The sequence below is a fragment of the Macaca mulatta genome, chromosome 1, assembly GCF_049350105.2.
Source record: "Macaca mulatta isolate MMU2019108-1 chromosome 1, T2T-MMU8v2.0, whole genome shotgun sequence".
Lineage (NCBI taxonomy): Eukaryota > Metazoa > Chordata > Mammalia > Primates > Cercopithecidae > Macaca > Macaca mulatta.
In genome coordinates, this window is record NC_133406.1 from 217,012,196 (window position 1) to 217,518,491 (window position 506,296).

Below are 506,296 nucleotides of genomic sequence, written 5' to 3' on the forward strand. Positions count from 1 at the left end.
CACTTACTGAGTGTATGTACTGTGTATGTGGTACTGGGCTCAGTAATAAATAGAATGGTTATATCAATACTCAAATGAGGGCTGACACACTTCACCTCTCCTTTTGCTTAAGATCTCTCTGCATTTTTTTTTTTTTTTTTGAAGCCAAGTAAGCAAGAAGAAAAATGAGAGATAATGCTTCAGTGAGAGAGGAAAGGTGCTACATAGAGTATGAGCTGTTAAGTTACATCCCAGGGGAAAGACCTGGGAACTATTGTATTATTCTCTTGAAAATTTGGCCCAGTAAGCTGCTACATCCAGTTCAACTAACAAAATCCTGTATACCACAGAGAAGAATAAAGAAAACCAAACTGACAAACATCCTTCTTTTATTTAAGACCAAACTGCAGCTGGAATACCCAGTACAGTTCTGCTTACTACACTTCAAGAAAGATCTGAAAGCGGAAAAAGAACCAAAGAAGGGCAGTTCAAGCGACCAAAGGGTGGGTGGAAGGTGCTGCAGTATGAATACTGTACGAATATTTTGACTCTGGTCTGAAAAGATAAAAGAATGTTATCGAAAACTACATGGAATAATTGAAGTCCCTTCAAGTTTGAAAGTAAGCATTTTAGGACAAATAAAAGGAAATTCAACTTTGTACTTGTGGAAACTAATCCCTAAATATGAATAGGTTTATATTGATTCATGGGTAACAGGTCCATAATAAATTATTGGAAACTAGGATGTCTGAATATCAAGGAAGACAGCCATAGTCTCTTACAGTGCCTCTGTTGGTCTGTCTCAAACTGAATTGGGTGGGAAAAGGTATGGTCCAGTATAAAAGTTCCATTTTTGCCATTATTGGCAAATCTTGCCTTTGTTTATTTTGGTGCCAGTGTTTTCTGCTTAATGATTTGCTTTGTTGGCATCTGTGTTTATTTACTTGTATACACCACATGCAGTTTACATCTTTCTTTTAAGTACTCTCCTTCCCAGGTAAATTCCAATTATATTTGACATCCAGCTAAGAGGGCCCATCTCTTCTCACCTCTTTCCTAGTCAGTATGTTCAGCAAATATTTATTGAGCCCTTACTATGGGCAAATCATTGTCCTAGATAATTGAGGAGAAAAATAGATTTTTCCCTTTTTCAGTAAATGTCTACTGAGCACAATCTAGTGAATCATTACAGTATGGCCTCATTGCTTTGTTTGAGGTATATTATTCATAACAATATTTTATACCATTCGTATCAATGTAATTATAGAACACAATATACTATCAAAGATAAGTAATTGTGTGGTTATCTGCCATTTAAAAGTATCCAGTATTTGATCACATTATTACAAATAATGAAAAAATGATTTGTTTTAATCTGTAATAAACTGGTTTATTGTGCAGTGACTGTAATATACTAGGGTTATATTAAATTGTTTACTCTGCCTCACCAAACACATACTAGGATATAACCCCCAAGATAAGTATTTAACTTTGCATTAGATATAAAGGAGACTGGGTGCTATAATTAGATTATTTTGAGGCAGACAGCTGTTACCCCAACTGATTTAGTATGTTCTGTAATTGAGAAAATGTTCACCAAATTATACTTTTTAGTGATTTACATGTACATTTTATAGGGGACATGTTCTGTGTATAGCGAATAAATAACTTTTATAGTATCACAAAATGTTTTGGATTCCTTAGTTTCTTATTAGGATATGATGTTTCTTTACCTATACATTGATTCCATCACATTTTGTTTTTGTCATTTTTGCCACATACTTAAAACTTTCCGTATAAAATTGTTAACTAAAAATCTGGAAGTGGAGTCTTAAGCTTTTAATTTATAGCAATTTTGAAAATATAGCAGAGGTATATTTTCAAGGGAGGTATGAAATAGAGGTATTTTTGTTCATATTTTATTTTAGAAATTTTTTTTGAACTTTTCCAAGATCACACAGCAAGCGTCAGATCCTAGGTTACAGCCCATAATTTTTCACTTGTTTCATCTTTTGTTACCATGTTTTTTGTTGTTTAATCAAATGGGGGATTGTTTTTATAGCTTTATTTTCCTGGAGATAGTAAAATTGATATAATGGGATCTAGAATTTACTTAGAGCCAAAATGACTAGATTTAATCACAAAAAGTATTTTGTATACTGTTACACACTCATTAACATAGTGGGTTCTTAGGACAGAGATTCTGTGTGTTTTTAAAAGAAAATGTAGAGGTCATAGACTTTTTTGCCCTCTACCTCCCTTCTCCATTTCCTTTTGAAGTTAAGACATTTAAGGGGGAGAGAATTAAGTTGCATATTGAGTTGGGATTTTGTTTTTAAAAAATTTAGGTAAATACTTATGTAACTACAATAACAATAGTTGGTAGTTCTCTAAAGTATTTAATTATGGTAAATCAGAAAAGGCCCTCTTTAATTTTTACATCTGTTGAATGAATTGCTTTAGGATCTCTTCTGTGGTTCTCTTTGTACTGAATGCTGTCAATATTATTGAGCACTTACTGTGCTGAACCATGTGCTTTTCAAATATTCCTATTTAATCCTAAAAACACTCCTGGGAAATGGGTATTATTCCCATTTTACAGATGAGAAAATTGTGCTTTGTAGAATACCCATCATGTGATAGCTTCCTGCATATGCTATTCATTCCTCACAACCTTACAAGGTAAATGGATAATGTTCCTGGATGAGAGATTAAATGTAATCCAAGATCTCATGGTTGTGTGGCTCAGAGATTCTAAGCATGGCTTTCCAAATCTCATTCTCTTGTAGAGATTTTCCATTGTATTGCATTTTGACCATGTTCCTGTTTACAAAACCTGAGATTATATTCTGAAGTAGCTGTGACTTGAGCAATAGCTCAGGAATAATCTGATGGCATTCTACTAGGAAGGAGGACTAGCAAAGCCTATAGTTAGCCTATCCTAGGCATGAACTATTCTCATTTTAGATTGGATGACTTGATAGGAAGAAGTGAGCAACCTGTTTGCCTTCAGTTATTGGTATCTACAAGACATTCTGCTAGTCACTGTGGAAAAGTTTCCTTCTCTTGGGTTTTTTCCTCTGCCCCTTCCTCTAACAGTATTGGTTATCTTTATTATGTTTCTGTGTATTTGTAACAGCTGTTTCACCCTTGTATTGCACAATGGGAATTTTTCTTGGAATAAAAAGTGAGGCATGTAAATTCATTGAGAACTAACCATAGTTTGTAAAGAAGTAAAAGGCCTTTGTATCTAGTTTTTTGCAGATCACATTTCTTTGAATGCTGGAAAGTGAAATAAACTGGTCTAGGAGCCAAAAATAAATCTTGGGTTTTTTTAAGACTTTGCTCTACCTTAGATTTGTAACCACCTGGGTACACTTTTTCCTAATTTGTATAAGAGGTTTTAGAGATGCACTCTGTCCCTCTTGCTTTACAAATTGCCTACGAGAATGCAACCAAAATACTAGAAACTAAAACTTACACAAAACCTTTCAGATTTTTTCCTGTGTTGTAGTTGTTCTAGGGAAGAGGATAGTTTATCAGTATATATTTTAAGCTTAAGGATAGGTTTTGGACCTGATTCCATCATAGTGTAACTGCCATCAAAAAGAAGACAAATTGAAATTAGAGCATTAGGCCGGGCGCGGTGGCTCAAGCCTGTAATCCCAGCACTTTGGGAGGCCGAGACGGGCGGATCACGAGGTCAGGAGATCGAGACCATCCTGGCTAACACGGTGAAACCCCGTCTCTACTAAAAATACAAAAAAACTAGCCGGGCGAGGTGGCGGGCGCCTGTAGTCCCAGCTACTCGGGAGGCTGAGGCAGGAGAATGGCATAAACCTGGGAGACGGAGCTTGCAGTGAGCTGAGATCCGGCCACTGTACTCCAGCCTGGGTGACAGAGCGAGACTCCCGTCTCAAAAAAAAAAAAAAATTAGAGCATTTACTTAAGGTTCACAATATGGCTGACTTCAGCAGCCTTACATGGTAAGTTCTCTGTACCAGGTATTTTTGGTTCTCACGATTGCATCAATTTGGGAAATTCCTATCACCATTCTGTAGGCTAACCAAACCTTTCCTAAAGTATGAAGTGTCATACAACCGGTTACTGACCTTTTATTCAGGTTACCCTTAAGCTGCTAAAATTTTTATAGGTAATCTTCCACTCCCACTTCCATTTACCCATTTTGCTTGAGTCAAACCAAAAATCTGGTGTATTACTAGATTAATCCACAAAAATCTAGTGTATTCAATATATAGCTTAAAACCTTAACAGACACCTAGGCTGTGATTTGTTCAATACATGAAGTTCAATTCTTTAATCCTTGGCATTGTCTACAGAAATTACCCTGGAAACAAAATGCTGGTTCTGCCTTAACTCCAAATCATTTCCTAGTTTGCGTGAAAAAATACAGCTTTGCCATGGGACTAGTTGTAGAATTTTAAGGATTCTCAAACTAGTTTTAAGATGCTCTATCATTTGGAATCTGTATCAGAAAGGTGTGGTCGTGATGCTTTTCTTCTGAGGGTCCCCTTACGTGTACTTTGATTCGTCAACATACTTTGAAACACAAGGGTTCTTGTCAACTTGATAAATTCATAATTTTTTTTCTATGAACCTAGATCATGGAATTAACTTTGAAAAGCTTTGCGACGTTTTCCATGTGTGGCCTTTTTTTTTTCCTTTTAATTGTTAGCACTACTGGGAGAGAGAAATCTCAAGTAGTTGTTTAATTGCATAGCTGTCAAATCCTAGTATCTTCTGTATCAGTCAGCAAACTAGTTGCCCCTTCTCAAGCCAACAGTCCTGTCACATTTTAGTTGTGACTGTTCTTTTATAATCAGAAATTTAAGAGAAGTCCAAGAGTCTTGAGTATTCTGAGTATGTTACGAGCTTCAAGTCAGTGACATTTTTAAAAAGAATATTAAGCAATCAAAACCATTTTTAAAATAAAACCAAGCCAATGGGGAAAAACAATTTTATTTAATTTTATGCTTCAAATTCATATCATGTACATTAAGTACCATATAAACTTATCTTTAGGCTATCAATATTTAACTTGGGCAGTACTTCATCTTGATTTATTTGGAGAAATACAGCTTAGGCATCTGCTAACCTGCTTAGGCATCAAAAGAGGTGCCAAATTACAAAATAGGGCATTAACAATCAAAATTTTTAAACTGACCCACATACCTTCTACTGGTTTCACTTATGTTTAAGCATTTACTCTTAAGGTTGGCAAAACATGTTATCAATGTATTATGCAAGAGTTTACATCTTTTGCATAAATGGTCCGTTGGGTTGCACCTACCCTTGACCAAACAAAAACCAAACATCATTGGCACCATACTCAAAACTACCTGTTTATAAGATTGTGAAACCCAAAAATCTGTAAGGTTGGAGGGACTCCAGTTAATCTTTGGGCTTAGAGGAGGAAAAAAAAAATAGTCCCATACTGCATTTCACATCTCTTAAAAATAGTTTTAGCAGCTTAAACCTTTTTAGTTATAAAACTTACTACACTCGGATTTACTTTGAAATGTAGTTTACAATCAAGTATAACATACGTACACTGGCACTTTAGCACAAGGGCAAACTTTAAAAACAAATTATTTTGGACCTTTAAAATTAGGCCATACTATAAAAAACAGTCCACGGTCTTACATTCAGCAAATTCATACTAAAATATTCCATTTTTGTAAGATAAAGGCCAATAAAACTTTACATATGCTACAAGTTTATTACAGATATGTACATGGCTCTTTCTCCCCTAGGTACTTAAAATTTTCACATTATCCAACTCCCCAAAGCAAGCTTTGCAGGAATGATGAGGCCAGATCACTATTAGAATAGCTTGTGCAGTGCTGTAATACAAAAATGTATTTTGAAAGCTATTGAGTGACCATTAAATACTGTTTCTATAAAAAATGGTTTTGGTGTATTTGTTGACACTTAATCCACTATATTTAATAAACAGGGCCATTGGGATGTACTATGTCTCATTCTAATGAGCTCCAAATGCCCTTTCCACCCACTGTACAATTCACTAAAATGCAATTATTACAAAAAATTCACATTTTCTTTCAGCAGTGCATCAGGTTGTTAGCATATTACTGGTTTGGGTGTTTCTAATATACTAAACTTTCAGATGTTTACCTAATTCTGAATCCTTGTGTTAGCTTGAAGCTTATAATCTGATTCACCAACTTTCAACAATCTACTCCATGAATGATAAATTACTATCTTCCCCTAACAATAGAAAAAGCTGATTCCTTTACCACTCCCCAAATCTAAACTTGGTTTCCACTTAAAAGTTACTCAGTTGAGAACACTTAATATCAAATACCATTAGTTTAAGTTGCACTGATACTACCATTGTATCACAGTGCACACAAGATCGTCTATTTTTTTTACATTAATTAGCAGTTCTACACAAATAGATTAATTCCTTAGCGAATGTTTCAGACCAATTGACAACTACCCGCGAACATAATTTTAACATTTGTCTTACTTTATACCTGTACTTTAAGTAAGGTTTTAAGTTGAAATGTCATTATTTCCTTATCTGAAGGATTAAAGGAAACAGGGACCCAGTGGCTTGGTGGTTTGGGAAGAACACTTGGTGATGGTGGCTCACTAAATTTGGCACCAGCATAGTTCTGATTAGCTTGAGATTTAAAAAGTAAGCTGGGACCTGATAAGCTAGAATTCCAACTCTGATTATTTGGAAAATTTTTGTTCTTCCCCCCACTTTGCATAGCCTGCCAAGCAGCTGCTGATGAGTTATAACCATGTCCTCTTTCTTTTTTCTTATGAACAATCTTCATCTGGGAATTCTGATCCTTGGTCTTCTGTCTGTTAAGCTGTTGTTGGTTCTTACTAACATTTCTAGATTGAGGGGCTGGAATGTTATACCGCTCTCCACCACCCATCTTCAGCTTCTTTGTCACCTACAAGTGAATGGAAACAAATATTGAGTAAAATTCCATTAAGTTCAAATCTGTAAAAAGCTTCTATGGCTCCAACTTATAACTCCAGATATTTTGAACAAGACTCAGTAATAGGCTATTCAGCTGCTTTAAATTAAAAAAGCAAGCTGTTTAGACTCCAATATATGCACAACCTTTATTATTATACCGTCTCTAAGAAAAATGAGCTTACCCACAAATCAGCATAATCTATTTTAAAATAAAAACAATTGGTTTAGGATGGCTCCATCATAAAATGTTTGCCCATTATGATGATTACCTTTCAGTCTGCTTTTCAGATTGCAGGATCTCCACTACCTGTCCTCTTCCTTGCTGCCAAGCCCAAGATAACAAGTGTTGCTTTCTGACAGATCCTTTCCTTTGTCTCAATACAGAAGTTTTCATGGGCCGATCTGCTGAGTTCAGCCTAGGAGCTGAGGCCAACATCTGAGTCTCCTCAGCACACAAGTTTGAGAGAAGTCCTAGCTAGAAAAGTAAAGATTACTTCATTATTTCAAAAACACGTTGAGAAAGTGATCATTTAGATTTACTACAAAAATCGTTGACTGTAAAGAAGGCTACTTCCTGAACTAAAAGGTAGAAAATTTAAGATGGCTTTGACCTCATAACCACGATCATTTAAAAACTCTTCACCCTTGAGACCCAGTCACTCCTGGGGAATTTTTGGAAATGTCTCGAAGTCCCGCAGTAAGTTTTGTTTTTATCTTTTTCCTGGGAAAGATCTTCAGATTCTCTCACGTATAAAATCAAATAACGAGTGTTAAAATGTTAAGAGTCATCAAAAAATTGGCTTCAGGCGGATTTTCAAAAGAGACCGTGTTTTTAAACTCCCACCAGAATTTTCCAATCTTTCCACACACGTCACATCCATTTTCAGTCTCTTGGAACATGTAGACATCACGCAGTGTTTCCTTTGGTTGTGAACACCCTCGCCTCCTCCCCGTCTTAAAATAAGTTCTCACAAGCCCTAACACTCTAAGCCCATCTTAAATCTATAAAAATGTCTCCCTAGAGGGAACAGCTCAACATTCAAGGTTTGGTTTTAATTTGATGTTCCAAGAAAATAAGTTACCAAATAGTTAAGCCCCCTCCTTTCAAAGGGGTAAGAGAGCCTTCCAAACAGATAAACCACCCTAAATAAATTGCCATTTCCGGACTGTGAGTCATTCACAACTCGAACTCGGAAAACTCGCCGCCTCCGACGCCACACAGGCTTGGCTTCCCAGTGGCCCCATCTCTCCGGAGCCGCAGGGGTCGGGGCGCTGCGACCGCCCGCGCCCGCCCGGATCTCGCCTCCGCTCGCCTCCTTCCCCCAACAATGGGGAGCGCAGCCACCAACATGGCCGCGCCCGCTGCACAGCCGCTACTTACCGACTTCAAGCTCGGAACTACGGCGGCAGTGGCTCCCTCTCGACGTCGAAGCCTCCCTCCCTTTCCAGGGAGAGACGAGGCACGGACCGACAAAGCCCACGAACACCGATGAGCGAGCTGCCGGTCACCCTAGCTTCTACAACCCAACCTCCTCCTTCTGCCTCTACCGACAAAATGGAGTCGGCGGCGACCGCAGAAGCAGGGCCGGGCGGCTCCGCGGCCAATCAAAACACGACAGCGCAGGCCTGGCCAATGAGAAGCGGGCCGCCGCCTGTTGCTGGGGCAGGCCGGGGGCGAAGGCGGGGAGGTGGGGCTGCCGAGGGTTTGAAATCCGCCCGGGGAGGAGGAGCATGCCGGGAGTAACTGCCCGGTCCGCCGGTGTTCACGGCCTTACCACCGCGGCCTCCCCGCGCCCCTGGCCCCCCAAGGCCCCGGCCGCTAGCTCTCGGCTCTTCCTCCCGCTCGGCTCGTGCGCGCGGGCTCGCTGCCCTTGGGACTGCCCTGAGGGAAAAGACTGACCGGCGGGGGACGTTTGGCTCTCGAATTAGGGCCACTGAGTCGCGTAGCCTGTATTGACAGATGGAGGATACTCCAGAAAGCCGCTTGCCAGGGCCCAGCCCCCGCCCGCCTCGGGCCTCGACTTCTGGGTCGCCTCTCTCCCACATTCACAACTCCGCATCCGAAGTCGGCGCGTCCCTGCGGTTCCCTCCGGTGCCCCCCACCCTCCAGCCCCGCAGTTACTCAAAAGTTGCCTCCGTGTGAAGGCGGTTCAGACACACGCGGGCAAGTCAGTCACTTCCTGCTTGGTGGCCCCATTGGCCCTTAAGTTCAGTTAGAGCCCTTAACGCGCCGTGTTACAGTTTCCTGTGGCAGCAGCTCTCCCCACCCACACACCCTCGAGGGCCACAACCGGTTAGGTTTTGTTTCTCTGACCGCAGCGCCTTCGCGCGTGGTAAGTGCACAGTAAGTTTGCTGAGAGAATGAGGGCTGCTCCCTTCCCCTTTTTGCCCCACTTGTAAGTGAAAAAAAGGAAAGAAAGAGAATATTGTTTAGTTGATTATGCCAGCCAGATGCAGGTAAGGGGAAAATGGCAATTTCTTTGGAGTACGTGTGTGAGCAACCCAGTGTGAATCTTTTAAAAGAGAACACTAATTTCAATGAGCGTGAATAATTCTGGGATAAACGGTACAAAATCAAGTCTCATTACATTCCCAGTTTGTTCGTGTATACACATGGATACATACATACGTAAGTTTACATTAAATAATTTGTATTTACCAACTTCTTATAAATCTCATGTAATTTGTCGTTTATTTTTGAAACGGAGTCTCGCACTGTCGCCCAGGCTGGAGTGCAGTGGCACAATCTCGGCTCACTGCAACCTGCGCCTCCTGGGCTCAAGCGATTCTCCTGCCTCAGCCTCCTGAGTAGCAGGGATTACAGGCGCCCGCCAACACACCCTGCTAATTTTTGTATTTTTAGTAGAGACAGGAGTTCACCATGTTGGCCAGGCTGGTCTCGAACTCCTTACCTCACGTGATCCGCCCGCCTCAGCCACTCAAAGTGCTGGGATTACAGGCGTGAGCCACCACACCCGGCCTGTATTTCGTTTTTTAATCTTCAATTTTTTGCCACCGTCATCCCCCACTTCCCAATCCAACCCAAATTCCTATATTCTAGCCATTGGATCTTAAGGAAAGTTACTGCATCTTAAGAGATGCAGTTTGTTAATCTAGTTTGATAAAAGAGGTATTTTTGAGCATAGGGACTTTCTGATGCTAATCATAGTCAAATAAGAAGAATGTGGTAAACCAACAGGTGTCTCAGTGAAAGGGTAATCTGTTTTCCAAACATTCAAGAAGTTTGCTTAGACATCTAGCCAGATAATAGTCAGCTGTATTTAATGAATTTTTAATGGTGTCACTTTAAAAAACAAAAAATTCCGTGGCTCCAGATTGTAATACAGAATAAAATCTAAACTCTAAACGTTTAGAAAATCATTCAAAGTAATTGCAGTCTAGAATTAGTCTTTTCATGGCAGGGCATGGCTCACACCTGTAATCTCAGCAATTTGGGAGGCCAAGGCAGGAGGATCACTTGAGCTTGGGAATTTGAGACCAGCCTGGGCAACATGGCGAAACCCCATCTCTACAAATATACAATTAGCTGGGCATGGTGGCACATGCCTGTAGTCCCAGCTACCTGAGAGACTAAGGTGGGAGAATCACCTGAGCCCAGGAAGTACAGGCTGCAGTGAGCTGCGATCATACCACTACACTCCCGGGTGAGGGTAAGACACTGTCTCAAAAAAAAAAAAAAAACCAATAAAAAAGAATTCATCTCTTCAGCCACTCTGAATTTTATCTGCATAAACGTACACATAACATTGGAAATGTATAAACACACACAGTGTATTCTTACTCTGCCCCCAACCCTGTGCTAAATTTTTTTTCTTATTTCATTTAATCCTCACAATAATGTTGTGGGGTAGGAGTTGTTTTCATCCCCACTGTACAGATGAAAAATCTGAGGCTCAGACAGTTTTGCGTTGAAAGCCAGGCACTGGAATTCAAGAGCCCAGGCTGCAGTTTTCCCGTAGCATCTGTGCTCCCCAGCACCTAAAAGGTGTTTTGCCCAGAGCAAACACTGACTGACTGTTGACTGGGCTGCCGGGGCTGTTCAGGCAGCAAAAAGTCTCCATCCTACCATCTGGCAGAACCAGTTTCTTTGCCAGAAGGTCAGAGTCGAGATGCCCTCGGGGAAAGCATTGTTAAAGCTTTTACCGCATCTCAGACTCCCAGCAGAGTCTCAGGCTAGCTCCAGCCTCATTATTCGTTAGTATTTACCAAGTGCCCTCAACAGCTCAGAACTAGAGAGGAGAAGTTAAAATAATACCCTTTTTGGGACATCTGACACAGCTTCTGCCAGACCCATGTGGTCTTTAAACTCAGCTCCACCAGCACAATCCTATTAGAGTTCTCAGTTCAAATAGGAAAATGTTGATGCCAACAAACAGCTCTCAGGATATAGCTCACCTAGACTGGAAGCCAAATGCATAATAAATACATGGATGTTTAATAGAAAGTATTTAGCAAAGATTTATCTGGTGCCTACTTTGTGCCAGGCACTATGCCAGGCCCTGGGGATACAACAGTGAAGGAGGCTCCATCCTGGCCCTAAAGGAACCCAAAAGCTGTTTCCTTTACAGTTTATCAGAGAGGAAAACTGGTGTCTGGGAGATTTATTCCTTTCCTTCTTCCCCTGAGAGTCAAGGACAGGCAATGCCAAAATCAGCCTGCTAACCTCACTCAGGAGGTGCAGGTAACAAACATTGTGACTAGACCCTGCGAATAAAGTAGAAAATGAGGGAGACTCTCACAACTTACTGAAATTTTTTCACTGGAGGATCTGTTTTGAGCAACATATCAGTGGCAACCAAAATCAACGAAATCATTAGGAAAACATTATCTACCTAATCTGTAAGTACAGGTGGAGCAAGAAGCAAGTGTTTCTGGGCCAGGCGCAGTGGCTCACGCCTGTAATCCCAACACTTTGGGAGGCTGAGGCGGGCAGATCACCTGAGGTCAGGGGTTGGAAACCAGCCTGGCTAACATGGTGAAACCCCGTTTCTACTAAAAATACAAAAAATTAGCTGGGCATGGTGGCGCGTGCCTATAATCCCAGCTACTCGGGAGGCTGAGGCAGGAGAATTGCTTGACCCCGGGAGGCAGAGGTTGCAGTGAGCCGAGATTGCGCCATTGCGCTCCAGCTTGGGCAACAAGCACAGAACTCCGTCTCAAAAAGAAAAAAAGAAAAAAAAGTGTTTCTGAAAGCCCAGCTTTGGGGGAGAGACAAGTTGTAGGCTGAGGCATACAATTGCACCAGTGCCAGAGTGGTTAGAGAAATCACCCAGGTTTGCCATGGCTTTGGAATAAGTCATAGTAGAATCGACTGGCCTTCAGGCTGATTCTCAGTTTCTTCATCTGTAGAATGGCAATCCTCCCTGTCTTATAGAGCTCATGGTAGGAGCCAATGAAATAATGAATGTAAAAGCACTTTTATGATGTAGATTTAGAATACTCCTGTAATCCCAGCACTTTGGGAGGCAGAGGCGGGAGGATCACTTGAGCCCAGGAGTTCAGGATCAGCCTGGGCAACATAGTAAAACCCCATCTCTACAAAAAATACAGAAATTAGCTGGGAGTGGGAGGTGGTGTGCCCCTGTGGTCCCAGCTACTTGGGAGGCTAAAGTGGGAGCATTCTTTGAGCCCAGGATGTTGAGACTGCAGTGAGCCATGATCACACCACTATACTCCAGCCTGGGCAACAGAGCAAGACCCTGTCTCAAAAATAAATACACAGAACATGCTAAAAATGTTAGGTACTTTAATATTATCCCCCCAACTCCACCCCCGCCCTAGCAAGTCCATTTCAAAACAAAAGCTGGTTTGGTTCTCTCTCTCCTTCATGCTCATATATGAAATCAGATGGTCAACTTGGAATGTTTGCAGGTCTGTCAGCTCAGGGCTTAATTCGGTTTGAAGAAGCAAGCAAATTCTTAGAACCTGCCAGAAGAGTGAAATGGAACACCTGCCCACTGTTTCGATGTGCCTCAGAGTTCTCATCTGGTTGCCAAACTGATTGCAAAACACACACCCCTCCCCATACCATGAATTCACTTCCTGGGGAAGCATCTGCTGCCTCCCTGCTTGCTCAGACGTTCCTGAGAAGTGTCAAATCTGTTCTTAACCATTGCAGCCATTTCAGTCTAATTACTAAACAGGGCACAGGAAGTCAATGCTGAACTCCCACTCCTCCTGTCAACGCTGATCCAGGGGTCCAGCCTTCAAGACCCTTAAAGGATTCTGATGCCCAGACCCCATCCCAGAATCAGAATCTTTGAGCACGGGGGTGCGGCTATTCCAATCCAGCTGATTCCAATGTCTCACTCTAGTTGAGAATCGCTGCTTTCAGTTTTGCTAAGGGCAATCCCCTGGTGTGGAGACATATTTATGAAGGAGACCCCCTTGTCCTATGTAATTCTCAAAGTTGGTGATAACACCAAATAACCCCAAGAAATCAGAAACTAGCTCCTGAATACCCAGAGTTGTTTAGATTAGCTTTTAAAAGTGATTTTCACACAGGTGGACTCCCAGGCTCGGCCATGGGGTTCCTTGCTAGTTTGTTGATCCCAGTTGTCTAATTCTTGGCCCATTCAAGGGTCTTGGCCTCAGTCCCCAGGCCAGAAGCTGGCTGAATGGAGAGAGGGGCAGCAATCTTGAGGGGAACGAATGAAACAAGCTGAGACTGCTACCTGCGTTGATAGGAAGAGGAAATCTGAAACACCCCGTGCTCACTCCCCCCAAAATAATGGTATATCAGAGCCATCTACTTATATGTAAGACCATAACAATGCCTGTCCCCCAACTATTCACACTCGTGGCATGAGGAAGAGACAGATACGCCATCCCCAGCTCAGAAATAATGGGAGGCTCTAAAGAGAATCAAAGGAAACATGAAACCACTGAAGCTCCCACACAGTGTTTGCTTGACAACATTCTCTGGATTCACTTGCTATGTTTTTTTGTGTGTTTGTTTGTCTTTTTTTTTTGAGATGGAGTCTTGCTCTGTCACCCAAGCTGGAGTGCAGTGGCGTGATCCCGGCTCACTGCAACCTCTGCCTCCTGGGTTTAAGCAATTCTCCTGCCTCAGCCTCCCGAGTAGCTGGGATTACAGATGCCTGCCATTACCCTGCTAATTTTTTTTTTTTTTTTTTTGAGAAGGAGTCTTGCGCTGTTGCCGAGGCTGGAGTGCAGTGGCGCAATCTCGGCTCATCCACCTCTCAGACTTAAGCGATTCTCCTGCCTCAGCCTCCCAAGTAGCTGGGATTACAGGCACATGCCACCACGCCTGGCTAACTTTTTAGATTTTTGGTAGAGACAGGGTTTCACCATGTTGGCCAGACTGGTCTTGAACTCCTGACCTCAAGTGATCCGCCTGCCTCAGGCTCCCAAAGTGCTGGGATTACAGGTGTGAGCCACCCTGCCAGGCCTAATTTTTATATTTTTAATAGAGATGGAGTTTCACCATTATGACCAGACTGGTTTTGAACTCCTGACTTCAAGTGATCTGCCTGACTTGGCCTCCCAAAGTGCTGGGATTACAGGCGTGAGCCACTGCACCCAGGCCTCTGTCGGCATTTTCACAGGTGAAAAACCGAGGTTCAGCACCACCACGCCCGGCCTCTGCTTTGTATTGTAATAGCCGCTACCATTTTTAACATCTTCTACACATCTTTTTTTTTTTTTTTTTTTTTTTTTTTTTGAGACGGAGTCTCACGCTGTTGCCCAGGCTGGAGTGCAGTGGCGCGATCTCGGCTCACTGCAAGCTCCGCCTCCTGGGTTCACGCCATTCTCCTGCCTCAGCCTCCTGAGTAGCTGGGACTACAGGCGCCCGCCACCGCGCCCGGCTAATTTTTTGTATTTTTAGTAGAGACGGGGTTTCACTGTGGTCTCGATCTCCTGACCTTGTGATCCGCCCGCCTCGGCCTCCCAAAGTGCTGGGATTACAGGCTTGAGCCACCGCGCCCGGCCCTACACATCTTTTTAACATATTCTAAACCTACATCATCCAAGTGCTCTCACTTTATTTCATTCAGTCCTACCATGAGCTTTAAAGGTAGGCACAGTTGCTGTTCTAAACTGAGGCTGAGAGAGACTCATTCACCTCTGCAACAAATGTCTTGTATTTTAAACATTTTCTTTGGAGTTTTGTCTCGTTACATAACACATTAACTATAGAAAAGGTAGATAAACAATAAGTAGAAATCACTCAACATCTCACTTCCCAGAAGTAAGCATTGTGAATGCTTGGAAGGTATGTCCTTCCAGTCTTTTTTCTATACCAGGAGAGAGTGTGAGTCGTGGCGGGAGCATAGACACCAAAACCTGCTCAGCGACTCACCTTAGCTCTGTGGCTTTCTAGCATATGACTGACTTTGGCAGGTTGTTTAACTTCTCTGCCTCGGGGTTCAAGCGATTCTCCTGCCTCAGTGGTATAAATTCTATTGTTACCTTTTTTCACTTTTTTTTTCTTTTTCTTTTTTGAGACAGAGTCTATCTCTGTTGCCCAGGCTGGAGTACAGTGGCATGATCTCAGCTCACTGCAACCTCCACTTCACAGTTTCAAGTGATGGTCCTGCCTCAGCCTCCTGAGTATCTGGGATTACAGGCATGTGCCACCACACCCAGCTAATTTTTGTGTTTTTAGTAGAGATGGGATTTCTCCATATTGGCCAGGCTGGTCTTGAACGCCTGGGCCTCATGTGATCCACCCACCTCGGCCTCCCAAAGTGTTGAGATTACAGTTGTGAGCTACCATGCCTGCCCCTTTTTCCACTTTTTAAACTCAGGATGTTGTGAGCATGTTTCTATGTATATATACATTTATTGCTAACCATATTTTATGTTATGACCATCTTTGATTAATTTTACTATTCTCCACTGTTATTTCCAATTTTTTGCTATTATGTGCTGAGTTGGATATCCCTATAAATAAATCTTCATTTCTGTAAATAAGTTTCCTTTAAATAAATTACTAGGGGTGAAAGTACTAGGTCACAAGGTAAATATATAGGTAAGACTTTTGATATATATTACCAAATACCTTCCAGAAACTATGTATCCATGTATGCCCCCACCATCAGGCTAAAGGTCAGCCCCAGGCTTCTGGCTTTGAGGATACTGTTCTCCGTCCTTGTTGTTTATAGCTGCTTTCCTGACATTGGATCTGTAAGAGGAGTTGGTGAATTTACATTGGTGAATTTATTTGTTTTTTGAGACGGAGTTTTGCTCTTGTTGCCCAGGCTGAAATGCAGTGGCACAATCTCGGCTCACTGCAACCTCTGCCTCTGGGTTCAAGCGATTCTCCTGCCTCAGCCTCCCAAGTAGCTGGGATTATAGGCATGTGCCACCACGCCCAGCATATTTTTTGTATTTAGTAGAGACAGGATTTCACCATGTTGGTTGGGCTGATCTTGATCTTCTGTCCTCAGGTGATCCACCCGCCTCGGCCTCCGAAAGTGTTGGGATTACAAGGGTGAGCCACCTCACCCGGCAGTGAATTTCTTTTGACGGGAAATAGTCAAAGTAATTTTAAAAGGTTTTTTTTAAGATCACGTGTTATGTATGGCCTTTGTACAAAGCATGCCTGTGGGACAGCTTTTTCTGGGGAACATGGAGCTAATAAGATCCATTTATTCGTCACAGCCTCCATAGCTGTCAATTTGGCAGTTAATGAGCTACAAACATCTGGAATTTCCACTGACTCAGGCAAGCCGGTGTTTGTTCTCTGGCTGATGGCTTGGGTTTGGAAAGAGACTATGAGTCAAGCTTCCATGGCCCAAAAGCCTAGATTTTGCCACAGCAGGAAAAAAAAAAACAACCAAAAACAGATTGACACAGTCTTAACACATGATTAAACTGTTAGGTGACACCATGGCATGACTTCCAATCTTGGGAAGAGCAGGCAACAAAGGAGTCGCCATTCGCCCGCAGTTTCCAAGGCAAGAGGAGGTGAAGTAACTTGCTCAAGTTCAGTCTGATCTCTTGATTCCAGTTCACCGTGGTTTAATATTTACACCATCTCCTTGCCTTTGACTGGTATATCTTTATTTTGTTTTGTTATAACTGTTACTGATGCAATTCAAAGATACGATCTTTTGCATATTACAAATGTGTTGCATATTAAATAATAACACTAAGTATCTAGCACTTTACTGTGAGCAAGGTACACTGTCCTAAGCAATTAAAAAAAATTTTTTTTTTGAAACAGGATCTCTGTCACTCAGGTTGGAATGCAGTGGTGAGATCTGCAGGATTCCTGGGCTCAAGCAATCCTCCTGCCTCAGCCTCCCGAGTAGCTGGGACAACAGGTGTAGGCCACCGTGCCTGGCTTATTTTAGTATTTTTTGTTGAGACAGGGTTTCTTCATGTTGTCCGGGCTGGTCTTGAACTCCTAGGCTCTAGTGATCCACCTGCCTCAGCCCCCCAGTTTTTTTCATCACTCTGTCGCTCAGGCTGGAGTGCAGTGGTGCAATTTTAGCTCACTGAAACCTTTGCCTGCCGGGTTCAAGTGATTTTTTTTTCCTGCCTCAGCCTCCGGAGTGGCTGGAATTACAGGCGCACACCACCACGCCCGGCTAATTTTTGTATTTTTAGTAGAGACGGGGTTTCACCATGTTGGCCAGGCTGGTCTCAAACTCCTGACCTCAGGTCATCTGCCTTCCTTGGCCTCCCAGATTGCTGGGATTACAGGTGTGAGCCACCGTGCCTGGCCTTAACTGTAGTTAAGGGCTGCAATCAGGGAGGAAGAAGGGCAGAAGACGTTAAGAAAGTTCTTACTTGACTAGAACTCTTGTGACATTTTCCTGGCCTGATAGATAGCTAAAGCTGCCTCTTTCTCTCATGGCACTTGTTCTTCAGCAAATTCTCTTCATGAGCTCTCTCAGCTGCAATTCCTTCACAGTGGGCAATGCTTCTCCTTAGGCTGACTGCTCCCTCAGCTTCTGCCTCTTAGTACAATATCTTGCTGTAAGACTGTCATTGCAGGGGCCACCCTCGTGGGCTTTGAAAATAACTCCAGTCAGGCAAGTGGCTCACACCTGAAATCCCAGCACTTTAGGAGGCTGAGGCAGGCAGATCACTTGAGCCCAGGAGGCAGAGGTTGCAGTGAGCTGAGATCCCACCATTGCACTCCAGCCTGGGCAATAGGAGTGAAACCCTGTCTCGCAAACAAACAAACACATCGGGGTCTATAAATACTCTAGGTTTTTTTTTTCTAATTTTTTTTCTAATCGGCAATGAGAATATATGTGCAATTTTACTGGCCAATGATAGCATGGAACTAGAAGGGTGGCTACCTCCCATTTAGAGCATACTGTATTCTGAGCGCTTCCTAGCAGTATGGACCCTGAACACTAGGTTGGTGTAGCAGAGTGGCTAAGAGCAGGTTTTGGCATCAGGGTGACCCAGGTTCAAGTTCGACGTGTGTGACTTTGGGCAAATCACTTAGCCTACCTCTTTGAACCTCAGTTTTCTCATCCATTTAATGAGGCAATACTACTAGTGACCTCAGTAGGTTGTGATGAGAATTAAATAAGATAATGCATATCAATTGTTTAAGACAGGCTAGTGCAATGGCTCACACCTGTAATCCCAGCACTTTGGGAGGCTGAGGCAGAAGAATTGCTTGAACCCAGGAGGTGGAGGTTGTAGTAAGCCGAGATTGCACCACTGCACTCCATCCTGGGTGACAGCGAGACTGTCTAAAAAAAATTAAATACATTAAAAACAAAAATTTTTCTGAATTGTGTTCACAGCCGCTGCCACGCCACTGTCACTCTCCAAGGCCAGCGCCACCTCTCACTCGCTGAGCTCCGGAAGGCAAAGAGAAGGGGGGTAAGCAAGAGAAGGGGTAAGCAAGAGAAAGGGGGTAAGCAGGGAGGTCTCTGTACCAACGGCTCCTACAAAGCCGACTGCCGGCAAATCCACCGGTGGTGAAGCATCCGGAAGCAACTGGCTACGAAGGCCGCTCGCAAGAGTGCGCCCTCTACTGGAGGGGTGAAGAAACCTCATGGTTACAGGCCTGGTACTGTGGCACTCGGTGAAATTAGACATTATCGGAAGTCCACTAAACTTATGATTTGCAAACGTCCCTTCTAGCGTCTGGTGCGACATATTGCTCAGGACTTTAAAACAGATCTGCAGGGGCCGGGCGCGGTGGCTCACGCCTGTAATCCCAGCACTTTGGGAGGCTGAGGCGGGCGGATCACAAGGTCAGGAGATCAAGATCATTTTGGTTAACATGGTGAAACCCCGTCTCTACTGAAAACACAAAAAATTAACCAGGCGTGGTGGCGGGTGCCTGTCGTCCCAGCTGCTGGGGAGGCTGAGGCAGGAGAATGGCGTGAACCCGAGAGGCGGAGCTTGCAGTGAGCCAGGATCGTGCCACTGCACACCAGCCTGGGCGACAGTGCGAGACTCCGTCTCAAAAAAAGTAAATAAATAAAAATCAAATAATAAAACAGATCTGCGCTTCCAGAGCTCAGCTATCGGTGCTTTGCAGGAGGCAAGTGAGGCCTCTCTGGTTGGCCTTTTTGAAGACAACAGCCTGTGTACTGTCCATGCCAAACGTGTAACAATTATGCCAAAAAACATGCAACTGGCACGCCGCATACATGGAGAACGTGCTTAAGAATCCATTGTGATAGGAAACATTTCATTCTCAAAAAAGAAAATAAATTCTCTTCTTCCTGTTGTTGGTAGTTCTGAACGTCAGATATTTTTTTCCCATGGAGTCAAAACGTTATAATTGCGAGTGGAAAGATAGGGGACAGAAATCAGGTATTGGCAGTTTTTCCATTTTTGTTTGTGTGTGAATTTTTAATATAAATGCGGAGAGACGTAAAGCATTAATGCAAGTTAAAATGTTTCAATGAACAAGTTTCAGCGGTTCAACTTTACAATAATTGTAAATAAACCTGTTAAATTTTTCTGGACAATGCCAGCATTTGGATTTTTGTTTTGTTTTGTTTTGTTTTGAGACAGAGTCTCACTCTGTCGCCCAGGCTGAAGTGCAGTGGCCGGAGCTGGCCGGAGCTCAGCCAGGAGGCAAGCTCCGCCTCCTGGGTTTACGCCATTCTCCTGCCTCAGCCTCCCGAGTAGCTGGTTCTACAGGCGCCCGCCACCTCGCCCGGCTAGTTTTTTTTTTGTATTTTTTAGTAGAGACGGGGTTTCACCGTGTTAGCCAGGGTGGTCTCGATCTCCTGACCTCGTGATCCACCCGTCTCGACCTCCCAGAGTGCTGGGATTACAGGCGTGAGCCACCGCGCCCGGCCTGGATTTTTTTAAAACAAGTAAATTTCTTATTGACGGCAACTAAATGGTGTTTGTAGCATTTTTGTCATCTAGTAGATTCCATCCATTCATTATACTTTTCTAACTGAGTTGTCCTACGTGCAATTACGTATATTTAATGTTGTCTGTCTTCCGTGCTTTTCCTGTAAGTTTGCTATTAAAATACATGAAAAATTGTTAAGTACTTAGAGACAAATGAAAATGAAAGCACAACATATCAAAACTTATAGGATGCAATGAAAATAGTGCTCGTAGGAAATTTATAGCTGTAAGCACTTACATTAAAAAACAAGATCTCAGATCAACAACTTAATTTTACAACTTAAGGAACTAGGAAAAGAAAATCTAAACCCAAAACTAGCAGATGGAAAGAAATAATAAAGATTAAAGCAGATATCAATGAAATAGAGAATTGAAAAATCACAGAGGCCAGGCACATTGGCTCACACTGATAATCCCAGCACTTCCTAAGGCCGAGGTGAGAGGATGACTTGAGGTCAGGAGTTCAAGACCAGCCTGGGCAACATAGCAAGACCTTGTTTCTACTAAATAATAATAATAATAATAATAATAAATAAAAATTTTAAGGAAAAAGTAAAAAAAAAAAATAGAGAAAAATTTTAAACCCAAAATTGGTTCTTCAAAAAGATTAACAAAATAGGCAAATTTAGCTAGATTGGCTAAGAAAAAAAAAAGAGAAGACTCAAATTACTAAAATCAGAAGTGAAAGTGGAAACAAATGAAAAGGATTATAAGAGAATACTATGAATAATTATACACCAACAAATTGGATAATCTGGATGAAACGGATGAATAACTAGAAACACAAAGCCTACTAATACTGAATCATGAAGAAATAGAAAATATGAATAGACTTATAACTAATAATGATATGTAATCAGTAATACAAAATCTCCTGACCAAAAAAAAATCTCCTGACAAAGAAAAGCCCTGGACCTGAGGGCTTCACTTATGAATTCTATCAAATGTTTAAAGAATTAACACTAATCCTTCTCAACTTTTCAAAAAAATGGAAGAAGGAAACACTTCCTAACAAATGCTACGAGGCCAGCATTACTCTGATACTGAAGACAGATAAAGATACCACAAGAAAAGAAAACTGTGAACCAATATCTCCTACGAACATCAATACAATAGTCCTTAACAAAATACAATACTATCAAGCTGAATTCAACAGCATATTAAAAGGATTATTTATACACATGACTAAGTAGGATTTATTCCTGGAATGCAAAGATAGTTTAACATATGAAAATCAATTAAAGTAATATACCACATTAATAGGATGAAGGGGCCAGGCACGGTGGCTCATGCCTATAATCCCAGCACTTTGGGAGGCTAAGGTGGGCAAATCATGAGGTCAGGAGATCGAGACCATCCTGGCTAACACAGTGAAACCTCATCTCTACTAAAAATACAAAAAATTAGCCAGGCGTGGTGGCGGGTGCCTGTAGTCCAGCTGCTTGGGAGGCTGAGGCAGGAGAATGGCGTGAACCCGGGAGGTGGAGCTTGCAGTGAGCCAAGATCGTGCCACTGCACTCCAGCCTGGGCAACAGAGCAAGACTCTGTCTCAAAAAAAAAAAAAAAAAAAAAAATAGGATGAAGGGGAAAATCACCCCACATGATTAGCTCAATTGATGCAGAAAAAGCATTTGACAAAATTCAACATTTTTTCATGATAAAAACACTCAACGAACTAGGAACAGAAGAAAATACCTCAACATAATAAAAGCTATATATAAAATACAGCCAATGTCATACTCATCAGTGACTGAAAACTTTTCCTCTAAGACCAAAAATAAGGCAAGAATGCCTGCTTTCACCACTTCTGTTCAACGCATTACTGAAAGTCCTAGCCAAAGCAATTAGTCAAGAAAAAGAAAAAAAAGTATTGAAATTGAAAAAGAAGAAGTAAAATTCTCTCCATTTGCAGATGGTATAATTTTACATGTGGAAATGCATACAGATCACACACACACACACAACTGTTCAAACTATCTGAAAATTTTGGCAAAGAAGCAGGGTACAAAGTCAATATACAAAGGTCAGTTGCATTTCTAGACACTAATGATTAATAATCTGAAAAAGACATTAAGAAAACAATTCCATTTATAATAGCATCAAAAAGAATAAAATACTTAGGAGTTAACCAAGGTGAGAGACTTATACAATGAGAAATAAAAAACATTGCTGAAAGAAATCAAAGACATAGGTAAGTGGAAAGACATCATAGATTAGAGAAGACTTAATATTGTTAAGATGTCAGTACTATTCAAAACATTCTATAGATTCAATGCAATCCCTATCAAAACCCCAACATTTTTTACAGAAATAGATAAACCCACCCTAAAATTCATGAGGAATTTCAAGAGACCTTGAATAGCCAATCAACCTTTAAAAAGAAGACCAAAATTGGACATCCCACATTTCCTGATTTCAAAACTTACTACAAAGCTACAGTAATTAAAATAGTTTGGTACTGGCATAAAGACAGACATATAGACCAATAACATAGAATAAAGAGCCCAGAAATAAGCCCTCAGATACATGGTATAATAATTTTTGTCAAAGACGCCAAAACCATTCAATGAAGAAAGGACAATCTTTTCAACAAATGGGGCTGGGAAAACTGGATGTAAAATACCAAAGAATGAAATTAGACCCTTACCTAACATCATATATGAAAATTAACTCAAAATGGATCAAAGACCTAAATGTAAAACATAAAACTATAAAACGTAAAAGAAAACATAGGGCAAACGCTTCATGATATTGGATTTGGCAATACTTTCTTGGATTATAGCACCAAAGGCACAGGTAACAAAAGAAAAAATAGACAAATGGGACTACATGAAAATCAAAAACTTTTGTACATCAAAGAACACTATCGGCCAGATGAAGTGGCTCACACCTATAATTCCAGCACTTCGGGAGAACAAGGCAGGTGGATCATGAGGTCAGGAGTTGGAGACCAGCCTTGCCAACATAATGAAACCCCGTCTCTACCAAAAATACAAAAATTAGCTGGGCATGGTGGCGCACACCTGTAGTCCCAGCTACTTGGGAGGCTGAGGCAGGAAAATCGCTTGAATCCGGGAGGCAGAGGTTGTAGTGAGCCGAGATCATGCCACTGCACTCCAACAACAGAACAAGACTTTGTCTCAAAAAACAAACAAACAAACAAAAAACACTGTCAACCAGAAGGAAGAGGAAAATTATGGAATGAGAGAAAACATTTGCAAGTCATATATCCGATAAGGGAGTAATATCCAGAATTTATAAATAATTCCTAAAACTCAACAAAAGAAATAAACTGATTCAAAAATGGGCAAAGAACTGGGTGCAGTGGCTTATGCCTGTAATCCCAGCACTCTGGGAGGCTGAGATGGAAGGATCACTTGAGCCTAGGAATTCAATACCAGCCCTGGCAACGCAGTGAGAACCCTATCTCTACAAAAAAATTAAAAGTTAGCCAGGTGTGGTATGCATGTCTGTATTCCCAACTACTCGGGAGGCTGACGTGGGAGATCGCTTGAGCCCAGGAGTTCAAGCTCGCAGGGAGCTATTATTATGACACTGCACTCCAGCCAGGGTGAAAGAGCAAGACCCTGTCTCTAAAAAAAAAAAAAAAAAAAAAAAAAAAAAAAAAAAAAAAAAAAAGTGCAAAGGGCTTGAATGGACGTTTATCCAAAGAAGATACACAAATGCCAATAAGCACATGAAAAGATGCTCAATAAAACTCATCATGAGGGAAATGTAAATCAAAACCACAATGAGGTACCACCCAACACCCATTAGGATGCTACTGTCAAAAACAAAAAACAGAAAATAACAAGTATTGGCAAGGATGTGGAAAAATTGCAATTTCTGTGCGGTATTGGTGGGTATGTAAATTGGTAAGATTGCTGTGGAAAACAGTATGGCAGTTCCTCAAAAACTTAAAAATAGAATTACCACATGAGCTGGCGATTCCACTTCTGGGTATGGAATTGGAAAGCAGGGTCTCAGATAATTGCATACCCATGTTCAAAGCATTATTCACAATAGCTAAAGCATGGAAGCAACCCGAGTGTCCATCCATAGACGAATGGATAAGCAAAATGTATAATATACTTACAATGGATTATTATCCAGTCTTAAAAAGTTAGGAAATCTTGACACATGATACAACATAAACGAACCTTAAGGACATTATGCTAAGTGAAATAAGCCAATTACAAATGACAAATACTGTATGATTCCACTTACATGAGGTTTCTTGAGTAGTTAAATTTAAAGAGACAGAAAGTAGAATGGTGGTTGCAGGGGCTGAGAGGAGGGGAAATGAGGAGTTATTATTTAATGGGTATAGAGCTTCAGTTTTGCAGTATAAAAAGAGTTCTGGAGATGGATGGTGAAGATGGTTGCACAAGAATACAAATGTACTTAATATCATTAAACTGTACACTTATAAATGGTTAAGTTGGTAAATTTTATGTTATGTGTATTTACAAATGAGGAAGAAGAAGAAGTAGGCAGAGAGTGGTGGCTCACACTTGTAATCCCAGAACATTGGGAGCCTGAGGCAAGAGGATCGCTTGAGTCCAGGAGTTCAAGACCAGCCTGGGCAACATAGTCAAACCCTGTCTTTACAAAAAATAAAAAATTAGCCAGGTGGCCGGGCGTGGTGGCTCACGCCTGCAATCCCAACACTTTGGGAGACCGAGGCAGGCAGATCACCTAAAGTTGGGAGTTCGAGACCAGCCTGACCAACATGGAGAAACCCTCTCTCTACTAGAAATACAAAATTAGCCAGGCATGGTGGCTTGTGCCTATAATCCCAGCTACTCAGGAGGCTGAGGCAGGAGAATCACTTGAACCCAGGAGGCAGAGGTTGCCATGAGCCGAGACCACACCATTGCACTCCAGCCTGGGCCACGAGAGCAAAACTCCATCTGAAAAAAAAAAAAAAAAATTTAGCCAGGCATGGTAGTGCACACCTGTAGTCCTAGATACTCAGAAGGCTGAGACAGGAAATTTACTTGAGCCTGAAAGGTTGAGGCTGCTGTAAGCTCTGATCGCGCCACTGCACTTTAGTCTAAATGACAGAGCAAGACCCTGTCTCAAAAAAAAAAAAAAGAAGTAAAATAAAGGTATTTCTTTATACCATGGATTTTGTTTCAACATAGTCATTTGTCTAAATATTTAAATAAGAAAGCTAACACTTAAAATAATAAAAGATGTTCTATCTTTCTACCTTGACAAATTTACATTCACAACAACAAAATTAACCCCAACCTTTTATGTCATTTGCATGCAGTTTCCTTTTGTTTCGAGGTCATGGGGCAAAAGACATGCAGAAGCATTTCCCTGAGGCCTGAACAGTGTTAGTCCTAAGAATGGCTGTCAAGAGTTACAGGTTGTGTTGTGCCAGCACTGAGTGGCAGACGTGCCCATATGTTCATGTCATGTACAGTAACACATGTAGCCACACAGTCGTTTGACCCCTATGAACCCATGGCTGGAAGATTTCAGTTTATTTAGACTTGCAACTTTCTTTCCTTTTTGTTTTTTTTCAGACAGAGTCTCGCTCTGTCACCCAGGCTGAAGTGCAGTTACATGATCTTGGCTCACTGGAACCTCCGCCTTCAGGGTTCAAGCGATTCTCCTGTCTCAGCCTCTGGAGTAGCTGGAATTACAGGCGTAAGCCACCACGCCCAGCTAATTTTTTTTTTTTTTTTTTTAGTAGAGATGGGCTTTCACCATGTTGACCAGGCTGGTCTTGAACTCCTGACCTCAGGTGATCCCCCCGCCTCAGCCTCCCAAAGTGCTGGGATTTACAGGCATGAGCCACCGCACCCAGCTAGACTAGCAACTTTCATTCTTGTGTTCATTTATTTCAAGATAGAATGATAATTGTGGCATTAACAGTTATTGTTTGTAATTTGATTCTAATATTTCCTTTTTTTTTTCTTTTTTTTTGAGACGGAGTTTCATTCTTGTAGCCCAGGCTGGAGTGCAATGGCTCAATCTCGGCTCACCACAACCTCCCCCTCCCAGATTCAAACGATTCTCCTGCCTTAGCCTCTCAAGTAGCTGGGATTACAGGCATGCACCACCACATCCGGCTAGTTTTGTATTTTTAATAGAGATGGGGTTTCTCCATGTTGGTCAGGCTGGTCTCGAACTCCCAACCTCAGGTGATCCGCCCACCTCGGCCTCCCAAAGTGCTGGGATTACAGGCATGAGCCACCGTGCCCGGCCTAATATTTCACTTTTATCTTATTTAATAAATTAATTTTATGTATGCTTGTGACATGGGGTTCTCTAACCCCAGAGCAAGGGCCTCTCTTGCCTAATCTCAGGAGTAATATATTTGCTTGTATGTCCTTAAAATCTAATATAATGAAATATAGATCAACTATGGTGTCTAATAGTTCTGTGACAGCTATCTCCACTAGAAGGATCTTGGAGCAGGCATTAACCACATACAGGGACCACAACTGCCACCAAATGCTGTAGCTCAGGGTTTTCCTTTTGGTAGCCCTTATCTGGTAAGACCCCAGCAAAGCTGACACTTCAAGCCCTCCCTTCTTCCTTCCTTTTCAAGGATCTGGACACGTAGAGTTACAAGCTCTATACACAGGGACTTTGCTTCCTGGAAACCTGGTAGGAAATCCCATATGTCTGCCTGTTTGCCAAACTATTCCCTTGATTGACAGGATGCGGCCTATTCAAACTTCTCTATGTGTCTGTTGAATAAATGCATGTATAAAAAAGGCATGGCCTCACATAATTAATCAGTTATCTGATCTTTCCCTTACCCATTGCAGGATTCACGGCTGAGAGCCCATAAGAAAGAACAGATAGGCCAGGCGCGGTGGCTCACATTACAGTGCCTGTAATCCCAGCACTTTGGGAGACCAAGGTGGGTGGATCACAAGGTCAAGAGTTCAAGATCAGCCTGACCAAGATGGTGAAACCCCATCTCTACTGAAAATACAAAAATTAGCTGGGCACAGTGGCAGGCGCCTGTAATCCCACCTACTCAGGAAGCTGAGAGAGGAGAATCGCTTGAACCTGGGTGGCAGAGGTTGCAGTGAGCCGAAATCACACCACTGCACTCCAGCTTGGGCAACAGAGTGAGACTCTGTCTCAAAAAAAAAAAAAAAAGAAAAAGAAAAGAAAAGAAAAGAGAGAATATAGAACAGCAGAGAAGCATAACAAATCTATTTAATACAAATTTTATGTGACACAGGTGACTAAGAAATTAAGACTCTGCCGGGCACAGTGGCTCACGCCTGTAATCCTAGCACTTTGGGAAGCCAAGGTGGGTGGATCACCTGAGGTCGGGAGTTCGAGACCAGCCTGGGCAACAAGGTGAAACTCTATCTCTACTAAAAATACAAAAATTAGCCAGGTGTAAAAATTAGCTGGGTGTGGTGGCCCACACCTGTAATCCCAGCTACTCAAGAGGCTGAGGCAGGAGAATTACTTGAACTCGGGAGATGGAGGTTGCAGTGAGCTGAGACTGCGCTACAGTACTCCAGCCTGGGCAACAGAGCAAGACTCTGTCTCAAAAAAAAAAAGAAAGAAAAAAGAAATAAGGCAAATGAAGAAAACATTGTTGGGGTGGAACTAAGAAGAAAATGAGAGACTGGGTGTGGTGGCTCACACATGTAATCCTAGCACTTTGGGAGACTGAGGTGCGTGGATCACAAGATCAGGAGTTTGAGACCAGCTTGGTCAACATGGTGAAACCCCGTCTCTACTACAAATACAAAAATTAGCCGGGTGTGGTAGCGTGTGCCTGTAATCCCAGCTACTTGGGAGACTGAAGTAAGAGAATCCCTTGAACCTGGGAGATGGAGGTTGAAGTGAGCCAAGATCATGCCACTGCACTCCAGCCTGCAGGACAGAGCAAGACTCCATCTCACAAAAAAAAAAAAGAAAGGAGAGAGTCGGCCAGGCGTGGTGGCTCACACCTATAATCCCAGCACTTTGGGAGGCCGAGGCAGGTGGATTACCTGAGGTCATGAGTTTGAGACCATCCTGGCCAACATGGTGAAACTCTGTCTCTAAGAAAAATACAAAAATTAGCTGGGCATGGTGGTGCATGCCTGTAATTCCAGCTACTCAGGAGGCTGAGGCACTAGAATTGCTTAAACCCAGGAGGCAGAGGTTGCAGTGAGCTGAGATGGCACCACTGAACTCCAGCCTGTGTGACAGAGCAAAATTCCATCAGAAAGAAAGAGAGAGAGAGAGAGAGAGAGAGAGAGAGAGAGAGAAAGAGAGAGAGAGAAAAAGAGAGAGAGAGAGAGAGAAAGAAAGAAAGAAAGTAAGTAAGTCATGGAAATCATCCCAGCAGAGTGGAAATCTTCAGGTGATTATAAAGAAATGGAATGAATGAAATGGATATTGGTAGGGTTAAAACAGAGGTCTTAATACAATACTATCAAAAGTTGGGTAGACCAAAGGAAGCCTTGTCTGGTCCCCCAACATTAAAAGGCCCGAAACAAGTTTTCTGTCTTTCTCCCAGTGTGGAGAAATTTTAAAGCTAGAAGGCAGAGATTACAATGAAATCTGATCAGAAATTTTCAGGGGCAATCATTGGATAAACTAATCAAAATAAGGATTGACAAAAGGGACAGAGTCCTTTGGCTCAACCCTTAGCTGGGGATCCAAAGTCTTTTGCATAAGAGAAGGTAAAATGGTCTGTTGTGGGAAGTCAGGGACCCTGAATGGAGGGACAGGCTGGAGCCACGGCACAGGAACATAAATTGTGAAGATTTCACCTTCATATGGACATTTATCAGTTCCCAAATAATACTTTTATAATTTCTTATGCCTGTCTTTAATCTCTTAATCCTGTTATCTTCATAAGCTGAGGATGTACATCATCTCAGGACCACTGTGATAATTGTGTTAACTGTACAAGTTGATTGTAAAACATGTATGTTTGAACAATATGAAATCAGTGCACCTGGAAAAAGAACAGAATAACAGCGATTTTTACGGAACAAGGGAAGACAACCATAAGGTCTAACTGTCTGTGGGGTCGGGCAAAAAGAGCCATATTTTTCTTCTTGCAGAGAGCCTATAAACAGATATGCAAGTAGGAAAGATATTGCTAAATTCTTTTCCTAGCAAGGAATATTAATACTAATACCCTGGGAAAGGAATGAGTTCCTGGGGGAAGGTCTATAAACGGCTGCTCTAGGAATGTCTGTCTTGTGCAGTTGAGATAAGGACTGAGATACGCCCTGGTCTCCTGTAGAACCCTCAGGCTTACTAGGGTGGGGAAAAACTCAGCCCTGGTAAATTTGTGGTCAGATCAGTTCTCTGCTCTTGAACCCTGTTTTCTGTTGTTTAAGATGTTTATCAAGACAATACATGCACCGCTGAATATAGACCCTTATCAGTGGTTCTGCTTTTGTCCTTCATCCTGTTCCCTCAGAAGCATATGATCTTTGTTAGACCCTTATTAGTGGTTCTGCTTTTGGCCCTTTGAAGCATGTGATCTTTGTACCTATTCCCTGTTCTTACACCCCCTCCCCTTTTGAAACTCTTAATAAAACCTTGCTGGTCTGAGACTCAGGCAGGCATCACGGTCTTACCGATATGTGATGTCACGCTCAGCGGCCCAGCTGTAAAATTCCTCTCTTTGTACTGTCTCTCTTTATTTCTCAGCCAGCTGACACTTATGGAAAATAGAACTTATGTTGAAATATTGGGGGTGGGTTCCCCCATTATGGTCTGGGGGTAGAGAAGAGAATTTTCTGAAACTAGAACATAAAAATGTAAGGGTTGGTAGTGTAACCACCCAGTGGATTCTTCCTGCCTGCTGCATAAACAAAGACCACAGCATTGCAGTAATGAAAGAGTTTAGTAGACATGAGGCCAGTCACACAATGTGACAGACAGAATTAGGACTCAAATAAATCTCATCCAAAGTTGGTAGGTTAGGGGTTTTCCAAAAGCACTTTTGAGGAAGGGGTGCTAGGGGTGGCTAGGCTTGCTGCTGATTGGTTGGGACAGAGATGAAATCATAGGGGGTGGAAGCTGTCCTGAGTGCTGAACTCCTTCTGAGTGGGGCCACAGGAGCAGTGTTGGTGGATACAGGCAGAGCCATCAGGTATGGGTGGAGCCATGGGTTTCAGACTTCCGAAAACTGAAAAATACTCAAAAGGCCAGTCTACAATAGTGGTGTTATCTGCAGGAGTGGCTGTCAATTAAACAATGTCTTCACCTTAGCAGAATTCAGATTCCTCTCCTTCCACAGCCTGATGACCTTTCATTGGCTTCACAAAGACAGTTGAGTTTTGGGGAAGGCCTGTTATCATTTAAAGTATAAACTAAATGTCTCTCAAAGTTAGCTCAGCCCCAAAGCCCAGGAATAATTAAGGGAAAGGCAAGATGGGTGTGGATTAGATCAGATCTCTTTTACCGCCATGAGTTTTTTACTGTTATAATTCTTGCAAAGGTAGTTTCAATGGGATTATGAAAATTGGTATATTTTGCAAATCAAAAATAAGGCCGGGCGCGGTGGCTCAAGCCTGTAATCCCAGCACTTTGGGAGGCCGAGATGGGCGGATCACGAGGTCAGGAGATCGAGACCATCCTGGCTAACACTGTGAAACCCCGTCTCTACTTAAAAAAAAAAAATACAAAAAACTAGCTGGGCGCGGTGGCGGGCGCCTGTAGTCCCAGCTACTCGGGAGGCTGAGGCAGGAGAATGGCGTAAACCTGGGAGGCAGAGCTTGCAGTGAGCTGAGATCCGGCCACTACGCTCCAGCCTGGGGGACAGAGCGAGACTCCATCTCAAAAAAAATAAATAAATAAAATAAAAAATAAAAAAAAATCAAAAATAAAATCATAAGTCACCCAACCATCTGAACAGATCCTCCTCTTGACCAAGAGCATTCCAAAGTTAACCTGAAAAACTAATTCAGGCTATGATGGGAAGGGGGAGTTGGACATGCCTTGTTATTCCTTTTGGAATTCAGACACAGCTGACCAGCATTAACATTAAAACAGATCTTAAAACTGATAGAACAGGTCAGGTGCAGTGGCTCATGCCTGTAATCCCAGCATTTTGGGAGGCCAAAGTAGGTGGATCACCTGAGTTCAGGAGTTCGAGACCAGACTGGCCAACATAGCAAAACACTGTCTCTACTAAAAATATAAAAATTAGCTGGGTGCAGTGATGGGTGCCTGCAATCCCAGCTACTCAGGAGGCTGAGGCAGGAGAATCACTTGAACCTAAGAGGTAGAGGTTGCAGTGAGTCAAGATCGCACCACCACTCTCCAGCCTGGGTGACCGAGTGAGACTCCATCTCAAAAAAAAATAAAATAAATAAATACATTTTTAAAGGCTTCCTTGTCCATTCCCATTATATCTTTTCCATTGCGATCACCAACAATTGTTTATGAAGGCTAGAAAATAGTGTTGGGTGCCTTAGGCCTCAGGGGCAGGCCTCTGACCTTCCCCTGCCTCCTTTCATCTGCTCCAAGGCAGGACTTGGAGTCTTAAGACTCTCCAATGAGAGGGTCCCACTCTATACCCTGTGGGACAGAATGCTAATATCATGAAGCTTCCATAAAAACCCAAGAGGACTAGGTTAGGAGAGCTTCCAGATAGCTGAACATGTGGAAGTCAGCAGGAAGGGGAAGAAAAACTGGTCCAGGTGCTGGGAGGGTGGCGCACCGCAACTCCACAGGGCAGGAAGTTCCTGTGCTTGGGCCCCTTCTAGACCTTACCCTATGTATACCCTCATCTGGCTGGTTATCTGTGTCCTTTAACATAGCTTTCTTAGTAAACCAGTGAATGTAAGTGTTTCTCTGAGTTCTGTGAGCCACTCTAGCAAATTAATCAAATCCAAAGAGGAGTCTGGGGGATCCCCAGCTTGAAGCCAGTCGGTCAGAAGTTCTGGAGGCCCAGACTTGTGACTGGGGGAGTGGAGAAGGAGGGAGCAGTCTTGGGGACTGAATCCTCAACGTGTGGGATCTGGCACTGTCTCCGGGTAGATAGCGTCAGAACTGAATTGGAGGTAACCTGGCTGGTATCTGCTGGTTGGTGGTGGGGACAGGCCCCCACACGTTTGGTTATGTAGCAGGACAAGTCGCAGACAAAACCCCTCAGACACCGAGTTAAAGAAGGAAGAGCTTTATTCGGCCGGGAGCTTTGGCAAGACTCACATCTCCAACAACCAAGCTCCCTGAGTGAGCAATTCCTGGCCCTCTTAAGGGGCTTACAACTCTAAGGGGGTCCAAGTGAGAGGGTTGTGATCAATTGAGCAAGCAGGGGGTATGCGACTGGGGGCTGCATGCACTGGTAATCAGAACGGAACAGAACAGGACAGGGATTTTCACAGTGCTTTTCCATACAATGTCTGTAATCTATAGATAACATAACCAGTTTAGGTCAGGGGTCGATCTTTAACCAGGCCCAGGGCTCAGCGCCGGGCTGTCTGCCTGTGGATTTCATTTCTGCCTTTTAGTTTTTACTTCTTTCTTTGGAGGCAGAAATTGGACATAAGACAAGATGAGGGGTGGTCTCCTCCCTTAGTCACGGAAGTTTCCTTCTGTGTAGTTGATTGTTGCGGTGTGAGAGTAGAGGAAAAACCGTGTTAGGAGACTTTCTCCCTAGACGACCTTGTATCAGTTATATGATTTGCAGATATATCCTCCCATTCACTAGGTTGCCTTTTGAGAACCTGTGGATACTATCCTTTGATTTAGAAAAGTTTTTAAATTTGATGAAGTCTTGTCTGTTTTGTTCTTTTGTTGCCTATGTTTTTGGTTGTCATAGCCAAAAAATGATTGTCAAATCCAATGTCATGAAGCATTTGTCCTATGTTTTCTTGTATGTTATAGTTGTATCACTTACACTTAGATATTTGATCAATTTTAAGAGTTAATTTTTTGTTTTTATTTTTTTAGAGGCAGAGTCTCACTCTGCCGCCTGGGTTGGAGTGCAGCGATACAATCATAGCTCACTGTAACCTCGAACTCCTGGGCTCAAGGGATCCCATTTTTAAGTTAATCTTTGTATATGATGTTAGGTAAGGGCCTCACTTCATTCTCTGGCATGTGGACATGCAGTTTTCCTAGCCCCATTTGTTGAAAAGATTCTCTTTTTCCATTCAATGGTCTTGGCAGCTGTGTTCCATTGATCTGTATGTCTGTCTTTATGCTAGTACCCACTGTTTTTGATACTGCAGTTTGTAGTAAGTTTTCAAAGCAGGAAGTGTTAGACTTCCAACTTTGGTCTTTTTCAAGATTGTTTTGGCTGTTCGAGATCCCTAATATGCCATCACTTTTGCTATATGCTATTTGTTAGAAGCTAATCACTAATCCCCACACTCAAGGAGGGGAGATTACCCAAAGGATTTGAATACAGGGAGGCAGAAATTACTGCAAGACATTTTAGGGGCTGCCTACTACAATAGCTAACTTTTTTTTTTTTTTTTTTTTGGGACGGAGTCTTGCTCTGTCGCCCAGGCTGGAGTGCAGTGGCGCGATCTCGGCTCACTGCAAGCTCCGCCTCCAGGGTTTATGCCATTCTCCTGCCTCAGCCTCCTGAGTAGCTGGGATTACAGGCATCCGCCACCATGCCTGGCTAATTTTTTTTTTTTTTTTTTAGTAGAGACAGGGTTTCACCGTGTTAACCAGGGTGGTCTCAATCTCCTGACCTCGTGATCCACCCACCTCGGCCTCCTAAAGTGCTGAGATTATAGGCATGAGCCACTGCACCTGGCCTACAATAGCTAACATTTACTGAGTACTTAATATAGTAAGTCATGTGTATATACTTGCATAACCTTCACAACAGCCTTGGGAACCAGAAATATTACTATGCCTGATTTGTAACAAAGGAAATTGAGGTTTAAAGAGATTAAACAATTTACCCACGGCCCTCCAGCTGGGATTCAAACCCAGCCTGTCCAACTCCAAAGCTGTGCTTTTAACCCTTACACTGCCTATGACATATCTCAGATGAATGGGAAATGTTCCTGGTTATCATTTAGAGCTTAGCTTTATGATTTGCAAAAGTCTCAGATGACTGCTCATGAGTAGAAGAATAAGCTCTCTCAACTGAATTTAGTATTAGTCAAATGAATCTGAGAAATCCTATTTTAGTTCAATGTCAACTTGTTATAGAGGTTTGCTACCCACTGTGGAAAAGAAAGGACAAACCCACAAACATACAGAAGAATTTTTCTTCTTGCCACAATGGAAACTATTTATGTTCTCCAGGCTTCTGTAAGAAGAAGCTTGGCTCGAAGGAAGCTTCTGGATCTAATTTCATAAGCAGCTGCCTCATAACGTAAAAATCTCTCTCAAACATCTCCTGGAGCTTCTGGCTCACGTCACACATGACAGAACTTGGTGAAAACAAGTTTCCACAGAGCCTCTTCTCCTGAGAAAATTCTGCTTTCAAATAACTCCATCCGCACCTGCTCCCCAGCCAGATTCTAACACTGGTGAAGAGGAAGCCTCCTTCTCACCCTGAGGAACGTGTCAGGGAGTGTCTGAATGAGTTATAGAGATTCTCTTCTCCTCTTTTCCCCCTCCTTTTGTGACCACATCTGCAAACTCTCAAGAAAGAACATGTTAGTTTGGGTTTAAAACCCAGAATAGAAAGCTGGCATTAGAAATGTTTCAGGAATGCTGAGAATTTTTAGAGGTGTTCTTTTTTTTCTGTTTTTTGAGACAAGAGTTTCGCTCTTGTTGCCTAGGCTGGAGTGCAGTGGTGCGACCTCAGCTCACTGCAACCTCTGCCTTCCGGGTTCAAGCGATTCCCCTGCCTCAGCCTCCTGAGTAGCTGGGATTATAGGCATCCGCCACCAGGCCCAGCTAATATTTTGTATTTTTAGTAGAGACGGGGTTTCACCATGTTGGCCAGGCTGGTCTCGAACTCCTGACCTCAGGTGATCCACGTGCCTCGGCCTCCCAAAGTGCTGGGATTATGGGCATGAGCCACTGTGCCTGGCCTAGAATGTGTTCTTAAAGGTTCTTGTTCTCATTATGTTTTTATGAGCAGGTATAATTGTCTTAGTGCTTCAGCTTAATAGAGGAATCCACTCCATTCAAATATATATATATATATTTTTTCTGAATCCCAACTCAGTCCTCGGCACTGGATGGGATGCTGTGAGCGTGCAGAGAGGAATAAGACGTGGGGCTCGCCCTTAAGGAGCTTTAACAGGAAGACCCAGAAATAGGAGCAACCATGTCTGCTATAAGGCAGAACAGGCCAGATGCTATCAGGGAGTTGCAAGTAACCATAAACATGTGCCAAACACAGTCTCTACAGGAAAAAAAAAAAAAAATAGCAGGGCATGGTTGCTCACACCTGTAGTCCCAGCTACTTGGGAGGATGAGGTGGGAGCATCACTTGAGCCTGGGAGGTCTAGGCTGCAGTGAGCTGTGGTTGCACCACTGCACTCCAGCCTGGGCAACAACCAGAGTGAGAACCTGTCTCAAAAAAAAAAGAAAAAGTTTTTGGCCGGGCGCGGTGACTCATGCCTGAGGCAGGCTGATCACCTGAGGTCAGGAGTTCGAGACCAGCCTGACCAACATGAAGAAACCTCGTCTCTACTAAAAATACAAAATTAGCCAGGTGTGGTAGCACATGCCTGTAATCCCAGCCACTTGGGAGGCTGAGGCAGGAGAATCACTTGAACCCGGGAGGCGGAGGTTGCGGTGAGCCGAGATTGCACCATTGCACTCCAGCCTGGGCAACAAGAGTGAAACTCCATCTCAAAAAAAAGTAGTAATAGGCCGGGTGCAGTGGCTCACGCCTGTAATACCAGCACTTCGGGAGGCCAAGGAGGGCAGATCACGGGGTCAGGAGATCTAGGCCATCCTAGCTAACGTGGTGAAACCCCGTCTCTACTAAAAATACAAAAAATTAGCTGGGCATGGTGGTGGGTGCCTGTAGTCCCAGCTACTCGGGAGGCTGAGGCAGGAGAATGGCGTGAACCCGGGAGGTGGTTGCAGTGAGCCGAGATGGCGCCACTGCACTCCAGCCTGGGAGACAGAGCAAGACTCCGTCTCAAAAATAATAATAATAATAATAACAATAAAGTTTCCTCCCCTTTGCACATGGCACTCCTACCGTTTCCAGAAGCCCTTTTCTACACTCTCACAAGCTGTCCTGAGAGTTTCACCCACCCCCTTGGGGACAGCACAGTGTCAAGAGCACAAGCTCTGGAGCGAGGCAGCCCGGTGTTGAATCCCAGCTCTGCCGTGCAGACGATGCATAACTCTGGGCAAGTTACTTAACATCTCTGGAACAGTTTCCCCATTGGGAAAATGATAATATTTCCTGTTGGCCCAGCACAGTGGCGCATGCCTATAATCCCAGCACTTTGGGAGGCTAAGTCGGGAGGATCACTTGAGCCCAGGAGTTCAAGACCAGCCTGGGCAACATGGCGAAACCTCATCTCTACAAAAAATACAAAAATTAGCTGGGCACGGTGGCACATGTCTGTAGTCCCAGCTACTTGGAGGCTGAGATGGGAGGATCACTTGAGCCCAGGAGGTCTAGGCTGCAGTGAGCCATGATTGTGCCACTGTACTCCAGGCTGGGTGACAAAGCAAGACCCTGCCTCAAATAATAATAATAATAGTAATGATATTCCTTATCTCGTTTGGTGGTTTTGCAGATTAAGTGAAGTGGTCAATTTAAAGGGTTTAATGGTCAGGTCATACAAAGCATTCAATGAATTAGCATTTATGACATCTCCATTTCCTAAATGGGGGTGTGACTAGGTGTGACTAGTCCAACATATTTGAGGTATGACTAGTTCAACATATTTGCCCAGAATTATTCAGCTAGTAAGCAGTGAGGCAGGGCTTGAGCCCAAGACTTCCGGCGCCAAGTCCAGTGCTCGCTCTGTTGTTTAGCAGCCTGAAAGCTATGGGAGTCCAGGACCTGACCCAGGGGCTGGGGAGGAAGAGTAGGAAGTGGGAGGAGTGGGGATCCAGAGAGGTTTCCTAAAATAACATGGAATGGAGACTGTCTTTTTTTTTTTTTTTTTTTTTTTTTTTTTTTTTTTGAGATGGAGTCTCGCTCTGCCGCCCAGGCTGGAGTGCAATGGCCGGATCTCAGCTCACTGCAAGCTCGGCCTCCCGGGTTCACGCCATTCTCCTGCCTCAGCCTCCCAAGTAGCTGGGACTACAGGCACCCGCCACCATACCCGGCTAGTTTTTTGTATTTTTTAGTAGAGACAGGGTTTCACCGTGTTAGCCAGGATGGTCTCGATCTCCTGACCTCGTGATCCGCCCGTCTCGGCCTCCCAAAGTGCTGGGATTACAGGCTTGAGCCACCGCGCCCGGCCAGGAGACTGTCTTTGAGCTGCTGTATGTGAAAGCCTTCATCTAAGGATTATTTTCAACAGCAACTCAATTTATTGGGTATCCTACTCAATGTATTAGTGTAATTTCTTTCTTCACATTGAATGTTCAACACCTTTTTTTTTTTCTTCTTTTTTTGAGATGGTGTCTCACTGTGTCACCTAGGTTGGTGTGCAATGGCGTGATCTCGGCTCACTGCAACCTCTGTCTCCCAGGTTGAAGTGATTCTCCAGCCTTAGCTTCCTAAGTAGCTGGGATTATAGGTGCATGCCACCCCACACCCAGCTAATTTTTGTATTTTTACTAGAGACATGGTTTTGCCATGTTGGCCAGGCTGGTCTCAAACTCCTGACCTCAGGTGATCCTCCTGCCTGGTCTCCCTGTTGGGATTACAGGTGTGAGCCACCGCACCTGGCTGAACGTTCAATTACTTTTGATTGCTCCCTCTTCTGTGTTCCCAAACACACTGTACAAATTCTGTTACTGAAGAGTAATTGCTCCAAAATTTAGTGGCTTAAAGCAACAACAATCATTTCATCATCTTTCAAGGTTTCAGAGGGTCAGGAATTCAGAAAGGGATTGCCTGTGTGGTGTGACTTGGGGTCTCTCTTGTGGTTGCTGGTGGTGGATGGTGGATGGAGCTGGATGGGCATAGCTCTGCCTTCATTTACTCTCAGAGCTCTCCCTGTGGTCTCTCCATGTGAATGAGTTTGAGCTTCCTCACAGCATGGCAGCCTCAGGGCGGTCAGGCTGCTTACACAGTAACTGCGGGCTCCAAGAGCAAGCATTCCTAGCCTAGAAAGTCACATAGGCCAGTCGTGGTGGCATGCCCCTGTAGTTCCAGCTGCTAGGGAGGCTGAGGCAGAAGAATCGCTTGAGTCCAAGAATTTGAGGCTACAGTGCACTATGATTATGCCTGTGCATAACCACTGCACTCCAGCCTGGGAAACACAGCAAGACTCTGTCTTTAAAAAAAAATTATCACTCTGACATACTCTGTGGTTGAAATGATCTCAAAAGTCTTCTCAGGTTATCTTTGGAAAATACAACCCGCCAGGTGTGCTTTTGTGTCTACCTTTCCTGCCAGAACACTAATTAATGCAGTTCCTCAGGTGCTCATTTGTTCACTCGTGCAACATTTGTTGAGTGCCTATTGCTCTCCAAACACTAAGGCAGGTCCCTTATATAGATGATTTCACCTAATCTTCAGGTCAACCCTTTGAAGTAAATGCATCATCCCCATATTTAACACGTGAGGAAGCTAAGGTTCAGAATGGTGCAGTGACTTGCCCAAATTCATGTGAATGAGTGGAGAACCCATGATTCGAACCCATAACTACCCATTCCAGAGCCTATGCCCATTCCTTAACCAGCTTGCCCTCCCAGGATCACCATAACCAGGCTGCATTCAAGGCTTTTGAGTCTGTACCTTGGCTAAGCTCCGTGCTCTTTGTGCCCCCAGGACAGGTCAGAGGGGCTGGGGAAAGGAACAAGGCAAACATTGTCTGGGGCCAGTGGGAAGGAACCCCAAGTCCTGTTCCAGCTATGGAACTTCCACTTGTGGTCCCAGAGGTTCTGACTGCACAGTGCAGGGTTGGGATTCATGCCCTTTTTGAAGAGACAACACCTATTCACACATGACCAACAGGGGTTATTTTGGTGCCAACTCCAGTCAGCTGAGTGTCAGCCTGGAGTGCTGAGTTGAGAAAGATCATGAGCAGAATCTGGGCTGGGCAGGAATAAGGTTCTTGATCCGTTAGTTATGTCTGCCATTGATACATAAGGTATCAGGTATGTCGGCACATGGGCCTTGCATCCCAATCTTACAAAACTACATCTCTTTTCATATGGGACAATGCTAAGAAGCAAGCACAACAAGGGCAAGGATTTTGTCTGTTTTCATCCCTGCTATACCCCCAGTGCCTAGAATAGAGTCCTTCAGGGATTAGTCTCTACTAAAAATGCAAAAAATTAGCTGGACATGGCGGCTGGTGCCTATAGTCCCGGTTACTCCAGAGGCTGAGGCAGGAGAAAGGCGTGAACCTGGGAGGCAGAGCTTGCAGTGAACTGAGATCGCACCACTGCACTCCAGCCTGGGGGACAAGTGAGACTCTGTCTCAAAAAAAAAAAAAGAAAAAAAAAAGGAAGAAAAAGAAACATACAGTAGGTGTCATGTGATGATAAATGCTTTGGAGAAATATTAAATGAGTAGGGGGCCAGGCACAGTGGCTCACACTGTAATCCCAGCACTTTGGGAGGCCAAGACCAGTGGATCACCTGAGATCAGGAGTTCAAGACCAGCTTGGCCAACACGGTAAAACCCCGTCTCTACTAAAAATACAAAAATTAGTTGGGTGTGGTGTAATGCCAGCCTATAATCCCAGCTACTCAGGAGGCTGAGGCAGGAAAATCATTTGAACCCAGGAGACGGAGGCTGCAGTGAGCCACAATAGTGCCACTGCACTCCAGCCTGGGTGACAGAGTGAGACTACGTCTGAAATAAATAAATAAATAAATAAATAAATAAATAAATAAATAAATAAAAATTTTAAAAATAAAATGAGTCCGAGAACAGGAATTCTGCAGTGAGGTGGGAGAAGATTTACCTCCTGGCCTGTAGGACCATATGAAGATTAGAGTCCGGGGTACAAAGGATGGTGAACTTGGTCTTACCCAAAACACCTAGAGCTCCTCTTACTTCCTGGTGAATATTATGTTATATTTGAACGTGTAACACAATATAGATATATAATCCTTACTGCTAAGTGTTGTGAGGGTTAAATGAGAAAATATTTGTGAAAAGTTTAACTTTGTGTCTGGTATACAGTCAGGGTTCAGTGAGGAGGTGTATTAGCATATTCCTTTCATTTATTCAGTAAACATTACACTCAGTATTGACTATACACCAGAACCAGCCACTTGGGGCTAAGTGTTATGACCCAGTTCAGCCAATGCTTCACCTTCCCAACTGGACTATAAACAGGTTGAGGGCAGGAGTTATGTCTAATTCATTCCCACACGAAAGTCAGAGCAGGATGATCTCTCCCATCCTCTGCTTTTGTAGGAGAAGAATCTGAGGCTCACACTTGTTCAAGGCCACATGGCAGAATGAGGCAGTGCCAGAACTAGAACTTGGTCTCTGATCCGGTCTTTCCTCCACCATTGCTTCCTCATCCATCCAAGGATCTCCCGAACCCCCGGTTGTTGACTCTTGGCTATACCCTTTTATGGGTCCTGCAAGCTATTGTTAAAGACAAAATTATTAGTGACACTCATTCAAGATGGTAAGGAAGCGTTTATTCAAGGGGGGCATCATGACAGGTATAAAGACCACTTCAATGGGGTTTTGCAGTGGGGGAGACAGATTGGACCCAACTCCACATACAGAATCAGCAAGTGGAAATTTAAAGCCAAGGAGCAGCATGGGGATCACTGGATGAAAAATTACTAAGAGGATACATCAGAAGTAAGGGGAGGGGGGCTCCTGGCTAGGCCAACCTAACATCCTGGCTGAAGGCAAGTCAGGACGATCAGATGTCACCTGGGAGGTGCTGGAGGATGAAGGAGCCTATCAGATATTGAGGGTGATCAGACATGGAGGACAGGAGATTCTAGCTAAATCAACTTCACAGGATTCTTAGTAACATTGACCAATGCAGAGATGAACACAGAAGTCAAGGTCTTGTTGAAAAGTTCAAGGCTAGGCCCGGCGTGGCGGCTCTTGCCTGTAATCCCAGCACTTTGGGAGGCCGAAGCGGGAGGATCTCCTGAGGTCAGGAGTTCGAGACCAGCCTGACCAACATGGAGAAACCCCATCTCTATGAAAAATACAAAATTTGGCCGGGCGCGGTGGCTCAAGCCTGTAATCCCAGCACTTTGGGAGGCCGAGACGGGCGGATCATGAGGTCAGGAGATCGAGACCATCCTGGCTAACCCGGTGAAACTCCGTCTCTACTAAAAAATACAAAAAACTAGCCGGGCGAGGTGGCGGGCGCCTGTAGTCCCAGCTACTCGGGAGGCTGAGGCAGGAGAATGGCGTGAACCCGGGAGGCGGAGCTTGCAGTGAGCTGAGATCCGGCCACTGCACTCCAGCCTGGGCGACAGAGCGAGACTCCGTCTCACAAAAAAAAAAAAAAAAAAAAAAAAAAAAAAAAAAGAAAAATACAAAATTAGCCAGGTGTGGTGGCACATGCCTGTAATCCCAGCTACTCGGGAGGCTCAGGAAAGTGAATCACTTGAACCCGGGAGGTGGAGGTTGTGTGAGCCAAGATCGTGCCATTGCACTCCAGCCTGGGAAACAAGAGCGAAACTCCGTCTCAAAAAAAAAAAAAAGAAAGAAAGAAAGAAAGAAAAGAAAAAGAAAAAGAAAAAGAGAAAGAAAAAAGAAAAGTTCAAGGCCTGAGTAGAGTTTGATCAAGGAATCGTTGTCACTGTTCAGCCTGTGATGTAAAACCATGAAGTCATTCAGTCAACTTTTCCTGGAAGTTCAAACCTATCCACAGCTTCTCCAGCCAGCTGGAGTTGGGAGTGCCCAGCCAGTTGGATGCTTTGGCATCTGCTCAGAGTGGAAACTGCAGCTGCAGACTTTGCTGCAGTTGCTGTCTCCGGTGACCCAGCTGGTCCAGCGGCATGAAGCGCCTCCTTCTGACCCATTTGTTTTAACCCGTGTGTTGGGGCCCTGGACTCTGACTTCTCTTTGTCCACAAAACAGCTCCTCCTGCCGCCCCCAGCCCCTTCGCGCTCTGTTTTGTCCTTAGCGCTAACTGTCTTTGCCCTCCCTCCACGTCTCTGAACCCTTGCAAGGATGGGAGTGGGAAGTGGAAGACAGGTTCTTCCGTGTCCCTCTTCCTCCAGGAGGTTGCACCCCCTAATGGGCTACCTTCTCATATCCCCTGTCCTCTGTGTCCTGCTGGTCACTCCAACTCAGCACCTGGGCCCTGGAACGCATCTTAGGACTTTTTGACTCCTCCTCCAAGCACAGTTCTAGACACATAAACAGACAAATAAATACCTGCTGGCTAATTGACAGATACAGCAATTTAAGGAAACAAAACAAAAACTGACTGAGAAATGGGACTTGTGACAAACTGGGAAGATATCCTGGAGGAAAAAGGACTTACATTGGGCCTGGAAGAAGGAGTCAAGACCAAACTGATAAGCAGGAGGCAGAGGGCACTGCAGGCTAAGAGGATCAAAGGTGCAGAGGTGGAAATATGTGGGCAGATTAGAATTCCAGACCTACAGAAGAGGCCCTCTAATAAGTATTTTCAGCTTGTGATCCATTGGTGAGTAATAAAAATGATTTCTTTGGCTACAAATGACATACTTAAATAAAACAGAATTAATTAGAACTGAATAAAATAAAAAGGAAAATATCAGAGTGTATCCCATATAGTAAGAATTACTGGTTTCATGAAACTGAAGTTGCAATTTTACATATAGTGTGTAAATATTATATGTGTTTTTTGTTTTGTTTTGTTTTGTTTTTTGAGATGGAGTCTCACTCTGTCATCCAGCCTGGAGTGCACTGGCGTGATCTCAGCTCATAGCAACCTCTGCCTCCCAGTTTCAAGCAATTCTCCTGCCTCAGCCTCCCGAGTAGCTGGCACTACAGGTATGCACCACCACACCTGGCTAATTTTTGTATTTTTAGTAGAGACAGGGTTTCTCCATGTTGGCCAGGCTGGTCTCGAACTCCTGACCTCAGGTGATCCTCCCACCTTAGCCTCCCCAAGTGCTGGGATTATAGGTGTCAGCCACTGCTCCCAGCCTTATATGTGTATTGAGTCATAATATAAAATGAATCTTTCATGGATTGCAGGTAAGAAAAAAACAGTTTTAACTTCTTACCAAACCCAGCCTGTTCATTTCACAGATAAGGGGACTGAGGCTTATAGAGAGTTAGGATGGGGCTGGGATTGGACATGGGGTTTCTGACTCCCAGTGTCCTGTCTCCCCACACCATCCCACCTTCCAGAGCTAAAGGAACAGATCAGACCCACCTCCCAGAAACTATGGCTCCCATTATTTTTGCCATCCCAGGGACACTCAGCAGTTACTCACTCAACAAATACTCTCTGAGCATTTGTCCAATCATGGATTGGACATTTGTGCCAGGTACTGGGAGAGTATGGAATTTACAATGGGAGTGTGGGATTTTACTGCCTGACATGGATTTTCTCCTGGGTTAACTTTGATATTTTTTGTTCAGATTGGAGATGTGAAAGGAAAATTATCCTGAAACTTGTTAAAATGGTGAAGAAAACTTTAAGACTATTGCAGTAGGGGTGTTGCAACGGATGGGGGGAATCAGACACAACTCCAAATACGACACGGATAAGTGGGAATTTATAGCCGGGGAGCACAGTGAGGGGGTCTGTGGGTGGAATTTACTATCAAAAGACAAAATTACAACACATTGGCCAGGTGTGGTGGTGGCTCATGCCTGGTGTGTAATCCCAGCACTTTGGGAGGCCAAGGCAAGCAGATCACCTGAGGTCAGGAGTTTGAGACCAGGCTGGCCAACACAGTAAAACCTTTCCCTACTGAAAATACAAAATTACCCGGGAGTGGTGCCACATGCCTGTAAACCCAGCCACTCAGGGGGCTGCAGCAGGAGAATCGCTTGAGCCCAGGAGGCGGAGGTTGTAGTGAGCCGAGATTGTGCCACTGCACTCCAGCCTGGGCGAATGAAACACTCCGTCTCAAAATAAATAAATAAATAAATAAAATTACAACAAATTTAAAGATCTTAATTGGCATTTATTTGCGATTCTAGAATAGAGCAACACCTTATTCTGTAAAATGGAGTAAGTGTTCCCGTGAACCAAGCAGAAGATGTTAGTTTTATAGACAGAAAAGGGGCGGGGAAAGCAGAAACAGAGAACAAAAGGGGATTCCTTTCCTAGTAAAGGTTAAAGCAGAGGGAACATGGGCCAGGTGTGGTGGCTCATATCTCTCATCCTAGTGCCTTGGGAGACCAGGATGGGAGGATCGCTCGAGGCCAGGAGTTCGAGACCAGCCTGGCCAACATGGTGAGACCTTGTCTCTATAAAAAATAAAAATTTAAAGGTATTTATTTATTTATTTATTTATTTATTTATTTATTTTTGACAGAGTCTTGCTCTATCACCAGGCTAGAGTGACACGATCTCAGCTCACTACAACCTCCACCTCCCAGGTTCAAGTGATTCTCCCGCCTCAGCCTCCCAAGTAGCTGGGATTACAGGCACGCACCACCACGCCCAGCTAATTTTTGTACTTTTAGTAGAGATCGGGTTTCACCATGTTGGCCAGGATGGTCTCAATCTCCTGACCCCGTGATCTGCCCTCCTCGGCCTCCCAAAGTACTGGAATTACAAGCGTGAGCCACCACGCCCGGCCTTAAAGTTTCTAAAAAGCAGGCCGGGCACAGTGACTCATGCCTGTAATCCCAGTACTTTGGGAGGCTGAGGCAGGCTGATTGCTTGAGGTCAGGAGTTCAAGACCAGCCTGGCCAACACGATGAAAGTCCGTCTCTACTAAAAATGCAAAAAAAAAAAAAAAAAATTAGCTGGACGTGGTGGTGCATGCCTATAGTCCCAGCTACTTGGGAGGCTGAGGCAGGAGAATCACTTGCAAAAGGTGGAGGTTGCAATGAACTGAGATCATGCCACCGCACTCCAGCTGAGTGACAGAGTAAGACTCCGTTTCAAAAAAAAAAAACAAAAACAGTTTTTAAAAAGCTGAGAGAACTTTATTATCATGCCCGCTAAAATTGGCTTGTTTGGAGGTTTGGTGTTTATCTGGCTCTCTCCTGGTTTCTCAGAAGGTCAGATAAACAACTTAGTTTTGGCTTGGTAGCGTGGGCTTCAGCACAAGGAACTCCATTTCAGTCTGTTCTCTTGGGCCTCATGCAGGAAGCTCAGTTCAAATCAATAGCCTCCTATAAATTTTAACATCACTAAGAGGAGATGTCAAGAATAGGGAGAGTCTTGTTAAATAGACCTAACAAGGTTCTTGCTAAAGGCAGGCCCAGGACATACACATCAAAGGTGGGGAATGAAGAACTTGATCAGATATCCAGGGTAGGGCAATGACTTAGCAGGATTTTTTGCTAGGACTGAGCTGGGCAGACCAAAGACAGGACAGAGCCAAGTTCAAGTTCTAATTGAAAAGACAGAGGAACCTAACTAAAGTTTGCTAAAAGAGAGTGTTTATCAGTGACAGCATCTATATTTATCTTTTTTACCTTGTTTACACCAACCCCTGATGTTTATATGGTGTTTTCCATTTTTTCTTTTTTTTTTGTATGTAATTGCTAGGTGGTATTACTAGATGGAAAAACTGAAATTCAAGAAAATTAAGTCACACAGCTATTCCGTGGCAAACTGGGAACAGAGGCCCAGGTCCCTCTGGTTCAGAGCCCAGACTCTCAATCCTCGTGCTATGTTGCTTCTCATGGAAGCTGGCAAATCCAAATCTAATCTTCTGCTACCAAAGCTGCCTGCCACAGTCCTCTTTTGGAGAGGGGAACGTTATCGGCCTGTGCTTGTACCACTGGCTGAGCCCTGTGGTGAGAGTCGAGGCAATCACTAAATGCTCTCAGGTCCCGGGGCCTGGTAGGCTCAAATCTGCCTTGGCCTCTGCCCACATGGTTATTTATAGAATTGACTGTTTACTGCTGGGGCTGGGCAGGGGCTGGGCTGGGGCTGGGCAGGGGCTGGGCTGGGGCTGGGCACGAAGGCAAAGGGCAGTTCTTTTTTTTTTTTTTTTTTTTTTTTTGAGACGGAGTCTCGCTCTGCCACCCAGGCTGGAGTGCAGTGGCCGGATCTCAGCTCACTGCAAGCTCCGCCTCCCAAGTTCACGCCATTCTCCTGCCTCAGCCTCCCAAGTAGCTGGGACTACAGGCGCCCGCCACCTCGCCCGGCTAGTTTTTTGTATTTTTTAGTAGAGACGGGGTTTCACCGTGTCAGCCAGGATGGTCTCGATCTCCTGACCTCGTGATCCGTCCGTCTCGGCCTCCCAAAGTGCTGGGATTACAGGCTTGAGCCACCGCGCCCGGCCGGCAAAGGGCAGTTCTAAAGAAATAGTCACGTGCTCGGCCCTGGCAGTTTTCAGACGCTGGAAGCCCCAAGTTTGGCTCCAAGCTCTGGTTCTATTAATCAACCCTCTAATTCATCTCTCCACTGTGTTCTCTCCTCTGCCCCCACGGCCCAGCCTGGGTTCCTCAATACCTGTGGCCTGAAATTGTGTCAGCCCAGAAAGAAACACATCTAAAAGTTAGCAGCAGCTACCTCCCTGTGGTGAGATCAGGAAGCATTTTTGTTTTCTTCCTTCAAAGTTTTCCATAGCGTTGATGGGCATTTAGGTTAGGGGAGGAAAAAAAGTAGAAAGAAGTTCTCCAAAATGTCTGAAATAAAAATGTTGAGTTTTTCAGGGGGATCTTTGGTGGGTTTATTGCCTTTAAGCCCCCTGCTGTCTATGACGCACCATCATGGATTCTGTCCAAGGCCCCTCCTGTGGAATTGGCTCATCAATTGATTGAATTTTTTTTTTTTTTTTTTTGACAGTCTTGCTCTCTCGCCAGGCCGGAGTGCAGTGGCGCGATCTCAGCTCACTGCAGCCTCTGCCTCCTGGGTTCAAGCAATTCTCCTGCCTCCACCTCCTAAGTAGCTGGGACTACAGGTGCATGCAACCACACCTGGCTAATTTTTGTTTTAGTAGAGACAAGGTTTCACCATGTTGGCCAGGATGGTCTCGATCTCTTGACCTCGTGATCCGCCCAACTCAGCCTCCCAAAGTGCTGGGATTACAGGCGTGAGCCACAATACCCGGCTGGACTGAATTTCTTTAATCCCGTTTCCTCCCATTTCCCGCAGCACCAAAAGTAACTCTCCTCTGGGGTACCTCTGGGTGGATAAGTATCCTTAACTTTATTTTTTATTTATTTATTTATTTTTTTGAGACGGAGTCTCGCTCTGTCGCCCAGGCTGGAGTGCAGTGGGGATCTCAGCTCACTGCAAGCTCCGCCTCCCAAGTTCACGCCATTCTCCTGCCTCAGCCTCCCGAGTAGCTAGGACTACAGGCGCCCGCCACCTCGCCCGGCTAGTTTTTTTGTGTTTTTTAGTAGAGACGGGGTTTCACCGTGTTAGCCAGGATGGTCTTGATCTCCTGACCTCGTGATCCACCCGTCTCGGCCTCCCAAAGTGCTGGGATTACAGGTTGAGCCACTGCGCCCGGCCAGGTATCCTTAACTTTAAATGTGTCCTTGTGAAATATGTTATACTCTTGTATATGCAGATGCTTTCTAATCTACAAAATGGTCACGTTATAAGCCTCACTTTGCTTCCTTTTTGACGTGGCACATGTTGGTTACTTCTGTTTACTTTCTTTCTTTTCTTTTTTTTCTTTTTTTTTTTTTTCTGAAACGGAGTTTCGCTCTGTCGCCCAGGCTGGAGTGAAATGGCACAATCTCGGCTCACTGCAACTTCTGCCCCACGGGTTCAAGCGATTCTCCTGCCTCAGCCTCTTGAGTACCTGGAATTATAGGTGCCCACCACCATGCCCGGCTAATTTTTGTATTTTTATTAGAGATGGGGTTTCACCATGTTGGCCAGGCTGGTCTCGAACTCCTGACCTCAAGTGATCTGCCTGCCTCGGCCTCCCAGAGTGCTGGGATTACAGGCGTGAGCCACCGCACCCGGCCTGCTTCTGTTTACTTTCATAATTGGGGGAAAAAAGGCCTGACAAATGGGCAAAATTTGGGTCTGATGGATTTGTTTTTTGTTTTTTGTTTTTTTTTGAGACAGAGTCTTGCTCTGTTGCCCAGTCTGGAGTGCAGTGGTGCAATCTCGGCTCACTGCCACCTCTGCTTCCCAGGTTCAAGCGATTCTCCTGCCTCAGCCTCCTGAGTAGCTGGGATTATAGGCACCCACCACCACACCCGACTAATTTTTCTAGTTTTTAGTAGAAATGGGGTTTCATTATGTTTGCCAGGCTGGTCTCGAACTCCTGACCTCAAGCAATCTGCCTGCCTTGGCCTCCCAAAGTGTTGGGATTACAGGCATGAGTCACCCCACCTGGCCCAATGGATTATATTCTTGAAAACGATAGAGAGTAGATTTTAAGTGTTCTCACCACAAAAATAAGTATATGAGGTAATGCATATGCTTATTGGTTCAATTTAGCCATTCTACAATGTATATGTATATTACAGAACATCACATTGTACATGTTAAATGGATACAATTTTTGACAATTCTAAAAAATTAATATTTTAAAAGGAATACTGTATAGCAGGGTTTAAAAGGCAAAACATAACAACAGTTTTGGTGAAAATATGTTATCCCATATGATTGCAGATACGTTTTATTTTATTTTCCCAAGTTAATTCAGGCACCAACATGTACACTGGAAACTGAATAATCTTTTTTTTTTTTTTTTTTGCTCCATCACCCAAGCTGGAGTGCAGTGGTGCAGATCATGGCTCATTGCAGCCTTGACCTCCTGGGCTCACATGATCCTCCTGCCTCAGCCTCCAGAGTAGCTGTAAGTACAGGCATACATCGCCATGCGCAGCTAATTTTTTATTTTTTGTAGAGACAGGGTCTTGCTATGTTGCCTGGGCTGGTCTCGAACTCCTGGGCTCAAGCAACCCTTCCTCCTCGGTCTCCCACAGTCCTGGGATTACAAATGGGAGCCACCATGCCCGGCTTTGAATCATCTTAGGGTAAGTTGGTTCAGACAGTGCAAAGACTGCTTCCCTGTGGCCTGACAGGAAAAGTATACCTCTCAGGAATGTTCCTCCTCAGATCAGACCCTCAATATGACAGCACTTGGCCCCAGCATGGGGTAGATCCATCCTGTAGATGGCGGCATCTCACAGTACAAGGGCTGCTGAGGCCAGCTCTACCCAAGGAGCCAAGAAAACCATCTGCTAAACCCTCACCTACAAATGCTCCTGGCCCTCCCAGGGAGAAAAGAAAACAGACTTCCTCTGTGGGCCCATCAGCCCCGCCCAGGGGACTTAGAGATCCTGAAGCTTCCTTCTTGTCCAGTGCTGCCCACAGGGAGTCCAAGGACCCACAGCATCTGCCTCCCCTGGGAATTCGTTAGACATGCAGATTCTTGGGCCCCACCCCAAAATACTGAAACAGAATCTCTTTTTTTTTTTTTTTTTTTGAGACGGAGTCTTGCTGTGTCACCCAGGCTGGAGTGCAATGGCCAGATCTCGGCTCACTGCAAGCTCCGCCTCCCGGGTTCACGCCATTCTCCTGCCTCAGCCTCCCGAGTAGCTGGGACTACAGGCACCCGCCACCTCGCCCGGCTAGTTTTTTTTTTTTTTTTTTTGTATTTTTTAGTAGAGACGGGGTTTCACCGTGTTAGCCAGGATGGTCTCAATCTCCTGACCTCGTGATCCGCCCGTCTCGGCCTCCCAAAGTGCTGGGATTACAGGCTTGAGCCACCGCGCCCGGCCTGAAACAGAATCTCTAGGAGTGGGGCCCAGCAATCTGTGTTTTGGGGTTTTGTTTTTAAGAGTCAAGGTTCTCTCTCTGTCACCCAGCCTGGAGTGCAGTAGCATGATCAGAGCTCACTGTAAGCTCAAACTCCTGAGCTCCGGCAAGACCTCCTCCCGTCTCAGCCTCCCAAAATGCTGGAATTACTGGCATGAGTCACCTCGCCTGGCTCCAGTCTGTGTTTTAACAGGCCCTATGGGTGACTTCAATGCACTCAGGCGTTTCAGGGGCACCTGTTATCTCCAACTTCCTCATTTCAGGAATGGAGAAATTGAGAACAGATACAGGAAGTAACTTGTTGCTGAGCCAGGCAATGGCAGAGACTACACAATAACTCAGCTTCCTAATGTTCTTTCCACTTGAACTTTCAGTAACTTCTTTTCTTTCTTCCTTCATTCATTCATTCCTTCACTCATTCATGCCTTCGACCTCCAATTACATGCTTCAGGCTGCAATGGAGGACCAGGCGTTTAGGGACAGCCTCACTCTTCTTCCCCATGTGGGTCTTTCTCAAGGCCAGAGGTCTAGGATTCAGGATTGTGGAAGTATCTGCTAGATCTCTTCCAGCTCACCCCTGGGTCTCCAATTCCAGCCCAGATAGGAGTCTGATGTAGGCTGCAGGCGGCCCCCACTCCCCAGCTCCTTCTGGTCTTCTTTTCCTCTTTCTTGGCACCTGGGGCTCTTTGTCCCATTCCTCACCACCAATGTCTTGCTCTTGGGAGAAATGCAAGGCCTGGAGGCTGTTACTGTTCCATTTCCCAAAAGGACTAATGATCAAATTAAAGGCCCTTCCCAGCAATGGCTTTGCACTGAAGGAGTCAGGACTAGGTCTAGACCAGGGTTCGCATGTTAGCATTTTGAGCTGGATATTTCCTTGCTGTAGGGCTGTCCTGTGCATTGCAGAATGGCTAGCAGCATTCCTGGCCTCTACCTAGCAGGTGTCAGTAGAATTCCTCCTCCAGGTTGTGACAACCAAAAATGTCTCCAGATATTGCCAAGTATCCCCTCTGGGTGGTGTTGCCAGATAAGACAGAGAATGCCTGGTTACATTCTTTTTTTTTTTTTTTTTTTTCAGACAGAGTCTCACTCTGGAGCCCAAGATGGAGTACAGTAAGGCGATCTCGCTCACTGTAACCTCCGCCTCTGTGGCTGAAGCAATTCTCGTGCCTCAGCCTCCCGAGTAGCTGGGACTACAACTGCGCACCACCACGCCCAGCTAATTTTTTGTATTTTAGTAGAGACGAGGTTTCACCATGTTGCCCAAGGTGGTCTTGAACTCCTGAGCTCAGGCAGTCCATCTGCCTCTGCTTCCCAAAGTGCTGATATAACAGACATGAGCCACCACGCCCAGATAAGTATTCTAATCACAGATAAGCAACAAGTAATTTTTAGTGCCTGAATGTCTCAACTATTGTTGTGTTTATTTTTTACTTAAAGAATCTTGCAACTCTACCTCAGGGGCAAAATCTTTCTTCATTGGCGCAGATCAGGGTCTGGGGTGTGGGGAGCAGTTAGTGAGAGAATCTGATGAGATAATCATAGGCCATGAGTTTACAAGGGCAAAAACTTTGCCATAATCAGAATATAATGGCATCTCATTAAATATTTTATCTGATAGTGGATATGAGGACAGTGGAACTGTATCAGATTCCATACCTGAGTATTTATGTCTAGCCCAGGACTGGACATTAGGGACACACTCCCTAATAAATATAAACTGAAGATAATGTTTTGTTTGACTCACATATCATTTTTTAACGGTGTGACTTTGGGCTTGACATTCTAAAATTGGCAACTGGCTGAGCACGGTGGCTCATGCCTGTAATCCCAACACTTTTGGAGACTGAGGCGGGAGGATTGCTTGAGCCCAGGAGTTCAAAACCAGCCTAGGCAACATAGTGAGACCCTCATTGAAAGGAATGAGGCACATCCCCCATATATCTCCCAACTTCCTGAGCCCAGCACAAACACATTCCTCCATATTTCTTTCAAACTTCAGAAAAACATCACCTGGGAGATCTCCGATAAGGAATGCTAAGTGTAGAATGTTAACCAATTGTAATGCTGTAACCGAGAGAATTACCTTGTTCCCTATAACTTTACATATCCTGTTTACATCGGGCTATAAAAAGCAAGCACTCGCATTGTTCGAGGCCCTCCTGTATGCTGTGGAATGGAGGGACCAAGTTCGAACTTGTAGTAAAGATCCTTGCCGCTTGGCTTTGACTCTGGACTCTGGTGGTCTTCTTTGGGGAACAAACGGTCTGGGCATAACATCATCTATACAAAAAATTTTAAACAAATAGCTGGGTATGGTGGCACATGCCTGTACTGCCAGCTACTTGGAAGGCTGAGGTGGGAGGATCACTGGAACCCAGGAAGTTGAGGCTGCAGTGAACTATGATCATGCCGCTGTACTGCAGCCTGGGCAACAGAGAGAAACCCTGCCTCAAAAAAATAAAATAAAATAATCAGGAAGCTGCTGGCCGTGGTGACTCACACCTGTAATCCTAGCACTTTGAGAGGCCAAGGTGGGTGGATCACTTGAGGTCAGGAGTTCAAGACTAGCCTGGCCAACATAGCAAAACCCCATCTCTACTAAAACTACAAAAATTAGCTGGAGGTGGTTGCGCACACCTGTAGTCCCAGCTACTTGGGAGGCTGAGGCAGGAGAATTGCTTGAACCCAGGAGGCGGAGGTTGCAGTGAGCTGAGATTGTGCCATTGTACTCCAGCCTGGGCAACAGAGCAAGACTTGTCTCAGGCCGGGCGCAGTGGCTCACGCCTGTAATCCCAGCACTTTGGGAGGCCGAGGCGGGCGAATCACGAGGTCAGGTGATCGAGACCATCCTGGCTAACACGGTGAAACCCCGTCTCTACTAAAACTAAAAAAAACTAGCCGGGCGAGGTGGCGGGCGCCTGTAGTCCTAGCTACTTGGGAGGCTGAGGCAGGAGAATGGCATGAACCCGGGAGGCGGAGGTTGCAGTGAGCTGAGATCCGGCCACTGCACTCCAGCCTGGGCGACAGAGCGAGACTCCGTCTCAAAAAAAAAAAAAAAAAGGCCGGGCGCGGTGGCTCAAGCCTGTAATCCCAGCACTTTGGGAGGCCGAGACGGGCGGATCACGAGGTCAGGAGATCGAGACCATCCTGGCTAACACAATGAAACCCCGTCTCCACTAAAAATACAGAAAAATTAGCCGGGCGTGGTGGCGGCGCCTGTAGTCCCAGCTACTCGGGAGGCTGAGGCAGGAGAATGGCGGGAACCCGGGAGGCGGATCTTGCAGTGAGCCGAGATCGCGCCACTGCACTCCAGCCTGGGCGACAGAGCGAGACTCCGCCTCAAAAAAAAAAAAAAAAAACTCAAAACAAAAACAAACAAACAAACAAAACACACACACACACAGAGGAAGTTATCACATAAGTCAAAATTTCCGGTATCTCTTGGAAAATACAGCACAACTTCCAAATGCTTGGAACATCTGACAGTTTGCCTGTACTCCCAAGGAGAAAAGGTTGGCTGGAACTAAGAGGTACCTGCCCCTCTCCACTGGCCCAGATCAGGGTCTGGGGTGTGGGGCAGATACTTTTCAGCTGGACCAGGGGAGAGGGTCAGGTATCTCTCAGTTCCAGCCAGGCTTTTCCACTTGGATCCTGTGTTCCCACAGTCCCCACCACTCCCTATTGCCCCACACCAGGACCCATCACCCATTATGTTAATCTACCTGTATGCATTTGCATGTCAAAGCTCTGGCCTAGTGGTGAAGAGGTATTGGAATGGCATGTCCTTTTAGGTGATCTATTGTAATGCTGGTGCATTATCCTCATTTTACAGATAAAGAAACTTGCCTTTAGGGAGGTTAAGTGAATCAACATCTTAATGAGGCTGGATTAGAACCCAAGTCCTTTGACTCCAGGGTCTAGGCCCATGCCTCACCCTGGCCAGAGTTCGTTGTGAGAGAGGACTCAACCGCAGGGCCAAGAGCATTGTGGCACCAGGGACCTGGAGGGGAAGTGGTAACAGGCACGGAAGGCCAGACCTCCTCACACTCACTCATCTGTGAGAAAGTACAAAAGCAAGAGAAAGCTGGCTTGGGGGTGGCACTCAACAGGTGCTCTGAGTGGCACCCAGGGCCAGGTCCTGGGAGAGGACAGAAAACAATTGGGACTCCTCAGCCCCCGGCAGCTCCTGGTGCCCAGTCACCCACAACACAACCGTAAGTAGCTTTTTTTGTTGTTTATTTTAGGCTTCTTCCTCATTCCACAAAACCTGTATGCTTTTTTGTTTTTTGTTTGTTTGTTTGTTTGTTTTTGAGACAGAGTTTTGCTCTGTTGACCAGGCTAAAGTATAGTGGCGCGATCTCGGCTCACTGCAACCTCTGCCTCCCAGGTTCAAGCGATTCTCCTGCCTCAGCCTCCCGTGGAGCTGGGATTACAGGTGTGCACTATCACGCCCGGCTAATTTTTGTATTTTTAGTAGAGACAGGGTTTTACCATATTGGCCAGGCTGGTCTGGAACTCCCGACTTCAGGTGATCCGCCCACCTTGGCCTCCCAAAATGCTGGGATTACAGGTGTGAGCCACTGCGCCTGGCCAAAACCTGTATTCTTACCTTATCCCTTCCCTCCAGGGACACAAGAAGCCAGGTGGGCCTGTCTGGGGCAGGGGATAGATGTCATTTCAGGACACCTGGGGTTGTGGAGGACCATTCGCAGGAATGCTCAGGGCTGGCATCCTCCCCCTAGGACCAAGAATCAGGACTTTGGCTTTCATTTCATTAGAGAGACAAGAATTACACATACACACAGATGGCCTTACTGTGTGCCAGGCGCTGCCCTGAGAGCCTTTAGTGGTTTGATTTATTTAATCCTCACAACAGCTGTATGCAGTAGGCGCTATCACTATGGCCCACTTGATAGGTGGAGGCTAGGTGACTCACCTGAAATCACGCGGGCATTGAATGAGAGTATTGGCTTGAGCCTAGGCAGTCTGGCTTCGAGGCCCACCCTTCAGCCACCAGGCTATCCTGCCTTACAAGGTGTGGACTGTAGCAGTAGATGGGGGCCAGGAAAGGACAAGGGCTGGCAAAGGCCTTTGAGATGACCAGGTGAGTCCCGTGTGCTCATTTTATAGATGGGGAGACCACGAGGTAGTGTTAGGGGCACACTGGACTCAGCAGGCCAGGGGTCTGTTCTGGAGTAAGTTCTACTCAGCAGAGGGAAGAGCAATATTTTCCAGTGTGCCCTGGGGTCAGCGTCCGGGTCTGAATCCCAGCTCTGCCACTGGAAGCTCAATGGCCTCAGGCAAATCACTCATTTCTCTACCACTCAGCATCCTCTTCTGAGAAATACGGGCCTGAGACAGTCACTCACAGGCTTGTTGCCAGGGTGAACTGTCTGATGCGAGCACAGGGAGGGCAGCAGCACAGGGCTCAGGAATGGCTGTGGTGGAGAGTTTGATCTTCACCCCCTCTGCTCTTGCTGTGGATTTGAGATGAGGATAAAATGAGGCCTGGCTGCTTTTCCCTCGAATGAGTGACAAGTAGACACGTTGGCAGCATGAAAGCCAGGACGGTGGCTGGGGAGAAGTTCAGGGAGACCTCAGGAGGTGGAGTCCCAATAATCCTGGCCCCAGCTCTTTTACCACCTTGTGGCTTACCAGAAAGACCCCCTCACCTGCCCTGGACAGGTGAAGCGTATTCTTTACCCTTTGGCCGGCTAAGGCCAGGCTAAGGCAGTGAAGACGGGAAAATGGCAGCCTGGCTCAGTCAAGCAGAGCCCTCCAGTGCCAGCCCCATCGCTTCCCTCCTCATTTTACAGTACCAGTCACTCTTACTGCATGCCCTCAGGTGTGCGTAAAATGGTCTTCCCTTTATTCAGATTATATAACATTCAATAGGACTCTGAGCCTCATCCTATCGGGCTAGGAGGAAATGAAATGTCCAAGTGCACTGAGTTTCCCTCACTCCCACTCCCAGCCACGCACATTGACCCAGAGGACACACAGAACATAAGCGTGACGGAGGCTCCTGGGTCCTCCTACGATGGATGCCCATTGCCCAAATGGGCTTGACTGTCTGAAGTCCAGCCTTGCCCACTTCCCTGGCATGCTGGAGTCCAGATTCTTTGTAAGACCTGAAACCACTGTGTCTCATTTTGATATCCAGGATCACCCAGTGACTTTCCCAAGAGGTCCCACCATCTCTCCAGAAAGCAGAGTCCAGGTGCCCATGACCTCTGGCCCCCTCCCAGCCAAGGACAATCTCTCCTCTCCCCTTGGCTGTGGATGGCAGATGGACACTCTTCTCTCCCCACCTGCCACCCACGTGGCCTAACCTTCTCACTGCACTCAGGTTCTCAGGAAAAGACAGGAAGACGGGTTGTCTTCAAATAGCTTCTGCTTCCTATTCTCACCCCTGAAAAAAGTCCCCAAGCCGTGAGACACAAAGGGCACTCTGAAAAGAGACAGGCAGCCCTATCTTACAGATAAGAAAAAGCAAGACTCAGCAGCAGTGTTGACTTGCTCAGTGTCACATAGCCAAGGAATAGCGGAGCCAGTGTGAGCGGAGCCAGTGTGAGCAGAGTCCTGCGCTGTGGGTTCAGAGCGTGTGCTATCAGTCACGTGGAATCACATGGAAACCCAAGTCTCCCTCATCAATTACTCAGGCGACCTGGCGCAAGTCACATCACCTTTCTGAACCTCAGTTTCTTCAACTCTAAAAATGACACTATCATAGCATTCCCAACCTGCCTCAAAGGGGGTCTTGTTTTATTTGTTTGTTTCTTTATTTTCTTTTTCTTCTTTCTTTCTTTTTTTTTTTTTTTGAGACAGTGTTTTGCTCTTGTTGCCCAGGCTGGAGTGTAATGGCACAATCTTGGCTCACCACAACCTCTGCCTCCTGGGTTCAAGCAATTCTCCTGCCTCAGCCTCCCAAGTAGCTGGGATTACAGGCACGTACAATAATGCCCAGCTAATTTTGTATTTTTAGTAGAGATGGGGTTTTTGCATGTTGGCCAGGCTGGTCCCGAACTCCCGACCTCAGGTGATCCACTCTTGTTTTTCTCTTAAGCGAACATTGATGAAGAATTTATTACACATTTGAGCTCTGTGACCGTTCCTCATTCAGTCCTCACCACAGTCTAGGAGGGGGCTGCTATCACTAACCACATTTGCAAGGTGAGAAACTGAAGCTCACACAAGCTTAAGACTTGTCCAAGGCCGGGCGCGGTGGCTCAAGCCTGTAATCCCAGCACTTTGGGAGGCCGAGACGGGCGGATCACGAGGTCAGGAGATCGAGACCATCCTGGCTAACACGGTGAAACCCCGTCTCTACTAAAAAATACAAAAAACTAGCCGGGCGAGGTGGCGGGCGCCTGTAGTCCCAGCTACTCGGGAGGCTGAGGCAGGAGAATGGTCTAAACCCGGGAGGCGGAGCTTGCAGTGAGCTGAGATCCGGCCACTGCACCCCAGCCTGGGCGACAGAGCAAGACTCTGTCTCAAAAAAAAAAAAAAAAAACTTGTCCAAGGGGCCGGGCATGGTGGCTCACACCTGTAATCTTGGCACTTTGGGAGGCCCAGGCAGGAGGATAGCTTGAGCTCAGCAGTTCAAGACCAGTCTAGGAAACACAGTGAGACCCTCTCTTTACAAAAAAAAAAAAAAAAATTAAAAAATTAGCCAGGCGTGGTGGCACATGCCTGTGGTCCCAGCTACTCAGGAGGCTGAGGTGGAAGGATTGTTTAAGCCTGGGAGATTGAGGCTGCAGTGAGCTATTATTGCCTGGGCAATTGAGCAAGTTCCTGTCTCAAAAAAAAAAAAAAAAAAAAGAAAGAGACTTGTCCATGGTCCCACAACTGGTGGTAATGGCAAAGCTGAGACTCAAGTCCAGGTCAATCTGGATCCAGAACCGAGTCATATTGTGGTGGGAATCAAATAGGAGAACGGGAGTGGAAATGCTTCTAGGTACAGAGATGCATTGCCGGCTCGGGGAATCATCACCAGGGTTGTCTTTACTGTGTCGCTTGCCGGGCTGTGTTTCAGATGCCATCAGGTGGACAACCTGAGAACCTGTGCTGGGGAGGAAACTGGGGGGATATCATATGAATATGGCTGGCTTCTCTCCCCCCACCCCAAACTGAGCAGTCCAATCCAGTCCTGCGAGGTGTCCACGCTGTGCCAAGACCCTGAGGCTCTAGCCCTTGGCCCAGGTGACTTCCTGTTTTCAGGATGATTTCTGACAGAGCTTCCCTGCCTGTGCTTAGGCATTATCTTATGTAATCCTCACCTCGGTCCTCTAAAGACACTTCTCTTTCTCTCCCCAAGCGATAAACGAGGACGCTAAAGTCTTGGGAGAGGGCATAGTGGGAACCCACGCATGGCCAAGGCTGTCAGCCTCCAGCTACGCTGCAGGGACCACCAGAAGAGTAAGATCAGGTCTCAGCCTTCTTCCAGCAGAACGCAGAACAGTGTAAAACTGTTCTCTTTTCCCTCCATCTCCTGGGGAGAGAAAGGATGTACTCAGTCCTCACTCCATGCAGCAAAGACCTCAAATGCCAAGGAGAGACAATGACAGACAAGGGCAGATTAATGGGGGAGGAACTGCATAGTGGAGACAGGGCCGAGCAGGGAGGAAAGGATTCCCCAGCAGGCGAGGGAGTGAAGGCTGCTGGGGCCCCATCCAGTCGGGGAGGATGTGGGTGAGCCCGTGAGCAGAGGTGACTTCGTGGTTCGGTGTCCCGTGAGCTTCACGGCTTTTCCTCCCCTCCCCCACATGCTCCCACTGCCCAGAGAGGAGGTCTCTGATCTTCTGCTCATACAGTGAGTCAAAGACAGCTTTTCCCACTCCCCTACCCCCACCACCCCACCCATCTCTCAGCAGCTCCCTTGCCTCCCTAGAGGTTGAGGCCACCCCTAAGTTCCTCTTTGAGAGCCACAGCTGCGTTCACGGTGTTGCCTCCATCCAAATTCATTGAGTTTGTCCTCTGTGTCTCCCCCTGGGTCTGTTTGGGTCCCGGAGACTCTGATGGAGCTGGGAGCTGGGGAATAGAGCCCACTGAGAGCAAGGGAGGAGCCAGAGGCTGCTTCACCGACCTTCTGTAGCCCTCCCTCCCTTCCAATGGGCCCATTTGACAGATGAGGCCACCAAGGCTTAGACACAACAGGCAGAGACAGGAGTCAAACCCAAGTCTGTCTTCCCACTACTTTCTACCAGTTTTTCCCACCAGGCAAGGAGATGTTCCAGAAGGTTCACATCATTAGAAGGTCTTAATTCCTGTTTCCATTTTTTAAAAAATTAGTGAATAATTATTGTAATGTTTAAAAGATATTTTTCTCAATGTGAGATCTTCCTAGGATAAGTGGAAGAATCAAATCCGGCAGTTATAGCCAGGCATCGCTTGAGCCCAGGAATTCAAGGCTGCAGTGAGCTGAGATTGGGCTACTGCACTCTAGCCTGGGTGACACAGCAAGATCCCTATCTCCAAATAAATATTTAAAAAGGGATAATTGGCCAGGCATGGTGGTTCATGCCTGTAATCCCAGCACTTTGGGAGGCCCAGGCGGGCAAATCATGAGGTCAGGATATCAAGACCATGCTGGCCAACGTGGTGAAACCCCATCTCTACTAAAAATACAAAAATTAGCTGGGCGTGGTGGCACATGACTGTCATCCCGGATACTCAGGAGGCTGAGGCAGGAGAATTGCTTGAATCAGGGAGCCAGAGGTTGCAGTGAGCTGAGATAGTGCTACTGCAGCCTGGTAACAGAGGAAGACTCCATCTCAAAAAAAAAAAAAAAAAAGCAGCGATAGTTAGCGGTGATAGAACAAACTATCTCATGACTCACAACCAGGCAATCAGTCATTCAGCCACAGCTTTGGCTGATACATGGCTTTACATCGTTTTTGCTCTTAATCTGATATCATTTAATTTATACACTTACTGAGCCAATGATTAAAGACAGCATAAGAAACTGATGTCAAAAATACAAGGAAGCTGGGTATGGTAACTCACGCCTGTAATCTCAGCACTTTGGGAGACTGAGGTAGGCGGATCACTTGAGGCCAGGAGTTTGAGAGCAGCCTGGCCAACATGGTGAAACCCCATCTCTACTAAAAAAATACAAAAATTAGCCAGGTGTAGTGGCAATGCCTGTAATCCCAGCTACTTGGGAGGCTGAGGCCGGAGAATTGCTTGAACCTGGGCAGCAGAGGTTGCAGTGAGCTGAGATCACACCCTGCACTTCAGCCTGGGCAACAGAGCAAGACTCCATTTCAAAAAAAAAAAAAAAAGAAAAGAAGAGAAGACAAAATATGAGGAAATGACGGTGTTAACTCCTCTGCAGATTTGCTTCAAGATTCTTTTTTCTCTCTTTTTTTTTTTTTTTTTTTTGAGACGGAGTCTCACGCTGTTGCCCAGGCTGGAGTGCAGTGGCGCGATCTCGGCTCACTGCAAGCTCCGCCTCCTGGGTTCACGCCATTCTCCTGCCTCAGCCTCCTGAGTAGCTAGGACTACAGGCGCCCGCCACCGCGCCCGGCTAATTTTTTGTATTTTTAGTAGAGACGGGGTTTCACTGTGGTCTCGATCTCCTGACCTTGTGATCCGCCCGCCTCGGCCTCCCAAAGTGCTGGGATTACAGGCGTGAGCCACCGCGCCCGGCCTTTCTCTTTTTTTTTTTGAGACAAGGTCTCCCTCTATCACCAGGCTGGAGTGTAGTGGCGCGATCTCAGCTCACTGCAACCTCCACTTCCCAACCTCTGCCTCCTAGGTTCAAGAGATTCTCCTGCCTCAGACCCCCATGTAGCTGGGATTACAGGTGCATGCCACACACCTGGCTAATTTTTTCGTATTTTTAGTAGAGATAGGGTTTCACCATGTTGGCCAGGCTGGTCCTGAACTCCTGACCTCAGGTGATCTGCCCACCTCGTCCTCCTAAAGTGCTGGGATTACAGGAGTGAGTCGCCATGCTCGGCTTGCTTCAAGATTCATAAATTACATTTATCTGATCAACTTTCTTATATGGCATATTAGAGAAATCCTAGTACTTCACAACATTTCAAAGGTTGGTAAGAAGAGAGAATAAGATGTATTCTATCTTTTCCTGTACTGGGCATAAAAGAGATCTACACCTGCAAGGCATATACAGAGAGGCATGCAAATAGGGCCCTGAGACATGACTTTTCTTCTCTTTTTTTTTTGTTTTTGAGACAGAGTTTCACTCTTTTTGCCCAGGCTGGAGTGCGATGGCGCAATCTCGGCTCACCGCAACCTCCGCCTCCCGGGTTCAAGCGATTCTCCTGCCTCAGCCTCCCGAGTAGCTGGGATTATAGGCATGTGCCACCACCCCGGCTAATTTTGTATTTTTAGTAGAGACGGGGTTTCTCCATGTTGGTCAGGCTGGTCTTGAACTCCCGACCTCAGATGATCCACCTGCCTCGGCCTCCCAAAGTGCTGGGATTACAAGCGTGAGCCACCGTGCCCGGCCTATATTTTTTCTTTTCTTTTTTTTTTTTTTTTTTTTTTTTTGACACAGAGTCTCACTTTGTCACCCAGGCTGGAGTGCAGTGGTGCAATCATGGCTCCCTGAAGCCTTGACCTCCTAGACTCAAGCCATCCTCTCATCTCAATCTCCTAAGTAGCTGGGGCTATAGGCACATGCCACCCCTCCCAGCTGGATGAGACCTATTTTATCTCATCATATAGCAAACAGAAAATTACTTTTAGAAAGTATAAACTGGCTGGGTGCGGTGGCTCACGCCTATAATCCCAGCACTTTGGGAAGTGCTGAAGCTCAAGCTGGATCACTTGAGCTCAGAAGTTCAAGACCAACGTGGGCAACATGGCAAAACTGCAGGCAGGCAGGCAGGCAGGCAAGGCAGGCAAGGCAGGGAGGCAAGGCAGGGAGGGAGATTAAAAAAAGAGAAAAATTTAAACAATACAGTTATTGTAAATAGTACATTTGATTTAAAATCACTTCCTTTTTCTTTTTTTTTTTTCTTTTTTTTTTTTTTTGAGACGGAGTCTCGCTCTGTCGCCCAGCCCAGGCTGGAGTGCAGTGGCGCGATCTCGGCTCACTGCAAGCTCCGCCTCCCGGGTTCACGCCATTCTCCTGCCTCAGCCTCCCGAGTAGCTGGGACTACAGGCGCCCACAACCGCGCCCGGCTAATTTTTTGTAATTTTTAGTAGAGACGGGGTTTCACCGTGGTCTCGATCTCCTGACCTTGTGATCCGCCCGCCTCGGCCTCCCAAAGTGCTGGGATTACAGGCGTGAGCCACCGCGCCCGGCCATCACTTCCTTTTTCATGGGCCAGAGAAAATTATGAAATAGCTCCAGTAATTTCCTCTGGGGTTTATAAAATTAAGTTTTCTATGGCCCACACATCCCATTTAATCCTCACAACAGTGCTGGGTGGAGATATTTTCATTATTCCCATTTTACAGACAAGGACAATGAGGCTCAAGGAGACGACGTAATTTGCACGAGAGACCACAGCTTTAATAAGGGGCAGGAGGTGGGTACAGTGGCGTGGGCCTGGAGTCCCACTACTGGAGAGTCTGAGGGAGGAAGACAGCTTAAGCCTAGTTCTCCAAAAAACATCAGAGTGGGAGCAGAATCAGAACTCACAACTATGATTCAGGCTGCCTCTGTCTACCTATTTCCTCCTTATTCTCAGTTGGTTCCGAAAGTAAGTTCAGGACCAACTGAGAATCTGTGTTCAGAACCAATTGAGAATCTCTTTTACACAGAGCAGGAACGGGAACTAGAAATCCAGGCCGCCTTGCAAGTTTGGCTCCCAAGGCCTGAGACTGGCTTGATAGAGTGTTGGCTTGACAGAGTGTCCTGTGATCCCACTAGATCCCAAATCCCAGGCCAGAGATTGTAACATGTCTTCTTTGTTATAGTCCCAGTGACCAAAAGCCAACAGATGCACAAATGCACCTTAATTCTATTATAGAGAGGTAGAAGGAACTTACAGGTCAGCTCCCCAGATGTCTGGCCTATCCCTGCCATTCCTCTTCTCTCCATGGCCTGAGTCCCCATGCCAGGCTTAATTCATCCATCAGCCTCTGCCCAGCTTGTCCCTTTGTCCCCTCCAGCCCTTTTGCCACCACTCACAGATCTTACCAGCCCCATGAGTCAAGCCTCTCTGCTGATGCTGGTTTCCCCAGCTACAGAACAGGAGTGATACTAGTCCCCCATCATGGACTTGTGTGTAGAATATATAATATGGAAATATATACAATATATAAAGTGCAAAGATGGCTGGGCGTGGTGGCTCACACCTGTAATCCCAGAACTTTGGGAGGCCGAAGCAGGTGGATCACCTGAGGTCAGGAGTTCAAGACAAGCCTGGCCAACATGGTGAAACCCCGTCTCTACTAAAAATACAAAAACTAGCTGGCATGCTGACAGGTACCTGTAATCCCAGCTACTTGGGAAGCTGAGGCAAGAGAATTGCTTGAACCTGGGAGGCAGAGGTTGCAGTGAGCCGAGATCCACTACACTCCAGCCTGGGTGACAGGGCCAGAGTCATCTCAAAAAAAAAAAGAAAGAAAAGAAAAGTGCAGAGAATAGTGCCTGACACACAGTATACAGTAGGTACGATTTCAGTATTAGTTGCTACTATTGTCATAATCACCAGAGTGTTTCAAGAGCTGAGCCTCCGTGGCTCTCCACATCGCTTCACAAACTCCCCTCTTCTGTTCTGGGAACCAGCCTGAATTGCAACCGCAACCCCCAACCGATGCAACCCTATAAGCAAACCAGAATCATGGCTAGGGCAGGGGCTCTACCCTTTGGGATCTGACCAAGCCAGGAAGAGATAGAGTGGCCCGAAGGCAAATCGCAGGTGATTCAGAATGTTCATTATGTGGTTAACCCTATCCTACTCCTGCTTTAGAAAGAAGCCACCATGAAAAGTCCTCATCATCAGGGGCAGGCCTCTCTGTCCCCTGGTTATAATGCCTACTTTGTATGAAAGTTGCCTTTCCTACAGAGAGCACTTCATGGACAGAACGGGGGACTGGCCACTTCCAGGAGTGATTTTAACAATGCTCCTCCCACCCCCAGTCAAATGCATACTTCCCAATGGCTGACTGAGATTTCACAGTAACAGGCTACCCTCAGGTGAAGGAGATCCACACATGCTAATCAGTCATTTACACTTTAACATCACAGAGCATCGGCCGGGCGCGGTGGCTCACGCCTGTAATCCCAGCACTTTGGGAGGCCGAGGCGGGCGGATCACAAGGTCAGGAGATCGAGACCACGGTGAAACCCCGTCTCTACTAAAAATACAAAAAATTAGCCGGGCGCGGTTGTGGGCGCCTGTAGTCCCAGCTACTCGGGAGGCTGAGGCAGGAGAATGGCGTGAACCCGGGAGGCGGAGCTTGCAGTGAGCCGAGATCGCGCCACTGCACTCCAGCCTGGGCGACAGAGCGAGACTCCGTCTCAAAAAAAAAAAAAAAAAAAAAAAAAAAACCATCACAGAGCATCACATAATTTTCTGTAGTAGACTTTCTTTGAAAGAGGGAGATAGGCCTTTTAGTTCTTGTTATAAAAATGAAGATTGGCCAGGCACAGTGGCTCACACTTGTAATTCCAGCACTTGGAAGCAGCACCAGGTGGATCACCTGAGGTCAGGAGTTTGAGACCAGCCTGGCCAACATGGTGAAGCCTTGTCTCTAATAAAAATACAACAACAACAAAAAAATAGCTGGGCGTGGTGGCAGGCTCCTGTAATCCCAAGCTACTCGGGAGGCTGAGCCAGGAGAATCACTTGAACCTGGGAGACAGAGGCTGCAGTGAGCCGAGATCACACCACCGCACTCCAGCCTGGGTGACAGAGCGAGACTCCAAAACAAAAAACAAACAAACAAGCAAACAAAAACCCCAGAGGATCCGAGTGACATCCCCTGGATCACAAGGGAGCTCCCTCATGGGGCAAAGCTAAGATGCCTGTCTTCAGGCAGTGTGAACTCTAGAATCTGGTAAAGCAGAAAATAGGGAGCCCAAATGCAATTTTTCAACATTTCAAAGGGCCCCCCAGAAAGATTAGAGAGAAGTCACCAGGAGAAAGCCACAGGAGCCAGCTGAGCAACTTGGAGGCAGGCCCCTGTGACAGTTGCAGGCCTGGGCACAGGGTTGGGTTACATCCGGCTCTGCTCTTTTGTGCAACCTCAGACAAGTCACTGCATCTTTGCGCCTCGGTCTCCTTGTCTGCAAAACAGAGATGATGATAATAGGATTGTTGGAACCGAACTGTCGATTCCTTCCTGGGCAGGGGTCGCCGCGAAGGATCACCGACACGAGATTCACAGCAGAGAGTTATTTATTACTAGCGCGCTAGGGTCCCAAGTTCTAAGTTGGCCCTGGGACCCCGACTGCTTGTTACAGGCTGTTTATATAGGCAAATACAAGTTCAAACACAGCTTAGGGCGCGAAATTCAAACAAAGCTTTAGGCGCGTGGTAATTGGGTCTGTCTATGGCCTGAGCAAGTTGTCTTATGCTAATTGGTTAGAGCAGGACCTTATGAGGTTTTTTCTTGGAGTTGCTGATTCCGGGAACTTCGAGGCAGGGTGGGACCCCCGGAATTGGCAGGGTGGGACCCCATGAGGTTGTTTCCCGGAATTGGCAGGGTGGGACCCTATCAGGGTGGGACCTTATTGAGGCAGGGTGGGACCCTATCCAGAGCCACTTGGTGTTAATTTTTTCTATATGAGGCCTATTTTCTAAATTTTATGAGGCCTAGTTTCATTCCCTCCTCTTTTTGTGTCAGAGGCTCAATCTTGAGCCTCTTTTTTTAGTCCTGAGGGTCTGGTATAGTTGGGTCAGAACCATAGCATGTAATCTATTTTTAATAAGGGTGAGTAAGTGGTTGAGTATGCATGGCCTGAAAGTCAGGATGAGCGTGAGCAGGATGAGGGGTCTTAAGATGGTGGAGATTAGGGTGCTAAGCCAAGGGGATTGGTTGTACTAATTTTTAAACTAACTTTGTTGAGATTTTTTCTCTTTTAGTTTTGCCATAGAATCTTTAACTATTTTTGAATGATCTGCATAAAAACAACATTGCTCTTTTAGGGCTGCACAGAGCCCACCCTTTTTTAGAAAGACAATTTCTAGTCCTTGTCGGTTTTGTAATATAATTTCAGACAGAGAAGTCAAGGACTTTTCAAGTTTTGTGATAGATTGTTCTATGGCTTTAAGGTTTTTATCTATGGCTATTTTAAGTTGTTGCAGATGATGGTTACTATGCACTAGGGCTGCTGTCCTGGTCTTAACTCTAGCCGCTACCTTAATTTTTAACATGTCGGCGAGGGTGAGGGAGATTAAGGGCGGGGAAGTGCTTTGAGGAGTTTTTAGTTGGGGCTTCTCCGATATGGAAACCGGGGGCTTCTTAGCTTCTAATAAAACCTGGTCTGGCCTTATTGCAACAGGGGCAGTGTCTGGATTGACTAATAGTCTGATTTGGAGGGGAATTTTAGGCGGGTTGTGCTGGTATAAATAGAGACTTTATATTAATTTTGTTGTTATCTATCTGTTATTTTTTAGGTTGAAATAGAGGTCTGGAAACCAAGTCTTTATAGGAGCATTTTCGGAGGTCTTATTTAAGACCTCTTGATTATTAAAATTAATTCTCTGTCAGGTCAGGCTAAATGGCCGGTGGGGGTTAGCGTCAAAAACTACACTAGAGACGGCGCAGGGAAGAAGGGTAAACAATAAGTAAGGAGTTAGATACGAGAGAGTCTTATCTTGAGCGGGTCCGCGGAGCGTTGGAGTTTTCACGTCTTAAGTGGTGTTGATCCGGACGTCTCTGGAGCAGCCTTGGCGTGGGATGCGTGGATCTAAGTGGAGATTCTGTCAACCTTTATGGCTGGAAGGGGTGACTGGTCTGTGGATGTCTGGGTTGGTACAGTTCTGCCAAGGGGGCCCAGATTTGGGCCTGTACTGCTTGGAGTCCTTTTAGCCGGGCCTGTAGGTCAGTCTTAGGATCGGAGGGGGAGAAGGAATTAAGCAAGGTTGACAAAGGGGGAGGTCCTCCGTAGAGGATTTCATATGGAGTGAGCCCAAAACGGTTAGGTGTATTCCGGGCCCTTAACAGAGCTAAGGATAGGAGGCGTCTCCAATCTTTTAAACCAGTCTCTAAGGTCAATTTAATAAGGGTCTCTTTTATTGTTTTATTTATTTTTTTTACTTGTCCTGAGCTCTGGGGTCTATAGGCACAATGTAATTTCCAATTAATCCCCAATATCCTGGCGAGCCCCTGACTTACCTGAGAAACGAAGGCCGGCCCATTATCTGACCCAATTACCTTGGGAAGTCCGAATCTAGGAAAGATTTCTTTCAAAATTTTCTTGGCTACTATGTGTGCCGTTTCTTGCCAGGTGGGGTAGGCTTCTACCCATCCTGAAAAGGTATCTACAAATACCAGTAAGTACTTATATCCAGCATAGTGAGGTTTTACTTCAGTGAAGTCTATTTCCCAATAGACTCCTGGGCGGTTATCACGAGTTCGTTTCCTTTCTGGCACTCGGGTAGCCCCAGCGTTTACCTGCTGACAGACCTTACAGGCAGATGTCACTTGTTCTACGAGGGTACTTGTCTTTGGGATTAGAAAGTCAGTTTTTTTAATCAGTAATTTTAGCTTTCAATTATTTAAGTGTGTCCAGGCATGCATCTGCTGGATCATTGCCAGGGCCTCCTTGGTCAGCATTGGGGGTTCGTCAGTGCTGCCAGCAGTTATGCCCCCGGGATTTTTTTTCTTGGCCTAGCCGTGGGGGCTGAGCCTCTTTAGGGACCCCTTCTGGGGGTCCGGCAGGTGACACAGGGCGGCTGGGCTGGGGGCTGCCCTCAGGACTGGGCTCTGTGCCTTTTTGCAGGGAACTTTCCGAATGGAAACTCTGGTTGCTGTTCTCATCATTGAGATCCAGCAGGATGAGAGGGCCACCCCCTCGGGGACTGGCGCCCCTGCCCCGACGTTCCCGGCCACGGGATCTCTTTGCCCCGCCACCTGCCCGCCTTCGTTCCTCCTCCTGGGGGTCCACCACTGGCACTTACTTGAAGATACGAAGGGAAGTGTCGCCTACAGTCACTCATTGCTTCTTCCATTTTTGGACCTTCTTGATGGTCGCCATTACCTTCTTGATGTTATCTTCGGCCCGGCTCCGGGTTTCGGCCCGTACGGTCCGGCCGGCCATGCTGGCGTGGTTGGGGCCGGAGCCGAGCCCGCGGCGGGGCCGCCTCCCGTCTGGCGGGCTCAGGCTTGGCGCCAGGCCCGGGCGCCGCGCTCTCGGCCTGCCGTTCCTCCGGGAGTTGGCCGCGCCCTCTTTTGTCCTTAACGCCTCCGCGAGTCCCCTGTTCTTTGCAGTAGGCACACTGGTCTTTTTCTACTTTTGGCCGTCTCCGCTTCTTTCCCTCTCTCCCTGGTCCTTTCTTTCTCACAACTGCTGCCAGGATTTTTGTTAAATGCTTATCCTTTACTCGGTTTTTACGATCCTCTCGCTCTATCTGTTCCTTCGCTAACCTGGCTTCCCTTTCCTTAGGGGTTTCTTTCTTATCTTGGCCAAATTTGTGGGGCGTTTTCCTGCCCCTTTGAGACCCGCCAACAGAGCCTGGCGATAGATTTGGAGACTCTCCCTACCTGGTGCCGTTTCATAGTCCTAGTCCGGGCGGGTGAGGGGAAATCCCTCATCTATTTTATTGGGAAGTTGGGTTGGGAGGCCTCCTGGTCCTGGCACATTTTTCCGGGCCTCCAAGAGGACTTGCTGCCTTTTTCAGTGGTTAAGAGGACCTGCAGGAGTTGCTGGCAATTATCCTAGGTGGGCTGGTGGGTGAGGAGAATGGATTCTATTAACGAGGTTAGGGCCTGAGAGTCTTGGGAAAAGGAAGGGTTATGGGTCTTCCAGTTATAGAGGTCAGAGGCAGAGAAGGGCCAGTACTGGACTGTGTGACTGACAGTACGGAGGGGAAAAAGGGAGGATTGCTAAGTGGAAGGGCCTTCTGGGTCCTCAGTCCGCCGCAAGCGGAGACGAGGAGGTGTCGGCGGCGGCGTCCGAGGGGTGAGTTTGGGCGGGGCTGGAGGAGGAGACGGGGTGGAGGGAGGGGCTGAGGGAGAAGTTGGAGAAAGGGTAGGGGTCGAGGCGGTAGAGGAAAGAGCTGGGGACAAGACAGGGGGCAAGGGTGAAGCGTAAGGTGGAGGTCCCCGAAGGGGGTTTTGAGGTGGAGGAGGCAGGGGTTCGAGAAGGAGGAGGTCCCTCTGGGGTTTATCTGGGAGGACTGGCTTATGCGGGTCCGGATTCCGATTCTTTGGGGCTTCTAAGGCAAGGAGGGTAGATTGGGATGGGGAAGGGGAATGGAGGAAGGGTTTCACCCAAGAGGGAGGGTTTCGGACCAGATCCTCCCAAGTAATTATGTAGGCCACCTGGTCTGGGTGTCCGTGTGGCCCAGGATCCATCACTGTTGCTTTAACCTGTAAGATAATTGGGAGGTTAAATGTTTCGTCCCGGGGCCACCCAACATGGAGGGTAGGCCACTTGGACGAGCAGAATTTTCGCCATCGTCCCTTACGGAATTCTATGGAGAGGTTGTGGGCTCGAGCCCGAACGTCAGGGAAGTGAGTCAGGGTCAGAGACAAAGGAGTCGTCAACGTCTGTCTTATTTCGTCCACGTATAACAAACAAGGACAAAACAAAAGTAACAAAAACAAAGACCAGACAAGTAAGGAGAAGCCGCGCGGCCAGAGAGTAGCGCCACAAGATTACAAAATATTCAGACGGCAGGGGCGGCCTGCCTACAGATTTGAGGAGGCTGACCGAGTCATTAGCCTTCTCCCAGACTACCGCCAGGGCGTCCCCCAGGGCGAAAAGTGGGAAGGTGCGGGACACGTCTGTCCCCCTTCCCCACTTAATTCAGAAGGAGTACTCTCCAGAGTTCAGAGTTAGCCGGCAAGACAGACAGAACAAAACGAAGGTACCTGGTAGGTCCGTTCAGTCAGCAGTCCGTGGCCCGGGCCAGATAGGTCTCCGCCGGATGGGTCGGGGGTCCTCGGACGACCCCACTTCCCGGCCAATGCACCAAATGTTGGAACCGAACTGTCGATTCCTTCCTGGGCAGGGGTCGCCGCGAAGGATCACCGACACGAGATTCACAGCAGAGAGTTATTTATTACTAGCGCGCTAGGGTCCCAAGTTCTAAGTTGGCCCTGGGACCCCGACTGCTTGTTACAGGCTGTTTATATAGGCAAATACAAGTTCAAACACAGCTTAGGGCGCGAAATTCAAACAAAGCTTTAGGCGCGTGGTAATTGGGTCTGTCTATGGCCTGAGCAAGTTGTCTTATGCTAATTGGTTAGAGCAGGACCTTATGAGGTTTTTTCTTGGAGTTGCTGATTCCGGGAACTTCGAGGCAGGGTGGGACCCCCGGAATTGGCAGGGTGGGACCCCATGAGGTTGTTTCCCGGAATTGGCAGGGTGGGACCCTATCAGGGTGGGACCTTATTGAGGCAGGGTGGGACCCTATCCAGAGCCACTTGGTGTTAATTTTTTCTATATGAGGCCTATTTTCTAAATTTTATGAGGCCTAGTTTCAGGATCACCCTTCCTGACTTACTGTGAGGATTAATTGCGTTTTACACAACTAAGCTCCCCACAATCCCATTTTCACCCTTGCATTTATGGCCTGGCAGGTTAGGTTCTGCAAGGCTGTTTCACAGATCCTTTGAGGAGCACTTTTGATATGTTAACCCAGGCATGCCCTTCTTACTGATGCACGTTAAAAAAAAAATGCTTTTTTTGTTTGTTTGTTTTAGACAAAGCCTGGGGTCTCTGTCACCCAGGCTGGAGTGAAGTGGCACGTTCACGGCTAGCTGTAGCTTCAACCACCTGGGCTCAAGTGGTCCTCCCACCTCAGCCTCCCAAGTATCTGGGACCACAGTCATGCACCACCACCCCTGGCTAATTTTTTTTATTTGTAGCGGCAGGGTCTTCCTATGTTGCCCAGGCTTGTCTTGAACTCCTGGGCCCAAGGGCTTCTTCCACCTCAGCCTCCCAAATTCCTGGGATTACAGGTATGAGTCACTGCACCCGGCCTCACTTTGAAAATCAGAAAGCAGGTTACCCTCCTTGAGGATGTTTGCAAGTGTCAAAGAGAATACCTCCAACCAATCCACTAAAAAACAGTTATTGTTGCGGCCGGGCCTGGCCGGACTGCGCTAGGTTAGGCTCTGGCAGGGTCGCAAGGGCGGGGGTGGCAGGGGCACGGGTGGCAGCCCCGCGGGTCGCAGCGCCGCCGCCGCCGCCCATGCATGCTGCTGCCCCTGGCCTGCCTTCACCGCCGCGTCGCTCAGCGCCCGACCTCCCTGCTTTTGCTTGCAGAACAGCTCCCGAGGCCCCCGTGCGGCGCGAGGGCGCCGGCGGGGATCCACAGGCGCCGAGGCTGCCCCCAAGGCCCCATTCACGGCGGCGGACCTAGCCAACAGCAATGCCGGCGCCGCTGTGGGCAGGAAGTCCGGGCAGCGCAGCCTGCACAGCGCCCCCGCGCCCGCGCCTCCCACACTCTGCAACAACCACCTGGAGAGCCCGGAATGGCGGTGCTGCAGCCCCACGCTGCGCGAGAGGAACGCGCTCATCAACAACGAGCTCGGCCGGGTGCGGTGGCTCACGCCTGTAATCCCAGCACTTTGGGAGGCCGAGACGGGCAGATCATGAGGTCAGGAGATCGAGACCATCCTGGCTGACACGGTGAAACCCCGTCTGTACTAAAAATACAAAAAATTAGCCCGGCGCGGTGGCGGGCGCCTGTAGTCCGAGCTACACGGGAGGCTGAGGCAGGAGAATGGCGTGAACCCGGGAGGCGGAGCTTGCAGTGAGTGGAGATCGCGCCGCTGCACTCCAGCCTGGGCGACAGAGCGAGACTCCGTCTCAAAAAAAAAAAAAAAAAAAACAACGAGCTCATGGCCGATGTGCACTTTGTCTTGGGGCCCCCGGGGGCGACCAGGACGGTGCCCGCCCACAAGTACGTCCTGGCTGTCGCAGCTCCGTCTTCTATACCATGTTCTACGGGGACCTGGCGGAAGTCAAATCTGAAATTCACATTCCAGACGTGCAGCCCGTAGCCTTTCTGATCCTCTTAAAGTACATGTACAGTGATGAGATCGATCTGGAAGCTGACATGGTGCTGGCCACTCTGTACGCTGCTAAGAAGTACATCGTCCCAGCCTTGGCAAAAGCCTGCATCAACTTTCTGGAGACAAGTCTGAAAGCCAAGAACGCCTGCGTCCTGCTGTCCCAGAGCCGGCTGTTTGAGGAGCCCGAGCTGACGCAGCGCTGCTGGGAGTTCATCGACGCACAGGCCGAGATGGTCTTGCGGTCCGAAGGCTTTTGTGAGATAGACCGGCAGACATTGGAGATCATTATCACTCGGGAGGCCTTCAACACCAAGGAGGAGGTGGTCTTCGAGGCCCTCCTGAACTGGGCCGAGGCAGAGTGCAAGAGGCAGGGGCTGCCAGTCACCCCAGGAAACAAGAGGCACGTTTTGGGGCGAGCCCTCTAGCTGGTCCGAATTCCAACCATGACCCTAGAGGAATTTGCCAAGGGCGCTGCGCAAGCAGACATCCTGACTCTGGAGGAGACCCACGCCATCTTCCTGTGGTACACGGCCACCAACAAGCCCCGCCTGGACTTCCCCCTGACCAAGAGGAAGGGCCTCTCCCCGCAGAGGTGCCACCGATTCCAGTCTTCTGTTTACCGCAGCAACCAATGGCAGTACCGCGGGCACTGTGACAGCATCCAGTTTGCAGTGGACAGAAGGGTATTTATTGCGGGGCTGAGCCTGTATGGGTCCAGCTCTGGGAAGGCTGAGTACAGCGTGAAGATTGAGCTCAAGCGGCTCGGGATGGTTCTGGCTCAGAACCTGACCAAGTTCATGTCGGACGGATCCGGTAACACCTTCCCGGTCTGGTTTGAACACCCGGTCCAGGTTGAACAAGACATCTGCTACACCGCCAGTGCTGTCCTGGATGGCAGCAACCTCAGCTACTTTGGGCAGGAGGGGATGACGGAAGTGCAGTGCGGAAAGGTGGCCTTCCAGTTCCAGTGCTCCTGGGACAGCACCAACGGGACTGGGGTCCAGGGTGGGCAGATCCCTGAGCTCATCTTCTGTGCCTGAGGTGCCCAGGGAGGCTGCAGCAGGTCGGCCAGTGAGTGGAGGGGAAGTCAGGACACTAACTGCTTCTTGACACCATGAAAGGCCACATTTAACCTTGTCTGTCTTTGGCATGTAGTCAACTGAAGCTTGATTCTGTGAAGTAGGCACCTTTTCCACACAGCCAGAGCTGGAGGATTGGAGTCTTAGGCATCTCTGGTACACTGGGGTACATGTCTCAGGTGGAGGAAGATTTAGGGCACAACACAGGCCCCAGATCCCCTCCCAGTGGCACCCATGCCACCTGCTTTGAGGGGTTGGATGTTCCTGCCACGCTCTTGGATACTAAGTGGTTCCAAGCTTCACTTTAGACCTTCCTTACACATTTAAAATTGGCAAAAAGTCACTTAAAATAATGGACTTCTGTAATAAAGCTTGCCAAAAATTAAAAAATATTAAATAAATAAATAAACAAACAAACAAACAAAGTTACTGAGCAGTGACCATGGGTGAGGCAGCTGCACTTAAGATACAGGGGTGAACAAAACAGAGAGTAAGCCCTCACCTCACTCCCGTGGAGCGACCATTCTAGTGTCCTATTACTCAAATCAGTCTCCCCCAGCATTTGAGGATCAGAGTTTTTAAGGACAATTTGGTTGCTGGAAGCATGGCTCAATAAAATGGTCCAAGGTGGGAAGGATAAAAATAAGATCAGGGAGGCCGGGCGCGGTGGCTCATGCCTGTAATCCCAGCACTTTGGGAGGCCAAGGCGGGCGGATCACCTGAGGTCAGGAGTTCAAGACCAGCCTGATCAACATGGAGAAACCCCATTTCTACTAAAAATGCAAACTTGGCCGGGCGTGGTGGCATATGCCTGTAATCCCAGCTACTTGGGAGGCTGAGGCAAGAGAATTGCTTGAACCTGGGAGGCGGAGGTTTCAGTGAGCTGAGATCATACCACTACATCCCAGCCTGGGTAACAAGAGTGAAACTCTGTCTCAAAAAAAAAAAAAAATGGGATCAGGGAAGAGATGGTTGCCCGGAGGTATAAGACAGACCCCGTGCCCTTCTGTCTGTAAGCCCCTAGGGGTTCACCTTGCCTGCCACCTAGACAGAGCCAATTCATTGAGACAGGAGAATTGCAATAGAGAAAGAGTAATTTACGCAGAGCTGGCTGTGGACAGCCAGCTCTGCGGGAGACCGGAATTTTATTATTATTTTATTATTATTTAATAAATAATTATTATATATAATAATTATATATTATATATTATATATTATATAATTATTATATATTATATATAATTTTATTATTACTCAAATCAGTCTCCCCCAGCATTTGAGGATCAGAGTTTTTAAGGACAATTTGGTTGTTTGCGGGGAGCCAGTGAGCCAGGAATGCTGATTGGCCAGGGATGAAATCACAGGGAGTCGAAGCTGTCCTCTTGCTCTGAGTCAGTTCCTGGGTGGGGGCTGCAAGATCAGATGAGCTGGATTATGGATTTGGGTGGGGCCAGTTGATCCATCAAGTGCAGGGTCTGCAAAATATCTCAAGCTCTGATCCTAGGAGCAGTTTAGGGAGGGTCAGAATCTTGTAGCCTCCAGCTGCATGACTCCTAAACCATAGTTTGTTTTCTTTCTTTTTTTCTTTCTTTCTTTTCTTTTTTTTTTTTTTTCTTTATCTCTCTCTCTCTCTTTCTTTCTTTCTTTCTTTCTCTTTCCTTCTCTCTCTTTTTTTTTTTTTTAGACTGAGACCCCTCTGTGCACAGGCTGGAGTGCAGCGACACAATCTCCGCTCACTGCACCCTCCACCTCCCAGGTTCAAGCGTGCACCACCACACCTGGCTAACTTTTGTATTTTTAGTAGAGACAGAGTTTCACCATGTTGGCCAGGCTGGTCTTAACTCCTGACCTCAAGTGATCCACCAGCCTCAGTGCTGGGATTACAGGCGATGCCACCACACCAGACCCTAAACCATAATTTCTAATCTTGTGGCTAATGTTAGTCCTACAAAGGCAATCTAGTCCCCAGGCAAGAACGAGGTGTACTTTGGGAAAGGGCTGTTATCCTCTTAGTTTTAAACAAAGTTTCTCCCAAAGTTAGTTCAGCCTACGCCCAGGAATGAACAAGGACAGCTTGGAGATTAGAAGCAAGATAGAATTGGTTAGGTTAGATCTCTTTCACTGTCTCAGTCATAATTTTGCGAAGGTGGTTTCACATCTAGGCTGCCCAACTTCTGTGGTCAGGGTCTGGCACCAGGTATATGAGTTTGAATTCTGACTCTGCCATTTACAAACTTTGTGACCTTGGCAAATCCATCTAGCTAAGCCTCTGGTTCCTCATAGATAAGATAGTGAAAATGAGACAGTCTATCTCCAAGGGCAGTTTGGAAGATAAAGGAGACAGTGCATTTCTTTGTGGTAACAACATTTAAAATCTACTCTTTTAGCAATTTTGATACATGTATCATAACATCACATTGTATTCCATAAATGTCATGCTCGTCCCTGTGAAGAGACCACCGAACAGGCTTTGTGTGAGCAACATGGCTGTTTCACCTGGGTGCAGGCGGGCTGACTGAAAAGAGAGTCAGCAAAGGGAGATAAGGGTGGGGCCGTTTTATAGGATTTGGGTAGGTAAAGGAAAATTACAGTCAAAGGGGGGTTGTTCTCTGGCGGGCAGGAGTGGGGGTCACAAGGTGCTCAGTGGGGGAGCTTTTTGAGCCAGGATGAGCCAGGAAAAGGAATTTCACAAGATAATATCATCGCTTAAGGCAAGGACCGGCCATTTTCACTTCTTTTGTGGTGGAATGTCATCGGTTAAGGCGAGGCAGGGCATTTGCACTTCTTTTGTGATTCTTCAGTTACTTCAGGCCATCTGGGTGTATACGTGCAAGTCACAGGGGATGCGATGGCTTGGCTTGGGCTCAGAGGCCTGACAATAAATATATACAATTATTATTTGTCCATCGAAAATAGAATGAAAACATTTAAAAATAATATATAGTACAGGCCAGGTGCGGTGGCTCATGCCTGTTATCCCAGCATTTTGGTAGGTGGAGGCGATTGGATCACCTGAGGTCAGGAGTTGGAGACCAGCCTGGCCAACATGGCGAAACCCTGTCTCTACTATAAATACAAAATTAGCTGGGCATGGTGGTGCACATCTGTAATCCCAGCTACTCGGGAGGCTGAGGCAGGAAAATCACTTGAACCCGGGAGGTGGAGGCTGCAGTGAGCTGAGATTACGCCACTGTACTCCAGCCTGGGCAGCAGAGCAAGACTCTGTCTAAAAAAAAGAAAAGAAAAAAAAAAAAGGCTGGGCACAGTGGCTCACGCCTGTAATCCCAGCACGTTGGAGGCTGAGGTGGGCGGACCACAAGGTCAGGAAATCAAGACCCTCCTGGCTAACACAGTGAAACCCCGTCTCTACTAAAAATACAAAAAAATAAAAAATAAAAATTAGCCAGGCGTGGTGGTGGGTGCCTGTAGTCCCAGCTACTTGGGAAGCTGAGGCAGGAGAATGGCGTGAACCCGGGAGGCAGAGCTTGCAGTGAGCCAAGATTTTGCCACTGCACTCCAGGCTGGGTGACAGAGTGAGACTCCATCTCAAAAACAAACAAACAAAAAAATAAAAAAATAAAAATGGTATAGATTTGAACAATAACAGAAAAGGACACAGTGCTTGTAAAAGGCCTTTCACAGTGCCTACCACAAAGGAAGAACTCAGGAGAGAGTGGCAAATTTATTTTCTTCACATAGTTTAACCACAAGAACATATTGCAACAGTTTGCATGAAGTGGAGATAAGAATCCAGCTGCCTTCTCATAAACCAGACAATTAAAGAGATTTGCCAGAAAAAGTTATTTTCATTTAAAAATATGTTATTTCAGGGCAGGTGAGGTGGCTCATGCCTATAATCCCAGCACTTTGGGAGGCTAAGGCAGGTGGATCACAAGGTCAGGAGTTCAAGACCAGCCTAGCCAACATGGTGAAACCCTGTCTGTACTAAAAATACAAAAATTAGCAGCGCATGGTGGCACGCACCTGTAGTCCCAGCTACTCGGAAGGCTGAGGTGGAAGAATGGCTTGAAACTGGGAGGCAGAGTTTGCAGTGAGCCGAGATCGCACCACTGCACTCCAGCCTGGGTGAGAGTGGGACTACTCCAGCCAGAGTGAGACTCCGTCTCAAAAAAAAAAAAAAAATTTTCTATTGACATGCAATAGGATTATTAATTTTTTTTAAGTTCTCAGTTTTAGTCTCTAATACAGCAAGTACTAATAGGTGTAACCTACATCAACAAAAGCTCTTTATTGCCAGGGTAACTTTTAAGACAGTAAAGGGTCACTGAGACCACGAAGTTTGAGAACTGCTGCTCCAGGCTTTCATGATCTGCCTTTCTCACGCCATCTCTTTCGCAATCTGACAACACCCCCATTTTCTGCCCCGTGTGATTAATTGCATAACTTACATGTTGGAAGGACCTTTTGAGATCTCATCAAAAAACCACTCCAGGCAGGGTGCAGTGGCTCACACCTGTAATTCCAGCACTATGGGAGGCCAAGGCAGGTGGATCACCTGAGGTCAGGAGTTCAAAACCAGCCTGGCCAAAATAGTGAAACCCCATCTCTACTAAAAATAGAAAAATGGTGGCAGGCACCTGTCATTCCAGCTACTTGGGAGGCTGAGGCAGGAAAATTGCTTGAAGCTGGGAGGAGGCGGCTGCAGTGAGCCGAGATCTTGCCACTGTATTCCAGCCTCCAGCCTGGGTGACAGAGCAAGACTCTGAAAAAAATAAAAATAATAAAAATAATAAAAAAAAAAAAACCAAGCAAACAAACAAAAAACCCACTGCTGGTGCAGATGGACCTACTGAGAAGGAGGTTCTTGTGCCTGAGGTTACACAGCCATCAAGTTCCACCTGGGACTAGAACCAGCATCCTTCGTATCTCCTTGATCCAGGGCTCTCATCATGACGGCAAGCTGGCAGGTGCTCCCTGGCACAATCTCAGTTCCCTGTTCTTACATCTCTAAAAGTTCTGAGCGGAGACAGGGTCTTCCCCCTCTGCTTTCCTGTCCCACCCTTCCCTCCTGCCTCTCACCTCCCTCTTTGACACTCCCCCGACCAGCCCAAGGGCACAACAAAGATGACAACTCTCATTGGTTACCAACTAGCAAAGAACTTGAGAAAGTGAGGAAAAAGCTCTAATGTGTACACATATATAGCATCTATATAAGCTATATAAGCCATTCATGGAGGGCTTAGTGTGTGGCAGACACTGTATCAGGCCTGAGCTAACTCAATTAGTCTTCATGCCTCCCCACCACTGTTGAGACAAGTACTACTTGTTACTCCTGTTTTACGGATGAGGAAACTGAGTGAAAGAGATGAATGAAGTGAGTGGCTTTACTTGAGAGCAAAAAGCTAATAATACTTGGCAGAGGCAAGATTGGAACTCAGTGCTATCTGACTCCAAAGCCCAAAAGCCTGATGGGCAAATCCTTGTGGGTGAGAAGGTCCGGACTCCACCAGGAAGGTGGGGAAAGGACTAAAGTCTAGGGCCTGGCAGGGCATGGTGGCTCATGCCCGTAATCTGAACATGAACTTTGGGAGGATCACTTAAGGCCAGGAGTTTGAGACCAGCCTGGGCAAAATAGTGAGACCCCATCTCTACAAAAAGGAAATAGTAATAACAATAACTCAGGGACAGCTAATGGTAGCAATGAAGGCATTACTGAGAAGAAATGGTCAGAAAAAGACAAAGTCAAAAAGAGAGAAAAGAGATGGGATTTGTCCCTGGAAATAAAGACAAAAGATTGTGCGTGGTGTCAGGGCCCCTCGCCCTGTGCAGAGTCATGCATTCAATCCTGCCTCTTTACCAATCTGACCTCATGACACGAGGAGTCAAGTGTTGGCCGGGCGTGGTGGCTCACGCTGTAATCCTAGCACTTTAGGAGGCTGAGAAGGGGGGGATCACGAGGTCGAGGAATCGAGACCATCCTGGCCAACATTAAAAACCCCGTCTCTACTAAAAATACAAAAAATTAGTTGAGTGCGGTGGTGTGCACCTGTAGTCCCAGCTATTCGGGAGGCTGAGGCAGGAGAATCTCTTGAATCCAGGATGCGGAGGTTGCAGTGAGCCGAGATCGCGCCACTGCACTCCAGCCTGGTTACAGAGCAAGACTCTGTCTCCAGAAAAAAAAAGAAAAAAGAACTCAAGTCCTGGCTTTGTCTGCCACTTGCTATGGGTTTTTGGGCAAATGACTTGCCACCTCTGAATCTATTTGCTCATGGAATAGTTGAGCAAAACCTGCCTCACATAATAGCTGTGAGCCTTCCCAGGCTGTGTAAGTTGTCAAGTATGTTATGAATGTGAGCATTATTAGTCCATTCTCTAAAAGAGAAGTTGCTGAAGTATAAGATAATTGAAAGAAGAAGAAGATGTTTTTGTTTTTTGTTTTTTGTTTTTTTGTGACAGAGTCTCGCTCTGTCGCCCAGGCTGGAGTGCAGTGGCCGGATCTCAGCTCACTGCAAGCTCCGCCTCCCAGGTTCACGCCATTCTCCTGCCTCAGCCTCCCGAGTAGCTGGGACTACAGGCGCCCACCACCTCTCCCGGCTAGTTTTTTGTATTTTTTAGTAGAGATGGGGTTTCACCGTGTTAGCCAGGATGGTCTTGATCTCCTGACCTTGTGATCCGCCTGTCTCGGCCTCCCAAAGTGCTGGGATTACAGGCGTGAGCCACCGCACCCGGCCGAAAGAGGAAGAAGATATTTGAAAAAGACTCAACAAAACTGTCCTGTTGGCAGATTTCTTTTTTTTCTTTTCTTTTTTTTTTTTTTTTTTGAGATGGAGTTTTGCTCTGTCACCCAGGCTGGAGTGCAGTGGCGTGACCGTGGGTCACTGCAACCTCCACCTCCCAGGTTCAAGCAATTCTCCTGCCTCAGCCTCCCAAGTAGCTGGGATTATAGGCACATGCCACCATGCCTGGCTAATTTTTTGTATTTTTAGTAGAGACGGGGTTTTGCCATGTTGGACAGGCTGGTCTCAAACTCCTGACCTCAGGTGATCCGCCTGCCTCAGCCTCCCAAAGTGCTGGGATTACACTCATGAGCCACTGTGCCCGGCAGTGTTGCAGATTTCTAATTAGTCAGTTAATTTACCAAGTATTTGTTTGGAGATGGGAGGAGAGAAAGCAAAGCAACTGGATGGGATCCTAGGCTTTCAAAGAAATGGACAAGAGCATGGATTCCCGATGTCCCCAGCAAGTTTCTTTCTTTCTTTCTTCCTTTTTTTTGAGACAGAGTTTCACTCTGTTGCCCAGGCTGGAGTGCAGTGTCAGGATCTTGGCTCACTGCAGCCTCTGCTTCCCAGGTTCAAGTGATTCTGCTGCCTGGCTGATTTTTTTAAATTTAGAATAGAGATGGGGTTTCACCGTGTTGGCCAGGCTGGTCTCGAACTCTTGACCTCAAGTGATCCACCCTCCTTGGCCTTCCAAAGTGCTGGGATTACAGGTGTTAGCCACTGCACCTGGCCAAGTTTCTTTTCCTTCCTTCCTTCCTTCCTTCCCTCCTTCCTTCCTTCTTTCTTTCTTCTTTCATTTTTTTCTTTTCTTTTTTTTTTTTGAGACAGAGTTTCACTTTTGTTGCCCAGGCTGCAGTGCATGATCTCAGCTCACTGCAACCTCCACCTCCCAAGTTCAAGTGATTCTCCTGCCTCAGCCTCCCGAGTAGCTGGGATTACAGGCGAGCCACCATGCCCAGCTACTTTTGTATTTTTTACTGTAGAGATGAAGTTTCCCCATGTTGGTCAGGCTGGTCTTGAACTCCTGACCTCAGGTGATCCGCCTGCCTCGGCCTCCCAAAGTACTGGGATTACAGGCGTGAGCCACTGTGCCCAGTCTCTTTCTTCTTCTTTTTTTAAATTTGAGACAGGGTCTTGCTCTGTCACCTAGGCTGGAGTGCAGTGGTGCAATCATGGCTCACTGCAGCTTCAATCTCCTGGGCTCCAGCGATCCCCCACCTCAGCTTCCTGAGTGACTGGGACTACAGGCACACAACACCACGCCCAGCTAATTTTTGTATTTTTTGTAGACATGGAGTTTCACATTACCCAGGCTGGTCTCTAAGTCCTGGGCTCAGGTGATCTGCCCACCTCAGCCTCCCAAAGTGCTGGGACTACAGGTATGAGCCACGGTACCCAGCCCCCAGAAAGTTTCTTAACATTCCTGAGCCCCAATTTCTTCATCTATAAAATATGGAAAATAATAACAATAAGATTCTTGAAGGCTTGTTTTGAGATTTAAATGAGATAATGTGTAGAAAGTACTAGCACAGTGCCAAGCACTCATGGTTATCCCCAAGTCTTCTTTTCAGATGGCAATACTGGAACAAGAGAGAGTAGGTGGCTTCCAGATAGAGCCAGCTGGTGCCAGAGCCGGGGTTCAAACCCTGAGCACCTGAGATTCCGAACTCCGGACCCTTTTCTTTCCACCACATCCACCACTCCTGATAGTTCAATCAGGCAGCCAAGCTCCTGCTTAAATTATTTTTAAATAATTATTTAATCTGCACATACGGAACATAGGGATTAGTTTCCCCATTTACAGAGGAAGAAACTGAAGCTCAGAGAGTTTGAGTAACTTTCCCCAAGGTCACACAGCCTACCAGTGGCTGACCTGAGATTTGAACTCAGTGATGTTTCCTTCTAAAGCTGTGGCACTTAACCTTGACTAAAGTGGAAAGAGGCCTCAGACATCGTTTAGCTCAACTCTGCCCAGGAGAGAGGCTAGAGATGACGATGCAGAAGGAAGGTCCAGGAAAGGTCCAGGGAGACTGAGTGAATCTAGACAGCCTGGGTGGGGGTGATGATTGGTGAGTGGACAGCAGGCTGGGGATAGGATCCTTCAGCCCCACAGGGAAGACTGAGTTTCTCTGATAACCCATAGACATTTGAGAAAGGAACTATAGATAGAAGACCTTAATAACAATCCTTTGCTCTTAACCTATACATTACACATTATTTCCCTGTGTGTGTGTGTGCGTGTGACAGTCTCCCTCTGTCGCCCAGGCTGGGGTGCAATGGCGCGACCCGATCTCTGCTCGCTGCAACCTCCATCTCCCGGGGTCAAGTGATTCTCCTGCCTCAGCCTCTCGAGTAGCTGGGATTACAGGCACCCACCACCACTCCTGGCTGATTTTTGTAGTTTTAGTAGAGACAGGGTTTCACCATGTTGGCCAGGCTGGTCTCTAACTCCTGACCTCAAATGATCCGCCTGCCTTGGCCTCCCAAAGTTCTGCGATTACAGCATGAGCCATGGCGCCCGGCCTACATATTCTTCCTAAAAAGACTAGAGGTGGCTACATTTTAAATTGGGGCAGTTAAAATAAAAGCAAAGCATTAGAAACCACGAAAAGGAGTAATAAATAAATCAGGAACCGACCTTGAATGGCCCCGTGACTGCACTTCCACATTGCATTTAGCTCTGGGCTTGCTGGCAGCCGACGGAAAAAGCAGCACAGAAGTGGGTCTGAAGAAGCCTGCTTTTCTCCTAATAGACGTTCATTGATTCTGCAAATCCATTTTAAATATGTAAGTGCTTACTTTGTGCCAGGCTTCATGCCAGTTCAAGTGCTGGAAACCCCAGGAGGAATTTATTAAAGGAATTGACTCGGGAACAACTCCTTTGCCAGCCCTTTTCATCTCTCCTCTAGGAAAGCTTCCATATTTTGCCTTATATCAATAAACCTCTCCTGGGACCTATATCACTAGAGAGATTTTAAGTTCCTTCCCTGCCCAGTGCTGTCCCACCTCCCCTGCCAAACCCATTTTAGAAGTGACTCTCCTGGTGGTCTGTTCACAAGGTCAAGAGCCCGGGCAGGCACCATCCTTCTAGTTCACACTCTGCTTCAGGGCTGCTGCTTGTGGTTCCAACCTCTTTCTGCAAGTCTGCTTCTCCGGGCCAGGAGCACTAGGGTGAGAAGTACTGTGAGGCTCAGGGGACAGGAGGACTTGGAGTGGTGAGAAGTGTCTGCCATGGGCTTGGGATTGAGGAGTGGAAGCTTGAGGCCATCAAATTGCCTTGCCTGGCTAGGCTGAGTTCCGGCTCCCCAAGACCGCTCTGCTCAGCTCTGGCTCCTCATCAAAAGACCTCCACTGAGAGTCCACTGTGGGGCTACCACTTTGCTAGGAGACACTTTTTTGGGCAAGTGGGATACAAAGATGACTGTACTCCCAGACCCAGATACTGCTCTCAAGACTAGGAGCTCACAGTCCAGGAAGCAAGATGTGGAACGGACACAAATAATACAAGGTAGACACTGGTCTGTGCAGTAAGAACAAGGGGACACCAGAGAACGCTTCTTGGAGGAGGTGGGTTTTGACATCAAAGTAGTTATAAAAAGAGTAAAAAAGAGGTAAGATTTGGGCTTTCTTTTTTTTCTTTTTGAGACAGAGTTTTGCTCCTGTTGCCCAGACTGGAGTGCAGTGGTGCGATCTCAGCTCACTGCAACCTCTGCCTCCCGGATTCAAGCAATTCTCCTGCCTCAGCCTCCCAAGTAGCTGGGATTACAGGCACCCACCACCACACTTGGCCAACTTTTGTATTTTTAGTAGGGGTGGATTTTCACCATGTTGGCCAGGCTGGTCTCGAACTCTTGACCTCAGGTGATCTGCCTGCCTCAGCCTCCCAAAGTGGTGGGATTACGGTGTGAGCCACCATGCCTGGCTGATTTGGGCTTTCAATATAATTCATAGGTTCACACACACACACACACACACACACACACACACACACACACAAAAGATTTGGTCAAAAAAACCCACAGTCTACAGTCCCAAACTCCAGAAAACTTTATTGCAACTGCAATCAAGGGCTACAAAGAACAGAGGGAGGCCAGGCGCTGTGGCTCACACCTGTAATCTCAGCACTCTGGGAGGTGGGCAGATCACATGAAGTCAGGAGTTCCAGACCAGGCTGGCCAACATGGTGAAACCCTGTCTCTACTAAAAATACAAAAATTATCCAGGTGTGGTGGCCCACGCCTGTAATCCCAGCTACTTGGGTGGCTGAGGCATGAGAATCACTTGAACCTGGGAAGTTGAGGTTGCAGTGAGCTGAGATCACACCACTGCACTCTAGCCTGGGCAACAGAACAACAATCTGTATCAAAAAAAAAAAAAAAAGAAGAAGAAGAAGAAGAAGAAGAACAGAGGGGGGACTAGGAGAAGAAATGTGGAAGGAAAGCCCCATGGCTGAACACAGCAGCAGGGGCACAGCCAGCTCGGGAGCAGGTCAAGAGGGTCACTTTGGTCTATTTCTTTTTTTTCTTTTTTTTTGAGACAGAGTCTCACTCTTGTTGCCCAGGCTGGAGTGCAGTGGTGTGATCTCGGCTGACTGCAACCTCCGCCTCCTGGATTCAAGCAATTCTCCTGCCTCTGCCGCCCGAGTAGCTGGGATTACAGGAGTGCACCACCACACCCTGCTTATTTTGTATTTTTAATAGAGATGGGGTTTCACCATGTTGGCCAGTCTGGTCTCAAACTCCTGACCTCAGGTGATCTGCCCGCCTCGGCCTCCCAAAGTGCTGGGATTATAGGCATGAACCACCTCGCCCAGCGGGTCTGTTTCTGATGGATCATTCTTGCAGGTTGAACAAGTTTTCCAAAATGTGGTGGTTTGTCTTCAGTGGTGGCAAAGTGTCAGCCGAGAATAAGTAGGGATGGTTCTATCTGCCTCAGCTCTCAGGCAAAGGTCAGGCATGACTGGAGGACAGAATCCTTTTTTTTCTTCTTCTTCTTCTTTTTTTTTTTTTTTTTGAGACAGGGTCTCACTCTGTAGCCGAGGCTAGAGCACAGTGGCACAATCACTGCTCACTGCAGCCTTGACTTCCTGGGCTCAAGTGATTCTCCTGCCTTAGTCCCCCCAGTAGCTGGGACTACAGACACGCACCACTGTGCCCAGCTAATTTTTGTATTTTTTGTAGAGACAGGGTTTTACCATGTTGGCCAGACTGGTCTCGAACTCCTGGGCTCAAGTGATCCACCTGTCTGCCTTCCAAAGTGCTGGGATTACAGGCATGAGCCTCCATGCCTGGCACAGAATCCTGTAAGAATCCTATAAACTAACTCTATTAAGCATCTCCTGCCTTTGATTAGATACCTACTGTAAACCAGGTACAGTGCCATGAATTTGGTAAACTTCTATCATTAATCTGTATAATAATGTGATATGGATAGTATTTCTCCCAGTTTACAAATGAATGAAACAGAAGCTCAGAGAGGTGCAGTAACTTGCCCAAGGTCACACAGCCTGAAAGTTGAAGAGCTGGATTTTAATCCAGGAAGGTCTGGTTCCCAAACCTGTGACATTGTGATCCAACATGCTAAGTTTCCTGGAGGAGACCTTGGGAATCACCCCCATCAATCCAACTGCTTTGAAGACGAGAAAAGAAAGGCCCAGATGGTCAGGCAAGGTGGCTCATGTCTATAATCCCAACATTTTGGGAGGCTGAGGTGCAAGGACTGCTTGAGGCCAGGAGTCTGAGACCAGCCTGAGCAACATAGCAAGACCCTATTTATATTTTTAAAATAAAAATTAAAGAAAGAAAAGAAAGGCCTTAGCTAGGAAAAAGGGACCTGCCCAAAGTCACTCAGTAGCAGGACAAGGCAAAGAACCTAGGCCTCCCTACTCCCATTTGGGGATAAAAATGATGAGGCTTGTGGCATCAAATCTCAGCTTCCCACTGTAGGTGTGTAGCCACAGGCAGGACATCATTCTCCTCCTTGCCTCCAGCTCTGAGAGATTTAAATATAGCAGCAACGTGGGGCCAGCTGCTACTGTGGCTTCTTTCACTTCAAGCTTTCACTTCAGGTCAGAAAAACCCCCAGGCACACCTTTTCTGAGCAGTTTCTCAGGTCCCAAGGTTCCCTTCCCAGATGCTCAGTATGAGCCAGGCTCTAGGCTACAGCCCATAACACCAACCCCACCATGGATGCTCCCTGTGGGAAGTGCCATGTGGTTTCTGAACAGTGGTATTTTTGTTAGGTGAAGAAAGCACTTGGTCATGGTGGTTCACTTTTGTTTTCTTCTTCTTTTTTTTTTTTTTGAGACTGAATCTGGCTCTGTTGCCCAGGCTGGAGTGCAGTGGCGCAATCTCAACTCACTGCAACCTCTGCCTCCTGGGTTCAAGTGATTCTCATGCTTCCTGAGTAGCTGGGATTACAGGCACCTGCCACCACTCCCGGCTACTTTTCGTATTTTTAGTAGAGATGGGGTTTCACCATGTTGGGCAGGCTGGTCTTTTCTAACTTCTGACCTCAAGTGATCTGCCCGCCTCAGCCTCCCGAAGTGCTGGGATTACAGGCGTGAGTCACCGCCCTTGGCCTTTTTTCTTTTTTAATCAGACAACCCAGAATAGGTTCAGAAAGATTCCTGCTTCTCTTTTCCTCTTACATCTGTACAGCATCAGATCACAAAATGTTTTTGCATGCATCAGTGATTCTTAATATTCAGAACTCTGCTGGCACACTGATAAAAAGTGTGAATCCTTCTCCCCCCAACCAAAACAGGCACAGACATAAAGTCTTAAATATGCCTCGAAAGGACCGATACCCTCATCAAAGCCTACCCGTGGACCCAGGGTAAGAAGCTATGATGGAGGTCATCAGCCCATTTGGCATCTCAAGGAGAATGGCACAGGTATTGTTACTGTCATTTTACAGATGAGAAAAGGGGCTCAGAATGTTGAAGGGACTTGCCCAAAGTCACCTGATGAGCCATGGCAGAGGCAGAACTAGAACACTGTTCACTGTGGCAAACACTAAGTCTGTCTCTGTTGCAGGAAATTAAGGAACCAGAGAGGCCGAACAAGGGCAGGAAAGTGTTTATTTAAGGTGTACACTGGCTCAGCAGACATGTGTCCTGAAAGTCTGAGCCCAGGACAAAGAAAATCAGTCCCCTTTAAGCATTTTGAGGCGGGCATTATGTGAAGCAGGAAGCAAGCTTACAGAAGCAAGAATAAAGGCTGTTGTGACACTTTTGCAACATGTCTTACATCTCTGGGAAAACTTGGTTTGCAGTTTATCCTTATTTGTCTTGTGACCTTGCAGCTGTGCAGGGGAGAAAGAAACAGGAGTTTATGGAGCCTACAAAATATGTGGAGGGTAGATGTGGTTAGTGTTTCTTGGGACAGACAGTTAATTTTATTTTAACTTTGGGGGGGCTGCTTACATTTTTTTTTTTAGCCTTGGTTAATATAGCAATTCATTTTATGGGCTTTTTTTTTTTTTTTACTATTACTATAATTTTTACTATTATTACTTATACCATTATTCTGTTATTTTCTTAATTTCCTGCTTCATCTCTGTGCTGGATGTTCAGACAGTCTTCGCCCTGGAAAAAGGCTCTGTCTAGAAGCCAGAGGTTCTGACTCCAAAAGGGATTTATATCTGTCCAAAGGGAAGACAGGGAGCTGGGTTTCCTGTTGCTCTGTGCATCCCATTGTCAGATGTTGGCTTGTTAAGACCTGCATCCAAATGCCTGCATTTCTTGCCCTTACCTACTTTGGATAATAACCACACATATTGGTGGCCATGCCAGGCCTAGATAAGACCTGAAGTCAGCCTCCATCAGCCCCAGCATCCCTCTTCTAGGCTGGATTCTACATGGGGTAAGCCATTTCCTGACTGGAAGAGGCTATTTTCCAAGGGAAACAAGGGAAGAGAGTCCCTGGGTGGCAGGGGATGGGGCAGGGGGTTCCTAGCAGGGTTGCAGGGGGCCTCTTAGCCCCCTGAGCTGGAAACTTTCAGAAGTAGCCAGGTGAGGATATGGGAGCTGAGGAAGGCTTGCACTGTCTGCCACTCCCTAGCGACCAGGATGGAGAGGTGAGCTGGCACCTTTTTCTGTCTGAGCTCAGGTGTGACTTTGACACCACTCAACAAAAATTACCAGCCTGGCTAACATGGCAAAACCCTGTCTCAACTAAAAATTTAAAAATTAACCAGGTGTGGTGGCATGCACCTGTAATCCCAGCTACTTGGGAGGCTGAGGCAGGAGAATCGCTTGAACCCGGGAGGCACAAGTTGCAGTGAGCCGAGATCGTGCCACTGAATGCCAGCCTGGGCGACAGAGCAAGACTCTGCCTCAAAAACAAAAACAAAACAAAACAAAAAAAAACAAGAAAACCCACAAAGGGTGTCTATCTCCAACTTCTCTGCATAGGGCCATCTCTATGCCTACTGCACAGGAGTTTTGCCTTGTGCCTCGGGATATGTGGATAATTGCAGCTCTGCTGCTCATATGTTGGGTGACCTTAGGCAAATTACATCCCCATTCTTGGACAGTTTTCTGGATGGCAAAATGATGGCGTTGGATTAGAAGAGAGGTTTTTCAATCTGTTCCTAGAGGAACCTGGGCTGCCTTGAAGAAAGGACATAGGTGATATGAAGCCCCCTGCAGTCAAGATAGGGCTTACTCCATGTAGAATCCAGCCTAGAAGAGGGATATTGCAGGGGGGTGGTGGCTGGCTTTGGGCCTCACCTAGGCCCGGCATGGCCACCAACACGTATGGTTATTATCCAAAGTAGGTAAGGGCAGGAAATAGGGGCATTTGGATGCAGGTCTTAACAAGGCAACATCAGAACGCACAGAGCAATAGGAAACCCAGCTCCCTGTCTTCACTTTGGACAGATAGAAATCCCTTTTGGAGTCAGAACCCCTGGCTTCCAGACAGGGCCATATCTACCTGTTATAAACAGGGGTCATGCAGATTGTAAAAAGCACCTTCCTCTTAAAAATTTTAAAGTCGTTGGGTTATAAAAAGGACTGACATTTATTGAGCTCTTATAGTGCTCCAGTCATATTATTCTTTTTTTTTTTTTTTGAAATGTAGTCTGGCTCTGTTGCCAAGGCTGGAGTGCAGTGGCACAATCTTGGCTCACTGCAACCTCCACCTCCTGGGTTCAACCAATTCTCCTGCCTCAGATTCCTGAGTAGCTGGGATTACAGGCGCGCGCCACCATGCCCTCAGCTAATTTTTGTATTTTTAGTAGAGACGGGCTTTCACAATGTTGGCCAGGCTGGTCTCAAACTTGTGACCTTGTGATCTGCCCACCTCAGCCTCCCAGAGTGCTGGGGTTACAAGTGTGAGCCACCATGCCCGGATCCCTTTTTTTTTTTCTGGGACAGGTTCTCACTTTGTCACCCAGGCTGGAGTGCAGTGGCACAATCTCAGCTCATGGCAACCTCCACCTCCCAGGTTCAAGCGATTCTCCTGCCTCAGCTTCCTGAGTAGCTGGGATTACAGGCGCATGCCACCACGCCTGGCTAATTTTTGTATTTTTAGTGGAGATGGTGTTTCACCATGTTGGCCAAACTGGCCTCAAACTCCTGGTCTCATGATCCACCCGCCTCGGCTTCCCAAAGTGCTGGGATTACAGGTGTGAGCCACCGCACCCGGCCCAGGCATATTATTCTTAGCAACCTCACAGAGTAGGTGACCTAGCCCCATTTGAAGATGTGCCTAAGAATAATAATAATGGCAACAATGAGCACTTCCATGTATTATAGTAATTTATTTAAATACTCAGAAAACCCCATTTTACAGATGAGAAATGAGAAGACCGAGGCACTGGGTATTTTGAATGAGGTCACCGGCTAGGATTTAAACCTACATCTCCCTCACACTCATACTTGGGGTCTGTGCTATTCAAGACAACCCCTTTCCATCCAAGTAGATTTCATTAATTAATTGTTTGTTTGTTTGTTTTTTTGTTAAGATGGAGGTCTTTCTCTGTCAACCAGGCTGTAGTGCAGTGGCATGACCATAGCTCACTGCAGCCTCCTACTCCCGGGCTCAAGGGATCCTCCCATCTCAGTCTCCCAAAGCTCTGGGATTATTGGTGTGAGCCACTGCACCCAGCCTCAGTTAATAGTTTTTTTTTTTTTTTTTTTTTTTTTGAGACGGAGTCTCGCTCTGTTGCCCAGGCTGGAGTGCAGTGGCGCGATCTCGGCTCACTGCAAGCTCCGCCTCCCGGGTTCACGTCATTCTCCTGCCTCAGCCTCCCGAGTAGCTGGGACTACAGGCGCCCACAACCGCGCCCGGCTAATTTTTTGTATTTTTAGTAGAGACGGGGTTTCACTGTGGTCTCGATCTCCTGACCTTGTGATCCGCCCGCCTCGGCCTCCCAAAGTGCTGGGATTACAGGCATGAGCCACCGCGCCCGGCCCAGTTAATAGTTTTTGAAGCCGGGCATGGTGGTTCATGCCTGTAATCCCAGCACTTTGGGAGGCCGAGGCAGGTGGATGACGAGGTCAGGAGTTCAAAACCAGCCTGGCCAAGATGGTGAAACCCCATCTCTACTAAAAACACAAAAAATTAGCCAGGCGCGGTGGCAGATGCCTGTGATCCCAGCTACTCGGGAGGCTGCGGCAGGAGAATCGCTTGAACTCAGAGGGCAGAGGTTGCAGTGAGCTGAGATCTCACCACTGCACTCCAGCTCGGGCAACAAAGTGAGACTCTGTCTCCAAAAAAAAAAAAAAAAAAAAAAAAGTTTTTGAGCACCTACTATGCAGCAGGCATTGTGCTGAGCCACTAAAGGTCCAGAAATAATAAAGCCTTAGTTCTGACCTCAACCAGCCGTGTGGCCTCAGCCCAGTGCTTTAACATTGCCGAGCTTTTATTATCTGTGAAATAGCAATAAGCATAAGTCTAATATGATAGAGTTGTGGGGATTAAGCTTGATGGTCGGCCGGGTGCGGTGGCTCACGCTTATAATCCCAGCACTTTGGGAGGCTGAATCGGGTGGATCATTTGAGGTCAGGAGTTTGAGACCAGCCTGGCCAACATGGTGAAACCCTGTCTCTATTAAAAATACAAAAGTTAGCTGGGCATGGTGGTGTGTGCCTGTAATCCCAGCTACTTGGGAGGCAGAGGCACAAGAATCGGTTGAACCCGGGAGGCGGAGGTTGCAGTGAGCTGAGATTGCACCACTACACTCCAGCCTGGATGACAGGGGGAGACCCTGTCTCAAAACAACAACAACAACGACAACAAAACAAAAACAAAACAAAACAAAAAACTAGATGGTGGCTGTGAAAAATATTTTGTGGAATTGAAATTCCATTCAAATGTTGGTCAGCGTGGTTAGTGGTCTAGTTGAGGTGAAAGACCAGTGCAGCACCAGTTATCATACATGCAGAGCGGGCCAGGCGCTTCAGGTGTGACTGCGGGATCTGGGAAGGCTTTACTAGGCAGGACATGAGCCCAGAGGGGAGGTCAGGAGGGAAGTAGGCCAGGGAAAGACCCCTGGTGCAAAGGCATGGAGGCAAGAAAACAGAACTGTTTGGGACCTGTGAGGCATCCAGCTGAGCCAGGCTGGGGAATGAGTTCTGATTGGCAGGCAGCTCTCCTGGGGTCTAGAGCTGTCCCACAAAGCTATGAGACGCGTGGATAATTAAAAAATTTTCCAGCCGGACGTGATGGCTCATGCCTGTAATCCCAGCACTTTGGGAGGCTGAGGCAGGCAGATCACAAGGTCAGGAGATCGAGACCATCCTGGCTAACACGGTGAAACCCCCTGTCTACTAAACACACACACACACACACACACACAAATTAGCCGGGCGAGGTGGCGGGCCATGTGTAGTCCCAGCTACTTGGGAGGCTGAGGCAGGAGAATGGTGTGAACCCGGGAGGCAGAGCTTGTAGTGAGCCAAGATCAGGCCACTGCACTCCAGCCTGGGTGACAGAGCAAGACTCCGTCTCAAATTAAATAAATAAAATAAAATAAAATAAAAATTTCCATAGACATATTTAAAATTTTAAAAATAGGCCGGGCATGGTGGCCCACCCCTGTAATCCCACTTTGGGAGGTTGAGGTGGGCAGATCACCTGAGGTCAGGAGTTCGAGACCAGCCTGACCAACATGGTGAAACCCCGTCTCTACTAAAAATACAAAAATTAGCTGGGCATGGTGGTACATGCCTGTAATCCCAGCTACTCAGGAGGCTGAGGCAGGAGAATCACTTGAATTGGGAGGCGGAGGTTGCAGTGAGCCGAGATTGCACCACTGTACTCCAGCCTGGGCCACAAGAGCGAGACTCCATCTCAAAAAAGTAAAATAAAAATAAACTGGTGAAACAAATTTTTATTTAACCCAATATATTCCAACATATTGTCATCTCAACCTCATCGATATTAAAAAATTATTGAAGTATTTTATATTCTTCTGTTCAAAATTCAGTGTGTATTTTCTACCTATAGCCCATCTCAATTCAGAGAAGCCACATTTACAGCACAGCTCAGTTCTCATACTTAAAAAACTAGATCAGACCAGGTGCAAATGGCTCATACCTGTAATCCCAGAGCTTTGGGAGGGCAAGGAAGGAGGATCACTTGAGGCCAGGAGTTCGAGGTTGCAGTGAGCTATGATTGCACCACTGCACTCCAGCCTAGGCAACAGCCACACCCTGTCTCCAAAAGAAAAAATCTATTTGTATATATGTTCTTAATATTTATTTTTAAAGAAGTTTTAAAAATACATATATCTTTAAACTTTATAAAATAATATTGTGGGCCAGGCATGGTGATTCATGCAGTTTCAGAGACTGAGGAGGGAGGACTGCTTGAGGCCAGGAGTTCAAGACCAGTCTGGGCAACAAGCAAGCAAGACCCGGTCTCCATTTTAAATATCAGTTTTTTGTTTTTGTTTTTGTTTTTTTGTTTTTTGGGTTTTTTTTTTTTTGAGACAGAGTTTTTGTCGCCCAGGGTGGAGTGCAGTGGCGCGATCTTGGCTCACTGCAACCTCCCCCTTCTGCATTCCAGTGATTCTCGAGCCTGACTCTGGAGTAGCTGGGAATACAGGTGTGATCTACCATTCTCAGCTAATTGATTTTTTCTTTTTTTGTACTTTTAGTGGAGACTGGGTTTCACCATGTTGGCCAGGCTGATCTCAAACTCCTGACCTCAAGTGATCTGCCAGCCTTGGCCTCCCAAAGTGCTGGGATTATAGGTGTAAGCCACCATGCCTAGCCTCTATTTGAAATAATAATAGTAAAGTAATATTTTAAGTTTTAATACACTTAACTTTCAATTTTTCAATTGTAACTACTTTAGTGTTTAAGTATTTAATGTTTTGAGGAAAAATAATCACTAAAGTATACATAGCTGAGTGTGGTGGCTTGCACACCTCTAATCCCAGCACTTTGGGAGGCCAAGGCACGCAGATCACTTGAGGTCAGGAGTTCAAGACCAGCCTGGCCAACAACCCCATCTCTACTAAAAATACAAAAATTAGCCGGGCATGGTGGCAGATGCCTGTAATCCCAGCTACTCAGGAGGCTGAGGCACAAGAATCACTTGAACCCGGGAGGCAGAGGTTGCAGTGAGCCAAGATTGTGCCACTGCACTCCAGCCTGGGCGACAGAGTGAGACTCCGCCTCAAAAAAAAAAAAAAGAAAGAAAGAAAAATACATAGTCTATAGAGAGGCACAGATGTTTCCTTTTGCCTCAGGCAAGGCTCGGTTTTCAAGTCCAGTCTGGGGAAATCCCTCCCGATTCTCTAAAATGCTATATTGCTGCCTGCAAGTTCTCTTCACTTTTATCTACTCGTAAATCCTCTAAACTCTCCTTAAGGAGTATGCTTTACAAGGGATTGGCCCAACACTGTGGGGTTTGTTTTTGTTTTTGTTTTTTTGTTGTTTGTTTTTTGGAGATGGAGTCTTGCTCTGTCACCCAGGCTGGAGTGCAGTGGTGCAATCTCAGCTCACTACAACCTCTGCCTCCTGATTTCAAGCAATTCTCCTGCCTCAGCTTCTCGAGTAGCTGGGACTACAGGCGCACACCGCCATGCCCGGCTAATTTTTTGTATTTTAGTAGAGACAGGTTTTCACAGTGTTGCCCAGGCTGGTCTCGAACTCCTGAGCTCAGGCAATCTGCCTGCTTCAGCCTCCAAAGTACTAGGATTACAAACAGGATTACAGTCGTGAGCCACTGCACCAGGCCTAACACTGTGTTTTTAAGATTCATCATTGTTGGCACATTTTCACCACTTCATGGTATTGCTTTGTATGGCTATATTACAAGTTACTTATCCATTTTCCAGTTGATGGACATTTAGAAGTTTTTTTTTCTATTTCAAAAATGCTAAAGAGAACATTTTTGTACATGCCTCCCTGGACACATATGCGGAAGTTCCTCCGGAACATACTCCTGGAACTGCAGTTGATGTATTGTCAACTTAACTGGATTTTGCCAAGCTGCTCTTCAAAGTGTCTATGCCAACTTACAACCCCATCGCAATGAAAGTTCTTTTGGCTCCACGCCTTCTCCAGCACTCAGTATTTCAGCCTTACTTTTTTACCAATCTGGTGGGAGTGAAACACATTTCTCTGTCTACTATTGAGGTTATGCATCTTTTCAAAGGATTATTGACCATTTCTCTTTCATGCCCTATATTTTTCTTCATTGTGGTTGCTCTCCTTTTTCCTTTACTAATCTTGCCTGTGGTCCTCTATTTTATAATTTTTTCAAACAGCCAGCTTTGACTTTGTCAGTTCTTTCTCTTCCTGTAGTTTTGCCATGTCATTAATTTCTGCTCTTATTATTTCTATCTTCTGCTTTCTTTGAATGTATGCCATGGCCCTTCTTCTAATTTCATGAGTTGCATGATGAGCTCTGGAGACTTTTTAATCTTGTAGTATGAGCATTTATTAATTTATTTATTGAGAACAAAGTCTTGCTCTGTTGCCCAGGCTGGAGTGCAGTGGTGCGATCTTGACTCACTGAAACCTCCGGCTCCTGGGTTCAAGCAATTCTCCTGCCTCAGCCTCCCAAGTAGCTGGGATTACAGGCACCAATCACCATGCTGGCTAACTTTTTTTTTTTTTTTTTTGTATTTTTAGTAGAGACAGGGTTTCACCGTGTTGGCTAGGCTGGTCTGAAACTCCTGACCTCAGGTGCTCCACCTGCCTTGGCCTCCCAAAGTGCTGGGATTACAGGCATGAGCCACCGCGTCTGACGGTATGAGCATTTAGAGCTGTAAATTTCCCTTTGCATACTACTCATATGAATCTCACACATTTTAATGTCTCACAATTTCATAGTCATTCAATGCCAAGTATCTTCTTTTTTTTTTTTTTTTTTTTTGAGACGGAGTCTCGCTGTGTCGCCCAGGCTGGAGTGCAGTGGCCGGATCTCAGCTCACTGCAAGCTCTGCCTCCCGGGTTTTTATGCCATTCTCCTGCCTCAGCCTCCCGAGTAGCCGGGACTACAGGCGCCCGCCACCTCGGCCGGCTAGTTTTTTGTATTTTTTAGTAGAGACGGGGTTTCACTGTGTTAGCCAGGATGGTCTTGAACTCCTGACCTCGTGATCCGCCCGTCTCGGCCTCCCAAAGTGCTGGGATTACAGGCTTGAGCCACCGCGCCCGGCCGCCAAGTATCTTCTAATCTCCTTTATGACTTTTTGACCCATGAATTATTCAGAAGTGTGTCTTTTTTCCTTTTTTCGCACGTCGGCTGGTAACATGACAATGTCATCATAGGTTTGAGGAAGGAACATCTCACATATGAGCGTGAAAACCAGTCATCACGCTTATGAATTACAAAGGGATCCTGAGGTGTGTTTTTAAAGATCCATACCTGAGGCTGGGCATGGTGGCTCATGCCTATAATCCCAGCACTTTGGAAGGTCAAAGTGGGCGGATAACCTGAGGTGGAGAGTTTGAGACCAGCCTGGCCAATATGGTGAAACCCCATCTCTACCAAAAACACAAAAAATTAGCCAGTCGTGGTGGCTGGCGCCTGTAATCCCAGCTACTTGGGAGGCTGAGGCAGGAAAATCACTTGAACCTGGGAGGTGGAGGTTGCAGTGAGCCAAGACTGCTCCACTGCACTCCAGCCTGGGCGCAACAGAGTGAGACTCTGTCTCAAAAAAAGAAAAACAAAACAAAACAAAAACGCATATCTATGAACTTTGTTAGTGATTTTTTTTTTTTTTTTTTTAAGACAGAGTTTTGCTCTTGTTGCCCAGGCTGGAGTGCAATGGCACGATCTCGGCTCACCACAACCTCCGCCTCCCAAATTCAAGCCATTCTCCTGCCTCAGCGTCCCGAGTAGCTGGAATCACAGGCATGCACCACCATGCCTGGCTAATTTTTTGTAATTTTGTATGGACGAGGTTTCTCCATGTTGGTCAGGCTGATCTCGAACTCCCGACTTCAGGTGATCTCGAACTCCCGACTTCAGGTGATCTGCCCGCCTCGGCCTCCAAAGGGCTGGGATTACGGGCATGAGCCACCGTGCCCAGCCTAGTAATATTTTTTTTCTTTTTTTGAGACAGGGTTTCACTCTGTTGCCCAGGCTGGAGTGCAGTGATGCTCACTGCAGCCTCCGCCTCCTAGGTTCAAGTGATTCTCCTGCCTCAGCCACCTTAGTAGCTGGGATTACAGATGTGTACCACTAGGCCCGGTTCATTTTTGTAGTTTTAGTAGAGATGGGGTTTACTAGAGACAGGCTGGTCTCAAACTCCTGGCCTCATGTGATCTGCCCACCTTGGCCTCTCAAAGTGTTGGGATTACAGGCATGAGCCACCATGCCCAACCAGTAATTTTTAAAAATTATTATTATTTTTATTATTTTTTGAGACGGAGTCTTGCTCTGTCACCCAGGCTGGAGGGCAATGGCACAATCTCGGCTAACTGTAACCTCTGCCTCCCGGGTTCAAGTGGTTCTCCTGCCTCAGCCTCCTGAGTAGCTGGGATTACAGGTGCCTGCCACCGTGCCCAGCTGATTTTTGTATTTTTAGTGAAGATGGAGTTTCACCATGTTGGCCAGGCTGGTCTCTAATTCTTGACCTCAGGTGATCCACCTGCCTTGGCCTCCCAAAGTGCTGGGATTACAGGCGTGAGCCACCGTGCCCGGCCTTAATTCTTAATTTCTTTTTCTTTTTTTTTTTTTAATGAGATGGAGTCTCGGCTCCATGGCCCAGGCTGGAGTGCAGTGGTGTGATCTCGGCTCACTGCAAGCTCCGCCTCCCGTGTTCACACCATCCTCCTGCCTCAGCCTCCTGAGCAGCTGGGACTACAGGCGCCCACCACCACGCCCAGCTAAATTTCTTTTTGTATTTTTAGTGGAGATGAGGTTTCACTGTGTTAGCCAGGATGGTCTCCATCTCCTGACCTTGTGATCCACCCGCCTCATGATCCACCCGCCTCGGCCTCCCAAAGTGCTGGGATTACAGGCGTGAGCCACTGCACCAGGACTTTTAATTCTTAATTTCTAAATAAATTTTATATAGTCAGAATATAATTTTATGTAACAGATCACTTTATATTAATTTATATTTATAATTATATTTAAATTATATATAACATGTTAATTTATATTTAAATTACATATATAAATTATAGGCCGGGTGTGGTGGCTCACACCTGTGATCCTAGCACTTTAGGAGGCAGAGGTGGGTGGATCACCTGAGGTCAGGAGTTTGAGACCAGCCTGGCCAACATGGTGAAACCCCATCTCTACTAAAAATACAAAAAAAAAAAAAAAAAAAAGCCAGGCCTGGTGGTGGGTGCCTGCAATCCCAGCTACTCAGGAGGCTGAAGCAGGAGAATCACTTGAACTCTGGAGGGAGAGGTTGCAGTGAGCCAAGATTGCGCCATTGCACTCCAGCCTGGGTGACAAGAGTAAAACTCCATCTCAAAAAAAATAAAAACTAAAAATAATGAATTTTATATATTAGAAGGTGATAGTGGTATGGAAAAAATAAAGAATAGGTCAGTGTAAAGAGCTGGAGGTTGGGCTGGGTGTGGTGGCTCATACCTGTAATCCCAGCACTTTGGGAAGCCAAGGTGGGCAGATCACGAGGTCAGGAGATCGAGACCAGCCTGGCTAACACAGTGAAACCCCGTCTCTACTAAAAATACAAAAAATTAGCCAGGCATGGCAGTATGCGCCTGTAGTCCCAGCTACTGGGGAGGCTGAGGCAGGAGAAAGGCTTCAACCCAGGAGGCAGAGGTTGCAGTGAGTCGAGATTATGCCACTGCACTCCAGCCTAGGTGACAGAGTAAAACTCCATCTCAAAAAAAAAAGAGTTGGAGGTTGGGATGAGTTAGGGTATTACATGGGGTAGTCAGGGTAGGTGTCATTGACGAAGTAAGATCTGAGCAAAGACTTAAAGAAGGTGAGAGCAAGCCAAGTCAATGTTGAGGGAAAGGTAATTGAGGAAGAGGGAACGGACCTGCGGCTGAAGAGAAGACTGATTAAGAAGCCAATGTGGCTAAAGCTGAGTCACCAAGGGAATCATAGTAGAAGGGACCATAACACTAAGGACTTTGGCTTTTACATAGTGGACTAGGGAGCTATGCAGGTTTGGGACAGAGGAATGACAAGATCCTGTATTTTTAAAGGATCACCCTGACTGCTGTGTTGAAACTAGATTAGAAATGGGCCTGGTTAAAAGCAGGGGACCCAGTTAGGAAGCTATTGCAGTAAACCAGATAAGAGATGATGCCTGTTTTTTTTTTTTTAAGCCTAAAATTAATCAATGTCTTTACCCACTTCCCAGACAAAGCTTTAACTTTGTTCATCCCTTTCTTGTCTTGCATTTTTGTCATTCACAATTTTATTTCTACTTTGTTTCTGTTTTTGTTTGAAACAAAGTCTCATTCTGTCACCCACGCTGGAGTGTGGTGGCACAATCGTAGATCACTGCACCCTCAACCACCTGGGCTCAAGCAATCCTTTGTCCTCAGCCTCCCAGGTAACTGGGAATACAGGCATATGTCACCATGCCTGACTAAATTTTTTTTTTTTTTTTTTTTTTTTGAGACAGAGTCTCGCTCTGTTGCCCAGGCTGGAGTGCAGTGGCCAGATCTCAGCTCACAGCAAGCTCTGCCTCCCTTACGCCATTCTCCTGCCTCAGCCTCCCGAGTAGCTGGGAGTACAGGAGCCCGCCACCTCGCCTGGCTAGTTTTTTGTATTTTTTAGTAGAGACAGGGTTTCACCGTGTTAGCCAGGATGGTCTCAATCTCCTGACCTCGTGATCCGCCCGTCTCAGCCTCCCAAAGTGCTGGGATTACAGGCTTGAGCCACCGCGCCCGGCCCCTGACTAAATTTTTATTTCTTGTAGAGATGGGTTTTACCATGCTGCTTAGGCTGGTCTTGAACTCCTGGGCTCAAGCAACCCTCCTGCCTTGGACTCCCCACAGTGCCAGGATTTCAGGCATGAGCCATGTGCCCAATCTCCACTTTTGTTTGTTTTGTTTTGTTTTTTGAGACAGAGTCTCATTCTGTCACCCAGGCTAGAGTGCAGTGGCATGATCTCAGCTCACTGCAACCCCTGCCTCCTAGGTTCAAGCGATTCTCCTGCCTTAGTCTTCTGAGTAGCTGGGACTACAGGTGCATGCCACCACAACTGGCTAATTTTTGTGTTTTTAGTAGAGATGAGTTTCACCATGTTGGCCAGGCTGGCCTCAAACTCCTGACCTCAAGTGATCAGTGATCCGCCCGCCTCAGCCTCCCAAAGTGCTGGAATTACAGGTGTAAATTACTCACTATTATCATTATTGTTTTATAAAGGCATTTGCTTTTCTTTTCTTTTTTTTTTTTTTTTTTTGAGACGGAGTCTTGCTGTGTCACCCAGGCTGGAGTGCAATGGCCAGATCTCGGCTCACTGCAAGCTCCGCCTCCCGGGTTCACGCCATTCTCCTGCCTCAGCCTCCCGAGTAGCTGGGACTACAGGCACCCGCCACCTCGCCCGGCTAGTTTTTTTTTTTTTTGTATTTTTTATTAGAGACGGGGTTTCACCGTGTTAGCCAGGATGGTCTCGATCTCCTGACCTCGTGATCCGCCCGTCTCGGCCTCCCAAAGTGCTGGGATTACAGGCTTGAGCCACCGCGCCTGGCCTGCTTTTCTTTACTCATATATTTGTCAACCTACTTACTCACTATTCTTTCTTGCCTTTCTTTTCTTCCCTTTGGATTGAATATCCTTATAAAATGCACATTCTTTAGATGTTCCTTCAGTGAAGGTCTGTTAGTGAACAATTTTCTTTGAATTTTTTGGACTTCATTCTTGAATGATAGTTTAGCCAGGTATAAAATTCTAGACTGACAGTTTTTTCTTTACTTTTTGGCTTCTATTGTTGCTACTCAGAAATCTGGTCTTAAAATTAATTATAGTTCTCTTACAGGTAATTTGTCTTTTCATTTCTTATTGCCCTATATTTTTCTTTGTCTTTGGTATTCTGATATGTATGCTACATGATATACATGAATATGGAATGTGTTTTTAAAAATTCTACTTGGGGCTGGGCGTGGTGGCTCATGCCTATAATCCCAGCACTTTGGGAGGCCAAGGTGGGCATATCACTTGAGGCCAGGAGTTCAAGCCCAGCCTGGCCAACATGGCAAAACCCCTTTTCTACTAAAAATACAAAAATTAGCTGGGCATGGTGGTGCACACCTGTAGTCCCAGCTATGTGAGTAGGCTGAGGCTGGAGAATCACTTGAACCTGGGAACTCTGTCTCAAAAAAAAAAAAAAAAAAAAATTCTGCTTGGGGTTCTCTGTGATTTCCAGATCTGAATAGTCTTATTTTTCATGGATCCTGAATAATTCTTTTTTTGTTGTTGAGGCAGGGGCTCATCCTGTTGCCCAGGCTATAGTGCAATGGCACAATCATGGCTCACTGAAGCCTCGACCTCCCTGGGCTCAAGTGATCCTCCCACCTCAGCCTCCCAAGTAGCTGAGACGATAGGCATGCCCCATCACGCCCAGCTAATTTTTGTATTTTTTTTTGTAGAGATGGGGTTTTTTCATGTTGCCCCGTCTGGATGGATAATTCTTTTCTACTACCTCTTTGACTATTGCCCACCACCAATTTTCTCTGTTTATCCACTCTAACACTCCACTGAGATATAAACTTTTTTTTTTTTTTTTTTTTGAGACGGAGTCTTGCTCTGTGGCCCAGGCTGGAGTGCAGTGGCCGGATCTCAGCTCCCTGCAAGCCCCGCCTCCCGGGTTCACGCCATTCTCCTGCCTCAGCCTCCCGAGTAGCTGGGAGTACAGGCGCCCGCCACCTCGCCCGGCTAATTTTTTTTGTATTTTAGTAGAGACGGTGTTTCACCGTGTTAGCCAGGATGGTCTCGATCTCCTGACCTCGTGATCTGCCCGTCTCGGCCTCCCAAAGTGCTGGGATTACAGGCTTGAGCCACCGCGCCCGGCCGATATAAACATTTTTACTCAATCCTTCATGTCTCTTAACTTCTCTTTCTTATTTTCCATCACTTCACTCCTTGTTCTGCATTGTGAGAAATTTCTTCAGATCTACATTCTTTTTTTTTGAGACGGAGTTTCACTCTTATCACCCAGGCTGCCATGTAGTGGTGTGATCTCAGCTCACTGCAACCTTTACCTCCTGGGTTCAAGCGATTCTCCTGCTTCAGCCTCCTGAGCAGCTGGCATGGTGTCCACCACCATCCTTAGCTGATTTTTGTATTTTTAGTAGAGACAGGGTTTCACCATGTTAGCCAGCCTCGAACTCCTGACCTCAGGTAGTCCGCCCACCTCAGCTTCCCAAAGTGCTGGAATTACAGGCATAAGCCATTGTGCCCAGCCCCAGATCTACTTTCTAAGTCAATGCTTTTCAGTTGTTCTGTTTTGCTCTTTAATTCATCCCTTAAGGATTTCTTTTTGCAATGATTTTATTTTTCACTTCCAGAAATTCTACTTGAATCTTTTTCAGATCTACCCAGAAACAATCTCTCATTCTGTACTCATGTTTTTAATTCTTTATTGTTTTATATCAGACATTTTTATAAGGTATACCCAATAATTATACAAAGTTCTTGAAAGTGTAATTCTACTGTCTGACATTTCTGCTGACTCTTGCTCATGTTTCCTTGCGCATTTTGCACTGTGAACTCAAATTTCATGGGCCTTTATATGTGGTACTCCTATACAACCTGTTTATAAAGCGAATCCCTCCAAATAAATGTGTTTTTTTTTTGGTTTTTTTTTTTTGTTTTTTTTTTGAGACGGAGTCTCACGCTGTTACCCAGGCTGGAGTGCAGTGGCGCGATCTCGGCTCACTGCAAGCTCCGCCTCCTGGGTTCACGCCATTCTCCTGCCTCAGCCTCCTGAGTAGCTGGGACTACAGGCGCCCGCCACCACGCCCGGCTAATTTTTTGTATTTTTAGTAGAGACGGGGTTTCACTGTGGTCTCGATCTCCTGACCTTGTGATCCACCCGCCTCGGCCTCCCAAAGTGCTGGGATTACAGGCTTGAGCCACCGCGCCCGGCCTCAAATAAATGTTTAGTTTGCTTTCTAATAATGTCTAATAATAAACCATACAATATTTAGATTCCTGAGGATTTTTTCTTCAATATTTGGGACATATACTAAAAAGTCACTTCTTATTGACATTCAAATTTTTTTATTTTTATTATTTTATTATTTATTTATTTATTTATTTATTTGAGAAAAAGTCTCGCTCTGTCACCCAGGCTGGAGTGCAGTGGCACAATCTCGACTCACTGCAAGCTCCGCCTCCTGGGTTCAAGCAATTCTTCTGCCTTAGCCTCCCAAGTAGCTGAAACTACAGGCACCTGCCATCACGCCCGGCTAATTTTTTGTATTTTTAGTAAAGATGAGTTTTCACCATGTTAACCAGGATGTTCTCAATCTCCTGACCTCATAATCCGCCTACCTCGGCCTCCCCAAGTGTTGGGATTACAGGCGTGAGTCACCATGCCCAGCCAACATTCAAATTTAACTGGACTCCTATATTTTATCTAGTATAAAATGTTTTGGCCAGGCGCAGTGGCTCACACCTGTAATTCCAGCACTTTAGGAGGCTGAGGTGGGTGGATCACCTCAGATCAAGAGTTTGAGACCAGCCTGGCCAACATGGCGAAACCCAGTCTCTGCTAAAAGTACAAAAATTAGCCGGGTGTGATGGGCACTTGTAGTTCTAACTACTTGGGAGGCTGAGGCAGAAGAATCACTTGTACCTGGAAGGCAGAGGTTGTAGTGAGCAGAGATCACACCACTGCACTCCAGTCTGGGTGACAGAGCAAGACTTCGTCTCAAAAACAAATAAATAAATAAATAAAAAGTTTTTAAAAAATTGTTTAATCTTCTGTAGTTTCTCTTCCCATCACTTGATGTGAAGCCAAATTCATATCTCCCATCCCCAAATGGTTGTTAAAACTTCAGTACTTTACTTGTCAAAATTGGCAAATTAACAAAACAAAACAAAATGTAAAACAAACAAAAAAAACCTCAACCTTATCACTCTAGATTCCACTTCTTCTTGGTTTTGATTTCCTCTTGCTTTTGACCTTTTGGGATTTCTCTTGCTTCAAAAGGAAGTCTTAGGATTAGTCTTTTGGAAAATGGAAGGCCAAAAATCTTACAGGTCACTTCTGCTTGTTGCATTCCCACATACCTCCCCTGAGGCCGCCAGGACAGATTTGGCTGCCCATTTGGTTGGAGAAAGGGCAACATACAGGGAAACAAAATAGAAACTGATTTTCCAACATAGAATCCATCCATACAGGTAGCAGTCTTGGCTACAGTCAGTTATCAGGTGAGGTCATTCTTGTGCTTACTGAAAAAGATTTTCTTCTTCTCATTGTACTGCAGCAAAGCCTTCTAGACAAGCTCAGTGGAATCTGAAGGGCCCATCCCATGGAGGAATGCTGGGTGACAGAGATAGCCAATGGCTCCAAGAATGGCTTGGATTTCAACCCTATGAAGGATTACATGATCCTGAGTGGTCCCCAGAAGATAGCTATTGCCGTGTTGTGCACTCTTCTGGGCCTGCTAAGTGCCCTGGAGAACGTGGCTGTACTCTATCTGATCCTGTCCTCCCACCGGCTTCGCCAGAAGCCCTCATACCTGTTCATTGGCAGCTTGGCTGGAGCTGACTTCCTGGCCAGTGTGGTCTTTGCATGCAGCTTTGTGAATTTTCATGTTTTCCATGGTATGGATTCCAAGGCTGTCTTCCTGCTGAAGATTGGCAGCGTGACCATGACCTTCACAGCCTCTGTGGGTAGCCTGCTGCTGACCGCCATTGACCGATACCTCTGCCTGCGCTACCCACCCTCCTACAAAGCTCTGCTCACCCGTGGGAGGGCACTGGTGACCCTGGGCATCATGTGGGTCCTCTCAGCACTGGTCTCCTACCTGCCGCTCATGGGATGGACTTGCTGTCCCAGGCCCTGCTCTGAGCTTTTTCCACTGATTCCCAACGACTACCTGCTGGGCTGGCTCCTGTTCATCGCCTTCCTCTTTTCCGGAATCATCTACACCTATGGGCATGTTCTCTGGAAAGCCCATCAGCATGTAGCCAGTTTGTCTGGGCACCAGGACAGGCAGGTGCCAGGAATGGCCCGAATGAGGCTGGACGTGAGGTTGGCCAAGACCCTGGGGCTGGTGCTGGCTGTGCTCCTCATCTGTTGGTTCCCAGTGCTGGCCCTCATGGTCCACAGCCTGGCCACTACGCTCAGCGACCAGGTCAAGAAGGCCTTTGCCTTCTGCTCCATGCTGTGCCTCGTCAACTCCATGGTCAACCCTGTCATCTACGCTCTGAGGAGTGGGGAGATCCGCTCCTCTGCCCATCACTGCCTGGCTCACTGGAGGAAGTGTGTGAGGGGCCTTGGGTCGGAGGCAAAAGAAGAAGCCCCGAGGTCCTCAGTCACCGAGACAGAGGCTGATGGGAAAATCACTCCGTGGCCAGATTCCAGAGATCTAGACCACTCCAGTTGCTGATGAGGCCTCTTCCCAATTTAAACAACTCAAGTCAGAAATCAATTCACTCCCTGGACGAGAGAGAGGGGTCTTGGCACTCTCTTCTTACTTGAACCAGCCCCAGGCACCTAGACACGGACCCCTTTTTGCTGATGAGTGTTGGAACTGACTCCTGGAAGGCAGCCTGGCCTTGCCCACCTGCACACAGTCTGTTGGATAGGTAGGGCCCACGAGGAGTAGCCAGGTGGGCGAGATGCAAAGGGCCTGGGACAGGCTCAGTACAAGTCAGGTCAGGCTTTGTGCCTGCATCCTCCAGAGACCACAGGAGCCAGAGGGAGCCTCCAGGCCCAGCAAAGAGGGACTTGGGAGAAATCCGAGAAGAATGGGTTGTTCTCTTGGGAAGTCAGGGTATCAGATGGGATGGACATCCAGGTCTTCTCCCTGCCTAATTGTCAAGGCCTCCTTGGCTCTGGAGCTATGAAAGGCCCCAACTTTCAGGTCACCCTTGCCACTGAGGACCGAGAACTATGCTATGATAAGGATTAAGAGTGTTGACTTGCCTCTTTCAGAGATAAATGACAAGCCTTCAGTTTGGGGCATCCTGCTGTTTGGGCGAGGACCCTCTCTGATATTCTAATAATCCCCACCTGTAACCTCAGGTCCCTGGAAATACAGAGGAGGCTGGGATCGCTTGAGACACAAAAATCTTCAGAGAATTTTCTTGACCCTCTGAAGTCCTTCCAGCAGCAGTCCTGGTGGTGCTGCTGGAAACAGGCAATGTCCTGGTCTAACCTAACTCTAAATAAAAGGAAGATATTCACAAAGATTGTATAAATCCCCAAACTGTACCCCCGTCTGCCCCCAATTCAGCTCCCTTGCCTCCTCCACACCCCTATAACATATAATAAGCAGAGCAAGTGAGAGGAGGGGAAATGCCCTTCCTATATGCCAGTATGGGGCTGACATTTCAGTCCATTGACCCCAGCTAGAATATAACTCCATGCTTTTATAGATCCCAGGGGCCGGGCGCGGTAGCTCACACCTGTAATCCCAGCGCTTCGGGAGGCCAAGGTGGGTGGATCACCTGAGGTCAGGAGTTTGAGACCAGCCTGACCAATATGGTGAAACCCTGTCTCTACTAAAAATACAAAAATTAGCCGGGCATGGTGGCAGGTGCCTGTAGTCCCAGCCACTCGGGAGGCTGAGACAGGAGAATTGCTTGAACCTGGGAGGCAGAGGTTGCAGTGAGCCAAGATCACACCACTGCACTCCAGCCTGGGCAACAGAGTGAGACTCTGTCTCAAAAAAATAAAATAAAATAGATCCCAGGATACCCACTTTTCATATTAGGGAGGCTGGGTTCCTCCCCAAAGAGCCTAAAACAGCCAACAAGAGAAATTGTTGGTGGCAGGAGGATTGCAGAGGAATTCTAATGCAATTATTTGGGACCACAGATGGAATACACTGAACGATATAGGGTAAACATGTCTTCGTTTAATACTTTCAAGATGAAATATCCACTAGCCATTCACTTATTTATTCATCTCATAAACATGAGCCAGGCTCTGTGCAGGGTCCTGAGTACCCAGCCATAAATAAGACTGTGCCCCTATCTCATGGGACTTACAGTCTATATCCTACTTGCAAGACAGCCAATAAGTCAATAAAGAAGATAATTGCAGGTAGTACAACAAAGGAAATATGCAGGGTCATGTAATAGGGATTAATTGAGTTAACTCAATTAATGGTAGGGTAGACCTACCATGTGCTCTGGTCATACAAGCCAGCTCACTTTATTGAGCCTTTACTATGTGCCAGGCAGGGGGCTAAGTGATTTTAAATGCCTTATTTCACTTTGTCTTTCCCAGTAACCTAATAAGAAGGTCTTAGTTATCTTCATTTTATAGATGTGGCAACCTCAAAGATGCAAAGTCACTTGCCTAAAGTCACCCTGCTAAGTGCCAGAGCTGAGGTCTCCAACCCAGTTCTGTTTGACTTCAAAACCTGACCTCTTAACCACTAACCTTTTGGCCTCGTTCAGTCAAATTCTGCTTGATTATTGCTCATTAGGGATAATATTAGCTATCTGTAGCATCAGATTGCTGCAAAGTTAACTCATCGTAGATTCTCAATATACTCCATTTATTAAATAGTCCTGTATTAATCTCCTGTAACAAATTTCTACAAATCCGGTGACTTAACAACAGAAACTTACTCTCATAATTCTGGAGGCCAGAAGTCAAAATCAAGGTGTAGTAGGGCCCTGCTCCCTCCAAAAGTTTAAGGGGAGGATTATTCCTTGACTCTTTCAACTTCTGGTAGTCCCTGTCATTCCTTGGCTTGCGGAAACATCACTCCTACCACTGCCTCTGTCTTCATATGGCCTTTCCTCTGTGTCTCTTGGTGTCTTTTTTTTTTTTCCTTTGAGACTGAGTCTCATTCTGTTGCCTAGGCAGGAGTGCAGTGGCACGATCTTGGCTCACTGCAACCTCCGCCTCTCAGGTTCAAGTGATTCTCCTGCCTCAGCCTCCCAAGTAGCTGGGACTACAGGCACCTGCTACCACGCTCAGCTAATTTTTGTATTTTTAGTAGAGATGGGGTTTCACTGTCTTGCCCAGGCTGCTCTTGAACTCCTGACCTCAAGTGATCCGCCCACCTCGGCCTCCCAAAGTGCTGGGATTACAGACGTGAGCCACTGTACCCGGCCTGGTGTCTTTTTTAAAGAACACCAATCACTGGATTTTGGCCCAACCTAATCTAGTATGACTTCATCTTAATTTAACTAATTATATTTACAGAGACCCTGTTTCCAAACAAGGTCACATTCACGGATTCCAGGTGGACAAGAAGTTTAGGGGGACACTATGCAACTCAGTACAGACCCAGGAACAAAGTCCACCCTCTGGGCTGTGTTGAGTGGCAGTCACTAGTTTATCCTGCCCCCACGAGATGAGCTCCAGGTTTACCTCTGCATCCCCAGTGCTCAGTCAGGACCCAGCAGTGCATCTGAAGGGATCTGGTCAATATCTGTGAAACTGAACTGTTTCTGAAAAGCTCTGATGTATGTTTGGAAAATCAAATCTTATTTTAACCCCGACACCAATCTTTTTGAAAGGCAAAGAAGTGGCATAAATGTTTAAAGGGGAATTTGCACGTTTATATATTGTCATTCCTTAAAGTTGAAGCATGCCTTTCTTTATTCATCAGTGGAATCCTTTCTCATTTTGGCAAAGAAAATGCCCAAGTGCCTGGCACAAACAAGCACTGAGTAAATACTTCTTGAATGGATAAAACTAGATTCTAAAAATCATTTAATTAAATGCACCTCCACACTTTCCACTTCTCTCCTTTCACAGCGACACTGTATTTCTGCTTTTCTGGGGGGGATGGGGGACAAAGTCTCACTCTGTCACCCAGGCTGGAGTACAGTGGCATGCAATCTTGGCTCACTGCAACCTCCGCCTCCCGGGTTCAAGCAATTCTCTTGCCTCAGCCTCCCAAATAGCTGGGATTACAGGCACCTGCCACCATGCCCAGCTAATTTTTGTATTTTTAGTAGAGACAGAATTTCACCATATTGGCCAGGCTGGTCTTGAACTTCTGACTTCAAGTGATCCACCCACCTTGGCCTCTCAAAGTGCTAGGATTACAGGTGTAAGCCACCACTCCCAGCCTCTATGTCTGCTTTAAGTAGAGAAGCAGAGCTTATGAGGGAGGAGAACAAGGGTGCAAAAGGGACCTAGATGTCACTAAGAACTGCCCTTGTTGTTTAGTTGAGGAAATGGGGCCAGACAGTGGACAAGACTTGCTCAAGGAGACAAATGAGATGGTGTCCAGTGCAACAAACCCAGGTTTTCTAACTTCTAGTTCTGTTCACTCTACATCGATGCATCTCACCTGTCCCTGCAGGTGCACGTTTTGGTTATGTGGATAAGGAGAAATAAATGAAGATCACAATGTCCCATTTTATCTTCCCCAAGACAAGCTGTGTAACATCAAAGACCACTATGCAAACCGATTACTAGAAAATGTATGTGGATGGGTTTGGTTTTTTCCTAAGGTGTTCATGCTTACTGTTTTGGGCAATATTTCAAAATAATCTGGCAGAAGAAGAAACAGAAGATAAAGAAAATAGCTGTGGGCCGGGTACAGTGGCTCACGCCTGTAATCCCAGTACTTTGGGAGGCCGAGGCTGGAGGATCGCTTGAGGTCAGGAGTTCGAGACCAGTCTGGTCAACATGGTGAAACCCCATCTCTATTAAAAATACAATAATTAGCCAGGCATAGTGGCACACCTGTAATCCCAGCTACTTGGGAGGTTGAGGCAGGAGAATGGCTTGAACCCAGGAGGTGGAGGTTGCAGTGAGCCAAGATTGCAGCACTGCACTCCAGCCTGGGTGACAGAGCAAGACTCCATCTCAAAAAAAAAAAAAGAAAAGAAAAAGAAAAAAAAAAAGAAAAGAAAAGAAAATAGCTGTGATTCAGCAATAATCATTGTCTCTCCTTGTCACTGCCAGAATGAGGAAGTGCTGGGTTCTGTCAACATAGGCTCTGACTTCTCATGAGGTGCAAGAAAGAAGCAGCATGAACAAAAGCATAGATTTTGCACCCAGAGACATGGATTCTAGTCCCACCTCTGACCCAAACTAGCTGCATGATCTTGGGCAGCCCCCCAGCCCTCTCTGGGCTTCAGTTCCCTCCTCTGTACAATGGGAAGGGTAGGGAAGAGGATGGTGCCTAGGATCTTCAAAGTCCCTTCCAACTCTGAAGTGCTGCCATTCTCTCACTGGCATGTGGGAACTGAGAGTGCTACGTGGGGTCATGAGACTTCTTCTTCTTTTATTTTATTTATTTATTTATTTTTTTGAGACGGAGTCTCGCTCTATCGCCCAGGCTGGAGTGCAGTGGTGCGATCTTGGCTCACTGTCACCTCCACCTCCGGAGTTCAAGCTATTCTCCTGCCTCAGCCTCCTGAGTAGCTGGGATTACAGGCGCACCCCACGCCCGGCTAATTTTGTATTTTTAGTACAGATGGGGTTTCACCACGTTGGCCAGGCTGGTCTCAAACTCCCGACCTCAGGTGATCTGCCCACCTCGGCCTCCCAAAGTGCTGGGATTACAGGCGTGAGCCACCTTGTCCGGTCAGAGACTTCTGACTTCTGTATTTCCCTCGCTAATAGCCTCACCTCCCGTTTGAGTATGTGCAGCACGTACAAATTGCAGAGGAACTGGGGAACTTCCCTGCCAGGCAATCCTTTGGCCTGGGTCCCCTTGGCTCTCCACTTTCTTTTTCTTTTCTTTCTTTCTTCTTTTCTTTTCTTTTTCTTTTTTTTTTTTTTTTTGAGACGGAGTCTCGCTCTGTCGCCCACGGGCTGGAGTGCAGTGGCGTGATGTCGGTAGAAGCTAAGCTATTTGAAATGCCTCAGAATTCCCAAAGAAAGCTCAGTAAATACTAGACAGATGAAACGGTCCTGCCCACTCCCCCTCTTTCAGTACCTACTTTTCTCCCTCCTCTCCCCTCATAATGTTTCCTCCCATCATCCGTCTACCTCCTTATTTCTGTCAGGGCTGTTAGATACCCTTCCAGTCTGGTATCTCCTCCTCCAGCCCCCTATGGCTCCCAAGTGATCACTAAAAAAAACTTGTGATCTGACTTCAGCCTACCCCTGCAGGATTGCTGCAGCAAAATGGATTACTCCCAGAGGCGTGATCACGGTTCGGTTCACTGCAGCCCAAACTTCCCGGGCTCAAGCGATCCCGAACCTCCCACCTCAGCCTCTTGAGTAGCTGGGACTCCAGAGGTGCACCACCACGCCAGGCTCAATTTGTTTATTTTTTGTAGCGACAGGCTAGTCTCCAACTTGTGGGCTCAGAGTGTTAGGATTACAGGCGTGAGCCACTGCGCCTGGCTCAATGGACTTCTTAAATGTGAGTTCTCCGAACACACTGGGCGTTGCTCACCTCCACGATTTAACCTCGCAGTTAAGTCCCTTTTCAAGGTTTTTATTCGTCCTTCAGCGAAGCGCTGTCAACGCCTCCCTACGTCTTTCCGGATTAGAGTACCAGAGGGCTCTCCGCCAACCCGAAGAGGAAGCGACTGGGGCCAACCTATCCGGGTTGTCCCACCCCTTTTTCCTTCCGGGCCAATCGTTAGTCAGAGTGGGCGGAGCCGTGCGCCAGCACCTGCGCATTAAGAGTGGGCCGCGTCGCCTCCGGGCAGCAATGCGGGCTCCGGGGGAGAGGTGGCGGCCGGCGGGTGCCGCGCTGTGGCTGCTGCTGCTCCTCCTCCTCGGAGCGACCGAGTCGGTGCGTCGGGCCCAGCCTCTGCGCCGCTACACCCCGGACTGGCCGAGCCTGGATTCTAGGCCGCTGCCGTCCTGGTTCGACGAAGCCAAGTTCGGGGTGTTCATCCACTGGGGCGTGTTCTCGGTGCCCGCCTGGGGCAGCGAGTGGTTCTGGTGGAACTGGCAGGGCGAGGGGCGGCCGCAGTACCAGCGCTTCATGCGCGACAACTACCCGCCCGGCTTCAGCTACGCCGACTTCGGGCCGCAGTTTACCGCGCGCTTCTTCCACCCGGAGGAGTGGGCCGACCTCTTCCAGGCCGCGGGCGCCAAGTGAGTGTGGTCCCTGGGGGCGGCGCCCCTTCCCCGCTCGGGTGGCAGACAGGAGGTGGGGTGGGCGGCCAGCCGGGGCGCGCAGCTGCCGGTAGCCCCCATGACCCCGGGACCCGCGTGTGGCCTCCTGCGGCCGCAAGAGTGAGCGTGACACACCTGATGAGGAGGAGGAGGTGCGTCTGGCTGGGGACTGATAAATGAAGTTTCGGGAGATGGCGGACTGAGAAGCCCTGGGTATCTACACCTGTGCACCGAGAGGGCTGAGTTAGGCCACTGATGTCCCTTTCAGATTGACAGCCCTATCAGGACTCCAGGGTTTCAAATCAGTGGTGTGGAGCCTGGTTCTAATTCAACTGTGAACCTGGACAAGTCACTTCAGCCTCCCTGCAGCCTCTTCTATGGTTATAGAAAGGGGTTGTATCCTTTCCTTTCAGTCCTAACGTCTCTAAGAGGGAAAGAGAGGGGAGTTCTGGTGTGCAGTGTATTTGGGCAACAGTACAGATAGTCATTCATTTGCTCCTCTCAATCGCTTGTACCTAGGAAGTGCCCAAGAAAGGTTTGACTCTGAGAACTGTTGGAACTTGGGGGTGGCTGGTTCAGACAACAGAGTAGAGAGCGCTGGGGTGGGGATAAGGGGAGACCAGGACCCATGAAGTTGTCAAGGCAGGGGCTTATCCTGAAGGAGTGAGCCCTGAGAGCCCTGTATTTCCAGGTGTTAAGTCAGGGAGTGGTTACTCTCAGCTTCTAGAAAGATTCATTCGGCTGCTGGGAGAGAAGTGGGTTGGAGAAGAGTAAGAATGGAGGCGGGGAGGTTTCCCCAGCCCCTGGCTTAGAGCAGTCTTCCATTCTTATCTTGGTTCCTAAGCTATCTTCCGGGTTTTCCTTTCTCTTGAACTTTGGATTCTCTTGTACAAAACAGAAATTATAACTGGCATTTAGTGTTTGCCATTAAATGTATGGGAGTATAAGACTTGATTAAGCAGAGGACGTGTTTGTCTCCTAGGACCTTAGAGATCCATAACTTATCATTGAGAAAAATTAAAATCTGGGAGATAGCCTCTTTCTCTGCCTTTTATTTCATGGATGAGGTGACTGGCCCAAAGAGAGGAAGAAATACAATGTCCTAGACTGCAAGTCTCATGACATCAAGGTTGTTTACACTGCACCAGGGTCTGCAAACTGGTCAGCGGGATTGGTCCTCTGCCATTTTTGTTTGTTTGTTTGTTTGTTTTGTTTTTTGGTTTTCTGTTTGTTTTTTGAGATGGAGTCTCGCTCTGTCGCCCAGGCTGGAGTGCAGTGGTGCGATCTCTGCTCAGTGCAAGCTCCACCCCCCGGATTCATGCCATTCTCCTGCCTCAGCCTCCCGAGTAGCTATGACTACAGGCGCCCACCACCACGCCCGGCTAATTTTTTTGTATTTTTAGTAGAGACAGTGTTCACCAGGATGGTCTCGATCTCCTGACCTCGTGATCCGCTTGCCTCAGCCTCCCAAAGTGCTGGGATTACAGGCGTGAGCCACCGCGCCCGGCCTGTTTTGTTTTTTTGGAGACAGTTTCACTCTTGTTGCCCAGGCTGGAGTGCAATGGCGTGATCTTGGCTCACTGCAGCCTCCGCCTCCTGGGTCCCGGTTCAAGCAGTTCTCCTGCCTCAGCCTCCTGAGTAGCTGAGATCACAGGCACGCACCACTACACCCAGCTAATTTTTGTATTTTTAGTGGAGACGGGTTTCACCATGTTGGCCAGGCTGGTCTCGAACTCCTGACCTTGTGATCTGCCTGCCTCGGCCTCCCAAAGTGCTGGGATTGCAGGCGTGAGCCACCGCGCCCAGACTCTGCCAGTTTTTTAAGGCCCATGAAGTGAGAATGGTTTTTACAATTTTAAAGGATTGTAAAAATTTTTAAAGAAGAATACACTACAGAGAGGAATGTGCCCCCAGAGCCTAAAAGGACTTGGTCCTTCAAGTCCTGGAGTTCCCTCTCTGGCCAGTGATTGAATCATAAAGTGCAGGTATTAGCTGTTTTTCTGCCATAAAAGCAAATTAAATATTGAGTGATTTGGTTGTTATTTCAACACTTGCCTTTTCTCCCAGTTATTGGGTCTTTTGTTACCTCTATAATAAATGAGAGGCAATTTATATAGGCTTGGTAAACCAAACAGCTTAGTTTTCTGTTTTCTTATTTGTTGTTGTTGTTTTGAAACAGTTTTGCTCTGTAGCCCAGGCTGGAGTACAATTGCACGATCTCTGCTCACTGCAACCTCCGTCTCCCAGGCTCAAGTAATTCTTGTGCTCCAGCCTCTCAAGTACCTGGGACTACAGGCACACACCACCATACCCAGCTAATTTTTGTATTTTTAGTAGAGATGGGTTTTCGCCATGTTGGCCAGATTGAACCCCTGACCTCAGGTAAACCGCCCACCTTGGCCTCCCAAAGTGCTGGGATTATAAGTGTGAGCCACCATGCCTGGCCAGCAAATGGCTTAGTTTTCTGTCATCTGCCATTTCCAGTAGAGATCTTTCTCCTTCAGGGCAAAGAGTGAAAGAAAGTTAATCATTCCTACCAGAAGTGTTGAAGAATCACAGAGCTAAGGTGCACTTCTTTTCCCTTACCTACTTCTTCCTTCCGTCTGGGCCTCCTCCTTCGCTGGGGACTGAGGGTTGGGACTTCCTCAAATCTGCTTCCATTCCTGGAGCAATGCCCAAGGGGAATTGTGACTGCAGCAGCTTCCTGGATATCACTAATATAGTCACTGGTACAAGTACATTTGTTGTGGTCAAGTTCTTTCAGCCATTTAAAAAGCCTCAGGCGTGCCTGGCAAGTTCATGCAAGTTCACTGCCCACTTCCTTTGCTCATGTGGTTTTGCTGTCCACAGGTATGTAGTTTTGACGACAAAGCATCATGAAGGCTTCACAAACTGGCCGAGTCCTGTGTCTTGGAACTGGAACTCCAAGGATGTGGGGCCTCATCGGGATTTGGTTGGTGAATTGGGAACAGCTCTCCGGAAGAGGTGGGTGTCTAGGGATGGTTACCCTGTCATCTCTGGATCTGGCTGTCAAGAGTTCTGTATCTTCTCTACTCTCGTGTGTTTTCTAGGTTTGCATTTAGCAAGTAGCCGGAAGGGCTTCTGGCCTTTGAATTAGCAGTGTTTGATGCTTCACAGTTTTCACGTGACCAAAGGGGACACCATTAGAGAAGTTCATGGCCATATTTGGTTAGATGAAGGATAACCAAAACACAATGCTACTTGATGTTCTGTTTGAGGAGTAGGCTGAGTGTATAAATCGTAAAGTTTGATTGGAACACAGCCATGCCTATTCATTTGTGCACTGTCTATGATGGCTTTCAAGTTACAATTGGAGAGCTGAGATAAGAGACCAAATGACTTGCAAAACCTAAAATACTACCTGAACCTTTAAGAGTTTGCTGACTGTGCACGGTGGCTCAAGCCTGTAATCCTAGCACTTTGGGAGGCTGAGACAGGCAGATCATGAGGTCAGGAGATCGAGACCATCCTGGCTAACCCAGTGAAACCCCGTCTCTACTAAAAAAAATACGAAAAACTAGCCGGGCGTGGTGGCGGACGCCTGTAGTCCCAGCTACTCCGGAGGCTGAGGCAGGAGAATGGCGTAAACCCGGGAGGCGGAGCTTGCAGTGAGCTGAGATCCGGCCACTGCACTCCAGTCTAGGTGACAGAGCGAGACTCAGTCTCAAAAAAAAAAAAGAGTTTGCTGGTCGGGTGTGGTGACTCACACCTGTAATCCCAGCACTTTGGGAGGCAGAGGCAAGCGAATCACAAGGTCAGGAGTTCAAGACCAACCTGACCAATATGGCGAAACCCTGTCTCTACTAAAAATACAAAAATTAGCCGGACGTGGTGGCGTTTGCCTGTAATCCCAGCTACTCAGGAGGCTAGGTAGGAGAATCGCTTGAACCCGGGAGGTGGAGGTTGCAGTGAGCTGAGATCACACCACCGCGCTCCAACCTGGGTGACAGAGTGAGACTCCGTCTCGAAGAAAAAAAGAGTTTGCTGACTCCTGTCACCTGCTCAGTTTGTTTCTCAGCACTGTGCTTTGCTTATAGTCCTGCTGTAAAACTCTGAGATGTTGATTAGACATGGACTTTAGGAGTCACGATTTTTACCACCTTTATTTAGTCCGTGGGTCATATGATGAAATACTTCAGTTGTTTTTTATCTGTGCCATTGTTTCTTGCATCGTAAGGTTTTTGTAACACTCACCATTCTTAACCCAAAGCAAGCTTTATTGAGTATGAAATTAGGTCATCAACCACATTTCATTTCGTGTATGTTAAGAACTATTAGTAAATCTTAGATAAATAAAACAATAAACCTATATTCATTTCAACTGTGTGGAAAATGTTACTAATGATTGTTTCTGAGTACGAGTACTTTGGATATTTTATTTTCTATTTTCCAGTTTCTTTAAATATGAAATTTTATGATTGACAGGGAAGACATTTTTTAAAAATAGGACTATATGCTTTTTTGTTTTGTTTTGTTTTTGTTTTGAGACAGAGCCTCACTCTGTTGCCTTTGCTAGACTCCAGTGGCACAATCTCAGCTCACCGCAATCTCTACCTCCTGGGCTCAAACCACCCTCCCACTTTAGCCTCCCAAGTAGCTGGGACTACAGGCTCGCACCACCACACTCGGCTAATTTTTTAATTTTTTTGTGGAGACAAGGTCTCACTATGTTGCCCAGGCTAGTCTCAAACTCATGGACTCAAGGGATCCTCCCACCTCAGCCTCCCAAAGTGCTGGGATTACAGGCATGAGCCACCATGCCTGGCAGGACTATACACTATTGGGATAATTGACTTAAACGATAAAAGATGGTTTAAATAACATTTTGTTGTTAAGATATTTATGTATAAAAGGTAGTTATGTGTATAATCAAAAACACAGTAAACCTTATTTTGCTTAAGTGAATGGTGAATAATTTAAGAAAATGGTTTTGAATCCCATCCCTCTCTACATGCTCTTATGAGTGAGTCTCAATGAGATGAAAAAATGCTAGAACTGATTTTCCTTAAAACAAATTATTTGTTCTATGCTTAATGACAGTTGTCGTTCTGTTTTTCTGTTTAAGGAACATCCGCTATGGACTATACCACTCACTCTTAGAGTGGTTCCATCCACTCTATCTACTTGATAAGAAAAATGGCTTCAAAACGCAGTATTTTGTCGGTGCAAAAACAATGCCAGAGCTGTACGACCTTGTTATCAGGTAAGACACAGAAATATTTTGGCCCTACGACTTTTATCAGTGAAATCAGAGCTTCCAATAGGGTGCTGTTAAAGTGGAGGAGGGATAGGTATGAAAAAAATCTAAAAGACATCAAAATAATAAAAAGTGGTGGTTGTGGCCGGGCATGGTGACTCATGCCTGTAATCCTAGCACTTTGGGAGGCTGAGGTGGACGGATCACAAGGTCACGAGATCGAGACCATCCTGGCTAACACTGTGAAACCCCATCTTTAAAAAAATAAAAACCAGCTGGGCGTGGTTGTGGGCACCTTTAGTCCCAGCTACTTGGGAACCTGAGGCAGGAGAATGGCGTGAACCTGGGAGGTGGAGCTTTCAGTGAGCCGAGATCTTGCCACTGCACTCCAGCCTGGCAACAGAGTGAGACTCTGTCTCAAAAAAAAAAAAAAAAGTGGTGGTTGTATTAAGACAAAATATGTTCTTTCCTCCTGCTTTTCAGAACTTCTGTCATGTGGTCATATTGCCTTATACATTGAAACAGTCACACAAAACCCAGGATGGTAGAAAGTCAAAATTTTAATTCCCTTCTTTTTTTTTTTTTTTTATTCTTTTTTTTTTTTTTTTAATTCCCTTCTTACATGCCATTTTCCCTGTGTCAGGACCCTGGAGAAGGGGGTGGTTTGGCATCAGGCAGATTTGTGTTTGAATTCTGGCTTCTGTTACACACCTTAAATAGAACACTCTCCTGAGCTTGATTCTCACTCTGAAAAGTGGGGATAATAATGCCTTCTTTGTAGGGCTCAGAATAGTATGTGAAATGTATCTGTCACGGTGCCTGGTACAAAGGGTGTTGTTATTATTACCATTATTCTTTAAATGATCACTTTCACTTAGGGATTTGCCACTAGACTTCACTATGTTTTACCCCCGTTTGCCTTTCTCGAGCCTGGGGACTCATAGAGGACAGTAGACCCTTAAAGCTTCAGAGGCAGCTGCCTGGACCCTCACTTTAGAGCAAAGGAAAATCACCTTTAGCCAGGCGCGGTGGCTGACACCTGTAATCCCAACATTTTGGGAAGCCGAGGCAGGTGGATCACTTGAAGTCAGGAGTTCGAGACCAGCCTGGCCAGCCAGGTGAAACCTCACCTCTACTAAAAATACAAAATTTGGCCAGGTGTGCTGGTGCAGTCCTGTAGTCCCAGCTACTCAGGAGGCTGAGGCAGGAGAATCTCTGGAACCTGGGAGGCAGTTGCAGTGAGCTGAGATAGTGCTACTGTACTTCAGCCTGGGCTACAGAGGAAAACTTTGTCTCAAAAAAAAAGGAAAGAAAAGAAAAATTACCTTATATTCAGATTCTATACAGATGACTTCTCTTAAGGAAATAGTAACAGTTGTAAGAGACCATCAGAGGCATGGATTTAGACATCACTGAATCTGAAATCCCCATTCTTTTTTTTTTTTTTTTTTTTTTTGAGACGGAGTCTCGCTGTGTCACCCAGGCTGGAGTGCAGTGGCGCGATCTCGGCTCACTGCAAGCTCCGCCTCCCGGGTTCACGCCATTCTCCCGCCTCAGCCTCCGAGTAGCTGGGACTACAGGCGCCCGCCACCACGCCCGGCTAGTTTTTTGTATTTTTAGTAGAGACGGGGTTTCACCATGTTAGCCAGGATGGTCTCGATCTCCTGACCTCGTGATCCACCCGCCTCGGCCTCCCAAAGTGCTGAGATTACAGGCTTGAGCCACCGTGCCCGGCCTCCCATTCTTTTTTCATACTTGGCTGTGTTGCCTTGAACAAACTACTTATCTTTCAAGATCTTGGTTTCTCTATCTGTGAAATGGGGATAATAATATATCATAGAATCATGAGAACTAATGAGGTAATGAGTTTAAATTGCCTAGTACAATTTCTTGTACAGAGTAAATCACAGACCATCTGTGTTATATCTTGCCACTTAGTGATCTTCCTAGAGTTTACCTGCTAATTATGGAGTACAGTGGACAGTTTGGTATCAGGCAGATTTGTATTTGAGTTCCAGCTCCTGTTACTTACAAGCCTTGTCAACTAAAACAAATTGCCCTGCTGAGCATCAAGTTCTTGCTGCTCAAATGAGAATAATGCTTACCATATAGGTATACACATATGTATCTATTTATACACACACACAATATGCATGCCTTATAGGGCTCAGAGTAATAATATGCTAAAGTACAAATGGGGCTGCAATGGATTCCATAAATCCTTTATAGTACAGACTTTGGTAATTATCCACAAAAATGCATTTTACAAATAGTTCAAACTCTTAAAACATCTTCAAAGCAAATCCTAGTCTTATAGTCCTGAAGCACCATTTTGTTTACTTTGCTTCCTTGAAACACCATTCTTAACTGGAATTAGTTGCTGAAAGGAAACCAAATTGTTTGTATGCTGATTACACCTCCATTTTCTTTTTTTTTTTTGAGACGGAGTCCTGCTCTGTTGCCCGGGCTGGAGTGCAGTGGCCGGATCTCAGCTCACTGCAAGCCCCGCCTCCCAGGTTTACGCGCCATTCTCCTGCCTCAGCCTCCCGTGTAGCTGGGACTACAGGCACCCGCCACCTCGCCCAGCTAGTTTTTTGTATTTTTTTTTTTTTTTTTTTTTTTTTTGTAGAGACGGGGTTTCACCGTGTTAGCCAGGATGGTCTCGATCTCCTGACCTCGTGATCTGCCCGTCTCGGCCTCCCAAAGTGCTGGGATTACAGGCTTGAGCCACCGCGCCCGGCCTACACCTCCATTTTCTAAAATGGCATAAAGAAAAAGATTAGGGGCCGGGCGCGGTGGCTCAAGCCTGTAATCCCAGCACTTTGGGAGGCCGAGACGGGTGGATCACGAGGTCAGGAGATCGAGACCATCCTGGCTAACACGGTGAAACCCCGTCTCTACTAAAAAATACAAAAAACTAGCCGGGCGAGGTGGCAGGCGCCTGTAGTCCCAGCTACTCGGGAGGCTGAGGCAGGAGAATGGCGGGAACCCGGGAGGCGGAGCTTGCAGTGAGCTGAGATCCGGCCACAGCACTCCAGCCTGGGCGACAGAGCGAGACTCCGTCTCAAAAAAAAAAAAAAAAAAAAGAAAAGATTAGGGCAGGCGTAGTGACTCGTGCCTGAAATCCCAGCACTTTGAGAAGCCAAGGCAGGTGGATCACTTGATGCCAAGAGTTCAAAACCAGCCTGGCCAAGATGACAAAACACTGTCTGTACTGAAAATACAAAAATTAGCCACACATGGTGGTGCACACCTGTAATCCCAGCTACTTGGGTGGCTGAAGCATGAGAATCACTTGAACCCAGCAGGTGAAGGTTGCAGTGAGCCGAGATCACAGCACTGCACTCCAGCCTGGGGGACAAAGCAAGACACTGTCTCAAAGAAAAGGAAGAAAGGAAAAGATCGGGAGGAAATATACCAAAATGCTGTGTTTGTTTTAAACAGTGGTTTTATTAGCAAATCTTTTCAGTTTTCCACATCCTCTGCACTGTGATAATTTTTATGCCACATACTTTCAAAATGGAGGAAAATTAATTTTAAAATATTTATTGCAAAAATCAGTCCACAAGTCAAGTGCAGTGGTGTGCACCTGTAGACCCAGCTACTCAGGAGGCTGAGGCAGGAGGATCGCTTGAGCCCAGGAATCTGGGCTATTGTGCACTATGATCGTACCTGTTGATAGCTGCGGGACTCAAGCCTGGGCAACATAGCAAGATCCCATCTCTAAAAAAAAAAAGGTCCATAAGATTTTACTGTGAACATAGATAATAAGCTCTGTCCTGATCACATGTCTTCCAGCTATAAACCTGATCTGATCTGGTCTGATGGGGAGTGGGAATGTCCTGATACTTACTGGAACTCCACAAATTTTCTTTCCTGGCTCTACAATGATAGCCCCGTCAAGGTATGTGATTATATGACTTCTTTCTTATTTATCTCCTATGAAGAAAGAAAGTACAAGGAGCCAAACTCTGGAGTAGACAACAGCAGCAGGAGCAATAATAAACAGGAATATCAACATGGGGGCAGTAGGGACTGGGGCACTTAATGGATGTTAAAGTTTCTCCTTTAATCTTCCCTGGCTCCCTTAGAGTATAAGCTTTCTTCTCATTTAGTTCTTTTTTTTTTTTTTTTAATTGAGACAGAGTCTTACTCTGTTGCACAGGTTGGAGTGCAGTGGCGTGGTCTCCGCTCACTGTAACCTCTGCCTCCCAGGTTCAAGTGATTCTTCTGCCTCAGCCCTCTGAGTAGCTGAGATTACAAGCGCCCGCCACCCTGTCCAGCTGATTTTTGTGTTTTTAGTAGAGGCAGGGTTTCACCATGTTGGCCAGGCTGTTCTCGAGCCCCTGACCTCTGGTGATCCACTCACCTTGGCCTCCCAAAGTGCTGGGATTACAGGCATGAGCCACCATGCCCGGCATTCTCCTTTAGTTCTTAACTTTGACATTATAGGTTTAAACAATGGTAAATTTACATAGTAGACTAAAAATAGTAATTACAATTCCCAGACCACTACAGAGAAAATAAACTCTATTAAGCAAATGTTATAAATGAGAAAATCACCAAAAATATATTAAAATGTATAATAAAATATAAAGAAAACATATAAAAGACATAAAGGCCAAGCGCAGCAGCTCATGCCTATAATCCCAGCACTTTGGGAGGCCAAAGCAAGCAGATGACTTGAGCCCAGGAGTTCGAGACCAGCCTGGGCAACATAGTGAGACCTCGTCTCTATAAAAAAACAAAATTAACTGGGTGTGGTGGCACAGATGAGTAGTCCCAGCTACTCGGGAGAGTGATGTGGGAGGATCGCTTGAGCCCAAGAGGTCAAAGCTATAATGAACCTAGATCGTGCCATTGTACTCCAGCCTGGGTGACTGAGCAAAACCCTGTCTCCAAAAAAATAAAGAAAACATATATGCAAAACATACAAAATTAAATGGTAGGAATAAAATGCAAATGTCTGCAATCCCAACTACTCTATGTTGATTTTATAGTTTAACTCTCAGGGGGCACACTCACTTCCCTTATATGCAAATCCTTGGGAGAATGTGGCCTACCCAGTACCCCTCCCTATAATCAACACTATTAGGCAGTGCATAATGGCTGCCCATTTACAGTTTGTATTTTAGTGTACTTGCAAAGTAGCAGAAACCCCAATCTTCACTATAGCAAATTTCAAAATTGTACATGTTCTAGATTTGTTGTGGATTTAAAAGAAAAATCTTAAGTGTAAATCCAGTTTATATTGAGGTACCTTGGTAGTTCATAAATGTCTAAGGGTCTTATTGGGTCTCTATTACTAAGCTCAGAAAATGGGAAGAAAGAAAAAAACAGATTCTATATGATGCACAGAGACAGATTAAGAGTGGTTTTCTGAGGCCGGGAGTGGTGGCTCACCCCCGTAATCCCAGCACTTTGGGAGGCCGGGACTGGTGGATCACGAGGTCAGGAGTTCAAGACCAGCCTGGCCAAGATGGTGAAACCCCGTCTCTACTGAAAACACAAAAATTAGTCAGGCGTGGTGGTGGGTGCCTGTAATCCCAGCTACTCAGGAGGCTGAGGCAGAGAATTCCTTGAACCCAGGAGGTAGAGGTTGCAGTGAGCAGAGATCGTGCCACTGCACTCCAGCCTGGGTGACAGAGCGAATCTCCATCTCAAAAAAAAAAAAAAAAAAAAAAAAAAAAAGTGGTGTTCTGGAACTTGATGAATGTTTACGACGTCCCAGATGTGCGGTGCATCCCTGGGTAATGAACTCTGATGTGATGTCATATCGTAATTGTCTGCATATCTGTCTCTGCTAGTCTCTGCTGGATTGTTGAGGGCAAGAACTCTGTTTTATTCACCTTGGAAACCCAGTGTCTGCCACAGTGTGAGCCTCATGGTAGTTGCCGAATAAATAGGATAAGTAGGTGGGTGTTGAACCAATAATTCAGATTGTTAATACCCCATTTGTCTCTGAAATGGCGTCTATGTATATATTCAGGGTGTATACCCCTGGAGCCAGGTCGCTTGCTATGTGAAGTTACAGTCTAGTGTTTGTGCTTAAGGAGTACCATAGAAGGAAAAACAATTAGCCAAAGGTGCAGGATTGGAAAAGGGAAGAAAAGATCAACCCCAGTGCCATTTAAAAAGCATGACTAGCTAGACAGCCTGAGCCTTTTTGGCCTCTTTTTTTTTTTTTTTTTTGAGATGGAGTCTCACACTGTTGCTCAGGCTGGAGTGAGTACAATGACATGATCTCGGCTCACTGCAACCTCCGCCTCCTGGGTTCACACGATTCTCCTGGCTCAGCCTCCCGAATAGCTGGGATTACAGGCGCACACCACCACACCTGGCTAATTTTTTGTATTTTTAGTAGAGATGGGGTTTCACCATGTTGGCCAGAGTGATCTTGAGCTCTTGACCTTGTACTCCACCTGCCTCGGCCTCCCAAAGTGCTGGGATTATAGGCATGAGCCACCGCTCCCCACCGGCCTCTCTTAAACGATAATTCCTCAGCAACCAGGACCTTCTATGTGACTGTGTGTCAACCCATCTTCACACTAGCTTTGCAGACATATGGGGACTGTAGGTTCTCCTTCATTTCTACCAGGATTTATTGAGAACCGGTGCTGTAGCATGCCACATGCTAAGCCCTGGAAATGCTGAATGAATGGTTTCTGCCTTTAGAGAACTAGTCTGAAGAGAAAGACAGACATACAAATGAAGTACATTATAGGGTGACCAGTAGAAGTATGTCCTTAGGTCTCCACAATCCATAGACAACTGGCTCGAATGCCAAAGTGGAGGGTACTGCATTAGCTTCTGTGGGATGAAGGAGTGCATGGCTGTGTCTGTCGTTGACGGGCTGAGTGTACAGGGAGCATTCATATCACCTGAGGACTCTGAGAAAGGGGAGGTGTGGCGAGGAGCGACCTTTACTCACTCTGTGCCAGAGTCTGGGTACACTGTCACTTTTATCTCTCCCTCTCAAACCCCTGTGAGGTGGGTGATATTTGCTTTTGGATTTTGTTTGTTTGGTTGGTTTTGTTTGTTTTTATAGATAAGGTAACTAGACTTAAAAGGTAAAGTTACCTGCCTAAGACCCCTTGACTACTAGGTCGTGGAGCCAGCTATGAACCTCAAAGCCCTCGATAATCTTGTAACCAGGTAATAAACTCTGATATGATGTCATATTGTAATTGTCCACATATTTCTCCTCTGCTAGTATCTGCTGGATGGTTGAGGGCAAGACCTCTGTTTTATTCACCCTGGAGACCCAATAATCTGCCCACAGTGTGAGCCTCATGGTAGTTGTTGAGTAAATACCTATTGAATAAATGGATGGGTAGGTGTTGAATGAAGAATTAGGATTGTTAATACCCCATTTTTCTCTGAAATGGCTTTTACATACCTGTTCTTGAATTGATCTTGTGTTGTCCGTTTCAATTCTGTGACCCCATGATGCCCAGACATTGGATTGAACTAGTTACAAATAATGACTATTCTTCTATTTCTCTTTGGCACTTAACTAGCTTCCTTAGGAGAAACTTCCATACCAATGCAAATGACTCTAAAACAGGCAAGAAATGGGAATTTAAAACTTTTATTTAATCTCCTTTTGCCATGATGAGTTGAACATGGTTTCAGGTTTCATTTGTTTTTGTTTTTGTTTTTGAGACAGAGTCTTGCTCTGTCGCCCAGGCTGGAGTGCAGCGGCACAATCTCGGCTCACTGCAATCTCTGCCTCCTGGGTTCCTGCGATTCTCCTGCCTCAGCCTCCTGAGTAGCTGGGACTAAAGGCACATGCTACCATGCCCAGCTAATTTTTTGTATTTTTAGTAGAAACGGGGTTTCACCATGTTAGCCAGGATGGTCTCGATCTCCTGACCTCATGATCTGCCTGCCTCGGCCTCCCAAATTTATCTTGTATTGGCCACCCTGTTATAAAATATGCTGCCATATTTAACATTTACATTAAGATATTCCATGTATGATTTGTCATTCTTCAGCTAAACCTTTTTTTTTTTTTTTTTTGAGTGGGATTGGCTTTCCTTTACCTAGGTAAGGTTGGGATTATATAGTTGGAAAACAGCCTGCCATGGGTTCAGATACCTGATTTGTAGTTCCAGCTTTTAAAACTGCCTAGGGGCATGGTCCCAGGCAGGTCCTCTCCTGTCCATTTCTCTTCTTTTTTTTTTGAGACGGAGTCTCGCTCTGTCACCCAGGTTGGAGTGCAGTGGCGCGATCTTGGCTCACTGCAAACTCTGCCTCCCGGGTTTACGCCATTCTCCTGCCTCAGCCTCCTGAGTAGCTGGGACTACAGGTGCCCGCCGCCACACCCGGCTAATTTTTTGTATTTTTAGTAGAGATGGGGTTTCACTGTGTTAGCCAAGATGCTCTCGATCTCCTGACCTCATGATCCACCCACCTCGGCCTCCCAAAGTGCTGGGATTACAGGCGTGAGCCACCGTGCCTGGCCCATTTCTCTTCTTATAGAATAAGTGGTTTACCAGATGATCTTTAAAGCAGGCTCTCCCAGCCCTGACATGTATCTCTGCCTCAGTACTGTTGACATTTAGGGCTGAATATTTGTTTGCTATGGGGGCTATCCTGTGCATTGTAGGATGTTTAGTAGCATCCCTGGTCTCTACCCACTAGATGGCGTACCACCCCAGTTATGACAGTCAAAAATGTCTCTAGACTTACCAAATGTCCCCTCCAGAGCAAAATTGCCCCCAGTTGAGAACCACTGCTCTAGACTAACTTTCTTGCTTTCAAATAGAGCCTTACCAAAGTGCATTACATAAAGAAGTCAAGTGGTTTTACTCCTCATGACCAAGTATTCTTTCCCTTCTTAGGATGAGGTGGTAGTAAATGACCGATGGGGTCAGAACTGTTCCTGTCACCATGGAGGATACTATAACTGTGAAGATAAATTCAAGCCACAGAGCTTGCCAGATCACAAGTGGGAGATGTGCACCAGCATTGACAAGTTTTCCTGGGGCTATCGTCGTGACATGGCAATGTCTGATGTTACAGAAGAATCTGAAATCATTTCGGTAAGAGCACCTTTGAGTTTTTTGTTTTTTTAATGAAATGGGGTCTTGCTCTGTCATGCAGGCAATAGTGCAATGGCACGATCATACCTCACTGTAACCTCAAACTTCTGGGGCTCGAGTGATCCTCCCACCTCAGCCTCCTGAGTAGCTAGAATTACAGGTATGTACCTCTACATCCAGCTACTTTTTAAATTTTTTGTAGAGACAGGGTCTTGCTGTGTTGCCCAGGCTGGTCTCAAACTCCTGGCCTCAAGAGATCTTCTAGCCTCAGCTTCCCAAAGCACTGGATTACAGGCATGAGCCACGGCACCTGGCCTGAGTTCATTATTTTTTAACTATGGATCTCAAACCAGCTTTTTAAATTATTATTATTACTTTCTAACATACTATATGATTGATTGTAATTATTTTTTTTCTCTCTTTTTTTAAATTTTACTTTAAGTTCTGGGATACGTGTGCAGAGTGTGCAGGTTAGTTACATAGGTATACATGTGCCGTGATGGTTTGCTGCAAACTATCAACCCGTTGTCTGGGTTTTAAGCCCCGCATGCATTAGGTATTTGTCCTAATGCTCTCCCTTCCCTAGCCCCCCACACTCCAACAGGCCCTGGTGTGTGATGTTCCCCGCCCTGTGTCCATGTGTTCTCATTGTTCAGCTCCCACTTATGAGTGAAAACATGCGATGTTTGGTTTTCTGTTCCTGTGTTAGTTTGCTGAGAACAGTGGTTTCCAGCTTCATCCATGTCCCTGCAAAGGACATGAACTCATTCTTTTTTATGGCTGCAAACCCGGTTTTTTTATGTAAGAGTGATGTCCAGCTTCATCCATATCCTTGCAAAGGACATGGATTCATGCTTTTTTATGGCTGCAAAACCATCTTTTTTATGTAAATGCAATGGAAGCACTCTGGATAGAAGTGCAGATCAATAGAACCCTTTTTTTTTTTTTTTGAGACGAAGTCTCGCTCAGTCGCCCAGGCTGGAGTGCAGTGGCCGGATCTCAGCTCACTGAAAGCTCCGCCTCCCGGGTTTACGCCATTCTCCTGCCTCAGCCTCCCGAGTAGCTGGGACTACAGGCGCCCGCCACCTCTCCCGGCTAGTTTTTTTTTTTTTTTTAAATTTTTTAGTAGAGACGGGGTTTCACCGTGTTAGCCAGGATGGTCTCAATCTCCCAACCTCGTGATCCGCCCGCCTTGGCCTCCCAAAGTGCTGGGATTACAGGCTTGAGCCACCGCACCCGGCCAATAGAATGCTTTTAAGGACATTGAATAGACTAACAGAAACTGTCCAAGGAAATAATTGGAATTACACAAGAAAGTTGTGCAGAAGTCCTTCCAGGATTATTTGTATGTATGTATATATGTATGTATGTATGTGTGACCAAATTTCACTCTGTCACCCAGGCTAGAGTACAGTGGTGCGATCTCGGCCTGCTGCAACCTCCGCCTCCCGGGTTCAAGCGATTCTCCTGCCTCAGCCTCCCGAATACCTGGGAATACAGGCACATGCCACCATGCCCAGCTTATTTTTGTGTTTTTAGGAGAGATGGGGTTTCTTCATGTTGGCCAGGCTGGTCTCAAACTCCTGGTAACCATAAAAATGTTGACAAATTTAATATGGGTTAATGCTTAGAGCACTGAGTGAAAAAAAAAGTTACATATTGGCTCTGGGCACAGTGGCTCACACCTGTAATGCCAATACTTTATCAGGCCAAGGTGGGAGGATCCTTTGAGGCCAGGAGTTCAAGACCAGCCTGGCCGACATAGAAAGGTCCCATCTCTATTTTTTTTTTTTTTTTTTTTTTTTTTTTTTTGAGACGGAGTCTCGCTCTGTAGCCCAGGCTGGAGTGCAGTGGCCGGATCTCAGCTCACTGCAAGCTCCGCCTCCCGGGTTCACGCCATTCTCCTGCCTCAGCCTCCCGAGTAGCTGGGACTACAGGCGCTGCCACCTCGCCCGGCTATTTTTTGTATTTCTTAGTAGAGACGGGGTTTCACCGTGTTAGCCAGGATGGTCTCGATCTCCTGACCTCGTGATCCGCCCATCTCGGCCTCCCAAAGTGCTGGGATTACAGGCTTGAGCCACCGTGCCCGGCCCCGTCTCTATTATTATATATTTTTTTTCCATAAAGTTACGTATGGGCTGGGCATGGTGGTGGCTCACACTTGTAATCCCAACAGTTTGGGAGGCCAAGGCAAGAGGATTGCTTGAGGGCAGGAGTTCAAATCCAGCCTAACCAATGTAGTGAGACCCCATCTCTATTTTAAAAAATAAAAATTGGCCGGGCGCGGTGGCTCAAGCCTGTAATCCCAGCACTTTGGGAGGCCGAGACGGGCGGATCACAAGGTCAGGAGATCGAGACCATCCTGGCTAACACGGTGAAACCCCGTCTCTACTAAAAAATACAAAAAAACTAGCCATGCGAGGTGGCGGGCACCTGTAGTCCCAGCTACTCGGGAGGCTGAGGCAGGAGAATGGCGTAAAACCCGGGAGGCGGAGCTTTCAGTGAGCTGAGATCCGGCCACTGCACTCCAGCCTGGGCGACAGAGCCAGACTCCATCTCAAAAAATAAAATAAAATAAAATAAAAAATAAAAATAAAAATAAAAATAAGTAGCTGGGCACGGTGGCTCACGCCTGTAATCCCAGCACTTTGGGAGGCCAAGGAGGGCGGATCACAAGGTCAGGAGTTGGAGACCAGCCTGGCCAATATGGTAAAGCCCCGTCTCTACTAAAAAATCCAAAAAAATTAGCCGGTCATGGTGGCGCATGCCTGTTGACAGAGTCTCGCTCTGTCGCCCAGGCTGGAGTGCAATGGCGCAATCTCAGCTCACTGCAAGCTCCGCCTCCTGGGTTTACACCATTCTCCTGCCTCAGCCTCCCGAGTAGCTGGGACTACAGGCACCCGCCACCTCAGCCGGCTAGTTTTTTGTAATTTTTTTTTTAGTAGAGATGGGGTTTCACTGTGTTAGCCAGGATGGTCTTGATCTCCTGACCTAGTGATCCACCCGTCTCGCCTCCCAAACTGCTGGGATTACAGGCTTGGGCCACCACGCCCGGCCAAAAAAAATTTTTAATAAATAAATAAATAGATAAGTTACATATTATTACAACTCTATAAAGTTAACTACATAGGAAAAAGACTGGAAGAAGACATCAAAAGTTAATGGTGTAGTGTCACTTGGAGTACTGTAAATGAATTCTTACAATTAATTCTTTAAATTCCTTTTTTTTTTTTTGAGATGGAATTTCGCTTTTGTTGCCCGGGCTAGAGTGCAATGGCATGATCTCATCTCACTACAACCTCCACCTCCTGGGTTCAAGTGATTATCTTGCCTCAGCCTCCCAAGTAGCTGGGACTACAGGTGCCCACCACTGTGCCCAGCTATTTTGTATTTTTTTTTTTGTTTTTTGTTTTTTGTTTTTTGTTTTTTGAGACGGAGTCTCGCTCTGTCGCCCAGGCTGGAGTGCAGTGGCGCGATCTCGGCTCACTGCTAGCTCTGCCTCCTGGGTTTACGCCATTCTCCTGCCTCAGCCTCCTGAGTAGCTGGGACTACAGGCGCCCGCCACCGCGCCCGGCTAATTTTTTGTATTTTTAGTAGAGACGGGGTTTCACCGTGGTCTCGATCTCCTGACCTTGTGATCCGCCCGCCTCGGCCTCCCAAAGTGCTGGGATTACAGGCGTGAGCCACCGTGCCCGGCCGCTATTTTGTATTTTTAGTAGAGACAGGGCTTTACCATGTTGGCCAGGCTGGTCTCAAACTCCTGACCTCAGGTAATCCACCTGCTTCGGACTCTCAAAGTGCTGGGATTACAGACGTGAGCCACCACGCCTGGCTGAATTCTTCAAATTTTCTATAATGAATTTAAAATTTTCTCTATATAACCTTAGTTTCTTTCTTTTTTTTTTTTTTTTGAGACAGAGTCTTGCTCTGTCGCTCAGGCTGGAGTGCAGTGGCACGATCTCGGATTACTGCAAGCTCCGCCTCCTGGGTTCACACCATTCTCCTGCCTCAGCCTTCTGAGTAGCTGGGACTACAGGCACCTGCCACCAGCCTGGCTAATTTTTTGTATTTTTAGTAGAGATGGTGTTTCACTGTGTTAGCCAGGATGGTCTCGATCTTCTGACCTCATGATCCGCCCGCCTCAGCCTCCCAAAGTGCTGGGATTACAGGTGTGAGCCACTGCGCCCAGTCTATATAACCTTAGTTTTTCTGAGCTGCCTGGATATGTATAATACCTGTTTAAGGTCACAGTAAAAACACACACACCCGAATCCCACTCCAGAAGCCGTAAAGAATGTATGTCTTGGCTGGGCGTGGCGGCTCACACCTGTAATCCCAGCACTTTGGGAGGGTGAGGCAGGCAGATCACAAAGTCAGGAGTTCAAGACCAGCCTGGCCAACATAGTGAAACCCCATCTCTACTAAAAATACAGAAATTAACCAGCCATGGTGGTGCATGCTTGTAGACCCAGCTACTCGGGAGGCTGAGGCAGGAGAATCACTTGAACACAGGAGGTAGAGGTTGCAGTGAGCCGAGATCATGCTACTGCACTCTAGCCTGGGAGACAGAGCAAGACTCCGTCTCAAAAAAAAAAAAAAAAAAGAACGTATCTCTTTATAGCAGTTTTCCCAAAGGGGCAGCATGTGCATTTATATAACCCAATGCATAATGTCCTGAAATTCTCAGCTTCCCTGCCCACACCTCACGTTTCTGGGGCATGACCCTTCCCACTCACCCAGCACCATGAGAAGTACAGTATCACAGGAAGTGCTCCATGGCCACTCCCTGAAATTCGAGTTAATGTAATTATCCATCTTATAGCATGATTTTTCAGTTTATTCACATGAGCCTAACCTGCTTTTATAGTGACAAAAATATATATAGAGAGAGAATTTTTAGCTCAGGTGTGGTGACTCGTGCCTGTGATCCCAGCACTGTGGGAGGCCGAGGCAGGTAGATCACCTGAGGTCAGGAGTTTTGAGATTGCCCTGGCCAACATGGTGAAACTCTGTCTCTACTAAAAATATGACAATATTAGCTGGGTATGGTGGCGCATGCCTGTAATTCCAGCTACTCAGGAGGCTGAGGCAGGAGAATTGCTTGAACCAGGGAGGTGGAGGTTGCAGTGAGCCGAGATCACGCCATTGCACTCCAGTCTGGGCGACAAGAGTGAAACTCTGGCTCAAAAAAAAAAAAAAAAAAATTTAAAACAGCAGAGGATATTTACCAAACATTGTACCCTAGATTCTTTCTCTTCTCCTACTGTCTGTTTTTTTTTTTTTTTTTTGAGACGGAGTCTCGCTCTGTCGCCCAGGCTGGAGTGCAGTGGCCGGATCTCAGCTCACTGCAAGCTCCGCCTCCCGGGTTTACGCCATTCTCCTGCCTCAGCCTCCCGAGTAGCTGGGACTACAGGCGCCCGCCACCTCGCCCGGCTAGTTTTTTGTATTTTTTTTAGTAGAGACGAGGTTTCACCGTGTTAACCAGGATGGTCTCGATCTTCTGACCTCGTGATCCGCCCGTCTCGGCCTCCCAAAGTGCTGGGATTACAGGCTTGAGCCACCGCGCCCGGCCTCTACTGTCTGTTTTAAGCATGATGCCAGACTTGGCTTTCCTAGCTAGACTTTCACTGTGTCTGTTCTCTCCAGGAACTGGTTCAGACAGTCAGTTTGGGAGGCAACTATCTTCTGAACATTGGACCAACCAAAGATGGATTGATTGTTCCCATCTTCCAAGAAAGACTTCTTGCTCTTGGGAAATGGCTGAGCATCAACGGAGAGGCCATCTATGCCTCCAAACCGTGGCGGGTGCAATGGGAAAAGAACACAACATCTGTATGGTGAGTCTCGTCTTCTGTTGTGTGTAAGAACAGGATGGTGCCCCATCTGGAACTGGTATCTCCTTGGGTCCACAATGTTACAAGCCAGGCTGGAAGTTGCCTTGAGAAAATCCAAAAGCTGTCATTTTCCCATAAAATTTGTGCCCCATTTGAATTATGTCTTAGGCTACTGGGTTATCTTTGACCAGTGAGGGGAGAGAGTGGGTTTGGTGAAAAGGGAAGGAGCAACAAAGCATCCGTCAATTTATTGAGATTATTACCCTGCCCCCTAAAAATAGTAATAACGAATGCTTGGGTTGCACAGGGCCCCATTCTAAATTCTTTCCATTCATACTTGGACTTCGGGATCTAGTTATTTGATCTTGGGTCCCATTTTTTTCCACTGCAGAATGGAGTGACGATACTTTATAGTGTTGTTGTGAGGATTAAATGAGATGAGTGCCAGGCACAAACTAAGTGTTCGATTAAAGGGAACTGCTTGTATTATACCAGAGAGCTTAGGTCTCTGGATCTAATCCCTCCATTAATCCCTCTGTTTTGGATGAGTTTCTGTTTAGTGGTTGTCTTAGTCTGTTTTCTGTTGCTATAACTGAATCCCACAGGCTGGATTTTTTTTTTTTTTTTAATTTTTTTTTTTTGAGACGGAGTCTCGCTCTGTCACCCAGGCTGGAGTGCAGTGGCCGGATCTCAGCTCACTGCAAGCTCCGCCTCCCGGGTTCACGCCATTCTCCTGCCTCAGCCTCCCGAGTAGCTGGGACTACAGGCGCCTGCCACCTCGCCCGGCTAAGTTTTTGTATTTTTAGTAGAGACGGGGTTTCACTGTGTTACCCAGGATGGTCTCGATCTCCTGACCTCGTGATCCGCCCGTCTCGGCCTCCCAAAGTGCTGGGATTACAGGCTTGAGCCACCGCGCCCGGCCTGGATTTTTATTTTATTTTATTTTATTTTATTTTTAGACAGTCTCACTCTGTTGCCCAGATTGGAGTACAGTGGCACAATCTCAGCTCACTGCAACTTCTGCCTCCCGGGTTCAAGCACTTCTCCTGCTTCAGCCTCCGAAGCAGCTGGGATTACAGGCACCCACCACCATGCCCAACTAATTTTTGTATTTTTAGTAGAGACGGGGTTTCACCGCGTTGGCCAGGCTGGTCTCGAACTCCTGGCCTCACGTGATCCACCCGCCTCTGCCTCTCAAAGTGCTTGGATTACAGGCATGAGCCACTGCACCTGGCTTACACTGGATAATTTTTAAAGAATAGAGGTCTATTTAGCTCACAGTTCTGGAGGCTGGGAAGTTCAAGAGCATAGCACCAGCATCTGGTGAGGGCCTTCCTGCTACATTATGACATGGTTGGGGACAAGAGTGGGCATGTCCACTCAGGTCTCTCTTCCTCTTATAAAGCCATCAGTCCCATCATGGGGCCCTACCCTGATCACCTTATCTGATCCTAATTACTCCCCAAAGGCCTCACCTCTAAATACTGTACTATCAACATATGAATTTGGAGATTAAGTTTCCAACACATGAGATTTGGGAGACACATTCAAACCATAGTAGTGATTTTCATCCTCTTCTCTTTTTTTTTTTTTTTTTTTTTTTTTTTTTTTTTGAGACGGAGTCTCACTCTGTCGCCCAGGCTGGAGTGCAGTGGCCGCATCTCAGCTCACTGCAAGCTCCGCCTCCCGGGTCTATGCCATTCTCCTGCCTCAGCCTCCCGAGTAGCTGGGACTACAGGCGCCCGCCACCTCACCCGGCTAGTTTTTTGTATTTTTTAGTAGAGACGGGGTTTCACCGTATTAGCCAGGCTGGTCTCGATCTCCTGACCTTGTGATCCGCCCGTCTCGGCCTCCCAAAGTGCTGGGATTACAGGCTTGAGCCACCGCGCCCGGCCTTTCATCCTCTTCTCTAAAGATAGTGAAATTTCAGAACAGGCCAGGTGCGGTCTCAGAAAAAAAAAAAAAAAAAAAGAAAGAAATCTCTGAACAACAAATCTGTCTTCATTGCATATCTTGTCCTTGTTATAGTCTCTGCTATTTTCACATGGATTTGGAATAGAAAAGAGATTTGAATAATAAGGTAAATGGCCTCATTTATTTGAAGTAACTGGTGTAGGAGTTAATTTTTAAAGACAACTTGACCCAATTGGCAGGGAAAATGGAAGATATCACCAGATAGAGTTGTATAAACTGCCTCCTTCCTGCAGACCTTCATTGGTAGTGAGTTATTGGTGCTCCCTATTAGCAGTGACAGACTCAAGGACTGGGATTTGGTAGATAATTGAAAGGCGAATAAGTGGCCTTGTGCAGTGGTTCACACCTATAATCCCAGCACTTTCGAATGCCAAGGTGGGAGGATCACTTGAGCCTAGGAGTTTGAGACCAGCCTGGGCAACACAGCAAGACTCCATCACTAAAAAAGAGAAATTCGGCCAGGCACAGTGGCTCACGCTTGTAATCCCAACACTTTGGGAGGCCAAGGTGGGTGGATCACCTGAGGTCAGGAGTTCAAGACCAGCCTGGCCAACGTGGTGAAACCCCGTCTTTACTAAAAATACAAAAATTAGCTGGGCATGGTGGCAGGCACCTGTAATCGCAGTTACTCAGGAGGCTGAGGCAGGAGAATTGCTTGAACCTGAGAGGTGAAGGTTGCAATGAGCCAAGATTGTACCACCATACTTCACCCTGGACAAGAGTGAGGCTCTGACTCAAAAAAAAATAAAAAAATAAGGAGCCAGGTGCAATGGCTCATACCTGTAATCCCAGCACTTTGGGAGGCCGATGCAGGTGGATCACTTGAGGCCAAGAGTTTAAGACCAGCCTGTTCAACATAGCAAAATGCCATCTCTACTAAAAATACAAAAGTTAGCCAGGCATGGTGGCGCACACCTGTAATCCAGTGACTCGGGAGGCTGAGGCACAAGAATTGCTTGAACCCAGGAGGCAGAGATTGCAGTGAGCCAAGATCATACCATTGCACTCCAGCCTGGGCAACAGAGTGAGACTTTGTCTCAAAAGAAAAAAAAATTAAAATTAACATTAAAAGGGAATGCATAAAGTTGTATATCAGGATAACAAGCCAGGTATCTTTGACAGTGTTGTTTCTGTTTTCCCAGGTATACCTCAAAGGGATCAGCTGTTTATGCCATTTTTCTGCATTGGCCAGAAAATGGAGTCTTAAACCTTGAATCTCCCATAACTACCTCAACTACGAAGGTAAGGAGGCTCAGTCAGTCCTAAGATGTAACTTTCTGTAAAGGAATTAGCAGATTCATCCTTTCTTCCTTCCCTGCCAGGTTTCTCCCATATTCATACCTCTTTTAGACTGGCTTTCCTGCCCTGGCCCAGCATGGCCGTTTCCCACCATAGTCAGCCTGTATTCTCTACTCATTAGTGCATTACCAGTTGGTTTCATTCCCTTTTGTTTTCTGCAGATAATGATGCTGGGAATTCAAGGAGATCTGAAGTGGTCCACAGATCCAGATAAAGGTCTCCTCATCTCTCTGCCCCAGTTGCCACCCTCTGCTGTTCCTGCAGAGTTTGCTTGGACTATAAAGCTGACGGGAGTGAAGTAATCATTTGAGTGCAAGAAGAAAGAGGCGCTGCCTGCTGTTTTGCTGCTTCAGTTTTCCTCTTATAATACCATCACTATAATCAACGAACTTGTCTTCTCCACCCAGAGATGGCTTTTCCAACACATTTTAATCAAAGGAACTGAGTACGTTACCCCGATGTCTTAATGGACCAAAGATCTGAGATCCATTGCGATTATATCTGTATCAGGTCAGCAGAAGAAGGGACTGAGCAGTTAAACTCTGAGTTCATCAATTCTAATATTTGAAATTATCTACAATGGAATCTTCCCTCTGTTCTCTGATAACCTACTTGCTTACTCAATACCTTTCAGCCAAGTCACCCTGTTGCCTATGGGAGGAGGTGGAAAGGATTTGGCAAGCTCAGCCACATGCTATTTAGTTAGCATCGGTTGTCACCAACACTATGCAAAGGGCAGGAGAGCCTTGGGGGAAAGGAAAAGGCTAACCAAGCTGTTATGGTCAACTCTTCAGAAATTTCCAGAGCAATCTAAGAGCACCAAACAAAATTCGCTATGTTTACAGTGATACTATTAAGAAAATGAATGTGATTCTGCTCTGTCTTTTTAAATATGATCAAATAAAAAAATGTATGCATCACATCATTTCTACCAAAAAAACATGGGATAGCTTTCTTTTCCTAGTTTCAACTTAGACTGCTTACAGCTTTATGATCAGTTTCTGATTTGTGTGGTTTTTTTTTTTTAATCTTGCAAAATCTCCTTAACGCTGAACAAAAAAAATGTAATTCCTGTGTTTTTTCTGCTTCTCACTTCTAATACCATTCTTCTGAGTTGACTACCAGTTCAGCCTCTTTGTTATAGATCTAATCAAGTTTTCTATTTCATTTTTCCTTAATAGATATGTCTAGAAATCTTGTTTTGTTTTGTTTTGAGGCAGAGTCTTGCTCTGTTGCTCAGGCTGGAGTACAGTGGTATGATCTCGGCTCACTGCAACCTCCACCTCCTGGGTTCAAGTGATCCTCCCTCCTCAGCCTCCCAAGTAGCTGGGACTATAGGCACACGCCACCATGCCCAGCTAATTCTTTTTTTTTTGTAGAGATGGGGTTTCACCATGTTGCCCAGGCTGGTCTTGAACTCCTGGGCTCAAGTGATCCACCTACCTCACAGCCTCCCAGAGTGCTGGGATTACAGGTGTGAGCCACCACACCCAGCCAAGTAGATATATTTAGAAATCTTTACCCAACATTTAAAGAATATATGTTTTTCTCAAGCACGTATGGAACATTTGCAAATCTCAAATACCAAAGAAGCAGCATCATATAAGCTATTTAGTGTGTCTACAATATAATTAAAGAACAATAACAAAAACTTGGAGAAGAAAAAAAACTAAATTTTAAAATACACTAAATAACTCGTTGTGTTACTGATTCATAAATTTATGGATTGTGCCATGAGATATAAACAATTCCAAATATGTAGTTCTGGTGAGGCAAATGAAGCCTGGTTGTGAAAGAGAAAAGTACACATTAGTGTAAGTAGATTAGCACGGCCAATTTTAATTAGATCGCTTTCTGCCCAGAGTTAGAGAGCAAGTTGATGATAATATTGCTGGTATGGTTCTTCACAATCTTAAAGCAACTTCATGCACACTTCTAAAAAAAAAAAAAAAAAACATTGACCAAAGAAGGCACCATTTGGGGAATTATATATTGAACCTTATAAGATGTAGCTTTTTTTTTTTTTTTTTTTTGAGACGGAGTCTTGCTCTGTCACCCAGGCTGGAGTGCAGTGGCCGGATCTCAGCTCACTGCAAGCTCCGCCTCCGGGTTTACGCCATTCTCCTGCCTCAGCCTCCCGAGTAGCTGGGACTACAGGCGCCCGCCACCTCGCCCGGCTAGTTTTTTTGTATTTTTTAGTAGAGACGGGGTTTCACCGTGTTAGCCGGGATGGTCTCTCGATCTCCTGACCTCGTGATCCGCCCGTCTCGGCCTCCCAAAGTGCTGGGATTACAGGCTTGAGCCACCGCGCCCGGCCTAAAAAAAAAAAAAAAATTAGCTTTAAAAATAAAAGCACCTCAGGAAAATATAGCATTAAATGTTTATGTTAAAAAGAAGGCTGAGGCCGGGCGCGGTGGCTCACGCCTGTAATCCCAGCACTTTGGGAGGCCGAGGCGGGCGGATCACAAGGTCAGGAGATCGAGACCACGGTGAAACCCCGTCTCTACTAAAAATACAAAAAACTAGCCGGGCGAGGTGGCGGCACCTGTAGTCCCAGCTACTTGGGAGGCTGAGGCAGGAGAATGGCAGGAACCCAGGAGGCGGAGCTTGCAGTGAGCTGAGATCGCGCCACTGCACTGCAGCCAGGGGGAGAGAGCGAGACTCCGTCTCCAAAAAAAAAAAAAAAAAAAGAAGGCTGAAATGAAGGCCAGGTACAGTGGCTCACCCTTGTAATCCTAACACTTTGGGAAGGAGAGGTGGGTGGATTTCTTGAGTTCGGGAGTTCCAGACCAGCCTGGGCAACATAGCAAAACCCCACCTCTACAAAAAATACAAAAAGTAGCCAGGCGTGGTGGTGCACACCTGTAGTCTCAGCTATTTGGAAGGCTTAGGTAGGAGGATTGCTTGAGCCTGCGAGGTCAAGGCTGCAGTGAGCTGAGATCAGTCACACCACTGGACTCCAGCTTGGGTGACAGATCAAGACCCCGTCTCTAAATAAATAAATAAAATTTAGAAAGCAAAAGAAGTAAAGGGATATAAGGAGCAGCAAGGATGAAACCAAACTGTCATTGTTCCCAGGTGATGAAACTCCACATAGAAAACTTTGAATAATATAGAAATGAATCGTTAGAATTAATGAGATACTTTGGCAAGTTGTTGGATCAGAAACAAAAATCAATTGCATTTCTACAGTCCAGAAGCTAGTACAGTGAAAATATTCCATTTATCATAACAAAAGATATAAAGTAACTAAAATGAAATTAGCAAGAGTTGTGCAAGAAGCACCCAACCATTGCAGCTGCAACGGCCCCAAGTTTCCAACTTCCATTTCCCAAAGGAAGGGGATGCAAGGGCGACAAGATGGTGCCAGATGGCCTCTCTCAGACCTTTTGGAGGTTTCTTGACCCAGCCTTGCTGACTTTGTGGAATGTATTGAGCAAATCCTGTTGAGTGAATCCACGAAAAATTCCAACTTCTGGCAAAATCTCAAAATTGCAGCCCTGGAAATGTTCTCAGCTCTTTTTTTTTCTTTTTCTTTTTTTTTTCTTTTTTTTGAGACAGAGTCTCGCTCTCTTACCTAGGCTGGAGTGCATGGCATGATCTTGGCTCACTGCAACCTCTGCCTCCCAGGTTCAAGCGATTCACCTGCCACAGCCTCCCGAGTAGCTGGGATTACAGGCACACACCACCACACCTGGCTAATTTTTTTGTGTTTTTAGACAAGACGGGGTTTCGCCATGTTGACCAGGCTGGTCTTGAACTCCTGTCCTCAAGTGATCCGCCCACCTCAGCCTCCCAAAGTGCTGGGATTACAAGCGTGAGCCACCGCGCCCGGCAGTATCCAATGTCTTGAGTAAATCAACTTTGTTGGGTGTTATTCAAGAATGGCTGCTGTGAAAAGTTGGAGAAACTCCTTTCAAAATTTACTCCCAAATGTGTCCCTAATCCTTAAATATTCAATGTTGCATCCAATGACTCAAATAAATCCACGCTATTTGATTTGATTGCAGTCTAGTTCCAAGAGAGACAGGTAGATCCAACTCCTTATAAAATCAAATCCCAAACTGTGTTCCCATCTCTGAGAGCCAGACCGCATCTAATATCTGGAGTAAATCTGTGCTGCTGGACATGATTCCGGATTCTAGAATAGTTATGATGGAGATGAGTTAGGTTCAAGTTCTTACAAATCAAGGTCCAAGTTATGTTGTTTCCTTTCCCTAAGCAGGTGGAATAGGTCTGTGGAGAGTGACAGGCGCAGATGGTTTGCTGTGAAGACATGGATGGAACCCCCTACAAAATAGAGGTCCAAGGTGTGTCCTGGTTCTTAAACTTGAACTCCTGGCCTCAAGCCATCCTCCCACCTCCACTTTTCAAAGTGCTGGGATTATAAGCGTGAGCTACCATGCCTGACCCCAATTCTTAAGTCTTCCAGACTATATCAGATGTTGCTAATAAATCTATATCCAGTAAATCCATGTTGGAGGGTCTTCCACAATGGAAATAATAAATTGAATGCCTTAAAAGATTTGACCTCAACTCAAACGTCTAAAGTCATTCAGTGTTGAAATGACCAGGCAAGGTCAGGATGGATTGCAATGAAGAGTGGGTTGAACGCCTTATAAGGGCCCAGAGTGTGTCTCAACTCTTCAGCTAGCAACCTTGGGAGGCCGCTCATTCTCATTTGTCACAAAATCCCAGTGTGACAAACTATTTTTGCACTGCACTTATCTTAGGAAGCTGTCAAAAGTGATGCATGCAATCTGTTAATGGGCTGGAAGTGTTCTAGCCATGGTTCCTAAAGGTAGAGGCAATCCTACCACGTGATGCAGCCAAGGAGACCTTCTCCAAGATCCAGACTCTGTACTAGTGAGGACTTCTTGGGCCTTAGGCCCAGTGACCAACCTCCAGCAGGCAGAAAGATTGAGTGGGCCTTTGAGACCCAAGTGACTGCATTGTCAGTCGTCTTAGGAAATTTCCCTCCCTTTATTTCATTATGTTCTTGCCTTTTAGAAAACAATTTTATTGAAATATAATTTATATGATAAAACTCATTCATTTAAAGTGTACAATTCAATAGTTTTTAGTATGTTCACAGAATTGTCCAACCATCACCACAATAATTTTGGAATATTTTTGTCATCCCCAAAAGAAATTTCACACATTTTGGCAGTCACTCCCCATTTCCATGCAACAAATTTCCCAGCCCTAGACAATCATTAATCTACTTTCTCTATCTATGAATTTGCCTGTTTTGGGTACCTCATATAAATGGAATCGTACAATGTGTGGTCTTTTGTGTCAGGCTTCTTTCACACAGCGTATGTTTTCGAGGTTCACCCATGTTGTAACATACATCACGTACTTTATTTTTATAACTTACTAATATTCCATCGTATGGACATACCATGTATTTATTGTATAGATTTTGGTTGTTTCTACTTTTGGATTAATTGTGAATAATGCTGCTGCAAACATCTGTGTACGAGTTTTTGTGTGGACATAATTTTTTTTTTTTTTTAAGAGACGGAGTCTTGCTCTGTCACCCAGGCTGGAGTGCAGTGACACAATCTTGGCTCACTGTAACCTCCACCTCCCAGGTTCAAGCCAATTCTTCTCCCTCAGCTTCCCAAGTAGCTGGGACTACAGGCGCATGCCACCATGCCTGGCTAATTTTTTTTTTTTGTATTTTAGTAGAGGTGGGGTTTCACTGTGTTGCCCAGGCTGGTCTCGAACTCCCGAGCTCAGGTAATCTGCCTGCCTCAGCCTCCCAAAATGCTAGGATTACAGGCATGAGCCACCACGTCCGGCCATGGACATAATTGTTTATCTTAGGTAGACAGGGATCTTCAAAAAGTTCATGGAAAATGTATATAAGGAAAAAACTGCATTGTTTAAAATTCCTTTGCACCAAAATAAACTCATATCATGTCTGAAACAGGATCTACTTTTTTTATCCACAGCTATCTACATTTATATCATCATCGTCCATTGTTCTTGTCTACAGGGTGAGCACAACATTTTACCCCCGTGCCTGACAGACAGGCCAACCTGAACAGAAGCCTTCCCAGGCACCAGAGCAGAAGGGAAAATTTGTACACAGTTGCGAAGAACTTCACACTATTCCATCCCCTCTACTGCCACAGGATCTACTTTTAGGTACTAAGAAAAGAAAAAAGACATCAGTTTGAAAAGTGCCCCCATCAGAGCAACATTAATTCTGCTAAAATTGAAGCAATAACAAACATCAACATTTTTTTTTTTTGAGGTGGTGCCTTGCTCTGTCATCCAGGCTTGAGTGCAGTGGTGCAATCATGGCTCACTACAACCTTCGCCTCCCAAGTTGAAGAGATTCTCCTGCCTCAGCCTCCCGAGTAGCTGGGATTACAGGCACTTGCCACCACGCCCAGCCAATTTTTTGTATTTTTAGTAGAGACAGGGTTTCACTAGGTTGGCAAGGCTGGTCTCGAACTCCTGACCTCAGGTGATCCACCTGTCTCGGCCACCCAAAGTGCTGGAATTACAGGTGTGAACCACCACACCCAGCCAAACATCAGATTTATGATGAAGCTTTGGTGGAGGAAGGTGAAATCACTGATGCTTTATGAAAAGTTTATGAGAACAATGCCTCAAATAAATCAGCAGTATACAAATGGACAACTTATTTTAAGAAAGGGTAAGACAATGTTGAAGGTGAGGCCTGCAGCAGCAGATTATCTATATCAATTTTCGAGGAAAAAATTCACTTTGTGCCCCAACTGAAGAGAACTGGCAATTAACAGCCCAAACAATAGCCAACATCATAGACATCTAATTGGTTCGCTTACACAATTCTGACTGAAAAAGTTCAGCAAACTTTCCCATGAATGGGTGCTAAAAGTATTGCACCCAGATAGGCCAGGCGTGGTGGCCCATGCCTGTAATCCCAGCACTTTGGGAGACCAAGGCGGATGGATCACAAGGTCAGGGATTCAAGACCAACCTGGCCAATATGGTGAAACCCCGTCTCTACTAAAAACACAAAAATTAGCCGGCCGTAGTGGGGCTTGCCTGTAGTCCCAGCTACTCAGGAGGCTTAGGCAGAAGAATTGCTTGAACCCAGGGAGCAAAAGTTGCAGTGAGCCGAGATTATGCCACTGCACTCTAGCCTGGGCGACAAAGCAAGACTCCTTCTCAAAAAAAAAAAAAAAAAAATATTGCACCCAGATCAGCTGCAGGCAAAAGCAGAGCTTGCTTTTATTTATTTATTTATTTAATAATTTTTTAGGCTAGGCATGGGGGCTCACTCCTGTAATCCCAGCACTTTGGGAGGCCGAGGCGGGCAGTTCACTTGAGGTCAGGAGTTCAAGACCAGCCTGGCCAACATGGTGAAACCCCATCTCTACTAAAAAAAATACACAATTAGCTGGGTGTGGTGGCACACATCTGTAATCCAGCTACTCAGGAGGCTGAGGCAGGAGAATCTCTTGAACCCAGAGGCAGAGGTTGCAGTGAGCCAAGATGGAGCCACTGCACTACAGCCTGGGCAACAAGAGTGAAATATTGTCTCAAATAATAATAATAATAACAACAAAATAATTTTTTAAAACTCACCACCTCAGCTTTATAAAGCAGAGCATTTATTTATTTATTTATTTATTTTAGGTGGAGTCTCGCTTTTGTCACCCAGGCTGGAGTGCAGTGGCACAATCTCGGCTCCCTGCAACTCCGCCTCCCAGGTTCAAGCAATTCTCCTGCCTCAGCCTCCTGAGTGGCTGGGATTACAGGCGTGTGCCACCATGGGCAACGAATTTTTGTATTTTTAGTAGAGACGGAGTTTCACCATGTTGGTCAGGCTGGTCTTGAACTCCTGACCTCAGGTGATCTGCCCGCCTTGGCCTCCCAATCACTTGAAACTGGGAGGAGGAGGTTTCAGTGAGCCAAGATGGTGCCACTGCACTCCAGCCTGGGCAACAGAGTGAGACTGGCTCAAAAACAAACAAAAAGGCCAGGGACAGGAGAATGGCGTGAACCCGGGAGGCGGAGCTTGCAGTGAGCCGAGATCGCGCCACTGCACTCCAGCCTGGGCGACAGAGCGAGACTCCGTCTCAAAAAAAAATAAAATAAAATAAAATAAAAATAAAAATAAAAAAGGCCAGGGAGAGCTTCACCAAGTACTTCCCCAACTCACAACAATGCTCGTGACGGTTTTTGTTTGTTTGTTTGTTTGTTTGTTTGTTTGAGACAGAGTCTCCTTTGTCGCCCAGGCTGGAGGGCAGTAGTGCGATCTCGGCTCACTGCAAGCTCCGCCTCCCGGGTTCACGCCATTCTCCTGCCTCAGCCTCCCGAGTAGCTGGGACTACAGGCGCCCGCCACCACGCCCGGCTAATTTTTTGTATTTTTAGTAGAGATGAGGTTTCACCGCATTAGCCAGTATGGTCTCTATCTCCTGACCTCGTGATCCACCCGCCTTGGCCTCCCAAAGTGCTGGGATTACAGGCGTGAGCCACCGCGCCCGGCCTCCTGACTTCTTATTTTGTAATCTGTAATCTTAAAAAAAAAATTTAAAGGGCACTCATTTTTCTTCAGTTAATAACACAAAAAAGACTGCATTGACATGGTTTAATTCCCAGGACCCTCGGCCCTTTAAGGATAGACTAAATGCATATCATAGCTTTACAAAAATGTCTTGCCCTTGATAGAGCTTATACTGAGAAATGAGGTTTATATTTTTTATCTTAATCTTTTGATTCCATTTTCCAGTAAGTTTTTAAAGTCCCCTCGTATACCTAGAAGCGAAATTACTGGGTCATATGGTAACTCTATGTTTAAATTCTTTTGTTGTGATAAAATATATGTAACCTAAGACATGTCATTTTAAACATTTTTAAGTGTACAACTCAGTGGCATTACTTTCACAATGTTGTGCAACTGAAACGGGAAAAGTTCCTTTTCCCCCTCGCAGGGCGTGCGATGAGGGTGTGGCGCGCGGTGGGGGTGTGGCGCGCGGTGGGGGTGTGGCGCGCGTGGGGGTGTGGCGCGCGGTGGGGGTGTGGCGCGCGTGGGGGTGTGGCGCGCGGTGGGGGTGTGGCGCGCGGTGGGGGTGTGGCGCGCGGTGGGGGTGTGGCGCGCGGTGGGGGTATGGCGCGCGTGGGGTTGTGGCGCGCGGTGGGGGTGTGGCGCGCGGTGGGGGTGTGGCGCGCGGTGGGGGTGTGGCGCTCGGTGGGGGTGTGGCGCGCGTGGGGGTGTGGCGCGCGGTGGGGGTGTGGCGCGCGGTGGGGGTGTGGCGCGCGGTGGGGGTGTGGCGCGCCGTGGGGGTGTGGCGCGCGGTGGGGGTGTGGCGCGCGGTGGGGGTGTGGCGCGCGGTGGGGGTGTGGCGCGCGGTGGGGGTGTAGCTCGCTTAGGTGCCTGGCTGCTCAAACCTCTAGGGGAGCGTACAGACAGGCAGGCTGTGGGCCTCCAACCCCACGGCAGCACGTAGGGTTAGATGTTTACAGCTCCTGAAACCCCAGTGGGCGTGTGTTACAGGTTGCTCTTTTAGTTTTGCTGTCTATAGGCGGCTTGTGTTAACCAGCTCAATTAGACCCTCTACCTTGTCACAAAGACAGAGGGCTTTCTGTATCCCGGGTCCTTGCTCGGTGTACCGGAAGAATTGGATCACACCTGGGCTTAGAGAATGAGTGCAAGGTTTTATTAAGTGGAGATAGCTCTTGGCAGATGTTGGAAGCCAGAAGAGAGTGCAGTTGGAAGGTTTTCTCCTGCAGTCGGGCCACTGAGCAGCCCAGGACCCCCTTCGACGGTCCCAGCCAAACTCCGCGTCGTTCTGCTGGTCAGTGGCCTGCTGGCATGCCAGTGCCTGCTGATGTGCTCCTCTGGACGTCCAGCCGCCTGTGTGTTCCTCCACTGATGTGATCCTCTCCACGTCCGGCTACCTGTGTGTCTGCCTGCTAAGGTCTTGGGGTTTTTTATAGCACAGGATGGGGGCGTGGCAGGCCGGGTGGTCTTGGGAAATGCAACATTTGGGCAGGAAAACAAAAATGCCTGTCCTCACCTAAGTCTGGGGGGGTGGAGCCGTAGCCAGGGACCATGTCCTCACATCCTCCTCTACCCAGCACTTCCTTCCCTCCTTTCCATATTATTTATAGGGACCATGCTCTTCCCTTCCCAGCACTTCCTTTCGGTATCACAACTGTTACTGCAACCTATTTCTAAAATTTTTCATTACCCCAAACAGAAATTATATGACCATTAAGCAATAACTCACCATTCCTCTCCCTACACCACCCCAGCCGCTGGGAACCTCTAATCTACTTTCTGTCTTTATAAATTTGCCAGTCTAGATATTTTATATAAGTGGAATCATACAATATTTATCATCTTATGTCTAGCTTATTTCACTTAGCATATTTCAAGGTTCACCCATGATGAAGCAGGTATCAAAATTTTACTCTTTTTTAAGGCTGAATAATACTTCATTGCATGTTTATCCGTTCGTCAGTTGATGGACATTTAAATTGTTTATGCCTTTTGGTTTTTGTGAATAATGCTGCAATGAACATTGGTGTACAAGTACGTGTTTGAGTTTCTGATTTTCAGTTCTTTTGGGTATATACCTAGGAGTGGAATTGCTAAGTCATATGGTGAGTCTGTGGTTAGCGTTTAGAGGAACCACCAAACTGTTTTCCACAACAGCCGTACCACTTTACATTCCCACTAGCAATGTATGAAGGTGCCAATTTCTCCACATTTTTGTCGACACTTGTTATTATCTATTTTTTAATTACAGCCATCCTAGTGGATGAGAAGATTCTTTTATTTTTAGGCCACTTCTTTTCAGTTATGATTTTCTAGGAAATTATCCATTTCAGCAAAGTTTTCAGATTTATTGTCCATAAATTTGTACAGTAAACATTTCAGTGTTGTTGTTGTTGTTATTGTTCTTTTTTTTTTTTTTTTTTTTTGAGACGGAGTCTCGCTCTGTCATCCAGTCACCTAGGCTGGAGTGCAGTGGTGTGATCTCAGCTCACCGTAACCTCCACCTTCTGGGTTCAAGCAGTTCCCTGTCTCGGCCTCCCGAGTAACTGGGATTATAGGCGCCTGCCACCACCCCAGCTAATTTTTGTATTTTTTTTTTAAGTAGAGATGGGGTTTCACCATGTTGGGTCAGGCTGGTCTTGAACTCCTGACCTCGTGATCCACCTGCCTCAGTCTCCCAAATTGGTGGGGTTACAGGTGTGAGCCACCATGCCCAGCCTTCAGCGTTCTTCTAAAAGGCAGTAAACGGCCAGGCACAGTGGCTCATGCCCATAATCCCAGCACTTTGGAAGGCCAAGGCAGGTGGATTATCTGAGGTCAGGAGTTCAAGACCAGCCTAGCTAACATGGTGAAACCTCATCTCCGTTAAAAATACAAAAATTAGGCCGGGCGCGGTGGCTCAAGCCTGTAATCCCAGCACTTTGGGAGGCCGAGACAGGTGGATCACGAGGTCATGAGATCGAGACCATCCTGGCGAACACCGTGAAACCCCGTCTCTACTAAAAAATACAAAAAACTAGCCGGGCGAGGTGGCGGGCGCCTGTACTCCCAGCTACTCGGGAGGCTGAGGCAGGAGAATGGCGTAAACCTGGGAGGCGGAGCTTGCAGTGAGCTGAGATCCGGCCACTGCACTCCAGCCCGGGCTACAGAGCGAGACTCCGTCTCAAAAAAAAAAAAAAAAAAAAAAAAAAAAAAAACAAAAATTAGCTCGACAGGCCGGGCGCGGTGGCTCACACCTGTAATCCCAGCACTTTGGGAGGCCGAGGCAGGCAAATCACAAGGTCAGGAGATCGAGACCACGGTGAAACCCTGTCTCTACTAAAAATACAAAAAATGAGCCGGGCGAGGTGGCGGGCGCCTGTAGTCCCAGCAACTCGGGAGGCTGGGGCAGGAGAATGGCCTGAACCCAGGAGGCGGAGCTTGCAGTGAGCCGGGATCGTGCCACTGCACTCCAGCTTGGGCGACAGAGCAAGACTCCGTCTCAAAAAAAAAAAAAAAAAAAAAAAAAAAAAAAATTAGTTCGACATGGTGGCACGCACCTGTGATCCCAGCTACTCAGGAGGCTGAAACAGGAGAATCATTTGAACCCGGAGGCACAGGTTGCAGTGAGCTGAGATCGCTCCACTGCACTCCAGCCTGGATGACAAAGCAAGACTCTCAAAAATAAAAAATAAATTTAAAAAGGGGAGTGGAGATAGCTCTTGGCAGATGTTGGAAGCCAGAAGAGAGTGGAGTAGGAAGGTTTTCCCCTGGAGTCGGGCCATTGAGCAGCCCGGGACCCCCTTCGACGTGCATGCCTTTTTTGTGATCTGTTGTGAAGCTTGTCAATTTTATTAGACTCAAAGAACCAAGTTTCTTTGTTGTTGTTGTTGTTGTTGTTGTTGTTGGATGATCCTCTTTGTTGTAATATTTTCTTATTTTACTCAAATTTCTACCTTTTCAGGCCAGGTGCAGTGGTTCATGCCTGAAATCCCAGCACGTCAGGAAGTTGAGGCAGGCAAATCGCTTGAGCCCAGGAGTTCATGGCGAGACCCCTCTCTACAAAAAAATACAAAAATTAGCTGGGTGTGATGGTGTGTGCCTGTAGTCCCAGCTACTCGAGAGACTAGGACAGGAGGATCACTTGAGCCCATGAGGTTGAGGCTTCAGTGAGCTGCGATCACACTACCACATTCTACTCTGGGCAACAGAGCAAGATGCTGTCTCAAAAAACAAACGAATTTCGACCTTGTATTTTGTCTTTTATTTTACTTACTTTTTGTCTGTTCTTTTTCTCACACCTTTTTCTTTTCATTTATTTTTATTTTTATTTTTTGAGATGGAATCTTGCTCCATCACCCAGGCTGCAGTGAGTAGCATGATCTCAGTTCACTGCAACCTCTGCCTCCCAGGTTCAAACGATTATCCTGCCTCAGACTCCCGAGTAGCTGTGACTACAGGCATACGCCAACATGCCCAGTTAATTTTTGTATTTTTAGTAGAGATGGGGTTTCACCATATTGGCCAGGCCAGTCTCAAACTCCTGACCTCAGGTGATCTGCCTGCCTCAGCCTCCCAAAGTGCTGGGATTACAGGCATGAGCCGCTGCACCCGGCCTCACATCTTGAGTTAGAAACTTCATTCGCTAATCTTCAACTACCTTTTCCAATACAAGCATTTGTCTTTTAATATATTTCCATTATCATTCTAAGTATATTATAATTTCTTTCTTTCTTTGTTTTTTTTTTTTTTTTTTTGGAGATGGACTCTCGCTCTGTTACCCAGGCTGGAGTGCAGTGGTGTGATCTCGGCTCACTGCAACCTCCGCCTCCTGAGTTCAATTAATTCTCCTGCCTCAGCCTCTGTAGTAGCTGGGATTACAGGCATCAGCCACCAGGCCCCAACTAATTTTTGTATTTTTAATAGAGATGGGGTTTTGCCATGTTGGTCAGGCTGGTCTCGAATTCCTGACCTCAAGTGATCCACCCTTCTCAGCCTCCCAAAGTGCTGGGATTACAGGCGTGAGCCACCACACCTGACCTATTATAATTTCTTTCTTTTCCTTCCTTTTTTTTTTTTTTTTTTTGAGACCAAGTCTTGCTCTTGTTGCCCAGACTGGAGTGCAATGGCACAATCTTGGCTCACTGCAACCTCCACCTCCGCCTCCCGGGTTGAAGCAATTCTCCTGCTTTAGCCTCCCAAGTAGCTGGGATTACAGGCACCTGCTACCACGCCCAGCCAACCTTTTGTATTTTCAGTAGATACAGGGTTTCACTATGTTGGCCAGGCTGGTCTCGAACTCCTGACCTCAGGAGATCCACCTGCCTCGTCCTCCCAAAGCGCTGGGATTACAGGATTGAGCCACCGCGCCCGGCCTCAGATTGCATTTCTAATGGACAACAGCAAATCTCTGTTTACAGCTTTTCCTTAACAACAGCAGATGACCTCTCTTCTGCAAGTAGGAATAATAAAGTTTAAATTGCAACATCTGCCTTTCTGCAAATGCTGTGAGAGCAATAGCAGACTTTTTACATTAGTGGAACTTAGTCAGTGTGAACTTTTATGAACGTTTATGATATTCTAGGCCATAAAGCAAATTGCAAAAAATTGGTGACATACATATCCTATTAACCATAGTTAATGACAAATGGATAACTGTGTGTGTGTGTGTGTGTGTGTGTGTGTGTGTGTGTGTGTGTGTGTGTGTTAGAGACAGGGTCTTTCTCTGTCACCCAGGCTGGAGTGCAGTGGCACAATCACAGCTCACTGCAGCCTTGAGCCTTTGGGTTCAAGCGATCCTCCTACCTCAGCTTCCCGCGTAGCTGGGATGACAGGCACATGCCACCATGCCCAGCTCAATTTTTTGTTTTGTATTTTTTGTAGAGATGGGGGTCTTACTATGTTGCCCAGGCTGGTCTTGAACTCCTGGGCTCAAGTGATCCTCTCACCTTGGCATCTCAAAGTGCTGGGATTACAGGAATGAGCCACCATACCCAACTGGATAACTCATGTTAAGAGGAGACAAGATTATGTTGAAAATGAAGCCCACAGGCTGGGCGCGGTGGCTCAAGCCTGTAATCCCAGCACTTTGGGAGGCCGAGACGGGCGGATTACGAGGTCAGGAGATCGAGACCATCCTGGCTGACCCGATGAAACCCCGTCTCTACTAAAAAATACAAAAAACTAGCCGGGCGAGGTGGCGGGTGCCTGTAGTCCCAGCTACTCTGGAGGCTGAGGCAGGAGAATGGCGTGAACCCGGGAGGCGGAGCTTGCAGTGAGCTGAGATTGTGCCACTGCACTCCAGCTTGGGCGACAGAGCGAGACTCCGTCTCAAAAAAAAAAAAAAAAAAAAAAAAAAAGAAATGCAATCTGAGGCCAGGCATAGTGGCTCATGCCTGTAATTGCAGCACTTTGGGAGGCCGAGGTGGGGGGATCACCTGAGGTCGGGAGTTTGAGACCAGCCTGACCAACATGGTGAAACCCCATCTCTACTAAAAATACAAAAATTAGCCAGGTGTAGTGGTGGGCACCTGTAGTCCCAGCTATTCGGGAGGCTGAGACAGGAGAATTTCTTGAACCCGGGAGGTGGAGGTTGCAGTGAGCCAAGATCACACCACTGCACTCCTGCCTGGTGACAAACCAAGATTCCGTCTCATTACAAAAAAAAAATTTAGAAAGAAAGAAAAAGTCCTGGGAAAAAAACCTATTACCATAAAATCTGAAGGTCTGAGAAAGGTGCACGGAATTGTGGTGAATCTTATTTACTACTGCAGTCTCAGCACCTAGCACCAACTTGTGCCTTAGTCACAGCAGCCATCTCTTTCAGTAGTTTGGAGAAAAAGGAAGAGGAAAGAGGGAATAGTGTTAGCATGTAGCAAAGAAAGCATTCTCTAGGGTCAGATTTGGGTCTGAACTTACCTACCATACATGATCTTAGAAAAGTTATCTAATGTCTCTTAAGCCTCCGTTTCCTCATCTCTCAGATGGAAAGAGAAATATTTATGTTGCAGAGTTTGATAACTCGTGAAAAGTTACTATATATCACAACCAATGTAGAAAAGATACTAAATAAATGGTAGCTGCTATTGTTAATAATTATTGTAAGCTTTGTAACTGAAGGTGGGTTACAATGCAAAAAAGGAAACATCTTGGTTAAAATAAGATTCCAGCTAAGGGTGACCCTGAGCCAAGTCTCTTACAGTTGCTAACATTACTCTTTCAGTATTTACTTAATGCCACCAAATGTGCCTGGTATTGGAGACACCACATTCAACAACCAGGTAAAGTCTCTGCCTTTTAGTTTAGACATTTGCCTCAGAGCTGTGCTTGTAAATTATTTACTTTTGCAGAATTTGCCAACAAGGGCTTTTAGGGGGCAAACGGGAAGGAGGGAAGCCTCGTGTCTGTGACAATTAGGAGTACTAGGGACTGGGGAGCTGGCAAGGGTATGCCTCCCCTAAGTCTTTTTTTTTTCTTATGCAGTTACTTATTTTTTTTATTGTGGTAAAATACATATAGCATAAAGTTTACCATTTTAACTCAGTGCCATTAAGTATATTCACATTGTTATATAACCATCTCCACTAACCAGAACTCCTTCATACCCCAAACTGAAATTCTATACCCATTAAACAATAACTCCCAATTTCTTTCCACTCCCAGCCCCCGATAACTACTATTCAACTTTCTTTTTCTATGAATTTGACTATCATAAGTCCTCATTGTAATAGTTAGGATTCTCCAGAGAAACAAAACCAATAAAATATATAGGCCGGATGCAGTGGCTCACGCCTGTAATCCCAACACTTTTGGAGGCTGCTGGAGCACCTGAGGTCAGGAGTTCAAGACCAGCCTGGCCAACATGGTGAAACCCCATCTCTATTTAAAAAATACAAAAATTAGCCAGGCATGGTGTTGGGTGCCTGTAGTCCCAGCTACTCGGGAGGCTGAGGCAGGAGAATTGCTTGAACCCAGGAGGTGGAGGTTGCAGTGAGCCAAGATCACGCCGCTGCACTCCAGCCTGGGCAACAAGAGCAAAATTCCATCTCAAAAAAAAAAAAAAATATATATATATATATGTATATATATATATGAAATATCATGATCTGGTGTCAGCAAGCTGGAGACCAAAAAAAGCCAGTGAGGTGTAGCTACAGTGGAAGCCCAGGGGCCTGAGAACAAGGGGAGCCAACGGTGTAGTGTAAGTCCCAGTCTGAATGCAGAAGAGATAATTCTTTCCCCACCTTTCTGTTCTATTCAGGCCTTCGAAGGATTGGATGATGCCCCCTACATTGAAGGAGTAATCTGCTTTACTCCCTCTACTGATTCAAATGCTAACCTCATTCAGAAAAACCCTCACAGACACACCCAGAAATAATGCGTAGTCAAATATTTGGATACCCTGTGGCCTAGTCAAGTTGACACATAAAATTAACCATCACACCCACATAAGTAGAATCATGAAATTTGCCCTTTTGTGTCTGGCTTAGCAGAATATTTTTAAGGTTTATTCATGTTGTAACATGTATCAGAATTGTATATATATATGTGTGTGTGTATATATATATATGTGTGTGTGTATGTGTGTGTGTGTATATATATATATATATATATATATTTTTTTTTTTTTGAGACAGAGTCTCGCTTTGTCGCCCAGGCTAGAGTGCAGTGGCACCATCTTGGCTCACTGCAAGCTCCGCCTCCTGGGTTCACGCCATTCTCCTGCCTCAGCCTCCGAGTAGCTGGGACTACAGGCGCCCACCACCTCTCCTGGCTAGTTTTTTTTTTTTTTTTTTTAGTAGAGACAGGGTTTCACCGTGTTAGCCAGGATGGTCTCGATCTTCTGACCTCATGATCCGCCCGTCTCGGCCTCCCAAAGTGTTGGGATTACAGGCTTGAGCCACCGTGCCCGGCCAGAATTGTATATATTTTTAAGAATGAGTAACTATTGTAGGTATACAGCACATTTTGTTCATCCATTTATCTGTTAATGAACATGTGGGTTCTTTACACCTTTTGACCATCACAGATAATGTTACTAAGGAAAGAGACCACTGCTACTCCTGGCTGCTCTCCTCCCCACACTTTGCCTAGTTCACAAGACAGGAGGAAGGAGAGAAAGCAAAAAGTTAGAAAAAAACAAAAGATAAATAGCCAGACAACCTTGGCACCACCACCCGGCCTTAGGAGTTAAAAAAAGTAATAATAATATCAATTCCTGACCTAAACTGCTTGTGTTATCTGTAAATTCCAGACACTGTATGAAAAAAAGCATTGTAAAACTTTTTGTTCTGTTAGCTGATGCATGTAGCCCCCAGTCACGTTTCCCAGGCTTGCTCGATTTATCACGACCCTTTCACGTGGACCCCTTAAAGTTGTAAGCCTTTAAAAAGGCCAAGAATTTCTTTTTCGAGGAGCTCGGCTCTTAAGACTCAAATCTGCTGACGCTCCCGGCCGAATAAACCACTTCCTTCTTTTTTTTTTTTTTTTGAGACGGAGTCTTGCGCTGTCGCCCAGGCTGGAGTGCAGTGGCCGGATCTCAGCTCACTGCAAGCTCCGCCTCCCGGGTTTGCGCCATCCTCCTGCCTCAGTCTCCAGAGTAGCTGGGACTATAGGGGCCCGCCACCTCGCCCGGCTATTTTTTTGTATTTTTTAGTAGAGACGGGGTTTCACTGTGTTAGCCAGGATGGTCTCGATCTCCTGACCTCGTGATCCGCCCGTCTCGGCCTCCCAAAGTGCTGGGATTACAGGCTTGAGCCACCGCGCCCGGCCCACTTCCTTCTTTAATCCAGTGGATGAGGAGTTTTGTCTGTGGCTTGTCCTGCTATGTTACTATGAGCCACATTATTGCTCATTATATTAGACAGGGTTCTCCAGAGAAACAGAACCAATAGGAGATCATATATAACAAGTATATTATATATACATATATAAGTATATTATATATAAATATTTTATATAAAAATATATAATTATAAATAAAATATAAATATATAATATATGATATAATTATGTAATTTGTTATATAATTTATAAATATATTAATATTAATACATTAAAATTATATATGTAAATTTATATATGCATAAAAGCTACTCAGGAGGCTGAGGTGGGAGGATCACCTGAGCCCAGGGAGGTGAAGGCTGCGGTGAGCTGCGATTGCACCACTGCACTCCAGCCTAGGTTTCACAGTGAGACCCTGTCTCAAAAAAAAAAACATAGGCTGGGCACGGTGGCTCACGCCTGTAATCCCAGCACTTTGGGAGGCCAAGGTGGACAGATCACTTGAGGTCAGCAGTTCAAGACCAGCCTGACCAACATGGTGAAACCCCATCTCTACTAAAAATACAAAAATTAGCCAGGTGTGGTGGTGTGTGCCTGTAATCCCAGCTACTCAGGAGGCTGAAGCATGAAAAATTGCTTGAACCCAGGAGGCGGAGGTTGCAGTGAGCTGAGACTGCACCACTGCACTCCAGCCTGGGCGATAGAGTGAGACTCAGTCTCAATAAATAAATAAATAAATAAATAAATAAATAAATAAAACAAAAATAAAAACAAACATTACCATATGATCCAGGAATTTCACTTCTAGAAATACACTGAAAATAATTGAAAACAGGAAATTAAACAGATATTCACATACCAATAATGTTGCTATGTTTGCTCATAAATATATATTCTTGTATACACAGAATAAATATATATTTATATGTAAACTGATATAACAATACAAATGTTGCTATTTTGCTCATAAATATATATTCTTGTATATACAGAATATAAATAAATATATATTTATAAATAAATTTATATTCTATACATTCTATATATAAATATATATTTATAAATATATTTATATTCTGTATATACAAGAATATGTATTTATGAGCAACATAGCAACAGTATTGGTATATGTATATATGTTTAATTCCCTATTTTCAATTATTTTGGGTATATTCCTAGAGGTGAAATTCCTGGATCATATGATAATTTTTATTTTTATTTTTTATATTTTGTCAGACAGGGTCTCACTATCGCCTAGGCTGGAGTGCAGTGGTGCAATCACAGCTCACTGCAGCCTCCACCTCCCAGGCTCAGGTGATCCTCCCACCTCAGCCTCCTGAATAGCTTGGACTACAGACATGTGCCACCACACTGGGGTAATTTTTGGTTTTTTTGTTTTGTTTTGTTTTGTTTTGAGACAGAGTCTCGCTCTGTCGCCCAGGCTGGAGTGCAGTGGCACGATCTCCGCTCACTGCAAGCTCCATTTGCCAGGTTCACGCCATTCTCCTGCCTCAGCCTCCCAAGTAGCTGGGACTACAGGCACCCGCCACCACACCTGCCTAATTTTTTGTATTTTTAGTAGAGATGGGGTTTCACCGTGTTAGCCAGGATGGTCTCGATCTCCTGACCTTGTGATCCGCCCACCTCGGCCTCCCAAAGTGCTGGGATTACAGGCGTGAGTCACCGCGCCCAGCCCAATTTTTGTGTTTTTTGTAGAGATGAGGTTTATTATGTTACCCAGACTGGTCTTGAACTCCTAAGCTGAAGTGATCCACCTACTTTGGCCTCCCAAAATACTAGGATTACAAGTGTGAGCCCCTGCACCTGGCTGTTAATTCTATGTTCAATGTTTTGAGGTATACTGTTTTTCACAGTGGTGGCACCTTTTACATTTTCATCAGCAATGCACCAGTGTTCTAATATCTCTACATCCTTGCTAGCAATTGTTATTTTTCAGGGTTTTGTTTTAAAAAGTGTCATAGCCATTGTAGCTGGTATGAAGTGGTATCCCTTTCTAGCTTTGATTTGCATTTCCCTAATGATTAGTGATGTTGAGCAGCTTATGTGCTTATCAGTCATTTGTATATCTTCTTTGGAGAAATCTCTGCGCAAGCCCTTGCCCATTTTGGGGTTGGTTTTTTTTGTTGTTGTTGAGCTTTAAGAGTTCTTTATATATTCTGGATATGAAGCCCTTATCAGATACCTGATTTGCAAATATTTTCTCCCATTCTGTGGGTTGCCTTTTCACTCTGTGAGTAGTGTCCTTTGATGCACAAAACTTTTTAATTTTGATGAAATCTCATTTATTAATTTTTTTCTTTTCTTCTTCTTCTTCTTTTTTTTTTTTTTTTTTTTTTTTTTTTTTTTTGAGACAAAGTCTTGCTCTGTTGCCCAAACTGGAATGCAGTGGTGTGACCTTGGCTCACTGCAACTTCCCTGTCCAGGCTCAAGAGATCCTCCCACTTCAGCCTCTGGAGTATCTGGGACTACAGGTGTGCATGCCACCATGCCCAGTTAATTTTTTTTGCAGAGATGAGGTTTCATCATACTGCCCAGGCTGACCTTAATTCGTGGGCTCCAGTGATCCTCCCGCCTCAGCCTTCCAAAGTGCTGGGATTACAGGCATGAGCCACCAAGCCTGGCCAATTTTTATTCTTTTGTTGCCTGTGTTTTTGGTGTAATATCTAAGAAATTATTGCCAGATCCAATGCTGTGAAGCTCTTTCCCCTTTATATTTTTTCTTTTTAAAAAATCAACTTTTGGCCGGGCGCGGTGGCTCAAGCCTGTAATCCCAGCACTTTGGGAGGCCGAGACGGGCGAGTCACGAGGTCAGGAGATCGAGACCATCCTGGCTAACACGGTGAAACCCCGTCTCTACTAAAAAATAGAAAAAACTAGCCGGGCGAGGTGGCGGGCGCCTGTAGTCCCAGCTACTGGGGAGGCTGAGGCAGGAGAATGCCGGGAACCCGGGAGGCGGAGCTTGCAGTGAGCCGAGATCACGCCACTGCACTCCAGCCTGGGCGACAGAGCGAGACTCCGTCTCAAAAAAAAAAAAAAAAAAAAAAAAATCAACTTTTATTTTAGATACAGGAGGTACCTGTGCGGGTTTGTTACGTGGGTCTCTTGCATCCAGGTGGAGAGTACCCAATAGGTAGTTTTTCAAGCCATTCCCCCTCCCTACCCCATTCCCAGTAGTCTGCAATGTCTATTGTTCCCCCGCCCTTTTTTTTTTTTTTTTTTTGAGATGGAGTCTCCATCTGTCACCAGGCTGGAGTGCAGTGGTGCGATCTTGGCTCACTGCAACCTCCACGTCCAGGGTTCAAGCGATTCTCCTGCCTCAGCCTCCTGAGTAGCTGGGACTACAGGCACGCGCCACCATGCCCAGCTAATTTTTGTATTTTTAGTAGAGACGGGGTTTTACCATGTCGGCCAGGATGGTCTCGATCTCTTGACATCGTGATCCGCCCACCTCGGTTTCCCAAAATGCTGGGATTACAGGCATGAGCCACTGCGTCCAGCCTTGTTTTGTTTTTTGAGACAGTCTCACTCTGTTGCCCAGGTTGGAGTACAGTAGCACAATCTCAGCTCACTGTAGCCTCCACCTCCTGAGTTCAAGTTATTCTCCTGCCTCAGCCACCCAATTAGCTGGAATTACAGGTGCCTGCTACCATACCTGGCTAATTTTTGTATTATTAGTAGAGATGGGGTTTCACCATGTTGGCCAGGCTGGTCTCAAACTCATGAGCTCAAGTGATCCACCCATCTCAGCCTCCCAAAGTGCTGGGGTTACATCCGTGAGCAACCACGCCTGGCCTATTGTTCCCATGGTTATGTCTATGTGTGCTCAATGTTTAGCTCCCACTTATAAGTGAGAACATGTGGTATTTGGTTTTCTGTTCCTGAGTTAATTCACTTAGGATTATAGCCTCCAGCTCCATCCATGTTGCTGCAAAGAACATGATTTCATTGTTTTTTATGACTGTGCCTTTTCCCCTGCATTTTCTTCCAAGAGTCTTATAGTTTTCGTTCTTATGGTTAGGCCTTTTACCCATTTTGAGTTAGGTTTTGTATATGGTATCAGGTAAGGGTCCAACTTTATTCTTTCACATGTGGATATCTAGTTTTCACAGCATAATTTATTTACAAAGGCTGTCTTTCCCCATGGAATGATTTTGGCACCTTTGTCAAAAATCACTTGACCGTATATACAAGAGTTTGTATCTGGGCTCTCTATTTTACTTCATTGGTCTACGTCTGTCTTTATTTCAGTACCACACTCTTTTGTTTACTATAGTAAGGTTTGAAATCAGGAAGTTTGAGTCCTCCAACTGTCCTTTTTCAAGATTGTTTTGGCCATTCAAGGGCCATTGAGATTCCATGAGAATTTTAGGATGAATGTGTCTATTTCTGCAAAAAAAATCCTTGGGATTTTAATAGGGAATGCATTCAACCTGTAGATCATTTTGGATGGTATTAACATTTTAACAATATTAAGTCTTCTTGGCCAGGTGCTGGGACTCACATCTTTAATCTCAACACTTTGAGGCGCCAAGACAAGAAAGATCACTTGAGCCCAGGAGTTCAAGACCAGCCTGGGCAACATGGCAAGACCCTCGTTGGTGCAAAAAATGTAAAACTTAACTGGGTGTGATGGCGCACGCACCAGTGGTCCCGGCTACTCAGGAGGCTGAGGTGGGAGGATGGCTTGAGTGCAGGAGGTTGAGGCTACAGTGAGCTATGATTGCACTATTACACTCCAGCCTGGTCAAGAGAGTGAGTGAGACCCCATCTAAAAAAAAAAAAAAAAAAAAAAAAGGCCGAGTGTGGTGGCTCACACCTGTAATCCCTGCACTTTGGGGAGGCCAAGGAGGGTGGATGACTTGAGTTAAGGAGTTGGAGACCAGCCTGGCCAACATGGTGAAACCCTGTCTCTACTAAAAGTACAAAAATTAGCCAGACATGGTGGCAGGTGCCTGTAATCCCAGCTACTCGGGAGGCTGAGGCAGGAGAATTGCTTGAACCCAGGAGGTAGAGGTTGCAGTGAGCCGAGATTGAGCCACTGCACTCCAGCCCGGGCAACAGAGTGAGACTCTGTCTCAAAAAAATAGTAAATAAATATTAAAAATTTAAAAAACAAAACAAAAGCAAACAAACTAAAAACAGTATTAAGCATTCCAATTCATGAACATGGGATGTCCTACCACTATGTCTTCTTTAATTTTTTTCACCAATGGTTTATAATTTTCAGTATACAAGTCTTGAAAGTCATATTTTTTTTTTTTTTTTTTTTTGAGACGGAGTCTTGCTCTGTCACCCAGGCTGGAGTGCAGTGGCCGGATCTCAGCTCACTGCAAGCTCCGCCTCCCGGGTTCACGCCATTCTCCTGCCTCAGCCTCCCGAGTAGCTGGGACTACAGGCGCCCGCCACCTCGCCCGGCTAGTTTTTTGTATTTAGTAGAGACGGGGTTTCACCGTGTTAACCAGGATGGTCTCGATCTCCCGACCTCGTGATCCGCCCGTCTCGGCCTCCCAAAGTGCTGGGATTACAGGCTTGAGCCACCGCGCCCGGCCGAAAGTCATATTTTAAATAATACCATGCCAGTATGTTTGGGCCAACTGCAGCCCTCTAGCACAGGTTTAAGAATTCTGTGGGTAATGCTCTGAGTGTCATGATAGAGAAAATTTCCAGTGCTGCTGAAACCTAACAGAATATGTATCATGTCTTGTCTTTTCTTTAGATAAAATCTGAGCTCCTTAAAGTCAAGGAAAGTGCCTTCTCTGCCTTTCCTGAGAATACCAAAGACACACCAATTAGCATCCACCCAGTAACTATTTAAAAATGCAAATTTAGTCAGATTTCCTTGCTCTAAACCATTCAAAATCACTGCTATTAGGACAGCTGTTATTAGTGTGTTCACCAAAACCCTGCGGGACAGTTCCTGCCAAACTCTCCAGTCTTAGTAGGAAGTCCCCTTCCTACTCCCTCCCCGCTCTCCAATCAGTCCAGCCTTCTTTTCATCTTGCTAAAAAGATGTTTTCAAACATTTCTGAGTGCAGCCCTCAGAAAGAAATTTATTTTACATTGCAACCCTGTTGATATATATAATGAACAAAAGTTTTGCAAAGCAGTATTTAGCTTTACTACTTTTATACATTGTATTCTAATATTTTTCTTATTTATTGTATAGACTTGGGGTCTCACTTTATTGGCCAGAGTGGTCTTCAAGTCCTGACCTCAAGTGATCCTCTCACCTCAACCTCCCACAGTGCTGGGATTACAGGTGTAAGCCACCGAACCCAGCCTTTTCTCTTTTATTATTTATTATTTTTATTTTTTAGATCATTCTTTTATAGAGCAATATTTTATATTCTGGGCCTGGAACAGTGGCTCACACCTGTAATCCCAGCACTTTGGGAGGCCGTGGAGGGTGAATTGCTTCAGCCTAGGAGTTTGAGACGAGCCAGGCCAACATAGTGAAACGCCCCCATCTCTACTAAAAATACAAACGTTATCCAGGCACAGTGATGGGCACTTGTAATTCCAGCTACTTCAGAGGCTGAGGCAGGAGAATCACTTGAACCCTGAAGGCAGAGGTTGCAGTGAGCCAAGATCACGCCACTGCACTCCAGCCTGGGCAACAGAGTGAGACTCTGTCTCAATCAATCAATCAACAAAATTCTAGTTATTTATTTTTAAAAAAAGTTTGTACCCGCTAAATTGATACTGTGACCAGTTAGTGGGGTACAACATATAGTTTGAAAAACAGTGCTCTGACTTGGGGCAGTGGCTCTCACCTGTAATCGCAGAATTTTGGGAGGCCAAGGCAGGTGGACCACCTGAGGTCAGGAATTTGAGACCAGCCTGGCCAACGTGGTGAAACCCCGTTTCTACTAAAAACGCTAAAATTAGCCGGGCGTGGTGGCGCACACCTGTAATCCCAGCTACTCGGGAGACTGAGGCATGAGAAGCTCTTGAACCCGGGAGGTGGAGGTTGCAGTAAGCCGAGATCGCGCCACTGCACTCCAACCTGGGTGACAGAGTGAGGCTCCATCTCAAAAAACAAAAAACAAAACAAAAACAAAAAACCAAACACCAAAACAAAACAAAACAAAAAACAGTATTCTAAGCATTTTCTTTGCCTCAGGGCCATTGTGAATGCTACACCTTCTGGAAAGTTTTTCTTGTATTCTCTTCACCTGGATAGATTTCTTTTTTCAGCCTTTCAGAAAGTACACCTAGATAGATCTTAATCATTTTTTTAAGGTGTGAAAGTCTAAGGATGTCCGACTCTCTGGAGCTGCCTGCCTGTGTTTGAATCCTGAAGATAGTGATGTGTGACTTAATACGTGCTAAGAATTCGGAACAGTGAGTGGCGAATCGTAAAGCTGCTTCTTATAGTGCAAGTTAGAAATGACACGACTGTTGGCCGGGCGCGGTGGCTCAAGCCTGTAATCCCAGCACTTTGGGAAGCCGAGACGGGCGGATCACGAGGTCAGGAGATCGAGAGACGATCCCGGCTAACACGGTGAAACCCCGTCTCTACTAAAAAATACAAAAAAAATAGCCGGGCGAGGTGGCGGGCGCCTGTAGTCCCAGCTACTCCGGAGGCTGAGGCAGGAGAATGGCGTAAACCCGGGAGGCGGAGCTTGCAGTGAGCTGAGATCCGGCCGCTGCACTCCAGCCTGGGTGACAGAGCAAGACTCCGTCTCAAAAAAAAAAAAAAAGAAATGACACGACTGTTTGTGTAACTATGAATATCTGTCTCTTCACACCTCCCACACTCTAAGCACAAGAAGCCACAGAATTTGGTTAATTTTTGTTCATGTTTTTGTTTGTTTGTTTGGTTTTGGGTTTTTTGTTTGTTTTTTGTTTGTTTGTTTGTGTTTTGAGACGGAGTCTCACGCTGTTGCCCAGGCTGGAGTGCAGTGGCGCGATCTCGGCTCACTGCAAGCTCCGCCTCCTGGGTTCACGCCATTCTCCTGCCTCAGCCTCCTGAGTAGCTGGGACTACAGGCGCCCGCCACCGCGCCCGGCTAATTTTTTGTATTTTTAGTAGAGACGGCGTTTCACTGTGGTCTCGATCTCCTGACCTTGTGATCCGCCCGCCTCGGCCTCCCAAAGCCTGGGATTACAGGCTTGAGCCACCGCGCCCGGCCAGTTTTGGGTTTTTTGTTTGTTTTTGACAGGCTCTCACTGTGTCGCCCAGGCTGGAGTTCAGTGGCACGATCTCTACTCGCTGCAACCTCAGCATCCCAGGCTCAAACGATCCTCTTGCCTCAGCCCCTGATTAGCTGGAATTACAGGCATCCGCCACCATACCTAACTTCTTTTTTTTTTTTTTTTTTTTTTTTTTGAGACGGAGCCATTCTCCTGCCTCAGCCTCCCGATTAGCTGGGACTACAGGCTCCCGCCACCACGCCCGGCTAATTTTTTGTATTTTTTTAGTAGAGACGGGGTTTCACTGTGTTAGCCAGGATGGTCTCGATCTCCTCACCTCGTGATCCGCCCGCCTCGGCCTCCCAGAGTGCTGGGATTACAGGCGTGAGCCACCGCGCCTGGCCATTTTTTTTTTTTTGAAACAGAATCTTGCTGTCACCCAGGCTGGAGTGCAGTGGTGCGATCTTGGCTCACTGCAACCTCGCCTCCCGGGTTCAAACAATTCTGCCTCAGCCTCCCAAGTAGATGGGATTACAGGAGCCCACCACCCCGCCCGGCTAATTTTTTTTTTTTTTTTTTTTTTTTTTAGTAGAGGCGGGGGTTTCTGCATGTTAGCTAGGCTGGTCTCGAACTCCTGACCTCAGGTGATCTACCCGCCTCGGTCTCCCAAAGTGCTAAGTTTAACATGATGTCCAGGCTAATTCTGCTCATCTTTATATTCCCAGCGTCTCACTTGGCTTGCCATGTAAGAGGCTCTCGGAATCAAAACGGAGAGAGGCTGGGGGTGGAGCCAGCTTCGGAAGTCACGGCGGAGGGGCGGGGCGGGGCCTCGCCCACCAGGCGGCCGTCGGTCACGCGGGGTCCCGCTGGACTGCCGCGGGGCATACTGGGCCAAGATGGCAGCAATGACGAAGGCGCTTCCGCAGCGACTGGTGGGCTTGGCGTCCCTTCGGGCTGTAAGTGCCCCGAGCCGCCGAGGCGGCGGCCCTGCCGGCACTTTGACTGTCAGGGTCGGGAGCTTGGCAGTGGTGGCTGCTCTCTTAGAGGCGAGGCCGGACAGCTCTCAGGCCAGAGTCGGGAGGGCGTTGGAGTCCTGGACCCTCCCTGTTCCCCCCAAATCCTTTGAAGGGGATGGGAAAACTGAGGTCCGGAGAGGTGGAGTGATTTGTCTAGGTCGTGGAGACCTGGGACGCCATCCTAGGCGTCCTTATTCCCCGCCCAGGGCCCTTTCCGATGACCCTGGCCCCTTTCTCCCTCTAATTGAGCTTCAGACCTCTCCAACTCTTCATTAGTGAAAATCACGAACACCCTTGCATTTCCCTCGCCTCCATTTCCAACTCTTGTTGCTTTTAGAGATGCTTGGGGAAGTATCCCAGCGTACCGAGCGGGACTTGCGTTGACTGGAGCCAAGCTGTGATTCCCTTGGAATTGCACTTTGATCCTGTTCGATCCTGATGTTTCCCCTCTCCCATTTTCGGCGCAGGTAAAATGTAGGAGACCTAGCTGTATGGAACAGAAAAAATAAAAGCTCAAGCTAGGGTGTCCCAATAGTTCTGCCACTTTCTAGGCTTAATTACATAGTTATTTACTTTCTCTAAACTTCAGTTTTTTCATCTATAAAACGGACAACATTCTCTTGGGTTGGTTTTGAGATTAGAGAAAATGTGAGTAATACAGTTGGCAGTGTTCTGGCTCCTAATAAGTGATCGGTCGGTGGTTGTATTTTTCCCTTAGAGAGTTGAGAAGGAGTTACAGCTGTACAGAGGGAAAAATACACTCCTGGCACTGGGTCCCTCTCAGAAAGCCACGTTAATATCTTTACTAGGCCATTCACCTGCACCACCTGGTCATGTGTAAAATGAAGATGGCAATTCCAACTTAGAAAGTTAAGAAAATTAAACGAAATAGTAGATATTAATATGCTTTTAAGAAATATTTGGTGTAATGAGATGGCCATCTATGGGGTTCCAAGCATAGGAACCAGTATTAGTATTAGTACCAGATATGGGTTCAAGTCCAAGCTCTGTCACTTTCTAACTGTGATTTTTGGGTAATCTTCCTGAGGCTTGGTTTCTTCACCTATAGAGTTGGGATAATAATAGTCCCTGCCTTGAGGTTCTAATGCCTGTGGTTTAACACTGGGTTTAGTCAGTATTCGCTGTTAATGTTGATGTAGGTATACCATACCTCAGGACACTGTGGCACAGTACTTGTGTAGTTAGGGGGACCCTCTCTGAGCAGAGCTTTACAGAGGAGAAATGGGATGTTTAACCAGGAGAAGAGAAGACTGTGGACCGAACGGTGGTAAAGAGGCAACAGTGGCCCGGAGGTTAGGAGCTTGTGCTCTAGAGCCACACTGCCAGGTTTAGATGCTGCCTCAGTGACTAGCTCTCTATGTCGCCTCAGGAAGGTTACTTAATCTCTTTGGGCCTCAGATTTCTTTTTTTTTTTTTTTTTTCCTGAGACAGAGTCTTGCTCTGTCATCTGTCACCCAGACTGGAGTGCAGTGGGGCAATCTCAACTCACTACAACCTCCACCTCCCAGGTTCAAGCGATTCTCCTCTCAGCCTCCCGAGTGGGGCCTTAGATTTCTTACAGTAAAATGGGGATAACGATAGTTCCTACCTGATAAGATTGTTGAGACGACAATGTGGGTTAATATGTAAACGGCTCACCAGGCATGATGGCTCGTGCCTATAATCCTAGCACTTTGGGAGGCCGAGGTGGGTAGATCACTTGAGGTCGGGAGTTCGAGACCAGCCTGGCCAACCTGGTGAAACCCTGTCTCTACTAAAATACAAAAAATTAGCCAGGCATGGTGGTGTGCACTTGTAGTCCCAGCTACTTGGGAGGCTGAGGCAGGGGAATCACTTGAACCCGGGAGGCGGAGATTGCAGTGAGCTGAGATCACGTCACTACTCTCCAGCCTGGAGACAGAATGAGACTCTATCTCAAATAAAGAAATAAATATGTAAATGGCTCTTGTATGTGCCTGGCAAATGTTAAGTGTTTAAAAACTGTGAATTATTTTGTGAAGAGCTGTTACGGTGAAGGAAGTGTAATTGAGTTTATAATGTTCTAATAAAAGCAACTTGGAAGCAGGTTTTAGATTCTTTTTGTTTTTTGAGATGAAGTCTCACTCTCACTCTTGTCCCCCAGGCTGGAGCACAATGGCGTGATCTCGGCTCACTGCAACCTCCTCCTAGGTTCAAGCGATTCTTCTGCCTCAGCCTCCCGAGTAGCTGGGATTACAGGCGCCTGCCGCCACGCCTGGCTAATTTATGTATTTTTGGTAGAGATGGGGCTTCACCATGTTGGCCAGGCTGGTCTCGGACTCCTGACTCAGGTGATCCGCCCACCTCGGCCTCCCAAAGTGCTGGGATTACAGGTGTGAGCCACCGCGCTCGGCCTGAAGCATGTTTTAGATTCTTTCAGCAACACTCAACTGTTATTTATCGAGCCCCTATTATGTCCCAGGGCCTTAGAAATACAGCATTGAGGCCGGGCGCGGTGGCTCAAGCCTGTAATCCCAGCACTTTGGGAGGCCGAGACGGGCGGATCACGAGGTCAGGAGATCGAGACCATCCTGGCTAACACGGTGAAACCCCGTCTCTACTAAAAAATACAAAAAACTAGCCGGGCGAGGTGGCGGGCGCCTGTAGTCCCAGCTACTTGGGAGGCTGAGGCAGGAGAATGGCGTAAACCTGGGAGGCGGAGCTTGCAGTGAGCTGAGATCCGGCCACTGCATTCCAGCCCCGGCGACAGAGCGAGACTCTGTCTCAAAAAAAAAAAAAAAAAAAAAAAAAAAGAAATACAGCATTGAATAAAACAAAGTCCCTGTCTCATGAAACTTATGTTCCAGTGAGATAGTTTTAGGGTGATATACTAGCAGAGGCTGAACAGCCCTGTTGGAGGGAGATTCAAGTTGCAGGGACCTTCCAATTTAGCCTGTTGACTTCATGAAATTCAGTGGCTCGTTGCCTTAGTCTCTAAGAAGCTTTGTTGGCTGAAACAAGGCCAGTCAAGTGAGTTGTACATGTTCCAGCTGCTTCCTAGCAGGGAATTCCTGAGGGGCTTCAGGGGGTTGAGATCCTTAGCAGATTACACAGTGTGCCTCCCGCTTTGCCCCATTGTGGTATATTTATTCGGATTAAATCTATATAACAAAGTTGATTTGAAAAGTTACAGTATCAAGACAGGTAGAGGGAAGAGGGAAAAAAAAAGTCTTGTGTTACTTGATAGGGAAGACTAAGATTTGGAGCAGACTTTATATAGAGGAGACTCAAGGCGTTTTGTAAAAAATGTTTTCAGCTACTGGGGGTGTCACCTCCCCTTAGACCCATTCTTGTCATCATCCAGCCTATGACTGTAACAGAATAGAGCCCTCCTGCATCTCACCCACACCCCGAAAAGTCCAGGACTGACTATTCTTCCCCACACTCAGTAATTGCTCTCTTCTGGGACAGCTATGTCCTTCATGGTTTATTTGTTATTTTAATGTCTTTAAAGAGTGCCTCCTTTGTACCAAACACAGTGCCAAACACTAGGGATGAAGTGGAGTTGGGACAGACAAGGTCCCTCAAAGAGCTTATGTTCTACTGGAAGAGACATTGAGTAGGCATTCTTTATCGTGCTTTGAAGGAAATAATTATAGCTCTGCAATAAAACATAATGGGGGTGGGAAGAGAGGCAGCTTTGCAAAGGGTGGTCAGAGGAAGCCTCTCTGCAACTGAAAGATGAGAGAGAGATGTGAGAAGAGCTAGGTTTTTTTTGTTTTGTTTTGTTTTTTTGTTTTTTATTTTTTAAAGCCAGATAAGCAGCCTTGGGGCAGAAGGAAGAGAAGGCAGGGAGCTTAGCAACCTGTTGGGTGAAGGTTGGGAGTGGACAGAAGGGGCAAGTGATGATTCCAGGAGGTCAGAGGAGCCAACTCATACAGAGTCTTTTCTTTTCTTTTTTTAATTGGAAGGCATCAAGTGACATACAGAGTCAGTTAATTTTTTTTTTCTTTTTTTTTGAGATGGTCTTGCTCTGTTGACCAGGCTGGAGTGTAGTGGCACAGTCATAGCTCACTGCAGCCTCGACCTTCTGGGCTCAAGCGATTCTCCCACCTCAGCCTCTTGAGTAGCTGGGACTACAGGTCCATTCCAGCGCACCTGGCTAATTTTTCTATTTTTAGTAGAGACGGAGTTTGTTCATGTTGGCCAGGCTGGTCTCGAGCCTCTAGCCTCAAGTGATCTGCCTGCCTTGGCCTCCCAAAGTGCTGGGATTACAGGCATGAGCCACAGTGCCTAGCCTTTTGTTTTCTGTTTTTTACTTTTTTTTGAGATGGAGTCTTTCTCTGTCACCCAAGATGGAGTACAGTGGCACGATGTTGGCTCACTGCAACTTCCGCCTCCCTGGTTCAAGCGATTCTCCTGCCTTAGCCTCTTGAGTAGCTGGAATCAGGCATGCACCACCACACCTGGCTATTTTTTGTATATTTTTAGTAGAGACGGGGTTTCACCATGTTGGTCAGGCTGGTCTCAAACTTCTGACCTCAAGTGGTCGCCTGCCTCAGCCTCCCAAAGTACTGGGATTACAGGCGTGAGCCACTGCCCCCCACTGTGATACCCGGCCTTTTTAAACGACTTCTGACGTACATACAGCAGCATACAGAGTCCTGTAGGCCATGGTGAATAGGTGAAAGGGATGAATCAAGTTCTGGCTTAAGCAGTAGGGTACATGCGATGCCTTTTACAGAGATGGAAAGGATGGAGTCAGACAGGCTTTAGGAGAAATTAGAGTTCTGTTTCAGGACTGCTAAATTGAAGAGATGCAAATAGAGCTGTCAGGTAGGCAGTGGAAAAGGAGTCCAGACTTCAGAAGAGAACCTGTACTGGGAGCATGAATCTCTTGCTTGTTCCTGTTACTAAGTGAAATTTTTTTTTTTTTCTTTTTTTTTTGAGACAAAGTCTGGCTGTGTTGCCCAGGCTGGAGTGCAGTGGCCGGATCTCGGCTCACTGCAACCTCCGCCTCCTGGGTTCACACCATTCTCCTACCTCAGTCTCCTGAGTAGCTGGGACTACAGGTGCCCGCCACCACGCCCGGCTAATTTTTTGTATTTTTAGTAGAGACGGGGTTTCACTGTGTTAGCCAGGGTGGTCTTGATCTCCTGACCTTGTGATCCGCCTGCCTCAGCCTCCCAAAGTGCTGGGATTACAGGCTTGAGCCACCGTGCCTGGCCGTGAAATATTTTTTTTTGTTCTTAAATTCTCAAATAGATCAAATGTGAATTAAATGGTGAGAAATATTTCTTCTTGTGTCATTATTAGTGAAGATAGATCCATTCTTTCATATTGGTCTCCCTGGGAATTGTGGCAATCTCTTCCTCATACTTTTTGTTTCCTCTTTTAAACCAAAGGTCAGCACCTCATCTATGGACACTTTACCAAAGCAAGTGAAAATTGTGGAAGTTGGTCCCCGAGACGGTCTACAAAATGAAAAGGTAAAGATGGAAATGAGCCAGAAAAGTGTTTCAGGCATCTGCTTTGAGTATAACGTGTGGTAGGTGCAATGGCAGTGGACAGAGCTATGCAAAATGTGATTCCTCTGCACAAGTTAGGGGAGAGTAGAGGAGGCCAAACAGGGACAGGCATCTGTGACAGTTAAATGATCTAAAATGGTGGGGCAAGCTGGGTGGGTGGCTCATGTCTATCATCCCTAATTACTTGGGAGGCTGAGGTGGGAGGATGGCTTGAGCCCAGGAGTTTGAGACCAGTCTGGGCAACATAACAAGACTCCATCTTATTAAAAAAAATGTATATACATATATATACATAAATTGAATGGTGGTGCAACAGGTTTGGTGTCCCCAGGTCCACAGCCCAGTGGGGTGGGGTAGGTGGTGTGGAATGAAGGTGAGGGCATGCCTTTAGACCCAGCAATTCCATGTAATGGGATTTATCCAAAGCAAGTCATGAAGGCCAAATGTAGAGATTTAGCCTTGGAGGTGTTCCTTATGAACCTGTTGGTAAGCGCAGAACTGTTGGAAACAACCTAAATGTTTCATATGAGGAAAGTTGGGTCAGATACGTTATGGACTTCTTATAAAATGAAATATTATGAAGCCATTAATAACATAGGTATATATAAAGTGACTCAAGCAGGTTATAAAAGAGTGCGTGTGGCTGGGCATGATGCCTGTAATCCCAGCACTTCAGGAGGCTGAGGCAGGCAGATCACTTGAAGCTGGGAGTTTGAGACCAGGCTGGCCAATATAGTGAAACCCTGTCTCTACTTAAAAAAAAAAAAAAAAAAAAATTAGCTGGGTGTGATGGCGCACACCTGCAATCCTAAGGCTGAGGCACGAGAATTACTTGAACCCGGAAGGCAGAGGTTGTAGTGAGTCGAGATCGTGCCACTGTACTCCAGCCTGGGTGACAGCACAATTCTGTCTCCAAACAAAAATAGTGCGTGTGCGTGTTTGTGTGTGTGTGTGTGTGTGTGTGTGTATTTTTTTTTTTTTTTTTTTGGTGGGGGAGACAGCGTCTCACTCTGTCACCCAGGCTGTAGTGCAGTGGCACAATCTTGGCTCACCACATCCTCCACCTTCCCGGTTCAAGTGATTCTCCTGCCTCAGCCTCCCGAGTAGCAAGGATTACAGGACTCCACCACCATGCCCAGGTAATTTTGGTCTTGAACTCCCAACCTCAGGTGATCCACCTGCCTCGGCCTCCCAAAGTGCTGGGATTACAGGCATGAGCCACTGCGCCCTGCCATGTATTTTTTTATCTTACACTTTTATGTAAGAAAAAAGTTTGTATACATATGGGAACATTTATCTACACTAGGACCTAGACCAGCACTTTCTGTGAAGATGGAAATATTCTGGACGTGAGCCTTTCCATGTGGTGGCCACTACACCCATGTGGTCCTTGAGAACTTGAGATGTGACTAGTGTGGCCAAGGAATTGAATTTTTATTTTTACACAATTTTTATTAAATTGAAATAACCACATGTGACTAGTGACATATTGGACTGCACAGATCTAGAAAGTTACATACCAGGGTGTTAATAGTGTTATCACCAGAGGTTCTAAGGGTAGTTTTCTTTTGTTTTTGGCATGTTTTTCTGAAAGAATCATATATTGATTATTTTTCAATAAGAAAAGCTTTTTTTCTTTCCTTTTTTTTTTTCTTTTAGCACATCCATCCTAGCTTTAATAGTGAGTGCTTGTTGGAAACAATAGTGTGTAAGTTCCTGGAAGGCAGAATCCTATCTGTTCTGCTTATCACTGTATCCCTGGCACCTAGCACAATGCCTGGAACATGGAGGGCTTTTCAAAAATTATTTAACAGGCTGGGCATGATGCCTGTAATACTGGCACTTTGGGAGGCTGAGGCAGGCAGATCACCTGAGGTCAGGAGTTTGAGACCAGCCTGGCCAACATGGTAAAACCCCATCTCTACTAAAATAAATGAGCCATGGTGGTGGCATGTGCATGTAATCCCAGCTACTCTGGAGGCTGAGGCAGGAGAATTGCTTGAACCCGGAAGGCGGAGGTTGCAGTGAGCCGAGATTGTGCCGCTGCACTCCAGCCTGAGCAATAGAGCAAGACTCCATCTCAAAAAAAAAAAAAAAAAAAAAAAAAAAAAATATATATATATATATATATATGGAATAGATTAAGTTAGAGCAGTGGGAGAGAAATTGGAGAAGGCAGGCGAAGGGAGGACCTAGTAAGAAGGGCCTGGAGTTTTTTTGTGTGTTCTTTTTGTTTGAGACAGGGTCTTGATCTGTGTCACTCAGTGCAGTGGCACAATTATTGCTCACTGCAGCCTTGACTTCCCAGGGTCCAGCGATCCTCCCACCTCAGCCTCCTGAGTAGCCGGATCACACACGTGCCACCACGCCTGGCTAACTTTTGTATTTTTCGCCATGTTGCCCAGGCTGGTCTCAAACTCCTAAGCTTAAACAATCTACCTGCCTCAGCCTCCCAAAGTGCTGGGATTACAGGCGTGAGCCAATGTGTCCTCCTGGACCTGGAGTTCTTAGAATTTGTTGCCTAATCCTGTAAATCTTAGGGAGCCATAGAAAGCTTTTGATGCAGGAGAATGGAAGATTGGAAGCTGCATTTTAGGAGGATTCCTGTGTAGGATGAATTAGTGGCATGAGACCATGGCATGTTATATACAGAATAATGATGGTAGATTTGGAAAGAGGAATCCATAGAATCTGGTGAGCTACTGGACATGGTGGGGAGGAAGATAAAGAAGCTGTACGCTGAACACATGAGGCTGAAGTCCTGTGCCAGTTGGGAGACAGAAGAGAGGAGAGTGTGATACTTTCGGGGCCCCATCCCATACCCCCTAGAGGGTTAGTCATCTCTGCCCTTTCAGGCTGTCACACGTTGCTCTCAATTTGTTTATGATGGGATTATAAATTAACACACATTTACTTATGGGAAAACCTGCATGGCGGAATAATGTTTCTATGTAAATAACTCTTTTTCAGGTGAGAAGCTGCATTCACTGCAAAAAATTATCTATAGTACTTGAACTAATAGGTACTGCATTCTAAGGCTGTTTTAATACTAACTTTGCTGACCTGGTGTTTCTCCACTATAGAATATCGTATCTACTCCAGTGAAAATCAAGCTGATAGACATGCTTTCTGAAGCAGGACTCTCTGTTATAGAAGCAACCAGCTTTGTGTCTCCTAAGTGGGTTCCCCAGGTGAGCCCTAGCCCTCAATGAGAGGCCTTTCTCCAGGGATGAAAAGTTTTGCATTTGCCTTTGAAGCAAGTAGAAGTCAAGACCATAGGTTTCCAAGCCCCTGGCTTTGAGAGGTCTCAGGTGATTCATAGCACTGTGTTGCAGCAAAAGAACATGGCCCAGGATTCAGGGCCTTGGGTTCAGTCTTGGCTCTGCTCATCTGACTTGCTCAGTGACATTGCTAAGGCCTTTCCCCTCCTCGATATTAGAGATGACCTCTTCTAGCCCTAAAGTCTAAGACCCTCTATGCCTGTCTGTGGTTTCTTTGTTTGTAAAAGAGGAAGACTGACAACTCCTGCTTCACAAAGATAGTTAAGTGGAGAAGATACATCCTGTTACAAAGGAGTGTTTAACACACAGCTGAGCTCAGTGCCTGGCCCAGAGTACGTTCTCAATAAATGGCTGGCAGTAGTATTCCTGCTGTTTCTGCATATGTAAAGCTGGCAGTATGGGCCCTATGGAGAAACTGGGATCTCACCCAAACCACGGGCCCTTGGGACTCAGCAGCAGTCAAACAGTGAAAGTACTGGAGAGACTCAGCTCTGCAGAAGGAATTACTCTCTAAGAGTTCTGGAGATCAGAGGCTTTGTGATGAAAAGGTTTTCTCTAACTGAACTCTCTGCCTGCTCTTGGTGATGGCTTGACAGTGTCTCCCTTGGTTCCTAGATGGCTGACCATGCTGAAGTCTTGAAGGGCATTCAGAAGTTTCCTGGCATCACCTACCCAGTCCTGATCCCCAATTTGAAAGGCTTCGAGGCAGCGGTAAGAGGATAGCTTGTTGGTGGGGGCTCTTGAAATGAGATTGATGGCATTGGTCCCTGCCTTGTCTTGGGGCCTCAGTCCCCTGTCCTGGGACGTCCATCTGAACAGCTTGTCTGTCAGCCAGACCCTGGGGCAGACCTGGCCCTGCCACTCACTGTTCTGTGATGTTGACAAGTTGACAAGCCTATAAAATAGGGCTAAATGATAATACCTGAAGTTGTGAGCATTTCAGAAGATAGGATGCATGTACATTGCTTAGCAAGAGCCTGATAAAAGGTAACTGCTTAATAAATGATAGCTCTTTTGATTATCCACTTCATTAGAGAAAGGTAATCAAGCTCTCCACAAGTTTCAACAGTAGTTGCTGGCATCTGCCAACTTTCTTACAATTTTAGACAAGAACATCTTTGGAGATGTCGGTTCTGGATTTAGGCAAAAACCTTTATTTGGCTGGGCACAGTGGCTCACATCTATAATCCCAGCACTTTGGGAGGCTGAGGCAGGAGGACAGCTTGAGGCCAGAAGCTTGAGACCAGCTTGAGACCCGCTTTATGGACCAGACCATAAGGAGACCTTGTCTCTACAAAAAAAAAAAAAAAAAAATTAATTAGCTGGCTGTGATGGCATGCACCTGTAGTCTTAGCTACTCAGGAGACTGAGGCACAGGATGGCTTGAGACTAGGAGTTCGAGGCTGCAGTGAGCCATGATAACACTGCTGCACTCATCCAGCCTGGGTGACAGAGCAAGAAAAAGAAAAAGAAGCGTTTTCTCAAGAGTGACTTCCAGGGTGGTGATGGCGGTGGTGGTGGTTTCCTTGGGGAAAGTCAAAGTTTTTTTTTTTTTTTTAAATTAAGAGAAATTACTGTGTTTGTTTCCTACTGCTACTGTAAGAAAGCACTACAGGCTGGGCGCAGTGGCTCACGCCTGTAATCCCAGCACTTTGGGAGGCCAAGGTGGGCAGATCACGAGGTCAGGAGATCGAGACCATCCTGGCTAACACAGTGGAACCCCATCTCTACTAAAAATACAAAAAATTAGCCGGGCGTAGTGGCAGGCGCCTGTAATCCTAGCTACTCGGGAGGCTGAGGCAGCAGAATCACTTGAACCCAGAAGGCGGAGGTTGCAGTGAGCCAAGACCATGCCACTGCATTCCAGCCTGGGTGACAGAGCGAGACTCTGTCTCAAAAAAAAAAAAGCAAGCACTACAAATTGGGTGGCTTAAAACAACAGGAGTTTATTCTCTCACAGTTCTGGAGGCCAAAAGTCCCAAATCAAGGTGTCAGCAGGATTGGTTCCTTCTGAGGCCTCTGGGAGAATCCGTCCCATGCCTCTCTCCTGGGCTCTGGTGGTGGCCAGCAGTCCTTGGCATTGCCTGGCTTGTAGATGCATCTCTCCAGTCTCTGCCTCCATCTTCCCAGGGCCGCCTTTTCTGTGTCTCTGCGTCTTTACATGGCCATCTTTTGTTTTTGTGTTTTTTATACAGAGTCTGGCTCTGTCGCCCAGGCTGGTGTACAGTGGCACAATCTCGGCTCACTGCAAGCTCCGCCTCCCAGGTTCAAGCAATTCACCTGCCTCAGCCTCCAGAGTAGCTGGGACTACAGGCGTCCACCACCACGCCCGGCTAATTTTTTGCATTTTTGGTACAGACGCGGTTTCACTGTGTTAGCCAGGATGGTCTCGATCTCCTGACCTCGTGATCTGCCCGCCTCGGCCTCCCAAAATGCTGAGATTACAGGCATGAGCCACCGCGCCCGGCTGGCCATCTTTTTTCAAGGTCACCAGTCATATGGGATTGGGGCCCACCCTATTCCAGTATGGCTTCATCTTAACTAATTATATCTGCAATGACCCTGTTTCCAAATAAGGTCACATTCTGAGGTGTGCTGGGTTTTAATCCTTCAACATGTCTTTTTAGGAGGACACAAGTCAACCCATAACATTCACATAACATAAAATTTACCTTCAGAGAAATTTTTTGCCACTCTGTGCCAGTGTTCCTTAAACAAGAAAGTGCTGGCCGGGCGCGGTGGCTTACACCTGTAATCCCAGTACTTTGGGAGACCGAGGCGGGTGGATCACAAGGTCAGGAGTTCGAAACCAGCCTGACCAACATGGTGAAACCCTGTCTCTACTAAAAATATAAAAATTAGCCAGGTGTGGTGGCGGGCGCCTGTAATCCCAGCTACTCAGGAGGCTGAGGCAGGGGAATCACTTGAACCTGGGAGGCGGAGGTTGCAGTGAGCCAAGATCGTGCCACTACACTCCAGTCTGGGTGACAAAGCAAGACTCTGTCTCAAAAAAAAAAAAAAAAAAAAAAGAGAAAAGTGCTGAAAGGAGTTCACCTGGATGTTGGCAGGTTGCTGCTGGAGCCAAGGAAGTCAGCATCTTTGGAGCTGCCTCAGAGCTTTTCACCAAGAAGAACATCAATTGTTCCATAGAGGAGAGTTTTCAGAGGTTTGACGCGATCTTGAAGGCAGCACAATCAGCCAATATTTCTGTGCGGGGGTGAGTCAGAGCACATTGGTATCGTTTCCTCTGTACCGTTCTGGAATGGGGCTAGACTCTGACTCAAGTGGTCCTCCTGCCACAAACTTCTTATCTTGGTGGGGGGCAGCCCAAACTCCACACCTAGACGTCTTTTCCCAAATAAGTGTGGTCAGAAGAAATCCTAGCAAGTACCTTCTCTCAAATCTGAATTTTGGGTCAGTTTACCAGCTGACCATTATGGCATGCACCTGTAGTCCTAGCAACTTGGGAGACTGAGGCAGAGGATGGCTTGAGACCAGGAGTTCGAGGCTGCAGTGAGCCATGATAGCACCACTGCCATCATGCTAGAGGAATCGAGCAGGACAGGACACTAACTGGAGTTTGTGGAGATCAGTTGAGTCCTGGCTTTATAACTAGCTCTTCACACATCCCTGGAGAATTACCTGGGCTTCTATGTTTCCAACATCACATCTCTAATATCAGTGATTCCAGGCATTGTGTGTGTATTATCTATAATAATTGAAACCTCATAATAGCCCAGCAGGGAGTAGGTTATCCCCACTTTATAAATGACAAAACTGAGGCCCAGGAAGGGTGAATAGTCTACCGTAAGGTCACAGTGCTGTGCAAATTGCAGCCAGAGGCCCGGCATGGTGGCTCACACCTATAATCCCAGCACTTTGGGAGGCCAAGGCAGGAGGATCATCTGAGGTCAAGAGTTCAAGACCAGCCTGACCAACATGGCGAAACCCCATCCCTACTAAAAATACAAAAATTAGCAGTAATTCCAGCTACTTGGGAGGCTGAGGCAGAAGAATCATTTGAACCTGGGAGGTGGAGGTTGCAGTGAGCCAAGATCACACCACTGTACTCCGGCCTGGGTGACAGAGCAAAACTCTGTCTAAAAAAGAAAAAAAAAAAAATTGCAGCCAGAATGATCTTTCAAAAGTGCACATCTGGGCTAGACATGGTCACTCATGCCTGTAATCCCAGCACTTTGGGAGGCCGAGGTGGGCGGATCACCTGAGGTCAGGAGTTCGAGACCAGCCTGGCCAACATGGGGAAACCCAGTCTCTACTGAAAATACAAAAATTAGCCAGGCATGGTGGCGCGCCACCTGTAATCCCAGCTACTCAGGAGACTGAGGCAGGAGAATCACTTGAACCCAGAAGGCGGAGGTTGCAGTGAGCCAAGATCACACCATTGCACTCCAACCTAGGTGACAGCGAGACTCTGTCTCAAAAACAAAAAACAAAATCCCACAAAAGTGCACATCTGATCACATCCCTCCCGGTTAAAAAGCTTTCAGTGACTAATCAAGTGCAGACTTTTTAATGAGGCTAACAAACCCTGCATGATTTGGTCCCAGCTCTTTTCAGTAGCGCTACTGTTCCAGTTCCCTTCTGGCCCCTGCTTCCTCCTCATGGTACACTCCAGCCCAACTGGAACTTCTTTCCGTTTGTCACATGCCTCCACTCTCTCTTGCCTCTGGACCTTTGCACGTGCTTTCTGTAGACTCAGAACAACCTTCCTTCGGAGGCTAAGGTGGGCGGGTTGCTTCAGCCTAGGAGTTTGTGACCAGCCTGGGCCTGGGCAACATGGTGAAACCCCAGCTTTACAAAAAAAAAAAAAAAAAAAGCCAGGCATGGTGGCATGTGCCTGTAGTCCCAGCTACTCAGGAGGCTAAGGTGGGAAGATCACCTGAGCCTGAGAGGTCCAAGCTGAAGTGAGCCAGAATCATGCCACTGCACACCAGCATGGGTGAAAGAGTGAGCCTCTGTCTCCAAAACATAAAAAAGAACACTTCCTCCACATCATGCTTCTCGGAGATAACTCCTGCTCATCCTTCAGGTCTTCTTGTGGGAGTCAGTTCCTCTGAGAAGCTGCTCCAGTCCTTCAGCTGGAGTTAGCGCCCTTCTCTGGGCGCCCATGGTGTCGGGACATCCTCTAAATGTAGCACTTAGCTGCTTGTTAAATTCCCTCCCTGCCCCACCTCACTAGACCATGCACTCCCTGAGGGCAAAGCCCACATCTCTCCCAGTCCCTGGGGTGCTCCACTCTCCCAGCTTGGGGCCTAGCACACAGTGGGCACTCAGTCACTGACGGGCAGGTGGATGAATGGGGAAGCAGGGGCTCCAGTAACATCAGTCCGACTTCCAGATCTGTGTCTTTCTAAGCATCTCTCTTACCTTTTTCTTGCTCAGCAGTGGTTGGAGAATAAGTGGGAGCATCAAAATGGAAAAGTACGCTGAGATCTTTGAGTCTGAAATTATTTATCTATAGAATGTTTATTAAAAATTATCTATAGCCTCTTAATATGCAGAATACTTTGCTTGACTCTAAAGGGTTTTGAATACATCTCAGCTCCAAGAGGGTGGGTGGGAATAGAAGTCACCCACATCCAAAATCTACCCTCCTTACCATAGCCCTAAGACCCATGATCAGACCTGTGCCCACCTTGCTGACCTCCTCATCTCATACTTCCTTTCCCCTTGCTCTCTCTGCTTCAGCTATCCTTTGTTCTGTCTGGAGCACGCCTGGCTCTTCTGTCTCACGGCTTTCTCCAGGCTCTTCTCTCTGCCTGGAATGCTCTTCTCACAGACCCCCAGCTTCTTTCGGCTCCAACATCCTGTCCTCAGAGGGGTCTTTTCTGGATCCTCACTACAGCTGGCCTCCACTTGTTCTGTCATTTCCCATCTTTCCTCTGTAGCACATCACTTCTGAGAGTTTCTCCATTACTTACTTGGTTGCCTTTTTATTGGCCATCTCCCTAACTTGAGATAAGCTCTGAGAGGGCAGGAACCTTATCAGCCTTGCCCACTGCTCTATGCCAGTTCCTGGCACATAGCAGGCAACTCAGTAAACATCAGGCGAATAAATGAATGAATGAATCTTCTAGCAACTCACTGGGGCAGCTCATCCCTTGGCCCTCAGGCCAGCGCAGCCTATTACTGACTCATATCCAACTTAGCTCTTGTTCTGAGTTTGGTTTTACCCAGTCTTTGGTCTCCTTCTGGATTACTGGCCCCAGCTCCTCTGGCACGTAGTTTTGCTCCGTCTCCCCACCGTACAACCCAGCTGCTTACTCTCCTTGCCCTGTCTAGCTCCTCCTCCTCCGCTTATTGTAAATCCTTGGCTGCCACTCCTGAGGCCTGTGCAACTTCTGCTTCCTGAACTGTAGGTCCATTGTCCCCCAGTTCCCTGCCATTGCTCTCTACTGCCTCCTGCTGGCACTGAGTTGTACCATCCCTGCCCTTCCTCCGCCCAGCTGCAGGTGTTGATTGCACACTGATCAGAAATGTGTGTTAAATGCCCTGCTTCAGTTCTGCTAGCCAAAGAGCTCAGGACACTGACCTCATTCCTCCCCTGTCTTCCCACAGGTACGTCTCCTGTGTGCTTGGCTGCCCTTATGAAGGGAAGATCTCCCCAGCTAAAGTAGCTGAGGTGTGTGCATGTGTCAGGGTGGGGGGTTTGGTGAGGGTTGGCCACCTTGTCTGCCCCTGAGTGCATAGGTTCCTCTCCCCACCCTTTCCTGCAGGTTCCTGATTTCATTCATTCACCCAGCTCCTTCATTAAGCTCCCCCCCGTGAGCACAGCCCTGCACTTGCTCCCTGGAGGACCCCCTCCTAGCTGGACATGTAGTCCTTGAAGCCCCTGGCCTCTACCCAGCCTGAAAACCTCTGATTCAGTTTCCAGTCTGGTCGTTGAGGTGATTCTCTGAGGAGAGGCTCCTTACCCAGGAGTTCCCACAGTTCCTTGTAGTGATTGAAAGGCCACAACCCTGATGTCCTCTGAACAGTCACCAGGTCAACACTGAGAAGAACACGGCACAGGAATTGAGTTTGACCAGCCCAAGAACTTACGTCATTTAGTCCTCAAAACCACTGTGCAAATTTGGTGTTATTATTCCCTTTTACAGTTGAGGAAACTGACACTAAATAATTTGCCACAGGTTACAAATGGTGAAATCAGGCATCAAACCCCATTTTGTCTCCCTCCAAAGCCCGCTTCTTCCCAGGATACTTTGTGGCATCCAGATAGGGGGAATGGTAACAGTAGCAACTGTTTCTTGAGAGTAGCTGCCCTGCTCCAGGTCTTAGCCTCAGTTGCACCAGTCCTTGCCATATGACCAAATGGTCATCACCATTTTTCCGAAGCAGAAATTGAAGCTCAGAAAAGTTAAGTTCCTTGCCAAGGCCCACAGCTAGTGAGCAGCAGAACTAGGACTTTAACCCAGCATCTCGTGACTTCAAGGGTCTGCTCCTTCCCCTGCACCCTGCTGCCCCCTAAAGGCCAGCCACTGCTGCCCCGCTCTGTGCAGGGCCGCTGGGGGAAATGACATCACCATTTCATTTATCTAGCAGATCATTGGTGTCTTCTGGTCCCCCTGCCCCACCACATCCCTCCGCACCTTGTCCAGCAGCCCCATGCTGGCAGCAGCTCCTTGGGTGAGGCCATCTTTTTTTTAAGTTCACCAGTCATATGGGATTAGGTGCCAACCCTCTTCCAGTATGGCTTATTCCAGTTGGACCCATATTGGACCTATTCCAATATGGACCCATTTTGCAGTGGTTTTAGAGGTGTGCAAATGGGCTTCTAAAAATTTAAATAGTGATGTACCTCTATTAAAAAATATAACTATTGGCCAGGCATGGTGGCTTACGACTGTAATCCCAGCACTTTGGGAGGCCGAAGCAGGCGGATCACCTGAGGTCAGGCGTTCAAGACCAGCCTGGCCAACATGGTGAAACCCCGTCTCTACTAAAAATACAAAAAGTTAGCGGGGAGTGGTGGCAGGTGCCTATAATCCCAGCTACTTGGGAGACTAAGACAGGAGAATCACTTGAACCCAGGAGGCAGAAGTTGCAGTGAGCTGAGATTGTGCCACTGCACTCCAGCCTGGGTGACAGAGCAAGACTGTCTCAAAAAATATATATATTGTACATATATAATATAATGTATATAATTATATATAATTATATAATGTCTATAATTATATATAATTAATGTCTATATAATATACATTATATATCATAATGTATATCATGTATTGTATATAACTACATATATACATTATATATTACATATACAATTATATACATAATATATAATTATATGCATAATATATGTATTATATATTATATACATTATATATATACTATTAGCTGGGCATGGTGGTACACACCTGTGGTCCAGGTTACTTGGGAGGCTGAGGTGGGAGGATTGCTTGAGCCTGAGAGGCCGAGATCACACCACTGTACTCCAGCCTGAATGACAGAGTGAGAACTTGTCTCAAAAAAAAAAAAAAAGAAAAAAAATGTAACTAGCATCTCAGACCCATGATTTCATGGATTTTATTGCTGAGGATAAAATGACACAGAAGGAATCAACTTCACTGATTCCAGCACCTGGGTCTGACAGTATGATGTGACGGTGGTAAGTGAAAGACTGAAGTGTGAGGGGCACAGGTAGGGAGGAAAGCACAGGGGTTGGAGCTTCAGGACTGTGGGCTGGCTCCAGCGGCTGGCTCTGCCCCTTAAGCCTCCGCCTCCTGATCATAGGTAGTTGGAGTTGTGAGGAGCATGTCATCCAGTAGGAATTGAGTGCCTCATACACAGAAGTGTTCTGTCCAGGCAAAGGTCCCCGGCTTCTGAGTGCATGGATCCCCTGGCTGGTGGATTCTGTATCCTCCAAGTGCCTGCTTGCTTCCTTAGGTCACCAAGAAGTTCTACTCAATGGGCTGCTATGAGATCTCCCTGGGGGACACCATTGGTGTGGGCACCCCAGGGATCATGAAAGACATGCTGTCTGCTGTCATGCAGGAAGTGCCTCCGGCTGCCCTGGCTGTCCACTGCCATGACACCTATGGCCAAGCCCTGGCCAACACCCTGATGGCCCTGCAGGTAATCAAAATCATATGCCCATTCTCCCAAAGGTCATGGTGGGCAGGACAGCTTGTTATCATTTATTCTTTCAGCAAACATTTACTGATGCCAGTATGCCAGGTTCTGAGCGGGCAATGGTGGACATTGTCATGGTGACCCCGCTCAGATGTGAAGTGTACACCTCTGTGTTAGGGAGACAGTTACGGGAGTTACATGGCAATCCTGCTGCATTATGACAGATGCCATGAAGGGAGGAAGCATGGGGCTCAGGAAGCCTAGAGGGGCTCCATCCCAGCTGAGGAGATCTAGGAGGATTTGCAGAAAAGGCCTGAGTGAAGCTTGAAGGATATAAAGTAAGCTGCTGGCGAGGGAAGAGGAAAGGTGACTGGGCAGAACTGCACCTCAGGACTGATGTAGGGTTCAGGGAGGACTCATACAACCTACAGGGTTGTGAGTGTGCGAGTGTGTAGCGGAAGCAAGTGAGGAGACAGGAGGTAGAGAGGCCAGCAGAGGTCACTCAGAGAGAGAGGCTTTAATGCCGTTCCCCTCAGATTTAGTTTTCCTTGAGGTTTGCTTCTCATGGGCTGGTCCAGAATGGTGATCCATTGGCTGGCAGCCAGATAGAAGGGACATTCTTGGTGTCTGACCACGGCTACCTTGCTGTAGCACTGGCCTACCCTTCCATCTCTAGGATAGTGATGGCAGTCCCAGACACTTTTTTTTTCCTCTCAATTATCCCCTAGAAGTTCGTGTCTAAGCCAGGTGAGTCTGTTACATTCTGGGCCGGTTTCCTCAGAGTTGTGGCTGTCAAGGTTAAGGTTCATAGCTCTGTGGTCTCCTCATTTCTCGGCTTACTGTGACACTCCGCCATGGCTCCTGGGCTTTCCTTCAGCTCATGCGTTTCTCGGCCAGGCAGTCAGGAAGAGTGACTTCCCCTCCTAGACCTTGCCAGGCAGGTAAAGGGGAATTCTGCACAGCCCAGGTGAGTCTGAGGCAAAACTCCATCCTGACTAGGCTCGGGACACTCCTGCTCCTCTGTGCTTCTCTGTTTCTTGGCAATGATGTCTCAGAATCCCCTTTTTGAAAATTTATCAGGGAACAGGTTGATCTGTATGATGTCTGGCAGCAGCTTCCTCTGACCTCCCTCTTCCATCAGTTATTTCAGGAATATGGATCGATGTGCCAGGTTAAGTGCTGACTTAGATAATAGTAACAAAACCCAATCCCTGCCCTCTGGGAGCTCATGTCATGGTGGGTGGGGAAGACGGATGGAAGATTACAGGCGTGTAAATAACACATTGTCAGACCATTTATTCACCTATTAAAACCTAACCTGACAGTGCCTAGTGTGCTCGGCACTGTTCTTAGCATTAAGGATTCAGCTGCGACCAAAACAGAGTCTCTGACCTCATGAGGCTGACACTCTAGTACGATGAGGCAGATAATAAATAAACACATAAACATACAGCAGGCCAGGTGCTCATAAGCACTGTGGAGAAAAATGAAGCAGGTTAAGGCAGTGCCAGGCCTTTCTGTAGAGTGGCCTCACTCAGAAGGAAGCATTTGAGAGCGACCCGAGGGAAGCAAGGGAGTGAGCCCTGCGGACCCCTAGCAGGGAGCGGGAGGGAAGGGAGCCCCACCCAGGAAAGCAGGCACAGAGCCCTGAGGGAGGAGTGTGCTTGCCATGTTCAGGGATCAGGAGGAGGCATGTGGCAGGAGCAGTGTGACCGAGGAGAAGGGGGCAGAGATGTCAGGGTTAGAGGAAGGCCAGATCGGGGGCCCTGTAGGACTTTGACTCTTTCAGACTGAGCTGGGAAGCTAACAGAGAGTCTTGAGCAGGGGCGGGGAGGGAGATGATCTGAATGTTCCCTTTGAGAGGCTCCTCGGCCGGGCACGATGGCTCACACCCATAATCCCAGCACTTTGGGAGGCTGAGGCAGGTGAATCACTTGAGGTCAGGAGTTTGAGACCACCCGGCCAACATGGTGAAACCCCATCTCAACTAAAAATATAAAAATTAGCTGGGTGTGGTAGTGGGGGCCTGTAATCCCAGCTATTTGGGAGGCTGAGTCATGAGAATCACTTGAGCCCGGGAGGTGGAGGTTGCAGTGATTTGCAGTGAGCTGAGATAGTGCCAGTGCACTCCAGCCTGGGCAATAGAGCGAGACTCCTTATCAAAAAAAAAAAAAAAAAAAAGAAAGAAAAGAGGCCCTTCTGGCTCTTGTGTAGAGAATACACTATAGACGCAGAAAAACCAGTTTGGAGCCTACAGCAATCCAGGTGAGAGACATGGCAAGGAGACCTGGAGGGCGGAGGTCCGTGACCGGATCTCAGCAGTCTGATCTGTGAAGCTCGAGACATCTATAGGCAGGTATGTTAACCTGGGTGCAATGAACTGGGAGGGAGTGGAGATAGAGAAGCTGTCTGAGGAGTGAGCAGTAAGGGCTCCAGCCAAGATCAGGGAGGTGAGGAAGAGCCAGCAAAGACTGGATCGAGGCCTCAGGAGAGGCCAGAGCACTAGGAGGAAAACCAAGGGATGTGGAGCCCTGGAAGCCACACGGAGAAGGTGTCCAAGATGATGCAGCTAGTCAAGTGCAAAGATGAAGACACTTGACCTTTGTACTTAGCTACATGGAGGCCACCAGTGGCCTTGACTAGAGCTGTTTCAGTGGAGGAGTTGTGGGGATGCAAACCTGTTTCAAATGGGTTCAAGTGGGAATGGTAGATGTTAAATGGGAACAGCTCTTTTGAGGGACTTTGCTTTGAATGGGGGGAAAGAAATGGGAGGTTAGAGGGTTCCAAAAAGGTTTGTAAAAGATGGGAGAGATCGCAGGCTATGTGAGGATGACCCAGTGGAGGGGAGTAACAGGTTGCAGGAGAGAGGGAGAGAGAGATTTACTGAAGCACATTCTGAAGCAGGTGGGAATGGGCCTCATGCCAAGGTGGAGAGGTTGGCCTTGGCTAGGAGCTCGGGGTCCATCTCAGGCAGCATGAGGGACAGTGGTTCTGTAGGCCCAGATGTAGGCAGGTGGGTAGAGGTGACGTTGGGAGTCAGTGGAGACATCTCTTTTGATTGCATTCATTTCCATAAAGCAGCAGATGAGAATGAGGATGGGGAAGGGGGTGACAGAGGTTTAACAAGAGAGGAGAAAGTGAAATAGTCATTTGGGAGAGTGGGAGGTGACTGACCTGGGAAGATGGGATGTGAGCCTCATGTGACAAGGCCCTGACTGAGTGAGACCAGCCTGGAGGTGGTAGGGGGTAAGCGGGGGGTAACAAATGAACCACAGTAAACAACAGAGGTCTGAAATCTCAGCATTGGGAGGGGGTCAGGCTGGTGATCAGAAAAGGTCTCCCTGAGCAGGTAGCTTTCAGACTGGAACCTAAAGGGTAAGAGTCCACCATGAAAGGAAAGATACTGCTGGCAGAGGAAACAGTGTAGCAGAAACTAAAGGGAGAAGCACTGTCTCTGTGGGATTTTCGTGTCAACAGAATCATAAGCCAAAGCAAAGAATGACTCTAGAATTTCAGGCAACAGACGCTTGGGAGGTTTGCAAGGCCCAGCTCTGTGGGCTCTTGTCCCCAGTGCCAACCGTGTTTCACCATCCTTATGTTTCCAGATGGGAGTGAGTGTCGTGGACTCTTCTGTGGCAGGACTTGGAGGCTGTCCCTATGCACAGGGAGCATCAGGAAACTTGGCCACGGAGGACCTGGTCTACATGCTAGAGGGCTTGGGCATTCACACGGTAAGCCCGCCCACCCCCTGGTGGCGACAGCCCTGAACTGACCAGGGCTTGGCCTGAAGCTGAGAACAAAAGCAGATGGGGGTATTTGGGGTTGTTAAAGTGTGGAGGAGTAAAGAGGGAAAGAGTTAGCCAGGCACAGTGGCTCATGCCTATAATCTCAGCACTTTGGGAGGCTGAGGCAGGTCACTTGAGCCCAGGAGTTTGAGGCTGCAGTGAGCTATGATCCTGCCAGTGTACTCCAGCGTGGATGAAAGAGCAAGACCCTGTCTCTTCAAAACAAAACAAAAGAGGGACAGGGTGCCAGGGATTATGGATATTTGATCTAATGTTTTAATGTTTGTGAGAGTAGGGTTGAGTGAGGCCACACGCATGAGCACAAGAAGGCTGGAGTGTCAGGGTGACTTTGACAGTTCAGTCCTAGGAGACACCAGGGAACATGGAAGGGGCCCTGGGAAGGGTCAGGTTCATGACCTGAAATGAGTCAGTTCTCTCTTGGCTTTGTTTTGTTCTCTGTACAATGCGGACAGTAGCGTTAAACAGCTCACCAGGGATCTACCAGAGTCCACCAGGGCCCTCAGTGGTGGGACGGAAGCAGACTAGCATCTGTGCTTGAGGATCAGATGGAACTGGGTTTAAAGCCTACTCCTGCCACTCACAGGCTATGAGACCTCAGACAAATCATTTCATCTCTCTGAACCTAAGAAATGGGAAGAATAATGCTATCTATCTCATGGAGCCATTGTGAGGATTAAGTAAGAAGATATATGTAGAGGGCCAGGCGCGGTGGCTCACACCTGTAATCCCAGCACTTTGGGAAGCCAAGGCGGGTGGATCACCTGAGGTCAAGAGTTCGAGACCAGCCTGGCCAACATGGTGAAACCCTGTCTCTACTAATAATAGAAAAATTGCTGGGCACAGTGGCTCACGCCTGTAATCCCAGCACTTTGGGAGGCCAGGGCGGGCAGATCACCTAAGGTCAGGAGTTGGAGACCAGCTTGGCCAACATGGTGAAACCCCTTCTCTACTAAAAATACAAAAATTAGCTGGGTGTGGTGGCGGGCACCTGTAACCCCAGCTACTTAGGAAGCTGAGGCAGGAGAATCACTTGAACCCGGGAGGTGGAGGTTACAGTGAGCTGAGAACGCGCCATTGCACTCCAGCCTGGGCGACATGAGCAAAACTCTATCTCCAAAAAATAAAAAAATAAAAAGAAACCTCATGTAGAATGCTTAGCACAGAGCTGAACACCGAGTGCATTTCAGCAAATATGAGCTACTGTATGAACAGAGGGTTTCTGCCTGGCCCTTTCAGTTGGTGTTTTTATCCCTCCCTCTCTGTCTCACAATCCTCACTTGAATATCAGTTTTTTACCTCTGTGGGCCAGGCCCTGTGCTGGGCCCTGAAGAGGGAGTACTGAACAAGACTGATGAGATCTGTGCCCTGGTAGTGGCACTACAAACCATTATACAGATTGGGCATCTTACATGAGGGGGAGTCAGAGGAATAATCCAGGTGCCAGACAGACAGGAACTCACAGGCAGCTGGTGCCCCGCTGTCAAGGAAAAAGCCTGTTTATCGTCACCTTTACTTTTTCAGTACCACAGTTGTCTATCCATGCTGATGTTTTCCCTGGTGTTGAGGGCTATGCCCATGACTTACCACATCCTCTAACTTGTTTCTCAAAGGGTGTGAATCTCCAGAAGCTTCTGGAAGCTGGGAACTTTATCTGTCAAGCCCTGAACAGAAAAACTAGCTCCAAAGTGGCTCAGGCTACCTGTAAACTCTGAGCCCCTTGCCCACCTGAAGCCCTGGGGATGGTATGGAAATAGGTGCACACACAGATGATCCATGGATGGGAACACGGAAATGAGAATGAGGTTAAATGGTGCAGGTACCTCACAGCCAGCTCTACACAGAGGTCTCTCCTGGCAGAAAGCAGGTGAGGGGCAGGAGGAGCTGCTTGGCAGCAGGACCCCCTGCCCAGACCTGAGTAGGAGCAAGAGGCTTTGAGGGCTGAAGTCTCCCTTCATTATGGACCCTGGCCCAGGAGTTGAATCCCTGAGGACATGTGGGAACCCCATTCCCTACTTGGCATGATCCTTGAGTCTCCTCTCTGGATGGAATCTGTGAGCTGGCCACCTGGCCGCCCTCTACACAGCTCCACCCTGCCATGGCCTTGGGGCCCTTGCTCTCTGACTTCTCAGGACACAGGTCATGGGGCTTCTTCCCAAGCTGGCAGAGACCATTTGTGGAAAGTGGAGAGCTTCGTGCTGGCCATCTGCCAACTCCAGCATCTCTAGAAAATCTCCACGCTGAATGTGATTTTTGAAAACAGCTTATGTAATTAAAGGTTGAATGGCACAGAATCATTCCGGCATTCGGTTGTGCAGCTGTGTGTATACATGAGCGTGGGGGAGGAAAATACTTTACCATGTTGCACTCTGAGAGGAAAATGGAGACTATGAACTAGTTTATTAATCTTTGCATTTCCTCCCTGTTTCCCCACCTGAGCCCCAAATCCATAGTGACTGGAAATCAGTGGCTTTGGGCTTACTCAGGAGGCTGCTTGCAGCAGTTGCTGGCCAGAACACCCGACAGGGTTGTTTCTGAGCTTTGCCTCTGTGACTGGGGCTATTGCACAAGCTCCCCCGAGGGCACACTTGCTGCTTTGGACCTCGGTGGCCCGGCCTCTCCCTGGTGTTCTCAGGCCCGGGAGCGCTCACCTGTCGGTTCCCCCGGGCTCTGCGGTCAGGCGCTGATTCTCGGCTGCGGGGACACCTGTGCGCTCCTGCATTTAGGGCTCCTTTGCTCTGGTTTCATCACGCAGGATGTCACATTTTGTGCATATTATCCTTTAGCTCTACTACTTTTCATTGTAAACAAACAAAATCATTTTCTAACCTGCCGTCGTGGCAGGCAGAGTGCAGAGCATTCCCGGCAGGTGTGGGCCGCGGTGAGGGCTGAGAGCCAAGGACGCCGGAACCGCTAGTGTGGCCTGACAGCTTCCTCCATTATTTGCAGACTGGACTTCCGGCACCACGGCCCCCTGCGACCCTCTCCTGTCTTAGTCCCGTGGGATCGGGTAGTTCAAGATTTTGAATTCAGGGTCTGGTAGACACCGGCAAGTTTGAAAACCTACGGGTCAGAGTGGGGCGGAGGCGTGGGCCCCCTACCCTCTGCCCCCTGCCCCCTCCCCTCTGCCCCCTGCCCCCTCGGAAGCGCGGCCCTCTTCCAGGGGTTGGGACAAGCTGGCCTGGGGACCCGGGGCACCGGCAGGGACCCAACCGCTCCCGGGACCTGGCACCAGCTGCGCCCCTCGCGGGGTGGCACCGCCCACTTCCGCTTTCCGTGGGCGTGCGCCGCGCAGTCGCAGTCACAGCGCAGAGATCTTTTGTCCTCCCGGCGTCCCCGTAGTGGCCGTAACCCGAGTGACACGTTTCCTTGGGGGCGTGGAGGAGCGAGGTCGGGGTGGGCCGTCAGCACTTAAAGGGCCCGCCGCTCGGGCGCAGGAGGCGGTGCCTCTGGAGCCAGTGCGGGGCGCGGGAACCCGAGCAGGTTCGGGAGGCGGAATGGAGGGCCGGGTGGGCTCGCGAGGGGCCGGGGAGTCCGCGGGGAGCGAGGGAGTTTCCGAGGGTCGGGTCGCGTTCCTGGCAGAGTCCCTACGGGGCAGGCCCGCCCCCTCTGTCCCAGTTCCCCGCTGCCTGGGCTGGGGCGGCCGGGGTTCATTCATTCCCGGCCTGGGGACTCCTAGCTCGGCGCCGCTCCGCGCCACAGCCCAAAGCCCAGCCTGAGACCCAGCCGCCCTAGAGTGCCCACGGCCCGGCTCCCCTTTCCTCCAGCAGACAGACTGGGAAAACCGAGGGGGCGACGGCTGAGCAAGGTCACTCCGCGGATCTGGGGCGCAGCCGGGCTCAGACCAGCTTTCCTGCCTCCCAGGGCCTCTCTGCCACCACTTTCGGGGTCCGCGCCGGGCGCGGGGCGGGGGCGGGGGCGGCTTCCGCGCGGCGGGCAGAGTCCAGCGGGGAGCGGTGGGGGAAGGGCGAGCCGCCTGGGGAGGGGGCCGGGCTGCAAGCCTGGCGATCCCGATTCCAGCCCGCTGTCGCCAGCTGTGGGACCGAAGGGAAACTGTTTCACCTCTCTGACCCTAGTGTTTGTATCTGTAAAATGCCAGTGATAACACCTGCCTCACCGAGATGCTGGGGGAATTCAGGAAAATCATGCAAAAGTGCCCGGTGCAGAGCCTGGCACACAGAGAGCTCTTGGTCAAGTGAGTTGGGGCTGCGTGAGCCCAAAAGGGGATAGAGGCAGCGTGGAGGAAGGCGGCAGCTGGCCCGGTCGCTGGGAATGAAAGGCCTCAGTGTCTGGGGCTTCCTCCCCGTCCCGCCCGTTCTGCCCGCAGTTTGTTCAGGGTGGAGGTGCGCACCTGGCCAAGTCCACGTCTACACGGCCTACCCAGAGAGGCCTAAGTTGGGCGGCATTCCTAACTCCGAGCCAGGAGTGACCGGGCTGGCCCTGGCATGGGCAGAGACTGAGCGAGGGTTGGGTGGGGCCCGCTCCAGGACCAACCACGGTGTGGTTGCCCTTGAGCTGGCCTCAGCCTGCCTGGCAAAGACCTCATCCTTGAGACCATGTGATCTATTTCCTGCTTCCTCCTAGCTGACCCTTGAGGGAAAGGGGGTGGGGGCCGCCTAGAGCAGGAAGTATTAGTCACTGAGCCCAGGTGCCAATTTACACCTAGCGAAGGTGGAGGCATTGGACAGGCCTGGGTCTGAGCAGAGAACACTCCTTCCTGGGACCCTGGAGTCCCAATCCTGCTGCCATTTTCCTTCTACCCAGGACTCTCCACTCCTCAGTCACCTTGGAGAAAGAAGTGTGGATCCTCAGATTCCATCTTTCCAACTCCAAGACAAGTGGAACTAGAAAATAAGGTGCCTGTATCAGTCTCCCCAGCTCTGCTGTGGTGGGCCCTTAAGATCACCTCACTGAACCCTCACACTGCCTCATGATGTTTATACAGTTATTAGCTCCGTTTTACAGAGGCAGAAACTGAGGCCAAGAGGCTAATTTCCTAAGGCCAGAAAGTGATAGTATCCAGACTTGCCCCAGGGCTGACTTCTGAGCCAGCCTGGTACCTAGGGCACACTGCTGCCTCCTTCCAAAGTGAGCGTAGGGGACAGGATTCCAGTGGGAAGGAAGCTCTGAGCGGGCAGCCCAAGCCACCTCTGAGACTCTGTATCCTGGGCCAGGTGCCATGGCAGAGAAGGTGCTGGTAACAGGTGGCGCTGGCTACATTGGCAGCCACACGGTGCTGGAGCTGCTGGAGGCCGGCTACTTACCCGTGGTCATCGACAACTTCCATAACGCCTTCCGTGGTGAGCAGGGCAGTGGGGCTGGGACTACTTGAGGGGATGGCAGAAGCAAAACTCTGGATTCCACCTCCACCACCGGGTGGGGAACATGTGTCTGGCTAGTCCCTGGGAACACAGCACCCCATGTCGTGATGATGTGGCCTACATGTACCCTACCAGGAGGGGGCTCCCTGCCTGAGAGCCTGCGGCGGGTCCAGGAGCTGGCAGGCTGCTCTGTGGAGTTTGAGGAGATGGACATTTTGGACCAGGGAGCCCTACAGCGTCTCTTCAAAAAGGTGGGTGCAGGCCGGGCGCGGTGGCTCAAGTCTGTAATCCCAGCACTTTGGGAGGCGGAGACGGGCGGATCACGAGGTCAGGAGATCGAGACCATCCTGGCTAACACGGTGAAACCCCGTCTCTACTAAAAAAATACAAAAAAATAGCTGGGCGAGGTGGCGGGCGCCTGTAGTCCCAGCTACTCGGGAGGCTGAGACAGGAGAATGGTGTAAACCCGGGAGGCGGAGCTTGCAGTGAGCTGAGATCCGGCCACTGCACTCCAGCTTGGGCAACAGCGCGAGACTCCGTCTCAAAAAAAAAAAAAAAAAAAAAGTGGGTGCAGGCTGGGCACAGTGGCTCACGCCTGTAATTCCAGCACTTTGGAAGGCCGAGGTGAGGAGATCACTTGAGCCCAGGTGTTCAAGATCAGCTTGCTCAACACGGTGAAAACCCATCTCTACAGAAAAATACAAAAATTAGCTGGGTGTGGTAGCCCATACCTGTGGTCCCAGCTACTCGGGAGGCTGGCGTGGGAGGATGGCTTGAGCCCGGGAGGTGGAGGTTGCAGTGAGTTGAGATGGCACCACTGCACTTCAGCCTGGGCAACAGAGCAAGACTGTCAAAAAAAGAAAAAAAAGGTAGATGCAGGCAGGCAGGCCAGGGGCATTGCCAAGGACTAAGGCCAGTAGAGCAATCTCTGGCCATGTCGCCCCTGCAGCACAGCTTTATGGCGGTCATCCACTTTGCGGGGCTCAAGGCTGTGGGCGAGTCGGTGCAGAAGCCTCTGGATTATTACAGAGTTAACCTGACTGGGACCATCCAGCTTCTGGAGGTGAGAGGGCAGGGCAGAGACATTAGGAGGGCGCCCAGCTAGGCCCCAGTCTGGCAGGCAGTGCCAAACACAGAGCCCAAGCTCTATCATCCTGGACTCAGGTCTTTATGTCCCAGTCTCAGTTTCCCCACCTCAGCCCCATTCTCCTGTGGAGTAACAGGGTGGGAGTCATGTGTGAGGCGGAGGCCACTGACGCCACCTCTCCACGGCCAGATCATGAAGGCCCATGGGGTGAAGAATCTGGTGTTCAGCAGCTCAGCCACCGTGTACGGGAACCCCCAGTACCTGCCCCTGGACGAGGCCCACCCCACGGGTGGCTGTACCAACCCTTACGGCAAGTCCAAGTTCTTCATCGAGGAAATGATCCGGGACCTGTGCCAGGCAGACAAGGTGAGGGCCCCCTTGATAGCGCCCTGGCTCCACTGATTGATGGCCCACCCTGAGCCTGAGGGTGGGATTCTGAACACCCCTGCTAAGGAGGAAGCTAAGGCTCAGGCAGTTGCAGTGGAGGGCCCCATCCCCTGCTTGTTTCTAAAGATAAGGAATAGGCAACTGGCCAGGCGCGGTGGCTCATGCCTGTAATCTCAGCATTTTGGGAGGCCCAGGTGGGCAGATCACCTGAGGTCAGGAGTTTGAGACCAGCCTGGACAACATGGTAAAACCCCATCTCTACTAAAAATACAAACATTAGCCCGGCATGGTGGTGTGTGCCTGTGGTCCCAGCTCTTCAGGAGGCTGAGGCATAAGAATTGCTTGAACCTGGAAGGCGGAGGTTGCAGTGAGCCACATCAGGCCACTACACTCCAGTCTGGGCCATAGTGAGACTCCATCTCAAAAAAACAGAATAGGCATGGGGAGGGCTCTGGGTTCAGTTAGGACACACTGCGTGTGCCTCTGGCCTCACCGCCTGACCCACATTCCACAGACCTGGAACGCAGTGCTGCTGCGCTATTTCAACCCCACAGGTGCCCATGCCTCTGGCTGCATCGGCGAGGATCCTCAGGGCATACCCAACAACCTCATGCCTTACATCTCCCAGGTAAGGCAGAAGGGAAGGGACAGGAGTGACCCTGGGGTTATAGTCGGTGCCTGGGATCTGAGGGGAACTGACCTGATCTCCACCTCCAGGTGGCGATAGGGCGACGGGAGGCCCTGAATGTCTTTGGCGATGACTATGACACAGAGGATGGCACAGGTGAGCCTAGGACCAGGGGGACCTAGGAGTGGGAGCCAGGAGGGAGAGTCAGGGGGAACAGACTCCCTATCCAACACACTCCCTTCTCTGCAGGCGTCCGGGATTACATCCATGTCGTGGATCTGGCCAAGGGCCACATTGCAGCCTTGAGGAAGCTGAAAGAGCAGTGTGGCTGCCGGGTAGGAAGAGAAGGGAGAAATGAGGGAGGGGAGGGACCAGATCCAGGCAGAGAGGCCCAGAGGGGTGGTCAGTCCAGCTCCTTCCATAAACCCTGTTCTCTGCGGGGCAGATCTACAACCTGGGCACGGGCACAGGCTATTCAGTGCTGCAGATGGTCCAAGCTATGGAGAAGGCCTCTGGGAAGAAGGTAGGCCCCCTGCCCCACCCATCTCACCCCACCCAGCTCTCAGCAGCACAGCAGCTTTGGCCCTTCCCACTCACCTCTCCTGTGGGCACCTGGCACTGCCCAGTCTCCTCAGCCTGCCCAGCACCCAGCACCAGGTGCCTGCGGGCAAGCCGCTGCTCTGCACTTTCGCTTCTTAAAGACCTGGCCGGCAGCTGGGCCAGGGCCGGCTCAGCTAAGCTCCAACTACCTCCTGTCTTGCAGATCCCGTACAAGGTGGTGGCACGGCGGGAAGGTGATGTGGCAGCCTGTTACGCCAACCCCAGCCTGGCCCACAAGGAGCTGGGGTGGACAGCAGCCTTAGGACTGGACAGGATGTGTGAGTGCTGGCCGGACCCCTGCAGTTAGGGGCCAGGGAGGGGCTGATCAGATCTGGGCATGACCACCCAGGGCAGGCTGTGGAGTGTGGGGAGGCTCTGCATTCCACCGTGGGCCCTGAGCACGCACCTCGCCGTGTTGCAGGTGAGGATCTGTGGCGCTGGCAGAAGCAGAATCCTTCAGGCTTTGGCGCGCAGGCCTGAGGACCCTCCCCTACCAAGGACCAGGAAAAGCAGCAGCTGCTTGCTCTCTAGCCTCTGGCAGGAACCCAGGGCCCTGGAGCTGCTGGGGCCAAGCCACGGCCTCCCCTACCTCAAACCCCAGCTGGGCCCACTCATCCCACCAGGCATGAGGCCAAGGGCTCCACTGACCAGGAGGCCGAGGTCTCTAACTCTTATCTTCCACAGGGTCCAAGAGTTCATCAGGACCCCCAAGAGCGAGTGAGGGGGCAAGGCTCTGGAACAAAACCTCCTCCTCCCAGGCACTCATTTATACTGCTCTGAAAGAGCTTTCCAAAGTATTTAAAAATAAAAACAAGTTTTCTTACACTGGGGCAGGTTCTCACAGATGGTCACTATCCACCCCTGGAATACAATCAGCCAGGCCTGAGCACTGAGGAAGCAATTTCTTTAATTTTATTGGAATCCAGGACACAAGAAAAACACCCAAAAACCACATGGAGACAGAAGACGAGACACAACTCCTCCCCCACTGCCTCCCTGCTCAAGAGTGGGGACAAAGTGGGGGTGAGACAGCTGAGGGGAGACCTGAACCTCAGTCCAGCCCTACAGGCTCCAGGCCTGCAGGGAAGGAGGGTAACCGGGAGGCAGGGCCCAGCCCCCCAGTGTGGGGAAACAGCTGAGGGAAGGCCCCCCTCAAAAGGCTCCACCTCCTCACCAGCACTCCTGCCCAGGGACAGGGAGCCCACAGCAGCAAGGGGACCCCGGGGCCATGGCCACATTCATGACTGAGAAGCAGCTGAGTGGAGGCAGGAGACACACGATTATCTGGGCAGAATCAGTTGGGGCAGGGGCCTGGGAGGGCCCCATGGGCCAAACCCTGAGGTCACAGGAGGGGGCCCAAAGCGGGGCTAGTGAGTGAGGTCCTGAGTGAGTGGGTCAGCGGCTGGGCCCCTTTCTCCAGCTGCCTGTAGCCCCTCCAATACTGCTGCCAGGGGGGCCCGCCTCCAGGGAAATGGGATAAGAAAGCAGCCTGCCCCTGCTGCAGACAGAGCCAGGTGGCTGAGGCCAGGAAGGAAGGCCAGGCCAGGCCTTGCCACCTGCCCCAGAGGCCTGTGGGAGAAGGACAGGTCAGGAACGGTGGGGATAGGGGCTCGACCGGCTCAGATCCAAGATGGTGCCAGGCTTGCTTGCTGAGTCCCCCATGAGCTGGGGCACCGCACTGGGGCCAGCGACTAGTTAGACAGGAGGCAGCAGCTTCTCAAGAAATTCCTTAACAGCTGCCATCTCCTGAGGGGATTAAGAGGGGATCACGAGAGGTTCCTGGCTGGAGGCAGAGAAGTGGGAGTGGGAAATGGTCCCCCACTGACCTGAGGACAGGAGCTGTGCATGACACCCGGGTATGTCTTGAACTGGACCCTGGCAGGTGTGACAACAGACCGGAGCTTCTCAGCCGTCAGGGCCCCAAACCGTACAGGCACCATGGGGTCCAGCTCCCCATGGCACTGGAGGATGGCCAGGTCCTTGGCACTGCCATTAGCTGCCTGGGGGCCGGATAGGACTCAGGGCAAAGCTAGTGCTGCAGCAGTCCCCAAGCCACAAGGATGCAGACCCAAAGGGTGGGGGGGTCAGTGGGGACATTCACCTGGGGGAAGGCCCGGTGCAGAGGCAGCCAACAGCTCAATGCCACGATGCCAGCCAGAGGGTGGGGGCAAGTGAGGGCCGTGTAGAGGGAAAGGGCCCCGCCCTGGAGGGAGAAGAGAGGAATCATGACGGCACAACTCACTCACCTGCCACCCCTACCCCCCACACCCCCACCCCTCTCCCCTCACCTGTGAAAAGCCTCCCAGGACGATTCGATTGGCAGGAATCCCGTTCTTCATTTCATGCTCAATCAAGGCCTTGACTGGGGGGAGGGGGCATGAGTAGGTGGGGGGAAGCTGCCAAGGGGCCCAAGAACGGAGCCAGGCTGAGGAACCGCCCAGAGCTTTCCTGGGGGGCAGGGGAAGGAGGAGGCAGAGGAGGGGCTGGGGTCTTACTGTTCTCTGCTGCCTTCTTGATGCCAGCCTCGTCCTCTGGGGCATCTGGACTCAGTCCCATCAGGTCAAACCTGGGGAGTAGAGGCACAGGCAGCTATAGAAAACCCCAGCCGGCCAGCCTCCTGTAGCTCCCTCAGCCCAAGTGTCCTCGTCCCCCTGCCTAGCCCTGCTCCCAGACTCACCAGGAAGGCATCACCATCTTCATGTTGAGGGTCACAGGGATCCTAGGCCTGAGGAGACAGCCAGAGGGCCCAGCATGCTCAGGAGGAATGACGAGGCCACAGCCCACAGCCCAGAGTGGGGCCGCGCCGCCCCTGGGGGCCCTCCCAGCAGGCAGGGCCTGTGTTTAAGGTGTTGCCAGGCAACCTGCCACGTGGGGCTGGAGGCTGTGGTTGGAGCAAAGCACCAGCGATGGAGAAGCAGAGCCCAGCGCTTGGTGTGCCGGGGTCCCAGCTAGTCAGTGAGTACTTGGGGAAGGGGCAAAGGGAGGTGTGGGTTCTAGGAGAGCTCAGGTCTAGGAGGCCCTAGAGCTGGGGGTTGGTGCTGGACCCCACTCCTGGGGGCTCCACAGGAGCTAAGGCTGAAAATGCCACTTCTGACTGCCCTGAGCCCAAGCCCCAGGATGCAGCTGACAGGAGAGAACAGGCCTGGGATGCCAGGACCATCCCCAGATGATCCCCAGCCTCAGCCCCTCCCTTGCTGGGGTGACACTCACGCATGGGGACAGATGTACTTGACGTGAGGGAGTCGGATGGTGGAGAGGGCGTCAGCCCAGCTGTGCCTGTAGGAGGGACGGGAGAAAAGGCTCTGATGTGGTAGAAAGAGAAGGGGACGGACGTACAGGCCTCTCCAGTCCGCTGCTGGGCCCAGGCCCCTCCTTAAGAAGCACCCCTCCTCAGTCACTTACCCTGTGTCTCCAAGTCCATGTAAAAAAATAACCTGGAAAAGGATGGAAATGGGGAGACAGGAAGGTTCCCTCTAGGTTCTCCAACTTCTGCCCACCCCTCCCCCACCCCCAAGGATCTGGAGGAACCCAGGTAGCAAACAGGTTACTACTCTGAGCTTCCTGGCCTCAGGATACTCCCTGCTCATCATTGCCACCTCCATTTTTCCCACACCCCCTCCAGCTGGTCCTCCAGCTGCTCCCACAGTGTCTGGCCGTGCGTGAAAGGGGACCCTTACCGCGGCCGTTTCCCGCTCAGCTCCAGACACGGTGGCAGCATCGGTGAGCAGGGGCACAGACATGGTGTTACCACACATACACCACACGGCTCCACGGCGGGGGCCTGCACACATTAGGGGTGGCGGTCAAGAGCAAAACCAGACACAGGACACACTCCTGGCCCAAGAGGCCACCAGGCCATCAGCCCCACACAGCACCCAGGTTCTGTCTTGGGCACAAATAGGCAAGAAGTCCCAGGGCACAGGGGAAGGAAGTCTGCCTCAGTTCCAGGGTTGAAAGGCAAAGGCAGCCACCCTAGTGGCCCAGAACATGTGTCTCTGGTTCTGGCCCAACCACAGGATCTGAGCTTGCTGGAGACAGGCAGAGGCAGGGCACAGGGACTGTAGGGCAGGGGGCAGAGGGGAGGCAGCGGCACGCCTGCTTCATTCCCCCTCTAACTCCTCAGGGGTCAGTGCTTTCCCCCTCCTCTCCAATCATCCCTGGGTCCCTGCCTCCCCAGCTCCCGGCCCTATGGGAAATACAGAGAAAAATGCCAGGGAAAGGAGCTTCCATCCCCTACTCAGTGCCGCCTCCAACCCCCATCTCAACCTCCCCTGACCCAGCCCGCATCCAGCCTTCACAGCAGTTTCTGGCCCATCCATTCCCAGACCCCCAGGGGGCTGCCCATGTCCCCAGATAGCGTTAAGAACTCCACCCAACCCCAAACTGGTGCTCCACGCCCCCCTAAACGGAGCTACCTGCTGCTGCTGCCACTGACTGCAAACGAGCCCCGGCTTGACCACGCTCTGGGACTCCCAAACACACAAAAGAATGTCAGGCTGGCTGGCCCCTCCCCATCCTCCAAACTCGCCGGCGTCCTCCAAACTCGCCGGAAGCTTCCACTACCTGCCTCCAAGTGCCTGCCCACCCCTCCCAACTGGCCTCACCTTCCATCTCTGGCCCCTGAGGGCAGCTCCCCACAATGGGATCATTCACCTGTGACCCGGGGCTCCTCTTCCCACTGGGGAACGCACCTCCCGCCCTGAGCTGCGATTCCCTTCCTTCTCCACCGTGGGGACTTGCACCTCCCGCCCAGGCTCCCTCCTTGGGGCCCAATCTGTCTCCTTCTACACCTTGAGAACTTCCACCCTGACCCAGGATCTCCTGCTCTCCACAATGGGAACTTCTGTTCTGACCAAGGGTCACCCTCCCCAGTAACATTTTCTAACCCGACCCGGGACTCGCACCTGCCCACAATGGGGCTTTGCACCTTTGACTCTGGGGAAGCCCCCGCCCCACAATGGGCTCTTCTACTTTCGACCCCGAAGTCTGTCCCATTATACCCAGACACCCCCTTGCCTAGCCCTACTCCACTCCCGAAGTCCCCAAGACTGGACAGCGCCTTCGCACCTCACTCCCCACCCCCATCCTCCCCTATCGCGGTCCCCCTCCCCGCTCTCCGGGACCCTCCCAAGGCCGACCTCCCCCATATGCCCTTCCTCTGCAGCCGCCGGCTGGCTACCTCCACTCCCTGGGGCTTCCGAGGCCGCTTGGGCAATTCTCCTCTTTCTCCCGCAGACACACACTCTTCCCCCTCGGCCGCCCCCGCCGGAACTTCCGTTCGAGTCCCGGGAACCCAGCCATCGCGCTGCCGGAAGTAGCCTGGCCGGCAGTACGGAACCCGGAAGCGGGGACCCGGCTTCGCTGGATAGAGGCTGCCATGTTGGAGGCAGTGGGGCCACTCCCTGTCATTCAGTCGTGCAGTCGCTGGGTTCTCTCCCGCTCCCACCTTGTAGAATCGAGAAAGGGCACCCAAGACTCCCACTTGCTACCACCACCCATGCGCCTCCTGGAGGAGGGCTGACCGGAAGGAGAGGCATCCCTCACACTATTGTTCGCATAAACTTTACCACCTTGCCATCCCTATGGGACACACTTCTTAAGGTCTCGGGTGTCTGCCACTGGCTTTCATGCCCTATTCCAGGATCATGAATGCAATGACACACTCCGAACCGAACAGAGCTTACAGATCTAGTTCTCCAGCCTTAAAGATGGGGAAACTGAGGTTCAAGGAAGCAAGTAAACAGCGACCTCGGGATTCCATTGAAATTCTGCCTCTCTGGATCTGCTTCCTGAGATATAAAATAACCACCTTGCCTCCTTCACGGCTTTGTTGGTAGGTTTAAATGAGGTTGTGTGAACATGCTTTATACAGTAAAATCACAGCATGATGCGTTAATCACGCAAAAAAGGACCTAGGAAAAATACAAAAGCCGTATCAGAAGAGCTGGACAAGCACTGGCAGTGTTAGCGCTGCCCTTCACAAGCAATGTCATGCAGACAGTGCACAAAACGCTGCCTTCAAGCTGAAGTGGAAATAGGTATCAGGGACCACATAAAAGTCAGAAGGGAGGCAAACTGAGTTGAAGCAGCATGTCCCTGAGAATGTGTGGGGATCTGCAAATAGGAAATGAGTCACACTTGCCCCTCAGTCACTTAGGACTCACTCTGCCAGCTTAACCTATACTAGTGTTTTCTTTGAACAGAAAGAAAACAGTACAAAGTTGAAAGCTCAACGAAGCACTTCCCCCAGGCCCAGAGGCAATTTGGTCCTAAGTACTCAACAGGTCAGGGAGCCTACAATACCAGGATTCAGGGCAGAAAACTTTGGGCCTAGGGGACCACCACAAGCCAAGGACTCGGGACTGAATGTCAAAAGAAAAAGGAGGGTAATGTCCCCACTTACGGAAGAATGAACAGTTCCTCCTGCAACCTCAATCACCTGAGACACCATGACACTTACAACAAATTCTTCAGTGAAGCTTCAAATTCAGAGGTTCAGTCCCAGGAGCTGTGATTAATGCTTTAATTAGTGGAATTAGTGAAGGGCTCATCTGCTCTAAGATTTCTAACCTTATTTTTCCCCCTACTCCAAATTTAAACATAGCCCTTCTTTTAACTCCAAAAAATGATCCAACTGAAATAAAGAGGCTGTGGCTGAGTGAATAGGACCCTTCGTGCTTTTCAAGAACAGCATTTGTATTCTGATTTATTTCAGGCTGCATTTTAGAAATTTTGAGGGCCAACAAGGTTTGGTGGTGGCAGAGTTTTCCTAGGACAGGCTGGAGAAACAGTGGCTATATCCTCCAAACAGCAGCATGGGCCAATCCCTCAGACGAATTCTCCCAAAAGGATCAGATTCAACACTAATTCCCTTTATCACCTGTTCCTGTTTTCTGCAAAGGAAAGAATACTGACCATATCAAATCCCGTTTTTAGATACTTACATTCTCTTCAATTGCTAAACTGAGTTTTAAGTCCAAAGTCTTTGGTCCACTGGCAGACCACATGAGCTGCTCAATTACTTTCTTCACCCTCATTTCTTCTGATAAGCTCCAGAATCGGTTCTCCCTCATTTTTGTAAATGTCATTCTACAAATTACTTCCCTTGTGCAAAATGAAATATAGGGTTTTTGTTGTTGTTGTTGTTTTGAGACAAGGTCTCACTCTGTCACCTCAGGCTGGGGTGCAGTGGCACAATCATGGCTTACTGTAGCCTTGACCTCCTGGGCTCTAGTGATCCTCCCACCTCAGCCTCCCAAGTGGCTGGGACTACAGGTGCACACCACCATGCCCAGCTAATTTTTGTGAAATACAGGTTTTCAACCCCACCTTCTTCTTTACTATATATGGGTGTAGGAGTGTTTTTGGTCTACTGTACAAAATTAAGCTTGACCTTTCCTGGAAAAACTGATCCAGTCTTGATTTAATTGTGGCACTTCCTATAATCTACCTAGTCCAAAACAACAACAAAAAATTTCAAAGTTCAGTACAGTTCCCCATGACATGAAAGTTGCATCACTGCTATCAAGAACTCAAAAGAAAATACAAACATTAAGTCTGGCAAGGATTTATTAGGAAGCTTATTAGTCACAGTGAATAAAAGCCATGAAAAGAAGAACTCAGATCTCCAAATTCTGGCATTGGACTTACAACACTAGTTAGAAGCTAATAAACATTAAGGAAGTTCCAAGGGAAATCTTAACTAAGTCTCAATCTTACCGACCAGATTACCCACACACACAGAAATGATCCCCATGCTCTCCCCAGACTGCTTAGCTAGGCAGTGGAAAAGACCTTCTCCCCAAGCTTAAGCTATCACGCATCAGCAGGAGACTCCTGATCTTCTAGCTATAACCACAGGACACATGTGCGTGACAGACAACTCCAAGCTGGGCAACTTGACAAGAATGCTGAACAATGAGAGGGGAAAGGAGCAAGCAGGAACAAGTGTTTTAATTGGAGACCCTCCTGATGGCTACTATTAACACAATCCTGAGGCGTCAGAAAGTTTTCTATAACCCACAAAGTTTCCTTTAAAACAAAACAAAACAAAACAAAAAACAAGTCACACAACAATCCTGCCACAAAGCAACATGACACTTGGAATCACATGGCCACATTGACTGGAAAAGCAAACGTTATCCATGACTGCCAGATGCTACCCAGCCCAAGACCCAATTTCCACAGCGCCCTAGAGAACAACGATGGTCCCCTGGCACCTACACAACCCTCCCAGTGGTATCGTATCTTCCGTAGTCCAGGTTTCTGCAGCAAGCCCCAAAGACAAAGCTTGGCAGAGGCTGTGGCAGCCAACTCTCTGTGGAGCCTCATCCCTTTGTCCTTCCCAACAGGTAGTCGTACATCTTCACTGACACAGCACCTCTATGGGAGCCTTGGCCAGCCCTTAGGAAATAAAGTGTGTCTGTGGGGTAACCTGATGGACCCTATGGTCTGCTGGGTTGGCAGATGCTTCGTAATTGCAGATGGTCACCTCGTGTCGGCGAAGCTGCAAGAAAATTAAGGCTGGGTCAGCCAGCCATTAGAAGAACTGTCCTTTCCCACACCACACACATTGCAGTAGTCCTTATTCAGGTTCATTTCTAGGGGTCATCATTTAATATCGCCTGATTTTAATACTTAGAAGTCATCATCTAATATCTCCCAATTTTGATACTTTTTAACTTCAGAAAGCTGCAAAGATCATTATCAATGATTCACCTTGTAACTCTGAAGATTCAGTCTCTCTACTATAATGGGGGTACCATGCGAACAGGAACCTGTCTATCGTATTATCTTATCCCTGGTGCATGAATAGAAAAGATTATCAAAAATACTCAATGAAAGCATTTGAAAGGAGAAAACTGTGAATATAAATGACAATTTCAGGCTGGGCACGGAGGCTCACGCCTGTAATCCCAACACTTTGGGAGGCTGAGACAGGCAGATCACCTGAGGTCAGGAGTTCGAGACCAGCCTGGCCAACATGGCGAAACCCCGTCTCTACTAAAAATACAAAAAAATTAGCCAGGCGTGGCAGCAGGCACCTGTAATCCCAGCTACACGGGGGGTGGGGGCTGAGGCAGGAGAATCACTTGAACCCAGGAGGCAGAGGTCGCAATAAGCCAAGATATATTAAAAAAAAAAAAAGATATATATATATATAAAATATATTTAAGGGGGTTGAATAACAGTTTCAACCCCCTTAAAAATACCTGTAGTTTGTCAAATGAGACGAAAAGTTCATACTGATAAAACCAAGAAAAATAACAAACTGAGGGTAATTGTGACACTTGCTTTTTTCCCTTCCGCTCCCATCACCACAGTGTGTAGATATGTAGACATGAGGGCACAACCTTTCCAACCCCATCTTACCTCAGTCCACTCTCCTCTCAGGCCAATATAAAAGACCTTTGTCGTATCTGCTCCGAAGTTTTTTGAAATATGAATTGAGAGATGATAGACATTTGAAAAACGAGAAATTCTAGGGGATGACAGGAATAGGGAAAGAAGGTATGAATTATAGTTCAATGAGTATCTCACCACCATGTAAAACAATAATTCAGCTCCAGCTTGTAAAAGCCAGGCAAAGTCAGAGCTCCTGAGTCCTTCCTTCTCCTTTGGACAGGCAATTAATTCAATGACCATTTACTGAGCACCTGCCAGATCCTGTCCAAGACAGTAGGGATAAACACTGCTCCTGCCCTCAAGGAACAGGAATGAGAAATGCTGCATAACCCAGCAGGGATTCTAAAGCACATTTAGTGTTAACCTAAACTGGGAGATACATCTTTCCTAAAACCACCCTAGGAGTTCATTCAGATCTGCCAATTGCTTACAAGTTAACAAGTCTGTGGCTTGCACTGAAATCTCTGCCAAAAATTGACCAAGCCGAAGATCCAGTCTCCCCCACTGTTTTAACTCATTTCCAATGCTAAGAGAGCAGGAGACTGGCCACAAACAAATGGCAAGCCCTATAAGAAGCCACAGAGAATGGAAGACAGGCCCAGTGCTTACTTTGTAGCATACTCTAATTCTCCTGTAAGATCCCGATTCAGACTAAAGGTCTGATCTGGCTCCCTTTCTGTATCATCAAAGGACATCTGTGGAATATTCTTGTACCTGAGAAAGGAAAGGAAAGAAAAGTCAAGAAATGTGCATTATCACATGTTTCAGGTTTTCAAAACTTTCTACTGACTGCTTAAATGGTTTTGGTTCTATCAATAGGAGACTGAATTTGGGAGTCAAATTTTAGAAATAACATTTTATACAAGTATCTCCAATTTTTTTTTTTTTTTTTTTTTTTTAGACAGAGTCTCACTGTGTCACCTAGGCTGGAGTGCAATGGTGCAATCTCAGCTCACTGCAACCTCCACCTCCCAGGTTCAAGTGATTCTCATGCCTCAGCCTCCTGAGTAGCTGCGACTACAGGTGTACATCACGACGCCCAGCTAATTTTGGTACTTTTAGTAAAGACACGGTTTCACCATGTTGGCAATGCTGGTCTCTAACTCCCAACCTCAGGTGATCTGCCCACATCGGTCTCCCAAAGTGCTGGAATTACAGGCATGAGCCACTGCGCCCAGCCTACAAATATCTTTAATCCAACAAAAAAAGAGCTGAGATCTGCAACATAACCCCATGGCATCTTTGAGTGGGTTAATACCACATGAGAAGCAATACACAAAGAGACGGCTCAAACTAGGTCACATGCAGCAAATGCATGGAGAAAATAAACAACTCAGCACATTCAGACCAAACTGAGGATGTTATTAAATAAAACAGCTTACTCATGGGAAAAATACATACTTTGGCAGAAACATATTACAGTTAAGAGATAAAAGATCAGGTAACCCAATGCTCAATCATTTTGTGTCCAAAAATTACGCCATACACTCAGTCACCTTACAGTTCTTAAAAAATTTATAACATGGGGATTTCCATTTTGAAAGAGCACAAAAGACTGCAATCTCACATCTAAACCGCTAGAGAGGGTGCAGTGAGCCGAGATCACACCACTGCACTACAGCCAGGATGACAGTGAGACTCCGTCTCAAAATAAATAAAAAGTAAACTGCTAGAGAAGAAAATGTTTTTCAAAGAGTAATCTAAAAAGTAGCTGTCTCTATAACCCACAAATTCCCAAAGACTAAGCCACATGTCCCCACCAATTCCAGGGTGTTTTATTAACACACCCACACAGAAGAGGCCTCGATATTAGTTGAAGCAAAATCATGTAATTTAAGAAAGCAAATGGTTACTTCAAAGTGTTTCTAAGAATGATGCACCACAGAATAATAACAATAGTGAACATTTATAAGCGGCATAATGAGAAGCAGTATAGCACTGTAGTTAAAATCTAGAGCTAGACTTTCTGGGATTCAAGCCTGGCTCTGTCACTTACCAGCTGAGTAAATTTGGGCACCTGATTTAACCTCTGTTTCCTCATCTGTAAAATGGGAATAATAATAGTACATATTCCACACAGTTGGTATGGAGATGAAATTGTATCAATTCTAAGTAATGCATATATTAAACACACTTTACTATGGAAAAGGTCAAACTTACATAAAAGCAGAGATAACATAATGAATCTCCACATACTTTTCACTCATCTTCAATGATCAACATTTTGTAGATTTTGCCTATATCAGCCCGATTTTGTTTAAGCTCAATATTTTAAAGCAATCCCAGACACACCATTTCATCTATAAATATTCCAGTATGGGCCAGGCGCGGTGGCTCATGCCTGTAATCCCAGCACCTTGGGAGGCGGAGGCAGCTGCATCACTTGAGGTCAGGAGTTCGAGAGCTGCCTGGTCAACACAGCGAAACCCTGTCGATACTAAAACTAAAAAAAAAAATTAGCCAGGCATGGTGGTATGTGCCTGTAATCCCAGCTATTCAGGAGGCTGAGGCAAGAGAATCGTTTGACCCCAAGAGGCTGAGGTTGCAGTGAGCCAAGATTGGGCTACTGCACTCCAACCTAGGCAACAGAGCAGAACTCTGTCTTTTTTTTTTTTTTTGAGACGGAGTCTCGCTCTGTCGTCCAGGCTGGAGTGCAGTGGCCGGATCTCAGCTCACTGCAAGCTCCGCCTCCCGGGTTCACGCCATTCTCCTGCCTCAGCCTCCCGAGTAGCTGGGACTACAGGCGCCCGCCACCTCGCCCGGTTAGTTTTTTGTAGTTTTTTTTTTTTTTTTTTTTTTTTTTTTTGAGACGGAGTCTCACTCTGTCGCCCAGCCTGGAGTGCAGTGGCCGGATCTCGGCTCACTGCAAGCTCCGCCTCCCGGGTTTACGCCATTCTCCTGCCTCAGCCTCCCGAGTAGCTGGGACTACAGACGCTCACCACCTCGCCCGGCTATTTTTTTTTGTATTTTTTTTACCAGAGACGGGGTTTCACCGGGTTAGCCAGGATGGTCTCGATCTCCTGACCTCGTGATCCGCCTGTCTCGGCCTCCCAAAGTGCTGGGATTACAGGCTTGAGCCACCGCGCCCGGCCTAGTTTTTTGTAGTTTTAGTAGAGACGGGGTTTCACTGTGTTCACCAGGATGGTCTCGATCTCCTGACCTCGTGATCCACCCGTCTCGGCCTCCCAAAGTGCTGGGATTACAGGCTTGAGCCACCGCGCCCGGCCAGAACTCTGTCTTAAAAAAATAATAATAGGCCGGGAGGTGGAGCTTGCAGTGAGCTGAGATCTGGCCACTGCACTCCAGCCCGGGCGACAGCGCGAGACTCCGTCTCAAAAAAAAAAAAAAAAAAAATATATATATATATATATATATATATAATATATACCGTTAAAAAGGGCTTTCAGGCCAGGCACGGTGGTTCCCTTGAGGCCAGGAGTTCTCAAGACCAGCCTGGCCAACATGGCGAAACCCCATCTCTATAAAAAATACAAAAATTAGCCAGGTTTGGTGGCAGGCATCTGTAATCCCAGCTCCTTGGGAGGCTGAGGCAGAAGAATCACTTGAACCTGGGAGGCGGAGGTTGCAGTGAGCCAAGATTGCACCACTGCACTCTAGCCTGGGCAGAAGTGAGACTTCATCTTAAAAAAAAAAAAAAAAAAAAAAAGGTGGGGAGGAGGGAAGGACGGGGGCTTTAAAAAAAATACATATATGTGGCTGGGCGCCATGGCTCATGCCTGTAATTCCCAGCACTTTAGGAGGCTGAGGTGGGCAGATCACGAGGTCAGGAGATCAAGACCATCCTGGCTAACATCGTGAAACGCCGTCTCTACTAAAAAATACAAAAAATTAGCCAGGCGTGGTGGCCGGCGCCTGTAATCCCAGCTACTCAGGAGGCTGAGGTGGGAGAATGGCGTGAACCCAGGAGGCAGAGCTTACAGTGAGCCGAGATGACACCACTGCACTCCAATCTGGGCGACAGAAACTCTGTCTCCAAACAAACAAAATATATGTAATACCATTTTACAATAATTGACAACATCAACAGATAACAAAATTAACAGCAATTCTTTTTAATTTTTTTTTAGGCTGGGTGCAGTGGCTCACTCCTATAATCTCAGCACACTGGGAGGCTGAGGTGGGCAGACTGCTTGATCCCAGGAGTTCAAGACCAGCCTGGGCAACATGGCAAAACCCCATTTCTGCAAAAAAATACATAAATTAGCTGGGCATGTTGGCACATGTCTGTATTCCCAGCTGCCTGGGAGGCTGCAGTGAGAGGATTGCTTGAGCTGAGGAGGTAGAGGCTGCAGTGAGCTATGATTGCACCACTGCACTCCAGCCTAGGTGACAAAGTGAGGCCCTATCTCAAAATATATAAATAAATAATATATTTTTAAGCCTTGTTCTGTTGCCCAGGCTGGGGTACAATATAAGATCTTATGATCTTAATTCACCATAACCTTTAATTCCTAGGCTCAAGTGATCCTTTGGCCTCGGCCTCCCCAAAGTGCTAGGATTGAGGCACAATGGTAAGTTTTTTTTTTTCCTTTTGAGACAGAGTCTTGCCCTGTTGCACATGCTGGAGTGCAGTAGCGTGATCTCAGCTCACTGCAACCTCTGCCTCCTGGGTTCAAGTGATTCTCTTGCCTCAGCCTCACGAGTAGCTGGAATTACAGGCGCTTGCCACCATGTCCGGCTAATTTTTGTGTTTTTAGTAGAGACAGGGTTTCACCATGTTGGCCAGGCTGGTTTTGAACTCCTGACCTCAGGTGATCTGCCTATCGTGGCTTCCCAAAGTGCTGGGATTATAGGCGTGAGCCACTGCGCCTGGCTGAATGGTAATTCTTTAGTAACACATAACACCTCATCTGTGTTGAAACTTCCCTGATTTAATACTCTCAATCTAACTTTTCTGGATGTGTCCACGGCATGTCATAGTTAAATAGCACTTTTTTCTGTATTAACTGTATATAATATAATGGTACATTTTACAATCAATGACATCTTACATTTGATAAAGCATAATACATGTAGTGTGCTTAGAACTGAGCGCTATGATTTGTACCTGTTCACCCAAAATCAGGCATTTACTGTGTTCCAGACCTAACCTAAGCTCTTTACATGTTTTATCTCATTTAAGCCTCTCCACAATCTTATAGTTAATGTATGCACTGTTACCATTCCCATGTTAGATATGAGAAAATCCAGGCATAGAAGATAAGGTCTCAAAGTCATGAAGGTAGCAAGTGGTACAGCCATTATTTGAACCCAGTTTACTCCAGACCCCACACTCTAAATCACAATGCAGCATGGATGTCTAATATTCTCAGGTCAGTCCATCATCTTCCAAGTAAATGAGTCTCCAAAAGCATCAAAGGTATTATTTCCTTAAAATGATTAAACACATGTATTTGCTTCCAAATTCATGTTTCTAATACTCAACTACAATATATCTTAAATCTCTCTAAAGTCCTTTAAATTAATCAATTTTTCAGATGAATTTTTTTTTTTTTTTTTTTTTTTGTTGAGATAGAGTCTCACTCTGTTGTCCAGGCTGGAGTGCAGTGGTGCAATCTTGGCTCACTGCAACCTGTACCTCCCCGGTTCAAATGATTTTCATGCTTTAGCCTCTCTAGTAGCTAGGATTACAGGCCTGTGCCACCGCGCCCAGCTAATTTTTGTATTTTTAGTAGAGACAGGGTTTCACCATGTTGACCAGGCTGATCTTGAACTCCTGGCCTCAAGTGATCCGCCTGCCTCAGCCTCCCAAAGTGCTGGGATTTGAATTTTTTTTTTTTTTTGAAATGGAGTCTTGCTGTCACCCAGACTGGAGTACAGTGGGGCGATCTTGGCTCACTGCAACCTCTGCCACCTGGGTTCAAGCGATTCTCCTGCCTCAGCCTCCTGAGTAGCTGGGATTACAGGCATGTGCCACCACGCCCAGCTAATTTTTGTATTTTTAGTAGAGATGGGGTTTCAGCAACCTGGCCAGGCTGGTCTTGAACTTCTGACCTTGTGATCCACCCATCTCAGCCTCCCAAAGTGCTGGGATTACAGGCGTGAGCCACTATGCCCAGCCTCTAGGATTTTAAGTTTTTATTTATTTGTTTTTATTACTACTTTTGCGATGGGGTCTCATTCTGTCATCCAGGCTGGAGTGCAATGGAGAGATCTCAGTTCGCTGCAACCTCTGCCTCCCAGGTTCAAGCAATTCTCCTGCCTCACCCTCCCTAGTAGCTGGGATTACAGGTGTGCACCACCAGGCCCGGCTAATTTTTTTATTTTTAGTAGAGACGGGGTTTCACCAGGTTGGCCAGGCTGGTCTTGAACCTCAGGTGATCTGCCCAACTCAGCCTCCCAAAGTGCTGGGATTACAGGTGTGAGTCACCGTGCCCGACCTATATGTCATCTTTTATTGGTTTTGTGGGAAAAGTTACTGCACCCGGCCTGAACTTTTTAAATGTAAAGTTCTTCTTGTATGTTTCCCCAGCACTCAAAAAGCAGTTTTCCCTTTCTTTTAGGAAGGCTGTTCTGGAATAAGGTAAGTTGTCAAAAAGGGTACTAACTCTGTTGGCAAAAGATTCAGTGTTGCAAGAAGTATACACAACTTTGCTAACTAAATGCCACACAAACTCAAATGGAGTAATTCCAAGTCAACGCAACACATAAGATCATTACTGTATGAAACAGCAAGGAAAAATGTTGAAGCTAACCCCAAGAATAGAATCCATAAAGATCACATGAGATCTGCAGCTAGTTATTAAGAAAACTGCAAAGTCATCAACAAATGACATTTACACAACGCTCTCTGAATGAATCGTATCATAGTATGCACTTTGAAATATGAGACAAGCTGTTGGGCCTAAAGATGCTTAATCTAAGAAAGTCATTAATTCAGGAAGAAATATGTGTAGTCCAATGCAGAATGAGAACAGGGCCAAGATATTTTAAAAGGGGAAATATTAAACCTGGTAAGAAGAAAAATGATACTATTCTGGAATAAAATGTTACCAGAGGAGCTCCTTGAGGGCCTAAGCTTTTGCCACTTACAGTCTCATCTCAGAGGGGTGTGAGTCATCGTCCTCTCCCATTATAATGATGCCTTTGAGCTTGACATTGCCCGTAAATCTGCCAGAATGCAAAAGAGAAGGTTGTCAACCTGGGTTTGAATACCTGTTTAGTTGTGTGACCCTGGGCAAGACCCTTCCCCTGTATGGGCTTCAGTTTACTCATCTGTCAACTTGTACTAGATAATTTCTAAGATCCTGTTCACCTCTAGCATTCTACAATTCTAAGAAATTTACCTCAATTTCTCAGTTATTGTTCAACAACTACATCTGTTTCCAGTCTGCACCAAGAAAGCTATGATGCCTTCCTCCTCAAACCCACTAAATTAATTTATCCCATTTCGAGAAGCAAATGTGTGCTCTTGACACCAGTGAATGAATCCATCTGAGGAGGCAACTGGGTACAGCTTATTTAGCTGGAGGTAGGCACCAAGGAGATACTTACGGAATATTAAACAGAAGCTCTTCATCTGCATCACTTTCAACAAACTGGAGGGGATGGGGAGGGGGGAGGAGAAAGCAACAAATATTTGCTGAGAGCCTACAATTTCAGGCATCTCCCACCCTGTTCTACAACTGGGGTGCAATGGGAATAGTCACTCTCCCTTGGTTTTCCAAGACTTATTAACTTGAAGCTAATCAGTCTTATCCAGTGTCCTAACAGCCACAGGTCATCCAAGTGGAAGGTGCTTAATAAAAAGCCCATGAATGAATTTCCAGGGTCGAAGAGCCTTCTTAAGTGTGCACTGAAAGGCAGGTGCTTACGTGCATTTTTCTGAGGAGAAGGTCCATTGTTTTCAAATAGATAGCAAGGGGGTCTGCGACCCCACAATATAAAGAACCTTTGCTTTATATGGGAAACACCTTTCATCTCCCTAGGCTCTTCTTCACCAGGTAATATGATGAGGCAGCCATTAGCACTGGTCCAACGGCCCTCACGGCCATCCTCTCTAACCCACACAGCCCTGGAAGAGCGTTAGGCTGCGTAGCTTGACAAAACCGTCCCCGTTCCCTCTCGGCCTCAGTTTCCCTATATGCAAAATGGGGAGACTCAACGCTGCTCGCCTCCCAAAGAGCTGGCAGGAGACAGGCACGGAAAAGCGCTTGGCAACCAGGCTGTCGTTATTTTTAACATCAGGAATGAGTAGACCGACGGCCCGAGGCCAAACGCGCACCCCGCCCCACCCGCCCCAAGCCCCAGGCGGCCCACCTTGGAGCGGTCGGTCCGCTCCTCCCACGGCTTGAAGACGCCGCGGCCGCTGCCCTCGCGGCTCTCGTTAAGGCACTGCAGCCGCTCCAGGTCGATGCGCAGGTACAGGCCATAGGCCAGGCCGCGCTGCTCGGGCGGCTCCTCCCGTTCGGCGGCGCAGCGGCAGCCGCCCCCGCCGTGGCTGTGACCGTGCGACATGTCGACACCGCCACCTGCGCGTCCTGTAGGCCCCGCCGCCGCACTCGCCCGGCTCTGCTCAGACTAGCTCAGCGCCGCTTAGCTCCGGCCGCCAAGCGCGCCGCGCCCGCCGCGTCGTAAAAGGCGCCGCTGCGCGGCGCATGCGCCCAGGGAGAAGGCGGGGGCGGAGTCGGGCGGAACTGACGATGGACTCGCGCCTCCCGGGTGCCAGGGTTCGTGTAGACTCCGTTCCTGGAGCTGTATGCTGCTGCTGTCCCAGCTTCCCAGGTGTGGAAACTGAAGGACCGAGAGATTAAACGGGTGTGCTGAGTAAACTCATAGGCTGAGATTCGAATTCTCCTCCCCCAACGAGGCTGGAGCCTGTGCTCTCTTCCTTGGTCACCACGTTTCTTTGCGAGCTGATGGAGGAAAGCGTGAGGAATGATAAGGCCCTGGAGACGAAGAACGCGAGCTTATCGCTGTCTCACATGCGCACGCTTAGGCGTTTGAGAGCTCACAGGCCCACTTGCATAACCACTTTCTTGATAGCCGGGTTACAGCTTGAGAGCACGGGGCTTTGTGCACGGCCAGACCTAGAGACTAGTCCTGGGTCTGCTACTGGCCGTTGTGACACCTTAAGTCATTTCCCCTATTCTGAGACTCCGTTTCCTCGTCTGTAAGGTGGAAAGAATAGTATCTGTTTCATAGGATCACAGTGAGTATTAAATGAAATAATGCAATTAAAGAACTCAGCAGGCCGGTCGCGGTGGCTCACGCCTGTAATCCCAGCACTTTGGGAGGCCGAGGCGGGCGGATCACGAGGTCAAGAGATGGAGACCATCCTAGCCAACATGGGGAAACCCCATCTCTACTAAAAATACAAAAATTAGCCAGGCGTGGTGGCGCGAGCCTGTAGTCCCAGCTACTCGGGAGGCTGAAGCAGCAGAATCGCTTGAACCCGGGAGGCAGAGGTTGCAGTTGAGCCGAGATCGCGCCACTGCACTCCAGCCTGGCGACAGAGCAAGACTCCGTCTCAAAAAGAAAAAAGAACTCAGCAAATGGCTGACACATGATAGGCATTCAGTACCCAATGGTTATTACGGTCAGATCCAACCACAGCCACTTACTAGCTGCGTGGCCTTGAGCAACTGACTTGATCTCTCTGAGACCCAGTTTACCCCTGTGAAGTGAAGGGATTCCTCCCCCATGTGATACTTCAGAGTATTTTTTTTTCAAACAGCTGGTGTTGGCCTGTCAATAGGTTTTAACATCCGTTTATAGAAAATTGTGATCAACGTTTAAAAAAAAAAATACAAAAAAACAAAACAAAACAAAAAAAACAATGTATCACACATTTCAAGTCTCAATTGATGAAACTTTTGTTTCAGTTTTGAGTTTGTATTCAGGCACAATATGATGTGTTTTTCATATTGTGGGTTGAGATCAAAATAATTAAAAAAACACTGTTTAGAGGTGAAATAATCTTGTTTTCAGGATAGAATGTTTTCCTACTCCCTGGTGGGGAAAAGACAGGATACAGAAAGAGTTATGGGATACCCTGGCTACTCTCTTCCCTTCACATCTGGCTCTGGAGTGCTCAGTGGGGCTGGTGAAGTATAGACCAAAATATCCATATTTTCAAGTTCTATTCAGAAATATTTTTTGGGCCATGTGCATTGCCTCATGCCTGTAATCTCAGCACTTTTGGGACGCCAAGGTGGGAGGATAACTTGAGCCCAGGAGTTTGAGACTAGCCTGGGCAACAGAGGGAGACCCCATCTTTACAAAAATAATAAAAAATATTAGCCCGACATGGTGGCTCATGCCTGTGGTTCCAGCTATTTGGGAGGCTGAAGTGGAAGGATCTCCTGAGCCTGGGAGGGTGAGGCTGCAGTGAGCTGTCATCATGCCACTGCACTCCAGCCTGGGTGACAGAGCAAGACTGTCTCAAAAAAATAAAAACAAAAATATTTTGATGTCCTACTTTAGTTACTTGTGCAATAAGCAAGCTTGGTTCTGGTTCAAAATAGCTCAGTGCCATGAATTATTCCTGCTTTTAGGTCAGTTTCAGGTAAGGGACCTGGAATGTGGCAAACATAATAAATGTTTACTTGACTGATACTCTTGGTAGCCTTTCTTTGGAAAAACTGTCCTTTTTTTTTTTTTTTTTTGAAACAGAGTCTCGCTCTGTTGCCCAGGCTGGAGTGCATCTCAGCTTACTGCAAGCTCTGCCTCCCGGGTTTACGCCATTCTCCTGCCTCAGCCTCTCGAGTAGCTGGGACTACAGGTGCCCGCCACCTCGCCTGGCTAGTTTTTTGTATTTTTTAGTAGAGACGGGGTTTCACCGTGTTAGCCAGGATGGTCTCGATCTCCTGATCTCGTGATCCGCCCGTCTCGGCCTCCCAAAGTGCTGGGATTACAGGCTTGAGCCACTGCGCCCGGCCAAGACTATCCTATTGAAGGACCAACCCAGGCCTTACCCAGGAGATCTACTCATTTTGACTTTTTTCCTGTTACCTTCATTAATGATTTATGTGAGTACTGTGTGCTAAGCACATTATGTAGTTCATCTCAATTAATTGTCACATGAACTTTAAGAGCTAGGTACAGCCAGGCATGGTGGCTCACACCTGTAACACTCTGGGAGGCCGAGGCGGGTAGATCACTTGAGGTCAGGAGTTTGAGACCAGCCTGGCCAACATGGTGAAACCCCGTCTCTACTAAAAATACAAAAATTAACCAGGTGTCATAGCACGTGCCTGTAATCCCAGCTACTTGGGAGGCTGAGGCAGGAGAATCACTTGAACCCAGGAGGCAGAGGTTGCAGTGAGCCGAGGTTGCACCACTGTACTCCAGCCTGAGCGACAGAGCGTAACTCCATCTCAAAAAAAAAAAAAAAAAAAAAAAAAAGCTAGGTGCTATTACCTACTGTTATCTCCAATTTGAAGATGAGGAAAACTGAGGCTGAAAGAGGTAAATTAACTTGCCCGAGACCAGGTAAAGTTAGGAGGTAACCAGGCTTTGAACACATCCTGTAGTGTTCTTGTAACACATCAATAGTTTCCTGGTTAGGGTGGGGAGGTTGAGGCAGGAGGTGCACACAAAGTAAATATGCTGTATCAATTAGCTTATGCTGTGTAACAAATTACCCGAAAACTTTGATAGCTTTAAAAAACAAACATTGATTAATTCTCATCATCCTGTGGATTAGCTTTTCTGAGCCAGTTCAGCTTGGGCTGGAAAGTTTGGGATGGTCTCACTCTCGTCTGCTTGATGCTGGATGATGGGACCACGTGTCTTCAGCAGACAAGCCTAGCTAAATTATATGGTGATAATTGCAGAGTTCTCAGGAGCAAGAGAGGGCAAGACTCAATTGCACAAGCATTTTTTTTTTTTTTTGAGATGGAGTCTCACTCTCACCCAGTCTGGAGTGCAGTGGCATAATCTCAGCTCACTGCAATCTCCGCCTTCCAGGTTCAAGCAATTCTCCTGCCTCAGCCTTCCAAATAGCTGGGATTATAGGTGCCTGCCACTATGCCTGGCTAATTTTTGTAATTTTAGTAGAGACGGGGTTTCACCATGTTGGGCAGGCTGGTCTCAAACTCCTGACCTCAGGTGATCCGCCCACCTCGACCTCCCAAAGTGCTGGGATTATAGGCATAAGCCACCGCGCCCTGCCTGCACAAGCGCTTTTTAAGCTTTACTTCTGTAATCTTTCTATAATGACCCGTCAGCCAAATCCAAATTCTAGAGTAGAGAGCTAGACTGTAGACTTCACCTCTTGATTAGAAGAACTATAAAATACTGTGGCTCCTCCCCTCCCAATAGGTCTGTATTAGTTGTCTTTTGTTGTGTAACAAATTATTCCGAAACTTAATGGCTTAAAACTGTAGCAGGATAAGCTGCAGACAAAACCTCTCAGATACCGGGTTAAAGAAGGAAGAGATTTTACTTGGCCAGGAGCGTCGGCAGACTTGCGTCTCAAGAACCAAACTCTCCAAAGAAGAAGTTCCTGGCCCTTTTAAGGGCTTACAACTCTAAGGGGGTCCACATGAAAGGGTTGTGATAGATTGAGCAAGTGATCTATAGGTAACACATGTGGTTACAGTGGCGGGGGCGGGGCGGGGGCGGGTATCTTTAACCTCAGGCCTGGTCAGTGGCGTCCAGTTGGTCTTGCCACTGACTTCATTCCTGTTGTTTTTCAGCTTTTACTTCTTCTTTGTCTTCAGAGACAGTAAGAGAAGTAGCCTCTCTCCTCAAAACAACAGTTAACATTTATCATCTCACAGTTTCTGTGAGTTAGGAATTTGAGAGCGTCCTAGCTGGGTGGTTCTGGTTTGGGGTCTCTCATGAGACTGAAATCATGTGAAGGCTTGGCCAGGGCTGGAGGAGCCCCGGCTGGCAAGTTTGTGCAAGCTGTTGGCAGGAGGCCCCAGTTCCTTACCACATGGACCTCTCCATAGTACTGTTTGAGTGTCCTCATGATACAGCAGCTGGTTTTCAGCAGGGCAAGTGATCTAGGAGCAACATAGAAACCACCAATGTCTTTTACGACCTAGCCTCAGAAGTCCCGTATTGTCAATTGCAACATCCCATGGTTTCACAGGTCAGCCATATTCAGTGTGCGCGCGAACTTTGTTACAGTGCAGATACCAGGAGGTAGAAATCATTAAGGGCCACCTTAGTGGCTGGCTACCGTGCTGCCATACATGTTAAATGGCACTGAAAATGGCTTTATTCTACTGGTTTAATTAGTAGTTTGGCTGTGGATAGAATTCTTTCATAATTGTGAAGATATTGCTCTGGTTTTTTTCTTTTTTTTTTTTTTTTTTTGAGACAGAGTCTCGCTCTGTAGCCCAGGCTGGAGTGCAGTGGCCGGATCTCAGCTCACTGCAAGCTCCGCCTCCCGGGTTTACGCCATTCTCCTGCCTCAGCCTCCCGAGTAGCTGGGACTACAGGCGCCCACCACCTCGCCCGGCTAGTTTTTTGTATTTTTAGTAGAGACGGGGTTTCACCATATTAGCCAGGATGGTCTCGATCTCCTGACCTCGTGATCCACCCGTCTCGGCCTCCCAAAGTGCTGGGATTACAGGCTTGAGCCACCGCGCCCGGCCTGCTCTGGTTTTTTTCTGACTTTGATAAATACAGTGCTGTTCTGACTCCTGATTCTTTGTAGGGGTTTTTCCCCCACCCCAACCCTGTTTTCTGGAAGCGTTTAAGATCTTCTCTTGGTATTCTAGAATGTGATGATTTTTGTTGTGCTTTGATGTAGCTCTTTTGCCATTCATTGTGCTGGATACCTGAGGGAACTTTTCAGTTTAGAACCCCAGGAACAGAGTGTGAGCATGCAGGTTAGGACCTCTGCCTGCAAGGACACAAGGCCCTGCCAGGCAAACAGATTTAGAGATATGAAGAGAAGGGGGCAGGGCTGGGGTTCTGTTCTCTGCCTCCCACCACCTTCTAGTACAGCACTCTGAGAGGCCCAAAAATGTGAATGTAGTCTTCCAAGTCATTGTGAAGGTTTATTTATCAACATAGCAGAATAAATTGTCTTTTATTTAATAGTTCATTAGGATCATTTGTAACTTTTTAAGTATGCATTCAGCTGTATTCTTGCCCCTGTCCTGCAAATATTAGGTTTGGCCTGCTAGGCAAATTGCTTAACCTCTCTAGGTCTCAGATTTTTTTTCTTTTTTCTTATTTGTTTTTTTTCTAGGCCTCAGATTTGTCTTACATAAAATGGGAATAATAAGAGTTCCTGTGTTGTGGAGTGTTATGACACTAATGTGAAATAACACATGAAAGTGTTTGGTATAACATCTGGTCCACAGGGAAAGGCTATTACTGTAACCGCCCCCCTCCCCCGCCCCCTGACTCAGTTTTGCTTTATGTGGTTTCAGTTACATGCAGTCAAACCACTGTCCAAAAATATTAAATGGACAATTTCAGAAAGAAACTATCTGTAAGTTTTAAATTGCACGCTGTTCTGAGTAGCGTGATGAAGTCTTGTGCTGTCCCGCTCTGTCCACCTGGGTGACCTGAATCGTCCCTTTGTCTTGCATCTCCATGCTGTATACACTCCCTGTTCATTAGTCACTTAGTAAGTGCCCTGTTCATTATCGGATCGACTGCCATGGTATGCAAAGCTTGTGTTCAAGTCACCCTTATTTGACTTAATAATGGCCCCAAAGTGCAAGAGTAGTGATGCTAGCAATTTGGATATGCCAAAGAGAAGCCATAAAATTCTTTCTTTAAATGAAAAAGGTAAAAGTTCTCAACTTAATAAGGAAAGAAAAAAGAAAGTATGCTGAGGTCGCTAACATCTGTGGTAAGAACGAATCTTCTATCTGTGAAATTATGAAGAAGGAAAAAAAATACCTGCTAGTTTTGCTGCCACACATGAAACTGCAAAAGTTATGACCACAGTGCGTGATAACTGTATTACATCATATTGCTATAATTGTTCTATTTTATTATTAGTTGTTAATCTCTTATCATGCCTAATTTATAAATTAAACATAATCATAGATATGTATGTATAGAAAAAAACATAGTACTGTATATATAGGGTTCAGTACTAGTCAGTCATCCCCTGGGGGTCTTGGAACATGTCCCCCACAGATAAGGAGGAACTGCGGATAATCCCCAGTTCATGATGGTTCGACTTATGGCTTTGTGACTTTACGATGGTACAAAAGTGATAAGAATTCAGCATGCTCCTCGACAAGTGGACGAGCATCTACTGTGCTTTCACAGAGGCTGTCACTCTTGCCAGCAGCAAGACTGTCAGCTCAGCGCCCCCGTCTGGTTGAACAGGAAACTGCAGTTGCTAAGGGAGCTGGGTTTGGAAGGAGCCGGCCAGGGTTGCATGGTGGCTTAGCTGTGATTTGGGAGTAATGCCTTGTGCCTCTGCTTATTGTCTCCTCTCTTGCACTTCTATGTTGCAGGAATCTCTGACGACAAATGGGAATTCTCACTGATTTCTAGGACTACCCTGGGGCAGGTAAGAAAAGCATCCAAGTTTTTTCTTTTCCCATTGCTCCATTTATAAACTTTTTTTTTTTTTTTTTTTTGAGACGGAGTCTCGCTCTGTCTCCCCGGCTGGAGTGCAGTGGACGGATCTCAGCTCACTGCAAGCTCTGCCTCCCGGATTCACACCATTCTCCTGCCTCAGCCTCCCGAGTAGCTGGGACTACAGGCGCCGCCACCTCGCCTGGCTAGTTTTTTGTATTTTTTAGTAGAGACGGGGTTTCACCATGTTCGCCAGGATGGTCTTGATCTCCTGACCTCGTGATCCACCCGTCTCGGCCTCCCAAAGTGCTGGGATTACAGGCTTGAGCCACTGCGCCCGGCCATTTTTTTTTTTTTTTTTTGGAGATAGGGTCTCCCTCTGCCACGCAGGCTGGAGTGCAGTGGCACAATCTTGGCTCACTGCAACCTCTGCCTCCTGGGCTCAGCCGGTCCTCCCACTTCAGCCTCCTGAGTAGCTGGGATTACAGGTGCATGCCACCATCCCAGGTAATTTTTGTGTTTTTTGTAGAGATGGGGTTTCATCACATTGCCTAGGCTGGTCTCAAAATCCTGGACTCAAGTGATCTGCTGGCCTCAGCCTCCCAAACTGCTAGGACTATAGGCCTGAACGACCACCCCTGACTGTAAACGTTTTCTTAGCTCAAGGATTGCTGAATTTGTATCCATTTTCTTCTCCCCTATCTCAGTTGGGTCTGTGAAGTGATACTGTTAACTGTTTTCTGTTACTTTCAATGTTTCTTTCTGGCAAACTGAGGGCATAGTAACACTGTAGCAGCTAACAACCATATGGGTCCTGAGGGCTTTACTAATGTTATTTTTTAATCTTCCTAATTGCAGGTGTTTTATTATTAGCTTCATTTTATAGATGAGAAAACTGGGCACAGAGAGGCTGAGTTACTTGCTCAAGTTCATACAGGCAGTCAGTAGTAGAGCTAGGATTTGAACCCAGCGGTCAGCCTCCAGAGTTCATGTTATTTTTATTTATTTATTTTTTTGAGACAAGGTCTTGCTCTGCCACCCAGACTGGAGTACAGTGTCGTGATTTCAGCTCACTGCAGCCTTGACACCCCCGGGCTTCAGTGATCCTCCTGCCTCAGTCTCTTGAGTAGCTGGGACTACAGGCACACATCACGATGCCTGGCTAATTTTTGTATATTTTGTAGAGACGGAGTTTTCCCGTATTGACGAGGCTGGTCTCAAACTTCTGGGATCAAAGGATGTGCCCATGTTAGCCTCCAAAAATGCTGGGATTATAGGTGTGAGCTGCCGAGTCCATGTTCTTAACCACACTGAACCTCCTCCAAATATTATTTAAGATTTATGATTTACGATGTGCCAGGCTGAGACCCCGGAGCTTAGGCTCTTCTCCACCATGCTGCACTTACCAGCTGTGCTACCTTGGACAAGTCATTTTCCTCAGAGCTTAGGTTATAACAATAACTGTTTACTAAATGCCCACTCCGTGATTGGCACCTGGCCTAATCCATCATCATCACCATCCGGGCTAACGTGTCCTGAGTGCTTTCTGTGTGCCAGGCACTGTTCTAAGCATTTTAACACTGCAAGGTTGATTTGTTGTCCCTCTTTTTTTTTTTTTCTTTGAGATGGAGTCTCGCTCTGTTGCCCAGGCTGGAGTGTAGTGACATAATCTCAGCTCACTGCAACCTCCACCTCCTGGGTTCAAGCAATTCTTCTGCCTCAGCCTCCAGAGTAGCTGGGACTACAGGCACACACCACCACCCCTAATTTTTTTTTTTTTTTTTTTTTTTTGAGATGGAATCTCACTCTGTCACCCAGGCTGCAGTGCAGTGGCATGATCTTGGCTCACTGCAAGCTCCGCCTCCCAGGTTCATGCCATTCTCCTGCCTCAGCCTCCTGAGTAGCTGGGACCACAGGCACCCACCACCACACCCGGCTAACTTTTTGTATTTTTAGTAGAGATGGGGTTTCACCATGTTAGCCAGGATGGTCTCGATCTCCTGACCTCATGATCTACCTGCCTTGGCCTCCCAAAGTGCTGGGATTACAGGCGTGAGCCACCATGCCCAACTTTTTTTTTTGGAGACAGCGTCTCACTGTCACCTAGGCTGGAGTGCAGTGGTGTCAGCTCACTGCGACCTCTACCTCCCAGCTTCAAGCGATTCTCCTGCCTCATCCTCCTGAGTAGTTGGGATTACAGGCGCACACCACCACCACGCCTGGCTAATTTTTGTATTTTTAATAAAGACAGCATTTCACCATGATCGTCAGGCTGGTCTCAAACTCCTGACCTCGTGATCCGCCTTCCTTGGCCTCCCAAAGTGCTGGGATTACAGGTGTGAGCCACTGCGTCCAGCCTAATTTTTGTATTTTTAGTAGAGACGGGGTTTCACCATATTGGCCAGGCTGGTCTCGAGCTCCTGACCTCGTAATCCACCCGCCTCAGCCTCCCAAAGTGCTGGGATTACAGGTGTGAGCCACCACACCTGGCCTATTTTCCTCATTTTTAGAGAAAGAAACTGAGAAAGAGATTAAGTGACATGCTCAAGGCCCCACGGCTAGGAAGTGTGGGGTTTGAAGCCGAGTCTGACGTCTGACTCCACAGCCTGTGCCCTTAGCTGCCCTTCTCCGAGCCTTGTGGATTACCTAGAGCCCAGGCTGTCATGATTGCCTTTGGAGATTTTTTTTATTTTTGTTTTTGTTTTGGTCAGCATACATTTTTTTCTGGATTTTTATTTTTTTCCAATAAGTTTTGGGGGAACAGGTGGTGTTGAACATGAATAAGTTCTTTAGTGGTGATTTCTGAGGTTTGGGTGCACCCAACCTTTGGAGTCTTTAATGCTGTTAGCAAATATTCCCAATTCTCTGCATCCAGGAACATGGATGGATTGTGCTTCCTTGACCCCATGAATTTAGGTGCAGCCAATGCAATATGATGGCAACGATAGATGTCACTTCTAGATATAACTTACAGTTATATCAATATTATAATTAATATATCTTTATTATTATAATTAATGTTAATAATATATTAATATTCTCCACTTGCCTCGAAAATCTTACAAGCTTGGGAATGGCACCTCCCTTAGCCTGGGCCCCTGAGTGAGGATGACATAAAGCAGATCCCTATCAGACCCACAATGGACAGGCGGTGAGACCTCTCTGTTGTTGCAAGCCACTGAGATTTGGGGGTTGTTGCTGCAACAGAACCATGTTCAAGGCTTCTCAATCTTGGCCCCATTTACCTTTTCGGCCAGATAATTATTTGTTGCGGGAGGGGCGCTGTCTTGTGCCTTGTAGCATGGATAGCAGCATCCCTGGCCTCTGCCCACTAGATGCCCATAGCTCCCCAACAACAGCGACAAGCAAAATGTCTCCAGATGTTGCCAAGTGTCATACTGGGGACAAAGTCACCTCTAGTTGAGAACTACTGCCTAGCCTATTCCTTTTCCCCCCCTTTTTTTTTTTGAGACACATCTCACTTGTCACCCAGGCTGAAGCGCAGTGGGCAATCTCAGCTCACTGCAACCTTTGCTTCCCAGGTTCAAGTGATTTTCCCACCTCAGCCTCCCAAGTAGCTGGGACTGCAGGCACACGCCACCACACCTGGCTAATTTTTGTATATTTTGGTAGAGACAGGGTTTCACCATGTTGGCAGGCTGGTCTCAAACTCCTGACCTCAAGTGATGCACCTGCCTCGGCCTCCAAAGTTCTGGGATTACAGGCATGAGCCACCGTACCTGGCCGGCCTTTTTCTTTAAATCCAGAAGAAGTGGCAACACTGGGCCCTGTCTTCCATCTGGAAGCAATAAAGTGGAGCTGTGTGGATAGCTCTCATTTTCTTTCTGTTCCCATCACTGCCTGCTGTCACATACCAAACCCCTGGTATTGGAGTTTGTGGCCCTAAGGAGAAATTAGGTGGTCTTCCTTTTTAGTGGTTGTTTAGGAGCTACAGTTTAAGAGACCTGAAAAAATAAGAATAGGGCCCCAGAACAGAAAAGTCAAACTAACTGTCTGGGGAAGCAGGCGCTAAGATTTCAGTTATCAGCAAGGACTTGTTGACCTCAAAATAGTTCTTAGCTTGTGACCCTAAAGTTTGAATTCCCATCAGTAAAAGGCAAAACCTTTTTATTTCATTCCACATTTAGAGGGAAAGAAGGAAGGACACTAAAATGTGGGCTCCCCTTCTGTCTTTGCATCCTTATAAGAATTCCTGCGGAGTGTCATAATTTCCATTTTACCAATGAGGAAACTGAGGCTCAGAGAGGTGTGGGAGTGGTGGAGGCAGGATTTGAACCTGGGTCTCATTCCGAAGGTCATGCATGCTTTTTCCACTACACTAGGCATTCCCAAACCAGGCCACTCATCGAGTTCATTGGGGGAAGGAGGCCTACAAAAGAGTACCTGTTTCCAGATCCTACCTTTTACCTATTCAACCATATTTCTCCAGTAGGGCCCAGAAACCTGTACTCAGTTATTTGATAACTGTCTCCCTACGTAAGATGAAAGCTTCATGAGGGCAAGGGCCATGTCTCTTTTTTTTGAGATGGACTTTCGCTGTTGTTGCCCAGACTGGAGTGCAGTGGCACAATCTTGGCTCACCGCAACCTCCGCCTCCTGGGTTCAAGCAATTCTCCTGCCTCAGCCTCCCAAGTAGCTGGGATTACAGGTATCCACCACCACGCCCAGCTAATTTTGTATTTTTAGTAGAGACGGGGTTTCTCCCTGTTGGTCAGGCTGGTCTCGAACTCCCAGCCTCAGGTGATTCATCTGCCTCGACCTCCCAAAGTGCTGGGATTACAGGTGTGAGTCACCACGCCCCCGGCCTTTTTTTTTTTTCTTTTCTTGAGACAGGCTCTTGCTCTTTCACCCAGGTTGGTGCACAATGGTACGATCTTGGCTCACTGCAGCCTCAACCTCCCCGAGTTCAAGCAATCCTCCCACCTCAGCCTCCTGAGTAGCTAGAACTACAGGTGCATGCCACCATGCCCAATTAATATCTCTCTCTCTCTCTCTCTCTATATATATATATATATATATTTTTTTTTTTTTTGAGACAGTCTCACTCTGTCACCTAGGCTGGAATGCAGTGGCGCTATCTCGGCTCACTGCAAGCTCTGCCTCCCGGGTTCACGCCATTCTCCTGCCTCAGCCTCCCAAGTAGCTGGGACTACAGGTGCCCACCACCACGCCTGGCTAATTTTTTTTTTTGGTATTTTTAGTAGAGACGGGGTTTCACCGTGTTAGCCAGGACGGTCTTGATCTCCTGACCTCATGATCCACCCACCTCGGCCTCCCAAAGTGCTGGGATTATAGGCATGAGCCACCGTGCCCGGCCCTAATATTTTATTTTATTTTTATTTTATTTTGAGATGGAGTTTCACTCTTGTTGCCCAGGATGGAATACAATGGCGTGATCTTGGCTCACCGCAACCTCCACCTCCCAGGTTCAAGCTATTCTCCTGCTTCAGCCTCCCAAGTAGCTGGGATTACAGGCATGTGCCACCACACCTGGCTAATTTTGTATTTTTAGTAGAGACGGGGTTTCTTCATGTTTGTCAGGCTGGTCTTGATCTCCCAACCTCAAGTGATCCGCCCACCTCAGCCTCCCAAAGTGCTGGGATTACAGGTGTGAGCCACCACGCCTGGCCTAATATTTTATTTTTTAGAGACGAGATCTCACTATGTTGCCCAGGCTAGTTTTGACCTCCTGGACTCAAGCAATCTCCCACCTTGGCCTCCCAAAGTGCTGGGATTACAGCTATGAGCCACTGTCCCCAGCCTGCCATGTCTGACTTAGTCATGACACAGAGTGAGAGGCAATGCAAGCATTTGCTTAAAACTAAATCGACAAGTCTGACCCTAGTCCTGACCTAGGGACCTGCTGTGAAGAGCTATTCCACTGTGGCAAATTCTCTGGAGCAGTTCTCAAACTTCAGTGTACATTTTAAGAATTGCTTAGTGTCAGCCAGGCGTGGTGCCTCATGACTGTAATCCCAGCACTTTGGGAGGCAGAGGCGGGTGGATCATTTGAGATCAGGAGTTCAAGACTAGACTGGCCAACATGGTGAAACCCAGTCTCTACTAAAAATACAAAAATTAGTCGGGTCGTAGTGACGCATGCCTATAATCTCAGCTACTTGGGAGGCCGAGGCAGGAGAATCGCTTGAGCCTGGGAGGCTGAGGGTGCAGTGAGCTGAGATCACGCCACTGCACTCCAGTCTGGGGAACAGAGCAAGACTTGATCTCAAAAAAAAAAAAAAAAAATTGCTTAGTGTCAGGCCGGGCACAGTGGCTCATGCCTGTAATCCCAGCACTTTGGGAGGCCGAGGCAGATGGATCACCTGAGATCAGGAGTTCAAGACCAGCCTGGCCAACATGGTGAAACCCATCTCTACTAAAAATACAAAAGTTGGTGGTGCACACCTGTAGTCCCAGCTACTCGGGAGGCTGAGGCAGGAGAATCACATGAACCTGGGAGGCGAAGGTTGCAGTGAGCCAAGAGCGATCGAGCTACTGCATTCCAGCCTGGGTGACAGAGTGAGACTTCACCTCAAAAAAAAAAAAAAAAAAAAAAAAAAATTGCTTAGTGTCTCAGTCAGTTCAGGCGGCTATAACAACTTACCACAGACTGGGTGGCTTAGGCAACATTTACTTCTCACAGTTCGAGGCTGGAAGTCCAAGATCAAGGCGCTGGCCAATTCTGTGTCTGGTGAGGGCCCTCTTCCTGGTTTGTAGACTGCCATCTTCTCATTTCCTCACGTGGTGGAGAACAAGGAGCAAGAACAAACTCTCATTTCTCTTATGAGGGAGAATCCTATTCATGAAGCCTCTACCCACGTGACCTAATTACCTCCAAAGGCCCACCTCCTAATACTGTCACACTGGGGCTTAGGATTTCAGCATAGGAATTTTGGAGGGGGCACATTTAGTCCATAACACTTGAGTTGTGTCTTTTTAAATGCATATTCTGAGGCCCCAACCCAAGACTTTGTGCTTCAGAAACAGATACAGTGATGTAAAATGTTGATGGCTGGAACTTTCCTTAGTCTTTGAAAAGAGACGAGACAATAGACATCATAGAGAAGCTCAGGGGGCTGGGCAAGGTGCCTCATGCCTGTAATCCCTGCACTTTGGGAGGCCAAGGCAGACTGAGCTCAAGAGTTCGAGACCAGCCTGGGCAACATGGCAAAACCCCATCTCTTCCAAAAAATACCAAAAAATTACCTGGGAGTGGCGGTGCACATCTGTAGTCACAGCTACTTGGGAGGCTGAGGTGGGAGGAACACTTGAGCCTGGGAGGTTGAGGCTGCAGTGAGCCAAGATCCCACCGCTGCACTCCAGCCTGGGTGACAGAGTCTCAAAAAGAAAAAAAGAGCAAGAGAAAGAAGTCCAGGGGCCTCTGAAGACAAACTGTTTCACCATTTGGCAAATAACCAGAAAGAGATGAAAGTGGATGAGAAACCCTGTATGGGGGCATCTGTCAAGCTGATAAGCCAGGTAGGATTCTGCTGGGCATCAGTTACATGAAGCAGACAAAATATCTCATTCTTAGAAATGGCTGTTGAATTTGAGGAAAAGAATTTTTAGGTTGGGCACCGTGGTTCACACCTGTAATCCCAGAGCTTTGGGAGGCCAAAACGGGCAGATGACTTGAGGTTGGGAGTTCGAGACCAGCCTGGCCAACATGGTGAAACCCTGTCTCTACTAAAAATACAAAAATTAGCTGGGCATGGTGGCATGTGTTTGTAATCCCAGCTACTCGGGAGGCTGAGGCTGCAGTGAGTCCAGATCGTGCCACTGCACACCAGCCTGGACAACAAAGTGAGACTCTGTCTCAAAAAAAAAACCCCAGAAATGACTGTGGCCTTGGCTCAGGCGTCTTTTGTTTTGGAGGTCGGCTTTGCTTCAAAGACCAAATTGGGTATGTGTGTCAGTGTGTGAGATGGTAAATGTGACTGAGAGCATGTGTTTTGGAATCAGGCCAATACATAGCACTACTGTTCACTGATTCTGTGACCTTAAGCAAGTTCTTCATCTCTCTGTGCTTCAGTTTTCTCGTTTTCATTAAAACAATTTTTTAAAATTTATTTCTACAGATATTATGGTGACTTAAGTTCTCATTTTCATTTTTTAGTCCCCTGGATTTACCAGGATTAAGTTGTCATTTTTAAAATGGGGCCATGACTGTTTACCTCACAGGATCATTGTGATAACGGGGGCAGTGTACACAGGGAGGAATGGTGGCACCTAGTAGGTGCATAATCAATAAAGTCAGTTACTCCTCCCCAACTGTAAGTGTCAGAGTCTATTACATATCCTAAGGTCTAATACGGGTCCTGGCTCAGCAAATGTTTAATTAATCGATAAAGGACGGATTTGTATGTTTGATGGAAGGTCCAATCTACTTGCTGTATGCAGGGTTGAAGCCAAACCGTGGCTCCATTAGCGAGTGCTAAAGCTCCTGCAGCTCAGCCAGAGCCACCACAGCAGGTTCTCATTAAGTCCTTGCTGGCACGACTTTCCTGCATTTGTGTTCCTTCTGTTCTCATTAGAACGCCTGTGTAAGCTGAGACCTACTGGGCCCTCACAGCCCCTGGAAACTGAAAGGTAGAGTGGCACAAACCTTGCAGTCAGAGCATCACAGGGTTAAATCCTTCCTTTTGCCACTTTATTAGCTAGGCAACTTGGTCATGTTAATTTCACTCCTCCCCCATGAACCCCCCCCCCGCTTTTTTTTTTTTTTTGGGTCTTGCTTTGTCGCCCATGCTGGAGTGCAGTGGCAATCATGGCTCAACCTCCTGGGCTCAAACCATCCTCCCACCTCAGACTCCCGAGTGACTGGGACTAAAGGTGTGTGCCACCACACCCAGCTAGTTTTTTTTGTATCTTCTGTAGAGATAGGGTTTTGCCACATTGCCAAGGCCGGCCTCCAACTCCTGAACTCCACCAATCCACCCGCCTTGGCCTCCCAAAGTCCTGGGATTACAGGCTTGAGCCACAGTATCCCCTGACCCCCTACCCGGTTTTTTTTTGAGACCAAAAAAAAAAAAAAAAAGATGGGGTTTTGCCATGTTGCCCAGGCTAGTCTTGCTCTGTCACTTAGACTGGGGTACAGTGGCATAATCACAGATCACTGTAGCCTTGACCTCCCAAGCTCAAGTGATCCTCCCACCTCAGCCTCCCACGTAACCGGGACTATAGGTGCACCATCACATCTGGCTAATTTTTAATCTTTTAAGAGACAGGGTCTCAATATGTTGCTCAGGCTGGTCTTGAACTCTTGGGCTCAAGCAATCCTCCTGCCCCCGCCCTTCAAAGTGTTGGGATTACAGGTATGAGTCACCATGCCTGGCCCCATTTCACCCCTTTGAACCGGTTTCTAAGATGGGGTTACCAGGGTTCCAAGTATAACAAGGGACAGTGCCTGTTCCCTGCAAATGCTGAGTTCCCTCCCTTTGCTGACAGAATTCTTTCCCCCTGAAATTCCTCTTTCCTCGTCCTACTATGTTACCAGCAGAAATTCAGCATCGTTTAAGGCCCAGCCCAAGGATACTGATTAAAATCTCTGCCTTAGGAGGTTGTGGTGAGCCGAGATCACCTCCTCCAGACATCGGCCTAGGCAACAAGAGCGAAACTCCATCTCAAAAAAAAAGTCTCTGGCCAGGCGCGGTGGCTCATGCCTGTAATCCCAGCACTGTGGGAGGCCGAGGAGGGCGGATCACGAGGTGAGGAGATCGAGACCATCCTGGCTAACACGGTGAAACCCCGTCTCTACTAAAAATACAAAAAATTAGCCGGGCGTGGTGGCGGGCGCCTGTAGTCCCAGCTACTTGGGAGGCTGAGGCAGGAGAATGGCATGAACCTGGGAGGCGGAGCTTGCAGTGAGCGGAGATCGCGCCACTCACTCCAGCCTGGGACACAGATCCAGACACTGTCTTTAAAAAAAAAAAAAAAAGTCTCTGCCTTAAACAGTCTTCACTGACACTGTAAGTAAAGAAGACACAGTATATGGAGTTTTTTGTTTTTTATTTAGACATGGAATTTTCCTTTTCATATAACTTATCTAATTAAAATATTCATCTCCGTAGTTACCACAAAAAAGTAACATAGAAAATTGTATTTACATTTTGGGACCAAAATACAAATGAAGAGCAGGATGACACCTTGCTCCTTTCCCTCCCGCTTCCCAGAAAGAAAAAGCCCCAAAGAAACTGCTCAGTACACCAAGGATCAAAGGGGTAATCTGTAATTTGGTGATTTGTATGTAGTGTAGCACAGAAAAAAAAAATTGCACAAGTTTTTCCAGAAATGAGACCAAAGGTTCAAATTCATCCTGTGTCAGGTTCAAATTCATCCTGTGTCTGCTCTGCAGTCATTTTAGTAAGCTGGGCAAGGAGGTCATTTAGAATTTGGGTTTTTCCTCTTTCCCCTGACTCTTCGCACCAAGTCACATCCCTGATGTAGATACTCTTGGGGGAGGGGAAAAGACCTGGCTCTATGCAAACAGGGTTCATCAAAAATCTTTATGTGCCAAAATGGATACTGACATTGATATGAACAAATCTGCCTTTTCTTCCCTCCCTGCCTAAAGACTCCTAATGGAAATTAAATCATACACAACTGAATCTAAGATATGAAAAACTGGTTTCAATGACAAAGACTTGAACACAGTTAAGAGACCAATTCAAGGTGGTAGACACCTAGAAAAAGCTATTCTAGGCAGCAGACATCTGGTACCTGACCCAAATGTTCATTTGGTTTCAGGTAAGAGGCTTCCCAATATTAGATTTGGGGGGGCAGGCTAGGGATAGGGGTGGAATGGTGTACAAGTGACCAAGAGAAGTAATGCTTTACCCAATTCAAAAATATAGCAAATTAAAACACAGTAACGTTTGTGTCCTGTCACAATAGGCACCCTGCACAGCAATTCACACTGAACAATGTCGAGTTTCTGCTGAACCCACTTCCTACATTGCTATGGAATTCAAAGTTGGCCTAACTGAGGTCTCCAGTTACAGAAAACACTGGCTCTGTATCCTGGGCTTTGAGAAAACTTGTCAGGTTATCACACTTACCATCCCCTCAGTCTGCTTGTCAGGTTCCTTAAGGACGCACATCTCAAATGTATGGCATCTACCTCCACCTGGGTCACAACCAAGTGGGTTTCTACTAGATCGATGTTCTTTGACAGCCAACAAGGGGGCTGACATTGCCCTCCTAAGTTCTGATCTTGCTCCTGTTCAACTGGAACTTGATGGATCCCATGTGGTTTCCCCCATCCTGACACTGTGGCTCAGACACTCTCCCTAAGCTGGTCCTTCCCTCCAAATCCTGCCTTAAACACTCAGAAGGTAGAAAACGCTTCAGCGGCAAAGTTCTCTTCCCAAGCCAACAGTTTTGTTCTTCCAATCACATGATCTTACCTTTTAAATAAAAGGCAAAACAAACCAATTTCCAACACAGCATTACAGCTTTAAAAACCATTCACTTTTCATAGTGATTCACAGAGAACAAGAGATTAAAGTGCTGGCTTTTAAATGTCTAAAGTTGCATTCAGGGCTACAAAAAGCCCTGCCATGTGTTTGTTTTTCCTTCATGCTGTTGAGGAGAAGGAAAGATAGGGAAGGGGACTGGGGGGAAACCCAAAAATTTTCAATCAGATACTGGAAATTATAAAAGTGGGAGGTGGGAGTTCTGTGCAAATCAGTCTCCCAAGGTTCTGTGTCCTCTAGTGAGCCTCAAAGAAAAACAAACAAAAAGGTAGGGACTCACAAAAAGGATGAGGGAAAGGCTCCAGACCTACAGAGCACCTCCCTTAATAAATACTAGTGAGTAAGAAAGAGATGCTTCTGCACAGGAACGTGCAGCAACACTGGGGAGGGCCTAAGGTGGAGTCCACCATGCCCTGTCGCCCCACTGAGGCTCCCTTAGGGACGGGCGGTCTGGTGCTCACTCCTCGCCCTATGTGCAGCAGGTACTGTGCAGGCTCTGGAGATGCCCAGTCCTCTGTCTGGACCAGAGTCCACTCAGGAGAGCTGAGCTGGGGCAGGAGAATGGCTTTCACTAGGCTTTCATCTGATTTTAATAAGGACCTGGAAGATAAAAGGCTAAATGTGTGGTAGAGGACAAAAAACAAAAACAAAAACAAACCTGGGGGGTAATATAAATACAATCTGGGGGCAATATTTATTAATTAAAACTATGTCTTATAGTTTACAAAGATGCTAATGAACAACAAAAGTATAATTGACCTTTAAAATCCTCAGTGAGACAGAGGCTTCACATCTTCTTCAGAATTCTGAAGTGTGCTCCAGGCAGGGAGGCGGGGCTGTGGCACGCAGGTTCCCAGGGGCAGCACCTGCAGACTGCAGGACTCGGAGACCAAAATGATCATCAAAGCAAGACTCCAGTTCCCTGTAGAATTCCATTCCCCAACCCCCACTTTCCTTGTATTCTTGCCTTCCCAGATTTCATTTCCAAGGCAAGTCCTCAGTTTATCGTCGGGAGAATCTGTTCTTGAAAGCTTTAATTGTCTTGGCCATCATTGGGGCAATTTCTGTGAAAAGAGAAACAAGGCAGCTGTCTCAGATCTATGGCGGCTTAGACACACCCCCAGTGGTTTACAGTCAAAGCCAGCTCTGCTACTCTTGGCTGTGCACCACCAGGCAGAGATACAAGTAGTAACTATCTCCTCTGTTTACAATGCAATAAAAGCAGGAGCACAGAGCGGACACTTTCAGAGGACCTGCCAGGGGCATAACAACCACTCTCTAACTATCTGCACCAAGGCTCAGAGAGCCTGGCCAACTTGCCCATGGTTGTACAGTAAGGTACAGAATTGCAATTCAATCTTTGTCAGACTTTGTTATTTTTTTAAAGAAAGGGTCTCACTCTGTCACCCTGGCTAGGGTGCAGTGGCACAATCACAGCACACTGTAGCCTCTACCTCCTAGGCTCTAGAGTAGCTAGGACTACAGGAGTATGCCAGCATGCCTGGCTAATTTTTTTAATTTTCTGTAAAGTCAGGGTCTCACTATGTTTCTCAGGCTGGTCTCAATCTCCTGGGCTCAAGCATCCTCCTACCCCAGCCTCCCAAAATGCTGGGATGACAGGTGTGTGTGAACCACTGCGCCCTGGCCCTTGCCAGACTCTAAAGGCCATACTCAGTCATAACTTTGCCTCACAAATAGCCAAACCAGTAAACATCACGTCTACCCCTAATCTGTCCAGTGTAGAAACAGGTCTAAGGTGGCTCTGCAAGTACTGCCTAAGGAGGGCCAGCCTGCCTCCTGAATGGTTAATCTGAGCATAGCTGCTGCTCAAACCAGGACTCCTACCCTCCCATAGGCCCTGCAATTAATACAGAATAAGACTTAAGTTAGGACATCCCCTTAGGATACTGGGGATAGTCTATGGTAATAAAGTTAACAAAATACAAAATAGACGCAACTGGATATAAAGAATAAATATTTGGAAAACCCAGCTGGGCACGGTGGCCTGTAATCCCAGCACTTTGGGAGGCTAAGGCAGGCGGATCACGAGGTCAAGAAATTGAGACCATCCTGGCTAACACGGGGAAACCCTGTCTCCACTAAAAAGTAGAAAAAATTAGGCAGGCATGGTGGTGGACACCTGTAGTCCCAGCTACTCAGGAGGCTGAGGCAGGAGAATGGTGTGAACCCAGAAGGCGGAGCTTGCAGTGAGCTGAGATCGTGCTACTGCACTCTAGCCTGGGTGACAGAGCAAGACTCCGTCTCAAAAAAAAAAAAAAAAAAGAGAGACAGCGTCTGTCATCCAGGCTAGAGTGCAGTGGTACAATCTAGGCTGACTGAAGCCTCGACCTCCTAGGCTCAAGTGATACTCCCACCTCAGTCTCCTGAGTAGTTGGGACTACAGACATGTACCACTATGCCCAATTTTAAAATTTTTTGTAGAGAGAGGGTCTCGTTATGTTGCTCAGGCTGGTCTTGAACTCCTGGGTTCAAGGGATCCTCCTGCCTCAGCCTGCCAGAGTGCTGGGATTACAGGCATGAGCCACCGCACCTGGACTCACTATAATTATTTAAAAGATATAGTGCACTATGGACAAAGCAGAGGGAAGGAGGGACTGACATTCAGACCAGCTATGTGCAAGGCATCATGCACATGCAACATGCAGTCCACAAAATGTAATACAGTGAATAATGACATTGAGAGTTAAAAACTAGTTCTGAAATAATATTTGAGCAGGAACTCCAAGTTACTTACTCTTCACAGTGGGTTTCCTAGGATCATAGGAAACAGTGCTGCTGACCACTGGTGCCAAGTGGGCACTGCTGGTGCTTGGGCCATCATAGGCCGGCTCCTCAGGGCTGGGGTTAAAGCTGTTGCTACTGGCGGAAGCATGGCTGCTTCCCGTGGGGTACGGGGCTGGCTTAATCCTGCAACACAGGACAACACTGGTTAGTCATGAGCACAAGAAATCTGCCCTGAGCATGAAGAGCCTGAAGCTGGCCTGTGTGAGGATGACTTACCCTGTTTGTGGCTTTGACCAGTGGACCCTAGCACCCTGGATTCTGGTGGTGGCTCAGAGGTGTCTGCATTATCCTTTCAGAATAAATGATAATCTCAACTAACTTTTCACTGTTTTGGTATAAATCTGTATTTTGAAAATGCTAATGTGGCTTAGACAAAATAACAGTCATTGCAGAAATGTGTTTTTTGTTTAGATGAGAAAAGGGAAAGCATAAGGGAATGTTTCCCATAAGTCAGGCTTTGCTCTCCATTTAATCTTGACTACCCTAGGGCAGGAGAAATTATCACCTTGCACTGCAGTCCAAGAAGCAGAGGCTGAGGGAGGTGAGGGAAGTGCTGAGCTGATGAGGTCTGCCTCCAGAGTCCACCTTCTGCACTGCCTTGCTTTCACCAAAAGCAATTTGCTTCCTGCCGCTATGGCTACCTCTTAAGGGTTGATAGCACACAAAAGCCAGGTAAGAACACAGTTCTTACTTGATTTTCTCAGGGACAGCTGCTCCTCCAGTTCCAAACTTTTCCTGCCTCCTCCGGACGTCACGAGGTGGCTTGGCCACAGAGTTGACAAAGGCCATCTTTGCTTGTCGGCCTGTAGAATTATGGAGATGAACATCTGCCTTCTTGAGCAGAGACGCTACTGTTATTTAAATAATCCACGGGGTTTTCCACTGCCCTGAAACCCCACTATAGGGTAGCATGGGCTGTGGCAGAAGAAATACCCACCCTGCTACCTGATGTAGGGGCGAGCAGTCCCACACCAGCCAAGCCCACCAAGACCCTGCTATTGACCAGAACACTCATCCTGCCAGTTCTACCCCAGCTCTCCCGTCTCTGTTACCTTTGGGCTTATTGGCATGTGCGAATTGGATGTTCTTTGTTAGTACTCGTAGCCGCTGCTCTCGGGCATCCTGAAGCCGCAGGTACATCTCTCGCCACGACTCATATTCTTCGGGTCTTTCTTCCTTAAAGTCTCGGTGACAGTGAACTTTCCATAATTGATCTGTTTCTTCAATTAATACCTGAAACCAGAACCAGGACATCATTTATGTACAAGCACTTTTATGTACAAGCACTATCTTTTTTTTTTTTTTTTGAGACAGAGCCTTGCTCTGTCGCGTAGACTGGAGTGCAGTGGTGCAGTTTCGGCTCACTGCAACCCCTGCCTCCTGGGTTCAAGCGATTCTTGTGCCTCAGCCTCCCAAGTAGCCAGGACTACAGGTGCTTACCACTATGCCCAGCTAATTTTTTATATTTTTAGTAGAGACGGGGTATCGCCATGTCGGCCAGGCTGGCCTTGAACTCCTGACCTCAAGTGATCCACCCACCTTAGCTTCCCAAAGTGCTGGGATTACAAGCGTGTGTCACCACGCCCGGCCCCATATCTTTTTCTGATTCTTTAATTACCTAGGAGTGACCAGTTTCCTAATAATTTTTTGGTCTTTGTCGTAGTAGTATGTTAAAATACCACAATTCTAGGAAAAAATAACTCACTAAATTTTAAAAATGCTAAGTGTGAGGCACTAGGCTAGCTGCTTTTGGTGGCTGTGACAGGATATCACAAAAATTAGTGTAAGATCAGTCTTTTCCTTTAGAAAATCAGCAAAGGGTAGAACTGTGATCAAGTCCAATCAGGTACTTCCCAACACTACGCTGAACTGTGATGGCAGGGGGCAACCTAAGAAAGATGTTAAGTTATTGGCCAGACGCAGTGGCTCATGCCTGTAATCCCAGCACTTCGGGAGGCCAAGATGGGACATCACTTGAGGCCAAGAGTCTAAGAGTCCATCTCTCCGAAAAATAAAAATATTAGCCAGGTGTGGTGGTATGTGCCTGTAGTCCCAGCTACTTGGGAGGATCACTTAAGCCCAGGAGTTCAAGGATGCAGTGAGCCATGATTAGGCTACTGTACTGCAGAGTCTAAGCAACAGAGGTAGACCCTGTCTCAAAAAAAAAAAAAAAAAAAAAAAAAAAAGATGTTAGGTCAGAGAACTCTCAGAATTAAAGAGAGATAGCTGATGCAATCAAATGTGTATACCTATATCCTAAGGAGGATTTCTGGATAGATCTTGATGTCTCTTAAGAGACATCCAGTCAATCACCAGATGTGTCAACACAAAGTGCTTTACCCACCCTGGGTCCCAGCTGCTCTGCTGCCAGAATTCTCCCTTGACCTTCATGACTAGGCAAGCTCAAGGGAGGTGTTAAAAGTGCTTTTCTTCTCCCTTTGAATCCCACCATGATCCTAACCAAAGAGGCCCACTTAAGGTGCCAGGAGCAAGTGCTAATAACATGCTTGTTTAAAGGCCCACAACAATGCTCTGACCACTGATCTGCCCTTCAGCCACAGCGGAGTCACAGGGACAAAGCTATTTCTGGAGGTACAAGCCAGAAAACTGCCCTCTTCCCACCCAAACAGAATACTCACATGATTGTATTCCTCTATGCGATACAGCTGATCAGGTGTACACCTCTCCAAAACAGGTTCAAGAACAGAATATGGGACTCCTCCCACTTCAAAGATTGCTGCAGAGAAATCAAAGGTGAAAGCACTGAGTAACAGCCAAGCCACCCAGTGATAAGGTCCAAGTGCTACAATGTGCATGAGAGCTAGAGAGACGCATGTGACTCACAATCGATGTTGTTTTTAAGTACTCGGATGCATTGCTGGTGCAAGGTCATCATTTTAGGGAGATAGGCACACTTGGAACCAGAATACACTTGCATCTTGGAATTCATTCTGCGCCCAGTAAATCCAGCTTCTTCTTCTTCCTGGGGTGAAGAGAATGCTATAGGGCAAGAAAAACACAAAAGGGAATTACAAAAGGCCCTAAGTGATCCAGTGAAAACTCTCCTTCTACCCCCCTCAGCCTCCCACTTCCCTTTCCCAATGGCAATCCACGCTATTTTTTTTTTTTCTCTTGTAGAGACAGCATCTTGCTGTATTGACCAGGGTGGTTTAGAACTTTTTTTTTTTTTTTTGGAAATAAGAGTTTCGCTCTTGTTACCCAGGCTTGAGTGCAATGGCACAATCTCAGCCCACTGAAACCTCCGCCTCCTAGGTTCAAGCGATTCGCCTGCCTCAGCTTCCAGAGTAGCTGGGATCACAGGCACGCACTACCATGCCTGGCTAATTTTTGTATTTTTAGTAGAGACAGGGTTTCACCATGTTGGCCGGGCTGGTCTCGAACTTCTTAACTAAGGGGACCCACCTGCCTCGGCCTCTGAAAGTGCTGGGATTACAGGAGTGAGCCACCACGCCCGGTCGGTTTAGAACTCTTGGCCACAAGCAATCCTCCTGCCTCGCCCTCCCAAAGTGCTGGAATTATAGGTTTGAGCCACTGCACCCTACCTTGAATGAATTTTTAAATCTTTTTCCCATTAAGAAAAAGAAGATATAGAAAATTACCTTTTCGCTTTGGTTGGAAGGAGGATATCAGCTCGAGGGAAGGCAGTGGACGGTAATTGGCCTGTATTGCGGGTAACGGGAGGTCTGGCAACACCGGCAACACATCGGGCACCTGCGGGGGACAGACCCATGGGTGGAGAGTCAGTAAGTATGAGCACAGCTCTCTTTCCTACACTCTATTCCCAGGAGCATTGACTGGACACCTTGCACAGGAAGATCCAGGCTGGAGGGGGCCACAGTCATGCCTGACACCACCTCAGTCAGGAAATAAATACAGATGGGCCCATCACAAGAGAATAATGCAGAAAATTCTTATTTGGGGTACAATGTACCCTGACAACCAGTAAAGCCCAGAGGAAATTACCGCAAGCTGAAATTCAACAGGCCTCCTAAAAGCAAGCTAAGGAAAACAGTGGCAGGGCAATCCTCTGAGCTCTGCAGGGCCAGGTGCTCTGGGTGGGAAGCCACCAAGGGGCTGAAGGGGTTACCTTTCTCAGCTTGGCTGAATCAGCTCCAGCCGGCTGCAGCTTCTCTGACTTGGTTTTGTTCACCTTGGGTAATTTCTGAACTGAGTCCAAGTTTTTACTAGTGCTTTTAGAGTCATTTTTTTTAAGTCCTTTATCTCCAAGTGCTGTGGCTGAAGTTTTCACAATCTTTTTCTTTTTCTTCCGGGGCTGATCATAGCTGAGGTAGGATTCGAAAGACATGGTTGGCTGCTCGAATTCATCCTCCATATCTGTCTCCTCAACTTTAGGGAGGGAGCCCAGTGACTTTCTGTCCGAATTAGTTTTGACTTTCCCTTCTGGAGTCTTTAGGTTGTTAGAACCCTTCTCTTTTACCTTGGGCAACAGGTCTCCTGCTCCTTTTCCCGTGTCGAAGCTGTCCAGACCTTGCTTGCTTTTGTCCAATTTGGCTTTCTCCGGGTCTCTGTGCTTTGGCTTTTTCAGGTGGTTGTCTGAAGCAGCCTCTGAGGGAGGCAAACACTTCTTCTTCAGGCTGCTGCCCTCTCTGTCCTTCTCTTTCTTTACGCCACTAGAGGGCGGTTTCTCCCTTGCACTGTCCCCTGAGGGTGGCCTTCGGTTCTCCTCTTTGGAGAGGGCCTTGTGTGATTTCTCTCTGCTCACCACAGAGGCCTTCTCAACACTCTTGGCATCCACGGGGCGTTTGTCCCTGTGGGAAGATTTGTGCTCCTTGTTTTGACTCACAACCCCTTTCCCATGGGGTTCACCCAGGTGTCGTTCTTGGCTGGTCCCCAGTCTGTCCTGAAAGGCATTGCTGTGGCCTTTCCCAGGCTTCTGGTGTGAAACAATGGGCTCCTGGTCCTCCTCCAGGGATCTGTAGTGGTCGATGTACATCTGATGAGGACTGGTACAAGATGGAGGGGATTGAACGTGGCCGTAATCAGAAGACTCAGGGTCTGAAGAGTAAGTTGGTGACATTCTGTGACACCTCTTTCTCTCGTCTCTCCTTTCATGACCGTGGGACACTTTGTGAGGTCTCTCAAGCTCTGAGAGTTTCCTATGTTTCTTCTGCCTGTGGTCAGGGCTATAGGATCGGCTCCCCGTGGCTTTCCAGGTTTCTTGGTAGTCCCCCTCCATCTCCTCCTCCTTCTGCAGGGCATCCCGAGGGCGCTTTCGGGAACTGCTCTTCTCAAAGTCCTGTTCATCAGGCTCAGCATTTCTAAAATACAACAAAAAGCAGACAAAGGAGGTCTAAATCTTGCTTGCTGAGGGACAAAGTCACAGAACCTGAACTCACCAAAGAAGTGAAGATGCAAAGTTAGAAACAACAAGGTCTTAAGAAGAAGGTAAGTGGGTTATGCTTAAAGATACTCAAGTCTTAAAACCGGGAAAACCCAAATGAGAAATGGTGAGTTTAACTACAAGATGCAAAGATCAAATATCTCACATACATGAAAATGTGAAGATTTTTTAAAACATGGGGACATGTTTGTTATATAAAATGGGGGCTGCTCATTATTTATCTAGTTCACAACTAAAAAAAAAATGCCATTTAAGGAGCAGTTAGAAAGAAACATACCAAAATGTTCATAACGTTTGTCTTTGCATGATAGAAATAGGAAAATTTTGATTTCTGTTTTTAATATTTTCTAATATTCTACAATGATCATGGATTTTTATAATTGAGGCAAAACAGTTTTAGAAGGCAAAAGAGAAATAATAAAGAAAACCTTTTCCATCTGTAAATACTTCAGGTAACCCAATTTAACTATGAAATTGAACAAACCTAAAGAGAAATGTTCTTACCGTTCCACAGGAACCAGCTTCTTCCACTGGGCCACTAGGTCCCTGGCAAAGCTTCCAACATGCTCGTGCTTTCGCAAGCTATTTACTGTTTTCCCAACCCCAGTCTCCTAAAATTTGACAAAGTAATTGTTAGAGGGGTCTGGAACTAGGCTAACGTTTTCCTAAAGAAATAAGGCCTCCTGCTTTGAGAAACTCAACAAGCAACACTTCCTTCCTAAAACATAACCCTGCAAATCTTAACACTAAATTACTTTGTGCCTATGCCGCAAATCTCTAATGACACACAGTAGCAAAGCGTACCAAGTTCAGAGAAAGAAAAAACACTTGTAGAACTTTAATGATAACAGTGATTAGGGCAGGTGTTAGGCACTAAGATAAGAGCTTTGCTTTGCATACAGTTCTGAATCAGTCTTTACAATAACTCTGTGAGGCAGGAATCAGACCCATTTTACATAGGAGCAGCCTAAAATCACAGAACTCAGATTTGAATCTGGGACTAGTTGATGCCAAAGTCAATGTTCTTTTAATTCTAATTTTGAAATAAAGTCACGTAACAATATTCACCATTTTAACTAAAGTACATAATTCAGTGGTTTCCAGAACATTCACAATATTGTATAACCATTATAACCATCTAATTCCAGAACATTTACATTACCCTAAAAAGAAATCCTGTTCCTCCCAATTCTTCTAGCCCCTGGCAACCACTGATCTACTTTCTGTCTATGGATGTGCCTGTTCTGGACATTTCATATAAATGGAATCAGACAATATGTGGCCTTTTGTGTCTGGTTTCTTTCACTTCCAAAGCCCATACTTGTAACCTTACTCTACACACTCTCCAGTGAGAAGGGAATGGGATATCATTATATGATATTTAAAGTCACACAGTTCTTACCGCAAGAATGTCTACGGTAATAGGCAGGGTGGAGAGTTTCTTCAAATATTTCAATAGCTGCAAAGAAGAAAACATTAATTTCAATAGTCATATTCACTTTAAGAATATCTGATTATTAAGTGCTTAGTGCTAACCATTTACAGTAATGAGTATAAGTATTATCCCTATTTATAGTAATAAGTAATATCCCTATTTTACAAGTGTGAAAATAGGCTCATCAAAGTTATGTTTCTTGTCCCAAGATGCAAGTGGGGCAAGATTCACTTAGGTCTGTGGCTTTAGATTCCCTGCTTTCAACCACTGTGCTACACCAAGGGGAAATAAGATGTAGAGAAGAGAATCAAAACTTACCAACTCTGATAAAAGCCATCAACAACTATCATTTTTGCCCTAGTTTTGATAGAATTTATGAGAAAGGTACCAGTTTTAGGAGAATTACCCATGGACCTGGCACAGAGGAAGTAAAAGGAAGAAAATGCCTCTACAGGAAAAGACCATCATGTTTCCAGAAAGGCCACAGTGTTTAACAGAATTGTTTTCTTCTATATAAGTGTAAAGCCAAGAACCATTTTGAATTGCCAGAATCATAGCTTTGATGTTAACAGTGGACACAAAATGCCTGGGTAGATTAGAAAAGTGATCTGGGTTTGACCACATTTCCTTCCTATAGTCCCTAAAACTAGGTCAAAATCAGTATAGCAGAGCTGTTAAGATGGAGTTCTGGAGTCAGAGACAGGCTTCACAGTCTGGCTTTGTCACTCCTTGATGGGAGATCTTGAATAAGTCAAAAACATCCCCAAACTTCAGTTACTTCATCTGCAAAACAGGAACTTGGTCCTGTCTCTACTTCACAAACTATGAGGATTCACTGAGACAAACCATGTGCAGTCCTTAGTCATAGTGTCTAGAACAATATGAAAGCTCACTAAATACTTATCATTTCATTCATCGACAGACAGCTTTCAACATTCTGCCCTAGATCTTCAACCAGATATTCCTCAGCCAATTCCTACTTGTTCTATTTCTAACAAAAGTCATGACTGGCCACACCTTTCTCTAGGAAATGTCTATGTGTATCTAAACATACTCACCATACAAGGAGTGCTTCAAAGTACAAGTAGTTTAAAATAGATAACTGTGGTTACCTTTACATTTAAATACTATATAACAAGATCTGTTCTTTTACCATGTGTGGCCCAGGCTGTAATTGGTATGCCATATTGCTATTAAGTGGAGTAACAAGTCTGTTTTTCTGGTCATTCTGCTTCAATCATTACACCAGACAGAGCAATTGGATCACAAGTGATAATCTTGTTTGAGATCAAGTAAGAGGCCAAGTGGCATATCTAGGGAGTTTCACCTTCATAGTTGAGTGAAAATTATCCTCCACTTCAAATCCTATCACCACAAACATCCAACTCAGGAAAAATTTTGTGTTTCTTGCCACCCAAGCTATGGGTGCAAAGACTAATAACGCCAATTCCTTCACTTAAAGGAAAATTTTAAATCACTGAAAAGGTCAAAAACAAGTGGTTCTCTCATAATGCCATTCCTTGGAAGGAGTAGGTTGGGAACATTCACATACCATCTACTGTGTGTCAACTACTACACTAAGTTCTTACATGTATTACCTCATTTCATCCCCACTAACCAACTCTATAAAGTGGATGTTATTCTCCCCATTTTACAGATATTGCAACTGAGCCCAATCAGGTTAGGTAACTTGCTTAACAAGATGGAAAGTCAAATGTGTCTACTACAGTAAGTAAAGCCAGGAGAAGCATCCAACATCAGAACACTGTCCTTAGGAAAAGAAAATAGAGTGGCAGCTCATATACTTCTTAGCATACTTGCAAGAAAGCAGAAAAACTCCTCCTGTGATGTCATTAGACAGTTCAGAACCCACATAGTAAAGGAGGTCACCAAGGGGACAAAGGTGTCCCAGGACCTCTACAAAGCCAACATATAAGGATGAGGCTGGAATCACTGTGGGTGTGTTTATCTCAAAGCCTAGCACTAACTGGAAGGACAAATGCTGTCTTTCTGCTTTACTTTGGGTTGGTAGGGGTGATTTAAAAGTAGATAAAACTAAAACCCTCAAGATTTTCAGACTCATTTAGTCTAACACAAGAGAAAAAAGGACTTCACAACCCCTCTATTTTCAGTAAATTTCAAGAAAGAACAAAGCAATAACAAGACAAAGGCGCATTGGTCATCCTCAGGTGGATCGAAACTTGCTGTTACCAAACAAGGTACCAACTGTCGAGCTTGTAAGAACTGATAACAGGCAATTGAGAAATATCAAACATTTGCGGGGTGCATGTTTAGGCATCTCAGTTGTCCCCTGCACAATCCTTCAACCCAAAAAAGCAAAAAATATTTTTAATGTCACCTGCCATCAAAATGTTCTTGGTAGTTTTCACAGTCAAAATATAAGACAAGTTAACTATTTTTTTTTGGGGGGGGGGGTTGGAGTTTTGCTTTTGTTGCCCAGGCTGGAGTGTAATGATGCCATCTCGGCTCACAGCAACCTCCGCCTCCTGGGTTCAAGCAATTCTCCTGCCTTAGCCTCCCAAGTACCTGGGATTACAGGCACCCACCACCATGACCAACTAATTTTTGTATTTTTAGTAGGACAGGGTTTCATCATATTGGCCAGGCTGGTCTCGAACTCTTGACCTCACATGATCCGCCCGCCTTGGCCTCTCAAAGTGCTGTGATTACAAATGTGAGCCATGGCGCCCGGCCAACTCTGTGTGTGCAGTTTTTTTTCTTTTCTTTTTTTTTTTTTGAGACAGTTTTGCTCTTTTTGCCCATGCTGGAGTGCAATGGCGCAATCTCAGCTCGCTGCAACCTCTGCCTCCCGGGTTTGAGCGATTCTCCTGCCTCAGTCTCCCAAGTAGCTGGGATTACAGGCGCCTGCCGCCACACCCGGCTAATTTTCGTACTTTTAGTAGAGACAGGATTTCACCATGTTGGCCAGGCTGGTCTCACACTCCTGATCTCAGGTGATCCACCCACCTTGGCCTCCCAAAGTGCTGGGACTACAGGTGAGCCACTGCACTCGGCCTAAGGACAGGTAACTTTTCTTAGCCATGAACTATGAAACATAAAAACAGAAACCAAGTGGCCCTAGCCTGCTGATACCTTCTCCCTCAAGTGAGCCAAGATGATAGATGAAAAAGTGAAAACAGAGTTACAGCAATGTCTAATACTAGAAAATCCATGAACATACGTGTGGAATCAAACCCTTGGCTAATAATGGTTTGAAAGCAAGATCTGGTTGCAAATTCAACAGTGCTATATAATCATCTTGCAATTTCACATACAACCTGTAGGAGCTTGTTAGGTTACCAGAAGGTTGAAAGGAACAAGGCCAACATGCCAGCTTGCAGTTTTCCCTCTGCAGTTAACTCATTTCTCAATGTCGACTATTATGCCCTTTGCAAAAATGATCTCCCAACATTTTCTCATCTTCATAATGCTCACTTCACAATGCAAAGCTAGAAATTCAGGGTGATTTTTTATCTAGAAAAAGCCCAAATCCTCAAACAAACAAAATCATTAATAATTCAACTAGGTTAAGGTGGAATAAGCCTTTTCCTAATTTTATATTTCATGCAAATCAACCAATAGAAAAACTACTTCCAAATCTAAATTCTAGTTAAAAAAAAAAAAAAAAAGACTGTAGACACTCATAGAATATTTTTATCTGACAGAAATAAAGAACAAATGGGGCATTGCTTTAAGGTATCAAACGTCAGTCACAGATCTTACAGTGTTTAGGAAAACAAACTAGTACTAAAATAATGACCATTTATTAGACGTCCACAAGGCGTTACTGTAAAAAGAAACTTGTAAGCATGCCTGACCACTAGGTACGGTACTGAAGCTGCAACAGAAAACATGGCACAATGAAAGCATTTTAAATTTTCCCAGATTTGTAACTAAAATGGCTTCCTGAAGAAGTGAATCTTCGAGCTAGGTATGAACGAGAACCCTTAAAAAGTGGTCTGATGGTGAGAGGCTGTGTACGGCCTTTGGAATTGGAGAAACCTTACCTCCAATAGGCTAGAACAAGGTAAAGAGAAAGTGGCTCTTCAAGAAAAAAAAAAAAAAAAAACAAAAAAAAAACCCCGAAGAACGACGATTGGTATCTTCTGAGCACTGACTTTCAGCCTGGTACCTTAGCCTTTCAGGTTAGTCCTAGGAAGCAGCAGGTGAGGAAGAGGCTCCGCAAAGCAGTTCCCCCACGGCCCTAGCGCTCCCTCCACGACTTCCTCTTCCACCAGGACTGAGCTCCAACTCCAAGAACTGCCCGCCCGGGCCAGAATGATGACGGAGAATGCCAAACACGTAGTGCTTTCATCGTTGTATTTCCACTTAAAAAATCCTGACAGCCGAGTTCAACACCAGCCTGGCCAACCCAGTGAAATCCGTCTCTACTAAAAATACAAAAATTAGCCAGGCGTGGTGGCAGGCGCCTGTAATCCCACCTACTGGGGAGGCTAAGGCAGAGAACTGCTTGAACCCAGGAGGCGGAGGTTGCAGGGAGCCGAGATCGCGTCACTGCACACCAGCCTGGGCGACCAGAGCAAGACTGGTCTCAAAGAAAAAAAAAATACAACCACCAGACTGTCTCCTGGAGACCATGGAGAAGTGAGTGACAAGAACGCTTTTAACTTAATGTTCAGTTTGTACAATAAACAACAAAAACTAGTTAACTACAATTAAAAACAGTTGCCCATCATTCGAACAACGAGAAACGGTAGCTTTTACCTTCCTATTAATCGCCAAAAGGAAACCTAGCTGCGACTTCCAACCCCGGGCCCACGCCTCTTTTTCAATTCAAACCTAAGTTTTCAGGAGTACGCCTAGGTGACGTGAGGCTTTATTCTGTTTTGAAAGAGATTCACTGAGAAAGCGAAAGGTCCACGTTCTGATATCCAGCCGGAGAGTAGTAACCGCGTCTCCGAGAGGCGCGGACGACACCACGAGCCCAGGCTCCGCAGCGTTCGGGCGCCCGGTCTCCTCCTCCCGGCGAACACGCACCCGCTGGTGAGTCCGCGCCGCTCCGCGGGGAGCCGGACACCAGCGCAGGCACCGGGCGGCCAGCGAGGCGGTGGCCAGCGCCCTCCCGCCCCGGGCGCGCTCTCCCGCAGGAAACAGCTGGCTCGGGACGCCACGGGAGCGCCTCCGGGAGGAAGCGCTGGGCACGCGGTGTCCACACCGGGCGCGCCCCCGTCCCGGGCCCGTGAAGGAGGGGGAGCGGCCGGGGCCCGGCGTCCCGACGCCCGACGCACGGGGTCCCAGCGCGCGAGCAGCGGCCAATGGCCGCGAACTTCACGACCCCAGCCCCGCGGGGCCTGGCTCAGGGTCCCAGTCCCCGAACCCCGCCGCGCCCGGGCCGCGACCGTTACGGGGCCCGCACCGACCCAACGCCCACCCCGCTACGCGCCGCCCCCTCGCTCACCTTCTTAGGGTCCGGGTTCGCGACCAGGCGCGCCTGCAGCTTCTCCACAACTTGGAGCGCCGACTCCGCCGCCATCGCTGTCACTGGCGCGGCCTCCTCGCCGGAACTGGGCTCGCGTCGCGTCCTCGGGCCGCAGCTCCGCCCTCCGTGCATCCCCGGCGGAGACGGAAGCGCGCCTGGCCCCTTCCGGGCCTCGGCTGGGGTGTGCGGGGGGCGGCGGGCCGCAGGCTCCGCCCCCAGGGCCAGGTCCCCAGCGCCCACCCAGCGGCCGCGCACGCCTCGCGCCCCGGGCCCAGGTGTGCGCGCTGAGCGCTGGGGGCTGCTCGGACCGTGTGCGCCTCCGCCGCAGGCACCCCAGCTCCCGGTGCTCGCGTGCTGAGCCCAAGCCTGGAAGACCTCTCCAGGGTCTAGTTCAAGACGGAATGAGGCCAGCGTGCCAGACTCTGGCTTTATAAATCCTAACGCTTTCCCCCTCCCGGGGCCTAGCCACGCCCTAATGAACACCCTGTCAGGGGTCCCGGGCTGGTGCCCGCCCTAGGAGTCCTAAGGTACTCGCGGTAGCAGCCACCCTAGGCTGAGCATACGATGCGTCAGTAGTTAGACTATATTTTCCAGCCTCAGTACAACCTGATGAAACGAGTTGTATCATCTTCATTTTGCAGATGAGGAAACTGAGGTTCAAGGAGATCAAATTAACTTGCAGATGGCCGCAGAACAGGAAAGAACTGAAAATGGAACCTGAATCTAAGATATCTAGGACCACTGTGAGCGCACATTTCTGAACAGGTCCAGGAATTGAGGCCCAGAGAAAGGGATTCGTCAAGATCCAAACAGCTTAGTTCCTTCCATGAGGCAATAATAGCCCATGTGTCTTGTTTTCCCCACAGTGTCTGGCACATAGGCACCGAATAAATACTTCTTGAATGGACAGATAGATAGATGTTTCCTCTGATGACCTGCCAATGAGCCGTAGGGCTTGAATCAGAAGAGCCCAAGATACCATTCTTCAGGCCGCCTACTCTCATCCTAAAAGCACTAAGTTTTACCATTACTAATATTACCACTAAAAAGAGCAACTAAATAGTTGCAAACTGACTTAATCAAAGTACCAGCATTGATTAAATCTCATTTGATCAGATCAAAGTAGAACCTAATCAGATCTTCAGCAGCAAACTGGCAGTGCACCTAGCCTGATCTCTCCCTCAAAGCAGGAAAGCCCAGAAATTCTTCCAGATTCCAGCTCTGGAAGAAACAAAAACACCTTAAACACAAGTTGTTTCTTCAAATGAGCATCCATTCACTCACTATGCTGAAAAGCCCTCCCTACCATGTCCCCACTCCTCCATTTGGTGCCCCTCCCCCAGTTCCCTAAGCAACTGACCACCTTTTTAAGGTGTAAATGGTCAGTTTATTTATCTGTCTTGTCACTGGGCTGTTTATTTATCAAGTACAGTAACCGACCTGTCCAACTTTGAATCTCTGCCACCTAGCATCATCTAGACCTTATAATCAGCATTGGATATAAAGTCCATACAAGACTAATGACCATCCACTTGGTGCCTTAAGGCTCAACTGAGGGATGTAGTGGAAAAGGCATTGAACTGAGTGTGAGAAAACTTTGATTCTAGTCCCAGCAGTAGTGTCTCCCTCCTCTGCACAGCAAATACTTTTACATTTTATATTCCTTCCATTTTGAAAATGTACCACTAGTGTAATGGAATACAGACTGATTCTTGAAGCAGAATTGCTGAGTAATTGGCCTGGCACATACTCGGGACACATGGAACATTCTGCAAATGTTACCCAGGGAGAGTTCAATAACCAAAATGCAAAGAAACAATGAGACTGGGCACAGTGGCTCACGCCTGTAATCGCAACACTTTGGGGGTCAAGACAGGAGGATTGCTTGAGCCCAGGAGTTTGAGACCAGCCTAGGTCACATAGTAAGACCCAGTCTCTACAAAAAATATAAAAATTTTAAAATTAGCCAGGCATGGTGGTGTGTGCCTATGGTCCCAGCTACTTGGGAGGCTGAGTTGGGAGAACCACTTGAGCCCAGGAGATCAAGACTGCAGTGAGCCATGATTGCACCACTGTGCTCCAGCCTGGGCAACAGAAAAAAAAAAAAAAAGAGAGAGAGAAACAAAACAATGAAAGTTTCTGGGGGATCCTGGAGTGGGTGCACTGCTCCCCCACAGCCACTCCTATGTCAGCCTGAGCCAGGCTTACCTGCAAAATACTCTTACATTTGGATATGTGACTTTTTTTTGAGAGAGAGAGAGTCTCACTCTGTCTTGCTCTGTCACCTAGGCTGGAGTGCAATGGTGAGATCTGGGCTTACTGCAACCTCTGCCTCCCAGGTTCAAGCAATTCTCCTGACTCAGCCTCCGGAGTAGCTGAGATTACAGGCACGCACCATTATGCTTGGCTAATTTTTGTATTTTTAATTTTTTTTTTTTTTTGAGACGGAGTCTCGCTCTGTCGCCCAGGCTGGAGTGCAGTGGCCGGATCTCAGATCACTGCAAGCTCCGCCTCCCGGGTTCCCGCCATTCTCCTGCCTCAGCCTCCCGAGTAGCTGAGACTACAGGCGCCCACCACCTCGCCCGGCTAGTTTTTTGTATTTTTTTAGTAGAGACGGGGTTTCACCGTGTTAGCCAGGATGGTCTCGATCTCCTGACCTCGTGATCCGCCCGTCTCGGCCTCCCAAAGTGCTGGGATTATAGGCGTGAGCCACCGCGCCCGGCCAATTTTTGTATTTTTAGTAGAGATGGGGTTTCGCCATGTTGGCTAGGCTGGTCTCGAACTGCTGACCTCACGTGATCCACCCATCTCAGCTTCTCAAAGTGCTGCAATTACAGGCGTGAGCCACCATGCCTGGTCTGGATATATGACTTCTAGGATGAGCAGCTAATTATACATGTGTAATTCTCTGATTTTTTAAAAAAAGTTTTCAACCACTTCTAAAATTGGTACTCTGTATGTATTCACTGGGGGATTACCATTGTAATCCTTGGTTTACACACCAGTGTTCAACACAGGAATGAGTTCCCTAAGGGCAGAGGCTGTTTACCCATCTTGGATCGGCAACATTGAGCACATAGGTGAGATTCAGTAAGTTTCTTGAAAACTGAAATTATTATTATTAAATTTAAGGCTAACCTGGCGTGTCATCTGAAAACCTGAGAGAGGCTCCTCAGCTCTCTTATTAGCACTACAGAGCCCTCTGTGAAAGTAACTAAAAGACCCATCCTATTCTGTTCAGGAGTTGAGTTCAAGGCTATACTAGGGGAGAAGGATGGGCAAGGAGGCTCTCATCTGCTCCGTATACTTTTTTGAAGCAAGTATAGTCTACTCTTTTTTTTTTTTTTTTTTTTTTTTTGAGACAGGGTCTCACCCTGTTGCCCAGGCTGGAGTGCAGTGACACATTCACGGCTCACTGTCAGTCTTGACCTTCTGGGCTCAAGTAATCCTCTTGCCTCAGCCTGGGACTACAGGTGTACGCCACCATGCCCAGCTAATTTTTGTATTTTTATTTTTTGTGGAGAAAAGGTCTCACTAGGTTGCCGTAGTGGTCTTGAACTCCTGGGCTCCAGTGATCCTCCCACCTTAGCCTCCCAAAGTGTTGAGATTACAGGCATGAGCAACTGCACCCAGTCTGGTCTATTTTTATAATGAAAATAACTTAAAGGTATTTTAATTTTGGAAAAAAGTAATCCTAGACTGGCTAGCATTAGGGTGATTTAAAACACTGAAAAACAAGTTAAAAAAAATTTCAGGCCGGGCGCGATGGCTCATGCCTGTAATCTCAGCACTTTGGGAGGCTGAGGTGGGTGGCTTACCTGAGGTCCAGAGTTCAAAACCAGCCTGGCCCACATGGTGAAACCCTGTCTCTACTAAAAACACAAAAAATTAGCCCGGCGTGGTGGCACCTGTCTGTAATCACAGGTATTCAGGAGGCAGAGGCAGAATTGCTTGAACCCAGAAGGCGGAGGTTGCAGTGAGCCGAGATTGTGCCATTGCACTCCAGCCTGGGCAACAACAGCAAGACTCTGTCTCAAAAAAATAAAAAAAAAAATTGGCCAGGTGTGGTGGCACGTGCCTGTAATCCCAGCTACTTGGGAGGCTGAGGCAGGAGAATCACTTGAACCCGGGAGGTGGAGGTTGCAGTGAGCTGAGATCGTACCCTTGCACTTCAGCCTGAGCAACAACAGCGAAGCTGTCTCAAAAAAAAAAAAAAAAAAAAAAAAAAATCAACCATCTTGTCCTCAGAGCAGAGAGGAGCCCTTTCATAAAACAGTCAAGTAAGCTTCTGCGGGCCTGACAGTGTGCTAAGTGAGGCATACTGGCTCAAGCGGGCTTCCTCCTTGGATCTCTCCTGCCTGAGAGGTCTGCCACTCTATCTTAGCAAGTAGGCAGCATCTGAAGTTGCTTTGATGGTGGTGTAAAGAACAAAGGTTGGGGCTTAGTGACAACCTGGGCTCCAATCCCAGTTCCACTAATGCTAGCCACGGCTCCTGATCAAGTTACTTAAACTTCCTGAAATTGTTTCCTCCTACTGTATAGATATCCTGAGGCTTATTAATATGTCAAGTAATTGGCATATAATAGGTCTTTTAGAAAAGGCAGCAATTATTAGGGAAAATGCATTGCCTTGGTAACGAAAATATAGTGTGCTGCTGTAAAGCAAGATATAAAATCCTCAATCTGGCCCTTTTTTTTTTTTTTTTTTTTTTTTGAGGCAGAGTCTCACTCTGTCAGCCAGGCTAGAGTGCATTGGCATGATCTCAGCTCACTGCAACCTCTGCCTCCCGGGCTCAAGCAATTCTCCTGCCTCAGCCTCCCCAGTAGCTGGGATTACAGGTGTGTGCCACCACGCCCAGCTAATTTTTGTGTTTTTAGTAGAGACAGGTTTCACTATGTTGGCCAGGCTGGTCTTGAACTCCTGACCTCAGGTGATCCACCTGCCTCAGCCTCCCAAAGTGCTGGGATTACAGGCCAGTAATTGGATGAGCCAGTACGCCCGGCCCATCTGGCCAATTTTGTTCTGCACAGCTGTGGCCACTGTTCTCTTCCCCAGGGGTTCATGTTTCTGAATTGACTACATTCATCTTTGTTTCACATCCTTCAACCAACATTCAGTTGTTTATTTACTGACGGATGGCATCTTTTTGGGTTTCACAAACTGAATTCACCCTCTTCAGATATAGTAATGGTACACGGAGACTGCCAGCTCCCGGGTGTAGTGTTTGAGATTCAAAATCCACAACTTTCACAGAATGCCTTGAAAGGTAGATGAAACGTTCCACTAACAATTTAAGGATATCAGACCTAGATACCCTCTGAGGCCTTTTGTCAAAAGAGGGTAGAACACAGCCTTCTCTCTGCTCATGGAGAGCAGTCTACTGAGAATCTGTATTTACTAGGGGGAAAGAAAAGCTACCATTAATATTAAAAAGTAGGTCGGGCATAGTGGCTCACGCCTGTAATCCCAGCACTTTGGGAGGCTGAGGCAGGTGGATCACCTGGGGTCAGTAGTTCAAGACTAGTCTGGCGAAACCCCGTTCCTACTAAAAATATAAAAATTAGCCAGGCATGGTAGTACATGCCTGTAGTCCCAGCTACTCGGGAGGCTGAGGCAGGAGAATCGCTTGAACCGGGGAGGTGGAAGTTGCAGTGAGCTGAGATAGTGCTACTGCACTCCAGCCTGGGCGACAGAGGGAGACTCTGTCTCCAAAAAAAAAAAAAAAAAAAAAAAAAATTAAAAAGTATCAAGTATACGTTGATACTGTTAAACTTTATAGACTTATATAAATTGTATCCAGGTGGAAGCCTGTCTACAGGCCTTCCCTTAGCTCTTTATCTTGTTTTATTTTTGTTACAGCACTTAAACAATTTGAAATTACCTTACTTAAGTGGCACATAGTGCACTTAAGAGGCACTTTTTAAAGTCTCTTCCCAATATGTAAACTCCATGAGACATCACTGTAGCTAAAACAATGCCTGGTTACCTAGTAGGCGCTCCACTTCTTTTTTTTTTTTAGACAGGAGTTTCACTCTTGTCATCCAGGCTGGCGTATAATGGCACGATCTCGGCTCACTGCAACCTCCACCTCCTGGATTCAAGTTATTCTCCTGCTTCAGCCTCCGGAATAGGTGGGATTACAGGCGCCTGCCACCACACCCAGCTAATTTTTATATTTTTAGTAGAGACAGGGTTTCACCATGTTGGCCAGGCTGGTCTGGAACTCCTGACCTCAGGTGATCTGCCTGCCTCGGCCTCCCAAAGTGCTGGGTTACAGGCATGAGCCACCGCGCCTGGCCAGCACTCCATAAATATTTACTGAGTTGAATGAAAACTCTGCCTTCCAGCATTGTTGTACAGATCACATGAGAAAACACTTGGCAAAGTGCTATAAACAATGTTCATTTTACTGATGAGTAAACCGATACTTAGGAAACAAGTGACACCATGCCCTCAGCCCCAGAAACTGAGAATGTCATTGTGGTCTTTGCTGAGAGTGCCCTTGGAACAAAGTTGTTAGACAAAGTGTGAGCTGCTAGGCATGGTGGCATGCACCTGTAGTCCCAGCTACTCTGGAGGCTGAGGCAGGAGGATCGCCTGAGCCCAGGAGTTCTGGGTTGTAGTGTGCTATACCAATCAGGTGTCCACACTAAGTTTAGCATCAATAAGGTGTACCCCCAGGGAGCTGGGGACCACCAGGTTGCCTAAGAATGGGTGAACTGGTCCAGGTCAAAAATGGAGCAGGTGAAAGTTCCCATGCAGATCAGTAGTGGGATCATGACTGTGTAGAGCCCCTGCACTCCAGCCTGGGCAACATAGTGAGACCCCGTCTCAAAACAAAACAAATGTGTGAGTTAAAGGCAACTAGCCTAGAAATGATGGGGATAACAGGAAAAAGCAAAAAAGGAGAGTGGGGCGGGAGAGGAAGAAGGAGCAACTGACTGATTTGATTGATTAAGTTTTCATCCCCAATATTGGCAGATGTCTCTGAACCCTGTGAATTTGAGTGTCCACAGATTACAAATTCTCAAAGGGGTCTATGTCTCTGTCCTCTCTTAAAAAAATAAAAGATTAAAAACTACTGAGTTAAGTAGGGAAGAAGAAAGCAACAGCCCAAAAGGGGCTGGGAACGCCTGCCATTTGTGGGGCCCCTCTCAGTGGCCCAGCTCTGTGCTACCTTTACATACATCTTTTTTTTTTTTTTTTTTTTTGAGATGAAGTCTTGCTCTGTCACCCAGGCTGAATGCAATGGCATGATCTTGGCTCACTGCAATCTCTGCTTCCTGGGTTCAAGCGATTCTCCTGCCTCAGCCTCCTGAGTAGCTGGGATTACAGGCACATGACACCACGCCTGGCTAATTTTTGCATTTTTAGTAAAAATGGGGTTTCACCATGTTGGCCAGGTTGGTCTCGAACTCCTGACCTCGTGATCCACCCACCTCAGCCTCCCAAAGTGCTGAGATTACAGGTGTGAGCCACCACGCCCGGCCCACATACTGAGAACAGAGCATTCAAAGTTCAGATCGGTTAACTTGCCTCAAATTTGGGAAATGACTAACCCAAAATGTGAGCCAAGTCTGCTCAGCTCCAAAGCCCACACTAGCCTGCACTCTGTGTCTAAACACCTGGGTGCAGGTCACCCCTCCTCCGTCCCCAACTCACTGTATGACTCTGGCCACCTCTTAACAGAGGAGGGTTGATTGGTCAAAGTAATGATAACAACAACAATGATGATGCTAACACTACTAATTCTTGAGTGCTTACAATGTGCCAGGCACTGTGCTAAGACATTTGCAGTAACTCTCAACTTTATCCTTAAAATAATCCTCAGTATAGACATATAGTCTCCATTGCACATTTGAGGACACTGAGGCTCGCTGAGGCTATATAACCCACACAAGGTCACAGAGCTTGTAAGCAGCACAGCCAGGACCCAAGCCAGATGTGTCTGGCACAAATACTCAAGCTCTTTGACTATAAGCTGTCTTGCTTCCTGTTGCCCAAGAAGCCACCTGGGAAGATACTTCATTCGGTCGTTCAACCCAGCTTTAGTGCATGTGGCTGGAGTGGAATAAGAAAGGGGCCGGGTGGTATAAGATGAACTTGGCACGAAAGGCAGAGGTAGATTATAGGGTCTTGGAACCTTATGTAGGATCCATGATAAGGAATTTGTATTTTATTGTAAAGTTTTGTGGATTCTAGGTAGAGGAGTAGCAAAATGTACAATTATTTTAACACTGAAGACAGTATATCAAGAATTAAGGGCCGGGCACAGTGGCTCATGCCTGTAATCGAAGTGCTGCCTGTAATCCCAGCACTTTGGGAGGCCAAGCCCAGCGGATTACTTGAGGTCAGGAGTTCAAGACCAGCCTGGCCAACATGACAAAACTCCATCTCTACTAAAAATACAAAAATTAGCCAGGTGTGATAGCAAATACCTGTAATCCCAGCTACTAGGGAGGCTGAGGCAGGATAATTGCTTGAACCAGGGGGCAGAGGTTGCAGTGAGCTGAGATCGCACTACTGCACTCCAGCCAGGGAGACAGAGAAAGACTCTACCTCAAAAAAAAAAAAAAAAAAAAAAAAAAAAAAAATTAAGGACTACACTCTGATATTGTACTTTAAAACAAATTCAACAATCCCTCGTAAAAGTCACTTGATCACAGAGACCTTTCCTAATCACCCTATGCAAAATAGCATATAAATTTCTGTCACTTTTTCTTCAAAGTACTTAATACTATTTTGCATGTTTTGTATAGTTTCTCTCTCTGCCCCTAGAATATAAACTCTGTGAAAGCAGGAACATTAGTTTTGGTGTTTAAATTTTTTTTTTTTTTTTAGATAGAGTTTCACTTTTGTTGCCCAGGTCGGAGTGCAGCGGCACAATCTCGGCTCACCGCAACCTCTGCCTCCCAAGTTCAAGCGACTCTCCTGCCTCAGCCTCCCGAGTAGCTGGGATTACAGGCATGTGTCACTACGCCTGGCTAATTTTGTATTTTTAGTAGAGACAGGGTTTCTCCATGTTGGTCAGGCTAGTCTCAAACTCCCGACCTCAGGTGATCCGCCCACATTGGCCTCCCAAAGTGCTGGGATTACAGGTGTGAGCCACAGCGCCCAGCCAAAATTTTTTTAAAAGGGACAGAGTTTGAGGGCCATCAGGAGAGTCTCCAAACACATCTGATCTTCTAGAAGCAGCTTGGAGGGAAGCCCTGAATAGGGAGTACAGTGATTAATAGAGATGGAGTCTCGGTATGTTGCTCAGCCTGGTCTCAAACCTCTCAGCTCAAGCAATCCACCTGCCTCGGCCTTCCAAAGTGCTGGAATTACAGGCATGAGCCACGGTGCCTGGCTGGATTTTCTGTTCATTGCTTTGTTCATCACCTAGTACAAGGCCAGATAGGCCATCAATAGTTGTTTTTTTTTTTCTTTCTTTCTTTTTTTGAGACAGAGTCTCACTCTGTCACCCAGACTGGAGTGCAATGGCATGATCTCTGCTCATTGCAACCTCTGCCTCCCGAGTTCAAGCTACTCTCATGCCTCAGCCTCCCAAGTAACTGGGACTACAGGCATGTGCCACCACACCTGGCTAATTTTTGTAATTTTAGTAGAGACGGGGTTTCACCATATTGTCCAGGCTGGTCTTGAACGCCCCACCTCAAGTGATCCACCCACCTCAGCTTCCCAAAGTGCTCCAATTACAGGCATAAGCCACCGTATCTGGCCAATAAATCTTTATTGAATGAATAAACAAAAGTATATTATATTTCCCCCAAAGAACAGTCTATGCTCACTGTCTATGCTTGTCTCTCAGCCACCCCTCAGTGCAATCTGAATTTTGGTTTCCATTCTCACCACTCTACTGGAAAAAACTTTTCTAAGGTCACCAGTGAAATCCCAATGACAACACCTGAAGATGTTTTTGTTGTGGCAGATCTCTGCTATATCTGACATTTATGATCACTCCACTCCATGAAATTCCATTCTGTTGGCTTCCATGACACTTTACTCTCCTGAATAACTTCAAAAGTTTCTGACTATCGGCTAGGCGCAGTGGCTCACGCATGTAATCCAGCCCTTTGGGAGAACAAGGCAGGCGGATCACCTGAGGTCAGGAGTTTGAGACCAGCCTGGTCAACATGGTGAAACCCCATCTCTACTGAAAATACAAAAATTAGCCAGGCGTGGTGGTGTGAGCCTGTAGTCCCAGCTATGTGGGAGGCAGAGGCCTGGGAATCACTTGAGCCCGGGAGGTAGAGGTTGCAGTGATTTGCAGTGAGCTGAGATGGCGCCAGTGCACTCTAGCCTGGGCAACAGAGTGAGACTCCGTCTCAAAAAAACAAAAAAAGTTTTTGACTATTCCCTCTGTCACCTTTATGCTCTCCTTTTTTGCTACTTCTCTGCCTTGAATGCTGTAGTTCTTCAGGGTGTAGTCCTGGCCGCATGACTTTTAAGATAATACACACTCTTTTTTTTTTTTTTTTTTTTTTTTTTTTTTTTGAGACGGAGTCTTGCTCTGTCGCCCAGGCTGGAGTGCAGTGGCCGGATCTCGGCTCACTGCAAGCTCCGCCTCCCGGGTTCACGCCATTCTCCTGCCTCAGCCTCCCGAGTAGCTGGGACTACAGGCGCCCGCCACCTCGCCCGGCTAGTTTTTTGGATAATACACACTCTTTTTGGGTATTCTCATCTACTCTCATGGTTGCTACCACCATGTATATATAGGCTGGTACTACCCAAATCTATAGGTCTAGTCCCAGGCTTTCAGTTCCCTGGATAGAGTTCAGAATCCATCTGAATGGACATTTCCCATTGGTACTCCCCCGTCTCTATGACTTATCAGGTTAGAGATGGAATGTGTCATCTTCTTAAATTTCCTCTCCTCTGGTGAGCTAAAGCTGTTGAGACAGAGAGGACTAAACATCCTGCTGCCCTCAAGACCTCCATCTACTCCATAAGGGAAGGCAAAAATCTACTCTTAGGCTGGGAGGATTTGCAGCAAAACACTCATCAAAATGGCTGCTTCCTTAACTCCTCTATTGGAGGGCTGATACCCCAGTCTTGAGGACTATCTGTACCCAGTGGCTCTGCTCTGAACCCTGACCCTGGGCATCTCCAATTGGAGGGCACCATGGGCACCTCAAATGCAAGATGTGCAAGATTACCTCATTATCTTCCCTCCTAAATCATCACTTCCCCCCTCTATAGCTGGCACCATCACCTGCCCCTAACCCTCCAGGATAGAACCCTAAAATTCTTTGTTTTTTTTTTTTTTTTTTTTTTTTTGAGTCAGAGTCTCGCTCTGTCGCCCAGGCCAGAGTGCAGTGGCACAATCTCAGCTCACTGCAACCTCCATCTCCTGGATTCAAGAGTTCTCCTGCCTCAGCCTCCCAAGTAGCTGGAATTACAGGTGCATGCTACCATGCCCAGCTAATTTTTGTATTTTTTAAAGTAGAGATGGGGTTTCACCATGTTGGCCAGGCTGGTCTCGAACTCCTGACCTCAAGGAGTTGAGACTCCTGATCTGCCTGCCTCAGCCTCCCAAAGTGCTGGGATTATAGGTGTGAGCCACTGCACCTGGCCCTGAAAGTCATTCTTGATTCTTCTTTTCTCTCCCACCATATCCAATTAGTCCTAGTGATTTTCATTCTCAAATATTTCTTGTTTCCACTTTCTCTTCTATATTCTTATTGCCATGAACCTTCTTAGCCTCTTAACTGATGTCTATGCTCTCAAAATGTCCAATTACATGCTGCTGCTGCTTCTTTTTTTTTTTTTTTTTGACACAGAGTTTCCCCCTTGCTGCCCAGGCTGGAGTGCAATGGCACGATCTCGGCTCACTGCAACCTCTGCCTCCTGGGTTCAAGCCATTCTCCTGCCTCAGCGTCCTGAGTCGCTGGGATCAAAGGCACCCGCCACCACGCCCAGTTAATTTTTGTTATTTTTAGTAGAGACGGGGTTTCGCCATGTTGGCCAGGCTCGTCTCGAACTCCTGACCTCAGGTGATTTACCCGCCTTGGCCTCCCAAAGTGCCAGGATTATAGGTGTGAGCCACTGCACCTGGCTGACATGCTTCTTTTTTTTTTTTTTTTGAGACGGAGTGTCGCTCTGTCGCCCAGGCTGGAGTGCAGTGGCCGGGTCTCAGCTCACTGCAAGCTCCGCCTCCCGGGTTCACGCCATTCTCCTGCCTCAGCCTCCGGAGTAGCTGGGACTACAGGCGCCCGCCACCTCGCCCGGCTAGTTTTTTGTATTTTTAGTAGAGACGGGGTTTCACCATGTTAGCCAGGATGGTCTCGATCTCCTGACTTTGTGATCCGCCCGTCTCGGCCTCCCAAAGTGCTGGGATTACAGGCTTGAGCCACCGCGCCCGGCCGACATGCTTCTTCTTGAGACGGAGTCTCACTGTGCCACCCAGGCTGGATCTCTGCTCGATCCAGTGGCTCGATCTCTGCTCACTGCAACCTCCACCTCCCAGGTTCAAGAGATTCTTCTGCCTCAGCCTCTCGAGTAGTTGGGACTACAGGCATGTGCCACCACACCCAGCTAATTTTTGTATTTTTAGTAGAGACAGGGTTTCACCATGTTGGCCAGGATGGTCTCGATCTCCTGACCTTTTGATCCGCCCACCTCAGCCTCCCAAAGTGCTGGGATTACAGGTGTGCCTCACCATACCCAGCCAACATGCTTCTTAATAATTTCTTAGACTTCTATTGTTTGTGGAAGGGGAAATTTATAGGCAGAGGTTGGTGGGCAACAGAATCTAGCAAGATATTTGTTTTTATTGAATTTCTTTTTACAATTCTTTATATGGTGGGTGACAATGCTTTTTAAATTTTTGACCTAAACTTTCCTTTTAAAATAAATTTAAGTTAGAAAAGGGAGTCTTGGCCGGGCACAGTGGCTCATGCCCGTAATCCCAGCACTTTGGGAGGCCAAGGCAGGCAGATCATGAAGTCAGAAGTGTGAGACCAGCCTGGCCAACATGGTGAAACCCCATCTCTACTAAAAATACAAAAATTAACTAGGCCTGGTGGCGCATGCCTGTAATCCCAGCTACTCAGGAGGCTGAGGCAGGAGAATTGCTTGAACCCGGGAGGTGGAGGTTACAGTGAGCCGAGATTGCACCACTGCACTCCAACCTGGGGGACAGAGCAAGACTCTGTCTCAGAAAAAAAAAAAAAGGGCCGGGCGCGGTGGCTCAAGCCTGTAATCCCAGCACTTTGGGAGGCCGAGACGGGCGGATCACGAGGTCAGGAGATCGAGACCATCCTGGCTGACACGGTGAAACCCCGTCTCTACTAAAAAATACAAAAAACTAGCCGGGCGAGGTGGCGGGCGCCTGTAGTCCCAGCTACTCGGGAGGCTGAGGCAGGAGAATGGCGTAAACCCGGGAGGCGGAGCTTGCAGTGAGCTGAGATCCGGCCACTGCACTCCAGCCTGGACGACAGAGCCAGACTCCGTCTCAAAAAAAAAAAAAAAGAAGAAGAAGAAGAAAAGGGAGTCTCTCTGAATAAAAATTAAGTGGATCATAGTAGGTAGGCAGGAACTCAGAGAAGGTAAAAATCATGAAGGTGGATAAAAAATGACAGAAGTTAGCTGGGCATGATGGTGGCACCTGAAGGCTCAGCTACTCAGGAGGCTTTGGCAGGAGGATCACTTGAGTCCAGCAGTTCAAGGTTGCAGTGAGCCTCGATTACACCACTGCACTTCACCCTGGGAGACAGAGTGAGACCCTGTCTCAAATAATAATAATAATAATAATAATAATAATAACAACAACAGAAGTTTGGGAAACAATATAAGGTCCAAAACTCTTAAGGTGACGTATTAGCTTGAAACCACATGAAATTGATGATATCTATTTTGATATACAAAAAATGGCAGTTTCATGGCCGGCCATGATGGCTCACACCTGTAATCCCAGCACTTTGGGAGGCTAAGGCAGGCAGATCACCTGAGGACAGGAGTTTGAGACTAGCCTGGCCAACATGGTGAAACCCCATCTCTCCTAAAAATACAAAATTAGCCAGGTGTGATGGGTGCCTGTAATCCCAGCTACTTGGGATTCTCCTGAGGCAGGAGAATCGCTTGAACCTGGGAGCTGGAGGTTGCAGTGAGCTGAGATCATGCCACTGCACTCCAGCCTGGGCAACAAGAGTGAAAACTCCATCTCGGAAAAAAAAATGACAGTTTTAGGTCCGGCGCAGTGGCTTACACCTGTAATCCCAGCACTTTGGGAGGCTAAGGCACGCAGGTCATCTGAGGTCAGGAGTTCATGACCAGCCTAGCCAACATTGTGAAACTCCATCTCCATAAAAATAAAAATACAAAAATTAGCTAGGCATGGTGGTACATGCCTGTAGTCCCAGCTACTCAGGAGGCTGAGGCAGGAAAATCGCTTGAACCCAGGAGGCGGAGGTTGCGGTGAGCTGAGATCATGCCACCGCACTCCAGCCTGGGCGACAGAGTGAGACTCGATCTCAAAAAAAAAAAAATGCAGTTTCGTATGGGTCAATATAATAGAAAGTCCTACATTTTCAGGTCCCTGCCTATGTTCCAGCAAAACCAACTGCTTGTCATTGTTGTGCACATGCAACATTATTTGTTTCCTCTGTGCCTTTGCCCAAGTCAGTTCCTTATCTGGATACCCACACACTCTTAGGATTCAGGTGTCCCCACCTTCTGGAACCTTCCCTGTCATCTGTCCCCCAAGGCAGGTGAAGTGCTCCTCCTTAGTGCTTCCCTAATGCAGTCAGCATGGCTGTCTAAATGTTTAGGTTTGTCTCCCCCACTAGCCTATGAACTCCTCTAGGGCAAGGACGATTTTTTGGTAGCTAACCAAGTCTGTGAGTTAATGAATGTCTACAAAGAAGGGAGGCCTAACTCTGCCGGGAGAGCCACAGAAGGTTTCAGAAAGGGACCATCTGACCTAGATCTTCAAGGAGGAGAAGGAAGGAATTTGTCAGATGAGAAGTGAGTGGAAGGATACTCCGGGTGAGGTGATAGCAGGTGTAAAGGGGCTGGAGTTCCGATGGAGTCTGCAGTGTTAGAGGAAATGTAAGCACGGCTTGAGAAGGGTGCATGAAGGAGAGCCAGGAGAAAAAGGCCATGTTCACAGGGCCTCCCTCCTGAATCTTGGTCAAGACACCCTGAAACTGATAAACACATCCATAAATACTCCCCAGTGGGTACTGATTAAAGGGGCTGTGGGACTGGAGTGTTCTACCTTTAAGACAAAAACAAAAAACAAAAAACAAAAAAAAAACAAATCATCTGAGCACAGATGTAAAACCAGCCACATGGAACCACTATGTTCAAACTAGCATGACCTTCTGAGCCCTCAAGGAACTACTCTCTAGAGAAGTCACAGTAGGCTGGGCGCGGTGACTCACGCCTGTAATCCCAGCACTTTGGAAGGCTGAGGTGGGTGGATCACCTGAGGTCAGGAGTTCGAAGCCAGCCTGGCCAACATGGTGAAACCCCATCTCTACTAAAAATACAAAAATTAGCTGGGCGTGGTAACAGGCACCTCTAATTCCAGCTACTCAGGAGGCTGAGGCAGGAAAATTACTTGAACCTGTGAGGCAGAGATTGCAGTGAGCTGGGATTGCCCCATTGCACTCCAGCCTAGGTGACAGAGCCAGACTCCATCTCAAAAAAAAAAAAAAAAAAAAAAGAAAGAAAGAAAAAAGAATCATTGTTCCCTTAAGGCCAGTAGGTTCCCCTTTCACTTCCTGGTCTGAATGGGGCAGGACACAGGCAAACCTCTAGAAATGTGTTTCCTCACCAAAGTGGGGAGTTGTGATTGCTGAATACGCTGATAACTAAATCAATAATACTTGTGCCAAGAACTAGAGAATAAAGAAGAAATACGCTCTTGAAATAGGAATAAAGATTCATTCAAATATTTACTGAACCCCTCCTCTGTGGCGGTACTGGGCTTGATGCGTGGCCTCCTGAGATGTGCAGACAGCCGCAAACCTAAACAAGAGTCCAGGCTAGTGGATGTGATGTTATTCAAAAGAAATATTTCACTAGGGAAGCCTTAAATCTCTCCATACCTAGAGGATGATCTGAAGACTTAAAACAAAAATTCTACTGAGGGAGAAGAAAGTTCTATAGATGTATTTTTTTTTAAAAAGTTCAAACTCAGCAGTAATCAGGGAAATGCAAATTGCACTTTAATTTGAATTGAAACACCATTTCAAGCCCACTAAACTGGTTTAGTGCCTGATAGGATGACTGAGCCAGCAGGCCTGAGGTTGCAGAACAGTAAACATGACCAGGTACTGAGGAGCTACAGGTACAGCAGGCACTTAGTAAATATTTTGCTAAATCAAGCACAGAAAGCCTAGAACATAGATAGCAAACTGGCAGCTTGTGGGCTAAACACAGCCTACTGACATGTTTTGTTTGCTCTCACAATGTTTACAAAAATGAAATAATTGCCAAGAGTAAAATGAGGAGATTTCACAACTTCTCTTGAGCAACAGTAAGATCTATCGGCTCCTGGCCCAGTCTCCATGGGGCAACATGTGGCTGCAGCTGAGAGCAACAGAGAGAGCCCTACGTCTTTTATCACATTCCCACTACTGCCCCGGCCTCCCACGCTGGGGCTGCTGCATCGTCTTCTGTTCTCTCTGGTCCTAGAAGCACAGAAGTGTGCTCCTCCTTGACTAACAGGATCTGCTCTCAGGGAGAACATTCAGAGACTGGTATTACTAACTCTGCAATGGGGCCAGGAGCTATGGCCAGGGACAGTTTCTTCAGTGAGATACTGACATCCTATTATCCCAAATCCTTAAAACCCTGCAGGGTTGATGCTATCATCAACATTGTTCATTCACAATTGGAAACTGAGGCTCAAAGAAGTTAAGAAATTTGCCCAATGGGTGGCAAAACTGGAATGGAAACTCAAGAATTTCCAACTTAGCTAATATTAATTAATATTAATTAAGGATATTCATAGGCTGAGCACTTAAATATATCACATGAGCCAAATAATTTGATTCTCACTTCAACCCTGTGGGATAGAAACAATTACTAAACTCATTTTATTTGTGAGGAAACTATGGCACAGAAGGTTAATGACTAGTCAAAGGCCACACAGCTAATTAGAGGCAGAACTGAGATTTGAATCCAGCAGTCTCACAACACAGCTTGAATCTCCGCAAGGCAGGTGGCTGTCTGCCTCTAGTAGCTTCTGCAGAGTGAGTCCCCACTTCACTGACCCCACCAATTCCCTCTTCATGCTCCCTACTGTTAACAGTTCAGTGTCAGGCCGGGCGCGGTGGCTCAAGCCTGTAATCCCAGCACTTTGGGAGGCCGAGGCGGGCGGATCACAAGGTCAGGAGATCGAGACCACAGTGAAACCCCGTCTCTACTAAAAATACAAAAAATTAGCTGGGCACGGTGGCGGGCGCCTGTAGTCCTAGCTACTCAGGAGGCTGAGGCAGGAGAATGGCGTGAACCCAGGAGGCGGAGCTTGCAGTGAGCCGAGATCGTGCCACTGCACTCCAGCCTGGGCAAAAAAAAAAAAAAAAAAAAAAAACAGTTCAGTGTCTTTTTTTCAAGACAGAAGCACTGTCTGTGTTGGCTTTTAATATCCCAAAGGGATACCACATACCATCCTGCAACGTGCTTACCCTTCTCTTTTTTTTTTTTTTTTTTTTTTTTTTTGAGACACAGTTTCATTCTTGTTGCCCAGGCTGGAGTGCAACAGTACAATCTCGGCTCACCACAACCTCTGCCTCCTGGGTTCAAGTGATTCTCCTGCCTCAGCCTCCTGAGTACTGGGATTACAGGCATGCGCCACCATGCCTGGCTAATTTTTTTATTTTTAGTAGAGACGGGCTGTCTCCATATTGGTCAGGTTGGTCTTGATCTCCTGACCTCAGGTGATCCACCCACCTTGGCCTCCCAAAGTGCTGGCATTACAGGTGTGAGCCAACGTGCCTGGCCCACTTACCCTTCTCTTAACAATACATTGTGGAGCACCTTCCATATCAGCATGCTATTCCATTCTGCAGACTTACTGTAATTTATTTAACTTATAAATATTTAAGGCTGGGTAAGGTGGATCATGCCTATTTTCCCAACACTTTGGGAGGCCAAGGTGGGAGGATCACTTGAGCCCAGGAGTTTGAGACCAGTCCAGGTAACAGAGCGAGCAAGACCCAGTCTCCACAAAAAAAAATTTTTAGGCTGGGCACAGTGGCTCATGCCTGTAATCCCAGCACTTTGGGAGGTGGAGGCAGGAGGATCAACTGAGATCAGGAGTTCAAGACCAGCCAGGCCAACATGGGGAAACCCCATCTCTACTAAAAATACAAAAATTAGCCAGGCGTCGTGGTGGGCACCTGTAATCCCAGCTACTCAGGAGGCTGAGGCAGGAGAATCACTTGAACCCAGGAGGTGGAGGTTGCAGTGAACCAAGATTGTGCCATTGCAGCCTGGGCGACAGAGCAAGATTCCATCTCAAAAAAAAAAGAATAAAAATAAATAAATAAATATGGCCGGGCATGGTGGCTCACACCTGTAATCCCAGCACTTCAGGAGGCTGAGGCGGGTAGATCATGAGGTCACGAGATCGAGACTAGCCTGGCCAACATGGTGAAACCCTGTGTCTATGAAAAATATAAAAATTAGCCAGGCATGGTGGCACGTGCCTGTAGTCCCAGCTACTCAGGATGCTGAGGCAGAAGAATCGCTTGAACTCGGGAGGCGGAGGCTGCAGTGAGCTGAGATCATGCTACTGCACTCCAGCCTGGGTGACACAGCGAGACTCCATCTCAAAAATAAATAAACAAACAAACAAATAAATAAATATTTATGTTGTCTTCTTTTCTTTTTTCTTTTTTTTTTTTTGAGACAGAGTATTGCTCTGTCACCAGGCTAGAGTACAATGGCACAATCTTGGCTCACTGCAACCTCCACCTCCTGGGTTCAACCAATTCTCCTGCCTTAGCCTCACCATTAGCTGGGATTACAGGTGTGTGCCAACATGCCCAGCTAATTTTTATATTTTTAGTAGAGACAGGATTTCACCATGTTGGTCAGGGTGGTCTCAAACTCCTGACCTCAAGTGAGTCCACCCGCTTCAGACTCCCAAAGTGCTGGGATTACAGGTGTAAGCCACTGTGCCCGGCCTAGTTTTTCCTTCTTTAAAAAATAACTGATGCATTCACCTAAATTTGTGTAGTTGGACACTGTAGGATAATTCTAAGTACAATTCTGGAGTCAAAGTCATGCATCTATGATTTTGACAGATATTGTAAAGTTCTCCTCCAGAAAGGCTCTGCCAATGTACATTTCCACCAACACTGTAAGAAGTGCCTGTTTTCCATGCCCTTGCCTACGATGGGTATATTTTCCTGTACCACACATCAACTGTCTCCCTTAAGCTGCCTTCTTGTTTTTATAATCTATTCAGTTTCACCAGCATGATTACAATTATAAAAGGAAAAAACAAAATAATCTACGTCTTAGGAAACACACCAAAACGATGGCAGTGATTGGATTTATGTGGGCATGATATAAGTGATTTTTTTTCAGTATTTTCCAAATATTAAGTGAGTGTTACAGAAATTTTCTCCCTATTCCCCCACCCATCCTTTTATTTTTTATTTAAAAGAAGAAAAAGGCCCCGAGTGTTAATCTTCAGGGCAACATGGAGGAGAGTGGCTAAAGAGACTGTTGCCCTGCAGTGCAGTCAGGTTTTGTGGGACAAATGATGCCTCCCCTGCTGCCCTCCACAGCTCTTACAAGTGGATGGACTGAATAGGGAAGGTGGTAAAGAAGAAATGAAAGTAGCTGGAACTACTCAGGGCCTGAGGAAAGGTGAAAAAGAGTAAGAAGCCCAAAAAGGGGCCGGGCACAGTGGCTCACGCCTATAATCCCAGCACTTTGGGAGGCTGAGGCGGGGCCTGATCATGAGGTCAGGAGTTCGAGACCAGTCTGACTAACACGGTGAAACCCCATCTCTACTAAAAATACAAAAATTAGCTGGGCGTGGTGGTGGGCAGCTGTAATCCCAGCTACTCAGGAGGCTGAGGCAGGGGAACAGCTTGAACCCAGGAGGCAGAAGCTGCAGTGAGCCGAGATCACGCCACTGCACTCCAGCCAGCGTGACAGAGCAAGACTCCGTCTAAAAAAAAAAAGAAGAAGAAAAAAAAAAGCCCAAAAAGAGATCAGACAGCTGTTTATAGAGGCCGGTTAGAACTTTACTCAGCAAGAGGCCGGGCGCGGTGGCTCACGCCTGTAATCCCAGCACTTTGGGAGGCTGAGGCGGGCAGATCACGAGGTCAGGAGATCAAGACCATCCTGGCTAACATAGTGAAACCCAGTCTCTACTAAAAGTACAAAAAAATTAGCCAGGTGTGGTGGCGGATGCCTATAGTCCCAGCTACTCGGGAGGCTGAGGCAGGAGGATGGTGTGGACCCGGGAGGCGGAGCTTACAGTGAGCTGAGATGGTACCACTGCACTCCCACCTGGGCAACAGAGCGAGACTCTGTCTCAACAACAACAAAAAAAAAAAAAAAAAAAAAAGAACATTACTCAGCAAGGAACCCTCCCTAAACCTGTCTCTGTCCCTACTTCCCACTCCAGGGAAGGGCACCATTATTCACCAAGTGGCTCAAGTCTGAAGTCAGGGAGCTATCCTGGACTCTGACCTGCCTACCCACCCACCTCCATTCACCAGATCCTGTTGATGGTATCTTCCTAAACTCCCTGAAAACCTATTTGCTTCTTCCATCTCATTCTCTCTCACCTGGATTAAGCTGCAACTGCCTCTCCACAACCACCCTCTGCACCCTGCCCCACCCATCTCCTGCAGAGCTGTCAGTTCAAATTGAGTCTGACATGCAAATCTGATTTCGAGTAAAAACCTTCAATGCTCCCTTGTGGCCTGCAGCCCTGGTACTCAACCCTGGCTACACATTAGAGTCACCTGGGGAGCGTTAAAACTGATCCCAACACCAATCCCCATATCTTAAGAGACTCAGACCAAATGCTTTTAGTTTTTTTTTTTGTTTGTTTTTTTTGAGATGGAGTTTCGCTCTTGTTGCCCAGGCTGGAGTGCAATGGCACGATCTCAGCCTACTGCAATCTCTATCTCCTGGGTCCAAGCAATTCTCCTGCCTCGGCCTCCCGAGTAGCTGGGATTATAGGCACGTGCCATCACGCTTGGCTAATTTTGTATTTTTAGTAGAGACAGGGTTTCTCCATGTTGGTCAGGCTGGTCTTGAACTCCTTACCTCAGGTGATCTGCCCACCTTGGCCTCCCAAAGTGCTATTACAGGCATGAGCCACTGCAGCCAGCATTTTTTTTTTTTTAAAGACATAGTCTTGCTCTGTTACCCAGGCTAGAGTGCAGTGGCGCGATCTCAGCTCACAGCAACCTCCGCCTCCCAGGTTCAAGCGATTCTCCCGTCTCAGCCTCCCGAGTAGCTGGGATTATAGGCATGCGCCACCATGCCTGGCTAATTTTTTTTTTTTTTTTTTTTTTTTAGGAGAGACGGGGTTTCACCATGTTGGTCAGGCTGGTCTCGAACTCCTAACCTTAAGTTATCCACCCGCCTCGGCCTCCCAAAGTGCTGGGATTACAGGCGTGAGCCACCGTTCCTGGGCTGAGGCTCTTAGTGTTTTAAGCCTTACTTCTGGCCCCTCTCGCCTCTTACTCTTTGTTCTAGTCATCATGACAGATTGGGGATTTCCCAAACTTGCCCCGTTGTAGCCTCAGGGTCTATAAATATGCCAACTCAAAGTTCCAGCCCTCGGCCTCCTGGCCTCATTAAGACTCTGTTTGAGAATCACTTCCTCTGAGCAGCCTCTACCTAACCCCACCCCAGATCTGCCCCATTTATCACGCATCCATCACTGGAAGAGTCTCTCGCATGGTCGTCACTGTCCATTTCTTTGTGTGGTGTCCTCACTAGACTGCGAGCTCCTTGCAAACGGGAACTGTGACTAAACCATCTCTGTATCCCTGCTGGGGGCACTAACTAGCTGGTGAACCCATATGTATGTGGACTTGAACAGCCCAGTGGAGGGTCTGTATGAGAGGTATCCGCATAGGACAATACACGGTATGAGAGAAGAACTGCAGCTTCAGAAGGGCTAGGAGGCCAGGTTCTCAGCAGGAGTTTCCAGAGCACATAGCCTGTAACCACCAGGAAACAGGCAAAGATACAGAGCCTCGAAGCTGAGTAAGACAGTGCCTTACTTCTCCTTGAAGAGGGGCCTTGTGTAACACATCTGTGTTCTAATTTGAATCCTCACCGGCTATGTGACTTTAGGTTAGATGAACCTCTAATATTTGCATGGCTGATGGAAAAAGTGCATACATGAGGTCCACATACCATTTATCTACATATTTAAAAGTTAAAAACTAACAAATCATTAAATACAGTTTCTACTCTATCCTCTCCTATTCTGTTCTCTTACCTTGATGAATATACCTTCATAATGACCTGGGGCTAGGTTTAAATTTAACATTCGCAGATTCTTAAGAGTTCTTGGGGGATATGGTGACACAAGGAGAACTAGCCCCTGACCTACACCCTGCTCTTCCCACCTGCATTAGGCAGAATAATGTCCCCTCCCCACCCCAGATGTCCATACCCTGACCCCAGGAACCTGTGAATATGTTATCTTACATGACAAGGGGGAATTAAAATTGCTAATCAGGCCAAGCATGGTGGCTCACACCTGTAATCCCAGCACTTTGGGAGGCTGAGGCAGGAGGATCACTTGAGCTCAGGGGTTTGAGACCAGCCTGGGCAACATTGCAAGACCTCATTTCAACGTATATTACAAATTTATTTATTTTAATACAATAAAAAATTGCTAATAAGCCGACTCAAGATAGGGAGATTATTCTGGATTATTGGGGTGGCCCAAAGTAATCACAAGAGTGCTTCTAAGTGAAAGCGGGAGGCATGAGTCAGAGTCGGAGGGGATGTGGTGAAAGAGACAGAGGCTGGAGTGATGGGATTGCTGGCTTTGACGGTGGCCACCAGCCAAGGAACACAGGTGGCCTCTAGAAGCTGGAAAAGGCAAGCAAACAGATTTTCCCTGGAGCCTCTAGGAAAGACACAGCCATGGATATACCTTGATTATAGCCCAGTGAGACCCATTTTGGACTTCTGGCCTCCATGAATGTCAGAAAGTAAGTTCGTGGTAATTTTTTTACAGCAGAAATAGGAAACGAACACACTGCCCTAGTCTCTGTCCTGCATCACAGGACCTCACGCTCAGCCCAGGGATCACACCAGCTCCTAAGTGCAAAGTCACACTCACAAACAGATGCCCCTTGGCCACCCCTTGGGCCTAGGGGTACACACACCAGTGTTCTGGGGAGGAGGGACTCAGGGAAGAGGCTCTGGAAAATAGCAGGGAAATCTGGGGTTGTGGAATGTGTAGCATGGTCTAGAAGGGACTCTGGGCTCAGGGTTGGCACAGCTCCTAGGCTGCAGGGCCTCCTCACCTGCTCACTTGGGTCAAATGGCTTCACCTCCCTGAGACTCATCTGTAAAATCAACCATGTGGATCATTATTGAGTATGTCATCTGTGCCAAGTGTCCTACTTAGTATCAGAGAGTTGAGAATGCTGAATCCTTGTCCTCAAGGAACTCATCTCCTAGTAATTCTGACCTCACAAGGTTTCTACCCAAGAAGGGAATGGTAGGTAAAGCAGCTGACACATAGAAACCCCTCAATAAACTTTATTTTCCATCCCTTTCTACTTAACCAAATCAAGGGGCTTACCAATTAAAAATAAAAATCCCTTGCCCAAACTCTTTGATGGATTTCACTTGCTCCTAGGAGGAGCCTAAAATCCTTTGCAAGTCCAACCTCCACTCCCTCAATCTGTATTCCACATACAAACCTTGTAATTCCTCACCTCCACCAAAGGGGTGCTCCTGCTTCTGGCCTTCGCCTTGCTCTTTCTGCTGCCTGGAATGTCTTGTCTTCCACAAACACCCACCCCTTCTCACCAAGCTTTCTCTTTCAAGGCTTAGTTGAAATGCCATTCTCCTGATGAAGCCCTTCTTGGTTTCAGAACCCCACTAACCTGAGCAGGTTTACCTGCCATCTTCTCTCCCAACACCAGGTAGGACTCTCTGTAGCACTGACCACGATGGCTATTACACGACTACTATTTATATGACCTTTTGTTGGTTAAATATAAAATGAATTTATTTTCATAATTTTTAATTTCATTTTCTTCACGACAAAGTCTCAAAGGTATTACTTTTTTGTGTTGTGGTAAAATAAATACATATATCTAACATTTACGTAAGCTATTCAGTGGCGTTATGTAGATCCACACCGCAACCATCAGCAGTATCCATCTTGTCCATCTCCAGGACTTTTTCCATCCCATGCTCAAACTCTGCACCCATTAAACAATAACTCCCTATTTTTTCTTCCCCCAGCCCCTGGAAACCATAGTTCTATTTTTGTCTCTATGACTTTGACTACTCTAGGTATCTCACATAAGTGGAATCATAGAATATTTGTCCTGTTCTGATTGGCCTATTTCACTTAGTATATATGTTTTCGAGGTTCACCGAAATGGTAGTATGTATCAGGATTTCATTCCTTTTTTTTTTTTTTTTTAAGGCTGAGTAATATTTCATTGTATGGACAGACCACGTTTTGTTCATCTATTCATTTGTTGACAGATATTTGGGTTGTTTCCAACTTTGGCTATTATGAATAAGGCTGCTATGAACATCAGTGCACAAATATTGGTTCCTGGGCTTTCCATTCTTTTGGGAATATACCCAGAAGTGGGGATGCTGGATCAGATGGTAATTGTATACTTAATATGTATTACTTTTTGACCACTTTTTATTGGTTTATGCTCCCTCCCCACTTCCTCCACTGTAGTCTAGCACCATGAGGGTAGACGCCACGTCCTTCTTCCTCTGTGTTTCATTATGTGGTACCCTCACTAGACTGTGAGCTCCTTGCAGGCATGGATTGTGACGAAACTATCTCTATATCCCTGGTGGGGGCACTAAATAGCTGGTGAACCCATAAGTAAGTGAACTAGAATAAAGTGCCTAGAATAAAAGTGATACATTGCTGGGTCCAGCATAGGCTTGGCCCTTCAATCAACATTGGTTAAATTAATGAAACAATGGCAATTTAGCTGACTTGGGTGAAGGCTGGAAGCCTGAAGCAGATGTCACAGAAGAAAAGTGACAGCAATTCCTGACAGGGATTTTCACTCCCAGAGGTCCCAAAGAGACTGCCCATAGTTTTCTACATGCCTGGTTTTCTCCCTTTCTTTTTCTTTCTTTCTTTTTTTTTTTTTTGAGACGGAGTCTCGCTGTGTCTCCCAGGCTGGAGTGTAGTGGTGTGATCTTGGCTCACTGCAACCTCCACCTCCCAGGTTCAAGAGATTCTCCTGCCTCAGCCTCCTGACTGAGTAGCTGGGATTACAGGTGCACACCACCATCCCAGCTAATTTTTGTATTTTTAGTAGAGATAGGGTTTCACCATGTTGGTCAGGCTGGTCTCGAACTCCCTCGTGATCCGCCTGCCTCGGCCTCCCAAAGTGCCGGTATTACAGGCGTGAGCCACCATGCCCAGCCTTTTTCTTTCTTTCTTGTTTAGAGATGAGCTCTTGCCATGCTGCCCGGCTGAACTGCAGTGGCTATTCACAGGTTCAATCACAGCATGCTATGGTCTTCAACTCCTGGGCTCAGCCTCCCACGTAGCTGAGACTACAGATGCAAGCCATGTTTTTGTTTCCTTAAGTTTTCTGACATTCATGCCTTTACGTGGGGTTTCATCCTCCCTATGTTCTTATCTGAAGCTATTTGGTAGAATCAGATAAAACTGAGCCAGGCGCTGTGGCACATGCCTGCAATCCCAGCTACCTGGAAGAATGAGTGGGAGGATTGCTTGAGCCCAGGAGTTTGAGAACAGCCTGGGCAACATAGCAAGACCCTGTCTCAAAAACCAAACCAAATAAAATTGAGCCCACGGATCTATGCCTCATATCTCCTCTTGAGGCAACAGAGCACAGTGTGAGGAGTCACTGTGAATCAGAATGATCAGTGTTAAAATTCAAGTTCCACCACTTCCTGGTGGTGACTCTGAGGCTCTCTTTTCTCTTGTAAAATAGGAATGTTATATATAACTCATAGGACAACTGTAAAGATGATCTTAAATATGTCAAACACCTAGAACAAAGGAGGTACACACTGGCCATAAGTGTTAGTTCTCCCTTACCTCCTCCTCCTCCTGTCTTTCTCCATTCCTCTCAATCCCCCTGTGTGTGCTCAGCTGATAGACATGATAATATCTTTTTTGTTTTTACATCAGCATGAGGGAAATTTCTAAAACAAGGACCAAAGGAATATATCCTAGAGCACAGAGGAATTCATTATACACACATTCTCTCCATAGAGGTTCAGCCCACAATTAAAGTTGAGAGATTCTGGCCCGGTGCAGTGGCTCACGCCTGTAATCCCAACACTTTGGGAGGCTGAGGTGGGCAGATCATCTGAGGTCAGGAGTTCAAGACCAGCCTGGCCAACAGGGCGAAACCCCGTTTCTACTAAAAATACAAAAATTAGCCGGCCGCGGTAGAGGGAGCCTGTAGTCCCAGCTACTCGAGAGGCTGAGGCAGGAGAATCACTTGAACCTGGGAGGCGGAGGTTGCAGTGAGCCAAAATCGTGCCATTGTACTTCAGCCTGGGCGACAGAGAAAGACTCCATCTAAAAAAAAAAAAAGCTGAGAGATTCTTTACTATTCCTAGATAAGAAATATTAGACACATTGACAAACACTGACCACATGACCACATGGATGATGGCAGCAACTCACGGGTCTACACTGTGGTGGGGTTTGCCTGGCACTCTCACATACATGATCTCCCTTGAAGCGGGCAGGAAACAAATGGAAAGCGCAAAGATTTACCTAAGGTTACACGGCTTCATAAGGCAGTAGGGTATAATGCAAAGCATTCAGGAGATTTGGGTTCAAATTCTGACTCTGTCATTCCCTCGTTCTGTGACTTAAGGCGGTATAAAGTAAATGAGACTCTGGCTATCTGTTTAAAAAAAGATAATTACTTGAGGCATATGATTTTTAGACACTTGTCCTCTACAGTATGATACTGTACCTTCTTTGAGAGAGAGAAAAGACAAACTGAATGCAGAGGGGGAAAGGCCAGCATCAAGTTCCACCCAAAGGATGCTTGGGGAGAGGTGCTGGGAGGGTGGTGTGCCCAGGAAGGGCATGGAATCTGTGTCCGCTCCCCCATACCTTGCCTTTGCATCTCTTCATCTGGCTGTTCACAAATGTAAGCGTCTCCCTGTGTTCTGTGAGCCACTCTAGGCAAATTAATTGAACCCAAGGAGGGGTAGTGGGAGCCGTGATTCATAGTCGGTTGGTCAGAAGTGTAAGTGATAACCAAGTTGTGACTGGCATCTGAAGTGGGGGCAGTCTTATGGGACTGAGCCCTCTATGGAAAAGAGTAGGACACCAGGCAGAATGGCGCCTAGAGACCTGTAAAAGTAAGCCAGCGTCGGCTGATCCCTCTAGGAGACTTGGTGCTCACTGCATAAGCCCAAGCAAGCCTAAGCCTTAGCATCTTGATGCAACTATGACCAAAGCTTCCACTTGGTTTCTCTGCTTCTGCCATCTCCACCCCTGCAACCCATTCTCCACACTGCCAGTACAGTCACCTTTTCAAAAATGAAAATGGGGGCTGGGCACTGTGGTCCATGCCTGTAGTCCCAACTACTGGGGAGGCCCAGGCAGGAGGATGGCTTGAGGTTCAGGGGTTCAAAACCAGGCTAAGCAATATAGCAAGATCCCATATTTGAAACTTAAATAAAAGAAAATGTAGTCATATGCCCTCCTCAGCTGAAAACCCTCTAACAGCTCCCGATCTCACTTCATAAACAAACAAATAAATAAATAATGCTTAGAAGACCAGTGGCATCAGCATCACCTGGAAACTAGTTAGAAATGCAAATTCTTTTTTTTCTTTTTGAGACAGAATTTTGCTCTTGGTGACCAGGCTGGAGTGCAATGGCACCATCTCGGCTCACTGCAACCTCCGCCTCCCGAGTTCAAGCGATTCTCCTGCCTCAGCCTCCCGAGTAGCTGGGATTACAGGCATGCACCATCACGCTCGGCTTATTTTGTATTTCTAGTAGAGACAGGGTTTCACCATGTTGGTCAGGCTGGTCTTGAACTCCTGACCTCAGGTGATCCACCTGCCTTGGCCTCCCAAAGTGCTGGGTTTACAGGCGTGAGCCACCATGCCAGGCCTAGAAATGTAAATTTTCATCCCCATCGAAGATCTACTGAATCAGAATCCCTAGGGGCCCAAGAGTCTATGTTTTTTGTTTTTTTTTTTCTTTTTGAGACGGAGTCTCACTCTCGCCCAGGCTGGAGTGCAGTAGCGCAATCTCGGCTCACTGCAAGCTCTGCCTCCCGGGTTCAAGTGATTCTCCTGCCTCAGACTCCCAAGTAGCTGGGACTACAGGCGCCCGCCACCACACCTGGCTAATTTTTTATATTTTTAGTAGAAACGGGGTTTCACATGTTAGCCAGGATGGTCTTGATCTCCTGACCTCGTGATCCGCCTGCCTCAGCCTCCCAAAGTGCTGGGATTTACAGGCGTGAGCCACTGCACCTGGCTGAGTCTATGTTCTAATAACCTCTCTAGGAGATCTGTGAGGCTGCTAAAGTTTGAGAAGCACTTTGCTACACACTGTTCATAAGCTGATTCATCCTATACCTTGGTAACTTCCCAAGTTTATATCGATTTTCCCATTTACTCAACTGCTTATGTGACGTTTTCGTTTAGATGCGAAAAGGCATCTCAAGTATAATGTATCTAGAACCAAATTCTTGATTTTCTATCTTTAAACTTGCTCTTTTTGCAGTCTTTCCCCAAGAGGAACTAGCATGGCCATTCACACAGCTGTTCAGGCCAAGAATCTAGGCAGCAATCTTGATGCCATTCTGAGGCCCCTTAACCAATCTAATCCATCAACAAATGGTGTCAATCCGGTCTTCAAATAGGTGTATGCCTGTAATCCCAGCTACTCAGGAGGCTGAGGCAGGAGAATCACTTGAACCAGGGAGGTGGAGGTTGCAGTGAGCCGAGATTGCACCACTGCACTCCAGCCCAAGTGACAGAGTGAGACTCTGTCTCAAAAAAAAAAAACAAAAAAAAACACAAGACACTGAAGTCTTTATTGTCATGGCCTTTGAGGCCCTAACTGGTTTGCCCTGTACCCTTCCAGACTCTTTTCTTTCTCTCCTCCCACTCCCTTCCTGTATTCTAGTCACACTGGTCTCCCTACTGTTTCTCAAGAGGCCAAGTCCTTTCTCATGTCAAGGTATTTGCAAGCTCCCTCTGTCTATAATGCACTTTCCCAGGATAGTCGCAAGGCTGCTTCCCTCACTTCCTTCAGATCTGCTTACATGTAACCTCCCAAGATCTCCCCAACCACCCTTTTTAACACCTTCCATCATTCTCTACGTATTTACCTCTCATCACACTTGATCAATGCTTGACGTTTAATTGTTTGTTTTTTTTTGAGATGGAGTCTCGCTGTGTCATCCAGGCTGGAGTGCAGTGGCACGATCTTGGCTCACTGCAACCTCTGCCTCCCGGGTTCAAGCGATTCTCCTGCCTCAGACTCCTGAGTAGCTGAGACTACAGGCACTTGCCACCATGTCCAGCTAATTTTTTTGTATTTTTAGTAGAGACGAGGTTTCACCATGTTGGTCAGGCTGGTCTCAAACTCCTGACCTCAGGTGATCCACCTGCCTCAGCCTCCCAAAGTGCTGGGATTACAGGCGTGAGCCACCACGCCTGGCCTGACGTTATATTTGCTTGATAAATGTAAGCTCTATAAGTATACTTGTAGTTTAGACAGTGCCTGAAATACAGTAGCCGTCAATAAATACTTGCTAGATGAATAACTAGAATGATGGATACAAAGGCTGTTTAGAAATTGCCTGTAAGTATGTGGGAACCAATGCTTACTGTGGACCTACCGTATTGCAGACATGCTACCAATATGATCTCACTTAGTTCCTGGTAATTCTGTGCAATATTATTATCTAAAGTTCAGAGAGGTTAATACACAAGCCCAGGTTCAACAGTACTTAGCAGGTCTGAATTTAGTATCCTTTCATTTCAGCTCTAACAGCATTTTATGCTATAAAAGGCTGTTATGCCTCAGTGGAAGTCAGTCTAGGCTGAACTCAGCAGCTTAAATAAGTATTTATGGCCGGGCGCGGTGGCTCATGCCTGTAATTGCAGCACTTTGGGAGGCCAAAGTGGGCGTATCATGAGGTCAGGAGATTGAGACCATCCTGGCTAACAGGGTGAAACCCCGTCTCTACTAAAAATACAAAAAATTAGCCAGGCGTGGTGGCCGGTGCCTGTAGTCCTAGCTACTCGGGAGGCTGAGGCAGGAGAATGGCATGAACCCGGGAGGCGGAGCTTGCAGTGAGCCAAGATCATGCCACGGCACTCCAGCCTGGGTGATAGAGCGAGATTCCATTCCCCCACCCAAAAAAAAGAAAAAAAAAACCAAGTATTTGCTTCTAGCTTGGATGAATGAGATGTGTTTATGCAAACTATTGAAGACAGTCAAAATACCTTATATACTTTATACCCAGTGACCTTCCTTGGACCTTATTTTATTTATTACTATTATTTCTTTAGACAGAGTCTTGCTGGAGTATAAGTGGCATGATCATGGCTCACTGCAACCTCCGCCTCCTGGGTTCCAGTGATTCTCGTAGCTCAGCCTCCCAAGTAGCTAGGGGGACTACAGGCGCCCACCACCACACCCAGCTAATTTTCGTATTTTGGGTAGAGATGGGTGGGGTTTCACCATGTTGGCCAGGTTGGTCTCGAACTCCTGGCCTCAAGTGTTCCCCCCACCACAGCCTCCCAAAGTGCTGAGATTACAAGCATGAGCCACTGCACCCGGCCTGGACCTTGCTTTAATATGTCAACTTCCCACTTAAAATATAAACCTCTGAACTGACCATAGTCCTCCAGATATGCTCTGATCAGTGGCAGGTACTTTGAAAGACTGGACCAGGATACTAGATTAAGATTAACGGATCTCAAGTCAAGCTCCTTATTCTGTAATTGCTTTATAGAACCTACACTAGATTTACTTCAAATTTGTTGTTACCATCTTCAAAAACATGAGAAAAGTATTGACTTGAAAATTATAGACCAACGCTTGTCAATTCTACTGAAAACATCTGATATTCTAGAGGATAAAAGACTGTTGAGAATTCCCAAGTATGTGCCTCCATATAACTGTCTCTGGAATATGAAATAAAATATAACTAGAGAAAGACCCTTGGATACCCACTGATCATATAAATCCAGGACTATAGTGCTTTATAATTAAATTACCTTTCCAACTTTTGCCTGACTTCTTTGATAAGTAACTTTTATACTGGATGAAAATGATGAGAACAAAAGGCTTCTCCTCTGCTGCAGAATAAACAGTACTGTCTACACAGAGGCTGCCTCCCATCACGGATCCCAGTCTCTGATGAATCTCACCTCTATCTCCAGCTGATTTCCGTCTCAGAAACCGTTTTCTTTAGATTGCCTCATTTTCTCTCCTCTTCCGTCACCTTCACTAGCAGATGACTTTCATAACAGACATCGGTTAGGGTGTCTCAGCAAAATTAGAAATTAAAATTTGCTATGGACTCTCAGGGTTGCATGTAAACAGCAGTAATTAACACCAGATGTCACTCAACTATCTTTACTTGCCACCCCCTCTCCAACTGCCTCAATTAGGCCAAACCATCTCTCATCAGGAATGCGGCAAAATGTTCCTGCTGCTTCCGCCTCTGCCCTGGACACTGCCCTTGTCCCCTGTATGCTGTTGCTAGGATGAGCTTTCTAAACATCAAGGTAACTGATAATAGTTATGACCATTTGTGTCAGTTATATGCCAGGTACTTGCATTATTTTTGCTCCTCATAATAACCAAGTCAGATGGGAATATTTATTTCTATTTACCCAAGAAACTGAATTCAGAGAAATTAAGAAAGTCATGAAGATCACAAGGTTATTAAGAGCCAGAACTGGGATTCCATCCCACATCTCTGGCTCCAGAGCCCATGCCCTTCCCATTGCAGCTGACTGGATTTCAAGATCAGGTTCAGGTTCTTTAGGTTGATGTTCAAGGCCCTTCAAAAATCTAGTCAATTCAGCCCTATTTCCTGTCAGGCCCCCAACACTCTCTCAACTCCAGGCATATCAAATACTTAATATTCTTCTTGCTTCCCTACCTTAGTGATCACTACTGCCTTGCCTGAGATGACTTATCTCCAAACTCTTTTCTTTTCTTGGTTTGCTCATAATAATAGATTTAAATCAAATGGGTTTTTTGTAATCTGCCCCCCTCCCCACCAGCCACTCCTTCACACAGTGCTCACAGAACTACCTAAGCAAACTCCTGCCACACCATATGTCACCGTGTGTTCTAACCTGCTGTATCCTACAGTGTGGGGTGGCACTACTGGCAGCACAAATGATTTTAGATGCCACATGGATACCACATTAACAATGAATCACAAAGTGAGAAAGTCATTCTCTTTCCAGTTCTCTTTCAATCTCTCTGATGACAATGAGGAAGGGTCAGTATGGTGCTGGTGTATTAAGGTGGTGATTAACAGCATGGCCTCTGGAGCCAGACTGCCTGGGTTCAATCTCCACTATACCCCTTAACAGCTGAATGGCTTCTCTATGCTGTATCCCCCAGATACCAACACACAGCCAGGCACACAATAAAAATTTGCCGAATGAATGAGTTCAGCAAACATTCTTAGAACACAATTAATGGGAGGCACTCCTAAGGCTTGACAGAGGACAGATGGAGAGATGTACATAGTCTAACACAGTTCCTTCACGAACCTGAATCCAAGAGGGATGTATACAGTCTAACACAGTTCCTTCATGAACCTGATCCAAGAGGGATGTATACAGTCTAACACAGTTCCTTCATGAACCTGATCCAAGACGGATGTATATAGATAGCCTAACACAGTTCCTTCACGAACCTGAATCCAACAGGGATGTATACAGTCTAACACAGTTCCTTCATGAACCTGAATCCAAGACAGATGTATATAGATAGCCTAACACAGTTCCTTCATGAACCTGAATCCAAGAGGGATGTGTACAGTCTAACACAGTTCCTTCACGAACCTGAATCCAACAGGGATGTATACAGTCTAACATACTTCCTTCATGAACCTGAATCCAAGACAGATGTATATAGATAGCCTAACATAGTTCCTTCATGAACCTGAATCCAAGAGGGATGTGTACAGTCTAACACAGTTCCTTCACGAACCTGAATCCAAGAGGGATGTATACAGTCTAACACAGTTCCTTCACGAACCTGAATCCAAGATGGATGTATATAGTCTAAAACAGTTCCTTCATGAACCTGAATCCAAGAGGGATGTATACAGTCTAACACAGTTCCTTCACGAACCTGAATGCAAGAGGGATGTATACAGTCTAACACAGTTCCTTCACAAATCTGAATCCAAGATGGATGTATATAGTCTAACACAGTTCCTTCACGAACCTGAATCCAAGAGGGATGTATAGTCTAACACAGTTCCTTCACGAACCTGAATCCAAGAGGGATGTATATAGTCTAACACAGTTCCTTCACGAACCTGAATCCAAGAGGGATGTATACAGTCTAACACAGTTCCTTCACGAATCTGAATCCAAGATGGATGTATATAGTCTAACACAGTTCCTTCACGAACCTGAATCCAAGAGGGATGTATAGTCTAACACAGTTCCTTCATGAACCTGAATGCAAGAGGGATGTATACAGTCTAACACAGTTCCTTCACGAATCTGAATCCAAGAGGGATGTATACAGTCTAACACAGTTCCTTCATGAACCTGAATCCAAGAGGGATGTATAGTCTAACACAGTTCCTTCACGAACCTGAATCCAAGAGGGATGTATAGTCTAACACAGTTCCTTCATGAACCTGAATGCAAGAGGGATGTATACAGTCTAACACAGTTCCTTCACGAATCTGAATCCAAGATGGATGTATATAGTCCAACACAGTTCCTTCATGAACCTGAATCCAAGAGGGATGTATACAGTCTAACACAGTTCCTTCACGAACCTGAATCCAAGAGGGATGTATAGTCTAACACAGTTCCTTCATGAACTTGAATGCAAGAGGGATGTATACAGTCTAACACAGTTCCTTCACGAATCTGAATCCAAGATGGATGTATATAGTCTAACACAGTTCCTTCATGAACCTGAATTCAAGAGGTATGTATACAGTCTAACACAGTTCCTTCACGAATCTGAATCCAAGATGGATGTATATAGTCTAACACAGTTCCTTCATGAACCTGAATGCAAGAGGTATGTATACAGTCTAACACAGTTCCTTCATGAACCTGAATTCAAGAGGTATGTATACAGTCTAACACAGTGGTTCTCAAAGCTTGGTTCCGGGATCAGCCTCAGCATCACCTGGGAACTTGTTAGGAATGCAGATTCTCAGATACCCCAGATTTACTGAATCAGAGATTCTGAGGGTGGGGGCCCAACAATCCAGCTTTTACAAGCCATACAGGAGATTCTAATGTACTCTCAAGTTTGAGCATCACTGATCTTGTAGGAAGAAGATGCAGAGCAGGGGGGAAGGCAGGCAAGGCAGAATCCAGAGAGAACAGACAGAGAGGAAAGAGCTGCTCGCAGGACATCTCTGTATCAGAACAGACCTGCAGATTGAGACACTACTAGGAAGAGCCACGAGGGTTCAACCTTGTCAAGACAGTGAAATGATTTGTTTCTTATGGATCTGTCAGATGCCAGGCACGAAACCAGGCCATCTGGGCCATCTTGGCTCTGCTACTAACCAGCCGTGTGATCTTGAGCATGGCCCTTTACCTCTCAAACCTATTTCTTTACCCACAGAGGCTGCACTGAGGGTCCTGCCCTCAGGTAGAGTTCCCTACTGTGGTGCAGGACTCTCCCAGTGACTCATCCCTACCTTTATTTCTACTTCACTGAGAAAATGAGAGCAATGAGAAGAGAACTGAACCCAACACTGAACCTTAGGGTACTTCAGCATTAAGAGGCTTGAGAGGCGACCGGGCACATCCGCAGAACTCCATTCCATATCCACCACCAGCCAACATGTGCACTCACACTCAGGCTCCCAACTTATCACTAACACCCCAGCCATGCTTCTATCCAAGTCTAAACCCTCTCTGTGTGCTACAAACTCACCCTTCTCACCCACTCAAGGATACTGCTACTGCAGCTCTCCCTTCTCCCACATCAATTTTTCTCTCTACTGGATTTTCCCAGTCATAGAAAGTTTTTCCCACTTTTGTTCCCCTTGACAGCAGAGCTCCTTGGAAGCATTGTCTACCAGTTGTCCCCAGTCACTCTCCTCACGTTCTTTGAAGCCCACTATACTCAGGCTTTCTGGCCCATCACCCTGGCAGCACTGCTCCAGGGAGGCCATGAGAGGCCTTCATGCTGTGAAGTTCATGCCTAATTCAAAGTCCTCGTTTTACTGGACTCTTTGCGGGCACTCACCTCAGTTCATCATCCCTCCTCCTTCACATACCCTTACTCTACTTCCGGGTTACCAGGCACTTGGTTTTTCTCCTACTTTACTGGTCCCTCCTTCTTAGTCTCCTTTGTCAATTCCTCTTGTTTTCTCACAACTCTTTTTATTACTATTATTATTATTATTTTTTGAGACAGGGTCTTGCTCTTTTGCCGAGGCTGCAGTGGTGTGATCTCAGCTCAGCGCAGTCTTGTACTGCTGAACTCAAGCAATCCTCCTGTCCCGGCCTCCCAAGTGGCTAGGACTACAGGCATGCACCACCATGCCTGGCTAGTTTTTTTAAAAACAATTTTAATAGAGACTCACTATGAGGCTTTGCTATGTTGCCCAGGCTGGTCTCGAATGCCTGGCCTCAAGCAATCCTCGCACCTTGGCCTCCCAAATTGCTAGGATTACAGGTGTGAGGCCCTGTGCCCGGCCGCCTCTCAGGCCTCTTAATGCTTAAGTACCCTAAGGTTCAGTCCTCGGTCCTTTTCTCTTTTTGTCATACTTACTCCCCTATGACTTCATCCAGTCTCAAGACTATAAATATGGACCTCCCTATGCTGAAGACCTCCAAACAGATATCTGCAGTCCAGGTTCCAGAATGCCTACTTGACATCTTCCTTCAGATAATAAATAGATTTTAAGTTATACATGTTCAAAATGGAATTCCTAACTGTCAAATCTGTTCCATGCTACCTTCTCCATCTAAATTAACAGCAACTCCGTACTTCTTTTGCTAGGGGCCAGAAACTTGAGTCATTCTCCACTTGACTTTCTCTCATCTCTTTCCTCCAGTTGTCCATGGAAATCTCGTTGGTTTACCTTCAAGATGTATCTATCATCTGCCCATGTCTCACCACCTCCAACGCTGCCACATCTGGACCAGCATGAATGCCTGGGCTCAACCTCCCAGGCTCAACCCCCCCGGGCTCAAGCCATCTTCCTGCCTCAGCCTCCCAAGCAGATGGAACTACAGTTGCACAACGGCACTCAGCTTACAATACTTTCTGACAGGTCTTCCTGCTTCCACCCTTGCCCCCCATATTCTGTTCTTAATATGCAGTTAGTTTTAAAATGGAAGTCAGATCATGCGATGCCTCTGCCAACTCAGCAAGGAGTGATTCATTTCGCTCAGTAAAGGCCACAGTCTTTCTAACAGTCTTTCTAACAGCCTACACAGCCTGCACAGTGGCTGCCCATCACCTCTGACCCCCTCCTCTTGCCCTCTCATGCTGCCTAGCTGTAGTGGGCTCGGTGCTATAATGCGCCTCTGCCTGAAGGCCTTTGCTCTAGCTCTTCCATCTCTCCAAAAGCTCCTCCTCACAGATCCAAGTGCCCAACCCTTACCCACTTCAAATCTCATCTTCTCAGTGAGGCCTCCTCTGACCAGCCTTTCCTCACCCCCTCACCCCACTCTACTTTTTCTTTTCCCAACACACATACCATCTTATAACATTCTCTAACATTTACTCATGGATTGCTTATTGTCTGTCTCCCTCCGCTAGAATGTAAGCTCCAAGCCAGGGATCTTTGTCTGTTCACCAATGCACCCTACGCCCCTTAAACAGTGCCCAGCACATGGTAGACACTCAAAAGAAAGTTACTGAATAAGGGACTTTAGTGGACACTTTTAAAAAATTTTTCTTATTTTGTTTTTTCCCTTTGAGACAAAGGCTTGCTCTGTCTCCCAAGCTGGAGTGCAGTGGTGTGATCTTGGCTCACTGCAACCTCCGCCTCCCAGGTTCAAGCAATTCTCCTGCAGTAGTTGGGACTACAGGTGCCTGCCACCATGCCCGGTTAATTTTTGTGTTTTTAGTAGAGACGGGGTTTCACCAATGTTGCCCAAGCTGGTCTGCTGAGCTCAAGTGATTCACCTGCCTCAGCCTCCCAAAGTGCTGGGATTACAGGCGTGAGCCACTGTGCTTGGCCTTTTTCCTTCCTTTTTTTTTTTAAAGAGACAGGTGTCTCATTCTCACCCACGACGAAGTGCAGTGGTGTGATCACAGCTCACTGCAGCCTTGAACTCCTGAGATCAAGCGATCCTCTTGTCTCAGCCTCCCAAGTAGCTGGGACCAAAGATGTGCACCACTACACCTGGCTTTCTTTTTTTTTTTTTTTGAGATGGAGTCTCGCTCTGTCATCCAGGCTGGAGTGCAGTGGTATGATCTCGGCTCACTGCAAGCTCTGCCTCCCGGGTTCACGCCATTCTCCTGCCTCAGCCTCCCCAGTAGCTGGGACTACAGGCGTCCGCCACCACGCCCGGCTAATTTTTTGTACTTTGTTTAGTAGAGATGGGGTTTCATGTTAGCCAGGCTGGTCTTGAACTCCTGACCTCGTGATCCACCCGCCTCAGCCTCCCAAAGTGCTGGGATTACAGGCATGAGCCACCGAGCCTGGCCGGCTAATTTAGAAAAAAAAATTTGTAGCAATGGGTGTCTTGCTATGTTGCCCAGGATGGTTTCAAACTTCTGGCTTCAAGCAATCCTTCCAAATGAGCCACGACACCCGGCCAGACACATTTCTTAGACAGTTACATCTTTATTTTGGTATACTAGAAAGTAATACAATAAACATGTCAAACCTGCAAATTCAGTAGTGACAGTTCTTTCATGACTTTTAAACAAAGTATCAGGTAAATAATTGTATTTCCTAAGTAACCTGAAGGTGTTACTTCAAACTGAGAAAGCCTCTCCTCCATACAACAGAGGCAAATTCAAACCCTCCACCATTCTGGAGGGCCTTTACCGGTAAGGGTTGCATTGAAGAACTCCCAAATCTGGCTGTGCATACAACTCACCTAGGAAGCTTGTTAAACTTTAAACACAGTCCTTTGTTCCATTTTAAGCTCTCTGGAGTTGGGGCCTGGAATGCACATTTTAAACAGATATCTCAGGTGATTCTCCTGTACCCAGCCCAGTACTGCGCAAGGCTTAGGGACTGGTGGATTAGATGACCTGTGAAGGCTCTTCTAGCTCAGAACTTCTGCCTCTGGGGTTCAAACTTGATCAACAACATCACACACTGCATTTTTCAAACCGCGGATTAAAATCTACTTAATGGGCTGGGTGTAGTGGCTCACGCCTGTAATTCCAGCACCTTGGGAAGGCCAAAGCAGGCTCACTTGAGCCCAGTTAGAGGTTACAGCGAGCTGTGAACACACCACTGCACTCCAGCCTGGGTGACAGAGCAAGTCCCTGTCTCAAAAAACAATCTCCTTAATGGTCGATATGATTTGGCCCTGTGCCCCACCCAAATCTCATCTCAAATTGTCATCCCCATGTGTAGAGGGAGGGACCTGGTGGGAGGTGACTGGATCATGGGGGCTGTTTCCTCCGTGCTGTTCTCGTAGAGTTCCTACGAGATCTGATGGTTTAAAAGTTCACCCTTCGTGCTCTCTCTCTCCTGCCACCCTGTAAGACATGTCTTGCTTCCCCTTCCACCATAATTTTAAGTTTTCTGATGCCTCCCCAGCCATGTGGAACTATGAGTCCATTAAAATCTCTTTTCTTAATTACCCAGTCTCAGGTAGTTCTTTATCGCAGTGTGAAAACAGAGTAATACAATGGGTTAGAATCAGCATTAGGGGCCGGGCACTGTAGCTTACACCTGTAATTCCAGCACTTTGGGAGGCCAAGGCGGGCAGATCACTTGAGACCAGGAGTTCAAGACCAGACTGGCCAACATGGTGAAAACCTGTCTCTACTAAAATTACAAAAATTAGCCAGGTGTGATGGTGCACACCTGTAGTCCCAGCTACTTAGGAGGCTGAGGCAGGAGAATCGCTTGAACCTGGGAGGCAGAGGTTGCAGTGAATTGAGATCATGCCACTGCATTCCTGCCTAGACAACAAAAGCAAGACCCTGTCTCAAAACAAAAACAAGAGCGAGATCATCATTAGGAAAGAAAACAATTAAACAGACTATACAATAGGACTGCATTACCTGTAGTGAGGTTGTTTCATGAAGTTTTTCCAGGGGTGAGTATATACGTATGTAGTGATACATAAAATACATTTTTTATCCTTCCTCTCTCTACTCTGATTTTTTTTTTTTTTTTTTTTTTTTTACTGTGAACTGTAGTCAAAAACCTTTGAGGCCGGGCGTGGTGGCTCACGCCTGTAATCCCAGCACTTTAGGAGGCCAAGGCGGCTGGATCACGAGGTCAGGAGTTCAAGACCAGCCTGGCCAAGATGGTGAAACCCCGTCTCTACTAAAAATACAAAAAAATTAGCCGGGCATGGTGGCACGCGCCTGTAATCCCTGCTACTCGGGAGGCTGAGGCAGAGAATTGCTTAAACCTGGAGGGGCAGAGGTTGCAGTGAGCCGAGATCACGCCACTGCACTCCAGCCTGGACGACAGAGCAAGACTGTCTCAAAAAAAAAAAAAAGCTTTGAAAGCCACTGCTGTTGAGAAAACAATGATTCTCAACCTTCAGTGTTCTAAGAATGTGAATTCTTGAGCCCTACAAAAACCAAGTTTCTGAGAAGAGTTCAGGAATCTGTGTGTGTGTATAACATATACTATACATATTTATATTAGATATATATATATTTTTTGAGATAGAGTTTTACTCTTGTTGCCCAGGCTGGAGTGCAACAGCACAACCTTAGCTCACTGCAACCTCCGCCTCCCAGGTTCAAGCGATTCTCCTGCCTCAGCCTCCCAAGTAGCTGGGATTACAGGCACCCGCCACCATGCCTGGCTAATTTTTTGTATTTAGTAGACACGGTTTCACCATGTTGGTCAGGCTGGTCTCGAACTCCTGACCTCAGGTGATCCACCTGAGCATCAGCCTCCCAAAGTGCTGGGATCACAGGAATGAGCCAATGCACCCGGTCTTTTTTTTTTTTTCTTTAGAGAGGGTCTTACTCTGTCACCCAAGGTGGAGTGTAGTGATGTGATCATGACTCACTGCAGCCTCAAATTCCTGGGATCAAGTGATCCTCGCCCCTCAGCCTCTTGAGTAGCTGGGACTACAGGTGCCAGGACCCATTCATCCAGTCTTTTCCTATACTTGGGGAGGAGGAGATTGGAATGCCCTCAGGTGGTACAATTTTTTTTTTTTTTTTTTGGTGGTGGTAAGAAATGATTTGAAAAAGCATAGTTAATGTCACTATACTGCTATAGTGAGGAGAAATCTTAAATAATGTCAAAGAGGAGCACTGGGTTTTTTCCACCTGAAAAGCAGGCAGAAGAAGCACAAGTATTAATACTTATTTTTGCTCACCTAGCAGCAGGGACTATATATCTATTTGGTTCAATGCTATGCTTCAGGTAGGCAAGCACTCAAATATTAAATGAATTCGTCTTCTTTTCTTCACCAGCAAAGAATGATGCTCAAGCCACAGAATAAAACCTCTTAAATTTAAGTTTACCACAGAATATCAAGAATATACTCAATTATTACATAATATTTACAATAAACAGCTCCTACTATATATGCAGAGTGATTTACATATACTATCTTTAATTCCGGCAAGTAACCCTGTAAGGTAAGTGTTAAGCCTATTTTATACAAGATCTGAGGCCCAGAGAGGCTGGCTGACTTGCCCACCCTCTCACTCAGGTAGTCAGCGGCAGTGCTGCTGTGTCCAATCTGAGCAACAAGCTGGTCTCAAGGGACACTAGCAATATAGAGTAAGACATGGCCCTGTGACTGAGATTACAGAATGTCCACTACAAAGTACATACACCTTCCATTTTAAGAAATGTTTTTCCTTTAATTATAATTCAGGAGCTACTTGGATGTTTGTCCCTATTTAGGATTTACTCAATTGTTGACAAGTAAAGCCCAACTCCATTTTCATGATTCCCAGCCTTCCCTGGGGATTTGGGGAAAAGGGGCTAGAAGGCTAATCAGCGAAAGTACACCCTCCTCTGGAGTTTGCCTGGGTGACCACCCTGAGAGTAACAACCATTGCACAACTATTTCCTAATGTCAGGGCTGGAAGGGGACACCAGTGGCAGTTAGTAGGCTCTTCACAGAAAACAAGCCTATACTATCTGACAGGGACCATTCTGGGCACTTTATCCCATATTCCTGCAAGGCATTTGAGATGCTTAAATTTTAAATTTTTTATTTTAATTAATTTAGAGACAGGGTCTTGCTTGGTTGCCCAGTGATACGATCATGGCTCACTGCAGCCTCAAACTCCTGAGCTCAAGGGATCCTCCTGCTTCAGCCTTAAACTCAAATAATGAGGACTACAGGTGCATGCCACACCTGGCTAATTTATTTTTGTAGAGTCAGGGTCTTACTGGCTGGTCTCAAATTCCTTGGACTCAATCCATCCTCCTGCCTCTGCCTCCCAAAGTGCTGGGACTATAGGTGTGAGCCACCACACCCTATTTAATTTTTTCGAGAAAGGGTCTCCCTCTGTTGCCCAGGCAGGAGTGCAGTGGCATGATTCAGTTCACTGCAACCTTCACCTCTCCAGCTCAAGCAATCCTCTCACCTCAGCCTCCTGAGTAGCTGGGACTACAGGTGTGCAACACCACGCCCAGTGGGGTTTCTCCAAGTTGCCCAGGCTGGTCTTGAATTCCTGAACTCAAGTGATCTGCCCACCTAGGCCTCCCAAAGTGCTGAGACTGCAGGCATGAACCACTGTGCCTGGCCTATTTTTTTTATTGATACAAAACAGATGTACATATTTTGAAGTACATGTGATATTCTGATACATTCGTACAACGTATAATGATCAAATCGGGATAACTGGGATATCCACTACCTTAACATTTATCTTTCTTTATGCTGGTAACATTAGAATTATTCTCTATTTTATGGCATGAACCCGGGAGGCGGAGCTTGCAGTGAGCCGAGATCATGCCACTGCACTCCAGCCTGGGCGACAGAGCGAGACTCCGTCTCAAAAAAAAAAAAAAAAATTTCTCTATTTTAAAATACAGGTCATTAGTCACCCTATTGATCTATCAAACACTGGGTCTTATTTCCTCTAACTATATTTCTATACCCATTAATCAACCTCTCTTCATCCCCCCCACCCTTAAATTCCAAACTCTGTGCTCTTAACCACTATGATATGCCATGTAATGTTTGAACAGAACCAATCTTTAAAGCAAAAAATAAAGCACTGTATTCCAAAGACAGACATCAGAGCATTTCAAAGCGTTGAGTCATGTTATCAAAGCAATGGGTAACTGAGAGGGTCTAGAATTTCACTTGTGCCTATTGTTGAATGCCTTTGCCTTTCAAGCTCCTTTTAGATTCCAGGTAACTACCTACATACTTATTGCATACAAAATTGCATCAATCTTAGGCCGAGCCAGGTGGACCATGAGGTCAGGAGTTCGAGACCAGCCTGGCCAACACAGTGAAACCTCATCCCTACTACAAATATAAAAATTAGCTGGGTGCAGTGGCAGGCGCCTATTATCTCAGCTATTCGGGAGGCTGAGGTTGCAGTGAGCCGAGAATGCGCCACTGCACTCCAGCCTGGGTGACAGAAGGACTCCGTCACACACACACACACACAAAAAGTATCAATCTTGACAAAAGATAATTACAAAACATCCTAAACTTGTTACACAAAGGTCAACTGGTATAATCACAGGTCATCAGTTTGGTTCACTGACTTGTGAAAACAAACCATCTGTACTTGTTTCCTAAGCTTTCCTGCATTTGCCACCTTAAGCAGAGTCAAGTTCAGTTCTCCTGGCGCCCTCCAGGTGCCTTAGGCTGGATTCCCCTCCGACAACCACACAGTGTTTTCTATAACAAGCAGCTCTGACTAGTTCTGTATCCCCAGGCACTAGCTTGGTCCCCAGTGGCTGGCAGTTTAAATTACCTGTGTGGGTGGTTTCTGGGCTAGAGTACCTACAAGGCTTGGGCCTTAACCCTTTAGGACTCAGTTGCCTTTGGCAGACTACTCATTCTGGTCTTCACCCACCAGTTGGCTGGAGCACCTCAGCATTCGCATTGAGTTTAGCAGGTTAGGACTAGCCAGTGTTAAACTGCAAGAAAAGAAAGCTTAAGCACACAATTATACGCAAAATCCAACACGCTCCACTTTAGATGGCCAGACTAACTTCCTAAGTTTCTTGCTTATGGTCATAATGCTAGTAGGAAAAGCAGAACCAAAATCATAACATGGATAACTAGCCTGGGCAACACAGTGAGACCCCTTCTCTACCAAAAAAAAAAAAAAAAGTTGGGCATGCTGGCATGCAACTGTAGTCCCAGTTACTCGGGAGATAGAGGTACAAGAATCACTTGAGCCCAGGAGGTTGAAGCTGGAGTGAGTCGTGATGGTACCACTGCACTCCAGCATGACAATGCAAGACCCTGTCTCAAACACAAATGAAGATGGATAACCTTTTTCCTGTTTAGTGTTCTTTCCACAATACCATCCCATTGAACAACAGCTCAAGATACCTTGCAAGGACCTTAAAGGTACTCACTGGACTGAGGGCCAAGACAGCAGGATAAAAGAGCCTCTATTGGACAGTTTAATGAAACTGACATTCCTGACATTTAGTGCCAACTACATAATTATGTCCTATACATTTCCAGAATGAAATATTGTATAGCCACTGCAATGTACTGAGAACACAACTGTTAAAGGGAAAAAGTAAGAACACCTCCCAACTATGTTTAAAAGACAAAAAAGCCTTAGCTGTGTTTACTATTTGGTGTTTCTAATAGTGAAAATACTGTCCCCTCAGTATTGTAATTATTGAGTATAATTTTTGATCAATTTTTTTTTTCTGAGACAGGGTCTACTCCCAGACTTTCATGGGTGGCAGCTAAAGAAACGAGAAAAATAACCGCACAGTAAGAACTTCCTAAGAACTGAATGTATTAAGAACCTCCTTGGGTATCATGCCCTTCCTGCTTTTTTTGGCCACTACCTCTACACTTTAGTATGCGTACAAATCACCTGCAGATCTCGTTAAGATTCTAATTCAGTAGGTCTGAGATAGTGCCCAAGAGTTTTAACAAACTACCAGGCAATCCTATCTACCCACTTGGTCCAAGCTCAACCACAAATGACAGTGCTTTAGATACCAGTAGGACATTTGTTTCCAAGTCAAGCTTCTAGCCAGAATAGGGGTAAGCTGTCTAGCTACTGGGTAGGAGTCTGTGTCTAGTGTTCCAGTCCTCCAGATGTTTCATGACCTACCCAAAATCTCAATGCTAGTTAGAGCCAGGACTAAAACCTAGTTAGCTCTTTGAACTCCCAACAGTGCTTTATCCACTGGGTCAGGAACACAGCAGTTTTTTTAAGTGGGAAGTTAAGTCAACTGAGTACACAAACAATACACAAGGACCAAATGAAGGCTCAACAGGTTTATATTGTTAAAATTGAGAGACTTTCTACATTTTGTATTTCTGAAATGCTTTATTTAGGTAAAACTAGTATTTGTTCTCCGTACCCAGAACTAATTACCTATCCATTCACCAAGTCTGTTCTTAAACATGTTTATTGAGTATTATTTAATTCAGAAGTTAGTAAAAACAAGTATGGTTCCCCCCTATAAAAATGAAGCTGAATTTTAAGAATGAGACTCCTTCACCCCATTTGAGGTGGGGGCCCTGGCCCTGTAGTAAAAGACTGAGATATGAATGCACATTTTATATTTTAAATGAAATTAAAAAGTATATGGCAACATGTTCCATGATTCTCCCCTTTCACCAACTAGAACTCATCTTACTGGGTAAGGTAACTTTATTTTCATTTTAAAAATGAGACACACCAAATAATCTACTTCCAGGTTTCAAAATACCTACAAAAGCAGCAAATTTGAGAACTTCTGAACAGCAATGAATGGGTGGCCCAAGGACAACTGAACTCTAATTAGTCAGAAATTAGTAAATTATTTAACTGAATTAACATGTGCTCCAAAAAATTTAAACCCGAAATTGAAAATGATGAACCAATGGCCAAGTATTGTGTCAGAAAAATGATGGCGTTTGCCAGGTGCAGTGGCTCACACCTGTAATCCCAACACTTTGGGAAGCTGAGTTCAAGACCAGCCTGGCCAACATGGTGAAACCCCATCTGTACAAAAAAAAAAAAAAACTAGCTGGGTTTGGTGGCGGATGCCTGTAATCCTAGCTACTTGAGAGGCCGAGGTGGGAGGACTGCTTGAACCCAGGAGGCAGAGGTTGCAGAGATCGTGCCACTGCACATTCCAGCCTGGATGACAAAGGGAGACTCTGTCTAAAAAAAAAAAAACAAACAAACAAAAAAACAAATACACAAAAATGATGGCTTTTGAGCGTCGGCTTCAGTGAGATATAGAAAATCACTACAGGGGCCAGGCGCAGTGGCTCATGCCTGTAATCCCAGCACTTTGGGAGGCTGAGGCGGGCGGATCACAAGGTCAGAAGATCGACACCATCCTGGCTAACATGGTGAAACCCCGTCTCTACTAAAAATACAAACAAAACAAAACAAAACAAAAAAATTAGCTCCGTGTGGTGGCAGATGCTGGTAGTCCCAGATACTCGGGAGGCTGAGGCAGGAGAATGGTGTGAACCCGGGGGCGGAGCTTGCAGTGAGATCGCGCCACTGCACTCCAGTCTGGGTGACAGACCACTCCAGTCTCAAAAAAAAAAAAAAAAGACGGCCGGGCGCAGTGGCTCACGCCTGTAATCCCTGCACTTTGGGAGGCCGAGGCAGGCGGATCACGAGGTCAGTAGATCGAGACCATCCTGGCTAACACGGTGAAACCCCGTCTCTACTAAAATACAAAAAATTAGCTGGGCTCGGTGGCGGGCGCCTGTAGTCCCAGCTACTCGGGAGGCTGAGGCAGGAGAATGGCGCAAACCCGGGAGGCGGAGCTTGCAGTGAGCCGAGATGGTGCCACTGCACTCCAGCCTGGGCAACAGAGTGAAGACTCCGCCTCAAAAAAAAAAAAAAAAAAAGACAATCACCACAGAGAAAGTATTTCCATTTTTGCACCAAAGGGAAGCAAGCTAACAGAATTTACATTTCTCATATACCCAAACACAAAAACTAAACCCCTTTTGAGCACTCCGTGCCTGGTGCTAGTCTGAGCATTTCGTATTAAATCATTTAATCCTCTGACAGATATTACTATTATTGCCTCCTGATACAGTTAAGGAGACTGGGGCAGAGAAACAACTCACCGAGAGGGCTGGAAATGGAAAGACTGCCCTCTTATCTACACACACTGCCTCCCAACAACCTTATATTCTCGTTGTTAAAGAAACCTGAGCCTGAACAGTTAAGTCTAAATTTAATCTCAAACATCACACCAAAGCCTATCATTCCTTCATGATACATCAATGCTGATAAAATTTCTAGTACAGAACAGTATCACGGAATAGCAGGGAGCCTCCTGGAACACAGGAGCACTGCACTCTGCTTAATCAAGGCTCTAAATTCAAACCCCAACATCAACCAAACCCTCCCCTCCTAAATGGGGCTACTGCACCACAGTGCATCAACCAAGGTGTGGCAAGCACAGGCAACGGATGCTATGAAGCTCGGACTTGGATCTGCCAGGAAATACTAGCATCCAATCAGAGGATGACAGGGTTGTTACCAGCTACTCCCATCGAAGCTTTAAGTGGCTTGAGGTCCAAGGACTTGAATATGGCCAGGATCCTTTCACAGAACACACAACAGAACTGTACATTTCACTGAAAACTTTTTATTGGTCTTTTGGATAGAAACGGGAATTTATTTGCCAGGAAGGATGATCCCATCATACTGAAAGAGAAGAGATTTGATTTTTCAGAACAGGAGGCAACAGCAGAGATTGCAGCAATGGCTAACTTTTGAGAATTCAAATCTGACTGATACATGAACTTGGGCTCTGAATCCCATCCTTTTCTGGACTAAGTAGGAAGCTGGCTGGTTTTTACACTGTGCTGAACTGCACTATCATCTGAGAAAGGGGGCTCCTGTTAAAGCCATATTCCTCCCCTTCCAGCTACCCCCATTCATGGTGGTGGGGAGGCCTAGTTCTGGATATTCTTTTAAACCATCATCCCTGGAAGCCCCTGATTTATCAAGGTGCCCAATATTCTAATTTTAAAGAAGGTACCCAGCAAATAGTCCTATATTTTGCATCCCCAAATCCCAACTCCATTCACCAACACCACATTCCACCACTTCACTTGAGATAAATCAGCTTTACCTTCTGCTGGAACCAGCGCATGGCCTCCTCTTTGCTGATTCTGTGTTTGGCCCCAATGCAGCCTGTCCTGCGCTTCTTGTCTGCGATGCTGAAACCTGGCCTACCCAGCACCTGTCCCAGGAATAACCAACAGTCACCTAGCCAGCTCAGAGTCAAGAGCAGATGGACAAGACTCAACATTACAGACAGATCTTCAAGAGTCACTTGGCAGCCCGGTGGATTCTGGAGCAAGACCCCTGATCTCTGTCTGACAAAGCTGCCACCAGCATCTCACACAACACACAGCCATACTATAGGTTTGCTATGGAGGCTGGAACTTTCAGCACCTCCCCCCAACCCCAGCCTATCTTCCAGTGGTGCTGAGGATCCTCCATTCCTGCTCCCCAATCTCCAAAACATTTTAAAAAATAACATTTAAAAATCTATAGCCACACCAGCAGTGTAGAAAACATAAAACTCTGAGAAGCACAAATATATATCTATATTTTCTTCCTTCTGCTTCAGCTCAAAAGTGCTTCCCAAAGGTGTGCTGTTCCTCCAACATCCTGTTAATATCCAATTCTTATTACTTGTCTGTCTAATGAGGGTGTCACCATCTTTCAGGTTCCACGCTAGTCAGGACTTCTGATTTAGGCTATTCAGTTTTTATTGTTGGACCAAAACACGGCAGTAACACAAAAGGTCATTTCTATGTTAAAACCCCCTTCCTGATCAAACCACTGCATCACCCAAAGCTGTTTCTATAGGAAGAATCAGGGGAAGAAGAGCCTCAGTGCAGCCAAACCACAGACCAAATGTGGCACCAATACTGCCTCTCTCCAAAGTTTCAAATCACTGGCTGGAGGGAACAGTTTCCTTCATCCACCTTTAAGCCATGTGGGTGCTTTACAGATCCTCGACTGCAAGCTCTCCAACAGCAGGGATCTTGTCCATCTTGTTCAGTGCTGCACCCCTACACTTGCCACAAATGAGGCACATATTCCCAACAGGGAGGAGAACACAAAGGCAGACAATATTCAAAGCTGCAACTCAACATGTGAACACCAACATACCACATATGAAATAAAATAAAGATTCCCCTCTCCTCACAGACCAGGAGCGGGAAAAGATGAAATATTCATACCACATAGAAGTCCAGGCCGTAGATACCAATGCTTGGGTCATACTTGATGCCCAGATCGATGTGTTCCTGGATCCCAAAACCAAAGTTTCCAGTATCTGAGAAGTTGTTTTTTCTTAACTCATACTCCCGCACCTGTGGAGAAAAATGCAGCAATAACATTCCTCGTCATCATCTCCCTCCCACCCCCAAATAACTATTAATAGCTCAGTCTGCAACATGCACCCCAGAGCAAAAACAGAAGTCAATAGGCCGGGCGCGGTGGCTCCAGCCTGTAATCCCAGCACTTTGGGAGGCCGAGACGGGCGGATCACGAGGTCAGGAGATCGAGACCATCCTGGCTAACACGGTGAAACCCCGTCTCTACTAAAAAATACAAAAAACTAGCCGGGCGAGGTGGCGGGTGCCTATAGTCCCAGCAGCTTGGGAGGCTGAGGCAGGAGAATGGCGTAAACCCGGGAGGCGGTGTTTGCAGTGAGCTGAGATCCGGCCACTGCACTCCAGCCTGGGTGACAGAGCGAGACTCCGTCTCAAAAAAAAAAAAACAAAAAAACAAAAAAACAAAACAGAAGTCAATAAAACTTGGCTAGGAACACAATCTGACTTCCTCACTACACCCCAACTACCCAAAATGACCTCTCCCAGCTTCCAAAGAACAGAGAAAAACCCAGATAAAGCAGAGGAATGAAATGACTCCCAAGCATCCTTTTTTTTTGGACAAGAGTTTCACTCTGTGGCCTACGCTGGAGTGCAGTGGCACAATCTCAGCTCACTGCAACCTCTACCTCCCGGGTTCAAGCAATTTTCATGCCTCAGCCTCCCGAGTAGCTGGGACTATAGGCGCCCGCGACCAAGTCTGGCTAATTTTTATATTTTTAGTAGAGATGGTGTTTCGCCATATTGGCCAGGATGGTCTCGAACTCCTGGCCACAAATAATCTATCCTCCTTGGCCTCCCAAAGTGTTAGGATTATAGGCGTAGAGCCACTGTGCCCAGCCTCAAGCATCTCTTAAACCACCAAGAATAGTTTAACCCTGCTGATTGTAAAAAGTCTTTTAGAAACTTAAATAATAAATGTCAAGGCACCAAAGAACAGAACATTAAATGTAACTTATCTACTTGTGTTATTAAGTGGGTGCTCATTAATATCACTCCATTAGGGGATTAGCCTCACCTTTAGACCCTTCTCCAAGATTTCTTCTGCCTTGGCCCCTCGAACTGTGCAGTGGACAGCAATCTTTTCATTTCTCCGGATGCCAAAGGACCTGACAGTGTATCTAGCTGCAGAAAGGGGGTAACAAGGAGTCAGATGCCATCACACCCCCACTACACTCACCTCCTTCCCAGAACACCATCTCCATGACTTAAAGAGGCATTAAGTATTCATCCACACTCTAAGTTGTGGTGTTCTAATTAGTGTCGCCTACATCTATTAATAAGATTTCATCCACAGCAGATTTTCCCATTTCCAGACATCCAGCCATCCTTCAGCAGTTAAGAACAGTCATAATGCCAAAGTTCCAAGAAGGGCAAGTTCACAACCAGAATAAGCCAAAGAAGTCACTAGTAAGATTATCATGGTCCAAAGAAAATAAAGCATTATTGACAATAATCTAGTACTTGCTAAAACCTTATTATTATACTGTTGTCCACATTTTATACGTGAGGTTTTGAGAGGTTTATTAACTTGCACAACTGGTAATAAAAAGCAGGATTGGAATCCAAAGACTTGCCACATTTCACCATCCTAAAGCAACGGCACATATACAACTCATTTTATCTTCCACAATTATCAAGTATTACACCCTCTTTATGCAAATAAAAAAGCAGAGGTCCAGAGAGCCCAGAGTCAGACCAGCAAGTGGTGAAGCCATCACTCAAACCCAGGCAATCTGTATACAACTTTTGAGATAGGGTCAACCAGGCTGTAGTGCAGTAGCACTATCATAGGCCACTGAAGCCTCTCATGCTCCTGTACAGCCCTGTTCTTAAGGCAGCCTATATAACCCTAACTGCTAATCAGATCTAATGATCTTTACTTCGTTCCTGGTATTTCCACTCTATCTCATATCCTAGTTACTTGGGAAAATCTTTACTTGGGCTAGCCTTAGCTTAAGATCTGCTCATATAAAATCCAGTGTTCCAATCCCACATGCAATCTCGAAAACAAAGACACTTTTTGGTCGGCTCATGAATTTAACGCTTTAAGTGATGCCGACTGTCACTTTCTAAACAGACTCGACAGCAGGTAAATTAAACAAACAGGCGACCCAAGTGGGTAGCCCTGTCATTTGTCACTACTCACCTTTGGAAAACACAGGGGTCTGCCCTGTGAGCTGCTCCAAAACCTTGGCAGCTCGGGTCAGTCTGTCTCCACTCTCCCCAACACAGATGTTGAGACAGAGCTTGCGGATGCGAAGTTCCCGCATGGGGTTCTCCTTTTCACCTTGATCCTGCTGCAATGGGGAAGAGCAGCAGTCAATACACTCACAGCTGAGAGCCCTGAGTTTTTACTACTTTCTATCTGCACAGCATTTTTATTTCTGCTCATCCCAAATCGTAACGAAGAAGGTATCACCGTGTTTGGGAGGCATCAAGGAACGAAGTCAGCTCGGGACCTATTCTTCCTCCACGAACGGAACAGGTGAAGAGAAAACTCAGGACAGGTATTGAGTGTTAAAGGTTACGGACACTGAGATCGAACTCTAAGAGGCTCAGGATAACAAAGAGCGCCCCCACTGTAAGGGAAACTAAGGGGAGTAAGCGACGGAATAGAACTTAACTGCTAACAGGAAACACGTGGTTATGCGACGTTCAGCATCCCACTCGGAAGCTGTCTAAAGGCTGGCACCTTCCCTAAGCCGAGCACCCGGCTAAGGTTTCCTAGCACTCAGCAAGTCTCAAGTCCCCGGAACCAGGAAAAGGCGCGGACCCTTGCCTCAGAACCCTCCATTCACCCCATCTGCCCTAGCTGCAGCCTCCTGACAGTGCTTCTGAGCTCTCCCGGCAACTGCCCGGAGCCGCTCCTAAAATGATGGCAGGGAAAGTGACAGAATTCAACCCTGCGTCCTTGGCTCGAACGGCTCTGCCAGTTTTGGGCCGGCAAGCATTGAGGGGTCCATACTCCTCGGGCTGCAGGCGAGGTAGCCCCCGCAAGCTCGGCCTGCCATGGATGGCGACGGATAAAGAAAAGCAAATCCAGATCCCAGCTACTCACCGCCATGATGGGGTGCAGGAAAAGAAAACGGAGCTTCCGGCCCAGGGCCTTATGGGCCAGGAGGCGGGCTTTTTTCCCAGGCTAACCACAGAGATCAAGAAGAGGAAGAGAGGCGCATTTGGCTGCGCAGTGCAGCGTCGGCTTCCCCCTTGTGGGTAGGGCTAGCAACTGCAAGCAACGCTGGCTGAAGACCGGGATTTGGGTTTTCCAAAAATAGTTTTTGAAAGCTCCTAGAATCAGCACGACCTTGAGTTTCCGGACCTTGAAGACGTTCTCTCCTCCCAGTGTCAGGTGCTGGTGGTGCTTGTGTGATGAGACCGCCAAAACTACATTAAATCAATCATGCAAATTATGACGCAAATTTATTCTGTAGCTGGGATTATAGGCGCGCACCACCATATCTGTCTATTTTTTTTGTACTTTTAGTAGAGATGGGGTTTCACCATGTTGGTCGGGCTGGTCTCGAACTCCTGACCTCAAATGATCCACCTGCCTTGGCCTCCTAAAGTGCTGGGATTACAGGAGTGAGCCACCACGCCGGGCACAAATAGAATTTATACAAACGGAATGGTGTGGTAGCTCAAGAGTCCCGAGCTTGAAGACAGGCAGATGTGGTCCTGTCTCGATCAGTTAGTAGCTATGTGACCTTGGGCAAGTTACTACAGGGTGAGTATTCCTAACCTGAAAAGCCTGGGACCAGATGGTTTTTGGATTTGGGATTTTTCCGGATTTTGGAATATTTGCATAAACATAATGAGATATCTTGGAGATGGGACCCAAGTCTGAACATGAAATTAACTTATGTTCCATATACACCTTATACACATAGTGTGAAGGTAATTTTATACAATATTTTAAGTAAGTTTGTTCATGAAACAAAGTTTGTATACATTGAACCATCAGAAACCAAAGGTGTCACTATCTCAGCCACCCTTGTGGACAGTCTCTGGTTGGTTGGCCTAACCATTGTTCCAGACTGTAAATGTATATGCTACTGATAAGCAATACTTTCTTATGCTTATTCACATATGAGTACTTCACAGCAAAATATATGCTATGCCATTAATACCGTGAAAAAGTAATGTGTTCAGGGCAACTAAGCAGCAGAGGAGCATCACCGGAAAACCTGGATCAGCTGTGAAGCAACAGCGACCACCGGCCCCCACCCCACCCGCCACCAGGCCAGCCGCTGTGGCTCACACCTGTAATCCCAGCGCTTTGGGAAGCCGGGGTGGGTGGATCACTTAAGGTCAGGAGTTCGAGACCAGCCTGGCCAACAGGGTGAAACCCCGTTTCTACTGAAAATACAAAAATTAACCGGGCCTGGTGGTGCATGCCCGTAATCCCAGCTACGGGAGGCTGAGGCAGGAGAATCGCTTGAACCTGGGAGAGGAAGCTTGCAGTGAGCCAAGATCACCCCACTGCACTCCAGCCTGGGTGACAGAGCGATACCCTGTCTTAAAACAAATAAACAAACAAAAAACAGCTACCACAAATGGCAGGCTTTCAGTCTCCACCTATGATGCAGTGTTTTGATTAAAAGATTACTGGACACTGTAATTTTTTTTAAGGTGAGAAGAAGCATCAGAAGCAGTTGTGGGAGCAGGAAGTGGGTCCCCTAGGGAAAAGGAGGCGTTCTCCTGGATGGCTTTTTAAAATGTTTCCTCCAGAGTCATCTGCGTTTCTTTTCTTTCTTTTTTATTTTATTTTTTATTTTTTGAGGCACGGTCTTGTTCTGTTGTCCAGGCTGGAGTGTAGTGGTGTGATCTTGGCTCATGGCAGCCATGACCTCCTGGGCTCACATGATCCTCCCACCTCAGCCTCCCACGTAGCTGGAACCACAGGTGCACACCAACATGCCCGGCTAATTTTTAAAATTTTTTGAAGAGATGGGGTCTTGCCGTGTTGCCTGGCCCACAAATCTTTAAAGATGTAACATCATGTTTCGTCTTAAATTTCTGCAACCAGCCAGGTGCAGTGGCTCATACCTGTAATCCCAACAGTTTGGGAGGCCAATATGGGAGGGTGCTTGAGCCTAGGAGTTTACGACCAGCCTGGGCAACATGGCAAGACCCTGTCTCTACAAAAAACTTATTAGCCTGGCATAATGGTGTATGTGTGTGTGTTCCCAGCTACTTGGGAGGCTGAGGTGGGAGGATCGCTTGAGTCTAGGAGGCTGAGTCTGCAGTCAACCATATTTATGTCACTGCACTCCAGCCTGGGTGACAGAGTGAGACCCTGTCCTCACACCCCCAAAAATTCTGCGACCAGCCTGTTGAATATTCAGTTTCCTTAAATTTTCTGTTCATTGTGATAGATCTTGCTTGTTTCACCTTCAGTATACCATTAAGTGGCACATGCTGGATGGATCCATCAGTACAATGCTGATGGATCTACTCTTTCTTTTTTCTTTTTTTTGAAATGGAGTCTTGTTCTGTTGCCTAGGCTGGAGTGCAGTGGCGTGATCTCAAGTCACTGCAACCTCCACCTCCCAGGTTCAAGAAATTCTCCTGCCTCAGCCTCCTGAGTAGCTGGGATTACAGGCACCTGCTACCATGCCCGGCTAATTTTTGTAGTTTTAGTAGAGACAGGGTTTCACCACATTGGCCAGGCTGATCTTGAACACCTGACCTCAAGTGAGCCACCTACCTCAGCCTCCCAAAGTGCTGGGACTATAGGTGTGAGCCATCGTGCTCAGCCAGATGGATCTGCTCTTTCAATACACAATCAAGATCTTCATTTTTTTGCTTTCTGCATTGTTTTTCTCTTTCTCATTAACTTCTGCTCATCATTTTCAGCATATAGAATTTCACCAGTTTATCCTTCTGTTTCTTTTCTTTTTTTTTTGAGAAAAAGTCTCACTCTTGTTGCCCAGGCTGGAGTGCAGTGGCGCAATCTTGGCTCACTGCAACCTCTGCCTCCCAGGTTCAAGCAATTCTCTTGCCTCAGCCTCCTTAGTAGCTGGGATTACAGTCGCCTGCCACCACACCCGGCTAATTTTTTGTACTTTTTTTTTTTTTTTTTTGAGACAGAGTCTCCCTCTATTGCCCAGGCTGGAGTGCAGTGGCACAATCTCGGCTCACTGCAACCTCTGCCTCCTGGGTTCAAGAGATTCTCCTGCCTCAGCCTCCCAAGTAGCTGGGACTACAGGCGTGCGCCACCACGCCCAGCTAGTTTTTTTGTACTTTTAGTAGAGACAGGGTTTCACCATGTTGGCCAGGCTGGTCTCGAACTCCTGATCTCAGGTGATCCGCCCACTTCTGCCTCCCAAAGTGCTGGGATTACAGGCGTGAGCCTCTGCGCCCAGCCATCCTTCTGTTTCTTTAGGTCATCTATGTTGTTTATGCCAACACCATACTCTTCTGTAGGATATTTCACACCTACATTTCTGTCCTGTTTTTCCAGCAACTTGACTTTCTGTGTTGTAAACATAACTGCTTCCTCTTTTTCTTTTTTCTTTTTTTCTGAGATGGAGTCTTGCTCTGTTGCCCAGGCTGGAGTGCAGTGGTGCCATATAGGCTCACTGCAACCTCCGTCTCCCAGGTTCAAGTGATTCTCCTGCCTCAGCCTCCCAAGTAGCTGATTACAGGCCCCTGCCACTACACCCAACTAATTTTTGTATTTTTGGTAGAGACAGGGTTTCACCATGTTGGCCAGGCTGGTCTCGAACTCCTGACCTCAAGTGATCCACCCGCCTCGGCCTCCCAAAGTGTTGAGATTGCAGACGTGAGCCACCTTGCCTGTCCTGCTTCCTCTCTTCCTTATCACTGTTACTCATAGGCATATCTGCAGGCCTTTGTTTACACTTTCAACAATATATTTACACCACAGAACAGAAAATAATAATGAAAAAACCACAGTGAGTGATGTGCATAGACCTCTGCCCTATTTAAGGTATGCATGGAACCTGCAGTTGGCATGTGTGGCCTGCACATGAGCCATCATGTTACCTCTTTTTTGTGTGTGTTTTTGAGATGGAATATTTTTCTGTCGCCCAGGCTGAAGTGCAGTGGTGCAATCTCTGCTCACTGCCGCCTCCGCCTCCCAGGTTCAAGAGATTCTCTTGCCTCACCCTCCAAAGTAGCTAGGATTACAGGCGCATGCCACCACACACGGCTAATTTTGTATTTTTAGTAGAAACAGGGTTGCACCATGTTGGCCAGGCTGGTCTCGAACTCCTGACCTCAGGTGATCCATCCGCCTCAGCCTCCCAAAGTGCTGGGATTACAGGCGTGAGCCACCATGCTCAGCCTTGTGTTACCTCTTGTGGACATGCTTTCGTGGGAGAATCTGAGCCGGAGTGGAAAAGAGATATCACAGCTGACGGAGGCTGGGAGCATCTTTTTTCCCTCAGGAATGCTGAATAAACTGTGTGCTGTGTACGTGCATTTTGACTGCCACCTGTCACATGAGGACAAGTGTGAAATTTTCCACTGTGGCTTCATGTCAGTGCTCAAAGTGTTTCAGAGTTTAGAGCATTCCAGATTTGGGGTTTTCAGATTATGGATGCTCAGTCTGTAATTAGAATCCTATCAGCCTCAGTTTTCCTCATCTGTAAAATGGGTACCTGTATCTCATAAGGTTGTTGTAAAAATTAAGATAATTATGTAAAGCACATGATAAGGCTGAAATAAATTGTGACTCTTGTTATTAATATAAAGCTGGTATATCCAAGCAATACCCTCCTCTAAAAAGTGTTAGACATGGTATTGTAATCAAGAGAAAGTCATCCTGCAGGCATAAAGATGGCTCTGATACACAAGGACTTCAACCCCGGACAGTAAGAGGGCCCCCTGGCTCGCACTGAATCCTCAGCATAGGAGACCAGAACCCACGTTCCAGGCTATAGCTAGCTTTGAGTCAGCCAGTTCCTTTAATAGGAACGAATTGATGGAAAGAGGAGAACACAGCAGGTTTTGGTAGGGAAGGAACCAAGCCGCTTCCTTCTGCTGCCACAATTCCCTTCTCTCATCCCCATAAGCCATAGGCGAGATAGAAGTCCCAGCCTCCCCTGATTTCACCCAGAGGGACCAGAGGGCACTTCTGGGAAACTGGATTGATGGAGGAGGGTGAATGGAAAAGGCCCCTCCTTTGAACCTCCACCATCAAGTACCCACTGGCCAACTCAGAGCTGGGGTTTTAGCCAGACTCCCAGGAGGGGCTGCTTCGAAACTTGGAATAAAGAAACCACTGAATGGGCCAGGTGCGGTGGCTCATGCCTGTAATCCCAGCATTTTGGGAGGCCGAGGTGGGTGGATCACTTGAGGTCAGGAGTTCGAGACCAGCCTGGCCAACATGGTGAAACCCTATCTCTACTAAAAATACAAAAAATTAGCCAGGTGTGGTGGCGGGCACCTGTAGTCCCAGCTACTTGGGAGGCTGAGGCAGGAGAATCGCTTGAACAGGGAGGTAGAAGTTGCAGTGAGCCAAGATTGTGCCATTGCACTCCAACCTGGGCAACAAGAGCAAAACTCTGCCTAAAAAAAAAAAAAAGAAGAAGAAGAAAAGAAAAAAAAAAGAAAAAAGAAAAGAAAAGAAAAGAAACAACTGCATGTAACACATGGTCCTGGATTTTCTTTTGCTATAAAGCATGTTATTGGGACAATTGGCGAAATCTGAATAAGGTCTGTAGATTTCAGAAATGTATCATGTTGATGCCCTCATTCTGATTACTGGATCTTGGTTATGTAAGAAAATGTTCTTGTGTTTAAATAAAATCACATTCAGTAATTGGAGTAGACCCGCATCATATCTGCAGCTTACTCTCAAGTGGCTCAGAATGAAACAAATTTAGAGGGGAAATAATAAAGCAAATGTAGTATGTAGAAGCTAAGGGAACTTCATCTTGGATTTTGGATTTTAATCTGCCATATTGACTTCTGATTTTTTTTTTTTTTTTTTAGAAACAGGTCTTGCTATGTTGTCCAGGTTGGTCTTGAACTCCTGGACATCTTGGCCTCCCAAAGTGCTAGGATTCCAGGCATGAACCACTGTTCCTGACTTCTGATTAACCCCAGTTCCAGGAATGTCTCTATGATTTCTACTTTATCTACTATTAAGGGCTGTAAATCCTGCCCTTTAGGTCAAAACAACCTTGATGTTAGCATTGTAAACTCTTAATATAAATCCTCTTCTTAAGCAAATTATAGGCTATGTCACACATAGCGTTTTTGCCTTTCCTAGAGGGTTGACCTCAATTGTCCTACACATTTCTTCTGAATCACATATACCCTTTCCCTGTGGTATATGAGCCCTGGGTCTTGGGGGTAATAGTACAGGGACCTACTGTCTCATGGCTGCCTGAGACGTGACTTCTCTTCTAAGTGTCTTACATGTTTCTTTCTGAGAAACTAGATTTGTCATCCTCTTTCTTCAGCCCATCAGCTCCCTTGGCCTTTGGGGGTAGGTTTGGATATACCTTCTCACTGCAGAACATGGTAAAGTTAAGTTTTAGGGACTCTGCTGGACATGGTGGCACACATCTAAAATCCCAGCCATGCAAGAGGCTAAGGCAGGAGGATCTTTTGAGTCCAGGAGTTTGAGACTGCAATGAACTATGATCCAACCACTGCACCCCAGCTTGGGTGATGGAGCCAGACAATACCCGGCCCCCCCCTCAATCAACCAATCAATAAAAGATATGGGGAATCTGGGTGAAGGATATATGGGACTTCTTGCAACTTCTATGTAACTTAAAGGGAAACAGGTACCTGGGAAGATATAAAATTGAACTCATTCTCAAAAGCTCAATCCCCACCCCACCTCCACCTTTTCTTCAAACAAACTTCCCAGAATAACTCTTAATTGGCTCTAGTGCCCACACTGTGATAATGAGAGTGGATGATTAATAACTAATTTACTGTCCCCATCAGGCACCAGCTCACTCAACCTTCAACATCCCTGTGGAGGCAGATACTATTGCTTTCCCATTTTACAGATGAGCAGACAAACACATAGAAGTTTAGTAACTTTTTTTTTTTTTTTTTGAGATGGAGGAGTTTCCCTGTTACCCAGGCTGTAGTGGAGTGGCGCGATCTCGGCTCACTGCAACCTCCACCTCCCAGGTTCAAGCAATTCTCCTGCCTCAGCTTCCCGAGTAGCTGGGATTACAGGTGCCCACCACCAGGCCTGGCTAATTTTTGTATTTTTGGTAGAGACAGGGTTTTGCCATGTTGGCCAGGCTGGTCTCAAACTCCTGGCCTCAGGTGATCCACCTGCCTTGGCCTCCCAAAGTGCTGGGATTACAGGCGTGAGCCACCGTGTCCAGCTTTTTTTTTTTTTTTTTTTTTTTTTGACAGAGTCTTGCTCTGTCACCCAGGTTGGAGTGCAGTGGTGTGATCTCAGCTCACTGCAACCTCCACCTCCCAGATTCAAGCAATTCTTGTGCCTCAGCCTCCTGAGTAGCTGGGACTACAGGTATGCGCCACCATGCCCAGCTAATTTCTGTAGTTTAGTGGAGATGGTGTTTCGCCATGTTGGCTAGGATGGTCTCAAACTCCTGACTTCAAGTGATCTGCCCTCCTCAGCCTCCCAAAGTGCTGGGATTACAGGCATAAGCCACTGCACCGGCCCTTTTTTTTTTTTTTTTTTTTTTTTGGGGGACAGGGTCTCACTCAGTTGCCCAGGCTGGAGTACAGAGGCACGATCTCAGCTCACTGCAGCCTTGACCTCCTGGGCTCAAGTGATCGTACCACCTCAGCCTCTCAAGTAGCTGGGACCACAGGTATGCACCACCACACCTGGCTAGTTTTTTTGTATTTTTTGTGGAGATGAGGTCTCGCTGTACTGCCCAGGCTAGTCTCGAACTCCTGAGCTCAAGTGATCCACCCACCTCGGCCTCCCAAAGTGCTGGGATTATAGGCATGCACCATCACGCCTGGTCTAGGAACTTTTAAGACAGTAATGAAATCAGGCAGTCTAACACCAGCGGCCCATCCTATTTTAGAAGCTAATAGACTAAGCTAGGGCCCAGACCTTCCCCTCAGTTTCCCTTCCATGCATTTTCTTCTTTATAACCTCAGCTGTCTGGCTCTTGCATCTGGACTCCCAGTACCCCTCCTGCCTCCTCATTGCTTGAGACAGAGGTCAGTAGAGGCAGAGGTGAAAAGACTTGCTTTGCTTTATCCAATGCCTCAAACTCATCAGCAGAAAGAAAACCATATTAGCAGGGTCAGGATTAAGATAGTTCAGACAGCCAGGCGTGGTGGTTTATGCCTGTAATCCCAGCACTTTGGAAGGCCAAGATGGGCAGATGAGGTCAGGAGTTCAAGACCAGCCTGGCCAACAGGGTGAAACCCCTTCTCTATGAAAAATACTAAAATTACCCAGGCGTGGTGGTGGGAGCCTGTAATCCCAGCTACTGAGGAGGCTGAGGCAGGAGAATTGCTTGAACCTGGGAAGTGGAGGTTTCAGTGAGCTGAGATCTCATCACTGCACTCCCGCCTGGGAGAAGAGCAAGACTCTGTCTCAAAAAAGAAAAGACAGTTCAGGCAAGAGAACAAGTCCAAGGCTTCTCCTTGAGCCACTCTTCCCCGGGTGAGGCTCTACCACTCACTTCCTGGCTGCCTTGCTGGCTGCCCTGGTGACCCTGCTGCCAGTAGCTGCTTTTTTCTCCAATCTTGATGGTCCCAACAGCCACTGTCTGCTTCATGTCACACACAGAGAAGTGACCTAGGACAGAGGACATGGAGAAATAGGGGGAATACTTTTCAGAGCAGGAGCTATGGGACACTTGCAAAGAGGTCAAGTAAGCCAAGAACGTGATAATTTGAGTTATATATATGAGCTCATGTTCATTCTCCCAGCAATTCACAGTACATTTCTTGTACCCAAATTACAGGTGAGAAAAGTGAGGCAGAGAAGTTGGCTGCAATGGTTAAAAACCTAGAAGTTGGCCAGGAGCAGTGGCTCACGCTTGTAATCCCAGCACTGTGGGAGGCTGAGGCGGGTGGGTCACCTGAAGTCAAGAGTTTGAGACCAGCCTAGCCAACACAGTGAAACCCTGCTTCTATTAAAAAAAAAAAAAATTAGCCGGGCGTCGTGATTGGCACCTGTAATCCCAGCTACTGGGGAGGCTGAGGCAGGAGAATTGCTTGAACCCGGGAGGCGGAGGTTGCAGTGAGCTGAGATTGCACCGTTGCATTCCAACCTGGGTGACAGAGCAAGACTCTGTCTCAAAAATGAAAACAAAAATAAACTAGAAGTCTCACACCAGTCCTTATATTCTTAGCTGCCCAACTCTCCTGCTGCCATCAGCAATGATCACAGGGAAAGCTTTCCTTTTGGTGCACTGTCATCCTACCAAAGGAACGCTCCCAGCCTCCAAGCAACCAGCAATTCCCCCATGCCCATCACAACCCATGCGGTGGTTCTCACAGTCAACTGTCAACCTGGGGTTCGCTTCACCTGAGGTTTTTTGTTTGTTTGTTTTTTGTTTTTTGGGGACGGAGTTTCACTCTTGTTGCCCAGGCTGGAGTGCAATGGCGCGATCTCAGCTCACTGCAACCTCCACCTCCTGGGTTCAAGCGATTGATTCTCCTGCCTCAGCCTCCCCAGTAGCTGGGATTACAGGCGCCTGCCACCATGCCTGGCTAATTTTTGTATTTTTAGTAGAGACAGGGTTTCGTCATGTTGGCCAGGCTGGTCTTGAACTCCTGACTTCAGGTGATCCACCCACCTTAGCCTCCCAAAGTGCTGGGATTACAGGCATGAGCCACCGCGCCCAGCTCCTGAGGGTTCTTGAAGGCATCCCTGACTTCATGTTGCAGAAGAAAAGGCTTCGGTTCCTGGCTTTGTGTCTCATAATACTTTTGGTATGGGTAGGAAGACCTAACCCAACATTGCAAGATTTATGTTGGCAGCCTCTTTAGCCCAGCTCTAAAAGGGTGAATGTAGATTCACCCTTTTCTTCATTAACTGGGAGACCTGAAGGGCTTGTTCTTCTTGCTCAGGCACAAATGTCTAACATGTAGCACAGAACCTGGCACAGAAGCACTAGCATGAAAGAGCTTACTCCCTGGATATTTGAGTTCAGAATGTAGTTCAAGCCCAGCCATGCAAAGGATACCTGGGGAGTCTAAGAAACAGACTCCTAGGCTGCAGCCTTAACCAGGTAACTCTATCAGGGTGTGAGCTTCTGGGTTTAAAAGGCTTCATCAGTGGTTATGATAATCCAGCAGGTTCGAAAGCCACCGTCCTAGACAGCAGGAAGGGAAAAACATCCTTACCCATCTCTGCTCTACTCACCTTCTCTGGAACAGTGTTTCTCAAACACTGATGTGAAGCCCATTTACCTGGGGGATCTTGTTAAAATGCAGATTTGAATTCAGCAGGTCTAGATGGAGAGTGAGATTCTTTTTTTTTTTTTGAGACGGAGACTCGCTCTGTCGCCCGGGCTGGAGTGCAGTGGCCGGATCTCAGCTCACTGCAAGCTCCGCCTCCCGGGTTTACGCTGCCTCAGCCTCCGGAGCAGCTGGGACTACAGGCGCCCACCTATTTTTTGTATTTTTTTAGTAGAGACGGGGTTTCACCGTGTTAGCCAGGATGGTCTCGATCTCCTGACCTCGTGATCCGCCCGTCTCGGCCTCCCAAAGTGCTGGGATTACAGGCTTGAGCCACCGCGCCCGGCCGAGAGTGAGATTCTTCTGTTTATCTTTCTTTTTCTTTTTTCTTTCTGAGACAGGGTCTTGCTCTGTCTCCAAGATTGGAGTTCAGTGGCGTGATCATAGCTCACTGCAGCCTCCAACTCCTGTGCCCAAGCCATTCCCCCCACCTCAGCATCCCCAAACACCACCATGCCCGGCCAATTTTTAAAATGTTTTATAGAGATGGGGGTCTCACTATGTTGCTCAGGCTGGCCTCAAACTCCTGGCCTCAAGCAATCCTCCTTCCTCAGCCTCCCAAAGCACTAGGATTACAGGTATGAGCCACTGCACGCAGCCAGATTCTGCATGTTTTTTTTTGTTTGTTTTTTTTGGTTTTTTGTTTTTTTTTTTTGAGATCACGCCTGTAATCTCAGCACTTTGGGAAGCCGAGGCAAGTAGATCACCTTAGGTCAGCAGTTCAAGACCAGCCTGACTGACATGGCAAAACCCTGTCTCTACTGAAAAAAAAAAATTAGCCAGGCATGCGTGGTGGCACACACCTGTAATCCCAGCTACTCAGGAGGCTGAGGCAGGAGAACTGCTTGAACTTGGGGGATAGAGGTTGCAGTGAGCTGAGATCATGCCACTGCACACTCCAGAAAAAGAAAAAGAAAAGGAAATGTACCCAGGATCTCTTAGCTATGGAAGATCAGGGCCAATATTTGAGCCTAGCTCCCCTGACTCTAAGACTAAGTGGTTTGTACCACATTAGAGCTGCCTCTAGGACCAGGGGGGAAGCTAAAATGCCAGCTCCCCAGGGCCAGGGGCTTTGGTGCTTTCATTCACCAGTGACTAGAACAGTGCCTGGCACATGGTAGGTGCTCAATCATACTTGCTCAAAAACAAAATAAATGAATGCATAGATGAACATGACATGGTCTATAGTCTATTACCATATCATAACTGCTAGTTCAAGAAGTCTGACCTACGCTTTAGTAGAACCAGGAGGGAAGAGAGATGCTTCCTGCCCAGGGGCTCAGGGCAGCCTTCAGAAAGAGTGACCGATGGGTTGGGCCTTGGAGGATGAGATGCACTAGGTGGGGATATTAGGAGAGGTCATTCTTGGCAGAGGGAAGCATGTTAGTAACGACCTGGAGGTGCGGAGAAAAGATGAGTCTCCTGAGGCCTCCCTGCAACTTAGTAGGTGGAATCAAGATTCAAACCCAGAAAACTCAACTCCAAAGCCCATGCTTGTAACCACTAACTACCTAGACTGCTTCCCATGCAGCAGATAGTGAGCGCTGACCCTGGGGCATTTCGGAGGAAGAACTGACAGAAGTGGGTGACAGAATGGATGACAGAGGGGAAGAAATTGAGAATGACTTCAGGTCACCAGAAAGTCACTCAATGAACAAGTAGTGAGCATCCGCTCTGTGCCATGCCCTGGCTAGGAGTTAAAGTCAGCGTTGAGTGAGACCCACCCCTGCCTACCAGAACTCACCGTGTGATGGGGGAGGTCGGCACACGTGCACATGACCAGGCCCGAGGGAAGGAGGGAGGCAGAGGTAAGAGGTTGTCTCCTGGCACAAATAATTACATGGTATTTATTCTGTCTCCTTCTCCGCTAGGTACACGGCCTCCTTATTTGGCATCCCAGACACCGCAGCAATAGACGGGGCATCTTGTCTTGCATGGCTGTGGGAGATCTGACTGGCCAAGGCAAGGACCCTGTTGAGGGGGTAGGGATGCCAGCTTTGCCCACAGCACTACGGATTCTGTCCCCACTCCCTGACAGTCACTTAAATCCGTTTGTTGGGTCAGATAGCCAGCAGCATTCCCTCTCCCTCTTCTTTTTTTTGAGACGGAGTCTCGCTCTGTCGCCCAGGCTGGAGTGCAGTGGCAGGATCTCGGCTCACTGCAAGCTCCGCCTCCCGGGTTCACGCCATTCTCCTGCCTCAGCCTCCTAAGTAGCTGGAACTACAGGCGCCTGCAACCACACCCGGCTAAATTTTTGTATTTTTAGTAGAGACGGGCTTTCACCGTGTTAGTCAGGATGGTCTCAATCTCCTGACCTCGTGATCCGCCCGCCTCGGCCTCCCAAAGTGCTGGGATTACAGGCATGAGCCACCGCGCCCGGCCCAGACTCTGCATTTCTAACTCCCAGGGCATGACTGTGAAGTGGGTCCATGAACACTTTGAGTCACCCCCATCTTGCTGTGTGACACTGGGAAAGCCCCTTTCTCTCTGTGGGCTCTTCTAACCTGGCTCTCAGATCCTTGCAACTAGGTTCCACTGCCTGCCTCAGGTGGCCAACTGGCTTCCTGGACCCAGAAGAAGGAAGGGGCAGCCCTGGTGGCCAGGTGCGGTTGGGCCTCACTGAGGGGCAGGTTGTCTCAGAAGCTTTCCACACAATGAGCTTGCCCAGGATCATCTGGGCGATGGCCAAGTTCCCAGACTTCAAAGCTCTGGGGTTATCTTCCACTTTCTTGCCCAAGTGCTGGTTTGCAAACTTGCAGCTCTGCAAACTTGCAGGCAATGTGGGCTGTGTGGCAGTACAAAACTGGTGAGTAGCCAGCTGTGATGCAGCCAAAGTAGTTGAGAATGATCACCTGGAGGCCAGGGTGGGATGGGGAGGGGAGAAAGGGGGGCATCAGCTAAGCCCCATCCAAAGGAGGTGACCCTGACCAACTAAGAGGTCAGGCGCCTTGGGCACATTTTATTTTTTAATTTTTTGAGATGGAGTCTCACTCTGTTGCCGAAGCTGGAGTGCAGTGGCAGGATCTCTGCTCACTGCAACCTCCGCCTCCCAGGTTCAAGCGATCCTCCTGCCTCAGCCACCCTAGTAGCTGGGATTACAGGCACATGCCACCATGCCCAGCTAATTTTTGTATTTTTAGTAGAGACGGGGTTTCGCCATGTCTGGCCTGGCCAACATGTGCCCAGCCCCAGAATCTGTATTTTTGAAACACTTTCCCAGGTGATTGTAAACCACCTGGTTTAAGAAATACTGCTTTTCGGCCAGGCATGGTGGCTCATGCCTGTAATCCCAGCACTTTGGGAGGCCGAGGCGAGTGGATCACTTGAGGTCAGGAGTTCAAGATCAGCTTGGCCAGCATGGTGAAACCCCCTCTCTACTAACAATACAAAAATTAGCTGAGCGTGGTGGCATGTGCCTGTAGTACCAGCTACTCGGGAGGCTGAGGCAGGAGAATCACTTGAACCTGGGAGGGGAGGTTACAGTGAGCTGAGATCCTGCTAATGCACTGCAGTCTCGGCAAGAGTCAGACTCCTTCTCAAAAAAAAAAAAAAAAAAGAAAAAGAAAAAAAGAAATACTGCTTTTCATGATGGTATTGTGAAACTAATAGATTCATTGAAGTACATTGGTTTGTTCAAGAGTGCACGCAAATAGGAGGCAGAGTAAGAATTCTAACCCAGGCAGTCTGGCTCCACCTCCACAGTGGTCAAGAGCCTAATACAGAGCCCATGCCCTGTGACCACTCTGAGTGAACCAGCAGCCCTAGGAGCAGCGGGACATGCCCCTCCGTGGGTGTCTCATCTGGGAGACGAAGCTCACCACCTCTGAGGGCAGGTCATTCTTGCTGTCCTGCCATGTCACCTTGCCTGATGTCCTTTACTGATACGTTCTTCACATGGAAGCCCACCTTGTCACCAGGCAGGGCCTTGGTGCATCTCCACGGACTTGACTTCCATGGTGATGTTGCATGGGGTGAAGGTCACCACTATGCCTGTTTCCACCTGCCCCGCAAGCACAGTGCCAATACCTGGAGGGACAGAGCACTCAGGGCCATCAGCAACCAGACCCCAGTAGGCCCCCAACCCCAAGCACCTCCACAAGGCATGAACTTACCCCCAGTCTTGTACCCGCCTTTTGGGGGCAGCTGCGGGGGCTTGTCTGTGGAGTGGGTAGTGGTGTGATTGAGTCCAGTGCTTTTAGCAGTGTCACGCCTGCCACATTCCTTTCCTTCCTGGTGACTTTACAGCCTTCAAACGAGGGCGTCTGCAAAAGCCACCAAATGTGCAGCTCATTCAGCCCAGAGAGGGCGTGGGTCTGATCCAGGACCCAGCCTGCAATTAACATGAACCTCAAGGGATGCATCCTCAACCTTGGTTTCCCATCTGTGAAACAGAGATCTCACCATCTACCTTATGGGCTGTTGTAAAGACACAAAAGACCACACACGAGCCATCTCATGATATCTACTGTGCACTTGCTAAATGATTATGATTAAATCTCACAGGCACTGTGAGATTGGCTCCCTGCATCAAGCTAATATATTTCAGAAAGCAGAGATTCCTGGAATCTGAATATCCCTTAGATCCCATTCTATCTGTTCATTACACAGGTGGAGGAACTGAGGTCCAGAGAAGGTAGGGACTTGTTAACGTACAGCAAGTTAAATAAGTGTCAGGAGTAAGAATAAAAGTAAAACTCAAATACTCTAACATTCATTCTTTTTTTTCTTTTCCTTTTTTTTTTTTTCTTGATGCAGTCTCACTCTGTCACTCAGGCTGAAGTAGAGTGGCACAATCTCGGCTCACTGCAACCTCCACCTCCCGGGTTCAAGCGATTCTCCTGCCTCAGCCTCCCCAAGTAGCTGGGACTACAAGTGCATGCCAGCGTGCCAGGCTAAGTTTTGTATTTTTAGTAGAGACGGGGTTTCACCATGTTGGCCAGGCTGGCCTTGAACTCCCGACCTCAGGTGATCCACCCACCTTGGTCTCCCAAAGTGCTGGGATTATAGGCATGAGCTACCATGCCTGGCCTCTAACACTCATTCTAAAAACTAAGACAGCCCAGCACAGTGGCTTATGCCTGTAATCCCAGCACTTTGGGAGGCCGAGGTGGGTGGATCACCTGAGGTCAGGAGTTCAAGACCAGCCTGGCCAATCTGGCGAAACCCTGTCTCTACTAAAAATACAAAAATCACCCTGGCACAGTGGTTTGTGCCTGTAGTCCCAGCTCCTCGGGGAGGCTAAGGCAGGAGAATCGCTTGAACCCGGGAGGCAGAGGTTGCAGTGTGCCAAGATCACTCCACTGCACTCCAGCCTGGGTGACAGAGCAAGACTCCATCTCAAAGTAAATAATAAATAAATAAATAAATAAATACTAAGACTAAAGTTTCTAAAGACTCAGACATTTCCTAGTGAAGTTGCCTATATTAGTCTGCTCTCACACTGCTAATAAAGAGATACCCAAGACTGGGTAATTTATAAAGAAAAGAGGTTTAATTGACTCACAGTTCTGCATGGCTGGGGAGGCCTCAGGAAACTAACAATCATGGTGGAAGGGAAGCAAGCACATCTTTCTTCACATGGCAGCAGGAAGGAGAAGTGCCGAGCAAAGAGAGAAAAGCCCCTTATAAAACCATCAGATCTCGTGACAACTCACTCACTATGAGAACATAATGGGGGAAACCGCCCCCATGATTTAATTATCTCCACCTGGTCCCACCCTTGACGCAGGGATTATTACAATTCAAGGTGAGATTTGGGTGGGGACATAGAGGCAAACCATATCAGTGCCCTAAAGAATGTGCTTCAGGGTCTCAAAACTGTTCCTAAGGATGCTGACTTGTAAGCAAAGCCACCACTGTTGAACGTAAGACCTTCCAGGGGATGATTTTCAGTATGGCAATGCATTGTACGCATACTTTTTAAGAAGATATAATATTTACTCATCTGAAAACCCTGGCCAAAGCTTACAGACAATTGCTTCTTGGCATTTTGGCTAAGATCAAGTGCAAAGCTTAGATACATAATCTTTGCCTTCAAAGACTGGAAACACAGGACAGAAGAGGTATAGAAGGAACAAAGGTGGCTGATATTAAGGGCTAAGTGGGCAGCTGGACTATCACAGCAGCAGAGTTGGTAGACACATAGGCTTAGATCCAACACACTGTCAGAATCTCAATAAAATGCTTCTCCTTTCCAGTCACAGGTCCTGGAGTAAATCTCTAGGCTTCAAAACTTCAGTCTCCCATCAGCATCAAAAACAATGCCAACTCTAACCTTAGCACAATAGAGGAAGGCCTCTCAGTAGCTGATTGACCCTCAGATACTGGAGGATGCAGTGATTGCATCAGGGGAGGCTTTGGCAGGTGGGGGAAGAGGGCTCTAGACAAGGGAAACCTTCCATGGCAGAGAACCAGAGCTACACAGTATAGAAGCCACACAAAGCACCTCTTGCCTCATGGACTCAAAAATTGGTAGCCCAAGGAATAAAGCTACTGTTTCTATTCATATTCAACTCTTTTTGGGGTGGAGGAGTAGTGGGTAGGAGGCTCTGAAAGCATTTTTTAGTAAGCACTTTTATATAAATAATTCAAGTTTGTAAGAGGAATATTTTATCTTTCTCAGAAAGGAGAATTGAGGATCAGAAGTGGGTTGCCCAGGGCCCAGTGACTGACATTGACCAGATAAGAAGTTGAAAATGAGACCAACTCCCCAGACCCAAATACAAGCCTCTTCCCACTGAGCCTGCAGTCAGGGTGAGGTAGTGATGAACTTTACCCGTTGGTTTGATGAACTTGGTGACTCACTTGGTTCTATGCCAACCCATAGTCCTACTACAAGCCTATGAGGTCAGTAAACCACAAGTTGAATATCTAGTTCACTAGCTGCAGGCTGACATGCTTTGTTCTTTTGGCATCTAGAACACAGTAGGTGTGTAATAAATGCTCGGAGGACATGGGGATGAAATTCATGTGTGTCACTAGCTGAGATGTGTGATAATACTCAGGTTATGGGAAACAGGCACTGAGGCTTCAGGTTTCTGCTCTAAAGTCATCTTAGAACCCACCCCTGCTTGAATACCTGATGTACGGTAACTCTCCCACACTGTGTCCCTTCACCTTTTTGTAGAATGTTCTGAAGCACTTAGTCATCATCTGCCTTATTGTCCCTTCCCAGTCTCCCAGGAGACTGAGCTCCAAGAGCAGAGTTGCTTCTCATTCACGGCTGCACTCTCAGCACCAAGGACAGTGCCAGGCACGCTGGCGCTCAGTCACCATTTGAAGGGACACTCTGTCCCTGCAGGTCTAGTCCTTTCTCAAGGGCAATTGGGCAGTCTGTGTCAAAAGACTCCAAAAATAATGCATACCCTTGCTTTGTTTTTTTAAAAAATGAAACTCTTGTAGAGGCATGGTCTTGCTGCATTGCCCACGCTAGTCTTGAACCCCTGGCCACAAGTAATGCTCCAGCCTCAGCCTCCCAAAGTGCTGGGATTACAGGTTTGAGCCACCATGCCCAGTGGTTCACGAGGAATTTATTTCATTAGGAGCTGATTATAATTACACTACCAAAGACACATGGAAAGATTTATTTACCAAGATGCTTATGGAAGGTTTTAATTTTTTAAATAGAGTTAACATTCTTAATTATGGCAGTTTTTTTGTTTTGCTTTTTTGTTTTTTGAGACGGGGTCCTCACTCTGTCATCCAGGCTAGAGTGCAGGGGCATGATCGTGGCTCACTGCAGCCTTGACCTTCCAGGCTCAAGCAATCCTCGCATCCCAGCCTCCTCATTAGCATGCACCATCACGCCTGGCTAAGTTTTCTTTCTTTCTTTTTTTTTTTTTTGTTTGTAGAGATGTTTTGTCACTATGTTGGCCGACTGATATCTTCGGTTCCTGGGCTCAAGAGATCCTCCCACCTTGGCCTCCCAAAGTGATAGGATTACAGGCACAAGCCACCATGCCCAGCCCAATTATGGCAGTTTTTAATAAAATTAGAAACAACAGAAGCTAGTGACCTTAGGCTATTCCCTAACTGCACTGTGTCCCAGTTTTCTTACTTCACCTGGGAGTAAAATGCCTTCATCATGGGGTTGTATACATGTGAAGCACTCAGTCTTAAATCATTAATCGCCATTTACCGTGAATCATGGATATAGCCAAACGACCTACCTAGTGAGATGTGATATAAAACACCCATTAACTCTCCAATAGTTTAAATGGCAAGGAAAGTTTTAAAAATGTGTATAGAGCATTATGTATAGTTTGAGTCCAGCTGTGAATACCTAGAAAGAATTGCATGGAAACTAACTAGGTTATCTATAACTAGGTTATCTATAACTAGGTCATCTATAACTAGGTTATATCTATAACTAGGTTATGATCTATAACTAGGTTATCTATAACTAGGCTATCTATAACTAGGTTATCATCTATAACTAGGTTATCTATAACTAGGCTATCTATAACTAGGTTATCATCTATAGCTAGGCTAGCTATAACTAGGTTATCTATAACTAAGCTATCATCTATAACTAGGTTATCTGTAACTAGGCTATCTATAACTAGGTTATCTATAACTAGGTTATCATCTATAACTAGGTTATCTATAACTAGGTTATAAGTCATGGGGTGGCAGTTTATGCTTCATATCTGCACGAAATGCTTATTGTAAAGATGTTAGACATTAATTTTATAATCAGAAAAAGATAGCTATGTACACATGGAGGAAAAGGCTAAGAATTCTCAAGTCAATTATAGAAAAGGTAGGCTTTAGGCAAATATACTAAGTAATAGCAATTAGCCTGCGAGCACCAACTGTCTGTGTCAGTGGATGTCCACGTGAAGTCTTTTGTTTAATTCTTACAACCCCATGAAGTGAGCCCAAAGTTCCAGAGCATTAATATTAATACCTCAGCTGCTCCTTTACTGTGGGCAAAGGATAGAGTTGGGGCTTGAATTCAGGTCTGATGTTAGAACTCAACTCTTTTGGTAGGGAGATACTTGTCTAGAGATGTCAAAACCTACTTGAGGCCGGGCACGATGGCTCAAGCCTGTAATCCCAGCACTTTGGGAGGCCGAGACGGGCGGATCACGAGGTCAGGAGTTCGAGACCATCCTGGCTAACATGGTGAAACCCCGTCTCTACTAAAAAATACAAAAAACTAGCCGGGCGAGGTGGCGGGCGCCTGTAGTCCCGGCTACTCGGGAGGCTGAGGCAGGAGAATGGCGTAAAAACCCGGGAGGCAGAGCTTGCAGTGAGCTGAGATCCGGCCACTGCACTCCAACCTGGGCGACACAGCGAGACTCCGTCTCAAAAAAAAAACAAAAAACAAAAAACAAAAAACAAAACCTACTTGAACGTGGGATCCCTGAGCACAGGGACTGTGTCTTAGACACATTTGTATTGCGCCCACACTGCCTAAGGTGGGATAGCTTAGATACTACTGTAAGCATAGGCTAGAATTCTAGATCCCACCAGCACTGCCCAATGGAACTTTCTGCAATGATGTAAATAGTCTGCTACTGCACTCACTGTTCAATATGAGAGCCATATGTGGTTGCTGGGCACTTGAAATGTAGCTAAGGAATTATTTCATTTGATATCATATTAGTAATTTAAATAGCCACACATACCTAGTGGCCACAACATCAGTCCGCACAGTTTTATGCTTACTGATTATATAGTCTCGGGTGTACTCATTTCACTCACCTGTAAAATGGAGGTCAAAACATCCCCCAAAAGGGGATGGAGATCGTTCCCAGTGATCAGTCCATGAGCACACCATGAATACTGGGTATTTATTCCAGGAGAAGCTCAAAGATTTGAATGGGCAAGTCTCATTTAATTGGCCCTGCCCAGCTGTCCCTCACCTTGCTGCCAGGTTCCAGCATGCTGTCCCCATGCTGGCCTGAGATGGGCACGAAGGGCACAGTCTGGGAGTTTTTTTTTTTTTTTTTGAGACGGAGTCTCGCTCTGTCGCCCAGGCTGGAGTGCAGTGGCCGGATCTCAGCTCACTGCAAGCTCTGCCTCCTGGGTTTACGCCATTCTCCTGCCTCAGCCTCCCGAGTAGCTGGGGCTACAGGCACCCGCCACCTCGCCCGGCTAGTTTTTTGTATTTTTTAGTAGAGACGGGGTTTCACGGTGTTAGCCAGGATGGTCTTGATCTCCTGACCTCGTGATCCGCCCGTCTCGGCCTCCCAAAGTGCTGGGATTACAGGCTTGAGCCACCGCGCCCGGCCCACAGTCTGGGAGTTGTAACTAATTTTCTTGATATAAGCCTTCACCTCCTTGCTGATCTCCTCAAAGAATGTACTACCGTAAGGTGGCTCTGTGATGTCCATCTTGTTGACTGCCGCAGTGAGCTGCTTCACGCCCAGTGTATAGGCCAACAGTGTGTGTTCACACGTCTGCTTGTTCTTGGAGATGACAGCCTCACACTCTCCTACACCGCTTGCTAAAATCAGCACAGCACAGTCTGCCTAGCCTGAGAGAGGAAGGCCCAGCTCAGACCTGGCCTGGGACACCCCCTGCCCATCCCCACAGCAGGGCCGAGGCAACCCTGGTGGTAGCTGTAAGGTGCTTGTGATCATGTGTTTGATGAAGTCACAGTGACCCATGGCATCAATGATGGTGACATAGCATTGCTTCGCCCCGAACTTCTACAGAAAGATGTCGATGGTGATGCCACTGTTACGGTTTGGTTGTGTCCCCACCCAAATCTCATCTTGAACTGTAGTTCCCACAATCCCCACCTGTGGTGGGAGGGATCCGGTGGGAGGTAATTGAATCATGGGGGTGGTTCCTTCATACTATTCTTGTGATAGTAAGTTCTCACAAGATCTGATGGTTCTTTTAAGGAGCTTCCCCCTTTGCTTGGCTTTCATTCTCCTTCCTGCCGTCACATGAAGAAGGACATGTTTGCTTCCCCTCCTACCATGATTGTAAGTTTCCTAAAGCCTCCCCAGCCATGCTGAACTGTGAGTCAATTAAACCTCTTTCCTTTGTAAATGACCCAGGTATGTCTTCATTAGCAGTGTGAGAATGGACGAATACAGCCACGTTCCCACCCTGCCTTTAGCTTGTTCAGCACCCAGAAGTATGTGAAGGAGCCTTTGCCCATCTGGACTAGGAATGAGAAGAAGAACTCCAGGGATCCTTTTTTTTTTTTTTTTTTTTTAACAGAGTCTTGCTCTGTCACCCAGGCTGGAGTACAGTGGCGTGATCTTGGCTCACTGCAACCTCCACCTCCTGGGTTCAAGTGATTCTCCTGGCTCAGCCCCCTGAGTAGCTGGGATTACAGGCACATACCACCATGCCCAGCTAATTTTTATATTTTTAGTAGAGACATGGTATCACCATGTTGGTCAGGCTGGTCTCGAACTCCTGACCTCATGATCCACCCACCTCGACCTCCCAAAGTGCTGGGATTACAGGCATGAGCCACTGCACCTGGCCTACGTCTACTTCTAAAGCTTCCCATCAACCAAGAAGAAAGTTCCCAAATAAGTCGAGAGTCAGAAGGGACAGTAACTGGGCAGTGTGATGGAGAAGACTTTGAATTTTTAAATTTAAATTTTAATTTTTAGAGACAAGGTCTTACTTTGTCATCCAGGCTGGAGTGCAATGGCATAAACATGGCTCACTGCAACTTTGACCTCCTCAACCTACTGGGTTTCAGCAATCCTCCTTCCTCAGCGCCCCAAGTAGCTGGGACCACAGGCACATGCCATCACACCTGGCTCATTTTTGTATTTTTAGGAGAGACAGAGATTTGTCATATTGCCCAGGCCAGTCTCAAACCCTTGAGCTCAAGCAATCCACCTGCCTTGGCCTCGCAAAGTGTTGGGATTATAGGTGTGAGCCACCATCCCTGACCCAAATTTTTAAAATAATAGAATATATTACTTGAAAAATTAGGCCCGCCCTTCCTTCCTTCCTTCCTTCCTTCCTTCCTTCCTTCCTTCCTTCCTTCCTTCCTTCCTTCCTTCCTTCCTCTTTCTTTCTTTCTTCTTTTCTTTCTTTCTTTTCTTTCTGATGGAGTCTTGCTCTGTCACTCAGGCTGGAGTGCAGTGGTGCAATCTCGGCTCACTGCACCCTCCACCTCCCAGATTCAACCAGTTCTCCTGCCTCAACCGCCAGAGTAGCTGAGATTGATTACAGGTGCCTGCCACCGCGCCCAGCTAATTTTTTGTATTTTTAGTAGAGATGGGGTTTTACCATGTTGGCCAGGCTGGTCTCGAACGCCTGACCTCAAGCAATCTACCTGGCTCGGCCTCCCAAAGTGCTGGGATTACAAGCATGAGTCATTGTGCCCAGCCTGGTTTTTCTTTAAGAGCAAGTTTTAGAGTCAAAGTGACCCAGGGCCATTCATAAAGTGCCTACCCTGGCACATGGACCTACCACATGGTCAGCAAGACTTTAAATTAGCAATAGCAGCAAACACTTACGTAATGCTCACCATGTATCTGGTGTTGCTTTAAGCACTTAACTCAGATTATCTCATTTAATCCTTGCAACAACTCAATGAAGTTTTATTTTTTAATTTTAATTATTATTATTATGTTTTTTTTAATTTTTGAGACGGAGTCACACTCTTTCACCCAGGCTGTAGTGCAGTGGCCCCATCTTGACTCACTGTAACCTCCAGCTCCCAGGTTCAAACGAATCTCCAACCTCTGCCTCCCAAGTAGCTGGGGTTACAGGTGTATGCCACTGTGCCCAGCCTAATTTTTATTATTCTTTTATTTTTAGTTTTTGAGACAGGGTCTCACTCTGTTGTAAGAGATAAATGAACTAGCTTCAGATCATACAGCTAATAAACAGCAGAGCCAGGATTTGAACCCAGGTTCCAGCCCTTGAACGCTACCCTGTGGTAAATGGTAGCTATGACGGATGGTTACACCTGGGAACTTTGCACTTCTTTCAGCACTGGTAAAAATGAGGCTACTAAAAAAGTCAGTAGAACATATAGGTTACCACATCAGTCTCGCCAGCTGGGAGATCCTGGCTATTTGTTTATTTCAGCCGTAATTAGAGTGCTGTGCTAAGCCCTGAGGCATAGTGGAGGATAAAACAGACCAGAGACCAGGTGGCTTCCTCAAGAAAACTAATCAGATCATTCGGAGACAGGACTAGAACACAGGCCTCCTGACTTTTGCTACTATAGGAATGTTTACAAAGTAGTTTCGAATATAAATTAGATAAGCAGGTCCCAAAGAGCAGTCTAGGGACCCGTAGAGGCCTAAGGGTTTCCAAGATCGAAACTATTTCTGTAACGATGCTAAGACATTATTTTCCCTCTCATTCTCCCATGAGTGCACAGTGGTGTTTTCTAGGGGCTACATGACATGTAAAATTGTAATGGGCTGAAGAAACAGATATGAGAATCCAGCTGTCTTCTATTAAGCCAGACAGTAAAGAGATCTGCAAGAATGTAAAACAATGCCACCCTTCTATGATTTTTTTGTTTTGGGAAATAGTTATTCTTCACACATTAAAAATGTGATATGTTGACTGGGCGCGGTGGCTCACGCCAGTAATCCCAGCAGTTAAGGAGGCGGAGGCAGGTGGATCACTTTAGGTCGGGAGTTCGAGGCTAGCCTGACCCACATGGAGAAACCCCCGTCTCTACTAAAAATACAAAATTAGCTGGGTGTTGTGGCGTATGCCTGTAATCCCAGCTACTCGGGAAGCTGAGGCGGGAGAATCGCTTGAACTCAGGAGGCAAAGGTTGCAGTGGGCCAAGATCACACCATTGCACTCCAGTCTGGGCAACAAAAGCGAAACTCCATCTCAAAAACAAAAACAAAACAAAAAACGTGATATGTTAATATGTAAGGAGTTTATACTGCTATTTTAAAATAATTACATTTTTAATTTTTAAAAAAATTTCATATTTTATTTATTTATTTTTATTTTTATTTTTATTTTTTGAGACAGAGTCTCACCCTGTTGCCTGGGCTGGAGTGCAGTGGCGCGATCTCATCTCACCGCAACCTCCACCTCAAGGGTTCAAGTAATTATCATGCTTCAGCCTCCTAAGTAGCTGGGAATACAGGCACGCACCACCATACTTGGCTAATTTTTGTATTTTTAGTAGAGACGTGGTTTTCCAAGAAGATTATGGAAAAAGGAATGATCTGATATGGTGATTCTCCAACCTTCTGCTCTTGGGAACCCTTTACTCTCCTAAAGACACTCCACAGGGATTTGATTATGTGGATTAGAGCTATCTATATTCACTGTATTCAAAATAAAACTGAGCTGTTTTGTTTTGAGACGGAGTCTTACTGTGTCACCCAGGCTGGAGTGCAGTGGCGCAATCTCGGCTCACTGCAACCTCTGTCTCCCGGGTTCAAGCGATTATCATGCCTCAGCCTCCTGAGTAGTTGAGATTACAGGTGGGCACCACCACATCCAGCTAATTTTTGTATTTCTAGTAGAGATGGGGTTTCTGCACATTGGCCAGGCTGGTCTCGAACTCCCGACCGAAAGTGATTGGCCCGCCTTGGCCTCCCAAAGTGCTAGGATTACAGGCATGAGCTACCACACCCTGCTGATAACTAAAACTGGCCCGGTGGCTCATTCCTGTAATCCTAGCACTTTGGGAGGCCAAGGTGGGCCAATTACCTGAGGTCAGGAGTTTGAGACCAGCCTGGCCAACATGGGGAAACCCCATCTCTACTAAAAATACAAAAATTAGCCGGGCGTGGTGGCGCGTGCCTGTAATCCCAGCTACTCAAGGGTCTGAGGCACGAGAATTGCTTGAACTCGGGAAGTAGAGGTTGCAGTGAGCTGAGATGGGCCATTGCACTCCAGCCTGGGCGACTCCGTCTCCAAAGAAAGAAAGAAAGAAAAAAACACACGAGGGCGCTCTTGCCACAAACTGCAGAGAAAAATGATCTTAAAACCAAGGACACTGAAGGCCGTGGATGCCTGGGGGGCTGCTATTACAACACTTTTCTGATCACATCATCACCAATTCTGGTCTTTCCCCTTAGGTTATAGGTAGTGATAGGGATGGATGGGTAATGTAGCTAATTTCACCTTCCTGTAAGCTTTGTTTTCCATGAATTATTTTGCATCTTGGTGTATTGATGTAATTTCTTGGCCATAACTCCCACAAGTTCATAAAAGGTAAAGTGAGGCCCTATGACACCCATCTCTGGCCTTTCAGGCCGTGCTTCTGAGAGCATCTGTGGAGTGTTGGGAAGGAAACTGGCTTTGGCATCCAAAGACCAGGCATCAGGTCTCAGCTTCACCACTTCCTGGCTGTGTGACCTTGGGCAAGTTACTTCACTTCTCTGAGCCTCATTATCTTACCACTGAGAGAAAGACGGTAATAGCTGCCCTCATAGAATTATTGTGAAGAGCAGATGAGCAGTAAAGTGGCTTTATAAACTGTAAAGTACTGTAGGAAGGTCTATATTTGTTATGACACTGGCCTGTGGAAATATGTAAATAAGTAAGTGTCTAATATGTGGTTTTTGAAGACGCTGATTCTTTGCTGTCCTAATTCCCTATTGTGTCAGAAATTTCATTTTACCTCTCAAGAGATTTTTCTGGTATCTGGACTTTAAAATATACGGGGCTGAGCTTTTGGCCAGGGTGAAGTTGGTAGTCACCTAATTGTCTGGAAAGTCTTTCTGTGCACCTGCCCATTAGAGTGCCAGAAATCCCATCATTGGCAATCTGCTGCTTTAGATTCTTCTTGTAAAACATCAATAACTCCTCTTCTTCTTTTCTTTCTTCCCTCCTTCCAAAAGCCTTTTCCACTGGCTTGATGATTCCTTAAATTCTACTTTTAGATCACTGAGTGATCTTGGCTCACTGCAACCTCCACCTCCTGGGTTCAAGCAATTCTCCTGCCTCAGCCTCCCAAGTAGCTGGGATTACAGGGGTGCACCACCACGTCTGGTTAATTTTTGTATTTTTAGTAGAAGCAGGGCTTCACTATATTGGCCAAGCTGGTCTTGAGCTCCTGACCTCAGGTGATCCGCCCGCCTTGTCCTCCCAAATTGCTGGGATTACAGGCATAAGCCACCGCGCCCGACCTGCAATTTCTTATAAGACTAAACATGCACTTATCATATAACCCAGCAATTATATTCTTGTGCATTTATCCCAGATAAATTAAAATTTAAGTTCACACAAAAACCTGCAGACTTTCTTTTTTTTTTTTTGAGACGGAGTCTCGCTCTGTCACCCAGGCTGGAGTGCAGTGGCACGATCTTGGCTCACTGCAAGCTCCGCCTCCCAAGTTCACACCATTCTCCTGCCTCAGCCTCCCAAGTAGCTGGGACTACAGGCACCTACCACCACAGCTGGCTGATTTTTTGTATTTTTAGTAGAGACAGGGTTTCACCATGTTAGTCAGGATCTCCTGACCTCATGATCCGCCTGCCTCATCCTCCCAAGGTGCTGGGATTACAGGCGTGAGCCACCGTGCCCGGCCTGAGAAATGTTTATAGCAGCTTTATTTGTAACAACAAAATACTGGAAACAACTCTTCAGTAGGAGAATGGTTGACCAAACTCTGGTACATCCACACCATGGAATACTCCCTAGCAATAGCAAGGAATGAACTAATGATACACGCAGCAACTTAGATGGACATCAAGGGTGTTAGGCTTAGTGAAAAAAAGCCAGTGTCAAAAGATTACATACCGTGTGATTCCGTTTATATAACATCTCAAAGTGACACAACTATAGAGATGGAGAGCAGATTTGTGGTTGCCAGAGGACAAAGACAGGGGTGAGGAACTGGGAGAGGGTGAGAGTGGCTAAGAATACAAACAGGTAGCATGAGGCTGTGATTTTGAGGTGATGGAATGGTTCTGTTTCTTAACTGTGGTGTTGGTTACACAAATTTATACATAGGATAAAACTAGAACTACACAGACATGAAAGCAGTTTTTAAAAATGGTAAAAACTGAGTAAGGTCTGTAGACTGGCTAATAGTAATACGCCAAGAGCAACATCAGTTTTCTGGTTTTGATGTTATAATATGGCTACACAAGATTTCACCATTGGCACTGGGTGTGGTGGCTCATGCCTATAATCCTAGCACTTTGGGAGGACAAGGCAGGCAGATCACCTGAGGTCAGGAATTCAAGACCAGTCTGGCCAACATGGCGAAATCCCATCTCCACTAAAAACACAAAAATTAGTTGGGTGTGTGGTGGCGCATGCCCATAGTCCCAGCTACTTGGGAGGCTGAGGCAGGAGAATCGCTTGAACCTGGGAAGCAGAGGCTGCAGTGAGCCAAGATCACGCCACTGCACTCCAGCCTGGGCAACAGAGCGAGACTCCATCTCAAAATAAAAAAAAAGATTTCACCATTGGGGTAGCTGGGTGAGTGGTATGTGAATCCCTGTGTGCTGTTCTTACACTTGCCTTTGAGTGTGTAATGATTTCAAAACAAACAGCTTGAAATTTGTGTGAGGGAAGTACCTAGGCAAGACCTCTCCACCACTGTCCAATGTGTTTATTGCAAGGACTCCCCCTCTCCAGGGTGGGATGCCACCTTTCCAACATCCCACCTCCTGCAGCTTGGAGAAGGGGTTGGTGTGCATGTGGACTTTTCAGGTACCTGTGGAGGATGGTGGGGGTAGGAATACCTGATGAGTGGATGGGAGGAGAGAGAAAAGATGTAGCAATTGTAGACAGATGAGTCAGGCATGGCACCAAGGACCAACCTGAACATGCCTGAAAATCAGCCCATATGCCAAACGGAATAGGAGGGACTTGGATCTCTAACTCTTGAATTATGTTGTTTTCCAAATCTTTCTGTGATTATGCTTAGGGGATATTTTAAAGACTGCACAGTCCTAGAACCCTTCTCTTTAGTTGATCCTGATTATACAACGAATGTTTGTGTACTTCCAAATTCATATATTATAAGCCTTACCCCAAAGGTGACGGTATTAGGAGGTGGGCGTTTGGGAGGTGATTAGGTCATGAGAGTGGAGCCCTCATGATAGGGATTAGTGTCTTTATCAAAGAGAACTCCAAGAGCTAGCTAGCCCCTTGTACTATGTCAGGACACAGCAAGAAGGCACCCTCTATGAATCAGGAAGAGGGCCCTCACCAGACACCGAATCTGCCAGCACTTTGTTCTTGGACCTTCCCACCTCCAGAACTGTAAGAAATAAAAGTCTGTTGTTTATAAGGCACCCAATTTATGGTATTTTGTTTCAGCAGCCTGAACAAAGATAGTCTTTTTTTTTTTCTTCTTTTTTTTTTCTTTTTTCTTTCTTTTCTTTTTTTTTTTTTTTGAGATGGAGTTTTGCTCTTGTTGCCCAGGCTGCAGTGCAATGGCACGATCTTGGCTCACCGCAACCTCCGCCTCCTGGGTTCAAGCGATTCTCCCGCCTCTGCCTCCCAAGTAGTTAGGACTACAGGCACGCACCACCACGCCCGGCTAATTTTGTATTTTTAGTAGAGACAAGGTTTCTCCATGTTGGGCAGGCTGGTCTTGAACTTCTGACCTAAAGTGATCTGCCCGCCTCGGCCTCCCAAAGTGCTGGGATTACAGGCGTGAGCCACTGCGCCCGGCCTTAAGATAGTCTTTTAAAAAAACTTTAAAATAGTGCATTACATATACAGAACACTTCTGCTTCTGGCCAAAATGAGATAACAGAGACCAGATATATTCTCCCAACTGAAACAACAGAAAGAACTGGACAAAATCTAGGAAGCAATGATTTTCTGATATTGGACCTCACCAGTGCAGGACAGTAATTCCTGAGAGAGGAGAAACAAAGGACGTGAGTCTTATGATTGCCCCTCCCACCTTGCGCCTGGAAGGAGTTTCTGAGCTGTGGCACGTGGAAGGGAGCTGCATTAAGAGGGTTGGGGTCGGCCAGGCGCGGTGGCTCAAGCCTGTAATCCCAGCACTTTGGGAGGCCGAGACGGGCAGATCACGAGGTCAGGAGATCGAGACCATCCTGGCTAACACGGTGAAACCCCGTCTCTACTAAAAAATACAAAAAACTAGCCGGGCGCGGTGGCGGGCGCCTGTAGTCCCAGCTACTCCGGAGGCTGAGGCAGGAGAATGGTGTAAACCCGGGAGGCGGAGCTTGCAGTGAGCTGAGATCCGGCCACTGCACTCCAGCCTGGGCGGCAGAGCGAGACTCCCTCTCAAAAAAAAAAAAAAAAAAAAAAGAGGGTTGGGGTCAGGCACGGCGGCTCGCACCCAGGTGGAGGCTGATGGACTTCTGGAGCTGAGCAGCTGGAGCTGAGAGTCCAAGGAGGCCATGGTGGCTGGAGTTCAGGGCAGAGTACTGGAGAGGAGAGAGCTACAGAGAGCTGCAGAGAGCTCCCTCTTCACTGCTCAGCACATGCCTGTAAGGAAGCTTCCTGAGGCTGGAGAAGAACCACCTGAAAGGACCACAGGAAACAATCACTACCGTTCACATGGAAACCGGAGTACTCTGTGTTCCCACCAGGCAGAGTAGAAAACCTCTTTATTCCAGGGGGATTGGTACAGTCCTCAGAAGTGTATTGTTTCAGTAGTGGGACAAAATGAACCCCAGAATAAAGGCTGCTCTGGTCTCACCTAACAGCCTCAAAGTCTGGCCAGGCGCAGTGGCTCACGCCTGTAATCCCAGCACTTTGGGAGGCCGAGGTGTGGGGATCACTTGAGATCACGAGGTCAAGACTGGCCTGGCCAATGTGGCGAAACCCCTTCTCTACTAAAAATACAAAAATTAGCTGGGTATGGTGGCAGGCACCCGTCATCCCAGCTATTCGGGAGACTGAGGGAGGAGAATTGCTTGAACCCAGGAGGTGGAGGTTGCAGTGAGCCGAGATTGTGCCACTGCACTCCAACCTGGGCGACAGAGAGAGACTCCATCTAAAAAAAAAAAAAAAAAAAAAAAAGCCTCAAAGTGAACCTTAAAAGGATCAAACTGTTTCCAAGTAACTTAAGTGTCCCATAACAAATTTCAAGAATATTCATAGGAACAGGAAAATATCTAGCACCAAAAGAGGTAAAATTCACAATGTCTGGCATCATCCAATTACAAATTACTAGGTATGCAAAGAGGAAAGTAAATAAGACCTAAAATGAAAAGAAAAATAAATTAATAGAAGCAAACTGGGAAATGATACAGATGATAGAATTAATAGAAAACGGATGCCATGGCATTTTGCTTGGGCTGAGGGAAAAAAAAAGAAGAAAGAAAAAGAAAGAAAAGGGAATTAATGTTACTGTAACTATACGGTATCCCACATGGTCAAACAGGTAAAAGAAAGATTAAGTAAGCTAAGTAGAGACATGGAAGATTTTGTAGATATGGGCAGGAGGTGGGGAGTCTCATTATGTTGCCCAGGCTGGTCTTGAACTCCCGGCTTCAAGCAATCCTCTTACCTTGGCCTCTCAAAGTGCTGGGATTACATGCGTGAGCCACCATGCTCAGCCTGGACATGGAAGACTTTTCAAAGACCCAACTCAAACTTCTAGAAATTAAAACAACAACATCTAAAATGAAAAATACCCTTGCTAGGAGTGACAGCAGGTTAGATACTGCCAATGAAAAGATTGGTGAACTTGAAGGCATAGCAATAGAAAGCATCCAAAATGAAATAGATTAAAAAAAAAAAGATTTAAAAATAGTTACAGAGCATCAGGGAGCTTTGCAACAACTTCAAGTAGCCCAATATCTGTGTAAATGAAGTCCCCGAAGGAGGTAGAGGGAAAAGAAAGAGAAAAAATATTTAAATAAATAATGGCCGGCCGGGCGCAGTGGCTCATGCTTATAATCCCAGCACTTTGGGAGGCCGAGGTGGGTGGATCACGAGGTCAGGAGATCGAGACCATTCTGGCTAACATGGTGAAACCCTGTCTCTACTAAAAATACAAAAAAAATTAGCAGGGTGTGGTGGCGGGCACCTGTAGTCTCAGCTACTAGGGAGGCTGACGCAGGAGAATGGTGTGAACCCGGGAGGCAGAGCTTGCAGTGAGCCGAGATCGTGCCACTGCACTCCAGCCTGGGCAACTGAACAAGACTCCATTTCAAAATAAATAAATAAATAAACAAACAAACAAATAAAGGCCACATTTTTTTCAAGCTTGATGAAAACTGTACTCCTATGGATCCAAAAACTTCAACAGACCACAAGCACTAAAATCCGTGAACCAAACTTTGAAACCACACTAGGAAGCAGAGACAGCATATCCCAGAGCTATGGCATGTAAAGTCAACTTTCCTCTGTACAAAGTTGTCTGTGTTCCTGCCTGGAACCACCCAGCAGAACAGAGGTGATGGAACTGCATGGTCCAAAGGAAAACACTCCGAGGAGCTGGGTGAGGGTTCCAATTCTGCTTCAGTTGGCCCTTGAGGAATACTAAGAGGGTTGGGGCCAGGCACAGTGGCTCATACCTATAATCCCAGCACTTTGGAAGGCCGAGGCAGGCGGATTGCCTGAGATCAGGAGTTAGAGACCAGCCTGCCCAACATGGTGAAACTAAAAATACAAAAATTAGCCGGGTGTAGTGGTGGGCACCTGTAATCCCAGCTACTCGGGAGGCTGAGGCAGGAAAATCACTTCAACCTGGGAGGTGGAGGGTGCAGTGAGCCAAGATCACGCCACTGCACTCCAGCCTGGGCAACAGAGCAAGACTCCGTCTCCAAAAAAAAAAAAAGAAAGACCAGCCTGGGCAACATAGTGAGACCCCCATCTCTACAAAAAATTAAAAACTTGGTTAGCTGGGTATGGTGGCAGAGCCTCTAGTTCCAGCCACTCGGGAGGCTGAGGTAGCAGGATTGTTTGAGCCCAGTGGGTCAAGATTGCAGTGAACCAAGGTAATGCCACTACATTGTAGTCTGGGGACAGAGTGGGAGCCAGTATCTTAAAAAAAAAAAAAGTTTCAAAGTAAATTATATCATTCCATCTTTGTAACAAAGTGTAAAAAGAAAAAACCCAACATATACATATATAGTGAATAGCATGGATAAATAAATTCCAAAATCAGCATTAGGTCACACAATCCAACATGAGATTGCAGGGAACTACAGAGAGATTGATTTTTCGTATATCCATCCAATTTGTTTTGTTACAATGGCTTGTATTATTTTTATAACAGAAAAACTTTATAAAAATTCAAAACAAAACGAAAACCAAACCCACACTGCCAAAGGCCCCTCTAAGGTTTCCACAACCCAAGGCTCCCCCTCCCAGAGCTTCCGAGCCCCCTGGAAAGCTGCTTGCGCCTTCACCCGCTAGGGGCGCTGTCCACTCGGGCCCAGGCCTGGAGTCTGGTACAAGGCCGGCCGTTGGAGGGAAGCATTAAAGTCCTGGCACAGGTATCTACGTTGTCCCGTGGATGGGAAACCCGGACAGGACTGGGCTCAAATGAAGGTGCTACCAGTGCAGCTCTTGGCACTGGAGCTGCCTGGTGTTGGGGCCAGGTGCAAGGGGTGATGGGCGCAGAAAGTGGGAATAAATCCAGATTCTGGGAGATAAGTCGGGATGCTTCAGATTGTGTTTTGTAATAAAGCGGATTCCTTTGTGGAACCCAAATACCAAACCCACCAAAGCTTTGTCCAATGCTTAGTCCTATTATTACCAATATTTACAAGTGTGCACCATGTGCCAGGCAGTGTGTCTTTAGCCTTTATTATTCCTACATCGTATGAGGTTTGTTTTTATTATCATTTCCAGACTCAGAGACTCAGAGAAGTGAAGTGACTTATTCAGGGCACACAGCCAGCAAAAGCCAGGCTAGGATGTAAAGCTAGCCCAGACTCCTGGCCACCATGCTGTACTACCTCCCAGCCTGCTAGGCACAGGGACATAGACGGAGCTTCAGCGCTTCCGTCTATGATGGAGACAGTACAGGTTTGGAGTAAATAGTTCTGCTTATGATCGCAGGAACCCCACTGGGCTCAGGAGCACTGAGGTTGGGGCGTTGGGCTGCAGAGATCTCCAGGCAGCACCGAGGAGTCCAAGAGCTGCACCTGAATTCTTACCCAGCCACTTTTGGCCTCTCAGTAATCTCCACGGCCAGCACCACACCTGCCTCTAGTGGTTTGTAGCTCCCCCTCTAAAATGCTGGCCAAACCCCTCACCTATATCCTTCTCAGCACAGTTGGCTTTTCTAAAAAACAATATAGTCCTGTGGCTAAAGACATGGTCTGTAGACCATCGAGGTCCACAGACCTGGGTTTAAATTCCAGCTTTAGGCCGGGCGCGGTGGCTCAAGCCTGTAATCCCAGCACTTTGGGAGGCCGAGACGGGTGGATCACGAGGTCAGGAGATCGAGACCATCCTGGCTAACCTGGTGAAACCCCATCTCTACTAAAAAATACAAAAAACTAGCCGGGCGAGGTGGCGGGTGCCTGAAGTCCCAGCTACTCGGGAGGCTGAGGCAGGAGAATGGCGTGAACCCGGGAGGCGGAGCTTGCAGTGAGCTGAGATCCAGCCACTGCACTCCAGCCTGGGCGACAGAGCCAGACTCCATCCCCCCCAAAAAAAATAATAAAATAAATAAATAAATAAATAAATAAATTCCAGCTTTAGCCAGGCATGGTGGCTCACTCCTGTAATCCCAGCACTTTGGGAGGCCGAGGCAGGCGGATCATTTGAGGTCAGGAATTTAAGACCGACCTGGCCAACATGGAGAAACCCTGTCTCTACTAAAAATACAAAAATTAGACGGGCATGGTGGCATATGCCTGTAATCACAGCTATTCAGGAGGCTGAGGCAGGAGAATCACTTGAACCTGGGAGGCGGAGGTTGCAGTGAGACGAGATGGTGACACTGCACTCCAGTCTGGGTGACAGACCAAGACTCCGCCTCAAAATAAATAAATAAATAAAAATAAAGATAAATAAATAAATTCCAGCTTTGACCCTGGTGGTATATGGGTGAGGTGGGGAGATGGAACCCGCAAATATACATCAGCCCAACAGCCCTAAGTCACCTTCTTTACTATTAGGAAAACAACAACAACTAAAAATGGTGTCATGAATATGAACAAAATTGTCAAATGCATTAGTTGAAGTGGTTTTTTTTTGTACTGTGTCCTCAAATTTAACGGCCAGGTGCAGTGGCTTACACCTGCAATCCCAGCATTTTGGGATTCCGAGGTGGGCAGATCACCCAAGGTCAGGAGTTCAAGACCAGCCTGGCCAACACAGTGAAACTCCATCTCTACTAAAAATACAAAAATTAGCCAGGCGTGGTGGTGGGTGCCTGTAATCCCAGCTACTTGGGAGGCTGAGGCAGGAGAATCGCTTGAATCTGGTAGGCAGAGGTTGCAGTGAGCTGAGACAGCACCATTGCACTCCAGCCTGGGCGACAAGAGCGAGACTGCATCTCAAAAAAAAAAAAAAAAAAATTAATGGATTAATGTGTCTTGTATATATATATTTAAAACATTTCTACCAAAAAAAAAAAAATCCAGCTTTGCCATTCACTAGCTGTGTCATCTGTGTGGCCTTTGGCAAGTGGCTTAACCTCTGAGCCTCAGTTTCCTCCTCCCGAAAATGAGAATATTAATATGTATCCCATATAACTTTTTTTTTTTTTTTTTGAGACAGAGTCTCGCTCTGTCGCCCAGGCTGGAGTGCAGTGGCGTGCTCTCCACTGACTGCAAGCTCTCCGTCTCCCGGGTTCACACCATTCTCCTGCCTCAGCCTCCCGAGTAGCTGGGACTACAGGCGCCCGCCACCTCGCCTGGCTAGTTTTTTGTATTTTTTAGTAGAGACGGGGTTTCACCGTGTTAACCAGGATGGTCTCAATCTCCTGACCTTGTTATCTGCCCGCCTTGGCCTCCCAAAGTGCTGGGATTACAGGCTTGAGCCACCGCGCCCAGCCATAACTTTTTTTAAGAGGCCAGTTCTCGCTATGTGGCCCAGGTTGGACTCAAACTCCTAGGCTCAAGCGATCCTCCCGAATAGTTGGGACTACAAGCACACACCACCACACCCAGCTTTCATGGAGCTATTGAGAGGATACATTGAGGTCACGTATGTGAACATACCTGGCACATATCAAGTATTCAATAAATGATAGTTCTCTCTCCTGTGAACCTCTGCTTGTTTATCAAAAGGAGGAAGTTGGATAAAAATTTGGGGCTTCTCAATTTTTCTATTTAAAAACACCCATGAGATTTTCTCTTTCTCTCTAAGTAGGTTTTGAAATTCTGGTTCATACACAATGGAATACTATGCAGCTGTAATAAAGAAGGCTTTTCAAAATTAGTTAGGGGGAAAAAGTAAGGTTAGGAATAGTTCGTCTTGTACACTAGAATCTATGTTAAAAAGAAGGGGAGAGGCTGGGCATGGTGGCTCATGCCTGTAATCTCAGCACTTTGGGAGGCCAAGGCAGGTGGATTACTTGAGGTCAGGAGTTGGAGACTAGCCTGGCCAACATGGTGAAACCTTGTCTCTACTAAAAATACAAAAATTAGCCGGGCATGGTGGCAGGCACCTGTAATCCCAGCTACTCGAGAGGGTGAGGCAGGAGAAATCGCTTGTACCTGGGAGGTGGAGGTTGCAGTGAGCTGAAATCACACCACTGCACTCCAGCCTGGGCAACAGAGCAAGACTCAATCTCAAAAAAAAAAAAAAAAAAAAAAGAGGTGAGAGAACAATATATAGGCACATTCCCAGGTCTTTCGTTCCCTCTACCACCCAGACCATCGCACAGTTTACAAGAGTTTCAACCCCCCACTCTGAGGAAGCCCCGAGTCCACCCAACCGCATGGGGTGATGCTCCCCAGGTTAAAGGACAGAATTTGAGGTTCACAGTTCTAGAAGCTCTATCAGTGCCTTAGATTTGATATTCTGGGATTCTCTAGATCCAACAGCAGCAGAAATGCCACAAGTTGGCATGGTCCGTGGCAGAGTAGGGAAGTTCTGCCTAGAGAAACCATTTCAGAGCAGCTTTAGAAGAGGGAGAGGGGGCCGGGCGCAGTGGCTCATGCCTGTAATCACAGCACTTTGGGAGGCCGAGATGGGCGGATCACGAGGTCAGGAGATCGAGACCGTCCTGGCTAACCCGGTGAAACCCCGTCTCTACTAAAAAATACAAAAAACTAGCCGGACGAGGTGGCGGGCGCCTGTAGTCCCAGCTACTCGGGAGGCTGAGGCAGGAGAATGGCGTGAACCCGGGAGGCGGAGCTTGCAGTGAGCCGAGATCGTGCCACTGCACTCCAGCCTGGGCGACAGAGCGAGACTCCGTCTCAAAAAAAAAAAAAAAAAAAAAAAAAGAAGAGGGAGAGGGAATGCTGCTGGCTATCTGACCCAACAAACTGATTTAAGCGACTCTCAGGGAGTGGGGACAGAATCCATGGTGCTGTGGGCAAAGCTGGCATCCCTACCCCCTCAACAGGGTCCTTGCCTTGGCCAGTCAGATCTCCCACAGCCATGCAAGACGAGATGCCCCGTCTGTTGCTGCGGTGTCTGGGATGCCAAATAAGAAGGCTGTGTACCTGGCGGAGAAGGAGACAGAACAAATACGGTTTAATTATTTGTGCCAGGAGACAACCTCTCACCTCTGCCTCCCTCCTTCCCTCGGGCCTGGTCATGTGCACGTGTGCCGACCTCCCCCATCACACGGTGAGTTCTGGTAGGCAGGGGTGGGTCTCACTCAACGCTGACTTTAACTCCTAGCCAGGGCATGGCACAGAGCGGATGCTCACTACTTGTTCATTGAGTGACTTTCTGGTGACCTGAAGTCATTCTCAATTTCTTCCCCTCTGTCATCCATTCTGTCACCCATTTCTGTCAGTTCTTCCTCCGAAATGCCCCAGGGTCAGCGCTCACTATCTGCTGCATGGGAAGCAGTCTAGGTAGTTAGTGGTTACAAGCATGGGCTTTGGAGTTGAGTTTTCTGGGTTTGAATCTTGATTCCACCTACTAAGTTGCAGGGAGGCCTCAGGAGACTCATCTTTTCTCCGCACCTCCAGGTCGTTACTAACATGCTTCCCTCTGCCAAGAATGACCTCTCCTAATATCCCCACCTAGTGCATCTCATCCTCCAAGGCCCAACCCATCGGTCACTCTTTCTGAAGGCTGCCCTGAGCCCCTGGGCAGGAAGCATCTCTCTTCCCTCCTGGTTCTACTAAAGCGTAGGTCAGACTTCTTGAACTAGCAGTTATGATATGGTAATAGACTATAGACCATGTCATGTTCATCTATGCATTCATTTATTTTGTTTTTGAGCAAGTATGATTGAGCACCTACCATGTGCCAGGCACTGTTCTAGTCACTGGTGAATGAAAGCACCAAAGCCCCTGACCCTGGGGAGCTGGCATTTTAGTTTCCCCCCTGGTCCTAGAGGCAGCTCTAATGTGGTACAAACCACTTAGTCCTAGAGTCAGGGGAGCTAGGCTCAAATATTGGCCCTGATCTTCCATAGCTAAGAGATCCTGGGTACATTTCTTTTTCTTTTTCTTTTTTTTTCTGGAGTGTGCAGTGGCACGATCTCAGCTCACTGCAACCCCTGTCCCCCAAGTTTAAGCAATTCTCCTGCCTCAGCCTCCTGAGTAGCTGGGATTACAGGTGTGTGCCACCACGCACGCCTGGCAAATTTTTTTTTTTTTTTTTTTTTAGTAGAGACAGGGGTTTTGCCATGTTGGTCAGGCTGGTCTCGAACTCCTGACCTCAGGTGATCCACCTGCCTCGGCCTTCCAAAGTGCTGAGATTGCCGGTGTGAGTCACCACAGCTGACTGAAGTATTTTTTTACTGTGAAGACAAATGACTGCTCAAATAGTATGAAAGGCAGAATGAAAGGTAATTGACTTTACCTTTAATTGGCTTTAGTGGCTAAGAGACCACATAAAGGGCATAAACCCATCCCAGTGTTGTCAGACCTAACTTTTTTTTTTTTTTTTTTTTTTGAGACGGAGTCTCGCTCTGTCACCCAGGCTGGAGTGCAGTGGCCGGATCTCAGCTCACTGCAAGCTCCGCCTCCCGGGTTCACGCCATTCTCCTGCCTCAGCCTCCCGAGTAGCTGGGACTACAGGCGCCCGCCACCTCGCCTGGCTAGTTTTTTTGTATTTTTTGGTAGAGACGGGGGTTTCACCGGGTTAGCCAGGATGGTCTCGATCTCCTGACCTCGTGATCCGCCCGTCTCGGCCTCCCAAAGTGCTGGGATTACAGGCGTGAGCCACCGCGCCCTGCCAGACCTAACTTTTTAATGGTGTCTCAAATTTCATGAAAGCATTATTCCAGCTAAATCCAGACCTTTTGTGATTGGATTTAGCCCATGGGTCCCATTTTTGTCCTCTGTTTGGGCTATCTACTTCTGACCTCCTATTTCCAATCAGAGCCAAGCCTTCGCCCAGGGTGGGAAGGGTAGAGAGGAGGGAGGATAGGGGAGGGGAAGGAGAGGCCCCACCTGGGAGCGATGTGTTCAGGTTCACCAAGAAGCCTGCTTGGGTTGAGGGTGGTCAAGGTCATGGTGAGAGAGAACAAGATGACTGAGATGTTGCAGTCACAGCCCCCATAGATCACAGCCAAGAGCAATAGGGCAGGGCCTGGCATTTTGGGGGAAACAGTGGACCGATGGACAATCCTGTCCAGGTGATATGCTCTCTTCCCTCCTCCCTTCGGTCCTCCCTGACTTCTCCTCCCAGTCATTATCCTTGGTCCCCACTCCTGCCCTTCCCCCTCCTCCCTCTCCCTCTCTGTTTCTCCTTCCCACCTTCACCTCTTCTGCAAGGATTCACCAGAAGAACTCAGACTTTGGAGGCTGGCTAGTTGAGTGAGCCTTGAGTGAGCCACCTGGCCTCTTTCTGCTTCAGTTTACTCATTAAGAGAATGAGGTGGCCAGGTGTGGTGGCTCACGCCTGAAATCCCAGCACTTTCCGAGGCCGAGGTGGGCGGATCACCTGAGGTCAGGAGTTCAAGACCAGCCTGGCCAACATGGTGAAACCCTGTCTCTGCTAAAAATACAAAATTAGCCAGGTATGGTGGCGCACGCCTGTAGCTCCAGCTACTCAGGAGGCTGAGGCAGGAGAATCGCTTGAACCCAGGAGGCAGAGTTTGCAGTGAGCTGAGATCGCGCCACTGCACTCCAGCCTGGGTGACAGAGTGAGACTTCATCTCAAAAAATAATAATAATAAATTGATTCCTCAGCCACAATAGTTAAATTCCAAGTGCTAAGAGCCACATGTGGCTCATAACCAATATTGAACAATATGGATAGAAAATATTTTATCACGGCCGGGCGCGGTGGCTCAAGCCTGTAATCCCAGCACTTTGGGAGGCCGAGACGGGTGGATCACGAGGTCAGGAGATCGAGACCATCCTGGCTGACACGGTGAAACCCCGTCTCTACTAAAAAAATACAAAAAAAAAACTAGCCGGGCGAGGTGGCGGGCGCCTGTAGTCCCAGCTACTCAGGAGGCTGAGGCAGGAGAATGGCGTGAACCCGGGAGGCAGAGCTTGCAGTGAGCCGAGATCTGGCCACTGTACTCCAGCCTGGGCGGCAGAGTGAGACTCCGTCTCAAAAAAAAAAAAAAAAAAAAAAAAAAAAGAAAATATTTTATCACAAAAATAGAAAGTTCTCTTTTTTTTTGTCCTTTTTATTTTTCCTTTTTGTGGAGAATGGGGTCTTGCTATGTTACCCAGGGAGGTCTCGAACTCCTAGGCTCAAGCTATCCTCCCACCTCTGCCTCCCTGAGGCCTGGGATTACAGGCATGAGCCACCGCACCCAGCAAAAATAGAAAGTTCTATTGAATAGCACTGCTTTTGGAGAAATCGTCTGACTGTCTGAAAATGTGAGCCTGAGCCGTGGTGCTAGGGGACCTGAGTTTCTGTCCAGCCCCATCACTGACTGGCCAGGCAGTCTTGGACAAACCACACCCCTCTGTGCCTCATTCTCTCTATGAACTGTGGGCAGAGGTGGGACCAGGCAATATATGAGTCTCCTTCAAGCTCTGACCTTCTGGGGTGAATTCCATGAGCTCTGAATTCAGTTTCCAGCTACCTCCACCCCAGTCCCTCCAGAGCCTCTCAGCTGGCCCAGACTTTTCCTGCCTACCAAGAGGAGATCAGATGAACTCAGTTGCCCTCCAGCTGTGACACACTATGTGTTTCTCGAGGGACAACATCTGATTGGACCTGGCCCAGTGTGAGCCAATCAGAATCTCCCTAACCGGAACCTGGCTTAGGGACTTAGGGTCAGTTAGTGAGTCTCTGCAGGTAGTTGAGACTGTCCCTGGGAGAAGAAGGTGGTTACAGCCATGAGGCTGTGCATGACTGAGTGGAGGAGAACGCCAGTCTGGGAAGACAGGAGAGGGTGAGAGAGAGGAGGAGAGAGGAAAACACAGCCCACCTCCAGGGATTAGTAGAGAGAAGAATCCCTACTTCAGGCTCTTGGAATCTGTGACACCCTTGTGTTTTTTAATACGTTCTCCCCACTTTCTATTTTTTCTACAAGTTCCAACTTATTTCTGTTTCTTGTCACCAAAGGTTCCTAGCCCACATAGTTTAAAGTGAAGGGGTTTGCTTTATTACTTTTCTGAAAAGTTGAGTAAGTTTTCAGTTGGAAAAAAAAGTGCAGGCTATAAAAGGACACACACACACACACACACACACACATCATGCACACAAAAGTAACAAGAACAAACGGAAAGGAAAACAGCCATCCGTTACTGATTTGACAAGTGTCTCTGGAGCACCTACACCGTGCCAGGCATTGTATCCAAAGCCTTAGACGCATGACCTTGTCTAATCTTCCCAACAACCCTTGAAAGGTAGGCAATGTTTTCTCCATTTCAGAGACAAGGGAATTGAGGCACAGAGAGGTTAAAGGACAGGGCAAGGACACACAGCTGGCCAGGGGCAGAGACAACTTGAGCCAGGGCTTGGCGAGAGGACGGTCAGCTGGGTCTTTCTGACATCAGCACAGCTCCTGAGCAAGGAGATTTCTTGGGTGGGGACCCACTTGGCTCAGAGAGTGCAGCAAGCCAGAGAGACCCCACCCTGCCATGAGGGCGCAACCCGGTCATTCTGGCTACAGAAGAGCACAGTGGTCTTTCCACGGTTTGAAGCGGGAAGGGTAGGTTCAAGAAGAAAATCCTCCGAAGTAAAAAATACTTGGAATATTTCAGCATCTCTTGTTTTCCATCTTCTCCAGATTTCTCCTATAAAAAAGCCTTTCTGGATTGAGAGTACAAATAATTCCTCTCCTAGCTCCATGGACGAACAGAAGAGGCAATACCAAAATTGCTTCTGGAATCAAGAGCTTACATTGCAGTTGCTCAACTTAATATACAAAAATCTCTTTCAGCCGGGTGTGGTGGCTCACGCCTGTAATCCCAGCACTATGGGAGGCTGAGGCAGGTGAATCACCTGAGGTCAGGAGTTTGAGACTAGCCTGGCCAACACGGTGAAACCCTGTCTCTACTAAAAAAAATACAAAAAAAAAAAAAAAAAAAGCCAGGCATGGTGGTAGGTGCCTGTAATCCCAGCTACTCGGGAGGCTGAGGCAGGAGAACTGCTTGAACCCAGGAGGCAGCGGTTGCAGTGAGCTGAGATCATGCCACTGTACTCCAGCCTGGGCAATAGTAAGACTGTCTCAAAAAAAAAAAAAATCTCTTTCGAATCGATAAGAGGAGGCCACTGGTTGGGGTAGCTCATGCCTCTAATCCCAGCACTTTGGGAGGCTGAGGCAGGAGAATCACTTGAGTCCAGAAGTTGGAGACCAGCCTGGGCAATATAGGGATACTCCATCTCTACAAAAAAAAATTTTTTTTAATTGGTTGGGCGAGGTGTCTCACGCCTCCCAACACTTTGGGAGGCCAAGGTGGACGGATCACCTGAGGTCGGGAGTTCGAGACCAGCCTGACCAAAATGGAGAAATCCCGTCTCTGCTAAATATACAAAATTAGCCAGGTGCCAACCAGGTGTGGTGGCACATGCCTGTAATCTCAGCTACTCAGGAGGCTGAGGCAGGAAAGTTGTTTGAACTCTGGAGGTTGCGGTGAGCCAAGATCGAGCCATTTGCACTCCAGCCTGGGCAACAAGAGTGAAACTCCGTCTCAAAAAAAAAAAAAAATTGGTTGGGCACAGTGCCTCACTCCTGTAATTCCAGCACTGGGAGGCCAAGGCAGGTGGATCGCCTGAGGTCAGGAGTTTGAGAACAGCCTGGCCAACATGGTGAAACCCTGTCTCTATGAAAAATAAAAAAATTAGGGCCGGGCGCAGTGGCTCACGCCTGTAATCCCAGCACTTTGGGAGGCTGAGGCGGGCAGATCATGAGGTCAGGAGATCGAGACCATCCTGGCTAACACTGTGAAACCCCGTCTCTACTAAAAATACAAAAAATTAGCCAGGCGTGGTGGCGGGAGCCTGTAGTCCCAGCTACTCAGGAGGTTGAGGCAGGAGAATGGCGTGAACCCGGGAGGCAGAACTTGCAGTGAGAGGCGATCACGCCACTGCACTCCAGCCTGGGTGACAGAGCAAGACTCCATCTAAAAAAAAAAAAAAAAAAAAAAATTAGTTGGGCACAGTGGCTCACGCCTATAATCCCAGCACTGTGAGAGGCCAAGGTAGGTGGATTACCTGAGGTCAGGAGTTTGAGAACAGCCTGGCCAACATGGTGAAACCCCATCTCTACTAAAAATAAAAAAATTAGGGCTGGGCATGGTGGCTCATGCCTGTAATCCCAGCACTTTGGGAGGCCAAGGCAGGGGGATCACGAGGTCAGGAGATCGAAACTATTCAGGCTAACAGTGAAACCCCGTCTCTACTAAAAATACAAAAAATTAGCTGGGTGTGGTGGCAGGCGCCTGTAATCCCAGCTACGGGGGAGGCTGAGGCAGGAGAATGGCGTGAACCCAGGAGGCAGAGGTTGCAGTGAGCCGAGATCGCGCCACTGCACTCCAGCCTGGGCGACAGAGTGAGACTCCATCTCAAAAAAAAAAAAAAAAAAAAAAAAAATTAGCCGGGTATGGTGGTGCGTGCTACTTGGACGCTGAGGCAGAATCGCTTAAACCCGGGAGGCGTCACTGCACTCCAGCCTGGGCGACAGAGCAAGACTCTGTCTCAAAAATAAATACATAAATAAAAATAAAAATTAGTGAAGCATGGTGGCACACACCTGTAGTGCCAGCTACTCAAGAGAATTGCTTGGGCATGCAGCGAGCTGTAATCTCGCCACTGTACTCCAGCCTGGGCGAGAAGAACAAGAGCAAGACTGTTTCTCTCTCTAAATAAAAGGCAAATTAAAACAGTATATCATTTCTTTTCATCTTCCAGGTTTTCAAGCAATAGAAAAATTGTAACAACCATTGTTGATGAAGACGCAGGAAAATGAGCACTCTCGGTCTCATACTTTGCTGACGGGAGTTTCAAATCACATAATTTATCTGAAGGGTATTTTGGAAATACGAATCTAAAGCCTTAAAATGTGCATCCTTCTGACTCAGTAATTCAACTTGAGATACTTTTCAAAGGAAATATAATTACAGGTGTTCTTTCTTGAGCTATTTACAACAGTGGGAGTGTCTCTGGGGTGGGCTGAGACTGCCAGGGTGCTGGGGGCAATCACAGGGTTTGCAGCAGCTGCTATTCAACAACTAGAGCAAAGTATTTGCATAGTTTACCAACCAATACAGCCATACTGCACATAGTCAATGTCATTTTTTGTTTGTTTGTTTGTTTTGTTTTGTTTATGAGACAGAGCCTCGCTCTTGTTATCCAGGCTGGAGTGCAGTGGTACAATCTCAGCTCACTGCAACCTCTGCCTCCCAGGTTCAAGCGATTCTCCTGCCTCAGCCTCCCAAGTAGCTGGGATTACAGGCATGCACCACCACGCCTGGCTAACTTTTATAGTTTTAGTAGAGACAGGGCTTCACCATGTTGGCCGGTCTGGTCTCAAACTCCTGACCTCAAGTGATCTGCCCTCCTCAGCCTTCCAAAGTGGTGGGATTACAGGCGTGAGCCACTGCGCCCAGCCAATGCCAGTTTTTAAAACTAAAAAAAAAATTAAGGGTTGCTCCTGCTTCCTCATAAAATTAGAGGTGGGAGCTGGAATGTGACTTCTTGCCTTTCTAGTTGAGCACAGGTGCTGGGGCTGCGCTCCAGGTGGGCACCTATCTGCAGGAGCAGCAGCAGGACAAGGTCACCAGGGTCCAGCACAGCGACTTTGGACACCGGAGGGCACAGCAAGGAAGAGACCAGAAGCCCTATATCCAGGGCTCACTTCCAGCCAAAATCATGGCGGTCAAGGTGATGAGGATGCCACAGAAGGCACAGAAGAGGAAGGAGGCTCCACTGTCTGAGCTCCAGCTGTACACAGGCACTTGCAATAGGGGAGGGCTGGGACCCTCAGTGGGAGGGTTGCCACCTGAGCCCATTCAGCCCACTCCATGATGCCCTGTAATTTGTGTATATTCTCCCCATTTTCCGATGGGGAAACTGAGACTCGGCGAAGTGAAATGATCAGCAAAGTCACACTGCTGGTAAGTGGGGGGACTGGGATTTCAATACATGTCCCTCATTTTCTTTCTGAGGTCTTTGCCAGTAAGCCACTCCCAGCATATTTGTTGATGGATTGAGACAAGCTGAGTTAACATCTTCACCAGACTTGAGGAAGCAGAGGGATTGGGGGTGTCCTCTGGGGGTCAAGCCATCAGCAAATGAGATTTGAGTCAAGCTGGATCTCATTCAATGCAATGTTCCCCGTGACACGCCACCTCCAGGCCTTTGCTCGGGTTCTTTCCTCTGCCGGCAGCACCCTCCCCTCCTCAGTCCAAATCCTGCTTCACACGCCAATAGATGTCCATATTCACTCCTTCCGACAACCCTTCCAGGTAGGTATGACGACGTTTCCCCATTCCAACAATGGAGAGATTCACTCTGGGAGGGGAAGTAATGTAACTAAGGTCACCCAGTTAGTAAGTTTCAGAGCTGGGATTAAAGCCCAAGTCTGTCTGAGTCCAGAGAACTTCTCACCTTTCACCAGCTCTTAACTTTGTAATTTAATAATCAACAACCTTGTGAAGTAGGTTGTTAGAGGTTAGAGACACTAATAGTAGGTTAGAGACACTATTTTCCCCTTTAACGGATGAGGAAACTGAGGCTTAGAGGAGGCAATTAGAATAGAAGTTAAGTGGTTGGTTTTTGGGTTCAAATTCCTGCTGCAGCACTTATAAGCTGTGTGACCTTGGGCAAGTGACTTCACCTCTTTGAACCTCAGCCTCCCATCTGTAAAACAGGGTGAGTAATAGTACTCACTTCAGGACTTTTCACAATGATTAAATGAGATGAAGGTATCTTCTGCGTTCAATGACCTAACACGTGGAAAACTGTTATCCGGATGGCAGCATTCGCTGCCCGAGTGATGCCTGCCTGAATGGGACGACCTAAAAGTGAATTTCCTCCTCCTTGATAACAGGTTTCATCCACTGGGCTCTCTCTCCAGGTCAGGCAGCTCTAAGATCCCCAGTCAGAGTAGAAACCTGAACCCAGGGGAGAGAGAGGCCGAGGCGGCCTCTGCAGAAAGTGGTACGTTGGTTTGGGAGGAATGTGTCGCATGAGGATTCTTTGCCTGAGTCTCTGGACAGGTCTCACCGGGGGTGTTGGCTGAAGGTTGCTGCTGTAGGTTGTTGCTATGTCTTCCTCGTGGTCAAGTACGCCCCACACATGGACACGAGCCTGACCATGGCCATGAAGTTGGGGAGTAGGTGACTGTGAGGAAGACATGCATGAGGCATGTCAAGCTGAATGGGAGGAAGCAGAAGCCCAGAACTGGGGTCATTTTCCAGGACCTCATCCCACCCCAGGCCTCCAGAGGCTCTGCTGTCAGAGCCGTTTTCAAGATTTAAAAAACTAGGGCACATGCTTGGATTGTCCCATGTTACCAGCTAATGAGGAGCAGAGCCTGGAGTCACACTAGGCTTTTCTGACCTCCAAGTTCTCCTTCCCGTTACACTGGGGGAAGTCCCTCACTTAACACAACGTCACGGCTTGTGCCATGTGTCTCCTGGTGGGGACCCAGGAACCTCCCCTGCAGCATCCTAGCACCTGGCCCAGGGCCTGGCCCTAATTGGAAGCACAATGAATGTTTGTTGACTGAATAAATGAATGACACGTTCCAAGCAGAGCCAGTTGCAAGTTCTCCTTGGAAAGGAGGTGGATGAAAAGTGAACCCACAGAGGCTGTTGAGGTCTCTTCCTGCACCCTCAGCCCTGCTCCTCTACCCACAGTCTGGCCTCCAACTCTGTTCCTCAGCCCCCAGCTTCCCAGAGGGGCTTTGGATCTCACAGTCTGCCCCTGGCATCCTTCTCAAAGGTCAAGGACACCAGGGATGAGAGGCCCCCAGACCTGTAGATACTCAGGACAAAGGGTTGAGCAGAATAAGGTCCCTGTTCTCAGGAAGCTCCTGAACTATTGGGCAAGAGAGGCCCAAAACATGTAGTGACACAAATGACAAGAATTCCCTACAAGGGATGGAGCATGGAGGAGCTGTGGGGGCAGGGAGGAGGAGCCCTCCATGGACTGTGCATGGGTGGGGAGGTCAGGAAAGCTTCATTTCTAAGCTGGGGACTAAGAGCCGAGCTGGAGTTGGCCAGATAAGTAGGTAAGAAAGGGGTAGAGGAAGAATATGTTGGAAGATCCAGAGGAAGGAGATCTTGTAGAACACCCAGAGACAGGAAAGAAGGTCTGGCAAGGGCTGGAGAGGTGGGGTCTCTAACACACAGCCATGGAGATCATGTCCAGATCTCAGACGGCGGGGAGCTGCCTTTGTCTGCTCCGGATGCCACAAAAAAATACCACAGACTTGGTAACTAAATAATAGACATTGATGTCTCACTCTTCTGGAGGCCAGAAGTCCAAGATCAAGGTGCCAGCAGATTCAGCTTCCGGTGAGGGCTCTCTTCCTGGCTTGTAGACAGCTGCCTTCTCACTGTGTCCTCACATGGCCTTTTCTTTGTGTGTGTGCTCACAGGGTGGAAGAGGAGAGTGAGCTCTGCAGTGTCTCCTCTTATAAGGACACGAATCCCAGGGGATCAGGGTCCCACTCTTATGACTTCATTTAACCTTAATTACTTCCTAAAGACCCTTTTCCCAAACACAGTTGCAATGGGACTTAAAGCTGCAACATGTCATTCTGGGAGGACAAAATTCAATCCACAGCAGGGGCCATGGAAGGTGCTAGGGTCAGATGGGCCTTTGGGGTGCTCTCTCTGGCCTCAGAGGGGAGGATGGGCCGGAGCAGGCAGGACTGGAAGCTGTTTGAATGGCTGCTGTAGTCCAGAGGTGAGACGTGCCACTGGACCAGAGGCAAGGCATTTGGGAGGGAGTAGGGGGAGCTGCTCAATAAGCTTGGATCTGCAGGACTCAATGTGAAAGGAGGGCTGAGGGAGGGGGAGAGGTCAAGGATGACTGCCAGATTCCTAGCTTGAGTAACAGGGGGATGCAGGGACAGTTCCATGGGCATGTGACCTGCATGGTCTCAACACACCAAAGGGCCCAGCGTTTGTTTAATGTTCTGCTGTTGCTGTCTTGAATTATTAACAATTTTTTAATTGTTTAACAAGAGGCCCTGCATTTTGATTTTGCACTGGGCCCCACAAATTCTTGAGCCAGTCTGCGTGGATGGGGGTCTGTGAACCTCTGTCCTTCTCCACAGATCACTGGACTGGAGCAGGGAGGGAGCTGGCCTCTCTGTGACCTCTCTCTCTTGAGATGGTTACTTGATACCAGGCTTATTTCTGCCAAAACCAAAACAAGGACAACAACGAAAAAAAACCCTCCTAATTAACACCCTCAGCACCACTAGCAGTTAAGGGCAAGGGCTTTAGAGTCTCTGAGAAGAGAGCAAATCAGGTGCTGAATTTATTGCCTTCGGGAATTTTTAAGACTCCGTTGCCTTATCTAAGGGGGCACCGTGTACTTTATTGATGAGCTCAGTACACTTCTGAGAATAGAAGGGGAAAGTGGGAATAAAATACTCACTATGCTGGGACAATAGGTGCCAATCGGGTCTGTCCCATCCAAATTGGGACACATAATCCCCTACTTCTCTGTAAAATGGGATTCAGTAGAACCATGCACAGAAAGCAGGGGGCCCAAAGTAAGTGCTCAGTAAGCAGCACCTATCATTATTTCTTTTATTTTAATTTGTATTTTTTTGAGATGGAGTCTCACTCTGTTGCCCAGGCTGGAGTGCAGTGGCACGATCTCGGCTCACTGCAACCTCTGCCTCCTGGGTTCGAGCAATTCTCCTGCCTCAGCCTCCTGAGTAGCTGGGACTACAGGCACGTGCCACCACACTCGACTAATTTTTTGTGGTTTTTTGTAGAGACGGGGTTTCACCATGTTGCCCAGGCTGATCTCCAACTCCTGACCTCAGGTGATCCACCAGCCTTGGCCTCCCAAAGTGCTGGGATTACAGGCATGAGCCACCACGCCGGGACTTCTTTTTATTTATTTATTTATTTATTTATTTATTTATTTTTTGAGATAGAGTCTTGCTCTGTCACCTACGCTGGAGTGCAATGGCGTGATCTCTGCTCACTGCAACTTCAGCTTCCCAGGTTCAAGAGATTCTCTTGCATCAACCTCCTAAGTAGCTGGGCACAGGCACATGCCACCACATCGGGCTAATTTCCGTGTTTTTAATAGAGATGAGGTTTCATCATGTTGGCCAAGCTGGTCTTGAACTCCTGACCTCAAGTGATCCACCTGCCTCGGCCTCCCAAAGTGCTGGGATTACAGGCATTAGCCACCACGCCTGGCCACCTTATCATTATTTATTTATTTATTGGACGGAGTTTTGCTCATTGTCCAGGCTGGAGTGCAATGGCATGATCTCGGCTCACTGCAACATCTGCCTCCCAGATTCAAGTGATTCTCCTGCCTCAGCCTCCCGAGTAGCTGGGATTACAGGCATGCGCCACCACACCTGGCTAATTTTTGTATTTTCAGTAGAGATAGGGCTTCACTGGCCAGGCTGGTCTTGAACTCCTGACCTCAAGTGATCCACCTGCCTTGGCCTCCTGAAGTGCTGGGATTACAGGCATGAGCCACCATGCCCGGCCATCCTATCATTATTTCTACACTCTGCAGTCACTCTCAACTGGTGTCTAAATGTCATTCACTTGTCAATCAGTTACTCACTACCCACCATGTATCAGGCACACAGCACTGGTGCTCCTGATGTGAAGATGTACTGATAATTCATCTATTCAGCCCACATTTTGTGAGCAGCTCATATCTGCCAGGCTGGGTTCTGAGGCTAGGCTCGTTCTGGGGATCCAAAGATGAGTGACACCACGTGTCCTCCTGGGGCTTGAAATCTTGTAGGGTATGGTGAGCGGAAGCGTGTCTCCCAAAAATGCATGTCCACCTAGAACTTCAGAATATGACCTTACTTGAAAACAGGGTCTTTGCAGATGTAATTAAGATAAGGATCAAAATAAAATCATGCTGGATTAGGGTGGGCCCGAAATCCAATGAGAGTATCTTGATAAGAGACAAAAGAGTACACAGATTCACAGAGGAAAAGGCCTTGTGAAGACAGAAGCAGAGACTGGAGGGCAGGGGCACTCCACAAAATGCCAAGGATTTTGCCAGCAGCCACCAAAAGTTAGAAATGCATGGAATGGATCCTCCTTTAGGCCCTCCATCACCCAGGCTGGAGTACAATGGTGTGATCTCAGCACATTGCAACCTCCACCTCCCGGACTCAAGCAATCCTCCTGCCTCAGCCCCTCAAGTAGTTGGGACTACAGGCTGGCTATTTTTTGTATTTTTTTTTTTTGTAGAGATGGTGTTTCACCATATTGCCCAGGCTGGTCTCAAACTCCTGGGCTCAAGCAATCCTCCCACCTCAGCCTCCCAAAGTGCCGGGATTATAGGTACAAGCCACTGTGCCCAGCCCACCTTGATTTCAGACTTCTGGCAGAACCATGACAGAATAAGTTTCTGTTGCTTTCAGCTACCAAGGCTGTAGCAATTTGTTACAGCAGCCCTAAGAAAATAATCCATTGAGGACACAGATGACACCCACATTGATAACTAAATGAATGATTATCCGATAGCTACCTCCAGGGAGAGGTAGTGATGAGGAGGCGTCACAAGGAGGCTTCTGGGGAGCTGGTTATGTTCACTTCTTGACCTAGGGGCAGGTTATGCAGATGGGTTCATTTTGTGAAGGTGTATTGAGCTGTACACAGGATTTGTGTGTTTTTGTGTTTGTTATACTTCAGGAAAAACTTAAAAAGATAAATTGCACAGGCCGGGTCCTAGCACTTTGGGAGGCTGAGGCAGGAGGATCACCTGAAGTCAGGAGTTCAAGATCAGCCTGGCCAACGTGGTGAAACCCCGTCTCTACTAAAAATACAAAAATTAGCCAGGCATGGTGGTGCACACCTACCCCAGCTACTCAGAGCCTGAGACAGGAGAACTGCTTGAACCCAGGAGGTGAAAGTTGCGGTGAGCCGAGATCGTGCCACTGCACTCCAGCCTGGGCGACTGAGTGAGACTCCATCCCCCAAAAATAATAAAACAAAATAAAATTTAAAAAGATAAATTGCATAGGTAGATGTATAATTATAGATTGTGTTAAGTGCTTTGAAACAAAACTCATAGGTTATAGGAGACAGTATTTTTTAATCAGCTAGGACTGCTATAACAAAATACCACAAACTGGGTGGCTTAAACAACATACATTTATTTCTTACAGTTGTGGAGGCTGGGAAGTCCAAGATTAAGGTGCCAGCAGATTCCTGGTGAGGGCTCTCTCCCTGGGCTTGCAGACAGCCACCTTCTTGCTGGGTCCTCACATGGTGGAAAGAGAGTGATCTGTTCTCTTCTTCTTACAAAGCCACCCTTCTCTGTTTATAGTTTTATAACATTGGTAATCAGTGATGGTAGCCATCTGTCATTTATTGAACACCTATGTTCCCGAAACTTTACTATGAAATAGGTACTATTGTTGTCCCTCATTCCAGACGAGGAGTCTGGGGCTCACTTGCCTGTTTCTGGTAGATGGAGACTCTGTCTCATACCCTCTGACCCCACTGTCACTGTCTCTGAGCCAGCCATGCCTCAGGATCAGGCCTGGGCTGCAGGTGGAGGGCATTGGGGAGCTTTCTATTTCCCTTACTACTGGTCCCAGTGATGTGGAGGATGACAGCCTGGAGGGAGGTGTCTGGGGCAGCATCTGGCCAGACGCCTGGTGGGGCGGTTTGCGCAACTGCCTGGAATGAGCTTCTTAGCCTCCCCACTTTCCTGAGAACCCAGGGCAAGGGGGGTGTCTGGGAGGGAGGAGGACAAAGAGACCCAGTCACCTGGGTCACCACCTGGAGTGGCAGTTGGGGAGGAAGTAGGACATGCTGGCTGCCTTCTCCAGCCCTGGTCTCTTTCCTTCCCATCCCCTGGGCCTGACTTCAGTGCCCACCTCTAGGAGGGAGAGTCAGAGAACCAGACTCACCTGCCTCTGAGCAACTGTGGAGGCGATAGCCAGGTCTTAACGGCCTCTCCGGGGTCAGCTGAGGCCTGCCATGGGCACCTCCCCTCACAGCTGGACTGCTGTTCAGAATGTTGCAGCTGCAAGACATTGGAGAAGCAAGGAGGCTGAGCAAGGAGCTGGTGCCAGGAGAGATCAGGGAGGAAGGGAATCAGGGCACCTTCTGGTCTCCCCAGTTCCTGAAAATCTATTGTCAGGCTCTTCTTCCCCAAACTGCGTTTAAGAGAAGCCAGCCCCCTACCACAGGCTGTGCACTGCTCTGAACAACTCCAGGAGGTACCATCACATAGGTAACCACTCGTGGTTTTGTGGTTCTCTGCTGCCACCCATGCCAGCCCTGCTTGGGTCCCATCCCCTCATCCCCTCACTCACAAACCTGGTTTACCCAGCCCGACACCCAAACCCATGCTTCACTGATTCATTCTTTCCTTTAATATGTGTTTGTTAAGTGCCAGAACCATCCACAGGGCTTTAAGTTCTAGAGACACAGTAGGGTCAAGGCAGTCACCTCAGCTTTTGCAGTCTGGTGGGAAGCTTGGAGAGAAGAATATTAAGCAGACACAATGAAAGCTGGCTTGAACAATTAACCCCCTTGGGAATTCACCAGCAGTCTCCGTTCTCTCAATAAAACCCACAGCCTGGAACTCAGGAGACAACGAATTTTCAGAGCCAGGGTTTCCCTCTGCAACCTGCCCCTGCACATCTGGTTTTATCTAAAGTCCTGGCATGTGCCTACTACCGGCTCCAACTGGGTCAGAACACAGGGCTTCTACCGGGCAAATACAAATATTTAACCACTTACACTTATGATGGGTCCTTGGCAGGAGAAGCATTGCAAGCGTGTAACATGGGAATTCGACCCCATTTTAGCAATCCAGGAGGGCTCCTCAGGAGAGGTGACTTTTAAGATGTGCTCGGAAGGATGCCTCAAAGTTGACCCAGACTTCCTGGGGGAGAGAAGAAGCCTTCCTGGCCCCTCAACAACACAGATTGCTCAGCCACAGTCAGACAACCCATGCCACCAGGGTGTCACCAAGATTTGACAACTGAGACTCTCAGACACTCTCCCTCCCTGGCACACATACACACTCATACACACGATGGCAGCCATGGGACGGCCCCGCAGCCGGATGCCTTTGTTCCCCACTTCCAGCCTGATGGCCGCCCCAATAGTCAGTCCTTTGCTCCTTCACTCTGCTTCCCATCAGTCCCCTCCTTCTGGGAGTCACAACTCCCTGGGTTGTGACTCTGACTTCATATTCACTGGCCATGTGACCCTGGGCACATCACTCAAGCTCCCAGATACTGCTCCTCCACTGTCAATGAGGGTCATGATCCTCCCCGCCTCTCAGCACCACGGAGAAAGTTAAGGCTCCTAATTCCCAAAAAGCACCTTTGCAGCACTTGTCCCTTCACAGTGGCAGCTCTGCTTAGCACAGTTGCTGTCACAGTCATTCGCTGTGGCCTTGCTCTGGCCCCACCCCCATGCCCCTCCTTCTCTCAGCCTACTGTCCCTGCACTTCTGCCTGGGCCTCCTGTCTCTCTCCTCTCCCTGGTTGCGGAGTCTGAGACCCAGAATTCCTGAAGGGCTGGGGACAGGGAAGGGGCAGCCAGCTCCCAAACAGAAATGTCACCTGCTTGGAGTCCCCAGTGGAGGGTTGGGGTGGAAGCTTTCTGCTCAGCCTTGAAAACCCTGCCCTAACTCCCCACAGAGCCTGATACAGGCTCAAACCTGCATCAGGTCAAACCCTACCCCAGAGACAGAGCTGGGTAGGTCAGGCCGCTACCTGAACCTGTGTCGCCATCTACAAGCCAGCCAGGGAGGGGACTGGCCTCGCCCCCTCAGGGGGTGCAGATGCTCTGGGACCTAAGTCCACACTGAGGACAGCGGGAGGTGGAGAGCACCTCACGGAGTGGGGTTTGAATCCCGGGGCCTCCTCTACTCCTCTGGATCATCTTTGAGAAGTTGTCTCTCCTCGCCAAGCCTTGGCCTCCTCATTGGTAAGATAAGGCTGGACAATTCCTGCCTACCACCCACTCAGGGTTGTTGGGAGAAACAGAATTGAGAAGAGGGCGGAAGGGAATCCTGTCAAGCCTGGGAACCAACGCCTTTCCGTCGCCGGTTGAGCTCTACCTTTTGACCAGCAGATGGCGCCATAGAAGCGCCAGTGTCTCAGCTCCAGGCCCGGGACGTTTGTTAAACGCGGCGAAACTGTTACCCAAGATCCCAAACTCTGGAGGGATGGATCTCAGATTCTACACCCTCAAACCGCGCGTGGTGGCTCATGCCTGTAATCCCAGCACTTTGGGAAGCCGAGGTGGGTGGATTACGAGGTCAGGAGTTCGAGACCAGCCTGGCCAACATGGTGAAACCCAGTCTTTACTAAAATTACAAAAATTAGCCCGGCATGGTGGCGGGCACCTGTAATCTCAGCTACTCAGGAGACTGAGACGCGAGAATCACTTGAACCCGGGAAGCAGAGGTTGCAGTGAACCGAGATTGTGCCGTTGCACTCCAGCCTGGGCAACAATGCGAGACTCCATATCAAAAAAAAAAAAAAAAAAAAAATTACACCTTTTTAATAGCAATGTGACTGGGTAAACTGCTTTAACCTCTCTGAACCTCAGTTTCCTCATCTGGCATCCCTTCTTCTGGGGTTGTTGGAGGATTGATTTGCTCCAAGATGCAGACTGCAGCGTCAGTGCTCAGTGACATGACTGGTACAACCCACTAAAGAGCGAGGCTGCAGCTCCATCTTCCATCCCTGCTAAGAGCCCCTGGCTTCAGCCACACCCCATGCCCACTCCAGCCAGGTCCCCAGGTTTCACTCACGCCCTCTGCCCTCTGACTGGAATGTTTTCTCCCTCCTTGTTTCACGATTTCCTAGGAACTTTGAGACTTCTTGGGTTTTTCCTAATTGTATTTTTAAAACTTCATCCAGGTATTATTTATAGATCATACAATTCACTCACTTTAAGGGTACAAGTCAACGATTTTCAGTAAGTTTATCAAGTTGTGCTCAAGATTTGATTTTCAAAATCCTGCATCTCAAATTCTACCTCTTTTCTGAGTCCCAGACCATGTGTTCAGCTGCCCCTTGGCTGTTGTCCCTTGGCTGTCCCCTGCCCCGCCAACTCGGTACATCCCCAGCCAGATCCATAACTGTCCTCCCTTCTTTTCTCCTCTCCCAGGTTTCCCATATCCCTTCTTGGCCAGCAATCCCATCCTTCTTCTCTACGATCTTAGCACTTTGTTCGAGACCTGGCACATAGTAGGTGCTCAACAAAGGTTTGCTAAGTGGGCTAGGCACATGGCTTACACCTGTAATCTCAACACTTTGGGAGGCTGAGGCAGGCAGATCACTTGAGGTCAGGTGTTCGAGACCAGCCTGGCCAACATGGTGAAACTCCATCTCTACTAAAAAATATAAAAATTGGCCGGGCGTGGTGGCTCACGCCTGTAATCCCAGCACTTTGGGAGGCCGAGGCGGGCAGATCACGAGGTCAAGAGATTGAGACCATTCTGGCCAAAAGGGTGAAACCCCATCTCTACTAAAAGTACAAAAATTAGCTGGGCATGGTGGCACTCACCTGTAGTCCCAGCTACTTGGGAGGCTGAGGCAAGAGAATTGCTTGAACCCAGGAGGTGGAGGTTGTAGTGAGCTGAGATCGCGCCACTGCACTCCAGCCTGGCGACAGAGCAAGAACTCCATCTCAAAGAAAAAAAAAATACAAAATTAGCTGGGCATGGTGGTGCGCGCCTGTCATCCCAGCTACTTGGGAGGCTGAAGCAGGAGAATCGCTTGAACCCAGGAGGTGGAGGTTGCAGTGAGCCGAGATGGAGCCACTGCTCTCCAGCCTGGGCGACAGAGCAAGACTCCGTCTCAAAAAAAAAAAAAAGTTTGCTGAGTCAATGAATAAAAGCAATGTGACCCTTTACCCACGTTTGATTGTTCACCCCTCACCTCCCACCACCCAGTCACCTGTTAGATCTTCCTTGGAACTGTCTGCCTGGTGTTCACCCTTCCCAGAGCCCTGCTGCCCTGGCCTCATACCCACGCCCTGCTTCACTGTCTCTCCTCTGTTGTTTTTTACTTCCTCTCTGCCCCATCCCAGAGTGACTTCTCAGAAAAGCACACGTGATCCCACCACCTTCTCCCTAAGAATGTGCTACCCACTCATCTGCAATGATGTCAACACCCCCAAATCTAACACCAGCAGCCGCCCGGGATTTGGTCCCAGCCCATCTCTTAGCCTCAGACTCAACCCTCTCCTTCCCCTCTCCAACTCTCTCAGGTTCTAATCATCCCAAACCACAAGAGCCATGATTAAAAGGCAGGATAGGGTCAGGCTTCCTGGAGTCCACATCTCAGTGGCAGCGCCTCTCTGAGCCTCAGCTTCCTCGTCTGTAAAATGAGAGTGATAATACCACTGACCTTGTAGAGTTGTTGGGAGGATTAAACGAGGTGATGAAGGTAAAGCACTTAGAAAGGGCTTGGTACACGGTCCATACTCAATGTTAGTTTCATTTCACTGACAATTCCCAGCTGAATTTCTGCTCGCCAGGGATAGACTGTCTTTCTCCTTTCTGTCCACCAGGGGTGCTGCAACCTATTTCACCATGCCGGGGAGATTCGCCCCATCTGGGAGGCCTTCCCCAGGTCAGCTTTAGCCAGCCCTTCCTGGGTCACAGAGCTTACCCACTGGGACCTCTCTTGCCACCTCTCCCAGGGCCAATCCAACCCCACGTCTTGCCCCACTTACCTCCCAAGCAGCCCTCAAATTTCTCCCCTTCTCTCAATCCCCTGCTGTCTCCCTGGCACAGGCTGCCATCATGCTCATTATGCACCCACTCTCCCCTTCTCTCCACCCCACTGCTGCCTCCCTGGCACCAGCTGTCATTGTGCCCATGCCTCGCCCACTCTGCCCCTCCAGTGTCCCATCCAGAATGGACAGCTGTCCTCACTGTCCTTCCGTGAAGCCTTCACTGGCTCCTAAGTATGGTCCACTAGAGCCTCAGCTGCATGACGCACCCCTTCCTTCTGCCAGCCGGGTTCCAGCCACACTGGCCTCACAAGCACCCTGCCCTCTCCCAGCTCAGGGCCTCGGCACAAGCTGTTTCTGCCTCCTGGACCCTCTTTCCTCACCCTATCAGTCCTTATTCAACTCCTTCAGATGCTGACCTCCCCGGAGATGCCGTCTCTGACCCTCCCACCACCAAGTACATCAAGGTCCCCCGTGATGTCTTCAGAGCACTCTGTACTTCCTCTCCTTAACTCTTATCACCGTTTATCATTATGTATTTGAGTGGCTATTTGAGGAATATCTGCCTCCCCACTTCCTTTAAAAGCTTCCGGAGAGCAAGGCTGTGGATGTCTTTCATTATGTCCCCAGAGGGCTGGCATATGCCAGAGGAATGAATGAATAAAAAGGGGCTATTCCCTTATGTGTCTTTCTCCCATGTCAGGTCCCCAAGGGCAAGGCCATGACCCAGGCCTGTATTCCCAGACTGATCCCCTACCCCACCTTGGCCTGGAACTTCAGTGAGCATCAACAAATGCTGTATGGATGAATGATAACACCCTTTTCCTGGTTTCCTTAAGGTTGATATTTTAACTACTCTTAAACTGTGATATGTTGTGATACAATGTATTTATTTATTTATTTATTTATTTATTTATTTATTTATTTATTTTTGAGACGGAGTCTCGCTCTGTTGCCCAGGCTGGAGTGCAGTGGTACAATCTTGGCTCGATGCAACCTCCGCTTCCCAGGTTGAAGCAATTCTCAGCCTCCAGAGTAGCTGGGACTACAGGCGCGTGCCACCACGCCCGGCTAATTCTTTATATTTTTAATAGAGACGGGGTTTCACCATGTTAGCCAGGATGGTCTCAATCTCCTGACCTTGTGGTCCGCCTGCCTTGGCCTCCCAAAGTGCTGGGATTACAGGCGTGAGCCACCACACCTGGCCGATAAAATATTATTAATAATAATATCTACATGGGCATTGGAGCTGGCTGTCACGACCCACTTATTCTCCCAGGAAAGCATATTCTTTAATCACGAATATCTCTGCAGCCCTCTGTAATTCACTTTCCCAGCCCTGATTGACCCTATGGGATTGGCAAGACAGTGTCACTATTTTCCTGCTTTTACAGAAGAGAAAAATAGAGATTTAGGAAAATTAAGGGGCATGCCCACAGGTGGCTGAGCTGGCCTTCTGTGTCCCAGCCCTGTGAGTTACCACTCCATACCTCCCAAAGCCTAGACTTTAAGCCACCCCACTGTACCCAGGGCCTAGCGCAGCCACTGGTGAGAAGGAGGAGGGCTAGTAATGGTTGTTGAATGAATAGATGAGTGAATGAATGCTGGAAAGTCTTTTCAGGAGAGGGCCTTAGCTTCAGGGGCCAGACCCCAGGATACTCTCTTCCCCTTGGAGAGACCACCCAAAGATGCTTTCTCTGGTCAGGGCTCTATCTTAGCTGGGAGCCCGTAAGGAGAGGAGAAAAAGGGTTCCAGGCAAAGGGAAAAAAGTCTCATACAGCAGCATCTCCTGAGTACAGCACTTAACAGTTTGCAAAGCCCTTGAATTCACTGCCTCTCCCTGGGATTTCAAAGGAGCTCTTCAAGAACCCAGGGCAGAACAAATAAACACACAAGGAAAAAAAAAAAAAAAAAGGAAGGAAAGCTCTTTTTCTCTCTTTGCAAAGCCAGTATGTGTGTTCTTGGTAAACACTTGAGACCTATGCTGTCCAATGCAGTAACTACTAGCCACACGTGGCCACTTAAGTTTAAATTAATTAGAATTCAATACGATAAAAATTTCATTTTTCAGTCTCACTAGCCACATTTATTTATTTATTTTGTTTTGAGGTAGGGTCTTGCTGTGTTGCCCAGACTGGAGTGCAGTGGTACGATCATGGCTCACTGCAGCCTCAATGTCCTGGGCTCAGGCGATCCTTCCTCCTCAGCCTCCCAAGCAGCTGGGGCTACAGCCACACACCACCATACCCAGCTAATTTTTGTATTTTTTTTGTAGAGACAGGGTTTTGCTGTGTTGCCCTGGCTGGTCTCAAACTCCTGGGCTCAAGTGATCCGCCCACCTGGATCTCCCAAAGTGCTGGGATTACAGACATGAGCCACAGGGTCCGGCCAACTAGCCATATGTGAAGTACTTCCTATGTGGTTAGTGGCTATAATAATATTGAACAAGGCAGATAGAAAATATTTCCATCATCACAGAAAGTTCTATTGGATAAAACCGATTTATGACATATAAATAAGCAAAAGGAAGGGAGGAAAAAACACCTGTCATTCCATTTCCCAAAGAAAACCACTGTGAACATTTTGGCATGGATATTTCCAGTTTTTTCTATGGGTGGGCAACATATATATATATTTTTTCAAAAATGGGTTAATACTCTACAGTCTGTTTTATGACCTGTTTTTTCACTTACCAAATTACTGTAAATATCTTTTCTATAACGTATTTTTATTTTTATTTTTTTTTTGAGACGGAGTCTCACTCTGTAGCCCAGGCTGGAGTGCAGTGGCCGGATCTCAGCTCACTGCAAGCTCCGCCTCCCGGGTTCACGCCATTCTCCGGCCTCAGCCTCCCAAGTAGCTGGGACTACAGGCACCCGCCACCTCGCCCGGCTAGTTTTTTGTATTTCTTAGTAGAGACGGGGTTTCACCGTGTTAGCCAGGATGGTCTCGATCTCCTGACCTCGTGATCCACCCGTCTCGGCCTCCCAAAGTGCTGGGATTACAGGCTTGAGCCACCGCGCCCGGCTATAACGTATTTTTAAACGAGGGTACAATGTTTGTATGACTACTATAATTTACTTACTCAGTTCTCTGCTTACAGGTATTTGTGTTGTCTTCCATCTTTTTAAACTATCAAGACAACTATTTTTTTTTATTTTAATTTAAACGTTTTGTGTGACAAGAGCTGTATTTTATTTTGATATCAATTCATTAGTTTTGTAAAAGTGGTAGATGCTCCTTATAGGAAAGTAAATAAAATACATGATGTGCAAAGAGGAAAAACTATTTCCCCAAATCCCTCTACCCCCAAATAACCATATTTTCTTTCAAAAAAAAATTTTTTTTTTTTGAGACGGAGTCTCACTCTGTCGCCCAGACTAGAGTGCAGTGGCATGATCTTGGCTCACTATAACCTCTGCCTCCTGGGTTCAAGCGATTCTCCTGCCTCAGTCATCCAACTAGCTGGGATTACAGGCACATGCCATCACACCCAGCTAATTTTTGTATTTTTAGTAGAGACGGGATTTCCCCACATTGGCCAGGCTGGTCTCGAACTCCTGACCTCAAGCGATCCACTGGCCTCAGCCTCCCAAAGTGCTGGGATTACAGGTCTTTCAATTTTTTATTGTAAGATCTTTCTTTCTCTCTCTCTCCTTTCCTCCCTCCCTCCCTCCTTCCCTCTCTCTCTCTCTCTCTTTTTCTCCCTTCCCTTCCCTTCTTCCTTTCTTTCTTGACAGGGTCTCACTCTGTCACCCAGGCTGGAGTGCAGTGGCACAATCAGGGCTCACTGCAGCCTTGACCTCCTGGGCTCAAGCAGTCCTCTCACCTCAGCCTCCAGAGCTACTGGGACCACAGGCATTTGCCACCACATCTGGCTAATTTTTTTTTAAAGGCTGGATCTCACTACATTGCTCAAGCCAGTCTCAAACTCTTGGCATCAAGTGGTTCTCCTGCCTCAGCCTCCCAAAGTGCTGAGACCACAGACGTGAGCCACCACACCTGACTAGATTTTTCTTTTCTTTCCTTCCTTCCTTCCTTCCTTCCTTCCTTCCTTCCTTCCTTCCTTCCTTCCTTCCTTCCTTCCTTCCTTCCTTCCTTCTTTCTTGAAACAGGGCCTCACTCTGTCACCCAGGCTGGAGTGCAATGGTGAAGTCTTGGCTCACTGCAGCCTCAACCTTCCAGGCTCAAGCAATCCTCCCACCTCAGCCTCCTGAGTCTGGGACTACAGGTGCACACCACCATGCCTGGCGAATTTTTATATTTTTTTTGTAGAGATGGGGTTTCTCCATGTTGCCCAGGCTGGTGTCAAACTCCTGGCTCAAGCAATCCTGCCAAGGCCTGCCTTGGCCTTCCGAAGTGCTGGGATGACAGGTGTGAGCCACTGCGCCTGGCCCAGATTTTTTAAACATACAGAAAGGTTGAAAGAATAACACAGTGAACCCCCCTACACCCTCCACTAGCTCGATTCAACAATGGAAACCACCACATTTTAAACATGTTGGTGTCCTCTTCCTAAATAGCTTCCTGGGTCTGAACACATACAGGTATGTGTATACAAGAATGATATCACACTTTACATGTTGCTCTGAAATTTTTTTTTTTTCTTTGAGATGGAGTCTTGCTCTGTCGCCCAGGCTGGAGTACAGTGGTGTGATCTCGGCTCACTGCAACCTCTGCCTCCCAGGTTCCAGCGATTCTCCTGCCTCAGCCTTCTCGGTAGCTGGGATTACAGGCACATGCCACCACGCCTGGCTTATTTTTGTATTTTTAGTAGAGACGGGGTTTCACCATGTTGGCCAGGCTGGTCTTGAACTCCTGACCTCAGGTGATCAGCCCACCTCGGCCTCCCAAAGTGCTGGGATTACAGGCATGAGGTGCCACGCCTGGCCTGTTAGTTTTTTTAAAAATGTTCACTTAATAATATATTATAAACCTATTCTCAAGTTTCATGAAGTATCCTTTCACAATATCATCTTTGATGGCCCCTTAGTATTCATTATACGGCTCTATCATAATTTTAACAACCAACCCTTGCATGGTTGGACATTGGTGACATTTCCAATTTTTCACTATTATGAAAACAAAAAAAGTTCTGTGAACAGCCCTGCATCTTTTTGCCATTGGGTAAGAATTACCTGAGGGTAAATTCCTAGACTGAGGATTCAGGAGTCAAAGGACTTGCCTCACACTAGGGCCATAGCAATTCAACCTTTCACTGATAATGCCTGGGACTCTCCAACTACCCACATCCTCACCAACACAGAAGCAGTCTCCCTCAGACTGCCAGGCTGGAGTGCAGTGGTATGATCATGATTCACTGTAGCTTTGACTTCCTGGGCTCAAGCGATCCTCCCACTTCAGCCACATGAATAGCTGGGACCACAGGCACGTGCCACCATACATGGCTACTTTTTAACATTTTTTTGTAGAGACAGGGTCTCACCATGTTGCCCAGGTTGGTTTTGAAGTCCTGGGTTCCAGCAATCCACCCACCTCAGCCTCCCAAAGTAGTGGGATTACAGGCATCAGCCATCGCACCCAGGCCTCACCAATATTATTATTATTATTATTGAGACAGGGTCTCACTCTGTCGCCCAGGCTGGAGTGCAGTGGACACCAACAAATAGCTTCCCAGTTATGCAAACGCTTTCATCTACTTAACGTATATTTATTCAACACCTACCGTGAATGAGCCAGGCACTCCAGCTACAGCAGAAGATGAAACAAAGTCTCTGCTGATGACGAGGACTAGAACATTCTAATGGGAGAGACATACAGTAAACAAAGGTCAGTTCTACAGTGATGAATGCCATGAAGAAAAGTCAAGCAGGAGAGGGGGCTAGACAGTGGGAGACGTGAGAGAGGATTAGGGTGCTATTGTATGTGTAATAGGATGGCCAGAGAGAGCTTGTCTAGTGATGAGCGGAAGTAAGCCCTGTCATGGATAAATGGGCAGGGGCAGTTATCTCCTCTAGGCAGAGGGAATACAGGGGAGAAGGCCCGGAAGTGTGACTGTACTTGGCTGCTCAAAGAACAGCAGGGAGGCCAGTGTGGCTTGGGCAAGGGAGGGAAAAGCAACAGGAGGTAAGGTGGGGAGGGGTGTGTACAGCTCAGGTAGGACTTTCTAGGCCACAGAGCAGTGTTAAGATTTTTTCTGAGTGAGAAGGGAGCCACTGGGGGATTTGAAGAGAGGAAGGAAGTAATTTGACTCATGTTTTAAAAAGATCACATTGGCCAGGCGCGGTGGCTCATGCTTGTAATCTCAGGACTTTGGGAGGCCGAGGCGGGCAGATCATCTGAGGTCAGGAGTTCAAGACCAGCCTGGCCAACATGATGAAACCCCGTCTCTACTAAAAATACAAAAATTAGCTGGGTGCAGGGTGTGGTGGCAAGGGCCTGTAATCCTAGCTACTTGGGAGGCTAAGGCATGAGAATCGCTTAAACCCAGGAGGCGGAGTTTGCAGTGAGCCGAGACTGCACCACTGTACTCCAGCCTGGGAGATAGAGCGAGACTCTGTCTCCAAAATAATAATAACAATAACTATAATAATAAATGAATAAATAAAAAGATCACATTGGCTATTCTATGGGGTATAAAGGCGGCAGGGAGTGCTAGGATGAAAGCAGGGAATGTCACTGGAAGGCTCTTACACAACTCCAGGCAAGAAATGGTGGTGCCTTGGCCACAGGTAGGAATGGTTGAGATGGTGAGATCGTGGAAGCTTTGGAAGGTGGAACGCACGTTATTCGTGATGGGTCAGTTGGGGGTGTAAGAAAGCGGAGTCAAGGACAGCCCAAGTTGTGACCTGAACAATGGAAGGAGGGAGTTGCCTTTTGCTGGGATGGAAAGACCCGGGGATGATTAAGTTTGGAGGCAAAATGAAGAGTTCAGCTGTGGATATATCCAGTTTGGGTTCCTGTTGGATATCTGACTGGAGACATGTGAGCCTGGAGTCGAGTGGGAGGGGCTGGGCTAGAGATACTCATTTATAGCCATCCGCAGAGAGAATGTATGAAAGCCTCGGGACTGGGTGAGGGCATCCAGGAGTGGGCTAGAGAATAGGAGAGGTCCCAGGGATGACTTCTGGGGCACTCCGGCCTGTGCAAGTTGGGGACATGAGGGAGAACCAGCAAAGGAAACTGAAGAGGGATCCCGTGAGGTGGGAGGACCCAGAGAGAGGGGCCCCAGGAAGAAATGGTCAGGAAGTCCAGCAGGGAGGAGGGCGCAATTGCTGGCCAACCGCTGATGCTGAGGACTGAGACGGGATGGTTGAGTTTGTCAGCAGGAGGTCATCGATGACCTTGACAAGAGCGGTTTCAGTGGAGCGGTGGAAGTGAAAGCCCCACAGAGAGAGCTGGAGAGAGAAAAGGAAGGAGGGATGAAGATGGTCAATTCAGAAAACTCTGTGAGATGTTTTCCTGGGAGGGGGAGCAAAGAAATATAGCGATGTGGGGGTGGGGGTGTGTGTGCATGGTCTTGTGCGTGTGTGCATGTGTGTGCGTGTGTGTGTAAGATGGAGAGAACTGCAGTCGATTGAATGTGCTGATGTGAATGAGCCAGCAGAAGAGGGGGACCCCTGGAGCTGTGGGAGAGACACAAGGAATTGCTTGATGTTGTCCTGGAGGAGTTGAGAGAGGACGAAGGGCAGTGTCCCAGTGGAGGGTGTAGAATTCGAATTCACACAAGGCGTTCAGGTAACAGGCACGGGTACAGGCGGGAGTGAAGGGAGAGGTGGAGTCTGAGGAATTTTCTTTCTGATTGCTTCTGTTTCCCAGTGAAACAGAAAGCAAGGTCCTCTAGCAGCTGACAGCTAATACAGCAGGTTCTTTTTTTCCTCAGGTGTTACAGAGAGCTGCACCTTCCACTCACCACACGTGAAATGGTTGGCTTGTATCTGGGGCCACATCACATAAAAACCCTATGAACAGCAGGATCACACTCAGCAAGATGAGAGCCCACATGAGGCTGGATGTGCAGGAACTTGGACCGGCAGGGGGACCCTGGCAGGTGCCATTCCCCCTCAAGGGGTGAGTGCTCACCAAGTGGAATGGGAGTGTGACTCTGTAGCAGTGATTCATGCACAACGTGCTCTCTCTCTCTCCCCTCCCTTTACATGCATGTTTAACTGTCTGTAAATTAGGTTGGGTGCAGTGGCTCACTCCTGTAATCCCGGGACTTTGGGACGCTAAGGTAGGCAGATCACTTGAGGCCGGGAGTTCGAGACCAGTCTGGGCAATATGGTGAAACACTGTCTCTATGAAAAATACAAAAATTAGCCAGGTGTGGTGGTACGCATCTGTAACCCCAGCTACTCAGGAGGCTGAGGCATGAGAATCACTTGAACCCAGGAAGTGGAGGTTGCAGTGAGCCGAGATCACACCATTGTACTCCAGCCTGGGTGACAGAGCAAGACCCTGTCTCAAAAAGAAAAAAAAAAAGGCCGGGCGCGGTGGCTCAAGCCTGTAATCCCAGCACTTTGGGAGGCCGAGATGGGCGGATCACGAGGTCAGGAGATCGAGACCTTCCTGGCTAACACAGTGAAACCCCGTCTCTACTAAAAATAATACAAAAAACTAGCCGGGCGAGGTGGCGGGCGCCTGTAGTCCCAGCTGAGGGAGGCTGAGGCAGGAGAATGGCGTGAACCCGGAAGGCGGAGCTTGCAGTGAGCCCAGATCGCGCCACTGCACTCCAGCCTGGGCGACGGAGCGAGACTCCGTCTCAAAAAAAAGAAAAAAAAAAAAGTGTGTTAAGTTAAATGCACGATTTGTGTAAGTTAAATGCACCATGAAGACTCCACTGTAAATGGTGCAGCTGGAACCTCAGGCCTCCTGACTCCACATCAGTTTTCTCTCTACTATAATACTGCATCTCTCATCATACATCACTAGGGAGCACCAAAATTGAGGGGAAGAAGGTAACCCAGGCTGAAAGGAGGAAAAGAGAGCCTAAACCAGAAAATTCTAGAACATCAGACCTGCATGGGCCCCCACAGATCATCTGGCCCAACACCCTTATTTGACAGACATGGAAAATGTGGTTCACTGACTCACCCAATATCACACAGCAGAATTCCCATCATCCCCATCATCATCATCATCACCATCATCACCATCATCACCATCATCATCACCATCATCACCATCATCATCATCACCATCACCATCATCATCACCATCATCATCACTGTCACCATCATCACCATCATCATCACCATCATCACCATCATCATCACCATCATCACCATCACCATCATCACCATCATCATCACCATCATCACCATCACCATCATCACCATCATCATCATCACCATCATCACCATCACCATCATCACCATCACCACCATCATCACCTACACCATCATCACCATCACCACCATCATCACCATCACCAACATCCCTATCATTATCATCATCATCACCATTTACCATCACCATCATCACCATCACCATCATCACCATCACCATCATCACCATCACCACCATCATCACCATCACCAACATCCCTACCATCATCATCACCATCACCATCACCATCACCAACATCCCTACCATCATCATCACCATCACCAACATCCCTACCATCACCAACATCCCCACCATCATCATCACCATCACCATCATCACCATCACCATCATCATCACCATCACCATCATCACCATCGCCATCATCATCACCATCACCATCATCACCATCACCAACATCCCTACCATCATCATCACCATCACCATCACCAACATCCCTACCATCATCATCACCATCACCAACATCCCTACCATCACCAACATCCCTACCATCATCATCACCATCACCAACATCCCTACCATCACCAACATCCCCACCATCATCATCACCATCACCATCATCACCATCACCATCATCATCACCATCACCATCATCACCATCACCAACATCCCTATCATCATCATCACCATCACCATCACCATCATCACCATCATCATCACCATCACCAACATCCCTATCATTATCATCACCATCATCATCACCATCATCATCACCGTTACCATCACCATCATAACCATCACCATCATCATCACCATCACCAACATCCCTATCATCATCATCATCACCATCAACATCACCATCATCACCATCATCACCATCACCAACATCCCTATCATTATCATCCTCCTCCTGATCACCAATAATTGTCATCTGCATGGAAGCTAGCCTATATTGATTACTCCCTGCTGCCAACCTGTGTCCCATTTCATCATCAAAGCCTCTTGAGGTGGCCACTCTCATTATTTTCATTTTACAGGTGGTGAAACATCATAGACCAGGTAAGGTGTAAACTGGGAGACCCTCCTCCCACCCACTCTGTAAAAACCTTTTTACTAGAGATCTCACGTTGGGCCAGTAACCCTAAGACAGGAGGCAGAAGGGGGCTCCCCTTGAAACCCGAAAGAAGTAAATTTAAGACCAGTAAAGGGAAGTTTTGCTTCACACAGAGGGGGCACTGGCTAAAAATACTAGTGGCTTCAAGAACTATTTAGATCAGTTCATAGATAGTTGATCACAGGGCAGTTAGAGGGATGTTTTAAAGATATAAATCAGGCTGAGCCTGGTGGCTCACGCCTATAATTCTAACACTTTGGGAGGCCAGGGCAGGCGGATCACTTGAGGTCAGGAGTTTGAGACCAGCCCGGCCAACATGGCAAAACCCTGCCTCTACTAAAAAAAAAAAAAAAAAAAAAAATTACCTGAGTGTGGTGGTGGGCACCTGTAATCCCAGCTACTCTAGAGTCTGAGGCATGAGAATCACTTAAACCTGGGACATGGAGGTTGCAGTGAGCTGAGATCATACCACTGCACTCCAGCCTGGGTGACAGAGTAAGACTCTGTTTCAATAAAATAAAATAAAGACATAAATCAGATCACAACTCTCTGCTGTCCAAAACCACCCACTGCACTTGGAATAAAACCCAGCCCCTGGCCAGGCATGGTGGCTCATGCCTGTAATCCCAGCACTTTGGGAGGCTGAGATGGGTGGATCTCGAGGTCAGGAGATGGAGACCATCCTGGCTAACACAGTGAAACTCCGTCTCTACTAAAAATACAAAAAAAAAAAAAAAAAAATAGCCGGGCGTGGTGGCGGGCACCTGTAGTCCCAGCTACTCAGGAGGCTGAGGCAGGAGAATGGTGTGAACCCGGGAGGCAGAGCTTGCAGTGAGTAGAGATCGCACCACTGCACTCTGGCCTGGGTGACACAGCTAGACTCCATCTCAAAAAAAAAAAAAAAAAAATCCAGCCCCTTTGCCCTGGTGCTTCCCCACCTTCTTCTTGCTGTCATCTCTGTGTTCACCTGGCCGCAGCCACGGCTACGCTGCTCTCCTTGCTGTTCTTGAAATGTCAATCTCTTCCTGCCTCAGGGCCTTTGCACCTGCCATTTTCTCTGCTGGGCCACCTTCTTCTGCTCTTTGCCTGGGTGGCTTTTTCTCCTCCTCCATGCCTCGGCCTAAATGTCAACTCCTACAGGGGGCTTTCCCTGCATGACCCCTCAGCTGAGTCAGTGCCTCAGCTGACTCAGGCACTGAGACTCAGGCACGCTGTCTCGTCACCCTCTGTCTCGTCACCTTGTGGTTTTCTTCCTTGCCTTTATCACAGCCACATTATTTTATTTATTTACTTGTTTTGTGTTTGTCTCTTTCTGTTGGACAGTGAGCTACATGATGTCAGTGTCATTGTCTGTCTTTTCATTCCTGTGTCCCCAGAATGGTGCGCTGCAGGCCCAGTGCCTGGCATGTGCTCTTTATTTATTCAGCACTGACTCTGTACCACCCCACCTCCGAAGCCCTTTATACGAATTAACTCGTTCATCAGTCCTCACATATCAACCCTGTGAGAGGGGACTTTATTATCATCCTTATTTTATAGAAAGGAAACTAAGGCACAGATAGGTTAGAAATTTACCTAAGGTCACAGCTAGTGAGAGGTAGAGATGAAAATCTAGGCAGGGGGTTCCAGAATCTATGCTCTTAACCACAACCATCTACTCCCTCTCCAGTATTTACTGAGAAAGTCATCAGCAGACATTTGAGAAATGAATAAATGAGCCAGGTGCAGCAGCTCACACCTGTAATCCTAGCACTTTGGGAGGCTGAGGCAGGCAGATCTCTTGAGGTCAGGAGTTCAAGACCAGCCTGGCTAACATGGTGAAACCCCATCTCTACTAAAAATACAAAAAAATTAGCCAGGCATGGTGGCGGGCGTCTGTAGTCCCAGCTACTCGGGAGGCTGAGGCAGGAGAATGGCGTGAACCCGGAAGGCGGAGCTTGCAGTGAGTCGAGATTGTGCCACTGCACTCTAGCCTGGGCGACAGAGAGAGACTCCGTCTCAAAAAAAAAAAAAAAAAAAAAGAATGATCATGGCAGCCTTACTGGTGATAGCAAAAAACTGGAAACAATCCATGTGCTCATCAACTGGAGAATGGATAAAGTCACTGAATTCTATTAGACAATGGAGTATTAGACAGCAGGAAAAAGGAATGAAGGCCAGCCAAAAATGCAAAATCATGTATGTATTTTAGAAACATAGTGATGCATGAAAAAATCAAGCCAAAGAAGAATGCACATGCATTGTGCTGTTTATGTAAAGATAAAAAAACAAACAAAATAATGTGTTGCATAGGATCCTCCCCATTTGGTAAAATTATTTTTTTTTTCAAAGCAAGGGCATGGAATGATGACCACAAAATTCAGGATAGTGTTTACTTCTGGAGGAAGGCAGGGAATAGGACTGGGTAGGCATGTACAGGTGGCCTCAGTGGTGCTGGTAAAGGCCTAGTTCCTAAGCTGGGGCCATGGGTTCACAGATATTTGTCTTCATACGCCAGATATTCAACACACTTTTCTTGTAGTTATCAAATATTACATAGTAAGTTTTGCTGTTTTTTTAAAAAATGTAGTTCCTAGGGTTGATGTAAAAATTAAATGGGGCCGGGCGTGGAGGCTCATGCCTGTTATCCCAGCACTTTGGGAGGCCGAGGTGGGTGGATCACCTGAGGTCAGGAGTTCGAGACCAGCCTGGCCAACATGGTGAAACCTCGGCTCTACTAAAAATGCAAAAATTAGCTGGGTGTAGTGGCCCATGCCTGTAATCCCAGCTACTTCGGGGGCTGAGGCAGGAGAATTGCTTGAACCCAGGAAGCAGAGGTTTCAGTGAGCTGAGATCACGCCACTGCACTCCAGCCTGGGTGACAAGAGTGAAACTCTGTCAAAAAAAAAAAAAAAGAAAGAAAAAAATTGAATTAAATGGGAGTGCAGATAGATTTGTTTATTCATTCAACAAACATCTGCCATATGCCAGGCATCCTCTGAGATGCCAGGGAAGATACAAAAAAGGAGAAGACTATGCAACTGGGATGAGGTGGCTCAAGATTAGAACAGCTAACAGTACCAGCTTTGGATCCAGAGAGACCTGGGTACAAATTCCAGCTCTGCTACTTACTAGCTTTGTGACTTTGAGCAAGCTACCTAACCTCCCTCTTCCTCAGTTTTTTCATCTGTAAGTCAGGAATGATAATCATGGAAATGGTATGAGGCTGAGATAAAGCTACGAAGATAACTGGCTTGCCATGTTACTGAGCATTGAGTGAGAGCTCAGTAAATGTCACTGTGCCAACTGCCGAGAGGGTGGGGTGGAGAGGAGAATGTTGCTCTGTCCAGGTGAGCTTTGAAAAGGAGAAGGAGTTTGAGTTGTACTCTGGAGCACCTGATGGCTTGAAACAAAGCAAGGACAAGATTTCTGTCTCAGAATAAGCCCCCTGACTAAAGTAAGGGTAAAACTAGAGCCAGGAAGGCCATTTAAGAGGCTGTTAGAGACCAGGCGCGGTGGCTCACACCTGTAATCCCAGCACTTTGGGAGGCCGAGGCGGGTGGATCACAAGGTCAGGAGATCGAGACTATCCTGGCTAACATGGTGAAAACCCGTCTCTACCAAAAAGACAAGAAATTAGTCAGGTGCGGTGGCGGGTGCCTGTAGTCCCAGCAACTCGGGAGGCTGAGGCATGAGAATTGCTTGAACCCGGGAGGCAGAGCTTGGAGTGAGCCAAGATCATGCCACTGCACTCCAGCCTGTGTGACAGAGCGAGACTCCGTCTCAAAAAAAAAAAAAAAGAGGCTGTTGGAATCATCCAGGTGAGAGATTATGGAGTCCTGAACTAGGGGGCTTGGAGCGCAGAGGGACAGGAAGAAGGGGACAGATTCTGGAGCAAAACTGGGGAGATAAAATGGATTGGATTGGGAAGCTGGATGTGGGAGCTGAGGAGCAGAAATCACCCGGGACAATATCCAGGCATGTTGTCCTGAGACCGAGAAACCAGAAGAGGCGGGTGGCAGGGGAGAGTAAGATGATGAGTTTGGAGCTGGTCAAGCTGAGTTGGGTGCAGGGGAGTTGCCAAGCAGAGCTGTCTAGGAAGTGCTGTGTTTATGAATCAGGGACTCAGGAAGGGCAGAGCTCAGTTTCAAGAAGGTAACTGGGAGTGGGTGAGGTTGTCCTGGGAGGATGTACAGGCCGCGCACAGGCCAAGGTGCCCATGACTGCAGAGGCAGGAGGAGAAGGGCTGCGGGGGTGCCTGCAAGGGAGCTGCTAGCTAGATAGGAGGAAGATGAAGATGGGAATCCAAACTTGCCCTGAAGTTGAGGGAGGTGTCAGCTTGGAGGAGAAAGGTGAGGTCCACCCCAGAGTCAAGTGTCACAGAAGGGTTGAGAAGAGGCCAGTGGATCTAGCCATCAGGGTTGTCCATGCCCTGGGCAGGAACATTTTCCTGGTGTGAGGGAGACTGAACTTTGGAGAAGCTCGATGGTGAAAGGTCTTTCTCACTGCACCCAGGGTGAATCATGGCCCCTGCCCAGCTGAGGTCCATCCTGCCTGCTTCTTCATCCTGCCCCTCATACTCCATGGATGGTACTCCGTGCCTAGTCCTGATTGGTCTGTAAACTCCAGGAGCAATCACTAGGAATCACAATAAGTGTATTCTCCACTTGAGCCTTGTTTCAGTCCTGAGAGGTCTGTATTATTTTCACCCCCATTTTACAAATGAGCAGACTAAGGCTCTGCCCCACGTGCCCAAGACTGGGGGTAGGTTTCATCCCTAATTTGTGGGTCGCATTTGAGAAAAGGAAACCTATATCATCTGAACCTACAACATCCAGACTCAGTGGTTCTCAAACTTCAGCCTTTCTACAAATCACCTGAGATTCCTATGAATTCTGCTCTTGGGCCCCAGACTGCAGGAATTCTGATCGAGCAGGTGTGAAGCCGTGTTTGGGGATGTGTGTTGTTAACCAGCACCCCAGGTGGTTCCCATGCAGGTGACGGAAGTCCACCCTTGAGGCAGCATTAACCCAACCCTGTGCGGCACAGAGGAGGGTATTTCAGGCACTGGATTGGTCTGGACCCCAAGCAACCGGTTTCTGGCGATCAGTTGGGGGTCTGGCTGCAGCTGGGAGCGGATTGGGGCGGAGGGAGGCAGAGGGCGGTAATAAAGAAACAACAGGAAGCTCTGCTTTTATTAGCCCTGGGTAGTAGCAGCTGCAGGTGAGTAATCTGATTTCTGCGGCGTCCTGTTTTCTCCGCTGCCTGGCGGTTCCTCGACACCCACTCACCTGCCACCAGCCACGGGAGAGAGGGCAAGGGGGAGGGAGGATGGGCGTGGGGCCCCGCCCGCCCGGGTCCCTCGCCCACGCCACGCGGGCGCACCCGCCGCGCCGACGCCGCCACCGGCTGCGCACCTGCCGCGCTCGCGGCAGGGAAGTCAGGCTCGGGCTGCGGCGGCGGCTGGCGGGGAAGAGACGCGGACGCCCACTCGCGGCCCTGCCGCTTGCTCCCCGCCTCCCCGCTAGAGTCGCACCACCAGGCTCTGGGCGCGCTCCCCCCGATCGGAAGGCTGGGTGCCGTCTCCCAGCTCCGCCCTTGACTTCTGAGCCTCAGTTGCTGCTTCTGTCAAATGGAAGCACGTCCACCTACTGGTGCTAGACTGGTGAGATCAGGGAAGGGGTGCTAAAGTGACAAACTGTAAAGGGCTGTAGCGATCACCAAGGCATCGGAAGGAAATTGGCCAAGACAGGCAAGTCTCTTAGCTGTGGCGGGCCTCGGTTTCCTTATTTGTAACATGGGAATGAGTAACGCTTCCTCATAAGCAGATGATGCTCATGATGTGGATGGAACACAGCGCAGGACAAGGGCAGTGGCTGCCGTGGGGTCGTTATTACTGTTGCTGTTAGCCCAGTTCAGAATCCGCGTTCCCTCTTCTTACTTTGATTCTCTGGTTTTCCCTGGTTCTCAGCACACGTTTAGGAAATAGAGGGCTTGGATCAGAAAGGGATTTTCAGGGTCAGGGGCTTGCCCAAGACTGGGGATTGGTTCCATCCCTGACTCTCTGAACCAAGCTTTCCATCTGTAAAATGGGATTGACAACACCTTCCCCAAAACCCTCAGACATATAAAGACCAATGAGAAACCCAGAAACACCTGGTAAACTGTGATGTACTACCCACATGCAAAGACGGTAATTATTTCTTCCAGGTGCCTCTTTGCCCTAAAGAGTCAAGGATGAGTCAAGAACCAAATGAGATGAGCCAGGAGGATACCTGTGAGAAGGGCTGGATGGCATTCCCCTTTACCCATGGAGCTCACTGCAGTGTGCAGCAGTGGCCCAAGGGTGGAGAGGGAGGTCGAGGTCAGGCTAGGTCCTGCCCTTGGGGGCTCATGTCCCAGTTAGCCCAGGATGCAAAGGCCCAGGTGTGATGGGAGCACAGAAGAGGGGGGAAGCCGACTCTTTGGGCAAGGGGGATCAGGCTGGTACAGGGGGTACTTCCCAGAGGAGTTAGCCTTGACGGGACCCTCTGAAAAATGATTGTAGCTCAGGTTGGGAGAGGGGCAAGGCAAGTGCTGGACAGAGACAGATTCCAGCAGAAAAGTCCAGAGACAAGAAAGGGGGTAGTGCGCTCAGGAAAACGGTGTGAAACGTGACTGAAATACAGGGTGGGGAGAAGAAATGGGTTCAAGATAAAGTCAAATTGGAGCCAGGTGTGGTGGTGCATGCCTGTAATCCCAGCTACTCGGGAGGCTGAGGCAGGAGAATCACTTGAACCCCAGAGGTGGAGTTTGCAGTGAGCCAAGATCACACCACTGCACTGCAGCCTGGATGCTAGAGTGAGACTCTGTTTCAAAAAAAAAAAAAAAAAGATGAAGTCAAATTGGGAATGGCCTCCAGCACCACCCTAGGGAGCTCAGACTTCCCCCAGCAGAGCCTGTTTGCTTATCTGTGAAATGGGGGCAATGACAGAAAACCTACCCCATAGGGTGACAGAGAGGGCTGAGGTTGATAGGGAGGCATTCAGGGTTCACAGTAGGAGTGACATGGTCAGGTGTGGGTTCTAGAAAGATCTCTGTGGCAGGCTGGGCGCAGTGGCTCACGCTTGTAATCCCAGCACCTTGGGAGGCTGAGGCAGGTGGATCACTTGAGGTCAGGAATTCGAGACCAGCCTAGCCAACATAGTGAAACCCCGTCTCTACTAAAAATACAAAAATTAGCGAGGCGTGGGGGTGCGCACCTGTAGTCCCAGCTACTTGGGAGGCTGAGGCAGGAGAATTGCTTGAACCTGGGAGGTGGAGGTTGCAGTGAGTCCAGATTGCACCACTCCACTCCAGCCTGGGCAACAGAATGAGATTCCATCTCAAAAAAAAAAAAAAAAAAAAAAAAAAGAAAAGAATCTCTGTGGTAGTAGGTATGGAGGATGGACAAGGGGAGGAAAGGAAGGACAGATTCAAGTTGTTGTGGTGAGCTGAAGGAGGCCTGAACCAAAGTAATGGCAATGGGGAGGGAGCGGGGGAAGTTGGGCAAGAACTTTCTGAAACTGAATAGCAGTAGATCCAGGAGAACAATTAAGAGGGAGAGACGCAAAATAAAGGTGACAGAATTTCCTGTATCAGGAGCTGAGGTAGATGATGACAGCATTAACTCAGGAAGGCGGCAGGCAGAGCGAGGTCACCTTTGAGGTACCTCCCAGATGTCCATAGATGTCCATTTCCTCAAGAACTGACTGCACTACACACCCAGATATAGGACTAGATAAGACCCGAGATCGTCCAGGGAGAGGCAAGAGAGAGAATATTAGGAATCTTTTGGTTGAAAGTGACAGAAACTGAGTTCAAATTAGGTTATGGAAAACAAAACAAAAAGCAAAACGATCCTACAAACGTAGTGGCTCCTTTATCTTAGAGTTTCAAGGGTGAGTCAAACTTCGGGCATTGCTGGATCCAGGGTTTCCAATGATGACATTGGGTTATCTCCCCATCACCCCCATCAGTCAGTTCTGTTGTCTGTGCCTTTCTTTAAGAATGGGCCTTCTCGGCCGGGCGCGGTGGCTCAAGCCTGTAATCCCAGCACTTTGGGAGGCCGAGACGGGCGGATCACGAGGTCAGGAGATCGAGACCATCCTGGCTAACACGATGAAACCTCGTCTCTACTAAAAATACAAAAAAACTAGCCAGGCGAGGTGGCGGGCGCCTGTAGTCCCAGCTGCTTGGGAGGCTGAGGCAGGAGAATGGTGTAAACCCGGGAGGCGGAGCTTGCAGTGAGCTGAGATCCGGCCACTGCACTCCAGCCTGGGCGGCAGAGCCAGACTCCGTCTCAACAACAACAACAACAAAAAAAAAAAAAAAAAAAAAAAATGGGCCTTCTCCACCGGGCATGGTGGCTCACGCCTGTAATCCCAGCACTTTGCGAGGCTGAGTCAGGCAGATCACTTGAGGTCAGGAGTTCAAGACCAGCCTGGCCAGCATGGTGAAACCCTGACTCTACTAAAAATATAAAAATTCTCCAGGTGTGGTGGTGAGTGCCTGTAATCCCAGCTACTTGGGAGGCTGAGGCAGGAGAATTGCTTGAACCTGGGAGGCAGAGGTTGTAGTGAGCCAAGATCACACCACTGCACTCCAGCCTGGGCGACAGAGTGAGACTCTGTCTCAAACAAACAAACAAAAAGAATGGGCCTTCTCTCCTATGGCAGATAGGCATTCTCCAGTCCCAGGAAAGATGCTCAAAACATCCTACCAGCTCTCATTTCAGGAGAGAGCCAAGCTTCGCCACTGGCTGCATGGAAAGTTCCTGGGAGGGCTCTGATTGGCTCAGCTTGTATCACATGCCCAGGCCCAAACCAATCACTGCATCAAGGAAAATGGGACACTGTGATTGGCCTACTTCCCTTCCCAGAGTGTGGGGCCCTGTGAGGGATACCTGACCAGACCACATGGACAGGAAATGAGAGGATTGGAAAAATATGCCAGGCAGACAAAAAAGGTTCCAGCCCTGCCTCAGTTTACAATGAAGCTTGAGGGCAGAACCCTGGGGAACACTAATATTCAAGGGTTGGGTAGAACTTGGGAAGGAGACTGAGGGGTATGAGAGAGGTTCCGGGAGAAGCAGCGTCTTCGAGGGAGGAGAGAAATTCTACAAGGAGCGAATGGTCAAAGGCAACTTCTGGGAGGGGTCACTCACACTCACTGTTCTGGTCTCCAACCACCCACCCTCACCTGACATGGGAAGGCTCTGGGACCCGGTGTCACTAACACTGATTCTGCCACCTCCCCCAGCAGAGCCTGTTTGCTTATCTGTGAAATGGGGGCAATGACAGAACACCCACCCCATAGGGTGACAGAGAGGGCTGAGTGAGAGACACCGAGAAATGCTTACCCCAGTGCCTGGCACATAGCAAATGCCCAATAAGTGGGAGCTACTTACAGTGCTGGCCAAAGAAATAGTATTAGTTGTTGGTGGTAGTTGTAGCACCCAGAATCCTGCCATCTTAACAGGGCAGAAAGGATAACAAATTTAGCACCACTCAGGCACCATTCGTTCATTCATTCATTCACTCACTGAACAATCTTTAACTGAGTGCCTCCTGTATATCAGTCCCTATGCCAAACACAGCAGATGTAAAGAAGACACAGGGATCTGAGGATGTATGGGATACAGACCTGATGGTGGATGGTTGCGATATGGAGTGATAAGTGCTGAAGGGACTGGGTTTTGCAAGCCCAGAGAAATTTGGTCCACATGGAGGCCCCCAGGCAGCCCCCTAAGAAGACAACATTTGAGATGACATTTCATGTGCACTCACAATGGATCAGGTACTGGGTGTGCCAAGCATTTCCACATTGTTCCTGTGACATGGATGAGGGGATGGAGCCCAGAGAGGGTGGGCAGCTTACTCAGCGTCACCATGCTCATAAGTAGGGACACCAGGGCTGGCCCAACTCCACTGGATGAGTTTGCCAGATGGGGAGAGAGGAGAGACAGGATGTCAGGCAGAGGGCAAAGGACAATGTGATCCAATCCTCTAGGATGGGGAGAGGGAACTGGAATTCCCATAGGGAAAGCCCATATCTGTAGAAGGGTGGGCCAGAGGCAGTAGGATAAGGGCAAGGTGAGAGCCATGACCTCCAGCAAGTCCTGTGCCTTCTGGAACCTCCATCTCCTCCTCTATAAAATGAGATTAAGGACATCTATTATATTATCTTCATCTCCATTTTACAGGTGAGAAACAGATCAGATCAAACCTATTCAGTTGCAGAGCCCATGACTGAGCCATGCACTGTGGTTCTGCTGGAGCAGATGAGATGTATGAGTTCCCTGCAAACCCTCCTGTTTGTCTCAAGAGTGGGAGCCATGAAGAGCACCCCAAGAGTAGGGGGAAGCTTCATGGGAACAGCCCTCAGAGAGTCCCAGAAGATGCTCCTGTGCTCCTACCCAGAAATTCAGTCTCTTAAGGACCTTAGAGACAATTTCATTCATGCATTAGTGGGGAGTGATGCCTACAACTTGCAAATGGAGAAACTGAGCTCAGAAAGGAGGGAGTGACTTGTCCAAGGTCACACCACAAGCTGGTGGTAGAAATCCATTTAGAATGCAGGCGTCCCAACATCTGGTTTTGTCCGTTTCTCCATTCCCCCGACTCCTCACACGTGACTTGTCCCCTTGTCCCCAGGATGGTGATCTCTACTGGTCCTGAGCATTTAATATGGGCCAGACACTTCGCCTTACTCTGACCCTCCAAACCACCCTATGAAATGTTAGTCAGAGGCAACTGTACGTACATAATACATGGCTTATTGATAGTATGTTACAAAACACATAAAATAATCATTGGCGTATCTGCACTTTGTGACCACCCTATAAATTGTACAATCCCTATTTTACAGATGAGAAAATTAAGGCTCAGAGATGGGAAAAGACTGTCTCAGGGACAGCAAGCAACAGGGTGAGGATTAGGATCCAGGCATCTCTGACTCCAAAGCAGGGGTGTCTTGTCCACACCCCAAGCTGCTGTCAGGGAACAGATGAGAGAGCCTGCAAGGGGAGGTGAGGGGAAGGTGCTGAGCCCCAGTCATAAGCGAGGTGACAGTTATTGTAGTGGCTACACAGGTGGCCCCTGAGATCAGGCTGCCTCGGCTGGAATCCTGCTCTACCACTCCTTAGCACTGTGCCTTCAGGCAAACCATTGGTCTGCTCTGAACCTTGACTTCCTTATCTGTAAAATGGGCGTGGTAATAACATGCCACCCTCATTAGGTTCCTGGAAGGGTTAAATGAGTGTGTAGCCCATGGTACGTGCAGTGGAAGTGCTGCCTCTTATTTGTGTGGCATTCTGCAGTGACTGTCTCATGTACTCTCAATAGTGCTTATAACTCTTATGGGTTCTGGAGCTAGCCACCTGACCTCTGCCACCACTTCCTAGCACGGTGGCAGAGCTTAGAGGGAGATTTAAGGTGAGGATGGTGAGGTTTAAGTCCTGGGTCCCCCATTGGCATGGCGTTGTACTTCATTATTTTTTAAAGAGACCCCCCCAGTATTGAGACCCCCTTTACCAACATCCTGCCAAGCCTGGATCTGCCTCTATGTGAGGAACTCTACCTCTCTGTGTGCCTCAGTTTTCTCATCTGTTAAGTGGGAAGAAGGTTAATTGTGCTGAATAAATGAATTAATATGTGTAGAATGCTTTAAAAGTGTCTGGTGTGTAGTAAATGCCCAATACCTATTGGCTTCTTGAGTAAATCTCCAGTGGTAAATGTGCTAGTAAACATGTTAAATGCTTTACATGTGTCATGTTGTTTGATTATGTTTAATCTTCACAACAAACCATCCCATTTTCAGAGAGGTGAAGTAACTTGCCCAAGGTGACAGACTGTGGAAGTCAAATGTGTCTGACTCCAGAGCCAGGCTACTTCTGACCACTGTGCCAGCTACTTCCCTGTTTATGAGGGTACCCTCCCCTCCCCACTGACAGCTGAACCTGGAGGACTCAGGTCACACCTCCAGCAGGCACTGTCTGCCAGGCCCAGGTCACCTGAAGTTGGCCCATGAGGCTCCTGCAGGAAAGAAGCCCCCACGTCCAGGTGGGCCCAGGCCCTGCCCCACCTTGCACCCTCATCCCTCCTGCCCCCTAGAGCTTCCTCCTGAGCTCCCGTCACCAGAGGCCCTGGCCCAGGTGGGGCGGGGGCTAACGGGTGACAATGACCGATTTAGAAAGTAAAGTTGCTTCTCAAACAAATAAGAAAGAAGAGGAAAGAAATGGCCTGCCCGCTTCCTGCCCCACTCTCTCTTCCAGCACCTGGGGCCCAGCTGCAGGGTTTTCACTGCTTGTTTGTTCATCCTGCTCGAGGAGCCTCTTCTTGAAGGCCCAGGCCCCCTCCCTATGGGCGTAGGGATAATTGTTGAGCCAGTGGAAAGAAGCACCCTCCACGATTGTTGTATTGTCATCGTCTCCAGTATTGTTTTGGACAACAATACCAATAATCACAACAATCTGGGTTTCCTGCAGTGGGGAGGGGGAACTACCAGCTTCAGACTTGGGAGGAGCCCCCCTGGCTCTGCAGTTTCTGAGGTGTGGAGGCCTGAGCAGGTTATAATTCCTCTCTGGGCTTCAGTTTCCTTGTCTGCAAAATGGGGACGGGGTGATGGTGAGGGCTGAATGGGGCAAGCATGGCCTGTCAAGCATAGTGCATGGCCCTGGTGGGAACCATTCAGTTGATTACTATGAAAGCCAGGGTCACAAAGAAGCAATTTTAAGAGCCTCCTCAGACATGGCTGGAAAGCTCAGTGGACTCCAGGATACAATGCTTATAAAGCCCTTAGTGTGTTTCTAATTACTGCTTTGAGTGCTTTACGTATCATCCTTCATTTCATCCTTACCACAACCAGATGAAGCAGATGCTATTGCTGTTCCTATTTCATAGATGAGGAAACTAAGATGCAGAGAAATGACTTGTCCAAGGTCAACACAGCTGGTAGGTGCAATTGGGGATGTGGATGCAGCTTTTCCAGGTCCGGGATCTGTTCTAAGCTGCATACACTGCCCTGGGGTCAGGGTCTGGCTCTGAAGGGTCTGACTTGCCTTGTGATTGTGGACAAGTCATTTGCCTTCTAAGCCTCAGACTTCATCTACAAAATGAGCAGCCCATGATACCTGCCTGTAGATGTTGTACAATCCTAAAGGAGAGTTGTGGTCAGATTAGCGACAATGTAGAGAAAGATAATGAATGAGTACACCAGGGGTTCAGGAAACCATGGCTGACTGCGATCATTATTATTAGTTTTAAAGTCACAGGCGAGAGGCAGCCTAGAGGATGCTGAGGGCCTGCCCAGCTTTGAAAGTCTAAATCCTGTGGTTGCAGCTGGGGAGTGACTCCAGGAGGCACCTGGTGAGAGGTGGCTCCACCCGTTGGGGCTAAAAAAATCCCTGAGCTGCCACCGTGCAATCTGCCAGTCACCTGCTCCAACTAATGGCAAACTCTCCAACCCTGCTTCCCTGCCCCTACCCCCACCCCCTATGAGCTAGGAAGAAATCACCCTAGAGAAAACACCTGACTTCTCTAAGTTTCTGGAAAAAAAACCACTGATCTTGCAGAGCTTTGTTGGATTGGAAATAGTGCCTAGCAATAGGTAGTTGCTAAAGGACGATGAGAACCTGCACTTTGGGGCCCACCTGTGTTCCAGTCCTGGCTATGCTACTTCCTGTTGTGTGACCTTGGGTAGGTTGCTTGGCTTCTCTGAGCCTCAGTTTGCACAACTGGAAAATGGATTAGCATAGCACCTGACACACAGTAGGTGCTTAAGGGCTAATGATTATTGTTGGGTATGGCCATTTATTGTATTTGTTTGTTTGTTTGTTTGTTTTTGAGACAGAATCTCACTCTGTTGCCCAGGCTGGAGTGCAATGGTGCCATCTCGGCTCACTGCAACCTCTGCCTCCTGGGTTCAAGCAATTCTTCTGCCTCAGCCTCCTGAGTAGCTGGGATTATAGGTGCCTGCCATCACGCCTGGCTAATTTTTTGTATTTTTATTAGAGACGGGGTTTCACCGTGGTTGCCAGGATGGTCTCCATCTCCTGATCTGGTGATCCGCTCGCCTCTGCCTCCCAAAGTGCTGGGATTACACGTGTGAGCCACTGCGCCCAGCATTTATTGTATTTTATAAGCATATCCAGAAGTCCTTAAAGATCCGGAGGGTATTATGTTCTTTCTCATGCTGAATCTGTTTGCCCCTCCAGAACTCCCCTTCGCCCTTCCTCAACCTGTTCTGTACCTTGATTAGGTGACCTTTGTGGGTGACATCAATGGCCCCCATTGCCCTCTGGCTTCTGGCTGGATGAGGCAGGAGGGCAGAGGCCCCTTCCTGCAGGGTTGCCACCTTGGCTGTGTCCCTCACCCGAAGCCTACGCTCCTATCAGTTGGCCCTGTGCATACATCTCTGGCCATGGGTCCAGGTGACCTCTCCCTGCCCACCCTTCAGGCCACAGGTGGTAACAGCTCCTCATATTGCCTGCCAGCCCTGGGGTACTGCACAATTCCCCCTGGTTTTCCTAAACCTTGCCCACACCTTTGTTAGTTGTCCCTTCATTAAACTTTTTACAAATTACCCATTTGGTTGTACCATCTGTTTCCTGCCAAAGCCTTGACCATGGTTTATGTGGCATGTATCCTGTTGTTTTCACCTAGAACTCCAGGTATGGAAGAATAATAAAATTCTCACTGCAATTCACACTGCTTTCACATATGTGTAGTCATCCACTTTATTAACTACTGCTTAGCATCTGCTGTGTGCCAGGCTATATGCAAGGAATTGGGAGTAGAGATGACCAAGATATAGTTCCTGCCCTCAAGGAGCTCCTGGGCTAGTCAGTGAGACAGACCCCTAAACAGACAACTACAATATAACTTCTAAAAATTGTAACAGGCTGACTGTGGTGGCTTATGCCTGTAATCCCAGCACTTTAGGAGGCTGAGACAGGTGGATTGCTTGAGGTCAGGAGTTCAAGACCAGCCTGGCCAACATGGTGAAACTCCATCTCCACCAAAAACCACAAAAATTAGTTGGGCATGGTAGCATGGGCCTGTAATTCCAGCTACCTGGGAGACTGAGGCACAAGAATCGCTTGAACCGAGAGTGGAGGTGGCAGTAAGCCGAGATCACGCCACTGCACTCCAGTCTGGGCAACAGAGTTATAAAAAAACTAAAAGCTATAATAGAGGCACATGCAAACCCTGTGACAAGGCAGGAGAGAAGCCACCAAACTCTGGGAGAGGCTGGGATGGCCGCACAGCAGAAGGACTTTTGAGCAGCATCTTTTTTAAAATTCTGTTTTAGTAACATATTTAACCCAATGTCTCAAAATATTATCAATATGAAATATTATCCATTATAATCAATATAAAAATTCTTGAGATTTTAAAAGACATAGAAAAATGTCCAGGAAACTTTCTGTGACTTTCTTGGGCAGAATTAGACATTTCCATCATCACAGATGGCTAGAGGTTGAACAGCATCTGGGAGGTGGGAGGTGATGGTACTCTTCTCCCATTTTACAGATGCGGAAGCAGAGACTCAGAAGAGTTCATCACTTGCCTGAGGTCACAGTAACTCCCTGGCGGAGCAGGATTCAAACCTGCTTCTGTGTCATTCCAAAGTCTATCTCTCCTTGCTGCTCTGTCCACCTCTGGGCCCCTCCTCCCAGAAGAAAGCAGTTGACAAGGGCTGAAAAGTAAACATTTGAACTGAAGTCTTCTGACCCCAAGTCCCTCAGTGCTATCAACCGACTCTAGGGGACAGACTGAGGGAAAGGCAGCAACCCTCCAAACTGGGTTCCATATTTATTTTGAAACAGAGTCTCGCTCTGTCGCCCAGGCTGGAGTGCAGTGACACAACCTCAACTCACTGCAACCTCCACCTCCCAGCTTCATGTGATTCTCCTGCCTCAGCCTCCCGGTAGCTGGAACTACAGGCGCCTGCCACCATGCCCGGCTAATTTTTGTATTTTTAGTAGAGACGGGGTTTCACCATATTGGCCAGGCTGGTCTGGAACCCCTGACCTCAGGTGATCTGCCCTCCTCAGCCTCCCAAAGTGTTGGGATTACAGGCGTGAGCCACTACAACCAGCTTCAATCTGGGTTCTGACCCCTATTCTTCTGGGGTCTCTGGGTCACATGGAGTAGGTGGCAGCAGAGAACTGGGGACTCCAGGTCAGTTGTAAAATTCTCTTTTAGCAGGTGAGAGCGTTGTTCATGGGTGAAGGTACAAGCTGTACTGGATTGTGGGGAGAGGAGGGGAAACTAGACGAGGCAGGAAAAGTGGCCAGTGGGTCATCTTGGCATCTTTGCCAGTGTCATGGTCAGCAATTCCCTCCTCACCAAAACATCCAGAAACACCCATTCCCGAGCCTTGTGTAGGACGCAGAGTTCACAATGAATTAGTCACCATCATCTTAATCCTGATGCTTGAGAAATTAAAATGTATTGAGAAAGGTAAGACATTCTAATGGGCAGCTGACCCCAGGCTGTCATGTGGAGAGAGACGTAGGAGGGTTCTTTGGCCAACATCCATGCATTGGAGGGGAAACCAGAGCCCTAGAATCACGGAAGCAAGGGGAATTCGCTGGCATGTCCAGGTGTGTGTTTGGTGACTCCAGTGATGTGTGGTGCTAACAATAATTATCAGTAGCTAATTATTTGCTGACCTATTCACTTTGACATTATTCATCCCCCCATCAAATCATCTGTCCATAGCCCTCACAGCCATCCACCTCTCAATTCCTTCATTCATCCATTCATTCATTTTCTCCCCATTCCCCCATCCATCCTCCCATTATTACCACTGACTCTACACATGGTCCTGTGTTGGATGCCTGACATGCAACCACAAGACTCAGCTCTTGCCTTCAAACCTGGTGAGGTATTCAGACACTTAGTCTAAGCAAGAGAGGTAAGTGTGGAGATGGAGTGTTCTAGGAGGGGCAGTGAGAGCTCCAAGGAGGAAATGCCCAATTCTGCCGGAGGGAGTCAGAGAAGGCTTCCTGGAGGAAGGAACACTGCAGCTGGTCTTCAAAGAGGGGCAGGGGCTCATGAAGCCAGAAGAAGAAAGCCTGGCTGATAAGATGGGCAGCGATTCAGACCAGCCGGGGACACAAAAGAGCTTGCCACAGAAGCTGATGGGAGGAAATCAAGGAGAACTGACCTCCAGCCAAGATTTCACCTCAGGTTCTCAGCAGGAGTGACTTCGGAGTGGTGTCAGCTTGGAAGTTCGCACCATTCTTACCTGGCCTTGCCTTCTCTTGGCACTGTGCAGGCTCTAGGACATCAGACCTGGGGAGCATACAAGTTAGTCCCCTTATTGCAAGTCAGGGAAACTGAGGCCTGAAGAGGAGAGGAGACATGCCAAAGTTACACAGAGAGTTAGGGGATCCAAACCCAGGTTTCTTACTCCCAGGCTAGTGTACTGTCCACTGGAGTCTCCCTCCCCCATCCTGAACACACGCTAGATTCTAAACACTCACGACCCCTCAGTGGCTGGCATAGTGCTGGGCCCAGAGAAGGGGACCTCTCCTACTTACACTGGGTACCTGCCCTGTCCCCACAAATAATCGGATTGATAGAACTCATTTGCACTCCCTCCATTGTCCCTTTTAATTCCCATAACAGTCCCAGGGGACTGGAATTACTATTCCTTTTTGCAGATGGGGAAAGAGGGCAGAAGGGGCTTGCCCAGAGTCACCCGGCTCAGAGAGGGGAACGGGCTTACCCAGAGTCACACAGTTCAAATGCAGCAGAGCCAAGGTCCTCACTATACCCTGTACCTGATCCAAGACCCTAGGTGGCAGTCACATAGCCTCGAATGTTCTGGCCCCCAACGGACCCTGTGCCATTGAAGTCAGGGACTGTGGACAGGTATGTTCTGCAGGGACAGAAACCAAACAAGGGAGTAGGGCTGGGAGGTGGGGGAAGGACTCAGGAAAGGAAACCTTGTTTTCACCTGTAACCTGCTCTGCCCCGCCTAGCAGTGGAAAATGTGTGTCAGGGGAAGCTGCTGCCTGGGGACGGGGCAGGTGTGCGTGGGCAACAGGGTGTGGAGGGGGTGCCATGGGAGGGCAGGATGTGCTGGGGTTGGGGGCAAGGTCAGGGGTGCTGGAGCAGGGTTCGAGAACCTAGAGTAAGATCTCATTTCTGGGCCGGGCACGGTGGGTCACGCCTGTAATCCCAGCACTTTGGGAGGCCGAGGCGGGTGGATCACGAGGTCAGGAGATCAAGACCATCCTGGCTAACATGGTGAAACCCCATCTCTACTAAAAATACAAAAAAATTAGCTGGGCATGGTGGCACACGCCTGTAGTCCCAGCTACTCGGGATGCTGAGGCAGGAGAATCACTTGAATCTGGGAGGCAGAGGTTGCAGTGAGCCGATATCGCGCCACTGCACTCCAGTCTGGGTGACAGAGCGAGACTCTGTCTCAAAAAAAAAAAGAAGACTGACTTCTAGAAGGATGGGCACACCGTCCTGTGAAAGTTGTCCCCAACCTCTACATCCCAGACCTTCTTGGCCTCGGCCAATTCTCTCCTCTTCTCTGCTCAACGGGTCATTCAACAAGCATGCATTGAGTACCTGCTATGTGCTAGGACCCAAGGATGCAGAATAGCCCCTTTCCTAACCAGAGAGGAGCACAGTCTGGAAGAGGCAGGCAAGGCGGACAGCTCCAATACCATGTGGGTAACACAATCCAGCGAGAGGCTGAGTCAGTGGTCAGGGAGGCATTCTGGAGGCCAGGAGGACAAGCAGATAACAATAACCACTCTAGGCCAGGCATGGAGACCCACACCTCTTATCCTTGCACTTTGGGAGGCTGAGGTGGGAGGATCGCTTAAGGCCAGGAGTTTGAGACCAGCCTGGCCAACATAGCAAGACCCTATCTCTGCAAAAAATTTAAACATTAGCCAGGTGTGGTGTCATGTGCCTGTAGTCCTAGCTACTATGGAGGCTGAGGCAGGAGGATCACCTGAGCCAGGAGGATCACCTGAGCCCAGGAGTTTGAAGCTGTAGTGTACAATGATCATGCCACTGCATTCTACAATAATCCCTATCTCTAAAAGAATATAATAATAATAATAATAACAACCACTTTTGTGAGCTTACTAGAAGCCAGATTAAAGAGCTAAGCCCCCGTAAGGCTTTTTAATACCTTTCCATCCCCAAACAACCCTGTGAGCTAGGAACTGCTAGTATTCCCCTTTTATAGATGAGGAAATTGAGGCATTGAGAAGGAAAGAACTTGCCCAAGTTCTCACTGCTAGATGCTAGAAAATGGCACAGCCAGGACTTGAAACCAAGCGGTCTGCTCTTACCCACTCCACTGAGGAAGGAGAAGTGGAAGCTGGTGTTGGGAGAAAAGGGGGGCCACATGGAGGGCACAACAGGAGGAGAAGCCCAAACAGAAGATGATGTGCTGGAGCTGAGAGGGGAGGGGAGGGAAGCTGCTGAGTGGAGGGGCCAGGGAGCAGTCAGAGCCCAGGCAAAAAGCCCCTCAAAGCATTGCCCTGGGACTGGGGACCTATAGGCACGGTTGTTCTAGAGAAGCGCCCTCCCTTAGAAGTGGTGATCAGGCCGGGCGCGGTGGCTCAAGCCTGTAATCCCGGCACTTTGGGAGGCCGAGACGGGCAGATCACGAGGTCAGGAGATCGAGACCATCCTGGCTAACACGGTGAAACCCCGTCTCTACTAAAAAATACAAAACACTAGCCGGGCGCAGTGGCAGGCGCCTGTTAGTCCCAGCTACTCGGGAGGCTGAGGCAGGAGAATGGCGTAAACCCGGGGGGCGGAGCTTGCAGTGAGCCGAGATCCGGCCACTGCACTCCAGCCTGGGCGACAGAGCGAGACTCCGTCTCAAAAAAAAAAAAAAAAAAAGAAGTGGTGATCAGTGAGGGCCCAAACGGACAATTATATGTGATTTAATTTTTTTTTTTTTTTTTTTTTTTGAGACAGGGTCTCGCTCTGTCACCCAGGTTGGAGTGTGGTGGCATGATCTCGGCTCACTGCAACCTCCGCCTCCCAGATTCAAGCAATTCTCCTGCCTCAGCTTCCCAAGTAGCTGGGACTACATGCGCACACCACCACGCCTGGCTAATTTTTGTATTTTTAGTAGAGATGGGGTGTCACCATATTGGCTAGGCTGGTCTCAAACTCCTGACCTCAGGTGATCCACCCACCTCGGCCTCCCAAAGTCCTGGGGTTACAGGCACGAGCCACTGTGCCGGCCTAACGTAGACACTATCAGTTTCCTAGGCTGCTATAACAAAGTACCACAAGCTGGGAGGCCTAAACCAACAAAAATGTTTTCTCTCCTAGTTCTGAAGACCAGAGATTGAAATGCAGATGTCCTCGGGGCTGTGCTATCCCTGAGAATCTGAGTAGAGTCCTTCTTTGCCCCTTCCTAGCTTCTGGTGGTGGCCTTCAGTTCTTGGCATTCCCAGGTTTTTGACAAACACCCCTCCAGTTTCGGCCTCCGTCATCCCGTGGCATTCTCCCTGTGTGTCTCTCTCCTCTTCGTATAACGACACCAGTCATATGGGATGAAGGGCCCATCCTGCTCCAGTATGACCTCATCTGAACTAATTATACCTGCCACGACCTTATTTCCAAGTAAGGTCACATTCTGAGGCACTACAGGTTATGATCTCAACATATATTTTGGGAGGGCACAATTCAACCCAAAAAATGTCATTAAAGGACTTTTCATATAAATAAATGTCAAATTTGAAAAACTCCTATGCAGTTCATGTGTCCCAGTTTGATATTCAGAAAATATAGCCTCAATATATCTGTCCACTACACTAGAACTTTGCCCTAGTGAGTACTAAATGAAGGTTTGAGAAATATTTGACTTGTGGTCCCCTAAGGCCCTGAAGTCTTTCCTTAATAAGCCCAAATAATAGAATAAAAGTTTCCAGGGAACAGTCAAGCTGCCCTCTGTCCTCTATAGCTGGCGGGCAGTTGCTCCACTGACCCCAGCCTCACCTTCTGCATGGGCATTGGCTTGGGGAAATAGCCAGTAACAAAAAGGACAGAGGGGCCTCAGCACCCTTGCTCACTGGATTAAGTGGAACCCACAGTTCCAGCCCTCTCCCTCGCTTCCCCATCCAAACAGGCTCAGTCTGCTCCATTCAGACAAATGCCCATCTCCAACCCTGCCATGTAGACCTGCTTCGGGCCTTTGTCTTTCCCTCTGGAACTACGGCCTCAGTCTTCAGACTGATTTCCTTGCCACCAGCAGGTAATTGGATCACCCTAAATATGAATCTGATCACTTCTCTGACTGCCATGAAACCTTCAATGGCTCCCATTGCTTTCAGAATGAAGTCCGTATTCCTAAGCTTTGCCATTTCAGGCTTTACAAGTTGGTCCCCAGGCTTGTTTTTCATGATTTCTCTACACGTGCTCTATCTTACAGGTAATGGAGGTTCCGGAATTTCTAATTAAAAGAGACTTAGTTGGCGGGGAGGGGGGTGCATTCTGATTAGAAGGGGACACAGTGGGGAGGCATGTCTTTTTTTTTTTTTTTTGAGACAGAGTCTCACTCTGTCACCCAGGCTGGAGTGCAGTGATGCACTCTTGGCTCACTGCAACCTCCACCTCCTGGGTTCAAGTGATTCTCCTACCTCAGCCTCCTGAGTAGCTGGGATTACAGGCATTCGCCACCACACCCAGCTAATTTTTGTATTTTTAGTAGGGATGGGATTTTGCCATGTTGTCCAGGCTGGTCTCAACTCCTGACCTCAGGTGATCCACCCGCTTCAGCCTCCCAAAGTGCTGGGATTACAGGTATGAGCCATGTGCCCGGCTGGTATGTCTTGAAGTTGTCTTTATAAACAACTTCTGAGCTTGGTTGTGCTTTTTTTCTACATCTGCATCTTAGCATATGCTGGTCCCCCTACATGGAATGGTCTCTCTGCAACTCCATTCTGATTCATCCCCCTGCCTCCCTCCCCGACGCCTCCCGCCCCGCCCCCAGCACATAACCAAAATAACCCACCTCTCCCTGCTCCAAAGACAGAGTATTTGGGGGCTGGGTGTGGTGGCTCACACCTGTAACTCTAGCACTTTGGGAAGATTGCTTAAGCCCAGGAGTTTGAGTCCAGCCTGGGGAACATAGTGAGACCTCATCTCTACAAAAAATTTTTTTTAAAGTAGCTGGGTAGGCCGGGCGCGGTGGCTCAAGCCTGTAATCCCAGCACTTTGGGAGGCCGAGACGGGAGGATCACGAGGTTAGGAGATCGAGACCATCCTGGCTAACACGGTGAAACCCCATCTCTACTAAAAAAAGATACAAAAAACTAGCCTTGCGAGGTGGCGGGCACCTGTAGTCCCAGCTACTCGGGAGGCTGAGGCAGGAGAATGGTGTGAACCCGGGAGGCGGAGCTTGCAGTGAGCTGAGATCCGGCCGCTGCACTCCAGCCTGGGTGACAGAGCGAGACTCCGTCTCAAAAAAAATAAAAATTAAAAAAAAAATAAAGTAGCTGGGTATGGTGGCACACACCTATACTCCCAGCTACTCAGAAGGCTGAGGTGAGAGGATTGCTTGAGCCAGGGAAATGGAGGCTGTAGTGAGCAATGATCACGCCACTACACTCTGGCTTGGAAACATAGTGAGACCCTGTCAAAAAAAAAAAAAAGTATTTTGTTTGAACTTCTTTAGGAAGCTCATCCCAGTCCACTTTGTGTCAACTAGAGGACAAACTTTCCTTAGAGCTAGGTTCTAGCCCCAGGCCTATGGCTAAATGGCAGGAAGATGAGGTCAGGAAAGTGCTAGAATGGAGACCTGGCTGCTAATTATACTTTGTCAGTGTCTTGCTGCATGGCCTCAGGCAAGTCACTTTCCCTCCTCAGTTTCCTCTCTGTAAGAGTGCGATGTTGGGAAAGACACCAAGCAGTGTTGAAAATATGAGCTACATTTCTTCTTTCATCCCAGGTCTGGCCAGACGTTGGTCCTGTGAACGAGAGCCTCTGGGGTTCTTATTTTGTGTTAATTTGCATACATCTGCACATACACTAAAAGAGGCACCAACTACAGTTCATTTCATAGAAAGAACTGGGACTGTCACGTAACCGATGCCCAAGAGTGTAACCGATGCCCAAGAGTGTAACCGATGCCCATGGTGCCATCCAAATTTTCGCTGTCACAGACCTTTAGTAATTAATGCTCCAACCCCTTCCTTTTACAGGTGGGTGACTGAGGCTCAGAGAGGGAAAGTGACCAGCCCAAGGTCACACAGCAAATGAGCACAAGGCTTCATCCCAGGCTTCCCACTGTACACCAGGCACATGCACTAGACACCACATTTCTTTCTCTCTGCAGGGTGGAAGAAGAGGGGCTTGGCTTTCTTTTGAGGCTCTTTTCTGCACCCCAGAATAACAAAGCTGGCTGGTTCGGCAGCCTCTGCAACCACCACAGGAAACCAAATTGTAGTAGAAAGGCAGATGGGAGTGGAAAATCCTCTCAGAGATGTTAGATCGTTGCTTTCACCTGTTCTAAAAATAATCTGGTTTTTATTAGAGATTGATAGATGACAAGATAACCCACAAGTTATTCCACTGAGACTGGGGAGAGGAGAGAGTGTGATTCTGGGTGAGCAGAAAGGGAGCTGGGAGTCACTGCGGGTGACTGAGCAGAATGGTCTGGACCCACCAAGTCTCAGTATTTGGAAACATGAACAGAGGGCCGGCTCTGGCAGGCACTGTAGGCTGTAGGCTAGTAGGCTGTCGGCTGCAGGAACCCTAAGGAACAAGACAGGCCTGGATGCTGCCTTTGGGAGATCCTGATCTCTAGAGGGGGTAGACAGACATAAAAATCAACAAATAAAATAATTACAAAGTGCTATGAAGGAAACAAACAGTGCTGAGAAAGACTGACAGGGGGCCAGGAGTGGTGGCTCATGCCTGTAATCCCAGCATTTTGAGAGACTGAGGCAGGTGGATCACCAGAGGTCAGGAGTTCAAGACCAGCCTGACCAACATGGTGAAACCCTGTCTCTACAGAAAATACAAAAATTAGCCAGGCATGGTGGTTCATGCCTGTAATCCCAGCTACTAGGAAGGCTGAGGCAGAAGAATCGCTTGAACCCGGGAGGCGGACGTTGCAGTGAGCTGAGATTGCGAAACTCTTGTCTCAAAAAGACAAAAAACAAAAACCAAAAAACTGACAGGGGAGATTTACTTTAGCTGGGATGGGCAGGGAGGCCTCTGGAAGGAGGGAAGATACAAGCTGAGACCGGAAGGGTGAGAAGAAGCCAGCCCAGCAAAGAAAGAAAGAAGAGCACTCCAGGAGAGGGAGTCTGGTGGCTCAAGGAACTAAAAAGCCAGCGAACAGGGGGAAAAGGGTGGAGACTTGCAGGAGGAGGTTGGAAGAGGGCAGGGCCAGACGTGTGCTGGCTTTAAGGATGTGCATAGGCTTCTGGTTTGATTCCAGAGCGGTGGGAAGCTACTGAAGCAAGGTTTTCAGTAGTGAAACGGGGATGTGGTTTGCCTTTGAAGAAGCCTGTTCTTTTCTTTTTTTTTTTTCTTTTGAGATGGAGTCTTGCTCTGTTGCCTGGGCTGGAGTGCAGTAGCTCCATTACCGTTCACTGCAACCTCCACCTCCTGGGCTCAAGCAATTCGCCTGCCTCAGCCTCCTGAATAACTGGGATTACAGGCACCCACCACCACGCCCGGCCAGTTTTTGTATTTTTAGTAGAGACAGGGTTTCACCATGTTGGCCAGGCTGGTCTTGAACTCCTGACCTCAGATGATCTGCCCCCTCGGCCTCCCAAAGTGCTGGGATTACAGGCGTAAGCCACTGCCCCCGGCCTGGAGAAGCCTGTTCTTGACTGCTGTGTGGGACAAGGATTAGAGGGGAAGGCAGGCAGCAAGAAGGCAAGTTAGGCAATGGACGTGGCATCCAGGCAGCAGTGATGGCAGCCTGGACTAAGATGGGAAAACAGAGAGAACAGAAGATGGATTACAAATATGTCCTTTTGAAACAAAAGTCACAGGGGCTGCAGATGGATGGGATGAGTGGTGGGGTAGCGTGGAGGGTACCGGAGGGGACACACAGGTTTCTGACCTGAGCGCCTGTGAGGTGCTGGTGCCATTCTCTAGTCGGGGAACCTGCAAGCAGGAGGGGTGAGTGTGGGAATCTGGTTTGGGGCATGTTCATTTGAGAAGTGTACAAACCACCGAGAGTCTGCCTGGGGGCAGCTCCAGAGGCTGTAGCAGTCTCTGGTCATTTGATGAAACAGGTTATTTCCTCATTTCCTCCCCGTATGAATGGTGAGCTCCAGGGCCAGGGACCAGCTCTGCTTTGTTTTATAGCCCCAGCACCGAGGAAGGTGCCTTGCGCATAGTAGGTGCTCACCGAAGAGTTGGTGGATGAATGAAGCCAGAAGCTAGACCAGCAGCTGAACGAATCAGCTCACAGACACGGTGATGTTTCTTTTTTTTTTTTTTTTTTTTTTTGAGACGGAGTCTCGCTCTGTCACCCAGGCTGGAGTGCAGTGGCCGGATCTCAGCTCACTGCAAGCTCCGCCTCCCGGGTTTACGCCATTCTCCTGCCTCAGCCTCCGGAGTAGCTGGGACCACAGGCGCCCGCCACCTCGCCCGGCTAGTTTTTTTTTTTGTATTTTTTAGTAGAGACGGGGTTTCACCGTGTTAGCCAGGATGGTCTCGATCTCCTGACCTTGTGATCCGCCCGTCTCAGCCTCCCAAAGTGCTGGGATTACAGGCTTGAGCCACCGTGCCCGGCTGTGATGTTTCTTCTGTTGTTGTTTGTTTGTTTTTGAGACGAGTCTTGCTCCATCACCCAGGCTGGAGTGCAGCGGCACCCTCGGCTCACTGCAACCGCTGCCTCCTGGGCTCAAGTGATCCTCTCACTTTAGCCTTCCAAGGAACTGGGACTACAGGCACACTCCTGACCTCAAGTGATTTGCCCACCTCGGCCTCCCAAAGTGCTGGGATTACAGATGTGAGCCCCATGCCTGGCCCAATTTTTGTATTTTTTGTAGAGACAAGTTTTGCCATGTTGCCCAGGCTGGTCTCAAACTCCTAGGCTCAAACTATCCTCCCGTCTCTGCCTCCCAAAGTGCTGGGATTATAGGCTGGCCATGCCCTCCCCACTCCATGTTGACTTCATCAGCACCTATAATAATAACTTTATTTATGGAGCACTTTCTGTATGACAGGCATATACTAAATGCTTTAAAAGTATTAAATCGGCCGGGTGCGGTGGCTCAAGCCTGTAATCCCGGCACTTCGGGAGGCCGAGACAGGCGGATCACGAGGTCAGGAGATCGAGACCATCCTGGCTAACATGGTGAAACCCCATCTCTACTAAAAAATACAAAAAAAACTAGCCGGGCGCAGTGGCGGGCGCCTGTAGTCCCAGCTACTCGGGAGGCTGAGGCGGGAGAATGGCGTAAACCCGGGAGGCGGAGCTTGCAGTGAGCTGAGATCCGGCCACTGCACTCCAGCCTGGGCGACAGAGTGAGACTCCGTCTCAAAAAAAAAAAAAAAGTATTAAATCATTTCGTCCTCACAACAATCTTATGCAGTGGGCAATCATTACCTCCACTGTACAGACTTTGGAAACTGAAGCACAGAGAGGTTAAGTAATTTGCCTACGACCACACAACCAGTAAGTGGCAGAGCTGGGAAATGAACCCAGGCAGCCTGGCTCCAGAGCCACATTCTTGGCCGCTGTGTCCAAATGCTGCAGTCAATTGCATGCTGAATGTCTGTCTGTTTCATTTAAGAGCAAGAACTTGGCTGGGCGTGGTGGCTCACGCTTGTAATCCCAGCACTTTGGGAAGCCGAGGAAGGTGGATCACCTGAGGTCGGGAGTTCGAGACCAGCCTGACCAACATGGAGAAACCCTGTCTCTACTAAAAATACAAAATTGGCCGGGCGTGGTGGCATATGCCTATAATCCCAGCTACTAGGGAGGCTGAGGCAGGAGAATTGCTTGAACCTGGGAGGCGGAGGTTGCGGTGAGCCGTGATCGTGCCATTGCACTCCAGCCTGGGCAACGAGAGTGAAACTCCATCTCAAAAGAAAAAGCAAGAACTTGTGTCTCCTTATCTTCAATACCCCAAACAGCAGCTGGCACATAGTAGGTGCTCAATCAAGTCTGTCTTAACAGAAGCCAGCTTATAACCTTCTTCTTCGGATAGAAGGAGAAAGCTCCAGGGGAGGAAATGCTCTTCATTTTATGGTATTTTGCAACCATCTATCCTACATGATCATACTCATTTTCACAATAACCTCTGCTGGGCATGGGTTATCAGACCCACCTCTCCAGTGAGGAAACCGAGGCCCAGAGAGGCTAAGAAACTTTCTTAAGTCACTCAGCTGATAGTTGGTGGAGAGGGTACGGAAACCCAGGTCTCCTGACTCCAAGCTCAGTGCTCATTTTATGCATCCCTTAGCCAGGGAAGATGTAGCTGAACCCAAACCCAGTCCAAGGGAATTGGAGGCCCTGCCAGGTCAGGGGTCATAAATCACCCCCTCCCCCAGCGTGGTGGGGGAGGCTTTGGGGACAGAGGCCTGCTTCCCGTCCTCTCAGCCCTCAGGGTCTAACACCTCTTCAGAGCAGGAAACTCTTCCTTGTCACAGAGCTCTGGTCCTCCCTCCCCCCTCTCCTCCCAACACTCCACATCACTCCCCTCCCTATCCCCCTCGAGGGTCCTGGTAAAAGCATCCGCTTGTCAGTGTAAATCTGCAGGGTTCAGACCAGCAGCTGGAGATGGATGGGCAGGAAGCAGTAACAATGGATGAAAGACCCTCTGTGCCCAGGTGGGTGGGGGAGGGAAAGGCAGGAAACAGAGAAGCCGCCTGCCTATGGAGGCCTGGAGCCGCCAGCCGGCTGGAGGGAGGCCTGGGATGCCAGAACCCGCAGGGTTTATTTGGATTCCCCAAGGATCCAAGCTGGGGAGCCCTTTGCAAACATCAGACCAGCTCATCTTCATGGGGTGCCAGGCTGAGGACCTGTGCGACAAGAATGTCGCTTTCATTCATCGTTGTTTGTCCCCAGGGCCTAAACCAGGGCCGTCTACACAGTAGGGGCTTGATTTGCTGAATGAAAAAATTAATCTGGCACTACTAATAACTAAATAATTATAGTTTTATGTTGATTTGCTTGTTTAGAAAAATAAAAAGGATTCCCAACCATCCCTTTTCCCCCTCAGAGCTTTTGCATATGCTGTTCCTTCCGCCTGCAGTGCTCATTCCTCTGCTTTTTACAAGGTCAGCACCTTCTCATCCTCTAGTTGCAGCTCAAATAAAGCTCTTCAGTGAAGCTCTGGGAACCTGCTAAGGTAACCCCCTTTCCCTTGCCCCCTCTAACCCAGCACTGGGTGATTTCCTTCATGACACTTATTATCAGCGATCCTCTCATTTAATATGTATCTTTATTTTTGAATTTTCTGTCTCTCCCACCAGAATGGAAGTTCCAAAAGGGCTTCTTGCTCATTGTTGCGTCCCCAGGGCCAAGGACTTAGAAGATGCTCCATAAATAGTTAACTAGATAGAGACGAACACTTGAATCCCTGTAATAATGTCATTCACACCCTAGGCTCTGCCATCTGCTTCCTTGAGGAGAACAAAAGGAAGTCTTGCTCTTGCACTGAGGATTGTAAGCCCCAACCCACAGTGAGCTGCTATTTCCTGGGTCAACAATTGTGATGGTTGCAAATCATTTTAGGGCTTTGCTTTCCACACAATTTTTGAGTTTCATCAAAGTCTGGGTGTGTACATGGCGGGGAGGCTCAGCATGGCAATGTTCCCTGTCTGTCCAGCATGCCAGTATGGACACGGGTGGATGGGGCCAGTTCTGTTACCAGAAAGGGGTTCCAATCCAGATGCCAAGAGAGGGTTCTTGGATCTCGCACAAGAAAGAATTTGAGGTGAATCCATACAGTAAAGTGAAAGCAAGTTTATTAAGAAAGTAAAGGAATTAAAGAATGGCTACTTGTAGGCAGAGCATCCCTGAGGGCTGCTGGTTGCCCATTTTTATGGTTATTTCTTGATTATATGCTAAACAAGGATGGATTATTCATGAGTTTTCTGGGAAAGGGGTGGGCAATTCCTGGAACTGAGGATTCCTCCCTTTTTTAGACCATATAGGGTAACTTCCTGAGGTTGCCATGGCATTTGTGTTTAAACTGTCATGGTGCTGGTGGGAATGTAGCACTGAGGATGACCAGAGGTCACTCTCATCGCCATCTTGGTTTTGGTGGGTTTTGGCCGGCTTCTTTACTGCAATTTGTTTTATCAGCAAGGTCTTTATGACCTGTATCTCATGCCAACCTCCTATCTCATCTTGTGACTAAGAATGCCTTAACCTCCTGGGAAGGCAGCTCAGTAGGTCTCAGCCTTATTTTACCCAGCCCTTATTCAAGATGGAGTTGCTGGTTCAAATGCCCCTGACAGTTCCATCCAACCTATTCATTTCCAAGGTGGGCAAACCAGGGCCCAGAAGTGCCAAGGTCACACACACATCAATCCAGAGCTTTACCAGCAGAGAGCTCAGTAGAGCTACAGATTCACTGAGTCCTGATTCACTCTCTCATTCATTCATCATTCCTTTATTCATTCATTTAACAAATACTTACTGGGCACCTATGATGGGCCCGCCACTGTGCTAGCAATAGCCAAAGGCTCAGAGACTCAAAGGAACTAAGTAAAAGGCCCAGCCTACCTGACATAACTGTTCCAGTGACTTCTAAAGCAAGTATCTGCTTTGCCAAGTGTGAGAACTGTCATGGGGTGGGGGGAAGAAGTGTTCCAGTATCTTAGACGGCAGAGAGAGGGGCTCAATCTGGGAAAGGCTAAGCTTGGGGGCTGGACAGACAGAATCCAAAATGGAGGAAAGCATTGGCCATGACTAAGAAGCCAGTTTAGCTCTGCTTCTATGCCTGTGTCGCCAGCCTGGGTTGCACTGGTACCCAGAAACTGCCTTTAAGTGAAGTTGTTTGTGCTGTCCCAACAGCGTGGGACCCCCCAGTCAACAGAAAAGGTCAAAGGCTACTCATTCTCCCAGGAAACTCATATGAAGCACCTATTATACGCTAGACCCTGTGCTTGGCACTGAAGATCCCATGGTGAAGGAGACACAGTCTGGCTTTGTCAGTTTGTGCCATGTGTGTTAGTCCAATATATATATATATATTTTGAGATAGGGTCTCCCTGTCACCCAGGCTGGAGTGCAGTGGTGTGATCATAGCTCACTGCAACCTCAAACTCCTGGGCTCAAGCGATCCTCTCTCTTCAGCCTCCGGAGTAGCTGGGACTACAGGCATGTGCCACCATGCCCACCTAATTTTTTTTTTTTTTTTGGTAGAGAGAGGGTCTCGCTACGTTGCCCAGGCTGGCCTTGAACTCCTGGCCTCAACTGATCCTCCCACTCGGCCTCCCAAAGTGCTGGGTTTACAGGCATGAGCCACTAGGCCCAGCCCCTGTTAGTACATTCTTGTACTGCTATAAAGCAATACCAGGGACTGGGTAATTTATAAAGAAAAGAGATTTTTATTTTGTTTTGTTTTCTTTTTGAGACGGAGTCTTGCTCTGTCACCCAGGCTGGAGTACTGTGGTGCGACTTCGGTGCCCTGCTACTTCCATCTCCCAGGTGCAAGCGATTCTCCTCCCTCAGCCTCCCGAGTAGCTGGGATTACAGGTGCCCACCACCACACCTGGCTAATTTTTATATTTTTAGTAGAGATGGGGTTTCGCCATGTTGGCCTGACTCGTCTTGAACTCCTGACCTCAGGTGATCTGCCGGCCTTGGCCTCCCACAATGCTGGGATTACAGGCATGAGCCACCATGCCCGGCCAAGAAAAGAGGTTTAATGGGCTCATAGTTCTGCAGGCTGTACAGAAAGTGTAGTGCCAGCATCTGCTTCTGGTTAGGGCCTCAGGAAGCTTCCACTCATGGTGGAAAGCGAAGGGGAGCCAGCAGGTCACATGGCAAGAAGAGCAGAAGCAAAAGAGAGAGAAGGGGGAGGGCCCAGACTCTTCAACAACCAGATCTCTCACGAACTCACTGAACGAGAACTCATTGAGCGAGAATTCATTCATCACCAAGGGTATGGTGCCAAACCATTCATGAGGGATCTGCCCCTGTGACCCCGTCACCAGACCCCACCTGCAACACTGGGAATCACATTTCAACTGGAGATTTGGAGGGGACCAACATCGAAACCAGATCACGGCTGAAACAAAATATACCAGAGACTGGGTAATTTATCAACAACAGAAATCTATTTCTCACAGTTCTGGAGGCTGGGCTGCCCACTATCAAGGTGCTGGCAGATTCAGTTGTCTGGTGAGGGCTGATCTCTGCTTCCAAGATGGCGCCTGGTTACCGCAGCCTCTGGAGGGGAGGAACACTGTGCCCTCACGTGGTGCAAGGGACGGAAGGGCAAAAAGGGCCTAACTAATTCCTGTGGGCCCTTATACAAGGTTGCTGATGCCATCCACGAAGACAGAGCTCTCATGGCCTAATCACTTCCTTAAGGTCACACCTCTTAATACTGTTGCATTGGGGATTAAGTTTCAACACAAATTTTGGAGGGGACACAAACATCCAAACAATAGCGTAGTCCCATCCCTTACAGTCCTCAGTACTGGCCAGGCGCGGTGGCTCACGCCCATAATCCCAACACTCTAGGGAGCCGAGGCGGGTGGATCACCTGAGGTCAGGAGATCAAGACCAGCGGCCAACATGATGAAACCCCATCCCTACTAAAAATACAAAAAATTAACTGGGCATGATGGTGGGCACCTGTAATTCCAGCTACTCGGGAGACCAAGACAGGAGAATCGCTTGAACCCAGGAGGCAGAGGTTGCACTGAGCTGAGATCATGCCACTGCACTCCAGCCTGGGCAGCAAAAGTGAAACTCCCTCTCAGAAAAAAAAAAAAGTCCCAGTAGTGGTGGGGGTGCATAGATGACAGGCCATCACAGTCCTGAGATCCTGGCTATCTCAAGGCAGCATAAATCAGCAAGGAGCAAGGAAATCCACTAGCACTCCCTGACTCCCACTTCTGTCTATGCCAGCAGTATCAGGGACCATGCAGAACATTACAGAGCCACACAGACTGCAGTCTGAGCCCAGCTCCACCACTAGGTCAACATGTGACCTTCAGCAAGTGAGTCCTCTCACCTGTAAAATGGGGCTAAGAGTAGGACCTGCTCCTGTGGTGCCGTAAGAATTTGAGGAAATGTACTGCAAAGCTCTTGGCATACAGTAGGTTCTTTAATAAGCCAAAAGCCGGCTTCTCTTTAGGGTAGGAGCTGTGTGTGGCTCAGACATGAGGCTTAGCTTGGTCACAGGTTGGGCTGCCACCAGTGAATTCCTTAGTCTAACTTTCCCAAGTCTAATCCTGGGCCTGCTTGCTTCTCTCAGTTCAAATCTGGGAGTCCTCACTCTTCAGATGCCATCAGCATTAAATCAGGTCCTCTCAGCTTGCTGAATCCAGTTCTGGATGTTTATAGGCCATGATTCCATGGGTAGAACTTTCCAAGCTCCAATCCCCAGGGCCAGCCTAAACCAGACCGCTCTATATCTAGCTTCTCTAGCCCAGGCCCTTCAGTTCCTTGCACTGCCACCCCACTGAGGGCTTTAAAACCCATCTGTAGTGGTCACTGTCATGCTCAACACCCTTCAAAGGCTCCCCGTTATCCTCAGGATCAAGTCCAAACTCCTGAGCTCGACATTCATCACCTGTTACCCTCTGGCTACGGTTTTGGCTCTATTTCTCTACCCTTGCTGCCATGCTCCTGCCCCCCTGAACATAAACCTCCCTGCCTTTGCACATGCTGTTCCCCAATTTCTTGGCTTAGTACACTTATCCTTCACAGCTTAGCTCAGATGGCAGCAACTCTGAGATATCTTCCCTAATGACCCTCTCAAAAGCCCCTCCCTCCTTCCCAGCAGGAATGACCTGCTCTGTTCCTCAAGCTCCCAATGCACTTTGTACCCAACTCTGAATCAGCACCTGGCACCTTGCATGGTAATTAGATGTTTATATGCCTGATACCCGTCCCCCCATCTCAAAAAGCCCCCATCACACCACCCTCTTATCCTGCTTTCTCTTTCTTCAGAGCAATTTGTATTTTATTCGTTTATTTATGGTCTATTTCCTCCCCAACACTAGAATGTAAAATGAGGACAGGGACTTTGTTTTGTCCATCTTTTTGTGTTCCTGGTGGCTTGGAACAGAGCCAGGTACCATAGAAGCCATTCAACAAATATTTATTGAGAGAATGAATGAATTAATGAATGAATGCCATTAGGTGAGAGCAAGATGGTCAGAGCCACTTTAGGAAACTCAGTCAGCCAGGGGGACGATAGACTGGAAGAAGATGAGCTGAGGACAAGGAGAGGACATTGGGTGGGTGAGAGGGTCAGAGCAGGGGGCAGTGACGTTCGGGTAAAGAAAGTTCCCTGCAAAAGGTCCTAAGTATAGCAGGAAAGGCCTGGGAGCAGGAGGCCCCAAGTTCAAGTTTTGTCTCCTTGACTTTGCAGTTGAGTGCTGCTGGGCCTGTTTCTGCATTAATAAAATGAGGAACAAGGCCTCCTTCGCAGCGTGCCCTGAGGACAGACCAGGATGAGAGGTGGCTAAGGGCAGGGTTGGGGGAGGGCAGCCTACGGGAAGCAGTGTGGCGAGCCTTGATCTTAGGACCAGCCATGCATGGTTCACCTGCCTGCTCGCTCATTAGCTGTGTGCACTGGGCACATCTTCTTTGCCTGCAGAGGCCTCAGGTTCATCCCTGTGGCTTGCTGGGGCCAGGGCCAGGGTGCACTTGACTGACTACCTTCATGGACTCAAGACACGTCTAGGACACACCAAGATCTTCCATGTTCTACTTCTTACCGAGGAGTCAGCTCACAGGGTCTGGCCAAGGCTACCTGCCTCAGAGGATGCTGAGCCAGAAGGACCCTTGGGCCACTGGATCCAGCCCTTCATTTTACAGATGTGAGGCTGAGCCCAAAGAGGCTGAAGGACTTGTCCAAGGACACTCAGCCAGTTGGCTTCAAAGTCGGTTCCAGAGCCTAGGTCTCTTCACTATCAGTCCAAGATCTGTCCATTCACCCAGCCATGGGGCTGGTCCTTGTTGATCCATTTCAAGCCTGTTCCTCTTCCATGATATAGTTGCCTTCAGGTACCAGATACTGGGCTGGGTGCTTTGCACAACATGCCTCTTTTAATCCTCACTGTGGCCTCTACGGTCATCATTTCTGTTTCACAAATAAACTGAGGCTCAGAGAGGGTGCGTGATTTATCCAAGGTCACACAGTAAAGTAAAAATAGGTCCAGGATTCAAGTTCATACCTTCCTGTCTCAGAAGCCTCTACTTACTATTGTCCTGACCCGAGAGGAGCTCGCCATCCAGAGAGGGCAAATATGGCAATAAATACTTGCAACAAAATGTAATCGATGTTATTATAGATATAGTCTGAGGCACAGTAGACAGTTTCCTGAGGTTGCCTAATTTACACCTCACAATAGTCCTTAATATAAGGTACACATTGCTATCCCCATTTCACTGATGAGCAAACTGAGGCTCAGAGAGGCAAATTCCCCTGTCCAGGGTCATATTAACCCTGTCTATCTGTCTATCTGTCTGTCTATCTGCAGAGCTCATAGTCTGTTCTCATGAACAAATCCTGCTCCTCTAAAGTCCTGAACAAACATTGCCTCATTCAGTCAATGTGCATTTCTTGTATCCCTACTACGTGCCAAGCCCTGTCCTAGGTATTCTTGGAGGTAGAGATGAATAGAACATGGCCTCTGCCCCCACCTCCAGCCAGCAACAGGTAGATTGGGGGTCCTTGGGGCTCTGCCCTGTGTCCTCTGTGTGACACTGATGGAGGACCATTAGGCACTGGCCCAGCCGTCCCCCTTCAAAATGCCCATGGGAAAGGCCAAGGGAGGGAAGCTGGGACAGCTTCAGGCCCCCAGGGCTGCCTTGTCCTCTCAGCCTGGCTCTGACTCACCACCCACACCTGGCAGTGGCCTCAGGCAGCCACGCTGGAAATAGATGGGGAGGGAGGGGACGTGACACCTGCACTCTTGGCTGCCATTCCCACCCCCCTGCCAGGAAGCAGAGAAACGTCAGCTAGCAGAGTCCACCTGAAATCGCTGGGCTTGGGAATGCTCCTGGGAGTTGAAGCCCCCAGCCGACTGGAAGGGCTATCCCAGGCGCCATGAGGATTACAATAAAAATCATGATGATGTCTCACTTTTCACAGTGCTTGGTGGTTCTTGAGCACTTGTTCTGTGCCATGCCCTGGCCCAAGTAAGTGCTTTGCATGTCTTAATTATCTTGCTGAAGTCTCCCAGCTCCTCAGGAAGTTATACTGTGATTAAGCCCATTTTACAGATGAGAAACTTGAGATTCAGAGAAGTCAAATAATTTGCCTAAGGCCATGTATTAGGCAACATGGGCCCATCCCAAGCTTCTCACCCAATCCCAGCTCACGTGGCTCATTCCAGTTCACATGTGTTAGCTGTGTTCCCATGTGCCCTGCCCAATCACCTTCCCTCTTTGACAGGGCAGGCTCACCCTTCTTACAACTCTGGGAAGCAGAAATCAAACTGTTACCCTTCTCTTTCCTCCCTACCTATCTCAACCCCACCCAGCCTTCAGCCCAAGTCTGATCATGTTGCCTCCCTGTCTAAAACCTCTCCATTGCCCTTAAGGTAAAGTGTATTCAGCTGGGCGTGGTGGCTCATGCCTGTAATTTCAGCACTTTGGGAGACTGAGGTGGGAGCATCACTTGAGGCCAGGAGTTTGATACCAGCGTAGATAACATAGTGAGACCCCCATCTCTCTAAAAATAATAAAATGATTAAAAAGATAAAATACATTCAGGGCCCTTCAAGAACTGGGCCCTGTCACTTTTCCAGCCTCATCACTCACCGGTCTCTGCCCGGGCAAGTCAGGACACCTCCCAGGCCTTGTTTTTCTGGTGGGGACGATGACACTTCCTCACAGTGAGGAGGATGGAGGGGGCAGATGTATGTGACGTTCTTAGCAGGGCACTCACCATCTGTTTGGTGTTCAGTAAACCTTCATGTCCTGCTACTAGCTCTGAGCCAGAGGCTGGGGCAGAGTCAGTGATGTGTGAAACAGCCTCTGCTCTCAGCCAGGCTGGGATCAAGGGCTTCATGGTGAGCCGGCCAAGAGCTATCAGTGTTACTGGAATTCATTATTTCAAGAAATGCTGAAAAGCTTCAGAGCAACAGGAACAAACTAGAAAAAAAAAAAAAAAAAAAAAAGGCAAAGGAAACCAACTTTCACAACAGGGCTTTTAAAAAAAATCTTTACCACAATCTAGAAGGTAGATATACCCACTCTATAGAAAGGAAAACTGAGGTCAAAAGGGTGACAATAGACCAAAGGTGTCAGGGACAAGACCGGATCTGGAACCAGCTGTCAGGCTCCAAAGCCCATATTCCTTCCTCTCCTGCACCCAGCCTCCCCAAGCCTGGAGGGTGGAAAGTGTTTGCTTAGGAGAGGAAGTACTAGTATATTGGGGAGCGGGGGCAGAGAAGGATGAAGAGCTTGAATGGGGGCCCAGAGACAGGAACACAAGGCAGATGTGGGTGCAAGGGAGTGGAGATCAATAGCTGGGGTAAGGTTATCTATGACAAGTAGAGATGCCTGGATTTGATCCTCTGAGACCTTTGAGCCCAAACCCTTCCTCTCCCTCTACTCCTGTTTCCAGATGGGGAAACTGAAGACCTGTGCCTTACCCAGGCCTCCATAATGCAGAGGACAGTGAATGGCTGGAGGAGGCCTGAGGGAAGAAAGGAGGAGGCCCCGGGTGCCCGCCCCATGCCTCTCAGAACAGTGCCCCCGCCCCCAGGCTTGGCCTGGTCACCTGACTTACAGGTGGGAGTGACTCAGGCTGGGGGCCTGCTCTGGTAGCGCTGGCCCCTGGGCCACAACCGAGCTCTGGGCCTCTCAGCTGTGATGTCAGCGGGCTCTTCCTTCCTCCCGCATCTGCTTGAAAAGGTCACCTATTTTAAACTCTTTCTCACCCCACCCTACCCTTCCCCCAAAAGAGGACGAGTTTTTCTAACCTGTGTCAACAGCTCAGTTCAATATCCAAACAGCTGTCCTTCCTGGTGCCCATCACCAGCCCTCCACCGTCAAAAAGCCCCAGCCTCATCAGGCTCTTCCAGGCTACAGAAACCCACTCTACCAGCTGTTAGCGTCCCAGACTCCTGAGCATCTGCTGCGGGCCAGACACGGCCCTAGGAGCCCAGGGATAGATTCCTGCCTTCTTAGAGTTTACATTTTAATAGAAGCAAACAGACAACGAACAAAGCCAGCCGGTACCGTACCAAGATCATCTCCAGCGGTGGCCAGTGCCCTAAAGAAAATAACACAGGACAAGAAGATAGTGACCAAGTGGCTAATTGAGTGAGTGGTCAAGGAAGGCTTCCTAAGGAGGTGACAAAGATGTGGGGAAGACATTTCAAGGCGAAGGAAAGGCAAGTGCAAAGGCATTGAGGTTGGCCGGGCGCAGTGGCTCATGCCTGTAATCCCAGCACTTTGGGAGGCCGAGGCAGGAGGATCACCTGAAGTCAGGAGTTCGAGACCAGCCTGGCCAACACGGAGAAATCCCGTCTCTACTAAAAATGCAACAATTAGCCGGGCATGGTGGCACATGCCTGTAATCCCAGCTACTCAGGAGGCTGAGGCAGGAGAATCGCTTGAACCTGGGAGGCGGAGGTTGCAGTGAGCCCAGATCACGCCATTGCACTCCAGCTTGGGCGACAAGAGTGAAACTCCCTCTCAAAAACAAACAAAACAAACAAACAAAGGCACTGAGGTGGGAAGGGAAAGGTATGTTAGAGTAGTGGTTCTCATAGGAAGTTCCCCCAGCCAGCAGCATCAGCATCACTGGGACCTTGCTAGAAATGTCCAGTCTTAGGATACACCCTAGACTTGCTAAAACTCTGAGGGTGAGACCCAGCAAGCTGAGTTTTTAACAAACGCTCCAGGTGGTTCTGATGCACCTGAAAGTTTAGGGTCAGTGAGTTAGAGCTCAGAAAGCAAGCCATGTAGCTGGAGTGTGGGAGGGTGAGGTTGATGGCAGCTGATATTAGCGTCACTCCAGCCCCGCCTCCTCCTCCCTACTTCTCCATCCTGGTCCACGCATGGCAAAGCTTAAAGCCCTTCTGAGGCTTCCCCGTTGCCTTCTGGGTGAAACTGGAACCTCTCAGCTGGGCTTATGAGGCTCCTCGAGGTCTTCCATTCACATCTCCCACTTCATCCCTTACCCTCCTCTTTCTCACAGTCTTACACTCCTAAATATAGCTACTTCATCACTTTTCCAGACACACCATCCTCTTTATCTAGAATACTCTTTCTCTACTTCTTCATCTGGCTAATTTTAACCCATCCTTCAAAACATAATCCAGGACTCACCTCCTTCAGGAAGTCCTCCCTGATTGCCTAATCAGGGTAAGGGACCTGCCTCTCTGCTTACACACCAGCCAGCCCCTATACTTCCCCATCAAATGGGTTTAACATTATCTAGAGGAAAAGGGAGGATTTAATTATTTTATATTAAATTACACAGATAATACGTGAACATGTATTTATTGTAAAAACTTCAAACATACAGATGTAGTAAAAGACCTCCTTCTGATCCTTTTCCAATTCCACTCCCCCGCTTTCCAAGAATAACCTTTGATGCTAGTTTGGTGTCTATCCACTCATACATTCTTTGGTGCATTGCATACATATACAGAAATACATAGAATTTTAAGGTTTATTTGTTCATTTTTTCCACATGTAAATGGAATCATATGGGTAAGTATTGTTCCACAACTTCTTTTTTCTACTTAATGTCTTGGCCAGGCACGGTGGCTCACGCCTATAATCCCAGCACTTTGAGAGGCCAAGGCAGGCAGATCACTTGAGCCCAGGAGTTTGAGACCAGCCTGGGCAACATAGCGAGACCTTGTCTCTACAAAAAAAGAAAATTAGCCGGGCGTGGTAGCTGAAGCAGGAGGATTGCTTGAACCTGGGCAGTCAAGCCTGCAGTGAGCTGTGATTGATTGCACTGCTGTACTTCAGCCTGCATAACACAGCAAGACCCCGTCTCAAAAACAAACAAACAAACAGCAAAAAAACTTAATGTCTTGGAGGTCATCTGTGTAGACCTACCTTCCTATTTTTACCTACCTCATAGTATTCCAAAGTATGAACATAATGTCATTTTCCAATCATTCCCTGAATGTATGAATCATGTTTTTATTTTCTGTATTTTACGATGCTTTGACATCTGGGGCCTTGCTAATCCTGGAGAGATGGCCCCTCCCAGGCTAGCTAATTCGTAGAGATGGTAAACAATTTGCCTGTGAACACGCCTTTCATATACTAACTAACCACTCTCATACGCCAAGCCAATATCTCCCCTGCCCTGCATCACCCCAGGGTCAGATACTAGACAACTAGACACCACCCCTAGAGCCTAGAGCCTGCTAACAGTACTCAAACTGTCCAGTCCTAAACTTGCTCAAACTTGCCTATCCTACCTCGCCCATTCCTTTCCGCAAAAACCGCACTAAAGGCTCTGGGCCATGCTCTCCTTGCATTCCTGCCTTCTGACCGATCCCAGAGATTCCCCATGTGGCCCTGCGTGACACAGTGCACCCGCTTCACCCCCACTTGGGAACCGTAAGGAGTAAAACTTTTTCAATGGCCTTGACCTCATTGCATCATCATCTCTCTAAATTAAATCCTAGCCACAATTAAAACCCTGAATGATGGGCATGTAGAGGGTCTGAACTTTTGTGTTACAGAAAAGCTGCAGCCGTCATCTTGGTACGTGTGTGTGTATTTCCCTAGGAGAGGAACCGTAAGGTGGTAATTACCTAATCATTTATTCATCTCTATGAGGGCAATGCCCCCTCCCAAGCCCAGCCTCCGCTCCCCTTGCCCTGTCGGCTTCACAGCCATTGAATTACAGAATGAATTGGAGCCAGCCACAGGGCTGGCCTCTGCTCTGAGAAGCACCACAGACGCTCCACAGTGAAACACCTTCCCCGTCATCAGTCAGCCCTGTTCCCCCAGTTTCCTCCCATTTGAGTCTTAGCATCACCTGGTCAAGAGAGATTTCCATTGGAAAGTAGAACGTATCAGCCAGAAAGTCAGTGTGAGCTCCATCAGGGGATACTGCATAGAAAGAACATGGATTTGGGGCTCAAAAGACCTACCTGTCTGCGTGACCTGGGGCAAGTGACTTCACCTCTCTGGTTTCCCCACCCCCCAGAGGGACTGTCAGAATATATGTAATACATATAACAATAATGTATGTAAATCTCCCCAAGGCACAAAACAAAACAGAAACAAAGCATACCATGTATTCTGCCTTTGCCCCTCCAGAGCAGCCCCTCCTTCTCTACCTGGGGAAGCTCCTGGGCTTCCCTGGCCTCTGGCTTTCACTTGAGTCCGGCTTGCACTTGGGTTTAGCCAATGGAAGCAATGGCAAAAAACTGGGGTCTCAAGGAAGAGCAAGGGTTGGGGGACTGGATCGTCCTGGCTCCCTCCTTCCTGCTGGGCTGGTTGGCTGTGTTAAGTCCCCTTCCCTAAGGCCACAGCTCCTATATTGCAGATACATTCTTCACCACTCCTTCCCTTCCTGCCTTCAGGATAATGGTGCCAGGACTTCCTGCTGCTGCTGGTCCCTGGGTGCCCCCTTACTCCTCCATTTATAGGTAAGTCCCTTCATTCAGCTCTCTCCAGAGGCTCCTTTGAGTAAGCCACCTATTGGATGGCTGGAACCTTGACTGACACAAGGAGCCAGTAGCCCGTTTCCCTTTTTTGGGGGTACAGATGGGGTTTCACCATGTCACCATGTTACCCCGCTGGTCTTGAACTCCTGGGCTCAAGTGAGGCCTCAGCCTCCCAAAGTGCTGGGATTACAGGTGTGAGCCACCACGCCCAGCACCAGTTTTCCTGTTTTTATCAAAGTGCTTTCTCTGTCCCTCACCACAGCTGCAGAAGGAAAGTTCCTATCCCCCAAAGGCGAGATCATCATGGGGACCATCTCCGGAGGTGTGGAGTTGGAAGGAGAGGTCTGGGAGAAGAGTCTTTGCAGAGCTGCCTACACCAGCTGAGCCTCCCAAGCAGCAGCAGCCCTCAGCAAGGCCCTGATGCCCCAATCCTCCTCCTGAACTTTGCAAGATCAAAGTCTTGTTTGCCCAACCTGCTTCTACCAGCCCAGGTGTCCTGACTCTGGGACACCGACTCACGCAAGTGAACCCACCCAAGACCAACCAATATACAAGAAACTGATACATTAACTGATCCTGAGAGAGTTAGAGGCTGAACAGCAGGAAATCTGAGGTCAGCTGATGAGGGGGGGCCCCTTTCAGGAATTAGTAATAATAGCAGTGATGGCTGGACACAGGGGCTCATGTCTGGAATCTCAACACTGAGAGGCCAAGATGAACAGGTTGCTTGTGGCCAGGAGTTTGAGCCCAGCCTTGGCAACATGGTAAAACCCTGCTTCTACAAAAAATACAAAAATTAGCTGGGTATGATGGTGCACTCCTGTAGTCCTAGCTACTCAGGAGGCTGAGGCAGGAGGATCACTCGAGCCTGAGAGGTTGAGGCTGTAGTGAGCCATGATCACACCACTGTATTCCAGCCTGGGTGACAGAGCGAGATCCTGTCTCAAAAAAAAAAAGTCCAAGGCAGGTGGATCATTTGAGGTCAGGACTTAGAGACCAACCTGGCCAACATGGTGAAACCCCGTCTCTACTAAAAACAGAAAAATTAATGGTGGTGTGCACCTGTGATCCCAGCTACTGGGGAGGGTGAAGCAGGGGAATCACTTGAGCCTGGGAGGTGGAGGTTGCAGTGAGCTGAGATTGCACCACTGCACTCCAGTCTGGGCCACAGAGTGAGATCCTGTCTCAAAAAAAAAAAAAAAAAAAAAAAAGTGATCAGATACTGAGTATCTACTATGTGCCGGACACTGTACTAGGACTTTTATTCATTTGTTTGGCAGTTATTTACTAAGGGTTTGCTATTTGCCAAGTACCATTCTAGGTAGGCCCTGGGATAGAGCAATGAACACAATCGACAACTCCTTCTTGGAGGACATTGGAGCTGTCATTCTTTACAACAGACCTAGAAGAGCTGTGTGCTGTGGTTCACGCCTGCAATCCCGCCCTTTGGGAGGCCAAAGTGGGCGGATCACGAGGTCAGGAGTTCCAGACCAGCCTGGCCAACATGGTAAAACCCTGTCTCTACTAAAAATACAAAAATTATCTGGGCATGGTGATGGGTGCCTGTAATCCCAGCTACTCGGGAAGCTGAGGCAGGAGAATCGTTTGAACCCGGGAGGCGGAGTTTGCAGTGAGCCGAGATTGCACCATTGGACTCCAGCCTGGCCGACAAGGTGAGACTCTGTCTCCAAAAAAAAAAAAAAAAGCCCTGGAAGGTGAGCATCTGTAGCCCTAATTAATCCTTTAATATGGATTTAATATGGAGATCCAGAAAGTGGCCAAGGGTACCAGCCGGTAAGTGACTGAGTCAGGATTTGAACCCAGATCTGCCAGGCTTCTCAGCTGGAGCCATTACCTTAGGGGGAACTACAGGAGGATCAAGAGGTGGCTCATGGGCCGGGCGCGGTGGCTCAAGCCTGTAATCCCAGCACTTTGGGAGGCCGAGACGGGCGGATCACAAGGTCAGGAGATCGAGACCATCCTGGCTAACACGGCGAAACCCCGTCTCTACTAAAAACACACAAAAAATTAGCCGGGCGAGGTGGCGGCGCCTGTGGTCCCAGCTACTCGGGAGGCTGAGGCAGGAGAATGGCGGGAACCCGGGAGGCGGAGCTTGCAGTGAGCTGAGATCCGGCCACTGCACTCCAGCCTGGGCGACAGAGCAAGACTCCGTCTCAAAAAAAAAAAAAAAGAGAGGTGGCTCATGAAGAGCCAGAGCCAATCCTCAAGAGAAAGAGAGAACCTGAGAGCCAGGTGCTTTGAGCGGGGGATGGTGGTGCAAGGTTCCCATCTGTATTCCAGACGCCTGCCATGACTAAAATGTAGGATCAGGGACTCAGGGTGACACAGCCAGAGAAGGACGCTCTGTAAAAGATGCTCCTAGTTATTCCTTTGTAATTTCCTTTTTGACGTAAAATCTGTGAGTCACAGTCTCAGAACTTGTCTAGATTTCACAATCCATGATTGCAGATGCTATCGTGTGTCATGCCAGCATATTTTCTTTTTTTTTTTTTTTTTTTTTTTTTTGAGACGGAGTCTCGCTCTGTCGCCCAGGCTGGAGTGCAGTGGCCGGATCTCAGCTCACTGCAAGCTCCGCCTCCCGGGTTCACGCCATTCTCCGGCCTCAGCCTCCCGAGTAGCTGGGACTACAGGCGCCACCACCTCGCCCGGCTAGTTTTTTGTATTTCTTAATAGAGACGGGGTTTCACCGTGTTAGCCAGGATGGTTTCGATCTCCTGACCTCGTGATCCGCCCGTCTCGGCCTCCCAAAGTGCTGGGATTACAGGCTTGAGCCACCGCGCCCGGCCGCCAGCATATTTTCAACAGACATTATCCACCTTCCCCCAGCCCCTGGGCCATCAAAGATTTATTTTGGAAGGTTGAAGAGAGCAAGGCAGGGAAAGGTGAGCACAAGACCTCATGTGCCACTCACAGGGCAGTCATGCCAAAGGTCTTGAACACTCTAAATAGCCTGGTCAGAGATCCCTCTCTCCAAACACAAGCAGGCATCCTCTTCATTGTACACCTACTATGGGCAGACTGTCTAGAGGACCAAGCAAAGCTGGGCAATGGCTAAAACCATAGTTCCCAGATTGACTGAATTCAAGGTCAAGCTCTGCCACTTTCTAGCTATGTGACTTCAGGCAAGTCAATTCACCTCTCTGCGTCTCCGTTTCCTTATTTGTAAAACAATAAATCATGGTTTTAAAAAAATTGTAAAATTGGCTGGGCACGGTGGTTCATGCCTGTAATCACAGCACTTTGGGAGTCCAAGGCGGGTGGATCACGAGGTTAAGAGATCAAGACCATCCTGGCCAACATGGTGAAACCCCCTCTCTACTAAAAATACAAAAATTAGCTGGGTGCGGTGGCACGCGTCGGTAGTCCCAGCTACTCGGGAGGCTGAAGCAGAAGAATTGCTTGAACCTGGGAGGCAGAGGTTGCAGTGAGCCGAGATCACACCACTGCACTCCAGCCCAGTGAAAGAGGGAGAGTCTGTCTCAAAAAAAAAAAAAAAAAGTAAAATTGAGGCTGGGCACAGTGGCTCATGCCTGTAATCCCAGCACTTTGAGAAGCCAAGGTGGATGGGTCATTTGAGCTCAGGCATTCAAGACCAGCCTAGGCAACATGGCAAAACCCCATCTCTACCAAAAATACAAAAAATTAACCAGGTGTGGTGGCACACGCCTGTAGTCCCAGCTACTCCGAGGCTGAGGTGGGAGGATCACTTGAGCCTGAGAGGCGGAGGTTACAGTGAGCCAAGATCGTGCCACTGCACTCCAGCCTGGGTAACAGAGTAAGACCCTGTCTCAAAAGAAAAAAAAAATTGTAAAATTGAAAAATATCAGTGCCTACCTTGCAAGATTGCTATGAGAATTAAATGAAGCAAAACATCGAAATGTCTAGGACACTGCATATTATGGGTGTGCAAAAAATGTTAACAGTTATTACCATCATTAAACTTAAGTGGAGAAACAAATATATGATCCATGCACATTACATACATTTCCAATAATTCAGTTGTAATGCAAATAAACACTCATGGTAATCAGTTTTGTCCCTCACATGTTGCTATTTTAGTGTTAACATTTAGTATTAATAAGCTAGGTGTTGCTCATTGAGGTCTCAGTTCAAATATTGCCTATTTTTTAGAGACAAGGTCTTACTCTGTTGCCCAGGCTGGAGTACGGTGGCACAATCATAGCTCACTGTAACCTCAAACTCCTGGACTCAAGTGATCTCCTGCCCTAGCCTCCCAAGTAGGTAGAACTACAAGCATGTACCACCACACCGGGCTAATTTTTGTAGAGATGGGGGGGTCTCACTATGTTGCCCAGGCTGGTCTCAAACTCTTGGCCTCAAGTGATCCTTCCACCTGGGCTCCCACCTAGTAATCCCAACATGCTATGATTACCAGCATGAGCCACTGTGCCTGGCCCCAAATGTCACCTCTCTAGAGGATTCTCTCCAACTGCCCACTCTAATCAGAAACATAATCTGATTACCCTTTTTATTTTAATAATAGAATTTATTCTGTGATACTTTCTTTTTAGTTTCTTTGATTACTTGTGTATTATTGGCCTTTCCCATAAAAATATAGGTTTCCATGAGAGCAAGAGCCTGACATCCTGATTCTGCCTTGGTTCCCAAAGACACAGTAGTTGTTTTCAAAATGTTTGTTGAAAGAACAACTAATAAATTAGGTCCTCCCAGTACTCCTCTTCAGGTACCAGTTTTTGTTGTTGTTGTTGTTTTTTGAGATAGTCTCTAGTACCCGGACTGGAATGCAGTGGTGCGATCTCAGCTCACGGCTACCTCTGCCTCCCGGATTCAAGCTCTCCTGTCTCGGTCTCCCGAGTAGCTGGGGTTACAGGCACATGCCTGTAGCACACCCGGCTAATTTTTGTATTTTTATTAGACACGGGGCTTCGCCATGTTAGCCAGGCTAGTCTCAAACTCCTTACCTCAAGTAATCCGCCCACCTCAGCCTCCCAAAGTGCTGCGATTACAGGTGTCAGTCACCACACCAGGCCTACGCACCAGTATTCTCTCTTTTTTTTTTTTTTTTTTTGAGACGGAGTCTCGCTCTGTCGCCCAGGCTGGAGTGCAGTGGCCGGATCTCAGCTCACTGCAAGCTCCGCCTCCCGGGTTCACGCCATTCTCCGGCCTCAGCCTCCCAAGTAGCTGGGACTACAGGCGCCCACCACCTTGCCGGGCTAGTTTTTTGTATTTTTTAGTAGAGACGGGGTTTCACCATGTTAGCCAGGATGGTCTCGATCTCCTGACCTCGTGATCCACCCGTCTCGGCCTCCCAAAGTGCTGGGATTACAGGCTTGAGCCACCGCGCCCGGCCAGTATTCTCTTTTGACAGAGGAAGGTGACTGAGGCTCAGTGAGGTGAGATGATTGCGTGTTTATCTTCAGGCTCAGTTTTCTGTCACTGAGTTGGATTCACTTTGCCTCTGAGCTGTGCCTCCCAGAGTGACAGAAGTGAGGTGGTGATTGCCAGGTGTAGGAATCAGAGTTGTCTGCCCACCACCCCACTCCTGGTACCACATGATGTAGAAACAGAATCTGGTATGGCAGGAGGCCTGGTTCTTGATTCTGACACAGACTCACTGGGTGGCCACAAAGGAGCCCCCCCTCCTCACTTGGCCTCAGTCTCCCATCTAGAAAATGAAATGAGTAGAATAGTTTGGAGGGCTTTTTTAACTGGGATTTAATTCCCACATGCATAAGATCAGAGGTTTTTTGAACTTTCTTTTGACGCAGTCTTTTTTTCCCAAATTAAATTTGATATGAAGACTCAATTCATAAACAAGATAAAAAGTGGGGCTATGGCCAGGCACAGTGGCTCACACCTGTAATCCCAGCACTTTGGGAGGCCAAGGTGGGTGGATCACGAAGTCAGGAGATCCAGACCATCCTGGCTAACATGGTGAAACCCCGTCTCTACTAAAAAATTAAAAAAAAAAAAAAAATAGCCACGTGTGGTGGTGAGCACCTGTAGTCCCAGCTACTCGGGAGGCTGAGGCAGAAGAATGGCATCAACCCGGCAGACAGAGCTTGCAGTGAGCTGAGATCGTGCCACTGCACTCCAACCTGGTTGATAGAGCAAGACTCAGTCTAAAAAAAAAAAAAAAAAAAAAAAAAAAAAAGGGGGGGGCGCTGTTAGGCAGGACAGTGGCTTACACCTGTAATTCCAGCATTTTGGGAGGCCCAGGTGGGAAGACCACTGGAGCCCAGGAGTTCGAGCCCAGCCTGAGCAATATGAGGAGACTCTGTCTATACAAAAATAAAAATAAAAAATTAGCTGAGCATGGTGGTGTGCACCTGTAGTCCCAGCTACTCAGGAGGCTGAGGTAGGAGGATTACTTGATGCCAGGAGGTCGAGGCTGCAATGAACCCAGATCATGCCACTGTACTTCAGCCTGAGTGACAGAGTAAGACCCCATCTCAAAACAAAACAAAACAAAACAAAAAGCTGCTTTGGAGGGTGAAGGGAGTGGCATTAGAATTGAGCCTACTTAGGGTAGCCCTGGCTTCCACCATGCTCCACCTCCTTACCTTCAGGGGTCCTTGGGGCACTAATACCCCAGGGCTTAGAGGAACTCAGTTTGAAAACCACTGGACAAGAGTCACTCTTCAGGGTCCCTCCCAAGGTGTGGGAGCCCTGGGGAGGAGTGAAGGGCCTCTGCTGTCCCAACTTGCAGTTGAGCGTTGCTCTCTGAGCTGCAGCCCAGCTGCCTCCCGAGGGTCATGAGAAAGAAGGCAAGGGCAGGCTCAGGGCGCAGGAAGTGGAGCCGGCCAGCTGGGAGGCAGTAACAGGCGCTGGTACTGTGGCCTCCTGGATGGGCTGGTGACATCACAACCCCAGGAAGCAGCTGCCCAAGAGGCCCGCACTGTCCCTCATTCCTCCTCTGGGAAAATCAGTCCCCAGCTGTTGCCGTCCTCTGTGTACTGGCTTACCCTTCCTGGATTGTCCCCTCCTGAACCAGCATCTTCAGCAGTAGCATCTTCAGAGAGAAGCCTCCTCTATGTGCTGGAACTGTGCTACCTTCTGTGGCACAGCCCGTAACAGCATGCTTTTAAAAATATCATTTAATTTAATCATCACATCAACATCAAATAGGGACCAGTACCATTCCCATTTTGCAAACTATGAAAGGGTCAGAGGTGCAAGACAGATCACACAATTTCACCCAGCTGGTAAATGCTAGAGCCAGGCTTTGAACCTCGTTCTGTCTGACTCCAATATTCATGAGTTTTCTCGAGTTATCACATGGTCAGATTCAAAGCAAAAACAGGAGGTGGAGGTTGCTTCTTACATGGCAATGTGAAGTTGTCAATTTCAAACCCAGTTTCTTTGTTAACGGTGTTCCTGGCCTATTATCATCCAAGCAGAGTCTTAGGATGCAGTAAAGGGCTTAGCACACTGGCACTCTGCAAATGCAGCTTTACTCTGGCTCTTCCCTTTTACAAAGGAGGAAACTGAGGCTCAGGGAAGCAAAGTCAAGACCATAGGACAGGCAGGTGCCAACGCCAGGTCTGTGAGGCCCCAGAGTGGAAGCTGTTTCCTTGAAACCCTGAATTTCATAGGCGGGAAAGTCCTCCTGCTCATCTTCTATGCTCATCTCCTAGGGTTGCTGTTACAAACTACCACAAACTCAGTGGCTTAAAACAATAGAAATTTTTTCTCTCACAGTTCTAGAGGTCAGCAGTCCAAAAGCAGGTGTTGCCAGGGTGGGTTTCCTCTGGAGGCTCGAGGGAGAATCTGCTCCAGGCCCCTCTCCTAGCTTCTACAGGTGGCCTTAACATGCCTTGGTTTGGGGCTTCATAAGTCCAGTTTCTGCCTCCATCTTCACTTGTACTTCTTCTCACTGTGTCTCTGTGTCTTAAATCTTACTTTCCTTTCTCTCTCTCTTTTTTTCTTTTTGTTTTTTGAGACGGAATCTCGCTCTGTTGCCCAGGCTGGAGTACAGTGGCATGATCTCGGCTCACTGCAACCTCGGCCTCCCGGTTTCAAGCAATTCTCCTGCCTCAGCCTCCTGAGTAGCTGGGATTACAGGTACGCACCACCACACCCGGCTAATTTTTGTATTTTTAGTAGAGATGGGGTTTCACCATGTTGGCCAGGCTGGTCTCAAACTCCTGACCTCATGATCCGCCCATCTTGGCCTCCCAGAGTGCTGGGATTACAGGTGTGAGCCACCATGCCCAGCCTCCTTTCTCTTATAAGCACATCAGTCCTTGGATTTAGGTCCCACCAAAAATACAGGGTATCATTTCAAGATCCTTAATTATATCTTTAGATACCCTATTTCCAAATAAGGTTACATTCACAGGTACTGGTGGTTAAAATTTAACACATATCTTTTGGGGAACATCACTCAACCCACTGTATCACCACCACCCTGGTTCAGCAAATCTTCACTGAGCATGAGCAGTGTGCCAGCCAGGGGCACAGCAGTCATACTACATTAGTGCTGCCTATGGTCTAGTGGGAAAGGTAGACAAGGCACAGGTAATGGTGGGGTGATTTTTTTAATTTGAGATGGGGTCTCACTGTGTCACCCAGGCTGGAGTACAGTGGCGTGATCTCGGCTCAATGCAACCTCCACATTTTGGGCTCAAACGATCCTCCCACCTCAGCCTCCCTAGTAGCTAGGACCACAGATGTGCACTACTAGGCCTGGCTAATTTTTCATTTTTTTGTAGAGATGGGGTTTTGCCATGTTGCCCAGGCTGATGTCGAACTCCTGAGTTCAAGCAATCTACCCTCCTCAAACTCCCCAAAGTGTTGGGATTACAGGCATGAGCCACCACGCCTGATGCAGGGTGGTTTTTAAACTAACTATAGAAATACAAATATGGAATCACAACGGAGAGAACAGGTAATAATGCCTGAGATGGGATAAAGCAGGGAGCACAGTGTATGTCCCATTAATTAATCAAGACACTTCAGGGAAATCTATTTGCAGAAAAAGGCAACAGAGTAAAAGAGAAAGTCTGAACTTCAGCTTTTAAGATAGAAAGCCCTCAAATGCAGACTTTACCTGTCTGTGCCTCAGTTCCCTTATCTGTAATATGGGAATACTATGGGAATAATAATATGGGAATAGAATTGGTCTCATAGGGTTATTATTAGGTTTAAGCCAAATCACTGAAGGATTCATTGAATAAATATTTATTGAACGTCTTCTACATACCAGGCACATTATATATAGTAAAGAGCTAGCAAAATGCCTGTCACCAAAAAAAAAGTACTTAATAAATGCCAGTGCTTGTTCTCTTTCCCCTAATTCATAAGTTAGATAAAACTTCAGGAAAGTACAAGAGAGATCATAAGGCAGGACAGGCTAAAGGCCGAGTCAAGAGCATGAGATATATGCGTTTAGAGAACAGCGAGGATGTGGCCAGATGGGTCTGCGAATGCTTCCTGGAGGAAGTGGGCTTTGAATCAGACCTCAGAGGATAGACAAGGAGAGGAGGCAGGACTCCATGCAGCAATGATGGTATAAACAAAAACTGGGGCGAGGAAATTAGATAAGAAAAATAAGTTTGATCCAGACAGCGACCCTTTCTGTAAGATTCTGGATTTTTGGAGGGCAAATGAAGCCTCAGTGAAAGTTCAAGATTTTCTAAATCTAAAACAAAATCAAGGGTAAGTACAGATGAAAATGTACTTAATCGTATCACAAGCATTTGCATTTCTTTCAATTTTGCTCCAACTTTGGTATCACTTTTTATGCAGGGCATTTCCCATAGGGAATAGTTCCATGTGTTTCTACTACGTGTATTTAGATTGTCTGCTTTTCCTATTCAGTGTGGCTCCTGAAGGCAGGGGCTGCATTTTATTGCCAGTACATTGCTGGTGCTTGGCATATAGTGAGCACTCAGTAAGCATTTCATTGAATGAATAACTTTTATATTTCTATTTTACATAAAAGCATGAAATTCTGAATTTGTGTTAAAATTCTTTTTTTTTTTTTTTTTTTTTTTGAGATGGAGTCTCGCTCTGTCGCCCAGGCTGGAGTGCAGTGGCTGGATCTCAGCTCACTGCAAGCTCCGCCTCCCGGGTTCACGCCATTCTCCGGCCTCAGCCTCCCGAGTAGCTGGGACTACAGGCGCCCGCCACCGCGCCCGGCTAGTTTTTTGTATTTTTTAGTAGAGACGGGGTTTCACCGTGTTAGCCAGGATGGTCTCGATCTCCTGACCTCGTGATCCGCCCGTCTCGGCCTCCCAAAGTGCTGGGATTACAGGCTTGAGCCACCGCGCCCGGCCTGTGTTAAAATTCTTAATCCTGACCTGGGGCAAGTATAATATTGATATGTATAAGGAAAGCCAGGCAGGATTGTTTAGCTGGAGACAGCTTCTAGAATGACCAGCCCAGGATCCAGTAGGACTTGCTGGAGTCATACAGAGGCCTTGCTAAACTAAAATTATGAATTCGCAGGCTGTGCTAGGAACCCATTAGGCTATGTTGCTTTAAACTCGGGTCAGCCAACCAAAAGGTGGATGCAAAAGACTTTCTTTAAACAAGCCAGCAGCTTGAGGCTTGAAATAGAACAGAAAGGGAATTCACAGGACTCAACCTTGTCTTCTGTTTGGAGCTCTTGAGACCCAAGGATACTGGCCAGGCGAACCACACTGCGATAAGAAACAGCAGCTGAAGGTTTGTTTTTGGAGCCACCAGATCCAGTGGGTGGACTGTGTCTTGAAATAGAAGCATCTCAAAGGCCTGTGAATCATTTCTTAGTGCCGGCCTGCAAGGTTTCATATCCTGTTCTCAGAGCTACCTTGGGTGCTGTATGTGTATATGCATGTGTGTATTGTTTTCAGGGTTGTTTGCCTAGGATTTGGTTTTGAAACTTTTACTTTCTTTTAATAGCTTTTTTTTTTTTTTTTTTTTTTAAGCTGGAAGAATTTTTCAAATGGTTTTTGCGAGAAAGTTCAAACCCTGGAATGACTAAGTCGCTGGAAGAATTTGGACTTTGTGAGGGGAATTTGCACTTGGTATGAATCACCCGGTCACTGATTTCTGCAGCGAGAAGACCTTTTGGAAAGCTTCTGGGTCAGCCCCCTCGTTGTACACACGGGGAAACCGAGGCTCAAGGAGGGGAAGGGCTTCAGCCAAGGTCCCACAGCATGTCTGTGGAAATGACAGGACTGGAATCAGGTCTAGCTCCTGGAACAGCTTTGGGTTTGCAAGAAGCTTTCAAGCACCCAGTCTCCATAGGTGGGCACATTTTCCAAACAGTAGAGGAATAGAAAGAGCAAGAGGGTTCCGAGGAGTTAGAACTCACCATAGAGTTATGGTGAGTTCTAACCCTAACCCTAACCCTAACCCTAACCCTAATGGGGAAGGGATTGCTGGAAGGTATTTTATATGAAATAGCTCATTTAATCCTCCCCAGGATCCTATTAGGCAGTGATTCTAAACTGGGGTTGATTTTGCCCCCAGAGGATATTTGGCAAGATCTGGAGACATTTTGGTTTGTCACAACTTGAGTGGGAGTTGCTACTGGCATCTCTTGCCAGCAATTACCCTATGTGGTAGAGGCCAGGGATGCCGCTAAACATCCTGCAATGCACAGGACAGCTCCACAACAAAGAATTATCCAGCCCAAAATGTCAATAGTGTTGGGGCTGAGAAGCCTTGCTATGCAGAAGGTGCTTGTATATACATATCAATTTAACAGCCAAGAAAGCTGAGGCTCAGAAAGTGTAGCCACTGGCTAGCCACGTGGTCTTGGGCAAATTAGCCTCTCTGTGTCTCAGTTTCCTTATCTGTAAAATGGAGGCAACAGTACCTCTGTTACCTAAATAAACATTTGTAAAGCACTTAGAACAGTGCCTGGCACATAGTGTTATATGAATGTTTGCTAAAAATATATAAACAAGCTTACCCAGGAAACACAGAAAGTAGAATTGTAATGAAAGCCCAGGTGAAAAAAATCTATGGAGACTTAAGGGCATGGGGGCTGGAATATGAGAGACCTCCTGGGGTGTAAGACCCTGTGATCAGGTAAGGCTGTCCACCATGTGACATCCTATGTTCCCTGCCACCCCCCACCACCAGTAGCCATGAGGTTTTCCTTCTCAGACACTGCTACCTTAAATGCAACTTCATCTTTTTAGGTTAAGATGATATGCACTTCAACATGAATCTCCTTGGCAAGTGTCTGACACAGTAAGCCACTATCAGTCACTAAGAATATTCAGGATAAATTAGTTTTTCAGTTGCCTCCCAACAAATAGGCCAAATGCAGGTTATACTGAGAGTGGAAGGTAAACAGAGGCTGGCAGCTTAGTATTCAGAGGCAGGCTTAGGACAGTGCTGGCAGGTGCACAGTTGCCCTCAGCAATCCTAGGCCATCTGTCATTCCCATACCAGCCAGCAACACCTAGAACAGGCCTCGAGTCTGGGCCCTGCCCAGCTTTGTACCCCCTTTCAGAACCTGCTCCTGACCCTCCCCAACCTTCAGCTCTCCTGGCCTTTTTACTCACTCTGGGGCCTATTCCCTACTTTCCCACTTTGCTCTCTAATCCTCTAATCCTGTCCTCAGTCAGAGGCCAGATTCCTCCACTGGTGGCTGAGACCTGCCAACTTGCTGAGTGATTGCCCTACTCGGTGCTGAAGGCCTGACATATCAGCCCGGCTCTCTCAGCAAGCCCCAGGGCTGTGAAGGAAACTGGGCAGAGGGTGTCACAAGAGTGGAGGGAGAAAAAGCCAAAGCAAGGGTCACCCATATCTCTACTCTGCCCGGAACCCGCCTGCTACACCTATTCATTAGAACATTCATGGCCATTTATGGAGCTCTTTAAGCTATGAGTCTTGCACACGTACAACAGCTCTCACAGCTGTGCCCCATTCCCCCATCCCTGGAGACCTACAAGGGCCCATATTAACTATATTACTTCTCTATTGCTGCTATAACAAAATGACTACAAACTTAGTCATTTAAAAAAACGTAAGTTGCCGGGCGCGGTGGCTCAAGCCTGTAATCCCAGCACTTTGGGAGGCCGAGACGGGTGGATCACGAGGTCAGGAGATCGAGACCATCCTGGCTAACCTGGTGAAACCCCGTCTCTACTAAAAAAAATAAATACAAAAAACTAGCCGAGGTGGCGGGCGCCTGTAGTCCCAGCTACTTGGGAGGCTGAAGCAGGAGAATGGCATGAACCTGGGAGGCGGAGCTTGCAGTGAGCTGAGATCCGGCCACTGCACTCCAGCCTGGGCGACAGAGCAAGACTCCGTCTCAAAAAAAAAAAAAAAAAAAAAAAAAAACAACGTAAGTTTATGCTCTCAAACCAACCTGATCTCACTGGGCTAAAATCAGGGTGTTGGAAGGGCCTTCCCTTCCAGAGGATCTAGAAGATAATTGATTTCCTTGCCTTTTCCGGCTTCTGGAGGCTGCCAACATTCCTTGGGTTATGACCCCTTCCTTCATTTTCAAACCCAGCAACATGGCATCTCTCTGACCCTGTTTTCATGGCTGTCTCTGTTTCTCTGACTCTTTTCTGCTGCCCTCTCCCACTTTTAAGGACCCTTCTGATTCCATTGGACCCACCTAGATAATCCTGCATAGCAACCTTCATTCCATCTGAACCTTAATTCCCACTTGCCATGTAACAACACATTCACAAATCACAGGGATTAGGACACAGACATCTTTGAAGGTGACTATGATCCTGCCTACCATGTTAACCAACAGAGTGGCAGGGACCATACAACACAGAGAGCACGTGCTCCTTCTCAAGGGAGCAACTGCTGCTCAGTTCCAGCTGTCGTCATCATGCATCAATATGGGTTCAGTGTGGCTGAGTCTCCCAATATTTCAAGTGAAATCAGAAAACTGGACTTTCAGGTGAAGATTTCCAATTCTGACATCATTGTACAGACCAAAAAAGGAAAAAAGAAAAAAAAAAAATCTCATAGGCTAGATTTAGCCTGAAGCCACCCAGGTGTGACCTCTGGGTCCACCTCTACCACATCAGCTGTGTGAGATGATGAGATTTCGCTGGCATTTACAGGCTCTGCAGGTTCTGGGGGATGGAGAACCAGTCAGGCCTAGAGGCCAGAGAGAATGTGGTCAGGAGCATAGCGGGTACTGAAGGGGGTGCCTCAGGGGAAAGTTCAGAGGGAGAAGGGACCGACCAACTCCCTAAGGGACCAGCCATCACCTGCAGGAAGCAGCAGTGCCTCAAAGGGTACAGGAAATCAGGCTGAGGTCGACCTGAAAAAATCAACCAGAGTAAGGTGGGCTTTATGGCTTGTGACCTCAGAACAAATCAAGCACACTCTTTCTACTTTCAAAAAGTATCAGTTCTTCCCTCTGCAAAAAACTAGCAACATTGGCTGGCTGTGAGGAGAGGATGGCAGGGGCAGAGGTGAGAAGGAGGCCTTTCACTTTATGCTTCTCGAGCTTTTTGAGTTTTTAACCAGGTGAAAGTATTACCTACTTAAGATGTTAAATTCAAAACCTTGTATTCATTTAAAAATATTTTTAAATACAATCAGGTGCATTAGAGGTAAAAACACAGAAGCAGTTGTCATGGTGACGCTACTGCACTTCCATGAAGATGGTATGTGTGGTCATATAGCAGGATGGTTTAGAAATGGTGAAATGTTCATATATTTGGCTAATTACTCCGGACCAATCGCCTGTCATTCAAACTGATGGCTGCTTTTCCTTATCCTCACATGCCAGCACTTGAATAAACCAGGTTGGTGTCTTCTGGGAAGTTCCTTTCCATTCTGACTGGCACAAAGCTAAGGCTCTGGAGTCAGACGGCTTGCCTCTTCCATGCTGTGTGACCTTGAACAACATGCTTAGCCTCTCTGAGCCTGTTTCCTCATTTGTATAATGGCTTCATAGGCTTGTTATGAAGATTAATGAGTTAATGTGTATAAAGCACTTGAAACAGCACAAAATCAGTGCCCATAAATGTTGACTCTTATTATTAACTATTTTCACTATCCTTTTCATCTTGTTTATTTTGAGTGGGAGGAGTATTAAAACCATAACTTAAGACATGTAACAAAACATAAGTAATGTAGGTGAACTAAAATGAAGTGAATTTAATCTCTGGTTCCCCAAATCCTTACAAGCGCCCTCTAACAGGAGTATCATTGTCTATTTCATAGAAAAACTGAGACTTGGGGAAAATGATTAAGTTGCTCTAGGACACTGAGTTTGGAAATAGAGAAGATAGGAGCTTGAACCATGTTTTCAAAACTCCAGATCCCATGGCTTTCAAATAGAGGCTGTCCTACAGTATGGTTATAAAGTAACAGGTGCTCCTTCCTTATTTGGCCCAAAAGAAAAAAAAATTGCAGGGCTGAGAGGGGAACTTGGCTTTTTGATTTGTTCAGTTTGGGGCAGCCCCTCCCACCTCCTGGCCCCAGATTCAGTAGATTCCAGGGTTGGGGATCAGGTCAGCAGGTCTCTGGCTTATATTCTGGCCTCAGCTTTAGAGCCAAGTTATTCTCTCCCCTGGGAGAGAGTCAGGGTTGGGGAGGGGGTGTCAGAGCCTGGAGACTGCTGTGGATGACCCTGGCCCAGCTGTGGCCTGAGCTTTCTCACCAGGAGGCTTTCCCAGCATCCCCACTTTTCCCCAGGCCTTCTGCCATCTCTCCCAGTTCTCACCATCTAAGAAGTAGTTGTTGCAGCTTGAAAACATGGCTGCTAGCAAACTTGTGGGTTAAATGCCCCCAGAAAGATGGAGGACACTGCCAAAGCAATTTCCAGGAAGCAGGAGAGCCCAGAGGCCAGGAACACTTTGCAGTTTTGAAACCTGGCTCTTTTGCTTCTGGCTCCTTGGCCTCAGGCGGGTGGCTTCACCTTTCTGATGCTTCTGCAACTGTGAAATGGGATGATAACAGTATCTGTCACAAAAGTTGTTTGGAAGCCTGGGCAGCATAGAGAGACCCTGTCTCTACAAATAATTACAAAAAAATTGGGCTGGGCGCGGTGGCTCACACCTGTAATCCCAGCACTTTGGGAGGCCGAAGCAGGTGGATCACAAGGTCAGGAGATCGAGACCATCCTGGCTAACATGGTGAAACCCTGTCTCTACTAAAAATACAAAAAAATTAGCCGGGCATGGTAGTGGGCTCCTGTAATCCCAGCTATTCAGGAGGCTGAGGCAGGAGAATGGCGTGAACGTAGGAGGCAGAGCTTGCAGTGAGCCGAGATTGTACCACTGTACTCCAGCCTGGACGACAGAGCAAGACTTCATCTCAAAAAAAAAAAAAAAAAATTGCCAGCTGTGGTGGCATATACCTGTGGTTCCAGCTACTCAGGAGGGTGAGGCAGGAGGATTGCCTAAGCATGGAAGGTTAAGGCTGCAGTGAGCCATGATCAGGCCACTGCACTCCAGCCCAGGCAACAGAGCAAGATCCTGTCTCCAAAAAAAAAGTTGCTGGGAGAATTTTTAATTTACATACTAGAAAATTCACCCATTTTTACGTATATACTTCAATGCTTTTTAGCACATTTACAGAGTTGTTCAACCATCACATCAATTCTAGAATACTTTCATCACCCCTGCAAAAAACCCTGTATCCACTAGCAGTCACTCCCCTTCTGTCCCCCAGTCCCAGGCAACCATTAATCTACTTTCTGTCTGTATAAATTTGCCTCTTTTAGAAATTTCACATAAATGGAACTGCACAGTATGTAGTCCTTTGTGTCTTGCTCCTTTCATGTAAGCATATTTTTGAGGTCCATCTATTTATTGCGTAGATTAGTAGTTCATTTCTTTTTTATAGCTGAATAATATTCCTTTGTATGAATATACACTTTTTTTTTTTTTTTTTTGAGACAAAGTCTCACTCTGTCGCCCACGCTGGAGTGCAGTGGCGCGATCTCCACTCACTGCAAGCACTGCCTCCCGGGTTCATGCCATTCTCCTGCCTCAGCCTCCTGAGTAGCTGGGATTACAGGCGCGCATCACCACGCCCAGCTAATTTTTGTATTTTTAGTAGAGACGGGGTTTCACCACATTGGCCAGGCTGGTCTCGAACTCCTAACCTCGTGATCCACCCACCTCTGCCTCCCAAAGTACTGGGATTACAGGTGTGAGCCACCGCACCCGGCCTACATTTTGTTGATCCATTCATCAGTTGATGGCTATTTGAGTCATTTCCACTTTTTGGCTATCATGAACAATGCTGCTGTGAACATCCCTGTACGAGTTTCTGGGCAGACATGTTTTCATTTGTCTTGGGTAGACATCTAGGAGGAGAACTGCTAAGTCATATGATAAATTGATGTTTAACTTTTTTTTTTTTTTTTTTTGAGACGGAGTTTCGCTCTTGTTGCCCAGGCTGGAGTGCAATGGAGTGATCTCAGTTCACTGCAACCCTCCACCTCCCGGGTTCAAGCGATTCTCCTGCCTTAGCCTCCCGAGTAGCTGGGATTACAGTGGGATCGCAGCCATGTGCCACGACACCCGGTGGGTGTTCTTCCCATGGAAGATGGGGTTTTTCCATGTTGGTCAGGCTGGTCTCGAACTCCCAACCTCAAGTGATCCGCCCGCCTCGGCCTCCCAAAGTGCTGGGATTACAGGCATGAGCCGTCATACCCGGCCGATATTTAACTTTTTAAAAACGGCCAAGCTGTTTTCCAAAGTTTTACCTTCCCATCAGCAGTATATGAGGGTTTGTTGAGATAATTAAACAAGATTACCAACACAAAGTGCTTAGCATAGCGCCTGGTCATAGTAAATCCTCAGTAAATGATAGTTAGCACCAACAGGTTTCAATAGAAACAGGAAGTTACAGTACCCAGAGAACGGCTGCCTTCTTCCCTATTCTGAATAAAGTGGATCTCATAATCATAGTCACTGAAGAAAGTGACCAAATTCTTTTTTTTCCCTGGAAGTATGCTTACATTATTTGTACTCTTTAGCCTGGCATTCAAAGCTCTCCAGATATCGCACCTCCATCTACTTCTACAATCCTGGCCTGCACCTCTCCACCTCCTCGCTCCTGCCCAATCAAGTGATCTGCACCTGAGCAGCTTTGTTCATACCATTCTCTGCCCCCTTCCCTCCAGTCTTTCTCCTGCCCTGTCTTCGTGTACCAAAATCTCATCTGGGCTGGGCATGGTGGCTCATGCCTGTAATTCCTTTGGGAGGCTGAGGTGGTAGGACTGCTTGAGGCGAAGAGTTTGAGACCAGCCTGGGAAACACAGCAAGACCTCATCTCTACACAATTTTAAAAAAAAATTAGCCAGGTGTGGTGGGACACATCTGGAGTCCCAGAGTTTTCCAATTGGTAGCCACTAGCTATGTGTGGCTACAGAGCATTTGAAATGTATCTAGTTCAAACTGAGATGTGCTGAATTATAGACACCAGATTTTGATGACGAAGTATAAAAAATAATGTAGGAATAATAGTTTTTCTGTGTTCATTACATGTTGAAATAATGTTTTGAATATACTGGATTAGGTAAAATATATTACTGAAATTAATTTTAAGGCCAGATACAGTGGCTCACACCTGTAATCCCGACACTTTGAGAGGCTGAGGTGGGAGGATAGCTTGAGTCCAGAAGTTCAAGACCAGCCTGGGCAACATAGTGAGAATCTGTCTCTACAAATAATTTAAAAATTAGCCAGGCTTGGTGGCATGCATCTGTGGTCCCAGTTACTCAGGAGGCTGAGGTGGGAGGATGGCTTGAACCCAGGACATCGAGGCTGCAGTTTGAACATGATCACACCACTGCACTCTAGCATAGGCAACAGAGCAAGACCCTACCTCAAAAAAAAAAAAAATTAATTTCACTGTCCTTGCTTTTTTAAATATAGCTGGAAAATTTTAAATTACATTTGTGGCTTGCATTATTGTTCTATTGGACAGCAATCGTATAAAGCATCAACATCCTGTTATTGAGCACCTACTTCTTAAATTTTTGCATCTGTTATCTGATATAATACCACAATTCTGTGGGGGTGGATATCATGAATATTTCTTTTTTCCAGATAAGAAAACTGAGGGAGGGTGTGGCCTCCCCAAGGTCGCACCTGGACACTGGCAGAGTCAGGATTCAAACCCAAGCTGTCTGACTGCAAAGCCTGTGCTCTTCTTCCATGGGATTTTGCTGCACAGACTACTGAAAAAACACCAAGAGCTTTTGGGGTCTGTCTGGGGTGTCTTTAGCTGGAATTGGGGTATCTCTGTTCGAGAATCTGTCTAGGGTATCTTTGGCTGGGGTGTCTTTGTTCTTTGAATTAGACCAGCTCTGCATGGTGATGAAGCATGCTAATCAGAAATCCTGACTGAATGCTTGTCTTTCATAAACACAAAATATGAAAGCAGATTCATTAATATAAGCAACGCATTTGGAACAAATCAGATCAGGCTGAGTTCCCCACTGTACCACGCTGTCTTCACATGGAAGGCCTCCTTCCTCAGCCACCTGGAAGCCCTTTGTCTTGAACCAGCTCCCTTCCTCCCACTAGCTTGTCCCAAGGACTAGAGAGGAGGGGGCCAGGAGACCCAACCCATTTCCCATCAGGGTCCCAAGGCCACCATCCGGTCCTGGGCCAGGAATTCCTTTCAGAGACTGAATTATACCGGGCCAAAAATAATTCCAAACCCTTGGAGGCTTCCACGAGTCCCCCATCCCTGCTCCATCCTGGTCTAGCTGGCTAGGCCTCCCCACAGCTCCTCCCTGTGTCTTCCTGGGCTCCCCAGACTTCCCTGCCCAGCGCCCACCTGCACTCACACGTGTGTGGCGGGAGAGGGACATTTAAACAAACTGCCCACACCCTGGCTTGCTCTTCCCAGCCCTTCCAGATGGGCAGGAGAAAGGGCGACAGCGACGGTGCTAAATCCACCATCCCTCCGACCCAACCCAGGAAAGCCACCAAGAAATAGCAAGAGACACAGAAACAAAGAGGCACAGAGTGTGTTCCAGACAAAGAGAAAAAAAAGAATGTATAGATCAAGATAAAGACCCGGGGAGGGAGATAAGGAGAACAGACCTGAGCAAAAGACATAGAGAAAGAGGTGGAGGACGAGAAAAGGGGACTCGCGAAAAGGAGAGTTAGAAGGGAAAGTGGGAAGAAGGTAGGGAAATTAGAATGTGAGGAAATTGACTAGGAGAGGAAAAGCAGGGCGCGATGGGAGACCCGGGCGCGCAGGAGACGCTCAGCGGGAGGGAGGCGGCGTGCAGGGCGCGGGCGGCGTAGGGCGTGGGGACGCCGGGGCCGCGGGGGTCCGGGAGGTCCCGGGGGTCCCAGCGGGGGAGGTGCGGGCCCTCCTCCCGGCGCCTGGCCCCGCCGCGGCGGTCCGAGCAGCCACATTCCCCCGGGTTTCCCACACACTCGCTATCAAAGAGTCCCCAAAGCCCCAGCTTTTCCCGCGCCCCTCCCCCGCCAGTGGCTGGAGAAGCTATTTTTCACCCCCTCCTGGTCTTTAATCTGTTGTGGGGAAAGAAAGCGGCTTTTGTTGGACTAGGGGCTGCGCGGGGGGGCGGGGAGGGGGCGCCGGCGATTGTGTGTCCCGCAGCTGCGCGCCCGGGATCGCCGGGGGAGGGGGCCGCCGGGCGCGGGGCGCGGGCGGGGCGGGTCGGGGTGGGGCCGCAAGGGCGCGGGCAGGGAGGGCCGCGGAAGGTCGGGCAGGGCCAGAGAGGGGGCAGCCAGGGCGCGGGGTGCAGGAAGGGAGGGTCGCGGTGGGTGAGGGAGTGGAGGAAAAGGCCACCCGGGCGCTCGAGACCATTGTCCTCTTGGCCCTGTTCTGCACCTGGCCAGGAGATTGGGTGAAGATGGACATACATTGAAGCACGCGCATAGACAGCCGCACACCCAAGGAAGATCCTACACTAGACCCGGAGACACATCGCACACAACAGGCTGAAACACCCAGGGAGGAAGACACAGGCGCTCACCCCGCGCACAGCCCTCAAGGAGAGCTCCACACCCAGACAAGGGAGGACAGCACATTGTCGGGGAGGAATACACTCAGAAACTGAGGCCGGGCGCGGTGGTTCACGCCTGTGATCCCCGCACTTTGGGAGGCTGAGGCGGGCGGATCACTTGAGGTCAGGAGTTTGAGACCAGCCTGGCCAATATGGCGAAACACCGTCTTTACAAAAAATACAAAAACTAGCTGGGCGTGGTGGCGCACGCCTGTAATCCCAGCTACTCAGGAGGCTGAGGTAGGAGAATTCCTTGAATCCGAAAGTTGGAGGCTGCAGTGAGCCAATATTGCGCCACTGCACTACAGCCTGGGCAGCAGAGTGGGGCTTTGTATCAAAAAAAAAAAAAAAAAAAAAAAGAAAAGAAAGAAACTGATACACACATACACACATTGCCTGACACCATAAAGTTCTGTGAAACAAAATCCATGTCAAATACGTGTTTTCTTCTTCCATCCCTTTTGTTTGTTTTGTTTTGAGACGAAGTCACTCTGTCACCCAGGCTGGAGTGCAGTGGCATGATCTCAGCTCACTGCAACCTCTGCTGCCCGGGTTCAAGTGATTCTCCTGCCTCAGTCTCCTGAGTAGCTAGAATTACAGGCATGAGCCACCACGTCCAGTGAACTTCTGTATTTCTAGTAGAGATGGGGTTTCACCATGTTGGCCAGGCTGGTCTCGAACTCCTGATCTCAAGTGATCTGCCTACCTCAGCCTCCCAAAGTGCTAGGATTACAGGCGTAAGCCACCATGCCCGGCCCCCAGTTTCTTATTAAGACAGTTCCCATTCTCCAGCATTTGATTCCTTTCTCCCTCCAGTTGGTGGCTCGTGCTGCAAACCATAAACTCTGGACCCTGTTCTGCCTCCCAGTTGCTGTGTGATCTTAGGCAAGTCACTTCACCTCTCTGAGCCTCAACTGATATGAGGATTGAGGGAGATAATACATGTAAAATGTCTGGTTCATGACTGGCACTCTGCATAAGATCCTACTAAGCCTGCTGAAGCTTGGGCCACTTGATTACACTCAGGGATAGCTGTGGCCAGCAGGAGGCTCTCTCTGAGCTGCAGCCCCTGCCTCTGCTTTCTAGCACCCCTGCATCTCTAGCTCACTGCAGAGCTCTGGCTGGGGTAGGGGCAGGGAAGCCCTTTCCTCTCAGGGAGGGTCAGCTCTGTCCCCAGGCCACATCCCTCCCTTCCCAACCTCTCTACTCTCTCAGCTGTTGGAACTACTGCTGAGACCTAGGCCAACACATTTGGGCAGGGTGAATATTGCTTTTCAAGGCCTTTTTTGGGCTTCATCTTTTCTTACCTTGGACGCCATCATTCTAAGGCCTTTCCTGAACCCCCATTAGTGGGGTCCCAAATCCAACCATCAGCATCTGTCTACAGCAAAGAACATTATGTCTGGGAGTCGTAGAATCAGAGTCATCCAGCACAGTTTGCATCTGAGTCTCAAATCACCCCTCTAGTTGTCTCCCAAAAGCAATTAATGGGGTGGAACTTAATTCAGTACACCTTTACTAAGTACCTACTCGATGCCAGGCACTGTGAAGGATACTGACTCCAGGGAGACAAATAAGACTTGATTACGAAGCAGGCGAGCTGTGTGTCCCATAAGGTGGTGGGGAGTGTTCAATGAAACTGTGAATGAAATTGCTTTGAAAGTAGTGAAACTGCATTATAAGAGTTCATAATTCTTTTTCTTTTGCTGTTTGTTAAGTCTAAGTTAAATTCCTACATAACCTACTGATGCTCTCCAAAGTCTAGAAGTTTCAAACTTTCCCTTTAACAGAGAAATGAGGCAAAGGCTGTCTCTGTCCTCATTAGCCTAGAAGTGCAAAGATGAGGGAACCGGTCCTTTTGTTTCTGGACACTGTGAGCAGCTTGAATATCTCTTTGTGTGTATCAATGTTTGAGCCATAGGCCTCGGTTCAAATCCTGATTGTTTTCTCCTTTTCCCCGTCAGCTGTGTGGACAAATGTCTTTGAACTTCAGTTTTTTGTGTTTTGTTTTGTTTTGTTTTGAGACGGAGTCTTGCTCTGTTGCCCAGGCTGGAGTGCAGTGGCATGATCTCGGCTCACTGCAACCTCCGCCTCCTGGGTTCAAGCAATTCTCCTGCCTCAGCCTCCTGAGTAGCTGGGATTACAGGCACCTGCCACCACACCCGGCTAATTTTTGTATTTTTAGTAGAGATGGAGTTTCATCATGTTGGCCAGGCTGGTCCCGAACTCCTGACCTCGTGATCCACCCACCTCAGCCTCCCAAAGTGCTGAGATTACAGATGTGAGCCACCATGCCCAGCTGAATTTCAGTATTTTTGTGCAGAAAATGATCATGATAATAACCCCCAAAAACTCGAGGGCTAATTATTAAAATAGAATTTATGAAACCTTGAACACATGACAGTCCCTCAGAAAATAAATTTCCTTCCTGTTTCCCTGTGGGTGTTCAGCCCTCAATCCCAGATGGTCTGTGGGCATTCTATAGTTACTGCCTACCTACTGAAGTAAGGGGTAAGTTAATTTCAGGGTGGTGTGGCTGATTGAAGCTAGGCTGACTTTGGGTTAGAAGAGAGAGCTCAACTCTAAAGCTGACTCCTAAAAACAGGAGTAGTTACTTTAAGAATAATCTGGCTGGGCACAGTGGCTCTCACCTGAAATCCCAGCACTTTGGGAGGCCAAGGTGGGTGGATCACTTTTCAGGAATTTGAGACCAGCCTGGAGTTAGCCTGGGAGTGGTGGCTTGCGCCTGTAATCCCAGCTACTCTGGAGGATGAGGCAGGAGAATAGCTTAGAACCCAGGAGGCGGAAATTGCAGTGAGCGGAGATTGTGCCATTGCACTCCAGCCTGGGCGACAGAGTGAGACTCTGTCTCAAAAAAATAAAATAAAATAAAAAATAGGCCGGGCGCGGTGGCTCAAGCCTGTAATCCCAGCACTTTGGGAGGCCGAGACGGGCAGATCACGAGGTCAGGAGATCGAGACCATCCTGGCTAACACAGTGAAACCCCGTCTCTACTAAAAATACAAAAAAACTTAGCCGGGCGAGGTGGCAGGCGCCTGTAGTCCCAGCTACTCGGGAGGCTGAGGCAGGAGAATGGCATGAACCCGGGAGGCGGAGCTTGCAGTGAGCTGAGATCCGGCCACTGCACTCCAGCCTGGGTGACAGAGCGAGACTCCGTCTCAAAAAAAAAAAAAAATAAAATAAAAAAAAATAAAAAATAAACATCTCCTAAAACGTAAGTATGGACAGGAGGAAGGTCTTTGAGGGAGGAAAAGCTTTAGATTTCCAACAAATTCCAATGCTTTCTGAGTCTCTCTGCATAGAAAACAATGTTTTTCCTTAGTACCCCAGCACTTCAGTGTCTGTCTCCCTACCTAATGGATCTGCCTTTACTTTTCCCTATCTGGTAGAATAAAACCCTCTCAGGCCCAAGCTACCTTCCCAGGAGTTCCTTTGTGAGGGCAGAAGGAAAAGCATAGGTGCAGGAGGATACAGGCTTTGGGAGACGGGCAGACCTGGGTGCAAATCTTGGACCTGCCACTTATCTAGCTATGTGACCTTGGGCAAGCACATTCACCTTTCTGAGCCACTGTCTCTTTGTCTATAAGAGGGATCAATGGGAAAATGTGTGAGAAGGCAAGCAAGACTTGGCAAACAGAACTCAATGAATGATGATAGTGGTGGTGGCGCTGAGTGCTTCTGAGCTAGAGAGTAGCTCATCCTGGAGGACTTTGAAATCCCCACCCCTGTAAGGACTCATGCCTTAGATCCTGATGCTCCTCACATTCCTGACAACAGCCTCAGCAGGAACCATTCAACTCACCTGGTACCACCTATCCCACTCAACAGGGGCTACATCACATTATAGCAGATAACTAATTGGTTCCCACACCATTTTCTATCCCTTGTCCCCTTTGACTCTCCCAGCTACGAGGTAGATGGATGGTATTTTCCTCCTAATTTAACAGAAGAGACAGCTGAGGCAGAGTGAAGGTAGTAGTAGTCTGGGCAAGGATTGAGCCTGGTCTTGATTCTGAATCCCTGTGCTTTCCTTGTATCACCTGAATCTCAAGCAATACTTTGGGCTCCAGACTCTCTGAGGGGAGAAGGAGAAGGGATGCTCTATGTGTGTGACTGCAAAGTCCTCACCACACCTTCTAGGCACTTATGAGCAAGGAGGTACATATTATGAAATGTGGCATTTGGGAATGTTCTGAGACCACAGCAGACCATCCTAATGCTATTAAGAGTTAGGGGGACAGGCAGGGCGCAGTGGCTCACACCTGTAATCCCAGCACTTTGGGAGATGGAGTTGGGTAGATCATGAGGTCAGGAGTTCGAGACCAGCCTGACCAATATGGTGAAACCCTGTCTCTACTAAAAATACAAAACTTAGCCAGGTGTGGTGGCTTGTGCCTGTAGTCCCAGCTACACGGGAGACTGAGGCAGAAGAATCGTTTGAACCCAGGAGGTGGAGGTTGCAGTGAGCCGAGATCACTCCACTGCACTCCATCCTGGGCGACAGAGTGAGACTCCGTCTCAAAAAAAAGAAGAGAAAAGAAGAAAAAACAAAGAGAAGGCAGAGTGGACACAGAGTCAAATGAGAGGAGGTCTGGATTCTGGCCACAGGCCAGCTACTGACATCCCAAGTAAACTTGAGCAAGTTTCTGAGGTCCCCATGATCCCCATGTCTAGAACATAAATGGGGAAAAGATGATCGATCAATAGATAGATAATAAATAGAGGCTCAGTTTAGACAAAAAGACATCTGCAATCCTTGCCATCATTACTTTGATTTTGAAATCAATAATTCAGGGATCCCACTACCAGCACTTAAAATTTTTTAAAATACAAAACAGTATAACTTAAAGAGTTCTGCCAACTCTTCAAAAAAAAAAAAAAAAATCAGAGAGCACATTGAATTTTTTTTTCTTTTCTTTTCTTTTTTTTTTTTTTTTTAATTTTGGCAGAGGAAGATTCAGTTCCTGGAAATGCTTACAAAATGATTCCTGACACTGGGAGGAGATAGTTAGAAAAAAGAAGAAAAAAATTATACACATATGTAGATAAAGGAAGAAGGTGGAAAGAAAGGGAATAGGCAAAAGAAAAGAAATAACTAGAAGAGAAAGAAAAAAAAAGACTTTAAAGGGCCCCAATTGAAGGAACATTATCAAGTTCTCAGCATCTGCAATTCACAAGCCGCTCGCGGTTGGGGCGGTGCAGACCCCGCCCCTTTCTCGGGTGTCCCGCGCTCATTGGTGGGGGAGACAGTCGCCGGCCGGTGACTGCCCGAGGAAAGGTTGCCTGGGACACGCATCCCTGTGTGAACGCATGACGTCCCACCCTGGCGCCAGGCTGTCTGGGGCTGAGTCTTAGATCAACACAGCTGTGGGACCGGGACCCACAGCTGGGCAAAGGAGCGGATTCCTCAACAAAAAATAGGATTGTGAGAAAAGTTCTGAAACAAAAACAGCGCAGACAAAAGCCTTAATGACATCCTTTCATAAAAATAAAAAATGCAAGAGGGGGGAAAAAGCTGGTAAAAGGAGCAGAACTGGGAACAGAAAGTTCAGAGGCATTTGGAATAAGAGGCTGAGGCCCCACCACCGCTAAACAAGTTGCAGAAGGCCTGAGCTAGCCTGTCCAGTCTGCTGTGGGGAAAAAGAAGTCTCTTGGGTTTAAACTCTATTCAGGGTTCCTAACCATAACCTGCTTCTTTCACAATTAGAATCTTCGTCTAGAGAAGACCCTTAAAGGTCACTTGCTTCCTCCCAGCCTCCTCCTACCCACTATCTTTTTTCTTTCTTTCTTTCTTTTTTTTTTTTTTTAAGAGAAAATGAAGCCCAGGAAGGGAGGAAATTCGTCCAAGGGCACACTGCAAATTATTGGCATGCACAGAACTGAATTTTGCTTGCTAATCCCACAGCATCCTTCTGCCTTATGTCACACAGCCCATGGGCATTTCAGCCTGGAAGCATCCTGGGAAATAATAAATGTGAAAGTGCTTTGCAAACCTAAACCACTATACAAGCCTGAGGCATCAGCTGTAGTAGTGGAGGAAGGAAAAGAAGGAAGGAGAACCTGGGTAGACTGAGCACCTTCCACACAACTGGCCCATGCTGGGCCCCCCAGGCAGTAAGAAGACTTAAGATCAGATGGAGTGAGCACATCAGGTGCTTTGCAAAGAAAAAGCATTCAATAATTATCAAATGAATGAATGAGTAGACCCAATTAGTTCCATTTTATAGATGGGAAAATAGAAGCACCCAGGGATAACTTAGCCGAAGTTCACACAATTAGTTTAGAAGAAGAATGGACATTTGCACAGAAATCTGCCTGGACCATGATTTTTCTAGAACCCCCTGGACTTGACCATTTTGTCACAGAAGTCTGCAAGATAGGAAAAGAAGGGTCTTCTCTTGGTTATTCAGGAGTTCCTACAACCACTATTTTGCCTTTCCTGATCAAATAGCTGGCACTCGACTGCTGTAGCATATAAAGACTGACTGGCCCACTCACAGGTTATTTTCTTCCTCTTTTCTTATACTAAAGAGCCTGTCCTTGAAAAAAACATTCCAGGAAGGAATCTTTCTTGGGCCACAGAGCCCTGTGGTTTGATGAAAAAGAACAAGGCTTCAAGACTGGCTCTGCTATTACTTGTAGTGTAACATTGGATGTGTCTTAAATGCCCTCCTTGGGTCCCTCAGCAGCCTTCACCTACCTATCCAAATTTCACACAGTCTTGGACTTCTGCAGTTGGAAAGGATTTAAAATAATCACTCAGCACCATCTTCTATTTTACTCACAAGGCAATTAAAGCCAGGGTACCTGGGCTTGTTCAAGATTACATGACAAATTATTGTCAGGGCTAGCACTATGAACCCAGGGCTCTCAATTCCCAGTGTCCTTTTTAACTGTTTTGAGACTCTCTTTGGCTGAGCTCCCCTTGTCCTGTTAATCAGTGCCACACACTATTGAACTCTTGTTTTCTGTGTTAATCTTCTCTCCCCAAATTGTGGGGTGCTTGAAAGCAGGAACCACTGTTTTATGTGGAGGGAGTCCATATATATTCACCAATGGTTCATTAGGAAAGTAACTATTGGAATCCCACTGGGTCATTTCCAAAATGGAAAGCAGCATCTTGGAAGTGCAGGTTCCCAAATGTCTAAGGAGGTGACAAGAAGACAAGCAAAGAAAGAATACTGAGCACAGTGTCCTGTTGCAATACAGGACTTAGTTTGCCGGCCCTCTGGTTCCTTTCCTGGTCTTTCAGATGGAGCTGGAGCTACTTCAGCAGGGCTAAGAATAATCAAGTCCAGGTGGCCTGCCCTTCCATAGGAGAAAGGGATAGACAATAGAGCAATGAAATTACCATTGTTTTCTGCACAGAGGTGTGTGGAAAGTAAGGAGAGGGGAAGTTAACAAATTTGCTGACCCAGTGGGGGGCTCTTAAAAAGGTTTATATAGGAATTGTCCCATCTGTGCCTCCACATTTAAAACCTTGTCTAAAATTCTAATTGAACTCACCAAGCACAACTGTGCATATATTTGGTTCGTTATGGAGTTCACAGGGCAGAGGGTCCAGGCTCCTTTTTTCCCCATGCAAAAAGCATGGGCTCAGGCTTTCTTCTTTTCCCCTGTTGCTCAAATAAATAGTGTTCTTTGCTCAAACCCCCTTTCCCTCCTCCTTCTGCAATCTCAGCGCCTAGCGCAAATCTGTTTTCTTCATTGTAACCTCAGCTTCACCGCAATTAATTTTTTTTCCCTCTGGTCACAAGATAATTCCTGACGCCAGTGAGTCTGGAGGTCAGACGAACAGCAAATTGGGGAACAAGGCGGCACTAATTCCTTACAAGTTTCCCTTGAAAAATCTTTTGCTTAAAAAAAGGGAGGGGGGAGCTTCTTTGCTGTTCAGGGATTTATGACCTCGGAGGAGCTGTGGGTTCGAACCAGTGTTGGGCTAAAGGCGGACTGGCAGGGGGCAGGGAAGCTCAAATATCTGGGGCGCTGCCAGGAAAAAGCAAATTCTTGAAGTTAATGGTTTTGAGTGATTTTTAAATCCTTGCTGGCGAAGAGGCCCGCCTCGCCCCAGTATCAGCGCTTCCTCATTCTTTGAATCCGCGGCTCCGCGGTCTTCGGCGTCAGACCAGCCGGAGGAAGCCTGTTTGCAATTTAAGCGGGCTGTGAACGCCCAGGGCCGGCAGGGGCGTGGCCGAGGCGGGCCGTTTTGAATAAAGGGGCGTGCCTTCGAGGCGGGCTCTATAAGTGCCCGCGGCCGCGAGCGTGTGCGTATTGCAAGCCGCTGTGAGGGGATTTCTTTGGGTTTTCTTCCCCTTTTGGGCACCTCTGGACTCACTCCCCAGCAATGAAGGCGCTGAGCCCGGTGCGCGGCTGCTACGAGGCAGTGTGCTGTCTGTCTGAACGCAGTCTGGCCATCGCCCGGGGCCGAGGCAAGGGCCCGGCAGCCGAGGAGCCGCTGAGCCTGCTGGACGACATGAACCACTGCTACTCCCGCCTGCGGGAACTGGTACCTGGAGTCCCGAGAGGCACTCAGCTTAGCCAGGTGGAAATCCTACAGCGCGTCATCGACTACATCCTCGACCTGCAGGTGGTCCTGGCCGAGCCAGTCCCAGGACCCCCGGACAGCCCTCATCTCCCCATCCAGGTAAGCCTGAAAGCCGGAGCAGGGCTGAACACTCAGGCAAGGATGCTGCCAGCCCCTTGGAGCGCCAGATTGCCTTGTGTAACTCTTCCCTCTTTTTCTCTTTTATCAGACAGCCGAACTCGCTCCGGAACTTGTCATCTCCAACGACAAAAGGAGCTTCTGCCACTGACCCGGCCGTGTCCTGACACCTCCAGGTGAGCATCTCCTCCCTTGGAGAGGGAGGTTTAAACGGCCAGTTCTGGAGTTGGCAGACCTTTTTAAAGATTGCCACTCCCTCGGTTTAGGGAAATCGAGGCCAGAGACGGACAAGTGACTTGCCCAGGGTAGCGTTAAATGAATGGCAGAGTCAGTTGCCATGTGATGTGCGTTTCAGCCTTAAACGCGCGTCCCCCCTGCCCTCATGCTGTGGCCGAGGGTCTGGGAAAGTAGACGCGGGTCCGACTAAATAGTAAGTCTCTGATCGGAGTTGTATAGGGAGCTGTGTCTTCGGCAGCCCCCTCCCAGCTAGTGTCAGTTCCAAGTGGGAGGGGTAGTGCAAGCTCCGCCTGTGGTCTTTGGCGCCAACTGGGTGGGGGCAGCGTGGGGCACGGAGTTATCAGCTGGAGGTAGAGACCAAGTTTCCTCCCTGGCGCCGACCAGTCTGCGGACGGCCCCCGCCTCGGCGCGCTCGGCGGAAACTGACTGCTCCTTGGTCTTCTTTCCTCCCCCGCCCAGAACGCAGGTGCTGGCGCCCGTTCGGCCTGGGACCCCGGGAACCTCTCCTGCCGGAAGCCAGACGGCATGGATGGGCCCCAACTTCGCCCTGCCCACTTCACCAAACCCCTTCCTGGAGGCTGAACCTGGTGCTCTGGAGCGAAGGACTGTGAACTTGTGTGGCCTGAAGAGCCAGAGCTAGCTCTGGCCACCAGCTGGGCGACATCACCCTGCCCTTGCCCCACCCCCAAGTTTTAAGGACTGTCTTTTCAGAGCTTGGAGGTGTGGAAGGAGTGGCTGCTCTCCAACTATGCCAAGGCGGCGGCAGAGCTGGTCTTCTGGTCTCCTTGGAGAAAGGTTCTGTTGCCCTGATTTATGAACTCTATAATAGAGTATATAGGTTTTTGTACCTTTTTTTACAGGAAGGTGACTTTCTGTAACAATGCGATGTATATTAAACTTTTTATAAAAGTTAACATTTTGCATAATAAACGATTTTTAAACACTTGTGTATATGATGACACCCGTCTCCACTAAGTACTAATGATGCTTTCTCTCACATGGCTGCATTTAGGGAGCTTTGGGAAAGTGAACTTGCTCACTCCCATGAGAGAGAGATGAAAAACTGCCCAGCTGAGAGGGGATGGGGTGGGGAGAGAAGGGTTCATGATGGGAGTCCCATGGCCATTGAGTGATGGGTGCAGAGAAGAGATCTGGACTCTGCCTTGTTATTTCCTGGATGAAGGGAAACCAGAGAGACTGGTGCAAGCTCGCCCAGCAAGTTGGGGGTTCAGGCAAGTTGAGAACTGAGTTTTCATGTCCCCTGAGATCTAGCAGTAGCTTTCCTCTTTATTGTCACTATAAACTATGTCTTTCTAGCAGGGGATGTGGTAAGAGTAGAGCCTCAAGTTTGCCTCACCTGGTGCCCAGACATGGGTGGTGGTTGATAGACCAATTCCAGAAATGAATAAACTGATAACTGGGCCTGGTTTCATTTCCTTTTTGCTCTCTGGGCTGGCTTCCTTGCGGGCTTCCAAAATTGAAAAAAAAAGAGGAGGTCTCTCCTGAAAAGGATAAGAAAGATTTGGATGCTGGTTGGGAAGTACTGATACTAATCCCTTCTCTAACACTAGGTGGTTGTAGAGTCCGACCCTGAACAAGGAATGTGAGGCAGAGACTCCACAGTCCTCATTTCTGCTGGTATTTCTACACCACCTCCATTGGGAACCTACTCTGTAAGCATCCCTGTCCCTATTTCAGAAATGGGGAAAGGGAACTTCTGTGGGTAATGCTTCTGAACTAGGTTTCACAGCCCTTGAGAGGTAGAGATGGGATTTGAACTGTGACTTCAGTGACTTGACTGTGGTGAACAGGAGCAGGGCTGGGGACTGGCCATTCCTTGAGGCCAGGCCTGGAAGTGGAGCAGAGAGCAAGATCCCAACCCATGCCTTCCCCCACACCCCTGGTGGCTCCCCAGGTGGGCTTCACCAGGTGCCTGGCCTTACTGGAGATTCCTGTTTATGGTATGATCTCATCTGTGTGTTGGTCCCTGGCATGAATTACTTCAATATTTCATAACAAACAGGTCACGTCATCACCTTTAGTGCCTTAACCCTGGTGAGCTTTCTGGGGTGAACAGGGGCATGGGAGAGGAGGAGAACCTCTGCCATTGCCAACCAACCTCCCAGCCTGAGCAGTGGTTCTTAACCTGTTGTGTGTCCTGGTCACTCTGATCTGATGGAAGGTATGAATACTCTTCAAAAAATACACACACACAGAGCTCAGAGCAATAGCAGACTTCAGTCCTCATGCGAGAAACCCTTGCACCAAACCAAGTACAAAGCCTGGGTTGGGTCTATCTTCGATTGTTTTTTAGGTGTGCTGTGCTGGCTTTAGAGATGGCCATACAAGGGCACAAATCCCTGCTGTGTCACCTCCTAGCTGTATAACTTCAGGCTAGGGGCTTTGCCTCTCTTGAGCCCCAGTTTCTGCATCTGTAAAGGAAGCTGATTCTAAGGCAGCGGTTCTGAGGTGCTAGGCCCCACATTACACCATGAACTGCAGTAGAGCCAGGCATTGAGCTCAATGTCTTATACCCTTTTCTGCCACAGCACGTTGCCTCCTGCTGCTCGGAAGTTTCGGTACCATGGAAGGCTAAAAAGGGCTGCGGTGGTCATCTGCCGAGTGACCCTGAGCAAGCACTCCACCTCTCTGAGCCATTCTCCTCCTGTGCCCTGCTGCCTCCCAGGACAGAAGATAATGGTGGGAAAGTTCTTTGAAATGCATCACACACCTACGAGGTATTATTAAGCTAATTCCAAGGAAATTGCCTGTCAGGACTCCCAGGACTGAGCTGTTCAGGCGGCCAGGACAAAAGATAGACCAGCATGCCAATCCATTAGTCATTAGAGAGTGAAAGCAATTTGGCCCTAGGTCAGAAAACTCCCAGAGAGAGGATAGTAGTGTCTTCTGTCATAATCACCTATGGAAGTGCCTGCCAGGTTCCAGACTATTTTATCTTCATTTTTGTTCTAATCTTCACAAACCACCATGATGAGTATCATTCCTGGTTTATAGAAAAGACTCAGAAAGGCTGAATAACTTGATCCAGGTCACACAGCAAGAAAGTGGCAGAGCAGGGTTTAGGAACCTCAGCTTCCTCTAGCTTCAAAGCTCATGTTCTTGCCTTCACTTCAGATTGGCTCTTTTCCCTCGCCATTCCCGGAGACTGGCATATGCTTGGTCCCCAGGGAGTGCTTGTCCCAGGGAGTGCTTGTGGAATGAAAGACCTAGGACTCCTCCTCATCTGTGAAAGGGGGATGTCGGTACCTCCCTTCCAGGTGTGTTGTTCGGATAAACCATAAGGCGCATAAAGTATCCACGAGGCTTCCTGAACTACAAGATTCACTGCTGAGTGTCTTGTGCAAATTGTCGCATGCGATCAGATTCAGAGCTGATCGCATCGGCTGTGAAATACATTTGGGAGGTGTCTTTGTTTCGTAAATAAACTAGCTCAGAACAGGTGAAGTAACTTGCCGGTGGCCACACAACTTCTAAGTAACAAAACCAGGATTCAAATTCATGCCTGTGACACCAGAAATGGTGCCCTTTCCAGAAAGCCAGTTATAGCTCTCTAGCTGTGGACACGCAGGACAACCTTCAATTATCTGTCTTCCCAGCCTCATCACCCCTCGTGGCCACCATTCTTCCCTATGCCCCAGGCTAAACCTGAAAACCTCCTGCCGCGGTCTTTCCCGCAGCGCTGCTTCCAAGGGCTCTCCTCTGCCCACTCCCGGACCTCCCCGGAGACAGCCGCTCCCCACCGGCGGCTCTGCGGCGCCCGGGCTGGGGCAGAGCCTCGGCCCACGTGGCCCGGAGCCCGGCGGGGCGGAGCGGAGCGGAGCCGGCCCCGCCTCCGCCCCGCCCCTCCCCTCCCGGCGGGCCCCCCCTCCCCCGCGGGCCCTGGGGGCCGCTCGCAGGTGTTCGTTGGCGCCCGGATGTCTGAGCTCTGGCTCCGCTCTGGCTCCGGCTCCCTCCGCAGCCTGCGGGCGGGGCTCGCAGCCCATCCGGAGCCTCGCGGCGCCCCCGCCGCTCTGCCAGCAGCGCGGCCTCCCGGTTCCCAGCCTCCCGGCCTGGGGGGCCCCCGACCCAGCGGAGTCGCTGACCCCACTGCTCTCCCGCTGCCCCCAGCTGCGCTTGGGCCGCTGCAGCCTCGGCACACCCCCACCCGCTTCCTGCCCCAGCCTCGAGGCCGCCCTGGTTCGCACCCGGTTCCTTCCTTCCTTCGTTCTTTCAGGCAACTCGCATTCCTCGAGCGCCTGCGACGTGCCCTGCACAGGGCCTTCCCGGCCTTCCGAGTGTGGCCCCAGGCCCGCTGGGCTCCTCCGGGAAGCCTCTGCCCTCTCGAGTCTCGTTCCCCACCTCCGCCCCTGTGTTCCGTGAGGTGCTTCGCTCAGAGTCGAGCAATTTAATTGTTCTCTGATTAGTTCTCCTGATAGGGGTCAGTCGGTGGCAAGGTCACGGAGTCTGTGACTGAGATCAGGGGTCAGAGCGTGGTCGGATTTGGGGTTTCGCCAGCCTGGGGCAGGCTTTTGGGATAAATGTGGGTAGTCAGGCTGTGGGGTCCATCTGTAGGCAGTGTCAGAGGCCAAGGTTAGTGCGTCTGTCTTTGGGTAGGGTCGGTGGGCAGTCGGGATCAGGGTAGTGAGACACCTTGAGACCGGCACTTGCGGGTTATCTTTGACAAACCAGATAAGGAGGGAGGAGTTATCTGAAGTCCCTTGAACTCATATATTCACCTCCTGCCGTGGCTGGGGGATGATCATAGGTGCCCCCGGCACCCCCACCCCACAACCTCCACTTTCCCAGCTGTGGAGCTGTCCTTCCATCGGGGGACGCCTCCTCTCCACACTGCCACCCTGCTTCTACTTTGTGCCCGATGTTGCAGGCAGAAACTCTCACTGGGCCAGTCCCATCAAAGGGAGCCTGGGCTTAGAGTGAGGGTGGCCAGGGTAGGAAGGCGGTAGGCTTCCTGGGGACCCCTACCCTGGATGCACCCAGGAAAGTCGATGTTCTTCCTTCGCTGTCTGAGTCATTTGTTATGAGTCTGAAACCTGTCAGGGATGGAAGGAAAGGCCGTTAGACGTCACAAATGTAGCCCAGAGAGGAGCAGGAGCCTGCTCAGGGATACAGCAAGTTGGTGTTCAGGTCGGGTTTGGAACAGCAGCCTCCCACTTTCCTACCCAAGGCTCTTTTCATGATGCTCTCGCTACCCTGAGTAGGGGTTGCTTTTCCCACTTTAGAGATGGGGCAGCAGAGGCCTGGGGAGGCCAAGAGGCCTCTTAGCTTGAGGATCTGCAAAAATGAAGTCAGGGAAGGGTGACTTCCCAAAGCGTTGTCTCTTGTCATTGCCCACCTAACCCCCTCCCTGCCACCCTCCTTAGGAGCAAATGGAACAAGGGTGGCCAAGTGTCGAGTTGGAAGGCGGGGAGGGAGAGAACACTGTAAGAACTGCTGGGGAAAAGCTTAGCTGGGCTCTTATGGAAACATATGGAACTCATTACCCGGAGTTGAGGTGGTCGCTGGCCAGCTGGCAATTGGTCCGTTTGGGGCTAAAAATGTGCCTTGTGTGGCAATGAGGGTACCCAAGGCACGGCAGACTCCCCCAAATAACCTGCCCACTCACTGATCCAAGTTATTCCTGAATCTTGTTTTGTTTCCTATGCCTGTGCCATTTCTTTTTTTCTTTTCTTTTCTTTTTTTTTAACAGAGTCTCGTACTGTTGTCCAGGCTGGAATGCAGAGGCGCGATCTCAGCTCACTGCAAGCTCTGCCTCCAGGGTTCACGCCATTCTCCTGCCTCAGCCTCCCGAGTAGCTGGGACTACAGGCGCCTGCCACCATGCCTGGCTACTAAAAATACAAAATTTTTAGTAGAGAAGGGGTTTCAGCGTGTTAGCCAGGATGGTCTCCATCTCCTGACCTCATGATCTGCTGGCCTCGGCCTCCCAAAGTACTGGGATTATAGGTGTGAGCCACCGTGCCTGGTCTCCTATGCCTATGCCATTTCTAGCATCAAAAAAAAAAAGGGTTTCAGGGCCGAGTGCGGTGGCTTACACCTGTAATGCCAGCACTTTGGGAGGCCAAGGGGTCACATCACCTGAGGTCAGGAGTTCAAGATGAGCCTGGCCAACATGATGAAACCTCGTCTCTATTAACAATACAGAAATTAGCTGGGCATGGTGGCATGTGCCTGTAATCCCAGCTACTCAGAAGTCTGAAGCAGGAGAACCCAGGAGGCAGAGGTTACAGTGAGCCGAGATTGTGCCACTGCACTCCAGTCTGGGCAACAGAGTGAGATTCCATCTCCAAAAGAAAAGAGGAGTTTCAAGACATGCCACTGTAGGTTATGCAGGGAAGAGAATGAGAGATTGAGGACCATCAGAACAGACAACCATATTGCTCCATTCCCCACCCCACACCCACCCTGACTCTCTTCATCAGGTCCAGGGGCCACCTGGTCTTATAATGGGTCTATATCCAGTGTTCATGATCCCAGCTTCCACTGAGGGTTCATCCAGGTGGGCCCCAAGGGGCCTAGATGTTAATCCCTGTCAATCACATTTTCCACTGCAGGTTCAACTCCATATACAAAGAGAGCGGCAAGAAAGTGTTTCAAAAGAGGCCATTCACTAGTGGGCAGCATTTTATAGTCTATGTGGTAACATGGACTGGTTGGGGGGTACTTCCATTTCACCCACCTCAGGGCTCATAGGTGTCAGGGGACCTGCTAAAGGTCACCCTGGAGTAACTGTCAGAGCCACAGTCTCCAGGATGGCCTCCTTACCCAGTGCTTTGGATGTCTGCAGCTGTTTTGAAACTGTGCAAACCGATGGGTACTGCAGAGTTGGCCTCTTTCAGCCACAGAAGTAATCCTGTTACTTTCTCTCTGTGAGTCTGGGAAACATACAGACACTGGTTGAAACCTCAGCTTTGTTATTTACCAGCTGTGCTCTCACAGGTAAGAGTTTTGTTTTCTTTTTGTTTTTTTGAGACAGGGTCTCAGTCTGTTCCCCATGCAGGAGTGCAGTGGCATGATCACTGCTCTTACTGCAGCCTTGACCTCCTGGGCTCGAGTGATCCTTCCACCTCAGCCTCCTGAGTAGCTGGGACTACAGATGTGCGCCAGCATGCCTGGCTAATTTTTTTTTTTTCTTTTTTGTATGGTGTCTGGGCTGGTCTGGAACTCCTGGGCTCAAGCAGTCCTCCCACATTGGCTTCCCAAAGTGCTGGGATTACAGGTCTGAACCACCGAGCCGGGTCACAGGTAAGTTATATATCCTCTCTGAGCCTCACATGGTTGAATTGATGATTAAATTAGATGACATATGTAAAGCATCTGTACTTGGCAGGCTCCAGATGACTCCCACCACAGAGTTTGCTGGGCTTGGTGTCAGATTCCTAGCCTTATTCCTTCTTCATCTTTCCAGGGTGGCAATGTGGTTGGCATAACCCAGTCACAGCACCCCAGGACTCCTGTCCAGCATTGGCGCTCTGTATGTAGAGCAGAGCCCTTTCACTCAGCCTGGCAGTATCTGATCAGCGTCGCAGCCCAGTGGCTTGAGGAATAAATATAAACAGTGCAGGGACTAAAAGCAGAGCTCTGGTCCTGCACCTCCACTCCCAAGCTCTGCCACCCTTTACAGGCTCCTTCCTCTCGCTCAGCCTCAGTCTCCTTCTTGTAATACTGTGAGAACCCTATCCAGAGTTGTGTGTGGATTTACTGAATGTAAAGCACCTAAAAGCCTGCCAGGACATGGCAGGCACTCAAGCATTACTAGACTCATTTGACACATGGAGAAACTGAGTCCCAGAGTGGGAAAGTGACTCAGGCAAAGATTCCTTCACAGAACTGGGGATAAAAATTCAGATCTTCAAGCTCCCAGTCAGTGTCTAATTACTACTTTCTCATTGTTGGAATTTGTAATTATTTCATGACAAGTGTGCTTTTGGCTGCTGAAGGGACAGCGTTTCAGAGGTGGTGAGCCTCGCCCGGCTCAGCCTGACCCAGAACCAGCTCACTCATGAAACTACCCTCTCTTGAAGAGAACAGGAGTTGTGGGGAGGAAGAACGTGACCCAGAGGCCAGAGAACCTGGAGGCCAGGGTTGGTGTAACTGTGTAGGTAAGAGCAGCAGCTTCGTGATCAACCAGACCTGCATTCAAATCTTTCTCTGCCACCTCTTAGCTGTGTGACCAGCTACATGACACCACCTCCCTGAGCCTCAGGTTTTCATCTGTAAACTTTCAATGGTATCTCTCCCATAGGGCTGTTGTAGGAATTAAATAAGATAACAGAGGTAGAGTACCTGCTCCCAACTGGCAGCCCTTATAATTTCACGAACAGGAAGCAAAAGAGAAGCCAGCTACTTTTTTTTTTTTTTTTTTTTTTTTTGAGACAGAGTCTCGCTCTGTCTCCCAGGCTGGAGTGCAGTGGCGCGATCTTGGCTCACTGCAAGCTCTGCCTCCCAGGTTCACACCATTCTCCTGCCTCAGCCTCCCGAGTAGCTGGGACTGCAGGTGTCCACCACCACACCCGGCTAATTTTTTTTTTTTTAGTATAGAAGGGGTTTCACCGTGTTAGCCAGGATGGTCTCGATCTCCTGACCTCATGATCCACCTGCCTTGGCCTCCCAGAGTGCTGGGATTACAGGTGTGAGCCACCATGCCCGGCCTTTGTTTTTGTTTTTGTTTTTGTTTTGAGACAGAGTCTTGCTCTGTCACCCAGGCTGGAGTGCGGTAGTGCAATCTTGGCTCGCTGCAACCTCTGCCTCCCGGATTCAAGTGATTCTTGTACTTCAGCCTCCTGAATAGCTGGGATTACAGGCAGACACCATCATGCCAGGCTAATTTTTGTATTTTTAGTAGAGATGGGGTTTCACTGTGTTGGCCATGCTAGTCTTGAACTCCTGACCTCACATGATCCACCTGCCTCGCCCTCCCAAAGTTCTGGGATTACAGGCGTGAGCCACCGTGCCTGGCTGGAGCCAGCTACTTCTTATCCTCATCCTTGTGTATAAATCTTGTTGTAAACTTTCAAACAATTTTTTGTTTTATTTTTATTTTTTTACATTTGAGACAGGATGTGTCTCTGTCATCCAGGCTGGAATGCAGTGGCATGATCACAACTCACTGCAACCTCAGCCTTCCAGGCTCAAGTGATCCTCCCACCTCAGCCTCCCAAGTTGCTGGGACTACAGGTACCCATCGTCACACCCAGCTAATTTTTTTTTTTTTTTTTTGAGACGGAGTCTCGCTCTTTCGCACAGGCTGGAGTACAGTGGCGCCATCTCGGCTTGCTGCAAGCTCTGCCTCCCGGGTTCACGCCATTCTCCTGCCGCAGCCTCCCCAGCACCTGGGACTACAGGCGCCTGCCACTATGCCTGGCTAATTTTTTGTATTTTTAGTAGAGACGGGGTTTCACTATGTTAGCCAGGATGGTCTTGATCTCCCGACCTCGTGATCCACCCGCCTTGGCCTCCCAAAGTGCTGGAATTACAGGTGTGAGCCACCGTGCCTGGCCACACCCAGCTAATTTTTGTATTTTTAATGGAGACAAGGTTTTGCCATATTGCCCAGGCTGGTCTCAAATTCCTGGGCTGAAGCGATCCACTTGCCTTGGCCTCCCAAAGTGCTAGGATTACAGGTATGAACCACCTCACCTGTACTTGTTTTTTTTGTTTTTTGTTTTTTGGTTTTTTTTTTGAGAAGGAGTCTGGCTCTGTGGCCCAGGCTGGAGTGCAATGGCCGGATCTCAGCTTACTGCAAGCTCTGCCTTCCGGGTTTACGCCATTCTCCTGCCTCAGCCTCCCGAGTAGCTGGGAACACAGACGCCCGCCACCTCGCCCGGCTAGTTTTTTGTATTTTTTTAGTAGAGACGTGGTTTCACCGTGTTAGCCAGGGTGGTCTCGATCTCCTGACCTCGTGATCCGCCCGTCTCGGCCTCCCAAAGTGCTGGGATTATAGGCTTGAGCCACCGCGCCTGGCCTCACCTGTACTTGTAAACTTTTTTTTTTTTTTTTTTGAGGCGGTGTCTTGCTCTGTTGCCCAGGCTGAAGTGCAGTGACGTACTCTCAGTTTACTGCAACCTCCACCTCCCAGGTTCAAGCAATTCTCCTGCCTTAGCCTCCGAGTAGCTGGGATTACAGGCGCCCATCACCATGACCGGCTAATTTTTTGTATTTTTACCAGAGATGGGGTTTTGTATTTTTAGTAGAGACAGGGTTTCTCCATGTTGGCTAGGCTGGTCTTGAACTCCTGACCTCAAGTAATCCACCCACCTTGGTCTCCCAAGGTGCTGGGATTATAGGCGTGAGCCACTGCGCCTGGCCCTTGTTACAAACTTTTAATTGAACAAACAATGGATAGTAGAGACGTTCTAAGATTTGTCTAATGAAATGCTTTGTGTTCCCATGCTCTTTCACGTACTAGCTGTGTCAACTTGAACAAGTGACTTAAGTTCTCAGTGTCTGCTAACGGTCCCTACACAGATGGTTGTTGTTGTGAGGCTTAGTTACCACACAAAATTCTTAGATTAGTGCCTGGCACATAATAAGAACCACAGCCCCCAAATGCTAGTTGTCATTCATTATCTTAGCATACCATGTGAAGCTTGTGTTCTTTTACATTCTATAGCCATCTGTATTTTAATATAAAATTGTGTTGTCTCTCTCTCTTTTATTTTTATTTTTTGAGTAAAACAGACATTTCAGAAAGATGTACCAGATTTTTATCACATGGCTTTGTGAGACACGGCACCCAGCCAACTTCACACACAGTCACACATATGCATGCATGAGCACACATGCATGCAGACACACACACTTTGACAAGGCATGCTACGCCGGGCTGCTTCCCAAATGGGCTGAAACAAGTCCTGTTGCCCTGAAGAACCGCCTGTCCCCTCTCCCGCCCACTCATCACGCTCCGTGGAGTGAGACAGGAAAGGGTGATTGGCTCACAGTGGCAGCATAGCCCTTGGCAAACCTCTTGGCAAACATGACTTGGGAGAAAGGACTGGCTCCAGCTCTTATCCCAAGTGTCAGAGCCTCGGTCCCAGCCCTGACTTGATGCCCTCCTTTGCTGTGCAACCCTGGCCATGTAACTTCACTTCTCTGAACCCCAGCTTTGTCTTTTGAAAGGGAGCTAACTGTTCCTACCTCTCGGGGTTATGAGGATTTGGCAGACACATGGAAAATGCCTGGCATGTCGCTGTTGCCCCATAAGTGAGAGCTCTCAAAAGTCTGGCTCCTTTTTTAGCTCAGTAAAAGCTGTCTTTTATAGTCTTTAAGAAAATGGGGCTGGCCGGGCGTGGTGGCTCATGCCTGTAATCCCAGCACTTTGGGAGGCTGAAGAGGGTGGATCACGAGGTCAGGAGATCAAGACCATCCTGGCTAACACAGTGAAAACCCGTCTCTACTAAAAAAATACAAAAAAATTAGCCGGGCATGGTGGCGGGCTCTTGTAGTCCCAGCTACTCGGGAGGCTGAAGCTGGAGAATGGCGTGAACCCAGGAGGCAGAGCTTGCAGTGAGCTGAGATCGCGCCACTGCACTCCAGCCTGGGCGACAGCTCAAGACTCCATCTCAAAAAAATGAATAAATAAATAAGTAAAAATAATTAATAAAATGGGGCTATGGTCTATGTGCCTTACATAATTAATAGACTTTATTGCTTTTTGATGTATCTGTTAATCCAATAAAGGTGTTTGTCTCCTAACACTATTTTATTTCATATTTTATTCATATTTTACAATGTCTGGGTAAGTCATTGGAGCCCACTAAACCTCAGTTTCCTTATTTCTAAAATGAGAAAGAAAAAACTTTCCTCAAAAGGTTGTTTGGAGAATTTAATGAGATGGTATATGTGTGTCCAGGAAGTTAAGAGATCAGTTTTTTTGCAGCCCCTTTTCTCTCACTAGGCTGAATTTCTCAAAGACAGAAGGGAGTTATTATTATTATTATTATTATTATTATTATTTTATTATTTTTGGAGACAGAGTCTCACTCTGTCATCCAGGCTGGAGTGCAGTGGCACCATCTCGGCTCACTGCAACCTCCACCCCCAGGGCTCAGTGGATCCTCTCGTGTCAGCCTCCAGAGTAGCTGGGACTACAGGGAGAGTTTTATTGGCCTCTGTATCCCCATCATTGAATATGTAGTAATACATTTAATAATAGCAGTGACAGTGACAACAACTTTCATTTACTGAACACTTACTGTGTTCGAGGCTCTGTGCCAAGTGTCTTTTTTTTTTTTTGAGACGGAGTCTTGCTCTGTCGCCCAGGCTGGAGTGTAGTGGCACGATCTTGGCTCACTGCAAGCTCCGCCTCCTGGGTTCACACCATTCTCCTGCTTCAGCCTCCCCAGCAGCTGGGACTATAGGCGCACCCTGCCACGCCCAGCTAATTTTTTTGTATTTTCTTTTTTTTTTAGTAGAGATGGGGTTTCACCATGTTTAGCCAGGATGGTCTCGATCTCCTGACCTTGTGATCCGCCCACCTCGGCTTCCCAAAGTGCTGAGATTACAGGTGTGGGCCACCACACCCGGCTACGTGCCTCTTAATAGAAGGACAAGTAATATACGTGTAAACGATTTGATTTTCTCTGCTGATGATTTAAACAAGAAGGAATTGTTTTACCTTTCCCTTGGGGAAGTTTTGTATTCCATACTGGAGACAAAGTTTATTCTTGGGCCATGTACATTGTTTCGCCAAATCAGTTGGATAAAAATTAGAGCAATCCGTAGTTTACTTACCTATAAAATGGGGCTTATGATTAACTTGACTCATGTAAAGGTGTCCCATAAATGGTACATAACTGACAATGGTTTTTGCTTACTCCTTCCTTTCCTCCCCATGTACACACACCCTTCCTTGGGGAGAAGGCAGTGACTAGGAAAGATCTGAAACTGAGTGGCAGAGAGCTGAGTCCCTTCGCCCCTCTGGGATTCTGTTTTTCCTTGGCATAGCGTGGGAGATTTTTCTGGAATAATTTCCTGATTCTGAGACTCTCCAAGGCCTAGCTTAAGTCCTGCCTCCTTCAGAAAAATCTCCCTTAATCGCCACAGCACCAGAGTCTACTTACACAAATACCACATGCCCCTGTGATCACATGTTGCATATTCCAACTGTATTTAAGTCCTAGAAGATGGGATTGTTGTGTTAGTGTTTTGATTTCTGTTTTCCCAAACTCTCTCCTTTCTTTTCTCCCCTCCCCTCCCCTCTTTTCTTTCTGAGACAGGGTCTCACTCTGTCACCCAGGCTGGAGTGCAGTGGTGTAATCATAGCTCACTGTAGCTTCAAACTCCTGGGCTCAAGAGATCCTCCCACCTCAGCCTCCCAAGTCTGAGACTGCAGGTGCACACCACCACACCCAGCTACTTTTAAAAAAAAATTTGTAGAGATTAGGAGGTCTTACTTTGTTTCCCAGGCTGGTCTTGAACTTCTGACCTTGTGATCCTCCTACCTCAGCCTCCCACAGTGCTTGGATTACAGGTATGAGCCACTGCGCTTGGCCAAGTACTTTGTTTTTTTGTTTGTTTTGTTTTGAGACAGTCTTGCTCTGTCGCCCAGCCTAGACTGCAGTGGCGTGATCTCAGCTCACTCCAACCTCCACCTCCCAGGTTCAAGCAATTCTCCTGCCTCAGCTTCTGGAGTAGCTGGGACTACAGACACCCGCCACCACACCTGGGATTTTTTTTTTTTTTGTATTTTTATTTAGGCGGGGTTTCACCACATTGGCCAGGCTGGTCTCGAACTCTTGACCTCAAGTGATCTGCCCACCTTGGTCTCCCAAAGTGCTGGGATTACAGGTGTGAGCCACCACGCCTGGCCAGGTACTTCCTTTTCTTTTGAGGCAGGGCGGGTCTCACTGTGTCACCCAAGCAGGTCTTGAATCCAGGACTCAAGGGATCCTCCCACCTCAGTCTCCTGAGTAGCTTTCATCCTTTATAAACCTTTCAAAGTCTCCAAGTCATAGATGGAGCAGCTGAGACCCAGAAATAAGAAGGGCCTTGTCTAAGGCCACAGAGTGGGTAAAGAGCCAGTCCCACATCCCAGGGCCCCCCATCAACCCACCTGAGCTTAGGAACTCTCTGAGCACCTTCTTGGCACTAGGCTTTGTGCTCATTCCTTCCTCACACCAATTTTAAAAGTAGGTGTTGTTCCGCTTTCCAGATAAGGACACGGAGACTCAGGAAGGTAAAATAACTTGCCCAAGTCACACAGCTAGTAAGGGACAGAATCATGACATGACTATCTGACTCCAAAATGCGTGCTTTTTAAATACCTGAAGGCCTCTGCAGTTTGGCTGTTTTGGAGCCTCAGATTTGCTTGAGTGGCTCAGTGGACAGCCTCTCTGAGTTTCTGTAGCGGTAGTGTTGTACCCCAAAGCAGGGAGTCGGTTACCAAGGCTGATGCCTGTGCCCAACTCCTGTCCCAGCAGCTGGGGTCCAGGGGTTCACAGAGCAGGCACTCACGGCCCCTGCTCCAGCAATGATCTGCGTGGCATGCCACCCCATCCCCAAAGCCCACTGTCTCCCCAGGAGACAATATGGAGAAAGGACCCAGACTAGTGGGCTGCCTGTATCCATCTGTAACCATGGAAACCCCTTAGGGAGATAATTCCAAAACCCTCCTTGCCGCCTCCCACCCTGCAGCTGTGCCTCCAGGAGCCCGGCCTCCAGCAGGAGGGGAATTACTGATAATTGCCGCTCCCCTAGCACTGCCACCACCAAATGGGACACAGCTGGACCCCCCTCCACAGGGATCTCCCCCACCCTCCCAGTCCCAGAATTGGTGTTGGTAAAGGGGCCTTGGATGGGTTTAAGGCCTAAGCTGTATTTCTTTTGCAAGAGTCAAAAGACCCTTGTGGTTCCGCACTGGTGAGATGTGTCCTTGATCCCACATTTGGGCATAGAGAAAAAAGGACTCAGCACAATTCTCAACCAGTGGCCTGGGAAGGGCTTAGGTCTTCAGTGCATGACTCCCCTCTGGCGGCCAGTTGCTGCAATTGTCAGAGAGGAGCACAAATGATGACCTCTTTTCCTGGGTATTTACTGTGGTCCAGATACACACACACATTAGATCTAATCCTTCCTACCTCTCGGTGAGGGGGGTCTTCTTGTCCTACTTGCACATGCTGAAGCCAAGGTGTCCAGAGAATATCCAGAGGAAGGATGACAAATTGGTTGCGAGGGTGAACCTGGACAGCCCTGGCTCAAAACCACCTCTACTGTCACCAGCCCCGTGGCCTTGGGCAAGTTACCTAAATGCTTGGAGTCTCAGTTTCTTCATCTGTAAAATGGGGGTGATGATAGCATACATCTCATGGGGGTGATATGAGGATCATATGTGTGAAAGTTTATGAGCCTTCAGAAAGGTGACCCACACATAGCAAATAAAATTCAGGGCCCTGACACACAGGCTGTCCTTCAGGCATAATCATTGAACTACACCCAGGCTCAGTTCTGTGGGGCTAATTGTGGCTTCCTCATAGGGCTGTTGTGATAATTAAGCAGATCTGGGCATGAATGTGCTTGCTTTGCAACTATTAGCTTTTTTTTTTTTTTTTTTTTAAGATAGGGTTTCCCTCTGTCATCCAGGCTGGAATGCAGTAACACAATCACAGCTCATTGCAGCCGTGACCTCCTAGGCTCAAGAGATCCTCCAGTCTCAGCCTCTTGAGGAGCTGTGACTACAGGCATACACCACCACGCCCAGCTAATTTTTAAATATTTTTGTAAAGACAGAGTCTCACTATGTAGCCCAGGCTGGTCTTGAACTCCTGGACTCAAGCCATCCTCTGGCCTTGGCCTCCCAAAGTGCAGGGATTATAGGAGTGAGCCACTGTGCCCGACTTCTTAGCATCATTTTTGATCTGCTTGTTTGGGAAGGAATAATCACAGGGGTGGAGTAGTGTAGGGGGCAGGGGGTGGGGGAGAGCAGTGGGTGAGCAAGTGAATTATAGGCCAGGTATGGTGGCTCACTCTTGTAATCCCAGCATTTTGGGAGGCTGAGGTGGGAGGATTGCTTGAATGTAGGAGTTCGAGACCAGCCTGGGCAACACAGCAAGACTCTATCTCTAAAAAAAGAGAAATAAAGGAAAGAGAAAGAATGGGGGGGGGGGGAAGGGAGGGGGAGGAAGAGGGGAATGGGGAGGGGAAGAAAAAAGTGAGTTATGTCTCTCTCCGTGAGCCTGGAGAAGGTACATGACAATTCTGGCTCCTGTGACTACCTCCTTGGCCTCACAAGGCCCCCACTCACCATTTCCCCCCAGGCAGAGTTACAGAAGGACTGTGACAGTGCACAGACTTTCTTGGAAAGTCTCTTGGAAACAGATTGTGAGTGATCTTGCACCTATTCCAAAAAACCTTTCATTGGCCGGGCCGTGTGGCTCACGCCTGTAATCCCAGCACTGTGGAAAGGCAAGGCAGGCGGATCACCTGAGGTTAGGAGTTCGAGACCAGCCTGGCCAACATGGTGAAACTGTCTCAACAAAACATACAAAATTAGCCAGGCGCAGTGGCTCATGCCTATAATCCCAGCACTTTGGGAGGCCGAGGTGGGCAGATCACCTGAGATCGGGAGTTTGAGACCAGCCTGACCAACATGGAGAAACCCCATCTGTACTAAAAATACAAAATTAGCCGGGTATGGTGTTGCGTGACTGTAACCCCAGCTACCCAGGAGGCTGCAGCAAGAGAAACACTTGAACCTGTGGGAGGCAGAGGTTGCAGTGAGCTGAGATTGGGCCACTGCACTCCAGTCTGGGCGACAGAGCAAGACTCTATCTCAACACAGACAAACAAAAAACCTTTTGTTGAGTTTAGTTCAATAAGCAATTCTTGTGCTTGTACTCTGCAGTGGGTACTATGCTGGATATTGGGGTGTGAAAATTAAAAAGACAAGGAGAAGCTTAAATCTGGTGGTGGGGTGGGGAGGAAGACAGAACATTAAAACAACTGTAATTACAATTGCAAAACGATGATAGAGGGCCAGCATGGTGGCTCACCTGTGTAATCCCAGCACGTTGGAGGCCAAGGCAGATCACTTGATTCCAGGAGTTCAAGACTAGTCTGGGCAACATGATGAAATCCCTTCTCGCCGGGCGCGGTGGCTCAAGCCTGTAATCCCAGCACTTTGGGAGGCCGAGACGGGCGGATCACGAGGTCAGGAGATCGAGACCATCCTGGCTAACACAGTGAAACCCCGTCTCTACTAAAAATACAAAAAACTAGCCAGGCGTGGTGGCGGGTGCCTGTAGTCCCAGCTACTCGGGAGGCTGAGGCCGGAGAATGGTGTAAACCCGGGAGGCGGAGCTTGCAGTGAGCTGAGATCCGGCCACTGCACTCCAGCCTGGATGGCAGAGCGAGACTCCGTCTCAAAAAAAAAAAAAAAAAAAAAAAAAAGAAATCCCTTCTCTACAAAAACAAACAAACAAACATACAAACAAAAACGAAGATAGATTGAGATTCCTAACAAGAGGTGGGGTGCAGGGCTCAGGGTCAGCTTCCAAAAGATGGCATAATCTACCACCATCCCCACTGTGGCCAACACCAAAACCACCTCGATTTCAAAACTGAATGTCTTATTTCAAAAGAGATCTGGGCTGGGTGCGGTGGCTCATGCTTGTAATCTCAGCATGTTGGGAGGCTGAGGTGGGCGGATCACTTAAGGTCAGGAGTTCAAGACCAGCCTGGCCAACAAGGTGAAACCCTGTTTCTACTAAAAAGAAAAAAAACAGCACAAAAATTAGCTGGGCATGGTGGTGGGTGCCTGTAGTCCCAACTACTCGGGAGGCTGAGGCATGAGAATTGCTTGAACCCAGCAGGTGGAGGTTGCAGTGAGCCAAGATCATGCCACTGCATTCCAGCCTGGGTGACAGAGCAAGACCCTGTCTCAAAAACAAAAAAGCCTGGGCACAGTGGCTCACGCCTGTAATCCCAGCACTTTGGGAGGCCGAAATGGGCAGATCACGAGGTCAGGAGATAGAGACCATCCTGGCTAACACGGTGAAACTCCGTCTCTACTAAAAAAATACAAAAAAATTAGCCAGGCCTGGTGGCGGGCGCCTGTAGTCCCAGCTACTCAGGAGGCTGAGGCAGGAGAAGGGCGTGAACCTGGGAGGCGGAGCCTGCAGTGAGCTGAGATCACGCCACTGCACTCCAGCTTGGGCGACAGAGTGAGACTGTCTCAAAAAAAAAAAAAAGAGTTCTGAGTCATTTTTCAATGTTAGCAGTTGAGTTAGATTCTTAATTTTGTCCCAGGTTTCTGTTTTCTTAGCCTGAGGAGTTAAAAATGCACCCTTTTAAAATTGAGTGCTGTTTAAGATCACGTGGGGGATATGGCAGTACACAGCATTCTCAATGATTTGTTTATCTGGTTTACGAAAGAAAAGAAGGAAGAAACTTGTATCTGAGAGCAGAACAGTTTTTTTCTGGTGGCAGAGGTGGAGAGAGACATGACAAGCGGGGAGCACAGCATGGGCAACAGGGAGAGCTGAGAGGTCAGAGGGGGAGTTAGGAAGAGTGTGTTTGATTAGAACATAAGGGGGCCGGGTGCGGTGGCTCACACCTGTAACCCCAGCACTTTGAGAGGCCGAGACGGGTGGATCATTTGAGGTCAGGAGTTCGAGACCAGCCTGGCCAACATGGTGAAACTCATCTCTACTAAAATAAAATTAGCTGGGCAGTAGTGGTGCCTGCCTGTAATCCCAGCTACTTGGGAGCCTGAGGCAGGAGAATCGCTTGAGCCTGGGAGGCAGAGGTTGCAATGAGCAGAGATTGCGCCACTGCACTCCAGCCTGGGCGAGAGGGTGAGAGCCTGTCTCAAACAAACAAACAAACAAACAAAAACCTAAGGCCTATGTGTGAAGGGTCTGAAGATCAGAAGGACCTGGTGGTGGGGGTGGCTGGGCCATAGTGGGGAGCTGCTTGCCAGACCTTGAGCTAGAGAGAGATAAGGTCAGGTGTGTGTGTTACAGAGATCCCTCTGGAAAAGGAGGGAATAAACCGACAATTACAGGAATTATAGGTGGCATTATCCCCAGGAGGCGCTGAGCAGCTCTGCTGGGACCTGACTCCCGCATGGGATGTCCCTCTTCCCGCATGGGATCACCTCCACGGGACCCAACAGCTGTGAAAAACTTTCCCAGGGCCTACAGACATCTGGAAAGAATCTGGCCAGTCTAGTAGCCCTGGCCTTCTCAGCGGGGCTGCATCTTTCACATCCTGTTTCTCCTCCCCAAGCCCATAGCGGGTGAGTTACCTTGTTGATGAGAAGAAAGACTACTCGCAGGCTTTGGCAGGTGCCGGAGTTCACCTCTAGGTGGCAGCCTTCACCTTTCAGCCCCACCAGCTTCCAGCCAAAGGTCTGAGAGAAGGGAAAACAACTAACGAAGACGCGGGAGGACCCACCAGGCGCGGCAGGCATATTCACCGAGCTGCACAGCCACCCTCTCAGGCACACGTCATTCTCTCCATGTCACAGCTCAGAGAAGTGAAGTCACTGGTCCAAAGTCACACAGATGGGTGGGCACGGTGGTAATTGGCCTCTCTGAGCCTCCAGGTTCTTAATCTGTACAGAGACTGACCCGTTCCTAGCAATCACTAATCTACTTTTTTTTTTTTTGAGACAGAGTGTTGCTCTGTCCCCCAGTCTGGAGCGCAGTGTTGTGATCTCCGCTCACTGCAATCTCTACCTTCCGGGTTCGTGCAATTCTCCTGCCTCAGCCTTCCAAGTAGATGGGATTACAGGCATGCGCTACCATGCCTGGCTAATTTTTGTATTTTTAGTAGAGACAAAGTTTCACCATGTTGGCCAGGCTGGTCTGGAACTCTTGACCTCAAGTGATCCACCCACCTCAGCCTTCCAAAGTGCTGGGATTACAGGCGTGAGCCACAGCTCCCAGCCTCTTTTTTTTTTTTTTGAGACAAAGTCTCACTTGGTTGCCCAGGCTGGAGTGCAGTGGCACAATCTCGCTTCACTGTGACCTCTGCCTCCCGGTTCAAGCGATTCTCCTGCCTCAGCCTCCCAAAGTGCTGGGATTACAGGTGCCTGCCACCATGCCCAGCAAATTTTTGTATTTTTAGTAGAGATGGAGTTTCACCATGTTGGCCAGGCTAGTCTCAAACTCCTGACCTCAGGTGATCCGCCCGCCTCAAACTCCTGACCTCAGGTGATCCGCCCGCCTCGGCCTCCCAAAGGGCTGGGATTACAGGTGTGAACCACCAAGCCCAGCCCCACTAATCTACTTTTTGTTTCTATAGATTTATTTATTCTAGCCTGTAATCCCAGTACTTTGGGAGGCCAAGGTGGGCGGATCACCTGAGGTCAAGAGTTCAAGACCAGCCTGGCCAACAGGGTGAAACCCATCTCTACTAAAAATGTAAAAATTAACCAGGCGTGGTAGTGCACATCTGTAGTCCCAGCTACTTGGGAGGCTGAGGCAGGAGAATCCCTTAAACCTGGGAGGCAAAGGTTGCAGTGAGCCGAGATCATGCCACTGCACTCCAGCCTAGGTGACAGAACAAGACTCTGTCTCAAAAAAAAAAAAAAAAAAAAAAAAAAGGCCGGGCGCTGTGGCTCAAGCCTGTAATCCCAGCACTTTGGGAGGCCGAGACGGGCGGATCACAAGGTCAGAAGATCAAGACCATCCTGGCTAACATGGTGAAACCCCGTCTCTACTAAAAAAATGCAAAACACTATCCGGGCGAGGTGGCGGGTGCCTGTAGTCCCAGCTACTCGGGAGGCTGAGGCAGGAGAATGGCGTAAACCCGGGAGGCGGAGCGTGCAGCGAGCTGAGATCCGGCCATTGCCCTCCACCCTGGGCGACAGAGTGAGACTCTATCTCAAAAAAAAAAAAAAAAAAAAAAAAGATTTATCTATTCTGGATATTTCACTAAATGGGATCGTACAAACGTGGCCTTTCGTGTCTGGTTTCTTTCACTTAGCATAATGTCTTGAAGAGTCTTCCATGTCATAGCATGTATCAGTACCTCATTCCTTTTCATGGGGCCAGATGTGGTGGTTCATGCCTATAATCCCAACGCTTTGGGAAGCTGAGGCAGGAGGATTGCTTGAGCCCAGGAGGCCAAGACCAGACCATGCAATATAGTGAGACCCCCATCACTATTCAGAAAAAAAAGAGAAGGCCGGGCGCGGTGGCTCAAGCCTGTAATCCCAGCACTTTGGGAGGCCGAGACGGGTGGATCACGAGGTCAGGAGATCGAGACCATCCTGGCTAACACGGTGAAAACCCGTCTCTACTAAAAAATACAAAAAACTAGCCGGGTGAGGTGGCAGGCGCCTGTAGTCCCAGCTACTCGGGAGGCTGAGGCAGGAGAATGGCGTAAACCCGGGAGGCGGAGCTTGCAGTGAGCTGAGATCCGGCCACTGCACTCCAGCCCAGGTGACAGAGCGAGACTCCGTCTCAAAAAAAAAAAAAGAAAAAAGAAAAAAAAGAGGCCGGGCGCAGTGGTTCACACCTTAATCCCCGCACTTTGGGAGGCAGAGCCAGGCGGATCACAAGGCCAGGAGATAGAGACCATCCCGGCTAACACGGTGAAACCCTGTCTTTACTAAAAATACAAAAAATTAGCTGGGCACGGTGGCAGGCACCTGTAGTCCCAGCAGACTGTAGTTCACACCAAAATGGTGTGAACCTGGGAGGCGGAGCTTGCAGTGAGCTGAGATCGTGCCACTGCACTCCAGCCTGGGGGACAGAGCGAGACTCCGTCTCAAAAAAAAAAAAAGAATAAAGAAAAAAAAGAAGGCTGGGTGTGGTGGCTCACGTCTGTAATCCCAGCACTTTGGGAGGCCGAGGTGGGTGGATCACCTGAGGTCAGGAGTTCGAGACCAGCCTGGCCAGCATGGTGAAACCCTGTCTCTACTAAAAATACAAAAATTAGCCGGGTGTGGTGGCATGCGCCTGTAGTCCCAGCTACTCGGGAGGCTGAGGCAGGAGAAGGGTGTTAACCCAGGAGGCAGAGCTTGCAGTGAGCCAAGATCGCACCACTGCACTCCAGCCTGGGCGACAGAGGGAGACTCTGTCTCAAAAAAAAAAAAAAAGAAAGAAAAGAAAAAATTACATTCCTTTTTTTGGCTGAATAATATTCTGTTATATAAATATACCACCTTTTTTTTTTTTTTTGAGGCAGGATCTTGCTCTGTTGTCCAGGCTGGGATGCAGTGACATGACTTCTGCCTCCCAGGTTTAAGCAATTCTCTCACCTCAGCCTCCCAAGTAGCTGGAACTACAGGTGCAGGCCACTACACCCAGCTAATTTTTGTATTTTTTTGTAGAGATGGGGTCTCGTCATGTTACCCAAGCTGGTCTCAAACTTCTGGGCTTAACTGATGCACCTGCCTTGGCCTCCCAAAGTGCTGAGATTACAGGTGTGAGCCACTGTACCTAGAATTTTATGTATTTAACAAACATTCATATAGTGTTTACTACTTGCCAGTCACTGTTAGAAAAGCCCACGAACCCATCTTCCAACAATTTTCCAGTAAAAGGGTTACCACTAGCAGAACTTCCTTAAAGCAATAGCTTGTTTCTCTTTTTAAAAAATAACTTTTTTTTCTCCAATCTAATACATGTTTATTGTAGAATAGGAGAAGCACAAAGAAGATGGAGCAGGGACTTTTCTTCCTTGTTTCCCATAGCTCTGATCTGATTTCTCTGTGATTTGGGATTCGTGTGAACAGGTGACACACTGAGGAGCCTGGGACAGGGGATATGTACCTTCAGGAAGTCTGTCAAGCAGTTTGTATTGTGATTAATAGGACTTTGAGCACAGGGAATCTGCGGAATTTTTCAGGAGAAGATATACCAGCTGGAATGGAAGTTTGCTTTAGTTTGGGGATTTTTCCAGGGCTATCTGGGGTTGCCTGAAACAGGAACTTCCTCACTTACCTGCTCTGTGGCAAGTCATGGCTTCCTCATCTGGAAAATAGTACTAAGTATCCCTTACTCATCCAGTTGTGGGGCACAGTCTTTCCACTTCCGACAGTGTCTGCAGCACTGGAACCCCTGGTTCATTAGCAGAATGTACCCTCCTTCACATGGGGTTTTGGGGCTGAGTTCATTGTTCACAACAGTGCAGTGCCTTGGGAGACAGAGATCTGAGTTCAGGTCCTGATTTCATCTTTTTTTTTTTTTTTTTGAGACGGGGTCTCGCTCTGTTGCCCAGACTGGAATACAGTGGCGCAATCTTGGCTCACTGCAAGCTCCGCCTCCCGGGTTCACACCATTCTCCTGCCTCAGCCCCCCAAGTACCTGGGACTACAGGCGCCCGCCCGGCTAATTTTTTGTGTATTTTTAGTAGAGACGGGGTTTCACCGTGTTAGCCAGGATGGTCTCGATCTCCTGACCTCGTGATCCGCCTGCCTCGGCCTCCCAAAGTGCTGGGATTACAGGCTTGAGCCACCACACCTGGCCGATTTCATGTTTAAACGGTTGTCAAGTTCCTTTACATATTTCAGTCTCATTTTCCTCATCTGTCCAAAATGTACCTGTGTTACAGGGTAGTTGGGAGGTTTCAAGAAAATAATGTATGTAAAATACCTAGCTGGGTGTTTATGCCTAGGAAGTTCTCAGGAAATGTGAGCTATTATCATTTATTTCAGGCCTACTTTGTGCCTGGCATCTCAGGGGAGGAAGGCACAAAAGTGAAAACAAAGCCTGGGTCCTGCCCCCAAGGAGTTTGAAGCTTTGTTGATAGGTAGACTAGAGTAAAAGGGTCTTACGCACTGGAGGTCGGATCAGAGACATAAGAACAACTGCCAATTCTTTTTTATTATTATTATTATTATTTTGAGACGGAGTCTGGCTCTGTCGCCCAGGCTGGAGTGCAGTGGCGTGATCTGGGCTCACTGCAAGCTCCGCCTCCCGGGTTTACACCATTCTCCTGCCTCAGCCTCCCGAGTAGCTGGGACTATAGGCGCCTGCCACCTTGCCCGGCTAGTTTTTCATATTTTTTAGTAGAGACAGGATTTCACCGTGTTAGCCAGGATGGTCTCGATCTCCTGACCTCTTGATCCGCCCGTCTTGGCCTCCCAAAGTGCTGGGATTACAGGCGTGAGCCACCACGCCCGGCAACTGCCAATTCTTGAGGCTCTTTATGAACCAGGTTCTGTGCTGAAAGCTTTATATGCATTATCTCATGAGATTTCCTCACAATCCTATGAGGTAAGTGCTATTAGGATTAGAAAATCAAAGATCAAAGATCAGAGAATCTTTTAGGAAATTTGCGTGGGTCACACAGCTAATAGTGTCAGGGCCTGGGTTTGAACCCAGGGGTGTCTGACTTCAGATTCTTTACCCCTTCTACTCCATTTGAGTTGGACCTTGAAGGATGAGTCAGATTTGGGCACATGGGGATGGAGGAGAGGAGGGGCCTGGAGAATAGGAGGATATGGAGCCAGGTAAGCAAAGCCTGGGAGATGGGAAAGTGTAGGGCATGTATGACAGAAACTCTGAGGTTTTATTTTTTTGAGACAGGGTCTTGCTCTGTGACCCAGGCTGGAGTACAGTGGCATGATCTTGGCTCAGTGTAACCTCTGCCTCCTGGGTTCCAGCGATTCTTCTGCCTCAGCCTCCCGAGTAGCTGGGATTATAAGCATGCACCACCATGCCTGGCTAATTTTTTTTTTTTTTTTTTTTTTTTTTTTTTTTTTTAGTAGAGACGGATTTTTGCCATGTTGACCAGGCTGATCTCGAGCTCCTGGCCTCAAGTGATCCACCCACCTTGGCCTCCCAAAGTGCTGGGATTACAGGCATAAGCCACCGCGCCCGGCCTGTTCATTTATTTTGAGACAGTCTTACTGTGTTGCCCAGGCTGGAATGCAGTGATATGATCATGACTCACTGCAGCCTTGACCTCCCTGGGTTCAGGTGATCCTCCCACCTCAGCCTCCTGAGCAGCTGGGATTACAGGTGTGTGCCACCACTCCCAGCTAATTTTTCTATATTTTGGAGAGACAGAGCTTTACCATGTTGCCCAGGCTGGTCTCGAACTCCTGGGCTCAAGAGATCTGTCCACCTTGGCCTCCCAAAGTGCTGGGTTTACAGGCCTGAACCACTGTGCCCGGCCTGAAACTGCAAGTATTTAGTCTGGTTCCATGTGAGGGCCTCTTTTGGTCCATTTCACAGAAATCTTAGCCAAAATATATTAAGTACCTACCATGCATCTGACATTTCTCTAAGGACTTTATAACCAACACCTTACTAAATCCTCACAGTAAGTGGAGAGGTCACTTGTGCACCCCCATTTCAAAGATGAGGAAATTGAGGCTCAGAATGGTCCACCGACCTGACCACGATCACAATGCTAGGAATGAATGGGGCAGGAATTCAAGCTCAGGGAGGCAGATTTCAGATCTGTGCCCCACACCTCTTGCGAGAATTAGTCAGTTCCCAGGCAGTGAAACTCTAAAGCCAGCCCCAGCTGCCCGAAACTCAACCACAGAGAGCTGGCTGTCAGCCCCTCACTGGCTTCCAGCCCCTCACTGGCTCCCTTCTTTTCTCCCAGCTCCACCCTGCCACCCCCATTTCCCTCCCTGGCCCTGGGGCACTGCTCCTTCCCCAAACCTGCTCCACCACAATTCCTTCCAGGTTCCCTCATCTGTAAAATGGGGATAATAATAGTGTCTGCCTCAGGGTAGTGTTGTGAGGATCAGAGGAGGGGCTCAAGGTGCTTAGAACCCAGCTTATAGTAGGTTCTCAATAAAAATCAGTGACCTCACCACCACTGTCATTTAAGTAGTGTCTCTGAAGTCCTCTGAAACTGACTGACTGATAGCATTATCCACATTTGATGGTTGGGGAAATTGTGGTTAAGAGAAGTGAAGCAGCAGCTGTCCAGTGTCACTTAGCTAGGAAGTAGAGAGCGGGACTTAATCTGGGCTTCCTGATTTTCTGACTTCAGATCTCATTAACTTCTCTTATTCTTTGCAGCCAGGCAGATGAGTGAATCATAATCAGTATTTATTACCTGCCTTCTGCACTCCAGCCAGGCCCTAGATGCTAAAGGGCATTCTAGAGAGATCTGACCTAGATTCTTGAAGGAGCATAGAACCTAACTGATAAACAAGGTATGAAAACAAAGCCTCGTTTTGTTGAGGTAGAACACACAAAGGGTCCCAAGAGGGCAAGAATCATTTGACTGAGAGGAAGCAGTCAGGGGAGGCTTCTTGAAGGAGGTGAAGTTTAAGCTGGGCCGCAAAGGACCAATGAGATACGTAGACTAGAGTAAAAGGGTCTTATGCACTGGAGATAAGTTCAGAGATGTGACCGGGCGTGGTGACTCACACCTGTAATCCCAGCACTTTGGGAGGCCGAGTAGGGTGGATCGCCTGAGGTCAGGAGTTCGAGATCAGCTTGGCCAACATGGTGAAACCCCGTCTCTACTGAAAATACAAAAATCAGCCAGGCATGGTGGCTGGTGCCTGTAATCCCAGCTACTTGGGAGGCTGAGGCAGGAGACTCACTTGAACCTGAGGCAGGAGAATTGCACCGCTGCATTCCAACCTGGTGACAGAGTGAGACTCTGTCTTAAAAAAAAAAAAAAGTCAGAGATATAACAACATCTGCCAATTCTTGAGCCTCCTTATGATCCAGGTTCTGTGCTGAAAGCTTTATATGCATTATCTCAGGAGATTTCCTCATGATCCTATGAGGTAAGTGCTATTAGGATGAGAAAATCAAGGATCAAGGATCAGAGAATTTACAAAATTTGCCTAGGTCACACAACGAATAAAGTGTCTGGGCCTGGGTTTGAACTCAGGGCTGTTGGCCACACAGCCTGGGCTCTTAATCATCATGGGTTATTGCCACCTTGTCCTCAACCATCTAATGAGGAAATAAGCTGTGGACTGTCTCTGGAGGGTTTTGAATGCCAAGGCTCAGACTTGCATAAAAATCACACAGCACCAGGCAAGAATCAGACCTGGAATGTAGCAGCAGCTTCTAGCAGCTTTACCACTCACTACCAAAGGTTGCTTCTCTGAGTCTCTCTAAACTGGAGTGGTGAGGAATATATTATCAGCAATGAAGATTTTTGAATGAGGCAGGGAGGCTCTTGTGACAAAAGGATTGTTTAAAAGAAACCTGGAGATGTTCAAACATTTACTGAGTGTTGGGTCCTAAGAATACAACTGTGAATAAGACAAAGCTCTGCAGTGGGCCTCTGACCCTGCTGTGCCGGCAGGCAGCTTGGGAGGGTAGAAGAACCCCTTAACTGGAAAAACAAGGGCTCCAGAGCTGGGACCTGTCCCAGATTCCATTGCCAGCTCTCAAATCAGGGAATCTCTCTGTATGACCTTGGGCAAGTTACCCAGCCTTTCAGACTGTCAGTCTTTATCATGGGGATCATCATTCCTCTTCCCAGGATTGTTGGAATAAATTAAAACAACCCTTGTAAGGATCTAGCATGGTGCTTGGCATCCTGCAGGCGCTGAATAGATGTTAGTTTTCCCTATAAAGAAGTAGACTAGTTTGCCTCCATCCCTCACCCCTCTGCCATTAAAGGGAACAAGTTCCTGGCCTTCATTTTAGCAGGAAAGGGGATATGAATGCACATGTGCTAGCTAAGCAACAATGCAAACTAACAAAAGGGCCTGTGGCCTGGGGAATACACTGCTGAGTCTGGGCTCAGGTCGGGACCCGGCGCCAAAATGTTTCCCTTCAACCCCAGGGAATCCGGGCCCATTTCTCGGGGCGCTGTGCTCTGTTCTGGCCGCCTCTGCACTGTGCATCCCAGAACCACCCTGTCTCCGTCTCGCCGGCTGCTAGCTAGTGCGTCCAGCGGCGGGCGGCACCGACAGCAGGTGTGGCTGCCCCTTTAAGCAGCGAAGCTCGTGTTGCAATCGCCGCCTCGAGGACTGGTTCTTTCCGGGGGGTGGAGCCTGTACTCTTGCAGCAGCCAACGGGAGCGCGGCATTTTCCGCGGGAGATCCGAATTTCGCGGCACGCCGTTTGGCGCTTAAAAAAAAAAAAAAAAAAAGAAAAAAGAAAAAAAAAGAGGCAGAGAAAGACTCAGGGACTAGAGAGCGGGCCGCAAGGAAGTCGGTGCAGTCGAGACCCCCTTCCCCGTCCCAGCGCATCGCGTCTCCACGGAGCTCGCGGGCACGCCGGGGACTCCTCCCCAGAGCCGGCCGGACCCCAGGTGCCGAGGCCTTGGGGGGCGCGGGGCGTCCCGGGTCGCGGTGCCCTCGGGGCGGGACAGCCCCTGGCAGTGCCACCACCGCAACCGCCGGTCGATCTCCAAGTGGCGATCTCCAAGCGCTGCTCTGCTCGGCTGCGGGCCAGGAGGGGAGGGTCCGGCCTTGCCCCGCAGACGTCCATTGGTGGCTTCCCCCGGCCTCCGCGCCATGCCGCGGGCCGTGTGAGCGGCTGCAGCACCGGAACCCGCAGGTGTCGGCGGGCGCGCCAGGCCCGTTTGGGTAGGGGGCGCCTTACTCGCTATGCTGCAAGGGCCCCGGGCCTTGGTTTCGGCCGCTGGGCAGCCCCCGAAGGTGGTGCCCGCGATGAGCCCCACAGAGCTGTGGCCATCCGGCCTCAGCAGCCCCCAGCTCTGCCCAGCTACTACCACCTACTACACGCCGCTGTACCCGCAGACGGCGCCTCCCGCAGTGGCGCCCGGCACCTGCCTCGATGCCACTCCCCACGGACCCGAGGGCCAAGTTGTTCGATGCCTGCCGGCAGGCCGGCTGCCGGTAATGCTGGGGCCCCCACCGCTTCCCCCTATGCTTTTCCAGGTGTGGGAAAGGAGGGAGGGGTGCCTGAGATCCAGTTTGAGTGGAGCAGGTAGAGTTTTGGGAAGAGGGAAGATGAGCTTTCAGTTTCCAGGACCCAGTGCCCCCAATATCTGAGTAGAAGACCCCTTCATTTTCAGACTTTGGATGAAGTAATCTCATCCATTCTAGTGGAGTGGAATGAGCACTGGATTGCGAGTCTGGAGGGAGACCCAACCCACTACTCCCAGTGCACTGTGTGACCTTGGGGAAGCCCATGCAGCCAAAGTTGCCGCCATTCATTCATTACTTCATTGTTTGGCCAGAAACCAGCACTGGGTGCCTGCTATTGTCCAGGCAAAGAGCATGCCTGGGGACACTGTGGGACTTTGGTAAGACAGAGGGATAGGTCTAGTGAGTCTCTCAGGTTCAATCTGCCATGGACAGACTCCAAATTGTCCAGCCAACTCCTGGTATAGCCCCAAGTATCTGCCCTTGGTCCTCCCCAAGGCCCAATCTTCCCTCCCAGGCAGCCTGTAGCAGATAGAAATGTGGGCAGCCCCCTGGGTTCTGTTCAGATTGGCTGCTCTCTCCTTAAGCTCCCAGGCTCGTTGCCAGAGATGGCCCAAAGTGTAGTGGCACCAGGCTGCCTGCCGACCTGGGCTCAGGGTGTGTTTTGTGGGAGTGGAATTCCTGGAGCCCATGTGAATCAAAACAACTTTAGGGTGGGGGGTGGAATGGGAAAAGCCCGGGGAAGTGGGGGTGGTGGTGGTTGAGGAGCCTGGTTTCTGGTGTGACTGCCATTAATTTTCTGTGTGTCCTTGGACAAGTCTTGGCCCCAGTCTGGGCCTCAGTGTCCTCTCCTTGACAATGCGTGTGTGCACAGGGTGGCTGTGGGGCTAGCTCTTCTCTGCCACATTCGACTCCAGGTCCTGGGTTTTGGAAGCCGGCTCCAGGGAGAGGATTGGGGTGTTATAGGTTTGCTTAGTTGTGGGTGTGGTGAATAAGTTCAGTACAGGGATAAGACCACCCCCCACTGCCCCAGAGGCATCTGGTCAGACCTGTGCTAGTCAGCAGGCACGGATGCCCAGCCAGCTCTGGATGCAGGCAGAGCCACTACTCCCTGCCAGTGGACTCAGGCTTTGCCCATGTTCAAAACGTTAACCTTCCCGGAGACCCTTCCTGCACATGATTTCTAACTAGGAGGGCAGTGGGCAGGAATGGTATTGTCCCCATATTACAGGTTAAGCAACCGAGGATAACTGGGATTGGTGATCTTGTGGTCAGCGTTTTATAGCCCAAAACATCTTTGTAGTTTGTGAAATAGATGGCATTAGTAGCTCCATGTTACAGGGGGAAAACAGGCTCAGAGAGGGGATGTGACCTAAGGTCAGAGATGGGGATGGGATAGAGTGATGGGACTCACAAGGCAGTAGGCTCTTCTCTGTTTTATTTTTTGCAGAGACAGGGGTCTCCCTATGTTCCCCAGGCTGGTCTCAAACTCTTGGGCTCAAGCGATCCTCTTGCCTCGGCCTCCCAAAGTGCTGGGATTACAGGCATGAGCTACTGCACCTGGTCAGGCAGTAGGCTCTTCTCTATGTAGCCTTGACTTTCTTTATTACTGCCTGACTTAGGAGCTGAGTACCCCCCGGGGAAGGGAACTTTGCAGCAGGCCCACTCTCCTCTGGCCAGCTGCTTTCACACTGGAATTTTCAGTAACAGCTGTGGTTTTCCACTGCTTTGAACCCTCCCAGAGGAGCCCAAGTGCATCTTGTCTGTACCTCCCTCCCAGAGGGGCTCAGTGATCTTAGCAAGAAGGTCTCTTTTTTACTGAGTGCCTCTCGTGTGCCAGACACTGCTTGGCACTCTTCACGTTCATTATCTTGGTCAAGATGTTCAGAATGAGGCATCTTGCAGATAAGGAAACTGAGCAAAGAAAGGAAGTCACTTGCCTGGGTCACAAGCAAAGAAGCAGGAGAGTCTCCTTGCAGCAGACCACCCTAAATGCCTGCCAGGCCCAGAGTTCCCACTCCTGTCATCCCCAGATGCCCGGGGCCCAGCCCCGTGGGCAGGCCTGCCCTCTGCTTACTCATTTTACAAGGGTGTGACCTGGAGCAGCTCCAAACCCAACCCTGGGTGTGGCCACTTGCTTTGTGGCCAGGCTGCAAAGTGCAAGGTGAGCAGGATTTGTTGGGGAGCTTCTGTTTAAAGCGACCTCAGGCACTGTCCAAAGATGGCAACCAAGTTCAGTGGCAGAATGAAGGCCAGAACCCAGATCTCCTGGCTCCCTGTCCAGAGCTCTTTCCAAGTCCTCTGAGGAAAGCTCTTTCCAAGTCCTCTGAGGAAATGCTCCTTTATCGTATGCCTCCTCTGGTCAGGCGCATGGCATCATTCTCTGTCATCCCTGCAGGAAGCTCTGCCCAGGCTGGAGTGTAGTAGTATCATCTCGGCTCACTGCAGACTCTGCCTCCCAGGTTCAAGTGATTCTCCTGCCTCAGCCTCCTAAGTAGTTGGGATTACGGGCGCCTGCCACCATGCGGGGTTATTTTTTGTATTTTTAGTAGAGATGGGGTTTCACCATGTTGGCCGGACTAGTCTCGAACTCCTGACCTCAGGTGATCCGCCTGCCTTAGCCTTCCAAAGTGCTGGGATTACAGGCGTGAACAGAAAATTTGTCTGCATTTTCCAAATTTCCTCTTGCGAGGCAGAAAGAACACAAAAATTTTAACACACAACTCTACAAGCCCGGTCAGGTGAGGAGATGTAGGCTCAGAGCGGCAGACAGTGAATCCCAGGCTGCCCAGTTACCAAGTGGTAGAGCTGGGATCTGAAAGCAAGATTCGACCCCTTACATTTGCTCCTACCCCCACCATCTAACTTAGGGCTTAGGAGAGACCAGGCTCCACTCTGTGTGACCTTGGGCAAGTCACTTCCTCTTCCCCAAGTCCCAGTTTCCTCACCTTGGTGCCCGTAAGGGGGTTGTGCCTGGGGATCTCTGACCCTCTGCACTTCTGCAGCTGCCTGAGTAAGGAGCTGTACTCTTCTCCATAGGGGTTGGCAGGGTGGGCTTGAGTCCTGACCGGGCCTTGAAGATCCAGCCAAAGGGGCTACCTAAGAGTGTCCAGGATAGAGCTAAGCCGGTCTCTGGCTGTGGCCATAGCCTTTGCTCTCCTCCTCCCACCGCAGTCTCTTTTCAGCTCACCCTTGAACTTTCCCCTTTTCCCACTGGTGCTCCCCATACGTCAGTGCTAGTAGCCCCCCGATGGGAGCACTCCCTGTGGGCAAAGCGCTTTGCTGCACTATCTCGCTGAATCCTCAGCATAGGTGGAGATAATGATGCCCATTTTATAGGTGACTCGAGGTCAACTGATTTCCCAGCTAAGAAGGGGAAGGCCTAGATGCAAACCCAGGCTGGTCTGACTCCAAGACCTGTGCTCAGCCTCACCTTGATCCTGATCCTCCTGGGCTTGTCCTCTGCTACCTGTGTTCTGCAGGTTCAGCCCAAGCCATAGGCTGACTTTACTCTGGGCACTGCCCAAAGGTGTCAGGGAGGTATCCTTAGGGGGACACTTTGCTGCACTGGGACCCTGGGAGTGCAGACTAAGGGTAAAGGAGGGTGAGAAAAGAGAGACGGCTGTGTGTGTGTGTGTGTGTGTGTGTGCATGTGCATGCAGTGATGGGGACAGGTGGGCATAGCCCAGGCCTTGGCCCAAATTCTAACAAATCCTGGGGCAGCGTGTGTGGGATGCAGCTGAGGCAACCTGGTACATGGCTTTGGAGTCAGGCCTGGGTTCAGACCCTGGCTCTGGCCTTTGTGTGACCTTGGGCATGTGCCTACTCTCTGTAAGTCTCCATTTCTTGTCTTACGAGAGCCAGTGCCAATACTGATGCGGTAGGACTGTTATGAGCATGTAATAGGCCCAGCATAGATATTCTGTGCAAGGTCTTCCCGGGGTTCTTCCTGGTGTGTTCTGTGCGGGGAGGCAGGTGTGGCTGGGGAGGCTCTGGGCTGCCCCACGTCTGCATCAAGTAGAACTCCACCTGAGCGTCCCTTCTCCCTGCCCTTGGTGCTCCTGCCGGGGGATATATGAAGAATACTGGGATGCGCAGCCTTGGTCAGGATTGATGGAGGACTCAGAGCTCCCCAAGCCTCAATTACCTCAGCTGTACAATGGGGATTAGTGGTGTGGGAAGATTCAGGGAAGTGATGAATGTTGGGGCGTGGTGCAGGGCATGTGGAAGGTCTCTGCCAGTGCCTGGCCCTTTCTCTACTGACAGGGTGGGGCTAAATCCCTAGAATATAGGTTTTCACCAGTTAGGAAGGTAGAAAAGGAATATTCAAGAGACTCATTCAAGAATGAGCAGTAAAGTGTTTGGATGGTTTCCAGGTCTGGGTAGTGGTGGAGAGCAGGAGTGTCATATCCAGCCTCCTCAAATCAGCCCAGGAAGACTTCCTGGACGGGGCAGGAGTGGGGGCAGGGGAACTGACAGCAGGAAGAGCTGTCACCACCCCCAACACCTGTCAGCCCAGCTGTGCTCAGCAGCAGTTAGAAGTCTCAGCCCTGCCGAGCATGACCTCAACACCAAACGTTAAAATAGGCTTCTCTGTCCAAGCCGGGGTAGGGGTGTGTGGGGGATCCAGAGTTGGAAGGAGGAAAGAAATGGGCTTGATGACCCCCAGAAGGATGTATCAAGGAAGAGGTCGAGATTAGATTTTAAGGAAGGGACTCTGCATTTCCTGAACACCTACTGTGTGCTGAGACACAGGCTGAGAACTTCACAGAAGTTAAAGGAGCAGGAGCTACCCAGGGTCTTTCTCCAGCATGCAGACAGGGAGCTAAATAAGTGCTTCAAAGGGAAGCGACGCGGGGATTAATTCAGCCTGTTCCAGGGCTTTTAAGATCCAGAGGCTGCCCAGGTGGTGCCTTCCTTGAATCCTTACAATAGCCCCTTGAGGTAGGCATTTTCTACCCCATTTACAGAGGAAGAAACTGAGGCTCCTAGATATGGAGCTCGTACAGTGAGCCTGCAAAGGAGCTGGAGGTTCAAGCATGGGTCTCTGACCTATGTCCCAGTGTCCCAGTGCCCCAGCCCTGCCCCTGCCCTGCCCCTGCCCAGCCCTAACCAGGAGAGAGGCCCTTTCCGGGCCAGTGCAGCTCTGGGCCTAATTGGGGCCCGGGTGGCAACAGGGTGGAGAGGAGCAGATGGGTCTGTGGTTTGATTTCCCCGGCAGGTGTTTCCCAAGCTTGGCGGGAACAGAGAGGGGGAGCGGGAGGGGGGTGGCCTCAGCTGCTTGTCCTTAGACACGGGAAGGATTCATTGTCTGCGGGAAGGATTCATTGTCTGCCCCTCTCGGCAAAGAAAGAATGGCAAATGCAGTCTATTCAGGAGGCCCTGGGGCCCTCAAGCTGGAGCCCAAACATGGGGGTGGGGATGTTTGTACTGCTTTCCACTGTGGGCACCTCCCTGGGGTGTGGCACTGAGCCAGGAAGTCCACTGGGTCTGGGCGGATGCCCAGCCCCACCCTGATAAGGACCAGCTGTGGGACTGTGATGGGCACTCAGTCTGGCTGGGCCAGCTGCTTCTGTAGGGGGCCCTTTCCCCACCCTGATGTGGTTTAGGCCCTACCCACTGCTTCCTCCTGGTATCATCCTCTGGGTGTGGTGGGGTGAGAAGCGGGTGTAGGAGCGGGCTTGAGGCCTGTGGTTAAGGAACCCTGAGCCCCTGGCCAGACTGGCTTTGGTAGGGTCTCAAGTGCCTGGGCCTCAGAGGATGGGAATTTTATTTGCTCTTCAGGAAACAAGACTTCCCCTGAAAGCTCACTTCCTCAGGTCATTGATATTTTCCTATCAAGTACAGCAGGGCTTCACCAGGACTGGCGGTAAACTGAGGCACAGAGGTGGCTGCTAAGTGACCTTATCACTTTGGCCCCATATCAGGGAAAGGCTAAAGGAGGAATGATTCTCAAACTCTGCCTCTCTCTTCCCCTTCTCTCCAAGGCCAAAAGGAAGCTGGATCTGGAGGGGATTGGGAGGCCTGCCGTCCCTGAGTTCCCAACCCCCAAGGGGAAGTGCATCAGAGTGGATGGCCTCCCCAGCCCCAAAAGTAAGCAGTGCTGATGGGGCCTCTGGGGTGGGGTGGGGCAGGGACAGAGGGCAGTGCCCTGCCCAATCACTGGGAGTCATATTTGGATCACTTTCCAGTTTGCAAAAGCTTCCTGTGCATTTTATCAAAAGCTTCCTGTGCATTTTATCACTTGATCCTGACGGGTAGGTAGGCTTGTCTCTCTTTACTAATCAGGCAACTTGAGACTCTGAGAGCTTGAGTGACTTGCCCATAGTCTCAGAGTGGAGTCAGGACTAGAGCCTGGACGTGTAAGTCTTGTACTACTTCTACGTTTTTTACTTTTTGTTTTTGTTTTTTGTTGTTGTTTTGAGACAGGTCTCGCTCTGTCACCAAGAGTGGATTGCAGTGGTGCCATCTTGGCTCCCTGCAACCTCCACCTCTGGGGTTCAAGCAACTCTCTCACCTCAGCCTCCCAAGTAGCTGGAACTACAGGTGCATGCCATCATCCCTGACTAATTTTTGTATTTTTAATAGAGACACAGTTTCCCCATATTGGCCAGGCTGGTCTCGAACTCCTGACCTCAAGTGATCCACCTGCCTCGGCCTCCCAAAGTGCTGGGATTACAGGCGTGAGCCACCGTACCCGGCCAGTCTGGCACTACTTCTACCACGCTATGTACTGCTCTCATGATCTAAATGCAGTGACCAGTGTTTTACTTGGGAATTTATTATTTTTAAAAAGTTTTAATGTTTAGGTCAATGTCAATTTTTCTCAATCAGAGGAGCAGGGGCTAACCGGGGTCTTTCTCCCACATGCAGACAAGGAGCTGAACAAGTGATTCAAAGGGAAGGGAAGCACAGATTAATCCAGTCTCTGCCACCCCAGAGGTTTTTAAGATCCAGAGGCTGCCCAGGTGTGCCTTCCTAAAGCTAAGTTGGAGGGGGTTGCTGCCTCTTGATATTTTCAGTCAATATCCTGGATAGGCCGGGCACGGTGGCTCACGCCTATAATCCCAGCACTTTGGGAGGCCAAGGCGGGCAGATCACCTGTGGTCAGGAGTTCTAGACCAGCCTGGCCAACGTGGTGAAACCCCATCTCTACTGAAAATACAGACATTAGCTGGGCGTGGTGGTGCATAATGGTGGTGCATAATCCCAGCTACTCGGGAGGCCGAGGCAGGAGAATCGCTTGAACCTGGGAGGCAGGTTGCAGTGAGCCGAGATGGTGCCACTGCACTGCAGCCTGGGAGACAGAGTGAGACTCCATCTCAAAAAAAAAAAAAATTCTGGGTTAGAGCAGGAGTTTAAGCAACTGTGTTTGGAAGGAACACTAGTTTTGGGGGTCCAGGAAGGCCTATGCCCCGACCTGACAGTTCACTCCTGTGAACCTTAGTTGTCTCTTGTGAAAGGAGGCACAGCTAGATCAGGAATGGCAAGAAAGTTTCCTCTACATTTGATTGGTCAAAGCTGCCCAAAGCACTGTCTTAAAGGATCCTAAGGCTCATGATAACTGGTCCTCTTCCAGAGGAACCTAAGACTCTAAAACTCAGGCTCCAGAATTATTAGATTGGCCACTAACTTGCCATATGACTTGGAAGTCACTCGATTACAAAAGTCCCCTTGTGGTTTAAGATGCTGCAGCTGAGATGTGGTCTTGCAACATCAACCTCATTTGAGAAAGGGACCTTTTTCATGAACCTCCCCCACTTTATGTTACAGGACCGATTTTTTTCAGATCACTGTGATTCACATGGGAAGAAAAAGCAAGTGCATATCTATAAAAATGCTCTTAAATCCAGGCTTATCATTTCTACCCTATTCTAATTCCAAACTCCGGGACATTTAGGTGGCAGGATAGGGTGATGCTTAAGAAGGAAAACTCCGGGCCGGGTGCAGTGGCTCACGCCTGTAATCCCAGCACTTTGTGAGGCCGAGCTGGGCACGATGATGGGCACCTGTAGTCCCAACTACTCGGGAGGCTGAGGCAGGAGAATGGCGTGAACCCGGGAGGCGGAGCTTGCAGTGAGCCGAGATTGCATCACTGCACTCCAGCCTGGGGAACAGAGCGAGACTCCGTCTCAAAAAAAAAAAAGAAGGAAAACTCTGGAGCCAGACTGCCTGGATTTGAATTCCAGCTTTGCCACTTTCTAGCTGAGTGAGCTAAGTAAATTACTTAAACTGTGCCTCAGTATTCTCATCTATAAAATGGGGATGACTGTACAGCAACCTTATAGGGTGTTGTAGGACTTAAATGTGTTCGTATATGGAAAGCACTTAGAACAGTGACAGTAGTTGTGGATGGTGGTATGGCAGCCCTAAGCTGTGGTGGAAATGTGCATTTAAACCAGGAGTCAGGACACTTGGCTTCCAATACTGCCCACTAGCTGTGAGACCTTAAGCAAGTCACCTTCCCTCTCAGGTATCAGGTTTCCTGTCTGGACAGTGGTGGTGATGGATGCCCTTGCTCACAGTGCTTTGTAGACTGGAAAGTGGTGAAAAGTTGGTACTTAATGAGCCTAGGTCAATGGATGAGGGTCCTGCGTGGGCCCTCCCTGAGCTGTGACTGGGTCCCCTTCTTCCTCAGCCCCCAAATCCCCCGGGGAGAAGACTCGGTATGACACCTCGCTGGGGCTGCTCACCAAGAAGTTCATTTACCTCCTGAGCGAGTCAGAGGATGGGGTCCTGGACCTGAACTGGGCCGCTGAGGTGCTGGACGTGCAGAAGCGGCGCATCTATGACATCACCAACGTGCTGGAGGGCATCCAGCTCATCCGCAAGAAGGCCAAGAACAACATCCAGTGGGTGTGAGTGCCTGGGCGGCCAGTGGTACCCTCCAATGGGTACTTGCGCTGTGGGCGGAGCCAGAGGCAATAGCCAGTGGCTGAGAGTGGCAGGGGCAGGGCTGAGAGCAACATCCAATGGGCACAAGGGCTGAGGCGGACCAAGAGCAACATCCAATAGGCTTATTGCTGGGGGTAGAGCCAATGTATGGTGAGGAAGAGCGCCGTGTACCTGCTGAAGTAATAGGAGAACGTGATGCGGGGCAGAGTGACGAATGACATCTGGGAGGTGTAAAGGCCAAAGGGGACCCCAGATTCTTCCTCTCGAGTCAGAGATCCTAATATCCACTCCTTCTAGCTTAGGGCAGTCCCCTGGGAACTAAGTAGGGGGATCCCGGACTTCTTCCAGATCTGAGATGGGAGTACTCCAGCCTCCTCTCTCCATTTCTACAGGATTTAAAGAACTGACCTACGGCCCTTGGCATAGGTGGCCTAAGAGAACCTAAGAGTTCAACCTAAGAGGTGGCCTACAGCCCTGGCCTAAGAGAAGCCAGAGTGGGGAGTCAGGACTGAGGCTACTCCAGTTGGAGGAGGCTGGGGGATAGGGATGAACAGAATCGAGAGCCCCCCAGAAGTGGGGTTCAGGCCTTGACTTGTTTCTTCTCCCAAGCCCAACCCCCAAACCTCTCGTTCCAATCCCTGGTAGCTCCCTGAGAGCCAGGCATGACCACTGATTTACACAACCCAGGGGAGCACCCTCATAGACTATTTTTTGAATGGCCTTGTTCTGGAGTTTCACCCACAGACTGACACTGGGGGGCTGCTCTGTTCTCAGAGGCAGGGGAATGTTTGAAGACCCCACCCGGCCTGGGAAGCAGCAACAGCTGGGGCAGGAGCTGAAGGAGCTGATGAACATCGAGGAGGCCTTGGACCAGCTCATCCAGAGCTGCTCTCTGAGCTTCAAGCACCTGACTGAGGACAAGGCCAACAAGAGATATCCTCCTTCGTTGGGGGAAGGTGTCAGGGAGCAGGAACCTGTTGCATGTTTATATCTATCCTGAGTTGATTCAGTAACTTACCCTAAGGGTCTGGCATCTGTTTCTTCCTTCCTGGGTGGCCTTTCTTCTCAAGTCTATTTTTTGAATTTTTTTTTTTTTTTTTTAGAGACAAGGGCTCATTCTGTCATCCAGGCTGTAGTACAATGGCATGATCATAGCTCACTACAGCCTCACACTCCTGGGTTCAAGTGATCCTCCCACCGCAGCCTCCCGAATAGCTGGAACTACTGGCGTGTGCCACCATGCCTGGCTAATTTTTTATTTTTTGTATAGACAGGGTCTCACTTTGTTGCCCAGGCTGGTCTCTAACTCTTGGTTTCAATCGATCCTCCCACTTCAGTCTGCCGTCTCCCAAAGTGCTGAGATTACAGGCATGAGTCACTGTGCCTGGTCTCAAGTTTATTAAAGGTATTTTTTCATTATTGAAAATAAGCCAAGTACATTTGCCTTTAAATCTGGAAAATGGAGAAAAAGAATGACAAACTGCCACCTTAACATAGCCATTGTTCCAGAATTGCACACAGAATGTGTGTTATTTAAATATAGTTGTAATATAGTTGTGTGCCTGCTGCACATAGCTTTTCTTTCTTTTTTTTTTTTTTTTTTTTTTAAAGACAGAGTCTTACTCTGTCGCCCAGGATAGAGTGCAGTGGCACAATCTTGGCTCACTGCAACCTCCACCTCCTGAGTTCAAGCGATTCTCCTACTTCAGCCTCCTAAGTAGCTGGGATTACAGGGGCCCGCCACCACGCCTGGCTAATTTATTTATTTATTTGTTTTTTGAGATGGAGTCTCGCTCTTGTTGCCCAGGCTGGAGTGCAGTGGTGCGATCTCGGCTCACCGCAACCTCTTCCTCCTGGGTTCAAGAGATTCTTCTGCCTCAGCCTCCCAAGTAGCTGAAATTTCAGGTGCCTGCCACCACACCCAGCTAATTTTTGTATTTTAAGTAGAGATGCGGTTTCACCATATTGGTCAGGCTGGTCTCAAACTCCTGACCTCAGGTGATCCACCCGCCTCGACCTTCCAAAGTGCTGGGATTACCGGAGTGAGCCACCACACCCGGACTTCATGCCCAGCTAATTTTTGTATTTTTAGTGGAGATGGGGTTTCACCACATTCGCCAGTTTGGTCTTGAACTCCTGACCTCAAGTTATCCACCCGCCTTGGCCTCCCAAAGTGCTGGGATTATAGGCATGAGCCACCACTCTCGGCCGAGTATCTTTATACATAGAACACTTTCCCATATTTTTACTTGTTTTCCTAGGTCAGATTCCTAGGATTAAAATGAAGAGGTCAAAGAGCATGGACTTTGCTAAGGCTCTTTCATACATTTTCCAAAATTGTTTCATATCAAATTGGTTTTGGATATGATCTTGTATTTTCGGAAGGATGTGAGGCATTGTGAGAAATATAAAGAAATAAAACACGTCTTCCTGCCTTCTCAGAACTAATGATCTAGTTTGAGAGATGAAGCCTTTATATAAAAAACTGATAAAAGGCAACAATTTTTATGATTTATATCCCCATTTGCTTTCCAAAGGGATCCAAGGTAGCTTATGATATTAACAGGTTACAGATTGTAGTTATTTCTAAGCTGCACAAGGAGTGAGAAAGTAATGTTCAGAGGCTTAGGAGGTGAAGGTGCTTCCTGGCAGGCTTGGGATTTGAATTTTGACCAGACAGTCACTTTTCTTGACTCTCCTGCCCTACGCTGGCCTATGTGACTTACCAGGATATCCGTGCTGTCGGCAACTTTAAGGAGCAAACAGTGATTGCCGTCAAGGCCCCTCCGCAGACGAGACTGGAAGTGCCCGACAGGACTGAGGTGAGAGGCGAAATATTTGGTGGAGAGCAGGGTTGAGACCCTGCTAGGGAGGGTTCCAGGCAGCTCTGCAGACTCTGTCCCGGGCACTGCCTAGCCCCATGCTTCCCAGGCCCATTCTGGTGTCCATGGCAATATTGGTGGCCTTCAAGCTTGAGCAGAAATGGCAGAGGCTGGAAAGGGCAACCGAGACTGAGCAGTGGCCTGAGAAAATCTCTGTTCCTAGTTTCTTCTGCATCCCACCGGCCCTGGGTTCCTGCACACATGCACACTCGTGCCCACGTATGACGGTGTCAGTACTCATGAAAATCCCTTCATGCTGACTGTGCTTTCCCAAGTTAAAGACCAAAATTCCTGACGCTCCCTATGAGGCTTCGGTGCTCTGACCCCAGCTGGCCTCGTCCTTTTCCCTGCTGCCCCATCTGTCTTTGTTTTGGCCACACTGACCTGTCTGCAGTTACCCCATTGCACTAAGTTCATTCCTAGTATGAGATCTTCTGTTTTATTTTATTTTATTTTATTTTATTTTAATTATTTATTTATTTACTTATTTATTTTTGAGACGGAGTCTCATTCTGTCACCCAGGCTGGAGTGCAATGGCGTGATCTCGGCTCACCACAACCTCCGCTTTCCAGGTTCAAGCGATTCTCCTGCCTCAGCCTCCCAAGTAGCTGGGATTACAGGTGCCTGCCACTATGCCTGGCTAAGTTTTGTACTTTTTTTTAGTAGAGATGGGGTTTCACCATGTTGGTCAGGCTGGTCTTGAACTCCTGACCTCGTGATCCACCCGCCTCGGCCTCCCAAAGTGCTGGGATTACAGGCATGAGCCACTGAGCTCGACCTATTTGATTTTTTTTTAAAGACAGGGTTTTGCTTTGTCACCCAGGCTGGAGTGCAGTGGCATGATCTCAGCCCACTGCAACCGCTGCCTCCCGGGCTCAAGCCATCCTCCCACCTCACCCTCCTCAGTAGCTGGGACCACAGGTGCATGCCACCATGGCTAGCAAATTTTTTGTACTTTTTGTAGAGACGAGGTTTTGCCATGTTGTCCAGGTTGGTCTCGAACTCCAGCGTAGAAGTGATTTGCCCACCTTGCCTTCCCAAAGTGCTGGGATTACAGGGGTGAACCACCGCACCTAGCTGTGCAAGACCTTCATACATGCTCTTCCCCTCAGCTGAAATGCTCTTCCCTCTCTGCCTGGTTTACTGCTATTCATCCTACAGGTCTCAACTCAAATGTCACTTCCTCAAGGAAGCCTTCTCTGATTACCTCCAGACTTCGTAAACACCTGTGCTTTTCCACTGCCTTTAATCTCCATTTGCTGAGGTATATTTGGCATGATTACACAATTGCATTCTGCTTCATCTATTAGAGTATAAGCTTCACGAGAGAATGTTCTGCTCACCTTATATCCCTTGCCCAGAGCCAGCCCCAGGAAGAACGGGGGCTGCAGAGACGATTAACATCCCGCCCCTCCCCTGGAGGAGTTCAGGACTTAGTGGGAAAAAAACCGCTGTCATTTATAGACAGAAGATGTGCTTTGAGAGCATAGAGAAAGGGTAGTTAGAGGAGGTATCCCAGATAGGAACAGTTAAACTAGGTCTTAAAGAACGAATAGGGTTTTTGCTAGGTGTAGTCCTGTGGGAACACAGGCATGGAGACCTGGACATGTGCCGGGATGGCAGGCATGTCATCAGTTGTGGCTTAAGTTGTAGTTATGTGGTAGGGAAGAGGCAGAGTGGGAAGGCCAAATATTAGGACTCTTGGTTACAAGTAACAGAAAGCCAAGTCCAACTGGCTTCAGCCGGAGGTATGCGTAGGGGTGGCGGGAACCAAGTGACAAGTCCTGGGGGAGATTCAGAGATTGCGGGCAAGGCTGGATGTAGATGCCCAAACTATGACTTCAGGTCTGTCTCACGCTTTTCATCTCTCTGCTTTTCTCTGTGCTGACTCTATTCCCAGGTGGGCTCTCTCCTTGTGGTGGCAGAGACAGCTTTTATGATACCAGCTCAGCAACCCCAGTGGGAAGGGGGCTCCCATTTCCCACAAGTCCAGCAAAAGTCGTGGGCCTAGTGCTGGTTGGATCCACCTGAGCCATTTGCCACCCCAACCAATCACGTCACACTAACTTTCCTGGCTGCGTCACAAGCTCACCCACTGGCATTGGGGAAGGGTTCTGCCCCCCTGCCCCAAAACTACATGACCTGAGAGTGGAGGGAAGAGTGATTTCCCACAGGAATATCAAGGTGTTCCCCCTAAAAGAAGTGGGTTTCAGGGCCAGACAGCAGAAACAGCGGAAGTCCACCTTAGGCCAGATGGAGTTGGTCTCAGTGCCAGCCCAGGGGTTGAGCTTGCACCCAGGGATGGCAGCAGCCATGTGCATCTGTCCATATACAATGAGTGTAAGTGTCCAGCTGCCCAGAGCAATGACCTGGCTTCTCTTCCTCCTTCAGGACAACCTGCAGATATATCTCAAGAGCACCCAAGGGCCCATCGAAGTCTACCTGTGCCCAGAGGAGGTGCAGGAGCCGGACAGTCCTTCCGAGGAGCCCCTCCCCTCTACCTCCACCCTCTGCCCCAGCCCTGACTCTGCCCAGCCCAGCAGCAGCACCGACCCTAGCATCATGGAGCCCACAGCATCCTCAGGTAGGGCCCTTGTCCAGAGGGACAGGAGGTCGGGGGAGCGACCGGCCTTAGTTTTCTCTTCTACATCAATGTTTGTTGAAAATCTCCTGTTTTATCCAGCAGCTGGAGATGCAGTCATCCTACCCCACACATGTGCATTGTACTTCATGCTTTATAAAGCCCCGCTAGGAAGGCTGGTGCTGCTCCAGGGCAGAGGAAGGCCTGGATCTGAATCCCAGCCCAACCACTTACCAGCTTTGTGACCTTGGACAAGTTACTTCACCTCTCTTGGCCTCAATTTTTCTCATCTGTGAGTTGGGCACAGTAATTAATACTGTCTAACTCATAGGTTGTTGTGAGATTATAGCTCATGCCTATAATCCCAGCACTTTGGGAGGCCGAGGCAGGAGAATCATTTGAGACCAGGAGTTCAAGAGCAGCCCAGGCAACAGGATACCCTGTGGGAGAAAGAAAATTTAAAAATTAGACGGGTGTGGTGGCACACGCCTGTAGTCCCAGCTACTCGGAGGGCTGAGGTGGAAGGATCACTTTAGCCATGGAGGTTGAGGCTGCAGTGAGCTATGATCATGCTACCACACTCCAGCGTGGGCAACAGAGGGAGACCCTGTCTCAAAAATAAAAATAAGAATAAAATTTAAAAAGAATAGGCCAGGCCGGGCGCGGTGGCTCAAGCCTGTAATCCCAGCACTTTGGGAGGCCGAGACGGGCGGATCACGAGGTCAGGAGATCGAGACCATCCTGGCGAACACGGTGAAACCCCGTCTCTACTAAAAAAATACAAAAAACTAGCCGGGCGAGGTGGCGGGCGCCTGTAGTCCCAGCTACACAGGAGGCTGAGGCAGGAGAATGGCGTAAACCCGGGAGGCGGAGCTTGCAGTGAGCTGAGATCCGGCCACTGCGCTCCAGCCCCGGCGACAGAGCGAGACTCCGTCTCAAAAAAAAAAAAAAAAAAAAGAATAGGCCAGATGCTGTGGTTCCCACCTATAATCCCAGCACTCTGGGAAGGTGAGGTGGGAGGATCACTTGAGCCCAGGAGTTCAAGACCAGCCTGGGCAACATAATGAAACTCCATCTCTAATAAAAATAAAATAAAATAATAAAATTTGCCCATTAAAAAAATTAAGGCATAGAGGTGATGTGTTTTACCCAAGGTCTCCCAGCTGGGAGGCAACAGAGCTGTGTCTTGAACCTTGGTCTATGCACTCCCAGCCCAGTGCTCTCTCCACAAGGCATAGAACAAATCAAAGAAGGGGCTTCTGGCTGGGAGGTGGACAGTATGGTTAAGAGCTGGCTACCCCTGGTGGAAGGTAGTACAGGGAAGTTGCCAGGGAGCAGAGTTCCTGAGAGCTTCCCAAAGAGGGTGGGAGTCCAGAAGGAGTACAAATGGAAGCCTGTAAAGGCCCCTCTCCAGAACAGTTTTTGCCTTTTCCTGGGATCACACATCCGGTTAGACCGGCAGGATTCTTCAAGGCTGTGTAGGCCAGTGTTCCACTTTTTGTCTTCTTATTTAGCAGCAGCATTCTCTTAAGTAGAACCGTAGTGTTTAGACAAAGGTAGGGCTAGAGCTGGGCTGATGGAATAGGCTTGCTGGAAGGGTTCTGCAGTACCCTGGTTGTGTCCGTTTCTCTAACTCAGAGGTTAATAAACTATTGCCTGCAGGTCAAATCTGACCTGCTTTTAATGACCCATGAGCTGAGAATGGTTTAACATTTTTAAAGAGTTGTGGGAGAGGCCGGGCGCGGTGGCTCAAGCCTGTAATCCCAGCACTTTGGGAGGCCGAGACGGGTGGATCACGAGGTCAGGAGATCGAGACCATCCTGGTTAACACGGTGAAACCCCGTCTCTACTAAAAAAATTCAAAAAACTAGCCGGGTGAGGTGGCGGGCGCCTGTAGTCCCAGCTGCTCGGGAGGCTGAGGCAGGAGAATGATGTGAACCCGGGCGGCGGAGCTTGCAGTGAGCTGCGATCCGGCCACTGCACTCCAGCCTGGGCGACAGAGCGAGACTCTGTCTCAAAAAAAAAAAAAAAAAAAGAGTTGTGGGAGAAAGAAAAAGAAGGCAACTGTGTGACAGAGACCACAAGTGTCCCACAAAACCTAAAATACTCTCAAGGCTTTTTTTTTTTTTTTTTTTTTTTTTTTGAGACAGAGTCTCGCTCCGTCACCCAGGCTGCAGTGCAATGGTGCGATCTCGGCTCACTGCAACCTGTGCCTGCCGGGTTCAGTCAATTCTCCTGCCTCGGCCTCCCAGGTAGCTGGGAATACAGGTGCCTGCCATCACGCCCAGCTAATTTTTCTGTGTGTGTATGTATTTTTAGTAGAGACAGGGTTTCCCCATGTTGGCCAGCCTGGTCTTGAACACTTGACCTCAGATGATCCACCTGCCTCAGCCTCCCAAAGTGCTGGGATTACAGGCTCCAGCTCTTTATAGAAGTTTGCTGTCCCCATCTAACTCAACCCTTCTTTTTACACATGAGTGAACAGAGGCCCAGAGAGGGCAAGTGGCTTCCCTAAGGTCACACAGCAAGTTGATGGCAGAGCTGGGACCAGAGCCCAGCCTCCCAACTCTTCTCTAATGATCTCTCGTGTGTCTCTCAGGCCTCATCAGGGACCAGAGCTTCTCCCTGTGCCAGCCATCTGTCCCTCGGGGCACCTCCCCAGTGCCTATCTCCCATCCCAGACCTGTGCCCCACCCTCTGGTCCATCCTCCTCCTGCTGTGCCTCCTCACTCAAGTGTTAGCATGCGCATAGCCCTCCAAAGCTGGAATCACCTTCACTTCAGTTGTCCTCTGAGAGGTTGGGTGGAGGGGGCAGATCCCAAAGCATAAACAAGGGTGTGAAGTTGTTTTTTTTTTTTGAGACAGAGTCTCACTCTATCACCCAGGCTGGAGTGCAGTGGCACGATCTCGGCTCACTGCAACTTCTGCTTCCCAGGTTCAAGCGATTCTCCTGCCTCAGCCTTGTGAGTAGCTAGGAGTACAGGCACGTGCCACCATGCCTGGCTAATTTTTGTATTTTTAGTAGAGACAGGGTTTCACCACGTTGGCCAGGCTGGTCTCAAACTCCTGACCTCAGATGGTCCACCTACCTCAGCCTCCCAAAGTGCTGGGATTATAGGCGTGAGTCACCCAGCCTGGCCGGATGGGAAGTTTTTACCTGAGGTTTACAAATCAAGATCCTGAGGCCTAGAGAGGAGTAGAGGCTTACAGAACAATCAGTGGTGGGGCCAGCTCTCATGTCATAGCTGTCCCCCCGACCCTTGTTGCATGGCCTCAGTGTTACCCTGCTGAAGGGAGGAAGAGGAAGTTTTCCTGGTCTCGGCTCACTGCAACCTCCGCCTCCCAGGTTCAAGCGATTCTCCTGCACAGACACACACACACGCCCCCACACGCGTGTTCCGTGCTGTGTTCTGAAGTAGTGTTGTTTTGAGGTCTGAGTGCCAGAGGCCATGTAAGAGAGGAAGCTGCTACAGTCTTGGGACCTGGGTCCTGGCCCTGGTTATGCATTACCAGGGGAAGTGTTCTCTTCAGCCTCAGTTTCCCTCATTTGTAATAGAAGGGGTTTGAACAACATCGTCTCTGACATTTCTCCAGGCTCTGACATTCTGAAATAAACCTAAATGTAGCTGATGGCACAGGATTTGAAATTGGGAGACCTGGGTTCAAACCTGTATCTCACCTCTTAGTGACTTGGTGACTGTCAGTGAATCACTTTAACTCCTCGAAGCCTCAGTTCCCATATCTCTCAAATGGGGACACTTGAAATTTCCTCACGAATACTGAGTGGGTTATAGGAGATGATATGGCATAAATGTGCTTTTTTTAAAAAAAAAAAAAGCTTATGTGGCCAGCCGCGGTGGTGCGCGCCTGTAATCCAGCACTTGGAGAGGCTGAGGGAGGTGGATCATTTGAGGCCAGAAGTTCCAGACCAACCTGGCCAACACGATGAAACCCCATCTCTACTACAAATACAAAAATTAGCCGGAGGTGGTGGTGCATGCCTGTAATCCCAGGTACTCAAGAGGCTGAGGCACAAGAATCACTTGAACCAGGGAAGCAGAGGTTGCAGTGAGCTGAGATTACATCATTGCACTCTAGCCTGGCCGACAGAGTGAGACTCTGTCTCAAAAAAAAAAAAAAAAAGGCTTATGTGAAGAGCATCTACTAGCTGGGCCTAGTGCTGTTTTAGAGACAGAAAGAGCCATTCAGAGGGTGGTGGAGAGACACATATTACAAAAGGCGATTCTATTTCTGGACGTGATCAACAGCAGGAGACAGTAAGGTCTGATCTATAATAGACATTTTCACATGTGTCTTATCAGTTACTGCTTCTAATACTCATCCCTGTTTTTCCACATGAGGAAACAGTTCTGGGGTTCCATGGCTGGTGAGAGGAGGCGCCAGAGTCTGAGCCCACATGCTCCCCGCTCCCAAGCCAGGCCTCTGACTGTAACATCAGCAGCGTGCCAAACAAACTTTAGATTTTTTTTTTTTAAATTCAAATACATTTAATTGACTTATTTGGGCCCTAGTTTTCTCATCTGTAAATAGGGGTAACAGCATGGACTCCCTCAGGGCCGTTTGAGTGTCCAAGGAGGCTAAACCACGCCTCGCCTCAAGGGCAGTGTCACCACCTCCCCCATTAGTCTTGGTAAATGGGAGCAATTTTTTTTTTTTTTTTTTTTTTTTTGAGGCTGAGTCTTGCTCTGCCTCCCAGGCTGGAGTGCAGTGGCTTGATCTAGGCTCACTGCAAGCTCCGCCTCTTGGGTTCACGCCATTCTCCTGCCTTAGTCCCTCCTGAGTAGCTGGGACTACAGGTGGCCCGCCAACACATCTGGCAAATTTTTGTAGTTTTAGTAGAGATGGGGTTTCACCATGTTGGCCAGGCTGATCTCGAACTCCTGACCTCAGGTGATCTGCCCACCTCAGCCTCTCAAAGTGCTGGTATAGGCATGAGCCACTGCGCCAGGCCAAACCAGTGCTTCATATGCACTTACCATGCAGTCCTCTGAGCAACCCTTTGAGGTAGGTAGAGCTACCGTGCCCCTTGCAGAGGGGAGGAAGTGGATGCCCTAAAACGTGAAGCCCAGAGCAAGACTCCATCTCAAAATAAATAAATAAATAAATAAATAAATAAGTGAAATCACATGTCTACGGGTGCACCTCCAGTTTCAACAGGCAGCCTAGCATCCCAGCGCAGTTGTATCTTCAAAATAATACTTGGCTGGAGCTTAAGGAATGACTCCAATGGGGGGAGTTCTGAGCATCAGGATGTATGTGGCAGGCAATTTCCAGTGCCTCATTGCATGTCCCTGTATGGGAAATCACCATCTTACCTCTTAGTGGAAATGAGCAGGCTGGGTGTGGTGGCTCATGCCTGTAATCCCAGCACTTTGGGAGGCTGAGGCAGGAGGATTGCTTGAGCCCAGAAGTTCGAGACCAGCCTGGGCAACAGAGTGAGACCCCATCTCTACAAAAAAGTTTAAAAATTAGATGGGCATGGTGGCATGCACCAGTGGTCCCAGCTACTCAGGAGACTGAAGCGGGAGGATTGCTCAAGCCCAGGAGGTTGAGGCTGCAGTGAGCCGTGATCACCCTACTGCACTCTGCACTCTAGCCTGGGCAAGACCCTGTTTCCAAAAAAACAAAAAAAAAAAAAAAAAAGAAGAGAAAGAAATGAGCTTAGAGTGCTGGAGAATGGCTACTGAAAGGTCAAATAAGATGAGGCCAGATAAATGACCATTGAATTTAGCAGCATGGAGGTCATTGGTTCAGGGACATGGTGGGGAGAGACCCCAGACTGGAGTGAGTTGAAGAGAGAATAGTAATAAGGAAGTAGAGACAAGCTCAGGCTACTCTGGAGAAAGTTTACTGCGCAAAGGAGCAGAAAAATGGGCCAGTAATTGGAGAGGGTGACGAGGTAAGGTATAGTTGTGTGTCGTGGGGAGTAGAGTCAACATAACAAAAATTTACCATCGTAACTATTTTTAAATGTACAGTTCAGTGGTAATTAATACATTCATAATGTTGTGTAACTATCACCACCATTCATGTCCATAACTCCTTCCACCTTGTAAAACTAAACTCTGTACCTATTCCCCATTCCCCTCTCTCCCCAGCCCCTGACAACCACCCTTCTACTCTCTGTCCCTGCGATTTTGACTAAGTATTTCATATAAGTGGAATCACACAGTATTTGTTTTTTTGTGATTGGCTTATTTCACGTAGCTTAATGTCCTCAGGGTTCATCTATGTTGTAGCATATATCAGAATTTCTTTCCTTTTTGGCCGGGCGCGGTGGCTCAGGCCTGTAATCCCAACACTTTGGGAGGCCAAGGGAGCCGGATCACTTGAGGTCAGGAGTTTGAGACCAGCCTGGTCAACATGGTGAAACCCCGTCTCTACTAAAAATACACAGATTAGCTGGGTGTGGTGGTGTGTGCCTATAGTCCAGCTACTCAGGAGGCTGAGGTGGGAGAGTCGCTTGAACCTGGGAGGTGGAGGTTGCAGTGAGCCGAGATCACAACACTGCACTCTAGCCTGGGTGATAGAGTGACACCCGGTCTCAGAAAAATAAAAAGTACATGAAAAGGGGTAGGGTTGGGTGTAGACTCTGGAAGGTGGATTTTGAGAGCAGGGCATTGCACCCAGGCTGAGGAGAGAGGAGAAGGGTGCAGTCGTCCAGAGAACCGGAAGTCTGTCCTTGTGTGCTGAGGGCTTGGATGCCAGGGCCAGGCGTAACCTTTGTCTGTTTGTCTCCAGTGCCAGCGCCAGCGCCAACCCCCCAGCAGGCCCCACTGCCTCCATCCCTGGTCCCCTTGGAGGCTACTGACAGCATGCTGGAGCTGCCGCACCCACTCCTGCAGCAGACTGAGGACCAGTTCCTGTCCCCGACCCTGGCGTGCAGCTCCCCTCTGATCAGCTTCTCCCCGTCCTTGGACCAGGACGACTACCTGTGGGGCTTGGAGGCGGGTGAGGGCATCAGCGACCTCTTCGACTCCTACGACCTCGGGGACCTGTTGATTAATTGAGTGGCCCCGCCTGCCCCCAGCAGCCTGCCCCCGACTCTACCTCCTCACAAACAGGCTGACAGGCCCTCTGCCTGCACAGGGACATTGGACACTAGGTGCTGCCCTCAGGGAATGGGGTCTCCTCGCCTTTCCCACCCCAGCCGGCAGAAGCTGTGTGGGGAGATGTGAATGGTACGGGTGAGGAGGGGATAAGGGTGTGGGTCCTCACCTTCCTAATGGAAGCTGGGCCTGGGGAGGCCCATCCAGTCTTCTGACCTCTGACCTCTCACGAGAAGGCTGCAGGTGAGGTGGCCAAGTCCAGGGAAAGGCCCTGCTACCTCCTTTTGAGGGGTAATTAGGACCCTCGACGTACCAAGAAGCACTTAATGCCTTTGTATTTATTTCAGGTTGAGTGGTTTGTTTGTGCTCCCTGAGTTTTAGCAGGGAGGTTGTTCTAGTTTTTAGTGAGGCCTCCGCAGACAGGCCTATCAGGGCCCATCGCTGTCCATGTTCCAGGGCAGGTCTGGGTTTCCAAGGGAGGGACCCAGGCCACGTCCCTGGTTTCCCCACAGTGGTGGGGCTGGGTCTCTGAGGGGCTGTCCAGTCGGCCGGAATGCTAATTGCACTTAGGCCTCACAATTCTAGTAAACGGCAGCTGTGGGCCCTTTCGCCTCTCCCCCTGTTCTTGGCCTCACATCTCCAGCTGAGCCGCCAGTCTTGGCTTCCTGGTCACCTCTGTCCCAGAGATGGTTCCAGGGAGCCATCCTAAGGCAGGTAGCACTGTGGCTCCTGTGGAAACAGGAGCCACCAGCTCAGGAGACCCCTTTCCTGAGGAAGTCCTTACCTCTTCCTCCCTTTGAGATGTAAAAATGGTCCAGCAGAGACAAGCTCCCAAGGAAAACAGACAGGAACATGGGGGCAGCTGTCATGGCTGTGGCGGGCACCTTTCCTCAGAGTTTCTGCCTTGCTGTGGTCCAGGAGCCATTTTGCACCAAGGACTTGGTAGGCAGAGGCAGCCCCACTGTAAAGAAGGGTCAGATTAGGCCGGGCGCGGTGGCTCAAGCCTGTAATCCCAGCACTTTGGGAGGCCGAGGCGGGTGGATCACGAGGTCAGGAGATCGAGACCATCCTGGCTAACATGGTGAAACCCCGTCTCTACTAAAAAAATACAAAAAACTAGCCGGGCGTGGTGGCGGGCGCCTGTAGTCCCAGCTACTCGGAGGCTGAGGCGGGAGAATGGCAAACCCGGGAGGTGGAGCTTGCAGTGAGCCGAGATCGGGCCACTGCACTCTAGCCTGGGCCACACAGCGAGACTCCGTCTCAAAAAAAAAAAAAAAAAAAAAGAAGGGTCAGATTAAAACAAAAAACTGCCCAAAGCATCCCCTCCGCCCCCCGATGTGGCGCTGGCATCATTCTCTGCTTCCCTGGGAGGAAGTTTTTCACCATGTTATTGAAGGGGATGGTTCCTTAAGGACCGCTCCACCCCTCAGAGCTCACTCAGACCCCCAAGGACAGAGGTGACTGGGGCTTGGTGACTTGTTCACCCCTTTTTTCCCAGGTATACTGAGGGGGTGACAGAGAGAGGCCTTCATGGCAGACCAGGCCTTCGCAGCTAATGGGGAGAGGAACTCATGTTACCTCTTCAGGCCTGGGGTCCTAAGGGGGTCTTTTGGCTTCAGCCTGTTCCCCCAGAGGCTTGATCATCCCACATTATCCCTGCAGCCCAGCTGCTCTTGTCCTCCACTCACCCTGGGATGTGGGTGCTCTGGGCTGAACCAAGGCCGTGCCTTCTGGAGAGAGGCGCAGGGGTTGGTCTGAGAGGCCTGCCACCCACCCCTCAGGGAGCTAGGTTTTCTCAGAGGCTTGGCTGGACAGCACTTTTTAAAAAAGTCTGTAGCATTAAGCTGGTTTAAAATATGAAGTTGGTTTTGTTGGATGGCTCCTGAACTAACTGACTGATGTCTGAAGTTTGAGACGGGAGATTATTTCAGGGTGGGGCCCAATGTGATCTAATGCCCAGTTGGGGACAATTGTGCCTCCTCATTTGCTCAAATTCCTGGGCCCCCAAGTTAGCCCCCTCCCGGGAGTGGTCAGCAGGTCACAGCTGCCCCCACTCTATAAGCAAGGCTAATTTTGTACCCTTTACAGAAATACTTTTGGTCTCCCCTCCCCAAATACAAGGGTCTTATCAGAAGCCCATCTTAAAGTCCAGCATGCTCAGGGACCCTGCGTGGGATCTCGTTTGGGGTGAGTGGGCTGCTCTTCTGAGGTCTCCACTGGGCTGCCATTTAGCCATGTGCCATCCCTGGAGTCAGAGGTGTTTGACTCCCATCCCTTGGGCTCTGTCTGGAGCTTTTCCCAAGAATTACATCAGAGAAAAGGAAGAAGAGGCCTGCAGGACCCATGGGGAATGAGTTTAATACTGAAGTCTGGAATGTAAGCTTATGCCCTAAACACCTCTCCGTATGGCTGGACAGGGGAGCTGCCCTCAGGCTTGTGCCCTGTGTCCTCAGCAGCTGTCTCTGTCCCCCTCTGTACTGTCCCTTTCACACCTTGCCTGGCCACGGGGCTAGGCCTCCCAGGCCAAGCCTCAGATTCAGTGCAGAACGCAATCTCAGCCCGCTTCCTGCCAGTGACACTTGAAGCCTCCCGACTTCCACAGAGCGCTTTCAGGACGCATTTTGAGTGGTATTTTCTTTTTTCTTTTTTTTGAGGTGGACTCTCATTCTGTTGCCCGGGCTGGAGTGCAGTGACCTGATCTCGGCTCATTGCAACCTCTGCCTCCCAGGTTCAAGTGATTCTTCTGCCTCAGCCTCCCAAGTAGCTGGGACTATAGGCATGCGCCACGACGCCCGGCTAATTTTGTATTTTTGGTCGAGACGGGGTTTTGCCATGTTAGTCAGGCTGGTCTTGAACTCCTAACCTCAAGTGATCCACCGCCTCGGCCTCCCAAAGTGTTGGGATGACAGGCATGAGCCACCAGGCCCAGCCTGAGTGGTATTTTCTTTAGGGACCAGGTAGACTTTAAAACTAGGGTAGGAGAAAAACCAGTTTCTTTCTGAGGTAAATAATTTCTGCCAGGAAACTTCCCAGCCCTACCAGCAGCCCCCGCAAAATCACCCATGTCCTCAGAGATGTCTAAAGCTTGGGGCTCCAGGAAATCATCCAGTAGAGTTGGAGATTCAGAGATTTCTTGAAGACGAGAACATGCTCCTAACTCCCTTCCCATTAAAGGTGTTAGACCAGAGGGTGTTCCTTTTCCACAGTAATGGGATCGGCTGGTGTGCCTGCAGGGAGGAAGAGGGAGGTGGTCAGGCTTGAAAAACTGGCTTTAGGATGGTTCTGACTTTGTTCTCCCTCCCCTAGTGTTCTCAGCCTCCATTCTGCAGTGTTTAGAGTTTTAGGGAAAGGGTTTGGGTGCCCCAGCATCCAGGTGTTGTGTGGCTTAGCGCACGTGAAGTGAAAACCTTTTGGGGTTGTTTGGAAGCAGCTTTCTGGTTCTTGTCATTGTATCCTGAGGTCCCAGAACCCTACTCTCCCACGAGGACCCTCAGTGACCATGATGGCCATAAGCCTGGCCACCCTGCTGGCTCCTGGGTGAGCTGAAGAACCTTGCCTGTGACACTTTTCGAGGGTGAGCTGGACCCGAGAGAACATGGTCCCCGTGCTGGGACTCATGCGGGTCAGTTCCTGCGGCCTGGTTTCGCTGGTCCTGTCTTGATGAGCACCATGTAAGCCTCCTTGTATTGAGATAATTGGGCATTAAACATTAAACTGCAACTCTGGGCATCTTGTCTTTGTGGATCTGGCCCCCCCCCAAGCTGGGTGTTGGGGGCTGTCCTGGCCAGTGCCAGGGGCACATGATTGCCCAGTGGATTTCCCTCCAAGAAACAGCCTCTTATCACCATGCCTACAATCTCACCATTAAGGCATTGAAAAGTTCGCAGCACCCAGATCTAAACTGATCAGCCTTGCCTCTGTCACCTCCCATCTGGGTTATTTCCACAGCTTCCTGAATGGTCTTGCTGCCCACACTCTCCATCCCACCCTCTACATCAGTGGGTCCAACTGTAGTCCTCAGACCAGAAGCAGCAGTATCATCTGGAAATGTGAGGCACGCATATTCAAGACCATACCTCAGGCTGGGTGCAGTGGATCACTTGAGATCAGGAGTTCAAGACCAGCCTGGCCAGCATGCTGAAACCCCATCTCTACTAAAAATATAAAAAAAATTAGCCGGGTGTGGTGGTGGGTGCCTGTAATCCAAGCTACTGAGGAGGCTGAGGCAGGAGAATCGCTTGAACCCAGGAGGCAGAGGATGCAGTGAGATCACACCACCGCACTCCAGCCTGGGCTACATAGTGAGACTGTCTCAAAAAAAAGGCTGGGTGCAGTGGCCCACACCTGTAATCCCAACACTTTGGGAGGCCAAGGCGGGCAGATCACAAGGTCAGGAGATCGAGATCATCCTGGCTAACATGGTGAAACCCCATCTCTACTAAAAATACCAAAAAAAAAAAAAAAAAATTAGCTGGGCATGGTGGCAGGCACCTGTAATCCCAGCTACTTGGGAGGCTGAGGCATGAGAATGACTTGAACCCAGGGGGCGGAGGTTGCAGTGAGCCGAGATGGCGCCATGGCACTCCAGCCTGGGTGACAGAGCGAGACTCCGTCTAAAAAAAAAAAGACCTTGCCTCAGACCTGCTGAATAAGAAACTCATGGGGTGGGACTCAGAATTTCTGAGGCTCCATGAATCTCCCAGGTGATTCTAATGCAGGTGAAGTTTGAGCTGACTTCTGCTACCCCACAGAGATCTTTCTACACTTGATCTTAGCCAAAAGGCTAAGAAGCAATCCCCAGAGAGATCTTTCTAAAATGTAGTTCTAATCATGTTACTCTCCTGCTTAATGCCCATCCATGACTCCTCTCTGCCCTCAAGATGAAGTTCTAACCCTTTTGTGTGGTATGAATGGCTATTTACAACTTCCAGCTGGCTTCCTCTACCTTACCTGTGGCCTCCCTGGCCACCCTTTCCCACCACCATTGCCACACTGGCCTTCCTTGTCATCTCCTGAAATCAACATGTCTTCCCTCTTCTGGGCCTGTCTACATGCTGTTCCTTCCACCTAGGATGCCCTGTGCTCCATTTCAGCTGAGTGGGCGCCTACTTCTTATTCAAGGCCCAGTTCAAGAATCTTTTTTGTAGTTTTCTTGACATAACGTGTAATCATTAGTACTTTGCACATGGACATTGTTATAGCTTATTGAATATCTATTACATGTTGGGCACTGAGAAGATAAATATGAATAAGACCTAGTCCCCATTTTCAGGATGCTCACAAAACACAAACATAAAAATGTAATTATAAATAATGTAACAATGGTAGTGATTGGTATACATTACAGGAGTTGGTGGGAGGGGGATTGGTCATTTTGGAAGGCTTCCTGGCCTTCATATACCATAATCTCATTTAATGCTCACAACAACTTCAGGAAATCAGAGTTACTCTTATAGTCACTTTATAGATACGGAAACACTCAGAAGTTCCCAAGTAACCCTCATACATTGTTGGGGATGTAAAATTTGAAGCCACTTTGGAAAACAGTTTGGCAGCTCCTCAAAAAGATAAACATAAAACTACCATAAGACCCAATTTTACTCCTGGGTATAGAATTATTCCTACTTGAAGTAGGTTCATTTCTACTTCAAGAGAAATGAAAACATATGTCTATGCAAAGACAAGACTTGGACACAAACTTGGACACAAATGTTTCTAGCAGCATTATTCATAATAACCCCAAACTGGAAATACCTAAATATCTATCAACTGGTGAACAGATAGGCAAAATGTATTAGATTCATACAGTGGAATACTATTCAATATACAGAGGAACAAAGTACTGATACATGATACAATATGATCCTCAAAAACATGGTGCTAAATGACAGAAGCAAATCACAAAAGATCACATATAATTCCATGTACATGAGACATGAAGAACAGAAAAATCTACAAAGAATAAGTAGGCTGGGCGCGGTGGCTCACGCGTGTAATCCCAGCACTTTGAGAGACCAAGGTGGGTGGATTACCAGAGCTCAGGAGTTCAAGACCAGCCTGGGCAACATAGTGAGACCTCGTCTCAACAAAAAACAAACAAAACTAGCTGGGTATGGTGGTGCATACCTGTGGTTCCAGCTACTTGGGCTGCTGAGGCAGGAGAATCACTTGAACCCAGGAAGCAGAGGTTGCAATGAGCCAAGATGGTGCTGCACTCCAGCCTGGGTGACAGAGTAAGACCCTGCCTCAGAAAGAGAGAGAGAGAGAAAGAATGAAAGAACGAATGAAAGAAAGAACAAAAGAAAAAGAAAGAGAGAGAGACAGAAAGAAAGAAAGAAAGAGAGAAAGAAAAAGAAGTAAAGAAAGAAAAAGAGAAAAAGAAAGATTGGTGACTGTGATTGCCTGAGGAGTTGGGGTAGGAATGGGATTAATTATAAATGGGGATGAGGGCTCTTATAAATAGAGATGCAAAAATTTTCAACAAAACACAAGGAAACCAAATCCAGCAACATATAAATAAAAAGAATTACACTTTATCGGACTTATCCCAGGAATGCAAGATTGGTTTAACATCCAAAAATCAATTAGTGTAATACGCGTATCTGTAAAATAAAGGACGAAAACCACATGATCATCTTATTAGATGCAGAAAAAACTTGAAAAAATTTCACACCCCTTCATGATTTAAAAAAAAAAAATCAAGAAACTGAAAACAAGAAACTAGGAATACAAAATAACTTTCTCAACCTGATAAAGAGCATCTATGAAAAACCCACAATTAGTGTCATACATAATGGTGAGATACTGAATGCTTCTCCCCCAACCCTGGCCCCAAGATCAGAAACAAGACAAGGATACCCACTCCCTCCATTTCTATTTAACATTGTACTGGAGGTTCTAGCCAAGACAATTAGGCAAGAAAATAGTATGGGGAGCAACTAGATTGATAGGAACAAGCAAAATCATCTCTATTTGCAGACAATGTAGAAAATTCTAAGGAATGCATTAAAAAACAACTAATAAATGAGTTTAATAAGGTTGTAGGATAAAAGATCAGTATACAAAACTCAGTAGTATTTCTATACATTGGCAATGAACAACCCAAATAATAAAATTAAGACAACACTGTCTTTTACAATAACACCAAAAATAATGAAATACTTAGAGATAGATTTAGCAAAAGAAGTGCAAAACTTATACTCTGAAAACTGCAAAGTACTAAATAATGCTTTGTATTTTTTTTTTTTTTTTTTGAGACGGAGTCTCGCTCTGTCGCCCAGGCTGGAGTGCACTGGCCGGATCTCAGTTCACTGCAAGCTCCGCCTCCCGGGTTTACGCCATTCTCCTGCCTCAGCCTCCCGAGTAGCTGGGACTACAGGCGCCCGCCACTTCGCCCGGCTAAGTTTTTGTATTTTTTTTAGTAGAGACGGGGTTTCACCGTGTCAGCCAGGATGGTCTCGATCTCCTGACCTCGTGATCCGCCCGTCTCGGCCTCCCAAAGTGCTGGGATTACAGGCTTGAGCCACCGCGCCCGGCCAATGCTTTGTATTTTAATTGAAAGAAATTAAAGAATACCTTAGTAAATGGAAAGACATTTTATATTCATGGATTGGAAGACTTAATATTGTTAAAATGGCAGTATTTCCCAAATTGACTTCCAGATTCAATGTAGTCACCATCAAAATTCCAGCGGGCTTTGCAGAAATTGACAAGCTGATCCTAAGATTCATATGGAAATTCAAGGGACTCAGAATAGCCAAGATAATCTCTCTTTCTTTTTCTTTTTTTCTTTTTTTTGATACAGAGTCTTGCTCTGTTGCCCAGGCTGGAGTGCAGTGGCATGATCTCGGCTCACTGCAAGCTCCACCTCCCGGGTTCAGGCCATTCTTCTGCCTCAGCCTCCCGAGTAGCTGGGACTACAGGTGCCCGCAACCATGCCCGGCTAATTTTTTGTATTTTTAGACATATATTAGAGACGGGGTGTCACCGTGTTAGCCAAGATGGTCTCGATCTCCTGATCTTGTGATCCGCCCACCTCGGCCTCCCAAAGTGCTGGGATTACAGGCATGAGCCGCCGTGCCTGGCTGATAATCTCGATAAGAAAAACGAAGCTAGAGAACTTCCCGATTTCAAAACTTACACAAAGCTACAGTAGTCAACACAAGCATAAGGATAGACAAATAGATCAATGGAATAGAATTGAGAGTCTAGAAATGAGCCCTCATTTATAGTCAACTGATTTTTAAGAAGAGTGCCAAGACAATTCAATGGAGAAAGAAGAATTTTTTTCAACAAATAACCCTGGGACAATTGGATCTACACGTGAAAGAATGAAGCTGGATCCCAGTACTTTGGGAGGCCGAGGCAGGTGGATCACTTGAGGTCAGGAGTTCAAGACCAGCCTGGCAAACATGGTGAAACCCCGTCTCCACTGAAAATACAAAAATTAGCCAGGCATGGTGGTGCATGCCTGTAATCCCAGCTACTCAGGAGGCTGAGGCAGGAGAATTGCTTGAACCCGGGAGGCAGAGGTTGCAGTGAGCAGAGATGGTGCCACTGCACTCCAGCCTGGGTGACAGAGCGAGACTCTGTCTCAAAAAAAAAAAAGTAAAGGGAATGAAGTTGGACCCCCTAATTCACAGCATATACAAAATTTGACTCAGAAATGCATCAAAGATCTAAATATATAAGCTAAAACTATAAAACTTTTAGAAAAAAGCATAGGCATAAATCTTTGTGACCTTATATTAGGCAACAATTACTTTTTTTTTTTTTTTTTTTGAGACAGGGTCTCATCTGTCACCCAGGCTGGAGTACAGTGTGTGAACACAGCCCACAGCAGCCTCGACCTCCTGGGCTCAAGCAATCCTCCTGCCTCAGCCTCCTGTGTAGCTGGGACTACAGGCACTACTTGCCTGCCATCATGCTCAGTTAATTTTTATATTTTTTATAGAGACAGGGTCTTCCTGTGTTGCTCAGGCTGGTCTTGAACTCCTGGCCTCAAATGATCCTGCCTCGCCTCTCAGAATAATAATTTCTGAAATATGACACCAGAAGCACAAGCAACCAAAGGAAGAAAATAGATAAATTGGACTTTATTAAAATCAAAAGCTTTTTTTTTTTTAGATGGAATCTCTCTCTGTCGCCAGGATAGAGTGCAGTGGCGCGATCTCAGCTTCTGCAACCTCCACCTCCGGGGTTCAAGTGGTTCTGCTGCCTCAGCCTCCCAAATAGCTGGAACTACAGGCGTGCGCCACTACGCCCAGCTAATTTTTGTATTTTGAGCAGAGACGGGATTTCACCATGCTGGCCAGGATGGTCTCGATCTCTTGACCTCATAATCCACCCGCCTCAGCCTCCCAAAGTGCTGGAATTACAGGTGTGAGCCACCGCACCCGACCTAAAATTAAAAACTTATTTGTTGCAAAGGACATCATCAAGAAAGTAAAAAACCAACCTACAGCTAATTTTTTGATTTTTTATAGAGACAAAGTCTCACTATGTTCCCCAGGTTGATCTTAAACTCCTGGGTTCAAGTGATCCTCCTGGCTTGGCCTCCCAAAATACTGAGATTATAAGTGTGAGCCACCATGCCTGACCTATGTGATCTCACTTATATAAAATATCCAGAATAGGCAAATGTACAGAGATTCATGGCTACTTAAGGTTGTTGGGGAGGGGAGAAGAGGAATGACTGCTAATGGACACAGGGTCTTATGGGGCTGTGATGAAAATATTCTAAAGGTGATATGGTGATGGTTCCTGTGTATTATTTAGCAATCAGTGCAACCCTTCACATTAACAAATTAAAGGAAAAACCCATGTGACCATCTCCACAGATACAGGAAAAACACTTGAAACATTCAACGCTTATTCATGATTTTTAGAAAACTGATAGCTAAATAAGAATACACAGGAATTACTTTCTACAGCAAATATCAAACTTAATGGTGAACCTTTAGAAATAAGAGAAGGACATCCAGTATCATTCCTACAAATCAACATCGTATTAGTGATCCTGGACAAAGCAATAAAACAAGGAATAAGAAAAAAGCCCCTGCCAGTCTGTTTAGAACTTATGCAATTAACTACAACGTTGTCCCGAACAAGGGTCATTTATTTATCAGACATTTATTGGGCATCTACCCTGTTCCAAGGTTGGGTCATAACTACTGCTCCCTCCTTGTCAAGGATATTTACCTGCCTTAAGAAATTGTTTCCTCTTTCCCTGGATGGCCAAGGCCTGGCAGGTGTGCATCTGCAGCAGGACTCTTGAGGTGCCTCAAGCTCTGGGTTGCAGCAGGGATAGAAAAGCAAACCTTTCAGGGGGTTTTAACTGAGAGTTTCAAATGGCTCAACAGTGTGACAATACTTTTTTGTTATGTATATTAAGCTGCTTACTTTGCTTGTAGATCCTTCCACAGATCCTGGAAGAGAGAACAGGTAATAAAACTGAACTTTGGAAAATCTAAGATACTGAGAACCATAAAAAGAACCAAAAGGGCTCTTCACTCATTTGTTTCACAGAATTTTCCTTTTTTTTTTTTTTTTTTTTTATTTGAGACAGAGTCTCACTGTGTCGCCCAGGCTAGCGTGCAGTGACGCAATCTTGCCTCACTGCAACTTCCGCTTCCAGGGTTCAAGCAATTCTCGTGCCTCAGCCTCCTGGGTAGCTGGGACTACAGGCGCCCACCACCACACCAGGTTAATTTTTGTATTTTTAGTAGAGACAGGGTTTTGCCATTTTGGACAAGCTGGTCTCGAACTCCTGACCTCAAGTGATCCGCCTGCCTCTGCCTCCCAAAGTGTTGGGATTACAGGCATGAGCCACTAAGCCCAGCCCACAAACCTTTCTTGAGCATCTACTATGTGCCTGTCTCTGCCTGGTGCTAGGGAAACCATGCCCCCTGACTTTATGGAGCTTACAGCCAATTCTAATTCCAACCATATAAAGTTTATGGATTTGAACACGTATTTAAACAAACACCTTTGAGCCTCTATGTGCTGGCTGGTAGATCCCAAACTTCAGTGCTCATCAGAATCAGAGGGCTTGTTAGAGTACAGCTTGCTGGGCTCCATCCCTAGAATTTCTGATTCAGTAGGTCAGGGGTGGGACCTAAAAATGGACATTTCTGGGCCAGGTGTGGTGGCTCATGCCTGTAATCCCAGCACTTTAGGAGGCTAAAGCAGGCAGCTCACCTGAGGTGGGGAGTTCGAGACCAGCCTGACCAACATGGAGAAACCCTCTCTCTACTAAAAATACAAAATTAGCCAGGTGTGGTGGCGTATGCCTGTAATCTCGGCTACTTGGGAGGCTGAGGCAGGAGAATTGCTTGAACCTGGGAGGCGGTGGTTGCAGTGAGCTGAGATTGCATTATTGCACTCTAGCCTGGGCAACAAGAGCGAAACTCCATCTCAGAAAAAAAAAAAGGGGTGGGGGCATTTCTAACAAGCTCCAAGGTGATGTTGAGGATGCTGGTCAGGAGGACACCACTTTGAGGACCACTGCACCGGATAACATGCAATGCCCACACTGGGATTCAGACATTGCAAAATGTAAAAAAGAAACAAAACAATCCCTATTCCTGAGGAGCTCACAGTCCAATGGATTCACTCACTTGTTCATTCATTTGTTCAACAAATTAGGGCCTTGTGTGCATAACATCATTTAGCTTCCAGCCAAGTGTGGTGGCTCACGCCAGTAATCCCAGCACTTTGGGAGGCAGGTGGATCACTGAAGCCCATGAGTTTGAGACCAGCCTGGACAACATAGTGAAACCCCATCTGTATAAAAAATACAAAAATTAGCCGGACGTGGTGGTGGCATGCTTGTAGTCCCAGCCCTTTGCGAGGCTGAGCTGGAAGGATCACCTGATCCCAGAAGGTCTAGGGTGCAGTGAGTCATAATCATGCCACTGCACTCCAGCCTGGGCAACAGAGTGAGTCCCCATCTCAAACAACCAAAAAAAGCCACAAACAAAAAAATCATTTATTAGATTGGTGCAAAAGTAATTGCGGTTTTCGCCATTAAAAGCGATGGCTATAAAGTAGGTATTGTTATTAGCCCCATGTTTACAAATGAGGAAATTGAGACTCAGAGAGGTAGGGCAATGTGTACAAAGTCACACAGCATGTGATGGAGCCCAGGCTGTGCATCCCCAGGAAGCCCTACTCTTAACCTCTAGCCAAACCTCATGTATTATAAATATGTCGTTTATTAAATTGTTATTAGTGCCACCATCAAGGAAGAACGGAATGCTCTGGGAGCTCGGATAGACTCCATTTATGGAAGGATGGACTCCATCTATGGAAGGATGGACTCAGAGAGGGTTGGGGATGGGCCTGAAGGAGACGTTTGCCAAAGGAAAGAAGGGGAGAAGGCTGCACAGCAGGCAGAAGGAGCTCTTTGGGAAAAGGCCAGGTGGCTCCATGGTTAAAATATATAGAATAGGGCTGGGTGTGGCGGCTCACGCCTATAATCCCAGCACTTTGGGAAGCTGAGGCGGGCGGATTGCCTGAGCTCAGGAGTTCACCACCAGCCTGGGCAACATGGTGAAACCTCGTCTCCACAAAAATACAAAAAATTAGCCTGGTGTGGCAGCATGTGCCTGTAGTCCCAGCTACTTGGGAGGCTGAGGCAAGAGAATCGCTTGAACCCGGGAGGTGGAGATTGCAGTGAGCTGAGATCACGCCACTGCACTCCAGCCTGAGTGACAGAGTGAGACTCCGTCTAAAAAAAACAAAAAACAAAACAAACATAGAATAGAGCGTTCCAGTACATCTCAATTCACTGATTCTAAGGCTTGTGCCAGTCCTCAAATGACCACAGCAAAGGGTGACCAGCAGGATGCCCAATGTATCCGTTGGCTGGTGGTTGTGTTGACCTAGTTATGGCCACATACCCCTTCCTGGAGTGTGTAGTCCCTCAATTAAAGGGATCCCTGACCACTCTAAGAGTGTTTGCCTGGTCAGCACTTTCTAGGCCTCTGCCCAGACAGGTTATTTTCCCAGCATGGAGACCACTGCCCTCTGGTGGCCACTCTGCCAAATGCAGCAATTGGGAAAAGCTAACTTTTATTGAGATCTCTTTAGGGACCAGGTTTTAGTCTATGTCATCTTTTCGAAAACCTTATAGAATAGGCATTATTATAACCAGTGAGGCTCAAAGAGGTGAATTTACTTATGTGAGGTCACACAGCTAGTAAGGGTGAGCAGGAGAGGCACTTCACCTGGTGATACAACCAGACTGCAACATGGTCATCTAAGCTCCAAGGACCATGCTTGTGACTTCCATGTGGTCCAGCCTCCTAACTGACATTATGCGGGCTCCATTCTGACCTTTGAGATTTCCTGTGTGTGTACACTGCCAGATGCTGGAGAAACAAAGACATAGTATTTTGCCCACAAACAATCTGACTAATGGTCCCTCAAATATAAACTGTGAGAAGACACCTGGCTTCTGGAGCAGCAAAGGAAGCATGATATGCATGTGTGTGTATTTGGTATTCTAAGGAAACAGGCCCCTGGGGAAGCCTATAGGCAGTGTCCCAGCCACAAGGAATCCTCTTCCCAGACAATGCGTCCCCTGAGGCCAGCAATCCCCTACCCCAACACCACTACTAGGCTGTACTTTCAGGTCCCTAGGACAAGCCTGATCCTGTTATTTCTTTCTTTTCTTCTTCTTCTTCTTCTTCTTCTTTTTTTTTTTTTTTTTTTTTTTTTTTTTTTTGAGATGGAGCCTTGCTCTGTTGCCTAGGCTGGAATGCAATGGTGTGACCTGGGCTCACTGCGACCTCTGCCTCCCAGGTTCAAGCGATTCTCCTCCCTCAGCCTCCCGAGTAGCTGAGACTACAGGCACCCGCCACCACACCCAGCTAATTTTTTTTTTTTTTTTTTTTTTTGAGACGGAGTCTCACGCTGTTGCCCAGGCTGGAGTGCAGTGGCGCGATCTCGGCTCACTGCAAGCTCCGCCTCCCGGGTTCCCGCCATTCTCCTGCCTCAGCCTCCTGAGTAGCTGGGACTACAGGCGCCCGCCACCGCGCCCGGCTAATTTTTTGTATTTTTAGTAGAGACGGGGTTTCACTGTGGTCTCGATCTCCTGACCTTGTGATCCGCCCGCCTCGGCCTCCCAAAGTGCTGGGATTACAGGCTTGAGCCACCGCGCCCGGCCCCAGCTAATTTTTTGTATTTTTAGTAGAGACGGGGTTTCACCATGTTAGCCAGGATGGTCTTGATCTCCTGACCTCATGATCCGCCCGCCTTGGTCTCCCAAAGTGCTGGGATTACAGGCGTGAACCACCACACCCAGCCTAATTTTTGTTTTTTTTTTTTTTAAGAGATGGGGTCTCACTACATTGCCCAGGCTGGTCTCAAACTCCTGGGCTCAAGCCATCCTCCTGCCTCAGCCTTCCAAAGTTTTGGAATTATAGGTATGAGCCACTATGCTTGGCCTCATTATTTCTCTCTTTACACAAATCTTCCTCATGGTCTGAGCCCTTTCAGGATCACCGCCTTCTCTCGAGCTCTGTAACCCTGGCAGGGCCACCAGTCACCAGGTTCCTTGGAGGTACTAGGGAAGCTTTTGTGGATAAATGGCCGTGAACTTGCATACAGTTGATCTGCTGTCACTTCTGACATGATGGTTATTGTCAGGAAAATGCTCACCAGTGTGAAGGTCATTCACATTCCTTTGACCCAGACATACCCATCTCTTCTCATGTTGCCAGCTTTTTTTTGAGACAGAATCTTGCTCTGTTGCCCAGGCTGGAGTGTGGTGGCACAATTTTGGCTCACTGCAACCTCCACCTCCTGGGTTCAAGTGATTCTCATACCTCAGCCTCTTGAGTAGACAGGACTACAGGTGTATGCCACCAAGCCCAGTTAATTTTTGTATTTTTATTATTTAATTTATTTATTTATTTTAGTAGAGATGAGGTTTCACCAGGCTGGTCTTGAACTCCTGACCTCAAGTGATCTGCTCTCCTCAGCCTCCCAAAGTGCTAGGATTACAGGCATGAGCCACGGCGCCCAGCTGCCAGCACCGTTTTTCCAAGTGTCCAAGGCAGTAGTTTCCCCTAAAACCAATTCACGAGTTTTTACTGAGCACCTACTAGGAAGGCAAAACACAGGCGGAGGAAAATTTTAGAGGGAGAACTTCATGCCTTTTTTTTTTTTTTTTTTTGAGATGGAGTCTCGCTCTGTCACCCAGGCTGGAGTGCAGTGGCCGGATCTCGGCTCACTGCAAGCTCCGCCTCCCAGGTTCACGCCATTCTCCTGCCTCAGCCTCCCGAGTAGCTGGGACTATAGGCGCCCGCCACCTCGCCCGGCTAGTTTTTTGTATTTTTTAGTAGAGACGGGGTTTCACCGTGTTAGCCAGGATGGTCTCGATCTCCTGACCTCGTGATCCGCCCGTCTCGGCCTCCCAAAGTGCTGGGATTACAGGCGTGAGCCACTGCGCCCGGCCATCATGCCTTTTATTAAGAACCTGCGAGGTACATGGAATTGTCTTAAGCCTGTTACTCCTCACATCATCCCAGTTGGGAGGGGAAGATGAATCCTTTTTTAGATGAGAAAGCAGCTTGGAGAGGGATAGGGACATATCGAGAATCACAGAATAAGAGGCAGAGCTGAGATTTGAAGACAGGTCTAGCCTGATGACACCATCTCAACTTCTGTGCCTGTGGTCCTCAAAGTGTACTCCCCAGACCAGCAGCATCAGGATTACCTGGGTAGTTGTTAGAAATGCAAATGATCCATCGGGCGTGGTGGCTCACGCCTGTAATCCCAGCAATTTGGGAGGCCGAGGCGGGCGGATCACCTGAGGTCAAGAATTCAAGACCAGCCTGGCCAACATGGTGAAACCCTGTCTCTACTAAAAATATCAAAAATTAGCCGGGCACAGTGGCGGACGCATGTAATCCCAGCTACTCAGGAGGCTGAGGCAGGAGAATCGCTTGAACTCAGGAGGCGGATGTTGCAGTGAGCCGAGATCGCACCAATGCACTCCAGCCTTGGCGACAGAGCAAGGCTCTGTCTCAAAAAAAAAAAAACAAAAAACAAAAAAAAATGCAGATGACTAGGTCCCATCTCACATCAACTGAATCTGAAATTCTGGATGTTGGCCCCAGGAGTCTGCATTTTAATAAATCCTCCAGGTGATTCACATGCACACTCAAGTGTGAGAACTGCTGACCTATGCTGAGGCGGTCTCCGTGGTCCAGGTGCCCACACTTAGATGGGAACAACCCCCAACTGGTACATACACAAACAACTCCCGTCAAGACAAATTCCATAATAGCAACAGGGGAGGGAGAATCATTCTGGGGGTTCTGGAAAGGTTTCATGGAAAAGGTAACATTTGAACTTGACCATAATGAATTGAAGGATTTTCAAGATCATAAATGGAAGAAAAGGGCTTTTGGGTAGAATGGAAGCAAGGAAGCCAGAAAGTACCTGTTCATAAATGGGAATATAGGTCAATTCATGACATGCTTTGCCTGCTAGGCTGAGAGGTCTTGCCTTTATCCTGGAGGCAGTGGGGATCCCTGGTAGCTTTTTGAGCACAGGTGTACTCATAGTTCAAAGTCCCTATATGTCATTGCCCAACAACAGTGCTTTCTTTCTTTTTTTTTTTTTTTCTTTTTTTTTGAGACAGAGTCTCACTCTGTCGCCCAGGCTGGACTACAGTGGCACAATCTTGGCTCACTGCAACCTCCGCCTCCCGGATTCAAGCAATTCTCTGCCTCAGCCTCCCGAGTAGCTGGAATTACAGGCGTCCGCCATCACGCCCGGCTAATTTTTTCGTATTTTTAATAAAGGTGGGTCTTCACCATCTTGGCCAGGCTGGTCTTGAACTCCTGACCTCATGATCCACCCGCCTCAGCCTCCCAAAGTGCTGGGATTACAGGCATGAGCCACCGTGCCCAGCCAACAGTGTTTTCTTACTTACCCATCATGGTAGGCAGAATAATGCTCTACTCCCAAAAGATATCAAATGTCCTAATCCCCCGAACCTGTGAATCTGTGATATTACATGGCAAGGGAAAATTAAGATTACAGGCGATAAGACTGCGAATCAGCTGACCCTGAGATGGGGAGATTATATTGGATTATCGAGGTAGACCTAACATAATCATAGTCCTGACTGGTCACAGTGGCTCATGCCTGCAATCCTAGCATTTTGGGAGGCCAAGGCAGGCGGATCATCTGAGGCTAAGTTTGAGACCAGCCTGACCAACATGGCGAAACCTGGTATCTACTAAAAATACAAAAAAAAAAAAATTAGCCAAGCATGGTGGTATACACCTGTAATCCCAGCGACTCAGGAGGCTGAGGCACGAGAATTGCTTCAGCCTGGGAGGTGGAGGTTGCAGTGAACCAAGATCACACCACTGCACTCCAGCCTGGGTGACAATTTGAGACTCTGTCTCAATAATAATAATAATAATCATGATCATAGTCTTTTTGTTTTTTGAGACAGGGTCTCATTCTGTTGCCCAGGCTGGAGTGCAATGGTGTGGTCACAGTTCATCGCAGCCTCAACCTCCCTGGGCCCAGGTGATCCTCCCGCCTCAGCCTCTCAAGTAGTTGGGACTACAGGCGTGTGCCACCACACCCATCAAATTTTTTGTAGAGATGGAGTTTTGCCACGTTGCCCAGGCTGATCTTGAACTCCTGGGCTCAGGTGATTTGCCTGCCTCAGCATCCCAAAGTTCTGGGATTACAGGAGTGGGCTACCACACCCGGCCATTTGCAGTTTAAATTGGGTGGTCAGGATAAGCCTCCCCGAGATGGTGGCATTTGGGCTAAGACTTGGCAGAAAGAAGTGAGAACATTGGCCATGTGGATATCTGTGGGAAGAGCATGTCAGGCAGGAGGAGTAGCCAGTGCAAAGGTCCTGGGGCACAAGTGTGCCAAGTGAACACTAAGGAACACTAAGGAAGTCAATGTGACTGGAGCAGTGGAGGAGAGGGAGAGTGAGAAGGCATGAGGTCAGAGGAAGGCAAATTAGGTAAGGCCTTCAGGCCATGCAAGGGCTTGGCTTTTGGCCTGAGTGAGAGGCATTAGAGGGTTTTGCAGAGTGCAATGATATAATCTGGTATCAGAGTCACTTGCTGCTCAGTTGATAATAGGCTATAAGCCAGGCACGGTGGCTCACACCTGTAATCCCAGCACTCTGAGAGGCCGAGATGGGCGGATCACTTGAGGTCAGGAGTTCAAGACCAGCCTGGCCAACATGGTGAAGCCCCATCTCTACTAAAAATACAAAAATTAGCTGGGCATGGTGGTACGTGCCTGTAATTCCAGCTACGCGGGAGGATGAGGCATGAGAATTGCTTGAAGCTGGGAGGTTGCAGTGAGCCAAGATTGTGCCACTGCACTCCAACTTGGGCAACAGAGCGAGACCCTGTCTCAAAAAAAAAAAAAAGAAGAAGAAGAATAGGCTGTAGAGGAGCAAGGGTGGAAGCAGAGAGCACAGTGACGCCTCCTGCAGTGATCCAGGCAAGAGGTCACGGTGCTTGGACCAGGTCACTAGCAGTGGAATGATGAGGAGTGGGGTTCTGGATATATTTTAGGGCTAGAGCCAATGGATTTCATGATGTGGGGTGTGAGAGAAAGAGAGTCAAGAATCTAATAATACCATCAAGAATGTTCATCCTGAACACTAGAAAATGGAAGTTGTGGGCTGGGCGTGGTGGCTCACGCCTGTAATCCCAGCACTTTGGGAGGCTGAGGCGGGCGGATCATGAGGTCAGAAATTCAAGACCAGCATGACCAACATGGTGAAACCCTGTCTCTACTAAAAAATACAAAAATTAGCTGGGCACGGTGGCACATACCTGTAATCCCAGTTATGTGGGAGGCTGGGGCAGGAGAATCGCTTGAACCCAGGAGGTGGAGGTTGCAGTGAGCCAAGATTGCGCCATTGCACTCCAGCCTGGGCAAGACTCTGTCTCAAAAAAAAAAAAAAAAGGAAGAAAATGGAAGTTGCCACCAGTTTAGATGTGGAAGAGGTGTGTGCATGTGCATGTGCGTGCATGTGTGCGTGTGTGTGCGTAGGTGCTTTGGGTAAGGAAGCCAGGAATTCAGCTTTGCATAGGTTAAGTTCAAGATGGCCTACCAGACTTCCAGGCAGACGTGTCAGGAAGCAGTTGGATATAGTAATCTGCAGGTCAAGGGAGAGGGTCCAGGCTGGAGTTACAAGCTGGGAATCATCAGGATCTAGATGATATTTAAAGCCATGGGACTGGGTGGAATCCCCAAGGGAGTGAGCATGGAGAGTGGAGAGGAGTCCTCAGTGCTGAGAAATCAGAAAGAAGAGGAGGAACCAACCAAGGAGTTCAAGGAGCCACTAGTGAGAGAGGAAGAAAATCAAAGAAGTTTGGTGTCTTGGGGCCAAGTGAAGAAATGGGGGAGACGTTAGGCACCTGCTGGAGGGGCTGCAGTAAAACAATACAAAAAAGGCTTTAAGCACTGACCTCTGGGTTCAGCGAGCAGCGGGTCACTGGTGGCCTTGATGAGAGCAGTTCAGTGGCTGGTGGGAGCAAAATCCTGATCAGGCGGAGTTTAAGAGAATATCGCAAGGCCAGGCATGGTGGCACGCACCTGTAGTCGCAATGACTCTGGAGGTTGAGGCGGGAGGATCGGTCAAGGTTACAGAGCCATGATCATGCCACTGTGCTCCAGCCTGGGTGACAGGGCGAGACCCTGTCTCTAACCAGTGGCGTGATCAAAGCTGTCTATAGCCTCACACTCCCGGACTCAAGCAATCCTCCCACCTCAGCCTCCTGAGTAGCAGAACGTAGCAGGACTACAGACACGTGAGATCACACCTGACTAATTTTTAAATTTTTTGTAGAAGCGAAGTCTCACTATGTTGCCCAGGTTGGTCTGAAACTCCTGGGCTCAAGTGATCTGTATGCCTCAGCCTCCCAAAGGCATGAGCCATTGTGCCCGACCCCTTGAAGGTTTGATTTTATCTGGAAAAAAACTTGCTGCAGAGAGCAAGCATCCCAGGACCTCTCTGAGCTCATTTCTTACCTTCCCCACTGCTTCACCCCAGCAGCGTCCTGGACCCTCCTCTTGGCACGTGGCAGTTTGCCAGTGAACCAAAATCAAGCACGAGAATCTAATAATACCATCAGAGGTGTTTAAACCAGAGCAACTCCATCTTGAATAGGGGCTAAGGCTGAGACCTAGTGGCCTGCATTCCCAGAAAGTTGGGCATTCTAAGTCACAGGATGAGATACAGGTCACAAAGAAGTTGCTGATAAAACAGGCTGCGGTAAAGAAGCCAGCCAAAATCCACCAAAACCAAGATTGCTCCAAAAGTGCCCTCTGGTCATCCTCACTGTATATGCTAATTATAATACAGTAGCATGTAAGAGACACTCCCACCAGTGCCGTGACAGTTTACAAATGCCATGGCAACGTCAGGAAGTTACCCTATAGGGTCTAAAAAGGGAAGGAACCCCCGGTTCTGAGAACTGCCCACCGCTTTCCGGGAAAACTCATGAATAATCCACCCCTTGCATATAATCAAGAAATGACCATAAAAATGGGCAACCGGTAGCCCCTGGGGGCTACTTTGCCTAGGGGTTGGCCATTCTGTATTCCTTTACTTTCCTAATAAACTTGTTTTCACTTTACTCTATGGACTCACCCCAAATTCTTTTTTGTGCGAGATCCAAGAACCCGCTCTTGGGGTTTGGACCCCTTTCCGGTAACAATACCAGCAGAGGACTGTTCGAGTAGCTGCTCCTGACTCTATATTTATTGATTGTATGCAGAAATGAGGATAAGTTATCTTGAGAGGTTCTATTTTAAAAATTATGGCATTGAGAGTACAGTATTAAATGCATTAGGTACATCAAACACTTGCAATCCTTACAGTTTTCTCTCCTTCTCTATTTTGATCCAATATAAACATAGTCTTGGGCATGACATAATATCAAACACCCATAGATTACTTAAAGATTACCCCAAACCTAGAAGTTCAGAAAAAATTTCACTGTAATTGAATTGTTCACATAATATTTAAGTAAAAACAAAAAGTTATTTTACTTAAAAAGAGAGAGCGAGAGAGAATGGCCAGGATCAGTGGCTTAGACCTTTGGGAGGCTGGGGACGGAGGATCACTTGAGCCCAAGAGTTTGAGACCAAAGTGAGACCCCTGTTCCCTGACCTCCATATAAAAATTAAAAGTTAGCCCAGTGTGGTGGCACGCATCTGTGGTCCCAGGTACTTGGGCGGCTGAGATAGGAGGACCCCTTGAGCCCAGGAGGTTTAGACTATAGTGAGCCATGATCATGCCACTGCACTCCAGCCCGGGTGACAAAGTGAGACCCTGTCTCAAAATAATAACAATAAAACAAAACAAAAAACGCTCTGAAGTCATGCAGACCTGGGATGGAATCCTGGTGCTATTACTTGTTCATTCTGAGTTTATACAAATTAATCTCTCTGAGCTTTCATTTCACTGAGATGGGAAGCGTAACGTCACCTACCTCATAGGGCTGCTGTGAGCATTGAGTGGGTGTTGAGTGAGCTATTGCTTGTACAGCCCTTGGCCCTGTGACTAGTACATAGTAAATGCTCAATAAATAAATAAGTGTGCCAGAGCCCCAGATAAGGAAACAGATGATTACAGTCCACAGTGGTAATTGCTGTGGTGGGGGATACTGGGTCCTATAGGAGTCCAGAGTAAGGACGTCAAGGAAGGGTTCTTGGAGGAATTGACATCTAAGTTGGCCAGCTGAAAGGAGGTGGGAGGACATTACAGACAGAGGGGAGAACAGTGCAGAGGCTCAATCATAGTGGGGACAGAGAGGTGAGAGATCAGCCTGTGAATGGCAGGAGCAACAAGACCATGCAGGGCTAGACATCCACGAAAAGAAGTTTGGCTTTTATTCAGAGAGCAGTGGCGGAGCACTGAAGAGTTCTAAGCAGAGGAGCAACAGAACAGATATGCAAGATTAGGGGCAGGGAGACCAGCAAGGAAGTGAGAGGTGGCGGTGGTCTGGACTGGGTTTGGCCTGCAGATGGAGAAGGTGGTCTCACTGGTGAGACTAGTGACAAGACTTGTTTGAGGGGAGCTTGGTAGAAGGGAGGAGAGGATGACTCCAAGGGGGTGCATGGTGGTGCCTTCCATCAAGACAGGGACAGAAAACAATCTGGTGCAAGGGGTGGGCGTACGAGATGGTGAGTTCAGTTTTGGACCTGTAGAGTTTGAGGTGTCTGTCTGTGAGACGGTGAAATGAAACTGTCTCATAGGCAGCTGGATACACAGATCTTGAACTAAAGAGTCCAGGCTGGAAATACAGCCTTGGAAGATGTGGTTGGCTCAGTAACGGCTCCCAAAGATATCCAGGTCCTAATCCATGGAACCTGTAAATGGCACTTATATAGCAAAAGAAACTTTGCAGATGTGATTAAATTAAGGATTTTGAGATAGGGAGATTATCCTGGATTATTTGGATAGGCCCCAGATATAATCACAAATGTCCTTATAAGAGGGAGGCTGAGCACTTTGGGAGGTCGAGGTGGGCGGACCACTTGAGGTCAGGAGTTCGAGACCAGCCTGGCCAACATGGTGAAACTCTGTCTCTACTAAAAATACAAAAAATAAAAATAAAAAATAAAATATTAGCCAGGTGTGGTGGCATGTGCCTGTAATTCCAGCTACTCGGGAGGCTGAGGCACAGAAATCCATTGAACCTGGGAGGCAGAGGTTGCAGTGAGCTGAGATCATACCACTGCACTCCAGCCTGGGCGACAGAGCAAGATCATGTCTTTAAAAAAAAAGAGAGAGAGAGGTTGAATTAGCTGGGTGTGGTGTCATTCACCTGCAGTCCCAGCTACTTG

At 47.7% G+C, this 506,296-nt stretch overlaps 12 protein-coding genes, 6 long non-coding RNA genes, 1 other non-coding gene and 3 pseudogenes across 53 annotated transcripts in view; 14 read left to right on the forward strand and 8 right to left on the reverse strand.

Moving 5' to 3' along the window:
- SRSF10 (serine and arginine rich splicing factor 10) overlaps positions 1-3,301 on the forward strand; it is a 16,197-nt gene extending 12,896 nt beyond the window's left edge. For 6 of the 8 annotated variants that reach the window (XM_015131062.3, XM_015131010.3, XM_077970776.1 and 3 more), the window contains one exon: positions 378-3,301. In XM_015131062.3, the coding sequence (XP_014986548.1) occupies positions 378-438 (61 nt within the window). In that variant the 3' untranslated portion in view covers positions 439-3,301. Of the gene's footprint in view, positions 1-144 lie in introns of all 8 variants that reach the window. The other 2 variants (XM_015131026.3, XM_015131032.3) reach the window with 1 other exon arrangement.
- A 1,642-nt stretch (positions 3,302-4,943) lies between these two features.
- Positions 4,944-8,510, reverse strand: PNRC2 (proline rich nuclear receptor coactivator 2). Of its 2 annotated transcripts, none has more exons than XR_013405968.1 (3): positions 8,340-8,510; positions 7,228-7,429; positions 4,944-6,929 (listed from the first exon to the last, which is right to left on the reverse strand). XR_013405968.1 is itself a non-coding variant. In XM_015130967.3 (3 exons), the coding sequence occupies exon 3, from the start codon at positions 6,909-6,911 to the stop codon at positions 6,492-6,494; it is 420 nt and encodes a 139-aa protein (XP_014986453.1). In that variant the 5' UTR covers positions 6,912-6,929; positions 7,228-7,433; positions 8,340-8,510; the 3' UTR covers positions 4,944-6,491. The 2 variants fall into 2 exon arrangements, 1 of the variants encoding a protein (XP_014986453.1); XM_015130967.3 differs by having other exon boundaries at positions 7,228-7,433.
- A 45,672-nt stretch (positions 8,511-54,182) lies between these two features.
- Positions 54,183-108,292, forward strand: CNR2 (cannabinoid receptor 2). The gene is made up of 3 exons (XM_001105018.5): positions 54,183-54,329; positions 103,893-105,547; positions 107,685-108,292. Exon 2 carries the CDS (start codon positions 103,938-103,940, stop codon positions 105,018-105,020), a length of 1,083 nt encoding a protein of 360 aa, XP_001105018.1. The 5' UTR covers positions 54,183-54,329; positions 103,893-103,937; the 3' UTR covers positions 105,021-105,547; positions 107,685-108,292.
- On the reverse strand, positions 67,613-437,148 carry LOC144335247 (B-cell CLL/lymphoma 7 protein family member C pseudogene; annotated as a pseudogene).
- On the forward strand, positions 71,265-105,807 carry LOC719180 (BTB/POZ domain-containing protein 6-like; annotated as a pseudogene). The gene is made up of 4 exons (XR_014111.5): positions 71,265-71,733; positions 72,042-73,294; positions 86,816-86,945; positions 103,893-105,807. The product of XR_014111.5 is annotated as a BTB/POZ domain-containing protein 6-like (transcript).
- LOC114675460 (small nucleolar RNA U13) lies at positions 95,755-95,855 on the reverse strand. Its single transcript, XR_003726466.1, has one exon. It is a non-coding gene; the product is annotated as a small nucleolar RNA U13 (small nucleolar RNA).
- Positions 111,182-136,657, forward strand: FUCA1 (alpha-L-fucosidase 1). 4 transcript variants are annotated; one of them, XM_077969970.1, is made up of 8 exons: positions 111,182-111,613; positions 114,485-114,619; positions 116,721-116,858; positions 120,651-120,756; positions 125,699-125,922; positions 131,520-131,736; positions 134,850-134,949; positions 135,168-136,657. In XM_077969970.1, exons 1-7 carry the CDS (start codon positions 111,222-111,224, stop codon positions 134,919-134,921), a joined length of 1,284 nt encoding a protein of 427 aa, XP_077826096.1. In that variant the 5' UTR covers positions 111,182-111,221; the 3' UTR covers positions 134,922-134,949; positions 135,168-136,657. The 4 variants fall into 4 exon arrangements, with proteins under 4 accessions (XP_077826096.1, XP_077826082.1, XP_014986419.3 ...); XM_077969956.1 differs by having other exon boundaries at positions 125,699-125,899; positions 131,546-131,736; positions 134,850-134,976; positions 135,139-136,657; XM_015130933.3 differs by having other exon boundaries at positions 125,699-125,899; positions 131,546-131,736.
- LOC144335252 (uncharacterized) lies at positions 138,726-142,197 on the forward strand. Of its 2 annotated transcripts, XR_013405973.1 has the most exons (4): positions 138,726-138,859; positions 139,229-139,316; positions 140,967-141,162; positions 142,151-142,197. It is a non-coding gene; the product is annotated as an uncharacterized LOC144335252 (long non-coding RNA). The 2 variants fall into 2 exon arrangements; XR_013405975.1 differs by lacking the exon at positions 142,151-142,197 and having other exon boundaries at positions 141,011-141,183.
- On the forward strand, positions 162,319-186,435 carry HMGCL (3-hydroxy-3-methylglutaryl-CoA lyase). Of its 3 annotated transcripts, XM_015130904.3 has the most exons (10): positions 162,319-162,391; positions 162,789-162,918; positions 167,836-167,919; positions 171,042-171,149; positions 171,855-171,950; positions 174,308-174,456; positions 177,819-177,882; positions 180,153-180,341; positions 183,944-184,069; positions 185,755-186,435. In XM_015130904.3, exons 3-10 carry the CDS (start codon positions 167,851-167,853, stop codon positions 185,854-185,856), a joined length of 903 nt encoding a protein of 300 aa, XP_014986390.1. In that variant the 5' UTR covers positions 162,319-162,391; positions 162,789-162,918; positions 167,836-167,850; the 3' UTR covers positions 185,857-186,435. The 3 variants fall into 3 exon arrangements, with proteins under 3 accessions (XP_014986390.1, XP_014986375.2, XP_077826143.1); XM_015130889.3 differs by lacking the exon at positions 162,789-162,918; XM_077970017.1 differs by lacking the exons at positions 162,789-162,918; positions 174,308-174,456; positions 177,819-177,882.
- Positions 187,581-192,995, forward strand: GALE (UDP-galactose-4-epimerase). 10 transcript variants are annotated; one of them, XM_077991417.1, is made up of 13 exons: positions 187,581-187,624; positions 188,241-188,336; positions 188,906-188,997; positions 189,316-189,441; positions 189,598-189,713; positions 190,412-190,525; positions 190,739-190,915; positions 191,451-191,564; positions 191,654-191,720; positions 191,814-191,899; positions 192,010-192,087; positions 192,328-192,442; positions 192,586-192,994. In XM_077991417.1, the coding sequence occupies exons 4-13, from the start codon at positions 189,321-189,323 to the stop codon at positions 192,642-192,644; spliced, it is 1,047 nt and encodes a 348-aa protein (XP_077847543.1). In that variant the 5' UTR covers positions 187,581-187,624; positions 188,241-188,336; positions 188,906-188,997; positions 189,316-189,320; the 3' UTR covers positions 192,645-192,994.
- Positions 193,048-197,434, reverse strand: LYPLA2 (lysophospholipase 2). Of its 3 annotated transcripts, NM_001266699.1 has the most exon segments (10): positions 193,048-193,910; positions 193,991-194,164; positions 194,266-194,367; positions 194,453-194,526; positions 194,660-194,730; positions 194,842-194,889; positions 195,375-195,440; positions 195,567-195,598; positions 195,842-195,945; positions 197,344-197,434. In NM_001266699.1, coding segments are annotated over 9 exon segments (696 nt in total). In that variant the 5' UTR covers positions 195,920-195,945; positions 197,344-197,434; the 3' UTR covers positions 193,048-193,859.
- On the reverse strand, positions 198,840-210,172 carry PITHD1 (PITH domain containing 1). Of its 2 annotated transcripts, none has more exons than XM_015130752.3 (6): positions 209,850-210,172; positions 209,085-209,128; positions 208,623-208,700; positions 202,179-202,283; positions 201,537-201,645; positions 198,840-199,057 (listed from the first exon to the last, which is right to left on the reverse strand). In XM_015130752.3, exons 1-6 carry the CDS (start codon positions 210,045-210,047, stop codon positions 199,028-199,030), a joined length of 564 nt encoding a protein of 187 aa, XP_014986238.1. In that variant the 5' UTR covers positions 210,048-210,172; the 3' UTR covers positions 198,840-199,027.
- Positions 207,358-210,124, forward strand: LOC144335257 (uncharacterized). Its single transcript, XR_013405989.1, has 2 exons — positions 207,358-207,448; positions 207,774-210,124. It is a non-coding gene; the product is annotated as an uncharacterized LOC144335257 (long non-coding RNA).
- On the forward strand, positions 210,195-233,525 carry LOC144335250 (uncharacterized). The gene is made up of 3 exons (XR_013405972.1): positions 210,195-210,314; positions 216,974-217,199; positions 233,394-233,525. It is a non-coding gene; the product is annotated as an uncharacterized LOC144335250 (long non-coding RNA).
- On the reverse strand, positions 227,050-243,703 carry ELOA (elongin A). 2 transcript variants are annotated; one of them, XR_013405952.1, is made up of 11 exons: positions 243,596-243,703; positions 238,123-238,179; positions 237,225-237,331; positions 235,446-236,637; positions 234,958-235,069; positions 234,182-234,337; positions 233,977-234,074; positions 232,390-232,570; positions 232,029-232,140; positions 231,204-231,460; positions 227,050-229,619 (listed from the first exon to the last, which is right to left on the reverse strand). XR_013405952.1 is itself a non-coding variant. In XM_015130867.3 (11 exons), the coding sequence occupies exons 1-11, from the start codon at positions 243,668-243,670 to the stop codon at positions 229,535-229,537; spliced, it is 2,325 nt and encodes a 774-aa protein (XP_014986353.3). In that variant the 5' UTR covers positions 243,671-243,703; the 3' UTR covers positions 227,050-229,534. The 2 variants fall into 2 exon arrangements, 1 of the variants encoding a protein (XP_014986353.3); XM_015130867.3 differs by having other exon boundaries at positions 227,050-229,596; positions 231,288-231,460.
- On the forward strand, positions 261,264-265,232 carry LOC144335256 (uncharacterized). Its single transcript, XR_013405983.1, has 4 exons — positions 261,264-261,374; positions 263,152-263,787; positions 264,618-264,786; positions 264,914-265,232. It is a non-coding gene; the product is annotated as an uncharacterized LOC144335256 (long non-coding RNA).
- Positions 284,322-287,729, forward strand: LOC144335254 (uncharacterized). Its single transcript, XR_013405977.1, has 2 exons — positions 284,322-285,663; positions 286,575-287,729. It is a non-coding gene; the product is annotated as an uncharacterized LOC144335254 (long non-coding RNA).
- On the reverse strand, positions 290,891-295,765 carry RPL11 (ribosomal protein L11). 2 transcript variants are annotated; one of them, XM_077970052.1, is made up of 6 exons: positions 295,737-295,765; positions 294,825-294,972; positions 293,694-293,800; positions 292,523-292,654; positions 291,400-291,510; positions 290,891-290,969 (listed from the first exon to the last, which is right to left on the reverse strand). In XM_077970052.1, exons 1-6 carry the CDS (start codon positions 295,740-295,742, stop codon positions 290,940-290,942), a joined length of 534 nt encoding a protein of 177 aa, XP_077826178.1. In that variant the 5' UTR covers positions 295,743-295,765; the 3' UTR covers positions 290,891-290,939. The 2 variants fall into 2 exon arrangements, with proteins under 2 accessions (XP_077826178.1, XP_014986347.1); XM_015130861.3 differs by having other exon boundaries at positions 294,825-294,975.
- Positions 304,222-316,692, reverse strand: LOC106996909 (elongation factor 1-alpha-like; annotated as a pseudogene).
- LOC144335265 (uncharacterized) lies at positions 367,818-374,403 on the forward strand. 2 transcript variants are annotated; one of them, XR_013406006.1, is made up of 2 exons: positions 367,818-367,845; positions 372,845-374,403. It is a non-coding gene; the product is annotated as an uncharacterized LOC144335265 (long non-coding RNA). The 2 variants fall into 2 exon arrangements; XR_013406000.1 differs by lacking the exon at positions 367,818-367,845 and adding an exon at positions 368,237-368,374.
- Positions 432,634-434,207, forward strand: ID3 (inhibitor of DNA binding 3). The gene is made up of 3 exons (XM_015130847.2): positions 432,634-433,009; positions 433,119-433,203; positions 433,724-434,207. Exons 1-2 carry the CDS (start codon positions 432,710-432,712, stop codon positions 433,176-433,178), a joined length of 360 nt encoding a protein of 119 aa, XP_014986333.1. The 5' UTR covers positions 432,634-432,709; the 3' UTR covers positions 433,179-433,203; positions 433,724-434,207.
- Positions 437,149-461,250: 24,102 nt separating the features above from the next.
- On the forward strand, positions 461,251-487,153 carry E2F2 (E2F transcription factor 2). 5 transcript variants are annotated; one of them, XM_077970104.1, is made up of 8 exons: positions 461,251-461,974; positions 467,992-468,097; positions 470,643-470,862; positions 471,674-471,832; positions 473,607-473,721; positions 476,174-476,366; positions 483,126-484,439; positions 486,303-487,153. In XM_077970104.1, exons 1-7 carry the CDS (start codon positions 461,723-461,725, stop codon positions 483,392-483,394), a joined length of 1,314 nt encoding a protein of 437 aa, XP_077826230.1. In that variant the 5' UTR covers positions 461,251-461,722; the 3' UTR covers positions 483,395-484,439; positions 486,303-487,153. The 5 variants fall into 5 exon arrangements, with proteins under 5 accessions (XP_077826230.1, XP_077826237.1, XP_077826246.1 ...); XM_077970111.1 differs by having other exon boundaries at positions 483,126-484,426; XM_077970120.1 differs by having other exon boundaries at positions 483,126-484,416; positions 486,357-487,153.
- The last annotated feature ends 19,143 nt before the right edge of the window (positions 487,154-506,296 follow it).

Bases quoted from the DNA above. Each gene is read 5' to 3' on its own strand.
- GALE (XM_015130712.3), top strand. From the start codon at position 188,234: ATGCCAGTGATAACACCTGCCTCACCGAGATGCTGGGGGAATTCAGGA. The intron at 191,900-192,009 runs GTAGGAAGAGAA...TCTGCGGGGCAG, and splicing joins AAGAGCAGTGTGGCTGCCGG to ATCTACAACCTGGGCACGGG. The intron at 192,443-192,585 runs GTGAGTGCTGGC...GCCGTGTTGCAG, and splicing joins CTTAGGACTGGACAGGATGT to GTGAGGATCTGTGGCGCTGG.
- LYPLA2 (XM_077996598.1), bottom strand. From the start codon at position 195,919: ATGTGTGGTAACACCATGTCTGTGCCCCTGCTCACCGATGCTGCCACC. The intron at 194,527-194,659 runs GTAAGACCCCAG...CCCTCCCCCCAG, and splicing joins CAAGAAGGCAGCAGAGAACA to TCAAGGCCTTGATTGAGCAT. The intron at 194,165-194,265 runs GTGAATGTCCCC...TCCGGCCCCCAG, and splicing joins TGCACCGGGCCTTCCCCCAG to GCAGCTAATGGCAGTGCCAA.
- RPL11 (XM_015130861.3), bottom strand. The intron at 291,511-292,522 runs GTATGAATATTT...TTCCTGGGACAG, and splicing joins ACGGCCTGGACTTCTATGTG to GTGCTGGGTAGGCCAGGTTT. The intron at 290,970-291,399 runs GTAAAGCTGATT...CTTCTCTTTCAG, and splicing joins TGCGCTGGTTCCAGCAGAAG to TATGATGGGATCATCCTTCC.
- CNR2 (XM_001105018.5), top strand. From the start codon at position 103,938: ATGGAGGAATGCTGGGTGACAGAGATAGCCAATGGCTCCAAGAATGGC.
- ELOA (XM_015130867.3), bottom strand. From the start codon at position 243,670: ATGGCGGCGGAGTCGGCGCTCCAAGTTGTGGAGAAGCTGCAGGCGCGC. The intron at 234,338-234,957 runs GTAATTTTCTAT...CTTGCCCTATAG, and splicing joins CTTCCAACCAAAGCGAAAAG to CATTCTCTTCACCCCAGGAA. The intron at 232,571-233,976 runs GTGAGTATTCTG...TTCTGGTTTCAG, and splicing joins GCATAGAGGAATACAATCAT to GTATTAATTGAAGAAACAGA.
- FUCA1 (XM_015130933.3), top strand. From the start codon at position 111,222: ATGCGGGCTCCGGGGGAGAGGTGGCGGCCGGCGGGTGCCGCGCTGTGG. The intron at 114,620-116,720 runs GTGGGTGTCTAG...TTTCTGTTTAAG, and splicing joins GGAACAGCTCTCCGGAAGAG to GAACATCCGCTATGGACTAT. The intron at 134,950-135,167 runs GTAAGGAGGCTC...TGTTTTCTGCAG, and splicing joins TAACTACCTCAACTACGAAG to ATAATGATGCTGGGAATTCA.
- PITHD1 (XM_015130752.3), bottom strand. From the start codon at position 210,047: ATGTCGCACGGTCACAGCCACGGCGGGGGCGGCTGCCGCTGCGCCGCC. The intron at 202,284-208,622 runs GTAAGTGGCAAA...TTCCTTTCTCAG, and splicing joins CACCCCTCTGAGATGAGACT to GTACAAGAATATTCCACAGA. The intron at 201,646-202,178 runs GTAAGCACTGGG...GTCATCCCCTAG, and splicing joins GAATTAGAGTATGCTACAAA to AATTTCTCGTTTTTCAAATG.
- ID3 (XM_015130847.2), top strand. From the start codon at position 432,710: ATGAAGGCGCTGAGCCCGGTGCGCGGCTGCTACGAGGCAGTGTGCTGT. The intron at 433,010-433,118 runs GTAAGCCTGAAA...CTCTTTTATCAG, and splicing joins GCCCTCATCTCCCCATCCAG to ACAGCCGAACTCGCTCCGGA.
- HMGCL (XM_015130889.3), top strand. From the start codon at position 162,332: ATGGCAGCAATGACGAAGGCGCTTCCGCAGCGACTGGTGGGCTTGGCG. The intron at 162,392-167,835 runs GTAAGTGCCCCG...TTTAAACCAAAG, and splicing joins GCTTGGCGTCCCTTCGGGCT to GTCAGCACCTCATCTATGGA. The intron at 171,150-171,854 runs GTGAGCCCTAGC...CTTGGTTCCTAG, and splicing joins CTCCTAAGTGGGTTCCCCAG to ATGGCTGACCATGCTGAAGT.
- PNRC2 (XM_015130967.3), bottom strand. From the start codon at position 6,911: ATGGGTGGTGGAGAGCGGTATAACATTCCAGCCCCTCAATCTAGAAAT.
- E2F2 (XM_077970104.1), top strand. From the start codon at position 461,723: ATGCTGCAAGGGCCCCGGGCCTTGGTTTCGGCCGCTGGGCAGCCCCCG. The intron at 461,975-467,991 runs GTAATGCTGGGG...CTTCTCTCCAAG, and splicing joins TGCCGGCAGGCCGGCTGCCG to GCCAAAAGGAAGCTGGATCT. The intron at 468,098-470,642 runs GTAAGCAGTGCT...CTTCTTCCTCAG, and splicing joins TGGCCTCCCCAGCCCCAAAA to CCCCCAAATCCCCCGGGGAG.